We start from the raw sequence: 574,098 nt of genomic DNA, 5'->3' as shown, positions 1-574,098 counted from the left end.
TTACCCGGTCCATCCATATATGTGCCAGACATATTTTATTTGCATATATAGATATGAAAACCTCATCATTTTGCCATATGTATGTAATGGCTAATAAATGCATTAGCAAACCACTAATGAAAACAAATTGAAACCAATGTCACAAATTACAGCAGGGTGAGGAATTACCTTTCTGCATTTTTTCCTATCGAAATGTCTTGACTGTGTTTTTTTATTACATCAGTTATACCATTGCATATGCTCTATGCATCAGGCGCTATCACCAGGGTAAACATCACCCGGGCTCTTTAGCATCATCTGTGTCAGCAGCGTGTGCAGGGGTACGGGCAGCCACCCCAGTGCCATGCTGGTGGGTGCAGGAGTGGCACCGGTGACTGCAGTTGCCACCGGCATCCCTGCTGGGAGCAAGGGCCAAGCAGCATGTTTCCATTTTGTGCCAGTTTCTGTGTTTGCCTGTGGAAACTGGGTTCGGTTTCACCAGATTCAGGGTAAAGAGCACAACAGACTGGGAGAAATGGCAGCAATTGGGGCCATTCCTGTGCCAGGGCTGTACCCGGTGTGCTCGCGCTCCCCCATGCACCTCAGAACCATTTGGCACTGGCCCTTTGCCCCTTTCACTCTCCCTTCCTGCAAGCTACCAGGTTTATTATGGTTTTCTCCTCACAAAAGCAATGGAAGCAAATCCTCTCATGCACCCAGATACTCCACAGAGAGGGCTTTGGCCAGGGTGGGATTTCTGTCTGACACTGTAGTGGCAGCCCTCAACTCCACATTGCCTTCACCACAGTAAGAGGAATGCAACCATTAGTGAACTTACCTGGTCTGCTCATTCTGAAGGCACCACACTGGCCACTCGCAGCCCCACAGCACCCAGCAGTGCTCCCCACTCTCCAAATGCTGCACAGACATAGCACAAACCCCCAACCTCTGCCCCAGGAAATGCAGGTTCTTCTTACAGCTGAGATAATTAACAGGCTGTTTGACAGGAATCCCTCTAAAAGCCCCTCCTCTTCTCAGCTGTGATTGCTGCCAGAAGACGTGGAGGAGCCATATTTCATCGCTTAACTTCAATTTTTGTGGCTACGTGGGGACCTCAGAATCTTGCAAATTAATTTTTTTTTAATGCAAAACCTTTTAAGTAAAAATACTTGTAATTGCAACCTAAAGCGATGTGGGATCTGTGAATGGCGCTCTGATTAATTCTTCTGCTAGGCTAGTCTTTTCTCTCTGTTCTACCCAACAAGCGTACACATATTATTGGGATTAATGCTGCATAATACATAATTAATGAAACTGCATAAATATGCAGATTTGCAATTGCAGATTGACTGCCACAGCTCTATCCCCGAACACTATGGCAACTGATTGGATGTTCATTAGTACCAGATTTAAAACTGTTTCCCTGTGAACATGTGCAAACAAATAACTCCAGAAGGGCAGGCTGCATGGCTTCGGGCGTTACAGTGACCGGCGCCAAGCTCACAGGGCAGGGATGGGACCAGGTACAGCCTCCCGGGAGCTCCCCACAGAGGGTCCTGGGGCCAGAGTGAAATTATCCTTTGAATGGAAAGAGAAAATCACATTCATTAACGGCTCCTTGTGTCAGGGATCCAGGCTGGGAGTCAGGCTCCTCACAGTCCTGCTCTGTTACAGCGCAGCACTGGGTCTGCCTGGGACAGCCGAGGTGCACGGGCCCCCTGCAGCCCCCCTGCCTACCCCAGGCAATACCAGATAAATAAGAAGCCATAAACCCAGCATATGTGGTGGTGGGAAGTTGGATGCTGTTACTGTTGTACTGGTGTCGTGAGAAAGACAGGAGAGGCCAGCGAGGGAGGAGGGAGGGGAGGGCGCCCTGGGGATCTGAGTCCTATAGCAGCCACAGGCACCAGTGGTGGGAAGGCTGCAGAAATCAAGGGGTTTCTGGGCATTTCCTCACACCTTTGGGATGGGGCATCCTTTCAACAAACAGCTCCCTGTCAGTTCCCAAATGTCCTCCAAAATACGACAGCCTCACTATTAACGACTCACTAAAACTGATAAACATTCCCTGTAAAACAAAGGAAAAGGGGAACCAGCTATTCCAGTAAGCATAGCAAAGGCTGCATCCTCCAGGATCGATGTGAGTGCTCTCCCTGCACTTTACTAAGGGATATGCAGAGATTTCCTTGGGTGGCTTCGAGTTCATCAGCTGCTGGGCGTTGGTGTGGTGCTGGTGATGGGAGAGTCACGAGCAGAACCACAGAAAGTCCATGCTGGTGATGGGCATCTCCTGATAGCAAGTGGGAACAGGAGCTTGGGCTTTGCTGGTGGATGGAGCTGACTTAGAGCTGTTGTGGGAATGCTTCAGGTGTCTCCAAAGCAGCAGCAGCTTGTTCAGTTTTGTGCTGTCTGCTTGCACTGTTGAGAATGTCAGGATTTATCGCATGCTGATTCAGATATTCAGATCTCACAGGGGGAATTTGATCTGCAGATCTCAGAGTTCTGCCCAAGGAGGGCTGCAAGCATCGCTCCCATTTCTCACATTTACAGGCTCAAATTTGTACTTGGAGGAAAGGAAAAGCTTCCCCAAGAGGTATTTGGGAATCGTTTTTACTTATAAGTACAAGTTTCTTACAGATATCTTCAGATGTTTATTGAAGTGGAATAAATGAAAGTGTAAGTGTGCGCTGTCGTGGGAACAATGAGAATCACTGCTCTGTGCACCAGAACTGCTCCAAGGCGCAGCCAGCACCTGACCCTGGAGCCAGAGGTGGCTCCTGCACGGGGTGACCTCCCCTGAGGCACAACTCCCTGCTCCCTCCAGCCAGGGGAAGCCCTTGCTGCTCAGCACCAACACACATGGGCCGGGGTCCCCCTTCCCTCTCTGCCTCCGGGAGCACAGAGCATCTATCCCACAGTTCGGCAGCTGCCCAGGAGGTTTCTGACCCCCCACTACATTTTCAGGCTGCCCTAAACGCAAGAGGAGCACCAGAGAGGGCCCATGCCCAGCCCCATCCCTCTCCCCCTGCCTGCTCTGCGCTTCCCAGCTCCATCGGCCATGTCACTGCTTCTCCAGGCAGTGCTCCCAGGGACATGAGTGAGAGGGGGTGAGGAGAAAACGAGGGGGTTTTACTGAAATCAGGCTTAATTCTTTCAGCGTAGAGCAACCTGCACTCCGTAATGAATTTAGCCCGACTACATGTCACAATGAAATATTAATGTTAGCCGGATATTTTCCCTTCTACTTTTGTTCTGCACCCTTCTTTGCAAAGTAACTTTCCCTGCAAGTGCTACAAACAATCCCTTTCTTGTGAGAGGTATCTCACAACAAAAGCAAAGCCACAGCTTGACCCAGGCTTCCGGAACTTGCATGTGCATCGGTTCAGTCGGAGATGGAGAGCTGGGGGCAGCCTCCCACAAGGCAATGAATCACAGTCCTTGATCAACATGAGGACATGCAAGTGAGAGATGAGACCCTCAGAAAGAGAGGAGGGGACAGGTGACCTTAATTGGTCTACTGTTATTGATAGGCCAACTTGTCTTCGTGATGCAAATTACCCTATAAATAAAAGTAAAACAACTACAGGAAGCAATTTGCCGCTTTGTTAGAGCCAAAGTAGACCGAAAATTAAATCAAGACATAGCATTGCTAATTCCACAGGGCTCTCTGGAGAGCGTCTGCAGGCAAGGCCAGCGCTGGGGGCTGTGGGGTGAACGGAGTCACAGCCACCCTGCGTGGCCTCACCAGGGAGGATGGGTGATTCCCGGGTGGGTGCCAATCACCAGGACTGAGCTGGTGGAGGAGGCTTTGACATCACCTCCCTGTGCTGCTGCCCCTTGCACGGGTGGCTGGGGGGTCTCTGCTGTGTGACAAACCCCCAACAGAACCCCTGGAGAAGGCAGGGGCTGTGCTTGGCTAAAAGCATTTTCTTTGACACCTTAAGTGGGTGCTGACTCCTGCTTTACATTTCTAAAACACCTTTTAGTATACAGATCATTATATCCAATATTTATCTGTCCACTGCAGGAGCTGGAGCTGTGTCTAAGGCTTCTCCAGAGCAGTCCCCAGTCCTCCCACTCAGCGATGGCCACAGTCCCGAGTCCCTGCTCCAGCAGGAACCGGTCTGAGGCTTCTGCTTCCTCCTCCCCTGGTCACTGAGCTTTCACCTCCCAGAGTGCCTGTGCTCACCCAGTGTGAGCGGGTGCTGCCAAGCCCCTTCCTCCAAGGCCAGGGCAGGACCTGACAGGGACTGAGCAGGGGAGCAAGCAGAAGCAACCAGGGGGGTGTTAGCATGGGACATTAAAATGCATTATTTTGTCACTAAGTTGCAGCTTTTCTCAAATACTACAAGTCACAGAGATTTTCTTAAGCCCCAAAGGAGCCTTTTAAGTGCTTCATTTTAAGGAGATGCTTCTTTCCCTGTTGTGGTTTTTTTTCTCTGTGTGTTTGTTTCCAAACCTGTCGGAAAGCACTAATATTCACAGAGTTTTTTGCTGTTGTTGTTTTCCTCCTGATCCTTTTCTTTTCCATTTTTGAACATCCGTGCTGGTTTTGAGTGAGTCCCCGGGAGGCTGCAGGAGCAGCAGGACTCATCACGGAGCTGGCTGCCGTGCTGGGCGAGCTCCTCCGCTCCTCCGTGGCTTTGAAGCTGCCACTTTAAATTCATGCAGAAGGATTATGCTTTTGTTTCTTCAGGAAATTATGAAACACTTTGTGAAGTGACATCAATGGGAATAATAAGGACAGCGATGACAGCGACGTCCCCCTGGCAAAGCCCCGGTCCCCGCGCACCCGCCTGCCCCACCAAAGGGGCTGCCATGATGGTGGGTCCGGGTTCGAGGGCCAGAAGAAGCCTCCACATCACACACCGCGGCTTCTCCAGCACAGGTCGTCTCATTCGGGCTCTCCCCCTCCCCAGCCAAACGACTTGTATAGCTCACACCTTGCTCCCCGAAGGCCACGGTGCCTGTCTTGGACGTGTGAGGAGATGGAAAATACACAACCTCCATGGGTAGTTTTTTCCAGCCAGTCATTACTCTCCCTCCCAGTCTGAACCTTATTTCCATGTTAAATATCTTGCTTCTGCCTGTAGCCTTTGGCTCCTGTTCTGCCTTTTCTGCTAGACTTGAGGCCCTCAGCCCCTGGTACTTTCTCCGTGAGAAGGTACTTGAGGATTTAATGAAGGCATTCACTCTTCTTCTTGATCTCACTTGAGCTCTTTAATCTCCTTCTCTGTAACTCATTTTCTTCATCTCATAAACAATTTTGTGGTTTTCTCTGACACCCTCAACACCCCTTTAAAAGCGTTGACACCAGCGCCATAGGCAATATTCTAGTGTCCGTCTCACCAACGCCATACCAGTTTACTTTGCCATAAAATCATTTCAGCACTCCTACTCACTAGTCCTCTCTATATTTCCACGGAATGAATTAGCTCTTTATCACAGGTCAGGGCAGTGTGCCTAGGTCCTCTGCCCACTGCAACCCTCAGATGCTTTGCAAAGTTGTTAGGGAATGTGATACTGCCTCCTGCTCTGGCAACAAAAACATCATTCTCAGTCTGTGTGATCTGTATGATTTTGTATTTACTTATATTAAAACACATTTTATTTCAAAGGATGCATCTATCATCACTAGATGTTCTTGGCTGGTGTCAGTTAAATCCCATTTCTTCAGCTCTTATCAAGCTGGTCCCACCTCACCTTCTCCATTATTCTGCCCAGGACTGGTGTCCAGTCTACCATCGTCCCTGTGGGGTATCCCACATGCTCATGACACAGCCACTGGCCTTGCACAGCTTTAGTCACTGTTCTAAGGGTTATTGAACATGAGCAGTAGGAGCCCAGCGATCCCAGATGGATGTTTAGCTCACCTGTGTGTACCACAGCCAACCAGCAGGTAATGATGACAAATGCTCATCTACATCTTGGGCTTCTGCTCCTTCCAGTTCCCTTCTCTTCGGCTCAGGAGCAATTCATGAACACGTGAGTTCACTGGGGAAATAGCATGTCTGGCTATTCAGTTACCCCTTCTCATGGATAAAGAGGGATTATTCATTAGTAATTCCAGACTCAGGCAACCAAGAGGAAAGCCACATGTTCTCCTAAGCGATGGACAAACAAGCTTCTTGCCTGTAGCCAGGGTAGGCACTCAGACCCCCCCATGTGGGAGCAGCCTGAAGGCAGCCAGGCAAACCACACAGCTTGCCAAATCCTTTATCTGCAGCTATGGGACACAGAGGATTTCCTCCTGAGCACGCCTTCACCTTCAGAGTTTCTCTTTCAGACAGAAAAGTTCCATGAACTTCATAAATAGTTACTTTCTCTGTAACTAAATCTCTCTCTGTGTGTGCCTGCTGCAGGGATTCAGTTCCTTTTTAAACACACTAACACTATCTTTTTCCACAAAAAGAGCAGCACAGATTCTGTAAAGGGATTACGAAAACAGCTCATGCAAGCCTGTGCTGTACAGAGGTGTGGTTATGGACCTAAGACAGTACGTGTGACTGTTACCTTTGCCACCAGTGGAATGTATGAAGGAAAGCAGAGAAGCAGCTCCTGCAGAGCCCAAAGTCTATAGCTCTCAGACCAAGATGCATTTTCACTGTCAGGATTTGATTTTTATTCATTTCTATTAGACAAAAGCCTGAGCCATCAATAAGGGATCAATCCTCCTGCACCAGGCACCGCTCAGGTTGTAGTACAGGGCAATGCCTGCTGTAAACTGCTTATGGTAGCATGTTGACACCATGGTTCATGTTGTGTCACCCACACCCCTGTGTGGTCAGAGCGGCTTCTGCCCCATCAGGAGCAGGACTCGTGTCCAGGTCACAGGCCAATGGGGCTTGCTAGAGGTGACGTCTTTGGGTACAGGGTGTGCTGTCTTGTTAGTTTTGTGTGGTTCATACCCAAAGGATTGGTATGACCAGGCATAGGGAGAAGGAAACCTAAACACCAATGAGTTCTTTGCATGAACAGAAGCAGAGCATCGTATCAAGGGTGCTGCAGATGCAGTCTCCAGAATCTCAAACCCAACATCCCCCAGAGGGGGCACCGTGCTCCAGGCCCAGGTCCCCCCGGCACCAGCTGCAGAGCGCCGGGGCAGCACAGCCCGTGTCAGACGCGCTCATCCTGCAGGACAGCAGCACCGTGTGGCCACCTGCCCAACCACTGCAGCTGATTCTGCCCCAGTGAGCCACAGGCTGGGCCGCTGTACTTAAAAGGGGTTTAAAAGGGAAGAGAAAGATGGTGGAAAAGGTGCATGGGAGGCCAAGACCTGCTCTGTCCAGAAGAGACCTCGATGCTGAGCCGAGCTGGGATTGGGGCTGCCCAGATCCTCCTTTCTGGGAACAGAAAGCTGCCATCACACTAATAGCAGTGGTAAGAGAAAGGAGATAGAGCCAGAGGGGAAGAGGTGGGGGAGGACAATTACATTAACTGAAACAATGTGTTATATTTTAAACATTAAAAACTTATGACTCTACATGGCAAGTACCTGATGCAGCAGAGGAGGAGAAGGGAAACTGAAGCAATGGTTAAACAATGCACAAGGCAGTCTGCAGGGTCTGTTTTGTATTAAATCCATTTGGAAGCTGAGTTTGCTCCTTTGACAGCTGGCCACACTCGCTCAAAGAGAATAAGAAAGTTTTTGTTTTTTAAAAAAGATGTGTAATGGGTTTCTTATGTACCAGAAAAGAAAAGCTCTCTGAGCTGGATCACCTATTTTCTTGTCAAAAGACTTTGGACAAAACCTAATCATGAATAAAATGCCTCATGATTTTTCAAAGAGCTCTTTTATTTGAAGTCAGCTTTTCTGCAATGGGAGGCAGGACCTGGGTAATGCAGAGCAGGGCGGGAGGCAGCCCGCACGCCAGGGTCCTCACCACGCTGCCACAGCACTGGCACATTGGCACTGGCACACTGGCACTGGCACACCAGCTTGCTTCGGCTCCATGAACGGGAACTGTACGTCCTGGCTCCAAGAGACCACGGCCAGGCTGCTGGCACCAATCATCATCCTCTCCCTCAGCCCCAGCAGCACCAATGGGGCCTTGTTCATTCCCTGTCACTGGGTTTTACCTCCATGGCCGTCCATGAGCATCATCCCCAAGCACAGAGATGGGAACACTAATAATGACTCAGTCTGTCCTGGGAAGGCTGGGGGTGGGCAGAGCTGAGCTGCATTTGGGGATGAAGACCAAAAGCCACTTTCTTTTCTACACCCTGAGCAGGGAGGTGGTGGGTTCACCCCAGCCTGGAACCAGCCTCTGAGGACACAATCTGAGCTGGAATTGTCTCAAGAACAAGTTTTCTCACAAAGTGTTATTGATTTCTGGTTTCTCACAAGATTTCCTGCTCTGGTGCTGCTCAAATCCAGGAATCACAGAGATGTAGGGACACAAGGGATGAACCCCAAAGGCTGTCCCTTGAAAGCTGCACGGTGTAATTACACCAGTGCCACCCTCCAGAACCGCAGCTTTGTGTGGCTAATGGGCATGGCACTTGAACTGCATTTGAAAGGCTATGGTCCAGGGGCATAGGGAATGTGGCTGTTTGGAAATGGGAGAGTCACACATCCCCCAGCACACCCAGCTGGGAGTGTTGATGATTTAAAGGCTGCCATTAATCGTCCTGCCATTGCTCTGACCATTGTCCTCCTAGTCCTCCCTCTGGACACAGCAGTGCTCCAAGGGAATAAGAGGACGTGTAAGGAGACCGGAGGGTGCAGCTTGCTCTCCCCAGCTCCCTGGGGAATCACCCCACGCTCGGACTGACTCTCACATTTACTTTCATAAATTGAGGCAAACCTGATAAGTATTTGCTGGCTGCTGAGTGGTTTGTTGGGATTTTTTTCCCTCGCTCCTTGCCAGTTGTTTATGGACAGAGAAGATTTCCAGCCCTTTGTCATGGATACCAGTCGGTAGAGGGGACCACTGGAATTTTAATTGTCCAAGAGCTCTAATAGGTGTAATAGCCTTGTGTGATACATATGCATTAATTAAGTAACACTGCATTTAGCTCCAAATCATGCGGAAGGCGCGTGCTGTGTTTGCACAGACATAAATATCTTCTCAGTTAGAGAGCAGGCGAACAGCTCTGCTCTCCTTGCGTTGCCGTGTCTCCATCCTGGTGGAGATGGGAGCCTCAGACAAGCACACCCCCAGGTAGTCCCGCTTCACTGGGCAAGAGCTCAGCACTTCCACACGTTCTCCTCCGAAAGGATATGGTTTGGAGGATTGGAATAGCTCTTTGATGCCTGTGGGGTTCAGCCTCTGCAGCCATCCACACGTTACCAGCACCCCATTGAACACGCTGCCCGGGAGCCTGGCCAGGGGTCCCTCACTACTGCTTGTTTTCAGCCCTGCTGTACCCACTGCAAAGACATCCCTGCAGCAATCTGTAAGCTGCAAATACAGAGTTGCGTGCAACTGCAATGGGAAAGGGGAAACAAAAGGAGACAGCAGAGTGAATATAATATATTCTCCTCTCGATCCACAGGGAACTTCCATGCATTAGATGAGAATAAAACCCTAGGTCATCAATAGACAGCTGCTCGTTTTAAACCCCACTATCGCCACTCTTACTCTGCTGCTTTAGTGCAACCTGATTCTGAGACAGAATGAGAAGTTGGAATAACACATGTTGGATGAGCTCCGATGCACTAGCTGGACAAATATTTGGAAGAGTATTCACTTTCACCAGGCAACATTATGCTCTGAGGATTAATTATACAGAATATAGTCCTGACTTGGGTTTGGATGATTAAAGCTGTGCTGGAATTCCAGAGGATTACTTAAATGTGCAGCATTAGTGAAGGTAAAACATCTTCAATATCCCTTTCCTGCAGCCTCCATTTCCTTTATAGAAATATGCAGATTAGGGCTCAGTATTAATCTGCCAAGGCTCCGGGCGCAGGGCTCCTTCCCTGGGAGCACGGTAAGGTTTGGGAGAGGAGGGGGAGGGCTCTTTGAGAGGGGAATAAAGAGCCAGAGACATTTCATATGTTTGTGAAACAATAACGAGAAACGAGCAACTTACTCCACATGTTTTAGTCTGGGAGAGAAAAGCCTGGATGCAGGCAAAGTAAGTGCAATGTATATGTGTAATTAAGAAATGATTTCCTGAGATCTTCCTTAAAACACGTCTGAATACAGAGCTCGAATTTGCATAAATAACTTATGCCTTTCACTTTTTCCTTGTGGAAAACACATAACATTGCCTCTTGCTCTCTGATTTTCAGACCCTCCCCGGCTCGGGAGGAGGATTTGCCATATTACACTATTCTTTCCAATTGTAATCAGCCTTAAATCTGAATAAAAGCAGCAAATGGCTGACTGGCACTCCGGGCTTCCCCAGCCCCCATGGAAGCGGCGGCAGCAGCAGCATTGAGTCAGACCGGGAAAGACACGACTGCAGCTCCCGCTTTTCATTAGTATTCATGGAGCATCCGACTCCAGAGAGGATTAATAGACTCTGATGCCTAATATCCTGGAGAACAATTAATTTGCCCACAGTTTTGTCATGGTTGAAAGTCAAATGCTGGAACAGATCGATGCACTGAGCTGCAAGTTGAACACTGCAACCTTCTGCTGGAGCTGAATTTTAATTTTCCCATCATCATTTCCCTCCATTCCCAGCACACCAGTTTCTAATAGATCTAAAAGCCTCTTACCTTCTTCCGTCACATGTTGGTCTTCATAACAAAAGTCCATGTTGATTGTTCAAATATTAGAGCCTTGTATTGCTCTCCATTATGGGATTAGAGACGTTCAAGGCCCCTTGTGTTTTGACCTTTTCCTGTCTCGTTTCTCTTTAAATGGTATGAAAAATGCTAACCTTTTGTAATTAAAATCAAAATAGAATGGAGGAATAAACCTTTTTTCCCAGCCATTATCCCGTATTTAGGTTTCCATTTTGATAGAAGTGTTTGTGCAGAAATCAAGGCTGGTGCTTACAAAAGCCTGGTCAATAGACCCGTTACAGGCATCCGGCAGCCGTGTGCCCCACAACCTGCTGCAGCCAGAGAGGTTGCCCTGGGCTCACTCCAGCCCAGAGCCCAGCCTGGAGCCCACCACCCCCTCCGCCAGGTCATCAGGCAAGTTTGTGCAAGCCACTAAACCCAGTGCTCACAGGGGAAAAAGGATATCAATAAACAGACTCAGATGGTGGTTGTGGGGGAGTAGTGCGAGCATCGGAAAAAAATACTTTTATATTGGAAAACAAAAAGAGAAAACCAGCCATAGATGGGAGTTGATGGCTCTGGTGATGCCAGGCTCCAGATGTCTGCACAGGTACCTGGTGTGCCTGTATGTGATGGTGTGTATGGTGGTCAGACCCTGGTGCGAGGCAGGCGGCCGTGACAGCCCCTGCAGACCCCAGCCTGGCCGCCTAGGAGCTGGTCTCTCTGCAGCAGCTGCCCGGGAAGCTTTGGGCAGGTGGGATGCGATAGAGGAGACCCTGTGGAGCTGCTGGGGCAGGACTGGCCGCTGCAGGCGCTGCCCTGTGCTCTCCCAGGGGAAATGAAGTGTTGCCAGAGGCAGATCTAAGGACCAACACAAAACAAGCCTGTGATTGTGGAAACGGGCTGAGACCTGCCACAGGCAGGCTCATACCCACCACTGACTGCAGCCTCGGCTCTGAATTTAGAGTAACCAGCCACCAGAGACTGGAATTCCCTGCCTTGGCTTTTCGCCTTACTGGGAGACACCCACAGCCACCCTGACTCCGCTGGTCCCTGCAAAGGGGCAGCTGCTTTTAGCTGAAATCCTGAAGCCTGGAAGGCAGGAGAATGCCCACAGCCTCCATCAGGCTGTGAAGCACCACTGGGAAAGCGGGAGGGCAGGCCCTGGCATTGCCCCCATGAGTGCTGCCGACAGAGCAGGATTTTATCCAGAAAAAGAAAAGGGGCTGAAGGGGTTAAGACCAGAACTGTACAACTCTCCTCTAGCTATTGTGCTGCTCCCTCAGCATTTCTGGTGTCCAGGCTTTTGTGGTTTAATTACAGTCTGCTCCAAATGGTCTTAGCCAACAGATCAATAGATCAGGAACATTAGAATTGTTAATTTGAATGGCTGATTTGAATTTAAGTGCAACTTCAATTTAATCATTTTAAAAATGAAACGGTGTGTGAGGGCCCTCCTTCTCCTCCTCAGCCAGTGAAGCAGCTCTCGTGCCCCATAGGGATCACAAAACTCTCTGACATGCACATTTCCCTTCAGTCAGGAGTTAAGCCCCAAGAGCTGCTGGATCACGACAAAAGTGGGGGTTTAGCAGTCTTTCCTACAAGCACAGTAATCCCAAATCCAACAGTGATTAACTTGGACTCAGAGCTCCACTGCAGAAAGTAATTCTAAATGAGGGTCCTGGAGCCTTGACAACACTTTACAATGCTAACTGGCAGTGACTAGATGAGCAGGCACTGAGTGTCCCGGTTGTCCCAACCGTTCCAATCCCAAAATTCCACAGGCTGCAGGGGTTGCCCCAGAGCCTGCCAGGAGCAGGGATTTTGGAACACCATCAGCATTGGCTCCTGCACCTTCTGTCCAGGCAGTGGGCAGGCTCTGCTCTGAGCAGTATCACATCTGTAGAAACACCCTCACCATGCACAACATAAACCAGAAGCACATAAGAAATCTTGCAAGTTTGAGCCTCTGGGGTGTAGTTTTTGCAAGTAGGGCTTCATAAAGATACTAGTAAACAAGAATGAAAAGAAAACCATATACCAATCTCCTATACCAACAATAGTAGATGGGGTCCAAAGCTCTGCTCATTCTACACGCGATGCTTTCTGACTATCACATATAAAACCAGCTTTCATTCTATTTAGCAACCATAAAATGCCAAGTGGGAGTAATGATTTTTCACTGTATTTGTTAAGCACTGGAAAGTATCGTTGGTTGGGAGCAATGTCCAGGTCAGGCAGGAAAAAGAGGGGCTGCGCAAGCAGCTGCCATCCAAGGGCAATAACTGGAAAGGCCTGTGGATGCTCCACATGTCACCACTAAACACGAGGGAGCAGAACGAGGCTTGTTATTTTTGAGTGCATTCACGGGGATTTCTTTCAGTTCACATCCCTGCCAAACATGTGACATGAGACCAGACAAACCCTGGTCCAATACAGCCTGACAAGGTCCATGCTCCTACTTACTGCTGTGAGCCTGGCAGGTCGAAAAAGACGTGTAAGCTGGTATTTTTCCTGAAGCTCTCAGGAGTTCCTTTACCTCATACACCGAGTAAGCCAAAAGCTTTGTTTTCCTTTATCATACTCACAATTGCAATGTAGCTGTCCTGTCTGATTGCCATCATTACTGAATGGAGCATGTGCACTCAGAGAACAAGGGACAGGAAGGCATTTTCTTTTCACCTGTGTTTCAGCCCTGGTTTAGCATGAATACAAACAGGAGGATGCTGTTGTTCATTGTGATGCTATTCAAATATAAAGTTTGTGCAGCTTCTGAATGCAGGTTTCTGACTTGCCCACAGTCATTTCAGAGTGACAAAATTTCAGCAAAAGAGAAAAAAACCCCTAAACCACATTTACCGTATGATGCCCTCAGTGGGTGATGGTTTAGTACCAGGGAAGGTGCAGTTGCTGCTCAGGCATGACCTGCCCTTCCAGGGACCCAACTGCTGGAGCCCCCAAGGCAGAGCAGAGCCCTCACCCCAGTGAGACCTCAGGAGAGGGGACAGCTGCAAGGGGCTGGATCAGGCCATGGGATGCTGGACGCTCCCCAGCACGGTGACACCTCAGTGCAGCAACATCAGCCGCATCCAGCCCTGCAGCGAAGCAGCCCAGGATGGGCAGTTCCTAACACACCTTGCATTGTGAGTGAAACCCTTTCCACATCTCCTGGTTCTCCTCTTATTTACCATCCTGCATCAGCGTGCTGAGACAGGTCTGATTTAGGCTTGTGCCCAGGGAGCAAGCATTTGAAAAGCTAAAAGACAGCCCGAGTGCCCAAAGCCCAGCTCTCGAACTGAGTTTCTTCTTTTTTTCTTTGACAGATTAAACTAAAACACTATTCTCAGTGTTGTTTTGTTGGCCTATGCATCAGCCTGAATGACAAGCACCGACTGCATCCTGAGAACAATCTGAAGGCAACCCAGGGAACCCACCCAGATGGTGTTCAAAAGCGTCTCAGAGCAGAATGGGCTCTGCTCGACACAGGAATTTCACAGCAGGAACAAAGGGAACTTTGCAAACAGAGCTTTGAAACGGAAGTCATTTTATCCAGCATGCCTGCAGGAAATGTGAATCCATCTTCCAGCACAATCAAACGCAGAGCTGTGCATGGGCATAATTATTAGGGGAATGATGGCAACAGTAAAGGAGCTCATCAGTCAGAACGCCACATAATTTCTAAACTGTCTCTTATGCTGAACCACCTGGATTTAAAGTAACATTTGCAGACAAGATGAATGAACGTGCTTATCAAACACGCCTGTGTTAGTGCCTGCAAGAGAAGGAGTCGCTGCTGGCACCAGACGTGACCGCCAAGCACAGTGCCAGCCCTTCCCTCCTTGCTGGTCCTTGCTTGTGGGATAGATGAAGCCAGAGAAGTTCCCTGTTTGCTTTTGGGGCGCTTTCGCAGAATGTGCGCTTATGGCTCAGAATTCAGAGCAGAGCTGCGGGCACACAGGGGCCCATGAGGTTTGGGGTCTGTGATCCCCTTCCCTGAAGATGCCACCTGTAGTCCACATTTCCCTGCAGAGCTCCCTGCTCCAGGGTGGGCCTTCCTGCCCGCCACAAACAGATTCGTTTAAATAACAAACCAAGGCTCTTGGCTCTGCTGGATGTCATCAAAATGGAGACAAGGAAAGGTTTAATCTGACAAGACTCCCACCAGGTTTGTGCCAAGGCTGCTGGGAATGCTCCAGCCAGGCTCTGCTCCACTGGGACAGTGTCCAGCACCCGGAATGCAGGCTACCAGAATACAGGTCATCTGTAAACACGACTTAAAACTCAGGATCTGCCCAAAAGGCCAACCCTATGCCATCACTTGCCCCGAGCAGGAGGGATGTTGAGCCCGTGGTTATGGCAGTTGCAGAAGCCTGGATGCCTTCTCCCAGCTGCATGGGAACTGCACATCTGTGATGGTTTCCCAGAGCACTTTCTGTTTCACTGTGCTTCCTCCAGAACAGAGCAAGAATCTCCATTCATATTGAAGGCTTTGCTTTTTTAAGCTTTTCAGTTTCGTGGAGAAGCGAGAGCGGAGCTCAGTCAGAGGAAAGAGTGGGATTAAGAACTTCAAAGTGGAGTTGTCCCCTGTGACAAGTTCTTTACAAGAGACCCTGTCCAAGAGTTATCACATCTCTCCAGCAAGGGAAAAGATTTGCCATGAGAATCCTTCTGGGCTTGCGGACTTGTGCAGAGGAGGAGATCTGAGCCAACAGCGGCTGCTCCTGATGGGAAGCACACCCTCCTCCTGGAGGTGTGAAATCTCTGAGGAGGGCAGGCACTCTTCCCACGTGGCAGCCGGGGAAAATGCCAGCAGAAGCATGTGCTATTTCAGGAAGGCAGAAGAGGAATGAAAAGGCTTTCAGAGGACTAAAAAGTCAATGTGGGATGGATGGAAGGATGACAACTGGCTCCAAGTGAGAGAGAAACTGAAGGGCTTCAGAAGGGAAAAAGGAAATGCAGCATCTGAGTGTGGGAAAGGTTTCTGTCCCACCGGCTGCTGCGCTGGGGCTCACGCTGAGGGTCAGGACATCACAGATCACATTTTCCCCTGCTCCTGCAGTGTCCAACAAGATGCTGCCATGTGGCAAGCAGCCAGGTGTGAGAGCTCATTGTGTTATCACTGCACAGCATCGTCCTCCCTTTGCATCCACCCCTGAGGGATGCTGCTCTTCAGGACAGTCTCCAAGCACTCTTGGGTACAATGGGCTCCTGGAAAGCCCTTTCTTTTCCTGCAGAGATGATCCATGGTGAAGAGACTCCATTGGCAAGCAGGGGGACTATAAGGGAGTCCTGCTCAGGAGCCCTCTCAGGAGGTCTGGAGACCCTCCCGGGTCAGAGTGGCTGGTGACAAGGTCTCTTCCTTTCAGGCGTCTCTGCCTCAGGCTCCAACGGGCTTTTCTGCAGGTAGCAGCTCTCTGGTGAAGTCTCCCACATCCTGGGTGGGACAGATAATGAATGCACTTGAATGATGAACTCCCTTTGACACCTCTGCTCTTGCTCTTCCACAGGAAAATGAAAGTGAATCCATCCTGATTTCTGCTGAATTCGCTCCTTACCTCTGGGTGGTGTTTTAGAAATCAAAAGTAAATCCATTATTTTGCTCCTTGTCTAAGGATTCAGAACCTTTCACAGATGTTAAGGCCACTTATAAGTGAAGAGATTTGTATCTAAACCCCCGGCTGTATTTTTCATGCATTTTAAGTACTAACAATAGAAGAGGTAAATGCACAAACTAAGCAAATGTTCACATATACCCAGCCTATAAAAGGAACAGAAAAGCAAATGCATCTGCCCCCGTATCCTGGTCATCCCGACCAGGATAACCCACCTCCAAAACACTCTCTGACAGATCAGCTGGTGTAGCTGGTGCTCCAGCACTTTTCCTTCCTTGGAAGTGGAAGTGCATAAATTTCACCTGCATCTCATTTGTCAAGCCTGGATCAGAGGGAAGAAGAGATGCTCCTCTTCCACCAGTGTGACATTCAACCACACTGTGGGCTTAGTCTTCATTCATGGTGTAATTCCATTTCCCCACTGAATTATGTACTCTCGGTACCTGCCTGGTACATAACAGATCCATGACGGGGAGTCGCATCAGTCATTTTTTTCCATGAGCAGGTGCAAAATATAATGTCCCTGATTTTCAAGATCTGATTAAACTGTCATAGATCTGGAGCAGCCTCAATAACTCCTTGCACCTGAGAGGCACCGCTTATTGCAGCCCTGCACCCGCTGATGCTGTTCAATAAGAATCTCTCAGCACCTCTGTTACAAACCCCCACGTTCAGGATTCGTTTGGTTAAATTGGATGAATTTGGTGCTTGTCCAGCCCCAGCTTCTCCCCCTGGATTCACTCCCTCCCCTGACACCGAACCTGCCTGGGTACAGGTTTCTTCCTCAGCTTGGCTGAATTTACTCAGGGATTCACCTGCCTCAAAACAAATGTTTTTTTCCCCATTTTCTAGGTTATTGGAGCAGAGTGAAGGGAGGACAGGAAACTTCTGCAGTTCTGCGAGAACCTGGGCTATGAAGTGACCAGTTCGTGATGCTTCTTTTCAGGGGAGGGAGAGGCAGGAGCGCAGCAGGAAGATTTCCCTCTGATGGGAATGGCGATGGGGACCCAGTGTTTGGGGGTGGATGCCCCATGTCAGGGTGGACAGTATGCCCCATCCATCACCAGAAACACCCAGGGCAGCTTAGCTCAGCAGGCACAGAGCCCAGCAAGTCCCCCTACTCCTCCTCAGCTGTTCTTCTGCAAAGCTGGTTCCAATATTGCAATTGAAGCTTCACTGTTACACTGATGGAATAAATTAGACTGAACCTTTTATCCCAAAATCTCCTCTGTAAGAGGCATCCGGGGGCCCTGGCACACTGACTGGTACTCCCTGCCCTCGGGCTAGCAGCAGGGTCACAGATGTCCTGGCTCTCCCGCACATCCTGCACTGGCAGGAATGGCTGGGCTGGCACGGGCACGGCCGGGATCACTCACATCTCCCTGGCAGCAGCCTGCACAGGGATGCACCCACTCTGCAACGGGATGGGAATTAGACAAGTAATTGCCCTGGGCACCCGGGGGTGCGGTGCCAGGAGCTCTGCAGCAGTGGCCCTGATGCCTGCCCTGGATCCCAGGATGACCTGCGCTGAGACCGGCCTCACTGGTCCAACACAGGGTGTCAGAGTCTGTGGGCAAGCCGCTGTGCCCTTGGTTCACATTCAAAGGTAGATCTGCTGATGCTGGAGCTAAAAAAAAAAAAAAAAAAAAAAAAAAAAAACAACCACCAAAAGAAAGAGTAGTATTCAAATTAGCAATCAGCACAAATGATTGCTCTTCCATTCCCATCCCTGGTCTGAAATAGGAGCTCCAGTCTCTCTGCACATAAACAGCAAACACACACTCAGCATCTGATACCAAAGAAGGATCCCGACACCGTGAAAAGAACAGGGAGAAGGTACTGCAGAGTGGGAGCTGCCATCTGGGCTTGCATCTGCGAGCGTTTGGCACTGCGCATATGGAGGATCCTTTTCTCTGCCTCATATTTGGCCCTGGAAACTCAGGGATGAGGGAATGAAGAAGCTCTGCTGGGGTCCGGTCATTATTCAGGAACTGCCATTAGTCCCACAGAGGCTCCTGTCCATGCAGTGACAACTGACATCCAGGTGACAACGAAAACAAGAACGCACCTGACTGGCAAGAACAAGAATGTTATAGGAATAAGGAAGCTTGATGCCAGTGGCAGAAGGAGCTCAAATTCTGCAGAAGAAGAAATCAGGGGAGCTCACGAAGCAGGTCCCTGCAGGCACGTCTTTTCTCCAGGTCAAGAGCTGGAGCCAAGCTACAGGCTGAATGTGCATGTGCTGGTAACAGGGAGGTCTGTGCAGGAGCCAAATCCATCTTAAAACACATATAGGATATAACAACAGCACAAAAATACTGGAGAGTTCTCCTTTCGTTCTCCAAGGATGACATTATTGGCTCGCTCTGTTTAATTCACACACAACCTCAATTCCTCCCTTTTCTCTTACCCTATTCATCCTGCTGAAGTCAGGATCTTGGGTCCTTTTTCACAGTTATTCTCTGGCACTGAAGAGAAACACTTTTGAAGTGTAAAAGAATGAATCTGGTCAAGGATGGAAGTGAGCTACCCTTGGAGTTGGTCTCCAGAACCTCCCCTTTGTCCCATCAGCAAGAGGGAGAGCAGGAACAGCTCTGGAGAGACACTGGGAAAGTCTTTTCTGGTCTCATGTACAACAGACAGTGGCCATCCAGTGCTCAGGGCTTCACAAACACACCCCATTACTGCTGTGCAAGGGAAGGTGGGGGTTTGATGTCTCTGAATTTAGCTCCCACCATTTCAGCACATGCATTCGGTGGCTGTGCTGGCCTCCCAGTGTGAGGACCCCATTCCCCAGCTTCCTCCTGCTGAACTCCCAGGGCTCTAGTCTTCTTCAGAGCTCACTCCTCAGTGTAAGGGCAGGGAGGTGGGGGAAGCCCATTACATCCAACCTACAGCATCCTCAGCATCAAAACCACAATTCAAATGCAAACCCTTGGGGAGGCAGGAGCCTGAACAGGCAGAGCAGCAGCAGACTAAGGGGCAGTGGTGACACAAATCAGAGAGGGAGCTTGAGCCTCTGGGCTAGGCTGAGAAAGGAGCCGGCCCCTGGACAAGAAGCAGCGTGTGTGCTGGGCCGTGTGCTTGGGGAGCAGAGAAGCCTGGCTCAGCCAAGCAAAACTGCAGCACCTTGACACATCTCCTGTAGCTGCAGCGGTTCGTGAGTCTAATTAAGTGCAGAAGCAGAAATGGAGCACAGCAGCAGGCTGGGAGGGACCTGGCTGCCCACAAAAGCTTCCTCGGAGCTGGATTGTTCAGACGGAGGAATGATCTCATGAGCAGATGGGAGAGAGGGTTTGCTTGTTCCACACAAATCTGGGCTAGAGCAGACATGAGAAAATGCAGCACAGAAAACTATTGTGCTAGAGAGTGAGGATGGAGCCAGCAGCCGACCAGGCAGTGAGGGGATCCTGGCCCCCAGCTCCCCACAGGTCACAGGAGCTGTCAAGGCAGCAGAGTCTGTAGCCTTACCTTGGCCTTCAGCCTGGGGTGTACATGAAGAGGGGGATGTCCCCTGGGTGCTGTGTCCACTGGTGACAAGTTCTGGCAAAGGAGAGCTCCAGATGTGCCACCTCTGAGCCACAGGACACACTCACAGGAGGCTCAGGGATGCTTCTGCACCAACAGACAGGGAAGAGGAGCTCTGTAGACAGCAAAAGCTTTTTTCTTTCTCTTCTTTTAAATAAGGTTAATTATTTATTCATGCACAAAACACAGGTTATTGTTTGCTAAACAAATCTGTGCTCCAGTCTGTGCATCTCTCCATATGTGCCCAACACCCTGTTGAAAAACGAATTGTCTCGGCTAGTTCACAACTCTGCTGTGCTGGGCTGGGATCTGCCTCAGGCCCTTGGAGGGTCAGGTCCCATCCCAAAGGGGCTATGGGTGGTAGGAAGAGCCCCATGTCCCAGACCTGGGGACAAACTGCCAGCCATCGTGTCACAGGCACTGCCATGCAGGGCGCAGTGCGGGCAGCAGCAGCGGGCACAGGCAGTGAGTGCTCTCTCTGCCTTCCCAGCTCAGCTGAGCCATGATCCATGAAATCGTTTCAGAAGCAAATTCAGGAGTACCAGCTTTATGCTGCATCTCTGCAGGAGCCCAGGCAAAAGACTGAAGCCTCATAGGGTTTTGTTATCACAACACCACACTGTTAAATGTCCTAAGCAATCTTTTTTTAAGGAAAACAAGCCTTTAGAAACAGAGGTGACCCCAGAAGTGATAAGTGAAGAGGTGCACCTGAAAGTCTGTTATCAGCTATTTGTGCCTGGCTCTGCCTCAGATTTCTCATTTCGATGTGACGGCAGCTGAAAATTGGATAGATACTGACTTCACCTCAAACAAGACTTTCTCTTTTTGTCTTCAAGGGCAACTTAAGTGCTTTACCCTCTGAGGTCACAGAGAATCGCAGAATGCTAGAAAAGGAGCGTTCTGGAGAGGAATCACAGCCCTGCCATGCAGTGTGTTTTGATAACTAAACTACACCATAAAGTAGGCTGGAAGAGCACAGGTTTCAGGGGGCTTGTTCATTAAACCTGAGTGTTGATGAGGTTTTCCTTGCAAACAAAAAACAGATTTGATTTCGAGCATTGGTGACTCTTTCCAAATGACATTCTGCCACTGCCGCCAGCCCAGGCCCTAAGGTGAAGATGAGCACCGCCACTGGGAGATGCTGGCACCTGTGGCAAGGTTCTGAGGCTGTCCTGCACTGCCTAGGGCTCGACCTTGGGAGACACTTACGGGAAAGGGAAGTGATGTGACTGGAGGGATGCTGGGATGAGGGAACATGACCACTTCTACGGGAGAGGGCTCTGGAGGAGAGGCACTCAGAGAAGGGGAAAAGCATCTAACGAGGCAAGGGGCTGCTGGAGATGAGATTTGCACAACAGCTGAGACACTACTTACTGGGTTAGCTGGGTCCCACACCAGCATTCCAATTCCCAGGGGAAAGCCTTGAGGCTGGTATGCAGTGACACACATCTTTATCAGCCTCATCTTATTTTAGAAGCAGTTGTTAAAACCAAAGACATGAATGTCCTTCTGGCTGCTCCAGCAGAGCTCTGCAGCAGGACAGTTAAAACATGGAGATGAACCTCGGCCACCACTGGCCACAGCCCAGTGCCTGGCTGGTGGGTGCCAACTGGATCCAGCATGTCAGAGCGAGTTGCGTGTGAGCAAACCACTCTGCTCACATGTAGCACATCTGCCTGCAGAAACACAGGAATCTGGCAAACCCAACTGCCTCACCAAGGCAGCCAGACAACACTAAATCCAGCTGAGCTCTGAATTAACAGTTTAATTCTTTAGGAAACAGTGCAATAAATACTTCAAAGAGCTCCTAAACACAAGCATCTTTCACTTGGACTCACATAAGCAATATGATAATTCAGATTAAATCATACAGACACCTGAGCGCATTCATCTTTCTTATCCCTGCTTTACAAACCCTTTGCACATGAGTGGTGTTCTCCAGCAGACCAGCATCTCAACCCTGCTCATGGTTTTTCTTTGAAGCACCGAGCTTCGACTCTTCCAGGACAACCTGGAGGAGTCCTGGAATGGTCTGGTAGGAGCATACCTTCACCTTCCCACTGCCACATTTCAGCATCTTTCCAGAGCAAACCTTGTCCTTGCCTATGCTGATGTTGGCAATCAGAGCTGGCGGTTGCTATGGGAGGTAGGGATGCAATGGGCCACCCGGGCATCTCCTGTGTGCAGCTGCCAAGAAGGTCCCTTTCCCAGAGGCAGCCTAAGTGGGAGCTGCTGTGGCTCCTGGAGAGGAGCAGAGCCAGGAGCACCCATTGGGTGGTGAACACGGCCACTGCTCTATCAGCTGAGCTGAAGTGCTCACCCAGGCTGCCAGCTTCCCTCAGGGTTTAATACTTCATCAGGAAAACTCTGGTTTTGGGGAGTTCATTTGTTGCTGAAAAGTCAATATTTTCAAGAGAACACTGATAGGAGCAGATTTGATTTGAGGTTCACCTGTGCTGGGGTAAGGGGGGGGTAAGATAGGATGCACTTCCCAGCCTGCCCCAGCTGCAGGGAAGATGGGAGAAAGCAAGCAGGAGCAGCAGCACATGGGAAGGGATTTTTTGGGACTCCAAGCCCCCCGCCCAGCTTCAAGACCTGCCTGGCATCTGCCCCTGGCAGGCACCTTCCCCGATCCCAGCATCCACGGTCACCACTACCACCTTCTCCTCATCTCCTGCAGCCCCAGGATGGGAACAGGGATAAAGCACTGTGCAGAGAGGAACAGTCTTTCCCCAGAAAACCCTTTACTTTTCCAACTCCAGTTTCCACAGCAACACAATACAACTATTCATCTGAAATCTTCCTCTCTGCCTATCCCAGCTTACGCTCTGCAGTAAGTGACGATCCTGGATCAACACATTTCTTCAGTCTGTTTTTGTCTGTTTGTTCCTATAAACACACATCAAATACAACGTGCGAAACTCGGATGTGCTAAGTGGGAAAGCTGAGTTCCATAGGCTCATCCTGTGCTAGCAGAACTGGTGAAAACTCCCTGCGGGAGCCACAGCTGGAGAGCAGCAGTTCCAGATGTGCTCTACCAGGGCTCCTGCATGTCTCATGGGCAGAGGAAGCCCCAGTGCAGGGTGCCAAGTAAACCCCAAAAGACTCAGGATGGCCCTATGGAAGTGCACACAGCTGCTGTTCTGCCTGGATCTAGGGCTCTAACTGGCAACCGGGGCTTGCTCCCACAGCCAAGGGAGTAGATCCCACCTGGAGCATCCCAGCACTGCTGCAGAGCCACAACGCATGGCTGCCATAGTGGACCGAGGGTGATGGGCACACCGGAAGCCCACAGCCACCCTGTGGACACACAGACACCCATACGTCCTGCCCAGCTCATGGGCCAGCCTGCTTTCAGACCTCAGCCCTCCGAAAGCTAAACCACCGTCTGGGACACAACCACATCACCCGAGCAGGGATGCAGAGGGAAAACAAACCAGTGCAGGACCTGTCCCTAAAGCACCATCTTCTCCAGGAGAGCAGCACAGCCCCAGGGGTCACGTCCTACCGCAGCACCCGAAACACCGCCAGCGCTCACGGTGTGGACCAGCATGGGGCGATCCTGCAGGCACTTACAGAACGTTTCCCAAGCACACGCTGCTGAAGGAGCCAGCTCAGCTACGCCACTGTGAGCCAGTTCCAAAGCGGAGCAAAGCCTCCCTGCTCCCACCTCCCTGTGAGCTGTCAGGTTTTTCCAGTACTTCAGAGGGATTTGTTTTTCCTTCAGTACCAACAGCTGACACATGACTGGTAGAAAGAAGAGTTCACAGAATAAACTTCAGTGCATTAATTATTGAAGGATATAAATTAAATAAATTTATTTAATGAATTAATAATAAGTCATAGGGGTATTTTAATAATGAAATACTTCTAGTTGTGTTTCAATAATTATGGCTGGCTTTCATAATTACACTGCTGCAGTGAAAATAAAATCAAAATCAATTAGGTGGTAGCAATTCTGTCCCAAGTGTGCCCTGTGCAGCTCTATCTAGATCAGGTTTAAAGGGACACAATGAAAATCAATGATGGTTTAAACTTCCAGGATGTGACTAGTTCCCTGCTTCACCATTGGAAAGACATTAGGGCTTCCCTATGTACAGCTGCCTCTGGAGATGAGAAAGAGTGCTCAGGGCCACACAGGATCTCTCAGGAGCAGAGCAGCCTCTCATCCCTGCTGCGCTGCACAGGTCTGGGCTCTCTCCTCCCCTGCACAGCTCCCCACCGCACCAATCCCCCTCTCCCTACTCCTTCCAAAACAACAGAGCAGGATTTGGTTTCATTTTATGCCTCCAGAGATCACATTTGCCAGTTTTTCTGCAAGCAGGAGCACCAGAAGCTTCCTTTTAAAGAAACCTACAGCTTCTCACAGCCATTGATCTGAGGCACTGAAGCTGGTGCCGCTGCCCCCTGGCTTTGGGGAGTGCCCAACCCCGGGCGCTGAAGGAGCGAGCTGGAGGAGGCAGCGGCGCCTTTTCCCACACCATCTCTGTTTGTTTAGAGATAACACTCCCAGAGCATTTCTCCAAAAGGGCAGACAAAGTGTTTGCATCTCCCTCCCGTCCCAGGGAGCCTTCATCCCACCCTCCAGCTCAGCTGCTGAACTCAGAAAGCAGCTGGGTTTCTTTAACCTTTTCCATCTCGGGAAGGAGTGTTTGGAACTGGGAAGAGCTCCCAATTCAGCTTGTTGAGTCAAGTTGTCATTTCCAGCAGCTGGGATGCTTCCCAAAGGCTGCTGAGCACTGCAGCTGGGCTGGAGGGAAGAGGAGCGGAGCTCCACCAGGAAACCCCACCATGTCCCCAGCATCTGGCTACCAGGCTCTGCCGGCAGCTGGGACTCTGGCCCCTCGGCTCGGGTAGGTGACACCCATGTCCCCACGCTGCCCCAGCGAGGCCAGCACCATTCCTGCCCTGGAGAAGCCCAGCAGCAGATGAAGGTTGGGATCCAACACCAGCATCACCCCAAGGTGTGCCAACAGAGAGATGTTGCTGGGTCCACCGAGCAGCACAGTTGTGCTGGGGACTCTGGCACAGGCAGAGCAGGTTGACAGTGTTGAGCAGCTCTCCAGGACAAAAGGGCTGGGCACACTTCTGTCTGCATTCCTTCCTCTGACTTCTAAGTCACTATGCTCAGCTGCGCCTTTCCTGCTTAACGGAGTTGACTTATTCCTGCTGCAAGATGAGCTGAGCTTTGTGGACCCTTCACTGCAGAGCATCCCTGCCTGCCTTCCCCTTACATCAGGCTGGCGATGCAGAATCTGATCTCCCTCTTTGTGAGCAAGAAGCTCCCTCAGCAGCTGCCAGTCCTGTTTACAGCTCTCACATCTCGAAGCCCCTACCTGCCAGACATCTGGCTGCTCCCACCGAGGGCATCTGAAGAACATCCCTTTCCCCAGGTACCTCGCAGCCAGGAGTCTCCAGGCAGCAGCTTCTGCAACATGGGGGTCTCACACAGAAACAGCCCAGAAGCAGCAGGGTAATGGGGGGCTGCCCAAAATAGGAAGTGACAAAGATTCTCAGCGTCAAACATTAAGAGCCTTGAAGTAGAAAAGGGAAAATTCAAGTAAAACACCAGGGCAAGAGTATTCTCGAGCAAGAGGTCAATCAGGCAATATAGAATAATTTACCCAGAGAGATGTTGTCACCAGAGGCTTGAGCATAAATGGGATCTGACACTTGGAGAATTCGGGATGAGGGACTGCGGTGCTGGTGTGAAAATGGGTTTGTGCCTGAGGAAACCTGCAAGGCAGCAATGGGAAAGCTTCGGGTGCTGCTGCTTCTCTCCCCCGGCCCTGCTGTAGCATCCCTGCGGATGGCACTTACCTCAGGGAAGCAGCAGATACAGCTCCTCTGACTAAAGTAATGGCACATTGGTATTTGTCCTGTGTAATTTAAGGAGAGACCAATGTTACCCGTGAGTCAATCACTGCTGTGCAATTATGCATGCAGTATGCAAATCCCTATCACATGCCAAACCGCCGCAGTATCCTACCTTGATGCCACAGTAACGCTGCTTGGGAGAGCTCATGTTTTGGATCATAAATGGAATATAAAGCTCTATGCTTCATGGCAGAGATCATTACCGAACAAATACCTGTAATTCTGGCCTCTCAGCTGCAGCACGGGCCGCCCCTGTTCTTCAGCTACAGTGGCAGCCAGGAGCTCTTATCAGAAGCCAGGCTGGATTGTAATCCTGTGGGAAAATGCACAAGAAGACAACTTAAACCAGCTTAAATGTAGTGTTTGCTTCACCATAGCTTTTGCAATTATACTCAGGGGATCCAAAATATTCACACTGAAGAACTCAAACATTTTGCAAGCAAAAATAGTGGCTGGTTAAGTAAAAATGGGTTTCAATTCCCAAGTTTATATTTGTTATTTCAAAAAGAGTCCCTAGGATTATATTCCAGCACATCAGTTATTACTTCACCATGCACTGCTTTGAGCTACTATTCAAACCATGTAGACTGTCCTCTGAACTACCTTGTACTTCTTCTAGCTCCTTAAGACTAAGTGCCGTAAGAAGATCTGATGCAAGAACACATCGCACAAATGCCATACAGCCACACATTCACAGGCACTTCTTGTTCAGCTCATGGACATAGCCAAGAGGAAACCCTCAGGTGTGAAGGCTCCTGCCCTGAGCCAAACCCAGGGATGCTCAGCTCCTGTAGTGAGCCCAGGAAACAGGAAGTAATTCTGCATCATTTGCAGATGCTGCATGCAAGAGCCTGGCAGTATCCAGAGGGTACAAGATGCTCATCAATAAACCCTCCCAACAGGGAGGAGCCCACAAAAGGAGAAAAGAGCAGAAGCAGCATCCCAAAGGTCCCCTCACCCCGGGAGGTGGTCCCAGCCTCAAGCCCTTCCTGCTGCTTCCCAGCCAGCCCTCAGCCCTCCTGTGCTGCCAAAAAACACAGGGCGCTGCCTCCACAGCCACCACCCTGCTTGGGTCCTGCAGCCCATTTTCTCAGCTCATGCCACTGCAGGAGGCAGCAACACTAGCGATGACATGGCCCTCAGCACTAAATCACACACAGCATCCCTGGTCTTATGTTGCCCTGCAGGTACAGGAGAGAACAAGCATCTCTGCGGATACCAGGAGAACAATATCCCATTCCCTCACAGATTTCTGCAGGCAGAGGCAGCACAGACTGAGCACAGGGCAGGGAAACACCCGTGAGGACTGAGCACAGCCCCAGTGCCTGCCAGCATGTGGCTGGGATGTGCCAGCTCCTTTTGCACCTCCACCTCGATAGCCCAGGAGTGGGGAATGCCATTTCCCTCCTTCGCTTAGCCCAGTTTCTCCCTCCTGTCTTGCCACAATTGGTTGTCCTTAAACAGACTGAAGTGCTGTTCAGTAGGTCAATCCATTTCATCAAGTCATCCAGTCTGACCTTTTGCAAGGCACAGCAGTGCAATTTATACTGCAAGCTGGAGTGCCACTAAGCACTGCACTCATCCCATTCCAGCCAGGAGAGGAGAGAGAGCAAGAGCCTGTGGCAGATCACTCTAACCACTGATTAGCCTGGGGTCCTTGTCACAGACAGCCACACACTGTATAATCCTGCCCTCACTCCCCCGAGACATGATCCCAGGAGAGGCCCTTCCCCAAAGGGCTTTGAGAGTCCTCCAGGCTCTGGCTCATGGTGTGGGCTTGAGTCAGTTGTTCTGCTCATGCAGGAGGAGACCCAGACACTAGTGGGAGCACCTGCGGCCACGGGGACCAAGGCACAAGGAAATGGAGTGCAGCCCTGAGCCCACTGGCGGCCCCAGCTCCACTAAACCCTCATGCACTGTTCAGAGCCAGCTGGGGAAGGACAGGCAGGGGATGCTCCCTCCATCACCCTTACTAAGTGGCACATGGGACAACATTGTTCCTCAAAAATATTAATTACTTCTCTGTGAGTGCAGTCTTCACACAAGAAGCTGAATTCCAGTAAGGAGCAGTCCTGCATTGTGAGTGGTCCAGTGATGGAGCCATGGAATCTCCATTTCTGGAAATATCCGCAACTCATGTGAAAAATGACTGGGACAACCTGCTCTAGCTGCAAAGTCAGATCCAACTTGAAAACCAATCCTCCTTTGAGGATGGAGCAGGATGATGCATCTCAGCCTGGGATAAGGGATGCAGAGTGCCACCCACAAGCAAGCAGCCTCTATCAGTGGTGGGTCCTCCGAAGGCAACAGCTCTGCTCCTCCTTTGCCAGCACACTGAAGGGGTCCATGTACAGATAACTGATGTGTTTTTAACTTGCAAATGTTACACAAACTTCCCTCAGGAACGTCTAATTCACATTTTAAGTAACAAAAGGGCTCAAATCCCTTTCTTGCCTATTTAGTCATGCTGCATTTAGTATAAGCGAGATGAAATGCTAAGCTCAGGGAAGATCAGAAGAAATTGTATGATTTCCACATTACAGGATAATTCCATGGCTGACTTACCCAAATGTGCGAGATGAGGCACCACACTCAGACAGCACTCACTGTGCAGAGCTGAACTCTGGAGCTCAGAGTGAAGGGAGAGGCTCCTCTCCCTCTCACTGCCAGCACCGGTGGGGGGTCCCCAGCTCTGAGCATCACCCACTGCAGTGCAGGCAGGGCCAGCAGAGCAAGACACTGCAGCTGCAGGCACCCAACAGCCACATCTGTGTGCAGCAAGTTCTCACTTCCAAAGCGTGTCCAGCCCTCAGCACTGAGGTGCTGCCAATGCCCCACTCACAGCCCCTAACCCACCATTCAAGGGACTTACCTGCTCTGCCAGGTATGGACACTGTTTTTCCTTCCCACCCCTTTCATTTTCTTTTGTTATTCAAACTGTGCTTTATCTCAAAACAGAGCATCTTTCCAGAACAGAAGGCTCCAATGCTTCATTTTGACAAAGTTGAAACCAAGCCTTTGCTTCACCAGAAATATCCCTTTCACTTTTTCTTTTGTCCCACTAGTCACCAGATTAAGTCCAAACTAACAGATATTGTCACTTATCTCAGAACTACACTTTCTGGAAAACAAACTATTTGTTACAAAAACACCACCCTGCTTTTTGCCAGTCAGAGACACGCACACAGGAGAGAGCAGGAGCCTTTCCCAGCCCTTTACTCACCACCCAGAGCAAATCTCTGCCCATTGCCCCAGGCCAGGAGAGCCCCAGGAAGCTCTCACCACCCATCCCTTCTCTCAGGCAGCATCACTTGCTACTCCCAAAGTCAATGCTATTTATCTTACCCTCTGTTACTGGTGGGTGTATATTTACTACAGCTGTGTCACCTACAGCTCTTAGCTGTGCTCATCTGCTCAGGAGGACTCCAGATCAAGGCTGGCCATGGTGAGCCTAGCATCCAGCCCAGTGAGAAACACTTTCTACCTGAGAAAACCCCAGGAGGACCTGTCTGTGCAGGGCAGAGACCACAGGGAGAAGATGCCTGTGGGGGTCCTGGCCATCAGCCTCCAAAGCCTCTGCACAAGAGACACTTGTAGCCACTTGTCTTGCAGCCCAGTGCAATTTAATTATCAGCTTGGAAGCTATCCAGCAAAGCATAAGAAGTCAAGCCATTCCAGTTGTTTGGGTATATCATTGCCCTGCTAATTGAGTTTGATGGGAATTTCAAGAGGACTTTACAATATTTTCCTTAAGTGCTGTGACGTTTAAGTCTTTCTTGTTCTGCATGGTACTGATGGCAGAGGAGGGGCAGGAGGGAGACCTCCCTTTGTCCTTAGACTTGGAATACAAGATAATATCTGGGGAGATGAGTCCTTACTGAGCCGTGTCTCTCTCCTAGAGAAACAATTCCTGTTTAAAGAGCATTGCTGTGGGCATTAACTTGTGCTGAACTACAGTGACACACACACACCCCCCATGCAGGTTTGCTGCAGAGGGGGCTCTGCATGGGGATTTCCACTAGTGATGGATGCTGAGACCAGTCTCAGTGATGCGACAGAGACAGACAACTCACGGTCCGTGTTCTTGTACCTGACTCCAAATCAGTTCACCTCCAGGGAAAAACTCGCTGACACCCGGAGCAGGGCCTGGAGCCCAGCTGTAACCAGAGAGCCCAGATCCCTATCTCCACAGCCAGCAGCGTGGGAAGCAGCCGTATAAAGGTGGCTTTGTGAAGTGGCCCCATTCCCACCATGGGCACAGCCCTGGATGCGCCTGGCAGCACCTGCACCTCCCAGGCGCTGGGCTCCAGCCCATGGGCAGCAAACAAGGGGAGCCTCAGGACAGGGGAGTAGGTTTCCGGGAAAGGGAGTCAGTAACGGGAAGTCTGCAGTTGTTCTCCATCCTGGTGTTACTTAAACTCCTCAGGTGCCATATGGCTGAGGAAATGAGCAGAATCACTTAGCCGACAGGGTGCTGCTCAGAGGAACCTGTTCTTTGCTGCAGGGCCGGTACCCTCTCTGATCTCTTGGTCTCACCTCGGACTCTATCCCTGTATATTGCCCATCAGAGGCTCACCTATAAATCAAAAACCCCCCTGCAGCAGTGGAGCACAAGGGAGGTTTAGCTCATTCCTGGCTGGGATTCCTCCATGCCTGCAGTGAGGCGAAGGCTGGCACAGAGATGCTCAGTGCAGCTCAGGATGGAGGGCTGGCAGCAAGCGCCTGCAGCCACCGACCGGGTCCAGCCTTCACTCCTCATTCCATCACTTGGACCTTGCTTTTCAGCAGAGCATGGTGCAGTTTCAGATCCTCCCAGCTGCCGGTCGCTGGTCCTTGGTGCGTGTCTCTGACCCAGCATGCAGGCCAGGTACCCACAAAGGAGCTGGGAGCCTCTCTCTGCCCTACTCTAGCACCCAGCATCCCTCCATCAGTCGGCTGCCAGGCCCCAGAATGGTGCCAGGCTGATGATATTTGCCATGACGTCCACTCTCCATCCACACCAGCCCCCAGACACAGGAGGAAGAGCCACTTTCCACACGAGGAGTGATGGCAGAGGCACACGTAATCCTTGCTGGCACCAGATTCTCCATTTCTCGTTTGAATGATGCTGCCACAAACATTTATTGTCACAAAAGAGGTTATTCAAACACAAGCAATTAGGCAACTATATTAGCATATTTTTCATTGTAATATTACAACAAAGGGTATATTCCTCCCAGTGAATGTATTTATAGGCTTTCGGAGCTAATATTTGTTTAAATGATTAATATGTTTTTCAAATACATGTGACAAGTGTGGCAGAAATATTTTTATCTCCACAAACAATGTTCTGAAAGGCACGAGCTCTCACGGCTCCGGGAGGCTCTTCTCCAGGTTCAGCGGAGTTCTTCAAGACATACAAGTTACATTTTTATCATCACGAATTCCAAGAGAAGGGCTTTTTGTGAGGAATGTTTAGCAATAGACTGATAATACCCCTCATCAGGTTAAGTTAAGCTGGTCAGACCCCGCACCCTGACAGTGCTAGTTATTGACTCAAGTGTCTGCCCCATCACCTTGTGCCCTGCTTCTTCGAAGCACACTGGTTTTGGGGCCAGCTGCAGCAGACCTGGATGGACACCAGCCTTGTGTCCCTGCAGTGTCTTCCCAAAGACTGAAAGCTGTATTTTTTCCCCACTGACAATCCCCATGTCCTCAGCAGCTTTCTGGAGCTGGAGCTGGCATTAACAGAAGAGTATAATATGCCTATGATCAATACCACGAGTGAAATCTCAGCCTGTGATTTTTGTGCCAATTCCAGGCATCTCCCTCCTTTCCTTTTAAATGACAACTAAGGTGTTATTTACATTCTACTCGGCTATACAAGGAAGTGGAGTCTAAAGAGGAATATATTAACACCACCTGTGGAACCAGAATAGCAATCATCTGCAGAGGCTGCGGGGCTTCAGCCTGATGTCTCTGTTTGGGAATGGTGAACATCAGCTCTGCTGAGGCTCCGGAGTTGGGTCCCGTGTTGTGGGGATGAACCCCCTGAGATGCAGGGGGGGTCAGACTGGGAAGCTGCCCGGTAGCAAATCTCACCGCCAGGATCTCACTAAGCACCAAACTGTGCCATAGACAGATGTTTTCTCTTCTTTGAACCATGGCTTTAACCCACAGGGCTTGAGCTCAGGCCCCAGAGCCCCTCCAGCCCACACAGGGGACCTCAGTCCATCCTCCCCAGGGCTGCTCCATGTGGCCCCAGGCAGGAAGCCAGTAGCGTCGGTGTCTCTGTGAATGAGAGAGGAGCTCTAACGTCTTTCCAGCCAGGATCCATCTCACAGCATCCTCCAAGGCCCTCTTGAGCCACTGCAATGGCCTCAGTGTCAGGAACCCCCCCCCCGGCAGTGGGCAGCTCCCAGCGGAACACAGCTCCTGGTGGACCAGTTCATGCACCTTCCGAGAGGAGAGACCTCTGGAAGCAGCGAGCTGAGATCTCAGCACTGGAGAGTGGCTCCTGCCCAGCTCCCACTTCCCGGCACTCACCAGCCTGAGGTTCCAGCGCTGCAGAATAACTGCAAACACTCCTGAAGTCCTCCTGAGGACCCTGCAGCCACGCTGGAGACATGGTTTGCACCATTCCTGCTATCTGCAGCAGGAGCAAACCCACAGACAAACCCATGAACCTGGATTCTTCCAAAAATTCTCCAAATGGAGACTCAAAAGTGCATGGCTTTGCTCAAGATCACCCTGTTTGTGTTGGTGCGAGGCCAAAATCCATGAAAAATAGCACATATGCCAAAAAAATCAATTTTATATAATAAATACAGATCATTTGGATGTTTCTTGCCAAAAACAATGCAAACATATACATCCGTCATGATTCTTATCAGAGCACAGCTGAATCTTTAATACACTCAACTGACAAGCTACTAAAAGGCAAGAACATGCTGTTCAATGGTTAAAGTTGCCTCATTTCCATTCACTACAAAAGCTTTGAACAGCCAAACTGTGAAATTCAGGTTAATGTAAAAATTAATAAAACAAACCCTGAAGATTCATTCTAATTAAAAACCTATTTTTAATGAGGAAACATAGGATCTGGTAGCAATATCTATATATATATGCATACATTGGGCAACACTAAAATTGCTTTAGGTTGCTGCAAAAATATTTACCAAGGAGTAGCTGGTCTGAGCTCCATATTCCCCAAGACCTTGCGTATTTCGGGTACAGAAGCATGTCAGGGCACTCTGCAGCATCCCACACCGCTTCCTGGAACACAAACATGCTGCTGCAAATGGTTTAAATTCCCTATTACAACCTAGGTGGAATAAATAAAATATTCCATCTGCCTAATGTGACATGAAGATCAGACCCCTGTGGGTAATCCTGGAGTTTCTGGAGGTGCATATGGGATGCTCCAGCAAATTCAATCAATGCAAAGAAGGTTGTTTTCCTTTTTAAAATAACCTTTATGTTATCCTTGCTGTATCCTGGCACAACAGGGCTCTGCTCCACTCTAACACCTCGCAGCAACCGTCTGCGCGTCTTACTGCACGTCCTACTGCACGGGTCTCCAAAACATACAAGCCAACCTTAGGGACTGTTTGGAAACAGAGGCTTCCCCTCTCCACTTAAAATGCCCAAATTACAACCTCTAATACTGGCTAAACCGCCTTTTCGGTGCATCAGCCTGCAGGGCTGTTCCTGTGCTGTCCAGAGCTGAGGGTACAGGATATCATTTCAGTTCATCCCCAGAAACTCAGCTAAAACACAAACTTGCAGCTATTTTAAGCAGCACCTTTTGACTGTGCTTGCAGAAAGCAGCCTCTGGTGTGGTTCGAGTCTGACAGTGCAGAAAGCAAGAGACCAAAGAGACTGCGCTCCGTCCTGAGCCCCCCGCTTGCCGCCACCACGTGCCCTGTTGGGGAGGGCGTTCTCCCCACATGTCCCATTGCCATTAGGCAGCAATCAAAGAACACAGCATTAATGAGAGCCTGGAGCCCGTCCTGCCCAGTGCCCTTATCAGGGGAACGCTGCTCTATGTCCCCCATTACAGTGGTTCCCCCAGCACTGCCAGGTGGGGAGGTTTGGGGCTGCAGCCTGATCCAACACAGCTCTGTCATCTCCCTGTTTTACATCCTGTGTTTTCTGCAGCATCTCACATGTTGATTCCTCACCTGAAAAGCTGGTGATGCTCCAAGGGCCTGGCTTGAAGTCCCTCTAATTCACCCACAGAGGGTCTGTCCATCAGGGTCCAAGCAGTGGAGCCATGCTCTGACATGACCTGGCTCAACAGCATCTTCCCCATCCTTCCCACTCCCGGTAACTCCCTGCTGCAGGAACACGCACAGGGACCCGGGCGCCCCAGGTGCTGATTTCCTCCAGCTTCCTGGGAACAAACAAAAAGAAATCCATTAACATGGATTGTTTTCCCAGAGCTGAAAACATGGTACTGAGAAATGATCTCCTCTCAATTTGGGAACAGCAAATGTTCTCCCGCAGCACCAGCTGGGCAGAGCTGTGCCTGCACCACTGACCAAGGCAGCTCCTCCTGTGTGAGCGGAGCTGTAAAACCTTCTTGAACACAGCTCCGGGTTGTTGGAGTCTTGTTTTCTTCCCTCCTCTTATAAAGCATCACTAATAGTTGGAGAGGCTGCATTTCCCAGCAAAGTTTGCAAGAACTATAAAGGAGCATGTAACTGCTGGTGGTGGTGCCTAATGAAGTGTGTTTGAAATATTGAAGTATATGATAAACCATTATGTAAATTAAATTCATTGATAGCTCTGCTATGAAATCGCTCTGGTAGCAGAATAGTAGATAAACATGGAGCTTAGAAGGTGTCATTTATTCATCCTTAAAATGGTTCCAAGTTTCTAGTGATTCATTATCATTCAGCAGAAAACAAAGAGAACATTAGTTTCACAACCAAACTCAACAGTAAGGCTCTTGGATCCCGTGAGCACCCGTGTGGTGTTCCCATGCTGGGACTCCTGCCAAGCCAGATCTTTCTCTTCTCCTCTGCAGGACTTGCCCTTGCCAGCTGCAAGGGACAATTCACCTGGGATGAGCAAGGACCAGAGGAGTACGTGTGGGAGAGGATAAAGCATGAGCCCAAAGGTTCTGCTGGCGTTTGCTTCTCAGCGATGAGCACAGTCAACACTTCAAGATGGAAACAAGGTTTGCTGTGGTCCCTCATCTGCCACTCCCAACTCCACAGCCTCCCCCAGGCAGGGACCATGTAGCATCAATACTTCTTGTTTCTAGTGCAGACACATGAAGACTTCATCCCTTTCTGCTGTGGCCATGGTAGTTTATACACTCACCATTCCTGGCATTACCTGAATCTTTGTCAGGAGTTGCAGGTAAAGATGCTCCTGCAGAGCAGTGGCTGAGGGCTCAGGCCAGGGTGTGCCACAGGGAGCCTGGGGTAGGATGTCACCACCACGACTGGCCCCATGGCCCTGTGAGCCCAGAGTGGGCACATGCTGACACGTTCACGTCCGCACGGTACGGGGTGGGAGTGGGGCGGGAGGGGTTAATGCTGCCGCAGCCGCCAGCCAAGCGTGCTGGGAAGGAGACAACCCGCTGCTCTGAAACTAATTTTACAGCTTAACTCCTATCAAATATCCTGGGCCCCCCTCAAAAACCCTCTTTGAGAGGAGTGCTCCCAGCCTGCTGGAAAACCCGTGGTGTGTTTTGATTGGCAAAGCTGCTGCCAGACGGTGGGAGTTATAAATGAACATCTCAGCGGGGCCTGGAAAAGTCCAGCTCATTCTGCCAGCCCGAGACGGCGTGAGTGCCTCTCCACGGGGTCGGTCCCTCGCTGGAGCCCCTCCATCCCATTACATAAGCCCCAAACAGGACATGACTGCATGTGTGTGAACAACTCGTGTTACAGGAACAGCAACTCCTATTCACCGGGAAAATTGCTGGAGCTCTCAAAAGGCCCCTTTTCTCGCAGCCTTTCAGCCTGGAGAGCCGAGGGAGCTGCCATGTGCATGATCAGGGATGAAACACGGCTCAGCCCCTTGCACCCCTTGCTCCTTGCTGGAGGCTTTGTGAGGGAGATGGAGCTGCAGGGTGCAGAGCAATGAGGGTCCTGCCTGCACAGCCCCCACCACCAGCTTTCTGCTGTGGTGGCACAGCCCCGAAATGAGCCCCTCTGCCCAGAGCAATAGCAGCATCCCTCCATCCCAGCCCTGGAGCCCTGCGGGCAGCCAGCCCACCCAGCCCATGGCCAGCAGGGGGTCACCGGGGACCCGCAGGGAATCCCCAAGATGCTGGGCAGAGACACAGCATTCAGTCCAGCAGAGCTGCTCTGGGATGGGGATGTTCCCATCACACAGCTCCACAGCATCACGATGCAGCCCCAGCCCCTTAGTGCTGTCCCTGTCCTGCACCCCCGCGTCCCCGGCCAAGCCAGGCACCCTCCTGTCCCGTCTGGACCTACTGGTGCTGGCAGTCACTGCAGTGAGCTGGAGCTTTGGTGATGTATGGTGCCAGCAGCACTGGCCTGGTGATGGACGGCAGCTGTACTTCACCAGTGCCGTGCTCCCATGATGTGTTATTGCAATACATCACTGGCACGGCGGGCGGCAGGACCACCGGTCCGGCAGGTGTCCTTCATCAGGGCATTTAATTCTCGAGCTCTCAACTTTTCTCCTTTCCCAAAAACTAAAGGCTGTATTTACAGCATGTGGGCTGGGAGCTTCCCAGTCACTCTATCAAAGGGCAGGGCAGAGGAGTAGCAGGAGCACAAACCCTTCTGCGTGACGAGCAGATCGGATCATCTCTCTGGCTCTGACCTCTCCCCACAATTTAGAAGTCACCACTGGTTTATTGATCCTACTTCACCTTTGCTTTCACAGGGGAGGAAGAGATGCCTTAAAGAGGCTGCTTCTTTTGTAAGAAAGACAAGTTTTCCCCAAGCTCCACATCTACAACTGATCCCGTCCTGCACCATCCCACCCCACGAGCACATAATTCCCACACGTGAGCACAGCCTGCATGACGGCTCTGCAGTGGGCAGTGTGTGTGTGATGGCTGCTCAGCATCCATGGTGCTGGGTCAAATCTGCCCTCGCACCCCATTGCAGTGGGCAGGTACGTTCGGAGCACCCGGCAAAACAGAGGCTACCCACAGCTTTGGTCATTTGCACAAATTGGGTTAATCTTGTAACCAGCTGCTGCAAACTCTTCAGTCCTTGTCCCCAGGACCATTTTAGCCAGGCAGGTCCCTGAGCAATTCCCTGCAGCATCCCCCCTGGTGTCCCTGTTCCCCACCAGCCCTGTTGTGACAGTCACCACAACACAAACACCTCCGAGGCAGAACTAGTCTGTGGCTCCAGGGCACACAGCATTAGCTGCAACTGCTTTAGAGAGAAGCTGAAAATATATTTCAGGCAGAATTCAGGCAGAATTCAGGTTTTATGCCTGTTAGGGGTCCCAAGCTCCTCGTGTCAGTGCAGAGTGAGCAGGAAGGGCTGGTGCCAAGCAGTAACAATTCAATTACTTGCTGGGGATGCTGGGGAGAGCTGTTCTCATTTTAATGCTGTGGAGTAACTCATTTCATGCTGGAATTGCAAAGCACTCACTAGTCCCACACACACATGGCCCCTGGAGAGCCTTTTCCAATTAATAATCATTAACATTCACTGCTTCAATAACTAAAATGATTTCTGCATCACCAAAGAGGGCTGGCTTTCTCTGTGAGCCCGGCAGCACGTTCCAGGCTCTGGCACCCATCAGCACACAGGGCTGCAGGGCATGGCCGGGAACCAATGGCACCCCCACGTGAGCTGCAGAAGTGTGGAACCTGCAGATAGTCATCAGCTTAATCTCCACATGCTCTCATATTCATCTGTTACCTACTCAGTATCATCCCTGCAGTAGGAAATTTTGGCCAAGTAGATTATCTGACTGTGTGTGTATGTGTTGGGAATGATCCCTGTGACTAGTGTGGCAGATTTGGAAGCTGCAGCCTTGCTGGTAAGAGGATTTGCTGCTCAATATTTTTACCCGCAATTAGCTCGCCTTTGTAATCTGCAGCAGAAAGTGAGAACTGGCACAAGAGCCATCCGTGTGTGTTTGGGGGAAAATATCATCCTGCATCTCTCAGCATCCAGATTTTAAAAGTTCATCCAATATTAATCATGTGGCCATTTCTACTTGTGCATGACCTGTTGTTCATCCCTTGTTGGCACTTGGATGTACAATTGCACTTCTAACGTCAGGCAGTGGAGTTTGCCAGGTGTATTTTTGCAGATGAATCTTTGTCCTATTTTTCAGACCCCTCCAGCACCAGCCCAGCCAGTGTCAGGAGCGTCTCTGGTGGAACTCTACAAGCCCAGCCCAGCTCTCCCAGAGCCACTGTGGTGGTGGGGGATCTGGGGTAGAGACACTGACCCGGGAATGGGCCGCAAGGCTGGGACAGCCTCGGCACTGTCACCACCACTGCCGCTCGTGTTACTGCCTGCCGCATGGAAACAGCACTGAAACCGGGGTCCTGCAGACACCAACCCCGAGGCTCTCACTGCAGAGCCTCAGCTCACATCTTCTCCTGAGAGATGATGAGGAAAAGCTGGAGGAATGCCCCTGCCCTGGACAGTGACAGACAGATGAATGTTGCCACTGAGCAGCATCTTCAGTTTCTGACTGCGTGGCCCATGCGGACCAGGCACATCAGGCGAGCAGAGGCATGCATGATCGCCTTCCCTGGAGCCACGCTGGGCCCCAGCAAGGACTGAAGCTCCCAGTTAAATAAAGCTCAGTGCTCATAGCATCAGGGGCGCAGGAGCAAGGGACATGGCAGCACATCACTTGTGAGGTCCGGGCTGGTGCCAGCCGGTCGGGATGCTCAGCAGCAGGAGATGCCTCCCAGCACATCAGTCTGTGAGCAGCGCTCATGCCAAGTGCCGCGGCGAGCTGGGAATAGGTCATTCACGCTTGAGCTGAAATCCCAGTCGCATTATATCACTTACAGCTAATTAGCAGGCTCCGGGCACAATGCAGCAAGACAGTGCCTTTTGCAGACATGGATAACTTGGGACAGCCCTCAGCACAGGGTTTGCTGAGCTATGCCAAAGCACAGACCACATTCATCTCCTTTCCTCCCCTCCCGCCACATAACTGCAAGCAGGGTTTGGGTATGAATTACCTAGTGCAGGCTTAACCCAACAAGTGACAGGTTATGCTAGAAGACTGCAGGAAACCATTCCCAGAAGAAAGGCTGCATTGATCTGCAAGGGCAGGGACCTTTTCTCACCCACATTCACAGAGCTGGGTTCCTCAGGACTTGTGGATGTCCAGGCAGCAGCAGGAGCTGAACCAGACTCCCGCCTCACCACCACTCACCTCCAGGTCTGCATCTCCCTGTGCCGAGGCAGAAGCCTCCTCCTGTGCTCCTCGGGGGCAATCTTCTGATGGTCTGAACCTCAAATTGTTCCAGTTTCTTCAACATCTATGTCAAACCATTCCTTAAAACATCCTGAAGAAATATTAGCAGATAACCTCAGCTACGTGAGCCCCAGAGACATTCCTAACACTGACCCGAAGTGTTTGCTCTCATGCACTGGGAAAAAACAACCCAAACCCCACACACCAAATAATGGCAATTACAAAAGCTGGCTCTGAGGGCAGGAGGAGGTTGCCTCCAGCTTCTGAGAGATGGATCCAGACAAGGACATGGGTACCATGGTCACCTCACCCCAACATTCCGCTACACAGAGCTCTCTGTCCTAACACAGGGCTCTGGGAAAAGCCAGAGAAATCAGCAAGAAAAGCCATTTTTGAGGCTGAGGCTATTTTGAGTGTTAGTGGATTATATTGTAATGCAGCCTCAGTGCCAAAATACACTATGCTTGGGGGTATGTAAACTAATTCCCCAAAAAGTCCTGGGACTTTATCCCACTGTCCTGTCCCTCTATCTGACACAGAGCCAAGCCCTGCACAGCCTAAGTACCGCAGCCTATTAGAGATTTTGCTCTAAGCAGCTTGAGAGTGTTTATTTGGTGTGCAAAGAAGATTGGAGCTGGGAAAAGCACAAAAAGGATTATTCTGTTTATCACTCAGCTTTCCCTGGCCAATCTCTATTCATGGAAAAAGTCATTTACTCGGGTTATCCACAGGCTTCGCTCGCCAGAAAGTGTTGAAAGCCCTGAAAATTAGAGAGATGCAGAATGGATTGGCAAAATGTAAGGCACTTAGGAGCATCTGACACCCAGAGACACACCAGCCGAACATGAGGCTTTTCCAATCCCAACTCTTCCCCACTGCTAATAAGAAAGTGTCCAAGTCCCAGCACGTGCCAGTTAAACCCCTCCATAGGCCAAGCAACAATTAGATGGATTGTCACATCTGGGAGGTTGCTTTTTGAGAAGAAAATTAGAAAGCAAAACATCAGATTGGGATAATTAATTCCTCATTAATTCTTTTCTTTGGCTTTTTGCTTTTTATATAGTCTATAAGTGCCATTTGGTTTTATTTCTATTGTAGTAAACATGAACCAGGACTCCACTGGGCTCATGCCCATGGCAGAGTGCTGCAACGCTCATCTCTCTCCGGCCGCTTCCAGCCTCTCCACTGCGATACAGCCAAAATCTCATGGCTTTTACATGCGAATGCTGGGAAGCAGGTGGTGTAATGGTGGGGCTGCAGTGGCACTGCCAGCACCCTGGGAGTGGGGACCCCACACAGGCCACTCAGCACACCAGCCCCTGACACCCCGATCCCACTGGATCTGCCCAGATGGAGCTCATGGTCTGACACCATGAGGCTGCCCTGAAAGAGAGATTGTTTCTCAAAAATAAATATTAAATAACTCTAAAATTTCAAATAATTCAGAGCTCTGCTATTTTCCATGCATTATGAAAATAAAATTGAGGGGAAAAGGTATGTAATACGTTTCCTATTTCCTGTTTCTGCAGCCCTCCATGTGCCCCGGGGGGGATCAGCACAAGTGGAATTATCTATCCTCTGGCTGGGAGCGTTCATTTCAGGCCAAAAAACACCAGAAAAGTATGAACTAATCCCTACGTACAGCTAGGGAAGTGTGGGATCGCAGGCCAACTGCTGAAAAATGAGGCAATTTTCCCCATTTCAAGAAGTGACTAAAATCCCTGTGCTGTTTTCAGCACAAGCGCATTCTGTTCCACCCCAAACCACTTCAAGAGCCGATGGCCTCCCTCGAGAGCAGCCGGCGAGGAGACACCGGTGGCCGGCGCAGGGGGTGTCTCTCGCACCGGTGTCTGGATTGAGAAGGGGACACCCCTCAGATACTGTTTCGTTTGCTCTGTGATGCTTGGAGCAGCTGGAAGAGCAGCATTAAATAAATTAAAAAGCATGGAGCAGCAGAGCAACGTCTGCTGGAAATTGATAAACTCCTTCGTTTAATGGTGCAAGTTCAAAACCTCATCCACAGAAATCCTCAACTTTAAAGGAACCTGCCCGAGTATCTTAACATGAACATTTCCAGAGTGCTCATCAGGCTTCGAGCTCTTCCTCCGGTTAACTGTGTTTTAGAAAAGGGGGAAGTTCCCACCCTTGGTTTTTATCAGTCTTACTGATGCCTTTTAATACAGCTTTACAGCACAGGAAGATGGTTAGGGCATAGACTCCTGGTTTGCCCATGTGTGACGAGCACCCACCTCGCACTTTGCCTCAAGGGGGGTTCCCCCCTCTCTGGACTCTGGCTGCTGCCCCCCTGCAGCCCCGTCTGCCCAATGCAGCTCTGAGAGCAGAACCGCTCCTTGGTCCATGCTGGTGTGGCCATGGCAGAGCCCGGAGCTGTGTCAGGAACGCCAAGGAGAAGGAAAGAGAGCAATGCTGGGAAGGCAGAGCATGCTCAGACAGTTCCACCCTCCCCCAGCCCCTTTGCCCCATCTCCCATCTTCTTATCCCTTTTTTTCCTTCACTTTAATCTCCCCACTGAGGTACTTGGCTTGCAGAAAAGCTTAGTCCAGGCCAAGTTTTGAGGCTTTTCAGACTCCAGACTTCTCTGTAGCCCTGTCTGAAGAACAGGGGTGGGGAAAATGTAGCTACAGATTTTTCCAGTGGGAAGAGAGTATTTTCTCTTCTCCCATAACTCAGACACAGCCAAAGGAATTTTTCTCAAGCTTGAAAACAATTCACCTTCAGGCAAACAACAAGCATGGAAAATTTAAGCCCAGCAGGTGAATGTTTGGGAAAACTTTCAGCCTATAGAAATTCCCATGTAACCTTAACTATAGGGGTCGCTGTATGGCGATTGCCACGGCGCAGCACCCGCCTCCTTTCCCAAGGACGCCTGCAAGTACTGGCATGAGAAAATACCATCTTGAAAAGGAATATTCACGCAGCCCCTCGAAAGCACATTGACTGAGACGCTGCCCCGAGTGTCATTCCCCTGCCGAGGGTCACCCTCTGGATCGCTGCCGGCTGCCGGCACTGGCTGGGCAGGCAGGGATGCTGGGCAGGCAGGCACACCAGGCAGGGATGCTGGGCAGGAAGGGACACTGTTTAGGCAGGGTCACCGTTTAGTCAGGGATGCCAGGCAGGCAGCAGCAGGGCTTGGCAGCCTGGGACCACACAGGAATGTTCACAGGCCGCAGATTCAGCTTTGCTCAGAGCCTGGCCTCGGTGTGTACATTGGAGTTAATCAGAAACAACTGAACCACCAAGAGACTAATCTCACTGCCATTAACCGTCCGCCGTGGGACGATGCAGGGAAGGCTGAGTTGCATCCTCCCAGCTTGGTGATGTGAGCTACCAACTGAGCAAACACCCCTGGAAACAGCAAGCAAGCTAAATATAGAGCCATAGAGTCATGGAACGGCTTGGGTTGGAAGGAACCATCTAGCTCCAAGCCCCAGTGTCTCCTTGGCAGAGCAGTAACTCTGTGCCCACGTGGCAGATCCACCATGCAGCTTCATGGCACTGCCGCTCAGCTGATGATGAGAATTTAAGCTAAGATAAAGCTTGTTCCTTCCCCCTACTCCTTCCTCATGACATTTCTCTAGGAGCATGCACCATATTTAGCAGTAAGCATCCAACTTCTGCTTAGCTGGCCGTGCACCACAATGGCACAGCCAGCTTCATCTGGAGATGTGCTGGTGCACTGACCAAGAGGAAAGAGCCCAGACCTTGGACCCCAGACCTTGGACCCCAGGCCTTGCCTGACGGTCCCAGCCAGGGAGAACCATTTACCGAGCAATGTGGCTTTGAGTCCCTCTAACAATCACCCCTTCCCATGTGCAGGAGCAGCTGCAGGGAATGACAATGTATGGCCAAAAAAGAGAAGTAATTTTACCACTGCTCAGGATTAACAGTAATGAGTTGTCTCTATACCACTGCTCTGGGCTTCAGACTCCCTTTGGACGTGTGGGGGTACCTGCACAGAAAGGCCCCAGCTGGAGCACCCATGGAGGAGCAGGAGCAGCAGCATGCTCACCAGTCTATCTGTGATGTCCAGAGGTCCTGGGGCAGCCCATGGATATGGACTCACCAGAGCATCCCTGCCTGGGAAACGGGTCCTGTCAGACCCTGACCCAGGCACAGAGTCCTTTGGGGGTGAAGATGCACAACATGCTGCTTGGCACAGGCAGCCCACCAGAACATGGATCCTACACCCCGTGGGCAGGCCAGAGTCTGCTGGAGAATAAACAAACAGAAGAGGTGATCGATGGTTCCCTTTGGAAAACACTAATCACTTGGCTGTAGCGCATCTAGCAAGGCAGAGTGTGCATCAATCCCAGCAGCTGCCTTCAATCACAGCTGAGTTTAACCCAACCAGTTTAGGGGACTGCTATTAACCATCATCTGGCAGACAACACACCCTTATTGCAGTTAACATTCATTTACAGCTGAAGGACAGCAGCACTTCTCATTGTCTCCCCACATTTGTGGTCTGGAGCTGACTCGCTGAGTGGTGGCCACAGTCACTGGTTGGGGAGAGGTATTTTGAAAATACCACGGCTGATATTTTCGTACAATAGAGACATCATGTACGTAGGAGGCCTTTCTACATTTTAAAACATAAACTGAATCACCAAAGATAGAAGATGATCAAACCTACAAGCATATGAGCGTTTATGATCTCACAGATTTCTCTCCTCAGCGCACTGGGGAGCTGACGTGCAGCTCACGGGCAGGGGCATCACCTCATCTCAGCAACGATGGATGGGAATACGGAGACAGAAGTTGGTGGTTCCTCTTCCCCTTGAGCTCACATTGGACCCTGAGGACACCCAGGGGATGGCAGCCTCCGTGCTCGGACCCTCTGTGCCCACAGCCAGGGAGGCGGCAGCTCCATCCAACCCCACATACAGGAGCTGCCCCAGCAGATGCGCATGTCGAGCCCCAGCTGCTAATGGTGCCCAGCAAGGTCCAGAACAGGTTGTGTTTGGAGAGGCAAATAAATGAGAACCAAATGGAGGGATGGCTCCATGGAGTGGACGGGTCTAGTGCTCCAAGAGTTTGAAATACACTGCACTTTAATTACAGCTCTTACCAATCAGGCGGTAATTACTGGTATCCTTCCTGTAGCCTGCAATTGCCTAATCTTGTTATTTGAGAGCCATTGAGAGTTAAACAGCTGGAGAGCTGGGTCCGCTCCTCGAAAAGCCATCGCCTGGCCCCAACACCGTTTAATCTGAAAGCCGTGTGTGACGGCATGAGTGGTGTCCCTTCCACAGCTCCAGGAGTCCTCATGGGGGACACCCCTCACCACTGCCCCGGTGAACCAGGGTTCACCCCAGTTTAGCTGCACAGGCAGCAGCCACAGGTCCTCATGGACAATCCCAGGCTGGGCCCCAGTGAGGAGGGGTTTGCGCTCAGGGTCCAGGGGGTCTCCTGCCCCTCACCGGCACACGGGGCTGCAGCGGGGCTGAGCCACCAGAGCTCGACAGCATGGCAGGGCTGTACCATCTTCTCCCGTCTGGAGCAGCCACCGGCGCCACCCGGCAGCAGCGTCCCTGCGTGCCAGAGCAGCCAGAGCAGAAATAAGAAACACTGCGTGGAAATAGCATTTCATGGAATGTTTTGGGAGGTTTCCTGTGGGAACACAGCACCTTGGGGCCAGAGCTGTCCCCAGAGGGAACACTTGTCTTCAGGTGTCTCCAGAAGCGAGCAGCTTCTGCAGGCACAATAGAGGCTTGGGCAGCAGGTCACCGAGGAAGTCAGAAATCCACCTTTTGGCCACATAAGAACAGATCAAGTGATCACATCCAGCAGTTGATTTTCCTCTCTCAGTACTGGAGACTCCTGTTATGAGAACAATGCCAGCGTGGCTTCTCGGCGTTGGGGTCTTCCCATGGTGTGGGGCTTGTACCAAGGCACCGCAGAGCCCCGCCGCTCCTGCTCTGCTGTGCCTCAAGCCTGGCGTGGAGCAGACGTGGCTTCGATGGCTGATGGTGAGCCCACAAAGTAAACCCAAGCCTGGCCTAACTGTTCTTAGCATGACTCTGCTCAAAGCTGCAGCAAGGGGGAGTTCTGGAAAATGGTCCTTTCCCTTTGGTCATATTTAAGAATTAATGCGTCATGGAAATGGTGATTGTATCTCTGCACCATTCTTCCTTGCATACTTGTGTGACTTATCAGCCTGGGAAGCAGCTAAGGAGATGTTGTCAGCGGCATCTGTCTCCAAAGAAAGCCTGAAATGATTGTGATAATACTGCAGATACTTCGGGCTTTTTTTTTCTGAGCATTACACATCACAGGGGAACACAGAAGTGTCTCTGGTAGAAGCCTCAGCTCGGGAGCAGGGGATGTAGGTGGTGTTGGGCAGGCAGGTCAGGGTTTTCCCGGAGCTGTACAGTGCATTGCACCAGGGACCCTTGGGTGGCCCAGCCCTTGGTTTTGAGCAGCAATTCTGTGCAAGCCTCTGAATGATGCTGGACCTTCCCACAGCTCTTCCTGCTCCACAGCAGCTGGCCAGAGCCACCACCTCTGCCTGGCAGAAGGCGAGAACAGCGGAGCTGGGTCTGCCCATCCTCAGGGTGTTAGTTTGGGGGTCACCTCCCTGGGTCTCTGAAAGGGTGGGTTCAGCTGAGGGCAAGCCTGGCTTGGGAAGGTCGAGCTGTGTCCTCGGCCCTGCTCCATCCCTGCCCTGCACCGGCAGCCACAGGGGCTGGTGCACAGGCTGGGGGAGCGGGACAGGCACAGGCAGTATCTGGTTGCACCATCCCGCTAAGGGACGGCAACCTCTGACAGCTGAGCACAGTAACCCTTTAATCCATTGCAGAGCTCGTCTGTCAGAGCTTCAATGCCCATGGGGAGGTATCAGTAACAAAATGCAGGAAAGAGAAAGGAGAGTGGAAAATGTTTGGCTTTTTGTCTCCTTGCTCCCTGGAAACACAACTGCTCTTGTGTTCCTGGTGGGAGCGTTTCTCTGAGGTACTGCCCAATGCCCTCCTGCTGCAGCTGCAGCTCACCCTGGGTCTGCAGGTCCTGTCCCCGCAGCATCACACCGAGCTGCACCCATGGGTGCACAGCTTGGTTTGCTTCACCCGCTGTCTTCAACCCCAGCACAGGGCAGCCCCACTCGTGGGGCAGGAGCCTGCACTGCCTTCGCTGCCTGCACTGCCTGCACCGGCTGTGGCTCTGGAGTCACAGAAATCAGACAGGAAGGAAGCGATAAAACGGAGGGGAAGGCAAACAGCGGGGAGAGGACCCTATTTCTGAGCAGTTTAAAGGAGCAATTGACATTTCCACTTGGTCAGGGCATTCCTCTGGCCAGCTCCTCACCTAAACCAAGGTGAATGTGTGACTGTGAGGGGCAAGAGGAGGCTGATGCTTCCCCCCTTGTAATCTGCGGATTAGGGCTTGTACAACGGGATTACCGAGGCTGAGGGACGCAGCAAGTGGGATCCAAATCACACAGTGAAACAAGAGAGAAACCTGGAAGAGTGTCTGGCACAGAGCGAGCATGAATACATCCTTGCAAAACCACATTTAGATTTTAATATCAAGTTTTCTGTAATGCAGAACATGCTCATGGGCCAGCTCCCTTGCTGGGCAGCTGCTGGGTTTCAGTGTGGAGGAATTGGCAAGATCTTTTCACCAGGTGAAATAAATAGAGTGCTGGGCCCCAGATAGGATTACGGTTTGTTTTCTTTAGGTGTATAGAATCCGCGGGAAAGCTGAGCCCAAACGGAAACTCAACTCCTAAAGAATTTGGCCTATACTGGCCAGCTCCTGTCTGCCTGCCAGGCATGCTCTCCTTTCCTGGTGTTTTGCTCTTTATCTTTTAAGAGGCTTTGTTAGCAACGTATCAAGCTATTCTTTGTGTGCCTAGAGGACAGGGGCTTCTTTTCAAATTACTTGAGGATGATAAAGTTACAGGGTTTTACCTGGAGAGCTGTGATGATGAGAAAGTTCTCCTGGGCATTCCCAGGAACACCCCCTCCCTCCCCAGCCAACCCTCCCCAACTCAATTCCCAGCATTTTTGGAACAAGGTAGGGGACTGAGTTTGGTTAGGGGTGAAGCACAACCTGGCAGACCCTCACCCATCTCTGACTCCTGTTTTCTGTGGATAACACATTTTCCTCCTCGTTGATTTTGTCTTTTATTCCAAAAGGCTTGTGAAAATCCTGCAGTGTCTCACACAGCAGGAAGAGCACCCAAAGAGCCATGGTGGAGGGGATCTGGCTGTGGATGCTGACTCAAATTAACACCAGAGACAGAGACAAACCCAGCCCCAACAAACCAAGGCTTGCATTCAGGCGTTGGCTGCACGTCTCCGCTCTCTTGCTTTCCTTTGTCTCTCTGGCGAGCAGCATTTGGAGGAGAAGCCTTGGCCAGCACATGCTGGAGCCTCCAGCAGCTGCCTCCTCCTGCTGCCTGCGCCAGGGCCAGGCTGGGTGGGAGCACCCCAATGGAGGGGCAGCGCCGGAGGGACCCCTCCGGTGGAGGGAGGAGCTGTGGGACCAGCACCAGGGGGATGGCATCCCTTCACCCCTTCAGAGCAGTAAGGGGAAAGCCTGGCTGCAGTGAGTCTTGCTGCAACTAGACTGAAGGCAGTAAGTGTAATCTGGGGGCCCGGAGCACAGGGGACTGCTCAATGTGCCCTGGAATGGGCATGGATGTGTTCAGTCAGTGCTCAGCATGACATGACATGTCCTTCAAAGCCCAAGGAGAGCCACCCTGTGCTGCCAACCCATCCACTGCCCCCCAAGCATGGGGGCTGAACCCATCTCGGGCACCCCAGCCAGCACCACATGCATCCCAGGGCATCTCACACAGGAAAACAGGGTCTGACCCTCAAGATCAACACGTACTATAGCTCTAGGCCACAGGACTTCTAAATCTACTATTCCAGTGAGACAGCAACATGCATTTCAAAGCACAAGAAACTGTTCAGTCGTGTTTCTCTCAACTGGATAAAGACCATACACCTGCGGCACAGAGCAAGGGGCAGCGCTGGGCACAGGGGGCCTGCAGCCAGCTCCTTGTGAGAATACAGAGGAGAACCTTGCACTGTACACACACAGAGTTCACGGTGTCTCCGCTTGCACTTTGGTGGTTAACGCAGAGCTGGGCTGTGAGCTGCCGCCGAAGGCGAGGAGGGATGTCGGGAGCAGAGCTCATCCCCCTGTACCACCCCCCTCGGCTTCACCACCTAGGCAAAACATTCGGGGAGCTGCAGAGACATGACGGAGCTGCCGCAGGGAGCCCGAGCAGCTCCTGCTGCTAATTACACCCCCCCCCGGAGCCACAGGACGGCTCAGGTGAGCCTGTGGGAACAAAGGAGCCCTTGTGAGCAGCGTCCTGGGCAGATGAGGCGGGACCGGGTCCTCTGCCCTGTGCATGGCTCCTCTTGCCCCCACCAGCAGCCTCCACTGCTCAGTCCTGGGGGCTGGGGCCACTAAGGAGGGGGGTGTCTGTAACATCAGGGAAAGCAGATATTTCTGATGTCCTTTTGCTGCTTTACTTTTGGTGTAGAATTCACAGAACTCTGGACATGACCCAGCCTAAAAACCATCAGCTCCAGAGTGGTTGATTCACGGCTCTACAAACATCTGCAGCCAGCAGATAATCAGAGGAACTGGCTTTGTACCATTGAGAGGGAGTCAGGGAGGTGGCTGATCCCAGGCGAGGGCAGTGGCGAGTTTGCCACTGGTTACCTGGTGGCAGGGTGCTGGCAGGGGGCTGGCAGGGGGCTGGCAGGGGGCTGGCAGGGGGCTGGCAGGGTGCAGGGGGAGCTCTCTGTAAAATGAAGAGATCCATATTTGTTTGACATCCAGAAAATTCTCCAGCCTCCGCCGGCTGCAGTTACAAATCAGAGCAGTCGCTCATATGAGCATCGCAAACGCACAGCTCTGTGGAAGACCTGGGTGTCTTAAACAAGCCTACCCACCTCCTGCCTCCGGGACACTCCTTGGTAACGTTAAAGTGTCACAGTCACACGTACATTAACAGGGAAAATACCAGGTCTGGTCCCATGGTAATTGCCCACCCAAGGCCATGAAATCGTGGCCTCCTCTGCCACAATGCTTCCTGAAAACAGGAACCCCAAGTGGGAAACGCTGATGGGGACCCACAGAGGAACCTGGTCCCAGCAGCTTGTGACAGCCTGCAGCAAACCAGCTGCTGGGAAAGGCAGGCTGTGTCCCCACGCAGCACACATCCCCTGCACCCACCAGGCCCACGTGCATCTGGAAATGCAGCTTGTGGAGCCACAAGAACCCACCAAATCCACACAGAAATGGCCGGATCATGATATCACAGGGAACTCTCGCCAAAGCAGCTGAAATCGTTCAAACATTCAGAGCACACTTATGGGGGGGACCCTCTGTTCTAAATATATTCCTTTGGAGGCAGCTTGTTATTTAAACAGCTATTGCAAAACAGCGTTTACATGGAGCTGCTCTAAACTGAAGAGGGAGGGAAAGCTGGTTGTGGGCACACAGTCACCACCCAGGTATTTTAATTACAAATCCCAGCATGTTTTATAGATGCCTAGAGTATCTTTTTACATGGACTCCAAGGATTACAGTAAGATCCATCCTGTTTTATATGAACCTAGTGACAGTCCATAAGTCCCACCCTGACAATGCCTAAGATGGGAGGATTCTGTGTAACAGCCCATCCATGGAGCCAGGGATAGTTTGAGGCACCTCCATGCAGCCTGAGGCTCCCAGGAGAGTTTCATGGAGCAGAGCAGCTGGGGGCAATGCCTCTGTCCTGAACCTTGGAGATGTGTTGTCCTGGTAAACCTGGTACCCAGAGCAGAGCTGTGCTGGAGCTGGGCTCCTGGGACAGCCCGCTCACTGTCCTGCCCTCCAGGAGCCCCTGACCAAGAACCCACCCAGCTCCTACAGGATGTGCCTTTGGCTGACTGGTTTTCCTGCACCTCTCAGGACCCGGGGCAGGACCAGCCACAGGAATGAGCCAGTGCTGGAGCGGGGCTCGTGTCCATTCTGTCGCAGTGCTCCCGTGAGAGGCGATGCTGCCCATCTGTGCAGTGTCTTGATTTCTCCGGACCTTGCAGCATCCCAGCCTCAGCTCCCCACTCCTACAAACAGGCCATGGTGCTGTGGCTTGCTGCTTTGGGACTCAGAAAGTCCCATATCAAGGAAAAAGCAAGGTCAAGACTAAGAGATGCTCAGCACCAGACACAGGGACAGGTTGTCCCCACACGCCTGCAAGGTGGAACGGGAAGAGCTGCTGCCAGCCTCTGGCTGTTCCCATTCCAGCCCTGCAGGAGTGATGTTTGTGCCCATTGCCAGGCTTCAGCTCAGCTTTCCTTCTGTTGTTAGTACAAACAGGGGAGTCCCAAGTGTGCTGCAACCCAAATGCGAGATTCCCAATGGCAAACCGCCCAGCAGTCAGCAGGAGCACCACACCCCGCTTGGCCTGACATGGCCAGTGCATAAATGCTGCAACCTGCTACGACGCTTATTCCAGGAATCCCAGGGGTGCAATCTTTCCTGAGAAGTATGTCAGCCTGTGCTTAGGCATAGGTTTTGCTTCCTGCCTTAGAAAGCTTAAACAGAGAAAGAAGATGGCAGGTCTGCTGTGCCTCTGCTGGTCTAGGTGGCCATGCACAGCATTATTCTTTGGAGGACAACTGCACCTTTTGTGCACTCATACATCCATAAGTTCCCACTTGAGGCTATCATACTGTGCTTTTCCCATACAGCACCACAGACAGGAGAGGAGGCCCTGCAAAGCATGCAGGGTGGGAACTGTGCTTTAGCGATCACTCTGACACTCAGCAGCATGAGTGCCATGACATGCAGGTACTCAAATGCCAGCAGCAGCGTGATGGTGTGGATGTGACATGAGTGTTAAAAGAAGTTAGTTGTGTTGCTCCTGTGAAAACCTCTTGCCTGATGACCTCTGTCCTGACAAAAGGAGCAATGTCTGGGCAAACTCAAAACGAAGCTTCTATTCACCCAGCCCATCCTGTGCTCTCCATTCTCGGGAGCGCTCGCTGGAGCTGCGGTTTGTTGTTAGCAATGCCCGTAGCAGTGACCTGCCGGCCCCGCGCTGAGCCCTGCTCCTGCAGACATGGGATATGCCTTGGTGGCAGCAGCGAAGCAGCATCCTCAGCCAGCCCTGCGGCATGCGTGATGGCAACCACATGCAACCAGGACAGGGTGGACGGGGTGGCCCTGCCCAGCCATCCCGATGCTGCTGGTCACCAAACACCATCTGTGAGGCCGGAACAGGTCGTTATGGGCTCCTCCAGCAGCCAGGCAGCAGGACTGGGCCATCGCATGGGATCCCTCCCTGAAAAGCAGGGATTCACCACCACTCCTACAGTGCTGGAAAGCAGCCACAAGAAAGCCCAGCTCCAGCCACTAAGAGGGAGGTCAGTCCTCCCCAAACCTTATGCAGGGCACCTTCCACCCTGAGGATGGACCATGGACCCGCTTCTCCTCACCAGGCCAGGGACTCTGCACTGGCAGTTTTCCACCTGTCACCTCTGCAGTGAAGTGCCTGAGGACAGGAGGGCTGGAAAAGCCCCAAACCTCCCCGGCACCTGTGTGTCTGAAGTACTAATGAACAAGGACACAGCCTCTGGGGCAGCCACAACCACAGGCAGAACAAGAAAGTGCTCGTGTACCAGTACAAAAGCATCATAAATACTCTCCCGCTGCCAAAAGACCTCTTCAGTCTTTTACTAAATCTCATCACAGGAACAATTTACAAGCCAATAATGCTGAACAACTCCATTCCAAACTCTGGGTTAAGCTTTATTTCAGGCTTTCACACTTTATCATGTTAGCACCTCCCGGCTGGCACTGGACTCACACATGCCAAGTTGAGAAGGGGGAGTAATGCAGTGGGGCTTGTCTCTGTATCAGAAAGTCATCCAGTCAGGAAAAACTGCACTTCCACGCCTGCAGGGTGGACATTGTGTCCCCTTCCCAAATGAATGCTTCATGGCAGAGGCTTTTGGGCACATAATTCATAATCATTTTCTCCTAAAATGCAGCTCTTTAGCAAAAGCCCTATCCTGGATGGCATCTGTCCTTGCAGAAATTCCCAGACCCTAATTTCTGTGACTGTCAGACACCTGACACATTCAGGACAAGCTGGATATTCTGGGATCTGTGTTCTGATGATCACTGTACTAGGATGTTTCCCCATGTGCTTCCAGCCCTGCCAACAGAACCCACCCCACTGGAAGCCTCCAGAGACGTGTAACACCCCTTATACCAACAACAGCCATTGACCAAGATCTAAAAAACCTACACGGGAACTGACATGCTGTAGATCATGGAAAAACCCCCTTGTAACCTGAGTTTGAGAAGGGAACTTCATGTAATTATCTTAAATTAATAAAAGGAGAACATTCCTCTTTGGAGGTCATCTCCGTTAACTAATGCAATCCTATTCTGTGGTAATGTAATTGTGTAAGCCTTGTATCTCCCATCCAAGAGCTGGGCTCATTACAAGAACAATACAACTCTGTTAGTTCAGTGTCAAGGCACCAGTATCCTTTTTAGCTTGCACACGGACACCAGGCAGACACAGCCTGCAGATCTGCAGCAGACAATGAGGAGATGGAACAGGAGATGCTGCTGTAGGATCACCGGGGCACCTGCGAGGTGGATCCCTTCCCAACACTGCTGCTCCTCCCTGCCTGGGGATGCAGCAGTGCTCTACCCCGCTGCACTGCCGAGCCTGCGCTTGGATTTCATCACAGCAGATGCATGCAGCAGTCTTGGGTGCTTGCATCTTGCACCCGAGCTTGCACCCGAGTCATCCTTCAGGAGAAGGTTACCAATGGCTGCTTCATTCAGACTGCAGCTTCTTCAGAAAATACTCCCACAAACATTGACACTCCAAAGAAAAGCTCTCTTTAGCCTTTTATAAGCCAGGAGTTTATTTTGTTAATATTTTTCTGCATGGCGTGTTTCAAATGAGAACATTCTGAAAGTGAATTGGCAGAGTCTCTCTTGCTGTTTATTTCTAAGCAACTATAAGCCAATAATAATAGAGAATCCTCTTCAAGTGAACACTGAATTCCTTTTGGTTAAAATGCTCAGCGCAAAGTCTGAAGCTGCGTTTTGTCAAGCAGATGGAGAGTGTCACCTTATAACGCCCATGCTAATGGAGTAATGGGATTGGAGCTGTGGCGAGCTACTCAGATCATTACGATAATCCTGGCCTAGAGAAAACAATCCCACGTTCAGCATTACTGCTCTGGAGAGAGGCCATTCCCGGCTGGGCCAGCCAGCGCTGAGGCACACGCACACACATGTACACAAACACACTGGGGTTAGTACTTAATCCTCTAACTGCCCACGAATGCCACAAGTATTCCACAAGGAGAGGCCTGGATCCCCCCGTCGAGCCCTGGGAAACCTCCGGCACGGTTCTGCCCCATTGCTCCTCGCTAGCAGGGGATGCTGCGTGGTGGCACCACATGCCAAAGCCAGCCCTGCCCACTGCTGGAACCTGCGTGGGGCACACGTGTGGGCTCACAACGGCAGGGGCTGTGCTGGCATCACCGTGGCACTGAGCTCAGAGCCCATGAGGCAGGGATGAGCAGGCAGGGGTTTGCACCGGCTGGCACGGAAGGAGTTAAGCTGGGTGGCAATCAGGGACCAGCTGAACCTGGACCCAGCTGCAGGGGATAAAAGCACTGGAAGCATTCCTCTTCTAGTTCCTGGCCTGCTGGGTGAGGGCTGATGAGCAACACTGGAGTTTGGATGCTCTTTGGACCAGATTGTCAGCTGCAGTGGAGGTAAGGGGGATGCTGAGCATGGTGTGGGGATGTTCCCATGAGATCTCTACAGGCAGCAGGAGCCTGAGTGTGCTCAGCAGCAGAGGACAGGGTAGCGAGCCCCAGCCTGCCAGGAGAGGTGACCCCTTCCCAGCCACACAGCATCAAACAAACAGCAGCCAAACCACAGGCTGCAGCCTGGTTTGACCTGTGATGGTTAAGAACAGGGCTGGTGATAGTGGTTTGAATGTGGAGGAAGGAGCAAAACAGCTCCTGAGCATGCTCGTGAGCTGGTAGTAGCTGGTGAGATGGGGATTGCTGCTCCAGTCGTGCACCCAGCAAGGCTGTGTCTGCTGAGCATGGGGGTTAAGAGAGGAAGGATGCCAAGCCACTAGCAAAACAAACCCTGCTGGTGCAAGGAATCCCAGAAGCGCCTGGAATTCGGTTGGGAAGCTGGGCAGCCCCTGCTGCCCATCTGCTGTTCTGGTCCCTCCATTCACATGCTCCTTTTCTCATTATTTTACACATTAAGCACTGTAACAGTTTCTCTCCAGGTTTGAAGTGAGTGAAGGAGGCAGTTGGTGACTGAAGTGTCCCCCCTTTGCTCAGAACAGAGCCTGGTTTGGGCTTCACATCTCCCACCCAATTCATTGCCCTTGTGAGGTTGTCTTTCTCCAGAGGTGTGAATGAACCTGCCTGCTCGATGAAACCCTGCTCAGCATGGGAATCGAGGCTGGCCGGATTTGAGAATGGATCATACTTGGATCCTGGGATCCATCTGGGACCTGACAGCAGCCCAGGACCTCTCAGAGGGAAGGAAAGATCAGTAGCTTTAACTTCTATAGGGTACAGAGGTACTCCTGGGGCCATGGGTGCTGGTGCCAGGCACTGCCTGCACCTGCTCTGCTGATGGTGAGCTCCCCAGCCTGCAGCTCTGATCCCATGTCCTAAATTGCCGGCTTTGTGCCTGCCACAGGGCAATTGCTAAATAAAAAAAAAAACCTTTTATCCAGAAGCCAGTGCTTTGTTAATCTGATTACTTGTTAACTGCTCCAATTGAACTGAAAGTGGGTAACCTTTCAGTTCTAACCACTGGCATGCTGTTATTAGCCAGGGACTTGCTTTGAGAGGACGTTCACTTGGCTTTCCTGGGAGCTGCCCCATCACCTCACCTCTGAGCACTGACGGTGTGAAGGAAGCCCAAGGAAAACACCTTTTCCTGCAGCAGCCTGGGGTGTCGGGACTGGTGAGATTCACCTTCTTCAAGTCCGGAATGAGCATTTGCCTCATGAGTGTTGCCCATGGGCAGGCACTGGGGACCCAGAGCCTGTGGGCAGCTCCACATTGCACTCTTGGCACAAGCCCCTTTTTGGAAAATAAAAAAGAAAGGGGGGGTGTAAGTTTCTATGGGAATGGATCCCAGCTGCTGACACGCTGCTATCACTGAAACTGGGAAGTGCAGTGCTTGTGTGATCACCCTTTATCTTTATTGCTTCCTGAAAGAGTGAAGAGACTTGATTAAACTCATTTTTAACATTGTCACTGGAGTCCGTGGGAGTCTTCCCCACTCCTGATAGACCTGCTCATTGCAGTGAGCTGCAGCTTCCCTCATGTCCAACGGGAGAAAGGCTTTGAGACAGGACCTCTCATGGTGGAATTCCCTGAGCTGCCAGCTCTGTACTAGGGGAGCCACCAGCAGATGCTCCTGTTAGCGCTATTGCACCCCAAGGTGAAGATGCCTGGCTGGTGGATGCTGGTCCTGCTGGGAGCATCCCTGGATCCGTTCTGCTGGGGGCTGCCATGCATTTAGCAGAGGGAAGTGGACTCATGTCCTGTTCCCAATGCAGGTTTCTTGCGTGGCCCGAGGACTCCCCTTGGCACACAAGTGTTTGCTGGTCGCGGGTAGGTGTGAGCACGGCAGGGAAGGGTTGGGAGCTTTCCCAGCATGGTGCCGTGACCACTGTGCTGGGGGGAGGGCAATCAGCAGCATTGGCAAGGGGCTCCTTGGGCCTGTGGAACATCAAACCCCCTCCAAAACACTTCCATGTGCGCCTTCCCGCTCCCTGCATGTCAGTCATGCTTTATTAATCCATTGGCCAGCATGAACGGTGTTGTCCCCACAAGTGTTCTTTCATGTTTGCCTACAATCTCGATGTCATCGCACAAAATCAAGAGTAATTATGAACAGATACCAGCCCCTCGCCCTCCCTCCCCCCCTCGCTGCTCCTCAACATCTGGTTTCCACAAGCGCTCTCGGGGGTGCTCGGAGCCGTGGCTCTGCTGAGGATTAACCTCTGCTCCCCCTCCTTTTGCCTCCCTCCCATAATTTTTCATTTTGATCAGTGATCAGCATCAAACAGGCTTTAATTCCCTGACCCCTCATCCCTGATGGGCTCATCCCATGTGTCCAGGCAGCACAGAGAAACACAGCCCCTCTGAGGGACCAGATCCACCCCGTCCTGCAGCACAGCCCCTCTATCTTGGCTCTGTCCTGACATCCTTTTGCCATCCCCATTTGTCATTTCAAATTCTAATTTTAGGGTGCCTCCTGGCTGCAGGGCTCTGGGGGGAATAAATATTGCCATGTGCAGAGAGTTTAGCCACTGTCCTTCCACTGAGTCTTTCCATTTGGATTGACCTCCTCTGACACAGCTTCTCTGGGCAACCTGTGCCGGTGTCTCACCACTCTCATAGCAAAGAATTTCTTCCTAATGTCTAATCTCAATATCTCCCCTCTGGCAGGTTAAAGCCGTTCCCCTTTTCCTGTCCCTACAGGCCCTTGCCCAAAGCCCCTCTCCAGGTTTCCTGGAGCCCCTTTAGGCACTGGAGCTGCTCTAAGGTCTCCCCTTCAGGAGCCTTCTCTTCTCCAGGCTGCCCCAGCCCAGCTCTCTCAGCCTGGCTCCAGAGCAGAGCTGCTCCAGCCCTCGCAGCAGCTCTGTGGCCTCCTCTGGACTCGCTCCAGCAGTTCCACATCCCTCTTGTGTTGGGGGTCCCTGAAGTGCCCGTGCAGTTGGGTACAATATCTCTCCAGAAGTAAGACAAGAGCAGGTCTGGGGTCCATTCCAGCTGCCGCGGGCACTGTCCCTCTCCCACCACGGCATCATCAGCCCCAACTGGAGCGCGCTGGATGCACCATTGAGCGAATCTCGAGTTGTTTGAAGCTGTTGGTGTTTATGTTTGCAATAAAAGCCGACCAGGTGCTGGCAATTTAACTAATCAGGTACCATCTACGTCTCCTCTGTACTGATTCCTTTGCAATACGCTCCAATGGCTGCTTGGCCATCCGACAGCTGCAATTATGCAAACATCCCGCTTCACATGGTCCTTATTACGGGCACAAGATGTGCTCTAATCCGGTAATTTTTGCTGGGGCCTGGAACTTGCTGCATCAGCTTTTTGGGCCCTTTGTGCAGATGATTCTCCTTTACTGCCCTTTTAGCTGGGAGGGGGCCCCGGGGGGTCCCTGCAGGGCGGTGGGTGCCTTCAGAAAGGCTCTTGGGACCAGGAGTCCCGAGAGTCAGATAATTACTACTTTTGTGAAGAAAGTGACTGTTCCACCCCACAGCAAGGTTACTGCTTCACTGGTCCATTAACTTCTCTTGCGAACCAGAGGATGCTCTCTGCTGCCTGCTCCTCTCTCCAGAAAGGGTTTTTGAGTCCCTCCTGACCCGCACAGCCCAGGGGGGTGTCTGTGGTGCACCTGGAACTTGGTTCTCTCCACTGTCTTCCACTGGGCTGGGAAATACAGCTTGTGTTTGAAAAGAGGAGAGAAGAGGGGAAAAAAATCTATTAGCCATCATACATTTAACCAATTCTGACATGACCAGAATCCAATAAAATGCAGTTCATACAACATTTTTATTGCTAATTGGTTTGACTGTTAAAATTTAAATGCATGAAGTTACTTTAATGACAGACAGAGTAGACCCTGTTAACCTTTAAAAGAGCCTTAATTAATTTATATACCTCCTAAAATGCTTTGCACTTCTCCCTCTGGTGCACAGCCCTCGCTGCCTTGGCCAGTCTCCTGCGCGGCCCCTGGCACACTGTGGGCTGAGCATGGCTGGAGAGTGTTGTTCAATGCCATGGAAGAGGTTGTTAAACGTGAAATGTGGCAGACCCAGGACCGGTAAAGCATGGCCAGCGCTGGCTGGGGCAGGGGCCCTGCTGTGGGTGAGCACTCATCACGCAGGGCTGGGACTCCTGGGGTGCATTTATGGAGACAAGCTGATAAAACAGTCAGTGTGTGACTTGTGTCCGTGTCACAGGCCCAAGGAGGGGCAGGGGTGCCGCGGGAGCCCCGCGCCAGGCACGCAGCATTGGGCGAGTGCTGCAGCCCAGCAGATGCAGCCGATGCTCTGGTGTGGCACAGGCTGGCGCAGCCCACCTTGCTGCTTGTTGTTCCGCTTCCCGGGCCGCTGGCATGGCCAGCGCTGGTGTTTGCACCATGCAGGACCCTGCCGCACACGGGGCAGGGTGTGTAACACACTGCTGAAGGTTTTCTATTTAAATGCAAATTTTGACTTTTCACTCAGCAGCTTGAGAAAGTTTTTCACACCAGAATGAGGGTCGCGATAACAATTTATCCACAAGCCTCTTTCTACAATTACTATTTGTACAAGAGAAGTGTTGATACTTGGGTGGCTGGGAGAGGACTCGGGCAGCCGCAGGAAGGGAAGGAGCATGGTCATGGCAGCGTCTGGCCACGCTTGTTTCCTTGGAATAATCTCAACACATGATGTTGCAAAGTGTGCTGCGAGGGGCAGGACTCGCACGGTTGGCTGTTGATGGGGTTCAGGGCTGCTAGGCAGGGACCACGCTGTACCAGAGCCCTCAGGCAGGCTCTGCAGACCACATGCACACAGGGTAGAAATTCTCCTCGTTGAGGCTTAGTGAGGTGCTGACCAATGTACGCACAGTCAGGCACCTCAACTGCAGCTCTCTGTGTTTGTCAGTCTCTAGGATATGTCTGACATCCCTTTATAATTAATTACCTAATCCCTGGCACAAGTGTCTATCTTGCGTTCCTCAGTGCCAAAACAGAAGTGACTGTCCCTCGCGTGGCCAAGGCACAGGTTTCCCTCGTGCAAGGAGCCGTGCGAGCCGTGTCCCAGGCCGTGCGTTTCATGTCCCTGCACTGCTCGCTGCTTCCCAACCCCAGTGCTGCAAGACCACCACCTCCATGGAGAGCAAGAGACATGGAAAAGGGATCTGGTGCTGGGGTCATATCCTTCTTCTAATGTGAATTAGTCTGAGCACTAAATGAGTTCAGACTTAATTGTAAGCATTTTCTGTTAACTAAGCAAGAAATCTTATAATAACACAATAAGGTGCCATTTCACAGCATCCAAATGGAGCAATAAGCTGGTGTCTCATTTGTATGGATTTTTTTTTTCGCAGTGATTGCTGACGCTGCTGCTTTTAATATATTCACATTGGCACAGCCATTTGCATTCAGATGCAATTATGAGTTAGAAACTCCCTCCTTTCTGCAAGCTCCAGAAAGGGAGAATTTCAGCCCAGAGACACGTTACTGTTCATTTTGTGGGGTCTAATTAAGGAGTCTGCTCTGGCAGGAATCGAATTCCTATTGTTACCAGAGGGAGCGTCCTGCAAAGAAATAGATTAAATTAAACCAAGCCTTTAAAATTCTTCCTTTTTCTCCACAAAATCTTATTGATCTTGAGCAGAAATAGTTATTTCCTATGGAAATAATGACCCTTTGGGGACAGAGGCCAGAAAGATGCATGAACCGCAGTGGTTTTGCCAGGCTACAGCCGTGCCACACACAGTCTGAGGCTGGGCAGCCCGAGACCCTCCACGCCAGGGTGGAGGAGCCACTGTGGACCCACCAAACCTCCCTGCAGCGTGGGAGCAGCAACAGGGCCCCCGAGTCCCCAGCAGGGGCGGGGGACCAGGCTCTCATGGGGTTGCAGTGTCCACCCAGAGCTGCTGAGCTGGGTGGCCTCCCAGCTCCAGGCTATATCCCCAGAGACATCCCAGCCCGGAGGAAGGAGTGCCTGGGAAGAGCTGGCACTTGTGAATCTCTGATATGGACACGCCATGAGACTCTGTGGTGTGGGCTGCTCCAGGGCAACAAATGAGAGAAGAGAGAAATAAAGAAACCAGGAGGTTCAAGCTCCAATGCAGGATTTAGCTGCCCTCCTGTGAGGGAGCTGGGGTGGGGAGAGCAGCGAGGCTCCTGCGTGGGCCAGGCACTGAGGCCACTGCAGCATGAGCCAGCATTGTCCATGATGTCTGGTTGTGTTGTGCCAAAGCAGCAAGAAGCCAGGGGCTCAGAAACGCCTTTAGAACACCTAGATGTGGTGGGAGAAGGAGAGTTTGTGTGCTCACCATGGCTTTGCATCTGCTCCATGAAGGGACCATATTGTGCTGAGACAGACACTTGCCACACCACCACTTGATAGAATCAGAGAACCATAGAATAGGTTGGGTTGGAAGGGACCTTAAAGCTCACCTAGTTCCAATCCCCTGCCATTTCTACCTCAGTTTCCAGGAACAGCACCAGGATTCCAGGAAGGAACGTGCTCAGGAGCAGTCCGAGGGCCCAGCCACGCCAAAATCCCACATTATCCAGGGAAAATTTAACAAGGCTGTGGGAGCTGGCAGGAGCAGGAACCTCCGGAGGTGCCTCGAGCTGGACATCAGCCTCTTCTGCCATAGCAGGGTCAGAGCTGGACTTCTCAGGTGCTGGACAGTGAGTGGCCTCCTCCTTCTCATCATTGCCATCCTCCTTCTCCTCTTGCCAGGAGGGAAAAGCAGCAGAGGGAGAGGAGGAGGAGGAGAAGGTGTAATTACTGCAGCACCTGAGATCTCATAAAGAGTGCCATGTAGATTACCTCCTCCCGACAGGCTGGAGCTTTGGTTTATAGTTTACACCAGCATATATCGAATTAACCTCAGAGAAAAAGGTTAAACTATCAATCACGAACTGCAGTTTAAAGAACTGCATTCCCTGTGATGTATGGCACTGGCAGGCATGTCAGAACTAAGCCAAAGACTGCTTAAAAGTAACTGGGGATAATGGGCCCAGCTCCTTATGGAGATAGATGTGCAGTGTGTTGACTTTAATATGCTGCATAAATGAGACCCCAGTGTGGAAATATTGCATCACAATGTAAAACAATTTCCTCTATTCAAACAACCTCTAAGTAGACTTCTCCTATTTAATATTGGCTGGGCAATGGGCCGGCTCTGGCTGCCCTCGGCGGAGGTGCTGTTGGTTGTGGGAGCACTGGGACATGCGGGGCAGGGAGCATGGGGCAGCGGCTGCGCCCTCCCGCCCCAGGGCCCCCCCGGCAGAGGGCTTCTATTAGCTGCACATGTGTAGAGCAGCAGGGCTGTAATTTGAAGACATGTAACACAGACTGTTTACATTTTTGCAATCCTGGATAGTTATGTGCTGAATTTCCCTACTGGAAAGAAAAACTGCATGAGCGGGGAATGCGGAGAAGGAGGAGGAGGCTTCTCCCCTCTGGAGCAAGGGGGATGCGCCGCATCTGGGAGCGGACACGCAGCCTCACTGCTCTGCACCAAGGGGCCCCTCCATGGGCTGCAGCCTATGGTGGGACATGGGCTCGAGGGTCCAGGCTGCCCATGCCCTCTTTAGGGGCTGGCAGCTCACCATGGGAAGCCGCAGGGCTGATACCATGCTGGAGACATGCTCCAGCACTCCAGAGCCTCTCACCAGGGTCAGCCCAGGCGACCATGCCTCTGGAGCTGGACCACAGGGCAGCCTCCGGCACTGCGACCACCGGACACAGGGACGTGTTGTAGTCACGGGCATGTGCTACAGAGTTGATTTTCAATCATAATAAATATAAGTGCTAGGTTTGGGCAAAGCCACTCATTACTGCCTTGGGAACTTGGGGAGAATTATGGTTTGAGACTCTTGGCCAAGGATAACACTATCCAGTTTTCATTATGCACTTTTTAATTGCAATGGCTACATAACAGCCTTTGCTTTGGCCAAGGAATGGGACTGGTCATGCTGACGGTGGCACCTGTGGGACTGAGCAGCTGTGGTGAGCCTTTCCCTGCCCCAGGAACAGCCATCCCCAAATTCAGTTCATGGCTCCCATGGGCACAGCCAGGAGCACTGGGAAGCATCAGTGGGAGCGAGGGTGAGCTCCGCTCCTGCTTTCTGGGGCCGGTGTCTATGCTGTTCCTGTGCCTGCTGCCCTGTCACCGCTGGCCCTGGGCAGCTCTGGAGTGTTGGGTGAACAACCCTCCAGCCTGGGCCTTCAGATCAGCGCTCTCTGCGATGAGCTGACACCAGATCTCATCATCGTACTCTTTGAGCCTAAAAAAAGGCTCATCTGAGGTTAGTGCTTTACCTAACACGCTGCCTTGAGGAGAAGAAAAGGTCAGTGAGACTTCTGAAATGAAAATGTTTCCATCTCAGTTGAGAAAAAGCCCAGATGGGTGAGCAAAGTTTAGAAAAGGGAAAGAATTGAGCAAGCAAGCAATACTGTGAGAAGCTGATAAGAGGAGCTCTAGCAGGAGAATAGGGGAGCCTTGTCTATCAGCCTATTAAAGGCTATTCTTACAAGTTTTTTTCTTTTCATTAATACGCAGGGTGAATAGAACATTGAATAAAAATCAGTACTTACTGCACAATTGTAGGATTGAAAGGTAACTGTCAACAGAAGGATTGGGGTGACAAAAGGGGCCATTTCAGTGCTTAGCAAATGATTTTCGGCTTGTCATTTCAATGGGCCGTGTTTTTCAGAGATTGTGTTTTTTTGAATAGCGTTTATTACCATGCTTTTTAAAAATTTCATGTTGTCTCTTTGCAGGCACCATTCATTTGCAGATGCAGTATTCCTTTTGGGTTGTCAGAGGGATACTGCTTTAGAAAAATAAAGTACAGTCGTCCAGTGAGAAAAAGGATTCTCTTGTGAAGCTAATGGCTGGGAGAACAACAATCGGGGCAGCTTCTACCTTCTTGCCAGCCTGACCCAGTTTCTCCCACTGTTCTTTATTCATGATCGCGTGGGCCACCGGTTCTCTCCATTTCAAATTACAAGTACGATGCTGAGTAAGATAAAACTTTTTTAACAGAAAGCCCATCTTCCTTAATGCTCCAGTTTTGCAGCGGGGGACCCTAACGTACAAATAGGGCTCCTATCTCTCGCCTACAGACAAGAGGTCCAATTTTGCAGTCTTTATTCAGACCAAATCCCATTTACCTCAATGGGGGCTTTGCTTGAATAAGCAGTGGGCAATTAATGCTCAGGCCTTACAAAAGATATACGCGGGGTGTTTAACGCATTGTGCGTATGCCCGAGAGGAGAAGCAAAGTGACAAAGTTTTACGGTTATCTGCTTCAAATAAAATCTTTGAAAACATGTGTTGGTTCAATCAAAATGATCATGCTCATTGCTACGTAATTACTCGCATAGGTCTGGAATTTGCATGACACTGTATCCTGTGCAGCAGTGGTTAAAAGGACTTGCATTAGGATTTCATATCATTTTAACAAAAACCACCATTTTTGGCACCCTGGGCTCCTAAGTAGAGAGTAATCTAGAATTAGTGAGAAATAGATTTCATGGCTTTAAGTCACTTTATAGTGTGAAGGTCTTGAACCCTGATCTTTTGTAAATTGAACCACTTGTGAAAAAACAAAGGGCTCTAATCCTTTTAAACTGCCACTGCACATCCCTGGCCCAGTGCCCTTGAGAAGTGATTTAAATGGCATCGAGAATGGCAGTTCAAAACATACTCAAATCTGTTAAGAGGCTGATATCTATGAAGGGAATGGAAGCAGGGTAAAAAAAAAAGCTAATTAAAGGTATTGATGAGTCTGCCAGAGAGAGTAATATCTTTCAGCTCTCTGAAAATCACCCGGAGTAAGAGCAGGATCCTGCCACAGCCGGCACATCTGGGAGGCGAAGGATAGTGACAAGGAGGAGAGGGATGGGGATGGAGATGGGGATGAGGAGGAAGGTGCCAGGCAGGTGTGCATACACAAGGCCAGGGCTGTGCACCAGCACCCACTACCACCAGCTCCAAAGGATCCTGCCTGGATCCCAGTTCCCGAGTGGATCCCAGACCACTTCTCCAGGGCCGGCACCCAGTACCTAACTTGCTGCTTTTCCTTTTGCATGGGAAGACCTAAGGGCCCCAGCTGGAACTCCAGGCTTCAGCCACCGGTCTCAGACATCCCCATGGGGCTGCTTTCATCTCTCCTCTGCGTGGGGCCCCTCCCACCACATCAACAGCCACATGTTCAGAAAAGCCTGTGTTTGCAGCCTGTGAGCCTGCTCAGATCTTTGCCCGTCCGCAGCTCCACAGCTTGCACAGTCTTGTAGCCTCCAACCCGCTCAGGGGAGGGTTCTGCCTCCTGAAACTCCTCTTTTTTCCTTTCCTCCAAAACACAAGACACCACTTGTGAACTATCCCAGGTGACCTGGAGTTTTCTGTGTTAGATAAACATCACTAATTCAAAAGCACTTTTCATTTCGACAGCTAGAATTAAATCAGAACCCTTTCCTGAGGAGCCGCAGCAATAATGGGTGTGTTAATGAGGATTATCCTTCCTGCCAGCCCCAAGGAAGGCTGATAAATCAACAGACCCATCACAGGAGCGCTCCTCCCCATCTCCCCACTCTCCAGGCCCAGCGAGGTGTGCGGCAGCGGCAACGGGGAGAGGCGCAGCTGGCGTCCCCACCATGTCCCTGCTGGGCATAGGGACTGCTGGCACGGACTGGGGTCTCCCCACATGGCACAGCCTCTCCCTGGCTGGATCCTCCACGTCCCAGCCAGCACAGCTCCTAACTGAGCATGCCAGGATGGCAAAGCATCGCCCAGGGCCGTGCTCAGGCACCCCACCTCCCCTCCGTGTGCACAGGGAAGGACCCTTGACCTATGCTTTTTGCACCAGCAGTTTGCAGGTCACCCTTTGCCATCCCCTCCCAGGGCCCTGGGGAGCTCTTGTTACTCCCAGTGTCCACAGGGCTGTCCTGGCGTGTCTGTGTCTACATCCTGGCGTGTCCGTGTCCTCTGCAAGCTGTGCTCCATCTGGAGTGTGCTTGTCAGCATCCCTGGCTCCCCATGCAGATTGAGCCGTGTGTGGAGCCTTTTCCGCCACAGCAATGAGAGCTGGAGCCCAGGGGCAGCAAGGACAAGATGTTCAGTTTCCTGAGCAATAGCAGAAAAACAAGAATTGCACTTTGAAAAACTTGAAAAAGAAAAGCAGCGTGTTCTTTTCCAAACCTGCTGCCTGCTCCACTCCCAGGGGAAGGGCTGAGACAAGGATCTCTGCAACAGAAATGCCTGACTCAGTGTTTAAAGTGCCCTTGTTAGCCCTGCCTCGATGGCTGTCTGGAGAATCACAGATCCCACAGATACTTAAGGCCATATAATTTGCTTATCTCCTTGTACAGTCTTAAGCAGCCCCTGAAGAAGGAGACAGGCTGTTTCCTTGCGAACACTTTTGTTTCCAGCTGATGTTCAGGTCACAGCAGAGGCACTGGGTGACAGCACCCTGGACTCACCCAAACCACTGTCCCTGCACCAGGACTCTGTCCTCAAACATCCCCATGGCACGGGCATGGTGGGAGTGTGGCTGTCATTGGGACCACTGGTGGCTGCTGCTGGTGAGGGGACCTCCATGGCACCGGGCTAGGTGCCGTGGCAGGGGTTGCTGGAGATGCTTCCTGCAGGATTCAGCCTCTTTCCCGGCTGTCAGCAGGGTTTCAGGGTGCTGCTCTGCCCTCTGCCCCCTGCCCTGCGCCCATGCCCAGGCTCTGCAGCCACTTTCTCGTGCCCTGTCCCACTCCCAGCCCTCTGCACTCAACAGTCAGTGGCTTCCTCAAAGCCTCAGCTGTAAATACTGTTGGAGAACCGGAATGAAAGGCCAAAGAGCCCATGTTAGAGCACTTTCTGGACATTAGTCAGACAAAAGACTTTAAAACAAAGTTCAATTAGGTGTGAAGGAAATTACGAGCTATGCAAACAACAGCACCGCTGGGTGAATTAGAGAGATGTTAGAGCAGGAGACAATACACAGCCCAATAGAAACACATTTGTCTTTGCTCCACACCAGCCCTCGTTGCCAGCTCATGCTTCGAGCCACACAAACAGAAGCCTCCTGGCATATTTGGAAGACAGTCAACACTTGCAGCTATAATATTTTAATTATAAAGCATGCTGTTGAGCTAGTCACATGAAGCACCCGGCTCAGTGGAAGCCCCAGTGCCGCCAGGCCCGGGCTCCAGGCGGGATGCTGGGATAATGCATCTCCAAAAAGCCAGTGGTTCCTCCCCACAGTGTGGAGCTTCCCCACCACTGCTGCAGGCCCAGCTCTGGACACAGTGTCACTGTGCTGTGACCCTTTTCCTGCCCAAACAAAGGTTTTCACAGCAGAACCAGCCTGTGCCCCTGACGGGAACACCGTGAAATGCAGCGGGTGAGGATCTGCAGCACCTCCAGCACAGAGCCTCTGGGTAAAGGGCTTTGCTGCCACAATCCTGCATTGCCTGGAATTTTCTGAGGACTTTTGTAGCTGCTGGGATATCTCCTACATCCCCCACTCCTTATCTTCTCTGTGTGCCTGCCATCCATCCATCCATCCATCCATCCATCCATCCATCCATCCATCCATCATTCCTTCCTTCCCAGACTTCATCCTGTGTGCCTCTCCCATGGCTTTCCACAAGCACCAGCAACTGCTCTGGCTGCAGAGCTGTGGTACCTCAGCCAAGAAGGGCTGAGCAGCACCATAAGGTTATTGTGTCCCTCAGCACCACTACTAGGAAATCTAACACAGAAACACAACCTCAGCAAGGAAATAATAAAACCAGGTCTCTCCTAAATGCAACAGACGTGGAGTGCCCGGGGATAGCACGAGGGGAACCTGAGAGCCAGAGACAGGAAGGCCCAAAGTCCGTGGGGATTAGGCAGGAATGCCGTGTGGCAGCGCAGGGACTGCCCTGACACTAAATCAATGCTTGAGAAGCTCCCACCCGAGTGTGTGCGTGAGCCCGGCGGTGGCAGCGTGCACGGTGCTGAGCCCTGACACCTCCCGCGCCACCCAGGCACATGCAGGAATCCGGGAGGCCCAGGGCTGGCCAGGGACAGGGATTGCATTTTAATTGCAGGCTCGGTATGAAACAAGGTGTGGGCCAAAGTGCAGCTACAATAGGTGCGGCGCCAAGAAGGATGTGGTGCCAGCAATAGATACTCTGGCAAACTCAGCCCTGCAGCTCCAATTATGGGACTTCTCTTATACCACTGTCTCTAAACATTGGCTTCTGACTGCAGTGCCTCGTGCCAAATTGTAATCGCTCTCATTCTACTAATGGTCAAAATGCTTGGAGTCCAAACGGGATATAATAATCGCCGAGGAGGAGAAAGCACACTTCAGAGATGCTGCTCAGCATAGCGTGTGGCAGCATATAGGGAATTGCAACATATGTCACCACACTGTGATTACCTCACAGGATCTGGAAAAACACACTTTTCCTGCTCAGGCTCCAGCATGATCATAAATTCAAATGGGTTTTGCAGCTATCCGTGAGGAAGACTCTCCAACAGCCTCCCTGGGCAGTGGAACGCCAGACCGTCTGCAGAAGGGAACTGGCAGTGCGGCGGCATTCCTGGAGCACCGGGAGGACCCACTGACACTGTTCACACCGTCATAATAAGCCCTGATTTACAGCTTATTAAAACGGAGTGAGTTGAGATAAAATGCCAGGAATAAAAAAATATGACTGGATGGAGTGTGACTTGGCTGATGGAGTTTGTTTCCTATCTTTTTATAAGGGCTATAAAAACAAACAGCTCTCGCTTGACTAAAGAAATCATTCATTAAGTTCTTCCACTTGCTCCAGCACATCCAGATACAGGCAAATAAATTCCGGGTGTCCCTTCTAGGAGCTCATCCCAGGAACACCAGTGGAGCCCATCACTCCAGCTGTGCCAGGGCAGGGAAAAGGGAAAGGAAAGGAAAGGAAAGGAAAGGAAAGGAAAGGAAAGGAAAGGAAAGGAAAGGAAAGGAAAGGAAAGGAAAGGAAAGGAAAGGAAAGGAAAGGAAAGGAAAGGAAAGGAAAGGAAAGCTGAGCAGCTGGGGAAGAGAAGGAGGAGCCTGAGGCAAAATTTATTTCTGTCAACTGGTGGTCTATTTCCCTGATACCATTTCCTTGTATACAGATAAGGAGTTATCTTAAATGACCATGTCTTTTTCAATTTGTACTTAACAGTCAGTCCCATTTTCCTTATATGATACTATCACAGCAGGATGAAAAATGCATTACAATAATCCCCGAGGATCTTCATATATCAATATCAAATGGTCTGAAATTGACCCGTTATAAAAACCAGCCTTTCAAGTCAGAAAAAACTTCAATAAAAAAAGCAAATTTCAGGGCTTGCAGAATGCTCCAAACCGAAACACTCCGGCACAGAGAGCAACGGGGCCGGAATGCTTAATGAAAACAAACCTGCAGCATCCACCACAGAAATGCTCTGACTATTGATACATCTGCTCAGCGTTTGCTGCTCCCTGGGGGATGCTGACCCCGGGCTGGACCCACATGGAAGCGGCCAGATTTGGTTGAGCCGCTGACTCCAGCACCAGGGGTTTAGCGCTGGGAATTTTCTCCCCGTCCTGCACAAGCTGGAGCGGTGGCAGCTGGGGAAGGGGAAGAGGCTGAAGCCTAGAGCACCTCAGTGCTGCCCGGCCAACCCGCTCCACTCTGAACAGGGACAGAGGGAACCCTGCTCTGGGGGTCAGAACTGGGTACTCCTCCAGGATAACACCCGTGCCTGCAGCTCAGGCTCCAGCTGGGTTCAGCCCTGGCTCGCTTGCTAATACTGGCAGCAAGAGGAGGGAGAGCAGCCTGGGGCTGCTGGGAGGCCAAGAGGCTCTTTCCATTCAGCATATGTTTGCAATAAGCACGCACACCACATTATCACACCACTTTATTCTGCTGTAACTATCGGGAGACATTTCCCTTCTCACTATCACACCTATTTGGGATTTGTCATCCAAATTAGAGTTAAAGATACAAAAATACCTGAGCAGATCCTAATCAGAAGAAGCTGTTTCTGTTGTGAGTTATCGGCCCACCACAAGCCAGGAAGGGTAAAAAAAAAGAAGAAAAAGAAGAGAGAAGAGGCTGGGAAGGAGACGTGCAGCAGTGGAGCTGCCTGCGACTAACACAGCTCTGAGGCACGTCCCAGACACAGCCAGCGCTGCCGGCTGCTGCCACAGGAGATGCAGAAGGACCCCTTGCCAGGGAGGGGACCCACAACTTCGGACCCCAGCACCACAAAGCTGGGGCACCTTGACAAGCTGGCAGAGCCCATGTGGTGCCAAATGCAGTTCTGAGGCCAGTGTTTGCCAGCATCATGTCCCCTGCCATGTCCTTGGGGCTGATCCCATGGACTCCAGCACCGCCGCGGCACAGGCACCTGTCCCCGACATGGAGGGACGCTGCAGTCCCAGACCAGAGTCCTCGAGGACCAGGAGGAACCGATGGAGGTGGGCACAGAGGGGATGGGAAATCCTATTTAAAAATAACGCCATTAAATGAGCTGGGACTCAGCAGCACTTTGCCCAGAGTTCGAGAATTCCCTTCCTTTCCTGCTGTTTCCCCCTTCCTGCCCATCACTTCTCCCGTTCAGAGCTCAGGGGCCACAGGGCTCACACACACCAGCTCCACCAGCTCTGCCCATTGCAGAGCTCAACCTGTGCTCTGGCTCCCGGCACTGACCCGCTCTGACATGTGCATCTTGCACCATATGGTTGCAGGATGCTCTGTGCCAGTTTTAAACCTTCCATCCCTCCAGGAAGGTGAAGCCACCACAAAGGAGGCGAGTAATGACGACTCAGAAGAGCCACAGCCTTGCTGCCCACAGCACAGTCCACAGAAAAGGGAAGCTTTGTGCCAAGCAGGGCTGTGCTTCACCCGGCTGCCCGCGTTGCAGCATCTCTCCCGCCCTGAGCTGACAGGGGTCCTGGAGGAGAGTCTGCCAAAGAGGTGACAGCAGCCGGAGTCCTGGCACGCGTCTGGGAGGAGGCCGCCAGCTTTAAGTGAATTTCATGAGGAGTGCATTGGGCTACTTATCATTTTAAATGAGACCCGCATCTAAAATGAGAGACACAGGAGGACATAAGTAACGTCAGAACAGAGCCCTTTATTAATTAATAAACAGGAGTGCAAGCTAAGAGCTTTACACCTACCACTGCTAAATGCACACTTAAAAGCCCTATAATAACCTGTGTTCATAATATATTCCAAGCGCCCTGCCTGGCTCTGAAGTGCATGTGATATGACACCATCTACCTGCTGCAGCATGCAATTAAAATTAAGCAGCAGCTCAGGCAGTGATGGATACAGAGCGAAACACTGCACAGGAATATCACCTGGCATACCCACCTCATTGTCACAGCATCCACAGTGCCAGAGTCGGGCTGGAATGTGTCTGTTCACCCCAAATACCGGCTTTGCTGGGGTTTCTGACAGGCTGCTCCTCACTGGAGCCTGTGGTACAGCTCCCAGAAGATCCTTTTGTGAAATAGCACCAAGAGCTCCCTAAACCATTTCAAACCAAGGCACACTGCGACGCCCTCGGTTTTCCTCTGCCATCACACAGAGTGCGCCACGGTCATCACACACAAACTCACACACTCTCATTCACCAGGCGCAGTTACCACCAGCGAACACGCAAAGCAGATATTAGCAGGCACATGTGGCCACTTGGATACTCCTCATCTGCATAGGCAAATACTCACTTTGCATGCAAAATGTGATTTACAGAAAATGGACATCTAAATCGAAGTCACAGTGCATGTACTAGCACTGGCCATGGTAATGGCTCTGCCGCTGCTGCAGACAATATTGACATATGGGCTAAATCATGATGAGCGTTGTTGATGAAAAGTGCTGTAGAATGGTCAGGCATTATTATTGTTTTCACAGCGAGGGCATTCATTAGCATTCAGTCATTTTTAAATGACACCTTTGGAGCTGGCCAGTGTTAATAACTCCTCTGCCCTGGCCTCCCCCGCACTGCAGGAATAGGCAGCCAGCCTGGCACCACGGAGGAGGAGAGGCTGCGGCGCATCGGGAATGCCATCCCTTCCCTTTCCCCTTAGACAACAGTCAACTCCCAACAAGCCCACCCTTTGCAGAGCAACGCCAAGGATACTTTTGAAGAAGATTATGAGAACAGTATCATAGAATCATAGAATCACAGACTGGTTTGTGTTGGAAGGGACCTTAAAGCTCACCCAGTTCTACCCCCCTGCCACAGGCAGGGACACCTTCCACTAGACCAGGTTGCTCCATAAGACCATTCGGAACCTCCACACCCCAGTCCAGTCCAGCCTGTGCTCCTGGAAGACAGCTCCGTATACCCCACACCATGAGGCTTTCTTGCCTTCTCAGACCTCATCTTCTGCTTAACCCCTTGGTAGCCTGCTGAACACACGCTCCGGTGCTCTGCTGCACACAAAGAAGTCATTCTGGGGAATCCTGGCTCTCGGCATGACTGAGGTTTACAGCAAAAAGTGATCCCATTTTCAGGCAGATTCCCACTAATGAGCAAAGACTTGAGGACCATATGCTCTCCACAGCCTCTCCTGCTTACTGCTAGTTCCTTCCACTTTCTTCTCCGTAATGAGGAAGAGACATGACAAATTTCTGTGCTCTTTCAGTATTATATTAGGACTGTTAAGCTTACCCACGTTAAATCAAAGAAATTAAAAATAACAGCAGGATATCAAACTTAATCACTTCTGTAAGACCGTGCTGTAGAGCTTGATGGGGCAGCCCATGCACGCTGGAGACCGGTGATCCCTTCCCTCCGGCTGCACAGCATTAGCACAGTGCATGTGGACAGGGGGGAGCAGAACTCAGGGCATGTTCTATATGGAATATCACACAATTATTCACAAATACACATGAACAGAAATACAGAACAGCATTTCTGTACACCTGTGTGCACAGAAATACATGCATTCTCTTACAAAACTTCTTGAGATACTGGAGGTCTCTGCATCCCATAAGAAAATAGAGAACCACTCTCTCCTTTAGTGCATCTGATTCTGTCGTATCTTGGGACAAGCAATCCCTGAATGCTCTGCAAAGCTGGAAAAACTTCTTTATCCTTGGCAACCTCATAAGTAATGTATTGGAGAACCAGCGAGGCCTTTTACCTTACCTCATGGATACAATAGCACAGAGGTACAATTTGCATTCCTCTCTCTTTGGCTGGGTATTATTATGCCTTTTCTAGATTATATTTAGAAAACATGTGTTGGCAGTGCACTTGGAATGCTTGTTTCAAAGCTTTAATAACAAGGCAACGGGAAATATTTCAACGAACTGGGGTGTTTGTGTGAAATTCTGGGATTGATGAAACACAGCAGTCAAAACCCATCATGTTGCATTTACACACAAACCTGTGGCAATGCCATTGGATGCATGCGAGGGGTGGGCACTGCAGACGACACAGCACCCAGGGGTCACACCAACACATGTAACCCTGTGTTTGTGCTTCTATTTCCCTGCATCTCCAGCTGAGCAAAACACCCGCTCTCAAAGTGAAAAGAGAAACTGCGGCTGCCCCATCCCTGGCAGTGTTCAAGGCCAGGTTGGACACAGGGGCTTGGAGCAACCTGCTCTAGTGGAAGGTGTCCCTGTCCGTGGCAGGGGGGTGGAGCTGGAGGAGCTTTAAGGTCTCTTCCAGCACAAACCATGCTGTGATTCTATGACATGGGGTTTACAAACATCAGCCTTGCGTGAGGGTCCGGGTCGGTCCCTGGGACACAGGCTGGATCGCAGCCGGCAGCAACGGCTTTACAAAAGGAAGAGAAACAGATTCATAACAAAGTTTGAAATAGTTCTTATGGTTTGTACAGCTGCTAAAGGCAAACAAAAAGTCAGAGAAACGCTCGCATGCAGCATGACACGCTTGGGTTTATATGATAATAAAAGCATGATTTGACATTAATTCTCCACTTTCTGTAGAAAATCCCTCTGCAAAGCTTCTTAGTCACTAGCTGGGTTTGATGTGCAGAGCAGGCAGGCTTCACGCAGAAAGGGTTAAAAGAAAATGTTATACTAAAAGAAATCTTTCTACAAGTATAAAAAAGCAAAATGATTGTAAATTCCACCAGGGGAATTCTGCCATGAATATGCTTCACCTTTCGCAGAATCTCCCACCCTGCCTCAGAGGATAACTGACCTTTGGAGAAAAATAATGAAAAGAAGAAATTCCTTGGAGAAAATAATGTGGCCAGGCCTCAGTAATGAGATCTGCTCCCTTTATGTTGCTATGACAACCGCAGTCATTTCATAATACAAAATACATGAATGGGGAAGAGGGCCATCTCCCCTCACCCAGCCTGCGCCTCGGCACCCTTTAGCCCTTGCACACTTCTCACAGGACAGCAACATGTTGGATTTGATTTGTGCTCTGCTTCACTTCGCTTTAACGCACACGTGAACAAGAAAGCCCCCTCCTTTAATGCCCTAATCACCGCTTCTCAGCCTGGTCCTGGGGCTGCAGCGGGCACCCCAGCCATGTCGTCCAGCGAGGTGCACCAGGCATGTACCCTGCTCCCTCCCACAGCCATTGGAATCCTGGAGGTGGTCCTTGGAAAGAGTCTCCTGCTCTTGACTTAACCCTGAAGGATTCCCACCTGGCTGAGTGGTGACACCCTGTCCTGGGCACATCGTCCTCTGCAGCTGTGCTGCATCCACGTGCAGATGCTTATCCCACCGCAACATCTGTAACACCTCAGCCCCATTTTCATGACCTTAACTGCTGGTGTCCCCCACCACCTCCCTACTGCCTTCCTGCACTGTGCCCATAAAGGCAGAGCACTGTAACCAAGCCTCCCAAAGCCTCAGTGACGGGCAGCAGCAGCTCCATCACGTAGCCATCAGCAGAAACACGTCAGCGATGCACACCCAGAGGATATGTGCCACAGCAGGAGCTGCAGCCATCTCACTCCTCTCCTCCCCATCCTACAGCTTCAATTTTTTCCCCAGCTCAGCTAGGAACCCATATCTGTGTGTGGTTGAGTCTTTGCCTCTCTTGCCTGGTCTGGCACAGTAGGTGGAAGGGGGCAGGAAGGTTGGGTGCAGGCAGCAATGGGTGTGTAAGTCATGAAGCACAGTCCAAAGCTCCGAAAGGAGAAGCGTGGGCTTAGCCCAGGAGTCCGGATGTCAGGGGCAGAGGGTGTTTATTTCCTGGATGCAGTTTCCGAGTGACCCGCTTCCCCAAGAAACCCTGTGGTTGCTGCTGGGACTTCTGGGCCGTGGGACAGCCCCAGCCAAGGGCCACTTTCCAGCACTGGTAGTTTAAATTACACCTCCTTTTGTGTGCTCTCGGAGGCTGGAGCTCTGCACCTCCAGCCGCTGCTCACGGAGGGGAGTGTTTCAATCACAGCACAACCAGCTCCGTGCTGCAGACACAAAGACAGTTCCTCGATACCTCTCAGCCATGCAGAGGAAGGGGTTTTACTCCTGCAGCTTGGGTCAGACATCAGCAAAGTGGGAAGATTTGTAGGAGAGCCTGAATGTACATCACAGGCTTTTCCAGAGGAAGATACACTTACTCCATGGCTCCCCAGCTCGCCTTGAGCCACTTCTGTGTGTGAGCACAATGATGACTGCTAGGACTAAAGCCCCAGAATCAGACAAGGAGATGGAAATAGAGAAGTCAAGGGGGAACGAAGTATGGTCTTTCAGTTAATCCAGAGCTTTGGAGCGTTTCCTGTTTCCCAGGTGGTCTGCTGGGAGAGAAGACTGAGCTCGCCTGCACAGTCAGCAGAACTGCCGGGAAACTGGGAGACTGCTGGGAAAACTACAAGCCAAGGCTTGCAAATGAAGAAAACAGCCAGTAAACCAAGGGAAAGCAAGAGGGTGGAGAGCAAGGAGGCCAAGATCCGAGGAGAGCACGAGGGTCCAGTCCATGCTTCTACATAGCTCAAGCAGGTAGCAACATGGAGGAGGGTGCCGGGGCTATCCGATGGGATGGGGCCCTGAGGATGACAAACAGGACAGGGTTACTTTTATCACCCCCTGTGCTGTGCTTTCATGGTGACATTTCCCAAAGAATAGAAGTTAGCAGGGAAGGATGAAAAGCTGGAGGGAAATAGAGTCACAGGCAGCAAAACCCAGACTGCTGAAACCGACTGTCATTTTCCAGCTCTTTCCAGCATGGTGACAGACATTTCCAGGACAGGTTTTTGGGTCAACACTGCTGAGGATGGAAGTTGAAGCAAGTTCTGCCTCTTCTCCAGCATCTGCAGCAGGCAGCATCATTAGTCAGATCCCTGAATCTCCTTTTTCCATCCAGAACACTTCCACTTGCCTGTGGTGACTAAATCTGGGGAATTTGCATGTGGCAGCAAGATCCGCCTTATATCAAATACCAATGCAGAGGCTAATTTAAATTCTCTTTATGCAAATGTTCAGTAGTATGGAACAGTAATAAATCCGGCAAACCACTGGAAGGATGTTTAAGAGGACATACAAATTCCAGTCACACATCAGCAATTAGGAATCCCAAGAAGGAGAAAGCACCTGTCTTGGCCTTTATTGAATATTATTCTCAATTAGAATATTCATCATATACACAAGACAATTCCTTCATTCAAACTTCCATAGACATGTTCAAATTACATCATATCTGCAAAACAGAGAGATGGAAGTTATCATAACCTGTCTCTGAATAAAGCATTATTGAAACTATAAATGGTCCTGTCTGAAGCTTGCTGAAGTGCAGAAGCCTGACAGATGCTGCACAGAAATACAACTGGTTGGATGATGTCTTCTGAAACAGCTTGCAGGAAAATGATCCCATAATGACTGAGGCTTTCCAAGCAGCCACCAAGACTATCCAGAGGTTCTGCTGCGGGGAGGGCCGTGCACAATACAAGGGAGGAGATGCGGCTGGCACAGGGAGCGTGGTCCCACCTCTGAGGCTGTCCAGGCTCATCACCACACAGTTCCCCAGCTCAGGTGACCCATCAGCTGGGCAGCCACAAGACCACACAGGCTAGAAGCAAAAACGTGAGCTTCCCCTGGTGCGGTTCACTGCGAGAAGCCGTGCTCCGAGTACGTGCCTCTGTGTGCGCGGCTGGTAAACTCGGAGGTTACTCTTTGCCTGGGGCTACCCCAGCATGCACACGGGGAGCAGAGCTGCGGCTCAGAACCGCTCCTGCCCTGTCCCTCCCGGTGATGCCAGTCAAGCTGCCAGGTGTTTTCTAACAACAGATCAGACATTTAGGGCCAGAGGGATCGTCGCGCTCATCTGGCCTGTGTTAACCAGGAGATCAGACCTGAGGGCTTTTCTGTGTCGGTTCCTGATACAAATCCCATGTCTGTGCTTGAAGTTTCAACAGGCCTCCTCTGTGATAAGGGCTCTGCTCCCAGGAAGCGACCTGGAGACTCCTCACCTGCCCCTGCACGCCTCTTCCCGAATAATCCAGACAGAGCTGCTGCATCTCCCCTTATCACGCACCTCTGCACAGCCTCAGCTCAGTGGTGCCTTCCCTGGGGACCTGCAGAGCTTCCTGAGTCCCTCGGTGCATGGACACTGGCCCCACAGCCGGTGCTCAGCATCCTGCCTGGTGCTGCCGTGTTGCCCCCTCAGCAGTTCTGTTCCTGCCCTGTTCTCCATCACCACAATGCCCTATTGTGTGCCCACCAGAGGTGAACCCTCAGTGAAAGGTGAAGTCCAGACTGCTTTTGCAAGAAATCTTTTTTAACACCTTTCATTCAGCCTGTCAATAATCTTGTCCGACCATCAGCCAACAAACTTCCAGCTCCCCCTCCTCATCTTCTGCAAAACCTTGCACAAGCTTTTCTCCTCTGGAATGTCCTCGATGCACCAAATAGTATGCAAGGTTGCCATTAGCAGTCCAGGAAGGATCTCATCCTGCTCTTTTAAAATGCTTGAATGCATATGTTAGCTGGCTCTTTAAAGGTCCAATCTCAGTGGCCTTTCCAAGGTCTGTCAGGGAACATCCTCCCCAGCAAGGTCGGATTTTGGGTGTACAGTAATGAATATTTCTCAAAACTACAGCAAAAATGAGACACATTTGCTGAATGTTTACTGAGCACTTCCAAGGCTGTTCACAGCCAAATGATCCCTCTCTGCAAGACCTTTACTCAGCCCCAGCAGCCAGCAGTGCCAGCTCTCTCACCACTTGCTATATTTGCAGATGCCTCCCTGCATTCTACCCTGCTGTTTTATCCCTTGTTACCACTGGAAAAGCCATGAGAACATTCTTTGATCCCTGCACTGTCCTTGTGACATTCACCTGAAGCACAGCAGCAAAGCTGAGCCCCTCACCATGACCCGCATCCCCATGCTTCCTCACACCTTCTGCTCCCTCCCTGTCATTCCACTACCTGTCCCTTGTCCCTACGTCAGCCCTCTGAACAAGGCCACTGTTGTGGTACGTGCAGTGCAGTCGGTGTATGACCTATGGCTGTGGTCTGAGGGTGCATGAGCAATACAAATAAACACCAATACTGCTAGACACTGTGGTTTGGCAAGAAAACCCCATCGCTAGTGGAAGGAATCAGATGAGAAGATTAATTACCAGGCTTAGTCCTTGAAATGCAGCACCGCATGTTTAAAATATCCAGGTGCCTCCCTGGTACTTCATCCATTAGATTTTGGTCAAATTATCAGAGGTAGAAAAATGAACAATGAAGAGTTTGGAAGGACGCGGCTGTAATAAGAAGCAGTATTGATTGCCACCAAAAAGGCCTTATAAATCTTTCATGCTCTCTATCCACCCGGACCTGCCCCACTGAATTTCCCAACACTGCTTGTTTCTAAGGTGAACTTCAAATAAAAATCTGTTAATATGGACCAAGACATCCCAGATCCTTCTCACCCCGTGGCTGAGCTCGCTCCAGCTCGATCACCAGCGATGCCTCTCCTCATGCCCAAAACGTGGGTCACAGCACCCAGCCCTGCTGCTCACCCCGAGACACCTCTTGGTGCTGGTTTGAAGGGAGCAGCCCATGGGGCGGGTTTATGGGGGTGTCTGTGGCTCAAACCCTGCACAGGGGCGTCCTTTGGAGAGCAGAAGATGGGCCTGGGCTGAGTACCTGCCATGGGGTGACTTATCACCAGCTATGACTGGAAAGCCCTGGGATGAGAACTGCGTTGCCATGGCAGCGGTGTGCGTTCCTGGATCAATAAAACCAAAGCCTGGAGTGGGGACGCTGGCCACAGAAACCCATCCTGCAGTGGCATGAGCGTCTGGGGACAGCGGTTGCACCACAACGATGGGGGACAACAGCAGCAAACAGAGCCCAGGCCAGGAGGGTCCCGAGCTCCCGGTCGTGCTTCCCCAGCCCTAAGGCAGCCAGTTATGCTGGTGTTATAAGACAGCTCTGTCCTGCACAAGCTCCAGGAGAAGTCATACTGCCCAAAGTATCAGATTTAGGATAAAAAATGGAGCTGAGAATGTGCTTTAAGCAGAAGTTGCCACCCTGGAGAGGCTGCCTGACTTCTCAGACCAGCCAAAAGAGATGCATGGTATCCCATGTGCATGGTGAGCAGTATCCCTGGTTCCCTACAACATCCTCCCACTCAGACCACAGCAGCCTGGGGCCGGTGTCACTGCAGCCGCTCAGCACCAAATCGCACAGAGTGGGTCCGACCGAGCGCCTGGGACACAGAGAGGATCAAGAGCTCTGTGGTGTCACAGAGGGAGGGGGGACCTGGATGGTGTCTGTGATCCTGCCCACCTCAGAGATCTCCCGAGTCCTTTTGAACCATCACCTCTTGCTGCAATTTATCTGGCTTCTGCAGGAATAAAAGGTATTGAGAAAAATCAATGATAATTCATTGTATCCTATGATTTTTAAAGGCAATTAAGGCAAAGACAAGGTAAGAGGTTAGCAAAATCTCTCATTCTTTAATATATTGTATTTTCGCATTAATTCTTTAATCTTTGTGACAAATTCTCCCAGGCAGAGGGCCAGCTTCCTGCCCACTTGAACTCTGGTGAGTTATGAGGGAAGAAAGTAATGCCTCAGCCCCACTGCAGGCAGGAGCTGACAAGCAGCTCTGGCCGTGTCCAGCGCTTCACCTTCCCCACGCATCCCAGTCACCTCTTGGGAAGCATGGAGGGCCCATATGGGATTTGGCCTGTCACAAGGCATACAGCTTGTCCTTCTGACCCTCTGCCTGCAAACTGCAGCAAACCCAGGGAATGGGCAAAGCTTCCCTGGGGTACGAGACCTAATGGCAGAGGACAGAGCACTTAGTGCTCCCGTGCAAAAAGAAGTCACCACTCCCCACTTCTATCCCTGCTCATTTGCACCAAAGAGTTAATAACTGAATTACTGCTTATTAGGGGTCCTATGAATGAGAACACATCACACTTCTGCTAATCACCAATGTTTCTGTGTAATGATGTCTGGAAAATCAAAATTATTAATGAAGAAGTTATTTTGGAATTCAGAGTTGAATTCCATGGATTCTGGGTGACGGCAGTCTGGTGTGCCAGCTCATCCTCACTTCCTAACAGCAGAACCCTTTAATTAGTGGTGAACTAATTAGAAAGCACTAACTTAAAGACAGCAGTTGAAGTTCCTTCCATAGCAAAGGACTGGTCAGAGCAAGGCGGCCACAAGCGCTTGGTGCAGAGGGACAGGAATGGAGATGGCAGCTGCAGGACACACACGGAATCGTACAATCAACCAGGTTGGAAAAGACCTTTAAGCTCATCCAGTCCAACCATTCCCCAGCACTGCCAAGGCCACCACTAACCCATGGCACTGAGGGCCTCGTCTATGCGGTGTGTGAACACTTCCAGGGACGGTGACTCCAGCACTGCCCTGGGCAGCCTGTTCCAGTGCCAGACTGAGCTCAACACTGAGCTGAACACAAGCAGATTTGGTTGAAATCTCCCTGTGCCAGTCGTGCAACCAAAAACTGCGGATGCCTCTCCCGGTCCAGCCTGTGCTGATGGGGACAGGCAAGGGGCCCATTATCTCATTTTGCCAAGTTCAGAATCAGAGGAATGGCCATGAGGCCTCTGAAGTGCTGGGAAATGTCTCCTTCCCTCCTCCAAAACACGGGTGAGAGCTTTAGCCCTAAGGCAGGCTCGATGTTAACAACCGAAATACTTACCTGCTTCACGCCGTGTCCTATTTGTTAAGAATATTTTCCATCTCTCCACCTAACGAAGCAGAGTTTCCCCTAAAAATGGCAAATATTATGGCCCTTCATTCTGCAGAAATTTATTGCTACGGAGCAGAAATGCTACTGTATTCCAAACATTGGCAAGAAAGCTGGGAGGCTCCATTCCTGCCAGCTTTTAATAGGATACACATTTAAGCTGCATGTTGCTTGAAAGTTGCATGTTTATTTAAACAAGAATTTCCAAGTGTTTAGGGACAGAGGTTGCTACAACAAGTTCTTATCATTAAAAACAATGGTGCTGAAACTTTCAGGAAGGAGAATTACAAATGGAGTCACTCTGCAGAATAAATCACTGATAAACTTTCAGCACAACTAATTTTAACCCAGGAAGAAGTCCTGCTGGGTCTTAACTCTCTTCTAATGGCTGCACACACTCCCAGGAAGGTTTGGGACCTATTATGAGATGAAATGATTTATTTAGGGATTTCAAATGCTTTAAATAAATCTTTCTTTTGGTCTCTGAATTAGGCATTTTTCTAGCAGAGTCAGAGATACGATGCTTTCTCGAGGCAACACTACAAGGCCGGGATTACCCAAACCTTTCCAGTCGCCTGATGATAGAAACTTCTTCTGTGACTTCCATAACATGAGGCACAGAAAAGAGTGCTCAGGGGCTGACATTCGCCTTCGGTAGCTATGAAAAATGAAGCTTCTCAGCTTAATTGTGCCAGGGGCATTGTCACACCCAGTTTAAATGCCTGCTGCAGGATCACTGCTCGGGATACAGGGTCCTGCTCTCCCGCACGAGGAGCCATCGCTTCCCAGCTGCCTATTACAGCTTCATCCCAGAACCAACCAAGTTGGGAAAGACCTTTAAGATCATCAAGTCCAACCATTATCCAGCACTGCCAAGTCCACTGAATGGGTTTAATTAATTCACTTTGCTCTTACTAATCTAATCAGGATCTGAATGCAATGACCAATTACTGCACTAAAGCAGGACGGTGATGCAGACTCCAGAGCTCCTCTGCTCCTCTGCACATGCATCCCTCCTCCATCACTGCCCATGGCTGTGCTGCAAGCGCTGCACCACGAGCCATCCCCAGCCAAGGGCTCCAGGCTGACTGCCGAGGAACCAGAGGAGGGAGATAAGCCACCCTTTGCCACCGTGCCTACGGAAAACTGCTGGGCTCAGTAAATAAAAGGAGACTCTAAATATTATTTTTGGTAGGGATTTTCATATGAAAAAGTAAAACACTATAAATCAGGCACAATGCTACAATCAGCACATACTTGTGAATAAATGCATCCCGTATTACAGTTCAGCATAAATTATAGCCATTTGATTTCGGCTTTGCTTCACAAAGCCATACTATTGAAATTCAGCCAGAATTGAGTCCACTCACATCGCCACACATTTATAAAACATATTCATGATTATTGTCATAAACTCCTGAGAACTGGCTGTTGAGTTACTTTGCCACATCATCATCTATAGTAAACAAGACTTATTCTACATTTCTCTTTTCTTGCCTGACAATCTGCTACAAAAAGCTCTGCAGAATTAATGCCCAAGTTAGGACCAGATTTTCTCCAGCAAGTGTGAAATGATATTTATACCCCGTGAAGGCAAACCTGTGCACAGCCAGAGCTTTAAGCTTTGCTGCAAGACCCTGTGTGGGGTACAGCACCCCCAGCGCCCTCATCTGCCTGATTGGTGCCCAGCCTGGCGATAAAGGGCTTGGGATTAGAGCATCAAATGGTTTCCTTTGGTACCAAAGCATTTGCTCTGCCTGCAGAGGGTTTGATCTGTGACTCGTTCTTTGTGTTCATGCCCAACCCTGGGCCTCTCCAGCAGTAACAGCAGAGACAGGAGTGACCCACAACATGCACCGTGGTTCTGAAGTTCTCTGAGCTCACCAGAGAAAGTCATGGAGTGTCTGACCTGCACAATGCAAACTTCACGATGACAAAGCTGCGCGGTGCCCGTGCCCCGCAGGGTTCCTCCGTGGCCCGGAGCACCAGCCTCTCCTGCTCGTGTCTGACTGAATTCATGGTTCACATTCTTCCTCTAGTTTGCAAACTTTTAAAAAATTAATCCCATCATTTCAACAAGTGTAACAACTAAATTATCATCTTTACATGATTAAAGTCGCTGCTGCGTCTTTTCTTGGCAAACATTACACGCACATAATTTTACTAAACGTAATAAACCAACCATAGAACTATTAATTTTAGCATGGTATTCATAACAATTAGAAACGCATGAACCTGAAAATGATAAAAACTGAAATGAATACCAAAATAGCACAAAACACAGCAATCCAGCTCCTCAAACCAGGGATGTTGTGGTGTGGAGCCTCAGCATCTGAGAGACAGGCCGAGCACAGCAGGAATGCCACCCTGTGCGCTGGGGGGGGCTCAGGCTGTCCCTGCTCTGGCCGAGCCACTGCCCAGCCCTGCCCATGGGGACGGGCTGCAGCAATGGGAGTGTCAGTCCCCGGATGGGGGGTCTGGGGGGCTTCACTCTGACCCTGCCCTGGCTCCAGACCCACCAGGAGAAACCTGCTTTTCCCTGGAGATGGGAGATGGGTTCTGGAGATGGGCTGGGAGCTCGAGCTCTCCCTGCATCACAGGCTGCTTCCCCACCTCTGCAAGCTGCCAGCCTGCTGTTTCCAAAGACCTGGAGATCATTCCTCTTAACTCACAGAATCCCAGAGCAAGCAGCTTCACAGTTTTCTTTTTCTTTTGCTCACTCTCAGCAGCTGAACGCTTTTTTCAAAAGAAAAGAAAAATAGAAAAGGCAAAAAACTCGGCACAAAGTACTTGATCAACAGCCAAAAACAACCTTTGGTATCAAGGCATTCTTGAGCTGCTTTGTTTATAGATACCAAAGTACACACACACCACCCCACACTGCTGTAACCACTTAGAGCACAAAACACTTCCACAGAGAGCAGTCCCTTGTTACACATCACCCACCACCACACTTCCCAGGACATGAACCGGGGAGCGAGCGGCCGGGCCGGGGCAGGGCATTCCTGCAGGGTGGCACAGGGAGCGGCACCGCTATGGGGACAGCAGGGCCAGCCCAGCCCCACCGCCTGCCCTGCTCCCAGTGTCCTAGTTTAGAGAATTCCTGACGGACTGGATGTTTCTGCATTTCCTTTTCCATTATCGTTGGATTGCCAAAATATTTGTGCAGTGATGGAATTTGCCTGCCAGAACTAGAGCAGGAGGAGGGAGCTCTGCTTTCGTCTGACCTCAAGGCACGAGAGATTCTGGGTCCCCGGCTTGAACTACTGGAGCAGAGCTCCGGCAGGAGCCCAGAGCTCCTCACGGGAAAAGCCCAGCTGGGATCAGCATTCCCAGCACCCAGCAGGAGGGCTCCAGCCCCCTCCAGCACTGGGGAGCCCACTGGAGCCACCAGAATGTTTCCACTTTGCCTGAGCGCACAAGGAAACTTCTGGAGAGAGGCTATTTTAGCAAAATATGCTAAATGCCTCCAGATCGATGCCTCTGAGTAGGAAAAATCAAATAGCTCTGCCATCGTAAACAGCAGAGGGATGGCAAACAGAGGAGTCCAGTGAGCAGTGGGACAAACAGGAAAGACTTGGAAATTTCCAGGGTATTGTTTGAAACTCAAGACAGAACATTCTGATCTACTTCTGACTGTTTTGATGTTACATCTCATGTTTTAAAACACTCCGTGCCTTCACAGAAACACTGCAAAGACGTCGAAAGAACTCAGATACACCAACTGCTCTGGATCTGGCTCCTTTAGCTATGTCTGATTAGCAACGTTTTCATCAGAACAGGAATAAGCCATTAGACAGACGCACGATGCCACTGTGCTGCTGCAGGGCCCTTGTGAAGGACAGAGGTTCTCTCCCTCCTCCTCCTCTCACAGGGGCTCAGCAGCCTCCAGCTACAGCATCCCCGAAGCAACATACCGGGATGTGGTGCTCCGTGATGAGTTTCCCAACTGAACAGTGACTCATGTTCCAGAGAAGGGGCATCAGACCCATCAGCTGCTGCTGGCTGGTGGGATGCAGGAAGGAGACACACCATGTGCCCGCAGCCTCCAAAGGGCCAATGCGCTTCTCAAGGGACCTGTGGCAGCAGCTGCCCCATGCAAGGGATCCATGTTCCACTGCCCATTTTGGATAACCACGGGCAGGCTGTCCCTGCAGCAACACCATGCGCAGGGGTGGCAATGCCACATGGCAGCAGCACCTTGACCTTCCAATGGGAGCAGGCGATGGACCACTGGGAGACCAACAGCACTCCCCCCACAGTCACCCCCAGGCTCACCCATAAAACTTTATCCACAACACACCATTACACCATTCCCAGCAGCATCGCTCCTGCACAGGGGCCGTGCTCCATCCCCCGGCCCTGGTGAGGCTTCGAGCCTCCCTCAAGGGCTTTAGCTGTGAGGACATGGTGGGTCATGGCTCTGTTGCAAACATGTGTCCTGGATGCTTGTGATGATTTTGGCAACAGAAATGGCCTAAATATTTGTTCAAGAGTAGTGAGTGTCTTTGTCTGTCAGGCACAGAGAGACTTTTCTTCTGCGCCTGCTTAGCCATTTATACTTCTTTGTTGCTGCCAGTTGGAAGCCGCACTTTGCAAACCAGCCCCTCCCGGAGCAGAATGCATTTTAATGCAGGCAGAGGAGTGTGCTGCGAGCCTGAGCCCTCGTGTTCGGCTTCACAACACACACAGCCCCCTCCTGTAGCTCACCTCGGTGGCAGGGCAGCTTCACACGCAACTCATCCCAATCCCACCCTCTCCAGAGCCTCCCCGTCCCCAGAGCCCTTCCCAGGGAGCAGCTCCCTATCAGAGGAACAAAGCTGCTCCTCTGCACTGGTGACTACTGCAGAGCACTCCTGGCATTTCAGCTGAGCAATTCCCATGCTTCCAGCAGCTTGAGTGCATAATAGAAGCTTCATTCCTGGCTCAAAAGGGCAGCAGATCAGATTTGTTCATCTATCTAGTTAGATAGCGATAGTATTTGAAAGTATTATTATGCTCCCAGGAACATGCTCCATTGACTTCACTACCAGGTTCAGAAGAAAGGTGGGAGAGAGAAAAAATCCTTTGATATGGCCACTGAACATGTTCCACCTCTTCAGGCTGGAGAACAGGACACTAGAAAGACAGAGGGGGCAGACCAGGCGTTTCCTCACCCCAGGCTTTACCCAGCTTTGTCATACCAGGGGAAGAAATAGGTTTCTCCAAGGCAGACGCAGCCCCAGAGATGACATCCCACCAACAACCAGCCCATGCTCTCCCTTTAAGCGATACACTGGCAATGGGTGACCTTCTCGCACAGGCTGGAACTGGGCAGGCTGTGACAGTTATTTGTACATTTGACACTCTGGAGAGTTTTAATTCTCATTGTCCAACCCCTCAAACACACACCGGAGCTGTCAAAATATAGACTCTCCTGACAATAAGAGTCCTTTGCAGAGGAGGTTGGAGGCATTCCTGCAGGAAACGCTGATGGAGCTGTAGCCGGTGAGGGTCAGCTGCTCAAGGGTCAGGTCCCTCCTCAAGCTGCTCAACACTTAGCCTCAAGTGAAAATCAACCGCAGAAGTTCAGGGATTTTTTTTCTTCTACTTCCACAGATCACCTTCTGCTCTGAACATGGAAACCATATGGCAGACAGGTCCTATCCCCTGCCAAGAAATTCCTGCTTGATGAGATCCCTGTAGCTATCATGGAGGCTGCACGAGCTTCCAGCAAGGGAGTTCACTTTCTGCTTCACACAAACTCTCCAAGCAGCCTGGGGAGGAAGAGCAGGGTCTGAGGTGCCAGAATCTGTGCTGTAGCTGCTGCCTGTTGAGAATAATTGCCCTCAGAGGGAACATTGTCATGGTTCAATCTTCCTCTCTGGCCCTCCAGCTGACAGGGACTGTGCAGCGAGCCCTGCTCCACTCTGTGCAGGCAGCAAGGGACACTGCAGAGGGAGGCAGGGATCTGGCTTCAGGGATCCTCTCCTCCATCTGAGGAGCACTGGTAGAATGCACAGAGAGCAGCTTCTCCCTGCACCAGGGAGCTCACTTGACAAAAGACATGTACATGGTCTAGGCTTTGGAATACCAAGAATGGAACCATCCCTGACTGACAAAGGAGTCACATGGGTGGCCGGGTTTGTAAAGGAGTAAAATCCAAAACTCATCCACATGCAAATATCAAACGCTGTACAAATCCATAGAATAGCCCAAAACAGAGAGGGATGATTGTGAGAGGTGGAAAAGTATATAGCAAACCCCCAGAGCCACGTTTGGTGAGGGACAGCACCCACACAGCCAGTCCTCCTGCAGACCGAAGCCTGCAATGCCAGCACCACCCTAGCCCAGCCCCTCCTGTGGTACAAGCACCATTTCTCATGCTGGGTTTTCTCCTGAAACAAGTGCTGATGGTTTGAGTGCAATCACTGGTTTGAGTGATTGCCTTGTGGAGAGGATGGGTCTGGTGCATGGAGAGGCTGGTATCAGGGGATCAATGTCTGCACAGGGTACCGGCTCTTATCTACATCCGTGTCTTGTTTGCAGGGTATTGGTGATGTGCACCCATTTGTCAGCCAGAAAATGACTTGCAAATACAAGTGCTGGCAAGGAGGAATCGTGAATGAGAGCGATAACAAATGAAGCAGCCTTCCCTCAGACACATCGTCGACCTGAACCCCAGCCCTGTCTTGTGATTGACACCACAGACCGCCAGCAAAGGCGAGAGCTGAGCGCAGCCTCGGGGAAGTGTGGCAAGACCCATGTAGCCAGGACCTGCAGGATAGGGGCTGCCTTGGAGCTGAGAAACAAAAGGCACAGACACACGGTGGGGGGGGCGAACACAGGAGCCAGATGTGGTTTTGGGAGCCCGATGGAAGCCTGCAGCCACACTCAAGGAGGGCTATCTGGGGGCCGAGACCCCCAATTTAAGAGGGATGCCCACAAGACCAGATACTGGCCCCAGCTCCCATCCACTTGGGGACAGCCAGCACACCAACACCAGCAGCAATGCCCTCCCTCCCTCCCTCCTCATTTTCTGGGGAGGTTACCCTGCATGCAGCTCCTTGGTGATGCATCATGTTTGGCTTGTGACCACTGAACCAGGAGATTCTCTGCTCTGCCCTTACTGTTTACAACAATACCAGTCTCTGTGTCACCTGCAGACACTACCAGCAAAGGTTTATATCATCACTGTTGTTAAATCACACATTAGACCATGTCAGAATGCTCCTTGGGAATGCCACAGGAAACATTACACCATTAGTGACCATACTTTGAAATCTGTCATTAAGCCAATTTTTAATCCACATAATATGTGTTATTAGCTACAGGTTCTCTGGGCAAAATGTCAAACACCTTCAAAGAAACTGAAATACAGAGCACCACCTGTGTTATGCTTCCCAGACTGGCTCACAGTGTGATCCTGCTGGACTATTCATGTGGGTTTTCCCCACCAAGAGCCTTGCACAGCACCGTCAGATCAGCACAGGGAAGTGCCAGTATGCTGCTGGCTGTCCGGGAGCATCAGATCACTGCTCCGTGCTGATGTGCAGGCAGCCAGCAACCACCATACTCAGCACATTAATTACTATTACTCCAAACACTGGCTCTGTTGGCTGGGGACAGCCACAGGTCTTGGGAATGGGGTTGTCCCCACATTCTGCACTTCAGGGGGAAAAGGTGAAATTCTGCATCATACAAGTGACTGGCATTTAAACAGGAGGAATTGGCTTTTCTTCTGGAGTTTCCCACATCCATTCACTGTCACTTGACAGGGTGTAAGCTGTCACCTTTCTGGCCTCCAGCATGACAACAGCTCATTTTCCCTGCCCTGCCTCAGGCAGCACCCGGACCCCTGTGTGCCATTGAGACACTCTCCCCAATGGCTTCTGCTGGTTCACAGTGCACAGACCAAACCATACATGGTGGGTGCTTTAGCAGAGGAGCTGGGCCACCCCCTGCCTCCCATCAGCTGGTTTTGGGGGTGCCCATACTAGGGACAGGGCCACACACCGGTGCCATGGTGCAGGGCACAGCTGCACATCCCAGCTTTCCTGAGGGGACTGGCAGGACCACGATTGCTGAAGAGCTGGGAAAGAAAAATCAATGAACGTGGTGCAGTCAAAGCAGATTCTGGCAGAGCCTGCACCATCCTGAAGTGAATATTACTTGGGGCTAAATTGTTTTCCTTATCTAGCAGTTTGTCCTAAGGAGCTGGACTTAGCCTCCCAGCGAACCCAATAAGTCTTTCGGTTTGACTGGAAACTCCACATTTTTCCTTTTTAGAAAAATGTCACAGACATTCCTCCGTTTCATTACTCTCTGCTGCTTCTCCTTTCCCTCCTATTAAAGCTCCAGCAAGGGGAGGCTGAGCCGAGCGCCAACTTGGAGCTGGACACAGGCCCAGACTGTCTGGACGTGGCTCAACAGTGGAAAGACCTATTGTTTTGCTTGGCAGGCTACTGGTATTTTTCCTTATGCCCAGAAAGGCTGCGCCAATTTACAGCCTGTGACCTGGGGAGGGGGAGGAAGAGCCAGACTCATGTCCCACCCTTTTCCCCTCCAGTAATCTCAGTCCACGGAGGCACCACACACCCTCCCACTGGAGCATCGTCCTCAAAATTAGCTCCTACATCCAGAGCAGCAGTTCTTCCGCCCAGGTATCCTGAGCTCCTCACTTGGGTTTATCATCCCGCTGGGATCTGATCCCGAACATAACCCTGGGGAGCAGGTCACCTCCTCGGCTCCATCCAGAGCAGCCTCCCAACCCCTTCCCATGCTCATGGCCCCCCTGGGGGATGGCTGGCACATCCTGCTCCTGCCTGGACAGAAATCCCACTGGCACAGCCCCCCTGATGCTATCTTGATACTTCCAGCCCCGGGGTGAGCAGGAAGCACAGGGCTGTGGGAAAACTAAACAAGGAAGTGAGCCGAGCTTTCTCACACCACCGAGCAGGTTTGCTCCCTTCTCATTGAAGCTGCTGGGCACAAGTTCAGGTCAGGACTTGCCTTTTCATGAATTGTTTCTTCCAGGCCTTGATGCTATCAGCAGTTGCCACCATCCTGCTCCTGCAGCATCCCCAGGCTGAGCCGCAGCCCCACGGCTTGTCCCTACCATCACACCACGGTGTGCCGCAGCACCCTTCCTCACCCGGTGTGTCCCCTGCATGGAAGCCTGGGGCCCCTGTAGGCAGTTTCCACAACAGACCAACACACAAGCTCTTCCCATCAGCACCACTTGAGCCAGCACCATGAGTCTGCTTGGCTGGCTCTCAGCGGCGGAGCTGGAGAGGGTCTGTGTGGCATCGCAGGCAGTGACCAGGCTGCACTGCTGCAGGCAGAGCCGGCTCCGTGCCACCTGTGCTGGGTGGGTGAGCCCAAAGCCACCACGGGGAGCAGTGGCAGTGCAGGGACTGCCCTGTACTCCCTGCATTCACAGGGAAGGAGCTGCAACTCCACATGTGACAAGTCTGCCGGTGGCCCGGATCTGCCCCAGGAGTGCTCCTTCTGGGGCATCACAATGGGGAAAAGCTCAGCATTCATCAAGGACTTGCTCCTGAGCTCCCTCAGATTTCCCCACTGCAACTCCTCGATCACCATTTACCTTCCTAAGAGAGGAATTGCTGCAGTGCTTTAGAACACTGAAGTCCTGCACTTCAGCAGCAAATCTCCTCTCCAGGGCTGATGGAGGATTCCAGGCCTGCCCTTCTATCCATCAGCAGAGACAATGCTCAAAAAAGGAAGAAAGGAAAGAGTGAAGCAGAGATCTCACTCAGTCCATGCATCCTTCCAGCTTTTCACATTAATTACTCCTCTTTCCTGCCAGGCCTCTGCTTGCCGAACACTTTGCTCTGCAAGCCAGGCTGGGCTGTGGTGGGCAGCACAGAAGGCAAAGCCCCGTGAGCCCAGACTGCAGGGCAGAGCAGCAGTAGCTGAACCAGACTAGGGGATGGCAGAGCAGCTGCAAGTACAAAGCTTATCTTGCAAGTGTTCCCTCTGATTTTGTACTGGAAATGGTCCTGGAATCTACCAAATGCAAACTGATGACAGCAGAGCAGCAGCAGACAGAGCTGACCACCCTGAGGGCTGGTTCTCGATCCCTGCCTGTGGCCGCATCCAGCCATCCCCTCAGTCCACAGAGGCTGCATCCAAATGCCCCAAGCCTTGGGAAGCTTTTGGAGAGCACCTTCTACCGTATAAAGACAAATGTGGCAGATCTAAAAAACCTGCCAAGTATTTAGCAGGATGATGACAACAAACACTAATTATTGCTCAGGTTCTGCACTGCATCTACCACATTCCTACAACTACACAAAACCCCCCAACCAGTCTCAGACAGACACTTCCATGACCAGAGATATGGATGGAAAGGAAGGGAAGCTGAGAGACAGGGAGGCCAATCAGAAAGGAAATGGCCCTTGTAACTCAGCCAAGGCAAACTGAGATTGTCTCTTGGATTTAAAGTGCTGCTGAAGCAGGAAAGCTTTTTAAGAGCACACACGGTAGATGTCTTGCAAACAGGACGGTGACGGGCTTTCCTCACCAGCTTTGGAAAGGACATAGCAGGATGCAATACAAGGCCATCATCACAGGTCACAGAGCGGTGATTGGCACCCAGCAGAAAGCTCATGCGTCACCTCTAACAGACTCCTCCAGAGGCTCCTGAAGTACCTGCTCCAGTCTCCCGATCCCCTGTGATACCTCCAGGCAGGGCAGGACGACCCGGCAGGGCTGGGTGCCTGTCCTCAGCGGCTGCATCTCCCCCTGTTTGCTTCTGTTGTGCTTTAAGAGGTGATAATTCCTCTCTGGACTCTCAGTCACACCTCACGGTGAGGGACTGCAAAGCTGCTCTTGGCATTTCCATCTGTGTTATTGCTGGCTGGGAAAGCAGCTTCTAGTCTGGCCCCTGCCCCTGCCTTTGCCTCCTGAGAGCATGGAGGCTCCTGCTGGGGACTGCTCCAGCTGCGGGGAATGGAATACTGCAGAGGGATTGTTTTTTCAACCCTTTCTATTGCCAGTTATTTTGATAGCAGGAGTTGTCCCTGTGACAGGGAGGAGAGTCCTCCCTTCCCCTTCAAAGGATATCCACGCTTTGTCAGGAGGCTTCTGGGTGCCAAAGCAGACCTCATGGAATGTAGGTTGAGGGCTGCTCGTCTAATCAGGGAGGTCTTTCCTGACTCCTTTTCAAAGGATTTTCCAAGGAAACTGGATGCACTGGCAGCAATCTGGATAACTCACACGAGAGGTTTCACTGGTTCTGGAGGCAGACAGGTCCACAGGATGGAAGGTGTTTGTCATTTCTTGATCTTGTAGAAAATTCCCTTCAAATGATTCAGTTCTGCCTATAAGGTATGGACAAGCCCAAAGGGTTGAGGACACTTTCAGCTGCAAGCCCCAGGTCTTTCATCACCATTGCAGATGAAATGGCACCTCCAAGCCCCCCGCAGCCAGAGGGAGAGTGGCTCAGAGGACCCTGCTGCCCAACAAGCCCCAGACCAGGCAGCCTGTTGGGTGGAGAACAGGAGGCAGCACCCAGGAGGACCCGGGGTCTGTGCTCTCCTGGGTGGCCACAGAGTTGAACGAGCAGAAGGGGATGCAGAAACTCAGTCGAGGGTGATGACAGGCTTAAGCACTTTAGAACAGGGAAAGAAAAAGCCCCACGTTATGCCAGGTTTCCAGCTCAAGCTTTGCTCTGCTGTTGCTCTTGGTCTGCTCAGCACAGGCAGGAGGCTGAGGGGAGCTGAGGCCATGTGAGGATGGAGGTGGCTGCTGAGCACTCAGCCCTGGGCCAGGGCAAACCCAGAGCCAGGAGCCCACCTCACTGTGTCTCAGGGGTGCCTATGCTCAGGACCCCTGGCAAGAGGTCTGTGTGTCTCCTCATCCATGTCACACCACGGCATTTCTTCCCCATGGGAGCACCCTGCTCCGCACAGCCCACATTTACAGCACACCCTCCACCTCACTGGGCTCAGGGACCATGGGGCACACACAGTGTCCTGCTGCCCATCCCCAGCCCCACAGGGGCAGGAGGGAACCAGGAGCTCCACCAGGCACCCAGAGCAGCCATCCCATGGGATCCCTGTTCCTTGCCAAGTAAAGAGTTAAGGTGCTGGGAGTTGAGCATCCAGCTGGAACATGCCGGGAGCGTGACTAACCCTGCACAGCCGCTGTACCCCAGCCCGTGCCTCGCACACCCCGGCGCAGGGAAGGTGACGCCAGCACCCAGCCAGTGTGAACACGCTCCTCTGGAGCAACTGCTTCAGAAATGGGATAAATAAGGAAGCAGCAGAGAAGCCAATGACACCAGGCGTGAGTAAACCCCATTTCCAGCCCAGCTAACTTCATTACCCATAGTGATTTGCCCTGGAGCTGGTTGTTCAGACACACCAAGGGGGAAGTGTCTGGGGCTGGGCTCTTCACAGCTGAACCACAGGGTACTCCCCCCCCCGCCCCCTTCTACTGCAGCCCCAAGGGAGCTCTCCCAGGGACCTCCAGTTTGGCCAGTTACAAATGATTTCACCCCCTTTGGAAGAGACAACACCACAAACAGTTCTCTCTCTCACCCTTTGCACATCTCCAAGGGGTGAGACCTTCATGCTCGGTCACAGGGCTCTGTCCTGCCCTGATGTCAAAGCGTGGTTCCCATCAGGAGCGTCCCAAAGGGCTGAGCTGCTCCATGGGGACAGGTCTGCTATGGGCAGGATGGGTGCTGGGGTTGGACGGGTCCATTACCTGCAAACTCAATTCTCCTGTCCATGACACCAAAGTAGAACCCACTCAGGCACAAAGGACCTTCCCATTTGCACACAGGCAGACCCAGGTTTGGTTTGTCCGGGTGTCCTGGGAGGTCAGCTGTAGCTTTCAGAGGAATGACTAGCACAACGAAAGGCTCTAACTGGATTCATATGTACACACAGGCAAGCAAATTGTGATTTTCAACAGCAAACACCAAATAATATTCCCGTTACAGCTAATTAGACACCCCACAAGTACATCAAAGGAAGCAGTGGCATTCCAAGATCCTTTTTCCTTGATTTACAGCGTGCATCGGGATTTCACACACAACTTTGTCAGACGCTGCATTATCTCCTCACCGTTATTTAAGGTGCTCTGTATTGGGTAAGACTTCAGTGTCCAGGGAAGAACAATGACAGGGTGAACTCAGCCACCTACGTGGCACCAGCCAGCTAATGCTTGTGAACACTGATGCGAGATGTGCTTTCACAGGGTCCTAGAAATTTATGCCAGAAGGCATCAGTAGATCATACTGTCTCATTTCCAATCTACCACAGGCTTTTCTGCTTTAACCAGCTTGCCCTGCACTGAGCCAAATAGCTTCTTTGGACAAGACACCTTTCAGAGAAGCATTAATCTTGGTCTGAAGATGTCACTTTGGAGTATCTGCCACTTCCCTTGGACTTCCCTTCCAGCAGTTAATCCCCATCGTTGTGGAAGTACTTACACCCCCATTACATCAGGCTCTCAGTCCGTTTTGGGGTAATCTGAGCAGCCTGAGCCTTGCAAGCTGTATCAAAAGACATTTTTCCACTGCAGGTCCCCAGCCCAGGGGCATTTCCCCCCAGACTCCCTCATCCATGCACTGTTTGGACTACGAGATGTCTCCATCTCCCTGGCCAGCGCAACCTCAGCTGCTCCCCGAAGTAACAGGCCAGGGGCAACGTCAATGGAAAGACCTCAATTATGGCAAGGAGTGCAAACCAGCCCCAAGAACTAAATTAGTCTCAGCCTCCAACCTCACCTAAGGCACCATGGACCACGCTTTCCCCTGTGGTTTTGGAAACCAGCATCAACCCTCAACTAAAAATGACAAACAGTAATAACAGCATTGGCCAGCATCAGGGCTTATAAGACTCTGCATCTGGAAAGATCAACACAAGGGCATCTGATGAGCTTCCCATGCATAAGCAGAAGCAGCACCATGCACAACCCTCGCTGTGTCCATCCCAGGCTGGCCAGAAAACCCACTCCTGCTCCCTCACCTTCATCCCCTGTCCTGCTCCCTCCCATTCCCATGGTGCAGGCAGCCAGCTCCTCAGTGCCTGCTCCTCCATGGAGGGTCTGCCCTGCTCAGCCCCCCCCCCAGCACACAGAGCCAGCAGGACCCAGAGCAGGACCATGTACCCCCCGCAGCATTTTTAAGCTCACTTGAGCTGGGCAGCACCTTTCACCCAGGTCCTGCAGCCCTGCTCAGCGGCTCCGCAGTCCCACAGGAAGGCTGAACTGATTGATTTAAAAGAATTACAAGGGGTCTGTGAAATGATTTGTTACCAATTAAGGCGGAAGTCAATTAAGGCAATTGTACAGGTTACAGAAAAGATGGCCTAAGAAATTCCTAATTGACAGGAAAAAAGTACAAAGAGCAGCCTTCCAGCAGCACTGCATTAGCCAAGGAGACGGAGGATGCTGTGGAGTTTCAGAGTTCATTGCGTTTATGACGGGGAGGAACACAACTCCAGAGGCTCACTGTCCAGAGGAATGGCCAAGAGAAGGATATTGCACATCACCACTTGACTCTCAACTCTTTAATTTTCCTCTATTTCCATTTTTTCCCATTCATTGGGTCAGCTCTATCTGGACTCTGACACTCAGGTGAGCTCTCATGCACAAGGGACCTGCAGATACTCCCAGGGTCAGACCTGTCCAGAGCCAGGACAGCAGCACAGCACAGGGAGGAGAGCAGAGTGCTCCACATGCTGCCAGAGCAACAAAGAAATCACTCTGTGGTGCTGGATGAGCTCCTGGTGCAACTCAGCCTTGGTCTTGGGGGAGAGGAAGCAATGAGGTCCATGAGGAGCAGGAGCACCTCTGTCACCAGTGCCCCAGGGCTGGACATCCCTCCCCTCCAGGAGCAAACTGCCCTTGTCCCACCAGCAAGTGCCAGGCTCTAGCGACCAGCAGAAGCGTTTGCACCCTACCATTGTCCATGTGAACCTGCCCTGTGATGTCTGCAAACCATCAGCTGAACACCCCTGTCGCCACCTCTGGCCTCCACCTCCCACCCCAAAGAGCTCTGCTCCCGCAGGGGCCAGCACACACATCCATTACAGGATCCTGCGGTCCTTTGCAGGAATAACTCTGATGTGCTGCACACTTCAGATGGGCTAAATCACTTGCCTGGTATGAAGGATGCCTTCCTTGGTGACATTTTTAACACTGTTTTTAAGGAGCATATTGCCCAGCTGGAAATGAGAATCCACCAGGCAATAGCATATATCGTAGGTCCTGGTCAGTAAGTGGAAAGAATTGGGGTTTATGGCTCAATAAATCATAGAACTTTCAATTAGATGAGTAGCTTAATTACTATGCTGGATTTAGCATCCTACCTCTTTTGTGAGATCGTATTCTTCTAATGGCAACACAGCAGTTACACAAGACCCTGACAAATTACGCTTCATTCCTTTCTATTCAGCATCTGAACTAACGCAGATGGGACACTACATCTTAAATCCGTGAAATTACTTTTAACATACAACTTCCTTTGACTTTCTGTAGATTATTCAAAATAAATGGCATCCCATGAACCCCCTCTTGCCCAGGCAGAGGATTTGCTTCCTTTCCATGATCCTCTCTAAACAGAAACACCAAGTGAAAGAAAAGGGAGATCAGCACACATTTACCAATGGGCATTGGGGTGCTTCTGGGGCTGGACTTCTGAGGGGTTTACAAGGTGCTCACTCTGAGCATGTTCCACCTTCTATGAAAGAGGTTATAGCTCTGACCAGATGGGAAGCATGCCTGTCCGGAGACCAGGGCTGGCAGCGCTCTGCTGTGACATAAGAGGCATGCTGGCATCCCCCTGCCAGCACCCGTGGGGCAGAGTGGATGAGGGGAAAGGACGGGATGAGCCACTCATCACAGCATTGAGGCTCAAGGCCCCTTCTGTGTGCCACAGCACAAGCTCAGCCCCGCACTGCCCAGAGCTGCCTCCCCATGCACACCCAGCCCGGCCCTATGGAACCCAAACCACAGGCTACAAAGAGCTTGTAGTTGCTGCCTGGATTTCCAGTGTGGCTGCAGAGGTGCGACTAATACTCGAGGCCTCCCACCAGCAGTTTCTGGTGTAGCTTTCCCATTAGGCACCAGTGTCCCTCAGGCTGCCTGTGGTGTAGCTGCTCCCAGTAAAGATAAATTTAAACACATTGTCTTGAGGCTGAGCAGCTCCAGGTCCTGCCATCACCATGTCCGAGGGCAGGTTACCAGTACTGCTACCCACAGTGGATGGACCATTTCCTGCTGTTATCAGGCACTCTTTGCATGGAATCAGGACACTTTACAAGGTATAAGCAGAGATATTGAAGAGATCAAACCTCTAGCAGCCTTCCAAAAAAAGGAAGAAAATCTCTGCAAAGCTTCAGCAAAGCTTGCTTCCAGACAAGCACCAAAGATCAGCTACATTCCCACATCCAGAGGAACAGAGAGCTGCATTTCCACCTGGGAATGCACATGCTCACAAGTCACATGCTGACTGCCCAGCTCCCGCAGCCCTCGGAGCAAAGCGGATATTTGGCTGAGGAGGTGTTTGCCAACACACGAAGTAACCATTTACATCCACATAAATATTGCCAAAGAGCCGGAGATAAACAAACACGGCTCTTGACACAAAATAGACCAGACGCTTCCCGCCAGCCCCAGGGCTGGAGACCTGAGAGGCAGCAGCGGGACCCAGCAGCAGCCCCAGCGCGGAGCCGCAGAGAGCCGGCACGGGGAGAAGCGCTGCCCAGCCTTTCCCAGCAGGATCGGCCGGCGCCGTCCAGCGCGGCTTTGCAGAGCCATGAAATCCCACTGGGAAAGCTCTTCGCTGCAGGGCCCGGAGCGGGGCTGCGGAGCACACCCCGCGCACACGGGAGGGCTCTGCTGGCAAACACTGCCCGGTCCTTCCACCCCTGCCCAGCATCCTGCCCCTCGCCACAGCCCCGCGTCCCGGAGCATTCCCGGCACAGCACAGGCTGATTTAATTCCTGCTCCGTGCCAGGGACACCCGATGGCACAAACAAGCTGCAAGGCCCCACTTGACTTCACACGCCCTGCTCTGGGGTTGCCAGAACAAGCAGAGCTCCGAGGGCTGGGCGCGTGGCAGCGCCAACAGCAAGGGTTATCTCCAGGAGAGCACCAAGAGGTGCCTCTGTCAGCATCCTGCAGGAGCTGAGAGCACCCACACCTGGGAAACAGCAAGTGACAGTGAGCTGGTAATGCTGTAATTGGTAATGCTGTTACCAATTACCTTGGTACCTGTTACCAAGACAGGTACAGTGTCAAAATGAGCTCAGACCTTGTGTCTGGGTGCCCAAATCCCCTGACACAGCGGAACATCTTTATCTATGATGGTGTGGAGGCTCATCCCTCCACACCATCACCAAGAGGAGCAACCTGGGAGCATCCATGGGGTGCACCAGACTCAGGTGAAGCTTTAGCAGTTGTTGCAAAATGAGTCTTTCTCTCGAGTGCTGAAGAGTCAAGGGTTTCATGAAGAGCAAGCCCTTCCCATATCCTAAACAGACCATCTGATCCATGCAGTGACTCCTCTCCTCACTTTCTTCCTATTGCACCTCATGAGTTATAGATCTTTCACACTCATAAAAGATAACCACCCTTCATGGGTGAAGTAGCCTCTATTTATACCCCAGCACCAGGATTAGTACACTGCGCAATTAAAACCAGAGCTGCAGCAGCAGGGCTGGGCACAATTCCTATCAAAGGGAAAACCCCATACTTAGGCTTTTTTACCCCATGGGTAGAAGCCCAAGAGTCAAAGGTTTAACCCCAAAGTTTCTCCATGTCACCTCCCAAGACCAGCACCCGCAGGAGGCGAGCACCAGTCCCACGTTCCCTGCTGGGGTGCGGTCTCAGTGCTGTGAATTCCCTGGAAGTAGTCTCCTGCCATGGAGCAGGGCCCCGTGCCGCACAGCTCCCTCAGGCAGCAGCACCCAGGGGTTCCCTGCAAACACCCTGGGGCTGCTCCAGCCCCAGGGAAACTCGAGGTTTCTGTCCCATTTCCCACACCTGTGGCCCTGCCCAAACAGGGACCGGTTTTGCACAAGCAGCAGCACTTCACATGTGGCAAACACGTGCGTGCACAACAACTGCTCCGGGTACAGCAGCGCGGTGCCCAGCAGGAGCTGTGGCCGCATCCCTGCGCTCCCACCCAGAGCCCGGCGGTGGCCACAGCACCCCATAGCCCCGGCTCGCTGGGTACCACACGCAGCTCTGCGGGGGCATTATTTACCCTGTTAATTTCTGAGGGAGGCGTTTTAATTGCTTTAAATTACTGCTGGGAAAGCTGGAGTGGCCACCGATCAATCAGGCTGATTTACACCCGTGCCACCCGCGGCGAGCCGCCGATCAGCCGCCGCCACAGCAGCTATTATTGATGAACTTTGCTGGCTGTTAATTAGCTGCGATCGCACGGCCGGACCCGGCCGCGCCAGCAGAGCTGCCGCGGGTGCCCGGCACAGCACCGGTCACCCCCGCCCAGGGCACACGTGGCACAGGGAGCAACCAGTCCCCAACCCAGTCCCATGGAGGCATCCCCCGGCCGGCGCCACCAGCCAGCGCCAAAACAGCCTCCTGCCGGCACGGAGCGCTGCTGGTAAACAGTGTTTATCACTGCCATTAGTAGATTACTTAAAAGAAATCTTCTTTTGCATGGGGTTATGAAGCAGGAAACTCCCTTTGTGCACTGGGCATTCATCTCCTATACCATTATGTGGAACAGAATTAGCATTGCCACAAAAACCTTAATTACAGCGGGTGCAAGTTGCTCCCAGGGCTGGGGCATAAGGGCACCAGGGGATGCTCCATGCTCAGACACTGCACCAGCCCTGGGATCATTTGGGGACCACGGGCTAAGGGAGCAGCTCATCAGTCACTTGGATGCAAGGGTGAAAGAAGCTCCATCATGGCCCCAGCAAAGCCCAGCCCCAGCCATGGGCCAGCTCATGAGCAGCAGGACAGTGGAAAAGGCTGCACCTTCCCCAAAATGGGACTACAGTAGCCCAAGGAGCAAAGTCTCCCCTTGCAGACTTGTATTGAAACAAAAGCCATGAGGGAAGAGGGTGCCACTGTGATTCTGTGCAGGAAGCCAGTTCCCATCCCCTGCCAAGAGCACCTAGGCAGCAACGGGCACTTGTGTGCCAGTCATCCATCAGCCACTGACCTTATCCTTGATTTCCATGGACATCTTTGATTTTTTCATCATAAATTCTCCTTGTTCCTCACTGGAAGCTGACAGGGATTTTAAGTCCAGAATGAAATGGAGAATATTGAAACGGCTGCTATTGTATTGTGCCTGTCAGCTGTTTGACTTTAAATGCTGTCCTTATTAATGATAACACCATAACACTTGAAAACCCTCAGCTAAGACCTTCAAGGGCATTGATTAAATGCAGCTTCCCCGGAAGACCCTCCCTTTTCCTTAAGTTCCCCATTTATAAAGAGGAGGCAATGGAGGCATGAGGGTCCTTCTGGTGCCACCCAAGGCCCTTCCCAGGGCTGGCTGAGAGTGCAGCAGCTACCAGCCACCCTGGGCTCAGTGGTGCTAAAGCGGAAGACACCTGCAGCAGCTTTAATGCATCCTTCCCAGCAAGGATGCTCAAGGCACCAGCTGCAAGCAAGGCAGAGCTGCTCCATAGGGGAGGGTGCCCAGCATGGCTCTGTGGGTGCTCCATGGCCCCCAGCCCCACCAGGGCCACTGCTACCTGCACACACACTGTGATCTATCAGGGCATGAGACCATTAATCAGCCCACTGCTCCTGCCCAGGACATGGCTGGATGGACAAGTGCCCTCCCAGGGCAGGGGGCTCTGGTCCAGGGACACAGACCAAGAAGTTCCAGCCACAGCACCGTGCCAGGATATCCCGGCAACCTAGAGGGTCACAGGCTACAGCTAGGAGCTCTGGGGGAAGCAGCTCTAGTCTGTGCCTTTGCAGCAGGAGGCTGCTGAGGTTCAGTTTTTGTGGCGGTCCCAGCCTGCCTCCAGCAGCACTGATCTCCACTGTGCATCCTGCCCCACACTGAAGAGCACCTCAAGCCCATGGCCAAGTCTTGTGCTGCAGGAGACCTCCCTGTGCAGAGCTTCCCCCTGCACAACCCCTCCCAAAGGAGAATAAGCTGCAGGGTCCCAGGTCTGAGCTCTCCAGGTCACTGCAGCAGCATCATTCCCCCCACAGCAGCTGATCATCACCACTGTGCCACCTCCACCAAAGCCACGCTTTCATTTTTCTACTGAGGTCTGAATTCTCCCATCAGCACAAACTCACTGTCTTACCTGCTGCTGCCCCAACACACTCCAGCGCTGCAGCCGAGCAGCACCTCCAGCTCCCAGGGATTCCCCTTCCCCGGCTCCTGCTTTATGGAACCCCCCTGAAAGCAGCCCTGCACCGTTTAGCACATTAGGGCTCCCTACTCCAGGAAGAACCCATTGGTTCCAGGGCACAGCTGCTGCCAATTACCACTACTTAACTGGCACATTAAACACATAGTAAGGAATTAGGAGTTTCGTCTGCTCTCTACTTAACAATAACAAAGTCACTTGACCTTTTTTCAGCCACCACAATGGCTGTGTAAGTGACTGTTTGACAAATGGGCTTTGTAATGGTCTCTGTTCTTTCTCATGCGACTGGTGGAACAGTTAATATCTTGAGTCACAGCATTAAGACGAGTGCTCGTGATTAATTTAAGATGTCAATTAATCACCCCAAATGGACTGGTTTGTCATCACTTCCTAATGGGAAGATGTTGATTTGTCCCACAGAATTTGTAATAGGAAGCGCGTCTGAAGGCCCTGCTTGGAGCAGCCTGGCTCTGGTGCTGCAGGAATAGACCAGGGGAAATAAAACACTTTCACATCAGACTGTCCCGTTTGTCCCCAGTTTAAAAATCACGCAGCCCTAGGGAGAGCTCCCGTGTCTTTTTTCCATAGTACCAGCACTGATTTGATTTCAGACACCTTCCTGGAGCAATCCAAGGTGCACTGTGGCTTGGAGAGCAGGGCAGTCCCAGGGCAAGCAGCGGGTTTTGGGGGCACCCAGCACTCACCCAGGGTGGGACACTGTCCCCAGCCCAGCAGGCAGCACCAGGCAGCACCAGGCACATCTCTTGTCTCTCACCCTGCATTCTGCATCCAGCGCAAGCAGAAGCAGCTCAGCAGGGAAAGGGGAGGAGGCAGCCGAGCGTGGCTGCACGAGTTGATGCTGTGCTGGGGGGCCGTGGGCATGGCCAGCCCCCGCAGCCCCAGCCCTCTCCTCACCGGGATCCATCAAGGGAGATGGATCTGAGCATCACCAGCTGCCTGCCTCATCCTCCCCAATTCCCGATCCTGCCCTTCCCAGGTCGCCTTCCTGTTACCATCTGAGTGTGAAATCAGATGGGTTTGCAGCCACCTCTTGCAGAGCAACACAGGTCCATGCTCTCTTTGCTGGAAGCCTTAGCTGAATTGAGAGGTCCTTTCTACTGCCAACCAACGCCTCATTCCTATACACAGATGAATGGGTCCAGGTGGGATTTTCAGAAGTGCCCGAACCTCATGAATATAAATGAGACTCCTCGTAGGTCACACATTGGGAAATGCTGATGCAAGCCCCTGCCTCACACAGGTTCTCACTGGGAGGGTCCTGCACAGGAGAGCGGTGGGTGCAGGGGACACAGTGTACCTCATGCTTCAGACACTGCTATAGGTCAGTGGTAACCCTCTGCCAGAGGAGGTCAGGGTGTGATGCTGGTGGGATCCTGGCAGTCACACTTCCTCATAGTGCATGAACATCTTCCTGTTTAAGGTGTGCAGTGCATTCTGCACTCTAATTTTACACTCTGTTGTTTGCAGATAAAACATCCAGGTCCAGTCTTCAGGAACCCCAACACATTCCTTCTCTCTAGTGTAGGCAGCAAGGACTGGAAAAATCTTTGATTTCAGCTGGACAAAGAAGACATTGACAATTTCAAATCTGTCCTTGGTTTCTTTTTATAGAAACACGACATGTGCAGCGATGATTCAGAACTGAGCTCCAGAGATTGCCAGCGCTGCTGCACCGGTCCCGAGCTAACCCCTCCCTGCACAGCCCCTCCTCGCCTGCCCGTGGGGCCATGGACCAGGCCCTGCTCCGGGGCTCGGCTCTCCCCTGCCCGGTGGTGCAGCAGAAGCCCATCAGTCACCGAGAGCACTGAGAGCTGATGGTCAGAGCACATCAGCTGCGCTGACACACGCTGCGTCGCTGGGAACAGGCGCCACGAGCCCTGCGCTTCTGCGCCAGCTCTTAAAATACATTCTTTACCATGTCTGCACGATCTCGGTGCGATGCCACCGAGGCTAGCACACCCGCCTCTCAGCGCCCAGCGTGCACTACAGCTTGTACAGGAACATCCTCCAGTGGGAATGCAAGTGCCCAGAATACCCCTGCATCCACCCTCACACCAGGAGCAGGCTTTGTTTGAAAAACCCCATGTGCAATAGCGTGACAACAGTGGTGAAAAGGAACTGAATCTGTCTGGCTTTCAAGTGGAAAAGTTGGTACCTGATCTCCACTCTCAGGGTGGTGTTGATGGTGCAAAATCACATCTGTGATCTGCCCCACACCACCGTCCGACCGTGGCGCTTGTGGTAATGACTTCCTGAAGAGGTACAGTAATGACTGGTGACGCTCCCCAGCCTGAGCACTGGGGACTCAGCATCCTCCTCCTCCTCCGAGCGCTGCCATCCCAATGCCAACCCCTGGCCATGGAAGCCACTGCTCAGCCGGTGCAGGTCCAGAGCCTGCCAAGGGCTGGATGCCCCTGAGCTGGATGTCTCCAGCTCTGCGCTGGAGACAGCAGGTCCCTCAGGAGAGCTGTATCCAGACACCCAAGCTGGGGTTTATCTTTGCCTTCTGTAAATGAGTGTGCTTTAAACTGTCCGAGAGCTGTAAGCTTCCTTTACCAGCACAAAACGCCCTTTCTGTGCACGTTACCAGCTGCAGGAGCGTCTGCTGTTAGAGTGTTGACATGGACGGATGTGTTGACACAGACAAACTTTCACCCAGGGCAAGTTGTTAACACAACAAACCCATATGCTGGGCCTGCTGATGGGATGTAAAGTGTAAGGAGTGCTTTCCATGGACAACTAATTGACATGTTACTTGAAGGGAGGGAAAAGGCGTCTTTCTGATGGAAACGGGAAGCAGGACCAAGTGCTGCAGTGTCCTCCTGCTGCTGTAGGACCTGGACCCAGGGAGCCTGCACCCAGCAGCACACGTGTGCAGATACCCCCTGCACATGGCAAGGGTGTGTATTAAAGCTGGGGTGCGATGAGCTCCGTGTGCAGGGAGGCAGCCCCAGGGCTGTTTCACAGCACCACTGTTGAGATGCTCGTGAAGCAGCAGAACCATGATCCAGCTCCTTGCAGATGCACAAATGCTTTGCCAGCTCTCCTCAGATCTCCGTGAGCCAACTGCGCAGTCGCTGCCTGGGACCAACCTGCCGGGGAGCAAAATGATCCCCCCGATTGTGGCAGGCTCTGAGCCGCAGGAGACAGTGATCACCGCAACCGCCCCAACTGACTCCACAGGGCTATTTCCTTGGCTGCACTTTTCCAGGATGTTTCTGGGTCACTTGCTGCTGTATGAGGCATTACCTGGGCTCGTGTGAGCGGTGTCACCCCTCATCAGCCTCACACTGTGCAATAAGTAGAGTCCAAGTGGAGACAGAATTCTTTCCTACCCCGAAGTCTGCGAGAGGAATTGTTTCTGGAGCCAGAGCTGGAGCATCACCTGCCTCTGGCTGCCAGAGCCCAGCAACATGCAGCACTCCAGGCTGCTAGTTCACAAGGCAGATTAATCGCCTAACGAAGAAGTCACTTGGGATATTAGAAAACAAAAACAAGGATGGGAAAAATGGGCTGGCAGCGGGGTGCAGATGAAGAAAGCCCGCAGAAGGTGGAAGAGAGATGCGTAACTGGTCTCTATCACAATGCCCCAGTGTCTAGCAATGCCAGCATCAAAAGAGCTGCAGCACAGAGAGACTTGGGACTGGCTGCATGTGAGCCCTCAGCCCCCAGCCCCAAGCACTGGCCCAGGTTGGCTCTGCTGGCCCCATAGCTCTGGACAGACACGTAGGGTACAAGTGTGCTCCAGAGGTTTCCCCTGGCTCGCTCCTCACTGCTGCTGGCGCCGCTGCAGGTCTGGCTCCCTGGACATCACTGCTCCAGCACGGTCTAACAGAGTTCTTCATCCCCGTGCCATGTGCAGCATGTGCTCTGCTTCAGCATTTTCAACCTGAGCCAGGTTTGCCCTATGCAGGTACCTCTCCAGGAGCAGCTCCCGGCCCATTGCACGCCCACGGATCCATGAAATCCCCATCAAACCCTGTTCTCCTCTTCCCAGTGCTGCAGGAAACACATCCCCTTTTCCTGCAAGTTCCCATGAAATCACACAAACCTCAGCGCCTGGGGGAAGAAGCTCTGCCCTTCCCCACAGTCACTGCCTCCCATGGAGCAGCTTCCAAACAACAACTGTCCTCTGTCCATGTGCAGTGCTGCTCGCCACGGGCGGCTGCGCTGGGTCCCCATGGTAAACGTCAGGATCTCTGCACGGCGTTCCCTAGCCAAAGCTCCATGACAAACCCCTCAAATCTGGAATTCTAACCCATAACAAACCTGTGAAACCTCAGCTGCATTTCCATGAAAACATCCAGCCCCTTCCCTAGGCTCACGCTGTGGGATGCCGGGGCCTCGGTGCCTGCACCAGCACCTCTAGCAGAGTCACTGGGTTGTCCAACCTGGTGCCAGCAGGAAACTGGTCTTACTGGGCAGTCAGGTCCAAGGGAGGGAGGCACAGGTGGCACAGCCCTTACCATTACTCAGAAGCCTTCCCAAAGCTCTTCTCACACATGAATGTTGGCCCCTTTGTCTGTGGAAGGACTGTTTCTCATTCACTCCAGCACAGAGGTGAGCCATGAGGTGGGAAATGCTCCCCATCCACACAGCCCCAGTGCAGGAGACAGACAGAGACCCCGCGCCAGGGCAATGCTGCTCCCCAGGTCATCCTCTCATGCTGACAAGGGAGGATCTCAGCATGAAATCACAGAGTGGGAGACCAATGTGTAAATCAGGGAACAAAACCTCCAGTAATTAATTTTCTTCCTTTAAAATCCCTCTTGCAGTTGATTCAGAAAAAAGAGAAGATGTAATAACAAAAGAAAATATTAACCCATTTCTTATATCTCAAGCCCCTTAGAAGAAAAGAAATTGCACATAACGAGCATCTGGAGATCGCCCAGAGAGTGGCAGTGCCTGGTGGGACAGCAGAGAGATCAGGGTGAGTTAAGCAGCTTTGCTCATTACATGGATACACAACAGCAGGGCCCGGGTGTGCTCATCTCCCCATTCTAGAGCCGCTCTGGAGCTTCCCCAGGCCAGGCTCTGGAGCCTGTCACCCCAGCAGTGTCTGGGGCCACGGTGGGGCCCCTGGCTGAGGCAGCTCTGCGCTGGTGTAACTGGAGGTGATGGGCTGGTCAGGGCGCTGCCCATGCCCACCTCTCCCCTGCTCCTGACGGCTCATTCTGCTGCACCAGAGGAGCTGCAGCCCCAGCCCGGTGGTGGTGGCACCAGACAGGGAAAAAGCTCCAGTGTCACCACAGCCCCACAGCCCAAAGCAGGAGAGCAGTTACCCCAAAGATCATTTCCTCCTTCTGATCACCGATCAATTGACCACTTGCTCCTTTTTGTCCCCCCTGGGACCTGCGGCCTCCAGCTCTGCGTGCAGAGCAGTCGCTGCTGTGCCCAAATGCAAATGAGGTCTGTGAAAGGCTTTGCTTTGAAACCCGCATTATTCCCCTGGGTCCTGACCCTCCCTGCCACGTCCCTCACCCCAGCCTCCATCCCTGCCCCTGCGTTTGGCCTTCCCAGAGCAACAAAGGTTACGGGAAATAAAAGGGAGCGATTACCATCTGGGACTCATCAAGCGGGAGCCCAGAGTGGAAGGAGCAGGCGGCAGAGGCCAGGCTGACCTCATCACACACCACCCGTGTGTGCCCCAGCCTGGCTGAACCCCAACAGCCTGGTGGGGGCTGCAGGGACCTGACCCCAGCAGCACCCACTGGGGCATGAGGGGCTCCGAGGTGGGGATGTGAGCAGGGATGGGAAGAGGGATGGGGACATCCCACAGCTCCACCCTTCCCATGTCCCCTCACCAGCAGCCATGCCCCTGACTGGGGCAGCTGCTCCTCCTGCTCATCAATCAGTTTCTGCCCTGTCCACTTTGGAGCCTGGAAATCAAACCTCGCTGTAAATCTCAGCCACTGCAGCTCTGTTTCGGTGGCGGAGGGCCCCGCATTCCTGAGTTTCAGGCTGCAGCCACGTCTTCAAGAGCGGAGCCACAAGAGCTTTCTGATGGTTAATTGCTGGCACACTCTCACTGAAAACATGAAACACCCCCTGACAAGCCGCGTGATTTATTACTGCCCACTGCAAAACGGAACAAAATCAATTGGCTATTACCTCACTTAGCGAGGGCTTGTCACCGCCTGCAAGCAGGGTGTGAAAAATAAAAGCCAGGCCTGGCCGGGGCTGCTCCACCTGCACCGCAGCAGCACCGGGGCTGCACCGGGATGGGCTCCGGGCTGCCCATTGCTGCTGTGGCAGCGGCTCATTCCCGCTTTGCAGCTATTAACTAGAGATGTCACCACGAGCGCCGCGCGCAGTACATTCCACAGGAGATGCAGAGCAATGACAGGGTATTTGTTTATGACACAAACGTGTCCCATAATTGACCAGCTCCGGCACCCACGGGGGTGCCAGCCCACAGGGGCAGGTGGCTTTGCTGGCGGGGAGGGAATGGCCATGGCGAGGGCTGGAGCAGGCTCAGCTCACCACGTGCCCATGTGTGGTGGCTGTGGGCTCTGGTTGTCTCTGAGAAGACAACCCTGGTGTGTCTGGGCTGGACACCCACACTGTGGCAGTGCTGCAGCCCGCCTCCGCCTGGCATTTCCAACCAAAACTGGTGGCTTCCAAACACACAGGGAAACCCACACGCTGCCCTAGAAAACCCAGCAGGCAGAAAGCTCCAGCAGAAACCCGCCTTTATTCTCCCACTGCCAGGTCTTTTCCTTAGCAGGAAAAGGGAACGAGCCAGAAACCCAGCACCGCAGAGGCAGCTGAGGTCAGGGCCGGAGCTCACAGACAGGGGCCGACGCAGCCAGAACATGGCCACTCACTGGCAATGGCAACTGGTGCCAGGGAGAACACGCCGGTGCCGTGGTGCTCGCCGGTTAGAGGCAGAGCCCGGACAGGCATTTGCATGGTCATTTGGTGTGGGGGGCAGTGCCATGTGGCACACAGGCACAGCCTGGGGGTGCTGGTGCCAGCGCAGGAGCTGGTCGTACGTGGCCAAGGCACATTTTCAGGGTATGGCAGAAACAGAAAGGTCCCTCTCTTTGCATTTCATCGCCTTTGTTTCATTCCCAAATCACTTACAGGCTCTTCCAGTCATAGCCGGGAGATGCTCCTCCCATGAAGCTCCGAACTGTGCAAAGCGTAAAGAGGCTGCATTATTTATAGACTCTGGATAGATATTTCACACGCGGTCCGGCCCATTCCCAGCATTCCCTCCATTCACAGATCATTAAGTAGCACTTGCTGACATATAAGGCAATGCAAGTGGAGTGGTTAACTTTGAATATTGCCATTCAGCCCGGTGTTAAATGAGATTCAGGAAGCAATTGTCCAAAGAGACGGGATGACTTTTGCCCTGCCGAGTAAAGCTCAGCTCAGAGCACCCAGGAAAGCACCAGCAATAGCGTTATCACAGGGGAGCTGGGCTGCATGAACCAATGGTGCCAAGGGGGGATACAACACCTATCCTGCACCCATGGGCATCATTGTTGAGCCCAAAAGGGATTTCTTCCTGAGCTCATGGCTCAAGGGGATCCTTCCTGGGAGCGGCTTGCCCCAAAGAGCCTTGGGGCATAAGCAGAGCCGCTGGTTTGCCCGGCAGGCAGGGGAAGGGGGCTCTGATGGGAGCAGCACACAGACGCTGTGTTCAGGGCCATGCACTACTCCCTGTGACAGACACTGAGGGTGTTGTACCCCTGTGACCACCCCAACCCCAGCCCAGGCCCTGGAGCAGCCAGTGGCTCTGCTGCAGCCCCAGGCCATCTCCAGGCAGGCAGACACCGGACACGCTCCCTGTCCCACCACATCCCTGCCCACAGCTGGGGAGAAAACAAGGGGTGCGTCTGCCTCCACCTCTGCGGGCAGCTTGGACATGAGACAATGGCAGGACGTGACTGTGGGGACATCTGTGTCTGATCCAGGAAATGTTTTGGCGTCAAAATATCAGTGGGCTGTTAAAAAAGAAAAGAAAAAGACATGCGAGCATGAAAAGATCTGGGATACATTCACAGGCTGCAGCAGAGCACTTAGAAGAGGACAGGGATGATGCAGGTTCCCAGGTAGCCCAACAGCTTGCTCCATGGATGGTGTGGCCGTGCGGGTGGCTCGTGACACCTCTCCAAGGGCTAGTGCCAGCAAACAGGCAGCGTGGTGGCTCGTGCTCCTCCCAGTACCCGGCTTGTGGCTTTCCACAGGCCACATGGTGTAAAGCAGCCTCCTGCTGCCCTTCACAGGCCTTTCATTTACCTTGATTCTGGGGACCAAACTTACCCCACAGCTCTGCACTCTGCTCTCAGGCTCAGGCTTCCCCTGCTGAGGCCAGCACTGCTGGCCAGGGCAATCGCCCAGGTTGTGCAAATCAGGCGGTGAGCACAGAGCATGAGGTTTTGGTGCTGCACGAGAGGTTTGCAGCAGCTTCTGCTCCGAGGAGAGCTGCAGAGTGCCCAGTTCCCAGCGGAAAGCCACCCTGCACTGCAGCACTTCCATTTCAGTCCATAGCGTGGTGTGCTGCAGCGACGGGAACTGTGGGGCCAGTGGAAAATGGGGCTCTGAGCTCATGCATCTTATTTTAGCTCCCCATCCTCTCTGGAAGCTATCTCAGGCATGTTTTGGGAATACAGCAGGTATTTTTATGAGTGGGATTTGCAAGGGTATTTTCATCTTAGACTTGGAGACAGCTGGGCCTGCTGCCAGGGTTAGGAGGTGCAGAGGCAAGAAACATAAAACTAGCAAGAGGTAGGCTTCCTACTGGGGCTTATATTTAGCCGGGAGGAGCAGGAGCACTTGAAAATGTCCCGCTGGTGCTCGCTGTGCCAGGCAGCCCCCGGCCAGTCCATGCAGGCCACCCTCGACCCAGGCCAGGAAAGGCAAAGGGAACATATCCCGGCCGATGGCACTTGTCCGGCCCAGCCCACCTGGCACCGCGAGTCCCCGGCTGCCCTTGGGATCAACTGACACCAGTGCGGCAGTGGACGGGACAGCACCCGTGTGCCAGGGCAGAGCTGCTGCCGGGAAGCGCTGAGCTGCGCTCACTGCATGCTCCCAGGGACTGGAGCAGGACCCTGTGCTCCAGGGAGACTCACCTCCACATTGGTGCTCCCAACGTGCTCCTGTGGAGCTGCCACCTCCAGCACTGAACCGGTACCATGCCACACACCGTGCATGGGCTGTCACACTGAGCTAACCACGCAGCTCCTGCGTTCCATGCGCACTTGCTGCACACATCCATGCTGGACAAGGGATGTTTGTCATGGCACCAGGCAGGGGCAGAGGGCACAGCCAACTGACAGCCAGCAGTGGACAACCTTCTGAGGGGCTTCCAGGCAAAGCCCATGGTGCATATGAGGCGGGGGCCTCACCCTGCACCGCAGCTGAGCCACTGACCCCAGCACAGAATCAGCTGCGTGCTCACAGGGAGCAGAGCTGAGATGCCCAGGCCTGAGCTATGGAGGGGCCACCCCACACCAGCCCCAGCCCACACTCAGTGACAGGGCATCATCCAGAGCGCGGCCCTGGGGCTGAACATGGGTTGTGCAGGGTCCCCGGGGCGCTGCGGGGCTCAACAGCTGAGGGCTGAGCCAGAGGGGCCAGGGGCTGCGGAGTCAGGGAAAAGCACGACCTTGCAGTGACACGGGGAGCACCGCGTCACGCCGGGTAGTGCCAAACCGAGCCGGGGAACATGAGCCCAGCAGCTGCGCCGCGCTTGGCCTGGGGCCGAGGGGCACACGGGCTGCCACGGCCAGCGCTGCCCCGAGCCGCCGCAAAGCCCCGGTCCAGCGGCACGGCCAGAATGCATTCCCAGGGCAGGGAAAACAAACAAAACCAACACCAAACCCCACCTTCCCCCAAGAACTAGCCACAGGCAGGCTTTGTTTTGAGAGCATTTGTATTTTGTTCATTTTGAACTGAATCTGTGTGATTTGTCTCACTGAAAATGGACACATTTTGAACACCATGTGTTCCCTTCTCGTGCCCACAGGGAGGGCGGCTGCTGACTCAGAGCAGGGAGATGGAGGGATGCGCCTGCTGAGGAGGGACATACCACAAGATCTTTGTTTTCTGTACTAGCTTTGCAGCTATCCCAAAGTAAAGACAGTCCTTGGAAAGGGGGAAGTCTTGAGCAGAACACCCACCCCTCTCCTGTAGCTGGTATTGATTTTATGGCGGCTGGCAAAGATGGAGAATAGCAGGGGGATGTGGAGGAAGAAAACCAAGATTTCCTTCCACATTTTAGTTAAAATAAACGAAAACCAACAAAAACCCCTTAAGTGTAACGTCATGCCTGCATCCAACACAACCCATCACCCTGCGGCGGGCTCAGGGCAGCACTCACTGCTCTCACTGTGCCTTCCCAAGAACCTCCTGGACAACCAGCCCTGCCAGACCCACCACACCTCAGCTCGGTCCGCCCGGCTGGGAGCAGATCACTATTCCTGTGGCATTCCCTGGGTTGCAGGAACAAACACCGGGTGTGCTCCGCTGCCCCTTGCATGCCACCACGTGCTGCTCCACTATCCTGGGCCCCCTGCCCATGAGATTGTGGCACTGCTGCACCCATGGGTGCTGCCACCGTGCCCAGACCTGCTGGTGACACCTCGGTTGTGGTGCCACTCAGTGAGAAGTGAAGCTAAATTAGAGCAACTAATTGCACATCTCTGTGAAACAATCAGGGTGACAAATCAGTGGCAGTCTCCCCAGCTCTAGGGAAGCTAGTGCAGCTCTTACAAGGATTAATCAGCTTCTCATCAGGGTTATTATACCAACACTGCCTCGGGAGGAGCCCTGAGGACATGCTGGCTGGGCTCACACCACAGGACACCAAGGCCTGCAACCCGCTGGTGAAGACAACCACCACCACACTGCTGGCTCTCAGACCTGTCCACACCAGCAAGGTCACCAGCACACAGGCTGTCACAGCTCTTGCTTGGCACTGTGGAGGTTCTGCCCCATGGGCTGCTCTGTGGGCACCTGGACATGGCACTGCATGGGGCAGGAAGACCAGGGCTGTGCTCCAGAGCTAACGCAGCATCCCTCCATGGCTGATGCTCAACATCCAGAGGACCCAGGCTGGGTTGTTCAGGCAGCAGCTCCAAGCAGGAACCTTGGAGCCCAGCCATGCAGCAGAAGATGGTCCTTGCAGTCTAGGGGACAGTTGTCAACAAGGCCGGCACGGTGCTGCATGGGGGCACTGTCCAGCATCTGCGTGGTTCTGGGATGAATCACCACCTGCAAGGGATGGAGAGCAAGCAGGATGAGTAAAACTCAGCCATGGCTATGGAAGCCCAGCTCCCAGCAGCTCCATTTGGCTCCAGACCCGGTCCCTGCTCGGTCAGGAGAGATGCCAACATTAAGAGGTCCTGGATTGGAGCCTATTGCAGCATCTTCCATGAGAAACCTCAGACTGCAGCCTACTGTGAGGGGCGTGAGAAGGGCTTCCAGGCCATGCTGGGACCAACACACCAGCACCCAGAGCAGTTCAGCTCAGCTCTCCTGTCGCAATCTTGCGTGCAACAGCTCTGTGCCAGCTCTGCTATGCTACAGCTCTTGGACTGCACCATAAAAATGCAATGATGCACTTGAGTTACATAAAGATCCATCCATGGAGCAGAAAGGGCTCTTGATGTTTCCCCACGGCAGGCTTTTCAGGGAGTGTTACGAATGCTAAAACCATGGATGGGAAGGCTGGGGAAGGTGAAGCCAGAGCCCTCCAAAACAGCTACACCAAAACTGCTGAAAAACATACAAGGAAACGTACAAGGTTACAAACCTGCAGCCAGAAGAACTCCGAACCTTGCAGTGTATTGTAAACATGCCTACACAACATACGTAATTACCACTTCACTTTCTTTCTTACATGTGTGTGGGCACACACCAAGTATAACATGTACATAAAACACTACAGAGAGATATATTTAAGTCATCTTCACGTGCACATACAGAAAGCATCCAGGCAACAAATTTCTCCTATGAATTCAAAGCGCTATCCTCAAAAACCAGCAGAGCCTTTTTAACTCATTGTCTCTCACATTGTCTCAAGTACATTCCCTCTGAATACCAAACTCTCCTACCTGAGTTATTAGAATTTCCCTTTCTGCTGCTGGGGTTGATGCACACCGTTTACTCTGTGACATATTAAAGTGCCCCCAAAAGACAGCATGATAAAGAATGCGGGTTACAAAGCCGCATCTGCTCTGCTCCAGGTGGATTCTCCGAAGATCCTCTCTCACAGGTTTACTCAGGCCATGCCAACTACAAACATCTGAAAGTCAAAGCATCATTCCCGCCTGTGATCCCAGAGAGTTTCCCAGTGTATTCCATGGTTGGGGCTCACAAACACAACCCTTCCCTCATGTATTGCTGCTGTTGCTCATAACAAAGATGTTTGGACTCAAAGGAAAGGGTTAAGCCCTGCACAGTCATTGCGTTGAGTCCTGGAGGTCTGAGTGCTGCCAAGTCCTGAAAAATGGCCACCAGGCAGGCTGCTGAGAATAATCAGAATAAGATTGGAAGGTGTCCACATCAATCAATCACTTGCTGACAGCTGACTGGAAGCCCCCACTGTGACCGTGGACAGCTGACCAACTTTCGGCTTAACCTGAAGTCTAACATTAGCCTGTTTGTTTCGTGTGGGTGGCTTCTGCGTTATGACCTTAATAGTCAATCAATCTTGCCACGAGTAGTGTGTCTGGCAGAAGCATTAATTATCCGTACTATTCATGCACTGAAAAGCTTTATCTTCAAAACCTCAGCGTCACTTAGGGAGGAATAACAGAACCCAGAGCAAGAAAGTGAGCCCAGCCCCAGTTCCTAAGGGGGAACCGATGGCAGGGACAAGCTCCTGGGGCCACTGCAGCCCCAACCACGGCCCGGGCCGGGGGCACCTGGGGAACGGCTTGGCCCTGCTTTTATTCCTGGTACCTACTCAGGCAGTGAAGTGGCTGCTGCTCGTGCACCAGCAACTGCTGGAATAAGTGCCAAGAGGAAGAGATATAATAAAAAGACAACAAATACACATCAATTAAACCTTGCAAGCTGTTAGTCACACTAGTTAATAAGTTCGTTCTATCTGTAAAGTGCTCTTAGTGACAAATCCTTTAACTGGCACTCAGAGCATTATTATGGCTTTCAAGATGCCTCTGTCTTTCATGTGCAGCTTCTTGTACACGAGTGCTCCCCGTTGCGCAGTCTGTTTACACTAGTTGTGAGAAGACATCATCAAAGCAAACTGAAAGCAACACTAAACGCTTGAGAAAAACAGAATTCATTCACCACTACCTTTCAGTTTGTTTAGAGGCAGCGGGGGCTGCAAACCGCAGCGGGGAGGAGATGGAGAGCCAGGCTGGCACAGCATTTGGCCACCGAAAGCACTCAGCTTCCCCAGCATCTGGCAGAGATCGGAGCCCCTTCCCACCGGCTGCAGTCACGTCTCCAGTGATGAGGAGCAGGAGCTGCACTTCCATCCTGTGGCCAGGGTCCAGAGCCACAGCCATCACACCTGGGCACATTCATCCCGGCTGTCCCTGTGCCACAGGGGACCTGGAGGATGGCACGGGCTTTGTTTCAAAGAGCTAAAACCAGACATTGCTTTGAGCAAAGTGAGGGAAGAGGCACAATGAGAGAAGAGGGATGCTCCTGCCTTGCTCGCCGCTCTGGAGCAGCTGGAAGCTGTGGTGCAGCCCCACAGCATGGGCACATCTCTGCATCCCTGGTCCTGTCCAGCGTTCACCCCTCTCCTAATGCTGCAAATTAGTTATGCTCCTCACCCAGTGCCGAGATGTCCAACGGATGTGGACCAGGTTCACACTCACAGAAACCACCTTCTCTTTAGTCCAAGTCAAACCAATTAGGGCCTTGCAATGTTAGATTAAAAGAAAGACAGCTCATCAGAGACAGTCCATGATCTCTCACACCCGTGCTGCCAAAGCAGCCCACAATTCAGCAGGCCTTGTCTGGGCTGATTATATTCCCTGAAAAATGAACAGTAACTCTTGTGTAGAAGCAAGTTATGTTTCTGCAAACTCTCTTCCACACAAAGTATTAATCACCTTAATAAACATTACTGTGGAATGGTCATTCATTAAACTCAGGAAAATACACAGCCTCAAAGCAATCATGTCAGGGTTTTGGTACCCTGCACACTAACAGCACAGCACTCTTACTCCCAGCACACCCCAATCTGCAGGCACCCGACGCTCACCCTGTACCTCCGGCCAGCGCCTTGGCCATCACCACTTCAGTGCTGTACCATGACCTTCTAGGGATGCAGAGGGAACAGCACCACCCATCAGGATGGTCAGGGAAGCAGAAAGAAAAGAGGTTTTAAAGAGCTCTCCAGGAGGAAGCCACGGCAGGCGACTCCACAGCTCTGCCGTGCCCCGCCACAGCCAGCTCTTGCTCCCAGGTACCATGTGCAAAGGGGGTGTAAAATGCTGATGTCCACACCCGCCTTCAGACAGCACAGCTCCTGATGTACAGCACAAAGCCAAGAGAAAGGGAGATCTCTGGTGCCCCAGGCCCCCTCACCACCGAAGGGCCACGCTGCCAGCGGCTCCCCACCACGTGCCTGTCACCGCTGTCACTGCTCTCCCACATGTGAGTGGCACTGGTAAAGCCACGCTCACGGTGAACATGGCCCGGAGTCTCACAGAACACAAAGTGCTGCTGGAGGCCTCTCCTCACACCTCCCTATTTGAGCAGCACAGCTGGGTGCCTCGCCAGACATGGTGCCTATCTGCAAGGCTCCTCCAGCAGAGCACCCCAGGGACTCCGAGGGGCCTCCAGGCTATCAGTTGCAGCAGCAGTGTTGGATCTCCTGCCCCACAAGGTCCCCAGTGCAACCTGGCCTCCTCCGGCTGGCTCAGGGCTTCACGACCGGTGTCAAGTGGCAACTTTCTGGATTCTGACCTTGTTGGAATTTGCTCCTGGGGGGGACACACCAGTTCATAAAGTTCCCATTAGTGTAAAAGCAGATGTAAGCACTTTGTTGGCAGAGTTCAGCAGCAGGGAAGCCTGCAGTTGATCAGTTCTGCCTCGCTGGTCACTGCAGTCAACAGGAATTACTGCAGAGGATTTCTGTGCCCCCTCTCCCAAGGCCCACCCCTCTCCCAAAAAAGAAGATTTAAAGAAACCAGCCAAGCTCAGGCACTGCTCCAATATAATGCAATAAATCTGCGTGATGCTTGCGAGGGGAGTTGGCCCCATCCAGGAACAGCCAGCAGGAGAGCAATGGGAATTTGTTTATTGTATGAAACAAATCTAACCGCGGGGAGTGGATGTCGCTCCACGCAAGCAGCAAGCGGACAGGGGCTTTTGTGCCAAGCGACTTGACACAGCCCCGAGGCACGGGTGGGTGGCCGCTGGCACTGGCCTTTGCCCCGGCTCCAAGGACAGCAGATGCCCGGCACTCCGGGACCTTCTCCTTCCCACAGGCACTGAGGACACGAGGGGACAGCCAGGCCCTGTGACACCAGCCTGGGCTGGAGACCTGAGCGCAGTCCCCCTGGGCACCCTGCGGGGTCTATGGGCTGTGGTGCTCAGCCACAGGGAGAGGCGGGTGGCAGCAAAGGCGTCACTCTGCCGCTGCCGGCTGCTTGGGGCCACAGCGTGTCCCATCACAGGACCACCAGTACCGTGGGCGCAGAGGCTTGCAGCTCGCCCCTGGGCCCCCCGTGCCCCCTCTCCATCACATCACACCAACCACCAGCACCGGCTGACCTGGTTTCAGCGAGTTTTCCTTCATGATTAACACTCTCTGGGCCCCTGCTCACTCTGTTATTCTCACCAAATTAAAGAGCAGTCCTGGATCCTTGTTAGATTTGCTCACATTTGAGCAGTGTCATGTGGTCAGTAGCCCATGGCAATACACTAAATTAAAGGCCTAATGCAGAATCCACCTACGAACCTGACAACTAATGAATCGAGGGCTTCAGGCCCCAGAGGACCCGCGCTGGGATGAAGCCACTTCACAGCGAGCCAGAGCTGAAGTGCTATCCCTGGGCTGTCATTCAGAAATAAAGAGTTGTTTAATTTTACCACAGGACACAAACAACAGCACCTCTGTAACCAAGACCTGCTTTGCTGAGAGCCAGGCACCCACGACCTCTCCAGCACCGATTCCCGGAGCACAGCAGCTCCCACCCGTGCACTGTGGGTGCTGACAAACCAACCCTGCTTGGTTCGAATGCGCTGGGTCTGAGTCCCAGCATGGAAAAGCTGCCTCTCACCTATAGTCAACACGAACACCTCCACCCATCCCTCCAACCAATGCCAACACTCCAGAGCGCCCAGCTCAGCCATGTCCCCGTGCCCCGGCACGGCTCTTCCTCCACATCAGCACCCGCTGCACCCCAGGCAGCACAACTGCCCACAGCACAGCACCCAGCCCTCATGGTGAGCATCGCTGTCCATGGGCATCAGTCAACGCTGTCAGGCTACTCATGAGAAAGACAAAGCCTATGGGTCCACTTTAGGCTTAGATCCCTCTCCCCATCCTCCGGCAGCGGCTGGGCAAGCACTGGATGTAAACACTGGGGCCAGCGCAGTGGCCATCAATTCTGCTCTGAAGCATTTCAAATTGGAGCTGGAGTCTGGAAAGGTTCAGCCTGTTGCATCAGACAGCGCCAGCCCTGCAAAGGTCAGGGCTGTTTTGGTAAGGAAATGTTTGCTGAAGCCTTCCCTCCCCCAGGTCCCTGCTCTGGGCTCCATGCTCGCACCCCCGTGCACACCCGCTCACGCTGCTCCCACCTGCAGACGCGGGGAAGCTGCACAGAGTCATGGCTCTTCACCACTGGGAACTGCTGCTCCCCAGCAGGTACCAAAGAGCTGCTAGGCATTGGAGTGAACTCAAACCCCAGCAGACCAGACCCACCACCATGTGAGAAGACGGTTAGAAACACCTGTCCAGAGGAGCTGCCTCTCTCATGATGGAGCCACGCCCTCAACGGAAAATCCAGGATCTCTTCTGCACGTCTTTGTGCCACTCCAAAGCCTGGAGGCTTCACAGCACAAGCAGAAGGGTTACCCTGGCAGGCTTCACCTCCAGCTCACCTATTGCAACGCCTGCTCTGCTCCTGCATCTGGAAGCAGCTGGCCATGGACCAGCTCTACAGAGCCACTGAAAGGCAGAAAGCCGAGAGCAGTGGTGGTGGGAACCCCTGACCAGTGGCTCTCAGCAGGCCCAGAGGTGCCTGGGCAGGGCAGGGCAGGCAGTGACCCAGTGGAGGGCAGTGGGCTGCAGCCGGCCGGCGCTGCTCTGCAGAGCACGGCCACGTTGGCTATTCACGTCCAGCCTGGTTTAGATGCTCAAATTGTTTTCAGTGCTGACACTGCACACAAAACACCTCTGAGGAGCCCGGTCTCACCCCTGGAGCTCAGCCAAACCACCTCCATGGTGCCACCTTTGGACACGAGCGTCCTGCTCCACCTCAGCTCCTGCCAGCCCACTCCTTTGGAAGGGGACACCAGGAGCAGTCGCTGCAGGAAGCAGCCATTTGCTAATTGCTGAGCAGGCTCTGATGTCCAAAGATGCAAACACAATTCTACAACAGGCGGCTCTACTTAAGGTTCCTCATTGACAAATGCAGCTATTTATATGACACTTACAGATGTGTGCACACAATGGGCCCAGGAAAGCTTTGTGCCTAAATGCTGTCAACAGTGACAACATTTTTATTATCCTAGTAAATACTTTGTTTTGTTGTTGCTTAATTGAGAATCAATACAGTGCCTATGTTTAATTACATTCCCCATTTCAGAATGGTTGGGATCAGCCAGTTGTTTTTTCTCCCTGTAGAGATTGGGCACTTTGTATTTGGGATTCAGAGAGCACAGAGGCTGCCGATGGGAGAGAGCAGCCCCCTCAAGGAGACGGGCATAGTTAGTGGGATCATTATTAACTATAAACAACCCACCCCAGGAGAGGTCAGAAGCTCACTTACCCTTCCCCATCTGTAAACAACCCATTATTCAGCTCAGATGAAATAAAGCACAAGTCTTTACATCTGTGGTGCTTGTGCATGCATGTACGGGTGATCAGGTGCATCTGGTGTAGCTGGAGGAAGCCCCGTGACACAAGTGTGTGCAGAACCCAGACAGGGTAACCTGGCACACAAGTGACTGCCAAAGGCCCTTCCTTGTGCACAGACCCCCCAGCAGGGGACATGGCCAGTGCCACTGGGCTCAGTACCAAGGTGCTGGGGGCAGGGATGTGCATTTGTGCAGCACAGGAACGGTGGGGATATAAATAACATCCTGTGCCGCCCGAGACAGCCATGTGGCAACTCCTGCAATTACTCGCTTGTAAATGGCAACCTTTACATGTGCTCCACTCCTGACATCTTTACACTCCATCTCCGGAGATCTCCTGGTGCAGCTCGGCAGAGCTGTCTCGCACGGCGGTGCAGTGCTCCAGCTGCTGCCCCACCAAGCCCACCCCAGCCAGACACAGGGCGATGGGAGATCCCCCTCCCCACTCCAGTGTGGGGCTGAACCAGAACTTCAGCCCACCCACTCCAGCCAGGAGCCAGGGACCCCCTGCCCAGGGCACAATGATCTCTGCCATGATGCGTGCCCCAGCTACTGCATGTTTCATACTGGTGTAAGCTTCATACGAGGTGCTCGTGGAATTAAACCTCCCTCCTCATCTCAAAGTACAGGCAGACCCATGGCACAAGGAGAAATTAATGCACTCTGTCTGTGGCTGTCCCGAAATGCCTCGGCGCATCCCTACCAAGAGGTGGCTGTCAGAGAGCCAGCCCCAGAAAGCACCGCGCTGCAGACACAGGGTGCTGAAATCTAGGGCCTTTGAGGGACAGGAGAATGTGCCCCAGAGACTCCAAACCACCATCACAGGGGGCTCTGCAGGCACACAGCTGATCAGAGCTGACCTGCAGTGCTGGAGCAGCCCCCAAGACCTGGATGGAGAAGGCTGGAGCAGCCAGTGAGGGGCTGTGTGGTGTCACCCCCCGGCCAGGCTGGCTCCCTGCTACTGGCAACCATCCCACCACGTACATGAGGACAGCGGGACCAGGAGCAGCACTCCAGGCTGAGACGTGTTGATGTGATGCTGGTACACAGTCTGCCACCCCCACACTTCCCCATCCGGACATAGCACGGCCACTTCTCCAAGGCAATCTCTTCACCCCTAATGTGAGAGATGCATTTTAGCATTAATTTTTTCTCCTAGACAGACTTCAATCTCATTAATTTTAAGACACCCTAAGCTCTCTTTAGCGGTCTCTAACATAATTCTCCTAACTTAAGATACACTAGATAGAAGTAGCCAATCCTGTTCATAATTGTATATATGGCCAGCAATTCAAATTCACTTCCCCTGATTTAATGTCCTATTTGTATTCTATCAATAAATGAAGTTCTCAGGACCATACTTAAATGGAAGCAGCACTATGCTCTGATAGCCAGAGCCAGCAAAAAAAATTCCATCACTAAACCAAAGCGCCTTGTAGTAGATGATTTCTTGACTTATTGTTCTCTCCTCTTCACTGCACTTGAATATTAAATGTTGTATTAATAGCTCACTCTTAATTATCCATGAGTAATGTACTACAACCAGAAAATTAATGGAGGGAAGCACCACAAAAATGGAAAAGAATTCTCCCTATCCCTGATCCATTTTCAACCAGCCTGTGAGAGGAAGGGACACACATGCTGCCTCCAGCACAGCCAGACAAAGACCAGGTTTCTCCAGGGTCTGCATCCCATGGACGTGAGCCATGGGCTAGATCAGCCAGGCACGTTTGACCTGGAGATGCAGCTCGGTGCTCACCCACCAAATCCCATCCTGGGTGCCCGGCTGCTGCCAGCCTCCTGTCAACTCACCCATGCTTGGAAACTGAGCCTTTGAGATGTCTCCACTGACACACAGACAGCACAGACCGTACACGTCACCGCTCTCGGCGTATTGCCCTACTTTGAGGGTCTTTGTCTCCACAGGTCAGAACATGGCTCTCTCCAGCTGCACCACACCAATTCCCCTCCCAGCACCAGCACAGTCCCCGTCCACTGCGGCATCTCACACTGTGGAAGCAGAACTGAGCTTTCTACATCACACTCTTGGCAACTCCACTGCCAGCGACGGACACCGCGAGGAGAGACAGAGCCAGCAGATAGACAGACAGAGCCACAGCAGGAAGCCTGTTGTACGAGTCAACCCAACAGCCTGCTTCTGGAGCAGGACTCTCCAGCTGGGCTCCAATGCAGCCCCACAGAGCGGGTGACAATCGGCACTGCAGAGGAAACAGGCGGTAACATTCCTTTAACTCCACACAACAGATATTGCCCAAGGGAGGGAAACATTGCAGAAGTTGTCTGTACCCTAACATGGAGCTCGGGAATCAGAGCTCTGGAATCCTGATCAGCTCTGAACTCTGTACAGCTGATTTATTGAACTGTTCAGCACAGGGGAGGAAATTAGTTACTTTGTCTCTTACTCCATACAAGCATTAAAAAATTAACAGGCCATTACTAAGTTTTCTTTGCATTTCTGCCTATTACAGTGTTATTTAATGACTCAGGCTCTGCTGGAGCTCAGCACTGTTGGTGCAAGGGACCTGCCACCCAGCCCTGGCAGGGAGGATACAGAGCCCCAGCCCCGGAGAAACCCCATCTACTGCAGAGCTTTTTGCTCTGAAACCACCCGGCACAGCACCCTGCTGCCAGGTCCAGGTCCCTCCCAGCTTGCTGGGCACCCAGCACGGGCACCATGGCTCAGGAGTCCTACTCTTCCACAGCAGCCTCCACAGAGCATCCTGAAACTCAGGAATCCCCCAAGGACAGCACAGGTGAACTGCTCTGCAATGGGTGATGTTCTACAGCCTGACACGAACCATGCCATGCAGAGGACTACGCTGTCAGATGTCCCCAGCAAGTGGTGCACCATGAAGCCACAATGCAGTGACACAAGGACAGCACCAGCATGGCTTCTGCAAGGTGGCTGCAGCAGGCAGGGCCACCGCAGCATCCACCACCATGGATGCAATGCCAGTGCTGATCCAGGAGACTGGAATGTCGAGGTGTCCAATTAAATATGAGCCTTCCACTGCCAGAGTCCTGTAGCAGCCATGAATTATGCAGCAGCTTGCTCACATGTCAGCAGGATCACAATATTGATGAGTTATCCCATGTGTAATCTGATAAAAACTAAGATAAACTCAGCAAAAATTGACTGTAAAATGATCCTTTCCTTTCAATTTCCAGCCCAACATTGGGGACATCTCTGCTCCTCTCTCCTGGGCTCCCTCCTCACCCAACCCTGGCACGAGGGAGCAGCTGCGCTGCCCTGGTCACCTACAAGCATGTGCTGGGTGTCCAAAGCCCTACCTGGGGGATGTTCCATATGGAATTAGAGGCTGGTGCTCTCCGCAGCGCCGGCGCATTCCACAAGGTCTGCGTTTTGGCATTTAGATTAATGCTGGAGACAGGGAGGAAGAAGTTGCCATGTCTCACGCTGCCTCCCTCCTCTCCGTCTGAGCAAGTGACGGATGACGGAGCGCAACTCCCACTCGGAAATGCTTTCCAGGGCTCATGCAGACCCGGGTCCGGCTCTGGCTCCCATGACAAGCGACTGCTTTATAATCCCGGCCCAGATGCGTTTGGTACCCTGGGAACAGCCAACAGCGCAGGCTCCCACCCTCAGCCAACACAAAACCCCATGAGGAGAGGGGAGATACTTGGTGCTTCTGACCATGTCTGGTCACCAGGCCCTTGGTGAATGCCAAGGGCTGTGAGACAAGGATGGAGAACACTGCTCCTTGCCCCAGCACTTCCACAGGGCAGCAGGGACTGGTGTTGCTCACCCTAAAGGGGGCAAGACCTTCAGAGAGCCTCTGAGCCTGGAGGGAAGGTGGTGCCCATCCACATGGCTGCTCCCTGAGGAGGGGAGCCCAGCACACCCCTCCCTGGGGCAGAGCCAGAGCCAAGGAACAGCAAGTGACTGTCCTCACCCTGGGAACAACACCAGACTGCTCAGCACAGGCTCAGTCACCGTGCCCTCATACCATCAGCTGCAGGAACACAACGAAGCAACCACTTCATCAACAAGGAGCCAAAAACAGACACAGAGGTTACACTGGCTGCCAGGCTTCCCACCTTCACAGGGTGGCATGGGAATACCACACGGCAAAGTGGGAGCCAGCAGCAAAGGGGACTCCTGAGCCTGCCAGACACTGCTGAGAGCTGGGAGCCCTGCGTCCACCCATACCCCCCCCCCCCCAACCCCAGTGCTGATGGGTACTTGCGGAAAAGACAATTGTAAGTGAGATTGTTTGACCTTTTCCTGAGGGATGTTCACTGCAGAGCACAAGAGCAAAGCTTCAGAAGCAGGGCACTGCACTTTTCTTCTAAAGCAGTATTTCAAGTCCATAACTTCATGTTAAATAAAGAGACAGGAAAACAGACAGGAAGAATCAAACTGGTGACACAAGGAAGAGACAGGAGGAAGGGGATCTTCCCAGGAGAACCAAGAAACTGCAGAAAAAGACCAGTAAACCAGCTCCCAGCTCTGCCACTTCCCTCCAGACCTCGCTCCAGCATGCAGGAGGCATCAGCAGGGTGAGCCCTGGCTGGAACACCTCCCAGCACCACACGGTCACCACCACGTGCCCAGTCGGCTGCAAACGGCCCTGGGCTCTCCACAGCCACCAGTTCAGCCCTGGCATTGCAGAAAGGTCCAGACTCAGCCAGGCCCCATTGTCCCAGGGGCTGCTCTCCCCTCATGCAGGGTGGTGGAGGACAGCAGTGGGCTGAGTGTTCATGCCCAGCACCACAGACCAGCCTGCAGGAGGGACAGGAACGGTGCTGCCCAGAGCCGCTGCACCTCACAGATGTGTCTGTGTGAGAAACTTTCACAGTTTTACTGCTTTTCAAACATTTTAATGCAAGCCATTTGGTATCACATGTCTAAAAATGGGTACCAGCATGAGCTACACGTGCATTAGCAAACGTCTCTATATTAGTATAAATACAAGAAGCAGAAAAGCACAGTCTGGCTCTTAATCCATATGGTTATTCCAAATAGATTGCATGGTCTTAAACTTTGGCTTATTAGACTGGATCTTGCATATGGAAAGAATTAAAATGCTGGATTTACAGTGCAGGCTAATCAGAACGTGTTTAACTTAGGTTGCCCCAGAAGATCTGGGAGGTCACAGCCCCAGACACCTGGTGCAGAACCTGATCCTGCTCACACAGTGTAGTGCTCACAACCCCCAGTGCCGTGCAGGCTCTGCCGGTGCACGGCAGGGCAGGATCTGACCTCCAGCACTCCTGTACCAGTGAACTGCAAAGAGGAAATACCTCATTTCCCACCAACTAGTCCATACACGCAGAGACAATAGGGCCAAGTGCAGGCTGCGGGCAGCGCTCCATGGGCAGCGCTCCGGTGCTGGGCTGTGACTCCTGTATCTGAAAAAGCCATCAGCCCGCTGGTGCCTGCTTAGGATAAAAGGTCACTTCAGGGCTTTAAGGGGTGGGGTGTTTGGGTTTTTTTTTTTCAAACAAAAGAATTGTCCTGATTTTTAAATACTTTGCCCCAAGATCACAGCAGCTGTTAGAAGCAAGGCATGATATCACACTGTTAATGAAGCCAGAACTCATGGGAAGGTGGATACACATTATTTACTTCTGCTAATTTATTTCTGGACAAGGCTAGACTCATCTCAGGAACTTAAATCCACCCATTTCCACCACCACAGATGGAAGCACACTGAGCTCCCCCACCAAAGAGCCTCTGTGCAGCAGACTGAGCCTCACTCCCTTTGTTTTTGCATGGGTTTATTCCACTGATGTTGTTTCCATGTGAGTCAGTTGCCTTTTTATTACTCCTCTAACTACAACTTTGGAGAAAGTTGCTGAATTTCTGGATTGGAGCAAGGACAAAAGAATACACTGATTCACCCCCTTCCACAACACTGTCTGCTCTCACTGTCTGACATCTCCCTACAGGGACCATTCATATGTTGTCTCCAGTTTGCTTGTTTTTCCAGGGTTGTTTTCTCTATGAAAAGCTAAATTGTTAGGTTATGAGCACATTTTTAAGTAAAAGGCTTCGGGAGATGAATTCCGCTTCAGCTCGAAGCTGGCTCTCTTCCAAAAACTACCTTTGCTTCATCTTTTACATGTAAGGAAATTGTTTATTACCAGCGTGAAGGAACAGGCGTGCTGCTGAAGCGGTTCTGCGAGGCTGTCCTGAACCGCGCGCTCTGCACAGGGAGGCAGTAACAACCGATGGGAAGAAATCAATTTTAACAACCTGTCTGCATACACACATCACACGGGCTGAGAAAGAGCAGGGGAGCTTCTGTCCATCGGTCACTGCTTTCAGGGTCGGTACAAGAGCGCAAAGCAATTGGGGTTTGGAAGAGCTGCTCCGGTCATACTGGCCACAGCCCTATGGAGCTCTGGTTCTGAAGAGAAATTAGAAGAGATGAAGTATTCCCCAAGCACCTCTCATCCTGGTGCTCTGGATCCACCCAAAGCTGCTGTGTCTGGGAGCACTCAGCTCTGCCACATGAGGTTATTTTCATCATCCTACTAAAAAAATAAGATGTGGTTGCAGGCCCCTGGCATTGCTTTGCCATAGGAAAAAATACAGACTGTGTTCAGAAGCACCACTGTGGAAAGCCTCTTAAAACTGAGTTTCTTTTCCTTACTTTGACTAAATTGAGGCAAAACGAACCTGCCAGACCATTGGAAAAGAACAAGAAATTGTTGAGAAACACACTCCAGTGCTGCCACCCGAGTCCACGGTTCACCCGTGTCCAGACAGCACAAGCTCCAGCCTCACTGCATTCAGTGTCTGGTTCTACCCACCACACCTGACGGCTCCAGATTATGCTTGGACACAGCATGGGGCAAAGGGGAGCTCCGAGGCAGAGGCAGGGTGACCATGTCCTGCCCAGGCTGCAGCCACAAACCCGCACCAAAATCTGCACCGAAACAGCAGCAGAAAGTCCACCCAAACAGCAGCAGAAACCACTCAGCTTCTCCCTGCAGGTCTCCAGAGAGCAGGAGCAGACCCTACCTGAAGCTGCTGGAGACGCCTCGCCCCAAGGAGGGTACATGGCCAGTACAAACCAGTACGAATCCAGCGAAGCAGATGCAGACTAGGGGACTGGCACAGTCCCGTGCATAAGCAGCCTCAAGAGCACAAACTCTCTCACATCCAACCTCATCTCCAGACCTCCTGGGTTCTCTAATCCACCTCTCTGCTGACACAGACAATAAACCCCAGCCCCAGGGCTGGGCCCACCGTGTGCTGCACCAGCCAAGCTCAGCTCCCTGTGCCAGAGCCAAAGACATCCACAGGACTCCAGCTCCCTCAGCTCCATCCTGCACTCGATATCATTAATCAGCGATGCTGCCTCTCCTGGAGGGTCACTGGAGGCTGCGCGGAGGCAGAGAGGAGGGCGTTTAACAGAGCAGCAGAGCCCATAACCATTACGTCAAGTGGCAAGTCATTCATTAGTCTCCTTAACTGCCAGAAAACATCAGCTCTGAGGCCCTGGTGCAGTGCTCAGTGTCTCCGCATCTCCCCGTGCCAGGACGTGCACAGCATGCTGAAGGGCAGTCAATGGCTGGGGTGGCTGTGGACAGGATCACACCCGAGCCCACTGCCACCCCTTCCCTACTCCTCAGCCCTGGCACAGGCCAGGAGCTACAGCTTAGGCTTGCAGAAAGCCATGTGCTGAGCTTGTGATGAGCACTTGCAATGAGGAACAGGAGACAGCACCTCGCTGGAGCTTCACAGGGACAGCGCATGCCACTACAGCCAGCCGCAGGGCCCTGGCACAGGGCATCTTCCTGGGCACATCCTGAGAGCACGACTAGGGCCCAGAAGAGTTTCCCCACGTGGTCAGTACCGCCAGCTACAGCAGAGCAGCACCTCACCTGTGCTGAGACCATCGTCAGAATTAGCTGTCAAAGGATGCAAAGAAACCTGGAAAGGCTCAAGATGCCTGACGTATCCACTTTGGTACTGAAAGTGGTTCTGCAAAGATATACATTAGGGAACCATCCTGCACTGTGGCCTTACAGGCACTTCTTCTCTCCTGGCTTTTACTACTGAGTACCAAAAAAAGACAAGGGGCATGTTCTCCTTTTGGTTTTTAAGGAAATGAGTAAATTGGGATTAATTTTTCATCTTTCCCACAAAAAGTGCTCTGTCATCTCATGCCCATTCACCTATGCAAAGACAAGATGACATCTCTGGCTAAAGGCCGACAGTTCTGCACCTCCTTGTCACTTTTAACAAGAAAATAATCCTGCAGAAACACTTGAAAAACAAATCGGTGTTGACACTCCTCATCTGCTAGGTACATTTTACGAAAGGAACGAAATACTGCATTAGCATCTGACCTCCTCACCTTCCTGACACTGGAAGAAAATAAACAGGGAGAGGCTTAGAAAAGCTGATGCTGGAGTAACTAAATAATGAGAGCAGGCAGCAGCTCACCTGCCACGGGGGAGCCAGGCAGGGCTGGAGCCAGGCTGGGCACAGCGCTGGAGCCCCCCCCATGGAGCAGGATCACACAGGGCAGCACCAAAAGCTGCTCAGAGCACATGGCTGCAGTCCCTCCACGTGAGTGAGCCCATGTCCTCCCACCGTTTCTCATCTTGCCTCCACAAGGGCCCTGCTCCAGCTCCATACTCACACCTCTGTGTGGCTGTGCCAGGCTGAGGGGCTACTTGAACACCCCAGAGATGACTACTCTGTCCTGCTCTAAATGCTCATGAAGCACCCAGCACGCTTCCAGCTCTGATCTCCGCAGCCTGCAGGCAGCAACAAGGAGGATTCCTCTGCTCCCAGCTGCTGCCTTCAGTCTGGGCACAGCACATTTCACCAAATGACCCCATCTCCTCTCCCCAGGCACAGGTTACCAAGAAATAAAACTGAGCTTTGTCTTCTCAACAGCCACTTCCTCCATGAGCGCACCACCAGCACAGGCAGGCCTACCTTTGGACGCAACACTGGTGACTCTCCATGTACACAGCACCAGATGGTCTCACCACTTCCCCAGCGCTGTGTACAGTTTGCTGCTGCCCCGAGAGGCACAACTGGCCTGCAGGAGGTGGGGGCAGCCGAGGAACTCGCAGAAACATTTTCCCACTGGTAGCTGCCGGCCTGAGCTAATGCAACGTGACACGTGTCTCGCCAGGAACAATGCATTGAGATCCAGAGCCTGCTCGCCATGTTCCACACACGGCACTGTCACCGCAGCACCATCCCAGGCAGAGGGAAGCTCAGTTTCCGCTCTGAGCTCATTTCAAGCACCCCTTTGAGGTGCTGGTGCCAAGGAAGACCTGGCATTCCCTCTGCAAGACAGCTTCGTAACAGGTAGTACAGTGCCCATGGTAACGTCAGCTCGAAACAGGAGGGCAGAGAGCAAGGCAAGAGCGAAGCCGCTCTCGTTTGTGTCCAGGCACACCAGCAGCTTCACATCCTGCAGAGACAGCCCTGGCCCACACCACACCTACTGGAAAAGGTGCTGCTAAACACAGGAGCAGAGGCCAGCCACATGTGCCAACCACCCGTAGCCAAGGGATGTCTTTAGAGAATGCTTCCATGAACAACGAGTTCTGAGAAATAGCTCAGGTAGCCCCTGAGACAATGCCAGGAAAGCGGATGAGAAGTTCCAGGACGGATCCCCTTCAGGCTGCAGTGGAAACACAAGGGGCACGATGGAAAGCATGGCACAGAGCATGGCTGGGTGCCAAAACCCCAACACCAGCCCATGCCTGCTTACACAACCGCATTACACAACACTTGCTCCAGCATGTTGCATAAGGACGGGACAGGCACACCTCGAAACCCCGCAGCTGCAGCGTGCTGGGACAGCAAACCCACCCGAGAGCACCTTCCACACCTCCCGAGGGGAGGCAGCCCAGCACGGCCCCAGGGGGCAAGAGAAGCAGCTCTTCCACCATGTGCTGGGAAGAGGCTGACGTGACCCCAAATCACAAGACCAGGGGAGCTCATCCTTGTTGGACAAACGGAATGTTTTCATTTCTAGAGAATATGAAGTAGTTTTCATTACAGATCTGCTGGAGGCACAAACAGCAGTTTCACACACTCCGAATTTCAGCTCAGTGACAAAGGCAGCACCATGGTCACCAGCAATTCAGAACTCCTGCCACACAGCAGGTGTGAAGTGCTGGTCTCTGTTTCAACAAAATCCACCCAGTACATCCCAATGCCTCCAGCACACAGAGAATGCTGCTGGCAAGGAGGAGGTTTGAGTTTCTCCCCAGCTGCTAACATTTCTGTTTTCTGCACTCGAGCGAGATGCCTGCACCTGAGCAAGGATTTATGACAGAGCAGGCTTCAGAGTCCCTCTGCTTCTCAAGGAAGTATCATGAAATAAAAGGGCAATTGCATTAGTCAGTCATCAGGAGTTCAGAGTTTCTGCTTGGTTTCAGATGACAGCAGGTAGAATTGCTCAGCTGCCTGACTGCAGCCAGTGGTGTCCACACAGGCAGGACGGAGTCCCCGTTCCCATGTGCACACCACACACTGGTTAATAACTGAGCAGCCACAGCAACACCACAGCAACGTGCCTGTTCCTGGGAACCACCAAGGCCAAGTTCAGGTAATTAGGGCAGGTCCTGGCACATGCCAGCGCCTAACCCTGGGCTCTGCTCTGCTCCAGCGGCTGCTGCCTGTGCAGGGGGATGCAGTGAAGGGTGAGCCTGCCCAGGGAGGTTCTCCTGTATGGTGGACTGGGTGGGCACAGCTACACCTCTGCTGAAAGCTCCCACCACAATGAGATTTGCCTCTTTCACAGCTGCATCCCACCAACAGCTCTCAAGCCCTCACCCTGCCATCAGCCAGTGAAACCAGCCCCTGATCCTATGTGCTCAGTCGTGGCAGAAGCACCCGCAGCAAGGCCATTTACCAAGCCCCAGCCCCTGCTGTGCCCTGCAGCCTGCTCATCAGGATGCCTATCCACACATGTCAAGAATGCATTTCAAGGTTACAGTATCGCCGAATTTCATAATCCAATTCCAGTTTTTCTTGCAACACAATTAACCCGACGCTGCCACCGAGACCCAAGACTAATCCTTGAGAACCTCACTAACATCCTCCCTTCAGCTTCCTTGTGCCACTCTCCACACAGCTCTGTTTATGTCCATACAGCCAGTTTCACCCACACTGTTGTGCCCAATAACTTGCTTCTTATCCCAAGTACCGTCTCCCAAAAGGCCACTGCAAAGGCTTCCAACAAAAGCTGAGCTAGCCAAATCCAGCTCCTACTAGCCTCTTTCCCTCTCCTCCCCCTAGATATAAATTTTATTCTTAAAACTACTAAAGTTGGCTGAAAATAATGATAACTGACAGATGCTGGGTTAAATAGGCCACAGTCTTTCCCTCGGGCCTAATTTAGACCGGATATCAAAATGATATAAAATATCATTGCTCGCCTTCACTCCATCAGGACAGACCGATATTAACTCTTTCCTAGGAGGGTTTTGTTTGCACTGTCACCTTAGAAGAAGAAACACGTTCTATCCAACCTCCTCCTGCCCTAAAGCCCAAGCTCCAAGGCAGCTCCTCAGAGTCACTGAAGTTCAAGCTTATCATCACGCGTTGGGCAAGTCTCTCAGGCCTGAACCTTCAGAGGAATCCAAGCATCTTGACACGACGCTGCTGAGGAGAGACGTTACGTGTACACAGGGCCGTGTGCCAAAGAGCCCATGGCAGGAACAACACACCTTGAGAAGGGTTCCAAAATGCTAAAACATGATGAAGAGGAAAACAGAGTATTTTTACACTGTTTTCTAGACAGATGTTTTACCATTATGCTTCAAAGCAAACATCTCCACCAGTGAAGTGTCACTGTACCTCAGCAGGAGTGGGCACCACTTCTGGGTACTACCACCTTGTGCTGCACTACCCAAGTGTTAAAGCAGTCCTGCACCACACATGGGTTCAGAGGCACGCTGGTGTAAGGTCATGTTGGACACCAATCTGGCAGCCTCAGGAGAGCCCAGAGCTGCTCTGTCCTTCTCAGCAAGGAGCTAATGCTCACATGTCTGACAGGTTTCCTCTCAGCTAGACTCAGACAGCTAGAAGCTGTGCTCAGGAATGAGTAACTCACCTCTCTCTTCGGAGCCCATACAATTGGCATTAATTAGCACCTGGTTTGAAGTTAACGAAAAAGGCCCCACCCCTAATACCAAAATGCCAGCACCATTAACCCTCTTACTGCTGGTCCCAGTCAGACTGGAGAAGCAGGAGGTCCCTCTCAGCAGTCTGCTCATCAGCCATTCCTTGGGCTTTAGAGCAGGAAGAAGACCACCAGCACCAAGTCACACACAATAGATGTTCCTTTGCTTATTTTCAGTGTGACTCCCCACACAGCAGGAAGAATCAACATCTAAACTTAAGGAAAAGACTCTTCACTGCACTTGTTTCATGTACCACTTGCACAAGATGCTGCTGGAGCTTCATCAGCCCTTTAAAGGCACAGCTGAGGGAGACATCAGGATAAATCCCAGCCATCCCTGACCAACAAAGCTTCACATGTATGGGCAACCTAGTGACCATCCACTGGGTCACCAACTATGCCTTGCCCAGATAAACACTCCACCCGTGGGCAGTGGTGAAGAGGTACAAAACATCGCCAGCCTCCGGAAGCATCCAGAGGAATGCTTTCAAAACACCATATGGATTTCAACAGAATTCATCCCTGCATGGAGATACTAGGCAGGGCAAAGAGCTCACCTGAGCTCTAAACAGAAGAGCAAAGGCACCTCTATGATACCATCCACTTCTGGCTGGCTTTAAACTGGATTAGGCAGCATGTAAGCTCAGTGCCAGCACTGTATGTGAACAGAGATCCTGTTAGTGCAAAGATGCTGCATGGAGAGCACAGGCGGGAAATCAGCAATGAAAAAGCCAATATAATTCTGATGTTTCTAGGAGATCATCAAAGCTGTTCCCTTCCATTTGTGTCTTATGTGCTATTTCTAATCAAAGGGGGATATTTTGAACAGCAGCAGCAAAACCTTTTAAAAACTCTCTAAACCCATTTTCTGAGACCAAGAAAGTCCAGCTGAGAACACACTGCTGCATGCTAATGGCACACACAGCAAGGGACAACAGCTCAGCTCAACAAAGCCCTTTGTGCCTCGTTGCTCAGGTCAGTTCTCATCCTGTCTTTGCCCACAGAAGGGCTGGAGTTCCCTCATCCCTCTGGAGCAGGGCTGAGGCACACCACGGTCTGCCTGCAGCCTGCACCCAGTCCACCACACCAGCTCGCTCTGGGTGCCTACTGCCTTCAGCCCAGTCGCTCCATGTTTGTAGCAGCTCCACAAGTCAGAAGAGACAGATCTTAAAAGTGAATGTCTGTGGGTATGGGACAGATGCAAGTGCACCTCCATCACTGTGCACCGGCACGGGGACAGGACTCAGACCTAGGCCATGGCTGCACAGCGAGGCCGTACACATTTGACATGGCAGAGCTCACACTGCAGCAGCCTCACACCGATAACCCACCCGGCAGCACGGAATCCACGTCTGCACTTGGACATACACAGCTCAGAGCTTCCGACATGTAATTAGAGACTGTATTTTAATGAATATGCACAAGGGGGCAGAGTCAGAGTTGTGCACCTGAGGTTAAGTTTTGCATATTTTAACTTCAACACTTAGCAGCGCAGTCTCACTTCATTAACCTGACCTTCTACATCTCAGTTCCTAGGAGGTTTGTTGGGTTTGTTTCTCTTAAAAGGAAAACACAACATTACAGGAAAGGTTCCTCTGTTTCCATGGGGCGCTCAGGATAAAAGAGCTTTGGCCTTGGATCATTCTGGAAACAGGAGTTTGGTTTATATCACTGTTAGATAGCTACTGCACTGAACATGCAGTAAAATGTAGCTCAAGACAAAGTGGTTACAGCCACCTCCGCTCCACACCCGCCTGCAGCTGCATGGCCACCATCCTCAGAGCTCCAAAGGCTCTGGGCTCCCAATGTCTCCAGAGCTGGCCAAGACTGAAGAGAACAGTCAGTGCTTTAAAGTGAAGCCGAATTCAAAGCAAATCAGTTCATCAGTTTTAAAGTTATAAATGTTAAACTCAGCAAGGGGACCACTTTTGCTCCCACGGCCTCATAAAAGTGTATTACACATTAAGTACTATGTTAAAAGGACATTATTTCTATGTTTCAAATCCAGCATTCAGAAGTCAGGAAAGCCTCTGCAACCTGAATTTGACCTTCTTGTTTCTCTGGATTGCAACAGACTGTTACACTGGTTTTCCTGCAAGGAGCTGGGTGCCGCCAGTGCACTGGCTGCTGGAGCTGCTCTGCGAGTCAACCAGCGATGCAGAGTGTTGGACACTGATGCTCTTAAAATACAGCTTTACCTGACGGACCTGGAAGGTGCATGGATGGGAGAAAAAATGTTTGGTGGGTTCAGGGAAGACCACCTGCCCTCCCAGCACTACCTGATGTACTCACCACTGGTGCTCTGCCAGGTTTGAGAGCCCCGCAGGGCTGAGAGTCAGGGACACCAAAGGGCAACAGTGGGGTTGCGGCAGCATCCAGGGAAGCGGCTCATTGCCCACAGCAGCTCTGCAGACCCAGCAGCTCTCCCCAGCCCCACAGAGCCCTGCCCCGGGCTGGATGAGCCCTGCTGCACGTCTGACCCACTTTGCAGGGCTGCAGGGCATGGGCCCAGCCTGGCAGTGGGCAGCACAGGCGGGAGCAGCAGGAGCTGCTGCGCTCATGCACTGACAAATCGCACACTTAACTGGACACGGAACAAGGCCGGCCTGTCAGCGTGTCAGCATGGGGACTCCTAATCCGAGCCTGTGTCGGGGACAGCCAACAGCCTAAATATAATTGCAGGGAGACACATGCTTGTGATCTGGCAGCAGAGATGCTGCTACTGATCTGACATTACAGAGCAGGAGAAGGTGGCAGCAGCCACTAGATCACCCAACCTGACCTGCAGAGGAGCCCCCAGCCCATGGAGCTGCCCCCTCTGCCTGCCAGCCCCCCACAGGCTGGGACAGTCATGCCCCAGCAGAGCCCAGGCCCTCACTGTAATTAAGCTCATTCTCTTCCAGAGGGCAGTGAAAGCAGGAATGCCACAGGATAGGGATTGCCTCGGCCTGTGGGCTGCCAAGTGGTGTTTTACCTGTTGGAGCAGCAGCGGGTGCACGGTACCCGCCGCTCTGCCAGACGGAGCTCTGGGTTGCCCATGTGGAGATGTCATGTTAAAGAGCCAAAGTGTGTCAGAGCCCCCAGCAGCACCTATGGTGGGTTTACTCATGTTGTTACACTTTGAGATGTGGAGAAGGAAATGGCATAGCTGCTCACCAGCACTGCCAAGTGATTGCACCTTGCCCCATGACAGTGTAAAGTGTACAATAGCAGGATCACTCATAGCAAAGTGCAGCCTCCCCAAGACACTGCATGGGAAACACCAGTGGGGGCCAGCTGCAAGGGCAGGGAATGGCCAGAGAGCAGAGATCAGTGCCCCAGGGACCCCAGATTGGTTGTTGGGATTCCCAACATGCACAGGCAGGAAGTTTGCCATCTTATCCTCCACACAAGAAACCCAGTTTTCTGGAAGTGGCATTAACTGCGGACAATTACTCAGATGGGAAGTGCAGGGAACAGGGCACTCACCCCGCTTCTGGGTTCCAGCCAGGGCATGCTGAAGGGTGACCTCAAAGCTGATGAGGCAGCCCATGGCCCTGACAGGCACTGCTGCCTTCCCAGCAGGAGAACCTGGGCCTGGGCTTGTGCTTCCTACCTGGCAAGGCAGAGGCTCATAAGTCTCTCCTGCAAAATGAAGCCCTGTGTATTGCACAGTGGGATGTGCTCTGAGCTGACATCACCACCAGCTCTCAGACAGCACATCCATATGGAGGGCCAGCAGCACGCATATTCTTTCACTTACATTTCCCTAAAGCATTGCTATTACACCAGGAGCCGCAGCAAAGCACTTTAATGCATAGGCTGATCATGGAGCAGCGTTGTGGTGAGAGGGTTTTCCCCAGCAGCAGAACAAGCAGTGATGAGAGGTTGCATCACCCACCAACCAGGCTCTGCCAGGCTCAATGCAGAGACATGTGTGAGCAAAACCTCTCCCCTTGCTCCAACCCCAGCACTGAGGGGGCTGCACACGTACCTCTGTCCTGCCCCACACACACCCTGCACGCTCCCAGCCAAAGCAGTCACAAGCCCACCAGCAAAGCCACCAGCAAGGTGCCTGTCCATGTGAGTGGCTGCTCCTCCCTGTGCACCACCACAGCCCGGGGTGCGGGCAGCCAGACTGGGCACAGCCCATGGGTGCTCCCATGGGCACCGAGGAGCAGATCCCACAGTGTCTGGAGGGACAGATGGAGTGTGGGGTGCTGGGGCAGGTTGGTGGCAGCCCAACCCTGGGCAGACACTCACCAGCAGCTGGGTGGGTCTCACCTCCATGTCCAGCTCCTTCCCACCCAGCACAAGCCAGGCAGCCCCATCCCCACCTCCAGCCACGTGTCGGTAGGACTGAGGAGCCATCTCCTCTCCCGGGCTGAGTGGCCTCTCCTCGGTGAGTAGACAGAAGGAAGCAACAAACTATTTCATTTTTACTATTTGTATTTGACCTTTTTATATTGTTTGCTTTTTCCAGCATAATCTCTTAAGAACATCACTCCAATGATTTATAACAAAAGAATATCTCTATAGTGGGTGCCTTGCAAGACCTCTCTCCTGCTGCTTTAGAGTGATTTACTTTTGGATTAGCCTCTGATAGAGAAGGGCTCAGCTGACGATTTGCCCTCGTATATCAAAAGGGAAATCCTTAAGACATCACTATAAAACAGCAGGAAAGAGCACCTGCCTGACTCATAAACTTATATGATGTGGTTTATTCAGATAGGCCATCTGCTTCCCTTACATACCCATATGTCCTTCGCTGTTCCCTGCTACCTCACTGTTAACTTCAGTGATTTTCCTCTTCAATTCTGCAAAGCTAAAGAGAAATGAATCGAATGATAAACTTTCATGCAGATGGGAACAAGCGAAGTGGCCACTGTCTCTGTCTTCCAGTTAATGCAATAAATAATGACAGTGAAGTTGAGGAAACACACGTCTTCTCTTAATTAGATCCATATTATAAACTTAATGTGCCAAATCCTGCCCTAGTTTACACCCCACAGCTCAGCCGGCTCAGGTGGAGAGGGAAGAGAGCCACTCTAAGTGAGTCCCTGACAGCCCTGCATGCCACAGCAGGAGCAGGGCCCGTGGTCTGGCCTGGCCGTGATCCTGCGCCAGAGCCTCTGCCCCGCAGCCGATGGAGTTTGTGAGCCGGGGTCTGCCCCAACCACAGCCCAGCCCCATCACTAGGGAAAAAAACTCAAGAAACTAGACCTGGAGATTGCTCGTTTCCCCGGGATGGGATAACACCCTCCTGCCTCATGGTTACCCACTGAGGGACTGACTGAGCCAAATCGTGTGTCAGACCATCACCACGAGGAACAACAAATAGGCTTTTGTCCCATGAACTCACCCGTTTCCATTCTGAATCCATTTCTGCTCTGGCTTCTACAACAATCCATAACCATTAACTTCAGTAACATAGTTAGCACCATGATAAAAAGGTACTTGAGTTTCAGAACTGCTGGTTAACTTCATTACATGCCCCTAGCTCTTCCACTGTAACAAAGCAATTAATGAACCTTTACTTCTAATGAACCTTTGCCTTCCATACATAACTATTCGGGGCTGGCTAGCACCGCCAGGACCAAAGCACTATCCCCTTCCCAGCTGGAGAGACCTGCTCTTCTAGCCTTCCTCACACAGAAGCCCCTTCTCCTCTCCTATAGATCCTGACCCCAGCCACTATCCCAAGGAAGATGCCAGCATTCTCTCCCAGTCCTGGCTAGTCACTCACCAGCTAGACCAGCCTGGAGCTGAGAAAGACACTGGTGGAGCGGGACAGGACCTCCAGGTCTTCCCCATGATCAGCACGGGGGTCCACAGGCCTCATGTGCTGGCAGATAATGCACAGCCAGCAAGAGGCTGTGCTCCCCGGGCGGGCTGTCTGCTCCCCTTGCCAAGGCAGGAGCCGTGAGCTTCTCAGCCTGTGGCTCTGGAGGGGCTGCTAGTGGAGCATCTGCAAAAAGCTCTGGAAGCTGAAAGTGCCTCCAGTGGAGGTGGCAGGAGCATCAGCAAAGCTGGGGCAGGGCACTCATCCTGCAGGGACAGCATATCTGCATCCACCCAGCCCCAGTGGGCTGCTGCAGCCAGGGAGAAGGGGGCTCAGGCAGACCAGCTCCGGAGGCACGGAAGAATCAACCCCTCCATGGCTCAGCAGGGATGAAAAGCTCTTGTTATTTACATTCCTTTTTCATTCCATCTTGGTTTTTAATTTCCCAAAACCAAGACTCTGGGAGTTCATTTTCCCCCTCTGCAATAGGGTAAAGCAAGCAGAGATTTTCCTGGCTCTCTGGAGAGCTGCCTATAGCCTACCACAGAGTGGATAAAAACCTGCATAAAAAGACCACCCAAGGGACTGGGAAAAGTGGTCCCCACAGGAAAGAAAGAAGCATTTTGTTTAGAAAGGCTGAAGTGCAGACAATTACCCAAAGCAGAAGAACAATGGCCTGAAGCCTCCTGCTCGGCTGTCTGCGGCAGGAGCCCTGACCAGGAGCAGCACCCGCACCACGGTGGACCAGAGCAGAGGAGCCACCTGCACCCAAGCAGGTACCAGAGAGTGCACGCGTGTGTGTGTGCACCAGCATGCGTCCTTACGGAAAGCCAGGGAGGGTGTCAGCAAGGGAAACACCTCCCTGCCCAAGCACTCACACCGCTTCCCTCTCAGACACTCAGCTATTGCTCATGAACACTGTTGAGCAAACAACCCCAGCCAAGCAGCTATCTCCAAAGACACTCAGCTATTGCAACACCCGGAGCCAGCTCACCCAAAACGTGTCCTCCTGTCTGCTCCTACACACCCCGCAGCACTGGGCTTGCACAATCGTGAGGGCAGCCGCCTTCCAGGGCACCCCACTGCGGTGACACAGGGGCAGTGGGAGCGGGCAGGGCTCAGGAATGGAGCAGTGGAGCTCTCCCACCCCGCTCCCATCAGCCTCCAAGGACATCCTGGAATTCAAAGAAATTAAAAGTGGAAAAGGCACCACATTAACCTCCTTAATTTTTCATTTCTGACACAGATTGTTTTCTCCTCATTTCAAAGAATTTCAAGTTAATGTCTGGAGGGCAGAAAATCCATTTCCCAATCCGCTGCTGCAGCTCTTTCACCAATCGACTGCCCTTCCTGCTACAATCACTGAGACATCGATTTTTTTTTTTTTTTTGCTAGAGCATCATCCAAAAATCTATCAATGCAAACAGCATCTTTGAAAAAAATACCAGCAATCCAAGAGGAGCTGCCTCCTCCACCCTGAACCCCAGTGCTGCAGGAAAACCTCCACCCCAGACCTGCTCTAGCAGCATCTCGGCATCAAGGCAGGGGCCACAGGCAGACCCATGAAGCACAAGTCACCAACAGCCTGTGGCCTGGGTCTCCTGCTTGGTGGGGATGGTGTCCTACCAAGGAGCAGGGGGCAAGGGAGACATGCCAGAGCCTAGCTAAGAGGAGTCAGCCAGGGCCTCCTTCCGCAGGGAGGGAGACCTTCATCCCCCTCCTCACTTCGGGGAAGTAGCAGCACTGCAGACAGGCAGCAGGCAGGCAGGAGGCTCTTCTGCCCCTGCATTGCCTTCAAAGGGGCAGAGCCTGCAGCACAGTTCCATATCTGGTGAGCCTGGCGATAGCTGCCTCCTATTACTATGCTAAATAAACACTTCACTCAACAGCCTTGGCACTTATTAAGCACCTGGGAGAGAGACTGCCTCGTGTTGTCCAAAACACTCTTAATTACTGTTTAATCAAGATCTCTTCCCCTCTAGAAAAAAAAAAAAAAAAAAAAAAAAAAAAGGCAGCTAAACATTTGCATGTATTTTCCACTGCAATCACATCACACATCTCTGTGACAGCAAATTCTTGGCAGTGCTTAGGAGGAACGCACTGTCTGTGCAGGAGCATCGCAGCACAGCACACTAATCCAAATAGCCTTAGGTCTCCCTTCTTTAAGTAAGAAAAGGAACCAGGAGGATTTCCTGGCACATGGACTAATGCTATCAAATGCTTCTTTTATTTGTTGTTGACACATGTATAACAGTTGAAGAATCACTAAATAACCTTGTAATATCTTGATTTATGGATTATTCTTCCATACAAATAGCACATGGTAAGGTAAACATGCATGCAGTTCTGCCTTGTATCTCTGCTGCTACAGGAGCATTTGCTTCCTGCTATTAAGCACCTGCAAATCCCAGGCAGCATGGGGCCAATCCCCCGCTATTTGAGTGGGTGAATGCACAAACTATGTGGGCATTCCAGCACAAATCTTTCCTTTGTGTAAACCAGCTCCTGGTGCTGGATTTTCTGAGTGACTCCTGCACACAGCTTTAGAAGTGTTCCTGGCATTCCGGAGGCCAAAGACCTGAGGAGCACTCCACGGTGCAGAGTGGGCACAGCACCTCCATCCTGAGCTCCCCACAGGCACGCAGCAGAGCCCCAGGGTCAAGAGCCTGCACAGCAGAGATTCTCCTTTCCTCCACTTCACATCATCTCAGCTCTTCCTGGAGATAACAAGGATTTTTCCCACCTGATTTAACTGGCACTCAGTACTCAGAGAGCTCCAGCAAAAATGAGCTTACATCCCAGTAGCGCGAGGAAGAGAAGGACCTTTGACAGCATGACCACGCTGCTCTGCACCGAGGGCCAGTTCCAAATGGGCCAGCCAGGGCTCAGCCTGCGCTGCACCTCCACTGCGGTGAGAAACACATCGAGCAGCACTAGTGAGAAGGCTCAGAAAAGCAGCAGAAGTGAGTAAGGTAAAGCAGAGTTGTGTGTTGATGGTGATTTACACAGTTACTGGTATAATCACCCCAAGAAGCCCACCTGCAATATTCCAGTGCAGACCTCCACGCTTTGTGCGGAGGGGACTGTACTGGACAGTGGACAGACTGGCTCCCCAGCACCGCTTACACTGAGACTTCATTCAGAACATCCAGAGCTCTGCATAATGACAGGCTTCAGGAAAAAAAAAAGGCAAGAAAGTTTTCAGAGGAGCTGGGCACAGAGGTCTGTTTCTCTAGGACACATAAGCAAGATGTAAGTATAAGGGTCTCTGAGTACACATTAAACAGATTCATTTACCCATTTTTATAAATGACTGCATTTCTTCCATTTCTCCTTCCCATACACAATACAAGGGTCATCCTCATGCAGACAACAGGCAATTGGGTACGTTCACACCCATTAATGTGACAGCTACCTGACCAGGAGCTGCATGACCAAACCCAACAGCAGACTTCAGCTCCAGAGCAGTATTCCAGTATGATCTGAGCCTGTGTCAGTCCTGTTGTGCAAACCAAACTAGTCTAAGATTATCTCTGTTCTCAACCCGTTTACCAAATAGGTCTCGTGGTGAGCATGTGCTGACTCTTGATCTAGGGAACGCATCCAAGGAAAACAGCTGCCAGAGGCTTCACTGCAAATGAACACTGTGTGCTAAAGGAGTCCCTCGCCTGACACGGAGCTGGAAAGTTGGCTAGGAGGTTTACATGGGGACAGATGAAGAGCCAAAGCTCACTCCCTCCTGTGCCACCTCTAAGGAAGACACACATGGACACGAAGGACACGGGCAGCAGTTCGCAGCAAACACCAACCTAGACCAGTCCTCTACCATGTGCACAAACCACTTCTGCCATCCCTGGAGCAGCCCCCTCAGCACAGCCATACGGGTCTGTGGTGGAGCAATGCCTGACACATGCCCTGCACCAGCCACGGAGCTGCCCCTGCCCTGCAGCAGGAGGATGGAGCACCCGAAACCCCTCTATCCCCAGCAGCAGAGCCGAGACCACCCCCGGCACCCTCCAACCCTGCCCGGCACAGCCACAACCAGCACTGTTCCCTCTGCAGCCTGAACCAGCACTGACGAACCTACCAATTAAGAACCTTGGAAGGGCTTAGAATTAACTTTCCTGGGCAACAATCTGAAAAACAAAACAAACTTAAATCTTTCTTTCATAAACAGGGAGCAGAGCCAGGATATCAGCGTGCTGCAGCCAGGAAAACCAGCCCAGGGACGGGGCTGGTGCTCTGCCCTCCTCAGGTCTCGCCTGAAGCTCCATTGCTGCGCTGCAAAGCTTTATCACCATGGGCAGAAACACACCAGGAGAAATGGGCTGGCTGCTGCTCTGCCATTTAAATGAGACACATTTCACGTGTTTCCAGTTGTGAAATTAGCATCTGACTTCATTGATTTCTCCATCCTTTACCCTCCAAAAATCCATTTCCTCCAAGATTTTGAGAACCTACAGCAAGGAAGACGGAAACCAGTTCAGGGTATGCAAACTAAAGGCCAGCAAGTACATCTGGATAACTTTTAAAGATTATTACTCATTTTCACATCCTCCTTCCATTCTTCTGGCTGGGAGCACCAGACACCATGCAAACAGCCTTTCTTGGACTATTTTCTTGGTGCACAAGGGTACCAAGGGTCTTCAGAGGAAGCTCTGAAAGCATTCAGACCTGTGCTGTGATACCCTTGCATCTCATCAACATGCACGTCCCAGTCAAAAGCCAAAGTCCGGTGCAGACATACGTGCGCTTCCTGCTGAACCCACAAGAGGATTACTCCAGGCCAGTTTAGCAAAGTCCCAGCACAATAGTGTTGTAAGGCCCTCAATCACGCTGTGCTTTAGCAGCATTCCTTGGCCCAGAAGAGCACACCAGCAGTATGAGACATGAACACTGGCCAAGCTTTGTTTCCATGTTCCTGCCTCCTGAGCCCATGAGGAACATCTGGTTGCCTTCCTTCCATTGCAGAGGGTGGGCATGGGTGGGCCTGCACTGACAGCAGCAAGGCTACAGCAGCACACCCCAAGCAGCCTATTGATCAATACAAGATGAGGCAAGACGAAGGGCGTGCTTGGAGAGGTGCCTGCAAGACTTTTGCCATGCTGGCAGCAGAAGCAAGGGACACAAATTAGGATCTGCATAAATGTCAGTGCTGCAAAGTAAACCAGATTAATGTGAGATAAAAGACATCTGACCATGGCCTGCAGAGAAAGTAGCCACCCGGTTCCTCGTCTCTGTAAACTAAAGGGAAGCACAGCAATTTGCCGCAAGACGCTTCCTGGTCCCTGCCAGGGCATGAGCATCCGTTCAGAGGGATTCAACCACATCAGAGGGAGTGCCCTTGGGCTCACCACTGATCTGAGAGGAGAGGCAGGACCATAAACCAGGAGTTGGCACCCCACAGCCTGTGCTTCGTCTTAGAAGGGTTCAGGTGGTCTCTTCCACAGAAGTTTCCCAAAAAACTGCCTGTGCAAACCAGAGCCATGGTCCTGTGTGAGGGACATTCATCACATGGGATTCATTACCTAAGGCAGGTGAGGACACCCCTCTTCCACCCAAGAACACAGAAGGAGACAGGCCACTCCTTGCTACCAGGGGGTTTCAGCTCTAGGTTTATTCCTCCTCTCTGGGTAAGGTAGGCGCTCCCTGCAATAGACAAAGCAAGAGTGCACACACTTGTGTCTCTGGGGAAAGAGAGAGACTTCTAGAAAATAAAAGATCTTGATTCTGGGCTGTTCTGCAAATACTTCATATAAAGTAACTCCAGAGTCAGAGTGTCTGATATGAAAGCCACAGCACAATTCAGAGAGGTTTAGGGGCCATGAGATCTTGGCAGGAGTCACTGAGTCCCAAAGATTTCAGGCACATCCCTGCCCCATGGTTTTCTGCTGAGGAACTCGGGTGGTTCCGCTACCATGCTGGCTTTGGCATGCCACATCTGCAGGGACTGAGAGCCGCTGGGGCTGCAGATACAAAAGCCTGTCCATGTGGTGTGCCAGGCTCAGGGCAGAGATCTGCTGGTGCAGGACGGTGATGGAAAGGGCTGCCTTGGTGTGTTGCTCCACCAACCTTACCCCATCTGTCCCAGGTCCTCGGGGCAAGAGACCTGCCAGCAAGTGACATGCTGGCTGCAGGCTCAGCAGCTCCCTGCAGCTGGGAGTCCAGCACAGAGGGAAGCCTGGATTAGCTGCTGGCACTGTAGGAAGTGCGATAATAGCAGAAGCAGAGCAGCAGGCAGCAATTGTGGAGCCTGAGCAAAATCCCTTGTTTTCACTGGCTAGTTCTGGTTTCATGTTTCTGATCTTTTAAACATCAGGCACTCCCCGAGCCCAGCCAAGAGCTCCCTAACGCAGCACTCTGCTCCCTGCCAGCAGCCTGACCCGTGCCAATGGGTTCCCTGCAAACTGCCAGCTCCAGTGGAGACAGAGCTCCAGCCCCACCGCGTACGGACTGGCAGCATCCCCATGGCAGGAGCAGCCGGGCTCAGCTCCCCGCAGCAAATCGGCACCATCCCACTCGCCTCCAGCCAAAGCTCACAACAGGCAAAGCTTTTCCCAGCTTATCTCTGCAAGTGAACCCACAAATATCCCAAACCAAGGCAGCCAAAGCACAGGGAGCACCCTGCAGCAGTGAGACACGAGGCCAGTATAAACCAGTGCCAGTCATGGGCACTAACACGTGCTCTGCTTTCAGCCCAGCCACTTAGCCACATCGTTTTTTCCTGGCTGTTAAGGCAGCTGCTAACACAGAGCTGCCTGTCTCCCCTTCCAGAGGGGGAAGAGAGAAAGGAGCTCATGGAAAATAAAAGCCACTCTCTACAGCCTGGAAAAAGCTGGGCATTACAAGCCCACAGAGAAGATGGGAGGTCACGCAGGCAGGTGAAGGGTTAACAGGTGGAAGTCAATGCCCCTCTACCAGGCAGCCAATATTTCTATCAATAAATTATGCATCAGCATCTAGTAATAATGACCCAGCAGCCAGGGCTATTTAAAACAAACCAATCAATGGTATTAACATAATCCCCAGGAGAAAACAAGACACCACACACGGAGCTAGGCCAGGAGCAGACTAGGCCAAGGAGAAAGGGACCTTCGGCTGGAAGGCCAGGCAGGGGCCCCGGCCGGGCCAGGAGCCCAGAACAGAAACTACTGCCCAGTCCCAGCACCGCGGCCACCGGGGCCTCGGGAAGGGCCGGCACCGGGGCCACCAGCCTGGCCCAGGCCCCCGGCAGCTGCAGCGACCCAACACATCTCCCAGGTCAGACCCTCCCGAGCACAGAGGCTGCACAGCACCGGCTGTGCCCGAGGGTCTGGGCACCCACATCCCAAACACCCAATGCCCAGCCACCACACTCAGCCCCTTTGCAAGGATGCAGCTCCCCCCAGCACTGAGGCTGCACCCTGCACTCCCCATCTTATTTCTGCTCTTCCAGAACTGACAAGGGGTGTCTCTGGTGTGCGTTGAAGGAGCCATCACACCCCAGAAGCCCCCTGCTCTGCTCCCCTCCTCGCTGTGGCCAAGCCTCAGGAGCACGGCTCCCATGCATGGACACAGGGCTCACCAGCCCATTCCTACAACACTTCATGGGCATTCTCCATATTAATAAATGGGGAAAGAAGGAACCATAAATCTGGGAACTGCCAATTTGCACAGGACTAGCTCTTTTACTGGCTACGCACTAGCACCTTTTACAGCCCATTAATTACTTTCTCTAATAAAGTTTGACAAAATGATAACTTGCCCATGAAAAGTGTTGTAATAAATACATTTTCTCTAACTTTGGACCATTCTTGCGTGTCTGGCTCATAAACCCCTCCCACGGTTCAGTAACTTGGGGCCTATCTATACTTTTCAGCCAAGGAAGGAGGGGGTCGCAGTGTGATGACCCCATGCACATCAGCACTGATGCCACCACCAGCGAGCAGGGTTCCTCCTGCAGACTGGGCAGGACTGGCCCCGGTCCGATGAACACAGCCTCCTCCAGCAGGGCTGAGAAGTAAAGAGCGCTTCCCGTGCTTCTCACTGCACTTCCACTGCATGCTGGAGCCCCTGCGTGCCTGGCAGGTCCTGGGTACCCCACCTAGCCTGACCCAGGGCACCCCCTTCGTTTCCTACCTCTTGGCTCACATCCCATGGCATCCACAGCAGCGCCAGCTCTGAGCTGGGGAGGGTCAGGGTCTCCATCTCCACTCCTGGCTCCCACACACGTGCAGCACTGCTTCTGCACACCCTCTCATCCTCCTTCTCACACCAGGCACCAAGAGGCATCACATCTCCCAGCCCCATGCTCACAGCTTGGGGTGTTCACTGCTCATGATGTATGTATTTACATAAAGCCACAGGTGAGCTCAGCAGGACACAATGGCCAAAGCTGGTCTTTGGTAATACAGAAGCAGGAAGCAATGCATCTGTCTTATTAATCCTAAACTTTAAACAGTTTAAGACTTTCTTTTATTATGATTCAAAGGAGCACTAAGAGACCCAACCCACCTCCTGACACAGAAATTCAGATCTCTCTTACCAAGCCAGCCTGTAAACCTGATCACTGGGCCTGGCTCCAGCACTGGGACCAGTACAGTGGGCACCACGCAGCCAAAGCACAGGCACAGCCGCCCCGTGCCTCTGCCTGCCCCGAACAGGCAGCACCGTGCTGTTCCCCTTCACCCCAGCACAGGCAGTGCTTGCAGGGCCACCACCTCTGCTGAGGACCAGGGAGGTGCAGCGGCTGCCAAGTGAGGCTGGAGCAGGCTCATGCCATGAATCCCAGCACGCACCCGTTGCGCTGCACCCAGGCAGCCGCAGGCTTCTCCCCGTTTAATTAGTTGAGTGACTCTGCCCAATGAAGCCCTCACCCCTCAGCAGTGCCATGCCGGGGAGATTTATGATCATAATTGAGAGGCTGAATTACCACTGTCAGTACCTGTGCCATATGAATTACTCAGTCATATTAAATTCAACTGTTGATTTTGCAGGGTTATATGAAGCGGGAACACTTAGAGCCAATGAAATAATGGAGGAAAAAGAATTATGGTCAGGGACATTGCATTAGCTGTTCAAAGCACCCTGTGCAGCACCCACCCGCAGCAGCGTGCCGTGCCAGCAGTGCAGGGGCTCCCCAGGACTATCCCAGTGCTACTGGGTCCTGCTGCTGGTCCTGTCCCCACTCCACCTCCTGGGCAGCAGCAGGGTCCTCTGCTGTCAGAGGACCAGAGACAGAAATTGTACTTAGAGTTAAGGATCTCCACCACAAGCCTGCACTGGCATAAAGAAGTCCTTCCAGTCTGGAAAACGCTGATCCCCAGAGCACATGCTGTGGTGACACTTCTGTGTCCACATAGACACAGGATGTGCTGGTCTGTGAAGCCCCAGCAGGCAGCTCAGGGGCACTTGGCACAGTGCTGTCTGGACAACCCAGCACTGACCTTACTTTCACAGGCAGATACTTTAGAAGAGTCACTCAGCCACTGGTCTACCCTGCAAAATCAGATCAATGAGCTTCAATTCCAGCCACACCAGACACACTCGGTCCCAAACTTCACATCTCAGCAGCCTGCTCTGACAGTACAGCTTGATTTGTGCAGAGGACTAAACCAGAGCCCTGCAATGCCACAAAGTGGAATTTAGCATTAAAACATAGGCAAAACCCCTCTGACTTTAAAGCCTAAATATAAAGCGAGCTGATTTTGGAGTGATGACTAACAGCTTATGGGTAGGCAGGATTCCTAATGGACAAAAGAGTAACATGCTTCTGTATGTGGAACAAGTACTAAGCAACTACTGCAGAAAAGGTCCATCGACAAAAAAGGAGCACAAACATCCTCATTTATCTCTGCTCAGAGGCAGCTGAAGCTCTTGGAATGATAGAGAATGAGGATGTTCTCCCTTATTCACAGACAAGCTTAATTTACAGTTAACAGCAGGTAGCCCTGCTGGGGAAGGTGGCCGAGCCAGGGCCTCTTCCAGGTGCTCACACAGCCCAGCTCTCCAGTGCTGTCCCCACCACTCCCGGCATGCCAGAGGGACACTGCTCTCCCACTTGCCCACCCCACATCAGGCCCAGGAGCTGCTCTGGCCGGGACCCTGGCAATGCCCAGGTACGGGACCTCCAGTCTTTGTTCTTCTAGGGCAAAAGGTGTGCACCTTCTGAGGCTCAGCAGAGCGGGACCCGACCCCAGCAACCTGACCCCACTGAGGACCCCTCTTCCACCACAGGCATGGCCCTGAGCCCGGGACACTTCATGACAGTCCTGAGGTTCTTGGTATTGGCAAAATAATTTCCTTAAGTAAAACCATGCAGGGGCCTTCCCCCCCAAGATTGCCAGTTGTATTTGTTACGAAGCCTTATTTTATATAGATCTCCTAATGTCCACCCAAGGCCCCTCTAATCATCGAGAAAAGTGCAGATAAAAATGCACATGCACGATTCCATCAAGTGCATTTATCTGTGTAGACAGCCCTTCGGTCTGCCAAGATAATGTCAGAAACTCTACACAAATCATCACAATTTACACCCTCCTCCTCTTTAGTGTAAGGCAGACTCTACCAAATCAAGGGCTAATATATCACATTATTTCTAGTAATCCAAGGGCTGCCTCCTGCCACGTGCTTTATGAAATACCTATGTCTTTGATACATTGATTCCTGCCTCATCTTGTGGGTAGAAAAGCTTTTCTCCCTTGTATAAAAGTTCCAGTTTAACACACTACGTACCGTGCTGTTGAGCCAGCACCAGCCCTCTGACAGGATTAACACCTCCTGTGCTAATATAGGACCATGTGTATTGTGGAAAGCTTGTCAAGGATTAATTTTTTAGGAGAGAAAAAGGGTTTTTTCCTCCTTCCAGTGAGGAGCATGAACATTCCCCACTGCCACAGCCGATGCAGTGATCAGGCACTGGAGGGAATTGCAGAGGTGAGCACAGCTGGAGGGTGCCCCATCACCATGTGTCCCCCCTGCTGCAGCCCTGCCCAGCACCTCTTTTTGCCTCGCAGGAGCATGCAGAGCCCAGGACAGACACTCCCTGTTCTGGGCACACCACACCAGTGTGGTAACAGCAGCTGCCACCACACACTTTGATTTTTCATAAGCCTTCTTCTCTGGTTTGCACATAGGAGCCACTGGAGCTGCCTCCATGAACCCAAAGAAAAACACCAACCAAAAGCAACTTCCAGAGAGTCACACTGAAAACCAAGAACCAAATCCAGCCAAACTGAGCACCCGAATCCCCACTCTGGAAGCTGCAGAGTTCCCAAGCCCCACGGCAATGCGGGCAGAGGGCAGGCAGCAGCGAGGGCATAGCCCATGGAAGCACACCGAGCACATCCCTCTGACACCCCAACTGCTGGGCACCCACCAACACCATCTCCTGAATCTCAGTCACTCAGCAAGGGACCCCCAAGCCTCTTCAGGATGGAAACAAACAGTAAGTGCACTGGAGAACACAACAGCAATACAAAGCATGTCCTTCTCCTCCCGACACCAACTCCAGGATGACTAATTCTGTGCAAGGATGCCAGTCACTGAAAGTCCTTAGATGCCCTTCTTCCACAGCTCTGAAAACTGAAATACAGGTATGAGTCTGTCTTCGTCTTGAAAAATTGTTGCCTGCAGACCCAGGTGCTCCTGTGTGCCCCCCTTCCCACACCAATGGGCCTGTCACTGCTCTTCACACTCACCCAGCACTCATCCTCTTCAGCACAAGCACTCACCACCTCTCATGAAGCCCCACTCATCCCATCACAGCCCTGTGCTGGGAACAGCCTCCCCTGTGCCCCATGTGTTCACAACGACAGCAGATCCAAGCTCCTTGTCCAGTCTAGACAGACTGGTCCTTCCCCAGGCTGCCACAATCCCCAGCTTTGGGGTGAAAATCCAGGGCCAGTGGGGGACAGATGCTGAGATCAGTTCCTGACCAGGCATTCAGAACATTGCGTGTATTTGCCTGAGTTACCAACAGCAGCCTAAGGCTCTATGCGTGGAGAATAAAATCAAGAACAGCAGGGAGATGCACCAGCACATACATCAGTGATGCCTTGCAAGGAAGGGCAGGGCTTCCAAAACCAACTTGGATGGAAAGCACCCTCAGGGGCTGGCAAGCTCTCCTCCGCCAGGAGGGTGGTCCTGGCTGTGACCACTGCTGCACAGTTCAACAGCTCCTACCGCCTGGGCTGAAAGCATCTGCCTGCAGGGCCCTGCCCTGCCACAGCCCCAGACCATCATCCTTTTGGCAGACACAAGTGCCTAGGAGTCTACAAAAGGGCCATTTTACATATCAATAACAAAGTACATGACAATGCAAGCTGCAGGAAAAGAGAGGGAAAGGATGTGAAGGCTGAGCATCCCCGGGCAGACAAGGGAGCCTATGGCCAAATCCTAGGGAGGTGGGAAATGAATCCCTCCCCTCCAGAGCCCAGCCTGGCCTCCACGCCAGAGAAGGCAAAGGCAGCTCCCCCTCCGATGGGGTGAGGGCTCCTGGGTCAGAGGAGCACGGAGAAGAGAGCCACAGAGAGCCCCTCCTGCTGCAGAACATGCACCAGCCCATCTTCCCCCATGGCCAGTTCACCAGTGCAGGGCACCGCCCCATGTTCCTCGCTCCTGGCTGCGCCCCAGGACCCCCACACAGTGCTGGAGCTCAGCCCCTTGCCTGCTCCCCACACCCTGTGGCCGGCCGGGACACAGCATGTCCCCACCTTGCCAAGGTGAAGCAGCCACAGCCTCATGCTCTCAGCCTCCCAGTGTCCTCCTCCACACGAGGCTGCAGCCTGGAGCAGGGCAGGAACACACACCATACTTGGCATGGTTACTTCCTCAGAAGTGAGGCTAAAACACCCTCAGCCATTTCCAAGCCTCTTCACCAGCCCCAGCAGGACTCTCTTGCTGTTAAGGACTTCAAGGAAAGGAAGCGAGGCTCCAGCCCAGCCACCAAGAACCAGCTTTCTCACCTCCTGCTCTTTCACAGATGTCTCGGGACCCTTTCAGCTAAAAACCTTTAAATGCAAGTTCCTCTCTGCTCTTCCTAATAGGACTATAGCCCCCTTGCTGGCAAGCTTTTTCCTCAGGCTTTTTGATCTAAATGCACTCTCCCCATCTGCAGCCATGCAGCACCCTGGAGAGCAAGGGTGGCTGCTCTCACACCGAGCCCAACGTGAAGGCACTCTGGGACGGAAGAGCACATGAAAGATGCACTCTGCCCACTTACAGCCTTTGTCAAGGGCATAATTTCAGATGGGTTTTGCAGATTAGGAAAAAGGGGATTTATTTTACAGGAAGCAAGTCAGGGTCCACAATCTTCCCTGCATCTCATGTCCAGTAGCAAAGTCTCCTCTGTTCATTATAATCATCAGTGTAACTTCTGCTCTACAGCTCCTTTAATCACATCAGATATGGGAACAGAAAAATGTCATTGTTCCTTGGCCATGAACAATGCCCTTCGCAGAGCCATGAGAAAGTGCAAGATGGATATAAAGAAGGCAGGCTCTTGTCTGCCCATAATCTCTTCTACAAACTGACAAAAGAGGGTTTTGTATAGAGAAAATTGTCACATACAGAAACAAAACAAAAATAGAGCATGCAAGCTGGAACCACTTTTATCTGGAGAGGCACCACAGGGAGAAATGCCAAACGTGATTCATTTTAACAAGTTCAGCCCCTGAGAGACAAGAGCAGAGCCCCCAGTTAAGGATGAGGAGGTTGGCCAGGGGAGCCGGGGTGAACACGGCTCTGAACCCTGCTCCTGCTCTTACTGAAGGGCAAGGAGCTCTGGCATGGGGCAGGCACGTGGAACAGACTGGTCTGGGGTGGGGATGGGATTTGGGGTATTTTGTTGTTAACTTGGTTAGGTTAGCCTGTGCATTGCCTCATTTAGTAATTAAAGTATAGAAACAGATAGAGAGGTTCTTGCTCTCCCATCCATGGCGGGCAGCTAGCAATGATTAACTACATAACCCTTTGGGGAGACTCTTCCCCTACACAGGCACCTGAGCAAACACCCCAGAGCTGTGTGCAAAGCACCAAGCATCTCTGGCACAACATCAGACAGGTATTGCTGTGTATTTGGGGCCGGCCCTCCTGCTCCCCAGGCTCTGCAGGTAGCAAAAGGCCGAGATCAATACAACTGAGAGATCCTTTGAATGAAATCAATGCAGCTGAACAAGCGTATAAGTCCTGGTGTCCCCACATTATGTATTCCCCAAAGTCCCCATCCCGCTTCAGAGGAAGCACTCGTGCACATTCCCTCCCTTTGCTCTGCAGCATGCAAATAAATCAGAGGCTCAGGTTCTGCTTCCTGATACACAAGGGGATTACAAACCACTGGCACCAGGCACCCTGTTCACCAACAACAACTCAGAATGAGCGGAGATAACGGGATGGTGGCACTGGAGCTCTCACCCAGAGCAGGTAAAGACAGCACCCTTCTGTGAGCAGCTCCGAGCCTGCGCTCCTGACAGGTTCTCCTCCTCCAGCTCCTCAGGGCCTCCCTGGGATGTCACTCTGTTCACTGCCTCCTTTCAAGCCATTGTTAGTTTATTAAGTGCTTTTTAAGAGATGCAATTTGTGCCCCAGGAGAACAAGCTGCAGAGAAAGAGCTCCACAGTCCTGGTGGCCTCACAACACCAGCCAAACGTCACATCCAGGCCCAGCAGGCAGCAGCATGGAAGCAACCAGCGCTGTCCCCCGCTGTGCTGCCAAAGAATGGGTGAGATGGGCAGAGCCCCACCACGGCACTGCGCAGAGGGGCCGGAGTCCAGCCGCAGCACCACTAACACTGTGGGGCACAACAGGAGATGGCCACAGGGCCGGGCGGGAGCTGCCTCTGGGGCAGATGTGGAGGTAGAACATGCCCTGGCCCCATCCCACACTCCCCTTGAGCTGCAGGACTCAGGCAGGGGTCAGGCAGCTTCAGTCCAGCACCTTCTCCCCCAGCCATGGCGAAGGGCCCTGTGCAAGGAGCAGCCTCCCCCCAGCTCACATGCCACAGCCCACCAAGAGCAGCCACCAGCTCTGCCTTCCCTCGTCTCAGCACAGCACACACTGAGGAAGAGCTGGCAGAGATCCTTCGGTGTGACCACAGGAGCAGACACACACCAGTTCCCTCAACACCAGCCTCGGTGAGAGCATAGCACCTGGGGAGCCCCCAGCTAGGAGTCGCAAGGCTGTGGGAGCAGGGGAGACCCCTCCAGACCACCAGCTCCACCAGCAGGGGTGGGGACATAAAATGCTTCTGCCCTGGAGACGCTGAAGGAACCATGAAACACCCTCCCTTTGCTCTGCTTTCACATACGTTAAAGTGCAGTTTAAGTGACTTGTTACACAATCATTATACTAGACCACAAACAACATTCCATGTCCAGCAGCGCTGGGAAGCTGGATCTCAATAGCTGTGGGCTGCGCAGTAATCCATAAGCAGGCCATCACCTGAAGGCCCTTCCCTTCCTCCAGCCAGGTGGCAGCTCAGGGACGGGGAAAGCAACACCTCCCAGCACATCATCGCAGCCCCCCACATCACCCCCGTGCCAGCCTGGACCTTCACTGTTCACCCTCCTGGCAGGCTCCGGGCCATCAGCACCCAGAGCTCAGGCAGAGGGAAGGCGTCCTGGAAATGCCTGCTTGTGCCAAGGATCATCATCAAATCAAGACATTATCCACAACCTGCACAATAACCTACACATCCTGTGTACTTCCATGCAGGTTGTGAACTCCTTGCCCAGAAGCTCTGAAGGCAATGTGTGTCTCAGCCTCCTGTGCCAGCAGCATTCCACATACGCCTAACACACATTTGCTTTTTTCAGGTTAATCCATATTCCCACCCATGAACAAGTGACAAGTGTCTCATTTGCCACCTTCGCCCGAACGAGCCAGCCAAATCCCCAGTCAAAAGCCACGTCACAGATTCAGTTATTTAGGATTCCTGACCAGCACTGTTAGCTAAATCCCCACCGCTGTTAATTATGTTTCCTATCGCCAATTTACAAAGCAACTCTATTGATCTTGCCCCTATTCTGCAAATTACAAAGAAATGACCAGAATTAAACACCAAACATGCAGGAGGGAGATTTTCCCCCAGCGCAGAGGAGGCTGGCTGGGTCCTTCGCACAGCACCACGGCCAGGTCTGTCTGCAGACACCAGCTCCCACGGAGGCTGTCCCACCAGCAACACAGAGCCAAGGAGGGGGCTGTGAAACCAAGCCAGGGCCAGCCAAAGAAGCCATTTCCAATAAAAGGACTGATTAGAAGAAACACAACAACTATTCCGGCTCCATGGAGGCTCCAGCCAGGCTCCCGCAGCCACCAGCGCCGCAGGACTGACACCTCAGCGCCGCTGCTCTGTCGTAAGTCTCCCTGCAAGAATGGCTGCATGCTGCCATGTTTTATCCAGGCAATGAAGCAGAGGTCTAAGGAGCAACATATTTTTTAGCTGTAGTTATAGCTTGGAAATAATGATCTTCCCACAAGCACAAAGCTAACCCAAGCTAGAAGCAGCACTTTCCATTATCTCATTGAGAGAAATACCACAGAAAACATTGCTTTAAGTACCCGGCGCAGGCAGGGAGCCTGGGAATACCGGGTAAATTAGAATGTTCAGACAAGTGTAAGAGTTTAATTTGAAAGTGGGAGGTTTCCTCACTCCTCAAATGGGCAAATCCCCACTGCAATCCCCCCATGGCCCCTTGGGGGTGCAGCAGCACCCCCGGGACAGGCAATGGGCTGCCTGGCCAAGGTCAGCACTGCTCCTGCTCTGCTTCATGCCAGTCACAGCTCCCTGCAGGACCAGGGCTGCAGACCTGGCCCTCACCAGCTCCTGCCCAGGGCTGAGGCCAGCCCTAAAATCTAACACTTGCTCTGGTAGGAAAAGGCATTCTTTATCGTTAGCTCTAACAAACCCTCGTGCACATTGATCTCATTACAGCCAGAAAGCTCATTTAGACCCTTAACACAGGGAATGAGCAGTGATTCTGGGCACAGCCCACCAGCAAACCACAAATCCTCTTACACTGAGGATACAGTTCCTATTACATCCAAGCAAGAAATCTATCAAGTCACTTCAATTCTCTTTCAGAACACTTGTGTGCAGACTGGAAAGGTTGCATCCCCTGCAGCAAAGGTGGCCAATGGTGGCCACCAGTCTCAGGCAAAGCACTGCCACCAGGTCAAGGGACAGCACTACCGTGCGGCTCACACTGCATCCCTGACAGGCAGCTGCTGGCCACAGGGAATGGGGCAGATGGGGACATTCACACCTTGGTCTGTCACCACCTTGGCCACAGGGACCATTGCAGGCTGGGAAAGACTGAAGCAAAGCAGAGGCTCTCCCATACATCTTACACAGGGGATGGCTGCAGGAACACATCAGGGCAGAGCACATTGCACTTGGGAATACCTAGAGAGGGTTGCTCTTACCTTTACTAGACTGCACAGAAATTTGCCTATGGTTCTTTCACTAGAAAAATATTTAGTATTTCCTCATCTACTTACAGTTGGAGGTTGCAAAACTCATAGAGCACAAGAGAACCATTCACCCAGACTTTGGGATGACGAGCCCAACCAGAACAGGGGCAGAGCAACCAGGACTGACAAAGCACTGCAGAACCTGTCCCAGGAGAAACACTAGCACTGCCCAGCCACAAAAGAGAGTGTGTCTGGATGCTTCACTGACAGCACAGAAAAAGAAAACCACTGGGAAAGAGAATCCTAATGGAAGCTGAAGGGATGGGAAACTGCAATGAGAACACAGAGGGAGGGGCAGGCCAGGAAGAAACCCAGGCTAGAGAGCAGCAGGAAGCTTCTAGCAACTGGAAAGAAAGTGTTGCAGAATGTTCTGCCCCTTCTCTCCACACAGCCTCTGTGCAGTGTGTTAGCAGAAGCTACCGGCCCGCAGCAGCACACAGTGGGCTCACGGACACGAGTGGTCTCAGCAGCCCAAAGACCTGCAGAACCCGCTCCTCCCGCACAGCTCCATCCCACCCCCTCGGCCCACCTGGCTCTGCTGTGCCACAGCCTTCCCGCAAACACGCCCTCTCCTGCCCCGCGTCAGCCCAGGGACCCGACCAGGCTCCGCGCTTCCCCCTCAGAGCAGCCTGAGGAGCCGCAGCAGACACGGCCCATCGCCTTACGACTCCCGACGCAGCGGCACCGCCTGGCCCCGAGCCCGCCCGCGCGCTCCCGCCGGAGAGCCGAGCAAGCGCTTACCCCGGTGACCGCCCGCGCTGCGGCCCGGCCCAGCGGCGCCTTCCCGGCACGGACCGGGACCGGGGACGGCGGCAACGACACTCGGGAGCAACGCACGTGAGCGCCGCGCTGGGCCTTATAGACCTGCCGGGGGCAGGGCCAGCCAGGATTGGCCAGCGCGCAGCCAATGGTAGCCCAGGAGCCCCCTCCCACCCCCTCGGAGCCGCAGCTGCTTCGCGCCCGGCGCGACCCTGGGGCGGCGGCGGGACGGGACGGGACGGGGCAGGACGGGAGGGGAGCGGGATCTCCCGGTCGCGCTGGGGTCCCGCCGCGGCAGGAGGCCCCGAGGCACCGGCCGCGCCGCGTGTGCCCAGTCAGGGCCCGCTCGCACACAGCGAGTGCCGCGCTGACGGTGGAGCAGCCCTGGGGATGACTCGTTGTCAGCCGCGCCGGGAGCCCGAAGCACCAGTGGCTTCACAAGGAGGCTTCACATGGTCAATGTGTCTGGACATGGACCGTGCTCAACAGCGTCATGTTCAGACAAATCCCGAGTGTCTCAGATTAATCCCAATCCACCCCTGAGGGCTGACGGATACTGCACGGGAGGCATCTGGGAGATGTGCTGCCAGATCTTAGAAACACAACTTTCCCGAATCCCGTGACACATCAATCCCTTCCCAGCTGCTGGCACATCCGCACAGCATGGCGGCGGGCCCCATGCTGCCCACACGCTCAGCCGGTTGGGCTTTCCTTACAAACCTACCCAGCATCTCATTACTGTCCATCACGAGGCCTCCAACACCAAGCCCAGATTCACTTAAGCAGTGTGGGCCTTGCACTGTGCTCCCTAATGCAGCTGGATTAGTGGGAAAAACATCTTAGGGAACATCCTCACCAAAACATGGAAAACAGGAACATCCCCTGACAGTTCTTAGGCAGCAAAGTGCAGATTCCCAAAGGCAGAGAAGCTCAAAGAAGCTCAAGACCTGATGGCGCAGGGACCTCATGAAGATTCTTCATGACCTGCCTTCCTCTCCGCAGAAAGATGCCACAGCTCGAGTGCAGGAACAGAAGGTGCTGCTCCATTCTGCAGACAGGATTTCACATGAGAGGAAGATAGTATAACGTCAAACTCTCAGCACTGCAGAGTGAGAACAAAAGTAAGATGGGAAACAATGCAAGTGTAAAATACAAATACAAGAACTAAATTACAGTAATCAGCTGTGCTGGAGATTTTTAAGACACCTGTTAGCTGAAGGACAAATATTTACTGTCATTAAGAGAAGCATTCAAAACACAGATGAAAGAGACAGATTGCCATCAGTCTGCTCCCGTCTACCTTTACCTTAGCTTTCACAGAGCCATGAAAAGGACTCTGGGGGCTCGAGTCAGCTGTTAACCAAAAGAGATCCAGATTTGAATGTTGTTGTCTTGCCCCACTGGGCACCTTCTGATAAAACAAGAAAAGAAATAATTAACTGTTAAAGCAGAGGGTTTGCTTTGATTCATGTCCCATTAAGTGCAATGAACAGTACAACTGCTCGATAGCCAAGCCTCAGAGAGGAAAACAGGCCCTTCACACAATTAATAAAAGTTAGCAGCTGCCATTATAACTTACCCCAGCACCAGGCCCCCATGTTTACAGGACAAAAACTTGTGCCAACACATTAAGAACAAGGCAAATATGTGCAACAGTGCTTGACTTCCACGAACCCTGGCCCTCTTCCAGGCAGAGGGTGGCTTCTCCAGATGCTGCTCCGTGACAATGGGGCAGTCACTAAGGAAGGGACCACACTCTAGAGCTGTCCAGAGCCAGCTGTGGCGTTAATGTGCACAATGAAACCGAGCACCACAGAGCTGCTCAGGGGTGGTTTGCACAGAGACAGGGAGGGCTGACGTGGGCAGAGGAGCTGCCACCGTCCCCAGGCACATGTCTGTGGTGGGACACAGCGTGTATGTGAGCCAGCCCAGGCACAGCATGAGCCTGGACCTTGGGCAGGTTCCCTGAGCTCCCAGGGGTGTTGGTTGGGCTTCCCCAGGAACCAACAGCGTTCCCAAGACTAATTCCTGTGGAGAACTTGCGTGTGGAAATAGAAATGAAAGCAAGCAGTGAGAGGACTTCGTGCCAAACTGCTGTCTGGTTAACCTTCGAGTGCTGTAAGTTTAGCTCTACCTGTTAGACACAGCTCACTCTGAAGGATTAGGCTCACCAAACCTGCAGGGAAAAGGTGTGGTGGGAGCAGCTACCGACCAACACAAAGGTAAAAAACCAGCTTTATTCTCACTGATTCTCACAGCACAGCCAAGGCCATTATGGTAACTTCCATGGCATCAGTGGATGCTGCAGGATCTAGTTACACAACCCATCCCTCACTGTGTAGTGAACCAGGACCTTTCCACCAAATTCATCAGATTCCCTTCTCAGTGGCTGCTCCTGGAAGGAACAAATTCCCTTAGCTGCAGGAGGAGAAGTGCTGTGCCTAGCTGCACACTGAGTGAGAATCAGACTGGGAGCTGTGTTGTACCCTCACTGCAGCTTGGCCAACATCGGGGAAATGAGAACCCACAGCTCCAAACACAGGATGCCACAGCTCCCGAAACAAGAGGACTTTGGGAAATCAGAATCTGCTCCCCTGCTTTGCCTTCCCCAAAACCAACGAATGATATTCTAAGTGTTATCTTTTACAGCGGAAGAACCAGGCATTAGGATGGCAACCGATGGACCAGCCACCGATGGACCAGCATGAGGGTGTGATGGCACAGAGCATCGCTGCTGCGGACAAGCCACCCAGGTGAGTCGCTGCAGTTCCTTAGATCTGATGCAGCCGGTGCTGTGCCTCCCACATGCTTTCCAGATCAGTCTCCTCAGCAGTCTTTGGACCTTCTTATCAGCCACATGATCCACCGGGTCTCACTTGCAGGATGCAGCCAGGCTGCCTGCTGAGCCCTCCCCAGAGGAGGCATGACCCTGCCTGAGAGATGCAAAGCAGAGCAGTTGCCACACACGGTGGGAGTGCACCAAATCTGTTCCAAGGGTGGCAGCTCTGAAGGTGCATTTCCATAGCCTGCATTTCCATAGTGTCACGCTGGCAAAGAAAGGATAGTGCTGGGGAAGGGCTGGCCCAGCGAGGCTGAGAAGAAGGAAGGCTCTTCTCCACCAGCCTTTCAGATACAGAGGTCGCGGGCTTGCAAGGGTCAGCAACCCCTCTTAATATTCACCAAAGTAGCAACAACAAAGGCAAGCTGGGGAAAGGGAAGCGTTCCTGTGGAGTCCCATCTTCACTCTGGATACCACTCTACAATGAAGTTATTTCAAACCGCCCATAGGTTAAGCTACGGCTTTCATCCCAGTGGCAAAGTTCCTGCTGAGCTCTGCCTGCAAAGGCACATCAAGCAGAGACACTGATGACATCTAACCTCACCCAGCTCACTACAGCAGCCACCTTTCTCAGCCAGGCTGGTGATTTAGATAATAAAAGAGAGTGTCTCAAATGCATAATGTTTAATAGGACCAGAAGAAGGTCAGCAGCCCTGCCTGAGCAGCACTTAAAAGCTTCCATCTGACGTAAATGCTGTCTTGGACATCTGCCGTGCTTGGTAAATAAAAAGACAAGTTCCACCTTCCAAAGCAAATTACGTGAATGATGCTTGGCTTTGATGATGATTCCTAGGAGGCAACTTTCTCTTATTTCCCCTTCATACACCTGGGTATTAACCAGAAAGCAAAGGTCACTCATTGCTTTCTCATTCAAACGATCTGGGTTATGTCTCCCTGAAATTGTTACCCGGCTGTGACAGCAGCTGAGAAACCAGGGATGCATTTCCCTGCTCTGGGCAGCTGCCAGCAGCGCTCCCGTGATCCCAGCAGCGGAGCAGCCTGGCCACGGCCGTGACCACAACCAGTGCACTGGGACACAGTGGCCAGTGCAAAGCAGAGGGGTTGAATCCTGTCTTTCAGGCCTGTTGTCTTCATGATGTCAGAAGTTCTTCCAGGTCTTGACACTGCCTAACGCTGCACTTTAGCGCCTGCCTGTCACCAAACCTGTAGAGGACCGGCCCCCAAGAGTATTGCCTTCCCAAACCGTGCCTCTGTAGAACCAGAGATGTGGCTGTCACTGGAACAGGTCACCTCGCAGTTTTCTTCTTCCCTTGGGTGCATCAAGCACTGGAAGAGGGATGTGGCCAGCCCTCCACAGCCCCAAACCCTGCCAGCTCCACACCCCTGCTCCACCGAGTCTCATGTCCCCTCCATGGGCACTGCGTTAGCAGCAGGGACCTCCCAGCAGTGTGCTGTCGGCCTCGTGCCTTGCCGAGGCAGCGGAGCTCTGAGAGCACACGAGGAGTTAAGCTTTTTCTTACAAAATGTGTAAAGATGTGGTCTGCGCACTTGGTGAGCTGCAGCACTTGTGGGCCAAAACATTCTGCTGCATATTTCTGAAATTATTTGTCAGAAAAGAACGTCAATGACATAGAAAATGAGTTGCAGATGTAACCTTTTCAAGCATCAATAATAACTTAAGACATTTGAAACTAAATCTTAACTCACAAGTGACTGCATCTCACGGGGTAGTTTCTGAGGCAAGGGCTAGCAGATCAGCTGCAGCACTATAACAGATCCCAGCAGCGGTGCCCCCTCCAACTCCCCCACTTAGCGAAGAACAATTACATTCCTGCATTTGCCAAAGCTGCTTCCCTTCCTGGGACCTTCCTTCCTGATTCCCAGGCTGCTCCTGGACCCAGTAGGCACTCTTGGGTGGGATAAGAGCCTTCCAGAGCAGGTCCAACAGCCAAGTCCCACAATGCGCTGAAATTGCTACGGTCAGAGTGCTTTCTCAGAGGCACTTCTCAAGAAAGGCTCATGTTTTAACCCTTCCTCATTCACACCACAGCAGTAAGTCCACACCCCAGACTCCTCGAGCTGCATGTGCGTCACTCCTCAGACACGTGAAGCATGAGGACCCCACTAGAACACATGGACATGCACACTGCAGTGTGCTCAGCCAGCAAAGGACATTGCAGGACAGCGAAGGACAGTGAAGGTCAGTGAAGTGTTCCAGTACATGCAGCAGCGTCCCCAGTTCTGTGCCCCAACAGTGTGGGCACCTTGGCAGCCTGTGGGAGCTTTCCCAATGGCTCAAAGTCTGATGGGACTGTCACTGCTCTGGATCTCCTGACATGGCCGGAGAGCCAGCGCTGCCACCACACTGATATTCCTGTAATGAGTATGGCCACCATGTTCTCAGAGGCACATGCTTAAGGAATTTAACTACTTTAATACAATGGGCTCAAATTGCCAAGGAATGTTTGTGCAACAGTGTGAAATCAGAAATTCGGGGAAGGGGGGCTTTATCTGTCAAAGGCCAACATCAGGGGGCTGACAGAGCAGACAGTGGGAAGCTGGATTGCATTTGATACGCATCAGCCCATCAAACACAAACAGCCTTTAAAGTGCTGGGAGGTGGAGCCAGCCCTGTTACCGGCTGTAACGGCCCCGACAGGTCCCACCGGGAACGCTCCCTGTGAGCCAAGCAGGACCACGGGGGCCTCCCGGCCTCATCTTGCACCACAAATCACGGAAAAAGGGATACTTCTTAACAGCTCAAATTGAGATGAAAATGCCTTCACTGTTGGGCCAGCAGCTCCCTGTGCTGTCCCCTGGCAATGTGTGACTGTGCGGGATGCTCTGCCCAGGGATGCGCCAGGCACACATGTCAGACCCGCTGCAGGCACCATGGATGGACTGGGCAGACCTCCCACCCAGCCAGTTGCCATCAGTTAATGACTGTTCAATTGCAGCCTGCTCAGGATGGAGAGCAACAACACCCCAGCCCATGCCATGGGCTGCCGGCATCAGCACACACTGCTGGTGTATGAGGGAGGATGATGTGAAAATAAGATCCTGCCTGGGTAAGCAGATGTCAGCCAAGCACAGGCGTCACCCGGATGGGCATCGTTCCTGCAGCAGGGATGCTCCCACTGCCCCACAAGCATGCTCTGCTGGAGGGTTACCAGTGCCTTAAATTATCCCAGGGGACAAGAAACTCAAAGCCCTGACTTCAGATGAATCCCCAGACATCCTCCTGAAACAACCCTTCCTGCAGCCCCCGGTGCCGAGCCCCAGCCCCCGGCCCAGCACTCAGAGCTTTCCCAAAGGGCTCCGCAGCCCTCAGAGTGTGAGTACAGCTAGGGGAATAAAGAACATAGCCCCACATGTGGAAAATGGGCTTTCCTTACAAAGCCAAGTCTCAAATAGTAAGTGAAGGAAAAGGAAAGGGGGGAACATGCCTGAGCGACCCCTCCTCACCACCTCCAGCGCACACAGCATCACTCAGCCGAGCAGAGCACACGGCAAATAATACCCGCTCTGCTGTCACCCCTGCCCGGCTCCAAGACCCCATGCACCAGGGAATGCAGGGGAACAGATGGATTTTCCATGGGAAGGAGCTGCGACTGCTCCTTCCAGTCAAACACGTCGGCCCCACAGAGCCATGCATGCAAACCACTAAACCCTTTGCTAGAGTAGCAGCACCAGGAGAGGGCTTCTGGGGATGTCGGGAGGGAAGGAATTGCCCTCAGCCTGGCACAGGGCAGATGGGCAGCAACTCACAGGGGCCCATCGTTCCACATGTCCAAACCTCCAGGATTTTCCTTTTCCAGGAGCTTCTTGTCAATGAGACAGAGCAATGGTAGAATATCAAATTGCATCGAAGCCGTGGTAATCTCTCTACACAATGAGCTGCCTTCACTAGGGCTTGTGAGCAGAAGCCTTGATAAGGTGTATCAGGCTTACAAGGCAAACACATTTAGGAGGTTGTTCACACACAGCACAAGCCACCAGGGTTATTTCAGGCCAAACTCCGCATAGAGTGTTGTGCCAGGCACAGGGAGATCTCAGAGCCAAGGGAATCAGCCGTGCGTTAGGGAAATGGACGATCCTAATCTCACTGCCTTGAGCTGGGAACCTTGAAGGTCCCATTGAGATCGTTTGGTTTAATTACAAATCTAACATACATCTCTACTAACCTTGGAAATTTAAATAGTTCAAAACAGGCTGAAAAGCAGCCCCTGCCATGTCTGCTCACAGTGCTGCTGGGAGAGAAGGATACAGCTTGCAGGGAAGGGCAGCTCACTCCTTGCTCTTTTTCCTAGGAAGGTTCAACCACTTTATGTGCAAGGTGTTTCCTTGCATTGCCAAAAGGAGATGCAATGCCGATGGGCCAGGAGTACAGCCAGTGCTGGAGCACCTGCAGTTCCTGAAGGTAAATGAAGTCACAGCCCAAAAGAGCAGCATTAGAAGGCGGCTCAGTCTGCAAGGTCCAAAGGTAGGAGGTACCAGGGCTGATGCTGCCAGCAGCTTCCAGCCCTTGTGCAGATGTGCTGGATCCAGCAGCTGGCAGGATGCGTCAGCTGGAGGGGTGGGCAGCAGAGCACAGCTGGATCCATGTGGCAGCTCCCTCCCAGAATACCTGGGTTGATTCCTGAAGGTCAGGATTCACTTGCCTTGAGCAGGAGCTCAGGACACGGTCAGTCTCATGCAGCAGCAGGAAAGGCAGCAGGAACCTGACACAAACTCAGGATTTTTCTGGGTTTCATCCCAAAACACTTTTCTTTGGTCCGAGTGACACTGGAGTTGTTCTGGCAGACCAAGGCTTTGGAACACAAGCCACAGAACTCAGACCACTTAAAAATGCAAATATTCTAATAGCCCAGAAGACCTTGCTAGTATGGGAGGGAGGCACTCTGAGGAATAGATCTCCACAAAAGCATAGTATATATATCCTGAGTAGTTTTTCCTCTCGAAAACATGAAGAACAAATAAGGTTTCAAAGCCTAAAACATTGCAAGAGGTGCAACTCACACTGTGGCCATAGTGCACGTGTCTCTCCAATGCCTTTCTCCAACCCAGCATGCTGCAGAGAACACTGCAAAGAGGAGTGCCGGGGCCGAGGGGGTGGCAGCCCGGCTAAGCGGTGGCTGAGGAGGGACACGGCTCTTCTGTATGAATGCACTGGGGAGATGAATGCGAGGAAGAGCAGGGTCCCTCAAGCAAAGGGGTAATCCTAGCACAGGGACAAACAGCCATAAGCTTCCCAGGCACTGCTGGGCTGGCAGCAGGGAGGAGAGGAGCGGCGCATCCTCCGGCAGGGGCAGGGACCCAGCCTGGGCCCAGGCTGTGCCGTGCGCAGGTCACCGCCGGTCCCGCACGTCCCCGCGCCGCACAGTGCCCACGCTGAGCGCGTCCAGCGCTGCGGGTTCAGCCATGCTGCACTGGCGTCTGTTTACTTGGGAATCATATGTTTTCTGCCCTGGTCCTCACTGTATTCAGAACAGTTACTTAGCTTCAATAAGCCCCTTGTTAAAGCCTTTTCCCTTCTGTAATCTCATCAAACTAACCAAAAGGAGTTTGTTCTGAAATAGAGTCCCATTTTGTAACCTGGCTTCCTATAGGAGATCTCCCCATGCGCGCTTGGCCCCTCCACCACAAAAGGGCTCTGCTTGTCCTGGTGCGCACAAAAACACTGCGTCTGTTTGGGTTAGTCAGCAGGGGGTTAATGAAAAGCCCGGCCCTGGGGACTCCCACCTTATCTGCAATCATGAATTTATTGAAGAATGTGTTAATGTGCTGGATTTTATTCATCAGGGGTCAGGGCTTTTCAAATTCTTCCTCCCAGCTCCCCCTCTTTCCATCCCTCCCCAGCAAGCTCACAATGCTGTTTAAACAAAGGACTCCCAACACAAAGAGCAAATTTACACAGTAAAGTTTTCTTGCAAGCCCAGAGCAGAGTCTGGAAGAATTCCAGCTTTATAAAGAGAAAAGGGGGTGGGGGGAAGAAAGGGGGAAGGGAGAGAGGGGCATTTTGCAGAGGATAAAAGGAAATTGAGAAAAGTTCCCACCTCCTGAAGCTCAGCGCTGAATATTCTCCACCAGTTAACCCTGATGCGTTACAAACCCTCGAGGGTGTTTCAGCAGGACATGAGCGCTCGCAACACCAAACTTTCAACATCAAATTTAGGGTGACATTTCAATAGCTTCTTTGTCTGTGCCTTAGCCCCTAAAAGAGCACAGTGAACACTAACCGGGGCTCACAGTTTGTCCCTTGTGCCAGTTTTACAGGTGGTGATATAAGTGAGATACAACAGGGAATAACGAGGCTAAGTGATGGCTTACAGACCCTGCAGTGACGATGTTTCCCAGGCCAAGCAGGAACATGAAGGACCCTCCGTTCCCACCCCATCCATCCCATGAGCTATCCCAGGACTGAGGCCACTGGGGCCCTGTGGGACCATCCCCATGTGCCACCCGCCCAGGCTCCGAGAGGCACAAACCCACCACTGCTGCGAGGGCAGGAACAGAGCTGGTGAATCCCAGCTCAGCCCAGCTGGCCACAGGCTCTTTCCCTTCCATTACCTCCAGTGTTATTCCCACCCAACAGCAGAGGATAAAGGGTGGGTTGGTTTTATTTTCTTAACTAAAAGGTTAAGACCCCTCCCCACTGCTCTGTCAGATTGAGTGGCGCTGGTCAGAGCTCTGGGGTTAGAGAACAGGGAGCAATCCTGCTCTAACTGACCAAACATGACCTCAACGGTTTTCTTCAGGTCTTGTCACCTCTGCTTTCTGCACTATCATCACTAAGCTCTGGCAATGTCTCAGAAAGGAGGAGAGCTCAGAACAGACACCACCACCTCCATGTCCAGCTCTGCCCAGCAGGCACAGCGTTACGAGTTCACCTGAGCAAAGAGCTTCCGTACTCCTTACGAGCAAAATACACATGATGCTATTGGCCGTAAAGCTAAAACTGCTGGGGAGGCCACAAGCTCTGCTCATCGGGCAGGAAAGTAACTGCTCCAGGAACATAGCTCAGAGGCTATTATATATATTAAAAGAAACCCATCCTAATTCCATTTTCTAACAAGTTTCTCAGCCGGAAGGATGTCATTGACCCAAATTTTCATTCCTGTGATTATTTACTTTGGCCCACAGGGTATGTGAAACCTCCTGGCACACTCCCCAAACCAGCAACACTCTGTGAGCAGCCAGCACAGACAAACAACCCGGGACACGGGGATTTAAATGGCTCTGGAGTCGCACAGAGCCCACAGACAGCCACACCAGAGGTGCGTCTGTCCACCTCCACTGTGTGCCCTGCTCAGACATGCATGTTCCTGCCATGGCCGAGAGGTTCACAGGGGAGGCTCTGCAGGGAAATGGCTCCTGGTGGCCAAACCAGCTGTGGAGGGGCCAGGCAGATGTTGGCACATGGGATCCAGCTGTGCTGGTGGTGGATCCCTGACTCTAAACATACCATACATACTTACAGGGGCTCCTCCATGATGGGAACACGAAAGCCTCAAAGGAATTGAATCAGTTAAATGGCTTGGGATAAGAGACATGGCTGCAACTCTCGGCACAGTTGCAGGGCACATGGAACATGGCACAACCATTAGGAAAGCAAGAACTATAAAAGCTCTCTCACCAACTATTTCCTTTTCTTTAGCTAATAAACCGTATTCCCTGCTAACACTGACACAGACCAGAAATGAGCCTCTGAGCACAGAGCACCAGGACAAAGGCAAATGTTGAGGGCGAGCAAGCACTGTGCCAGCATCATCAGTGGTCACAAATGTTACCAGATGACAAGTAAAGTCAGACAAGGAGCAGGAAAGCAAAAAGCAGTCAGTTATTTTCACCTGTTCATGTGATGAGGGTGAACACTGAGCTCCTGTTGGCTTCTGGGAGCCAGGAGCTTGGAGAGGAGCGTTGCTGGTGCTGAGGGGCAGCTTCACTGCTGGAGCAGCAACAGGAGGCTCTGCATGGAAGGAGATCTGGCTGTTGAGAAACCACTATCATGCACAAAAAGAGCCACCTGAGTCCAACTATCAGCAGAGCTCGTGGCCGGTTTGGGCCATGTGCAGAGTCAGCATCCTGTGAGCAGCTCTGGAATGGGGTGGAGAGAGATTGGGAGCCATCAGTGGAATGAGGAACATCGGAAGCTCCCTGCTGCCAAACCAGCACAGGTCCCACAGGGAACAGGCAGCTGGATGGGGAGAGGGGAAGGTCTCATCTTCTGTGGGTTTCCACTGCAAAGAAGGAACTGCACTGCCAGGAACGCTGCTTGTATTCCTCTCTCTGGATCAAAAAGAAGTCCAAACTTAAAAAAACCACCAATACTGAAACAGTAATTTCAATAATTTCAATGGTTTTGAGCTGAAAGTGGAGGGAAACGTGCACACTACTCACAAAGCAAGGAGCAAAATGCTGTGACAAGATTCACTTCTCAGGAGGGTTGCATGCGGAAAAAAGCCAGTAAGTTGTTTATTTTTAAAGCTGGAGTTACAAAGTATCTAATGTATAATTACCAGATTTAGCAAGAGAGAAAACAAACCAGCTTTTTATAGCCAAAGTTAACAAATTTCTGTCTATCTCCACACCAGCCAACGTAAGGTGTGGTGAGATCACGTCTTTAAAGCAGATGATTACACTTCTCTCCCATACATTGTTTTGTCCCTTCAAGGATACTGAAAGTATGGTTTGAAAATCAATCACAGCTTTCTTCCTCAACAGACTTGAGATGGCTCAGAACAGTTTCACACCCTCACTCCTGCTAGTGGAAGGTGTCCCTGCCTGTGGCCGGGGATGGAACTGGACGAACTTTAAGGTCCCTTCCAACCCAAACTGCCCTATGGTTCTATGATTAATTTTTCCACATGTGCTTTCAGTGTCACAAAACACTGTGGAGGGATCAGAGGGAACACAACATCTCGGTGCCTCCTGATCCGATGCATCAGGTGAGTTCCTAGGTTGCAAGTGCTGCTGCTGAGGTGCAGGCACAGGCACAGCATCCCACGACTGTGCAGGACACTGGGAAGCGCGGGGCAGCGCCAGAGCTGCAGCCTTCTGCACCTCATGGCGATGGGGAAACCCATGAGGCCAAGCACTTGTGTGCTTCCCACAGGTATGAACCATATGCGAAGGTGTTTCTTCAGCTCAAACCCGACGTGTTTGGACACCACCTGGGCTATTGGACGGGATTTTCTTGCTTTGGAAAACACCATACAGCATTTGTCGTGAAGGACTCCTCAGAAAACTCGCAGGAATGGAAAACGATTAAGAGTTTGAAATCTCAATAACCGAGACGAAGGGATTTTTAAGAACCTTGATAAGAGCTCTGCCTGTTTACTTCTTATTCACAGAATTCAGCCCAAAAGTCTTTCTAGCAGAAGTGCTGTGGCAGATCCAGCTCCCGGCTCACAGTGGGATCTGTCTCTTGTGCCAGGGATGCTTGAACCAGGGAGGAGCCTCCTCAGCATTGGGGGTTTCTCTTTCCCTGCAGATGAGGCAGCTCAGCAGAGCCCTGGCATCTGACGGGTCAGCCCATCCAGCCCCGCCTGACACCCACCACCACGGGGAGCCGGCCCCTGGCGAGGGGCTCCCCACACCACGGGCAGAACTGGTAACCACCACCGCGGGGCTCAGGGCTTACCTGTGTGTGACCAGATCCTTTCACTTCTCACATCTCAGGGGGAGAAGGACTTACTCCACAAACAAACAAACAAACATGGCATGAAATCTACAATAGCCACCATTAACATCATATTTATTGTTATTTAGTTGCTCAGTAAAACATATACAGATATGTACAATATGCATGAATACAGAAGACTGCACTTTACATATTTAAAAAAAAAAAGAAAGAAAAATACCACTCAGTTTCATGAGCTATTGTCACAGTCTTCCAACCAAGCATTTAGGAAATGAATTTAACAAGAATCAAAAAAAGAAAAAAAAAAAAAAAACAAAAAAGAAAAAGAAAAGGATTACAGGATTGCCTAACACACAGCAGAGTCAAGTTTTCATATTTTACATGTGCAATAACATTTTCAGAAGAGTTTGCAATGCAGTACGGATTACCAGTGTTTTGAGGTGTTTTCTTCTTTTCCATGAACCAAATTCAGTACAAAGAAATAACATCCTTTTGCTTAAGGCTGTTTTAAAGCTGTAATATTCGTGGGTAGTGAATAGTGATAAAGTTATAACAGCCGGAAATCACAGCCTGCAGTTTCATCAGTCAGAATCTATGAGCGGATGGACTCAAATCAACAATTTTAATAGAGAATTTCTAAGACAAAATTAGACTATTTCCTCCATTAGCCTTAAGCAATAAAGGAGAAACAATTCTGTAAAAATGGGTTATGCTCTTACACACCATCCATTGAACAGCCATGAACCAAGTACTGGAGAATACCTCACACTGCAGCTTCACAAAAATAACCCAAATTCACCAGGTTTGTCCCTTTCTGTCCCCCACCGCATCCTGCTGCCCTGCGCTCCCCTCACAGGAGGTAGGAACATTCTGCCTCGTTGCTGGTGCCTGGAAGCCTGATCCTTGTTTCTGGCTCAGGAAAGCCAAGCAGCCCCGAAGGACCATGCAGATGCACAGCACCCAACACCACCCCTGACTGGCCCAAAGACACAATTCTGGTGTTCATTCCCTTCCACCCTACCCACACCATGAAACCCTTAACTAAACAAAATGAGTCTAAACCCTCTGTCAGTGATGCTCTAACAACCGAGCTAGAATAGCACAGAACCAGTAACCCTGGGGAAAAGTGATCTGGAGAAGAGTAACGTGAGTATTTCATAAATAAGGCCCTTTTTTCTCTTTTTGGCAGAGATACTTTATCCCTCCTCCCAATTTCAATACAAGAGACATTTTGCTCTGTTTGCTATTACATTTTAACTTGAAGACCAAGGAGCCTGGGAGCTGGGTTGGGAGGTCAGGAAGGTCCAGGCTACCCTTTCCCAATGCCTGGAGAACCCAAACCACTGGGCAAGGCAGGGAGAAGTCTCCAAAAGAAATGTGAAGCTGCATTTTAGCTGTTGTTCACAACACAAAGATTGGGCATAACTTAATGGGACAGTCACCATGGGACTTTGACGTGTTGGCACAACCTCCCCCCCGTCTGAAAGCCCTGTGGGACAAGCAGGAGCAAGTTCACATTGTCCTGGCTATACCCGGTCGCTTGGGGAACACACGGGCCGACGCGCCTGTGCCTCAGCTGCCCTCTCCATGAGAGTGCAACTTACCTCGTGCACAACAGGCTTTTTCCTACAGCACTTGAATACACTTCAGCTGGAAGTATTATTATTCAGAAAATGAAATAATTTTAATTCTTGCCATGTGGGGCTGTGCTGAGACTTCATGTGTTAAAAAAAAGTAAAACAGTGCATTCAGTGCCAAATTAATAGAGAAGATGAGTTCAATGACATGACTGCAGGCAACACAAGCTTTGCACAAAGCTCTAGCCTTCTGTGTGTGCCATCAGTACCAAATACACCAGGTTGAGAGCATGAAGTGATGCTCCTCCTGGTCAGTGATATGTACCGTTTCTGTTCTGACCCTTGCCAAAAAGCAGAGAATCCCTGGCTTCAGCACGGCCCTCCTCATCTTGCAGGACTGAAAACTGTCAGGGTTCCAGGGGGGGTTAAAGAATCACTTACACTTTATATTTCTATGAGCAAGTGAAGAAGTAGGTCCCAAGGGGATGAGGACAACTCCAGGAGAGGAGCGCAAGCTGCAGAGAGCAAACCAGAAGAAAAGGGTGGGTGAGACCGAGTCACCACATTTCTGCTTCAAGGAGGATTTCTCTTTAAAAGAGATCTGAAATGCTGGATGCATTCACCGAGAGGTCTCTTCCTGGTAGCAGGGTGTGCATCCCAGACCTCAGGAAGCCTGAAAAACCTGTTCTCCTGAATGCAGCAGGAAAAACTAAAAGCAAAGAAGTCGCCATGGGGCTGCACTCAGTACAAGAATGCCACCGGACCATGAACTCTTCCTAGATTTTCAGCTGTAAGCGCTGAAATGTGGTATCATAGGTCTAGGCAAGTGTTTTGCTGGGGTTACTCCAAGACCCACCTGGCTGGAATAGGCAGGAGTTGCCAGGATGGGGCAGGAGCCACAGATCAAGCCCACCACAGCATCACTCCTGGCAGGCACAGCTTTGCCAGGCAGGATTTCAGGTTCAACACCTCTTTGGGTGAACCAGTACTTACATCACAGACAAAGAGGCATCTTCCAGAGCAGGGGCTGCCAATTATTACCTACCAGGAGATATTTCAGTGGGATGGTGATGTTTTATTGCAAGTACAGGGAGGAGCTTTGAGCTTTCGGCAGCACACACACACCTACAGAAGGTACAGAACACAGAACTATCCCATCCTTTTGTTCAAACCAAGTGGGTGTGAGGCAGCTCCAAGCCAATCGCTCCAGGATGGGCAAAAATCCTCATCCTCGTGGCAGCTCCAGCTTCAACAGAAAGTAAAGTAATATTGAAAATCAAGGTTCAAAACTATCCAAATTTACCCAAAACCAAGTCACTGACCAGACCCATAAGAGGAAATCAATCCATGCATGGTTAATAAGAGCATATTCAAATAACATTTCCAAACACTGTGAGTCTCTCTGAAGCCACATATGACCGAGTGAGGATTTCAGACCACCCCATGCCACTGGTGTTTTGGCAGAATTTTCTCTCCATTGGTGCCTACTGAGACCATTAAAATAATTAAAAGCCCAGCACAATCATCAAAGATAAAACACAAAGCAGTCTTCACACTCCATCCCTTGGGCAGGGACACATTCTGTGAATTCATGACAGAAGTAATAAATAACCCTAGAGGCCGACCTTTATTTCATAGCTAAAACCTAAATCTCCAGTGATGTTCTAAGGCTTCGGGGAGCAGAGGGAAGGGAGCTCCCTGAACGGGGTGGTGCACACTCCTGAGAGGAGGAACACAAAGAACAGGCAGGGGGAGGGTCAGATCATCGCGTCAGTCATGGTTTTATCTGGTTTGCTTCCAACTTTCTTCTCAAATGAGCATTATCTATTTCAAGCAGGAAAAGTATGGTTTTCCTTTAATTGTGTGCATGCAGTAGCACTGTTCCTCGATGCGTGGCAGAAACGGGGCCTCGGATGAGTTCGGGGTGTCTAACGTGGGGTCTCCCTGCCCTGGCAGATTAGGAAATGATGACCCTGGTCATGCAGCCCCTGCACCACCGACATGGGCTGACCCCGACCACTGCCACAGCACCAGAACAGCCACGGTGGGAGCCGGGCACCCACAGACAAGGGCATGGGACACTGGACCCCGCTTGGACCAACAGCGTCTTCCTTCAGCTAAAACAGGCAAAAACCAGGCAGGTATAGCCGTGCCACCTGGCCGGGCTCTGGGGACACGGGACATGCTGGTGACAGCCCCAGCCCCAGCTCTGAGGGTACTTTCTCCAGCAGAGATGAAGTGGGAGCTGTGGGAGCATCACCAGGACCAGGAGGCTGTGTCCCCACTGCCCCTCACAAGCAGAGAGGGCGCATGGGCACTCAGAGGAGATGATGATGAGACTGAATTTTCAGCAAACTTCCTGATAGACTCATTTAGAAAAACTTCTCTCTCCCTTCCCCGGCCGCACCTGAACCAGCCCGTTCCTGACAGCTCCATCCCTGGGCTTCGCCAGGGGACACACAGGAGCGCGCCCTCGCCCCGCCAGGGAGGCGGAACGTTATCAGTGGCAGCACATCGCTGTCTCAGGAAAGGGCAGGCTCCCTGCCTGAATGTTCAACAGAGCGTTTGGTTTGTATGTGACTGGCAAAAGCTGGGTCAATATAATATATGATATAATGATGACCATTTCACTTTAACCGGCATTTATTCCTGAACTGCTGTTCTTCAGGATCACCATTGTAATAAGCACTGAACAAAGCAAAACAAAACAAAACAAAAAAAAAGGAAAAACAAAGCAAATGAGGAGGAGGAGGAGCTTTGTCTTATTATGACATACGTGACTTGGACATACGCTGAGATGAAAAAGGAAAAGGCCTCATCTATAAATGTATGCCAAGGTTACAGAATAATGGGAGAAAGTGGTCTAGCAGGAAAATCTTAAGCAAAAGTGTGCTAACTGCAGAAGGGTTAACACTGGTAACATACTGTGGCAGAAGATTAAAAAAAACTTGAGGTTTACTTTAAATTAACCCTTTCCAGTCCATATGCCACTAAGCAGGTACCAACCTAGAAAAATAGTCCACCTAGCAGTAGCGGCCCTTTGAAATTAAAAAGAGAAAAAAAATAATTTCTTTTGTTCAAGTCAGGGCAGCCACGAAAGTCCCAAATCTGTTGGAGATGTCCGAGTGCAGGGACCTCCATGTTGGCACCGCAGTCCGGCCCTTCGCCTCGCCCACGTCGTCCGTGCAGTGGACCGAGAGGCACTGCAGGTGGCTGCCCGTCTGCGCCGCCGTCGTCTTGCTTGGGGGAAGGTCGTGGGCTGAAAGGGTTCAGAGAGAGCGTTAGGAGAACTGCAACGCAACGCATCCGCGCGCACAACCCATCAATGTAACCCCACCAGTGCACACAACCTCATCCACGCAACACAACCACAGCATTCAGGGAACTCCTCAAGCTGCCCTTCACATCATCCTTCTTGTGTTCCACAAAGCCAAGCAGTGAAGGTTTACCACCCTTCATGGGGGAAGCTGTATTCCTTTCACTCAAGCAGTTGCTACACCAGACACCAAACGGGAACTGAACAGCTCATTACACAATCACGGTGATATTAAAAAATAATCTTCAACTAGTCTAGAAGTCCCTGGTTTAAACTTGAAAATGCTTTTAATGCTTGATTATAGAATGTCAGAGATGCTCATATCCAAAACAGTATCATAATACCAGAGAAAGAAACTTTAGAATCTGGGGACACGACGCTGTAAATGACAGGAGAAGGAACACGGCTTCAGAGCAGCACTGCTGCTGCTCCGCCACACGCTGCGTTAGTGCAACCATGTGCAAACCCCACACAAAGCTCCATCACACACCTCAGCCTGGCACAGCCATGCTCCAGGCTTGCACTTCTGCAGGATGCCCTCATCCACTGCTCGGACAAAGATCCAACACCAGCAGGTCTAAGATGCTCGCATTCCCTAAATCCCAGAGTGGATTACAGTCCCCTGTGGTTCGCATTGGGGTTTTTAGTCAGTTTTGATAAATAAGCAGCACCAAGGAGCAGAGTTCATCACTTAATACCCCAATGCAGAGCTTAAGCAGGCAGAGATGGACCAACACAGCCTGCCCTTGCCCAGCGCAAGGAGCTTCTACTCCTCCCTCCATTCCCCGAGCCCCATCACGCCCCAGACCCTCCCTGCACAGCCTGTGCCTGCCTCTGAGTGGTAACAAGCAGCTTTTCCTCCCTGGGGGTGTTTCCAGCGTGGCCCTTAACACGAGGGACACATCTGTGCTGCGGAGCTGGTCCACTGCAGTCCGTACCCCGAGGGCACGGTGACACTTCAGGAAAATCACAGGGCAAAAGAAAGACTCCCTAAATAAATGCTATTTGATGAGATGTTCGATTTTAAACTCACTATCCTGAATGTAAATATACCTGAATAACTTTCTATTTATAAAACATCTAAAACTCAAATGGGATTGTGCAGAGAATTGAGAAAGGGAAACGTTTTTCTTATTTGTATTTGTTCACAAATACAGATTGTGAACACTTAGAGCGCACACAGTACCCAACATTTCTTATTCTTAGGTCTCCTTGACTGTACAGGACATGCTGGTCTTGGTACAGGAAAAGCCAGCGCCTTGAGATTAGTCTTTGTGACAGCAGCTTTCTTCCTCTGCTGCAGAGAAAGAGGAAAGAGTCCCACTGCTGATCTGCTGCCACGAGGGGCTCCGAGATCGTGGTGGGGTTTCTGCAGGAGCATTTACTGCAGGGCTCCAGAGACTGACCTCTCAACAGCACGTCCCCAGGGTGGGACCCAACACCCAGCTCCGTGTGCCCGGTGCTGGGCTGGGATCAGAGCCAGAGCTGCGCTGCACTGCGCTGGCAGCAATCCCTGCATTGGCCATGCCCACACCGCTGACACCCAGAACGGAGCGGGTCCTTGCCAGTAATTAAGTGAGGAAGTTCATATGCCACAAATATCTAAAGAATAAAAAATTAGCCTTATTTACTTGTAAACCAGCACAGTCAGAAGTAAACTACTAATAAAGTAATCAATGCAAAATCTATCCCCAGTGATGAACAGGATTCACTGGCCTCAGCGGAAAACCCAAGGAAATGAGGTGAATGGATCTGATCCTGAGTTTGCAAAGTCAACACCAATTGCCACTGTTCACATGATGACACAGGCTGCGTGGGAGCTCAAGCTCTCTTGGTCTGTTGTTAAAGAGCACAGAAAATGATCTTTCAAACCCAAAACACAAACGGGATGAGAGCCTGCAGTAAGGCTTGCATCTGCACAGGCCTTCTCAAAGCCAATCTGAAGGGAAACATTCAGTGCAATTGACTTTTTTCCAATATTTCTGTCTTGAGAGAGCTATGATGCTTTTCCAGGAAAAAAAAACACAACAACAAAACCAAACCAAACCACACCCCTTTATATTAAAAACCTAAAGTTGTGCTGATCCACCTGATGAGAATCATGTTCTTAAGCAGGAGACACTGACCAATGCTTGTCCAAACTCTCTCAGCGGACCAGTCTCACCAGCCTTCCTTACTGCCTTCCTGACCCCTTCAAACCAGCAGTGCCCAGCACTTGCCTTCTGCAGTGCACACAGACCTGGGAGTATTGCTAGTGGAGATTGATGGGACTCAGCAGGTTAAAATTAGTCGGGTAACGCAAAAGGGTGTCATCACATCACTGCCTCGTGGGTGCCAAGTTTCAGATAAATCACTGTCAGTCATGAGGTATACCTAATTGAAACCTAGGAATTTTCAAACAAATTATGTTTAAACTGCGCAACTGCCTCTATTAGCGACTACTGCAAGAAACTTGTGTTATTAGCAAAAGCAATACCCTTCCAATAAGAGCCCTCCTCCACACCCGGGATCTCAAGATGGTCTGGGTGGAGACTTCCTCTCCAAACCAAAGGACGTGACACAACAGAACCTGGGACAGACACAAGTAGAACCACCCGGTGCTGCCTGAAAACAGCAAATGTTGAAGTAGAGATAAGAGATAAAACGCCACATGTAAGCGCACAACGTGTACACACGGAAGGCACGAAAGCAGTGAAGTGACCAAAGACCAACAGGAGTCTGGGAACGGCTCAACAATGACAGCGTCCTCACCCCAAAGCACCATCCTCAGCGCATGCCCCAGCAGCCGCCGTGGCTCCCATAGGTGATGATGGGATCACTCCAGGGAGGACAGTCCCCCGCAGAGCGAAAGCCACCAACTGCCTGCGTCCACCGTGGGTTCCACCACCCAGTGCCCACCGCAGTGGCACCTCCTCACACCCCGCAGAGGGGTGATGTTGTGGTGGTCCCAAAAGCCAGTTCCTGCACGGATCGAGCTTAAATTTCCAGCACTGGAAACCTTTTCTTCCTTTTTGATTCTAATGGCCCATCCTACCATTATCCTGCCCAAAGCAGCAACCCATACTCTGTATTTCAGAGGCAGACAAAGAGGAGGCAAAGCCAGTGCAGTGCATCCCAGCCAAGTGTGCAAAATTGCTCACTGCAGAGAAAATTCCTGCGATAATGACTGAATGCTCTGGAAGTTAACATGAGGTTTGATTAATATTATTAGCTCAGCTTGTGCACAGGCACTTCCAAGAGGCAGCCACAACATCTGGAAGAGCTGGGTGGCTACAGCGATGAAATATTTGCAAACATCCATTGGAACATGAAAGTGAATTAAGCCCGGCCATTTTCAAAGCCCTTGCATGTTCGTGCTCAGCAAATACTCCAGCAGGTTTGTTTACTGCAGTTCAAACTGCATGTTTTAAGTAAATATTTCCAAGCAATCTCTGCACAGTTTGCTAACATTCATCAGTTACAACAACAAACACCAGCAATGGTTAAGAATTGTATCAAGCCAGTGAGACAAACACGCAGGGCTGCTCTCCTTCAGAGACAGATAAACACACATACACTTCCCGTTCCCAAAGGACCGAAAAGGTTTTAAAAAATATAATACTAAAGTTTGCTTCTAGGTAAGAGCTGCCCATTGAGCTCCTGAGCAGGCTTTACCTACACACGTTTCCATCACCAAGGCATGGGCAGAGCACGGGAAGGCTCAGGAGCCTCCTCCTGCCCCAGCCCCTGCTCTGACCTGCACGTTTGGGAAGCTCTCTCCTGTCCTGCTCTACTCCCAAAGCCGTGCGTGCCTCCAGAAAGCCACTGGGTGCTGTTTGTGTGCGCAGCATTGATGGCAGCACAGTAAGAATGCAGGAGCCTCCCCAGGAGCATGGGCACCCACAGCTGGGATGCAGGGAGAAGATGCAGGAGTTCTGCCCCACCACAAAGTTCAATACACACACTATAGCTGCTCTTTCACATTGACCCAGGGAAAACATATTTCCCTCTAGCAAGATTAGATCCCGACACTCTCCTCGCTCCTGAAGACACCATGTATACACACTTCCAATCTTTCCGGCTTCCTTCTCTCCCTCTTTCCTCAGCCCACGTTAAGCTGCTCTGCAAAGCCTCTTCCCTCATGCAGCATCTTCTCATGCATTCTTTAAAAATAACGTGTTCTCCTACCCATGATGACCCCACCAAGCACTGTGCAAATCCAGATGTGCTCTGATTTTTAGGTAAGTTAATCCATTAAAAAAGAGTTCACCTGCATTGCTAGCATGCATTATGTGCATCATCTGGTAAGAGAAGAGATTGAGGGAGGGATGGGGTGTAGTCAAGGCAACTGTGGATGCTACACAGCAGCTCTGGCAGTTTTTGATGCTCTTCAGGTGCTGCTCACACCGTTCCTCTCATTTTTGCCAAACCCACCACTACCAAAAGGAACAGGAGGCAGTGACAAGCAGGCGCGAGTACGCAGCCACAGTCTGGTAGGGGTCTGGTCGGGAATAGGTTCCACTCCACATTTCAGCGTCCCTGAGAGATTGAAGTGACAAACAGGAGGTGAAGATCCCTGGAATGGCTGCTCGCCCCGGGGCTCGTCCCTTACACTTCTTCACCGGCTCTGACAAAGCCACGGCCGCCCGCGCTGCCCAGGCTCTGGCCGCCCGCCCCGCTCGGCCCCGCCGCTGCCGCCCTCGATGGCCAGCCGAGCGTGAAGCCCTGCACTGCTACTGATCTTGTTAAAGGTAAATCACAGGATCTGGCCAAAACCGCTCTATTCCCTCACCAGAGATCAGTTTCCCCTCTACCATCTGATAACCACTCTTAAAGGATGTGTTAATAGGCTTCTGTTCACCCTGTGCCCGTTAAGCAGAGGCCGAGCTACCGTACGAGGGAATAGATTTGAGTAATGATCTCTTATGAGGCAGCAAACCTACATATAGTGTTTAAAATTATTCCCTTAGGACAAGATGTTTTTCACCAAATCTCCCACATGACAGTTTGACATATTGGTTCAGGCACATAGCTCTGCATTTGTACACAGCACAGAATCATCTTTTTCAGTTTTCAAGAAAAACAAGGTCTGAAAACATTTCATGTTTCCCTGCACACTGGACCAAGTCTCCACAGATTAATTTACTTCCAAAATTGTATTTCTAAACACAACTAGTTCATTTGTGTTGATAAACAAATGAACTATCTCCTCCATCGCCACTGTAGCACTGACAAAATCCTGGACAAAAGCATTTTCTTGACCAGGAAGTGCACATCTTGCATTTGATTATAAACACAAACATGGCACCAGCCACCTGCTTATTCCATGAATTTGCACCACTTCTGGTCTTCGCCCAGGGAACCTGTACCCTGCTTTGGACTGGATCAGCCTCTTCTGTTGGCAATGCGTTGGGTCAAATGCCTGGCTTTGGACTCTGCAGCACTGAGCACTCTGCCAGCGCCCAATGCAAAGCCCCATCTGCTCCATTTCCAAAATCCTTGATGTATTTTCTGTAACCTGGGCAATTTTTAAAGCCTGTAAGATGCTTAAAGGTGCCACCTTCCCCAATATTGTAATAGAAAAATAAAGGAAATCGGAAGTGTTTGTAGTTAAGATGAACAACTGATCCCGAGGACTCGTAATGAGCAGCACAGCCAAAATGGGGACCAGGCAATTCCCCTCTCCGCCGGCCAGGAGCACTGTGCAGAGATACCCCAACGCCACATCTCACTCATTAACATTTCAAGAAGTCATTTGGCTTGGTCAGCCCATAGATTTATTGCCGAGACCGAGCCAGCTGAGCCTCCCTATGAAAGCCTTTCTCACAAAGGAGAGAAGGCTCTTCAGCCAAAAATGCATGCACAGCACTGAGCACTGTCCCACACCACTAATATATCCCTCAAACCAGGATTAAAGCATTTGACTTCGCTGCACACAGATGAGACACCACTCACCTGAAGGCACGGCACAGCCGTCCCCGCTGGCCAGGGCTGGGAACACAGTCCATTTACCCTCAGCACTGGGCAGTGCCCAGCCCTCCATCAGCCCATCAGGTCTGGCAATGTCCTCTAATCCTCAAAGCCTCTTCCTCCACAGACAGCATGATTAATTGCAGGTGCCTGTGACTCTAAAGGGAGCATGTATCAGCCCATGCTGCAAAGATGTTTATTTTGCTTTCCATGGCCTCAGAGCTGGCACGGAGCTCCAGCCATGCTCACTGCTTGCAGGGAATTCAGTTAACAGGAGACACAGAGTGCTTGCTGCGAATACATATTTATCCTTTTTCTCCCTTGACCTCTTTTCGCGCTTCTGTTTTCACCAGGAGCAATAAGAGGATGCACACACCACGACAGGGAGGCTGCTCAAACCCACAGCAGCGTTAAGGGTTTGTTGTTACGGCTGTAGGGCTACAGTAGGACTGCAGTGTCCTACCCTACAGCTTCAGCAGCCAGCCAGGGTGGATATGACTTGGGGACAAACTCAGACTGTTGGCCACATCCCGCTGTCTGAAGAAACTGGTGAAAACACCATTAAGTAGGAAACATGCTAACCCCATTGGTGGAAAAAGTGGCAGTCACCTTACATGTAGCGTGACCTTGAAGACACAGAATGAACAATGTGTGGATGAGAACAACATTGCTGTTTTAAAACACGTGTTCCCTCCACCCTGCCTGAGGAGATGACAAAGGGGGAACCCACAGTTCTCCACTTTCCTGCCCACCACCCAGCCTAGAGCAACACGTGTCCAGGGCTTTACAGGGAAGTGTGAAACTGCCTACACCTTTTATTTCTCTGGAGGCTACTGCTAAATTACTGCTTTGCAGCTCTATGACTCTCCGAGAAGAAACCTAAGCTCTGTGTTGGAGGGGGGAGCCAGAATCTCCATACTTCAGGACAGCACTAGCTCCCGCTAGACAGCAACAGGGACAACGGACTGTTTTTAACTCATATCCTTCCTCTCTTCTGGATACTTGCAGTTCCTCTTTTCAGTTTAACACATTCACTCTCGGGCTGGCTTTACTGCAAAATACACAATCCACAGAGGGGTTCTGCATGGCCCCCTTGTGAAGAGGCAAGGTTCGGGTTTTGCATCTCATGTAATAAAAGACCATTCTTGCAAACCAAATCCCATCACAGCAGCTGCTGCTTCCTGCTAGCCCAGGCCTGCCTTCCCCCATGAAGGCAAACCAAGGCTGTGTCTAACAGCCACTGAAAGCTGATGGCCAAGCCTTCAGCTATGGTCTAAGCCAACACAACCAAATCATATGGCTCTGAACCATCGGTCAGGCTCCCCAGTGCCGTCACCAACACTGTGCTCTCCTAAGCTCTGCCCGTTATGAGAAGCTACAGCCCTGCCCAAGTGAGGAAAAATGGCTTTAAAAACCAAACCAGCTGCCACCAACAGTCAAACCATTCCTGGATGCTTCCAGGACAAAGCAAATAGGAGTCTGGCAACTGCAACCCATCCCAGCATAACCAATTCAACGCTCCCAACATTCATACGCTGCCATCCAAGACCAGAGAATCCTCTGGGAGCTCTGAGCACTTCTGCTCGTCTTGGAAAGGAGTTAACTGCCTAAACCCTGCCCGCTGGCTCCATCACATTTACACTCAGACCCAGCACTGGTACGAAGGCAACAAACAGCTTCTCCTACTCCTCCCTCCAAAGCGCTGCAGCTGCTTCAGCCGTGTCCCTACCTCTGCATCCATCCAGCACGTAACGTGAAAAGGAGAACTCCACGGTAGGAGTGAATATTGGCTGACTGATCCCATGTTTTCTCTGCTGTCAGCGTACATCACTCACTTGCACTAACTAAATGCTTTGAGCCTATTTTCACCGAGGGTAACAACCCACACATCCGTGATGAGTAAGGAAATGCTGGTTTTTGCATCCAATACTTTCACATTTATTTCGTATGTACGCAAATTATCACACGGCAGCTTTACACACCACTCCAGCCCCTGGGAATCCATCTCTTGACAGCCAGAATGCACGAGCAAAGAAAAAGTTGGTCATAAAACCCAAGGTGGAATTTTCTGCCTGCACAGAAGTCAGATGCAATTGTTCAATACACTCCAATGTATTGAAGTACCAGTATCGCCTTCAGCCTAATGCAGGTTTCGATGCACAGAGCAGGCCTCCAAAAATAGCAGGAAAATGCCCACTCACCCTGGCAAGGGAAGTGGGTGCATGAGCGGGTTTGTAAAGGCGGTGAATAGATGGTGATTATGCACGGAGCGCAACAGAGGAGGAAACATGTAAATTCCAGCTCTCTCTCGTCAGATCTGTGCAAGAGCTTCTACATAATTGCTGGAGAAAAAATAGAAATGCCAACAATAAGTAGGATATTTAAGCCCTGCACATCATACATGGAAATCTCTATTTTCCTTAAATGAAGTGAAAACAGAGTGAAAGAAGGAAGATTCCCTTCAAAGAACTTTGTGGTCACTTAGTTTCAGGATGCAAATTAAATGAGTACATATTAGCCAAGTGTAAAAAAGGGCATTTGTCGCTGAAATATCATTAGTCTCTTGTGAGGCGAAGGCTTGGGTACAACTGGCCAAAGGCTTTGATGTGTTTAGTTGCCTTGTTCCCAAAGAAATCAACAGATGCCATATCCTCGTATCCCAAAGCCAGATCTGCATCCAGCTTGGTGGCCAGAGCCAGGACCGAGGGTTCTCCTGCTCCCATCCCTACAGGCTCCTCCCAGCTCCTCCCGCAGCTCCTGGAGGTGCCTCTGCCCGATCTATAACTCACAATTATGAGAGACCATAATACAAAACTGCCACAGGCAAAGTCAATCTCTCCCAGGGGCCTCACACATCTGAGACGCTTGCACACCAAGAAATGGTGATCATGTGCATTAATGCTCCAGGTTAAACCATACGAGTTCAAGGATATTCATGAAAATATAACTGGAGTTTACCAAAGGCTAACAGTAAGAGAGAAGAAACAGCATCCAGGACCTTTAGCTCTTTTATCCCATTCATTTATAGTGTTACCTTGAAACACATCCCATTCCTCTTTAGGAGACCTCTAACTGCAGTTGGTGTCTCAGAAGTAGCAGTTTATATGAGCGGACCTTGGGCCTCCCTGAAATCAAAAGCAGCTCAAACAATTTCACCACACACAGTGTAAGAGACCAGCGAGAGCAGAGACCCGAGAGCAAAGCCGGCTCTCACCAGGGCACCTGCAGAGTCGCAGTTCACAGATTCTGGTACAACCCCAGATTCTGCTATACCCCAAATTCTATCTTGGCCACAGCAAGATGGAAATGTTGTTGCCAAATAATGGATTTGGTGCATTCAGAAACATCCCCTAAAGCAGCAGAAAGGTGTGGTGATTCAGCTGGGGGTCACAAAGCTGACGGAGGACCAGGGTTTGTTTGAACAGCATGTTTTAAAATCAAATCTATCTGAAGGAAAAGCAAACCACTCATCAGATAGAAGAAATCCACAACCATGTGGAGGAGGAATGGCAGCAAGGGAAATCCACCTTAAAAAAGAACACCCAAAGAAACTTGGCTTTCTGAGGTACGTCTGTAAGTGCCACTATTAGGGTAAGAAAATATAAGCTCATCTTTTTCTTCCAATTGTCACATCACTGTGGAGAGTCTTCACGAAATTCTCAGAATAGCAACGAATCAGGAGCAAACAGCTGCTGAAGCAGGGAAGTCACCGGTACACACACTTCACCGCTCCAGCGGAAAATTAACTCTAAAGTTTCACTGGCCAGAAAATCAACAAAATGGGCCAGCGCAACACGGAACAGTTGCATTTTCAAACCCAGCGCTGAAATACGGGCTCCCTTTCCAGCCACATGCTCACAGGATTTATGACCCACAACAATGTCAATGTCCCTGGAACACGTAAGAAGGGAAGATGTTCAGCTCAACATGTGCAAGTTCCACACAAGCCCTCCACTGCTGAAATAAAGCCAAATATGAAGAAGCTCCATGCGATGGCGTAAGGACTACCTTGTCATCTCCTCCTGCAACTGCCCCAAGCAGGGCACTGTCTGCACTCGGAGCCCTGACAAACCAGGCCAGACGTGGCTCTTCAGCAGCCGCTTCACTACAATAACACAAATGCAAAGGTGGCACCAAACAAACAATCTCCACGCCAGCGCTGAATCACATCGCTGCTGCGCACAGGCGGGGCAATGCAGGGAGCACAGCTCGAGTCATGCAGCCACATGCCTCACTGAGCCCCAGCTGTGAGCCCCAGCTATCGCTTCTGCATCAACCAGGGCTGCTGCACACGTAAACCACCGCTCTACCCACACCTTAAAGCCTGTGAGACACCGAGTCAGTCGGCCCAACAGCAAACCTGGTTATTCCGAAGGCAAAGGTGTTCAGACTGGTCTCCAGGTACCTTCGGAGTGCAAACCTGAGCCACGCTTCTGCTCAAAGACGTGTCTCCCAACAGCAGCATCCCACCCTTCACAGATGAGTGCTCTGTTTACTGGAAATACAGGTATCCATGATAGCATTGCAACAGATTATGCTACCCTTCATCCTTCTCCGAGGTTTGGAGCCTCGCAGCCTCATCTCCCAGCTGCACAGCTGCCAAGGCAGATGAAATGTTGGGCCTGCTGGGCTTAGATAACAGGGTGAGTGAAACAACAGCAGGAGCACCCATCACGAAGGAGACCAGAGGATACGTGGATGAACAGAGAGGAACTCAGTGTCTTCACATACCCACCTTGCCTCCAAGTCCTCCAGGTCTTCCTGGGCAGAAGGCAGCTGTGCTGAAAGAGTTAACCTTGCCTGGAACAAACGCATCTCCTGTTTCTCAGAAAGTCAAAGGCTGGAGCTGGGCTGCCTGCTCCCTGCCTGCTCCCTGCCTGCAGCCTGACCCCTGACATTTCCACTCTGCTTCTCCCTGGCATGGAAAACTTAACCGTAGACAAACAAACAAGTTGGGAGGACAGATAAATGGAAGACAGAGGAGGAGAAAGGGAAGATTTCTCAGATTCCTTGTCATAGGCCTGATTAAATAATAGCAGCCACCACCACCCGTGGGTGAGGGGCTGGCGTTTATCAGTAAACCCTGAAGTCTACAGCAAGACATCTCTGTTTAATTAATCCTGAAAGGGTCCCTTCCCCCTTCGACTTCCCAGGGAGGTTTTCATGGTTTAAAGATACAGCGAGTCCTTTTTAGCTCTTTTCCTCACGAAACACAAGGGCAGAAAGCACCTGTTCAAAACCACAGCCAGGATTTACAAACTACGGCAGATTTCCATCACGTGCAACCACGCAGGCAAACTCCAACGAGAGGGTGTCTTGATTTAGTTGTGCTTAACCCTCTGAAGCGATACACCCAGCAAGTAATAGTCTTACAATGACTTGCTAGAAGCATGCACACACATAATCATAACCAGGAACGGATCTGCAGATTTTACCTGGGTCTCCCACCATTCCATCTTCCGCCTGTTTTCCAAGGGATAATCTGTTCAGTGCTTGATGCAGTTCTACTGTCCCCCATTTTTGTCCAGTTTTCCCATTACTATGGTGGCACCAACATCACTCAGTGATGGAAGAGATTGCACGTACACACAGAGCAAGACAATTACAAACACTCTTGCCCTGGTCTTTCACTTAACTCAGGGAGGCTTCTGAAATCCATTTCAGAAGGTCCCCTGCCCTTTGATCCAAGGTGAGCATTGTACTAGTGCAGAGCACCACAATTTAAGCCATCAACCATGAACAGCGACAAATTGTTACGTCTCTCCACACCTCAGCAGCAGTGGGAGAGGAGCTCTGCTTCCCAGGCACCTTCTTCCTATCACCACATTCAGGGAGCTGCTACATGCCAGCGAGCACCCATCACAGCACCGATGGAAACTCTTGTCCCTGGAAAGTAGACAGAGCACAACCAGTACACATCACATAAGCCAAAACACAGTTTCCAATTGAAGCCACTCTCAACAGACAGCATGGCAGGAAGGGTCTGACAGCAGAGCACTCGGTCCCCCAGGTTAGACAGCCATCTTCAAAACCAGCCAGCCAACCAGCCAACAACCCAACCAGCCAACAACCCTCCATGCACACATATACTTTTTAAAAGTTGACCATGAGACTTCGTCCTTCCCTCTCTCCCTTTTGCTTGTAACCATAAAAACAAGTGTTACTGTTTATTTAACCACTTACCTCCCCCTTTTTCTTTTCCAACATTTCTAAAGCCTTCCCAGCTTCAGAGAATAGTGACACACAAAATGGAAAAATCTAGTATTTCACATTCTTTTTTTTTGGTAAAAGAATACGCATTATTTAATTTCCTAACCCCCCTTTTCCACTCTCTATTTTATTTTTTCCCAAAACTTGTCTAAAGCTGAATGAACCGGTGCTAGAATTAGAGAGATTTATTCTTTTTGGGTGGTGTAAGTTGCAAAAACAGCAAATGAGAAAGTGGAAGAAAATCTCTGAAATCACGCTCTCTGGTGCCATCAAAAGCAAAAAGAAGAGTGGAGGGAAAAGGGAAATTTTGAAAGTCTAAGTTCAAATTGTAAAAGGAAGCTGTATTTCACATCAGCTTTATGAAATTCCCAGGAAAATAAGAAGTCAAACCCAGTTATTTTCTTGAAGATCTATATTCTTAAATACCTGTTTTCAACAGAGTCTCTTTTTTAAAGCAGCACTGGGATGGGGACGAACTGTGATGAACTGAAAAACGTCTCTGTCTACCCAAAAAAAATAAAATCATTCTGCAATGACAAGAGGCAATCCAGTGTATAATCAAAGACAGAATCCTGACACATTCAAAGAGAAAATTATTGTAACAGCAGCGACTTTGAAGATGAGAAGTGGGGTTTTTTGATAGAAACAATGGCCATCAAAATTTCTACTGTAGCAACCAACACTTAAATGCACAACTTAGTATGCAGCGTGCCTGCAGGTACAGCGAGCACCATAGCAAAGTAATTAATAAACTAGTGACGCATAAGAAATCCCTACCTAGCGTGGAACCGAGCAGCGCTCTGGGTGAGTACCACCCACCCAGGGCAGCAAAAGCTTCCCATGACAGGCTCCCTGCTCTTGGGGCATGAACCAGCACAGGAGTGTGAGAGCACAGATGGGAACGCTGCTGCGACTCTTCAGTACCGTTTCCCTTCCAGAGTTACTCCAGACAATCGTTTCTGTGAGGCATTTTTAATTTCATTTTGCACAAAACCCCTCAAGAGTCAATGTCCCCAGCACAAACCTTGGAAGTTACAAAGGACCACCCGGAAATATTTAAATTTCTAATGTTACTTCCATGGAACTGCACATTGGCTGCACAGTGTGAGCCGCAATCTGCACTGAACTGCCATGATTCACAAAAAGTGAATCACAAAAGGGAAATTTTGTGGCTGAATAAATACCTATTGTGTAACCCACCTAATGAGGAGTGTAGTATTTTTCTGTTCTTGGATTGGAAGACTATCGGAAGATGACTCTAAGTAGTCAAAGCCCCACTGCCTATAAATACCCCTTTCAAAACCAGAATTTGGATTAAACTCTGTGTTAGTTCGGAGCAAGAGAAAGAAAACAAACAGATGCCAAGTCTTGAGTAAGGTACCCACCACCTGAACAGAGAGTCACACAGAGTCCCTTGAAGAGTAGTTTGTCACAAAAATGATGCAAAAGGCTGCTCAGCATTACTGCCAAAGTGATTTTTAGTTTGTACATGGAGACTTTGAGTTTTATCAGATCCTTTCCGTGTCTCTCTCATCACAAGTAGCACTTATACAGAGGAGCCATTTTACTAACACTAAGAAAACACCAAACAATTTATTTAGTAAAGCATTTTTTCCACTGCAGCTCAGCAGTGAATAGCTGCTTAAAGCAGGAACCTTCCCATTAGCGCTATTCCTACGGTACAGTTTTGTTCTCACCGTAAAACCCTTTAATTGAAAAGGAAACCATTAAAAAGCACAAATATATGATTTGGTTTTCTGGCTGCTCCTGACCGCGGCACACTTGCTGGGAAGGCTGGGATAACCCCAACACACTCACCTATCCCCCAAAGGAAGGGTGAGCAGATCTGCCACAGCATCCTCTGGCAAGCCAGGTCTCCAGGGGCACCTCCACTGCCATTTCACTGCACCACCAAGGAGGATTTCTTCTTTTAATTAGGCATTTATTTACTTTCTAGAGAAAAGGGATGTATTAAAAATAGTGCCTGTGTGTTTGCAAGGGGCTGTGTGGTGCTGCCCGGTCATGCCACATTCAGGCTCATCACATCTGCTCCAGATGTGCAGTGACGAACTCGTGCCGGGTGACACTGGCAAAGGCCACAATGGGCTTGGCCGTTCTACCCTGGGGCTTCTTCTGGCAGAAATGACCTGTTAAGTGTCTCTGTTGTGTGGTGGCCACAGGCCCAGTAAGAGCACAGCTGGCATATGCACCACAAACCACCCTGCCAGGAAGCACAAATCCAGATGTGGTCACACGGGTAAGAGGTACCCCGTGACACACGCCCTGCGAAGGGACTAGAGTCAAATTGTGACACTGGCCTCTGAACCCAACAACTATTTCCCATAGTGTACCCAGGCAGCCCACAGTAGTCCTTCCAGTGAGATTTAACTAAAGGGGGGGAGCACTGAGGATAAAGACAGATCAATTTTGCTCTAAAATTTTAAATTAAACACTCCTGTTTTGGAAAGAATTTCATTAAGGTGAAAATATAATATAGAAGTACCCATTTAGGAAGAATGTGCTATTAATTCTTAGCAGTGTATGTAGAAGAGAAAATTGAATTTTTATCTAAATGTTTTTTTCTGCATAACCCATTTACAGTATTCTTTTACAGCTCAGTAATGGGAACTTTTCACATTTCTATTTGGGCCAGACCACTGTGGAAGGCAGGCAGCCTTCAAGAACACTTCAAATATAACCCCTTAAAACAGATTCCAAGAGAAGCTCCACAAAAAGGAGGAGAAAGGCCAGTACAGCACATCCTAAAAGACGGTAGGGAAAAGGAATGGAAAAACCCCTCCATCTTAAAGATGTAAACCAGATTTTGAGGGGGAGAGGAAAAACCACATGGTTTAGATTTTTTCTTCCTAAGGGACAAGAAAAGGTTTGGTCTTCCCCCTGTTTTCTTTACGTGAAGCAGGAACAGTTCCTCAGTGCAGTGCACAGGCCCAAACACACGCAAGGAGCAAAATGGTGCCGCATAATTACTGTGAAGAACTGCGCAGGGATGTTCTAAGCTATAACAGTTCCTATTACATACGAGAAAAACAATGTAGGCTATGAAAAACTATTTTTATCATCATAAGCAAGTGCCCATTTCTCACCACAGTTTCATATAATCTAAAACTGAACGTAATCTAAACAATGATGTCAAACAATTGACCCCACGATCCAAGTTTGCTGATGTATTGCCATCAGGCAACAAGAATCAAAAAAGCAGATTTGGCACTGACGGAGCAGTGTTTTACCAGGTTTGCCTAACCCAGGACAAATAAAAGCAAACATTAAATTCAATGTTTTTAGTACTCTTCATTTTATCATCAACTCTCTCAAACCCAAATAAACACAAACCCAAAGTTTACTGGCCTTGTGTTTCATAAACAAATCAACTGGTTCTGCAAACAATGCAGCGGGGCTCACAAAAGCACTCAGCTGTGTGTTTTCTAAGCATTGTTCATTTGACATTCCTCACCTCTTTTTTCCCCCACTTTGTTGGTTTTTCTTAGCTTACTTCTGAAAATCAGTATAACAAAAAATTTTATCTTTCAAAACAGACATTTGCAGCAGTTATGGAAATGCAATTGGACAATGAGTAGTTGTTATTCCCTTCACCTCGCCATACTCCTCACTGCAAAACAGTAATTACAGGCATCTACTTCGATTTTAAGCTTTACAGTAAGCTTTGCCCAAATTTAAGGCCAGCAACCAACCCTTCATTACGCTTAACAGGTAGACATAAAAACATAATTGTATCACAGTCTCTCCAACTGCGTGTTCCTCCAGCTCCTGCAGCTCTCACTTGTCTAATTCAAGGGAGAGATTTTTAATCTCTTCTGTAACTCCAGTATTTCAGCACCATTGACATAAACCACCTCAGAAAAGAACACAGGAAAATACAGGACGATTTGGAAAATCAGCTGGAGCAAAACTTTGCTCTGTTAAACCCCACGTTTCCAAGGTGGCATTTGCCAGCCCGCAGTGGCCAGGCATCCATCGGCACCTTGGGGTGCCCGGAGCACGGCACCCGCCCGGGAACCCAGAGCATCCCAGAACCTGGAGCACTCCGAAGCCTACGGCTGCAAGCGGCAAATCCGTTCCTGCAATTCCTACAACACCTCAGCTGAAGTAAGTGAAACCAGGACAGAGCACGTTAACTGGATTCAAGCACAGGACAAACCCCTTTACCATGTAATGTATAATGCTGCTAATGCACAAAGTGTAAAAGCAAAGACAAACCAAACAATCACAGCTGCCCTGAGCTCCCTGCGGCTTCTCCAACCATCCCATCCCCAGCATTTAGAGCCATCACAACTCACACCCGATCTGCAGACAGCTACAAGGAATTAACGATGATGGTTCAGAACTTCCCAGTTATGGTAAATAACAATAAAAAAGAACCAGAATGAAGAAGTGTTTTGCCATTCTCTCGTTTTGTTATCTGCCTATCTCAAAATAGCTCCTATCGATTTTAATTACACTTGAGACAGTCCTATTTTTTCCTCTGCCTCTAAAACGACGGCGTGGTAGAGAGCACAGGGAGCTGGGCTGCGAGCTGTTCCACCCAGCATAAAAAGAACAGCATGTGCCTATATTTAGAGGTAGAGAAAGGAACTACAGCATCCAGGGGAAAAAAATCATACTGATTTTATCTTCAAAAAAGCACTTATGTTTTTGGTTTGTTTAAATCAAGAATGTGTTGCAAGTGTTTGACCCTATATCCAGCAACAATAAAATCTGTTCCATCATAAAATACCAGCTGCTTTGCACTTTGAAAGACAATACTATTTTTGAAGTGTTTCAGAAGTATTGTCTCGTAGATTGTAGTAATTTTTGTTATGATTACTGAGGAATTCCTTTTTTTTTTTTTTGTAGAATACAAACAATAGGCACATTTATTATTTTCTTGCTTTTAAGATTGTTTGGTGTGAAATTTGAGCATTTTCAGATTAAGCAAAAAAAGTTTTTTAGCCTAACATGTTGGCACCGATAAAAATTAACAAAACAAGCGAGTCAGATCAAAACTACTAGATGCGAACAGTTACCTGACTGCCTGACACGTCCAAGGGACACCCTGTGTGCAGCACTATTACATCCAGACCATTCTAGGTTGGAGTCACACCAGAGGATGGACACCTCAGACCTCACTCAGGTCCTGGTGGGGGAGGACCCTCCTCTCCTCTCGCCCAGAGGAGAGCAGTGGAGCAGAGGAGCCCACCCGCGGTGGTGCTCCATCCCCAGGCGCCTGGAGGAGGAGTGAAAACCCACCTCGCATCAAGCTACTTCCACATCATTTCAATTTCTTTTCCTCTTGCTCAGACTGAGAAATTCATTTAGAAATTCACTCACACACTGGATCACAACTGCCATAACTGCGGGTTTTTGTTGCTTTTCCAGGAGAGGAGAAAGCTGCATTGGGGAGAGCGGCACAATTGCACCATCCTCACCAAACACACTGGCAGAAGAAGTAATCGATGCAGAAATGAGGTTACCAAGCAGGACAAGACACTCTCAGCTCTACATTCTCCCCTGCCCACACACATTGCCTGACCATCGCAGCCAGACCCCAGTGGCATGCTCCATCTGGCACCGTTCAGTCCCAGGTGCCAGCCTCTGACGGGCACCCAAGTGCCCAGACTCATCCCCAAGGTCCCTCCAGCTCTTGCCGACATGGGACCCCACCACAGGCCTGACCAGCATCCTCTGCCAACGCCCCCATGGCACCGCGGCGAGGCTCCTCTGGCAGCCACACGGCCAAACGCCGCCTGATTTCTCTCGTTTGGACTGTAAATCTTTAGCAGTGGGAACATCTCCCGGGTTTCTAAAGCACTGTGTCAATTTATGGCACAATAAATATGATCTTAAATAATAAAAATAATAATAGAGTGGGACCTGAATATGGACTGCACAGCAATTTAAATCAACCATAAACCCAAGTATCCGTAAGTGCAATGGGAATGACTTGACCAACTGTGCCATCTAGCCAGGAGCCGGGAACACTCAGGCAGACGCTCCCTCCTGCCTGCTCTCACCAGACAGACAATCCCAGCATCATCTCCAGCAGCGGAAGGGAGGGAGGCTCAGCCCTGCTCCCTGGGGACAGCCCTGCTTGCAGCGCATCTGCGCCTCTCAGACAACCTTCATCTCCAGCATCCCTGTTTCCCAACACCTCTCTTGTCCAAGACCAAAAGGCTCTAAAATGTCATCGTGGAGGAAGATCACAACCGCCCCAAACAAAAATTAGTGAAAGATTTTTCTAGGAAAGAGGTGCTAAAATTCTGACCAGGTAATATCCCCGGCCCAGCCTTCACTCCCGGTGAGAATATGGGAATATGGGAATAGAGCATTTACATCTTTCTAGCAAAATGGTTTCAGGCTACAGGAGAAAAAAAAAAAAAAAAAAAAGAAGAGAAAAAGTGGTGCCTTTCTCAAACTGCATTTTGGGAGAGGATCAAGGGGAGGAAGGAAGGATATGACTCTTTTCAGGAGTGTTTAATGTATTTGCTTCACACAGCGAATTAATATTCTCAATTTTAAATCAGGAGTATATTCTTAATTAGGGTATGAAATGTTTTAAAATCTTCCTCACTTTACAAATGGCTGCTTTTTCAATTAACTGTGCTTCCTCAGCCTCAGGATGATCTTTCTATTAGCAATACAAATGCTTTCTAATATTTTCTGAATACTAATTCACAAAATTAATTAAATGCAGACTTAACTCTGAAAACATATATTTTACTACAAAAAACCGCTGTCTCCCAGCTCCTGACTGATTCCAGGCTTCTCTGTGATCAAGTCCTAAAGGCCCAGCAGTCGGAAATGAAGGTAAGAGAGTGAAAAGAAACAAAGGTAGCAACTCAGCTTCTTCATCTCGCTTTTTAAAAGCTCAGGATGGGGGGAAGAAAAGACAAATATCCACAAGTTCAAGCAAAGTGGCCACAAGAACGGGGCCGAAGCACCATCCCCAACACCATGCTCTGCAGGAGAACCCCGTCAGAGCTCACACATGTGCTCTTTGTGTTTAAACTCAAATAAACTGTATTTATTTTAATGTAAAAAATTCTATCAAAGCGACTCTTAAATGTAACTAGATTTCTGCTTACCAAAATGAAGAAAAAAAGCTTCTTTAGACAAATCTTCAAAGCTAGTAAGAACGTAGACAGCACGGTGTCGTGCACTGCGCTGTTCTGTTAAATACTGAACAGACACAAATACGTCTCCTCAAATTGAAACCAAACAGTGAAGGCTCCCAGCAGAAGGTGAGCGTGCAGACAGGGCACGGTTCACCTCAGGAGCTTCCCGTGAGTGACAGACACGTGCATCTTGGGGAGGGAGAGCGTAAGGTGTGACAGAACAGCTATTGTCCAACGGGGCAAGACAGGATGTAGGAAAACTTCATTTAAAAATGGCCAGCATGGATCAGACCCAGTCCCATGGGAGAGGGATGCACTGTAGGTCAGAGTCGGGTGTCTCGCAAGGCCATAAGCCCAGTACACGCAGCTGCTGATCACACTCTTACCATGACACTTGTACCGTCACACAAAATAACCCAAGTACGGGGGAGAAGACCATAAGAAAAGCAGCAACCAAAGTATTTTCGTATCAGTATATGGATAAAAAGTGCCACACTAAGAGGGTGCATTTCTAGATCTTACCACTCATTACAGCAACTACGGAAAATGCATTTCCCACACGCCCGTGCTTTTGTCATTTGCCAGGAGATGAGCAGAACGTGAAGACTTAGAAGGCAGGGCATGGGGGGAGACAAGGAGAAGGAGTGCTGGAGGGGAGCAGCAAAGCAAAGTCATCTAAGATGTTCACTTTGAAGTATTAAGAAAGCTTGTAAAAATTAATGGATTAGACCTCCAGCTGTTCAATTCTCAGCTTTAAATTTAAAAGGTATTTGACTTTGGAACATTGGCACATAATCCATAAAATATATTTATATTTTTTAAAAAAGAAATAATATCTTTGCATTAAAAAGGGTCACTAATAATTCGTAATGTTTTAACTGCACCAACGCGAAAGTGTTTTGCAAAAGAGAAGCAGCTAACTACAAAGAGTACCAGCATTTTTACATAAGCTAGTCATGGTCTCACTGTGCAAACTGCATCCATCTACAGAACAGCAAAAATTCAGATTTATCTTTTAAAAGTTGAGAAATCCAACCAAGATCAGAAGGTCAGGACAGACCTTGAGTTTCCTGAACATTCCACAGCTTCACCTACTTGATTTCCATAGGGTGCCCTGCCCTGCATCCCTTACTCAAGGACTGGTCTGAGGAAGTGCACAAGCAACCCATGTTCTAAATATACCTCATCAATGGAAGCACTCGCTTCTAAAACACCCCTCAAATAAATGAAACCAGAATAATTCTGTATTTAAAAACCCAATGCACCAATCTTTAAAATGTCCTGCAAACTGTAAGCACATATTTACAGGCACAAACTCTGCTCTTTCCAAGGGAAAAGCCAGGACAGTTTGACTGACAGTGCTGGAGCCGGGTGGCAGCGGGTGCCCGCTGCGCGGTGTCCGTGCCGCCTGCACACAGAGCGCTCCAGCCAGAGCACGGGAAGGACGATCTGCTTGCTGCTGGTGATAAAACAGGGAAGGATCCCACTACCCACAGCCTGGCTACTCTTTCCTCATATTCTCAATGTGCTCTAGGAATTAAGTAATTAAACTGTTTATGGTATTTCAGTAAATTTAGCATTAAAAAAGCATCTGTGTCAGGCCACCTGAAGATTCATTTAGAGCTGGCTCTACACATTCTGTGGAAACTCCACTCACACTTGTATTTAACAGAAATACACAAGAAACCACAGACTGAAAATGCACAGTAATTTGTCTAGTACTAAAATTTTATATGGCCACATAAAGACATTTTGCTGTAGCAAAACCTTTCCCTCGTACAGAACACTGCAGCAGCTAGAGTCAGCTGTTACAAATAAAAGCAGCCTATATACTTTTAGGTTAGACTTTTGTTTAATGCCTTATCTTTTCCTCTATACAAGTAACAACAAACTGCATCTGTAGGTATTGCTCATGAATAACAAAAAGCTTTTTGCTTTTTAGCAAAAAGCTATTTGCAGTTTTATGGCAGGGCATTCCACTAGCTCAAGGGTAAAAACACAGGTATCGCACGTTAAAAATTAAGAGCAGACATGGTGTAATACATCACAGATCAGAATAAATCTGTGCTGTCATCTAAGCTCATATATAAATATTAAGTCTAATTCATTTCCTTTTACATCATATGTAAAGATCTGAAGCACACTCACACACCAATTTCAAGAAATAAATCCCCCAAAGTCAGTCTCACGCACTCGCTCACACTCAGTGTGCACAGAACAACCCAGCAAAGACTAACCTCACAACTGAACATGCCAGCATAAAATAACACCAAAGACAGCACCAAATCGGTCATTCGCATTAATTCAGTGCAATCCACTAAAATAAGCAGAACAGGTAAATATAAAGACCAAAAATTAATGGACAGACAGACAGAAGGATGGATGGATGGATGGATGTAAAGGCAAACAGGGTGGCTATGGTAGTTACTGAAACGCCAATAAATTCACACATTTCCTGCATTAAATATCTCAGTGCATTACAGCAGCAACAGCAAATACTATTGAGAACTCTGCCCCTTGCCTCTCTCATGTTTGCCGTAAAGGTCTACAAACACTCTCCTGCAGAGTGTTTATAAAACAAAGGAAAACGTTTCCAAACAGGACCATTTTCTATTAGAAAACATTAAAAATGACAGTCGCTCAAAGTAAACAATAGAGTGTTCCTGTCATCCACAGGAAGCCAGGCAGGGGCAACCTCTCCATTTTTATTAACAAGTCAGAAGAGTTTAAAAGATCATATTAAACCCAAACCTCATGCACACTGAACTCTCTCCTATGATATGCAACGAGAGTATTCTGTCCTCATAAATCTGCATGCTAATCCAGAGAGTTTATTAAAGATGTGTATTTCATATCTGTGGAGTAGATCACGTAACTTCTTGGCAACGGCAACAGCATTTTTTTTTTTTTTTTCACTAACTGTTAAAATTCCTTGTGTAAGTTTAAACGGCCCTTTCAAGCAAACAAAGCAGTGTCAGGAATCACAGATCCATCGCTGCAAAGCGCGCTGAGCTCCGTCTCTGTGAACTCATTTCCAACGTCCTCACTACACAAAACCCGTTCCAATCACACGCTGCCTGCAATGATATTTACGTGTTTGAAATACCTCACAAGGGGTCTAACAAACTCAGTCTCAGTAACACAACCAGTCCCTTGGTAAAGCCTCCAACAGAATTTAGCAGTATTTAAAATAAAAGCACACAGCTTTTATTAGCTGTGAACATAGTACGAACATAGTACGAAGAGAAAGAAAACAAAGGCTCCTCGCTGCATCTGGACCAAACCTGACCTTTGTTAATGTATTTGGTGGTAATTTACAGACATTTGACGCTGCTTGTCAAGAGTTCTGGCCTGTTGGCTCATTCAAGGGGTAGGTTCAGTGTTACGATGAAATATTAACAAAAACTCAGAGATGGAAACTAACCATGCTGCAAACTGCCCGCGCCCACCAGCTCGGACAGAGGAGCCCAACAGCCACCGAGCCACTGAACACATTCTGATCTTTTCCAGTCAGCACCTGCATGGCTCTGGGTTACACAGGGACATCTTCACCTGACATCTGCAGTATGGGACCTTCAAAATTTCAATTAAAAACTATAAACAAAGCCCCGCCACCACCTGATTGCTGGGTTTCTAGAGAACACTGATCAACACTGCACTGAAGGGGAAATTGTTCTGGTTCAGCCAAACCAGCCAAAGCAAAACCCCATTAAACTGGACCGGGGTTTTTAAGTTAATTTGATCTGGTTATTCTTTCTCAGCTAGAGCTGCGGTGCTGAAGTCAACACAACCTCTCTGGACTCACTGTTATTGTATCTCACTCCCAGCTCTGGCTGCATGGCAGAGGAAGACATGAAATCCTAGAAAGCTTTTTTTTTTTTTGGGGGGGGGGGGAGGAATCCCAAGCTATCAGCCACTTTACATAAAACACATTATGTATCCGAGAGAACTCCTCATGGAAAATTCACATTTCAGGAAAGAGCAACATCCAGCCAGCATTAATAATATTAAATTCAGAAACAAAATGTGCACACTCACACAGGGCTCGCTAAAGGCCATCACTAAATGGTGTTGGTGTGGACACATAACACGGGCACCCACAGCATGGTGTCTGAAATAACGTTATTTGCTCCCAGCCACCTTCAAACCTCACAGCTGGCACAGATTGCCAGGTATGAGGAAATCCTGTTAATGCCAGCTGGAGAAAAAAGAGATGAGCCGTAAGGAATGTGACCGACCAGCCACTAAAACAACTCAAACAAGTTGTATCCCCCCGTAATCCGGGCAATAGCCGAGTATTTGAAAAGTTCCCAATCCGCCGTGGTTTGGGGAGCCTGCCCGTGACAGCTGCACCCCGCCACCGGCACCGCAGCCGCCGGTCCCCGGCTCCGCGTAAGAGCGCGGTGGGAATGCGGCCGGACGCGCACCAGCGCTCCGCCGATGGGATGCCGCTCGCCTCCGCCCGTCCCTGCCTGCCCCGAGCCGCCGGTGCACGGCAGGGCCACACCAGGAGTCAATGCCCCAGCGCCGTCCTCCGCCACGGCAGGTGGGATTAAGCAGCCACCACCAGTGGCTGTGTGAACTTGGGGCTAACGACCAGCCTCACCCTTATTAACACCGCACACTGCTGCAAACGGGGAACGGCTCTGAGCACGGTCAGGAGCTGCTGGGAATTCGGAGGAGCGCTGCCCGCGTTCACCCTGCCCCTGTACACGGGGGAGCTGCTGGATGCAAATCCCAGCCGGTCAAAACGACTTAAAACCTCGGCCACTGGATAAATAAGCCTTGTCTTCAACACAGTTTCAAATACTCAGGGGCACCGCAATGTGAAGTTAAATTATTTCTACCAACAGCCTGTTCTGTTTCATCTATTGTATCTTTATCACTTCCAACAACAGTTAAAGTAAATTCGCTGCTGGTCTGTGTGAATTTCCTCATCCGAAGAACCAGCCCATTCAAATCCTTCAAGTGACTAAAGTGTGAAACAAAATGAGTGCCTCTCTGCATTGTTGTAAAACTGGTTTGCTATTTTGTGTTAAGCCTCTGAAATACTAAAACATATCCTTATATAGGAACACTGATTAAATGGTTTTCCTTCCAAGTGATGAACTGTTTTAACAGCAACATTGTGGTTATCGTGACCAGAAAGCAATTACTTATTTCACTAGATGTTACTAAGAATAGCGGTGATCAAAGTGAACGTAGGAGTGCTGCTAAAGACGTTAAAGAAAGCATCGCTCCATATGACACACATACACAAAATATAAATAATTTTAAGCCAAATTACACTTTTAATAAATGTGCTGCTCAGGATTAAATCACTGCTCAGGATTAATTTTTTTTATCCCTAAGTTACTCTTTAAAAATCTATTTCTAAATAGAGCATGGAGTGCAGCTCTGCAGATCTGTATGCATGTGTGAGGGCACATATAACGGGGTGTGTGTGTATTGTGAGAGAACGTATATATGTATTTGAGTCTGCCAAGGTAGAAGTGACAGGAACTGTGATTTGTGCTAACTAGCTATTGATCCAGTCAGATCTAGATGTTGTGTACAAGAAACAATAAAAGAGAAGGGGCCAGGAAGGATGCTGTGTGCAACTCCATTTAAAAATGGAAAAGAAGGGCCCCAAACAAACCAATTTATGTCCTTGCCTGGGTGAAGCATGGAGAATGCTGATGGGCTTCCCAGAGTCTGCTGTGCATGCTAAACACTCCCGCTTGAAATGAGAGGCTCCTGCGCTGGGCATTAAGCATGAACAAAGAGACAAACCGTGGGGGCTAGGATTCACGCTTCAGAAAGCCAAAGCTGGAAAGCCAACCAGAACCAGGGGTAGGGAATCGCCCAGTTTTCAAACCAGCTCCCTCCTGATTTTCCCAACACCTTCCTTAGCGAAATTACTAAACGCGGAGGACTGTAAAAAGTCAGTCTGTGCCACCAGCTGTAATGAAAACCATTTCAAACTACCCGAGCGGCACCAAACCAGCAACTTTCCTAGGCAAAATAATGAGTTTATATCGCATAAATTACACACGTGTACTTAGAGCACATCAGAAATTGCCTCCGTGCGTCCACGTAGCAGCACGTGCACTTGCACCTATTGTAATGTTCACCCACACGGTCAGGCAGTCTGGAAAATATGGCTTTGATAAGATAAAATAGAAGCCAGTTGAATCTATAATAATCTTTATCTTAAACAGCTTTTCTAATAGAGGGCTTTCCATTAAAATATTTTTTTTCCTGAGCTTGGGGAATTATGATGCCCTCTGGACATGGGGAAGGATCAAAAATGACAACTAATGTTGAAATTAAACATCTGTCAACTAAGCAAGTTTTCTACCAGCAGAGCCAGAGCCTTGTTTTAAATTGCCTTCCTATTAAAGAAAATAAAAAAAAAAAAAAAATGTTAAGAGCCTTTCAGCTCAGTATTGCACCGCTGGTAGGCTCCTACTGCAAGCAGGGAAATACCTGGCACCGGAGGGACAGCACCGCTCCCAGCGTGTCTGCACGGCTCAGGAAAAGCCCTCTGACAGTTTGGGGGAAATGGCTGGAAGGCTTGGCCAGTGTGGGGCTTGGGGAGCCCCCCCCCAGCACCCCACACCCACAGGGTTCTGTGGGGAGCCCCCTACTCAGTGCCCCATGCCTGGGAAGCATGGCTGGGGCTTCACCTGGAGCCCCCTGCTCAGCACCCCAAGACCCTACACCAGCCTCGCAGGGGGGCAGCCGCTCCACAGGAGGCGCGATGGGGATGATGGCGGCAGAGATGCCATGGACCAGCATCACCCGGTGCTGGTTGGGCAGGGGGTGCTTCATCCCTGACACTGGCCCCCCCAGCAAAGCCACCCGGCATCCTGTGGCCCCAGTCTGGTGCAGGAATGCACCCAGCACCCACTGAGGTCCCCACCATGGGCCTGAGGCCAGCGTGTGCCCAGCGCCCCAGGGCCAGAGCCCTACCACCTGCCACTTCCCCTTCCCCGAGCTGCCCACCATCCCCCCTTCATGGGCCAGCACCCGCACGGGATGACGGATACCTTCTTTGCTGGGATTCGGGGGCTTGGGCTTCTCCCAGGGCACCATGGGCTTGTCCTCCTCCTGCCCCTCCATCAGGGCCTTCTCACCGGGCAGGTACCAGGTGGAGTTGTGCTCCGCCATCAGGGAGTCCAGGTCGATGGTGCTCATGGTGCCTTTGACACCCTCTGAGCAGCAGCTGCCCAGGTCGCTGTCCCCGTTCTGCCCCGCGCACTCCCCCTTCTTGCTCTTCAGCCCCAAGGGCTGGTCTTCCGAGATGCTGAACTGCTGCCGCTGGAGCTGGATCTGTGCCTGCAGGATCTCCAGGGGGTGGATCTCGTCCTGGGCCGAGGTGCTGGTGGGGGTCCGCACCTGCTCCATGCTCGGCGTGCCAGGGTGGGTGCCCGCCGTGGTGCTGAGCCCATAGCTGTCAGGGGTCGAGGTAGATGTACTGAGGAGGCCAAGGGCCAGGGGCTTCTGTCCGTTGAGAAGTGCGTGCTCCCCGCGGGACAGCTTGGGCGAGCCGCCCAGCAGCGGGCTGCGGGTGGGCTTGGAGGCGGCATTGTCGGAGCTGGAGGACACCTCATCCTCGTTGCCGTAGCTGGTGCTGACCTCGTCGGGAAAGTCCACATGTGGGGAGCTGCCGTCCGACTTGGTCACGCTCTGGATGCCACTGTCCAGGGAGGACATCAGGTCAGGCTGCTCCCCCAGCAGCAGCTCGCCGCCCTTGCCCCAGGAGGGTGATGTCAGGGGCTTGTCATGGGGGGTGCCCCCACCACGCTCTGTGCCTGCGGCCCCCGGCGGGCCCCCCGCAGCTGCCGGCTGCCCCGGGCTGACACCAGCCCCGCTGCCCTCGGTGGCCGAGAACTTCTCGAAGAAGGTGCCAGGGCTGACGTGCCCGCTGTCCCGTTTCCGGCGGCCCCGCCCCCGCCCGCCACCCGCCTTCCCCTCGCCGCTGGCCGCCGGCTCCAGCGCGAAGCCGGGCGAGAGGCTGCTCTCGGCGGGCAGCAGCGGGGCCGTGCCCGGTGCCTTGCCCGCGCCTCCCCCGCCGGCTGGTGGCCCCGGCGGGAAGTAGTCTGGGGCAGCGGGCGGTGGCGGGTCAGGCTCGGCCTGGCTGAGCTTGCGCTTGGCCTCGGCCGGGCTCTTCTTGTTGAAGGTGACGTTGAGGTTGGGGGCGCCCAGGCTGGCGATCATGTTTTGGCAGGCGGTGGAGAGGGCGGCCAGGCAGCTCTGCCCGAAGACGTTGTCCTTGCTGGCCGGCTTGCTGAAGGAGCCCAGCGAGAGGGCGCCCAGCTTGCTGGCGGCAGGCCGCGGCGGTGGCGGCGGGGGGAACTCAGGTGGGGGTGGTGGGTACGCACCCGGTGAGGCGCTGAGAGCGGGCGCAGCCCCGTGAGCCGCTGGCTGCCGCGCCGCCGCCGCAAAGGGGAAGCCGGGCTGGGCAGCGAAGTCGGCAGGACCGCGGCGCTCGGCGGGGGCACTGGGCAATGCCACGCCACCGCCCGGCGACTGCAGCTGCGAGAGACCACCCATGGCAGGAGCAAAGGGCGGGTGGACACCAGGCGAAGGCAGGGCCTGTGCTGGCCCCTCGCCCGCCATCCGCAGCGGCTCCTGCAGCCCCAGCCCGCCAGCGCCCGGCCGGAACAGCACGGCAGTGCCACCCGGCTGTAGGCCCAGCTCGTGGGGGGCCGCCTCGGCCGGCAGCCCCGGTGCCACCATGCGCCGCGGCAGCAGCTCCCCAGGTGGCGGCGGCCCCGCGAACCAGGCGCTGTCAGGGGCCAGATGCGGTGCTGGTGGGTCGAAGCCACGGCCGCCACCGGCCTCGCGCTCGAAGGCAGGCGGGGGCAGGCCGCCGGGCGGGCCCACCTCGCCATGGTGCCCCAGCTGCTGCAGGCTGGGCGGCCGCAGGCGCTGCTGGCTGCGCGAGGCCATCTGCTTCATCACCAGCGCCGCGTTCTGGCGCTGCGCCAGCGCCGGGTGCTCGGGGCCACCGTGCGGCAGCGGCCCCCCGAAGGCCTCGGGCGCCGGCGGGGTGAAGTCGCCGGGCAGGCCAGGGTAGGCCGTCGGGGAGAGGTGGCTCTCCATGGCCGGGCCATGCATGCCGCTGCCCCAGGAGGTACAGCGCTCGACGCCGGGGTTGCCAGGGAAGTCGAACCGTGGCCTCTTGGCGACGCTCACGTAAGGGGCATCGAAGTGCTGCAGTCTTTGATTTGGTGGCTGTTGCGGAGGAGGGTGCTGCATATTAAACACAGGGTCGGTGTAGGGATGCATATTCCTGTTCTCCAGTCTGTGAATAGGGTATTCAAACTGTGCATGCTGGTTCTGCATTATGGGCCCATTGTCCTGCAGGTTGGGGTTGGGAGCATTGGCTTCTGTTTGCTGTTGCCTAGGGATGGCTGGCGGGCAGGAGTTCTGTCTGGCCAGCAAGCCCGGCGGCGGCTGCTGCGGCGGTTGCGGTGGCGGCTGCTGCTGCTGCATCAGTGGGTGCCTGGCGCTGGCCCCCGGCTCCAGGCTGGCGGACATCTTCCGCGTCCCCCCGAAGCGCTCGAAGAAGACGCCGTGCTGCTGCGGCGGGTGCGCCTTGGCCACGGCCATGCCCGGTGCCCGCGGCAGGGCGGGTGCCCCGGCGTAGCTGCCGCCCGCTGGCACCTGCCGCCCGCCACCGTAGTGCGGCAGCTGCCCCTCGGGCTCCGACGGCGAGAACACGGGCAGCTCGAAGTGGCCGGCAGGGCCGTCGCCGGGGTAATTGTATTCCAGCGAGTCTACGCTGCCCTGCGCAGGCAGCCGCCGCTGCTCCAGGCCGTGGGGCTCGGAGGAGCCGGCCGCCGGCAGCCCGTGGAAGGAGGCGGCGCGGTTGGGGGACTGGTCGAGGGGCAGGCAGGGCGCCGGCACGGCGTGGCTGGAGCCGCCGGCGCTGTGGTGCTGGAAGTCGGGCAGGTTCCCGGGGCGCTGCTGCCCGAAGCCCTCGCCGCCCTGGCCCTCGGCCATGTGCTCGTAGCCGTCGGCGAACGCCGTCTGCCCGCCCAGCGCACCGCTGTAGCCCAGGAGCCGGCCGCCGTGCACGCAGGAGGCGCCGGGGTCGGGCCCGAAGTTGCCGCCGAAGTGCGGGGGGTGCTGGTGCGGGTGGTGGCCGCCGCCGTGGCCGCCGTGCGCCGTCTGCCCGCCGAAAAAGCCGTGCACCGGCGGCTGCATGCCGCCGCCGTGCAGCTCGGCGGGGCCACGGCCCGGGAAGCCGTAGGCGTCCGCGGGCAGGCTCATGTTCATGCCCAGGAGGGGCGGCTCGCCCAGCGCGCTCAGGGCCGGGTCCACCGCCGCCGCTGCCGCCGGGCCGCCGCCGGGGAAGGCCGGCGCCTTGAAGTGCGCGCTCATGCTCAGTCCGGGCTGGCCGAAGCCCCGCTCCGCCTGTCCGCCGCTCCGGCTGCTGCTCTGCGGCTCGAACTGCTCCAGCCCGAACATCCTGCGCGGCTCCTCAGCAGGGCATGGCCGCTCCGCTCCGCGCCGTTCCGCCGTCCCGCTCCGCACCGCTCGGCCGCTCCGCTCACATCCTGCCGCGCCTCCGCGCCGCTGGCACCGGCCGCCCGCCCGCGCTCGCCCCGGCGGCTCACCGCTCGCTGCCCGCCCGGCGCCGGCCGCGATGCGCTGCCCGAGAGCCGACGGGGCGGCGCGCCGCCGCTCATAGGCTCCGGCGCCCGGGAGCTGCGCGCCGCATCGCCGGCCCGCCGTGCGCTGCCCGCGGCTCGCAGGGCTCGGGCTCCGGCGGCGGCAGCGGGGCCGGGGCGGCGGGGCGAGCGGCGAGGCCGGCGCTGCGTGCGGGCGCTGGGAGGGCTGCGCCGCGCTCCCCGCCGCGCTCCCTCGCTCTCACCCGGCGCTGGCGGAGCAGCAACAAGTTTTGCATTTCAGCGATGAATTTCAGCTATCGGGGCTGCGCCAATGAGCGCGCGCCGCCCGGGGCGGGGCTCGCCGTTAAGGTGGCTCCGCCGCCCGCCCGGCCCCGCGCCCCGCCCCGCGCCCGGTGCCGCCGCCGCTGCTCCCGCGGAGCCCGGGAAGCGGGAGGCACCGCGGCCGGAACCGACCGGAGGGACCCGGACCGGGACGGCCAGTGCCGCCCTCCCCGCCAGCCCGAGACAAGAGCGGTTCAAGCGGCCCCGGCACCGCCCGCGAACCCCCGGCGCGCCCCGTCGGGCCCGCCCGGGCCGGCAGCCGGAGGGGAGCTGGGCGTTAGCGGGAGCGGGGAAGTCCGAGCCCAGTGTTCCCGTGGGGACAAACCCCCTCTCGGGTCCGGGGCACAGAATGTGCCGACGGGATGAGGCGCGGCTCGCGCACGCGGTGCTGTAAAAGAAAAAAAAAAAAAAAAAAAACAAAAATGAAAATGACTCCCACCAAAAACCCCGGGATCTATTAAATAAGCACCCGCGCGGTATTTGTATATGGCAGGAGAGTTTTAAGGGGATTTTTTTTCTGCAGGATCAGGATGCTGCGCTGTGATTAAATATTGATTTTGTGTAATTAGTTTTCATGTGAACTATCCTCCTTGCTGATGGCTTGGAGATTTCAGAACTCGAGAAGAAATGGAATTGGACAAGGAAATTATTACATAGCAAAGTGACGGGGGGGCCGCGGGGTGTGGGGCTGGCACCGGGGCACGGCGCAGAGCGTGTGCGCGGCCCGACAGCGTCACAAAGGAACAGGGTGTGAGGGGTGTCCCGCTCCATCGCTGCGGGAACGGCGGCCACGGGGGCCGGAGGGTGGGGGTAAAAGGAGGGAGCCGCCGGCCCGTGTGTCCGTGTCCCCGCAACGCCGCCGCGCCCCGCTCTGCGCCTGCGTGCGCGCCGTCGGAGCTGGCTGTTCCGAACGGGCACAGCGCCCCCTGGCGCCCGCCGCACCCCCGGGCGGGCAGGCGGTGGCCAGTGCCCCAAGGTGCCCCGAGGAGCCCCGACGGCGGAGGCACCGAGACCAGACTGGTTTGTGTTTGGAAGGGACCTTAAAGCTCAGCCAGTTCCACCCCCGCCCCGCCACGGGCAGGGACACCTTCCACTAGAGCAGGTTGCTCCAAGTCCCGTCCAGCCTGGCCTCGAACACTGCCAGGGATGGGGGACCCCTATGCTTCAGAAAAGACGGATATTTACTGATATAGATTTACCTTGCATTTCATGGAAGATTCAGAATCTGCCTGTTCCTTGAGCAGAGCCAGCACAGTCTCTCTGGAAGAGCAGAATAATGCCATGAAGGAGAACGCAGTTAGGAGGATGTAGACATCCACAGACTGACCATCTCAGGTGCTTCCGGGCAAGCACTAACCCTCCTCTCTCTTTTGTTCTGGTCTTTGCCAGGGCTAGCAGCATGCTCCTTCCCCAGAGGGCTTTTCTGCTCCTCTGCTGTGGGCGGAGGCTATGCTCCCTTCCAGGGGCAAATTTTAAGGCTGGAAGTTCCAGCACTGTAACACAGCAGCAGCTGAGATGAGCAAAGTGGCAAGGTCCTCCACCAGACCAGCACTATACAGGCTCCTTTACTATTTGATAACATTTGTAAATGTTCACTATTTGTTAATGTTGTTAACGTTTGTAAATGTTCACTATTTATAAGCATTCACTGTTTGTTAATGTCCAAGAGTGCTCTGGACTAAACATACTCCAGGGCCACAGACCTCCTATGTCCTTCTGAGCCTTCAGCACAGAGCTGGGGAGTGCTAGGATGGGACTAACACCGTGGGAGCACTTTGGTCCAAAGGGTCACTCTCACCCAGCCAAGCAGAAGGAAACCTCTCAATTGTACCGAGTAGTGAAAAGCACATTTTATAAAACATTTTTACTTTCAATCTTTGGGCTCTGGTCATCCTGGGAAGCAGGGAAAGGCATTATTTAAATAGTTGTAGCTGCAGGGGATCATTTTCTAAATTAACAATAGTAATTGCCTCTGCCAAATCCAGAGTTGAGGGGATTCATTTCTTTCAGCTCTCAAGACAATAGCACGATTCGGGGTTTCATATTGCAAGCTCTGAAAACCAAATGGTGATGTTTTAAAAAAATAGTAATGCAAATGGCACCAGTTGCTGAGCTGGACCCTGCTCCTGCCACCACCGGGCCCCAGGACCTCACGCCCAGGAAAGTTGCTGCTCAGCAAAAAAAAAAAAAAAAAAAAAAAAGTCCTTTTTGACAAAATGAATGCATCATACATAAAACATCACGGAGCGTACAATTAGTAAGCAAATGTAAGAGTTCAGCTCAGTTCATAATTATTCAGCAAACCTATTCAGAATTATTTTTTTCTCCCTGCAGCAATCAACTGTGTGGGCTCATTACCAGTGAGGATCTAAGGAAGAAACCACCACATAAACGGCACAAAACAAGCCCAGATGCTGGAAAAGCTTCAGCCCAGCTCGCCATTAGCAAAGAGCCTTTTAAACTCATCCATCAAGCAAAACCACATCTTACTTCTCTGTGGTGTTTATACCCTTGCTCTATAAAGACACCATTTCATTAATATGTCAGGCCTCAGGTATATAAATTTGAGCTCCTAAATAACCTCTGCAGTGCTGGGGAGTGCAGCCATCTGGAACAACACAAAAAAAGCATTCAGTTGCCGCTACACATCGCACAGCAGCCGAGGTGACAGATCCTGTCTTCAGAGCACAGCCTCCCACCAGTTACTTTGCAGAGAAGCCGATTGGTTTTTCCTGGCAGGGATTTCAGGGATGTTCAGTGAACAGGGTTTGAGCATTCTGAAGGACAGGTTCCTAAGTCTGGTGGCTGACATTATTGGGAAGGTTGTCAACATTCCTGCCTGGAACAGTTCAGGAAGCTATCGCGTCTTATCCCTCCCAAAACTACAGCAGATATGGCAGGTGGACTGACTCAGAAGGCAAATCTGTAATACCATCGGGTGAGCTGGACAGTGCAGTGAGCACAGAGCAGGACCAGACAGCAGATCAGACGTTCCTCCCGAAGACAAGGTACCTATTTGCATGTTCCTGCTCAGTTCCTGAGAATGGTGCAGAGTTTTGGTTGTGGAATTGCTCTGCCCTGGCAGGCCGCAGTCCAGCAGGGTTCTGACCTGCTCTGTTGCTTCTTGTTTTTCCCCATGTGGGTGGCTGGGGGTGGCTGCCTCATAACAGAGATTGAAGACAATTTCACCTGCAAAACTAATTTGTGTCCAGACAAGTTCACCACACCAATGTAAATATTCCCTGCTCAGTTTTGCCAACAATGTTCTGGAAATTTCTGGAAACTTTGAACCAAATTCCTTCAGGCACTCGACTGCTTCCCATTTTGAAAAAGTGCATAATAAGAGTTAAGAGACTAAAACTATTCCAGTTGTTTCCCGCAGAGACCAGCAGCAGTTTCAGAGCTCAGGCCTTCACAAGGGTTTTCCTGGTTGTTCTTCTGCAAGGCTGGCTACCTGGTTCACTTCCTTTACAACTGTGCAACCTGAAGCTGTGTATTTCCCTGTTTGAGTTTCCAGGTGCCTCAGTATGGATCATGGTATTTCCACAATATTGGTATGTTTTTCCATTACTGCAAACAGCTTCTTTGTATCATGTGAGTATATTGGGTCCCACTTATGTCAGTTCAGTAGAAATACCTACGACATATACAGCACTCAGGTGTACTGAACACACATTGAACTTTTTCTAATTTAGATCACTAAAAACCAGGATAGTGCTAAAATACTACAATGTTGGATTGTACAGTTAGTAAAAATGATAGGAAATGCTAAAGCAGATTTTCCCATCTATAAAGACTGTATGACAGTATATACCTCCTGGGCTTTTTCCCCCCTTCAAATTCCCATCTCCAAAACCCACCCTGTAGGGTTACACACTGGGGGTGGTGGTGGCAGAAATTAGATCATATTTACAGCACAAAAGAATTAGTTTGGCTGCAGAAACAGTAAAAGTTTTATATTTCTTAAAATAACTCTGTGAAACCTACATCTAAAAAGTACCTCTGTCGAGATAATCTGCATGTAACTCTCCTCAGTGTTTTATGATGGAGTTTGTATGACTGACTTTGTTCTGTTGTTTTCCTAAACTTGAACCAGGTGGGAATTTAGGTAAGCGTGGTGGAGCAGGAACAATCTTTGAGCATCTGGAAAGTCTGGCTCACAGTGGGCGATGCCAGCAAACCACTAAAGTTAATTCATTTTTCATCATCTTATAAATTAAACTATTGTGAAGGGAGAGAACCAAATATTGCTTTGTAGAGTCCTGATGGCTTCATTTTCTCTCTGTTAGCTTCATGAGAGCATTCACCTTAGCACTTCCTTTCTACATCCTGACATCCCGTGACATCCACATGCAGCGTTTCTAAGTCCTTCCCTTCCAGCACTTGCAAGACACCATCTCCTGCCCAGGCAGAGCAGGGCTGTGCTGGGGGAGCCGCGGGGGCTGCTGGATGCTGTGTCAGACATCACCATTTCACAGGAACTCACCCAGCGTGGACCAGACTGGCCTCTCCCAGAGAGGCTCCCATGGGCCCACACTTCTGGGCATCCCCCATTCCCACCTAACACCCGCAGGATGCTGCCAGCATATTCCCACCACTGAGTCACTCGTAACACTGCTCTTCCCGGTGCTCCTCACGCAGGGGTCCCAACCTCCTGGTCTCAGCTGGAGGGCAAGCTGCACGTCCTGCAGGCAAGAGGAACGCTTGAGAACGTGGTGCCCAGAATTTGAAGCCTCCAGGCAAATAGAGATATTCCTGTATTTATTATATATCATGTTACTTCACAAGATTTACAGAGCAACTCATGTTTCTGAGCCATTGGTGAACCTTGGCTCATAGTTCCGATTTGTCAAGTTCAAAAACCGGTGCCTCTGCCCATTGGAACTAGGGAAGTGTGTCCCAAAGGCAGAAATGCTGGGTCTGGCAGCATCTGGGGTGCAGTGCTGAACCCTGCAGCCAGAGAGGTGCCTGTGCACCTCTGCCAGGGATCCCAGCTCCCCATTGGCCTTCTCATGGGGCTAGATTTCATCCATAGAAGTTGCTATTTGCTTTTCCAACAGGAATCACACTGATAATGGGTACATGCAGCAGCCCCAGGTACCCAAGCACAGTGCTGGCTGCCGCCGCTCCTACAAACACCCCCCTGGTCACCCGCCACAGGCACAAAGGGTTAAACACCTCCTGCCATCGTAACCCAGCTTCTCCATCGCATGGCCCCTCAGCATCTCCTACAAAAGCCTGATTTAATCCCGGCTGCAGACGACTCACATTGTACTCACAGACTTCTAGCGATGTCAGGCTATCGGGTTTCCAACTAATATCCAAGCCACAGTCCAAGCCCAGAGCAGGAACAAAGACTTCTTTGTTACTGGGGAAAAAAAAAAAAAATCCCCCGAAGATATGAGCAGTGCAGTAGAGTTCAAACTGTTAAATGATTCAAATATTATTTAATGAATACATTTGAAATGAGGTCTCACAACCCAGAACACTTTTTAGATCACCATTTACAAAGAGCCCGCCTCTCCGTTTACTTCTGTATGAAGTTGTTGCTTCCAGGTTTTCATTATTGCCATTCTCCTTCCAGGCTGTTGCAGGCACTTCACTCGCTGGTGTAGCTCGTCTCTTTTTGTGATTGGGTTTAGCTGGTGACTACTGCATCTTTCATAATTCCTTAGAATCACATCCCCATGATTTACCTTGGATGGCATTTCTGTGGCTGTAAAAGACCTGGGAGGCAGAGAGCGCATTGCAAAATCATCAGCACTAGGTGCTGTTCTACAGGGCGCTAAAAACAAGCTTTTAAAATTAGGAAATCTGTTAAATTAGATTCTCAAGATTTTAACTAGGATTGGAGAAGCTCTGCAAAGGCCAAATCCAACAAATACCTCGAGTTTCTTGTTCAAGCCTTGGATGTGCAGTTCTAAACCAGAAAGCCATGTAATTTTAGAGAGAAAAACAAAATTAAAGAAACAAGATCGTGTAAAGAAACAAGCAAAGTGTGTCCGAGCTGGGAGATGAAGTTCTAAAATTAAACCTGACTTTACTGTGCTACAGCAGCAAGATGCCCACAGCTGCTGCAAGGGACAGCGGACAGCACGGTGCCCATGCAGGCTGGGGTGGGTGTCTGGGAAATCCAGCACATCCAAGCAAAGTATGGAAAAAAGCAACAGAGCAGAGTAAGTACAAGAACAAGTGTCAAGACAGGCAGGAGAACAAGTACCAGAAAACAAGGCACAGGGCAATAGCAGAACTACTTCCAGCTCGTGTCAGCAGAGTGCATCGCAAAGCAGAACGTCAAACACACAACACCCCTGTGCCCTGGCACCAGCAAATCCATCTCGGCTCTATTCCTGGGGGGGTTATACATTCACATGGCCACTTCAGGTGCATCTCTATGGAAGGAAGGGGAGGAACGTCAGGACCATAACCCACTATAATTGCATGTACTCTATCTATACGAATTTCACTCAAGTCAAACTGAGGGTCCAGCTTGCCCTCAGGTAGGCAATGCCACAGGTGGAAATCACTGAAAATATGCCTCCAACAGCAGATAAACCATCCCCAGGGGCTCCGTGCCCAGGTGACAGGCGCAGCAGTCACTCTCCTCCGGATCATCTCCATTTCATTTCCCACCCAGAGCTTCTCCTCATGTAAAGGGACACTCTCCTTACTTTGACAAGTTCCTTTAAAACTGTTCATTTCCATGAATGAGTCTGAGTCCAACCTTGCAGAGCAACACTGTGCGCCTGACAATTAGGGTTGGCATAGGAACACTGTAAAAAGGAATAGGATGGCTTGAACTTTCACAACTCGTCATCATTTGCTAAAGCAAATGTTAAATTTGGGAGACACCATTGTCTACAAATATATGGAAAGTGAAAATAAATGTCTGCTTTAGCTAATTGCCGAACACAAATAGTGCACAATAGATCAAAAGGCACCACAGATAAGGCTTTATTTGAATTTGAAGACTGCAGAACAAATCCTCTGTTATTTTCCCTCATCTAGCAGCGGCTGCAGAATTACAGCCCACATTTCATTTTGTCAGCCCTAACTTTGGAGATGCTTGAGCCTGTCCCCACAAGACACTTGCTCCTAAAACCTACACCTGAAAGGGGTTTTAAATGTTTTCTAGCTATTAGAAACATATTATGTGCAGTGAGCAGGTATTTCCTGGTTACAACTTAAATGCCTTCAAGATCAGCATTCAGTCAATTACAGCATCTTTTTTTCTGTATCTATTGTGCTAAAAGTTTATGATGCAGACCCACAGTGGGAAGAGCCTGACTTCTGTCTGCTCTGACCTCTAATACAGACACACACAGGGGGAAAGTTACAACAGAAAACTAAGGACAGATGCTGTGTTCGTAAATGTAACTTAGGGAAAAACACATGAAGGCAAGAAAAATGGTGAGTAATGTCACTGAATGGTGTTATATACACATACACACACCTTGTTTTCATAAGTCTGTATCAGCAAATACATTTCACCCAGTTCTGTTTCTTTTTACAAAAAAAAGAAGAAAAAGGCAAGTTTACTCTTTCAGAAGGAACATTAATGCCAATGGAAATTCAGAACAAACAGATAATGCTTGTTTATCTGTAAGAGATGTACCAAATCCCGAGACACTCAAACATATCTGTCACATATGACAGTTTCAGCAGTCATATTAGGAAATCGCATAATGCTTACCTTGAAATCTTACTTCTTTCATTTGCTGGAAACCCCTGGAATATATCATGCTCGTTCCTGCCTCAACTGGAGTAACAGAAATAACATTTTTTACATAAAGAGAAAAGCATAAATTGCAAGAAATATTGTAAATATTGATTCTGCCACCAAGAGCCCTACATTAGAGACTGTTTGCTGGTATGGAGCTTCAGGAATCAAATCTTTAAAAAGAAAGGATGCATTAAGTATACAACAAAATGAATACAGGCTACAAAAACTCCTGGGAGCAACCCACCACTGCATACTGCTGCCCCCAAGCAGCTTCAACTGGAAATCTGACTTTGCTTTTACTTCCTCAGGTATCTGTATTTTAAAGCACAAGCAATTAGCAAACATTCCACCCTAATTAATGTGGGCTACAGATCCTGAGGAAAAGGTTTTGCTGATGGGTTTCAGGTGAGCAGAGACTGTTCTGATTTCCTCCTTCCACCCTATTCCAGCTGTAATCGTCAGCACGTTGCAGGAGGGGCTGGGGAGGGAGATGCTGCAGGAGCCACGGGACCAGAATGAAGTTTAAATTGTGTGTATGAGTGATATACGGTAAAAATGTTGTTCTTTTTAACATGGTGCCCTACTGAGGCTGGATCTGGAGTACGCTGCGTGTAACAGTGTTTTGTGTGGCAGAGATTCTGACGCTGCAGGAAACACAGCAGGAACAGAACAGCCCTGTCCCCATGAGCAGGGTCTGCCAGGTCGCACCAGGACCCGCAGACCCACGAGGCTCCGCAGCTGCAGCGCTGCCGTTAGCGCTGTGGTTACACACGAAGAGCGAGTGGACCTGTGTGGCATCTGCCCCAGGAGGAAGGCAGAAAGGAGGGGTCACATCTGCCAAAGAGCAGGGGTGCTTTAAAAGGAAATCTCATGAACATTGCAAACCCAGTTAATCGAGGGATAAACAACCCCAGAGCGTGACAGGCTTCGCCTTCATATACCACAGATTCGATAGGGAAGAGCAAATAAAAGCTATTGGAACCTTCAACTGAATAAAACACAGTTTTAACACTGCCAGGCTTTCCCAGGCATCACTCAGGCCCAAACCCTCCCATGCCTCTGTAGAGGTGAACACCAGCCGCAGCAGGGAGGTGCTGCTCAGCGGTGTAACCAACATGGGCATTAATTTGTAATGTTCAACCGCTTCCTACTGAGCGATCATGATTTAACGATACACAGAATGTCAACTGCTCAACCACAGAGCACCACGAGTTCCTCCTCTCCACCAAACATACAGTGAGAGCAGCTGGGAGCGGGAGGTGCAGGAGGGAAAAACCCCCCGGGGCTGCCTCCAGCCCCCTCACATGGTGCGCTCCGGCCACATGTGGGGTTCCCGACTCGTGGCAAAGCTGCAGGGCCTGCGCTGCCCCTGCCCACCCACAGCCCAGGGCTCTGCAGAGCTCTCTGCACCCATGGTGGCCAGGACAGACAAAATGAGGCTTTTAGGGTCTGTTCAGAAGGGGAGCAAAAAGAGGAGAGAGACCCTGGGAACCGGCTGGAACAGAAGATGCTGAAATCAGTTCAACAGTGACAGCAAACAAAAGGAACCACGGCCGGAGGAGTCTGACACCAGCTAAAGAGCCGTTCCTGGTGCTCGTGGTGGATGGAGCCTGGCTGGCAGCCACGGACACCACACACCCACCTGCTGCACAAACCTGTCCCACGCACCAGCCTTTCTCTGAAATCACGGCTGCCAAGTGAGGACGACAGCATCAGCTCTAGCACGTTGGTCAGTGTCACTCCAGACTGGTTTGGATTGCTCCTACATCCTCTGGGTACCAGTGGCTGCGGTGTCTGTGTGTGTCGGCAGCCCATGGCGCCAGTTCATGTGGCAGACGATGAAGCTCTCCTCACACTTCCCAACACAAAAAAGGCTTTATTCCCATGGATCCTCTGCAGCAGGTCGTTCTGCAGGAGCCCATCCTCTTGCCAACCCGCCCAGCGCAGACCTGTGCCCCTGGGGCTGCAGCCCCACAAGGACCTCCCTGTTCAGCCCCAGGCACCTGCTCCCCGTCAGGGGCGACCCACAGACCTCAGGCTTTAGTCAGCATCCAGTGTCCTGTCTTGATCCCCCCTGAGCAAGACCTGCTCCTCCTCTCCCGTCACCTTGCCCCAGGAGAGCCCAGGGAGCTGGTGTGTGTCACAGCAGTGCACGCAGAGCCAAGCGCTGTGGTAAATGGGTTGCAGTTTCATATAAGTCACAAAGCTATTTATTCCTCCTGACAAGCGTAATCATACTATTTCAATATTTAAAGTGAAGCACTTGTTTAGTCCAGCTCTCTGAGGAGAGGTCACAATGTTAAAATCCATCTGTCAGGCATGGTTTAAAACAAAGCAGCAATAAGGCCTCAAGGCAACACTGTGCAGCAGCTCTGGGCTTCAAGGGTGCAGAGCAAAGAGACAGAACATCACCACCATCACCACCAGACCCGACACAGGTTTATCTGCCTGTTGGACACGCTGTGACCATCCTACAACATGTCGGTGCCATCCTGCTGCCGGTCACAAGTTCAGGTGCTGCAAACATGAAGGTTTTGAGTGACAGGAGCAGTATTAATCCTCTGCTTTCGCGGGTGGATGCTGGCAGATGACAGCAGCGTGCTGAGGCGCTGCATGTGCCAGGGTGGTGGTTCGGACCGATGCCATCCATGGCTGCCGGAGCAGCCCCAGGGCGGGAGCAGGGCTGGCTGCTGCCAGCAGGATCTTCACCTCAGTCCCCTCTGTTGATCCCCGCTGTGCTTTACTGAACCCAGGCCAGGTTTTAAATATTTCCGTCCCCAGGCACTGACCCAAGTGCCAACCCAGACCCAGCGCCCTCCCAGCACAGCCCGGACCCGCTCAGCCCCAGCATCAAACCCAACAGCTCCTGGTTTCCTCCAGCTTGTTTGCTGAAGCTGGCGCCGACATGGGACACAAATGGTCCAGCACGGTCCTCAGTAGTGAAGGGAACCACACAGAGCTCTCTGGAGAAGCTGCTCCACAGCCCTCTGCGGGACAGGGGCAGGGTTTGTTTGCTCAGTCCTGCTCTGGAGCAGGATTTGCCCGTGGAGCAGAAGTGTAAACGCAACGGGAACCGAATTCATGTCAGTTTTCAGAAGTGCTGTGGAAATACAACACAAAACTCTTCACAGCTCCTTCCCCGCCTTGTCATGAGGGTTTCCCAGGGCCTGGGAGGGTCCAGCCAGCACAATTGCATTTTGGCAGGTGGTTAAATAATCCTTGTAAAATCACTGCAGAGATGTCCACCACTGCAGAGATTTCCACCATTGCAGGAAAACATAGCGGCCAGGCCACATCCCTCTGCAATTCTAGCATTCCCTGTGGTCAGGCTCCCATGCTGGCACGTGCCCACACACAGAAACCTCCTCCCCATCCATTGTCTGTTGTGTGTATCTCAGATGTGTTTATACTCTTTAGTGTGGTCTGGTGTCCTTAGAGAAACAAACGTGTGGAGCTGCTCTAAATAGGCACCTTGTGGGGTTATTTTTAGTCCTTTTGGCACATTTCCATTTTTATCTTGTAGCCAAAATTAACACAAAGTTAAGGGTCAGTTTTAAAAGCGTTTACTGTTGCTTAAAGACTCTGTTCTTGGTTCAGGAGATGGAGGAGAGGTCCCTTAACACCAGCAGGTGAATAGACAAAGAAAGAAAAGGGCTCACAAGTCCCTTTTAGGCCACACTTATGTGCAGCCAAGTGATAGATGTAAAAGGTTACTGCTGGAATATGGTTCACAGCAGTCTATTGCAGTGAATAAATATCACGTTTACATATCCATTATAACAAAACGACATTGCACTTCCATTACTTCATGTTGGTTTGCCATCTGGAAGCTAAACAAGCTGTGTAGTAAAAAGAAGAATTCAATTTTGTGTTTACCAAAAGGAGCCACACAAGTTTCAGTTTATAGCAGGCTATCTCCCAGCCTTCACAGGCAGAAACCTGCCCACAGGAGAACCAACTTCACTGGGCAGCATCAGCCCAGAGACTCTTCCCATTCAGCCTGGAGGACGCACACAAGCCAAGTGTGAGCAGTGGCTCTGAGCACCCTGCGTCCTGCACCAGGCTTAGTGCTGCACGTTCAGAAACACCTGAGGACATGATGCTTCCGTGCGCTGAGCCTTGCACTGAGAACCTGTGTGAACAGCACTGCCCATCACCACGTGTCTGCCCAAGTCAGGCACTGCAAGGGCAATGGTTGGGGTGTCCCTGAGCCCAGACCTGCCAGAGCCACCCCAAGGATGGTGCCAAACACACCCCTATTCCATATGCAGCCCTTTGGCGTTGGTTAGAGTAAACCAGGCATCCTTCTGCTGGCAGTGGAAAACCAGCTCACCAGTTCTGAACCGCTTTTAACTGCTGCTCTTCCCCGGAGCCAGCTCCAGCTGAGGTAGCAGCCCACTTCCTGCTCGGACAGAGTCCCAGTGCCAGCCCCTCTGCCCCACATGCTGCTGTGCAGAGAAATGCTGTATCTCTGTGGTACCTTTGGACTAAAGCAGCACCGGGAATCACTTGCGCAAAGATGTCTTGTGATATGCACCCGCTGCTCTCAGGCCTTTCTGTAACTGATGAGTTATGTGCCTGAACAGAGGGGTTTTCCTGCCACAATTCTGACCCCCAATTCCTCATTGCAGCAGTTTGATTATTTTTAAATTCTTGAAATAAAGACCAGGTCATTACTGGGATGCTCCATTGTAAGAAATCTGAGCCAGACCCAGCTTCCAACAGGAGGAGATTTTGTCCAGTACTAATTGAGCACAAAGTCTCTTCTTCTTCTACTCTGCAGGTCCTGCAGCACTTCTGGGGGCTGAGCAGGGAGCAAGAGGACCCTGCACTACCTTACGCGTGACTATGAAAAAAGCCTTTCAGAAGCCACACATGGTTTCTGAAATCAGCTTCAGCAGCTCGGCTGCCCACAGCCCTTTTCTGGATTCCTCATCCCGTGGGACAATGGCTTTAAACAGCGTCACTGAGCTCCTGCTCCTCGTCTGGACAGAACTTGCCAGGAGACACCTCACTGGTGACGCAGCTGGGGAAGGTGGGAACACAAACTCTTGCACGAGCTGTGGGGCTGCCAGCATTCGCACACAGGGCTGAGCTCACAGCCACCGAGCACATCCGTGCAGCACCTCCAACCTCCTCGTGCAGCTCCACAGCACTAAACCCAGCTCATCAGCCACCTGCAGACACTAATACCTAAGACAAGAGACAGAGCACTTTATGATCAGATTTATTTAATTAAAGTCATTGGCTGGTTCACTGTGGGTCACACCCGAGGCTGCCAAAGTAATCTGAACATGTTACATTCACTATAAGATCCTCCAAGGTTTTCCCAACTAGTCCCAACCCACGGAAGCCGCAGGGTCCCGTCCCTCAGCCAGCGCCAGGAGTCATGTTAAGGGCAGCGAGATTCGAGTTGCAGCACTGAGCTGAAACGAGCCCCCAGTGCCGCAGCCCCGGTGGCTGCAGGCACCTCTAAAACCACACGTGTGCGTGCACGTGCCTGTGCATTTACAAACCCAACCTCCCGGTGCAGGAGACAAACAACTGTTTCACTGCTAACCCAGAAAGGAGAAACAATCAGTTCTGCAGAGGGGTAGGAGAGGGCAGAGACAGGGAGAAGTCCCAGCGCCTCCGGCCCTGGCACACAGACCGGCCCACCTGGAAGTTGAGGAAAATCCTGTCACCGCCCATCCTGGAAATAGGATCACTCCTTTGGTAAAGCCAAGTAGGTCCAAATGCCTCCAAAACACTTGGATGGATGTGGGGTTATGAAGGTGAGGCTTAAGCAAGGCTCAGCCCACCGAGGTTTGTGGGGACCCTGGAGGAAATGAGGCATTAATACAGCTTTATCTAACTAAGTCTTTAAAACCATCCGTTTCTGATCAAGTGAGCATTTTGATAATATATCTATGGTATGCTTTGAATATTTCCTTAAAAAATGCTGAAGACATTTTCCCTACTTGAGAGTTATCTACAGGAGGTCTCTATGACACCATCTCCTCTTTTACATGTCTACCCCTAACAAACATCAGAGAAATACGTCAGACGCTACAGTTTAAACTTTCATCATATCTGAAAGTATACATCTCTTTTAAAGTGTATTTTCAACATGAAAAGAGCTTAAATCACAATTGTATCCCATTGTGCAATGTGTGTGAAATCAAGAACATTTGCATAGCTTCCAAAGAGGAACGCTGGAGAACAGCGACTCGGGAACAGTGACCGCAGGGAAGGGCTGTCACCCCTCTCCTTCGCTGCACGGAACATTCTACACTATTGTCAGTATCTTCAGCTGAGAAGCCAGCTCTTGGAGAATTTCAGGTTGCAATTGCTTTATAAATCACAAGCCATTTGTCCTTAATTTGCCAATTTTAATGAAGAAAAACCATTAATTAGCATTTCCATGTACAAAAGTCCAATAAAACATGATTTTTTTTCCTTTAAATCAGTGAATGGGAAAAGTTTGGGTTAAACTTATTCAACAGTAAAAATCTTCCAATTTCCACTAATAGAAATTTTTTTCTGATGTGACTACAGGATAATGACTATCCAGAAATAAATAGCTATAAATACATTCATTGTTCCTATTCCAAAAATAATCACATAGGGAAGACACAAAACTGAAATTAACTTATTTGAATCTCTTTCTTTACAATGAGATATGGGCAAGTTATAGCAGAGGGACTCAAGACAGGAAAAAAAAACCCCAAGTAGGGAATAAATTGGTCCAGTATTCACATTCATGAAACATACCAGTTAGCATAGTTCATCCTTTAAATGACACTACTCAGTTGATTTTTATTTGCTTCGGGTATACATAATGAAAGCAGTTTCCTTTGAATCTTTGCTGAGGACAGGTATAGTACCCTGGAGACACTGTAACAACCCCTTCAGTATGCATGTGCGTATATATAATTATATACAAATAATCATGCATCCACACACACATTTGTATATCAACACTGCATGTGACGGTTAAATCCATCATCATTCATCATTGGCAGCACTTGTTCCTCTGACTTGGCCTTGATTACGTAACTGCAGAGAAAGGAAACACACCGTTAAGCATCAACAGTTCCCCCCAACAGCAACTTCCAAAGAGGCAGGATCATTAAACTCCAAGGAAAATAGGGCAGGGCAGTCAAAACATCACCAGGGCTGAGCACATCACACCAAAGCAATGCAGGACTTGGCAGGGAACCTCAGTTTGGGTGCTGTCCTCTCAGAGGGCAGCAGCTCCAGTCTCTGAGGACTTTAAAACTGCTTTGGATGGGGATCCACCTGCAGCATTAAAACAGCCACAGCAGGAGACACCAGCGCTGGAGTCCTGACACAAGGGCTCAAAGCTGCTCCTGTGCAGCTTTCCGCAGCAACAGTTTTAACACAATTTACTATTTGTAGCTATCTGTGCGGAACTCTATTTCCAAACCTTGCCGTGCTTTGAAGATGACAGGCCACAGCTGCCCTAAGTTAAGTGGACTAAGCCCACGTATCACTTTGCTACTGAGCACGTAGCAAACGATGCTCATGGCTTTTCTGACTTGTGCCCCAAAAGCTTCCTGCAGGCTTCAGAGCTCAGTGATGAACAAGTTGGCACTTTGGTTTTCTGCACTAGATAAGCACAAAGAACCACGTTACGTGGCCAGCGCCGCAGGATCCTGCCACCGCACCAAGCGCCGGCCCATCCCTGAGGCACCCTGGACACCAAGGGTCGCCCCTGGCTGTTGATCACCACAAGGTGTGTTATCACACAGGAGGGAGGTCAGGCCCGGAATCGTTATCCGGATACGTGTCGTTTGGGTGATTTCTGCCAGTAACTCCCATTCATCAGAACATTACTCATTTTTCTCCCTTTCCATCCAGCAGTTGACTTACACAGCTTGATTTGCCTCAGAACCTACAGAGAACTCCTCTAGACGTCAGCAGCCAAAGTGCCTCGAACGGAACCCTTCTTACGCATCTAAACGTAAAATAAAACTGTGAGCTACCACACAAAGAACCTGTCGCACCCATGTTAGTAAGAGAAGTAATGCTCAACATGACCAGGACTGTTTTTCCATGGACAGCACCAGAACCAGCCCCAGCTACAGCTGAGGGGGCCTGCAGATGCGGGTATACACTATTTCTTTTTGGTGAGGAAGCGTGTGCAGCAGCTGTAAACGATGCTTCTTAAATGTTTGACAGCTGATGATGCTTCGGCATGGAGCCACTGTGCTTGAAATAACCCAGTGTGGCATTTCCACCTTCACAACAGGGTGTCGTTTAAACCACAATGAGGAGTCAGATACATAAACCACTAAGTGAAAGATAAAGAAAACAATGAGAAAAGGATGGGCGAGGACAGAGAAACTCTGGAAGAACACGGATGAGGATCCAGAGAGGAACAAAAATGTAACAAAAGCAGAGATCCTGACTATAAAAATCGACTTTAGATGAAGAACAGGACCAACAAAAGCTGAAATGTGCACAGAATCCGAAGAAGAATAATCCAGGAAGAAGAAAGGGTGTTAATGAGAAAGGAAATAACAATGTATGTAAGAAAATGTAATGCTGCCAGTATCATTAGGCTTGCCTCCTGCAGTTGTTTGGGTTTAAGCATCACAGAACTGCACAGAGCAACACTCAAAAAAGCTGATGACTCCTCTGCAGGGATGGAAGCCTGAAGGTGTTCCTGTCATACGAAGCACCTTATCACTGAGTGCTTACTTCCCAGAGGTCCTGGCCATAGAACAAATGCTTTGTGGTATACTTGGGATTTAATGAAGCAAACTGTTCAGCACACTTGCTGAAGTAGTTGAATATGAAACATAAACCTAAATTATTTGGGATAAAATCAGCATTCACGTTTGTTTGGCACCATATATAGGTGTTAGTAGATACTCCTACTATAATAGCTGAGAAAACCAAAATGTTTTAAAAGTAGGTCCCCACTCCTCTCCCATTTCACAATACACATAGAAAAGGTGTGTTAGTGGAACTAATCAATACATTTCTCTTGTGAAAAATCTGAGTTCCTTATGCTAACGTCTTACACAACAAGCTATCTGAAATAAACTATTTGCATTGCTTTGCAAAACAAGAGACTAGTAAATAAATACATTCAATATTTAAGCACAATTCTAAGTGTTACACCCAGAAACACGTAACCCAGCTTTTGCTCAAGAACTAAAAAGCAGCAAATATTTTGCAAAAAATATTTAAAAGCCATTACTTACCAGTGAGAACTGGGAAACAGAACTTTCTCTACAAGATGACACACATCCACAGTCCAGAGACACACAGAAGGGAAATTTTCTCACGCACAGAGATGTGTCAAGTGCTGCTCACTCTCTCCAAGACATGCCCTCCTCACACTGCCACTAGCTTTTCTCAGAGAAATGGGATGAAGTCAATCTCGATCCACATAAAGAACTACGGGTGTTCAAAAGAACCCTTCTGACAAAAATCAGTTACAGAGAGGAAAGTGGTTACTCTTCCTCCTTCACAGACACCAGGAATAGGTGACTCTAGGAACAGGTTCTGGCATAAAGTAGAACTAAAGAAGAAATCCTCCCGACCTGAGAGAACACCTGCCATAACCAAAACCATCCAAATGCCACTAAGAGAACCCCACGTCTGCAAGAGTGAGCGAGCAGCATTCTTTGCAAAGCATATTCTAGAACTGCCAAAGCAGCCAAGCCCTTCAGCTCATCTGGAAAAAGAGTTTGGTTTTGCCAACATCTACCTACCAACAGACAGAACAGTGAAGAAACACTTCTTCCAAACCCAGAAGACATCTCTACACAATGTAAGATCATTCCACACAGTTCAAGACATCCAAACATGGAGAGCAGAACAAGTGGGGATGGAGAAGCTACTGCTAGTTTTGATACTAATAGATGTGGTAGGCACAAACCACAAAATGCCCTTCAGAACTGCAGTCTGTGGGACCAAACCACCAGACAATCAGTTTAAAGATGTCTGGCATCTGAAATGAGTTAAACCATGCAAAAAAGCAAGTTACAGCTGAAGACACATCGTGTTTTGAAAGAACCAAGACAAGTGAAGGAAGGTGACAAGCCAAATGGGTTTGGGGCATAAAGCAATTGCCAAAATGGGAAGGAAATTGAATTGCAAATCCACAGACTGCAAAGAACCTAAGAACCCTGCGAGATTTAAAATGAGAAAGGTTCAGGCCAAAGATCACGCTCTGGAAAGACACTACAGAAGAAGGCTTCCTGCCTAGTCTGTGATGTTCCTCCGCCTCTTAAGGGAAAGAGTAGAGAAAGTGGCCTATGGATGAGTTTCCTTCTAGACGTCTGCCCAAAGACAGACCAGGCTATACGTGTTCGGTCCTCCCAGCCACTAAAGCATGAAAAGCAACACTCTCTTAAGCCCACTGACTTCACTGAGTTCCTCTTTTCAAGTACCATTCTCAGTTTTGGTGTGCTTCTCAGGATGAGTGAACAGCTGAAATGTGACATACAGAAGCTTGCTTGGAGACATGTTTGAAGAGAAAAGGTAATCAGATCTAATGATGATTAGCAAGACACATGATGGAAAAGCAAGACGACAGCCCTTAATCCTAACTGACAAGTGGTAAAAAGGCACCAAATGGGACTTTGTGCAGTGGGTATGGTGCCATAAAGAAAGAGGTGCTCAGGGCAGACATTCTGAATTTAGTGACATCAGAAATATTTACCTTACAGCCACCTCCAGCTTGACACAAGACAGTACTCAGAAGCTTGACGTGCACAGGTCTGCACAGGACAACCACTAAAGGGGCTGTATTGTTCATCAGCAATTGCCCAAACACATACCAAGGGACGAACACAATGTAACTTCTGTCAACTCCCAAGCAGATAAACCTACAGATAGAGAGCACACACCCCTGAACTTCAAAAAAGCATTCTTACTGCTTCCAGCTCCTTTTGGGTTTCATCCTCCATTCTCCTAATGTCTTCCATGGTCAGGTCAATCCACTTGTCAATCCAACAGAACAGTTGGCGATGAAAGTTGGTAAATATCCTTTTTTCTTGCTTTAAGAAGATAAACAAGCATTAGATAACAGGCCTCATTTTGCCAAAGCCTGCTGAAGTGACTGCAGCTGCTCCATGCGAAAGGCTCTAAATCTCAGGAGTAGCTCTTTCCCACTGCCCAGGCTCAGTCTCCCCCAGCGCTGGACCCACAGACCCACCTGCCTGCCCACCCCAACCCACCTCCCCAGCAATGCCCAGCAAGGCAGCACTTACCTTCTGAATGAAGTTTTCCACTTTGTTCTGCAGTCCCCACCATTTAAATTTGATAGTCACCAACTTGTAAGCACACATTTTTGGACACTCTTCATCAGTTGCCAGCTCTTTCTGCTCAGGGATAATGGGAAGGAACCTTCAATTTTTTTAAATTTTTACTTCAGTCAAATTAAATACAATTATTAGAAATTTTAAGTCTAAGTATTACAGTAGAATACTGAATCATATTATTAATTCATAGTAAATTTAAAAAATTATCTTACTATAATTATAAATTGGGTTCTAAGTATTATTAAGGCTATAATAATACTTAGAATTTTAAGCATTAGTAAATACCTAGCACTGTAATGTGAACACAAAGTAATAGGGATCAACAATCAGGTTAAATCTGTAAGACAATTCCATCCATGCTGCAAACATACACTATCAATCTTAGTCCTTAAGGAAAGAACCAAGCAACCAACCAAGGGAAGCCTACAGTATTTAATAAAAAAGGTAAAAATGTGTGTGTTTGGCTTGAATAAGCAGCAGTTACCATGAGAAATCCACAGCTTTTTATTCTTTAGATCTGCAACAAGCTAGTAGAAAGTAGAAATGCTTTACAGCTTTTTTAAGCTCGATTTCTTTTAACCATGAAATGGACAACTCCTGTTGGTCATGCACCCAGTGAACAGATTTATGTGGTCAGAGCAAAATCTGACATACAAATATCTGGGTGAATAACACGTATTTAACACAACTTTTAGCATAAATACTCATGACCAGAGAGCACTTAAATGAAAATCAATTATCCTCAGAAGACTGATGTTCTATTCATGAGCAAAAAACCAAAGTGCTGCTGTTGTCTGCTACTCCCGAACAGCACAAGTCTATGTCCAGGCATTAGTAAAAGGCCAGAACTAAATGGAACACACAAGTTCTGTGCCACCTGTTCCAGGCATTCAAAGCTTTCCTGCTCATTCTACAGCTGTTTTTAAAAACCACACCAGTAACTCCCCACTTTCTTTGGTCACGCAGGCCCAACCAGGCCATTCCTGCATCAGCCTACTGCTTCCTTCCTGAGCAGGAACAGCAAACTCCCCTGGCAGGATGCACATTTTCAGCAGTTTACAAAAATAATCTCTGCGACACTTTTTGCCTGCCAGGAGGAACACTCAGGCCAGGTAGAAGGAGCATTACAGCAACAGGAGGTGGAATACAAGCCTCCCCTCATCGTCACCTTTAAACACGGAATACGCTCATTCTTCCATGAGACCCAGCTAACGCTCAGGCCCAGGACAAACCCACCAGCCAGACCAAAGGTCTACCTGCCTCAGCATTCAACAGTGGCTAACGGCAGAAACCCATATGAAACTATGAAACCCAAGGAGACAATCTTGGTAATTCACTTGCAAACTCTACCAGCCTCCAGCTTTTTATAAGCTGTGAAACTTTGTGCAGCAGAACTACTTTCTGTCCTTGGACATACAAAGGGAAGAATTAAGGCCGTGTAGGTATGTGTAGGTTGCAAAATCAGGGCACTGCCGAGGGTGGAGGGGACATTCCCTGACCACTGGTGCAGGAGCCTGTTCCAGTGTTTGACCATCCCCACAGCAAAAAAAGTGTTTTCTGGTGTTCAGGTGGAATTTCGCGTTATTTTTGTGTCTATACAAAGGTGGTGCATCTTCTGCCTACTGCTCGCATAACCACGTTTTAGGACGGGGAATTAGAGACTGAGAGCTTGCTGGTGCAACGCACCCTGCTCTAAGATCTGATGCTTCTCTTGCTGCTTTGCAAAAAGTAGTGGTAAAATAACTGTGACATCTAAATAATGAACTAGAAGAAAATTCACACTTCTCAGAGTAAGCCCTTCACACTGTATTTTGACAGAAACATTCATGCTGTATTTAGAACTTGTTTGGGAAATGAAAGACTGAATGTGTTTACAAGAAAATTTAAGAAACAGGGGTACCATTTGAAATGCATTCAAAACCCCTCAGCACTTCAGTGTAATTCATCACAGCACACACTAAACACAAGTAAAATTATGCTACTGTCAATGACATTTCACTTACAGTAAAGAAAAAAGTGAAAAATTATATTCTAATTGGTAACTAGGGGCCTGTTCCTGACAGGCTGTATCCATTCTGTGTATCCACTGTAGCATACAGCAGCTTGCTTCTCAGTTTTTATGAGGTTATCTGGTGTAACAGAGAAAGTGTATTTGGCTTTAGTAGAGATGTTGAACAAGTAGCAGACAGTACCTTTGCTTACTAACACATTTGGAATTTTCACTCAATACAAAGAAGAAAAGTATTCAATTTCTGCTCTCTTCTTCTGAGACCAACATTGCTAGTGCTACAGTTCTCTAAGGAACCGTGAACTTCTTTTATTCTGCTGATAAAGACTTTGTAATGTCAGCTCTTAGTACCTTCCAATTTGGCCCCAAAGGTCCTCTCTTTGTCTTAACCGACTGGAATAACGCAGGGTCTTCATCAGCTTTGTAGTCCTGTAACATAAAAAAACCCATGAGAGTCAGAAAAAAGCCCAACCCCACTCTATTAAGGTTCTGTTCAAGACTAACAGATTTTTGGAAACACTGTAAACCCCCCCCCCATGTTATCTACAAGTAAAATGTATAAGTGAAAACAAAAAAATCCAAACAAAATAGATGACTCGTGGTAAAGTTTCCTGTGCTAGAGCCCACATACAGAAGCATTGAACCAAGACCTGTCAGGACTCAGTTAAACCAAATCCTGTTATGGACATTAAACACTCTCCCCCCACCCCCCACCCCCATCTAAATGAACGACTGGATGGACAAGAGAGCATTGTAGGAACTCTTCTCAATGCACAAACCCTACCAGCATGTGAGGAAGACGACTGGACTAGAGCCAAAGTACAAATAAACAACAGTTCTTTGCAGAGTTTAAGGAAAATATCAGTGCAGTGAGAGCTTAACTCCTGACAGCAGCAAGTCCTTCTTAGGAAGAAAAACAGGCGGCTGTTGGAACAAATATTACAGCTAAAAAAGCCTGAAGCCCTCTTGAAAGCCAGACAGGCAAAACATCATTATGCAGCAGCATAACAATATAGAGGAGCTAAAAGCCATTTCAAAGAAATACACAAATATCATTTCATAGGCAGTTTCTGCTCAAAACCTCAATATAATATGCATGAATGCAACAAACTGTCCTAAAGAATTATTGAGAGACTGTGAACCACACACGATAAAGTAATGATCACAACAAACCCAGGGCCTGGGTGCTTCTTTACAATTCTCATTCTCATTTATGAGACCTGCTACAAGTAATAACAGCACTCCTGATAGCTCATAGTTCACTCTACCAAGCAGCATGAAGCTGGAAAGCATATACACAGGACAGAATGATTGTAAGATTTTTAGAACCTAACATTAAAATGATGCAAGTCTGATGCTTTATCTGCAAATTCCTGAGAAAAGCTTCTTGAACACTGAGTGGTGTAAGACTCAGGACGTGGGGACACAGATTCTGGCTTTTCAACTCAGCAATGCGTGATGTTTTAAACAGGAGAACACCCAAACTGTCAGTCAGCAGAAAACACTATGTCCGAAACAGGAGAGATCCACCTACCAGAAAGCAGCTCTTCCACACAAGAATCTTTTAAGACTCTTTTGCAGACTACAAAAGAGGAGCATTTCCTATATTCCATTATATTGCTTCCAACAATGGAACAAGGGATAGTACTTACTGCACAGCACATAGAAATCCTATCTCTTAGGGCATGCATTAAGTAATTTCACTGATTTGTATAAAACTGTATTTTTAGAACATTGTTTTAAGTAACATAATGGAGACCCGCCACGACCTAGAACAAGACATTTTATTTCTTCATTGTACAAAAATAGCTATAAACCTGATTTCAGCGTCTTTGTTTTCACCACACTCTACTTTCTTACAAATTGTTTCCAAAAACATAGCCTCTCCTGATGTTAACTGAGTGTTCACTTCTGCTTACTCTTGAAAAAGTCTTACTCTCCTGGGAAGTGACTTTTATATACAAATCACACAAAGTTACAGAGATTGGATGCTGGAGATGATTAAGAGAGGGCAGGGTTAAATTTATATCTAAAGAAAGCCACAGATGTCAGCCAATTTCTTTCTACACATACTTCAATGAGCACAAGTCAGCATATGCATGCCATTAGTATCTTAAAGAAATTTTCTATTTTTATATTTATGCTGATTGTAGTTCTGAAACTACAGTAACTGCTACACTACAATGGGTTGGACAAGGTTCATTCTCTGAACAAAAAGATAAATCTGGAATATATGAAAACTTCTATCAAAATTGCTGGATCTTATAAATGTAGTTCCATTCTTTCAGCCATACTGTTATCCAAGACAGTGCATTTGAACTGCTCTTCCAGCCAAAACTATGACTGAGAAAATAAGTGTACAAACAAAACTTACCTTTAGCAACACCAACTATCCTTTTACCTAAAAAAAATGAGGGTACCAAGAAACCTATCAGCCACTTAGAATAATTCCCAAACCACAAGCATAATTACAAGAAAAACGTGCCTGATTTCAGAAACTACCCGACAGAATGAACCAGTGACTGCTCCAGTATCACTGAACAAAGACACTATGTCTGGACAAACAGAAAACATGGAGAACAGTTGATGCTTTCATAGAGGACAGTTACTTTCCAAAACCAGTTGCCTTCTCTGAAGGCATAAAGTGAGAGTGTAGATCCAGGACATAGCTGGACTTCCAAAAAAAATTCCTCATGTTCCATTACCTAAACTCTACAATGATACTAGCTTAAATGGAAAGTCTCTCTCATGGAGTCACAAGCACTAAGAGAAAACAAAGACCAGAAACTGCAAATTCTCATAAGAGACTACAAGAGTGGGTCCCAGAGAATTGTCTAATCCCCAGCCATCCAGGAAAGGGGCAGAGCAGTGGGGTGGGAAGGGAACCAGCCTACAGGTCACTCAGAGTTACCAGTGGCTGCACAGGAGTTTGGGTACAAAGTCAGTCTTTGTTTAATGAAGTCAGGACTTGGCAAAACTGAGTTTCTGGGAGATGAAATGGAAATGAAGGTTTGAATCACGTGGCCAAAGTGAGTCCCAAATATTCCTACACAATGATGGGCTCTACTGTGAGCTTGGATTTCAAAGTATCTGCTCAAAATATTTGCTACAAGCATAAATGGTTTTAGAAGTTACTAAAAAAGAAAGAGAATGTAGAAACATCAGAAGACAAGTAAGGGGTTGGATTAAGCCACTCTGCGTTCACAGATGTGATACTCTGAGTCAAATATACAACAGAAAATATTAAAAAAAAAAAAAGAAAGGAAAGAAAAGAAAAGAAAAAAGAGGATAATGTCCTGAAAATCATTAAATCATTCCAAGGACAAGGATTTCCACACATGAAATGGCTAATAAACACAATAGGCCACGTATAACCACGAGCTCTGGAAGTTCTTTAAATACAGATTGATCTTTCAGAGATATGCATCTCCCAACTCCTAGTACGTACTTCCACAAGTATCTGCTACTGGCCACTAACAGGATACTGGGTTAGATGAATCTTTGTCCCGAGCCAAAAACATAATTTCTTTTAGCACAGCACCATCTGTCAGTCTTCAGCACAAAGGAGATGTGGAGGGCAGGCCAAGGAACAGTGCAAGAGGGTACAGCATGGGCAGTGCTGTTCACTAACAGTACCTCAAGCACAATAAATACTTGGGTTCAACACACAGTAATAAGCACAACCCTTTGTTTACATGTACTATGATCAAGCAAGCTCTGACAGGTGATAGCACTGTAGCTGTCTGCCACAATTCCAGGCATGGAATAATGAATGCACAACATCTATTTACCTGCCAGTTCAGCTCTAAGGTCATAAGGAATGTCTGAAAGAACAAGGGGCAGCAAAACAATGCCTCACTGCATTAAAATAGGCAAGACATATAATTTGGTTTACAGGGAGGATCTCCATACGAGGTATTGTCACACATGTAAATCCACAGACCATCTGGTAAACATTGGCTAAGCCACAGTGCAGGTTATACACCTACACCAGTAACGCAAGTGGAAATTTAGGAAGCACAAACCTTTCCCCTTCACACACCACAGCCTTTCCCTTCCTTCCCTGCAAAGGAGTCCTCACTCCACAACACAGGATATCCAAGTATTTATTTTCAGAAAATAACAATTAAATAGTGTAAAGAATGCCTCCTTGCACAAAACCAAGACAATCAAATTTATTGTGCAAACACAAATTGCTAAGTATCAATATCGGTGCATACAATTTTCCTACTACCCCAAAATTAATGATTACATACAGAACAGTCCAGCTGTTACAATTAAACAACCCAAACAACAACCCCAGTAGAAAGAGATGCGTAGAAAGCAACAGTAAAAGCAAGGAAGTAAGGCAGCCACAAAAGCACAGTGAGGCTGCCCTCTAAAGCTGCATGAACCAGCATCTAAAATCAACATATCTGACCTTCTTAGATTAATCATACACACTAGAGAAAACCTGAACATGCCCCAGCCGTGGGCACTGGCAGCCCAGAACCCCCCATGTGCTGGGCTGTACCCCCAGAGCCTGAGCAGCAGGTCGAGGGAGGGGATTCTCCCCCTCTGCTGCGCTCTGGGGAGACCCCCCCCTGCAGTCCTGATCCAACTCTGGGGCAAAACCACAAGAGGGACGTGGAGCTGTTGGAGAGAGCCCAGAGGAGGCAACTCTGGTCAAGCTCAGTAGACTGAACTGTAAATGCATTTACCAAGTGTGAAACTTTGGAATGAATGACTCTATTCAAGATGATTTTCATTCATCTGCTGGGTAAAATCACTACCATTTCAGTTTATTCACAATCAACAAAAAGCATCGATGGAATAAGCTGCATGCTACATCCCTATCCCAATAGCAGAGCATTTACTTACTCCTGGCTCTACTTGAGTTCTATCTGCAATATCGATATGGACAACTTCAACCGTCTTCCATGTGTTTGGATCTAAATTGTGCACCTGCAAGAAGGGAAAAAGAGATGATTTCTGTGTCATCACTTGACACAGCGGTGCACCTGAAGCAGTACGGATGCGTGCCATGGATTTTTTTCTAGACTTCATAAACGCAGGGTTCTCAAAACCTTTCCTTTCTTCCTCTGCCTTTCTAAAAAGGAACACTGAAGCAGCTTCAATACCTAACTCTACTGAAGTGTACAGAGATAAACTCTAACAGCCTTGTGAAACAAACAACTTATCAGCCTAAGTAGCACTACCATGCCACAGGTAAAAGAACATGAAATTAAAAAGAACTTATTGAAAATCTACTTAAGCATTTGAGTGACCTCAATATAAAAAAATAAAACCCTTCTCTTGTTCTTGCATCTCTTTAGGTGAGACCTAAAAAGGATTTAACTAATGCTTTTCTTGTTTTACATTAACCACTGCTAAGGCTTTGACTTTATGCAGTAGTTACCCACCATTACCAGGTATACAATACATTACCTGAATGACTCTATGTTGAAAATATTACTCATGCTTGGTATCCAAATCCCAACTCACGTTTTCTGATGTCCCCAGATCTGGTTTATGCCAGGTCTCAATTTTTATGAAGAAGTCGTCTTTCATGTATTCATTCTGTAACAATTAAAATAAAAAAAGTAAGTGTGATTACATCTCTCTGCTTAAAGTGTAGATAAATGGTATTTACATATAAGTCTTGACTACCAACACATTCTGTTTAAATAATAGAATAATTTCCAAATTATTAAGACAGTTAAAAAACAAAAATACATTTCCATGAAATTTTGAATAAATGAGACAAGGGCAGAAAACACAGCTAACAAACATTCCATGTTACTGTACAGCATAATTATGATCATGAAGGTCCAGCTACCACTAAGTTGTGTTTCTGAAGACTAGCACAAGCCACTTCTCATGTCAGAAGTAAGAAAGCATACACCGGTGTGCACCTGTAGCACGACGAGTCAAGCTTAACAGTTCACAAACTCTATTGTTGCATCCACCTAGTGACAATCTAAATTAAGTTTGCAAGTGAGCAGATGAAGCAATCTAACATGAAACTTATAAGCTTCCTTGAATACGGCACTGAAATACATAGACAGGGAAATAAAGTCTCAATGATCTCTTTTCCACACGTCTTAAAACCCCAAAAAACCCAAACCCCCAGCTATGATAACCCATTTAGATACTCAATTGACCCGTTTTAACTGAGGCTGGATTTCACTTTGCAGAAATGGGATTTCAGAGACTGATTTTATTTCATTGGTCTTCCTGGATTCAAGAGTGTAGAAACCTCTGAACTGGCCTTTTTTTTTTTTTTTCCCTCTTTTTTAGTATTATGTCTTACAGAACAGACATTATGCAGCTGCAATGGCACGTACAGGCATAAAAGATGTAAAAAATGAAAGCATTTCTCTGACAAATTATAGATTTTTTTTCTAATTATAGCCATGTGCAGACAAATAAAGTAACAAGAAGCTCTATGCCAGAAACCCTGGCAAGGCATACAGGAAAGGTTAAAGCTTGCTTGCTAGGCTCAGAGTCGATTGTAGCAGTAATAACAGAGAAAATACATTCCAAAAAAAACCCCCACAGCACTGATAGTAATTCAGATACTCACTGTCACAACTGGCCATTGGAAACACACGCAATGAAAATGAAAAGGAAACAAAGCATTATTAGATGCAATTCTTTCTGAAAAGTCTCACATATAATGATTGCTTCACAGTACAAGAATCATCCAAAATCAGTCTAACAACATTTGCATGCAGAGTCAGCAGACTTTGCCTTGCTCGCCTTAACCTTAAAAGTTCATTGTAAGGTAGTTCAAACTATTCGACAGGAACAGAAAAGAAATAGAGCCTTCTTCTAGAACTTACGCAATCAAAAGAATTAAAATAAAGCAGTTGCCTCATTCTAACAGGCTATGAAGAATTAAACTCTTTTGAAACAGGCTCTGTTCTAGACCATAAGAGAATCACCTCTTCAGTCTTATCCCAGGGACACAGGACGCAAAGACTCTGCAGGAAGCAGCAAACTGGTCGCCTGAGGCTGCTCTCCAGAAGTAGCTCTCCTCTTCAGAGGAGATCTCAGAAACACAACATTAACATTTTAAACGTATTTTCCACTTGACGGTACCCTCTTTTCTCCTTAACCATTTAAGACCATCCCTCGGCTGAACACTGATAGCAAAACACACAATGGGAGACCTACTTGTTCTACAGTACGGATAAGCGTTCCAAGCCTTCTCGTGGAAAACCAGGGAGCCTTCTGGAGCAATCATCCTCACAAAGCCAGGAACTTTACTGTAAAAAACAACGTTTCAGAAATGTTTGCCAGTTGGAATTCCTCATTGATTTCTTCCACTCTAGTAACAACAGCAGATTTTATCTAAGCACTTTCAACATTACGATGGACAAGTTACCCACAGTTAAATATGCAGGAACCCCAACGTTACTGAGCTTGCTTTCCTCTTCAGGAACAGGAAACAACTGCTGAGGGAGAGCTCTGCTCCAGCAGAACTGCAAGCTCACCAGTGATCAAGCCTGTAACCCAGCTGCCCTGCAGCCTGGAGGGAAGGACTCAGGGACTTCAGCTGTGCCTGAGTAGGAAAACCGCAGCTCACCCCAGGCAGCAGAATCACCATCTCTGTTAACTGCCCTCTAGTCCAACAGAGCACCACAGGAGATGGTTGGGAAAAAAAGTACCAAAAGCTGGTACAGATCAGACATTTCACATGATTCTCCATTACTCTACCTCACACACTTCAAATCCACTGTCTCTCACATGTCACCAGAGCATTCGTGCTCAATTCAGCACATAATACAGAGATAGAAAAGTGCAAGTACCCACCCCAGAGCAGGAAACAACAGGAAGCTGCCCTCGCTTTTAACATTCCCCGCTGAACGCCAGGAACCCCACAATACGTACCAAATATATGTACATACACAATATGTACCAAAGTTGTCCTCACCTCTTTAAATGGTAGATTTTGTGAGTATACTGCCCCTTCTCGCCATCCTTCTCATAAGGCTCGTTTTTTAAGACTTGAATTCCTTCACCACCTCCCGTTTCATTTTTGCTAGCTTCTGCCACGGAATAAAGTTGCCCAACTTGATACTGAAAAGTTAAAAGAAGTAAAATTTCAATATTAAAATTAACCAAAACTTCTAATGCATTAAAAAAATTAGGTATTTCAAGTGAAAATTTAGTAGAATAAGATTATCATTAAAATAAGATACACCATATAAAAACATTTAGTAAAATATGACAATCTGCTGGCAAAATGTAACTACAGATACAGCACCAGGTCTGTGATCAGCCATTTCACATCAATGTCACACTTTGGTAGAGCATAACAAACACATTATTCTTCATTTTTCATGCCCTAAAAGCAAAGTGTATATGTTGTTCTTAATCGTATAATAAAAATGTAACTTTTAGTTTACAGATGGTGAAATAACTGATTTCCAGCTCTGAGCCTCCCAAATTAATATTTTTAACTGACTAGATTGGTCCTCACAGGACCCATAAAATGTGAACTGCAGAAGGTGGCGAGCGCCCCGCTTTCCGTCAGAAGCAATTTCAGACGTCCCATCGTGACTTCCATTTGAATGTATCTCAGTGCCATTTAAACTGCTGGCTTGAGATCTTGGGAGATGATTCCTACTTTTGCCTTTAGGAAAAGGACTGAAGTCACTCAATGCCTTGACCAGCAGGAAAATTCTGCTGCAGTGCAGAACTGCGCAACTTTTCTTTCCTTGCTTGTAAGCATGGAGTGGCTCAGAAACAACTAAAGGTTCTTTGTGTGCAGGCATTTGCCTCCTTTGGAATTCACTGATCTACAAGAGGTTAACTCTGCTTGACTGGTGGCTTGCACGTGGTGTAACTTTCCTGTGGCAGGCTGGTGGGTCATAGCACAGGGAAAACTGGGATCCAGACCAGTCAGATTTAAATAAGACACTAACACTGTCCCACCCATCACCCCAAAGCAAAAGCAAGCAGAATGAGGACATACCTCTTGCACTGAGCAAGGTAAAACCACTCGGCTGAAAGAGGAAAAGAACAAATTCAACAAAAGTAACAACTAGGCTTCATCAGCAGGTAACATACAAACTGTAACAAAGACACTCACAAAGAGAGTGTCAGAATGAGTTCATTCAAGTTTTCTTTTTAGAAACGCTCCGTGACAGGAAGGCTGCATGGATAAAATGCAACAAACCCAAGTAAAATCCAAGACAAATGTGTTACAAAAGGAAAAAAGTGGTTAAGAACGTTAGAAGCTGCAGAGAAAGCCCACAAAATCTACAATCTGCTTCCAGCTCTGCCACAACCCTGTACGGGGCTGAATGTGTTCAGACTCTGAGGCATGAGCCTCTGTCACAGTTACACCACGAGCGGTCCCATCCATGCAATAGAATAGGACAAACCCTCAGAGCCTACAAATGAATCTGGGCAATTACAGCAGTTACGAATCACCTAAGAAGTAACCACAGCTTGCACCCTTTCAGGTGGCAGAAGCAAGTGCATTTGAGGTGAGCAGCCAACAGCGGTGAGCAGCCCCGGGATGCAGAGCTGGGTTTTCACAGCCACAGAACACTGCACTGACAGAGCCTCTCAGCTTCACCTTTCCTAACAAAGCAGACAAAGATGATGCAAATCATGACTGTGGCAAAACAACATCACAGAACAACTGCATTGTTCTTAGGGCTGAGTGACGTTACCTCCTTGACTGACAACCTTATGGTCATTAAAACTCAATCGTCCTGAAAGCACGAATATAGCCTGAGCCTGTCCATGACGAAAACTCACAGGACGCACAGAGCCCACTGTCAGCTCGCAGGAAACGCAAGACAGACAGACAGACAGCTTCTCCTCCTAGGACTGGCGTGACCTCTTGCTCCAACACGAGTGGGACACTTGGTTCCATATGTGGCACTGTGGACACAGCACCAGGACCTCAGCCCTGCTCAACTACACCAGGCCTTTGAAGTTCACGAAAATCTGTGAAGCATCATTGCAAGTCTGTTTGGAACTCAACACACATCTGCTACTACCTCCTATTTCAAACCTACACACCACCTTTACTACCACAGCAGAGACCACGTGTTACCTGACTCTGAGGTGGTTTAAAGCCAAAGGAGCGAGCGGGAGGAACACACCAGCTGGCGGTTTGCTGACAGAACACCTTACAGGAAAGGTCTACACAGCAACAGGGAGCTCCTGGCACCACCAGGACAGGAACCAGCAGAGCAACGAAGAGCACAGACACCGCTCCACCACCGCCACTCGAGTCCCTTCCTAAGCAGAACGGGTTCCTGATCTGAAGCACCCGCGGCGCACCCGCCAGCCTCGCAGGGGCACATCGGCCGCCTCGGGAACACACCAGCCCCGAGGAAACGAGTTCGAGAAACTCATTGTGCGGGGCCACAGCCCACTGCTGCGGGCGGGGACTACCCGCAGGACCGCCCGGGCGGGCTCATCAGGGCCAAGCCGCCCCTTCGGGCTGAAGCGCGGGACGCGGAAGCGCTGCGCCCGCCCGCGGAAACAGCGGGAGGCAGAAAACGGACCCGCGCCCCGGGCCCAACACCAGCCCCCGCCGAGGGGAGGCGGCGGCAGCGTCCCGACCGGCTCGGGGCCAGACACCGCGCTCCGCTGAGATAGGGGAGCGGCCGAGGCGGCCGGGAGCGGCCGGCGCCCCGCGGGCCGGAGCGGAGCAGAGCGGGCCCTACCCCGCCCGGCGGTGGCCGGGCCTGGCCGCGCCGCGCCGCGCCGTGCCGTGCCGTGCCGTGCCGTGCCCCGCAGTGTGCCGCGGGAGCCGCCCCGCGCCCGCCGCACTCACAACTCCTTGGTCAGCACCATCTTCCCCCGCAGGCCGCACCGCGCACGCGCCGCCCGCCCATGCTGCACCGCGCGCTTCCGGGGCACGCCCCGCCCCCGCGCGGAGGAGCCACCAATCCCGGCGCGCCGTGCGTCCTCGCGCCTGCTGCCGACCCGAGCGCACCCCGGCACGCTGCGCACTGCGCCTGCGCCGCCCGCCGCCAATCCGAGAGAGAGCGGCTCCCGCGAGCGCCCCGCCTCACACGCAGACAGCCAATCACAGCGCACCGCCGGGCCGGCTCCCTTCCGCTGCCGGCCCGCCTCTCTCGCCGGCCCGGTGACGTCATCAGCATGCGCCGCCGCCGCCCAAAGGGCCCGGGCAGCGCCGTGTCGCAGCGCCGCGGTCCCGCGCGCAGCCGTGCTCGCGGGGTCCCGCCCCAGCCCCGCGCCCCCGGGGCTGCCCCTGCTCTGCCGCACGAATGGGACGCGGTCGATCGGCACCGGGATCGCGAGCGCCCCGCAGAGGGGAAGGCGCTTTCACCGCTGCAGCAGCCTCAAGGAGCCGCGGTCGCCGCGTCAGTGCCGCCCTCTTCTGAGAGAATTCACACCCGCAGATAGGGACACCCGAAACCGACACAGTGAGCCCGGCTCAGCCCCGCCTGACCCCCGGTGACACGGCGCCACCGGTGTTCGTTAAAAACAAACAGAAAACGGAAAGAGCCGACGAGTCTCGGGTTTTGGAGGCGTGGAAAGAGGCTGGAATCAGCCCCAAGGGCAGAACATACCCCGTGAGGCTCCCGAGCCGGTGCGGAACCCGGAACACTGCTCCCCGAGGAGGGAAACTGCCGTCGGCTCGTGGGGTGCTGGTGCCGTTGCACCGGGCAGCCAGCACGGCTCCATGCGAGTGTGTCGCGGTGTGAGGGGCTGCCGGGCAGGGGCTGGACACGCTGTGGGGTGAAAGAGCTTCACATCTCCGAGCTCCCTTCATCCAGCACATTTCTACTAATACAGTCAAACAGGGGAAGCTGCCTAAACCTTGACTCGAGGCATTGGATCCTAGAAGGGAAATACAGAGAGCTTCTCCGAGTTCAAACAGGGAGCCTCTGGTAGCACCAAGTCTTTACATAGGGATCTCTGGGGTACTAGAGCACAATATTCCCTGCAGGATTGGATTCCAGAGCGAAACCAGAATTGTAATTCATGGGAAGCTACTGCACTTCCATTCTTCTGCGGGGAATTATTGATGGATTTCTGCAGTTGCGGTCTCCTGTTTGAGCAGCGATCTCCACACAGTGCCCGTGTTCCCATGTTCCCAAATTGCATCCTTTTCCATGCTTCCAGGCTCACCCCTGCCTACCCGCTCCCTTTAGGAACCATCTGCTCCAAGTTCTGTTTGCCAGCAGCTAGAGCTAATGATGCATTTACACATCAACTCCACTAAAGGAGAGCAGAAACTCACAGACAGTAAAATTCAATGTTGCCAAAAGACCCTCCCACCGAGGGCCGTGCGAGGGCAGTGGCAGGGCTGTGCCTGGGCACTGTGACGGGGCTCCGTTGGCTTCCCCACGTTCTCCAGCATTCCCTATTTTCCTTTATTTGGTTTTCCCAAGTCCCGGCTGAGCGCAGGCCCTGCGGCTGCTCCTTCCCCATATGGACAACAGTTGTCTTTTGCTTGCTCAGCCAGCTGCACCGTGTGCTCTCCCCAAATCCATTCTTCTCTTTCTTTATATCTAGCTGATACCACACACAACAGTATCATCCGAGTAGCTGCTTCCTGCTGATTCCAGACCCCACGTACCCACACGCCACTTCAGACCAGCCTGGCTTCTGCTCGTGTGCTGTGCTTCCCCGCACACTGCTCTCCACAGCAGCCCCGCATGGGAATGTCTGAGCCTGCTGAACACAGGTTTGTGTGCACCTGAGGGGGATGGTGGCATTAGAACACGAGAGCACTGCTTCAGGAACTCCGCACACAAGGACCAAGTGATCCTTGAAGCTCCTTCCAGCCCAGCATGTCCTTTTGCTGCTGACTCCAAGACAGACAGTGAGCAAATACCAACACTCCCACGACCTGCTAGGGAAAGGAAAAGCGATTTCCAATCCTGGTTTGTAACAGGAACTCTACCTTCTGCCAGAAAAAGAGAAGGAAGTTCTCAGTGACCGCTCACTTCCAGAGGGGAGGCCGAGCACAGCGGCCCTGCGTTACTTCGCCACAGGATGCAGATCGATGCGGACTGCTTTGCTTCTCAGGAGCAGGCCAGAGGAGCAGACTAGCAGCCAGCTGGGGTCAGGGCAGGGTGCAGTGTTCTAGCAAGTTCTTCCCCAACACCATCCTAGACCAAGAGACTGAAACAGTGAGAGAACTCATGCTTTAATAGACACAGAAATCACAAAGGAAGAAGGCCAAATGCCTTAGCAATTTCAATAAAAATATGAAAATCTTTTTACATGGTAAATTTAATAATATAAAAAGTTTAATGCTGTCTGGAAACAGTTTTAATTTACAAAGAAAGTCCATATAGGCCAAACATAGCTAACACTGCATACAAGGAGAGCACGTGCTAACGGGGTGCTGCTTGGAGAGTCTCTGCTGACAGTCACCGTCCTCAGTGCGCCCTGAAGGAGTTCTGCAGCCGCGGGGCCACGTGTTGCACACACCTCTGCAGCCTCTCTGGGCAGCACAACCCAAACCCACACCTACCACCAGCCTGCAGCTACCAGAGTCTCTTCACAGGTTCACAGACACTTTTGTGCGCCTGGATCTATGCTGCAACTTGAAGGAGATGTTCACAGAACAAGTTTGACCTAATACAAGGAAACCTAGAAGTGATGCATGTGGCTGTTGCACCCCTCCAATGCTTTTCCCTTGTGTAAGTAAGGTGTGGTTAAATAGAAGGAAAATCGGTACCAGGCCAGAGTCCAGGGTAACCAACAACATCAAATTAAAGTGGATTTGATCAGAGCTTGTTACTGTTCCCATTTAGTTGGAGCTAAAGACAGTCAATAAAAAAAATCTGTTACCTCACACAGTAAAACAGACAGGGCAAACCCAAACCAAAATACATTCTATGGCCTTGGGGAATGGTTGCATGTGGCAGGTTTAGTGTGAAAGTGGGTAACACCTAATTCTTATTGCTCACTGTATTAAGCAGTGTTGTCACTTGTACCATGCACAAATACAACAACAACAAACGCATTTAAACTCCACAGAAGGAATTCTAATACCAAACAGAGAACATGGTATTTCATTTCCTGAATTTCTCCACATATTGGGCAAACCTGATTAAACTCTTTTTTTCCTCACAAAGGAGTTGTTTCTCAGTCGGGGGTTGGAGGAGTGAGGCACGAGGTGCAGGAAGTGTCCCCAGCCATGAGTAAGCATGCACCTTCATGGCTCTCATCAAGCCAATGGAAGTGCCCTATGCAAGTCAATGGAAACTCGTTTCCCAAAGGACTTGTTCTAGTGACACTCACCTTCCATATTTATACACCAAATACTGAACTTCCTCTACATCTGAACCCGTCCCTGTTTCTAATGGTCCCCCCTCCTTAAAAACCCAGAGAAGAATCATCCCACCCCCCACCCCGATGCACCTTTTTCTAAAAACTCTGAGCCAGTGTGAAACCCACTGGAACATGGGGATGGCAACATGAAATTTCTACAGAGTAAATGATCCTTTAGTTACGGAATTAAAACTACAAGTAGAGAGGCTTATTTCTGGCATGTTATGCAGCACTACAGGGAGTATTTGCTGTTGCTGTACACAAAAAGCTGCCCACTTCCATCCTGGGCATTCCTGGGATGTCATTTCACAACAGTTATGCTGGTTAGAAACAGAGCAGGTCACGGGAAGGCTCTGGGCAGTGTGGTGGCCACCACAGGGTCACTGCATGGGGGGCAGACGCTGCACCCACTATCCTAATTTTTCCTGCCAAGTGACGAGAAGATGGTATCTAGCACCAAACCATCACAGAGAGATGCAACGTACAGACACATAACTTGCATCACGGGAGCTGAACAGATTTACTCAACTGTTTTGCTACATTGCATAATATGAGTAAACGAAAAACTACTCTTTGTCCTTCTGCACTGACACTTTTGTGATCACCCATCCCTTGTTAGCTGACTGTAACAACACAGCCCTATATTCTTTGCCTTTAGTGCTTGTGTTAATTTCTTGCAATGGCAAAAAGGAAAACATTCTCCCAAACTCAGTGGATTCTGGACCATACTCAATGCAAGCACTTGATATATGCACCGTGAGTAACTGAGCCTACGTAGTGTTATATTCTGGTATCAGAATTGAATCCTCTGTCCTGCTATCATGCTTTTCCTCAAAGCTCCCTATCACAAAGGATCAGATCCGTATTTTCAAGAAGAGCATCCAGACGTGATAAGTGCAACAATTATCTGCGTCAGCAACGTGCCCCAGCACGTTTACAGAGTTGACTGCACTCACCATTCGGGTGGTCAGTCCCACAACCAGAGGCTGACTTAAGATCCAGCTAAAACTCAGGGCCTAATTAATTAAGCCTCACAACACCTCTGTGAGGTAGGTAGGTAAGTATTACTATCCCCATTTAGATAGAAAGGGAAGACGAGGCACGGAGAGGTGAAGTGATTAGGCTTCAGTCACTCAGCGAATTTTGGGAGTGCAGAGTAGAACCCAAAAGCCTTGGTGATCCAGTGCTCCGACTTCATAGCACGCAGCCTGTGAAATTCTTGCTCAATCTCAGTGTGCAGGTGGCCGAGCTAATGCTACCACCTGCCCACAGTCTTCAGTGCATGTACGGTATCATTCTGAGTCTGGTTCCATCACTGCGTTCAACAGCCGCTTCAAAGAAACAATCTCCACCTTGCCCCACAACACCCAAACACCGCCTAGCCCAGGAAAGCTCAGTTCACACACCACCCGGGGTGCTCTTTTCTCCAGAGATCTGAGGGTGCACAGGTTCTGCCTACAGCCACTCTGCCTGTTGCCTCATATACGTGCTTGGACTGCACCCACATCTGCTTAGTCCCATGTACCTGCTCCAAAAGAAACTGGCTTCCACAGCAGGGAGGGGTTTGCAGACTCCCGTGATGAGCTACGGGGAATGATTTAGCAGGTCCAGCAAAGGATTTATTTGTCAGGTGATTTCTAAGTCACATATACTGATGTCACATTCCTGCCTACTGTGGAAATAACGCTCTGAGCTTCAGCATCTGGAACCCTTTCCTGTGTACACTTTGCAGACAGAAGACATCTGAGCTGCCCAAATACTTGCCAAGATGAACATTTCACCATCATAACGCTGTGAGCCAGAGATGAGAGCACTCAGGAAAACCAGAGCTCATCTCTCTGACACACACGCACCACCTCGCGCTGAGGCTCACCTTGCTCGCTATGCCCCAAACTTCTTTTTGAGCAGACCGACCAGCAAAATACCACCTGAAAGGTTTCCCCTCAGGAAGGAGTTACCTGAGACGCAGGTTTTAGAATGGGGCACTTCTGTGCTCTTGTCTTTGTTTCACCACCCTCTAAATGATGCAAGAGAACTGCCAGTATCATGCTGCTATGGAGTTTTACTGCCAGCAATTTCTCGTGCTTGGCTAGCTTGGCAGAGATATGGTATGTTACCTTGTCCTCTCTGACAGCCTTCGAAAGCAATCAAATAAATGGCTTGTACTTCTCCAGGCAGAAGCCTGTGCATACTTTCTCTGTAGTACACATGAAGTTCTGCCTCCTCTCACTTCCCTCTCTGATCCCTGATATGTATAATTTCTGTAAAAAAGCCAGCTGTAATACCTCCTGTTAGGTTAAGAAATACAAGTACGTGGCTTAAAAACTAGTGTTTTATGAACAGACAACTAGATTCATTGGACCTGTTGCTGCTAATACTGAACGCTACATAGAACCTGTTACCAAGTGAGTCTGGCCAAGGTCCTGATAAGGGAAACCAAAACCCATCTGTGTAGAGCCCGTGTTTCTGTGCAGTGACAGACGGGGCCAATCTGTCACGTTCCTGTGCATTGCCAACTGCGGGTATGACCATGGCTTTGTAGATAATGGTTCTGTACTGATAAAGGCAAGTGGGCAGAAGCAGATACTTGAACAGATTGTGAGTCATCAGCTGGTACTCGAGAGATTTCAGCATTTGGAGGAAGGAAAAAATCTTCCTGGTGACAGGAATTTATAACCGTTCCCAGATGGCAGCCTCACGGGGCGCGTGGTGCCTGGAGCGCTGCTGGGAGCCGGGGAGTGAGTTGGGGTCGCTGCACTGGTAGTTTCAGAGCGCTTGTGTCCATTTGGAGGGTTCTTTTGTGGAGAAGCAGCAAGGTGTTGCTCAATAGACAGGTCCTTTAGTTCCAGCTTATCTACACTTTCTTCTTTGCTGTGCCGTGGAGATAAATTGAGCAAACTGAGGACATCTTTCTTAGAAGTCATTGTTCCAGGAGCCCCTCGCAGAATCTTTAGTGGGCCAGGGGAGTGGTGGGGGGTGCTTTGCCAGAACATCTTTAAGTTGTGAATTGCTTGCACTTTTTCATCAATGGCAGCCATTTTTAACTTGTCTATGTCTGGGGCATCAGCTGGACTTGAGCGAGCAGAACCAGCTGAGGAGTAAGAAAGAGCAGGAGATGGAGTGCTGCCACCCGGAGACTGATGCCCTGAGCTCGGAGAGATATTTCTGGGTGATTTAGAAATATGAGCACTGTAGGGAGAGCTGGGGTACTTGAGCTTGAAGTGAGGCTGCTCAGTCAAGGACCCATGTGAATCACAACTTGGAGATGGCTGCCCACTGTACTGGCCTGTGCCTTCTTTGTTTGACACCTCTGAAGCTGTAGGGCTATTATAGCCAGAACTCACTTTCTGAAGGGATGAACTCCTTGTGGGAGGCTTTGGTTTCATTGCAAGAGGTGAAGATTGATTCTTCTGACTAGAGCTGATGGGCCGACTGAACGCGCTGGTCTCTGAAGATCTGAATGCGGAGGCACCTGCTGGGCTGGGAGCCCCATCATCAGAATTGTTGCTCTTGCTTATCTGGCTGCTGCTCCTCTGAAGACGTTCAACAGCAATGAGGTGACTCTGAGTTTCCTCCAGGATTTTTTGGGCCAACTCCTGCGGATCAAGCTTTGGATTACTGTCCTCCTGGGATTTGACAGTGCTGTCAGTCTCAGTGCTAGACTGGTCAGATTCCCCCGTATCAGAACTCGCAAGTTTCCCAACTTTTTGGAAAGGTGAATTTGGACTGGGAATAAGAGTCATTTTAACAGGAGAATTTGGGGTACTTATGCTCCCTTTGGAGTTGACAGACTCTTTAATGCCTCCAGTCTGACCAGTTTTGGACTGTTTGTGATCAGGGGAAAATCTTGGTTTTATGTTTTCTTGGTAACTGGCCAAAGGCTCGTTGCTGATTATAGAAAAACCTTCATACTCTTCCTCATCTTTGCTGACTACAGTGCTGCTTTGTGGTGACAACTGGCTCTGTGCTGCAGACCTATGTGGATATGTGTTCTTAGGCTTCTCATAGTCCTGGCGTCCCCTGTGTCCCACACCATCTGCCATGCTCTCTGGCTTGGAAACAAAACTCATGGAAGACGCAATGGAGCTCAGGCTATACACAGAAATGGCATCTGATGCAATGCTGTCTGGACAAGTAGGGGAGAATGGAGGGTTTTGATACTGGGGTACGGGGTTGGAAATAGACTGAGCAGAAGCCAGTGACTCTAGTGAAGAGGAACTGTCCAGGCTAAGGCGCTTAGGCAGCTCCGTGGAATCTAAAATAGAAGAAAAGAAACATGTACAAACATGCCCCTAGACACACAGTAAAACCAACCAAACTTGTTAGTGGAAATGCTACAAAACATACCCTCAGAGTCTGTGCTACTTCAGAAAACCCAGCTGCTACTTAGGTGAGAAAAAAACTGCACGGCCCAAGAAATGCACAGGCAGGAACCTCAGTGCAGGCACCCGCTATGAAATCGGTCAATTCATTCTCATTTCACATCTCAAACCCAAGAGTTGTACATCCTCCAGCTGCTGGACTCTATTCCCAGCTCTGGCCTCAGCCAAGTCTTAGTGCTTGTTTCCCATATAAAAACCACACTTGCTGTTGTAAGACCCATGGTCTGTAGGACACGTGTGTGGTCTCTGCGAAAGGCAAGAGTGTGAGGTTTCTCTAGAAGCCACTGTGATCAATCATCAGACAATATAGGAGAAACAACTACTATAAGTAGCTTTACCAAAAAGTGCCAGCAAGGATTGTAGGGCAAAGTGCATGGTCCTCCTGTTAGCTTGTTTCCCAGTTTTCAGAATCACCTCCTCCTGGCCAACTTCACAAAGGTCAAAACCTGTAGTGGAACATGAAGCAGAAAAATCACACCTCGGAAAGACCCAGCGTCTTAAACAAGTGTGATCTCATTTGTAACACAGATGGATCAAAGAGAGCTGAGATCCTGCAGTGTCCTGGAATGATGACCCTGCACTGCAATGTACACTTTGTGGATTTGTTTTTATTACCATTTATTACTATTTAGCACTTCTCCAGCAGGTGCTGGGAGCTTTACAGTACTGGACTGTGAATACATACACATGAACAAATCACTCCTGTCCAAACTGACAGACAAAATACACTACTCCATACTTTTTAACATGAGAATTATTTGGAATTGTTGGGGAATGACATACAGGGGACAATGTCCCCCATGTCCCCACCATTCATCAGTCCAAAGCTTTCTCGCAGAAATGCGTCTGGAGAAGAGCACAGACCTTGGAATTTGGCAAACAAGGGCTGGGCTGCAGGAGGCATGGCTGCGTGTAAGAAATGGTGCCTGGCTTCTACAAGCTCCTCCAGCAGTCTTCTTGGATGTCTCTTCCTGGCAATGCCTTTTTACTAACTCTAAGCAAGGTCCAAACCAGAATAAAATCTAGTTTGCTATTTAGTTCTCATATATCTTTCCTGCAGGATGTAGACCCTGGTACACAGAATCACCCTGGTATGTCCTACCCCTGCCGAGTGCACAGGTTTCCCTGCCAAAGTAATGATTAGTTCACTTCAGACAGAAGGCCAGAAGCGAACTCAAAAGTATGTGTTAGGAACAAGAGCAGAACAGGATCCTGAAACAAAACCAGGTTAAACCAACTTGACAATACCAAGCTGCTGTCAGCCCTGAAATCCATGTTCTGCTGACTCGGGAGATGTTTTGGTGCATGAGAGAAGAACGCCCCTTACCACTGGCAAGGCAGTGAGCAAGAGAGCCCTGCGCGTGTGAACTGAGATGGACCAAGCAGGCAGGGATCACACCTGGAGATGCAAGTACCAAAGAGCACCCAGACAAACAAATCTAAAGCTGAGAGTCTCGCCACTACTTGAAACCACTGTATAAGACACTAGCAATAGTTCTACAGTTTTAAGAAAACAATGGAAAGAAGTGTTCTCCTACCTAGAGCTGCCAGGAACTCATGACAGCCGGGTAGCCTCCAGAGTTGGACACTGATGGAAACCTGGATTGGTGCAGAGGAGAAATCTTGCTCCTTCTCGCCTGCCTGAAGTTGAACCAGGACTTGATGCAGCTGAAGATAACGATACAAACATTAGCTATTCCATACAATCACACCACTGCTTTTCTGACAGTCACAGCCCAGGCAATGCACTGCAAACATCCCTTTCCCTGTACATCCATGTACTCAGCTGCTGCTCCTTAACAGAACAGTGAGATAAAAAGCTCTGGCAGGGGGACAGTCCAGGGACAGCAACAATGGACAAAGCTTAACAGCAGCAAAGGCAGGGACAGAAGAGGGGTGAGCGCTAGGCACGGGGGTGTGGCCAGTGGAAATTGAGCAAGCAGCACAGCAGGAACATCTGTGAAGTGAAAGAAAAGCAAAGAGATACTTTGGGACTGCTCACAGAAATATACTAAAGCCCATTCCACGACTGAGCCATACTCCTTATGCAAGTCTCAAGAAACTCCTTCTCAGCATTTAACTGGGCAGAACGAGTCATATGAAACCATGGAAGACTTTCCTAATACCTCCATGGCCTCCAGGAAAGACGTTTCTCAACTGTGCCCAAGGGACAGGAGTAGCAAAGTAGAGAAGAAATGTGTTTATGAAGATCTGACACAAATTAAGGTGCCAGGATTCCACATTATTCAAAAACACAGTCAGGGCAGGAAGGATGGAAAGTCATTAATGAGGGACCAGCTAACCTCAGGACCACCCATCTCTTACAACCCACACAAACTTGCATGGTCTTTTTTTCATAGTAGGACATGGAGCAAATTCCAGCCCTGAAAGCAGGAACTCTGAAGCACAGGGAAATGGGTCTGCAGTAACTGAGGCATTCTACCCTGCATGGCAGTGTCATCCCCCAGTGTAATACTCACCATTCCCACCATATTTTTAACAGCCTTCGGGCAGCAGATAACAAGAAAGGAAAAGAGAGAAGAAAAGAAAGAAACAACACAGGTTATTCTGTGCTATGCAGTGCCTGTGATCGGGAGCCCTGCAGTGACACATCCACATGCAAACCAGCATCCTGACTGCAAGAAGCTCTATCCAGAGAAAGAAGGGAGCAATGGAAGTGGCTTGAGCTGTGAATCAGGAGTCCAACAGCGTGGGAACAGGCAGCTGGAATCTGGGAGTGCCCAGCTCATCACAACCAACTCCAACAGGCACACTCAGGCCAACCCATCTTCTGGCAGAAGGCTGAACATGAAACAAGCTCTTCTCTTGTTTTCTCTGGGATACATTATTGGCAATCCCTAACTTTTCCCTGCACATGTGGTGGTGCTGAAGTTCTCTCTTCTGTGGTTCCTACCTTCTGCTTTGCACTACAGGTAAGCATTTTCTATCCAGAGCAAAAGACCAGGCTCCCTGCCTTGCTGCTTCACGAATGCCAAGAGCTGCTCCTGTAGGACACCCATCATCCACACGTGAGAAAGAGTGAGCAACAGCCACTGCCTGACTAGCCACCACGTTTTGGGTTTGAACAAACTCTCCTCTCCTCTGGGACAGGCAGAGCTGGAGCAGCTCGCACCTGAGCTGCTGAGAGGCAGGAGGGGAAGAAAGGCAGCAATGGCAAGGGAAGGGAGGCCTCAGCTGACACCCTCCCAACCTGTAGTTGGATAACTCTGTGCAAAGGAAATTCTGCCTGGGGCTTGGGCTACAGAGGAACATCTGCAAAACCAAAGCAACACCCTGCCAGCATTTACTGCATGGGGCAGCTGAGGAACCACTAACACATTCGGATCTATCGGAATGTTTTCTTCTACTCATCACGTCCCTTCGACTCTGGGCCTCCCCCTGGTGGCACCAAGGAAAATATAATCCTGTTACTCAACCACGGAAGTCCCAGGCACTGACGGAAAGAGCCAAGGCAAGAAAGCAAAGTGCCGTGAAGGACAAGCCATAAGAAATACCTCATGCACTACTGCAGATCACAACAAGAAACCCTTTCCTTGAAGCAGACTCCGTGTCATGGGTTGAAAAAACAAGCCTCTTAGCAGGTAACAGCAAAGCTGGGGCTCTTGTCTTGTGTGTTGTACAGAGAGACAACACAACAGAATGAAGGGGAATCCTCTGAAGCTACAGAGATAACTCCAGCTACCCACCATGGAATTTCCCTACAACACTTCTGCATGGGGAAGGGCAAAGGAGAGGTGAGCTGTTACACCCATTCGCTCTGTGCAGTGTGCTCATTCAGTAGAGCAGGCAAACAAGCAAGATAAATCTCATTTGAGGAGCAATCGGGACAGTAAGAAACATGTAATGGAAAGCCAGCCAGGCTAGTGGCACAGGGAAGGGTTAAGTTAGGCATGCTAGAGAGGCTGGGGAGAGGGAGGAAGGTGAAGGAGATTGTGGGGAGCAGGGAGGAGTCCCACTGCCTTTCTCCTGAAGGCAGTGATCCCATCAGGAGAGCTATGAGCGTGCACACCAGGAGCAGCACAGGCTCAGCAAGTTTTCTGACAGACCTTGCATTGTCCAAAGTCAACTGTACCTTGGGACTTTGGTAATTACAGTGGAGAAAGACCAGCCAACACGGGCCCTAGACAGGATGGCCAAATAGCAATTAGTGGTTCTGCCACTCATTTCCCATATTTTGCTTCCCCCTCACTGCAGTAGGTATCATGTTTTCACTTCTGTCACTGAATGGGGAGGCTCAAGGCCATGCAGCCCAGTGACACACCTGCGTTTTTCTCTTCTGGACATAGACTTTCATTCACACAAACAGGTCAGTTTAGAATTTCAACCCTGAGGTCTCATTGAGCTCTGGGTCAATCAATCAGGGCATAAACCATTCTGTGTGTTTCTGAAGAACCATTCGGAAACTGGTACTGTGGGAAAACTTCCCAACTCACCCTGTTGATAAGCTGTTCTCCTGTTTCTGAAGCTGTGATAAGCTTACAAAGTGCCTGAAGTGCGGGGTTAGGCAAACCTGAAAAACATCAGCAGAAACAGGGATTGTTCAGCATCTGTCTCGAGTGCTAGATATGCAACAAACCTGAACAGAACACAGACTCAGCTAATTCCTAAAATCTCTGCCCCACATCACTGACCAGTTCTGGAAGAGCAGCAATTTCCAGAAAGCAAAAGGTTTTCCCGCTTTGCATCTGATTATACATTTTCTGACTGAGAGCTGGGAGAAAGAAATAGTCACTTCATGCTTCTCAGATACTGGACCCAGCAGTAAGTGATTCCCATCTATGACAAAATTTTCAGTAAGCACTTTCAGAACTTTTACCCTGCTAAATACTTCATTGATGTAAAACATCAGTGGTTTACAGCTTCCATCACAGGAAGGCAGGGGAAGGTTGATGTCTGCTTGGACAGAGCCCATGCTGGCCTGCTCTTACCTAGGAGGGACTGTATGGTGGTGCTGCACTGCTGCAGCCGGTCACCAGGGTCAGAGGTTGGGAAGAACACTGCTGCTGGGAGGCCACTGGCTGGAGGGTCCAGCCGAAATCCTACTGCGGTGAGTAGTGCCTGCCAGCCTGGAATGCCACCCACTTTATTCTCCACACTTTGCTGGGAGGTATACATGGAGTTGTGCTGCCCGTTCTGGATTCGCTGCAATGATTTCTCCACCTTTGGGGAAAATACAGCATTAGGTTATTTTAGAAGAGATTTTTGCTAACTGCCTCTTTCTACACAGCGAAAAGGCAGGAACAGCAGGTTGAGAGACAGCAAACCCATGGCTGAACCTGCCCATCTTACAGAGAAGGACGTTAGTGCCCTTGAAAAGAGGCTCCAGTAACTTTGTGCTCACAGCTCTAAAATCACTGTGACGAGTGTCGATGCTCGCTGGGATGCTGGGGAAGGTAATGCCACAGGAAACTAAGTACCAGTTTGCCTGTGACAGTTTCCCCTAAGCCTGACAGCTGCATTTCTCCCCTAAAGATCTCATGTTCAGATTCCCGTCTCTCGCAGCCACTTCTTATCACCAGGCAAGAGTCTGCAGCTACATGGGAACCGGCAGAGACGTATCCCCACAAAACCCAGCAACTGGGAGCACTAGCAATATTTGCAGGTTTCCCTCATCCTATGGATACGCCACATTCTTGTGGAACCACAGAAGATACGTTGGAAAGACAAGTATTAAAAGTCATGAGAGATTATTCTAGCCATCTGGCAGTTTGGCTTCAGCCTGGCTGCTCCCCACAACAGGCTATTGGCACAGATGGGGATAAAAGTGCCTCTTGCTTTCCAAGCATGCAAAGAGGCAGCAGACACTGCTCTGCATTTCCATTCCTGCAATGTTCAGAGCTAGTCTCCTTTAGAAACAATTAACCCCAATGATTATCTAGTTTTTAAAGCAGAGACCCACTTCAACAGCTAAAGCAAACCAGATGGGTCTGGGGAGAGTCTGGTCACAATACAATGTAAGATTTCACTTACTTTGCCTCTTTTTGCTCTGGACACTTCATCAGGTGTCCAAGTCTTCCCACACTGACCCAGAGCTTTCATAGAAAACTACCTTATGGTAAGGGAGAGGGGTTGAAGGTGCATATTCAAGTGGGAGTGGCTGCAACAGGGTATTTCTCTTCTTATTCAGAATTTACAGGTGCATACCCACAGGTAACATTAACTCACAACTACACTGGCAATGCCCTTCCCCATGCCTGTGGTTTCCTTCCTCTTACCAGATGTAGCAGGACACGCAGAGCATCTCGTGCTCTGTTAGGGTGCTGCAGAATCTCAGTCAGGGCTTGTCCTACTAGTGAAGAAGGGCTGTTCAGCTTCATATCGCTCCCAATTAGCATGAAGCCTGCAGGATTCAGAATAAGAGACAGTCAATCTCCTTTTGTTATGGAAAATGCTCAAAACAGAAGCAATATCCTCTGCCCTCTCAGACCAATGGTTCACTGCACTCTGCAGAGTGATACTCTTTTCCCAGAGCAGTTCCCTGCCCATTCCCATAGACTGAACTTCCAGAAAGCTTCTAGATGCTTCTTACATGTCCTCCTCTATTAAATCAATAGTGTTTTCCTGTTCAAGCAAGTGGAAAAACACTGTAATGCAGCTAAACTTGTGCTAGCATGCCGCAGGAGTCCTTTACAGCAGGACTGAACTCTGGGAGAGCACAGGGCACATGCTACTCCCAGCTACCTGCTGGCACTGCTCCTTGCTTAACTCAATCTGGTGCAACAGCAACTAGAAACCTGTCTTGTCAAAAGCAGATTCTTCCTACCTGCCCAGTTGGATGGATGGGAGAACTGCTTGCTGCTCTGTACGGTTTTCATCGCTTCTCCAAGGGCTGCGCTGGCTTTCATCCCATTTAAGAGGGAGGAATAGAAGGCATGCACAAACATTTTGGAAGCAGCCACAGGAACGGGCCAGAGTGACACTAGGACACACTGAGCCCCAGCAGCCAAGAATGCTCTTGTCAAACCAATTACTCCATCAGCAGTGACTTTGCTGTTGGATTCTTGGTAGGAGCCAAGAACCACTAATTTGACAGGAAGCCGCAGATCCAGGACATCAGCTGCTGTAAGCAGGAACTCCTGCAGAGGAGGGCAGTCCAAGATGCTCTCCACATCACTGGCATCATCCTGCATCCGAAGGGATTCTGGGATTGTGTAGGGGTTCCCAAAAGAACTCTTGCTGCTGGCTGGAGTGCTGTCAGTGTTGGGTGTCAGGACCAAAGCAGCCAGTTTCCAGGAGACATGGGTTGCAAAATGGACACATTCTGCCTGAGTGAGGGCACTCATGACCCTCTCTTTAGTTGCAGCACAGCCAACTAAGGGCTGGCAGCTGAGTAGCTCAGACACCATATATGCTTCCTCCTCTGCAGAGGGCATAGGTCCCCATAGCCACCTGTCCATAACTGCTGAAGGGAGCTTGGGATTTCCTACGACAGCTGCCATTGAGGTAGAACTGGAGTAAGCAGGAGTATTCTTCCTCGCATGGGACTACAGAGAGAAAGAGAAAATGGGGTTCAAAGATCTGTTTGCTATGGTGCTGATAATGAAATAGCCTGTCTCTTTGGCTCTAAACAGGAGTCTGGTTGTCTTAAGTACAAAAACAACCCCTTTGTGTTCCTTTAGTTTCTTCCATTTAACTATTCCAAGGAACACCTGCACTTGAGCCCAGCCAGGATTTCTATCCCAACATCTTGGGTGAACAGATAGGTAAGAACAGAAAGCAACAGCCTTAGCCCAGGTCCCTTTGAGGGCTGTAGCAGAGCTTAAAGCATGAAGAAGAGCATCACAGCTGTGGTGCTCAACATTCTTACCAGGGCTGGGAGTGCCTCCACAGGGAGGCACATTTGGGGCTTCTGTTCTTGTGCCTGGCTGCTGCTTTTCTAGCACACATAGGAACCTGCACCCCACAGGAGAGGTTCTATGAGAGTGAGGATTTATAAGGTAATGTCAGACCTTGGAGCTGGGATTCAGCGACTGGATGGATGGCACTGCAATGAGGCTGAAGCGCTCATAGAGGTACTCATTGGAGGAACTGCCCTTCAGGAGAGCAAAAGGAATGAGGTACAGTTCTCCCTCCAGAACCAGGATCAGTTGGCGGTGGCGGCCAACAGGCCCACTGGAATGCATCAAACCCTGGAAAACAGAGAGAGAGAATCAGCTCAGTCCTTTCACTCCATCAGTGCCCCACCTGCGCTTCCCAAGGTTTGCAAATACCCACATCAGAATTACACTCCATGTGAACACAGATGTGACGGGTGAACCCACACTGGAGTGGACGCATCCCCACAGCTGGGCTGTGCTCACCTCTGCACAAACAACCCCACTGAGAAGAACAATCCCTGAGCGCACTGACAGGCTGCACAGACCCCTCACAGCAGCTCCTGCTCCAGCACAGAACCCTTGTGAACACCAACCACCGATGTCTTGTCAATATTATTATCACCTTATCCTTTGAAAGGGAATATTTTTTCTGACACTGCATTTCAAACTAGCAGTTCCCTACATGGAACAAGTGGGATTCACACCGTGATCCACCAGCACAGCGCTCAAGGTCCCTGGCTTCCACCTTCCAACACAGCCCATCTCACCCTCTGGGAAGACCAAGTGAAAACCACCACACTTCAGATACAATCCCCAAGCTGCCTATTCTTGCTTTCCCACACTGGCAGGGAATTTTGGTAAGTGAATCTCTGTATTTGTCAGCACCAAAGGCTTACTCCTTCCATAGGTCCTATCAGTAAGTCGTAGAGCGCACGGAGTGGGGGTTTGGTGAAGGAATTCTGCCTCCTTGGAAGAGATGATGTTCCATCCTTAACAGGAGACATGGTGCTGCTGAACAGACTGGTCATGCTCTGACAGCTCCTGTGGGCAAAAGGCAAGTGAGAGGTCAGTTGCAGAAATGTGAGGTCCACTGCAGGTTGTCCTGACTTTATAACACTGACTTCATTCTCCCACTCAGCTTCATACCACAATGAACATCGACACTAATGGCAGGGTGAAGCAGCTGCAGACAGCATATTACATTGCTATGGAGCTTTTCTACAAACTCAAGTGCCTGAAGTGCTGTTCACAGTTGTTACTGCATACGAATGTACAGCAGTTGCATGCAGGCAAATGAGACCCATTAACAACTGACTGCAATCACAGGAAGATTTGCACTTGGGCTGTGCACCAATTAATCTAGCATGGCACCAACAGGAACTGTAACAACAGGCAAACAAACATGCCGTGAAGATTATGCCTGCACTTGCTGTCACTGCTCTGAAGGGCTCCAGGAAGTCAGATGTGAGAGCTCACCTGGAGCCCCTTTCTGACATCCCCACAGACCTCTGCATGGGCTCCTGGCATCACCAGCCACCAAACACCATCGCTCTGAGGAGACTGAGATGGCTACAGAAAGTTACTGCCCTGCTGAGGAAATGATGTTGCCCCATTCTGGTCTCACCAATCCAGCAGCTGTGCTCCCCAGAAATGCTACCCTCGGCTTGGTGCCACGAACAACCATTTTATGGGAAAAGGATAACTTTCCAGAGTTTTAACAGGTGGGCCTTAAAGAAAAAGCGGAGAGGGAAATAAGACATTGCACAGTAATGGCAGTGCACATCCCTCTAGTATACGCTGCCGGTCTAGAAGGGCAGGGACACCCCACTGCTCACCACCGAGCAGGTAGAGCCCCAGTCCCAGCCCAGCCCTGCCCTCCACATACGAGGCCATGTGCCAGCAGGCGGCATTCGCTGCCTCCCCTGCTGCTAACACCCGGATTCACTGCGGGGAGCAGGGGCTTGATCACCCTCCTCAGCAGAACCCCTTTCAGCTGGCTTTCACAGACAAGCAGCTCTAGATTTATTCCTTCACCACTCTGATTGCTTTTTATTAGAGCAAAAGCAAGGGAGCATCATAAATCTCTCACATCTCTTGCCTGTGTGTTTGTGTACACAAAGAAGAGTGAGAAAATCCATAGGAGGAGGATGGACAGACATCTCCTGTAGCAGGCAGCACAGTGGGGCCCTGGCCAGCCCACTCCCTTCTCCCAAGCCAGTGCAAACAAAGGGCTCCCTGGGTGGCTTGTCAAGCTGATTTTGAGTGCAGGCGATTTCAGTGGGACAAGAGGGAGACTTGTCAATCTTTTGGCCAAAAGCCCTTCTCCAGAGTACCTGTGCTGGCTTCCCAGATGCTGCACTGACCATTTCTACCCTGCTCTTGCAATGTACAGGGCTCCCCTGATTTCTGGGGCAGTAAAATCTCCCACTGGACATCTCTGTACAGACGTCGCAGTGCTGCTTATTTAACCCTTTGTGTAAGGCAGCCTGACCTGCAGCAAGCAGGAGAAACAGCACAAACAGGGACTCAGGACTGCAGCATGTATTAGCATTAACACTGCTTCTGCCCTTTGTCTGGGAGATGCGAGAACAAAGCAACGATCCCATGACAGCCTCACAGAAAGGGGGAGAAAGCCCATGCCCTGCAAGCCTCGAGCTCAGACTGATTTGGCCTAGCACCAGTTTTCCAGGGCCTGGCTCTGCTTACTGAGATGACTGTGGCTGAGCACGGGCAGGAAGGACGGATTCACCCCAGCACCAGCACAGAGCTGCTCTGGCCTTGGCACTCACTCATTAGGACTCTGGACAAGTCAAATGCTACTCATGACCAAGCACAGGCATTCAGGAGGGCTGACAGTCAGACTTACTGCTGCAGTGGTCCAGCAATGGACATCCATCAGGCCCGTCCCTCTGCAAGCCTTCCTCAAAAAGACTCTTCCTAGAGATACAGCCCCGAATCCACATTCAGGGCCTTGACACACTCCCAATACCGAGCTGTGGGAAGCTCCAGAAAACACTCAGATATGAGCTCCCTGCGGATGCTTCCAAGGATCTGCAATTATCTCCAGAACCCACCAGTGGTTGCACAAAACCCACAGACCACCCAGCACTGTGCTTGTGTGGTCTGTACTTGGGCAGCTACAGCGCTGCACCCCATATGGAAGAGAACCACACAGACAGGAGACGCCAGATAGGACAACACTGCTGTCCTATCTGCCCTCCAGAGACCTCTCTTTATCCTAGGCCAGCCAGCACCCCTGGCACGGCTGGAAGGCTGCCCAGGGGGGAAGGACCTGGGCGTGTTGGTCTACAGACAGCTGAACATGAGCAGCTTGTGCCCTGGTGGCCAAGAACAATGGCACCCTCGTCTGTATCAGCACCAGTGTGGCAGCAGGACCAGCGCAGTGATTGTCCCCCTGTGCTGGGCACTGGTGAGGCTGCACCTCAAATCCTGTGCTCAGTTCTGGGCCCCTCACTACAAGAGAGACAGTGAGGTGCTGGAGCGGGGCCAGAGAAAGGCAACGGAGCTGGTGCAGGGCCTGGAGCACAAGTGTGATGAGGAACGGCTGAGGGACCTTGGGGGGTTTAGTCTGGAGAAGAGAAGGCTCAGGGGGAACCTTATCGCTTTCTACAACTGCCTGACAGGAGGATGGAGCCAGGAGGGGGCTGGTCTCTGCTCCCAAGGAACAAGGGATGGGACAAGAGGAAACAGCCTCAAGCTGCCCCAGGGGAGGTTTAGGTGGGATATCAGGAACAATTTCTTCCCCAAAGGGTGGTCAGGCATTGGAACGGGTTGCCCACGGCTTAAAAAGATGTGCAGATGTGGCACTGGGCGACGTGGTTTAGTTGTGGGATTGGCAGTGCTAGATTAATGGTTGGACTTGATCTTAAAAGATCTTTTTCAACCTAAATGATTCTATATTGCTCCTTACCTCCCAGTTTACCTTTTACAAATTTTCACCATGCTGCATTGCAGTAACTGCCCTCAGGGAAGTGTATCTGACCCTCTGAATAGCATCAGGGCTGATTCTCATGTTTTCTGCGGGTGCATGGGAAGAGGACAAACTGCATCCCCATGATGTTGGAGAGGCCACGGAAAAGGTGGGGGAGGTATATGCAGGTACAGACAGTGACCAAGTCCCTTGCTGGAGCAGAAGATGACTAGCAGGGAGGAAACCAGATTTTAATCTGGAAACCAAACCAAAGTCTACAAGCTCTGAGGAGCACAGAAAACAGAAGCTGCATAAGGCATGAGCAGCTGGGACTATCTTGAGGGATGTATCAGTGGCATCCACATCTTAGACAGCTATTGCCCAGTACTGAGACCACTGCAGCATCCCTTCAGCACTTCTTTCTCCTCCAAAGTCCATATCTTCTCAGAAGATCCTTAAGCTGACTGCCAAACCCCCATGGTTTGGCTTTTCTAAGCAGAACTGGCCAAAAGATCTTACTATTCTCTGCTTACAAGCCACGTTACCTGATGACAGCAGCCAGAGGGCACCCGCCCCAGACCAAGGGTTTCCTTTCAGTCACCCGCTTGTCGCCAGACATGGAGATTGGATGGCTCCAAACAGTCCCAGCATCTCCAGGGCCTCATTTTCTAACGTGGGACCTTAACAGCATGTGCAATTCCTGTGCGTGAGGGAACTTGCACTGGCCCCAAGCCATGAAAACTCCCTTGACGATCTCCAACATTCAAGCACAAGATGTGAACATGCATTCAGGCCCCACATGAGGAATGCAGGGCCTGTCTTGGCAGTAGGAAAGACAAGCTCTTATTCTAAGCTCCAAGCAGGCCCTACTTCTCTTCAGCCCCTGCAGTGCAGAAGCCAAAGCAAACAGGCCCCATACCTTCAATCCACGCTTGTGAGCCACAGTTTCACCATCACCTGAAGCACTAAAGCAGCAACAATCCACTCAGCATTGACCTACAGCTACATGAACTGACTCCAGTACTAGCTGGCAGAAAAACCACTGCACAGTGGAGGTGAGCTGGAGTGTGAGGCTGCAAGATCAAAGCTTGTGCTCTAACCATTCAATCCTGTTGCTTAACCAAAGTCTAAGAGCACAGAATTTTATGTTCCCATTTTATTTCTTAATCTGTTCTGCTATGTGCAAAACAGATGTGGCAATGAGCCCCCTGGCATGCCCCATCTGCAGGCAAAAGGTGGGCAGACAGGCAGGTTATACAGTAGTGTCTTCTCATCCTCTTCATCTCAGTGCTCATGGTGAGAGCATCAAGGACACAGCTGCTTATAGTGCTCCCCTCAATGCTTTTGTGAGGGTGCTTTTAATTCAGTGCCCAAGCTGCCCCATCCCTGAGCTTCTCCTAAGAGCTGCAAACCAGTTACCTGATAAGACACCTGAGGTAAGCTCCTGGATGTGGGTCCAAGGGAATGCACTTAGCTCCTATGGAGCAGAAAGACATAGATGCTGCACGGTTGGCTTCTGCAGTGTTCCTGAGTATTAGCATTCCCTGAAGCAGAATCAGATCATATTTTCCCCTGTAATCAGAGGGGCATTCTCCTGTCCTTCTAAGCCTGAGGAACTAGCGAAACATCTCGGCAATTCTGGGGATCTGCCTGTTTGATCCAAACCGCGCAAGTACTCAACAGTTCATCATCAGTGCAGCAGCTCGAGCAGACACGCATGTGGAGTTTGGAAAGAAAAATCAGGGCAGTTGTTGGTGCCAACAGGCAGCTCCCAGTTTCACGGGGATGCTGTTACAGCTCGCAAGCTCCAGCGATGGCTCATAGCACTGCAGGCTGATCACATTTCTTTTCCAGCTGAGAAAGGCCTGGGGTATCTTGTGCTCCCCCAATCCATGCTGGAGCACAGATCCAACCAGAAATCCTGGGGTGCATTAAGAACACAAAAGGACAGAAGGGAAATGCCTACAGGCCCCTCTGTTCAGAAGGGGAGGGGGCTGCACGGTACTAACATACAGACCTTGTTCTTAAGAAAGATGCTTAATGCTCCCTTTACATCCACGCTGTGAAGAATGGATGGTTACTGCAGCATGAAGGACAGCACCAGTTTGCTGCTCTGTGCTCCCACAAGTTGGGGCAATAGGGAGACCAGGAGCAATGGCACTGGCTGCATCCTAAGCCTGCAATTTAGAGAAGCCCACCACCAAGAGATGTCATTGTGCCTGCTTATCCCCACAGTGCAGTGCTGTATTCTCACCTGTTCAAGAGGTTGTTCCTGCTGACCATCCGCAGGAAGCCAGTCGGGTCAGTCATTGAGTTCAGCTTGTTATTCATCTCCTCAAACTGCTGATCCATGATATCCCCGGCTTCGCTCTCGGTCTCGCTACTGGCACAGGCTCTGCGGGAGAACAGCAGGGTGAAGGACTCATTGATGCAAGAAAGAGCAACAGCTTTGTGACAGATGCTCAGCCATGTTGAGGGAAAACACTCTTTAGACAAAACCTCAACCGAATGCTCTCAATTTTTGCCTGGTTTGCATCACCTCCTCCTGTTAGGCACACAAGAGAGTAACAACCCCACCCCCTCCTCTTCTACTGGGTTCTTCAAGGTTTAAAGAGTGTCACACACTGGTGGAAATACAGGATCCAAGCTCCCATGCACTTACAGCATTATGGAAGGTGACGGCACTGAAATTTGAACGTAGAAGCACACAACTACAATGAACTTAAGCAAGCAATGAACTGAGCAGCGAAACAGCAATTTCCACGTGTGCTGTATGTATTTAAATCCCTCTGGTCTCTGCTGGTAGGCAGAGAGCAGGTTCCAGGGCGGGTAGATGACAGCTGCTCCTGGGGGAGTGGTGTGCTGGAGCACAGTGGCAGTCAGCAGTGCTGTAAGGAAGTGCTTGATCCATGTGGGAAAAGGGTTTCAAAGCAGAACATGACCTTCACCCACATGGAACAGACAAGATTTGTTTGTTTAACCCCCTGCATATAATTTTGAAGTGGGGAAAGAGCTCCTGCCTGTGATCATACCACACCAGCCCCATGATCTCAGAGACAAGCATTAAACCAAGAATCCTTAACCAAAACCACACCACTACCATCACCATGAAGAGATGAGGAAGATGACACCACGGTAAATTAAAAACTCATCCCTGAACCTAAAGACTGAAGGACTCACTTCGCCAGGAGGAGAATCTGTGGTGATAAATGGTTAATGGAACTGAAAACAGTGTCTGCAAATCTGTTACATGAGGCCTAACTGCAGATTTTGGTTGTGTATATGCATGTCTACAGGGTGAGATTCAACCATCAACATGTGGAGACAGATGTGACCTTCTGAATCACGCAATCCTGGTGCTTTAGGAGACGGGTAGATGGAACCAATTCAGTCCGGATTTCTTCCCCCTCTTGTCCTTCCTATCAGGATTCACACCCCGGAGGGAGCGACTCTGTTCTCCCAGAAAGAACAGAGTGCGCTCTGGGTGCATGTGCACATTAAGACAGAAGCATCAACATCCGGAAGACATTTGCAAAACCCAGGAAATGGGAAGGCTGGAGGGAATAACTCCTGCATTTCCTTTAATGGGAATCACGCAACTTGTTTTCAAGCAAGACTTGAAACACGTCATTCAGAAGGTGTGACTGAAGCTAACAGAAGCAGAAGTCTCAGAACAGATTTTATGTAAGAACCCCAAAACCTGAGATACTACCAGCACCAAAGATCAGCCACTTCTTAACTGTACTACTCATGTTATCAATAATGTCATTATGATGATCATTTGGATAGCAGTGCTCATGCGCTTGTAGATTCTCAAGGGTTTAATATGGAGGAAGCTACTCCTCCATGTATGTCTCTTCCCTTATGTTTCAATTACTCAGCTGCCTGAGAGACCCTTTGCTCTTTCTCAGAGTACTTCATAAAAACCCCAGGCTAACAAGCAACTTGTTACTGCTCACGGTGAAATGAATAATCCGGTCAGCAGTAAAACATATTGGTTTCCCTTCAGAAAGCCACCTTTACAATCATAAAAGTACAAACCCAAGATGCATCCAGCCAAGACACAACTGTAAATCCAGTACACACAGATGTGGGGATCCCTGGAGATGAGTTGTCTTTCACTACTTCTGGTTTCCAACTGCCTCAACATGATGAGTTAAGCACATGCCCATCTCAGCAGCACGTGTTATTTCCCGTGCACACGTGAGATTGGTGGGTAATTGCACAAAATGGCAAGCTCAGGTTGAGTTCAGGACAGAGAACGTAAGTCCAACCCGACCGCTGACCACAGGCTTGCTGTGCCAGATCCACCAGTTTGGCTGCCAAAAGCAGCAACTCACCTGTCTATGCCCAGAATCCCCTACAGATACCACCAGTATTTCAGTCACACAAGGTCTGCCTTAGCCAGACTCCATCCCCAAATCCATCATCTCACTGCATGACTAAATCTCACCCTCCCCCAATGGCAATACTAAATGCTCAGGGACTCTCCAAAGGAACTTCCAGACTCCAATGTCATGCTCAGATAAAGAGGCTCAAACACCATGTTCAGGAGTTTTCAGAATAGTAGTATAGGTTTTTTTAAATCAGTTTTTATCTTGTATCCTCACTTACAAATAATCAGCATCGTGGTTACAAAAAGCCTCCTCACCCAATATACAGATTCATTACCCAGCCTACGGGTTCAAACCTTACCTGCATATGCCTATAGAGTTACTTGGAGAAAACAGCCATAGATACAAAGATAAAGCAATATTTTCTGCTGTGCAGTGAAAATTTGCCCCTGCTCTGACTCTCAGTTCTCAGACTGCTCAGCCCATCAGCTCAGCCCAGACTGCTGTACACTGCTTTCAGGGGGAGAGAGGGAACCAGGATGTCAGACTCCCCATCCCAACATACCGGGTATAGTAGGACTCCACTCCCAGGGCCTCCCGCACACTTGAGATGTGCTGTTCCAGGGCAGAGTTTGTTACTGTCTGCAGGGTCACGCTGTTGGCTTCATGGAAGTCCTCGGCATGTTCTGTCAGGCTGTCACCCAGATAACACTCATGGAATTTCAGGATTCCTGCAAGGCACCAGAATCACAGGTGATTTCTGCAGGACAGACACAGTGCTCCCAGCAGCTGGCTAAGAAGGTGGCACAGCCCCGAGCATTTAGCATTTCCAGTAAAACTGAGGCGCAGCATTCTGTGCCACGGCTCCACAGGGCTTTCCCAGTGTTCTCTATTAGAGCCTGGCTTTTAAAATCTGGTTGTGTACTTGGAGATGATGGCTCAGAGGTACAAAAGCAGAGCAGTACTTTTATGCGATGCTCAGAATGCATTTGCTATTGCAGCACTCTCATAAATTATAAAACAGATCTTTCATACAAGCACCTACCAGAGTAATTCACATTTCAGTAGATGTACATGAAAAATGCTTATTAATAGCCTCTGATCACATAAACTGAACACACAAGGCTCAAATGCTGAACAGGAGTGTTATTACTACAGCAGAGTCTCCTCATGTCACAGAAAGATTTTCTTTTCACCCATATGCATGAAAATACATTATATACAAAGAAAGAAAAAGAAGGATTAATGCATAGTAAAATATTAAAAGATAGCACTTCACAATGGGTAAACCAGCTAAAGGACACTCACTGTTTTGCTAAGAATTCAACTATTACTGCAGATAAAACCTTTCTCCACTCAGACTGGCATATCCTTCCTGATATAATTAATTCTACAGCCTGTGATCAACAGTAAAGGCTGCTCTGGATGCCTGTTTGCCTTGACAGCATAAATTATTGAACTAGTTAAGAAGAGAGGAGGAAAAAAGAATAAAGCAACTCCTTCTGCAGCCAGAGCAGCAAATAGAGAATCAGTGAGGAGGCTCTAAGGGTACCAGCTCAGTAGGATAACGAGGCTCAGGCTGTCACAGAAGCTACTCTCTCTGTCAGCACTAGCAAAACAAGAAGAGGTCATCAGAGCTGAGCTCGAATCACTGCGGAAGAGCTCTCCAGCAAAGCTGCTCAAGTGGAACCCTTGAAGCACCACAGCCCCTCTCCTGCCTGACACCTGACAGTGGCTTCCAGGAGGCAGCCACCAACCCACGTACTTGAAGAGCGCAACTGCTTTTCTACAAGACCCAGTGTGGGCAGGGAGGAGACTGGTCACAAAGCCTAATAACAAACCCTATACTTCTGAGCCACATAATTTTAGTAAGCTCAGCTTGATATTAATACTAGAGAATTACTGACATTTTACTGGGCAAACTGCAAGCCTGAAGAGCCAGTTAGCGACTTGCTGCATAGCAGGACACCATCATCTTACATGTGTACATCCAACATTGCAAAACGCCCCCAAAAGCACATCTTCCAATCATTGTCACCCCATCTGAAGTCAGGCACGTGTCAATATTTACTTCCCTTCCCCAGGCATTTTTGGTGCAATCTCAATAGTGCTTTTTATCTCTTTAGCTGTGTCATGGCAAAGGGCTGCAATTATTAAATTATAGCCAGAAAGAACTCATGAAAATTTGCAGTCATCACTTTATTAGATAATGAAGAGCAGCTGCCTGCAAAGAGCCTTTCAAATTAATCCTCCTTGCTTCTCTGTGATAAGTATTCCCACATTCAGATGAGGAGAATTCAGAGGATCAGGCAGTTCAATGGCATATCAGGAAGTGGGGACGCCCTTCTGTTTTCTGCAATCCACTTCAGCGAATAAATGTCAAAAGCTTTTGGAAGGATAAAGCACAGAAATATAATTAAAGTAGGGATTCTTATGCATAGAAGATTCTCACAGAGCCAACATACTTGGAATCTCATTACTGCTCTGCCCTGTGGGAAATATATACAGATTGGAGGCTGAAAATGGAAATATTAAACCCGTGAAACATTTCCATCTCCAGGTCAACATCAAAGCCCTGAATAAGCACTTCTATGTCATTATTGCTGCAGCTATGCCACAGTTTTCAGCCTATTCAGCTTTAAGGTACTGGATAGAAAGGATTCCCTTGTACATTCACTCTGGTCCCAGACTTATTCCCAGCTACAAATGGTACAAAACTCTCCCTTTGTAAGGCTTGTTCACAGGCTCTCATCTCCAAACAGGACCTCACCTGCCCCAGGAGCCAGCAGCCAGCTGTACAGATAACCTGCAGCCAGCGAGTAGTAGAGAACAAGTCCCCTTTGGCCATTCACTGTCTCCAGGACCTGGTCAATGGTCACTGGAGAATAGGGGTCAGAGTCCTGCTGCCCAGTCTGACGTTCCACGAGCAGGTCAGCAAATGCCCTCGTTCGGCCTCTCTCTGCTACTGCCAACGCTTCATCATGGTGACCTGAAAAGACAAAGTCATCTCTCGGACCTGACACCAACGTGGTCTGCAGCGCACAGGAACAGGGACAGCTGCTATCCCAGCCTGAACTAAAACCTGAGGAAGCAGGGTCACAGCACTTCCTTCTGAGAAGAGTGGTCTCTGCGTTGGAGTACAGTCCCACAGATCATCTTGGCTGCAGGCAATAACATGGTATGTGGGAAAATGAGCCACAGAAAAGCAAAGGAATGGGGGAAGCAAGAAAGAAGATCCAAAGGTGCCCAAAACCCAGAGCAGGCCAGCCTTATTTCTGCCCTGGCAAAGAAATGCTGTGGTGTGATGGACAGCTGGGGAGTGAAGAATGTATCATGTACTGCCGCCCCACAACATCAGTTGAGCTCTTGGCATGAGCTTGTAGTTCAGACTCACCATATGATGGCATCTCTTACCGAGACTGACAAGTACTCGCTGCAAGGCCTGATAGGAGGAAGTCTGCAGGTCGAAGAGTGACAGCTTGTAGTCTGTGCTGAGCTGCACCTCATGCCGGATGGTTTCAAACAGCGCCGAGGCCCGGTAGAGCTGGGAGGAGAAACAGCCACAGTGACCTCCCTACAGACACAGCACAGAGCCCTGGCTGGGGGGAGCAGGAGGATCCCGGGCCAACACACCCTCAGGCAGGGGCGGTCTGCCTCCACCAGCCCCTCAGGATGTCAGCACCCCGGCAGAGGGGAGCTGACTTCGGATGGAGCCTGAGCCTGAGTCAGCTCCTCCCCAGGATGCACCAGACGTTCCCTCCCCTGGGGACAGGAATGGCTCACAGGGCTCAGAGGACACAAGCCACCAGCACAGGCAGAGCGGGTGTACCTGGTGCTGAGACTCCTCCAGGTTCCCACTTGCCCAGAGGGAAAGACCAAGGCCATGACGGATTTTGGCTTCATCTTCTCTGCGTCCCAGCTGCTCTGCCAGCCTCAGCCCTGAAAGGAGTCAGAGAGAGGGCTGAACAGGAGAAGGGCTCCGGCAGCCCAGGGGAGCCTTTCTGTGGGCTCAGGTAGGCTCAGGGCTCCTGTGGCAGGCGGGAGCTGGAGCAGTCCCCTGAGACACACTCAGTAAGCCCCTTTGGGAAGTTTGACTTCCAAATCTTGAAAGCCACACAGACAAAAAATCACACTGAGCTGCCAAACAATGCCAGAAGAGATATCTCCTGCCACATTACTGGCTTGTTTCCCACCAGCTGTCCCACCCTTCTGGCAGGCTCTGCATGGTTCATGTAGTGAGCCAGAGCAGAGGGCAGGGTCCTGGTGTGAACAACCTGGGGCTCATTTCACTTCCAGCAGCACCTTGCATCGTCCCCCCTTCCTCCATGCTCCAAACCTCTCACTTCCATGGACCCTGCCAACAACAGGAACACCTCCTCTGGGGCACCTCAGGCTTCCCACAGGTGGGGAGCAGGGCCCTGGCCACCGCCATGCAGCTTGGCTACAGCTAGCTTCAGCAGGCTCTTCAGGAATTCTGTGTCACACAAGGAGAAGGAGCTCTATTCAATTTCTCCCCTTCCAAATGAACTGAGTTCCCTCAGCATATGGAATGCTGCCAAGGTCAGTTTCAGGAAAACCAGACTAACTGATGTAATTAATCCTTTGGCTTCCAGCTTCATACACTTCAGCTACGCTGCTCATCTACTTCATCAGGGAGCCACGCCCTTGAACAGACACTGTTTGCACGCTGGGATCCCTTGCAGCAGCACAACTCAGAAGCCAGCTCTGGCCCCTGGGCTCAGCAGCAGCAGATGGCTCCAGGGCTCTGAGAGTCGAAACTCCCTCACCTCCCTATCAAACACAACTTGTTCCCACTCACAGCTTAGGGGACGCTTACCTGCCTGGTCTCACTCCCACCTGAACACAGAAGGAAAAACCAGGTGGCTATCAGCAAGGCACACATCAGTTGAGAACTGCTCTCAGGGTCAGATAGACCCATCATGACCAGAGCCAATTCCTGGTATGCAATGCTATTCTTAGAGAATGTTTAAATCTTCTAGGCTCAGGCACAAACCAGCTTTATAAAGAAACTCTGCCAGGTGCAGTCTGGATCGAAGCTCAGAGCTGAGGTGCCCCAGGAAGGCACAGATCATGCCTTGCAATTCTTTGTCTACAGGACACCAGGAAGGCTATGACTGACCACAACAGTCTGCTTGGACAGCTACTCACACGGATGTTCAGCAGTAGCTATGATGTCTGCAAGGGCTTGTGCACCAAAGGCCACTGCCAGCCAAACACATCCTCTTAGTGCCACGCTCACAGCGTCTCACTTCTCCACGTCTTCAGGCTTCCCTCCTATCCCCCCACACCTATCACTACGTGTTGTGCTGCATAATTCAACCTCTTACCTTCCTGCAGGTACATCACAGCCTGAGAGTAGTTCTGCAAGGCGTGATGAGTCCTCCCCAGGCTGCTGTAAGACACAGTTTTGGCTACCAGGTCGTTCATTTGTGCTGCAATGCTGAGGTGCTGCTCCTGATAAACCACTGCCCTCTCATAGGTGCCCAGGGACTCATAGGTCAGGCCCAGGTTCCCATAGGCTCGGCCTTGGCAAGCGGGGTTGTTGGTTTCTTCTGCAATCTGCAGGTCCAGCTGGTGGTACTGCAGGGCTGTGTCGTACTCTCCCATCTGCTGGTAGACCCCACCGAGCCCGCAGGCAGCATCACTCTCCAGGGCCCGGTCCTTCATCTCTCGAGCAATGTTGAGCTGCCGCTCCAGGCAGGAAATGGCTTGCTCATAGTTGCCCAGCTGGCTGTGCAGGCTGCCCAGCTCCCCATACGCCTGCGCTTTGTTAAATGCCTCCCCCACCTCATGTGCCACTACAAGCCTCTTCTCAAAGCACACCAGAGCCTGCTGCAAACTTCCCATGGCCCTACAAGGAAAGAAAACAGCAGCATTTATTTTGCAAGTTATTTTCTTGAAAGAAGATGTTTTGTCATTTTCTCTGGAGGCCAGCTCAAGCCTTTCCAGCAGAGACAAATGCTCCCTCCAGGAGACATCCCCGGCACCTTTGAATCAACCTTCTTCTTCTGCCACGCTGTGAACTTCTCTTCCTCTCAGGGCAGACCAACATCAGCTACGTTATTTGAGCCAGTAGCACAGTCCTCAGCACCCAGAGGACTCTTACTGACTCCTGTGCCACATCCCCGTGCACATGTACAATGGTCACACAAACACACCCCATCAGTAACACAATGCATCCGTTTGTACTTCCCCATCTGTCACTAGAGTACACATGCAGCGCTCCTTACCTGTGCCCATTGCCCAAGCCACGGTAGGCTTTTGCCTGATCTTGCATACGGTTCAAGCTCTGAGCCACAGACAGGTACTGTTCATAATACTTTATAGCTTCCTCAAAATCTCCCAGAGCCTCGTAACAGTCTCCCAGGTTCCCATATGCTCGGCCCCGATCTAACACAGACTCATTGCCGCTGAGCTGCTGCAGCATGGCCAGCTGCTGTTCAAAGTAGCCAATAGCCTCCTCCATGACATTCATGTTCATCTTGGTAATGCCCATGTTACCATAGACTTGGGCTTCTATGCAGGGGTCCTTCAACTTCTGCCCAAGCTCCAGCTGTTCTTCGTAACATTTGAAGGCCATGGTGTACTTCCCAAGAGACATATACACTGCAGCAAGGTGACCGTGTGCTCTGCATTCACCCAGCATATCTCCCAGCTCCTGGTGCACCTCCAGCTCCTGCGTGTGGTAACCTAAAGCCTTGTCACATTTCTGTACCATTCTGTATGCAGAGCCCAAGGCTGCATAGGCACTGGCTTCCAGTCTCCTGTCTTTAACATGATGGGCTAAGCTCAGTTGCTGCTCATAAAATTTTATTGCACCATTTACGTCTTTTTTACAGACAAAAATATCCCCCAAGTTCCCCAGAGCTCGGAATTTGGCCTGGGAATTGTTCAGAGACTGAGCCAAGGACAACAGGTACTTTTGACACTCCTCTGCTTTGCCGAAGTCCATCAAGGCTTTGAAGGCCAGGCCCAGATTGCAATAGGCTTTAGCTTGGCTCAGCTTGTCATGAAGATCCTTTGCTAAGGCAAGGTCCTGCTCGTAGTACTTAACAGCCTCCTCGTAGTTCCCAAGGCAGTAATGGGCATAGCCAAGGTTATGGCAAACCTTCCCCTCCCCTTCCATGTCCTGCAGCTCTGGGGACAAGCGCAGGTACTGCTCATAGTAAGGGGCTGCCTGCACGTACTCTCCTCGTGAGCAGTGGAAGTTGCCCAAGTTGCTGAGGGCCCGTGCTTCACTCTGGATGTCTCGCAGCTCCCGGGCAATGTTGAGATGATTTTGGTAGTGCTGCAGAGCACGGTCATGAGCACCCAGTGCTTGATAGGCAACTGCTAAGTTCCCGTGTGTGGATGCCTGGGAGGCACGGTCATTGACTTCCATCGAGATCTGCAGCTCCTGCCGGTGGTACTTGACAGCCTGATCATACATGCCGAGCGCGTTGTAAGCGTTGCCCATGTTGCCATAGGCCCGGCCCTGGGCCGCGTAATCGCTCAGCTCCTGAGCTATGGACAGATGCGTCTTATGCAGCCGCAGCGCAGTGTCGTAGTCACCTTTCATCTGGTGAATGATTCCTGGAAAACAACAGACACGGGCTCAATCAAAACACTGCTCCACACAAACCCTTGTGTGGAGCAAGACCGCACCATGTCAGGGGCTCCCTGCAGCCTGGCCCTTCCCCACAGCACCCAATGCATCCCCAGCACAGCCCTTCTCACACAAACCACTTCCTTGCTCCTAACAGGCAAATCCCGGAGCATGTATTACACATCAAGCACAGAATCACAACAACTGCACATCTTGGCCTTATAAAATGCCCATTTTCTGTTTTAATCATGCTACCTCCCCTCACCCCCCCCACTGGTGGTACCTGCTGGCTCCAGAGCTCATACTCCACATGCTGAATGAGGAAGCATTTGCATTTGCTTTTCAATGTCGGTCAAATCATCTTGTACTTATTACGAGACAGGAGCTCTGACTGCCAACATTAAAACTTATGCTTCAACTAAACTCCGTGCTAGTAATACACATGGCTCCTCTGCAAACACTTGTGAGCAGGCCTGGAGATCCAGCAGCCACTGAGGGAGCCCCTGCAGACACCAACCCCACAGATTCATCCGTTCCTTGATACCTGAAGACAACTTCAGGTCTTTCCCTGTCCCTAAAAGAAAACAGCTTCCAATTTCCATCTCCATGTCACACCCAACGTGTTCAGGGGGAAGAGATGTAGAGGATCAGGATGCGGCTGCTCTCCCATCGCTGGCCAGTGCGGCATGCTCTGATCAGGCCTGTGCACCAGCCCCGTCTTGGTTTGAAGACAGAGCTTTTCCAAGTGAGCCTGGAACATGAGGGCTGAAATTTGCTTCCTCGAGGCAATCTGGACATCGCAGATTGAAAACCCAGGTTCCATTATGTCAACACGAAGCATTGCAGCTGGGTTACCTGTGCTTGTCACAGCAAGTTGCTCAGAAATCCTGCTCACTTTCCTAACGAGGCATCAGGACAAGGCCATTTAGAAAACATGGGCAGAAGAAACCAGGATCCAAACAGCAGACGCTTGGCTGCTGATGACAGTTTGTTTCTCTCCCCCGCACCACAATCATGATCAAAGCTAGAGCTCATGGCAGCAGGGACTTGGATCCCCAGCGTCTTAGTCCACCTCCTACCCAAATCCTTCCTCAGCTCCAACAAAGCTGGAATGATGGGATTATTATGGAGGAAGGATTAGACAACCTTATGTACCAGTGCAACAAGAATGGGATGATGAAAATCAGCAGTAAACTATGCACAGACATCCACTTCAAAACTACCAGGGCAGAGTCATCATCTGGAAACATGAAGAAAAGGAGCTATCCAGCAAATTATTTCCAGTATAGAAAGGCAAATTCCTATTGGATGCAGAAGAGTTAATCAATTTAAAGACCAATGCTGGTGTAACTACAGAGGGGCATCAATCCTAGAAATTATTTTCACTATCAGAGCACCAAGGGTCCAGAACAGCCGCCTTGTTGTTCTATGGCCCTACAGTAGAACAACATCACTGTAAAATGGAGCGTGGTTAGTTTATGAATCATGGTATTTGTATTACATGGCATGTGCAGTAACAGGAGACTGGATTCAATGCTGCTGGAGGCATCTTCCTCTACTCTCAGTTTAATCACGGATTCCCTGGGTAACTCTGAGCTTCTGAGCTCAGGTTTTCTGGGAGAGTATCTGAGGCCAGCAACAACTACTCATGAGCCGAAGAATCACGCCGGGAACATGGACATCCGCTACTGTTGGAACACACACTGCCTCAAAAACATGCTGTTTGCCTCCAAGAGTTGTGCCTGCACTGCCATGGTGCTGCAGAGCACACAGACCATTTGCTCTTAGGCCACCTGCTCGAAAGTGCTTATGCCACCAAGTCATGACATGAGCAATAATATCCCAGCCAGAAGTGGCTGCTGCAGGACAGGAAAGAGCTCATCAGCAAGCCTCTCAATAAAGCACATTCACAGATCATTTCCTTATGCTTCATCAATTCCAAGTGTCTCATGCTGAGAAATAAAACAGAGCCTTACTTCTCAAGGAACCAAGTAGGAAATACGCCACCAGGACACTGCCAGCAGCTCCCAGCCACAACCTGCTGAGGTTTGCAGATGGCAACAGGCTGAAACACTGAGTCACAGGCAGGCAGGAGGAGGACTGGCCGGGAGGTCAGACACCAGGAGGAACTCAAGCAGACCCTTCCCACCACATGGCTGGAAACACCTTCCAGATCTCACGGAGACCACAGGGACACAGTCTGCCAGCAACTGTGGCTGCTAGTCCCTGCTGAGCCTCACTGCCCTCGTGCTGGCAGCGAGAGCCATCGCCCAGCTCACTCCCTGCTGTGTTGGTGCTACCCAGTGGTGCCCATCATCCTTTCTGCACAAGCTGCCATCGCTGCCCTGATTTCCAAGATTCCTGCTCTGTGTCTCTCTGGCAACTGTGTTTTCCCATCCTCAGTCTACCCTCAGCTACACACTTACACAAAGTTCTTGTCAAAGCCAGAGACAACCCTGGCCCTGGACTGCAAACACATAGCTTGCTCCGAAGGGACGCTGACTCTGCACCTTGCTACTGGTTTCATGTATGTTTTATCTGCAAGCCATGTCAAGCACGAACTGTTTCACATTCTTTCCCATGTCCTGCGCAATGCAAGCTCCTTCACTGCAATCTTTGGCAACAAAACAACTGCAAGAAACAGACCAGAAGCCTCTTAGGAAAAAAGAGAGGCTCATTTTGGGCTTCAAGGGATTCTGCTCATCCAGAACATGCTATATTTGCTTTATTTAGTATCTATCTCCCTATACCTAGATCAGTTTCAAAGTTGATACCTTAGAAAGCAAGACAACACCCAGGAAGGTCCAGCCTGTGACTTGCTGCCTTTGTTGTTCAGATGGCACTGAGATGGGAAAATTTAGGCTGAGAAAAACATCTGCAAAGCTGCCTGCCTGCAAGAGGAGTTGGAGCAGTGTGAATTCAAGCTGCTGCCTTTAGCATCCGGTACATTAAAAGAATGTATTAAGAGATAATGTCAAGAGCTTGGTGTGAAATTCATACTTTAGCTTGCAATTTCTCTTATGCCCAAAAAATCCTTCTGAACAAGTCTTGTACTAGTGTATCTACTGCTGTGTGCAGAGCACAAGACGCTCAATCAGGCTGAGGTTCCTCTGGCCACCTCTGTATCACCAGCTTTAAGATGTGAATCCTCCTCCTGTCACAAAGTTCCTCTCCTTATTTTTCCATCTCAGCCATCTTACCTTCCTTGAATCAATGTCTCTCATAGCACCGCAGATTATTTTAGCAAATACCCAGCTGACTTAACAGAGAAGAAAAGTCTTTGGTATCCAAGGTCATTTAGGAGGCCCTGGTGAGCACACAGGATGTCACAGCTGAGCCTCAAAGGGTAAGTACCCTGAAGAAACTCCACTTCCCTATGAAGAACAAGAGAAGTCAGCACACAGTGGTCCCTTGTTAAAATGCCGTTGACACCTCAGGTACTGTGTCCACAGGAGTGGTGGATAAAAGATGAGGACGTGAGTGAGAAGTCCTACGCTCACTGTAATTGCCTCTCACCCTTAACATGGAGAAACTCACAATGGAGGAAGAGTGTCAGGGATGCTGACCCAACCCAGACTCTCTCCACTGCACTTCATACTATACTTAAGGATAGACATGAAACGGAGTATCTGGGGCTGGAGATAATGGGAATTCCTGACCCAAGACACCAACCTCTCCTGTCCCATATGATGGAGAAGGAAAATGGGAGAGGAAGATAGCAAGTCAGACACTGAGCATGGCTTTGAAAGGCAAATGGCAGCCAGAGAAATACAATTCATACTAGAGGGTTATTGAAACAGCCCGCGCTGCCACTCTCTGGAGAGGCTATGAAGGGAGTTTCACCCTGAATACTAAGTCCACCAAAAAAGCTGCCCTCTGTCACAAGCCCTGCTCAAGCAAATTCCCAAAATTTCACCTAAAAAGATTAAGGTTGCTCTTGGGGAAAAAGGGAACCTGGTAAGAGACCCCACACAGCACCTCCTGCTGTGTCTCCGTCATTTGCCAGCAGTAATTACAAAGGACAGCCCAGGAAGGAAAGGTTCTGACTTGGACTCCAAAATCATCACCTACCAAATATATTCTCTCTTTGTGCATTCCTCAACAGACAAAAATGAGGTTCGTAGATGGATGGGAGATGAAGCCTTCAAAGTCCTAAATGTTTTAGTCATCCTCTTTACTGCCAAGAAAGGAGAAAAACAGTGAACAAATGTTTACCAGGAGATACCCTGGACAAAACCAAGTAACATAACAGAACAAAGCTGCACTCTCCTCACCCGTGGAGCCTGCTGTCACATTAGTTTGCTCGAGCTGTCACCCATCTGTTGTGGCACTTAAGAAAGAAGGATCCAGAAACACACTGTCACATCAGCATTCTGACTCATTCTTACAGCTATAATCATTGACTTCCAAGTAAATAGAGTCTCCTGGTCAGGCAGCTAGACTACACTCTGGAACAGCACTCGAAGGACCCAGCACAACAGACACAAGACAGGAACCCAGCAGACCCGAAGGGAGGTGGCAAGAGACAGCCTTTACTGCCTTGTATCTAGTATAAAGCACCAAAAATGGCACAAATTACATTAATTCACAAGCTTTCTTTCCTTAATGATGAATACAGATCTGGGTAGAAACCTGTATAAGACGTCAGCAAAATAATCACAGAAGCTACATTCTGCCTCTGCAAATCATCGATTTTCCCAGTTCAGGCACAAATCCTGGGGTAATGGTTGGACTTGATGATCTTAGAGGTCTTTTCCAACCTGGTTGATTCTATGATTCTACAAAATCGGTACAGTAAGAAAGTGCCAGACCAACTCTGGAGCAGTCTTTGTAGCTCCCGTGCTGGAGCGTGGCAGAAGCCAAAGGGATCTCCAGTCCTCACTGGCATTACCCAGTGCAGAGCAAACCTCTGTGTTGTGGCGGGGTCACATCGTGGTGGATGCACCATGGCTTCCAGCTTAGACTGAGCTAACATCGCTCTCGACTAACCTGCTCCTTCAGACCGAAACATGAACACACTGAAAGCTGACATGGAGCAAAAGTGGTTCCGAAGCTCACGCGTGGGGGGAAAAGCACATCCCAGCCCCCTCGCTGATGCTGACAGCACCCATGCATGCTCAGCTGTGGCTGAGCGTAGTCAGAGCCAGGGCAAAGGGACCTAGGGTGTTCGCCCACCTTCAGCGTCAGGGAGGAGGTAGCCAAGCGCAACCACCACTTTTTGACCCCAAGTGAAAAAATGCTTCAAGAGAAAATATCTGGCTCCTTTGGACAACATGCCAAGCACGTGAAGACAGGCAGAGAAGTTCTCCTGTAACTGCAAAGAGATGCTAAGCACCAAGGGGGACTTTAAACTGTTTTATTAATAATCTGAAGTGTCCTCTCTCCATCGCAATGAGGATCCTGAAGAGCTGCAGAGGCTGACAGCCAGCTCTCTACATGGAGCCTTGGCATCTGCAACCACCATCTGCTTTGCAAAGGTTGACAGTCTGAGACTTCTGGTTAAACTCCACATCTCCTTGGTGTGGAGGGCTTGGTACATTGTGACTTGTCCTCAGTCCATTACCTTCTGCTTACCGAGTCCTGAAGTGCATCATGTCTCCCTGCAGAGCACTACAGCAGCTGGGCTGTGTCACGTTCTGTGTGTGCCTTTCTCAGCATTAGACAACACACTTAAGAGTGCTCTCCATCTAAATGCGTGAAATACAAACAGAAAATGTCTGTCGCTTCAGCAGAGGCCAACTCCAGCATTCTGGCGTGGAAACACACTTACATACTTTTTTTTTTTTGCCCGTCAGCATGGTTATTTTGATGAGGTTTTGTTTTGCATGTGGATTAGATGAAAGAGACAATTAAGACTTGGCTTTTTAATTGGTACTGAATTCATTTTAAACAACAGTAATAGACTTTCTCAACCAGAACTGCATGTTCTCTTTCTCCAGTATAACTTAACCCTGACAGAGAAGACAAAAATACAGTCAAATAACGGCTGAAACGTGAGATCCTGCACTCAGAAGCTAGGAAAACTATTCAAATACGAAGTGTAGAGTGGCTGAGTCAGCATACCAACTGAGAGTTAGATTTAGGCTTAAATCCAACACAAGAACACAAGAAAAACATTCTTTGCTGCACCAAAACTCCTTGACGTCGTGTCCCCCCCCCCCCTTTTTTTTTTTACAAAAATTTCTGGAATTACATACTGAAAGCATCATTAAATCCAAAGCTGCTGTAAGATTAATAATGATATTAAGTTGAATCTTCTAGTTCTAGCTTGTCTGATTTTGAGCCAGAAAAGTGGTGAGAGAATTTAAGCTGCAAGTGGTTCCCATGAACATTGAGGAGCAAGAGCAGTTGGTTGCTTTAGCAGTGGTGCTTTTTCATTCTGGGATGAGGCAAAGCAACTACAGTGAGTATCAGCACTTGCAGTGAACTGCTAAGCCCATCTCCTCTCAATGTTTCTGTACCAGTCACCAGTTTGTTGGGTTTTTTTTTTATGATGCTGAGCAGCCCAGAGACAGACTCTACTGACCATGGAGGCAATTGGAAGAAATGCTACAGAACTTGAATTAACCTTTTTTTCTAGCAGGAGAGCTGTGGTGTGCCCAGCAGCAAAGGGCTCACAAAAGCAGGAGGAGACAATAGGGAAACCCCAAGACGGCTCATCACCACACCGATGTAGGGAAGAAAAAAAAACAAGTGACAGCTTCCATTTCCCCATTTCCCCAGACTGCGTCTCCTCAGTTTCCTGGATTTGCTCAGAGAGAACTGGGGCAATTCTTCAGAGAGCAGCAAGTATTTCAGAAAGAAGGCAAATGAACGTGGTTCTGATCTCTGCAGGTTCAGCACTGTTGCTTAGTACACGTCCACCCCCATCTCACAGGCGCTCATGGCTGAACACAGCCATGCCACCAGAACAGCCTGCACACCCTCTGGTCAGCTTCCACTGGAAACAATGACATCATGTGAAGCTTCACAGCAAGAGGAACTTTCCCTCGGCGCTGACCATGAGCTGGGTCAGCTCATGTGTTCCCCCAAGCCAGGTGTGTTCCCCCAGCACAGCCAAGGACAACACCTCCATCTCCCCACCAAGGACACAGAGTTCACACCTCACCCTGCTCCCTGCCTGGACAACCCGAGATCCTGCTCCTCCATGTGGGTCCCTCTATCCCCATCACAGACCCTTATGTCTCTGCATCTCCACAAGACCAGCCCCACGCTGGCACTAGAGACAGAGGATGTAGTTTGTGCTTCACTGGATGCATCTGCTGCTGTTCTCTGCAAAAGCCCTTCCATAAACGCTACAGGAAGCCAGATGCAAGGCTTCATCCCCCAGCCCTCTTGCCTGTTGGATGCTTATTGCTAAAAGAAACGGTCAGTGCTCACTGCCCTCTAGCTAAGCAGCCACAAGCACTTTTGCCTTACAAGCCTATTTTGCCTCACGCATTTGCCCCAATTTGCGTAAAGGAGGAGATTCAAAACACTAATTAGAAAGCTAGGCCTGTTTTGTGTTCTCCAGTTCACCTTATCTTCTTCATTCAGCTCCTGAAGACTCAGCTATTAAGAGAAATTAAGTAATTCATCAAGTTCTTTTCAATTACCTGCTGTTGATAACATCAGAATACAACTAGCATCTACAAATGAACCAAGCACCAACTTCCAGCAGCTAAATTTACAGCATGGGGCAGCCTGCAAGAGATTCAGGGGCTGCCAGCAAACACACGTTTTGTTACACCAACAACAGCCTTGTTCTGTGACTCCCAGCCAGCTGAGAACACATCCCCAGCGGCAGCTGGAATATCAGCAGCACAGACACCACATCCCATGGCAGAGATGGAAACGAATCTTTGGAGGCTTCCACACCTGGTGCTGTGAAGAAGCAGCAGGAACGGACTCAGGATACATTACATCAGCACACAATCTGCCAAGTGCCTGCTCAACTAATGATGACCGGCTGGTGAAGCTGGGTAACTGAGAAGATAGCACATAGCAAACCTCCTGTGTGCTGGCAGCAGCTCTGACAGTCACTGCGTTCCCTGACAAATTCTGCTCCATGTCAGGGCCTTACCTAGATTGGAGGAGGCTCTGCCTTCAGCAGCTCTGTCCTGCAGGCTCTCAGCGATGTGCAACTGTTCTTCATGGTACTGCTTAGCCCTCTCCAGGTCCTGCATGCATCTAGCTGCATGGCCCAAGCCAGCATAAGCTCGCATCTCAATGGCCTTCTCAGCCAGCTCCTGGGCCAACTCCAGCACGTAGTTGTGGTAGGACATAGCTTTGTCGAAGTTTCTCCGGTAGTGGTAAGCACTGCCCAGGTTGCTGTAGGCTCGAGCTTCCTCCCGCTTGTTTCCCAGCTCCTTGGCAATCTTCAAGTGCTCTTCATGGCACTGCACCGCATTCTCAAAATCCCCCATTGCAATGTACACTGCCCCCATATTGCCCAGCTCCCGCGCTTCGGAGAGCTCATCTTTGGACTGCTTTGCGAGGAGGACACACTGCTTGTGGCTTGCCAGTGCGTTCGGGTAGTCCCCAATGGCTGTGTACACATGGCCCAGACTGCTCAGTGCTGAGGATGCTGCCTGCAGGGATAAGAGAGAGAAGTCAGTCAAGTATTCATGGAAACAAGTCAGATGGCCCCAGTATAGAAATCCAAGCCACAAAAGGCCATTCTGGAGAAAGAATGTGACTACCAGCTAGAAAACCTGCTGAGTTCTTCTACACCCCTCAGAGCAGCTGAGGCAGGGGCAGCAGGAACAGGGTTGACTCAGGAAGACAGGGCAAGGATTAGCTCTTTCTCTGAAGCGTACAGTGTGTGCGTGGTAGAGGGGAAGGACGGCACTGCAAAAGTGCAGAGACCACTGAGGAAACAGAAAGAGCCATCGCTGCAGGAAACTGCTCCCATACCAGCCTGAGCTGTCTCACAGAGCAGAGCCTCCCCTGAAGGCAGCCACACCTCACGTCACCTCCCGGGACCTTTAACATCTTTAACATCTACACCAAGTCCTGCCAACATGGCAAACGATCCCATGTATGGCAGCTCTTCAGAAAGCAGACAAGTGATGGATACTCGCCTGCAGAGTACATCGCAAACTAACGCCATCTCTTCCATCCTCCACCCAGTAAGCTCACATCCTGAGACCCTGCAGGCTGATGCCAAAGCACTGCCAGACACCAGAAGCAGAAAGTTTAACCTGACATAAGGATGCTACAGGCTGGGCCTCCATAAGGACTCTGCAGCCTTTTCTTTCCAGGATAAATACCCATCGAATACCTGCTTCTGGAGAACCTGCACACTTGCAGCCAGCATCGGCTTGAAGACAGGAGATGCCTCTGCTGCTTACCCTGCAACACGAGCAGGCCAGCGTGCATTCACCAGCATCTTCACGTACTTCTGCTTTGCCAATCATCCCATGGCTCTGAAGACCACAGTCCTCGCTGTGCAGCACCAGGGTCCTTCTAACAAAACATTGTTACTGAGCCCCAAACAACCTTGGGACTGCAGCAAAGACGACAGTGTTCCAGCAGCTGGAGCATCTGTCCCCATGGGACATCTTAAATAAACATAGCTAATTGAAAACCTGAGTTCCTACCACTGAGAAACAGCTGTAATTTAACAAGAAAAACTACGTGAGAAGCAGCTTCCTTTGCTGGCTGTATCTGCCAGGACGCAGGCCTTGCTTCCCCCTGGCAGGGCCAGAGCAGACACAGCCAGAGAGCAGGGCAAGAAGCCAGAGCAGGGACGTGCTCTTTCTGCCTGACGCATAAGTGCTGCCTCAGCACGGCTGCTCCTGCCAAGGCCCTGATCCGAGTCCTCCATGGTCCCTGCGTGTGCATTTCCTTTGCTGCCCAGCTGCTGCTGTGACCCAATTCCACAACGGCCATCTCCAAACCTCCAGGAAGGAGCAGTCAGGGTGAGTGATTGCACAGAGATCCATCTCTCTCCTTCCTAGCACCCTGCCCAGGAAAGATCCAGTCCCTCCTTCCACCCGAGATGGTGACAGGGCATCTCAGGACACTTGTCCTTGCTATTCGAAATAGCATAACCCTGTGCTACCAGCAAAGAGGCAGCTTCGCCCTTGTCCCCTCTGCTATGACTTGGATGGCCCCCCCAGCACATCCAACACTGGTGCTGTTTGGTTAAGGAGCTCAGCACCTCACAGCTGGAACCACACTTTGCTATTGAAATTGTGTCTCTGAAGAAACGAGCCTTTTGTGACTTTCCAAAACAGTGGCAGGAGAAACCTTCCTCAAGATTGTTTCTACTAAAACTATATCACAATTGGAAGAGTCATGCTAAGGCAGGAAGATCTACTGGCCAGAGCAAGAGGCAGCAGCATTAACAGAGCAGTACTTCCACACCGAGGAACTGTAAACATGCTGTGCTAATTCAAATTAACAGGGAAACCATCTTTCCTGATACAAGAACCTGAGGTGACAGATTAGCTATTAAACACAATTTACAGGTCATGAGATAGAGAAGTTATAAGAAGCTCTGTCAATAGCCAAGCTGCATTTGTTCTCCCTGAGGCCTCCTTTCAGGCAACTTAATTATAACGGAAGAACTGCCACAATTCTAAAGGTCTTAATTCTTTTCACTTAGTGCTGCAGACGCACTTCATCCAGCACAAGCGACACTGGGAGAGCAGCAGTGGCAGAGCAGCAACCGCTCCACAGCATCCCTGCGGCACCATTGCACTGCATGTGGGCCGGGCAGCTGTGGGCGCAGTGCCGACTGCACACTGCCAGGACACGCTGTAACCAAGTACAAGCAAGTTCCTTCTCCTGCTGTAATTAACACAGACCAGTGACAGAAGCAGCTAGCAGCAACTCCTCAGTGACATGGTGACGGGCTGGGGACGCAGCTACTGACACACTGCCACATGGTCAAATGGTTTCTTGGGCTTGGGAGGTGTACGTCCAACAGCGAGCACCTCAGGTGCGTGCAGCATCTCTTCTCCAGCATCGTGAGGATCAGGAGCTCGTGGGGACAACCAGTGGAACAATTGTGGAGCTTGACATTAAAGCAGTGTTTAGGAACAATGTGGTGGTTACATCTGCTGGGGGACACCAGTGACTCACTTCAGGGGGGTAGTAATAGGATTCCAGAGATAAATCCTTCACTGTGGACTTGATAAAATCCTCCCCATAACAGGATCCACCAGGAGCTCCAAGCGGCTCACACACTGGGCCAGCAGGTAGGGTTATTCCCAGATGCACCCACAGAACAGTCCAAATGCTGCAGTGAGAGTGAAGGATGACACGTGTGAAACACTCCAGCTGTGCTAGCACAAACCCCTGCTTCATAGCAGGGTGATGGGAGACTACAGCTTCATACCAGCAGGCTTTGCACCCGCAAACAAAGAAAATCAATGCTTTATGTATCTGACAAAGACAAATCTTACAGTGGGGGTTGCTCACACCTCCAATTATGCAATTTATCACTTTAATAGAAAGCATATTCTTCTGCCACTGAGCTGAGGCACAGAAGGGAGTTCTGAAAAAGGTTTCTAATTGCTCTCTTTTTCTTGGGAACAACAGACAGCTTCAGTTTTTTAGCTGAATAAGGTAAAGAGGCTGATGTTAAGCAGATGTGCATCACAGAATGACAACTAATAGGGACCTGGTGACTGGGAGAGATGTGTTTCTTAGATATTTCACCCTTGCAAGAGAAGGGTAATTTCCTAATTATGTTACATTTAAACAATTCTTCAACTGATTGCACAGCCTCCTTAAATGAGAACACTTTATAACAGTTCTAAAATGGGCAAGGGGAGACTGCTGTACCTGGTACCTTACTATGAGGCAGCCTTACACAGACACCAATTAGGATTGATCAGAGACTTTTATAGCCAAGGTAGGGGAATAACTGGCATGGACTAAGCATTTGTGAAACTCAAAAGCCCGCTGCAGCATGAGCTCGCATGCTTATTCCTCTCCACTTCCCTTCTCCCCCGGGGCATGGGGTAGCAGCAGTGCCTGATCCTACAGGATGCGGTGGGGCTGTCTCCAGAAGATCAGTGATGTACATTGGTACCATCTGTGATCAGGCAGCAGCGTGCTCTCCTTGAGAACCAGCACCTTCTCACAGGCATGTGCTTACTCTTGCATGTAAGCAAATGTTTCCTGGTTCACTGAGTGTATTTTGGGGGTGGTGAGGGGAAGGCACCTTCAGCAGATTGGTTCTGAACATATGCCAAAGGAATACCTACATCTGAAAGCATCACAGGATGAGTTCTGCCTTCACCAAATCCCAGCCTATCTTACATCAGTGTAACTGTTCTGTGTAGAAGTATAGAGGTTACCCTACAGTTAATGCAACACTATAAGCATTTAACCTCTTTCCATATGTAAGCTCTGCTTGTGTTACAGGTATGTACTATGCAACTGCTGTGCACACAGGCAGGACAGCAGCATAACAGTGCAGTGCATGAGCCCAGGAACACTACAAAGTAGACCTCAGCACTGAGTGTAAGCATCACCCAGCACTCACATAACTTGATTCCAAGTAGCCAAAATTTGGTAGCTTTCTGGACATGTCTAAAAGGCTCCTGTGTGAAATCACTTTAGGGAGGATGGCTGACCTGACAGTTTTAGTGGTGATGTAAGAAAGAAGCTCTCATTTAAAACCACAAGCTTCTCTGAGATGGGACACTGAGGAGTGACTCATGCCCTAGTCAAAGTCAGTCCTGGAAGAAGCAGCCACCACGTTACAAACTTGGATCTCACAGGACCTAGAGCAGCTCTTTGTGCAGGCAGAGCAACCTCTGAACTCCTGCAGTGGCTGCTGCCCTGTGCCAACCCCAGGAGTACTCCTGCTCATAATAAAGCTGGGTACCACTTCACTGGAAACTCCATATGAGAGCGCCTTGGCTGAGGTGGGCCTGCTGAAACCCAAAGAGCTGCTCCCCGAGTTGCAGCCCTTACACGTTTTCTGCCTCATTTGTTCTGCTGTGATCAGGTACAGGCCTCAGCAGAGTCTGGACCCTGGAGACACTGTGAGAGGTAAGTAAAACCAGAAGACTACGTTTCCTTCAGCTAAAACTTGTGTGCTGTGGAGGTCAAGTGGGGACATTTAAAGGAGATCCTCAGGAAGTATTACATTTCCCTTTTGAGTCACAAGTCCAAACAAAACAAAGCATATGGCTTTTTTAGTGCATTCCCAAATTTCCTGCACTGGCCCGACTTCCCTTCATTCTGCTTAATCCTATCACATTTGAACCGGACAAACCTGTATGAATCCAGTCAGGCTGACTTTGTCCAAAAAGAGCTGCTAAAGACAGGAGAAAGGCAAAGGATTCATGGTCTCTTATATAAATCCAGCTACTCAATGCTCAAGCACTATGGTTGCTCACATCGCTGAACTTACCCTCTCAGCCAGAGGTAACTCAGGCTAAGATGTAATGCAGCGATAGTGCCCCGCAAGACCCAGAATCCTCAAATGACCTCACATGGCAAGGGTTCTCTCAGCAGCTCGGCCTTCCTCCAGGAAAGCACACCTTCCCCCTGGCATGGGGAGCTTGCCCCGGATCCCTCATGAAGCAAGGCTACCATCTGCAACCAGAGGCTGAAACTAGTGAGATAAAGGATAGAAACATGCTTTTTAATAAGGGTTTCAACCTATACCTGCATCACAGTCAGGCTGCTGAGTCCCAGGGGTTAATCAGAGGCCCCTCAAAGACCAGCAGTTTTAAGTTTAAGTCTACATAGGAGCAGTATGAACTGGCAAGTGCATGTCTGTAACACTGTACACCCAACAGAGCCAAACATCTGGAGCAAAGACTGAACTTTGGTGAATTGAAGAATGCTGCAAAAATTCTGCAGACTGAGACAGATCTCCCACAAGTTCTCATTAAGCTGAAACCACAACACCTGCAGAACCTTAGACTTCAAGGGCAGCAGGGGCAAAAATGAGGCTTCTGTCCTGTAAAACTCATCTGCCCCAGGCTCACCTAACTCCGCACTGGCTGCTGCACAACCTTCCTCAGAAGTCCTCACAGAGGGATTCAGCGCTCCTGCACTGCCCGATCTGCTCAGCCAGGTCCTCCTTGCAAGTGACCAGAATTGAGGCTTCAGTTCTATAAATCAGATCCCACTCAAGCCTAGCGCAAAACCAGCAATGATTCCAGAAGACATGGACCAGGATCTGCAAACGCCCCCTCAGAAAGCTGGGAGCCCTCCTCCAGCTCAGCCTCCTGGCTGACCCCTGGGGTCCTGTTGGACCCTCCACCACGTCAGCCACCCGTTGGGAAGCCACCTGAATGCAATGGAAAAGGATCATTGCTTGATCTTCCTGAGATGATACTGGGGGTTCTGACACAAGAACAGGACACTCCTGCAGAGTCACCGTCTTTGTGATACACGTGCACAGGATTTATGCAACAGGCTGTAGCCTCTTGATGCTCTTGTGGTACCAGTAACAGAGACACTATGTTCTTAACAAAAGCTCTCACGTTGTTCCCAGTCTCTTCTCTTGAAAAGCTCAAGTGAAAGCTATTTGTTGTCTCATACAGTAGCAGGAGTCACGCAGCCTAAACTTGTCATTCCTACTCCTCCACTAGCAGTGGCTGCATTAACCACCAATACAGATTACCAATTAGCAAAGCCCTCAGTCTGTTCCTTACTTCTGGAACTCCAGACAGCTGTGACAAAGCTATAAGGAATAAGGCATATTCTCCTCTTAGTCTTTCTGTTCGTGTTGCTACAGGCAGCAGATAATCCACTTCTGGCAGACAGCTATATAATGAATTATTTTGAAGCAGTGGCTTCACTGCAGGAGAGGAGAAGGGACAGAAAACAGAGAAGCAGAGAACAAACACCTTCCCTGCTCAATCTCTGCAAAGCTCTGTCACTTAATGCAGCAAGTAGTACTACTTCCCTACTTTTGCTTCCATAGCCTGTTTCTGACATCTTAGTCAATGTGTTCACGCATGACAAATTACTTTAGCCTGAAGACTCTTTCCAGTTCTCATTTGTGAGGTATTTATATCCTGTCCTCATTTTCCAGACTGTTTGCAAACATAACAAAATAACTGCAGTATAAGATTCCCAGACTGTTCCTGTTCGGACAAGCTGGCAGCCCCGGCGCTGGGCAGCCCTTCCCATGGCCACAGACAGAGAGGCTGCAGCTGATGAATCCACCTGATGAGCAGCACTCCACCTGGGACTGCTGATACTGAAGCACAGAGAGGCAGCAAGTGACCAGGGGAGGGTAACTGCAGGATTTTCAGCGAGAAAGAGACAGGGTTGGTCCTATGAGAAATTGTAGTTTACAATTCAAGTGGCTTTCAGCCACTTGAATGCAATGGGAAAGGACCACTGCTATGGATGATAAACCATGCAAAGCTAAATTCTGCATGGAATAGGAGCAGCACCCAGCCCACTGCTGTGCATCCAAGTAACTAAGGATACATGAGCAGAAGGGTCAACAGGAGAGGTTTCTTGGTAGCAGTTAAGATGCTGTTTCACTACACAGTATGGAAGGTCTGGGTAGGCTTTCTGTTTTCCCAAAGACGTGCCACAGAAATCTGAACCTACTATAAATGAGATGATGCAAGCGCATGTTTGCTAACACAGGAGTCTTCACCTTTCTGCACACGTTTCTCCAATTCTCTTAAAAGCCATCAACAATTGTAAGAAAAATCACACACATGCACAATGTTTCACTCACATTAAGCTCGGGCTGTGACTGGGAAGTGGAATGGGGCAGTAACAGGCCAGCCCACAAGGCTGCAGGGCTCTGGCCTGTCTTAAGCTGTGTCTCACGAAGCCCGAGCCGAGGTCACTGCTGCGGATGTACACTAACCTAGTCCGGGCTTTTGGTACAGGTGTGGAACCTGTCACCAGCATCAAGTCAGGAAGATACTTTTCCCAGGACCTCATCACACAGCCTGACCAGCTCCTGCTCAGCCACACGTCTCCTGGGGCCTGGCACACACCAGGGTGCCATCTCTGCCTGTGCTAAGGGACATGAGACCCCTCCGTGTCCCAGAGCACGGTGCACGGCCCCCTCCTCACAATGGGACTGAGGATGCTGCTCTGAGCTCACATCCTGCTGAGAGGTCAGGCACTGGCACTCGTTGAGAAAAGCTGTGATGCTGCTACTCCAGCTTCACCTCAGTGACAGGGGAAGTCTACACAGCTGTGGAAGGACTCTGGATGCCTGACAAGGGAACCAGGAGGGGAACCCAACCCACAGCTAATCAGCCACACATGTTCTGATGAGCTCACTCTGCACCAACATGCCCTATGATGGCTTCTCCAGAGAAGAAGGGCTGCAGAGATCCATGCTTCCAGCCAAATCTGCAGCACAACTGCAAGCACAGGGACCCTCGCAACCAAAGTGCAAACAGTTGTAATTCCACCGCTGGCAGGAGCCTCGTGGCTGCCAGCACGTCCAAGCACAGAAATCGCTCCGGCCAGGCAGGGATGCAGCAGGCGGCCACCGAGGCTCCTGTGCCATTCATCAGGAAGTTCAGCCAAGGGCACGCACACCTTGCTCCAGCAGGAGCAGAGCCGGAACTGCCGCAGCTCAGTGCACACCGAGCACCCCATACGTCCTGTCTTAGGAAGAATGAAGAAGGCAGAGTCGCTCCTTTAGGGCAGCTGTGCCCCTCCTCACTCAGACTGCAGCCCAGCCTTTTGCCTCACCTAACTCAGCAGAATACGGATTCTAAAATGACTGCCAAGGAACACGAACAAACAAACCAAAACAACCCTCTTGCCCTGTACCATAAGGCACACAAGGAGGTCAGGCAAAAGGCTAAATACTTACAGCTCTGCTATTTACTGAAGATGCGGCTTGTACAGACAAAGCACAGCAGGAAGGACACCTGGAAAGCATTTCCCCGTCCCTTCAGGAAAGGGCAGAAAACCTTGGCTTTACAGAGTTTACAGATTCCAGTAGAAAGGAATGATCTAACTTTCCTTCTGCATCTCCTTCTGGAAATAAGAAAGTGAAATTCAATCTTTGACTTGCACAGCCTGACAGTAAGTAGCTGTAGTTTACAAAATGTGGAGCTTTATGCTGTGTTTCAGTGCTGGCTCAGACATGCTTTAAAGGGGACTGGGAGAAACTACCAGAATTGCAAACTGAAATAACCACCAGCAGCTGAGCTGCACCCAAGTGTGCTCAGACAGCTGCAAAGCCTGCACATCCCAACCACAGCCAGACACTCATTCTGTCCATCACAGCAGCCATGTTTCACCAGCACTGCTCCTCCAGAGGTGCACAGCAGCCGGTTACCCCCAAATCCCCTGCACCGGGACCATCCCCTGCTGCCAGCAAAGGCCTCTCGGCAGTCACTCCATGGCAATGCTCTCTCTGCAGGACACAGGGCAGCACCTCACTGGCCTCTGGAGTCTCCTAGCCTCAAGCCCACAGCTTCTCTTTATAATGGGATTTTCTGTATTCTGGTATTTCCCCTGTCACACAAGGACTTCCAGAGATATGCGCAAAAACAAGGTGACACAGAACATCCATGAAAGCCTGCTTAATAGACACCTTTCCTGTATGCCACTTAACCACCCACTTCTAATTACCACCATCATCATCCCCTTTTCCTGCAAATCGTCAACTCGCTGAAAAAGACCTGCTCCAGCTGCAAACATGAGCTCTGCCTTACATTTGCAATTGTTTTAAAAACCATCGAGGCAGTAAAATCCAGTTCATCAGTGCTGTTACTGAGCATTCCCCCCTGCTGCAGACAGTTCTCTGAGCCACGTACGCTCATGGAGATACCCAAGAGCAGCAGCCACTGGCCAGAGAAACAAACAGTGAGTTAGAAGAGGGCACTGAGCCCTGGGGCCAGCTCTGCATCTCCTCCTTCCAGCAACAGCTGCTTCTAGAGGGAAGGTGGGGGCAGAAATCCCTTCAAACCAGGCCAAGAAAGATTGCTGCAAGCTGCTGGGCACCTGGAGTCAATGCAGCGGCAGGCTGGCACTGACACAGCCTGTCAGCCTGTCCCCTGCCCTTCCCATGGCCCCGCTCCCTGAGAAAGGGAAGCAGCAAACAGACTCGAGTTGTTCAGCTGCATCTTCACGCCAGCCCCAGGAGAGTGCAGGGGCACAAACAATCCTCTTCCTCACCCAGCACCTTCTGCTCATGCCCCTGGGGAAGAGGGATGCTGCATCTGCTCCCAACAGCCCGGCCGAGCTCCTGACATGCTGGCTGACACACAGGAGCTGCCAGCACCCACCGGCTGCCTGCCAGGATCGGCCTGCCCCCAAGGTCAGCACTGGCAACGCGCTTTCACACAAGCACTCATTTTACTATGGTTAGTTTATGATTTTGCCTCACTGCTCTGCTATTTTTGCACACGGGGCTGTAATAGAAGGCGTCTGACAGCCCAGGAGAGAGCTATTACACTGCAGGGTCCCTGCGGTGTCAGTGGCCTCTTGCAGGACAGGATTCAAGCACAGCCTACGTGAGGGTTTGGACTGAACCTCAGGAGGGGCTCCACAGCCTTCCTTTCCCTTTCTCTTTCTGCTTGTCAGTCCTCACAGATTCAAAACACTCCCTCGATTAGTACTGATCCAAATGAAATGCTTTGGAAGGAACACAGGTCATCAAGAAGAGCCACTCCAAACTATCCTGAGAGATCACCACCGTTAGCTGTGCCTGGGCACTCTGACCTTACGGAATTTGTAATGCAAGAATTCTCTTGTATTGCTTGCAGAGCAGCTAGAGATGTGGAGGAATGGGGACACAGGAGACTAGGGTTACAGGCAAGCTTTCACATTTACTTTTGACTCTAGTCTCTCACACCGGCATAGCTCATCAGTTGCATTACCCTCGTCTAAATCACAGGTTGCGATGCAGCATCAACACACGCTACATGGATTACCTTTGGCTTTCAGAAGATAAGGTTACCTGATGCTAAAAACAAAGTAATTGCTTCAAAAATACAGTACTGACACAACATGCTGCATCAATCGTTATGCTGGCTCTGAACAAGAAAGGAAAGAACAAGCCTGCATCTTGAGGCCCCACCAGCCCAAGCATGTGCACAAATTAAGTGGGTCTTAGTTGGAGCTAGTGCTAATGGAGCTGTGCAAGACAAGCTCCCCAATGCACACACGCACAGAGCCATGGTGCTACCAGCCCCCAGTCCTCGTGCTCGCTCTGTGTCACAAGAGCCGCACAGCATCTACCCAGGAAGGGATGGCCAAACTGTGCTGCCTGCCTAGTGCTGTACAGACACAGTTCAGCAATGCCCACCCTGCCACCAGAGGCATGGATGGGTATATCCACATCAACATCACTTCATCCAGACCAGGAGACATCGTTGTGAGAGCAGCAGCATAGAATTCATCAGGATTCTCAACCTGAGTACATTCCCAGGGCCTGCAGCAGGCCAAGACAGCCCACGCTGAAATCTGTTCTGCTTAATCTTCACAGAGAAATGACAGACTACCAAACTGTGCTGCTATTTCCTCTGCAACTGCAGCCAAACTCACCTCCATCAGAAGAGAGGCGATGGTCCTTCTAAATGGTCCTGCCTACCTTCCTCTCTTCTACTGCACCTCGCTTCTGTCATCCTTTTCAGGATGGTATCCTACTGACCACAGTGACCACCTGCAAAGCTCCACAGGAACCAAAGAATGCACAGAAAGACAGACAAAGCCCCTTCTGATTTCTCTTGAATCAATGGTACTTTTAAGTCTGCTAATTCTTTCAGAAACAATCTCACAGAATTAGCTCATCTGAATTTCTCGACCAGCAACTGCGGCTGGTCAAAAAATCCAACCCTTCAACTAACACTGATGGAAAGCATTGGAGTGACACTGGAGATGGCTACTTCACGGTGCCCATTACAGCATCCTGCTAAGAACCAGTCTCTCGTCTACGTAGACCAAAACCACATGTATGTCAATACTCCAAGGTCTCTTTTAGAGACTCTAGAGGATGCCAAATCCCAGCTGCTTCTGCTCCGTTCTCTCTCTGGGCACAAGTACCACAAACCAGGCTGTGGAGATCCCCAGGGTGTGCCTGTGCAGAGCAGGTGACCTCTCCGCACACAGGACTGTGCTCAGTGCGACACGGTGCCTGTCACAGGAGCTGCGCAGGCTCCCTGCACCAGGGGAGAAAAGCAATTGACATCTTCAGTCCATGGAGCAGCCTGTGTGATTGCCACTCTACTGACAGCTTCCCTTCACCAGGTTTGGGGAGGACAGACCCTCTGCACCTTCCTCCTTAGTTATGGGCAACGCAATCCAGCAGAAGCCCTTGGTGCAAACATTTGCCTCAGCAGGCTCCGAACCTGGCACTGCCTCTGAGAGCAGCCGTGTCCCACACAAAGGAGCACGTTCTACCTCTGCACCAGCCTCCCTACAGTCGGAGGTAAAACAATTACTTCATTATAGTGACACACCAAATCCTTCCTGTGGAATTCACATCAGCACTACTGCAACTTTATAACATTTGCATTATAAAAATGTCTGCAAAGGAGGCCAAGAAAAACAGCTTTTTGTGCAGAGGAAGCTCTGTGGTCAGGATGATGTCATCAGAAAGCGCCAAATTAATTTCCTGTAGTTACATCCTACAGGATATCCAAGGAGCTCAGCTTTCCTGCTACACCGAGTAGTCATTTGTTGTCAATAACTGCTAATTATGTGCCCAGATGTGTCATAAGCTAAGAACTATCAAGATTAGGCTTCATTCCCTGGATTCCTCCCAGATGGACCGTGGGGATCTGTGCTGACCTGTGCCTGAAGCCAGTGGAACGCAGTAGCCCTCATGTCCCAGGGCAGCCCAGGGGCTCTGGGCACACAGCGACGTTCCTGCCACCTCCTTCAGCCCCCTCCCACAACAGGAATCTGCAGCTTCAAGAAACACCATGGAGGAGTAGCAGCTATGCAGCCTGATTGAACAGGGACCCCAACCAAGAGCACTATAAAAACAATAGTGAGTAACAGCTTTTCTGCTCTGCAGGAACACAAACAAGGAAATCAGGAGTGATTCAGGAGGTTTTCCAGCTGGTAAAATAACCATGGAAATGCCCAGCAGGTCCCTTCCCTGTCAAAGGCTTCCACAACCTACTGAAACATGCATTTCTCCAAGGCTTACTTGATATTTAACTTAAAACACTTCAGTAAAGCACTTAGCTAATTCAAATGGATCTTTCCAATGACTTCTCAGATGGAAACTGATCTCCCTCAGTTTCCAGCTCTCCCCAGAACTCCCTGTGTTCACACGAATTCACACCTGCCCTGCTGCCTCTATCCACTCTCTTCACCAGCCACACAACCCACAAGCCATTTCCCATTCACAGCAGAGGGAATCCACTGGAGGGGGGGCAGGGTATAGCTTCTGTATCTGCAACTTGCACTAAAATTATGATTCTGTCCTTACAATAAACTTTCAGTAGGACCCTCTTAGGACAGACTCTTCAGTCCATTCAGCACGCTTCCCTGGCCTGGCAGGGAGCCCAGCACACCAAGAGCTGCATGGCAAAGGGTCAAGGCAAATTGGATCCAGTCCGAGCATCCCCTACACCTCACACAACATTGCATTTTCAGGATTCTTTTCCTTTTCACTGCTTTTTAAACAAACTGTATTTTATGTGACCATTTGAGACAGGAAGATAGCTCATGGCTAGTCTGGAAAAGGTACAACACAGGGTGCACCCTAATAGAGTTTGAACTGGTAGCAGCCATATCACAGGGAAAACAGGGGCTGATGACAGCCAAGGCCCAACTGCAGAGATGCTGCATTGACACCTACTCAGCAGCAGCCTCTGCCCTCAGACCCCAAAGACTGTGTGGGCAAAATGGACAGGAAGGGAGAGAGAGAAGAACAACCTGCTCAGAGCCCCACAGAGACTAGAGATAGGAAGAGGCCAAAGGACAAACCGAGCATCCTGCCACCTGCATCACATACTGTATCTACTGGTGCAAACCATTTCCTTAACAAGAGGCGAGTGAACAACCAGAAGAGAAATCATGCAGCTTCCAAATTCCCAGAATAAAAAGCGTCAGACAGACAAGGCCTCTTGACATGTTTCTATCTCTCCAGAAAACCACACGGTACTGACTCCCAATTGGGTCTAGTTAATAAGCTTCCTACCTCTCTGTCCTTGAGTTTCATGGCGAGCACCAGCTGATGTCTGTGGTTAGTGAGGGCTTCCCGGTAATTTCCTTTGGAGAAGAATGCGGAGCCCAGATTTCCGTGAGCTCGGCATTCTCCCGTCTGGTCACCTGGGTCACATGCAAACAAAGCAAAGGTTAGCTAACAGGGCATGGAACACACTGTGCAAGTGATGCTCCAGTGGGAGAACCAGCATCAGAACAAACTCATCCTTATGTTTAATACACAGCCCGAACTCTCCTCTTTGCTGGCCTTCAGAAACTTCTACAATAGCCACCAACCTTATTTTTAGAGTTGTTTTAACAGCTTCTTTCTTTGGCCTAACACTTGGCAATTTCCCATCCTTCCATGTTTATTCCTTGCTTGACATTAGCTATTTGTTTGTGCAAGTCAGTCAGTGGCCCAGGCTTCAAACAAGCAAAGAGCACATCAGCTTTCTCCAGAAAGCAGTTCTGCAGCACAGCTCAGCTCAGCCTCAGCTCAGCTCTTGACCTATTGCTGTCATCAGGACACTGAAAGTAGCCCCTATACTTTCAGTGAACTCTCCTGGCTGGAGTCCTCAAGAACTGTCTTCACCTCTGTCTCACACACTGCCTTCTCTCTACAGCATCCAGAAAGCTTGAAAGCTATGTGCTGTGCAGGACATACCGTACATGAGAGGAAGTTTTCCAGTTTGTTTCTCTCTTAAACCCTCCTGTTCATCCATCATCTCACTCCTGATTTGTTCCTTCCCTGGAAACTGCCTCAGAAGCTCAGACCAAGAACCTTTTTCCATCGAGCTCTTGAAAACAGACTGCTACATTTAAGACTCATTTAAGGTTTTGAGTCCAAGTTTACAGAGGGGACAAGGCCAGTTCCCACATACCTGACACCAGAGAATTCCAAGACCCTGAAAAACCTCAGCACATTCATTGATCATCTGCCTTTCACACACACGGTAAACAGGGATGAACAAGCCTGTAGCCTGCACATTCCCACTTCAGATTTCATTTAGTGGCTTGAGAAATCCCACAGACACCTGAGTATTATAGAGATGCCAACCATTAACACAGATCTGTTCCACCTGTAGCAACCCAGCACTCAGGTGAGTGAAAGGAGAACTCTTACCTAAAGTCTTGGCTACATCCAAGTCCTGCTGCATGTATCCAGTGCTTTTCTCCGTGTTCCCGAGGGACCAGTACGCACTGCTCAGTGCGGAGAACACCGATCCCCGCAGCTTTAGGCTGCAGGTGCCGATCTTCAGGGCAGCCTCCAGCACCACCACCGAGGCCCCGTGGTGGCCTGCTGTCAGAAGCTCCTGGCCGATCACAGACACCACAACAAAGGGGCTCTTGTCCAGCTTCATCTTCTGCAGCTGCTGATAGGTGGGCTCCAGGGACTCTGACACAGAGAAACGAAGGTTAGTTACTCAACAAACCATGTTACTTTTATCTAGAAATCACCTTCACAACTCCTCTGTGCTTTTTGGGAACCAAATGGCAACGCGAATTAGGGGCCAGATTGCCCAAATCAAACCAAGATTACAGAAACTCAGGGCTCAAATGCATCATCTAACACCTAATACATCAGGATAACATCAAGTAGCAAGCTGACGCTTTCCCTGGATGACAGCACAAACATGCAGAGCAGTCTCATACCAAGCTCTGAAGACTGGCGTAATGGCAGAAAGAATTCAGAGAACACTAAAGAGTTTTGTAGGAAACTGGAAATGGGCCACCAGCAGTAAATGTGCTGCAGTGTCTGCTCCTGCAGCACAGACTTACAGCTGCATGTCTGCAAAATCTGCGCCTGTCCAGACAGCAGAAGCACAGCACCACCATGCACCAAGAGAGGTGACAGGAACCACAGAGCCGAGCTGCTCCTTCTGCAGGAGATGGTGCTCCTGACAACAACAGCACCAGACCTGCCGGACTACCTACAACAGCCAGATTTGGGGATGCTTACACAGAAATATCATATCACCTGCATTCTAAGCAGCAGTCACAGTACCTTTAGGTATAAAATGAAATTAGCTTCACAAGGTAACTGCTATATAGGACAGAAGCTTCCAGATGAATTCATATTAGAGGATGGAGAAAAACACTGTGGGGAAAAAAAACCAAACCCCCCTCCACCCCCCAAAAAAAAAAAAAAAAAAAAACCATCAACGGGGATGTTTTTTCATTTCAGCATTTCTTGGCTCCTGCACCCTGGGGCTCCCAGCAGCATCTGCTGAGGGTGAGAACTGCCACATTCCCTCCTGGGAAATACCACTAGGACATTGCAACACAAAGCCTGCAAGAGAAACAGAGCAGCAGAGAAACAGAGGAAAGAGACTACCTCCTTCCTCTAGAGAGGAAAGGCCTGGAAATGGGGACATTATGAAAGAGAGGTGCTGCACAGCTAATACGGCTTCAAGGTCTCTGCGATTTCAACACTTCCTGAGTATCAGTGAATTAGCCAAGCAGGCTTTTTCGCCTTTTGGAACACTGTGTTTAGAGAGACATTAGTGCCATGGGAAAGCTGCTGATGTGCTCTTCTGGGCAAACACTGACCTAGAGCATTTAAGACTCCCTATTCCAAATGGTCAAGCGCCAGAACACCATGGGAAGCTGTTCCAAGCAACAATAAAGCCAGGGCCACAGCAGTACGCAGCTCTCTTATCTGCACTGATACTGGGCAAAAGACAAATGAGGGAGGACTTCACTGGAACTGCTGCACAACAGCAGTCTTTGGAGCTGGGTATCACCATCTTGCTGTCTGCATTGGAAGAGTATTCATTGCTCCTCCTCCAACTTCAGGCTCCTTTCTCAGCAGAGAAGCCAAATCCTGAAATGTTTCCCTTCAGGCTTCCAGGTTCTCCCCCTGTCAAGTGCTGGCAGAGTCAGTGATGGACTGAAACTACCACCTCTAAGTACCTCAGCAGATGATTGCCATCCTTGAGAAGATCCCCAGGTGCTTACCTCTCATGGGAGATTTCATGGCAGCCTCGACCATGCCAACCAGAAGCTGAAGACTCTTGGGATCCTGAGCCAGTCCTGATGCAAATGCTGCCAGTGCATCCGCATGACGCCCGAGATACTGAAGGGCTACACCCTGTCGGAAGTATGCCTGAAAAGACAAAGGGAAGAAAGAATGCCAATCACTTCACTGGTAGAAGTCACAAATACCAGCAGTGCCCGTGCCCATGTGCTGGTGGATGCCAGGGATACACGGGCACGTTCTGGCTCCTTCGGTCATGCTGGCTATAATGAAAAGAGAATACCCTAACAGCAGTGCCTGGTGTGTGAGTGGCACCCAGACACTCCCCGTCGGCGCAATGACGTTCTCACCCTCTGCAGGGCCTCGAACTGCTCTGGAGGCCAGAGGTGGCAATTACTATTAAGGCAAAGCTTTCCCCTTGGACTTGGCCAATTACTTATTCTTAACTACTTATAACCAAATGCTCATTCTCGAGACCTCCACTTCCGCTCTCTTGGCTCACACAGCATACAAATAACCTGCTTCCTTTCTCATCAATTATGCCAATAAGTCCAATATAAACATCTAGTACTAGCAGAGATCAAAATGTACTGAAAGCTCAAGTTGCAATGAAACGCAATGAACGACGCAAAGATCCAGACAGAAGCTAAACCTTCTTTCCCCACACATATTCCCCTAATGGAGACACTATGTAGTACAGAGGTCTTGACTCTTCAAGCACCTTTGATGCCCATTGTTCAGGTTTTCTCTTCATGGCTAATACCTTTCTGATGCAAACTTTGCTGCACCTCAGGTTCACTCAAAGCTATTTCAAGAGCACAAACAAAGCTGTCAGAAGATAAAACAGTATTTGCGTTTCATTAGAAGTGCTTTATAAACATAAAGCTGCTCCTCCAGAGTGGCTCCTAGTACTGCTTTCATGGATGAGACTTGATCACTCTCCCCCCATCTGTAACAGAAACCTGCTCAAGATACATTAACTATACATCTGTGGAAGTCTGTTTACGTAAACAGAATAAATCTCCAATTAATATCCAAACTGGTATTTCATCAGAGCTTTCAGGCACTTTTGGAATCCAATCCAGGGAGGCAGAGATTAAGGAAAATCAGAAATGACATGAGAAATTTATCGACATGAATATTTAATCTCTTTCCATTAGTAAACCTTGATTGTAGAACCACCCATAACGAATTAGATGAAAGCAAAATACTTTTCATTAACCTTTAGTATAAATGTGTTTTTATTGAACCAAACAAGCTACTGTACTGGAAACCCAATTCAATGTTAATTAGATTACTAGCATGAAGCTTTAAATCAAAGAAAATACAAAGAACAATGTGCAGTGGCCACCAAGCATGAGGCCACCCAGCAGCAAGTGAGCTGTCACCTAAATTATGGTGTACACTTTTACACCATTTTTTCCCCAGAATTATCATCTAATTACTTTCTTTAACGCCTGATGACAGAGGCCGTTTGACACAGCACTCCTCTGATGGGGACCTTTCCAGCCAATGAGGCTGGCCGAGAACAAGCATGCCTGACTGGTTCAGTTACCAAGGATGAGAGCACATACACACAGCAGGCAGCAAGGGAATGTCGTACTGCGTGCAGGCGCCCCACATCTCCTGCTCTGCAGGAAGGGAGAACCTGCCACCTCCTCCCTCCAAGTGCACACTGCCAGGACAGACAGCACCCACCAGTACCAAAGTCAGCAGAGCCTAGCACCCAACAGTAGCTTGCACGCAGGGCCCCAGGGAAAGACGGGAGGGAGAGGGATGCTGCAGGCCATGCAGACAAGCCTCCCACAGCCTACACGAGACAGGAATACTAAGGCTTCTGTTTCCAAGGTTCAGAGGGACCACGTAGTGCAATTCTTTCACTTCCCATCCTATAAACACAGGGCTGTAGGACAAGAAGTGTGATACTCATCACCTACAGGCACGGCAACAGTCCACATTCATGTCTCCCATTAAGGAAAATGGCCCCTGTGAGGAAAACAGAGAAAAGGCAAGCTAAACAAAACACAGGCGAAGCCTCTGCCCTACTTCCAGACCTCAGAGCTCCAAGTGAACGTCAGGTCGCAGGAGAAGAAAACACACCACAGGTGCAACACCACAGACTGCATCCCCTGACCTCTGCATCCCGAGGGGCACCACGGGCTCCAGGTGGCAGAAGAAAACAGGACAGGGATGAGGCTCACAAGCAGCACACGGCTCCGTACCGGGCACCTCCAACATCCGCTCCGGAAAGCGTTTTTATGCCCTCCCCACATCTATTCCTGGAAGTGCCCCCTGGAAACCACTTAATTTGAATACAAACACACCATTCAGAGCCCAAAAGAAAAACCTGTTAATTGTAACTGAAAGAAAGATTTTAGCCAACTTTTTCCTGCATAATCCCTTCCTTCCTTTCTCCTCCAGTTTCCAGTGTATACAGAACACTCTCCACACATTGTGTTCCCCAGAGACCTTTAACAAAATAAGTAATGAGCATTCACATCACCTATTTCCTCCCCAAGAGGCATACACAAGTTAGTTTAGCATTGGAATGAAGACACTATGAAGGGAAAGATCTGCAAAGAGGAAACAGTGAGAATCACCCCTTAGAAGAGGAGAGGAAGAGGAAAGGCAGGCAGCCAGCAGCTGCAGCTGAAGCAATGAGACATGGAGCAGCTTTCCAGTCCTGACACATGAAGGACCTTCCCACATCACAGTGAACTTCACAGTTAAAATCACAACATGTTAAGATAGGGGAGAACTCACTCCACAGCAAAAGTTATGTTCATTTTCCAGTGACCCCAGGTAAGAAAGAACTAGTGATTCCTTTTAAGAAGATTAAAGCCACAAGAGAATGATATTTTGCTAAGGACAAGACAGACGAACAGCAGGTGTTTCCTAACCTGTGGCTCTCTGCATCCTCCATGTAACACAGAGAGCTGGAACCACCTCCTTCAGTTTTTCAATCTCCACATCACACCTCCCAGGAGCAAGGCACTGTGCAGACAGACAGTCTCGCTCTCAGCTGACACGTGGCACTAGATGCATCTCCCTCAATGGGAGCTATTTTCTCCTCGTGTCAGCATGGTTGAGCATGTGCCCCGCTGTCCTGCCTCCCGGTTCACTGTGTGCCATGTGTTAACAGCCCTGCCCCAGCCCCAGCCAGAGTGGGTGCTGCTCTCTGCATCTCCTGATGGACCTGTCCACTGCCAGCCCCTGCGGTGAGCAGGGACAGCAGCGATGGGCACTGCCAGCAGGCACCTTTGGGAAGGGGACAGCACTGAAGGGTAAGAGGCAGCTCTACCAAACACCTGATCTTATCGAGTCACCAATATTACATTACAGAGGTTGTGAGTAATCTTGTGTGCCCATGGACCTTGAGCTCTGGGAAATGAGACCACAGGCCCTCTCATAGAGTCAGTCATGTTTTACTCCATGGACGCCTACCCTCACTGCAGCCAGATTACAGATTTCATACAGCCAAGTGGAGATGGCCTGGGATGGAGGGTAGGGAATAATTAGTGCTTTTTATCTATAACACCACAGAAAGCACAGCTGATATTCTGGAAGCAAAAATAAGTTATTCTAATTAACTGGCAAAAAATATTTGGCATGGGACCTCAAAGCCATGCAGAAAACTGGCCCTGAAACAAGGCTGCTCACACACGAGCCCAGGCAAAAAGTGCCAGCGATGCAGAGCTGCATCAGGACCCATACAAAGCCACCAGCTCGTCCCGCCTCATTCAGGTTTCACGGGCTCCCCCCACTTTTTCAGACCTGTCTTTCTGTCCCATGCTTTTCAGCATGTGACGTGTTCTCCTGGCAGGAACATAGATTTTGGTGCTTTTCTCTACCTTCAATTTAATTTTACAAGAATTGTATGGACAGAACAAGAAGAACACGGAGCAAGACTCTCCTCAAGGGCCGCTGCTATTCGGCAGAGGCGGCCGGTGGCGGGGCTGCAGCAGCCAGCTCCTGCCCACCCGGGCAGAACGTCGCTCTACAATTCTAAGCACGAGTCCTATTTGTTCTGCTCAATTTATTGACAGTGCAGCTTCTGCACAGGCTGGTATTTTTCATCTGTGTTTATTACAGCCCATTTAATGCACAAGGAGAATTTCTGTCCTAGTAGGAGCTCACACTGGACTGACTGCTGCAGCGTCCAGGCAATGCAAACACAAACGCACTTGTTAGGTTTTTAATGCTCATCATCTGACATCACATCTGGATAACTGCAAAGACCCTGAATATTAGATTTTCACGCACAATCTGAAGCAGGATTAGACTGTAAATGCCATCATTGAAGTGGCCAATATCAAGAGGGGCTCTGACATTAACCCTTCTAATATCAATATGCAAAAGCTGATTTAGGCAGAGCAATAATAATTGGTTTATAATTAATACAAAACAAGAGCACATATGAATATGAATGCGACCTCTTTATTTCCCAGGATTCTGCTAAATAAAAACAAGCCCAGTAAAGGAAGCCCAAGACAACTCAATGCTTTTCTTATCGGGTAAGTATCAAAATATCCTTTAATTTTCTGGCCCAGGAATCTAGGCAAACACTCATTCTGAACTGGCATCTGCAGCAGGCTCTGGTACAACTCTTGGAGCTCATACCATTTTCCCCAGTAGAATCCATAGCAATGAATCGTTCAGACCTCATATGCAAAGCTTGCAAGAGTTAGAGGCAAGCAGCAGCCACAGGAGTTCAGTCCTGTCTTACCACAGTCTCTTGTAAGTCTGAAGCATGAGCTCATGTTTCTGGAATATGCTTTAGTTCCAGGGTATAAGCATTTTTCTAACAGTAGCCCATATTGTTACTCTTCACTGAGCAGGATGGTGTGCTGTTTAGAAATGCTTTAGAACAGCTCAAACTGGGGGATTATCTGTCCTGCCGCCCGGCTGCCTCAGGACGCACAGACTACAGGCTGCCCGCAAGGAACGTGGTGACACAGACCTGTCCCAGGATCTCCAGCGGCCGAGGGTCCTGGGGCTCCCGCGCCTCCTCCCTGCTCTGCACAACCCTCTGCCACTGCACACAGCAACCTCACTGCCGTGCTGGGGCTCATCCCTTAACGCTGTCAGCAATCTTCATGCTCAGAGGCTCATTTACGTCATGAATTGCTGCCCAACTTGCAACTGCATAATGGGGGCAGAGGAACAGAACTGGAACTGCATCAGAAGAACCTGGAGCAGAAAATTACTGCCAAACAAACATGGAAAACCTGAAAAAAAAACTCCTAGCCTTAGACAAAGGCTCCCATTGTACACAGGAGAGGAAATCCAAAACACTTTTATATTCACGTCAGCTTCGGACCCTGGACAGCCACTATCTGGACAGAAAAGGCAAACACAGGGAAAACACTTTTTCCGCAATGCTCCCTTGGTTTGCCAGATCAGGAGATGATGCCAAAAATAGCATGAGTGACCTATGAAGCATTTCACCAGCCTGTTCTGAGCCTGCAGAACGTCCCACACAGACGGACCCCGCTGCTGCGTGGGACGGGGCAAGCGGCACCGCCACCAAAAAGGAGGGAAATGTGGGAACAGCCACTACCGCTGCCTGGGGCCAAGGATCAGGTTGAATCTTTCCTCTCCCCTTGTAACTGCTTTACAGCCAAATTGTAGAGAAAAACAGAGGACAAATCTCTGCTGTGGGATTTCAGGAATGCGAGGAGAGGGAAGAATGCGCTTTAATTCAGAACACATGCAGCACATGCATAAATACTGCCTGCTGTCCAGAGGAACTGAGCTCCCACTTCCCAAAGCTAAGGTAGCATCCTGGGAAACAATCTTCCTTTGCAGCCCGTACACTGGGCAGGCACCTGAACCGCTGCTGTTACCCTGCTCCAGAGAACAAGCAGAGCCCTGACAGGTCTCTGTCTCTGCAACACAGCTTCTCCACCTTCCATCCACTCCCAGGGTGTCTCCTACAGGAGCCACACTACTTGGAAATGGAAATTTCCTCTACTCCCCATTGCCTATACAGGAAAACAGGATGGGGGCATCATGCCTTGTTTTATCCAAAGAGCATTTAATTACTCTTATTAACTGTGCATCCATGACTTCCAGTAGAGACTCTGCAAGGATCGCTTGCTCACCTGAATGAAACGGAATCATCGGCAGTAAAGAGTCAAATCTGTGCTTAGTCCAAGTTAACAGCCCAGCTTTCCACATAGCTGGTTGCTGTTGCTCTGTTCTTGTCCGCTTCAGGCTCGCTCTAGAAACAGCAGCTCCAACCCAGATCCCCTCTCCGAGAGCACCCCCACCTTCCACAGCAGGCAGTGGTAACAAGCTTCCTATCTTTATCACATACAACTCTTAAGTCTTACTGAATAGCAAGAACAGCCATGAGTGAAGTGCTCTGGACAAGTAACCACCAACCTGCCGATGCTCAAATTCATTACAGGGAAAGCACCAGCAGCCTCTTGTGTTTAAAGCTGTTGGGCACAGATGTATGTGCAGCATCCTCTAGAATCCCTCCACAAGTCAACAGGGACAAAGTTTTGCCCAATTTCTGGCTGAACAACTAGTTTTAGAAATTGCAAAAGAAAAGATAAGTCACTTTTCACCCTGCTCAGAAGTAACACCAATACTGGTAAGATAGAATTGGAGATTTTGTAGATACAAAATTACACAAAACTTATAATAAATGGGTTAGATGACACCTGTAGGCTGCTTCTCAGTGAGGTCTGGGGCAGAAGCAGGACTGTTTTTAACACCATATTACCTTGCGTGCTTTGCTTAGTTTCAGCACTGTACTATGACTTAAATTGTATTAACATTTGGTATTTAACTGCCAGTGTACATGTGCACACAATTCTCCCAATTCTAACAACGCTGAAAGTGTTGAGAACCTTTGTAGAGCTCAAGAATATACAGACATGTGGTACTATTTGTTCTTATACCCTTAAAAGCAAAAACAAATTAAAAAGCAGTACAAAGGGAAAAGAGGGAATAATAAAAATCATGTCTTAAACTGGAAGACATCCACCACCAGAACTCTTCCTGCTATTCAGCTTGAGTGTTCCAGCACAGTTTCATTGTCTCACTTTGAATTACTCATCCGAGCAGCAGCTCAAATGACCGCCCCCCTTCGCATTTCTCCATCTTGCAGGCTCTGCAAGCTTCGTGGATCCCACTGAAAACCCACCATAAAATCCAGAAATGAGACATTAAAGCATCTGGTCAGCCCACAGTGGTGAGGCAAATCCAGCAGCAGGGATAATTCAAAGATCCATGTTATGGTGGTGGGGCTGACATGCTGAAGGGAAGGATGGGATCCAGAGGGACCAAGGCATTTTATCCAAATGACTCAAACCCTCCGTAACTACTGGGAGTCAGATAAACTTTGATCAGCATCAAATGTAAACAGCAATTTGCATGTCCAAAGAATTAGTGCACCACAGTATTCTTAAACAGGCAGTGGAGGATTTTAACACAGGCAGTTTTCCCTGTGCGAGACACACTGCACTGAAACGACAGCTCTGCACACAACCAAATACCCAGAGGTGCAAGTGTGCTTGGAGGCACCTTGAGAGCCCCCAGGATTATGCTGGGCTTTGTGGTAAACAAACTCTGAAGCCATTTCCCTTCCATACAGCTCCAGGGGTCCATTCTAAAAGCTGCCTTGATCTCAAGCTACGCCCCTATCTCAGAATAGAAGTAAGTGAAGAAGAAAAAAATCTGAACAGTACAGTTTCCAAGAGCTGTCAAAATAGAGGACAAAAAGCAGTAAATAGCAGTAAAGGCACTGGATAATGGCGAGTTGTAACGTGCCCGTGCCCAGGCGGCTGCAGTGCAGCCCGCGGGATGCTGGAGCTGCTCCACACTCCCTAGAGACGCACCTGGTGCCCAGGAGGGGCTGTGACAGAGAAGCCAGCACACATGCATCTCCTGCAGACATGGGCTCCTGGCTCAGCGTCCCTGTCCCGTCCCACCCTGAGCCAGCGTCGCCTGCCAAGAAGGACAAAGCTGATGATGGAGGAAATGGGAAAAATCGAATTTGCACAAGTACTAAATGTATAAATCTCTTTGGCCAAGGTGAACGTGGGAAAAATTCTTCAGGAGGGGCGTCACACGCAGCAAGTTCTGCCAGATCATTACTCTTGTAACGCAAAGGGGAGAAACAGCCACACCATGTTTCCTTACAATGACTCAACCTCCTTTATCACAGATCTCTGAAGCACCAAGTAATTTAGTAGTTGCTGTGGAAACTGCTAGTTTTATTGAACATCCCTGTAAGGGTCAAGAGGTACCATCAAACTGGCCAATTGTAAATTACTTCCCTGCTAAACATCTGCTTCATTTTAGCTGCCCTACCACTTCTCTGTTTTGCTGTTAGAACAGTACGTGGACTGACTCCAGAATAGGAGTCATCCTTCAGTGGGGCTGCAACAGGTAAGTCCAAAACCAGCAATTCTCGTGCTTGAATACACCGTAAACTCCTTCACAGAGAGAAACCATGCTGAAGGCAGAATGGCTAAGAGGCTGTGGACTACAATTTCTCCCACACATCAGCACTGACCTGCAACAGCAGGAACTAGCATGAAGAGTTAGTTTTCGTGGTGATCCCAAAAGGTTTCACGCTGCTGATTATAACAGCGATGAAACGAACACCCACCAGAGTGATCCACTTGTGCCTTTGGAGAAGGCACGAAACAGAGCAGCAGAAGAGCACCCACCCCAGGCTCAGCTTCGTAAATAAGACAGCGTCCCTTGCTAACAGGGTCTGTGCTCTAGGAACACAAAACAACTCCTTTGCCTCCTCTGAACTACCACAAAACAATGCCATTCACCTTCCTACATCTCAGAAATTACCAGCCCAAATTACAAATGCCAGTTAGCAGTACCTATTCCTACAGGCAAGGAGAATAGCAAGAGCATTGCTTGTGTTTCCAACTTTGCTATTGAACTCACTAGATTTCAGTCCCACAGAAGTACCTTGCTTCGCAAGCTCCTTATTATCCCCACTTCTTGAATGAGTGTGTATTGCAAACCTGAAAGCATCAGCAGGAAGTAACAAGAGCGTAGAAGTAAGGTCTCCTCTATGGAGGATACAAACAGGTTTTCAGGGCAGGGGCCCTCCCTGCTGTTTTTTCTCAAGGCAGACAGCATCACCTGGAAATCCTTATTGCAACACCTTGTACCTTCAAATTACAACTGTACGTAATTCAAATAACTGCGGTGAGCAGGAGAGAACATTCTACTACTGAGTAGACCTGAATTTAGCAGGCTGCATGCTTTTCAATGACAGCCATGCCCAAGCTCTCTGCTCAGGGCAAGCCAGTAAAGGGCAGGCTCTGTTCCCGCCCCCCACTTTTTCTCCATTCTTCATTTGGCTGAAATTATCCAAGTGATGACGAAGAAAGCAAAAGCTGCATCTGCGTAGACAAGTTCTGGTCTTTCTCACATATCCTGTGAACTCCATTACTTCTATAAAGTCCTGGCTTGGAAGAAAATACTCTAAACTCTGAGGCATTTCGCATGCATTGGTATGGAGACTCCAGCCCTTATTCAGACTTTCCATCCTAAGGAATCCCAGGAGAAATGAAAGCATTTCTCTGTGCATCCACAGGAAAAATTTCCCCTTCATCTGGTGTTGAGTTCATAATATTAACGTTGGCTCTCTTTTCTAAAATTCGCCACCATGTACTAAAACCTCCACAGGGATGGCCTCTTCACTTGGTGTGAGCTGTAACAATGTGAATAACCTTGGGCAAGAGCTTGAAGCCACTAAGCAACAGGAAAATTTCCTCCGCAAGGTACCAAGGAAAAGCCAGGAGAACAAAGAGCGGCAAGCGCTGCCTGCTGCCTGCCACCAGCCTGCAGCTCCATCAGTGTGCCAGAAGGTGAACGAGCAGCCTTGGTGAATAATTGAAGACACAATAATGAAACCTCAGAATGTCAGAGACATAATACACTTCTGTAGGTTTCCTCAGGAAGCCTTTGAGTTCCCAAATAAGACACACTGAATCATTTATCCCTGGGTCAGCAGCTGTTCACTCACAGCAAATGATGGTCCAACACGCTCCAGGACACTTGAATGGGTCTGTACAGATTAATGACCAGGGTCCAGAGGGAAGAGGTGATGAAACCTCAGCCCGTTCACCCAGCAGCCCCACAGTGCCACCCAACAGCTCCTTGCCTTGATGCTGCTCCTCAGCAGCAGAAGCAGGAAAGTGACCTGCGCTGGGCTGACATCCACCACCCTGACACCCAGAGCCATGCTCACCCAACTCGAACCTGGAGGCTCACCCTGGTGTATGGCACTTCGCAGCTGCACCAGCCACAGCACAGGGCACAAAGCCAAAGCCAAAAGAGTCAGTCCCCTCCTTCTGCTGTAAAGTACTCACTCTCATAGAGCTGAAGACACACGCACCCTCAACGTGACTTACTGGCCTGGTTAAATAGGAAGGTGAGTGTATTTGGTGAAAAATAAACCTGACTGACGATATGAATGACGAATCTGCTTCTTTCAAAGTGGAATGCTCTCTGTGGGCTTCACAAAGCAGTGTCTGCTGCCCTGTTCCTGAGCCCGTCCTCAGCTGCACACTGACACAAGCTGCCCCCACAGAGACATCCATGAAGCGATGGACAAACCTTTTGCGGACCCACCATGTTCACACACCACGTGCTGCCAGCAGCTACTGCACACAGACATGCACCTGACAGACACCACTTGTTCACCTCTTCAGTACTCACACATCCAGCAATCCACATCTGGTCTGTTTAACCAGTAACTGTATGACAGCAGGGACAAACCCCTGTATTTCCAAGGGAAATCCCCCAGTTGCCACGCTCAACTGCCCGTGATAGGATCAAAGAGTACAGCTCAATCTTGTCCTGGAAATCTGTTTTCCTAGAAATCTACTTTAGATAGTATGAATACACAGACACCTAACACACACAACAAAGCTTGCAGGATTTAAGTCAATTCTCAACCACCAAGGACTCATCCACATATTCCAGTCCTGAAGCAGCCCTCATCAATACTAACAAACCTGGTGGCATGACTAATTACCTCCTGGTTCATCCTTTAAATGACAGAAGAGTTCTTCTCAGCTGAGCTATTCCCCTGGGAGGAAAGAGCAGCGTGTCAGAAGCAGAGCTGTGTGCTTGCAGCATTCCCTGCAGAACAGCCAAGCGCTCGCTAATGAATTCCCCTTTCCACCAAGGCTTACATTAGCTTTGTAAAGTATGAGATTATTTGAAGAGAAAAAAATAAAATGTAATGCAACTACACTGTGCACATGTTATTTTGGCTTTGATGATAATAAATGCTTTCCATTGTTTCTCTTAATCTTATCATTTCTATGATGCAGAGGTTCCTGGATGACATCACTGGTAGAGTGGGACTGTGCACCCGTGATCTTCAGTAAGTCCATACAGAGAGGATTCAAACAATGTCTGGTGCTAAAAAAGGAGATGAAACATTTTTAAAAGAAATGTAAAGTGAGAATTAAGAGTCTGGAAAGATTTGGTCATTTAAATGACAACGTGTCAGACAACGGCAAAAGACAAGCAATGAAGAAATCAAATTCACTTAAGTGTGCCTGTGTGTGCATTCATGCATATGTAATAGAAAGACATCCAGCTGCCAATCAATCATGCTAACATCATATTAACATCAGAAGCCTCAGCTTTGTGTCAGTGTCAGCACACCAGCACAGAAACAGAGACACAACTGCACCCGTGTCACCATGTCCCTGGACTGTCCTGCAGCAGCTTTTGTCGTGGATCAGTTAAGCAGTCTTTTATTTAATTCTTGCATAATGAAGTGAAAAAACAAGAATCTCATTCTTTAGGTCTCTTAAACACTTCAGTAAGTAATTCCAAGCTTTTCACTCTTCACATGTCAATCTTTCAAGGCATCTAATCTTTCTCATCACACATCTTCAACTGTACTTCTAATCAGGGTGCCGCGTGTCAACAAGGAAATCACTATGCAAGATCACAACCACCATACTGGGGCTGACAGAAGGTCCCTCTAGACCTGCATGTGCTGCTGGCAAGAGCTGGCCAAGCATGCAGTGACAGTCCTCACAGCACTGCCCCAACTCCAACTAGTTGTGACTCAGTTCAACCTGGAAACGAGAACATGCACTACCTTATTTGCTTGCATATTTTGTCTCAAAGTTTTAACACTGGTGTTTCTTGTGTGGCACAGCCATGCACACCTCTATGCTACAACAGCTGCTGGCGATGAGGGGTGTACCAATGATGCCTACGAACTCTAGGGAGATTGAAAGCCAGTGCTTCTCTGAGACAAGAGTTGCTTTAAACGGAGGCACAGCAAGACCCTGCCTCAGCAGCTGGAGACACCTCTGCCACATTAGGCAACTGTATTTCCCAACTAGGGACCCAGACAACCAAGTGTTAATCACAGGAAACACCATTTGCTTAGACAGTAGTGTTGGATCTCACCAGCTACCGGCTTGGTGTGATCTTGGCCAAGTCACTTCTCTCTGTATTGCAGCTGAGCAGATCGGCAGAGAACATCGACCACTCTATGCAAATAATGCAAGACCCATGTGTAAGGAAATGCTTCAAGTGCTGTAAAGCGGGAGACAGGAGTCTCCTACCTAATGCTACTAGCCATGATGAGAGATTTGTAGAGGTACCTTCTTCATTTAACCAGGCCATAAATACGTGGAAGCTGAAAACTCTCCTCTTAATTGAAAAATGAAACAATTAGGAAATGCCTTTTTCTGAGCACAAGCTGCTTCCACTGCACATGACAGGGGTTATTTTGAACTTATTACTTTGACTGGATTCAGCTGTAAGTAATTAAATTTAGTCATAGAAGTCTGATCTATAAATGGAACCTGCAAAAGCAATTACCATGGCTTCCATTAGATCAGTGAGCAATGGCAGCTCTGTTTGATGTAAACCGAAAGTTATTTATACTGCACAAGAAATCACAGCAACTCAGTCCCCTTACAGAGATTTGCTTTGAAAATTAGTTTTCAGTGAAGAGAGTCACAGGTTATAAATTTCAGCCATGCTCTGCACCTTCCCATGTAACAGTCTCACAAAAAGACGATTGTACCATAGGATCCAAAGGGACTCTTCCAACTCTTTGGCAGGCACATAGTGTCAGGCCAGGGTCAACCACCACACTATAAATAAACTCTGGCATTTCCTATTATGCAAAGGGCTGTTTGACCCAGCATCCCTCAGGGTTTACACGCTCCTCAGTTTGTTTTCAATTCCTTTCTATCGATCCCGCTAGCCTTTTACTCTTTAGAGTCAGATTTTAGGCACATCACACCACACATCTGATCCAGCACGGACTATGTAATCAGGGCTGAACAACTAACAAAACAGGGTCTTCCTTTAGCATAATAAATACAAATTTCTGCTTGCTGCCTCTTCCCTCACAGGAGAAATTCCAGGCTTCAGTGCGCATTACATCCACCACACAGAGAAACAAAAACCAGAGCGAGAGGAATGGTGGCAGTTTCCCACTCCCAGGAAGATGCTGGGACCCCTCCTGCACGACCTCTCACCAGTGAGCTGCGTACTCTGGGCTGTGTTTGCATCCTATGCAGCAGATCACAAGCGCTTGTTCCTTCTGGTCTGTAAGCTGAGAGAAAACTAAACAACTAACCCAGCACAGCACCAAGACCAAACTAAGAGAAGCTGTATTTCTGCTGGGCTTACTGCCAGCGGAGACCACAGGCAGGACAACCCTGCGCCTGCTGCAGGATGTACCCACAGGTCGATGCACCCTGAGCAGCACTGCACACCCTGCAGGAGCCAGCACCAGGAAGGGCACCGCCGCCTCCGGCCACATCCCCTCTTCCCCTCTGTTTTCTATGTTTCTGCGCAGCCAAAGGCGCGCACTGGAAGCGCAGCACTGACTCGTGCATGAGAAACGGGTTGAATGTGCTCCCTCTTGTCAAGAAGATGAAGAGCCTGCATGTTGCTGGGAGCGAGGTCTGCCACACGCTCACCAGATTTGAATCCTCAGCTGAACTGCGGTCCAGGCGCCCAGGTAGCAGAAGGTCGTTGCAGTGACCCCCTCTGTGCTCAGATGCTAACATTGCCGTCAACATTACAATGCTCATCCTCATGCTACTGGCAAGGGTAATAACCCACTCTTCTTTATTGCAACTCCTTTCACTTCACAGAAAAAAGCAGGAACAATCATTTGCTAGCAAGTACAACATAATTAACAGGGTAATAAAGATTGGATCCACTGCACGTTGTAAAATCTTGGCTTGGTTTTAAAGGAGTTCTTTGACAATTAATGACACTGTGCAATGAGGTCTGCAGCAGCATGGCAGCATTAGGAATGATTCACTGCCACGAGATACTTCTCAACCGATGTATTAGGGAATGTACAATCTGCAAGCTTTTCCCAATCAGTCTCTGGGCATAAAAACACAGGGAAGACACAGGAGCTGTGAGGAATGAACACAGATTCCTGCAGACGGAAAATAATACAGAGTTGTTATAAATATCTCATAAGACATTCACTATCAGATGTTCCAATTTTATATGCAACACCAAAATTATCATTTGGTAAGCGTGCTGGAGTCATTCCTCTGTGGGACCAAACACACAGATTTTGCACATTTATGCTCCTGTGGAAAAGCTGCAAACACACAGCCCATCAGAAGTGGGACACAAGACAGCTTTCACACGAGAGTCTGCCATCAGCAAATAAGTCAAACACACATTAATACACCAGGAAATGCTCTAACAATCTCTTCAGGGCAGCTACTTTGAACCTGGAGCCTCTTAAACCTGACTAGGATGAAATTATTGAGGATCATCTTGGTATTTGCATTCTTACACTGTCAGAAATCTCCATGAATAAACCCCCCAAACCCTTTTAATAGAAAAAACTGAAAAACGTACTGTCTGGAAAAGCTTGCTCACCAAGAAAAGCTGCCTTCTTGCCAGCTGAACAGCAACTGCTGTCCTGCGCTAGTATCAGCAAATATCAATTCAGTTCCTAGGCACACACACAACAGATCTTCCTTTGGGGAGATGGAAAGCTCAGAAAAGTGGTATATCAAACAACAATGTTGACATGTAATTTTGTGACTGTGCATTTCATAACAACTGGGAGATTTGGTACAGTAATCCAGTGGAAAAGCAGCCAACAGCCACCACATCTTCAAAAAGAACATCCGCTTTATACACAGCAAACAGTGTCCCAGCAGCAGGCATTTCACACCATACGCAGCATTTTAACCCTGCAGCCTCTTATCACTAATCTATCCTAGACGGGGTTGCAGTAGATTTGGGGAGCTCTGAATGTTTGTTCCTTCAGTCACACAGTGTCATTTGAACAAATGAAAATAAGTAATTCAGCAGGGTCTGAAGGTTTCAATTTTAATCATCTCCCCTTTGCCCTTTCACACGACTGTTCCCAAAGGAAATTCTGCTTCAAAGCATCACAATTTCAGGCACCTGAATCAATAAGCCTCTGCTCTGAAATACACAACAGCAAGGGAACACACTGTCCCCATTGCTTTTAAATACACATGTCCCTATCCTACGCGTACACACTGATCCTCTCCTTTACGCACACTAGCACTCCTTACATAGACTGCTGTGTGCTCCTTTCACATCAGCCGCACGCCGAGGATTACAGCACATGACGACAAACTGGACAAGTTCACAGAGGAGCAATACCATGGGCATGTCAGAACTTGAGAAGGCACCGATACCTCACACTGCTCTGAACACATCCTCACCTGGGCTCACCTCTAACTGCATTTGATGGTTATCAGCTCACTGTTTCACTGAACTTCTTATGGGTTTAGCCCTGTTGTACACATGAAACATACTTGTCCAGAGCAGCTGTAGCCTCCTCAAACTGGAGATTTATTATTCCCAGCTAGACAGGAAAATTTAGAGTGCTACAACAGTTTATACTGGCAAGGATATGCCAGAGCGACATAAAAGGTTTGCTTTAAATTAACAATGGGATAGAAAACGCAGAGTTAGGATGACACACAACCCTGCTCCCAGGCTTTGGTACTATAACCAGCTGGGAAAGAAAACTTTCAGGCCAGCCCAAAAGACCCACCCCATACAGACATTGCTCCAGTTGAAATAGATTCTAGCTTGAAGGCAAAGATTCAGCTGGAACTTAAGTCTGGAGTTTCCAAAATGTGTTTTGTATTTATTAAGATACTATTAACATCAGTGGAAAAGATAACCAATCAGCTCATACAGAAGCCCAGACTCATTTAAAGGTTGTTAAGAAAGATTCAGCAGGAGAGGTATGAATGTAAGTGCCATGAGATGCAACAGCACAAGATGCCTGGCAGAAGGTGTACTTCTAAAGCAGTGTCCTGGAAACATCATCTAAAATATCACTAATTCCTGCAATTGCTAATTCTGAAAGTAAAGTCCCAGACCCCACCTTAATATTTAGGCTATAGTCCAAACTTCTGAACCAGAGCAACACAACTACTGACCCTGCGCAGTACTTTCGAAATCCCAGGTAACTGTAGAAGGACAAATGGTGCAGACAGTGACCTCCACCAGCCTGATCACATTAATCCTGATGCAAAGTCCTGTTTCTCACCAAGTTCTACCTGCTGCTCCGTTCATCACTAAATCAGATGCTAGATCTCGTAGACACAGTCACCAAGGCCAAAGATGAACACAACCAGAGAGTCATTTTTGCACCAATCTTGGATTTATACTTCTTCCTCTCTCTGTAACATTTTCTGTGTTCATCAGAAAACTAAAAAGCAGTAGCTTAAGTCACTGGCTTTATAGCAAGAGACAACTAAATAACCTAACTTATCCTACTGTTGGGAAATTTCCCTATTTAACAGCTGTTTCCCCCTTGCTAATGTAACCTCATTCTCCCGTCATCCCACCCTGAATAATCTCTCCCCAACTCTTCCCTGTTTATACACGTTCAATAATCACAGACTTTCATGTTCCCCCTTCACTGTCAGTCATCCAAATGATACAAATTTAGCCCCTTTGATCTCTCCTCATACATCAGTCCCTCCAGGCCCCTAATCACTTTTTTCACTCTTCTCTGAACTGTCTCCAGTAATGATGTGATTCTGATCCTCTGGAAGGAGACGCTTTTGGCTTCAGTTCTTCACACAGATGCCAGCAAACTAATTCAGAGAGACTCCGCAAGCTCCGTGTGCAGCACTGTCACCAGCCGCCATGCAGTAAGCCGCGACACTGAAACAAAGCTGGGATTGTCTCATGAACACTGGCCACAAGAGAGGCTGCAAGAAAACACAATGAGAATTAAAACGATGAGCTGATCAGCACTTTATACATCCCCGAGGACTTGGTGTGAGTAAACGCCACGTGTAGGAGACAGGCACAGCTGCCTGCTGGATGCTCGGAAGCAATGGTGACAGTCCTGGGATCTTACAGAACTGCAGCTTAGGCAGCAGCTTTGTGATAAATACACCAGGTAAACGGTGGATGGAGCCAGCACTGGGGGTTCTGACAATTGCCACGTGCCATCCTGCAGATCCACCTTTCACTGCTGGTACCAACACAGAGCCTGGCAGCCCACCATGGCTACCATTAACATCTCCAGCAAAGACCTTAGTCAGCACAAGGTCTGCAGAGGTGGCACAACCTGTCAGTGCCACAGTTCATGTCCAGCTTTGACATGAAGTTAGAACCACACTTAAAAAAATAAACAAAAGGAATGGAAGACATCATTAAACAACAGAATCAGTTGAAGCCATGGCTGCTTTTGTCTCCCTTCAGCAGAATAAAGCAGATACAAGCACTGATTGCTTCAGAGAGGTGCTTACACTAGCTCCTGTACCCAAGAGACTGAAGTCTACTCATCAGAAGTTAATCCTGATGCAGGGAATCTCATGGTAAGGAAAGACCTTATGTAGAAACCAGCAGGTTTATAGGGACACCACATCGTGTAGCCAGCCTACAAAGACACCTGAGCCTGCCTGAAGGGCAGAAGAGCATGAAACCCACTGGAGAGCAAAACCAGCTTAGTAGAACTCTGAATTTCCAACAATACAGCCTCTCTCAAGGATATTTTCCATGTTCACAGCTCACTATTCATGAGGCTCAGAGGATCCTCTCCTCACTTTCACTTGAGACAAAGTGTTTATACAACCCCTCCACTGCCGTGTCTAATTCCTTGTGTACTCTTTGCTACACAGCAGCAGTCCTCAATATTTCAGATTATTTCCCTCAGTGCATTCTCTAGTGAGTGCATAAATAAACTAAGACAAATTGACTCTAATTTGACAACCAGTAAGTGAATACCCTTCAAATTCTTTCCACCGACGTGCTGCCTGATGAGCATGTTTTTCACTACAGAGACTAATTTTCTGACAAAGGAAGGTATCTTTATCAGAATCCACAGGCTCTGCCTGTTGCAGAAAACTTCCCATTTTATGCACAGAGATTATACAGGGTCCCTAATCACACAGGAATTACATGTACTCCAACCTGATCAGTTACCCTCTCGCAGCTTCTCCTCTGGGTAGGATGCAGATCTCCTGCCTTCTCACACACCACGTGAAGCCAGAAGAAGCCTAATACAAAAACCAGACGGCAGAACAGTGCAAAACACTGCATTTCAGTGACTAAAAGGTACCAAAGTAAGAGAGAGACACTGCTGGGCTGGACCACAAAGTGTTACATCCAACAGCTATATGCCTGGAAGGGCAGTAGCACTGTGCTATGAGCACAGAAGAGATGGGATTCACCCAAGCAGGATTCAAACCAGGAAAACGCTGATGGAAGCACAGCGATAGGAATGGCAGCAGCAGGCAGGAGACGCCATCTCAGCGCCAGTTGGTGGCTGCTGATGATGCATCTCCATGGCAGCAAAGGCAGCGGGAAAGGCCAGCGATGGGAAAGCATGTTCTGAAGGCAGCGGGAAAGGCCAGCGATGGGAAAGCATGTTGTGAGCACGGGAGGACCGAACAAGCCCTCCAGCTGCTGAAGCACTCCCTCCTCTGTGCTTCTACACGAGACAAAAGCTAGGTGCAGAGTAAAATCCCAAGGATAAGAACCCCTTAGACAGGTTCAGATGATTCAGGGACAAGCGATTTTAATGCAGCATTAAGTGATCTTTCGCACTGGAGCTGCATCCAAATGGTCTAACAAGTCTGGGCTCAATACCCCAAAGGATTTAATGCTGTTTAAATGAGCACATTATTTTCCAATGAAAATAAGTATCAGGCAAGGAAATGCTTGAGTTCCACTGGAACCGGCATTTGTGAAATGGATTCAACAGGACACAGTGAGTCAAACAGCAGCAAACAGAGGGGAGTGGGGACACCTCCTTGAGTTCCTTCACTGATTACCAAAGACTCAGACAGACCTGCGTACAGCCTGACATTAACATAATTAACAATTTGACACTTGGTACAAATGGCACTGTGCTTATGGCACAGATTATCCCGGGGTGGGCTCTGGAGTTTCCAGGATTTACTACAGAAGCCACAGATTTTTCACTGAAGTGGAGAGGCCAACCATCCACCAGCAGCACCATGATAATTCTAACAGTCTTGCTAATAATGTGTCTGGGGATACCTGCAAGATCCGGGGTCACTTTTACTGCAGTGAAACACAAGTCTACGAAGAGGGTACAGGTTAATGTAGCTAACATGAACATCTGTAATGGGGTGAATGCTAATTTTAGCTGCTTATTGGACCAAAAACTTTGATCAGTCAATGCTGAGATGATTAACGGGGTAAGATTAAGATTAAAACTAGAAAATCTATTAACCTATTTAAGAAATAAATCTTGTACCTGGCATGTCATCAGTCTTTTAAGCCTCAAAGGTTCTGTGTGAAGACTAACCAAACTGTAGTTGATTCGCCACACCAGAAGCCATGTACCTCCTTACTCCTCCATAAACTAAGCGTGGTGCCATGGACCACCACTTTAGTTTCAATTGCAACAGACAACGCACCACAAGCACTGCACGGGCTGGAAGGCAAGTCCGAGCCGGTAAGAGATTGCTATGTGCAATAGGAAGCAGGAAAAAAAAAAAAAAAAAATCAGCATCTGGAATGGCAGATGCATCTTCATGTCTGTATCCTAACTGTGAATTCAGCTCATAACAAAAGCTTCAGTCAGAGAACGAAATTCACCCCATCTGCCTGTTCTCATCTGTGTTTATGCTTGTCACTCACCTGCCACACTTACCCACTCTCTGTGTGTTGTGAATAATTGGAAAGAATTTTAATTATGCCTCAGAAGACGTATCTTCTCCAGAAGACAGAGACACTAGCCCACGTGCAGCTTTCAGCCTAATTTCCCTCAGGAAAATTTCCCTCTGTTGCATTATTTCACATCAGACAAGCTGGGCAGAGCAACTCTCCACTCTGCACCAATTATTAAAGTTTTGTGTTTATCACTTCCTTTTTCAAGCCATGAATAAAGCCAGTCAGGACTGTGAGAGCCTGAAGATGACCTATTCAGAAGGATGCTGAACCACAGAAATTAGAACAGAAATGCTGAAGATGCCAGGGGGGCTGCACTGTCATACACAAATCTAGGAATATCAGGAACATTGTCACCTTGACAAAGAATGCAGCTCAATGCACAACTCACACATGAAATTCTGTAATAATAACCCATACCCTAGCACTGGTGAGAATGCTCAGCTGAGATTATCATTAAAAATATGGTTGGATAACTGGAATCAAACAGTAATATAGTGCCTTGTGCTTCTCACAAGTAACTAGAGGTTACCTGTCTCCAGGCACATCTGCTGGAGTTTGAGAGAGGATTAAAAAGAGAGTGCAAAAGGCTCAGCTCTAAGTATTTACTGTGAGACTTGACACAGATGGGTTTCCTCAACAGCACAACTAGAATATGAAGAAATAACAGGAAAGCAGCTAAAGAGCTGCCAGCCCTGACGAGGCAGCCCCTGCAATTGACCCTGCCCTCACTTTTCAGCAGGTGCCACCCAGAAGACTGCCCACATGTTTGTGGTTTGGACTCTGGGAAACCGAGAATGAAGTGACAGTGATTCAACCTGCATCCAGGAGTCTCGAACTCCAGCATGGTGGGAACTATCCAATGACACTCAGAGTGGCATCAAGACCTTGTCTCAGGTGAAACTGAACACATGTATTTTTGCTGCCATGAGCCTTGTTCCGTAACTGCGGGATCCAAAGATCATTCCTTCTCTCCCAAGACTTCTCCTGTGTGTTGAGAAAAACTAGAGAAAAGCTAAAGTAATTTCCGGGGAAATTAGTAATAGGAAGAGCATTAGACTGCTCTACAGCAGAACTGTAAAGAATTTACCCTGACTTCTGCCTTCACTGATGTGTTGCATACTGGATTCTCTTACCAAAACTGCTTATTAGTCACGAGCCTAATGAAGCCTGCGGCTGTCCTCAGTGACATACTTCCCCCTCCAGCTGGCTCCTGCACCCATCAGTCTGATGCAGCTCATCATTAACTTCCCAAGCAGAGCCGGAGACCAGCTGCCGCCTGGTTCACGCTCACTGCCTGGGTCTGTCAGCCCTTCAGCCTGACAGACCGCAACGCCATGCTGCAGCTCGCACTTGTCTGAGCCCAGACTCATCGAATGGTTTGGGTTGGAAGGGATGACACTGGACACATCCGTGGCCAAAACAACAGACCTCCAAGCTTTGGGGAGAGAAGACCTCTTAGGAAAAAGGCCACAGAAGACAGTAATTGGGCCCCTGGAGCACCTCCTTACTAATTATACCAAAGTGCCCATTCGCTATGTAAGCAAGGAAGAAAGTGCCTCAGACTTCAGGAAAGCTCCTCAGCAGCTTATGGAACACTTCTCTAAGCCATGATGCAATTAACTGCCAAGAAAGTGCTGAGGCAGGCAGACCTAGGAAACTATAACAGATCAAGTACAAAATCCCACAATTTACACATTACCAGCTGAATTGCTTATAACTCAAAGTGCTCTAGCTTGTTTACAATTTTATTTCATAAGATCTAGATATCTTACCCCCCGAGCAGGACAGATGAAACAGTCCAGCTTCAAAGCCAAAATGGGAAGACTCAAAGAAAGTCTTCTCCAGTTTCCTGACCTGGGTGGCAACACGCGCCAAGGGAAGCCCCAGCACGCCCCGACGTCCCTGTGAAAATCCAGACCCACTGAAGAACCATGATCACCCCAGAAGTCCTTGATTAGCTCGTAGGAAATTTGAGTGATGTGCAACATGGAGATCACCAGGTTCAAAACTCTTTCACACATCAACAAGGGTGCAAGAGCTTCAACATTCCTGATGCAATATCCACTCAGCAGGCAGAGAGAGGAAAGCAACTGCTGCTACATTGTTAAAAACAGCTTGAAATGTTGTCTATCTCCTCAGCACTGAAACAGGTACCAAACAGGACACAACCACCAAACCAGGCACTGTCCTTGAAGTTAATCTACAGCACAAACAGCCTATTCCTTCTTGCCTTCTAAACTATAGTTGTCAGAATGTTATCTTCCCCCACGTTCCTGTGTTACCCTCTAGCGGAACATCAAGTGAGCTTTTTTGAACCACTGAACTGTACAAAAATTCCATTTTCCTAAAAGTCTCACAAGACAGGAGCTTTTTAAAAAGCAGAGGACAGGCAGAGGAACAAGGTGAGAGAAACAAGCTGAAGACTTCTCCAGCAGTCTCTCTAAAACAAACAAAACACACCAAAAAAAGCCCTAAACACAAAACCATCGCTTCTTTCTTAAAAGCCAGTAAAGGCAAGGGATGACAAAACCCTAAACTTAAGCTACAGTGCCAGAAAAAGAACATCCACTCTTCAACACTAACGTCTTTGGCAGTCCTGGCACAAAACTGGTGGAGCAGACCCAGATCCAACAGCTATTGAAGATGACAGGAATTTCTCAACTTACTCAGATGAGTTTTAGACTCGGCTGCTGGGCTGCTGCTAATTGCTTAGAAGATAATGCCAGTTATCCACACGCAGACCCACAACGTGCTGTTTTCTGCTAGCTACACAAAGAACAGAATGACTGCTTCAAAACCACATGTAAAAGCGACACCTGTACTCAAACAGTCTCCATCACACACCAGCGGGATGGAGGTGTGTGACACACAGTGATTTGCTAAGTCTAAGAGCCCCTCTGCAGCAGCAAATGCAGGACACGGTGGGGGGGGTGCGGAGGTGCAGGACACACGGCGGGGGGGACGCTGGGCTCCCCCACAGCACGGAAGAGGACACGCTGCTCGCAGCAGGGAGCGCGGCGGAGCTCAGGCATCGGGCGCTCGCTCACAGCATCGCAGCTGAAGCACCACTGCACTTATGCCCACACGGCAAATTTCTCTCTTTAGTGTAACTTTGATACCGAGATATGTTAAATCTTTGATTTTATTGGCAGATGCTGACTGTATTTGCCTAACCTCTGAAGCCCTATGATTGACAGTATTAATGCACTTTTTAGTGGATAAAAAGGGAAATGACAGCTTCTGGCTCACTTTCAAACCTATTTCTCCACTGCAGAATACCCTACAGCTCAATCTGCTTTTCACACAACTAAGAAATCTATTCTTTACTGCATTGCTAATAACTGGTGGCATACTGAAGAAAACAGGAGCTGGACAGGAATTCTTACTGAGGGAGCTACTTTACCTCTCAAAAGGAAGATGTTTTCTTCCTTTCTTTAATTTGAGCTACATTGATCCGATCTCAGACGAAAGTTAAATATAACTTCGAAATAATTTCTCAGCTTTTTCTACATCAAACAAAGTTTACGCCCAGACTTCCCAGGAAGAGCAGCCATGCTGACAAGAAACTAGTGGTCCAGGTGTCAGAGGTGATTTGCATGGACTGCTGTCCAAACTGACACCTCTGAGGGCAGAGGTCTGCATTCTTACACGTGAAGGAAACTGTTCATAGAATCACAGCATGGTTCAGGTTGGAAGGACCTTTCAGCTCATCCAGTTCCAACCCCCTGCCACGGGCAGGGACACCTTCCACTAGAGCAGGTTGCTCCAAGCCCCTGTGTCCAACCTGGCCTTGAACACTGCCAGCGGTGGGGCAGCCACAGCTTCTCCGGGCACCCTCGGAGAAGGGTGCCAGCGCCTCAGCACCCTCACAGGGAAAAACTTCTTCCTTATACCCAGTCTAAATTTGCCCTCTACCAAGCTTCTGTGAGATTTTATAGGAAGAGTCTGACACTTTATGCAGGCCTAAAAGCCTGTGACAGGACAAAGAGGACCATTAGCAGAAAAAGAGCCTAAACTAATCTAATAGCTGGCTGTAACAGTGGCCAGTTATTTTGCAAAACTTGCTATCTAGGAGATTATAGCAAGAACAGAGGGAGAGTTTTAAAAGAAAACTGCTTTCCTAAACACAGAACCCGCCTAGTTACGAGGTCTGGCTGGGTGACCATGGGATGCTGAGCAACCGCAGCTCACCAGCATGGTGAGATTGTAATGATGGAAGCTGCCTTCCAAAGTCTGCTGCTCTTCAAAGCCCTGTAACTTTAGTGTCTTTAACAGTAACAGGACCTGTGGCTACCCAAGCCCCCACTATGCCAAACTCATGGCTTTATGGCCCCTTGGTACTTCACAGGTGTAATTAGGAAACCAGAACTCCCACTGCCAGGAAGGCACCAGGGACTTGCCAAGAACCGAGCAGGTCTGAGGAGGGAAGACCCTGTGGTATGCATGATGGCAGACTGGCAGCAGGGTTTCTCTGCCCAGGTACAACAGGTATGGGTCTGCATCCAAGCAAGAGCTAAAATTCAGAACCCAGAAATTCATGAAAGAGCTCTCCAACCATAACAGATTAACATTTCTATGGAAAATGGGATGGTGCCAAGTAGTAACAGTCTCTGTAAAGTCCTAATTAAAATGAGTAACACAGCTGGATATTTCATGCATCAGCCTTCTAAGTCCCTCCTTCCTGCTACTTAAGAGTAAAAATAGTAGAATGTTTTATGGAGGTTCACTCATGGCTGCTTAGGTGTGATTCCACTTTAAGAGAAGCAGAATTGCTAGCCCCTTGCCGTCATCCACATGGGAGGCATATGTCCAGCCTGCCTTAATGGTGTTTGCTGAGGGAAGTTACAAAACAGCAGGTTTGTTAGGGAAATGTGGATACTTGGCAGAATATCAATGGAATCGCCTTTCCTTCCATTCCAGACTTGGGTTTCAAGGTAGATGAGCTGATATCATCACCTGGCAGATTACAAGATAATCATAACAGAAAAGAAAATAATAATGACAAGGTAAAAAGAAAAGCATAAAAAAATCTGACTGAGAAATCAGCACAGTTTCTCACGAGCTCAGACAGCTGTTTCATCACCCTGACAGCAGGTTAGTTCAGAACACATTTTGGCTTGCTCTTCACAGATACATCACATCTGAATTAATCTGAGGAAGTGGCAGCTCTCAGAGCTGCAGGACTGCATTTGGGTCCTGCACCAGCAGAGCTGCCCAAGAGCAGCACCTCGACCGAGAAGCCCCACGGCCAGGTCACCCGCAGAGCTGCTCAGCCACTTCTGCACCACACAACCCAGGCAGAAGAACAGCAGCAGACACCACCCAGACCTTCAGCATCAGCTCCCCTTCAGCTGGAGTCGCCAGCATAACTCTCCAATGGCTCCATCGTGTTCCAAGGCAGGGCAAACAACAGCTTGTGTCCAGGGAAGATTCAACCCATTTGTGCACTGACCACAAGTGCTTTTACAAACTAGTTTCCATTAAAAGAACAAATTATTTGCAACTAAAGCCACAAAACTTAATTCTGATTCTAGAGTTTCGGACTAGGCTATCCCATAAACATTCTCATCTCAGCTGTATAATTTTGTTCCAATGTAGTGTACATGAGGCAAGAAACTAAACAAGCCTAGATGTGGGTAATTAAAAACAGCTGAAGTCACAAGTTGCTCATGCCCAGGAAAGGCATGTAAACACAGCCTGCAAGATGATGTCACACTTGGGTTCATCTCACAATCCTCCTTTACTCCAGTAAATGTAGCAAGCTAGTAAAGAATAAAAAAAGCAATAAGCAACTTTAATAGGAAGAGTCACACTTCCTTAGCATGGAAAAAAAAAGCTTTTTCTAAACCATGACTTATTCCTGAATGCCACCTGCCAGCAGCCCCACAGCGAGGAGGGTCAGCTCCAGCCTCACAGCCGTGCTTCAGGGAATGAACCATTCACACAGCTTCAATAAATACCCCAGGACAAGCGCTGCTGCTGCCGTTACTAGCTTTGGCTCACCAAAGAGTAACGATCTCAGAGATTATTCCAATTGAACTGATGACACAGGCACGTATTTCTGGTTTTCTCAGCATAGGAGGAAGCAATCAGAGAATATTTCCCCATTCATCACTCCAGATCGCCGCCATCCCAGGCTTCTGCTGTTATCCCACACTAGGCACTTCCTTAGGCTGGCTTTGGAATCCTTTTCCACTCCTTCACACATACCACACATGCTCTCCTTCCCAAATACTCTGTGGCTGAACCAGTCCACCCAACCCATATCAATAAGCTGTACACTTTCACTTTGCCTGTATTTTGTCACATTTATATGCTTATCTGTCCTGTCAAACCAATATTCTAAGTGTCCAGTTAAATATACCTACCTGCTGCTATTCCTACAGACTGACCCAGGAATCCCTATTATGAAGATTCATTAACCAGAGCTGGGGATAAACTTCTGCTTAAATAAAGTAGCCCAAAGGATACCAAAAATATGCTAAAAAGCACTAACTTCATTTGGCAGCTGAGGACACCATTTTTGCCGCGCCACATTAAGAAGTGATGGTCAAACTTGTCGGAAAGACTCCAAATCATGACATTTTTTTCCCAGTGTTCAATTCAAACACAGAAATCTGATGAACAATACAAATACAGCAAGATAATAAACCATGCAGAGTGGTGTCTACAAAACCAATGTGACACAAGTTTGGCTCTCCACGAAAGAGGACAGAGACATCGGCCTTTACATAAATGGAGGCTCCACAAGGCAGAAGCAAGACCTGCCAAGCAAGGGCAGGCAGCATGTATGTGAGCACGGCACAATGCTGGTGACTTCTGATTCCACATACCAGCAGAGCAGCGTACGTCCTCTCCAAGTAGGGAAGAACACGTTGCGCTGACCTAGAAAACACTGTCCAGTCGTCTCCATTTCCTTGCCCCATGTGTTTACCTTGCTCCGTCCTCCTCCAGTTTGCCCTGCACTGAAAAGGCTTCTTACCCACCCGGCACACAAGCCACCCTTGCAGTTTCTCTTTGACTTGGTACCCACGGTTACCAGCACACACAAGCACAATGCACACATCTTGCACCTCTGCTATAAGAAGTTCTTACCCTGGCTGAGTATCACATCCTCTTCTTTCGCCTTCACCCACATCCAACTTTCTTCTTGTGCTCCTGTATGTTCATTTTTAAGCCCTTTTGTCAATTCTTGAAATAACGGACCCAACGTAAGAGAAGCTTTGTGCATGTTATTGATTTTTCTTCTAAACCAAAATATGTTTTAGCAGAAACTCAAAAGGACGAGCAGGATTAAAAAGGTGATTTTAGATATATCGGAAGGTTACAAAGCCCATTCACAGTAATGAAAGAAGATTGCATTAATCTTCTAAAAGGATTCAAATGTGGCAACTAGAGCAATTCCATTTCTTTACAGGAACAAATTAAGACAATTTCCCTTGCAGAAATTTCCATAATTACAAGTAATTATCTTTTACTCCGCAATTCTCCAGTACAGCACCTACTGCAAAGAGTATTCCTATCAACTGCTCTAGTTAGGAAATACAAGAGGAATTGTTTCTTGGTGAATTGTATGTTGCCTTCACATGGATTAACCCACAGCTCTGCTCTGCTAGAACATGCATCTATCTTTGATATTAACAACAAGAATCACCAATCCCTATCTGATGACCCTATCACTAGGTTGTTACGAAAGCGTAAAAAACACAGGCTTTCAAAAGTGCATACAGAGAAGAGGTGGAATAAACCACATCTGCAGTTTAAGCCAAAGGAAGAACATTTATAATACTGCACTGGACAACACAGCTTTTCCCTGCTGAGTAAATTAAAGGCTCGAAGACAGCATCTCCATGTGCATTCCTTTGGGCAACAAGGACAAGTATGGCCACAGCTGCTGCAGTATGTGTAGAAACTGCATAAACTCAAACAGAATAGCAGAGGTTACAAGAGACTAAGCTTTGCATTTGTTGTTCTTGTGCATAAGGAAAATGTACATCAGGAAACTGTAATGTCAGTTATCCACTATTTTTCATAAGGAAGTATGTACAATCCCACATATGTTATCACCAACTGTGGGAGCAAAGTCTGCTGGACCACTGCTGCCTCTGCACATCTCTGCTGCCATAACATCCCTCTTCATTCTTTACTCCTAATCCTGTGTTGCTACTTCCAGCAGCACAGCAAAATGGAGCCTGCTCTAAGCCCATGACCAGAGCTAGTGCAGTGCTCACTAAAATTCACTCACTAAACCAATAGAAATCTAAAAGAGTATAAGTTGTGACAGAAATATAGTGAAACGCGTATGAATTTACTAAAAGTATGTTTTCTCCTGTACTGCAGGAAACTGAAAAAGCCATTTGATTACAGAGGAGCTATTACCTACGAATGAATCCTTTTCCTGAAACGCTCTTGGTAAATATACATAACTTCTGCATGTTGGTAACAAAGGGATATTGCAGCTCATCCCTGTGTTGTCGCTAATGATTGATTGGATCCTTCATGAAATCTGCACCTTACAGTCAGTGGTTTCAGGTTTTGTCCAGCATTTTCTCGTCATAACTGAGTAGCGACTCCTATACACAGTTTTTGTCAGTATGTAAAACAGCTTCTGTTCTTGGGCTTCTTAAGCACATAAGATATAGCACAATGCTCCTGCATAACAACTTGCTGGCTGTGATACCTTTGAAGGGAGTGCTCTCTCCTCTGAGCTCCAGCACCCACCATGTAAACACAAATATAGTGACTTTTTATATCATTATTATTCACAGATAGAAGAATCTGCACTGGCAAACAGGAGCACACCACCCCCCAAGCCATCCTCTTCTTCTCTCAGCTGAGCTATGAGATCCAGCGAGAAGCACCACAGCACAGCCAGGGAGGACAGCAAGCATCCCTAGGACCGGGCACAGGGCACGCTCAGCCTTACACCGAACCATTCCCTGAAGCCAAAGGAAGCTTCGAAGAGGCTGTGATAAGGGATGCTGGAAAGCAAGCTGTAATTCCTGCAGCCTGACCCACTCAGCACTGCAACACAGCTGATTTGATGCTTTTCAAAGAATATAATCAATACAGTGCATCAGCCATTTCTGTATCCAGATCATGTATAATTTAATTACCAGCCTCCTGAGAGTCTGTCGGTGCTGTAGTGCTCACCCTAACGCCCCGGGCATCTTATGCTTGAATTTTAGCCTGGCTTCCCAAGGGAAGAGGCTTCTGCACGGCACTGGCAGCCCATCCATCCATCTGTCCATCCATCCGTCCATCCACCCGCCTGTCCCAGAGGCTTCAGGGACCACTGACCGTTGATTTGCCGCAGAAATGCATCCTGTGAGAGTGGCCACCAACACAAACCCTGCTCTGAACCAGGCACCTGCCAGACAGAAGCGAGGGGGAACCTGACGGGACACAGAGCCAGAGGCAAGTCATGGAAGTCCACAGGAAAAGAGTCTTTATTAGTTGTGATGCTTGTGGAAAGAAATGGCAACAGAAAATAAATATTTCTGTCACATGCAAACATTTTGTTTTCATTGCTAGAGGCAAGAGAATGCCTTACACACTACAGGTGACAGTGGTATCTTAGCATCACCAAACAAAGGAGCCTACTCCAGGTTTACAAACAGCACTCACAAACTGCATGTGATACTGTGCTGCATAGTTTAGTAGCTGCAAAAGCAAAAAATCCTTCAACGAACAAAACACCTTAAACATTTAATAATAATAAAAAAAGAATGGATAAAGCAAAAGAACAGGAGTACAAATACAACAAATCCAAGGAGACCTCTCATTCAGCACAGCACACACACATTCACTGCTGTGTGACAGCTCTCATAGGGGGTGTTTCACACGGCAGAGGCAGGCAAATCACTCCTCCGCAGTCAGCGAGAAACAACCAAGAGCAGCAAATGTCCAAGGGCTACAGGAACACTCACTACTACACTGTCCTGCTCGGTCTGTGCCCTACCAAGGGCCAGAGCAGCAGCAGCGCCTTCTCCCACGGGCTGGAGCCACGTTCTCACGCAGCCCTGCAGAGGCCAGGCCCGCGGGAACCCCAGCTGCACTCACCTGAGTGCTGGCAGCACCGGCAGAACAACTGCATTTTACTGATAGTACAGTCCAGAACAGAACCTATTCCAGTGTGAACATAGTTTCCATCACATCATAGCAAGAGCAGGAATTATTTTTTGCTCATACTAGTAAGATGCTCAACAGTTCAGACAAGTTCAGCCATCTCCTGCACTCTCCACACAACCAAACTTGGTTGCCCAAAATCAACTCGATTTGGACACAGATGATAATGCAGACAAAAAATAATAACCTTCTGACATGGTGATTTAAGCATACGCGGGTGAGCCAATACTGCGGAGTGAATCCTGACACTTGAAACAGAATCTTCCAGAGCTGAGGAGCCCAGCCAGCAGCCAAGAATAATATTTCAGTGGTTCAGTCGATACAGCTGTAACCATGGCCTGGAGGGGTTTCCACAGCCATAACCACAGGAGCGACTGCACATTCAGTTGAAAATAGTAAAAACAGACATTTAAAAATCTACAGCTCTTAGACATCTCAAAACCAGCTTGAAAGGAGGCACAGAGGGGCCTGAAAAGCACACGGGCACTCCTCTAGAGCCTGCCCATCATCTGTTTATCCTGTTGAAGACACAACAATTTGAAATAAGAACTCCTCTCACTAGAAGGTATTGCCTGCTTGATGAAATTCAAGGCACAGCTTCGAAACAGTTGGAAGGAGAGGATGTGACACAAAGCCTGGCGGGTTCCCCGGGCAGGCAGTGGCAGCGCACACTCCATCAGGACCTTCTGAAGCACCGTTCACTTCCACGTCCAACACTCCAAGCGAGAGACGCTCTCATGCGTTTCACATATGATTCCTATTTCTCCCCTGATGTAAAACACAGTATCGCACATCACGCTACAAAGAAAGCCGGAGCCCTGCTGGTTCGAGCAGGTTTTTCCAAAAGCAAAAGGAAAATAAGGAGTGTAATAGCCCGCAGCTGCCAGGAGCAGGGGGTCACTGCTGGGGGGGGCAGCGCGCTCCCTTTGCTGGATTTCCCCCCCAAAGAATGTCAATAAAAAGTGCTGCCAAGCGCGCTGGAGCGGGAGCGCCCTGACGGGCCGAGGGACCCGCCGGGCTCGGGCGGGGCGGCCCCTGGTCCGCCGGCCCCCGCTGACCGGCCGCGCTCCGCGGCTTCGGCCGAGCAGCCATATTAGGAAGCGGCCCAAGCGCCGGGCGGGCGGCCCGCCACCGACGGGCCCACGGGGGAACGGCGCGGCCCGGCCCAGGCCCATCGGCGGAGCCGGCCCGGCCCCGCGGCCGCTGCCTCTCGGCATCCCGGCGGGGCGGGCGCGGCACCCGCCGGAGCGAGAAAAGTTCGCGACGGCTCCCGCGACTGGCGGGGCGGCACCCGCAGGGGGGGGGGAATACGGGACACACAGGGGAGCGCGGCCGCGGGACGGAACCGGGACCAGACCCGCCGCTCCGCCCGCGTCTGTGGGGCAGCCCGTCCCGGGAGACAGGCCACGGCGCCGGCCCCTGCGCGTCACTCACCTTCTTCCGGGGCTGCCATTTCATCATATTTGTAGAGCGGGGACGCGGAGCATCAAGGTCGCGCTTGGGAGCCGGCGGCGAGTGCAGCGGCGCCGCAGCCCGCGGTCATGCTGCCCGGCCCCGCCGCCAGGCCCGCGCCGCGCTCCGCCGCGCCCGCGGGAGAGGAGCCGGCCGCGCCGCGCGGGCCATCGGAGCGGGGCTCTGTCAGGCGGCGGCGGCCACAGCCTCCGGCGCAGGTCCGCCCGCACCGCCTCACGGCCGCGGCCCGCGGGGAACCCCCGCGCGCATCGTGCGCGACCGCCCCGCGCCCACACCCGGCCCCCGCCCCGCGCCGCCGCACGGAGGCAGAGAGGGGCGCGAGCGCCGGCACAGCCCCGCCCCCCGCGCCGGACCGAGCCCCGCCCCGCCTGCGGGCCCCGCCCTGCGCCCGTCCCGGAGCTCCGGAGCCAGCGGCTCTCGCCGCGCGGTCCCCGCCGGGGACCCGCAGCTCCCGGGGCAGAGGCTGTGCGAAGCGGGAGGATCCGGCTGGAGCGGCCGGTGCTGCCAGCGCTGCCCCGGGGCCGCGTTCCGGACAGCGCAAGCGCGGGGCCCGCGCTCCGCTGAGGTTCGTTGCCGCAGTAAAAAACTGCGAACAGCTCGCTAGCGAGGTCCAGGTTCTTCCACAGCAGCATTGTGCGATGACAAACCCCTACAGACACCCGGTAACCTCCCTCTCCTCGCTCAAAGCAACCCAGAACATGTTTACTCGCGATGCTCCATGGTGCAGGAGCTCCGGGCACACCAGAGGAAAATGTTTTGGTTCAGGGAGGTATTTTGGGGCAATACTTGCAGGGCTGAGGTCATCAGCAGGAAAGCCACAAATCCCACCATGTGTCAAAGCTGAATTGACAAAAGGTGACAGACCAAAGTCACCCTGTGTGCGGCATTGGCAGCACGATGTGAAGGACACATCCATAGAGCAGACAGCAGAGGGTATTTTGGGGAGAACAGCCTGTTCTGTTCTTCAAGCTCCTGTCCAGGAAACATGAACAAACTGGGATGAAGCTGGATTTTCCCATATTATTTCCTATTCAATGCATCTGCTTCTTCCACCCATCCTGGATCGCCTCATGTGCGCTGAGGGAAATGACAACATTCTCTCTCTATGGCCCAAGTGTTTGGATTGTCACAGTAGAAGAAACCCAAAGGTGTTACTCGTCAGAGCTGGCATATCAGGGAGCTGTGCCCTCCTACCGTACTCACAGCACAGCCGGTGTGCCCTGGAACCCACCGATTTCCATCAGTTCAAACACTGGCACTGACAATCCTCAGGAGTTCTGTACTGGCAGAGTCAGTGCTCCATAAAGAAAATAAACGTTTCAAGTCAGACAATGCCATTTACCATGATGCTGTCAGAAAGCAGCTTAATTTAATTCACAGACAGATTGCAAAATGTGTTGTTTTGACAAGATCAACAGGAGGTTTTTGAAATTCTTCCTGAGTAAAGATTAATTAACAGGAAGCAAAGCAGGAGCTGTGCTTATACACCTGTCACACAGGGAGCGGGCTGCTTCACTCCAGAGCTTAATGCTTACTCCAGTGATTGGCATTTCTGCTGGATTTAAACTGCTTTTTTCTTCTGCTGTTGAAAAAAGAAATAACATTGGCACTATTTCCAAAGCCACTGAAAATAGCCAGAATGCAGGCAGTATAAATGCCTGGCATCTGAAGGAAATGTCCAACATTCTTCCCTCTTTCAAAGTCAGAGGGTTATCTGAATTCTTTAAGATTAAAGAAAATGCAGTGTGATTTTTGGTTTTGTTTTTAACAGTTTCTCCTCCCAGGTTGGAAGCCACTCAGTATGTAGCAATTCAATTGCTAGAAAATGATGAAACCATCCTCTTTACACTGGTAGCTTCCATATTTTTTATCATGAGAACAGGATCCTTGTGTCCATTTCAAAGTGAACCATTTTCTCAAGTAATCAGCAAAGCCAAGAAACTCAAGTGCTAGAGCTTCATAAAGTTCAGTCCCAATCAGTGGACAAGTTGTGAATAATACAAACACAAAGTAGAAGATAATGTTCGACCAGGGAAGTTAAATGCCTCTCAGTTCCTTACGGGTGAAATGGCTGACAAGAAACAGTCAGCTCTGGCCGCCAGCAGCCCTGGCTCACAACACTGCTGTGTCTGGGGAGCCACATGCCATCCATGTGCATGAGCCAAGTGCACGATCATGCCCGTTCATAGACCCCATCACAGGTTACTGACATCTCTCCTCTGTAAGAAGCAGCATCATGAGCCCATTCTGAGTGGTTGGACTTCTGGGCACTGGGACAGGAGCTCCCAGGGAACAGAGTTTTCTCTTCAAACGTATGTCAATAAGGAATAACCACATTTTGTTCCAATATTTATGAGTGAATAATGGTGAGCAAAATGACTGGCTACACCAATGCCTTTTTTTTCCTTTCCCTGATTTACTGCTATTTTTAAACCTCGAACTGTGGATCTGTCCAACATATTGTGTCAAATACCTGCTCCTTTTCTCCTCAAGGTGTTGACTAGCCTGGAAGAAAGCTGTGTGTTATTAACACCTATCTGATATTAGATCTCATTCTTGCAACTCTATTAAAAAAAATCTTTTAAAGTGTCATTTTCAAATTAACCCTTGGTGAGAACCTAGAACTATTTAATGTACTATCTCCTTTCTTGCATAACCCTTGGTTTTCAGTAACTTCTAATACCTTTGTTACACCTTGAAATTCCCTCTACTCAACCAAAGAGCATCACCTAGAAGCAATTACATGTACTGCAAGTAGAAAAAGGTCCTGCTGGAGACGGCTTGGTGAGCAGACTGCAGGTTAGGCTATGCAAAGTGCAGGAGAATTCAGTTTATTGGGTCATTCTACAGCTTAGCAAGCATCTAAATTGGGCAGTACTCAGCAGGCACATAAAGATTTGGAGTTACACCTTGATCTTATGACGTACACTTTCCTGTGAACTCTCTGGATGGGTAGTCTGGAAGATGCCAGCATTTTAACAGTTAACAACACACCAACAGAGCAAGGGGGATGTAGATCATGCTCTTAATAGCCCAGTCCCTTGGCAAATTCATGAAGCGTAATAAAATCAAATCATTTTATTTCTGATTTTATTAAAGCAGCTTTCAATTCATTACAATGATTCTGTGTCTATTGCTTTGTCTGCCTCAAAGTAGCACTCTGAACACAAACACGGCACCTTACGATGGGTTAAGGTCAGGTACAGCACGCTCCACCTGAGCTACTGCAGCCCCAAGCAAGTGTGCACTATGAAAGGGAGAAAGTGTTTCAGCAAGTTCTCCTAAGTCTGGGAGAAGGGAACTGCCTTGAAATGCAGTAGTCGGTGTGCTGCAGTTCTGATCACTGCTCTAGATCACCAGAAACCAGCAATGCTAACTCATCTCTCCATGTTAGCTTATGGCAAATTCTCTGCAATTAACGATCAAAATTTACTTCCAGCCTCCACACCTAAGGGCACTTTGGGCACACGATCTACTGTTCATTTCTCATATAGGAAGAGAGAAGTACAAAGTTCAACTAAAGGTGCTGGGGTAATGCAGCGTTATCACAGTACATACACCAGGGAGAGGACACAGTGAAGGGCAAGAATACAGTAGGCCAGGAAAGCAATTCAAGGTCCTATGAAGTTTTTGCATGTTCTGATGGTCTTCTGGTCCATCCAACCTTTTGTTCCTGTTGCATTTTGCTACTAGACTACAGTATTTCAGCCTGTTCTCCTTATAATAAAGATTGAGTGTTCTATGCTGTGTAGCAGCAGCATGGATTATTTTCATGATTAGGTTATCTGGGGTTCACATCTCAGCAGCTGACTCTCTTCAAAAGACTGAGAATCACTTCAGAAAATACTTTGTTTAGTCAAGCAGAAAAAGCCCTTTTCACAGGGATATAATCCAGGCTGAAAAACCAAGGAGGGGGCTTTCAAAAATAAGGATATACTTATTGGAAAATACCACTTCTGACAGGAGAAGCAGCTGAGAAAAACTGGTTGCTTAAGACTAATTAGAGAGTTGTAGCACAATTTAGTTCAAAGAGATGCAGAACTGAGATGAACTGAAGATAAAAAAGCCAAAAGCATTTATTCCTGGCAACTGGCTCATGAAGACAGAGGGGCAAGGGAGGGAGGCGTCACAGAGGCCAAATGAGCTGAGGGCTGTAGATGCCTGTTACTAATTACAAATTATTCCGTGGTACCATGAAATGACTGAATAGGTTGATACAAGATTAGGGCTAATCTTGTTGCAATGGAGTCCCCTCTCAAGTACTGATACCTGAGCTAGGCTTAGGGAATGGACTTTTGCACAGGTACCTCTTGCCCGTGGTCACAGGGAGCACAGGACACCATGCTGCATGTTTTGCTCCTGTGATTCCCTGGCTTCCAGGCACTCACTCGTAAATATTTTCTCCAGAAAGCAAACCCAGCTTGCAGTGGTATTCGCCTAATACCCAGGAGGTTGGAACTAGATGACCTTCAGAGGTCCCTTCCACCCCAAACCATTCTCTGATTCTATGGGTCTGTAACACAGGTCACTGCCAAGCAGAAACACAGGAGGCAGCAAAGTTTCCCTGCCGAAGATTTGCCTACATAAAGAGATGGGTAAGCCAGGAATGTGTATGGAAAATAAACCCACCAAAACCCACTCATCTTTGGAGGCCTTGAAAATGCATGTCCATATTTTCTACCTCATTTGGGGCTTTTGCCCTAAAATTAGGCAGTTCTCTTTTAATTAATGGACCAGGTCTTGTGATAAAACTTCATCCATTTCACAGCCTTTGGGAAATAACTGGTGAAAACTGCATCATTCCCTATGCCACTGTTTGGTATTCTAAGAGAGAGCCCTCTTCCACATCTTGTAGAAGAAAAGAAAAAAAAGTCGGGGGGAGGTGGGACAGGGAATGGCATACTGGCCCATTTCATCATCTTCCCTTTCACAGCATAGTGGGAGAGTCTCTCTTGGACCATAACTGTGACATAAAATACAGAAAATGTGCAAGGAAACAAGCACTGTCACAGACTGAGAAACAGTGAAGGCCTTCATGCCTTGTAGGCCCAGTTCTGCAAGAGCTAAAACATTTCTGCATTACCAACACTGTTTTGGTCACAAATCTAAAACAAGGCATTGTACAGTCTGCTGTGAAGAACATCAACTCCATCCCCACCAAGCCCAGCACACTCAATGTCCAACACTTCAACAAGGAAGATGCGTGTAGAACACATAAATACTTCCGAGGTCTCTATATGAGGAACTAGAAGGAATTCTGCCTGCACAAGGGTGAGTTTAATGTTAACGGAATAACCAAACTCATCTGCAGCAGGGACAAACAGCGGCAAAACACAGAGAGGCAGCAGCTGAACTGACATGGAGATGACACTCTGATTCGTCATGGGCAAGCACCCAAGTCAAGATTCTAAAATACACAGAAATGAATATGGTGGGCAAATCCTTCTCTATTTGCAAGGGAAAAGCTAATTATATAGAGCACCCTGTAAGACAGAGATGGGGAACTTCCAGATCAAGCTTAAGGATGAAAGTTTCAGTCACAAATAGAAATATTCTGGTGAGTGACTCATCAAGAGAACCATTATTTAAATGTAATGTTGTGCCAGTGAAATATTTATGTGATAGTGTCAGGGCAAAATGTGTATTTCTGTAGTTCACTGGATAAAAAATACATCCTAAATTTTAACTCTAGCTTACCAAGGAAGGTGTTTGCTTTTGTATTGTGCTATTGGCTTAAGAAGCTTCAGCTCTTTCACTACATGATTCCAAGCAGAAAACATCGTGTTTGGGAGCTGCTTCTCATTATGACTTCCCCCTCCCTTTTTCCGTAGGAAGCACAATTACTGCTGCTATGGAAACAAGTGTAATTCAGTCAAGATGTGGGTCAAAGCAATACTTGGGAGGCAAAGATTTACCAAAAAGAATCATGTTTGCTGTCTGTCCTCTCCTGGAGAAGGATTTTCTCCCAGTCTTCCCTTGCTGACATCCATCATCATCTGCTGTCTCAAGTGAGAAATTCAGAGAGCCACGTAAGTCACATGTAATGATGTAGCACACAGGTGACACCAGGATGAGTAGGGAACTGTTCTGCTCCTTGCGAGGCCGGTGACCGTGGGGCACATGCCAGAGCAGAGTCACACGCAGAGGGACCAGCCGCCGAGGGACAGGTGGTCACCTCCTCTGCACAACCTAAAGGAATGTAGCTTGAGGTTGAGAGGGGAAACCTCCTCCTACCTCAGAGCATGGAAACCACACCTTGTTTTCAGGGCATGTTATTTATTGTTCATTAATGTAGAACTTACTGTGCCACAGGCCCCAGCCAAATCTTGAAGAACAGTATTTTCCCGAAGAACGCACAATACAGCACAGAGATCTAAGAAGAGACGTTAAGGGCAGTATGATTATCTGGGCATGCTGGAAATGAATTGAGGAGAAGGAGGAAGGAGAGGGGGAGAAAGAGCACACATGGCAAAGGGAGCAGCCTGTTCGAGAAGGAAAAAAAGAGGATGTGCACAGGGGGGGATGGAGGGTCAGCATGTTCTCCTGCGTGTGGTATCTGCTCTTGACCCGAGCTCCATGGCTCTCCACAACCTTGTCCACCCCATTGAGCAGCAGCACTGGTGGACTCCAAAGAGCTGGCAGCAATGCTGTGGAGCCATGAGCAACGATTAGGCCAGGGAATACACCAGGAGCACTGTCAGTCGGAGGGGGGAAGGGGACGTCATGAATGGGGGAATTAGAAATAAGTATTTTGACTGTAAGTATCAGAATTCAAAGGCAACCACAGTTTCTTTCCGTGTTTCAATATTCACAATATTCCCTCCTATCCCCAGGAAATGTTCCTGAATTCTGCAGGTCTTTGAGGAAACTCTCCTGTTTCACATGCCAGTGATTTCGGAGAGGATGCTGTTCTTCATACATTCACCTCCCTCTCTGCTCCTGCCCGTTGCCAAGCAACTCCAGCCTGTCTGCAGGACCTGCCTCCTAACCACCAGCAGCTCAAACCATTACTCTGTACCGAAAAACACAAATTTAAGAATGAAACAGACACAGCTAAACCAGAAAAACATACGTCCCTTTAGTGCTTGTATCATTTTGTGGGAACCTTGGAGGTTGCAGCTTGTCAGAAGGCAACAAACCACAGAATCCCAGGAGGACTGAGGTGGAAAGGGACCTCTCTGGAGATCACCTGCTCCACCAGGGCCACTCCGAGCTGGCTTCCAGAACCATGTTCCTGGGCAACCCATGCCGGTGCTCAGTCACACTCGCAGTGAAGAAGTGTTTCTTGATGTTCAGAGGTGCCACTCTGTGCCCATGGCCTCTGGTCCTGCACTGGGTACCGCTGGGAAGAGCCTGGTTCTATCCTCTTCGCACCCTCCCTGCAGGTATTTATATATTACCAAAACTAGCAAGTGTTAAAAGCACTTCAAAAAAATCTGCAAGGCAGTTTTCTGAAGTGCTAGAAAACGTCGGGAGGCCACCATCAAATTAAACAACAGGTTGTTTTCCAGGATGAAGCACTGCTTCCCCCCGTCTGGTGTGTGTACATCTATATATCCGTATTGTTATCCCACAGTACTCTTGATTATTACTCAGAAGCCAGAATGGTTCAAAGCAGGTTCAAAGAAGCTCTTACTGTCCCAAAATGGGAGACTCACACTAATTTAGTGGAGAAGGATATATAAATTAAATCTTTTTTCTAGATACACTTAAAATGTTATCAGGTTCCTGCAAATTCATAAACACCAAAATGCTGCTTTTATTCCCCAAGATCCAGATGAGCCCCCTTTGACTGCTCTTCATAGTACACATTCAACATATCTGTGTGAATTCCTTCCAAAGAATCCAGTTGCAATTTAAATTTTCTAGACACAGACAGTAGTGAGAAAACCTCGCTCTTCCCAGTATCATGCTGCTGGGACTAAAGGGCTGAGACAATCATTTGCTGGAAGAGGCAATGATTTAAAAGATCAGTTTGTGTTGAAATGAAGGAATTCTGTGTTTGACTATGAAACACCACCAAGCAGGAAAGTAGGCAGCTGAGGTACCTTTAAAGAAACACCACTGCTGTGGAAACAGATCCATCAACATACCAGAAACATCAGAACAACCTCCCAAGCCCTGATAGCATTCTAAATGTGACAGCTTTCATCTACGGTTTGGAATCACGCTCTCACACAGACAAGGCTCCCAAAGAGGTGACTCCGGACACTCTGGAAAATGACATGAAGAAACTGAAAGTAAAATAAATTAAACGTGTCCATCTGCCAGCATAACATCCCAAATACTGATTCCTGGCATGTTGCTAAGCAAGACCCAGGTAGTTATACAAAAAGAAGCAACACTACAAAACAGAAAATATTATGTTCACTTGTCAGTGTCTTAGAACAGGAGAAGCTTTAAAAAAGTTTATGAAGTATGAAAAGCCAGGAAGGACAAGCAAGGGAGAATTTAAAGAGGCTCATGACAGGAAGAGAGGTGAGGGGAAAAAGACAAAATGTGTTCACTAACTTCATGCAAGAAATGCAATGAGCTGCATAGTGGGATGAATCGCCTCATTTGGCAAGAGTCCCAAGAAGTCGCGTGGTGCCTAGTGGTGGAGACTCTCCTTTGGGACAGTTCATCAGAACTCTGCAGTGCTCAACAAAACAGAAAAAACAGAAACTGCTTTAATAAATACCTTTGCTGGAGTTCACAGGTTTCTTTGGGAGACAAAATGGGGGGAGGTAGTTACCGAGCTTTGTGACATACTCTGTGTATGAAATTTGTCCTGCTTTTCGGGACATAGAACGTACTTTCTAAAAGTAAGGAAATGCAAGGTTTAATTTAAAATTCTGGTTTAGTTTCCTCTGAAAGGGCTACACAATAAAACTATTGTATTGTAAAAGATCTGTTTTGTCTATTCAGAATTTCTCTTCCACACAGTGGAAATGTAGGTATGTTACACCAGCTACCCTACTCCTGAGCCACGAGATACTCCACAATGATCCTGTAGCCGTCAGAAATGGCACTTAGAGTTCTCTAAGGAGTCTTCTCTTACTGATTTATAATGATAGACAGTTCTACTGCTGAACTTTCTTGTAAAACGTGGAACAGGAATTTCGCTTGTGTCTGTTCACATATTCAGCTGGGACTGCATGAATAAGAGATGTGACACAATTCATCCATACGCAGTCTCCTTTTCCCCAGTCCACAGCGTACTGAAGCCTTACAGCAGCACTTCCCACTGTTACAGCATTACAAGATGGAAGAAAGGAATAAACTGAACTTCTGTACAAACTGACCACAGATACACAGCCAACGAGGTCTCAAAAAAAATCAGATAAATCTTCAGCAAGATGTTCAAAGAGCAGTTCTTTCTTTAGGCTACAGTTAAGGTGAAGAATAACTTGTCATTGCCATGTCAGAGATAACCGTTCTAAAAGTGGGAAACAACCCTGAGGTGCTGTAAAACTGTACAGCATCCCTGAAATCATTGGAGCAGGAACAATTAGATCTCACTGAGGAGTTACATCTAAGATTCTTAGAATAGAATAGCTCCAGTTGAAAGAGACCTACAATAATCAGGCAGCCCCAACTTACTGCTGCAACAGCATATCCAGATGGAGGTTTAACTGACACTGTTCTCGTTACTGACACTGCTGTCAGCCCAGATCTTTCCACAGTGTGTCCATGACTAACCCAATGGGGTGCAGCACACCCCCAACTCTCACAGCCTGTTCTTCCAGGAGTGGGTGTATCTATCCAACGAGCAGACGCAGATGTAGTCTAATACACTTCAGCACCACGATAAAGAGTTTCTTATGCAGTTTTATTTAGCTTCACTACCATGGACACTGCGTTTAGGAGAGCTCATCAAAATAAGAACGTGCCAGTGACCAAGGCAAGTCTCAGTTGGCTTTGCTCCACCATGGAGAGGCCAGCACACTGCTACATCACAAAACACTTACTCAGAACCTGACTTGCAATGACATTTTTCAGCATAAAGTTGTGAATGCATTTAAGAATAACTAGGACAGCTGCTGGCTCCACCCTAAAAATACAGAAGATCATAGCTGCTTCATTTAACTTTGTGTGATCAAGCATCCAATGCTGAAAGAGCATAAGGCTTACTGAGGTACTAAAGTTTTTCTGCTACATGGAGAAACAGAAAGAACTGACCATGCAGCAGTTCCCATCCAAGCCTGACAGGAAAGATGGTTATTTGCAAGAACCAAAAATAAGAAAATATTCAATCTTCATCTACATAAAAGTGGTTACTGATGATAAAAGATTAATTTTAAATACTTTTTAAAGAAAAAAAAACCAAACCAAACCATCCAGTTAAAAGATTATTTAAACAGAAGTTTATTCTGTAATCTATTTTTGCAATTATCCTCTTTTCTTATTCAAGATTTATTACAAGGGGTGATCCCACAGCAGACAAGAGTCACCTGTACTCATTTTACCTTTCTTTCTCTCCAGCTCAGATTTTACCAAGAAGAAAACTCCTTTCTGATGCCGCTTGTTAAAAGTTTGTGCCTTGGAGACTCAAGTCTGGGAGCATTTATCATGTCCATCCAAGCACAGTGATATTTACAGGGCTATGCTCTTCCTTATTAAAATGACACAGAACACGATTTGCCTTCTTTGTTACCAAGCTTGAGAAGCACCAAGGCATGCTGCTGACACTGTGTGCAGCTGGTTATCACAGGCATGGCAAAAAAACTTCAGCATCCCCAGCAGAGGGAAGCGGATCCCTTTTGGGTGGCACAGTCTCAAAACTCAGCAGAAGAAAAAGTTCTACTCTGTGAGTATAAATATGAATCTCCCAGTAAGTCACAGACTTTGCATTCCTCTGAGCAGTGATCAGAGTACATCTTGACCAGACCTTTTGAAAATGGCACAGAGATTCCAGAGTGGCAAGTTTACATGGGTAGCTATTAAAGATGACTTTTCGGTAGTCCTGTATACAGACCAGCAAGATTACAATACCATTAGATAGCAATAAATCCTTTTAGCAGGAAAAATCATCAGTAAACATAACAAAGAGCACAAATATACAAAACAGAAAATATCTCTCAAGCTTGAAATGCTGTCTCATTTGGATAAGGAATTCCTGACTTTCTGCAGGCCTTCTCCTATTGCTGCCTAAAAGCAGCTCCCCTCCTCCTTTAATCTCCCAGAGCCTGTGCAAAAAGGAGAAGCAAAGCTAAATTTAACTCTATACCAATGAGCAGGTAACATATACTGTACTGAACGCACAAAAAAAAAATAAAATAAGTTGACCTCAAAATCTGGAATGAAATTGTATTTTCACCTGGAAGTACAGAAAAAAAATAAACCCACCTTTGGTTTTATTGCATGTGAAGCACTGTTGGGTAAGAGATTCAAATACTCCCTGGAAACACGTTAATCTGCAGAGCGAGCTGTGCATCAGTGAAGAGAGCAGTGCCTGGCACCAGAGGCCTCTGCTGTAACGATAGGGTGACCATTCATTACAAGAAGTAAAAGAAAAGCAGAAACTGGAGTGAATGGATTCCTTTGATTCTCATCTGCTGCAAATAATTCATACTAAGAAGCTCTAGATACGCTTTCTGGATAAAATAGGAGCTTCTCAGAGCTCATCTCTGAACAACAGGAAAATGCTGAATCAGGCCTTCCATACAGGCGGCTCCGAGTGCAGAAACCTGGGGTTTAGGAGTGAGGAACCCCACAGAGTGTATCTGTACTCAGCAGATACTGGGCTGAGACCAGGCTCAGCACAGGACATTCTTGTATTTCTCAGTATCCTTCCAAAGCTGTTTTTTCCATCTGTGGAGCGCGTTCCAGCACACATCTGGCAGCGTGCTGCAGTGTGAACAGCATTTACTAGCTCTCCGGGCATGTGTTATGCATCCAGTGACATCATGCACTCTCCAGATTGCCAAAGCTCAGTCTCTACCGTACAGACCACCAAAACAGAGCCTCGAAATCCCCAGGGGGAAAGAGGGCTAACTTCCAACCCAAAAGGTTTTCCCCTTGCTAAAGCTATTTAATGCTTCATCTGCTGTTCTGTGTTCTCTCCTACTCACACCCATTCTACTTCCCATCTACTTGAAAACAGTTTTCAAATCATTCCTAAATTGCTTGTATTTTATTCCTCCTGCAAACATTTTCTCTTTGCACAAAGCTGTGACTTCCCAGAACAGAACATGCCTTTATCCTTTTATTCACATTGGGCTTTTAACTCTTTAATGACCTGAAAACTGGAAAAATCTGTATTTCCCCCAAAGACATATTTGTTTTTCCTTGCTCTGGGTAATAGCAGGCGATGCAGCACAGGCTCATTGTTCTCTGGAGGCGAAATCAATGGCTCAGCCGGTGTGATACACGTTACTTATCACTGTCTCACCAGCAAGAAAGCTCTCTAGCAGACTTAAGAAAATAGGTTTTACCTTGTAGAGCAAATCAGAAGAAAAATGATTCTGTTCTCTGAAAAATGTTTGTGTTCAGCCATAACTAAATCTTCCAAAACCTTTTAAAGAAAGGCAGACATATGCCAGGACAAAAGGCCCATGACCTACATACTCATCTGTGATGTGGAAAGCCCTGAGCTCAAACTGCTGCAGGGTTAGACGAACCTTTTGCAACACACTCCTCCAGCTCCTGGCCATCTCGTATTTATGAGACTCCTAAGAGAGATTTGGACAATGATGCATCATGCTTTTCAACACCCATGCATTTATCTAATCGCTAGTGGGACCCAAATACTTACACAGGCTTCTGCACCATCCTGTGTTAGCTTATCCCACCATGTAATTAAGTTGTGTGTGGAAAAAATAACTGTATTTTTCACACATGCAACCTGAAAGCTAATTACAGCACTGAGATTCAGCATTACACCGTGTATCACATGCACGTAACTGAGAGACGCAATTTCTTTCATTCCCCGCTTGAGCTACCCAGACTTTGAACCCTCACTGCCTGCTTCCTCCAACTTAGCTGCCCTCCAGTCTCTGACTTTGAATAGGTTACTAGAAAAATGCCTAGAATGCTATGATAGAATTAGATTTAATTTGGTTTAAGTGTGTGCAACCTATTCTTTGGGAAGAATCCGTGAGGCTAAGATCACTTGAAGGACTTCTAAAGCCAGTAATTCATAGCTCTTTGTCCCGTACATTTCTTCTGGTTTACTTCATATCATTTCCACTCACACTGAGGGCTACCACGCACACACAGACACCACACACACACGGAGACACGGGGTTTTTTCTGCAGCTTCTCTGGTGAGGCTGCAGGAGGCAGGGAACGCACAGCACAGCGAGGGACAGGTATCGTGCCATGTTATAAAACTGCCTGAGAACTTCAGGCAGGAGTGCATACATGCAATAGCATATGGCACCGGGATGCTGCCTGCCCCTTAAGGTGTTCATTTCCTATAGCAGGAACACTCCACGCACAAGCCTTGACCTCAGGCAAGCAAGGAGGATAAATCCCATCACTAGACCCAATCTATGGAATCCTGTTGTGCAAAGGTATTGTCACCAGGGCCTGAATTGTATTTAACAGAAGTTTGTTCAACCTCTTCTTAAACACCTTGCTTGGTCACTGTTTAAGAAATTCACAAGTGGCAGAAGCAATCACTGCTGCTGCTTCAGAACTTTCCTTTTGATTGGAAAATGTACCATGCACAAGCTCTTCTACCAACTGCTGCACTCTGCATAGGACAGATACCCCTGGGCACCAAGTCATGCCATGTACTGATGAATATCCAAAGTAAAATTATGGAAGACTGAATGGTTTCCTTGGGTTGTTTGGAAATGACAAATCACTCGGAACAGACTTACGCGCACTCATAATAACTACTTTGAACGGATCCACTATCCACTGATCAGCTTATCATTCATTCTGACATCCTGATTCACCTTGCAAAGTTCCTTTTTACCCAGTATTATGCCACATAATAGATGAGTGGTTTAGTATTTTTTCCAGTGATGAACAGTGTCTAAACTAAATCATTTGCTTTATACTCATGAAGATTAAGATACGCTATTTATTCGTAACTATGTAGTGCTTTCCACATGGAAATATAGATGCTTTGTTTACACTACCTCTTCAATCAGAAAAACCTCAGATTGATTAATTGTCACATATGATACTCCAGTGATTATGTATTTTCCATTTTACTTTTGGTGGGGAAACAAACACGCTGTACAAAGAGAATCCCAACTGCAGATAAAGTAAAAGACCTTAGAAATATCAGATTTAAAAGACACTGTCACAAGGAAGAGATCCTAAGTGTCAACCTTGAACTCCTAGACTTACTTTTACAGGATTGGTTTGTTTTAGCAACACTTCAGGGAATTCTGAGTATTTCTGGTCCCTCCTCACTTGTACCACCAATTCAAGGAAAGAAGGATTTTGTGTCAGAGGAACAGAATTTGTGTCCTGAATTTGAGTTCTGTATTTGTTTTCATGAACAGAGTCTTTATAGAAGGCTTAAAGAAAAGTTATTCTGTAATCTTGGAGATGGAGCACTAATGTGTTTAATTAGAATGCAATGCAGCAACCCCTGGATTGAGACATAGCCCAACACGATCCATCACTCTGTTGGAATGGCTGCAGCAGAACTGGGGGGGCTAACAAGGCCGTCATCTAACAGCCATGGTCACCCGTGCTTCTCTGCATGCTTGAAGAGGCATTCTCCTTCTCCATATGCTTCCATGTCCCTGCCACAGCTGTGGACAGTGCAGGTACCAGTCAATAGAAGATAATCTTAATTCATCATCTTCTCTGTTAGCAATTACCCTTCTTCATTTCAAAATCAAGGTCAGTGTTATTTAGCATATTTATCTTTCAGAATAGCATCAATGTTCCAAGTACTAATGGTTACTCAGCATCTAGTACTAGTTACATAAAAATGGGAATCTTCACAGGATTCTTATTTCCCAGCTGTTTATACTCACATCAAATCAAACTAGCTAAAAAATTATCTCAACTAATCCTTTGAAATGCATCAGCCAGTCCCCCCAGCTCACTCACAGTTATAACGATAACAAAAACCTAGAGGTGAAAATGTATTTCCTTGATTTTTACATTTCAAAACATCTTGAAGAGATATTTGACTATAAAAGGTGTCTGAAGCATATTTGGAAAGCAGACTGCAGGTTAACCTACAGCTGTCTGAAGTTTATTGGCAGTATCTTGAAAGCTGTCACTTGCAGTACTTTTAGGATGCTCCTAACAAGGGTTTAGCCACAAAATGTGAGGCACGAGAACGCATGGCCCATATGCTCCCCATCAGTACAGCAACCGCATTTGAATGCAGAAGTCTCAGCCACCTCCCAGTCAGGCACTGAAATGAAAACTCTTCAGTTATAACATCTCCTCCATATCTCAGGCAGACTAGCTTGTTCCAAACCTCCTGCAAAGCATCTATATTACACATTTGCTTTTGGTAGTGTATGTTTGGACTCGATGGTCTTTAAAGTTCCCTTGCATCCCAAGCCAGTCTATCATTCTACATCACAATTACGCATGGGATATAGACTTGAAGTTCGCAGAGGATTGAGTTTTGCACTGAAGTGAATGACAGAAACTTCCTAATAGTCTTCCAATGGTTTCCAGTATTTAACATGCCTGCAACATGTGGAAGAGGCCTCCTTGCTGGCTATTAAACTTGCTATGCGTGCATTATAGGCACTACTGGAATGTAAATAATTCTCACATGGTTATGTTATTTCTGATACAGGCCTGTCTATACTACTTATTATTATTCTTCCCTGTGAAGGTGCTGAGGCGCTGGCACAGGGTGCCCAGAGAAGCTGTGGCTGCCCCATTCCTGGCAGTGTTCAAGGCCAGGCTTGACGGGGCTTGGAGCAACCTGCTCTAGTGGAAGGTGTCCCTGCCTGTGGCAGGGGGTTGGAACTGGATGAGCTGTAAGGTCCTTTCCAACACAAACCAGGATGGGATTCTATTGAAAAGTACTACTAAATCCTACTTACATCTCTCAGCATCTGCAAAAAAGCTGCAAGCCACACTAGCTCTATTTCTTCCATTTGTAACACATCTAATGAGCAGATGGTTAATTTTGTGAGGGGGGAGATAAAAACCAAAACAACTTTTGTCGGTGCAAGTGATTGGGGGTGCTTTAGTTTTTAAAAGCCAGTTGTTTTGGACATCTGCTCAAATTCCTGACTGCAAGTTTAGCTTTCGGTACATTACCAGAGAAATATTCATATCCCGTATTTGTTTTCAAGTAAAATAAAAACCTATTAGGTATTGTTCTAATGTTTGTAGATATTTAGCAGATGAGAAATATTCTGAGACTAAAATAATTTTCATGCGCCTGGTTCCTATGTATTACCAGCAATAATATTACCCTCTTGATCACAAAGGGTATGAGTTTTTCCATCTTTATGATTGCCACCTCATTGAACGACAGTAGATGAAGTTCCCATCCAACTGGGAATAGGTATCCCTCAAAGGAGAAGGAATACCTCACCTTTGGAGTGAGTTTCTCAAATACAATCTTAGACTGAACCTGAAGCTACACAGTATTTGAAGTGTGAATATTTGAACAATGCTGCTGTTCACTTCTGTAGTTTCATCTGAAAGAAAAAACTAGACCGAACAAGTATACTGGTTCCCTGTTGTAATTTTCTCTTAATTCTGAAGAGGCTAGGGTGTCATGCAGACATTGAGGGACTGGGGTGTTCAAAGGAAGGGAAATCACAAGGTAACAAACGTTCTGTATGCTGTACTGTTAGGATTTTGGGGGTTGCAATATGTAGACATTCTCAGAGGCACCTAAAGTAAAACGTGACCACCACCTTCTTTATCTTTACTGTGATAAAAAGCAAAAAATGAAGCTAAATGAAAACAACAGCCCCTTCGAAGGCCTCAGCAGTTGGAAGACCAGCTAGCTCATGGCACTTACCTTGCTGGAAAAACTGTCTTCCTTTCTCAGATTGATAGAATGAAGATTTGTAGATCTGCTACATTCATTTTGCTTCTTTCTGTTCTACAATGTGATTTTATAAAACGTGAATTCACAGAAGTTACAGTAAATTTTTAATTAATGAAATATAGAGGGTTATTTTCATACAAATTTTAAATTTCCCTATTTTATTAAGCACCAAAACCAACACAATGTGCAACGTATTTACAAATGCATTAAAATATTTATAGCTCCAGAAACAATTTATCGCTGTACTTAACAGTACTGAGCACTCTAAATTACCAGCCATAAAGATTATTTTTCAGTGATTTTTTTTGTCTAGCTTCAGCATGATTCTGTGTGGGGAGACAGGAGGAAGGAAAATAAAATAAAAAAAAAAAAAAAAAGGCATTAGTATTTAGGAGGAAAAATTGTGTAAGAGCAAAAGAGACAATGGATGTTTCTGAGCCAGAACTGAGTTGCTGTTTTGGATCATTAACTAATAGCTCTGATGCTTCCTACTCCTACTCTGCTCTATACCGACTTCAAAATCAGTATCATTCTTCAATGCAGCCCAAGTGTGAGACAAAGCAGAACAAATGTGGGAGGGCATGAAGTCACCCAGGCAACTGATTTCTTTTTTATTCTCTGAAACATTAATTTGGGCTCTTTAAAAAGCTATGTTTACTATACACACTCCTCTTATTCACATTCCTTTCCTGCTGCATTCCCTATTCTGTTACAGCTTTCCAAAGCCTTAACGATTGTACGTTGCAATACCAAACATTTCCCTCTGCAGTTAAGTGCACATATTTTCTGCTATAGCTGTCCTTTTCCAAGCAGTCACAGAATCCATTATTTCTAGGCACACTTTTATAGTGCAACAGAATCCAAGAGCTGACATTTTTTATTTAGTACCCGTGGGCTATAATCATGAAAAATTTACTCCCTAGAATACAGTTGCATGCATTTCATACCCACCACACTCAGTATAAAAAGTAATTTCCTTGAACACACTGGTAACAATGGTAACTTAACAAAACGTAGCAACATAAAATAAACATGAGCATGTAGCACATCTAAATTCTCCAGAGTGATAGTAGTCCATGTTCCTAGCAAAGATTTAAATGAGTAAGAGGCCTTGAAGCTTGACACAGATTTCTGAAGGCACGGGAGAGGATTCAGGGAAGCTGTCATTAAAATAAATTGCTATTAGTGACTACAAACCTCTGATAACGCTGTGGCTCACTGCCGGAGAACTGACAGAGGCAAAACCAAGATGCCCAAGCAATGAAAAACAAATAATCAAGCAGCTTACATGTATTCCTGTGTGATAACAGAGAGAGGCTAAAGGTTACATTTAGAGCGGAATCTAATATTAGACTGTTTTCCAGTTCCTACCCATCTCGTAAAAGAAAAGCAAAAGGGAACCATTATTTTTTTATTTTAGGCCAATGAAGACTGAATTATGATCTGAGAAACAATAACAAGACAATAAAAATAAGAGAATCCGTCCAGAATTCCTGTCCTACATTATTGGAAGATTCCAGCTGGGTGACGAGGGCAGGACCATGGATCCCCTGCCCAGTTCAAGGGGAGCTGTCAGCAAGCAACGCACAGCCCAAAAGGTACCATGATGGTGGCAATGAAACCACGTTTTGTTGGGCTTTTCACACAACACTTAGAAAAATTATGAAACTGAATTCTACAGAGTGTTATGGTTCTACAGGAAAAGTGGTCCCAGAAATTATTTAGTTCTTGTGGAAAAGTTCATCGATGATAACAAAAATGCAAGAGCTTGGATGCAACCTCTGGGTCACAAGCCCCTGAATCTCTTTGACAGCTATCAAACAGAAATGTTTGCTTAGGAAATGTTCACCCCCACATCCTGTTTCCCTAAACATCTCGTACCCACCAGTGTTTAAACTCCATTATGTGGACCTTCAGTCTGATCCCACGTGATGGTTCTCATGAAAGAAGAGTTGATATTCACCATCTATTAGGTGAAGGGAACAAAGCATTCAAAGAGAGAGAAGGCAGCTTCTTCCATTCTCCACTGACCACCCTATACTATACTGTGAAAGTTGTTCATGGTATCAACATTATTTGTTCCTTTTTAAACAGAATAAAAATTGAAGATGACAAAATAAATCCTATAAAGAGAAGCTTAGATTGAACTGCGACACTATTGACAGTCGTGCCTCCTTTCTTCTCAGCAGGATTTTATACATATCTCTGCTAGATGTGCCTGGCCTTGCTATGATCGTACAAAGTCCCACTGCCTTGCAGTCAGAATACTCATGGAGGACTGCTTTTGAAACAACATGCTCTGGGTGTGCTATAAAATTGTCCTGTTTGTCAGCTGCTTTGTTTTATGAGCCTCATTTTAGACCTGTCTCTAGCACCTGAAAGACACAGCATAACTTCAGCTAAACACCAAACAGCACAGATGACTTATCAGCCCAAAGCTCTGCACTTTAATAACATGTGGATAACAACAAATTTGGAGGACATCACATATGTCATTCCTTCTCCTGTTCCCTCCTTTCCTGGGCTACCCAGGAAATCTCACTCTGAAAAAGGATGGAAAATTATGCCCAAACTATATATTTAATGTAGGTTCCTTTTCACTTCACATATGAGATGAGCTTCTATTAACAAAGGTTCCATCAACATACATTCTCCCTCTGTTAGCATCCAGAATAACTAGGGCTTGATATACGTCGAAGTAGTACATTAAAAATGCATCATGAAACCATAAATTTAACATTTGTCCAAATGAAAAATAGGTTTTCCACTAGCAGAAGTGAGCAGAGGTCTGTCTTAACACATGACTGCACTGTTTAAGTTCTAACACAAGAGAACCTAAAGGAATAGTTTTCAGTTACAGGCCTATCAAGCACATTGGACAGGCCTCTTAGCAATGCCCAATGCAAGACTAAGAAAATCCATAAGATACACAGTTTGGTGAGAATATTCTCAAATATTGGAGCACCAACAAAAATAATGCCTTTTTTATCCTTTTTTATATACATCAATATTCATATGATCTATTATTTATATGAGCTGGCTCCTCATCAGCTTTAGCATGAAGAAAGCAATACAGGAATTTGCATACCACTGCCAACCTCTGGAAAAGTAATCAGAAATTATAAAAATAACTGCACTGAAGAGCTTGCAAACCTTGTGTTTCATGTTTGGGGTCTTATGCTAGACTTGTAATAACTTCTAGAGAAACATGGTTATTTGACTTCCATGATGCAAACTTGACATTCCGAAGTGAAAGGAAGAAGGAAAGAGTTCCAAACTAACTTAAATCCAGAAAACAAAATCCAAACTAGAGTGGCTATTCACTGTATGACAAAAACCAGTATTGTCCAACATCTTTAAAAAAACCTCCAGGGGTAAATTCTCTCTTAGTGGATAGTAGCCAAACTATTAGTGAATTATTTCTGTTGTTCCATAGAACAGAAGGGGCTTTATAACTTGCCCTTTGGAACAAAGGGGAAATCATGTACAAAGATGCTTGTGGCAAAGGGGATACGCCACCTGCTTTGTCTGCGAGTTCAAACAAGGGGCTGAGACCTTAGCACTCTCAGAAACAGAGAGCAGTGACTCCGAGAGAACAAGTTTAGAGAAATTATAAGAATTGCTATAAATTTCTCCCGTTCTCATTAGTTTGAACTGTAATCATGCTTTTGACTCAGAAGATGTCTGTGCTTAATGTGGCAATCATCCCTGAGCTACCTTTACATTGTCATGTACACTCCACATCCTATGTGGTTACAGGGAAGTGAGATGGTAGGAATAATGTTACCTGAATAAACCCCTGGTGCATGCCGAGAGGCCTGCAAGGCAAAACTGTTAAGACATGCACGTATCTTCAGCTGTTATATAGCTCCCAGGAAGCGCCAGCACTAATCAGTTGGGTTTTCCTGCTCTTGGCACAGTGCATATACTGTGTAAATATACTGTGAACTTGAGTGTTTCCTACTGACTCGTCACTCAAGGTAATTTTCCGCTTCCTCCATTTTTAGTATTTTCTCTTGTCTACTTGTTCTCCCAAACTCTCCATTTCTTTCCTCAGAGACTGGTTGAGGTTGCAGGTCTGGGATGAAGATCCAGTGATGTCCAGATGTGCCACAATGGATCAGACTGTATACCCAAACAAGAAATGCAGGTTTCCAGGGGCATTCTTGTCTATTACAGGAGAATCCAGGTCCAGCATCCTGGAACCCCCCCATGTGCTTTACTGCCATACAGCCACCTATTGGTAGCTCTCAAAAAACGGGAAGTCTCACTGCAGTCCTTTTAATCCACAACGTCCAAGACACCCCCCCTTTGCTGCTCAAATTCTAATCCTTGGGCAGCCCAAACTAGATCAGAGATTTGGACGGTTGGCACACTGAAACACCTAACAAAAATTGGACTGATTGCTGCAGAACACGACCAAAAAACTCTGCAGCACAGTTGTTTGTGATCTGATTAATCAGATCAGCAAGTAACATAAATGTAGCAAAAAGAACAATAAATGAAAATAAGGGGCTTACAGACACTATGTTAACAAAAAATAGACCCAACTATAAAAATGCAAAGAAAGACCAATAAGTATAATAGCGTGAGTTTTAAAGCAAGCCATTCTAGAAAGCATATGTAAGATGCAGCTGCTCTTCTATCGCTCTGCATCAGTGATACACATTACAGTCTCAGGGAGCCTGATTTATTAGCACTCTCATGCCAGCCATATCCAGTTTGATATCGAAGAAAAAGAAAAGGCAGTATGAACAGTATGGACTTTGGGGAAAAAAATAATAGATTAAATACCTCTTAGAAATATCTAAAACATGCCAAATCTCTGTCTACAGCGTCAATAGACCCCAGCCGCGACTGCTGAAATAGCTGAGCACAGAGCGCCCTCTCATGTGTGCTAATGTGTTAAAATGCTCCACAAATCCTCAACTTCAGACTGAGTCATCATTACGATAATATTAAGAAAAAAAATTAATCCCCCACATGAGGAAACTCAATCCTCGAATGGTGAGAAAAGAAGGAATAAATACCTCATTTTAGCAAGAAGCAAATTGGAAGAAAAAAAAAAAACCAAAAACAAAAAACAAAAACAAAAACAAAAAACAAAACAAAAAAAAACAAAACAAACAAACAAAAAAAAAAAAAACCACAAAAAAAAAAAAAACAAGAAAAACCAACCAAACACTGAAGAGCTGAAAGCTGATCAGAAACTTCCTCTGGTATCTAACTCCACAGGGCTTGGGGAAGGTGAGAAAAAGAGGTTTTAGTCCTAGAACTACTGGGTACAAAATCCAGTATTGTGAAAGAAAGATCAAATTCCTTAAAATGATACCCAGCAGCTCTGTACTGATGCTCAATGAGCAGATAACAAGACACCTTTTCTAAACTACAACCCTTGCAGATCAAGCTTCGTTTCTGAAAGTCAGAATTATTTCTAACCTTGTGCACTGGATATTTAGATATATGAGGAATAAAATGCACTATACCATTGCTACACAGTAGTATAATTAATTCCAGTGGGAAGAAAACTGTAGAGTAAAAAACGATCATGTTAAAGTGTGCCCAGCTATCCTAGGTGTAGAACCAAGAGCAGCAGTGCCACATCAGCATGATGAAATACTCAAGGCCAGATCTATCAGCACAGGTTATAGGTCTGCAGTCACCCAGCTCTGCTCAGAGCTCAGTGCCACACTAGCAAGACCATGTCACATGGATGCAACAACATGGCTTGGCACTAGCACAAGTCACCACTAAACGACAGAAGAAACACTCCCTCTTCCTATTCCCAGCTGGTAAAATGAGAACAGCACTACCCCACCACCTGACAGACAGTAAGAATGTGTTATACAAAATACAGGGGGAAAAAAATAAGTACACATCCTACCATAAAGAGTACACAAACTCGTCGTTATATTCAGGACTATTATCAGGAAGCAGCACTGAGAAAGAGGGGTGCAGAAAGTTGAGACAACTGCAGTCCCTTAATCACAATAAACAACACACTATTAATTTGGAGATCCACCCCAAAACAGACCAAAAAGAAAGAGAGAAAACAAGAAGTAAAAGTGTCTTCTCACCATAAGTAAATAGACAACGATACAGAGCATCCCTCCACCACTGGGTTAGCAATGCTCACTTTGGTACATGGTCCAGCTTGCTCTGCCAGCAAACCAACCATTTACTCAAAGAGGATAAAAGGGAAGGGATAGGAGAACAACAGCGACAATATCTAATGAGAATGTAAGATAAAAACATGTCTGGAGTGCTGGGCTCCTCAGTACAAGAGAGGGAGGGCCAGACTGGGCCAAGTCAAGGAAAAGGTCACAAAGAAGGTTAAGGGATTGAAGCATCAGTCGTATGAGCAGAGGCTGAGACACCTGCAGTTGTTTAACATGGAGAAGGGAAGGTTTCAGTGGAACGGGGTCTTACTAATACCTGATCGGTGACAATAGAAGAATGGAACAGGCTCTTCTCAGTGGTATCCATTGAATGGACAAGAGGCAACTGGCACAAATTGCGATACAAGACATTTGATTTAAACATAAGAAAATACTTGTTGGTGAGGGTGGTCAAACGCTGGAACAGGCTGCCCAGAAGGGTCATGGAGTCTCCATTCTTGGAGATATTCAAAACCTGACTAGACAATGCCCTGGACAACCTGCTTTGCTCACCCTGCTTTCGGCAGTGGAGGCTGCGCTACACAATCCCCAGAAGTCCCACCCAACTTCAGCTCTGCTGGGACTCTGCGAGGTAGGAAGACAGAAACAAACGCATGAACCTCAGGATCACGTAACACAGCAAGTTCTAGCAAAGCCAGAAAAATCCGTTAAACAGTTTTATGCCTGGAAAACTGGAATGCATCTTTCTGCAAATTAAAGACAGATTGGAAGCCGGAGGACAGGACTGGAAAGTTCCTTGCTCATCAAATTAAAAACAAGAGGCCTATTCATGAAAAGCTACGTGGTCAAGTCACATTCTTTGCTCAAAAGTTTTATATGCAGCTGAGGGTGGGCACTCCACTTGCAACTCACTGAGCAGCTTTTAGGTGGTTACGGATTGCCACGGCACATGAGGGTGCGTTTCTAACAAGCACTGGCAAGTAGGAGCACGAGGAGGAGCAAATGTCCCTTTTTCTTGTGAGGGCTGGTCACATGACTGACAGCTAGAGTCACTTAACGAAACACCAGCACAAGCTCTTCTGATGAATTCCTGCAGTTACATGACAGCATCAACAACCCTCCCACATCTTAAACACCCAAAGGCCTCGTGCCTCAAACTCCACTTCTTTCTTTTCTTTCATTTTTCTTCTCTATCTACATATAACAAGCCATATTTTTAAATGAAGTGGAGGAGACAAAACCTCACTGTGCTTCTGAAGAGCTTGCAGTCACAGAGGCAAATCAACTGGTAGCAGAAGTCAGGAGCGTAATCTTTCCCCAGTACTACAGGCAATGTTATCATTAAACCCTCCTTCTGTTCTCCCCAATTAAGTATAAAGACACATACGAATTTATTCTTATTCTGCCACATGTTTGTAATTTTTTCCAGTAGCCTGAGAACTGGAATGATGCAAATGCTCAGACATTCAGTTTAAATAAAGCCAGCTTTTTTCCAGTTAGGCACTTTGAAAACCAAAGGAAAAAACTCCCTCACCACCACATTGTACAGCCTCCTGTGCTGACACCGGGACACAGGTTACCCTAATCAAATCCCCACATATGCCTCCAAGGCTGCTACTTTCCTGTTACAGGCTTTGAACATCTCCCTTCCCAGCTGCTGAAAGACAGAAAATATTTCTGCAGTTAGAAAATTCCACAAACCTTAGACAACACTACAATAGCATTTACTATTCAACTGTTTACTATTTAAAAAAAAAAATAGTATTTACCCTGTAAAATAAAAGACAAGTTAAAAAAAAAAAAAAAAAGGAAAGTACAGCACCCAAAATCCTCGTTCTTATAAGCCTGAGAAAATGTCTATGTGATACAAAGTGCACCTCAGCTAGCACATCTAAATCTAACAAATGAAGTGTTTGCTTGTCATCTTACAAATATTTAATATTTCCATCCTAGCACAGATTGAAACACACCATTGGGAACTCCAGGCACAGCAAGACCTGTGCTCCACCAGGCTGGTCCTTGCCAGGAGCTGTCTGCATGGATGCTTCCAAGAGTGACACCAGGAAGAGAAACCTGAAGATACAGGCTAGCCTTCTCCCTCCTGCTCCAGAAAATCTGCACTAATGACTGACTCTCATCCCCAGAAATTAAACGTCATTTCTCATCCATCTACTCCATCTGGAACTTTTCTGTAATCCAGGTACTCTCATCATGTGGAAGTTTCCAGTCCTTTCAAAAGATGGCTACACTAATGGTTTCAATAACACACCGTGACAATCAGTTCCAGTGGACCAAGAATAGATTATCTGAAAATAATATTTCTTTGCATTCATTTTAAATATGTCACTTTTCAATTTGTTCAGCTACCTCTTTATTACTGTAGCGTAAGAATGAGCTGTTCTATATACTTCAGGTTATCTTGCTACAACATCCTGGACAACCTCCTCTGGGTGACCCTGCTTTGAGTGTGGGGGGGCTGGACTAGTCCATCTCCAGAGGCCCCTTCCGACCTCAGCAATGCTGCAACTCTGTAATACTAAAAAGTATTTCTCTCTAAGACATTGTCATTCCCCATCCCCCAAAGAAAGTCTGAACTCAGAAAATGCTTCATAAAATCTCAGAGACTGTGAAGATTGGAACCAGCCTCCCACAAGGGTTATTAGAAACAGCGGCTGGGGAAAGGCAAATTGGGGGGGGTTAAAGAAAAATTCCTTTTTCTTTTTTTTTTTTTTTAGTTAGTATGAAGTATATATTAGTATGACATAAACATCAAAATGTTGCTCTATCAAACAAAACCTGTAGTATTTAATAGATCTATTTGATATCATAAAGATTCAAGTAAAAATAGAAGTATAGGAGAACATACTGCACAGGATTGATCTTTCATTTAAACAGAGATCCCTGATTTGATAAACACCATTTTATGCAGCTGGGTCTAGCAGAGCAAGACCAATGAACATAGGATACAGGTTACCTATGTACACTTTGAAGCACTTTGTATACTTGGACTGACACCCAAGCAACTGTGGGATTTGAAGAGTTTTTGACATGTGCAGACCCAGACACGTGGAGTCTAAAACTACTTCGGCTAACCAGATCAAGAAAGACTACGCGGGTTCAAGAAAGCAAAATACACCCATTTATAGTTGCATTACACTTGGAACTATTTGGCATGTAAGTATAAACTGTTTTAAATAAGTGTCTTGCTGAATCTAAATAAAATCATCCCCAAAATACAAAAAACTATCATGTTGTACTTTTCAACATGTTTGTTTGTCTATAGCATCCGTTAGTAACAAGCAGTCAAAATCCAGCACAAGTCTGGTCAGGCACAGGGCAAACTGTAAGTATGCCCCAAGTCTTAGGAGACTCTCCAAGTTAACCCCACAACATGCAGTGAATGCTTTTATCTGGGATTAGTGAAAAAATGTACCTTTTACGTAAGTATTTTTGTGTTCTTACTAGGAGTAGGCCTTTGTACCTCTGCGTTAACTATCACTGCCCTCTGGTGAGGCACAATCAGTATACATCTGCAACTGTTACTGAAATCTACCTTTTAGTACAGCATTAGGCCCAAGTGTAAATCATTTAAAGCCACGGCATGTTTTTTCTGCAATGGAAAGGTTAAAAAATAGCACAAAATCTTCAAGAACTAGAACAGACCATTCAGGTGTCAGAGTCACAGAATATATATCCCTTCATTTTCATTGCCATTCCCCAGGCACTCAGGCTGCACAGCTGAAAACAGAAACTGAATAAAACTTTTCTAGAGCCTGACCAACAGCAAAGCAAAATAAACTGTTTGGTGGGAAACTGAAGAATAAAATGAGCCTGATCCAATTTGTTTGTAGGGTATTCCCAAAACACAATTCCTGAAATATTCTGTTACCTTTGCATTTCCCAGTGATATGTAGACAAAATATTTTCAGGATAGGAGTTAGAAGCCAACCCTCTCAGGCAAACACAATTGTATTTGAAAGCATGAAAGCAAGAACCACCACTTTCTCACTTTCTGCACTGCCTCATTTCACAGCTTTATTTCACAATGGTTTTTGTTTTGGTTTTGCTTGCCATCCTCTGAAGAAAGGATCAGCTTAAAGCATCAGCCAGTTAGAGAGTGAAAATACATTTATTTCAAACACATATAAGATTGTGATATTCCCCATTAGCACTGTAAATGCTGATGATAAAAGAAAAAAAAAAAAAACAAAACCAAGGGAATGTAAGAATTTACAAATTGCATACCTGGGATAACGAAGAAAGAGAAACAAAGAGAATTTCAGTTAGTAGCTTAAATCTCATAAAACTTGGATTCAAATTAGTTTTTCAACTTGCTAAGTAAAAGGCAACCGGGTTCTGCACTTGAAACTCAGGCTACACCTGTTAAGCTCCCTCTTCTGGCTAATTAATAACATTGCTTAGATTTTGTATACATAAGTTTCAATTTTCCCTGTTCTGTTCTATCAATAAAAAACAAATAATTATTAAAAAAATAAAACAAACTATAAAGCAGCTTTGATATTGAAATATGCACCATATTCGATATTGAAATATAACACCATAAGTGTTCCACTTCTGACAGTGCCCTCCTGCTGCCTCACACTGACAAGCTGCAAACACACACAAAAATAAATTAAAAAGTCCATGTACTATGTAGGGAAAGCTCTTCAAACCAAGCCTCACTAACCAACAACCATCCAGACCCGGAGTAAGTTTACAAACACCACTGCATATTTTCTGATATCAGATATCCAATCCAACCTGAAATTTCTGTGTTCAAAACACATCAGACTAATCAATTTGCCCCCAAAGTACACCTTTCCTTGTTCTAGCTAAAATTAGAATTAAATGTGTGATAAAAATACAAGCACACATTTTGGAAGACGTAAATGTTGAAAATGAGGAAAACATACCACACAAACTTAAGCTGCCTCTGTTCCAGGATTTCCCATCTGTGCTTTCCAAAGCATGTCTGTCGGATCAGCACAGCTCCCAGTAATCAGAAACAGTAGAGGAGCACACCAACGCTACCCATCATTCCTCCTTACCACCCAGAGAGAGGACTGGCACTTCACAAGGTAGTTGGGGGGTGGGTGACCACCCCATTTATCTGTCAGGAAAACGGAAAGAGGGACAAAACCACACCCAGTAGCCAGGACAGTGTCTAACTTCACCTCTGCCTCATCTGTCCAAAAGTTGTTTTCCAGTTCAGTCAGAAAACTCATTTATATTTGTGTCCTTCAACTAAATAAAAAGAAACAAAGATTCCTCTGTGCTTTTCCATAAAGGAAGAGTAACCCAAGAGCTCCAGCTACTGCAAGCACCAAAATGCCTCTGCTGCAGTGCTGTTTTCTGTCACTGTTTCATGGAAATGTCAAAAAATCCCTGCAAAATACAGTTCAGTCTGGAGGGATGCAGAATTCATCATCCCCTCAAGCAGATAAACAGCCATCTCATAGTGGTAAAATAGTGCCAAGTATTAGCATTTCTCTTATGCACTGACTTACATTAACCTATAGCAACTAGGACAGTTGCTATAGCTGGTATGCTGAAAGCAGAAAGAATCTCATTTTTTTAACAGGTCCAAAAATTAGTAGAGCTTAGCTAATAGGTGTGGATTTCAAAGTTAACAGGCTTGCACTTGTAACTGGGTGTTCAAATGAGCTTGCCAGATACCAATTGCTTTCTTTGCCCTTGCTGATATTTTATGGAAACAGAATTAACATGAATTATTTTTAAACAGGGAAGTATCACCAACAGACTTCAGTCAGATCCAGCAACTAAAGCAACTAGTGCTCATCAAACTAGCGCAAATTCAAGAGACACAATGAAGACATAGTGGCAGCGACTGGCCTCAATTTGCAGATACAGATGTCTTAAGCCAACAGGCACCCTCACTGTGGAGCAGCCAGACTAATGACAACCAGAGCTTGGCAAAATCTTTCATTTTCTTCTAAAACCTAAGTCATTGCAGATGATTTTTGTGGAAACAACGATTCAAAGCAAAAGGGAAGTACTACGTAAAAGAGTGTGAAAATCTCAATTCCAGATGGAATGAACACACAGAGGATAAAAAAAAGTAATCCATTCAGCTGTGGATTTTCATTATCTCAATTACTGTAGTAGGATGACGGCTCCTTTTTAAGAGCCAGGACGCACTCCCTGCCAAGCCATTTTTATGAGACCTCTATCATGACTGCACATGAAGGCAGACAGTGCCATCAAACCCTGACCTCTATAAATCGCTTCCTGTTCAACACCTTAGTGACCTACAATCCAGCTGATGAAAGGCCTTGACAATAAAAGATCAGATCTCATTGCAGATCAGACTTGCAATATACCTACTATCCTAGAGGTCATGACTGAGCCTCTACAGTAAAATGATGTGGGATGATCTGATGATTCACATTACATCTCACTACAATCTCTGAAAGTTAGACTAGCTGCTTCTAGCACGTATGTGATCATATAGCACTTGCAAAACTCATTAGCATTAAACCCAACAATTCTAAATGCTTGTATTCATACAACTTAGTCCTCAACTCTGCTAAGAGCTTGGTTTAAAAGCCGTGAACTGAGGGCTCCAAGACAGAAAGCAACTCGCTGGCGCTCAGTGTGGGAACAGTCACATTCCAACGGTTGGGCAGTGAGAGGCAAATCCATTTCACAGCTCCATCATGAGGGACGGACCAAGTTTCAAGTTCAGCTGGCAGTGGACCTGTGGGACATTCACTGGCCAATGGCCATGGAAAAGGCTAAACAGATACAATCAGCCAGCTCTGGGCAGGAACAGAAGGAAAAAGCGGTGGATGCAATACACAAGCCATCTAACAAACTGCCTCCAGACCAGCCTGAACCATAAACTAAGTCTATACCATTTTACAGCACAAGCTGATAACAACGGCAGTTATTATAAATAATGTTTTTCACTTCAGATCAAACAGATGCCAGAAAGACATGTTTTAACATTTCAACTTTTGTAGAAAATGACCAAAATTCAGATTTATTGTGTTTTGGTGGTGGTTGCGGAGGCGCAGTAGAAGCATGATTTTCCTGAATATCAGTTGTAGACATACAGTACTTTTGCCGCAAAGGGCTGGCCCTGAGCAAGCCTAGGGTCAATCAGCTACTGAAGCAATCCACTGCAGCCAGTGGGAAATAGCCCCAGAAGGAACAAGCAACCAACACCATTTGCTCTTTACAAAATGTTTCCTTGCATAGTCAGATCTTACTAAGAATGCCGATACACATTTTTGCAAATGTATATCCAAAATACACTGCACATAAACACTCTTTGAACATGATTGTGAAAGGCCTTATTGCTCCATTACTAATAAGAATGCCCATGCTACCTGAGGTTTTGCAACAAAATGTTCCTGGATGCTACTGAATGCTGACTAGGTTTAAAATTAAGAAATGTCTGGTGTTCACAATCCAGAAACCATGCTGGTTTAAAATAGTACCATATCCCCACTGGGGAAAAATACATTTACAGAGAAAACAGTTTAATACCCAACAGGAAATTCAAGTCAAACAACTTTTAAACACAAAAGATATTATCTGGAGATTTTAGGAAAAAAAAAAAACAAAAAAAAAAAAAAACCCCACACTTTAGTACAGAAATATACACACTTGTTTACACTAGGTGTTACGTATGTGAATAATAATCCCAAAGGAGTTACTCTTTCCCCAGAAGACAAATGCACTTCCTTACCTTTGGCCACTTGGGGTTTAGAAGCCGTGCTTTGATCGCATCATCTAAGGCCTTGTCATACTGATGGATTTTCATGTAGGCTGCCGAGCGATTGCTGTAGAGAATGCAGTTCTGAGGGTCAGCTCCCAGAGCCTCGTTGTACAGCACGATTGCTGTGTGGAAGTCACCATCGTGGCACGCCTGGTTGCTCTGGCGAACTTTCTCAACAAATTCAGCTTTGCTCAACATGGGACTGTCAGCACTTCTTCTCCCAAAAGATTTCGATCCAAAGAAAGAAATCTGAGTAGGAAGGGGAACAGGAATTATATGTTAGTGCTAAGAAATGCTACCCAAAGAAACAAAAAAACCCCTCAAAATATTAGAAAATGTACAGCAGCAATTACAGACCCGAGCATCACTGCAGAACAAACCAGCAATTCAGAGTCAGAGTCTTAAAAAAGTAAGTTGTTTATCTATTGACTTTTGGGGGGTACAGAAGTAACAGAAAAGGCCCTTACAAAACATATCATTCCCTATGAAGGATATCTTCTAGAAGACTTATTGCCTTCCTCAGGCATAATGCTAGTTGTAGTCTATTTTAATATCTTCACTGCACATATTCACAAGTTTTTCCTCCTCAGCCATACTATTTGATTCTATGCCATGAAGCAGAGTCAACGGGTAAGGAAGCTCATTTCATCTGAAGTTTGATAGGTCAATCACACAGAAGCACATGTGTGCACAGACAGTGGAAGAATATATAAATTCTCTTCAAACCAAAGAACTTGCACTGGTACATCTGCTCACTAACCCCTATATCCAGCTACCTGCAGGCTGCAGACTGCTCATAAACGGGAAGGCAAGGCTGAGTCTTTGGAACTGGGTGCACTCACAGAAATTTGTGGGGCACGCAATTTATTTTAGCAACAGAACAGTCATCGTTGGCAGAGCCACCTTCCCAGAGCATCAACTTCATACAAAAAAAAAACCACAAAGAAAAACAGGTTTAAGCCTTCTAATTATAAAGATTATTATTCAAAGTGAGCTGTAGAAAGTCCTAGCTCCATGGATTCTGGAACATCCTTTCTCCTCATTTAATCCTACTCTCTCCCAAGGACCCTCGAAATCGCAGCGATATCTTTGTACAACTCTGAGTACCAGCCAGTTGTGAATTCTGACGTAAAATCATATTTGATGAAAGGCAACACATAAAGTACTCGGAAATATTCATTAAAGGTTTTGACTACTATAGTTCAGATTGAAGTCCTCTGTTTTCAGTCCTGCAGACCAAAAAAGGTTAAGAATATCACATATTGTTACTCAAGACAACAACTGCAAGGCTTAAATACATTACCAGAGCAAGCTGAGGCATATTTTTAGGTGGAAGGGAAGCAAGCCGCACACTCACATCCTGTCTCAAGCATCGAATGGTCTATGGACTTTATTTTTTCCCCCCCTCCTTAAGTCAAACAACAACAATAGAAAAGCATCAAATTAGAAACTACTGATCTCTTCTTTTCCTTATGACTATACCCAATTTTTTCTGACAGGTGTTTTTCCAAACTGTTTCTAAACTACTCTACTGAAGGAGACTCCATGTTTTACTCAGGCAATGTCATTATACTGCTTCATGATTTTCATCATTAAAGTATTTTCTAATATGCACTCCAGATCTCCTTTGTATCAGTAACTGTCCTGTTTCTTGTCCTGTCTACAGCAGATCAAACCAAAAACTTTGTTCTTTCAAAATGTTGGTGAGTCCCAAGTGCCAGGGAGAGCACAAGTAACCACCCAGAGATACCGTGATTCACACGTAGAGTTGATTGCTGTAGGAAAATGAAAGAAGCCAAAGGAAATGCCATTCTTCTCACATTTTCCTTCATCTTCACCTCCCTTTTTCCACTGTAGTTTCAGCAGTATCTTTAATTCCAAGAAATTATATTTCTGCCTCCTCCTGCAAACACGCTGTCATTGTGTAAGATTCTCTGTGGGCAGACATAAACACTACCATGTCCTTTTTCCAACCATTAAAGTCAAAGCAGCTAATGAATTTTCACACTCTTCTTATTTCCACACTAGCTTTGTTCATGGAAATTACCACAACAGTGGAAAACTTGGTTTTACACACCTAGAACCAACACATCAGAGTCCCTACAGGCAAGAAAATCCAATTAGGTCTTACAGAAATGCTTATTGTATATAAGGAGTGCGGAATGTTTTAACCTGAGCAATATACTGCTCAAAAAAAAAAAAGATATATAACCTTTACCTGGGGCCTGAAAGGAATTCAAACAAGTCAAAAGTTTCTGAAAGCAGCTGAACTTTCAGCAGCACTCAAAGCAAGGCCAGGCTAAGAGCTTGAAGAACTCTTGTACATCGGTTTTCAGAATGATCTGAGAAAATGAACGATCATAAATTAATAAAGGTATTAGAGGGCAAACACAGGTTGAACGTCAGAGCCAGTGCAAGGACTCCAGTGATACTGCGTATGTCAGAGATCATCCCGACCACGATCCTTGGAAATCGTGTTAACAAACCAGCAAACAGCCCCATGAACACACACTCACCCTCACACAGTGTCAAGTGCCACCATTTTCAAAGTTGTCAGCTGTAACAGCAACAGAAGTTGCTTTAATCTATATACATTTAGAGAAACATTTTGGAATCCTGCTATGTTCTTAGCTTCAATAGCTTCCTGCTACAGTTCTGCAAACCCTAAGATCTTCATGAGCAAAATAAACGTCTGCAGTACAAATTCAGCTTATTTCAGTTCAGGTAGGTCAGGCACCTCAATTCAAATTTCTGGCACAGCTAATATGAATAATAGTTGTATGATACATCTAACTGATCACAAGGACCAAACCAGTCTACCGAAAGGAACAGAACACGCTAAGATACAGGCATCTTTTCTTTTGACATCTTCCACGGTTAGGACTGAAGCAAGATTCTAAACTACTTATTTTGTTTGTGCGAGGGCACGTCTCATCAGGCACAATATCCAGGAGCACCAGTGAGCCGAAAGAATGCACAAGTCAAACGAAGCTGCCTTTACTGTTTATTATGCAGGAACAAACAGAAACACAAAGCTGTTAATGATCCCCCCAGAATCATACTGTGAGTCTGTAACAAGGAAGAGAATCCATGAGGAGACATCCTCTTAGTCCAAGTAAAGTGGTTTCGGCCTCTAACATCCTGTGAAGCTCAATAATCTCATGAAAAAGAGGGGGGGAAAAGAAAAAAAAATACCAAAAAACAAAATAACCAAACTATTTTAAAGGAAACTGTGATGGCAATTTCCGAAATATGTTATTGTTTAATTCCTGCAGTCATGAGAACTACGTAAGGCAGTAAAACATCACTAGGTAAAAGAAAGAACCACAGAACAAAACTGAGACACTCAAACCACAAGTAAAAAAAGAGTATTACGATGGCACCAACACTCAAGAAGTACTCATTAAAAAGCCATCCCTGCTTCCCTGTCACAACTGCTCTTCTACTAATAGAGTGGAAGGTGACGGCAATGCACATACTTAGGGTGCTCAATGCTTTGTTACAGAAGGCACATGTATGTACCAAACCAAATCTAGAGAAGAAGCAGAAGTTCTTTAGTGCAGCAGAACAAAAAAGGTTCTAATGAAGTGCAGAAGAGGATGTAGCAGACATTTAAAGGTAGGAGATCATGCATTTCTGATAAAGAAGAGGATGGCACAAGCTCCTCAGATTCACTTCTCCAAACCAGCACATGGCACCAGAAACCAGCTCCTGGAGCAGAGGTCACACTGGACAGAACCTCCCACAAGGTCTGCTTCAAATTAGACTCAGCACTTTATTCCCTTCACTGATGAAAGCGCCACCTCCTCTTGCAAGAGGTGCTCAAGACAATGCTACTGACCATCCAAGGAGTGTTTAAAACACACCATTTTCTTCAGACTTTTTTCTTTTGAAGAACAGACAAACTCCCAACCTCACAAAGCAAACAGTGAGTTGGACACAGAGAAACCTACATGACAAGAATGTTTATCTTCCAAGATCAAGCTTGCTAAACTTAGTCCTCTATAGAAACAGAACATTCAGCAAATAAAATATATAACCCATACACGCTGAAAGACCAGAAAATTTGAAAGTCAAACTTCCAAATTTTTAAAAGAAAATACTAGAAGGGATTTTTAATGTTCAGAGAAATCTAATTTTTATATCATAAAAAGGCATCTCATCTAAAAGCATAAATAAATCAAAAAGAATAAATACCTTGAACATAAACCCATCACTTCCAGCACTATTGTATTAAAAAAAAAAAAAGACAAAAAACAGCAAACAACCGCATTTCAATAAAATTCCTGATAGAATATATGCTCTGCAAATATTTTACTTCTTTAGTTCTTCATTGCAATTAGAGACAAAAGTATTTTAAATACGAACTTATCACTAGGAAGGAAACTGATTTTCTAAAGAAAAAGATGTCTTTTCTAAAGAATTTTCTAAAACTGAGAAGCCACTCTGAGCTCCCAATGCTGAGCTTGGACAGATCTGCAATTGTAGCATCAGTTAGATCCTCTCTAATTTCAGCTATGCTACATGTTGCTAAAAATTGTAACAACAACTATGCAATTCATAGCTAAATTTAAACAGTACTTTTTGGTTCATACATAATTTTCAAAAGTGAAGGTTACACAGATCAAATTATGCCCTCATACTTTTGCAAAAGACTTCAGTTCAGAAACAAAATTCTGTTTTCAAGTAAATAGTCCAAAAGCAGATAGAACTCAGTTGTACAAATGTTATTTTTAAATACCATTGAGAAACAAACCCAATTTCACTGCAAACACACTGCAAAACACTATTTGGATCACGTATGTAATGCAAACTTCTCTGGGCAACCTATGCCAGCGCCTCACCACCCTCACAGGCAAGAACTGCCTAAGAGCTCATCTCAATCTCCCCTCTGGCAGGTTAAAGCCATTCCCCTTGTCCTGTCCCTACAGACCCTTGTCTAAAGCCCCTCTCCAGGTTTCCTGTAGCTCCTTTAGGCACTGGGAGCTGCTCTAAGGTCTCCCCAGAGTCTTCCCTCCTCCAGGCTGAATAAGCTTACAGATCAGGAACAGTCCCTCAGCACCAACAATACAGTATGTTACTGTCAGTCATTTCAAAGGAAAATATGAAAAGAGTTGAAATTCTTAAGGAATGGGAGAAACAAGAGTGAAAACAGTACAGAAAAATTGAGATGAAGAATGAGAAATTAAAGCAGAAAGGATCTCATTTTCTTATTAAGAGATGGTTAGTACGACACTGAGCCATGGAAAAGAAATAGAAGTTGACTCCCCATGGCAGGAGGGTTGGAACCAGATGATCTCAAGGTCCTTTCCAACCCTGCTATTCTATGATTCTGTGATACCCTTAGTCTAAGGAGTCGTTTGCTCCCACTGTCATCCAACAGATCTATCATAAATGTAAAAGAAAGATCTAGTATAAGCTAAAGGGAGCACAGAATCTTGAATTTGGTTGTTCTGAATAATTAAATTCTAAATCACCAATAAGGAATCTGACCTTTTCCTCTGAACTGTCAGTTAGCCACAGGCAGACAGACATGATGACAACAGACTGACAAATCAGTAACACAGCAAACACCAGGTCTGAACAGGAAAGTCCCTTGAGGAAGACTTGTCAGGCGGCAGATGCATGTGCTCCCTGGATTCTGTTGTCTGCCACAAACCGCTCAACTGTTGTGGGACAACGTTGTTGTCTTCTCTGAAGGGAGCACAGGTCTGGTGGCCCACAGCAGCACCCACTGACACACAGGTAGCAGGCACTGCACCCCTGCAGCCCCATCTCCAGTGACCTGCCCCACAGAAGCAGAAGAAATGGGTAGCCGGGACACACAACGGGCAAGGAAGAGGCTTTCAGCCTCAGTCAAGAGGGGATAACGCAGCCGTGAAGAGACAGGAAACAAGACTTGATCAATATCCATCAGAAATACACACACAGACTGATGCTGTTGCAGCAGTACATTGCACCTCTTTAAAATTAAGATTAGGATAGTACAGAGTATGAGTAATAATAATAATAACTGATGTTATGACTAATAATAATCAGTAATCATATACACTGGTATGACCTAGGACTTCAAAAAACAGACAACCTCCCCCTACCCAAAAACCAGAAGAAATCCAGCCCTACTGCTGACAGAAATCTTCCCATACTGAAGGCACACCTACTCACCCATTCATCAAAAAACTCTCTTTAAAGGGTTTCATTAGCACCTGAAGAGCTCTCGCTCAACACCAGAAGAAAGCACAACAGGGATGATATTGTCTAACATTGTGCAAGCCTCCAAGAAAAATTAAAGACATCCACAAGTAAACAATGAACAGCTCCAAAAGAAGAAGCGGAGGAAGGACAAGAAGGCATAGACACCCCAGCCATTTCAACTCTCCCTTCACTGGGGACAACCAGGGATATCCCTGTGGCTCCAACATTAAACTATAGGTGTAGGGACTGCCGAGAGGGGTAACACATCCCATCCTTAATCACCAATCCGGATTACAGCGAACATACAGAACTGCCTTAATGACGTTTGCTGTCAACCAAGATGCACTGACTGAATCCAGCCTCCAGACTCCAAACTGTGCTAGTAACAAAGCTCTTCCAGGCAAGTTACTGACAACTTTTCCAATGGCTGGCATGCCCAGCTGAAGTAGGTCTGCTTGAGAACGCGTGCCTGCACCATCGGTTGCAGCAGAGCAGTAAACTCTGCAGCGCTGCAAAGCACCTGGACAAGGCAGTTCCGAGGTTCTAACAAGACAAGCCCGGGTGGTTTTGCCCATCGGGGAGCCCAGAGAACAGAACCCTCACGCTGACACCCGCGCTCTGGCGCGAGGGTGCCCATTGCAGCCACCTGGAGGAGGAAAGTCGTACCTGGAACACCCGCACACGGGCGGCCGCTCCACGCTGCCCGCCCCGCGCCGGCACCCGGGCCGGACTGACGGCGCTCCCCGCCGCAGCGCTGTGCTGCCCTCGCGGTCAGCTGCTGGGCGGGGGACCCGAACCCATCGGGACACCGGGGAGGCGGCGCCGCTCCCGGCCCGTCGAGAAGCCCAGGGCGAAAGGAGCCGAGCGCCGGGCCAGGCGACTGCGGCTGCACCCGAGGCCTGGCGGCCCCGCCGGACACCCACCGCTTCCCCCGCACGCCCGCGCCCGGCCGCGGGAGCTGCCCCGCCGCCGCCCTGCCCCTCACCTCACCCCGTCGCCGGCCGCAGGGCCTGCGCCCGCCCCGCGGGCTCCCGCTCCGGGCCAGGACAGCGGCCCGTCCGCAACTTCCCTCCGGCGCCCGCGGGCAGTGATCACGCCCGGCCCCGCAGCTCCTTCCCGCCTCCTTCGGCCGTCGGGACGGGCCGAGGGGCCGCTCCCGCCGTCGCTAACAGTACACGCCGCCCATCCGGAGTCAACTCACCCGGGGAAGCTCCGCGTCCCGCTCCCGCCGAGCCCGGCCCCCCGCTACGGCCCCCGGCGGGGCGGGCGGCGGCGCCTGTTGCTCCATCGCGCTCTAGCTCCGCCTCCTGCTCTTCAGGGGGCCGCCACCGCCCCCCGCCGGGCCGATCCCGCTCCGGCCGCCCGGCCCGCGGCGCTACGTTCCGGGCCCGGCGCTGAGGAAACCGCTCTGCCCCCGGCCCCGCCCTCGGGGCTGGGCCCCGGCCGGACCCCGGGCACCCCCCGCCCGGCGGCGCCAGCCCCGCTCCCTGCGCCGGACGTCCTGCAGCCGGAGCCCGGCCTCCTGCCCGTGGCAGGCCGTCCCGCCGCGCCCGCCGAGGCGCCTCAGCGCGGGGCTGAGGGCGAGCCTGGACGCGGGGCCGCACAAAAGGTGGGAGCCGCCCGCTTCAGCGTGAGAACTCCGAAGGCCCGTCCTCAGGGGGAAGACAGCTCAGAACCTCTGTTCGGCCACCGCGGTGGAAGAGCATCTCCCGACGGCGGCAGCCGCCTGAGCAACAGCTGCTCGAGGGTAAGCGGGGCTCCACACCCGCCCCGGGCCCGGTCACGCGTGGCTTGGCTCCTACCGGCACCGCGGAGCTCATCCGTTGTCGTCCCACTGCACTCGTACAGCCAGCATCCAAACGCTGTAGACCCATGCCCGTTGAAACCAAGCAAGTTATGCTGAAAACACTCATGCTGTGAATAATAGACAATAAAGAAACAATAATTTTTTGTCTAAGTGAAAACTGGATGCGACTTTACCTCAGCAGAATTTAGCAACACCTCCCAAACTTACTCTTTTGTGGAAAAACGAAACTTAAGAAAGCTTTCTGAAGTAAAATGATGAACACACAGCATGGGCTCAAAGGTTTGACTTCAAATGAGTCAGATCAAAGCTAAGGTTTCACTAGAAAGCAGGTCTTAGGACCCAGGGAAAGGCCCCAAGCAGAGTAGTTAAACAAAACAAACCAAACAAGCAAAACGAACGAAAAAGACCAAAACCCAGCACCAATAGCTAGATGTAAAAAAGAGGGATAAATTATAGTTTTCTATCTAAAGACCAATTACGCTTAATTTGCAGGGTAAGCAGCAGCTTGTGAATTAACCTTCTCATCTGCAATGATGCAGGTCTTTTTAAACTGGTAACCAAAACCCGAGGTCCTGGCTCTTGCCATACACCAGCTCACAAACCTGGCCTGAACACACCGAGTCCTTTGTGATGCTTTTACTAGCAGATGACAGTTGCAGATCCCTTTTACTTGGGGTGAGCTACAGTGAGTAGCAGAACTCTTAGAGGATGTTCCAATCAATAATGTGGGTACACCAAGACAGGAATGTTGTTGGAGGACAGATGTTTTTTCACCCCTGGGTATCCAGAGTGGATTTGAACCGAAACCACATACCAGTATGGTATTTTTTTCATCCAGATGCCCATGGATGTTTCTCCGTCCGGTTCATGTACAAGAATTGCCATTTTATCATTAACATGGATGTTAAACATCAAATGTCTCAAAGCACAAAAGATCTCTGCAACAGGCATGTATGAGAAAACCCAACTCGTGAATGTCTTAATTCCTACTTGATGTTGGTTATTTTAGGCTTTAGTCTTTCCAAATCAATTTACAGTAAGTGCCTTTAACCAAAAGATGCATGCATACACTGCAGTCACTTGAGTCTTACAAAGTTATTTTTATTTAGCAATTGCATCTTCAACATTTATTCCATTATTAAGATTTTTCTTAAATAAAAAAATCTGCTTTCCATAAAAAAGCTGTAAGTAACAAAAGTCACTTTCTCTTTTTTTTTTTCACCTCATTTTCTGCAATGATGTAGAAGGAACAGCACGCTTCAAAGAAGTAGATTCTTCCTCATTTTCATGGAGACGCTTTCTTGTGGTGATTGGCTAAAAGAAAGATGCAGCAGGATGGCTACATGAAGCCAGGTAAGACAGAGCCTGACTACTTTGTGTGCTACAGAATTACAGATGTTGGATAAATTCTCCTTTCTGTGACCAAACAGCAACACGACTAACAACGGTTTCTCTACCGACATCTATCTAACTGTATTTGATCCTTGCCATACAAGACACTGGCCCCCAGCTTTATCTGTCCGTATTTTAAAATTCTCCTAATGAGCACCCAGTAATGAAGGTCACAATAACCAGTCTCATTTTCACTAACATTAGAATTTTTCCTTGAATACCAAACATTCATGACTCGAATCCATCAAAACATACATGTTCAACAATTTAATTTTCAATGTATGAATAATCTTTAAAGCCTTGGATACTGTTTCTACGCATTTAAGCAAAGTGTCTTGCTAAAGCACAAAAGTCCATTGCTTGTATGCAGAAAGCAAAGGTAATCAGCAGACTGCTACATACAGCCAAACCGCACATTTCTCTAAGTTCTCAAAATTAATTTATTTTCTTATTATGGATACTTTGAAATCTAGTTTCTCTATGCAGCAAGTATTAACCTTCAAATTCTCTGTTACCCATACCATCTTTGATGTTTGCGGTGGGTTCATACTGGCACATGTCTGAGCAAGTAGCTGTTGAAACGTACTCTTCATGTCTTCATCCTGTGAAAAAAAAAAAGCAGTAACTCTAAGTAGAATATGGAATATTTAAGCCTGTGGCAGGGGGGTTGGACCAGATGATCTTTAAAAGTCCCTTCCAATCCACACCATTCTGTGATTCTATGATTCTGATATGCCCCACAGTAGAATTTTGAGCAGGTGGTTTATGTGCAGTGCTAGTAAGAAAAAATAGTTGTATTTCATTCTACAAATACACAGTTTTCCCTTAATAACTACTTAGCTAATACTAGTCAAGCTAAATCTGAACTTGCACTATCATTCAACAAAGTGTAACAAACAGCACTGAAAGAACAGAACATATGGGCTAGGAGGTTGTGCAGGTAATTCATTAGGCAGCCTTAGCAGAAGAGGCCTCATAAGGACTTGGGGCCTGCTCTCACCAGAGTTAATCGTTCTTGGAAAAAAAAGTATTTTCCTTACTGCCTTACATTTTGTTCTCATAATGACTTCTCTTTCTAATAGCATATTTTCATTTCCACTAGCTCAGCTTTATAAGTATCCCAAATTTGGGTAGTTTTCATTTGCAAAGCAAACCTGTTGTACACAGTAGGTAGAGAAGAACCAGCTAGAACACCCATACCCTAAAATAAAAACAAAAAACCCCACTGACACAGCAAACTTTCAAACAAAATGGTATCTTAAAATTATCCTTAACGTAAGTCCATAGAACATATTAAAGGTTGTAAATGGAAACATTTGGAAAGCATTTCACTGAAGTTTCCCTTTTGAAAACCCAAATGATTATCGACAAATATTGTATTAGTCATAGAGCATTCATATCTTTACTAAAGTTCACTGGATACTACAGTTCATTCTCTGTGTACCCAAAGTGGTAAGCCAGAAGCTGCCATCAGTGGAGGGAAAGTGTTTGGGAGAGATGCACTGCGAAAGAAGTGAGCTTTTAAGTCTCAACTGTGCATAACCAGGCCCGACTACAGGAGCATTAAGAGGAGGGAAGGACAGCACAGGGGCAAGGGCAGCAGAGAAGCTAGCTTAGCAGAAAGTCAGGCATGTTTCAAGAGCAAAAGCTAGCATGTAATCTCATTCTGGTTCAGTTGCCAGAGCCTGGGGTGCTCTTGGTATATGCTGGGCAACCTCAGGGAGCAGGACATCAGTCCCACAAGTCGGTTAGTTGACATAGTATACGCCCTGTTTTAAATAGAAATCTCGTTCTCCAGTTTCAGCAATTTCTCCTGCAGGAATTTTATTAGAATGGGTTGCGATGGATTACCTGTAAACCCTAAATCAGACTTCCAAATCTGAAATCGGGTCTTTAAACCTTTCCCAGGACTAAATGAAGAGTGCTGCTCATTCTGATTTCACAGAGATCATTTCCTTTGGCTGAGCTGTGGCTGTATGTTCGCCAACTTAACAACTGATCTAGAACCAAAACCCAGACATTTATTCTAAACAACAGACTGAAGCTACCAGGTTGCGTAATTTGGTTCTATTATCACAGCACAGATTGGGAAACTCAAAGTGAATGAATAGGAATCCACTGCTAGAGACAATTAGAAATAAGGATCATTTAGCTCCAAAGGATTTCAAATGTTTCAACTGTTTTTTGGGGGTGAAGGCAGAGGAGGGGGTTCTTTTTCAAAGCCACAGAGTATTGCAGTATCTCCTTTTTTGGTTTAACTATGTTCTGAAGTGCTACAAAAAGGCTTTGATGTGAATGTCCAGTTTATTTTATATAGAATTGGGACTTGACTTTCTTTTCCAGTGTCACCTGTTTGAGTTGATGGGCAAGATAAGATAAACATTTTTCCATTTATGTAACAAACACCTGAGTTTTTCTTCAGCATGCAACCAACCTGATCTTGTCCCACTCTAATCCCAGTGAAGTTTTCAGAGGAAGAAACAGAAATTAATTGTTTATATGCCTTTGAAAAATGTTTTATTAAGACCTGGTAAATATAGGTAAGACATCTCCACTGTACTTAGGTTTAAGTAGCTCACTAAGTTTTAAAGTCTTAGATTTACGCAAAGAATGGAGTAAGCAGCACAGGTATTTAAAACACTAATTTGAAAGCACTACTGGTTTAAATAAAGCTGTAGAAATTGTTCTGTTTGGAGCACATGCTTGCTTTTAGTATCTGAAAAATTCTCTAGTGGACCCAAATTCGTTAGAGAGGGCTAACAGGCATTAGCATGGCACCTCATGCTCTGTTGTGGTTTTTCCATACTAACTTTTAAAGACAATACTTACAGACAACACAAGAGGGAGTGGGGAGCCAGTAACTCCTTCTCACTACTCACAGTAACAGGATTCAAGTTGCTCTTTGGGTTGTAGTATTCAACGTGTGTGGTATCTAGAACTGAACATATTGGATATTGGCCTTCCAAGCAGGCAGTGAACATCACGTATAAACAAGCGATACTCTTAGTAACAGCCCATGAAGGGAAACAGTTTAAAGAATGGCATCTGAATGCTAGATGACATTTGGATCTGCAGGTATGATGTTTCCTGAAACTTTTTGTCCTGTCTTCGAAATTGAACATAATAGTAAGAAGTGTCCCTAAAGGGAATATAGAATCAAGATGCTAACAACTTGAGTCTACATACTGAAATATCTCAAATTCTTAGCTTGTCTAAATCACTGTCATATATTTTCCTTTTCCCATTAAGCATGCCAGCAATACTTAAAATTCAGTGTTGCATAGTTTATCAGTAACATTTCCTGCTCAGAATTATAATCTAAATGTAAGAATCTACATCCGATTAACTCACTGTAGAAGTTACACACAAAAATACAGTAGTAAAAGCCAGGAACGCCAGGAAGAATTTTCTGATGCCCAGCATCAGAATTAGGACAAATTAATGACTTAAGAACAGTCATCCAAATGCATTTTCTGTCACAGGAAGCTGCCAGTTGTTGAGCAGTGAGTGATACTCACTTGCTTCCCCCCTGTTTCTTATGCTCTTTACCTAAGCATCTGAAACCAGACACTGTTCCCAGCGAGGGAATATGAATAGCATTATGCTTAGCATGAGCAAATAGAACCTGTTGTGTGGCTCAGAGGTAGGCTGGGTGACTTTCTTCAGCCTTCTGAACCAAAAATATCCAGGAAAGCTCATAGGCCACTGGTCACCTCTGGAGTGCCAAAGTTATTAAAAGACCACCTAAAGACAACCTCTCACAAACCCAAATGAACTGCAACAGGAGGCAGGGAAATGATTGCCTCCCACTCAGATTGTTCCCAAACCAGGAAGATTTACTCATACTCATCATGGTAAGAACACAGTAGCCCTGGACACTTGCCAGAAACAAACTCTGCAGGATTCTGCACTGCCTGCCCACACAGACAAGATGAGGAAGTAGGACTCTGTTACAATGCTAGAAGGAGGCAGTCCATCCTATCAGAACCAAAATCAGGTGTGGTCTCTAAAAAACACATCTCGATCCCCAGATATTAAAGAGTTCTGAGGAGCCTCAGAAAGGATGCAGAAGCTAGTGGTTGTTTTGAAAGAAGGTGTTCAGCAGAATCCTCATGCCTTTTCTGCAGGCCTCTCTGCAAGGACTAAACATTTGAAAGGACAGACTAGCTACAGATGCAGACTGGGCTTTATTTTCTATTAAAAAATCCAGAGATCCAGGATTTTCCATTAAACCTAGAGCAGATCATGGAGGCATACAAAGGCTGTTGAAACAGGGCTAGAGTATGGCGAAGAGCAGCTTAATAACAGTTTCCTTCAACAAAAATAGAGAGGCCTGTCAACCTCTACTGTTGAGCTGGCACCACACCTTTCAGCAGAAACCAACTGGCTGGTGCGAATTAGTGACAGAAAAGCTGGCAATAAACAGAGCAACAGACTTGCAGCTTGCTGAATGGCACAGCACAGAAGTAGAAAGATCTGTACCTATCACCTGTGCTCAACCACTAATGTACAGCGTTGACCCAGGCAGATATTTGGAAACTACGTATTCCAAGTATTCCCAAGCAGAGACCATGAGGAGCTCACTGTTGGTGTTTAACCATTAACCACTGAAGTCTGATCCTCTTAACATCAAAATCAGTTTCATCTTCCTCCCACAAAAACAGCTGTTTTGATGGAAAGGCCAGAGATGACAGGACTGCAGGAGTCCTGACACACTACTCAGCTAAAGATGATAGACTGGAATAGGACCTGGTTTAGCTTGACAGAACTGTTCAGTACTCTACAATGCCTATAAAATGCCTATAAAATGCCTATAAAACATGATCCAGAGTCAAACATCAGTTGAATAACCACAGAATAGTGACCATACAAAATGTGAAATGCCTTCTTCCAGCTGGACAGGCGAACAAGTTATAGAATCTGAGTCCTTCTCCCTTACCTGAACACAGGTTACTGAAGATGCATCAGCCATGGGATACTGTGGATATTGCCTGAGAAAATTACCTCACTTGGCAAGGACCCAAACTGCTTTTAGCCACCTTTATTATATGACAAAGATCACAAGACTAAGAGAACAAAAAGCTCTCCTATATAGGTTCGTATGGCTGCTGCCAAGGGTCCTGACACACTTAGCAATAAGACACATTCTCACACGTGTCAAGCTGCATCACGAGGTAATCAAACTGGTCAGGGCTGAGAAATGCCCACAGCCTGTGCAGAGGGGGCATATGAGGTCACATGAGCTGCAGTGCTGTTAGTTAAGCCACAAAGACAATGGATCATCCAGCTAATAAAGAGAAAAGGCAACAGACATAAAACCAAGGATAGTGTGGCCACTTTGGAGAAGAGAGGAAGAAGTTACTGATTCCTTTTTCTCTCTGGCAGAAGAGTTTGTGATGTGGCAAGGTAAAACCTACACATGGAGACCTCGTGGCAAGGTGGAGGGCAAAGGAGAAGTCAAAAGGGAAATTGAGCAAAGATGTTTAGGGTGGGAAAAGGCACTGAACACCATCAGGCAAGACTACAAGACTACAAATAGCAATAACAGTTGAAAAGGACCATGGAACTGAAGGAGGGAGAAAGCATACCATGCTGTAAAAGCAGCAACAGGAAGGGGTAACAGCTATTGAAGGTTTGCCAGGGACAGGAGCCAAGAAAATGAACACAGTGAAAAACAACAGGGGTTCTAGTTGTCATTGCAAGAGGAAAAGACATGGAGAACAGGAAAAAGAAGAAAATCTGTGTGCTGCAGAAACGGCATTTGCTTTTTGGGAGAGCAAAGAAGCAACTCTGTTCTGTATGTTGCAAGAAAGAAAAGGCTGCATCCCACAAAGGCTTTGACATATACCAAGGTACTGCAACATCATCTTGCTTCCAATGGAGAGACATGGAAGCAGTCTGTTCAAGATACTTTCTCTGTCTGCTTTAGAGCTGTCCAACAGGAAGATGGTGGCTACAGTATCTGGGCTAATGCCATCCTACAGGCTGGGGTCTGATGGCTTCTCTTCCTACTTGTCACGACAATGCCAGTAAAATAAACAAATAATTCCTAAATATACAGCCTTTTCTTTCTCTCTTCTCTTTCTGTAAGTAGGCAGCAGGATCTCTCTGGTCTTACAGCAGCAGCAGAACTGTTCAGCCAGCTGGCAGGCAGCAGAGCATGCCTATGAGAAGCACCAAATGACAATTGCTCTTCTGCTGGCTACTGTCAGAGACAACCTATGGACTTAAGCTCTGACTTACGGTAACAGTTGTTATTCCCGTGGAACTAAAGAATTGAAGCTCTTATGGCCCACCATTGTATCCCTTTTATGGTATCCTCCACAGAAGCAGGATCAGGCAACACATCATTTGTGGCCACAGTAGCCAGTGTTCCTCTGCTTCCTTGCAGAAGCAAATTACACTATATCAACAAAACCTCGTAGCATTCAGGCTACTGAACTGCCTTTGCATTTACATGAAGAAATTATCTCCAGAACAACCCAGCTTTGCAGTACTTCAGTTAAGACTCAGTTCCTACCTGAAGCCAAGGATGCTCTAAGGCTTCCTCAGTTGTAAGACGCTTGCTTGGATCCACTACTAACAGCTTCTTCACAAGATCCAGAGCTAAGGTAATAAAAAGAGTTAGTTGACATATAATCAATAAATTCATTATCTGAAAATACGTTCTGCAATAGGCATACATCAAAGCTATGTGCAACAAAATGTCTTCTAACACTTCAGAACAATGCCCAAAAATACTGGCTGGGCAGATCCCTTATTTTTCCTATGCACAGGGAGGGCTGCAGGCTGCAACCATTCTTCCTCCACATGCATGTGATTCAACACTTTTCAGTACACCAAAATTACCAGCAGATACACTGAGCATGTCTACCATCTATGCTCTGAGCATGCAAAGGAAGTTCAGCACTTTCCTAAAAGCTTCAGTATTACTGTGGACAAGCAAAGACAGCTTAGTTTAGTTTCCTGGTTTATGGTGTCTTGGAAAGAAGATTATCTGTCTGGGAAGATGGAAGAGACAAGACATACACGTGTGCTCAACATCATCACATAATCATTGTTTTCTTAGAAAACTGCTTAATAGGCACTGTGAAAATATGGCATTTATGTCGTATTTTATGACTCCAAATCTTCCATAAAGGACTTTTGGCACGACTTACTTTTCCTTGTATCTGATTATTCTGTTGTACATACCATTAGGACTATGTATGACCATAACATAATTTCCATTCTCATGTATGTCTGACTTATTATTGAATAAACTTCAAATCATTCAGGAAGAAGTTATATTTGGTACGCTTATTAGAAAAAAAATGATCACATCATTTATTAGAAACTCTTTTGCACATACAAAGGAGTATCCAAGACAAATACTACAATTATTTTGTGCATATAAAATGTCCTCAAGAACAGCATGCAGACAGTAACTCCTGTTTCGGTTTGCTATACAAAACCACAAATAGTTCTGCAGACTATTTAGCTTAGAGTGGCCCAAACTTAATAGTTAATTCCACAAGCATGGCTGACATTTTAAGCACCACTAAAGAATAGCACCACTAAATTACTCTTAATACTTCTAACTCATACTCCTTGAATTCCTGTCATTTTTAGTTCAACACTTGAAGAGTCTTTGAGCAAGGCAAAGTTTTCAGACCAGCCTGATAAAAGTCAGAAGAAAAAGCAAAAAGAGGAAAAATAGACATAAGTGCCCACAAACTCAATATTTCTGTAGTTAATAATGCAAAATATTACTAAGAAATCTCTTCAATGAAAATGTGCCTGCTCTTTCCAATGCTTCAACTTTGAACTTAAAGAAAACCAAAACATTTTTAAGAGACTACTTTAAAAACTAAACATATCAACAAGCAACGTACCATACAGCTGAAAGGAAGTTAAAGGAAAACAAAAACTACAAGAAAAGAGCTAGATACTCTGCTACCCATGGCGAGGGAGTCATACCCAGGTGTGACACATGCTTCCATTCTTTTGAAATGAACGTGTATTCTCCACGAGTGATTTGATCTCTCAGAGACAGTTGAGTATTCTGCTCATTGAATGGTGGATAGCCACACAAGCTATAGAAAAGAAAAGAAGTTAAATAACACAGATTTTGTCATAGCAAGTGAAACACTAAAATTACACATTTTAAAGCATCTGCTAACATAGCATTTTTTTACACGTATATAGTTTTAAACACACTTTCACTTCCTAATATAAATACTGAAGTTACCAAGTCTTGAGCCATGTCAATGACTGCCCGATGAAGGTAGCATCTACACAATATCTTACCATACAAAAAGAATAACTCCTAAACTCCAGCAGTCCACAGCTCGGCTGTATCCAGCAGTCCCAAGTGAATTTAGAACCTCAGGAGCAAGATACGTGGGAGTACCACATAAAGTTTTCATAAGAGACGTTTCTCCAAGAATCTTGGATTGTCCAAAATCTGTAATCTTGCATTTAAAAATGGTAACACCACATTACATATTAGGATTGATTGTACTAGAGCATATCATACTGTCAACATACATCAGGAGGTAACATTGAGTTTCTTTCTTCCAAGTCAGTTCCAGTACATGACTATGAAGAAAATTTACCCCAAACTTTATTAAATATTCAGTAAACAAAACAGAGAATGGGAAAGGGGGAGTAGGGAGAAGTATAACAGAGGATCACACTTTACACTAGCAAAAAAGTACTCTCAGATTTGGATGTAAATGGACAACAAGAATAAAGGAGCTGTAGATTATTAGAAGGGATTACTTGAAAAAATAAGCAGTTTAGCATGAAAAAACCCCAACCCTACCCCCCCAAAACTCCATTTGAAGTTATGTACTCAATTTAGTGCTATAAAAGCACATCTCTCTGTTGTTCAGATAAGTGTAGGCATTGAAATAACCACAGAAGTAGAATTAAAATTATTAAAAACCCCTCAATGTTTCACAGTTTGTATGACTAATTCCATAATATTTTTTTGCTATGTTTAGCTAAATATTGAGAAGACTGGGAAGGAACACTTCCAAATTTCTAAATGAACAAGAATCTAAGTTTCCTTACCTTTATCAGACATGTCTCTTCAGAGGATGAAAGCAGCACATTCTCTGGCTTTAAATCTCGGTGTATAATTCCATTGTCATGAAGATACTAGATATATGTAGACCAAAGAAAAACAGACTATTGACATTTTTCAAGTATAAGCTTTCTGATTTTTCATTGCTCTCTCTCTGCAGTTGCAAGATATTAAAATCAAGTCAAAATGAAACAGGAAAAGAATTTATCTGAAAGCATATTCAGGTCCAGACAATTAAGTCTGATGTAGAAAACAGTCTTGCAGAAGTTACTAATGAAATATGCTTACCATTTCATGAACTTATCTAAGGGCTCAATATTCAGTATTTGAGATCTGCTATAGTCTTAATCTGTTGTCTGCTGAACTGAAACATTTACTCAGGAGTGCACAGTAAAGCATCTGATCACTACATTTTTTGAAGGTACTATACTGATGGCTCTTTGCCCACACACTACTAGAAGTCACACATGATAATCCTGCCATCAATGAGCACAGCTTGGATTATTACGTTAGTCCTGTTATTAACAAGTAAGAGCGTTTGAATGTTCTTTGGCTGCACTGAGGTAAAGAATCTTCTTAAACCAACTTGTCAAGAGCGCTGTGTTGATTGCTTGCACAGGTTTCAGAACTGACAAATGACAGAAAAATTCATCTGACGATCATATGCATAACCATATTTCTCTTAGTAGAGTTTATGATTATGTACCTTTACAGCCAGCAGCATCTGATAAAAATACAACTTGCAGGTAGCTTCTTTCATCTTGACTGGCCTTGACACTCTGTCATACAATTCTCCTCCTTCCATCCTAAAACAAATGCAGGTAACAAGTGAATATATTACTTCCAAAAAATTCATCTCATTGGACAAGACTGAGATCAAAACATTTGGCTACTTTAGCTACAGAGGAAGAATATACTTCTGAAAATGAGTAAGCAACACCCTAAACACAGCACATGCACTACTGAATTAGGCCTGATCTCCCAAGTCTTCACTGGGAATTGTTACAAGGGTTTTGATCAGCCTCTTCTTACGAGCTCAAAATCAAGAAAACTAGCAGCAATCCACAACAGCAGCAAAGTGGGCACCTACCCAGGCACTAAGTGCCTGCCCCGCAGAGCAGGATCACTCCCCAGTCACCCAAGTTCCTGATTTTGCAGAGGTTTTGGAGAACAGAAATATAAAACAAACCAAACAAAACCCCCAGAGTTCAGAACGATACATATTCTGCGTGGCTATGAAAAATATTGTGTTTTCTGCATTTATTTGCAAACAAGTTACTTACAGTTCCAACACAATGTAGTAATCCTCTGCTTCAAAGAAGTTTTTGATCTTGATTAAGCAAGGCTAATAAAAAAGAGAACACAAATGGACACACACACAAAAGTAGAATCATTTGTAAAAACTAGCATTATCAAGAGTTCATCATCCTAAAGCTCCTATTTCAGTCCGATTTCAACCGTGCCAGTTAAACTAACACTTAATACAACTGAGCTGAGCCCCAGCCTTTGGCAGACTCTTAGTATTTAAGTCTGTTGTCTTCCCCCTATACCTCCACACACAAAAACATCCAGCTCCTGCAGTGACTACAGCTCAACAAATAGCATTTTTTCCAGTTGTGAGTGAGTCACCATATCCTCAGTATTTTCTTTATATGCAATAGCACATTGGAAGCAAGGGAAAGTTCATTAAGCTATGGAAACTTTCTACCTAACGAAAGTAAAATAAATGCCTTTTGCGGGGCAGGGGAGGATGCAGAAGAAAGAGGGGATACAAGTTCAGAAAACTCCCAGTGGAATCTAATCTTTCTATGTAGTCGTCTGACAGTATTTCCAAAAACAGGCATCAAGGACAGATTTCTACAACAGTGGTTCAGGTTGAAACTGTGAAATTTCTTCTCAAATTTACATTTTAGTTATTCAAGGTTTAAAACCCTCAAATCTGCATATCCTCAAATCTGCAGCTACTTAATGTGTTCAATAGACTTATTTACAAGAAAAATTATACACATTTTTTAACATATTTTCTAGACAGATAAAATGGATCTTTAGTTACTACACTAAGGTCAGCGAACTACAGAAGCAGAGTAGGCAACAAAAAGGAGTAAAAATGTACAGTATCACTCACATGATCTATTTTCTTCAAAATTTCAATTTCAGTATTGATATTAAAAGCTGGATTCTATTAAAAGAATCAAATATCATACAGGTAAGACAGTGCTGTTCTGGAATAAGACACATCAGAAATAAGAGAAAAAGAGAAAAGCCATCGTTTCATGTCTCTTGCTTCTTTAAGTGACCATAACATACAGCTTTTTCCATAAACCCATCAGGTGCCTTCAGTGAATAAAACTAACAGTCTGCTTTTACTGTCTGTAGCAAGATATTGCTCCAGACATATTGTTTCACTGCAGGTTAGAAATCTTCACCTATTTTCCAAACTACACCAAAAGAATCTTGGTATGTACCAGTATTGTTCTCTAAACACCTTTCGTCCCTCCAAGATGCTTTCCGTATGGGCTAACCCTGAAATTAAATGCTACTTTCTCTGAGCCTTCATAGCAAGATAACGTAAACAGATTCTTTTAGCTGTGGCTTAGGCTCAACTCATTAAACCAGCCCAGCATTTATTTTTTTTTCTCTTCCACTCCAAATTGCCTTTGACCCCACACAATCAAATCCACATACAACATTCCGATGCAGTCCTGTTTTGTACAAAGGCATTTCTCAATAATAATTCCTAACAGCATTTCTTAATCTTTGTTAGAAATGTTCCAAAGTTGCATTTAGCGATTTTCAATCACATTGATGTCACATATTCATCTGCAAATAACTGTACCTCCTCCTCTGAACTAGGGAAAGTGTAGGCTATAGCAGAGGCTGTCAGTGACCTTCAAGTACACAACCTTGCACTATTAAACATTATCTAACTTGTATTTCTCCAGCATACAAAAGTATCAGTTCCTATATGGTACTGCAATCTTCCTGTCTGTTAACAGAGACTTTGGGTCAGTGCCAAAGAGTTGAATTTGTGTTTTCCCACTTTCTGTGCCATGATCTGTAAATGTAATAGGATGGAAGAGTAATCTCAAGACAAATTCTCAAACCTGCCACTTATGACTAACTCCGCTCCACTGAAGCCTCCTGGCGTCTCTTCCTCAGCCGGCTCCCTTTCAACCTCAAAATTTTTGTCTTCACAAACATATTTTCCAATGCAAGTAGTAGTTTCCTACTTGTCAGTTTGAACAGATTCTGTATATTGTATCTGTGCTCTGTTGTATCAAAGAAATTGATAAGGTTAATTCAACTTGAATTAACTTTAGTAAATCTACAGCAGCACAACTTGCCCAACTCTTCCTTCCACACACTTTTGCCTCTAACTGTATTTTTCTTCAAAGTTTATCCTATACACTTACATAAAATTAGAGTAATAGATATGAAGCTGCTTGGATCTCTCTCTCATGCTGGAGTAAAGCCACTTGGCATGTTTTTCTCCTGCAAATTCAAGCTTCTGCTACAAGACACATGGAAAGCCCTTTCCAAAAGGCTTTTATTAAGAAGTATTATGATGGAGAATACAGGAAAATTAGCAGTTTGTAGATTTTTGGTCAGACTTTGCTGGTTATGATGTACCTATCTTATGCATTGTAGGAGTTAAACCCCATGGTACTCCCCACCACTCTTTGTATATACCACATGAGCAAACAGTCCCAAGTTATGAACATAATGAAACATGGTCAAAGACTAAAAGCAAGCACTTTCTACAGAATTCTACCTTGAAATTACATCCAGAAAGAAACTGGTCTTTAGTTTAAGAGGGCTGGGGACGCAGCGAGGTTGCCAGACATTCCAGGAGCACTGCAAGACAGCCAACAGACAGAAAACCAAACAAAACCACTTACTGCCTCAATCCCACTCGCCAGAAACTTCCGTTTATTGATGATCTTCACTGCAACTTTGTTACAAGTGCTCTTCTCAAACGCCAGTTTGACTTCTCCACAGGCACCACTAACATAAAAGCACAGCTAGGTTAATGCTTGCAAGTAGCTTACAGGAATTTGCATAACCAGTATAGACAAATGGAATGAAAGCACCGGATTACACAAAACTGGCAGCTGCTGCTTTCTAACTTTCTGAACATGGCATGTTGTCAAAACTTTCTCAGAAAGCATTCAATAGTTTGGAAGTCTGTTTAAATAGCAAGTGATGTCAAGGGCCACCCATTCAAAAATGCAGCAGTAGACCTGCAGAGCGACTAATCTGTTTGTACATAGGGTACCAGTGATTATCAAGGACAGGCTCTGTCAGCATTCCCATCACACAAATGCATTTAAGAGAAGAGAACCTCATGAAGAGTTCTCTCAACACCAGACTGCACAAATCTGAATAGGTATGACAATACTTATACTAAGTAGCAATTATATTACAGAAAGAAATCCATGTATTTTGCACTCAGATTTGTTTCCACTTAACCGTTCTCCAAATTCTTCACCATCTTTTTCCAAAAGGTAAAAGAAGAGCCTCCACTCAAGACAGCCTTTCCCCTCTTCCCGAGAACACTTCTTCCCCATTCTGTCTGAAGGCCTCAACAGCGTATATTCTAACATAAAGCTCTTCCTTTTACTTCCAATAACTAAATCAATCTACAGAATTGTAAAACTTGTTAAGAATCTACAGACTTTATTCTCTTTCAGAGAAAAAAAAACCCAAACGGTTTCACAGTTAATGGGAGGTTACAAAACCCAAGCCAATTATGGGAATAAAGTTAAAATCCTGCTCTAGCTGTTTTAAGAACAAGTTTATTCAGGCGTTCGCATTCTGGTTTTATTTTTTGCAGCAGCAGAAGCAGCAGCTCAATGAACACTGGTAATTCCAGCCCAAGGTGCTAAACCCAGTAACAAAATGAACAGTTAATACTGCAGAAAGCAGGAAACTTACCTTCCCAAAGTCTTGGACATGATATATTTCTCTCTGAATTCTCGAGGAAACACCAACTGATCATCCACCATAGGATCAGAAAATACAAACACTAGGAAGATGAGTGGAAATCATGCTCCTGTTATTAACTTTAAAATTTTATACAACAAGCAACTATGTTTCCTGAGCTTTTCTAGTCAACAACGTAACTAAGAAAGTGCCGCCTGCTAGAACAAAAATATACATATGTTTTAAAAGTTAACTGCTGCTCTGGATGACATCAGCTGTGAGGTAGCAACATGGTCTCGGCACTGAACACTGACATCTTTGGTATCACCTTCACAACAGTGCTTGATCAAGAAACGCTACGTTTAAAGAGAAAATAGGCAACAATTTTGATGTCACAGCAGGTAGTAAAGAGAAGTGACGATCAGGAAGGTGGCATCTTGGTGCAAAAGCAAAGACAAAGAAACAAAGCCCCAACCCTGCTAATTTTTGTGAGGGTTTTTTAATTATTATGCAGCATCTGTTAAGTACCTGGAGTGTTTTCAACTTCCCTTGAACAGTCCATTCCCTGTTCCCTCCACGACATACAGAGTTACTGACGCACAGAAGTGTTTCAAAGACAGGAAAACAACTATAAAAGTTTATACTCTGGTGAAGTGGTCCCTGATGCAGCTTCTTTTAAATTTTCTTCTTTCATGGATGTGGATATGGGTAATTTTTATGCGAGCACTAAAACAGCAACTGATAGCTGTATTTTAACAGCACTCATGAAGCCGCTCAGCTTGCAAGAAACATATTCAAACCACTGCAGAAATGACCGTGTGTCAGCACATGAAGAACCTACTTATGTTATAGGACAATTTACCCTTATTAGTCTGTACAGACAGTGCAATTTCAGAGTTGTGAGTCAGTGGAAGCCTCTTCCCTTTTCCAATGAGCTCTCTGTTAACAAAGGTTCCATTTGCACTGTGGTCTTCAATGTAGGCAACATGTGAACTTCTTGGACCCATTTCCTCAAAGAGAAAAAAAAAAAGGAAAGATAACTGGGGAATAATGACTTTTACTGTGAAGACATGAAAGACTATAGAAAATTACTATTGTTGGCTCAGGAAATCAGACTACTGAGGTTATTTCATAATGGAGCATTGCCAAAGGTCTTGTTAAAGGAGTCAACACTGAATGCACTTAAACTTTGATTTCTTTACAATCTGCCCCCACCAAAGCCAATCTTTTCAATTATGCCAGGATAGAGAGAGACAGTTGACCTTCTTAGCACCTACCCTGAAAATTCGGAAGTGCTTCTTGCTATAGTTCTGGTAGAAGCCAGTCTCAGACAGTCCTAGCTTAGAAAAACTATAGTCACAGCTTTTGTCTCTTCCGAACCAGTATTCATCATTCACGCAGTCTGTAGAGGAGGGGGAAGCAAAGCAGAAAAAACAAAACTGCAGGAAGTTATTAACTGTGGCACTACATAATGATGCCACAATATATTGAGCAGGGTAACAAAGGCAAGATCCTTCCCATACGATTAAGTGTCTTTGTCTTAATTCAAACAAAGTACCTTGTACTATCAATACCTTGCGCAATATTTTACTGATTTTACCCTCTTTAGTCAGAGCAGAGTTTCCAGTTCAACTTCAGCAATACAGACTCACTTGATACATCAACGCAACAAATTATGAAACAGAAAAATGAAGCAAGTAACAAAGAACATGAATGCCCTAGAACTCACTCTAAGTCCATGGAAGCCGTGTATCTGGTACTCAGTATAGACTGGGATGTAGTATGGAATACAACATCACTGCAGAAGTTCTAAGCTCGTACTTAACTTTGCTTGTACCTCATTTGCAAATGAAGCCTCTGGTCTGTACCAAACCGCCCAAAGCTTCTCTGAGGTGCCACAAAAGAGCCCAGGGGCTTGTCACAGAACCAACATACCCCAGTTGCTGAAACCTTTCCCGAGTGCAAAGAGGCGACCCCACGGCTGAGAAATAAGCTCTTCAGATTCCTGGTCCTCAGGGATGGATGGAAGCTCCTGGGTAGGAACAGTGTCCAAAGAACTGAGTGTCCCCGAGCTGGAGGAAGACTGGCTGGTGCCTTGGGACCCCCCGGAGGAGGAGCTGGCACCGCTCTGGGACTGCGGGGCGCCCTGCGGCGGCTGCGCTTCGCTCCCGCTCTCTCGAGACATGTCGGCTTCAAAGAGAACATGTAACAACCGTTACTGCGGGAGAAGAACACCGGTGGCCGAGACCGGACCGCGCGGTGCGGCGCGGCGCGGCGCGGCGCGGGGGGAAGGGCAGCGCAGCACTGGAGCAGCGCGCGCACCTGCAACGCCCCCTACCGCCCCGCCCGAGCACTGCCGCCCTGCGCCCAGCGGCGCCGCGCGGGCTGCGCCACCTCGCCCCAAGCCGAGCCGCCGGGGCCGGGGCCGGGGCCGCGGGTAACTCACGGGTGGCGGGGCCGCGGGTAACTCACGGGTGGCAAAGCCGCCGCCGCTCCCGGTTGCCGCGGTGCTGCGCGCGCACGCGCCCGGCCCCGCCCCGCCCTGAGCTGAGCCAATCGGGGGCGGGCGGGCGCGCGCGGGGCCCGCCGGGAGGCGCGTGTCGGGATGCGGGCGGCGCTGCGGCGGGTTGGTGCCGGGTCGTGGCCGGCGCGCGCCCTACAGCACGCCCCGCGGCCGCGCTGCGGCGGGACCGGCCCGGCCCCGGCCCAGCGGTGCTGGAGCTGCGGCAGCGCCCTCCCCGGCGCCGAGGGGCCGCCGCGCTTCTGCCCCGGGTGCCGCGCCCTGCAGCCGCCGGGACCGCGGCCCGACCTCTTCCGCCTGATGGCTTGGTGAGTGCGGGCGGGGATTCCGCGGGCCCGGCTGGCCGCGGGGCCTCACGCCGCCTCCTGTCGCCCGCAGTGAGCGCTCCTTCCGCGTCGACGCGCAGCAGCTGCAGCGGCGGTTCCGGAGCCTGCAGCGTGCCGTTCACCCCGATCGCTTCGGCCAGAGGCCGCCGGTGAGAGCCGGGGCGAGAGGGGGGCGCCCGGTTTGCCGCCGGCGCGGCCCGCGCGGTTCCCCGGGTCGGGTGTGCGAGGCCCGCGGGGCTCTGGGCGGAAAGAAGCAGCGTCGCGCGTCCAGTGCTTTTGTTTCCCGGTGCTTAGAGCAGACTTGCAGGCCCGGGCTCGCGGTGGAGGGTGGCGATGGGGGGCTGCCGCCTCTGAGCGCGGTGACACATGCATAAGTGCTGGCTCCCTGCGCCCCAGCTCTGCCAAAAATCACCTCTCGGCTTTATGCACACGTGTGGTTGGGGAACGCTCGCCCTGCAGGTAGCAGAGTGTGATGCATTTGCCACTCGTTATTAACTTGTTACTACTATTTGTCATTCGCGTGCAGGAAGAACAGTACTACTCTGAGCAACACTCATCCTTGATTAACAAGGCGTATCAAACCCTCCTGAACCCTCTGAGCCGCGGCATCTATCTGGTAAGGTGTCATTGTATATTTTGTCACTGCTCTTATAGCTGATCATAGGTGACGGGGGCTGCTGGTGGTAATACACTGAATCAGACTTTGGCTCCATCGTTAATGTTCAGATTTGTGTTCCTCCAAAGAAGAGAGTTACCAGAGATTCACAGGAGACCAAAAACAACCTTGTCTGAAAACTTACTCAGCTTTTCGAATATTTTCTTTAACATTTCACTGATTGTTGCCATCTCATTTGCTGCTCATGTCACCCTAATTTGTTTCCTGCATCTCACACTGTGTTTGGCCATGACTATTCCTTGGAAATTCCAGTCTGGCCTCGGCACCTTTACTAGTTTTTTCCTTTGGCCAACAGCTGATTTTCATGGTTTACCTCTGGAGTCAGTTTTAAGGCCAACTCCATTTATGCACATTTCCTGGAATAAAATTAAAGTTTGTCGGATACAAATCTGAGTGAGCCCTGTTCAGGGACTAAAGAATCAAGAAAATTCACACTGAAATAGATGTAAGAATGAGCATTTCCAAATCCCCATCTTTTCACAGCTGGAGCTGCACGGAATGGAGCCAGCACAGGAGACAGACTGTGATGCAGACTCCATGTTTCTCGTGGAAATCATGGAAATTAATGAGAAATTAGCAGAGTCTAAAAGTGATGATATCCTTGAAGAAATTGACACTTTGATTAAAGGTACATTATGATTTGAGGTGCTTATACAGCCCTAAAATATCTTATGTAATATGTGGGTCTTTCTAAGACTCTTATCAATATATTTTAGTATCTCTAACTTGTGTTAGTCTTGAATTGACTCACTGCAAGAGCTTCCCCCCAGAAAAAGTTGTCTTTACCAGTTTATGCCATTTTTAAACATCTGCTCTGTCTGGAGAAAGTCTGCACAGCAGTACCTGTTCTGATGGCAAAACAGGGATAGCAATTGACTACATAAAGACACTTACTCAGCAGATCAGGGCGAGTGGGCTGTTGTAAAAGAACAAACCACTCAAAATGAAGTTTAATAAAATGCTTGACTGACCACACTAAATAACTTAATTTATACTGACATTGTATTTCTTTCACCTTCTTCAACTTAAAACATGTTATATTAAGTGGTTATTAGCCTTATACAAGCAACTTCCTCAATTATATTGTTGGTGATGCCCAAAACACGGAGTTTAGTGGTCTATTTAATTCTTTGCAATAACAGTAGTGTGCCAAAAGCAATTAGAAAAACAAGAATAAAAACTAAGTAGAATAGAATAAAATTGACTGTAGCAGGGTGAATACCAAAAGTTAGAGCTCTGGGAAGTTAGCGACCATCAATTTGCATTGGAATTGCTGTCTGTAAACCTGTTTAAACCAAGAAGCTTATCTGCCTGGAATTGTAATTGCATAAATCACAGCATTAAGATGAAAAGCTCTTTCAGCTCCCAGAAGACTGAGGCTAGCAGCTAGGTTTCCCAACACAGACAGTCAAAATGCAGTGGTATTCAATATATTAAGCATGTAACAAAAAGTGAATGAAATTATTTGTTTTACAGTTAAACAAGAGGAACTGACCAGAGAGGTGGCTGCAGCTTTTGAAAGAGGTAGCTGTTCCTGTGAAGCATTTGGCTGCCATACAAACCTGTTCTAAATGCTTAAGACCCACACTCTTACTGGCAAATAATTCCGAACTACAGAACAGAAATACTGCAAACACAAGTGTTCTTTGTATGATATTTAGAATAAATACTGTATGTAGATATTTCTGCTGATTCAGGAAATGCAGGACCCTGCATTAGATGTAAAAAACCCCATCCAGTAGAAAAGTTCCAGTTAATTCAATCTGCGTCCAGATGATCCCTTCCCATGGGAATGCAGATGCTAAGAAATGTTTTGATTGCTTGGTTCCCAGAGGAGCAGGAAGGTCAGACTTAACCCAAACTTAGCACCAATTCTGAGGTTTCAAACTTGCATTTGGGGGATCTTGCGCTGCAGACAGAAGCAGAGTAGCGGGTGCTGAGCACCTCAGTCGAGGTGTTCCAAAACGATCCGAGATGAAACCAGTAGGCATCCTGGTTTAATAGTGAATTATGGGTCTTTGCAACTTGTACCTCTCTGTGCTGCAGTAGGTGCTGTCATTGAAATCTTGAGATTTACTTGAAGATGAAAATTCAGCCTCTGTAACTAGTCCTGTTTTCTTTCATTTCAGATGACCTTCAGGAAGCAAAGAAGCTTTTAGCCAAAATGAAGTATTTTGCAAACTTAGAGGATAAACTAAAGAACAAGAAGATCCCTTCCTGATACTGCCTCCTTTACTGTTGTTTTCAATTAAACAGCTGATTTAGTTACCAAGTGAGAAAAATGGTGTTTGCTTCCTAACTTTTCATTAAAATCTTTCACTTTGAGAGAAGGGAGATAAACGTAAGAGAAATTCAGTGCTTACAGAAGCACTCACTGAGTAATGGAACTGGGAAATGCTGACAGCCAGGAAAAGCTGTAATGGGTGAGGTAGGTAGGACCAGTGTCCCCGTAGTCACAGGTACGGACACGAGTTTCACAGAGCACACGCTGTGAAAACACTGGATGTAATTAAGATTTACATTTTGACTAATAAAATATGAGTAATTTCTTTTGAGAAAGAGCCTTGGACAAAATTGTGGAGATGAAGCAGAAAGCTCGTTCAACAGGTCCTTCGGGCTCCATGTTCTCCTTTGGTCTGTTCTGTCAGACCATCTTGAAGGATCTGTGGAGGTGAACACTATTTAGTTCTTGTCCTCCCTGCTTCCTAGTGCTTTTTGTGATGTTGATCTCAGTCTGCCAGGAAAACTAGACAGTCTGCCAGGAAACTACCAGGAAAACTCAGTCTGACCTTCAAAACTAGAAGCTTCACCCTGTTGCCCAGTTTCAAATGTTAAGATGCTAGTTAAGGCAAAAAAATAAATCCAGACTCAAACCCCAGAATCTGTTTTATTTGTACCCTTTTAGGAAACAAGTCTTTCTAATAAAATGTGTTACAAATAGCAGTAATTCAGACAGGCGCTGACCTGTCTTTGTACAGATACAGTGGTGGGGTCTAGATGAGGAATGTCCTTAAATCTTTCAAAGAAGTTATTTAAGTTGCCTTTTATTAAACATCCTCTAAACACACAGGAGGCTTGAATAAACTGCTTGTTCATGGCATTGCACAGCTAGTTTAGAAGATGCTGTTCGTAATCCTCATGGAAGTTCTGCTGCAGCAGTGAAATCCCACAGGTTTTTAAAACCCATCATGGAGACGTCTTCTTTCATAAAGCTCCGTTTCCTTTTTTTTTGTATTTCTTCCAAAATTAAGCTTGTGAAATTCATTTTTGATTGCCAGAAAAGATTTGTTTTTTGTCTCAGGAATTACAAGGAAGAGGAAAGCAGCCACGGAGGAGCACTCCAGTAAGCACACCAGGAAGCAATACTGCTTCAGTCTGTTCTGAAAAGGAAATTTATTTGAGTGTAATGTATTTCAAATCCAACAGTGGCGTTTGGAAAATAAAAAGCTTTTTGATTCACACCTAATGCTGCTGCTCAGATATTTTTAATAAAAAGCCATTCAACATATCCTTACCTTATATGTAACCTTTTACATTGGGTTTTTTAGATAGAAGACTACCAAGTACTGCGCAATACACTTGGTAGGTCTTTTATTAAAAAAAGGAAGGACATTTAAACCTGACTGAACAATCCAGAGTGTTAAAATTATTTATCTTTTTCTGAATGTTTGTTAGTATTTGTCAATGCTACACATTAAAAAACCAACTATCCTGCTGAGAAGCAGAGTTCAACTGAGACAAAAGAACTGTAGGGTCAGGCTGCCCAGTCACCTGCTGCTCCTTGCATGTTTTACTCTCAACTGGGAACACAAAGCTGGGGATGAAAGCCTTCACTGTTTTCCTAGTAATCCTCCTGACCACAGAACCCTCTGTACAGAGCTCTGGGAGCTCTCAAGAGCTGTGAACTGCAAGCCCCAGGCACTACTACACTTCGCCACAGAAGCACAAGGCACCATTAAGAGATGCGTTACCTGGATCTCTGCATCTGATGAAATTTTTCTAGTTCTGATGCCTTCTCTGGTTCGGTTTTTTTGATCTGAAACCACCCTCAGGCATCACTTCCCATTTTCATTTATCGTGGTTTACTATTTTTTTCTGAAAAATAGTAAATCCTTTAAGAGAGATTGGCTCTAGTTATACATGGTTGAGGGGTAGTGAGCACCCTATGTTTAAGTGCTACTGCATAAGGAAAAAAAACTGTGGTGGAGCCTGAGAGAAGATTAAACAAGAGGTGAGGCAATCAGGAAAATATGTTACACACACTTACCACTATGAAGGGGAAGAGCATCCCAATGGTGAAGAAACTAATCCAACTGATGGTCCCTCCTATCATGTAAGCAGCAGGACGTGACGACTGTATGAACAGTTCAGCTATCAGGGTATTTGTTACGCCACCTGGGGAGTGAATTTCAGAAACAAGAGGCTGTTACACTAAATGCCCATTTGTGGTATTTCCAATGCTAGAAAAATTGACCTGCTTTTGGATGTGCCACTGGCTGATCTGGTTCTATTGGAAAATATATATATTCATAAGAGCACATTTTTGAATCCACTGCCCATGCAGTAAGTGTCCTCCTGAGGAGCAGCCTCATTCCAGCACTCCTCAGGGAGCAAGGGAAAACCCAACAGGCTGCTGCTTGCTTCGTGTCTGACTGGACTGAACTGAAGGCAGAACTGAGACCCCTCATGCATAGCTGACCCACACTCTGAGGCTATGGAGACTAAATGCACCAGCACAAGGGCTCACTATGTTCCTTTGCCAGAGCACAGCAGCCTTACAGAAACATCAGTGCCTGCGTTAGAGAGCAGAGCTGCTGCCAGCCCCCTCACCACTTGAGAACATGCATTAATTACTGTGTCCTACCTGGCCCCAACCCGAAGCTCAAGATGAAGGCAAAGATCGATGTCATGCTCACATAAGGCACCCATGGGTACAGTTCCTGCAGCAGAAGAGAAGAAGGTTTAGTTCAGATTTTGAGAATCCAGTTTTAAAGTTTGGCTTAACAGTTACATTTTCTTTTGTTATTTTATTCCCTCTAAGATAAACAGTCATTCATGGCTGGTTTATTTAACAGTATTGCTTCAAAGAAATTAAATATTGTTCATTTAGTAATTTATACTAAATGGAGTCCAGTACTTCTGCTGAGATTTGGAATTAGTCCTCTGAGGCTAAAAATCGACACCAACATTGAACACAGCAATTACGTGTTGTTAACATTTTGTCAGTTTTTATTTTGGCATTTTACACTGATCCACAAGTTAGCTGCCACCAACCACTTTCACAGCATGAACAGATTCCTCGTGTATCGTTATTTATCTACACATAAATTTCAATAGCACAGTAAAGAAACATTAGCATTACTATATACATATGAAACTGGGTGCGTTAGAAAGACCAAACTTAAAGCTTGAAATCCCATTATTCAAAAGCAAACAAAGACATTTACAGAAGTTACAATTAGAACAATTAAACCAAGGCCTCTGCCCAAGGCTGACTCATCCAACCTGCTGCCTGGCCTAGCAGCTTGCTTCACCCCAACCATACAGAAATCACTGCAGGTAAAACGCGAGGCAGGATGTCGTCTTTGCATGATAAGTTTAGAGCATAATTTAAAGTGAATCCCTTTAGTGAGTTTCCAATAGTTTTTGTGAAATTACACTTTGAATTTAAGTGTCTTTTGAATTTCAGCATCTTGATAATATTGTTTGTTCACTTTACAGTTCAATGACTGAACACCGATGCTTAGTATCATCACTATGTAGCATTTCATCCTAAAATGACTTTAACAGCTAAAGTAAATGCCATTTTGCCATCACTTAGTTTTGTCAGCATTAAACGCAGCTGCAGCTTTAAGACAAATACATGATCAAATCTCTTATTTTAGGGAAATACAGCTGCAGAATTGATCAAATCTTTCAAGTGCTGTCACTTTTTATGCTGCCGTTTAAGCCTCTCTTCCAGCTTCTTTTGAGTGTCACAGATTTTCACCCATTACAGTCATACCATGTAATATAAATGAGTCCTTCTTTATACCTGGTAAGTCAGGGAGAACGTTAAAACAATGCTCCAAAGGGTCATAAGGAGATAACCCCCAATGATGAGATATCTTCTTCCCACGTAGTCAATCAGTAAACCCTGTGGACAAGACATCATTTTCCATTACTATGTTGATCTCATATTTACCGATGTTCCTATTTAAGAGGCATCTGTACTCTTGACATTAGCAGGTAAGATAAATTGCTACTTACACAAGTGAGGGCTGTGAGGCATTCACAAGCTCCGGTGCCGAGTGTCACATATGGGATTTGTTCTGCTGAGATCCCAGCTTGTTCAAAAATGTAAGTTGCATAGAAATAAATCTACAACAGGAAAAAAATAAACAATAATGGGTCTTTCCTGGAAGTTAAATCATCAGCTGGAAACAAAGTCAAGTTCATACTAAACACACAGCTTAATGTATGTTATATTTTGAGTTGTTAATTTGACATAAACAGCAAGAAGAATCTGTTTAATTCATACCTAGGTAAATACATTGCTATGATAAAAGCAAATATAATTATCCAACCTACTGAACATAATACTTCACGTTCTGAAACCAGACACAGCAGGTGAGCTGATCCACCTTCATCTACTTTCTCAGAGAATGTGCAAGTATTAAGTCACTCTTTAAAGAAATTTACATACTAGAAACACAGAAATGAGAAAAAATTGAAGAGAGGAACACAGATGTACCACTAAGATATTCTTTCCAACTTATCCCATTTCTATGGGCTTCTTTATGTGGATCTTTTGTGTTAATAAAAGGTTGAAAACCACATGGAAATTAAATCATTATTAAAGCTGTTTGTAGGTATGAAATCTTACAGCATTTATCCCACTGAGCTGCTGGCCCATAGTCATCACAATCACAGTAATGAGCTGCCATCTTACAGCACGGTCAGTGAATAACTGACAGGGCTTCTTGGCTTTTTCCCCATCCAAGGCAAAGCTTTCACGCTGTATGTCTTCCATCTCCCTGCGATACTCTGAAGAACCATGAAATCGCTTCAAAGCTAAACAAAGAAGAAAATACTCTCACAACTTCTGGAAAATATCTCCGTCCACCATGACCTGGCATCTGCTGGGATATGAAAACATTGCTTTTTGACTTGGCTTTTGCATGCCGGTTTCCAACATTTTTTGCTGTGGTGGATTGCAGTTGCTTCCTATGCTGAAGATCTTTCCACAAGACACACTGGTCTATCTACTAGTACTTTTTCCAGACAGGTAAAAATTCGTATGTTCCTCAGCAGCACTTCAAAAGAACAGAAGAGAAGCAAGATAAGTGTTTTTCCTTTATTTATGCATACAATGAAAATTGAATCGAATACAAGTATATCAATACTAAGAAGGTAAACCCCCTTTGTTAATGTCTCTCATTTATTTAGCATTACGAGGAGTATTTAGCAAAACGAGGAGTTTTCTGCTGAAACAGCCAATGAATCATTTTTTTTAACATCACCTCTTTTTCAGTGAAAAGGTCTCAGCTCCCAGCTACTATTTTTCAGTTACTTCTGCTACTTCCTTTGTATTATATTGGGTTTTATTATTTCTTACAGGAAGAGTACAATGGTATCACTGAATGGAAGAAAATATCTGGTTTAACTGATACTGAACCTGTGATATGACCTGAGAAAGTGAAAAACCCAGTGAGAAGTAGTTCAGGTATGTTACTTTGTCCAAGAGAAAAATTATGAAACCTTCAGAGATTTCACTGAGAGTAACAAAACACGAACATACATTTGAAAGGAGATAATGAAGTTTTAATCACAACCAATTACAGACTCCTGAGTTCCACAAACCCTGTTTTCATATAAGCTCACTGGAGGAAAAACATGGGCCAAAAAGCACTAGGCAATAAAAATGTGCTGTGTTGATACAGACAGAAGGAGAATCTGGAACCCAAGATACTCCTTGTACTCTTCTGAAGACACAAAGAAAGTATAAACACTGAAAATTACCTTTGACACAGCTCAGCTCATCACCCCTGTCAATAAGAAGATATCTGGGGCTTTCAGGAAACCATGGCAGGAATAGAAGTTGGGCAAATGCTGGAAAACAGCTGTTGGATAGCAATAGAGGCCAATACATTTCTCCACCTAATAATTCCCTGGGAGAGACATGGAAAAAGAAAGGGGGGAAGGGAGGAAACCCTACAATTAATTAGCTTATTGCTGTGTTGTCTTAAGCATTATTTTCAGGTTCTCCAAAACAGCATTTTCTAGCAACGCAGGAAAGTAAAAGCACATGGACATCACCTTCAGGTCAGCAGCAGCACTTGCTCTTGAGAATTATACAATAATTTAGGACGGAAAGGAACTCAGAGAAGTGTAAATGTAACTGGTTTACTGATGCTGCTCTAAACTGAGAATACCTCCCTGGGGAGATAGCAAAGATGGTGTGCAGCTGTGGGAATAAAGTGACAAAAAGAGGGTTTTCTTATTACAGGTAGACCTTGTAAAGTGTGAAGTTGATTCACTAATGCTAGCCACAATGAATATTTTGCAGGGAGCGGCAGGGAACTGGAATTCTTGACATGCGAGTAACACGAGGCAGGAAAACAAAATGCATTTCTAACCTCAAACCAATTATTTGTCCCGTCAGAATCCCCCCAGTCAGAAAGATGGAACTCCCCATGGCCATGCCACCTCTAAGATGTTTTGGGGCAACCTCCCCAAGATACAGAGGCTGCACACAGATCCCAACACCTGCAAGTAAATGGAAGAACATTTTCCTATTAATAGATTTTGCTTTGAAAGGAGTTATTGAATCAAAACATGTAAGAAATCAGACTTGGTTAGTTTCCTGTTACTTTAGCTGCCTTCAGATTCCAAGTTAGACTACACAAATTTTTGTCATCATATCTACAAAGCAGCACACAAACACGTATCACAATACCTAAAGAATCAGCAGTAACAATAATTTAGCATTCACCATAGTTTACTGAAATTAGGAACAGGAAATAATTCACCTGAATTTATGCCAATCAAAAACCTTCCAACAATCAGTAACTCAAACAATCCTGTAGGAAAACTGATCCCCATTAAAATGGAGGCTAGTATTGCTATAACATTATTCATCAAAAGAGCTCCTTTCCTAAATAGGACAGAAGAAAAAAAAGATTAAAAAATCAGGAAATCTGCAATAACATGCTCTTTAAACATCTCCTTTCTAGTAATATGGAAAAAATGGGGTTTATACTGAAGAAAGGAATGAGGGTTTGCTCATTTATGCTGTATCTATAAAGAATGCACATGAAATGTTACAGATTACACAGTATGTCCTTACTGGTATGAAGGCTGCAAATGCATATGCGGGACCTGTTTCCTGCCATGCAGCATGTGCATACTCCTACTTAGATTCCAATAAATGTCATGGAAAGACTAGCCTGGAAGGCTGTAACTCCAAGCTCACCTTTTAAAGTCACATTGGAGCAAACTAAAATTCTACTAGAAAACTCTGCTTCAAAGTGAAAACCATTTTTAGTCACCTAAGGTACATTTTCTCCCACTTTTTTCCATTTATTTACTTTCTATTCCAGCGAGAAAGTAGGAAAAGGAAACGTGCTGCTCCAAGCCTTCTGAACTCACCTGCCCAGACAAATTGCCATGCTGCCTCCAACAATGGCTCCACACAGGCCCCCAAGTGAAAATACAGAAGCAATGACAGACCAAAGAAAAGTCAGCAGATCTGGATTCAGTGCCTCGTGATAACGATTAGTCCAGGTTTCATTTAAGAACCTGTGTATGTGCTGCAGAAAAGAATGATGAATGTGTAGCATTATGTGTAATCAGAGGCTTCAGTTTTAGCCAGCAAACAAAGACTTCACAGAAGAACAAACTGCCTGGCCTCCCCCTCCGTTCCAGCATATTATATGTTCTTTCACAAACGGGTTATTTTAACCTTTGTAACAAGCATTTGATGCTGTAGCAAATTCAATCTTCACAGTTTCAAAAGAAAATAAATGAGCTGACAGCAGATGATAGCCATCACTTTCACCATACTATCTGCTCAGAACCTCTGGAGTCACCCACAAAATATGCAGAATCCTTAAGGCCAGGGCAATGGACCCAAAAGTAACAAGTAGGTGAAAATACCTACAAGACACTTGGACACTACAGATTAAAGTTTTGACTCTCTAAGATCTTTCTCAGTAAGCTGCCTTGCACTATAACTATCTTTTCTCCATGTTATTCAGTGACAGGACACATGGGAATGGTTCAAAGCTGCATCAGGGGAAACGGTGGTGACATTTTACAGAAAGGGTGGTCTGGTCAAACACTGAAACTGGCTTCCTGGAGAGGAGGTCGATGCCCCAAACCTCTCAGCTTTTAAGAGGCATGTGGACAATGCCCTTAGTAACAGGCTTTAACCTCTGGTCTGCTCTGAAGTGGCCAGACAGATGAACCAGGTTGTAGGTCTGTTCCAACTGAAAATGTCATACTCTATTCTTAATGTTCTGCGCTATTTTAGTCAAAAGTGTAAGTGGAAGATGTTCCTTATTCGGTCAGTTAATCCTTCTAAAACAGACTTTAACAGAGGTATTTATGTGGCCTATTTGTCACTTTTATCTGACACACAATACCTCTGATAAGAGGTACAAACAAATGTACATGAAACCACTTTGGAAAGCAACAAGAATCCTTCATAGGAGAGGAAGCCTGCTTTGGTGCCATTGTGATCACAGTAGAAGCGCGTTTGGCCTCTCAGCCAGTTAGACAGGACACCTCCGTCACTGGAGAACAACCCTGTGAACAAAAGACCATGTTTTACCTGGGTGGGGGCATTGATGATGGAAGCATTATACCCATACTGAAAGGTCCCTCCAATTCCAACAGCACAAACAGCCAGAAACAAGGTCCAGCTGGGGAGCTAGAGAACAGAACAGAGTAATGGGAGTTAAAAGAGATAGAGCCTTGAACCCACATCCATGTAATATCTATGAGAAAACTGTGGTGAAATACATCACGTATTTAGTTTTGAACAGTGAAAGCATTCATTTAGAAAACTACATAAACTCTCAAACACCTGCAGCAAGATAAAAAATTTCATGCAGACTTTGGCCGTGATCACTGACATCTTTTAGAGATGCAACAATTACAAATCCAGGTTCATCGTAAGCAACACAACCATTGCACTGCTGATGGCACAGTACAGTTCCCTCGAGAATATAAAGTGCTTCTCTGAATGACAAGCAAAGCAATGAATTAAGAGTAAGGGCTGCAGCAAGCACAGTAGAAAAAGTAAAATCAGAGGTGGTACATATTAGCATTGCACACTCAGACCTTTCTGTTAACCAAATACTAACAACATAGTTTTTGTGTCTCGTAGGTACGACCTGGAATCTAGAAGAGACAGAAAACAAACAAAACCACCCCAAAATCATTAACATACATCACATTCCTGACAGCTTTGACAGACTTTCACGTCATTTCAGAAACAGCTTCCACTTTACAACACAGCTAGATGTCTAAGGAAAAAACAAAACTTCATGAGCTTGATCATCCAATCTAAACTTAAAAGTAGACATGAAACCAGAAAATTTCATGTGTGCATCACTGTTAAAGCTACAAACTCCCTGCAGGACCCATCTCCAGAGGCCAAGGCAGTACTTACCTTGCTGCGTGGACCAGACCGTCTCAGCAGAGGCTGGGACTCCATTCTTAGTATGGGCTGAATCCGATTTCCTTTGCAAAATTTAGTAAACTACACTACAGGGATAAAAGGTGCCAAAGAATTAAGTTGTTATTGTATTAAAACAGGTTTCTGCCTTCCACCTCTAGCCTTTGGGGTTCTTCTCAATGGCCCTCGACTCATTACGACGGCGTGTTCCGGTCCCGCAAAGCCTCACAGGAGCTGCAGAGCGTTCCCCCGCGTCGGAGCACAAACCCTCCCGCGGGCCCCCCGCGCAACGTGGAGAAACGGCAGCGCTCACCTGGTGCGGCGAGGCCATGGCCCCCGTCTCGGCTCGGCTCAGCGCCTCGCTGCGTCCCGCCGTGGCGGCTCTCGGGGCTGAGCCCTCACCTCACCGGGATTTGGCGGCCCGCCCCAGCCCGCGGCTCTGCCCGCCGCCCGTGGAGGTCACGCCGGGCCGCAGACAACAGTGTGTCTGTCCGGGCGCTCCCATGGGAGCCGGGGCATTGCCGCTCTCGGGGACCTCCCGCAGCGGAGCTCGTGCTACCCCACGGCCGTCTCGAAGCCGGCGAGGCTCCAACGCCCGCGAGCCCCCGCCGCCGCCGGGACTACAGCTCCCGCCGCGCCCCGCGGGCCGCTGCCGGGACTACAGCTCCCATAGTGCCCGCGCCCGTCTTCGGCAAGCGCCGTGAAAGGCCTGGAAAAGACTCGGGTTCTGGCGGTGCCGTCCAGCTCCGGGCCCGGCCCGGCCCGGCCCGGCGGTGAGCGCTCCCTTGGGGGGCTGTTCTGTGCTGCGGAGCCGGGGCGGGCTCGGTGGAACCCAGGCGCGCCGAGGTGCCGCCGGGCCGGCTCACTTTCGCCGCCGCGGCGCTTTGTTAGCGGGGGTCTCTGCGAGAGCGCCCCGGGCCGGGCCGGGCCGGCGCCAGCGGCTGGAGGGCGGCCTCGGGGCGCGGCGGGGCCCGGGCTGGTCCCCTCGCGGGGCCGCCCCGCTGGTGCGGACGGGCGGCGTTGATGTCCTCTTTCTGCCCCAGCAGGAAATGGCAGCGCTGGGCAGGTCCTGCCAGGGCGTCCCCGCAGGCCCTGCCGTGGAGTTCCCGCAGGTGCCGGCCTTGGCCCCCGACCGCCACGGCCCGCAGCCCGCCGGCGGCGGCCACGACCGCCTGCAGCCTCCCGCGATGATGATGATGATGATGGCCGGGAACGGAAGCGACGGTACCGATGGCGGCGGTTCCTCCGGCCTATACCTGCCAAGCGGCTTCGACGTGGCCTCGCTCGCCGCGCTGGGCAGTTACAACGAGGGCTCGCCGGTGGCCCCGGTGGGCTCCTTCACGAGCGCGGCGCACCCGCAGCAGGGCTTCGGCCAGTAAGTGCGGAGCCAGGGGCCGCGGCGAGGGGGAGGAACGTGTTTCTCGGCTGCAGGGGCAGCGTGAAACAGGTTTTCTTCTCGAGGCGGGTTATAATGTGTTTTCTTGTCGTAACGTTTCACTTGTACAGTGCTAGAATTGTGCTGCATGCGTCTTAACGGCCTTCAAGTTTGTAGGTGGGGGACTGAGGAGGTTCCTAAATGGAAAGAAATGCGATGAGGTTTACTGACATCTTGGCATGACCTTAAGTTCATGCACATTTTATTTTAACTTGCTCTTTGTCATATGCAAGCACAAAAAGCTATTCCATAAACTGTTCTTGTTTGGTCATCATTAATTTGAGTATGTTACTGGGAGACAAGGTATTAAGAGACTGAAGCTGGATCATGTGTTGCTTCCTTAAGCATTTTATCAGAACTTGGTCTTGCTCCTTGTGGAAAAAACCAAATAACATAAAGGAGGAGAAACTAGCACAAGATTCTGCTCAGAAAACTGAGTAATTACAGCCGCCTTTGACTTTCTTTGGAACAAAGTGGTCATTTATTGTCCCTTCACAGCTGGTGGCAGACTGCGACTGTTGCTCTTAGCAGCAAGTGAAATTTTTAAAGGGAGGAAAATACTATTTGAAATCTCAATGTCACTGGAAGGTAGAATCTAAATAACCATTTGTTTTCCTTTTGCAGTGGCTCTGTTCGCTGTGGAAAGAAGCATAAGCTAGAAGAAGAGACAGAAGGGTAAATTAAATTTGTCTTTTGTAGCCAGAAAATACTTAATTTGCTTTTTGTTTTCGGTAGAGATTTGAGTACATCTCACCCACAACATGTACAGGAAGGGAACTTCTATCATTGTTTCAATTTGGAATTCTTCCCCCGAGTTGCACATGAGCCCAAATCCATTTCAGTTACCTAATGAATTGTGTAGTGCTGGTTTTCTTGCATGGGTACCCACATTTTCTTAGGAGCAGCGTGGATTCATGTTCTTTGTGGAGGTTGTTTCCATAGTGTGTCAAATCTGTTGACATGCACATGGCTTTCTGTTAACATTTATCTTTTGACAGCACATTTCTCTTTTGACAGCTGTAAAATTACTTTGTTTCCTAGTTGTCCTGTGCGGAAGAAGAGACTGACAGGAGCCAAAAATTGCCCTTTGAATCCCAACACTGAAGAATGGATTCTCTGTGCAGGTCAGCAGGCGGCTGGGGAGGTAGCAAGTCAGTATGGTGGCAGCGGTCCTGAAACTGCCATGTTAGAAATTCCCTGTGAAGAAATGGATCAGACAATGGGGGAACAGCAATGCGAGGTTGCTCGCAGGAAGCTTCAGGAAATTGAGGACAGGTAAATGCAGGGATTGAGTAGACTGGCTTTGCTGAGCTTTCCCTTTTTTGGTGGGCATTAAGGGGTAAATCTAGCACTTAGCAGTGTAATAACACTGTAATAACCTTCTGTTCAAGCGCTTTCTTTTTAGGCTGCCTGTGGTCCTAAGGGGTCTTAGGGCTGGTATTATGATCTGAAATCGAGGGTGCAATAGCAAGAGATGCTGAATAAATGACCACCTTTTCACAATCATGCAGCATCAGTATACCATAATGGGGTTTTATGCTCTTTTGTGAGTTTCTGGAGCTCAAATTTGAGCTGGTCAGACTTGAGCTCAGCTTTTTTCAACCAACTGCAGCTTGTTCTATGATTAATACTTCTGAATGCTCAAGACAGATGTGAATTTGTCAGCATAGAGAATAACAAGAACCAGAGATCTCTCTGGACATATGCAATGAGACTGAGGTTCACCTTGCTGTTAAATAGCAGATAGCTTGATATTGGGGTAATGGGGTGGCTGTGGGCAGTCTGTTGCAATCATTTAATAAATGTACTGTGCATTTGTGCCTTTGAAAGATTTCTGGGAATGTTGTGTGTATTTATCAGTTGATGGCAGTTGAGGTAGTATTCTGAAATATCCAAAATGACCACTGAAGACAGTTGTTAGGAAAGCCAAAAGTTTGAAAGTTATAAACCAAGATTTTTTTTTAGATGATTACTCCATAGATGATGCACGAAGGGAAGCAAGGTACTGCTAGATTGTTTCATTTTTTCACAGGTAAATCAGAGTAGTGATGTATGTCTTTATTATCTGGCTCTATCTGCAGTAATGCAGTCTGCTTTGGACCTCTCAGAGGATTGTTCCCCATCCTTCCGAGCTACTCTGCTGAATTTTCTTTAAAAGGTTTTCCAAAACCAAAGGAGATACCTACAGTTTGTTCTAAATACTTTTTGTGCTGTTTTAATCTCTGAAGAATTGGTGCAACATCGTTAAAGGTTAAGAACTGTATTCAGCAGCTTTTCAGTTAAGATACGGGGAATTGAGCAGGTGAAGCTACTGCAAGACTGAGACTTGCTCTTGTAATGCAACCAAATGACTCAATTTCCCCTGAAGTGAATTTATGTATTTTCTTTTAGTGTTTGTCTGCATTGCACACTGCTGGACGATGCAGGGATAACAAAGCTAGCTCAGGTACCAGAAGTGGCATAGCTGCTCAAGTGGCTTCTATGGGAACAGTTGTTCTTAGGGTATATTGGCCCAAGAGAGACTCATGTTAACATGGCCCCGCTGCTTCTGGTACCCAGCCTAGGTTGGATATCTACACTGTACAGCGCAGTGCACGGACATGAAACTGTAGTCTGCGGTGGATGTGCCTGTTAACAGAATGCTCAATAGTGTTTATCTCCCTCTTCCCCCTCCATTCCTAGGATAATTGATGAAGATGAGGAAGTTCATGCTGATGGAAATGTTAGCAATCTGCCCACTCTTATCCTGTCAGATACCCTTAAAAAAAGGATGAAGAGGGATTTTGATGAAGTCCTGACAAAGAAAATAATAGAATCTATGTAAGTTCTGGAGGAAATCATGGTGCTATGTAGCTAACACATGCAAATGAAAAGAGACACCCAGTCTCATGTTTGTGGAGATGACCTTAATTACTGCATGATGCAGCCAACGCTGTGTAACAAACCATTCATCTAGTCAAAAATAGGAAAAACTGTCCTGATGTACAAGAGAAGTAACTGTAACTCTGTAGTGATCATCAAGCTGTTTGTTTTGTACTTCTCACTTCTAGAGAGTGAAATTTGTTGAATAAACCATTATATCTTGATTTTCATGTATGTGAGTTTCCAAAAGAAGGTGGTCCTGAAGTGTGACCGACAGTGGTCATTAGTTTGGCGGAAAAGAAAAGAAAATACAGGCTTAGAACAAGAAGTAATGAAACTGGTTAAGGAAGAGGAAATTTAGTAGGGGAAAAAAGAAAAAAACGTCTATGGATTCTGGACCTATATCCAGGCTAGCGGAAAGGATGAAGATACTCACAGGTCTTCTGCATTTAATAGTTGTGATTGGAGAACTTACATTTAACTGAGACTCCATCCCTTCTAGGAGCCGTCCTTCTATGGAGCTGGTGCTTTGGAAACCTCTTCCTGAATTTCTCTCAGATAAACTGAAGTCTGTTTCTGTTAAGAACTTCAAGCAGCAGAGTATAGAAGGGTGTCAAGCTAAGCAGTCAACGCCAAGAGCTGCTTTTGACCCACAGACTGAAACATTCCCTGCATCACAACAGACTGCCATGTCTCCAGATCCATATGCTAGTTTGGGAATATCTGGGTGTGCAGAAGAAGAAATGGAGTTGTAGGTACCAGATTGAAGACTGAAAATGGTGAGCTTCAGATGGGTTTTGTTGCTTTTCTTTAATTCCCTCTTTCTTTCTGGTTTGATATGTGAATCTGAAATTTTATTATTTGTTTTTTTCTTACTAACAATCATAAAAACCTGGATTGGCCAGACACAAGTAACTGAAAAAACTCCCAAGATTTCTGTTCTCTGGCATGTTAAATATTCTTGTTTTTACTGAGGAGGTAATCCAGAGGCCTTTGGAACAAGGAAGTAGCTTTCCATCTTGCTTAATGGTGGAATATCCTCTTAATTGTCCTTGGTAAAGTATAAAATCCAAATTTTGAATGTAACTGTGGCTTAAGCCACATCTTTCACATACTGAGCCATTAAGACTTTGGTGCACATACTATGCTTGGTCAGTTAGTTTAATTTGAATTACAAAAAGGTATGGAAAGGAAGAAGTACTTTTGAGTCTAGACATAGAAGAGCAATCCCTGTGATAATACAGTTTTTCACACTATGTCATCTGTGGCTGGTTTGTACTTGATGCAAACTCAAATGTAGAAATTGCACATTCTGCAGTGTGGTGGAGAAGTAATGTTATAGCTGAGCATAACCCTCTTGCTTTGTAGAAAGTAAAACCAGCTACTAGCTTGCAAAGTATTACTAACTTTAGTCGTCATCTTTGGTTCATTAGCTCCTAAACTGTGCTTGTGGGTTTTTGCTGCCACCCTCCCTAAATGATGTAAAGTCTTGAAAAAAGTGGTTCTCAGCCAATTGATTCACTTACATTGTGCTGTGATTTTTTTGTGTGCATCAAATTGGAAAGTCAGCTAAAGCCAGTGTAACTTTTGATGAAATAAGTGGCATCCTTTAATTTTTAAAAACATGGTAAGCAAACCAGATAACAGCCACTTTCTGGCATAAAGAGGGTCAAATGCTAGTTATCATCTGTAATGAAGTCCCAAACTTGAGGACTTGAGACTGCTGGCACTGGTGGTGAAGATGTTTGTCTTCTTTCTGAGGGAATCTATACTTAAAATTTAAGCCAGAGCATGTGCCATTAGCATAACATCACATAGTTCATACATATGTATGCCAAAAGGATTTTGTACCCAGCTTAGGGTGTTAAGAAAAGAAATCCTCGATGAGTTATTGCTTGTACCTTTCCTCAATGCACAACAGTTCCATTATGTTTAAAATGCTTAAACAAGGCAGAGAATCTTACCTTCTGTTCTTAAGTCCTTGAGCTTTCTCAGGGATATCTGAATTGAGGCTTTTTGTAAGAAATTCCTCTCAAGGTAATAGGTTCTGTTCAGTTTTAGCATCCCAGTCTGTTGTTGACATTTTGCTAACATAAAAGAGCAAGTACACAGTAATGCAGCTGTTTGCGTAAGAAAATCTATTCTTCCTTTGCACAGCTAATTGATAATCTTTGTGAAGGTATTTTTTACTGTTGAATAACCTATACTCAATAGTTTAAAATCAAGCTTCTCTTTTTGCAGTCATTGCTTCGCTTCTTCTGGCTGACACCAGAAGCTTTGTTCAGAAGATACCCCTATTTGTTAAACCTTGTCTATCTTGCTGCTCTTGTTGAAGGTTGTGTGAAATTTGCTGTGTTACAGAGCATCACTCAAAACATTCCAACACTTGAACAAGTATTACTCTGCTAACCAGGATATAATTTGACCATTCTGAAACTTATTACTAAATTGGAAAACATGTGCAACTTTATTTTGCTATTATGTCTAATTTCATTTCAAGGTCTTCTATAAATCTCTTGCATGTGCTGTGTAAAACTTGTCATGTATTATTAAGCTGCTGAGTGTGCTTAAAATCTACAGCCTTTGACATGCTACACTGCCTGAGTATAAAGGAAAACAATGCAGTTTGGAGAAGGCTGTCACTGTGGGTAGAAAACATGGTACCTCCAAATACTTACATGTTTCTAAGCTTGCAGGATTATAGTGGAAGTTCAAGGTTGGAACTGTTTTAGCTGATAGCTCTGAATCCTAAATAAACTGAAAAGATAAATAATTCAAAACCATCTCAGCAACGTTAAGAATTCCAACAAGAGCATGTAGAAAACTGGGAGGCCAAAATAAGTCAAATCTAGATGCAGGGTTTTCTCTTAAAAAATGAAAATTGCTGATCAAATTTGCAGAAGAAATTCTTGTAGATGGCTTTTAAGCATACTTTTTTCCTGTTACATTTGTACCAAAGATTGCCTTTCAAAGATGCATTTCCTCTTAATTGTTTGATGCTAATACAGCACCACTGATTCCTGTTATTCAGCCATCTGAAACAGTAATTCAGTGGTGGGCTTTTGACAGAGACCAAGATGTGGGGAAAAAAAACCCTGTGTCCAAGCAGTGTGGTTTGGTAGAAAACATTTTTTTCATAATTAATGTCTGCCCTTGAGATAGGAGAGAACAGGGTTGAATTGCTTAAATTGATGGGAGAGGAGAGTTGGGCAGAGGAAAAATTAAGTGGGATGACTGAGTGAGATTCTTGCTGTAGCCATCTTCTGGAGAGGGCATGAGAGAAGCAGCTGTGGGGTGTTTTCAGACTTGTGTATTTGTAACAGTTTATTTGTTGTTGGCTTCCTTAAAAGATTTTATTCATGCTGTTTACAAGCAGGACGGCAAATGTGATGCAGTATTAGGAAAAACTTTATTTTGAAATACGATCCGATTCTGGTCTGTCTTCTCAGGGGACCAAATCACCCTTTGTATGTCAGTTTGCAATAAATTTTCTAAAATATTTTTAGATGGCTGTGTTTCATTCCTAACAAAAGTGAAAACCTTGAGAGCCTACATCCAGTCCTTCACTTGGAGGGCAAAATACTCTTCCAGCTTAAGAAGATTTGTTATTTAACTACATAGTCCCACAAGCATGTCACAGTGTTCAGCAGGAGCAGGGGCATAGCAGCAGGGTGGGAGAAACCTGAAGCTGCCAGAAAGGAAGTGCGGTTCTAAATCTGTCATGACACAAATGTTTGACTATTAAAACAACTTCACTTTTTTTTTTTTAATGTAACACTCCGCTCATCCACTGAACATCTGCTCCAAGCAGCAACTTATTCTGAGTCTTAGAAGTTTAACTTTTCTCATCTCAGTTCTGCTGTACTGCACAGCTGTCATTTTTACTGCTGTTCAATGTTCAGATAGAATGCTTTATTACAAGCTAGGTTATTCATTTGTAATAAAAAGCAGTCTTATCACCTTGGTTAGTGACCAGTACCCTCTTCTCCCATCCCCCGTCTTCTTCCCTCCCTCACCTCAAGCTATTTTCTGTCAAAATCTGATGCACGACAACTGAAGCCAGGAGCAGTTGAGCAAACACCTGCAACAGCTCTCACTTTCAGAATAAGACTTCAGTTCCTCCTTCGTGGTTCCAGTTTCAGTTCAAGTTGGTTTAATGCTGTAATGTTGGAAAAAATGGATGAGGACAACAAAAAAGTCCTATTGTGTCATTTGAAATTAGCTCCTGCAAAGTTAATTTTATGCTTCAGGAATTTCTATGGAACACAATCTTCACCTTTTTTCATCCCATGTATGTCACACAGCTTCACCAACACTGGACACCACTTGAAATGCACCCACCTTGACTAAGACTGAGCATTTTGAATGGCTTTACCAGAAAGATACTACAATAATTCCATTCAGACATCAGGCTACTGCCACCTGCATTCCCTATTCAGGCTGCAGATTCTACTCTAGCAGCTCCTGCCATCATACAAACCCATCTGTCTGGATGAAAGCTTGCAACATCAAGCGCTCTCAGAAAGAAGCTGCCAGCAGCACTTCTGTACACCACAGAAGTGCTGCTGGATAGGTGCAAGTAAGGTGATTTAATGACGACGCACTGAGACCTGATCTGCTAAAGTTTCAAATTCTGCAAGGCCCACATACTCTCCCCTCCCCACTGAGATCCAAGGCAAAAAAGGGTAGTGAGCTGCACTGCACTTTAATTGCACCAATAGTTAAATATTAAATGGAGAAAGCAACTCTACATAGCAAATGTAAAATGAGTATTTACATAGTAAATCTGTAAGATGTACAGACTAGTTTCAACCCAGCTACATGAATATCCCACTGCAGTTTTAGGGGTTAAAATTACTTTAAATGGAAACCAAACTTTTTCAGGTTCATATAGAATTAGCAAGTTCTTGAGAAACCACCTTTCCTCCCTCATAAGCCAACAGTAATGGGGGGGAAGACAGGGCACCCTGGGCTTTTGATACCAGGGGAAATGCATTGGCCATCACTCCATTTACTAGCACAGGTAGAAATGAACAACATTTCCCCAAATACACTGGATTTCCATCCTCCACCCCAAAGGGGCATATTCTGTTATCCTGTTTATCCAAGGGGAGTTAACACTACTGGGTTAGACACTGATCAGTTGGGGAAAGAGTTCATTAGCAAAGCTATCCTCCCAAGCTTGGTCATTGTCAAGTGGAGAGGACATGTCACTGAAGGGCGACAGGGATCCTTCATATCCGGAGTCACTACAGGCATCCAAGAGAGAGCTTGAGGCTGCAAGGCTATGATGAGAGGAAAGCAGGTGAGAGATGCCCAGTTCAGGCATGAAGCTATCTACCGGTTCCTCTTTCACAGACACTGGGACCTTGGGGATAGCTTTGTCTTCAGATGGAGAGAGAGATACTTCCTCAATTTTCACAAGCATATTGGTTTGGTCGCCCATTTTAACAGGAATCTCTAGTATCAGGGGCTTGGTGTACACATGATCAAACCTTATGAGTTCATTAATGGCCTCCAGCTTAGCTGATGGGGACCCCAAAGAGGGAGAGGGGGAGGCTGGTATGGAATTTGTTTCTCCACAGATCTCTTCCTCCAGCTTTTCCAGGCATGTTGACTCTGAATCAGCATATTTAAGAAACATCTCTGGGTCCAGACTGTCCAGAAAGCCCAATAGGAGATCAGACTGTAGAATGAAATACTGTTTTAGAAAGACAGCCCACTACTGTTACAGCAGAACAGTTACAGTTGCTGCATCTATTAACCTTCATCTGGAAGTTTAAACATGCTAACACAATCACAACTGCGAGTTACACCAATAACACCGCTATCAGAACAGTGAAGGCAATTACTTCTGTTTCAGAAGTTCTTGGTCTATTAGCTTTTTTGTAAGGACACTGGCAATCTCCATAGAATTCTACATGTATTTGATATTCACAGCCTCTATTAGAAACTCCTTGAGATCTTGGATGCACCAAGTACAAACACATCCTGCTGGCTCCACAGAGCACGTACCAGAGCCTGGTGTGGTCAGACCTGCCCGTGACTAAGGCTACAGGGGTGGGGGTGTTCATGCCTTCCTCCTGCCCTTTCATTTCTGGAAGTCATTGATAAGGGTCAGGTTTTAAGTTCAAACAGCTTTGCCAGGTGCCAACACATCAGCAAAATGATCAAGTTTGTTTTCAATAAGAGTAAAACCACAGTATGCTTTTGGCATGTGTACTCTTTTGCTGTAAGAGCTAAAAGACTGCTTCAGGCAATAGCCTATCAGATTTAACAGAAACTGGACTTGTTCAAGTGGAACTCCTGTAGTTACTGGATACAGCCTAACACAGCTGTTCTGAGCCACAGGTATGGTATTCCAAGACTTGGAAAACAAACAATGAAAAGTCATCAAGCGACTTTAGATCAAGAAATTACAACACTAGTCTTAAATCCACAGTGGTTCTGAATTTCATGGGCATTCCAGATAGGAGTAGATGCTCACCTCTGAGTCTGAAGAGTCACTGCCATCAGAATCCATGTGGAAATTATCAGAAATGGTGACTGCTGGGCCTGCACCTGCTGCAGAGGAACACATAGTCTGAGTGCTGCGGACTCAGCGGACCCGGTCACCAATCTAATCTCATCCACCTGTGATTCCTTCACAACCTGTGCCAGGGGAAAAAAAAAAATCCAGTCAGTCACTGCAAATATTCTAGCTGACAGTACACATCTACTCCTGCAGATCACGCAAAGGCTTCTAACATTAGGTTCCCCATTTATTTTTGTGCAGGAGGAACCTGAAGGTAAGACCACTTCCAAAGGTGGCTCAAACTTCCATATATTTGCAAACTCACTTAAGTGACAGCCAGACCCCCTCCACTATACCCCATTCTTTCAAGACTGACCCGCATGAACGGAGTAGCGACTACTCCTAGAACAAAACAGAACGATTAAATAATCTCAGACCAACTTGGAACTATTCAGCTTGCTATCTCCCACACCACCGCTGACACTGCTGCAGGCTCAGTATCTGCTCGGTGTGGGAAAGCCTTCATTTGGAGGACAAGAAGGTTTGTGGCACATGAAGCGTCCTCTCCACAGCACAGCAGCGCCAGCCCGAGGCCTCTCGGCACCGGGGTCACTGCTCCCCGCCCACCGCCACGCATGCGCCTCCAGGAGCGGCTCTCGGCGGCCCTGCCCGGGGATGCGGGGGAAGACCAGCCAGGGGCGCGGCTGGGGGCTCACCTCGGACTCTCTCTCCTTCTCTGCCTTCAGAGCATCCAAGCCCAGGCGGCAGCGCAGCTCCTGGTTCTCCAGCGTAAGGCTACACGTCTTCTCGCGCAGGAGCCGGTTTTCCAGCAGCAGCTTCTGGTTCTGCGGAGAGCCGTGAGGCAGGGAGGCGGCGGCGCCGACCGCAGCCCCCCCCCCCCCGCCCCTCCCCAGCCGCTTACCTCCTGCTCCAGCTCACCGACCTGCTGCTCCAGCTCCGCCATCCGCGCCTTCTTCCTGTCCCGCGCGCTCTGCGCTGCCACGCGGTTTTTCAGCTTCCTGCGGGGCAGGGCGGACGTCAGCGCGGCGGGGCCCCCGCGGCGAGCCCCCGCCGCCGGCCCCACTCACCTGCGCAGCGCCTTCTCCTCCGGGCTCAGGTGGGTCAGCCGCTGTCGCTTGCGGGCCGGCGGCGGGGCTTCCAGGCCCGGAGCGGTAGCTCCTGCTGGCAGGACAACAGAAAGACGCCGACCGGCCGCGGGGGACTCGGCCGGTTTGCCAGGGATAAGGAGCAGCCCATGGGCTGCGGCGCCAGGCAGCGCGGCCATGGCTGGAGGCGAAGAGCGAGAAACAGCGCCTGCTCCACACCGCAACTGACAGCACTCCCCAACCCCACCCGGCTTTCTACGATCGTGGCTCTTTCTTATTGGCCGGCGCGGCATGACGATGCGCCCCGCCTAGCTCGTGATTGGCTTGCGGCTGAGGGCAAGCGGGAAGCGGATTGCATCAGACCAGGGGGTTGGGGCGGGGCCAGTACGTGGCGAAGGGGCGGGGCCATCGGAGCTTTTGGGGGCGGCTCGGCCGGGCCGGGCCCGGCCCGGCTCGGCCCGGCCCGTGCGCCGGCTGTGCCCGCCAGGGCCTCGCCGTGCTGCTGCTCATGCGATGGCGCTGGTGGGGCAAGGTGGGGGGGGGTGTCGTTGCAGTGAGAAGAGTCTCGAGGAGGGACCCGGCAGGTCAGTCACGAGCTGAAACCGGGAGAAAGCACAACTTCTGTGGGAGCACAAGTGCCGCGAACAGAGCTATAACAGATGCCATGGGAATGAGCGAAAAATGGGCTAAAAGAACAAAAAAGCTGAGAAGAGGTTGGCGGTTGTTGAGCAGAAGCCTCAGGAGAGCGCGCTCGAGTCCCCCAGGATTACCCGTGCACCCACGGCAGAGGCGGCCATGCTGTGCTGAGCGGCGGGAGCGGCCGGTGGTGCCTGAGGAGGGGCCAGAGCCGGGAGCACTGGGCCCAGGCCGGTGCGGGGCTGGAGGTGGAAAGCCTGGAAACACTGCACATGGGAGTGCCCCGGCTGGGCAGTGTGCAGGCTGTGCGGCGCAGCTATGCCAGCCGTACACACAGCCGTACACAAGCACACGCAGCCACCTGGGACACTGGGTTGTCCGAAATGCCGACCGCAGCTCGGTGCCCGAAGCTTTCCATGCTTTGCTCATGGCAGTTGCCCATGATGTGGGGTAGCTGTGAAAAGTTGAAACTTCAGCCGCTTACGTTTATTTCAGAAACACTTTTGTACACTGCGTTTAATTCGTTCAGATTATAGCTATAGTGAAGTCCTGTAACTCTACAGGAAAAACATGAACCTTAAAATTTCAAAGGCACTGGTGAGCTGGTTTGGCATTGCTCCAGCACTGGAGTTCTGCCAGGCCTTCATGATACAGAGAACAAGTTGCTTTTGTGAGTTGGTGTTTGTTCTTCCCTTTCTCGCCACAGCATGACATTTAGTTCAGGCTGAGAGTTCACCTTTCTACTTTGACACCTTTGTGAAAAATATAGCAAGCGTTCGATAAGCCTTTTAGGCTGAGTGCAAAAAGGTTGGTTGTTCGTGAATTGCTAAGCCCCTCGGATTCCCATCACTGAAAACTTACCTGCTGCTCCTCTGTACATCTCTTCTGGGTTTGGACTCGTGTTTTTTCTGCAATTCTAATTCCCAATTAAAAACACTACTGTTTTTTAACAAAATGCAGATCTAGTATTAATGCCTTTCTCTGATTTCAGACATTCATTTCAAGTATGTTGCTCTTTTTTACAGAAAACATGCCCCTGCTTGTGCTGCTTTGTGATATTTATAGCTATACTGGTGAGACTAGCCATAATGTGATTTATCATGTAGATACCCAGATTTTTTAGCATTATAGCAGAAGACAAATCCAAACTTTTTGTATATATGTGATTTAATTTTCCTATTTAATTTTGTATGGAACCAGAGAAAAAGCATCTTTTTGCAACATTTGTTATCATGAATAAGCTTCAGAAGTGCAGAGACATATCTACTGGTTACTGAGAATACATTTAGGCTCACAAATACTGTGTTACTACCATTAGGACACATAAAGTCTTTTATTAAATGTATGGGTAAGTCACTGGGTGAAAGAGTGGCAAAGAAAAGTTCGATAAAGCTGGTCTTGCACTGAGACACCCTTTCAGAAAACTTTGGTTAAAAACCTTCAAGTTTAATTCTGATTTTTTAGCGGTTCCCCCCCCTCACTGTTTTCATATTCCAGATTTTGTCATTGGATTCAAGCCTGTGATCCATGTGACAGCGCTCTAGTTACTCAAGAATGCTTCTTACCCTGCCTTTTAGTTAAGCACCACCATCTATCTAAAGGATGTGCTAGTGAGGATACTGTTGCCTGTCCAGCCAGAAACAACATCAGTTCATGTTAACATAGCTTTATGATGTATGTTTCAGGGGGCCAACCTACCAAGGGAAATAGTTTTGTTTATCAAAGGTGGAGAGGCTTTGCCCTTGTGTAATATCAGATACAGAGGAAGAAATATGAGTTGAATGTTACCTATGTATGAAAAGGGGGGGAATATGGAAAGAAAATGAAAGAAGAGGGTGTAGAGAAAAGATAGGTTGACTAACAAGCATAGTCTGAGAAAGAGCTTGTTTGCCCAATGTGCGTTTGAAAACACTTGGAAAGTAGGCCAGGGCCCCAAGCTCATGTCCACAGCTGGAGTATTCCCAGATCTGTATCGGTAGCTGATTAAATGAGAAAGGGAGCTGTTCTGCAGCCTAAAATGAGGTTATTCCAAGCCTGCAATGTTTGTAATTAACCTTGTATTCATTTTACTTATTCTTAGATTTCATTATTGGGATTCAAGAGTGCACCTCTCAAAATTCTGGTGCTCTCAGTCTTAGGGTGGACAGTAAACATTGCTTTCCTGTGAGACTCAGCCTAGTTGCTGAGTTCATCATCAGCTGGAGCAGGGGAAGAGTTTCACTTTAGCCACGTTATTCAGTTGTCTGGGGTACTAGCAACCCTTCCTTTTAGTCTTAACAGTTGAGGCTTTTTGGGAACACGCATGGGGTTCATGCTGTTCCTTGTGCTCTGAGTGGAAGGGTTGTTGTAGTAGGTGGGGATGATTTACAGGCAACATGATAATAAAGGGTATAGCATTTTTCATCAGTCTGGCAAGCCTAGTCAGAACAATGACATACCTTTTCTTCAGCAAAAAGGTGATACTCCTTTAGTACCAGGAATTATGGAGAATCTGTATCCTTTGCCTACCACATGGAGCTGCAACCTGTCCACAAGCTGTGGGAACTGACATTGGCTTTGCCTTCTCTTAGCACTGCCATGAGCAAGTCATGCAGAAAGGTGATGTCTTTTCTTTTTTTTTTTGCTCAGCTATCATCCCTTTTCCATTAATGCTTATTATTGAGACTCTGCCTCACTGGCCTTTATGATTGTTTCCAAAGTACCACCAGAAAACTGTGGAAAAGACCCAGGAAGTACAACTTTAAATCTTGACCCTTCTGCAAGCATCTTGCAAACGTGTACCTTGCATTCCAGTTCCTTGTCTTCGTGTTCCACCAGCATATGTTACTGGTACCTGTTAGTACCCAGAATTACAGGAATAGTGGGTAGGTCTGCCTCAGTTCCAACATGGATCTGTGTAGAGGGCCACAGGCAGCGGCTGGAGATTCTTACTTTGATCATCTTTATGGCTCAGTCCTGTGACCTAGCTGATTTTGTGGTGAGGGAGAGATCCCATCACACTTGTACCTTGAGTGCCTTCCGTTACAGCGCTTCTTCCAATACCTTCAGAACTTCATGCTGGAGATCCCTCTGTATTTTCCCCACAGCTGTGTCCTAGCCACTACAGCAGCAGTTGGCTCAGGCAGCATGTCTTGTGACAGAGATCACATGCCCTCATAGTAGGGTTCTCTGCCTCCCCATCCCAATAGAATCATTTCTCCTGTCACCACAGTCAATGAAGCCTTGCTTCTGATTCACAAGAGAAGTCTGAGTTAACTCAGACAATGCTGTTACTGTTTCTAGAACAAAGACACTCTGGAAGTTGGGCCTTTTACAAGGCCTTTTGCAGGAAGAGAGGGTCTCCCTTCCCTGTCACTGGCGTCCCCAGCAGCCACAGGCACTGAAGCTCACCTTGGAGCTCCCCACAGCAGTTTAGTAGCATTGCCTACATTCAGAGAGGTTATGCCCCATTCCAGGTTTAGTGGTAGCTTAGTAGCAATAGATTTGATGCAGTACTTCATGGCAAAGGCAGGTGGGAAGCACACTTCCACAGACCAGTGGTAGATGCTTATACAGCAACTGATTAGCTTATTTTTTGAAAAATACTAACCTATGTTGTTGCCCTCTCCTGTAGTAGCCTTTCTGCACCACAGCTTTTTTTTGGTAGCAAAATGATCTCATGCTTCATGGCTTCTGGCATTTTGAGTGTGGAATTCCTTTTTTTAATGTTACAGAATACAAGGTGGCAGATTTTTCTTAACAAGGTCTAAAGATACATGGTCTCAATTTGGATTTATAACAGCAAATTTAAGTTCAGGCAACCTACATAGAGAGCTCAGAATGTTCCTTCCATCTACATAGTATCTTCTTTTCCCTGAATTTCCCTTGTATTGTAATTCCCATCTGCTTCATTTTGTCAGACTCCTGTGAAACTCAAGATTTCTGTGGTCTGGGCCAGGACCAGCTGTTAACTCACATGTCATTCTGCAGAACTTGCAATTATTTGCCAGTTGAGTACTTTTCCCAGAACTCCGACATGCTCACTGAACAGCAGCATCTCTGCTAAGCCCCACTCACATCTGCAAGTTGATCTCCCGCTGTCACGAAATGCTGGTTATAAAGGGAAAGCCTACTTGTTTACAAGGACATTCCAGTACTTTGGGATAAAGATCTCTTGATTTGATTTGGTCTGTCAGGCTGAGAACCAAATTTCTCTTGCACATTCAGAGACTGGAGCACACCGTTCATGGGAATTTAAAAGAAAAGATATCCACATCACAGTGAAGGGAAAGGCTTGCTCCTAAGCAGCCCTGTGCTACTATTTCTGTGAAAACGAAGCATTACCAGAAAACTTTGCAAACACTGGTCATGTAAACAGATTTTTATACATAGAAGCTGGGTGCCCTTGGGAAGATTTATGTCACCTGAGAGACTTCACCTAGGAACCAAGCAGCATTGGATCAGGTGGCCAGGGAAGCAGGCTCAGGTCAGGGAGTCTGATGGTGAGCATCCCAGCTAGGTGATATGCGAAGGAATCCCGCAGGTCAAGGGAAGGTTGTGGTCATTCAGCATTTTGCTTTGGGGCTTGGGTTTGTTCTGGCTTCTGTTTCTAACCAACTTGCTTAATATTGAGCCTATCCCCTTCCACACCATTCCTCTATCCATGACTCTACTTCAGTGCATGGATTCCCTTTCCCTTTCAGTGGTCTAGCTGTTGCCATCTCTGCTGTTTGGATGCTGTTTGTCTGATTGTAATATCTATTTCCATGCTGTTGTACTACTTTAGCTCTTGAGCCATTTTCTGTCTAGCTTGGTCCCAAGCACAGTGTTCCCCTGCAAAGGTCAAAGTTCTCTTCATACAGCTGGTGTGAAAATGTGGACCAGAGAGTTAGGTGGATTGTGCAGGATTTGGAGGTTCTGGAAGATGTCATGTTTAAATGTGATTTCCAAATGTGATTAAGGTCTTGGCTAAACTACAGGCTAAAGTTGTGCACTGTGAGTTCTGTCTTTAGATGTGATGTTACTTGAGAGGTATTGTGTCCACCGTTAGCTGACCCTTAGCTGAGATGGTGCAGTGGGTGCATCACTGGGGGGATGCTGGCTGCAGACTGTGCTTGCTGGTGGTGCTGTCCCAGCGAACTGACCACCGCTGCTGGGCTCTGGGTAAGTACTTGACATGTTGAGCAAGCTCTCTGAGGAAAACAGCAACTGCTGAAATCTCACATGCCTGAAAGCTCCTGTTCCAGTACGTTTTTCTGTTTGCACATCCTCGTCCAGAACTGGAACCTCTTCTTGGAAAATGATCTGACAGGTAAACAACTGCGCTTAGGAAAGCTTGATGGCTACTTCCTATTGGCAGAAGCTTGCTCTTCTTTGAAGCAGTGCCAGCTTTTGAAAGGAAATGCCTTCTCTTATTTCTTAGTCATTCCCTAGGCTTTGAAATCCCTTTAGAAGTTAGGAGCCCTGAGAATCCTGGCAACTTTCTCAGTTTGTGATTTTGAAATTATTTCCTTATATTTTTCCATTAGAGTGCCTTCACCTAGTGCTGCCTCTTGCCTGCAGGAGCCTGCCTCCAGCTGTCGCAAGAGACCCTGTGAGGAAAGAGGCGCAGGAAAGTTATCAGGAATGTCAAGTTAGGAATCAGTTCTGTCTCAACATAGGTTCAGCATGACCCGAAATGTGAGGGGTATTGTCAGAATAGTTTGTCTCCTGCCTTATACATGTTTGATTTGCTCTATGCTCTGAGGGCACGGGGTAGCAGCTGCTGTTCAGAGAGGGATGAATCTTTCATGCTTCCTTTTTGGCAGCCTCATTTATTTGCTCTGTTAGCACTTGGCTCCAGTGATAACTCTTATGTAAATGGTCAGGAAGAGTTGAAACCCTTTATATACTAATTAAATAGATCATATGCTAGTACTTGAGTGTGGGAAATGCAGTGCTTTAAGGTGATTAGTTAAAAGTGCCAGTCAGATCTTGTATCTTACGTGAGTCTTTAACGTAATAGATAACCTAAGATGAAATAAATAGTTGCTTAACTGACCTTCACATGAATGAATCAGTTGTTAACGCAGAAATTCCTTCATTTTAGACAGTCACATGTTAAGAATGGGGTTTTTTTGCTTTTGGTAGTCAGAAGTGATGAAATTATTTGTTTGCTTTAATCATAGGAGTTCTTCATATTGCAGGTTTATCCACTGCCATCAGTATTAGTACCTGATACATTGCGCACTTTAACCATGTGCTTCAAATTTATTTTGAGTTGTTTACATATTGTTCACTTTAAATAGTGTATTGCTTGAAGTAGGACCGCATGAACAGCAACTTGTACCGTAGATTTACTCCAGAAACACTAGGAACAATGCTGAATTAAAGACAGAAGTTTCAATATTTAGATTGCATTTAAATATGATTTCCAGAAATGTGCATGTGTTGTTTACCTTGGATACTTCTTCAGTATTGTGAGAGAAGACACTGCTAAGTGTTGACATAATGAGCACATAAAATGAACAGTAACCCAGGATTTAGTGGGTTTGTAACCGGAAGTAAGTAGAGACAATATAGGGCAATTTCAGGTGTGCAAGAGCACAGTGAAAGGCATTTGTGTGGATGGATTTGAAGGTACTTCTTGCAGAATGAATGGATACTGAGAAACTTGGAAAGTATGGCTCCAGATTTTTTTCCGAATTCATTCTGTTCCCAGCTGTGCTGGCAGAGGTTTTAGGTGATTAAACAGCACAGAGCAATGGTCTCCTAAACTGATTAGTATTGTTTTTTCTTTCTTTGGTAACATGCTGTACTGTGCCTGCATGCTTGGTGAGGACCCTGCAGAACACATCGTGCGTGTCTGTACTCTGTTGCAACTCTCATGTAAACTTATACCTTATATTGGACAGTAGTTTGCAAAAAATAAAAGGCTGCAGTTATCTAAATAAGGGCATTTTTAGTGCAGTTTAACATATTTCAGTTTTAGAGGCCTGATCATTATTATCTTTCCCCTTCAGTAGATAATTACATGCCCCAAAAGAGTGAAGGGCTCCCAAATCAGAATGTTTTCCCTTCATACAGATTTATAAGACTACACATTTTTTAAGACATTGGAAACCTTAACTTTTCAAACATTAACAGAGAATTTTGTTCACAAATAGCTTTTGTAATTAAAGTTGTCATGGCTAGTCTGTTGGTTATTTGGATTGCTTCAATGCTGGCTTATTTGGATAAAATGTGTTTCCAAACTTTAAATAGCAAGAGGCAAAGCAACAGTTGCATGGCATTTTTCTTAACATAAATCTCCACTGATTTTTGTCTTTTGGTCTTTAGTTGAGCTGATGAGTTACAATAGTTCGTTACTTTACAGTAATTGATGGTATCAATGAAAACATGGTTTTCAGAACTGTAATGGACAAAATGTTTTTATATTTGGCTTTCTGTTCCAGATTGCAAATTGTTCGACTGCGTGCACGTGAAAGGCTGTGGGAGACATCTTGAATTTAAACTAATGTTTCTGGAATATTTTGGCATGCTTTACGCATACTTGGTGTGTCTCGCCAAAGGGCAAAGGAACTCGCCTGGCTTTTTGAGCCTGGGAGGTCACCTACTGGTTGCTCTGCCTCAGTGCATCCCACACCTCCAGTGCAGCATCAGGAACGGCCTGAGGAGCGCTGGAGATGCATCTCCAAGTATCGAAGTTGAAGCTCTTTATGCTTGAAGGAAACCTACCTTGCACTCAGATACGTTTAAGTAATGCTCTCAATCTCCTAAGCCTTTGTTTGTGCTGAGCAATCACGTCTCCATAGGCTTGGAATAACAATTTTACATGGTGATGAAAAAGGGCAGGCACGTATGTGGTGCTGAATTTACCAGAAGGATACTCTTGTTTCTGTTGCTTGTTAGGAGGTATGGCAGTATACTTGATTACGAAATACGCTGTAGGAATATTGGCTTCTGGAGGGCACAGTGTTAAAACATGTAGGGAATGTGGACAGTAGTCAAGAGATACCCGTTACCGACGTCATCGTGGAAAGGCAGGTGTGGTAGTGCGAGTGAGACAAACAGCTCTCCTTATCCTTCCTATGGACTCTTGGTCTGCTATGAGGACTTCTCACATACAGTTTGCTATGAAAAGAAGGATCTCGAGTCTGATTTAAGAAATGCTTTAATGAAAAACTGCTCATCAAAACCCCATTCTTCTTGTACAGAACTCTCCGGTATGAGGTTGCTTGTGATACCCATTTAAAACTAGCATAGATGTCACCACACTGCACCATGCAATGAAGGTATGTCCTGAATCCTGCTATGGCGTTCTTTAATCTACACAAGGGGACCTCTGACCACCCACTTCTTAAACTACAGTGTCATAACCAGCCAGAATTTCAAGTATAAGTATCTATATGTAGAAGTATATTGAAGTATCTATAGATACTTCAAATAAGTATCTATAATGTAGGAGGAAGATGTTGAGTCACATAGTTTACAATTATATAATGGGACCCTTTTTCCTTCACATAAGTTTGCCAGTTTGATTGAAGCAAAAGGCAGATACTTCTTCCTTTAAATGGAACAGATATAAATAGAACTATATTTCAACATAAATTTGCTTCAAAGGAAATTGCTAGTCTCCATTTTCTATTAAAACAAACATTTATGACACTTATAAACCATAACAAAGAATACTTAGAATACTTTGACTAATTTTTAAACAGGAGTTGTCAACAAATCCACTGGTACTATCCAGACTTTCTTATTTCAGTGGTGTTTAAAATGTAACGGTTTATCCTAATTTGTCCATTGGCATGTTTCTTCTTGGTTAGTTGGTGATGTTTTTCTCAGTTTCTCTTGTCTCACCTGGGCTTTGAGTGTCTTAAGCATGGGCAGACATGGCAAGCATGATCGAGCTGGCATGTGAATTTATAAGCTAGAAGTGTTTGAGGTAACTGCGTATGTTTCCATCCTCCAGTTAATGTGAAGTAATTTCATACCTACTATTTTTTCATGGTAACTTGCTTATGTGCCCACAGAAGTACATCTCTCTTGTATCATCCCAGCATTGCCATGGAAACTAATAACATGCCCCTGCTTTCAGGAAGTGCATCCAACACTGTAAGATTAACTGTTGTTTCAAATGAGATAACTGGGCTGCATTTGCAAGTTATTTACTTTGTCGTAGTTACAGCAGCAGCCTGGAACCCTGATTATTGTCTAACTTAACCTGAAGATGTATCCACTTATATATTATCCTTTTTATGTTCATTATGTTGGTGGCCAGTTCTTTCAGCATCTTATTTGGTACGATTGGTGGCTCACCACTTTAGCTGGAATTCCCCTGGTGATTTGTGACTTGGTCCTCTGTGTCAAGTGAGAGCTTCCCAGGACATGATGCCTGTTCACCCATCCACCATCCATACTGGGTGTGATCATAACCTTTCTACTGCATATAAAAGCCCGATGATGCTTTTATGACTATCAAAGATGAGAGGACGATGTGAGGGTTTTGTAGTCATCACTGATTCTTTAATTGCCTTTATAGAGTAAATAGAAGGATGAGAAGCAATTATGTATGATCTAAATTAATCTGTGAAGTATTAGAGGGGTAAACTGCTGTCTTTTCCATCAGCACCTCTCCAGTGATGAGAACTGATGGAAACCTGTTTTTCCAGGAGTAAAATTTCTCTTCACTGGTTGTCATTGTCAAGAAAAGAAGGAGATGAGGACCAGGTTGTTCTGCTGAAATCTAATCCTTTTTTTTTTTTTTTCATAGAATTTATTCTCAGCCACAGTTCCCATTTGCCACTGTATGTTCAGAACAAGTTTATTAACTGGCGACAGCAGCAGTGGTGGTTTATGGGAGGGTGGTGTTTGTTGTTTTGATTGTTTATTGGGGTTTTTATTAAGTGGCAGCTTATAGAACTTACTCTGAATGCCCAGTAGTTAAAGGCAAAACAATCTCAGTCCTAGGTGGGTACAGTATTACCTGCAAATGCTCACAGCCAACTAAGAAAAGGTCATTGCTCGCCAGTGGGGGGAGGTAGTCACTGGACTCTGGAGTGATAGGCTGCCCCTGCCTTGGGAGTGGCTTTCTCATTGCAGTGTAGTCTCGCTGGGTTCTCCGGGGTTATCAGATCACTTGGTATGATAGATCATAGGAGTAAGAACCACCTTTTCTTAGTACATAGCTGAGCAGCCCCTTTTAAGTGATTTTCTTTTTTCTTTACACAGTGGATGAGAGATGTACTATGCTCCAAAGAAGGTCTGGCTGGTACTGGAGACAATCTCAATCAAATGGAGATTCAAAATCCATGGTAACTGAAATGCATTTAATCCATGCTCATTGGTTACTTTATTTCTTTGGAAAAGGGTTGTACTTTCCTTTGTTATGCTAGGATCTAAGACAACATAGGAGTGGAAAAAAGTTTATTTAAACATTCACATTGCTACTGCCTGAAAGTCTGGTGTTTTGAGTTCTATGCTGCCATTGCAAACTGGCTCCTCAGACTAAGAGCACTGGAGGCTGGCACCAGGCTGGCTTTCCGTAATGTGTCTTAAGAAAACACTGAATTGAAAGTGTCATCTGCTCTTTGCTGTACTAATAACTGATACGAGGCTTTGGGGAGGGTCCCTCAGTACTGGAGGACAAACAAGTTGGTGCCAAAACAGCAGAGCTAAAGATGCTTTCCTGCTGTCCTAGCTTCCCCCATGTCCTTTTTGGATACTGTTGCAGTACCCAGAGTCCAGAGCCTCTGAGTTTCACAAAATTTGCAAGAATGTTCTGTCTTAAGACTTCTCTTCTGCCTGTAAGCTTGGTTAAATTAGCAAACAGGTTCAGAAGAGCGACAAGGCTGACAGGCAGATAGCAAATGTTTAATTTAATTATAAAATAAGGCTGAAAGAGGCTCTAGAAGGGATTCCCTTCAGGGATCCCTACAGAAGGGATGCTGTATTTGTGGTTGACTGCACAGATGTGATAGAAAGCAGCTATTAGACATCTCCAGCCAAATGTATTTTCAATTACAGGGATGGCAGGACCGGGGAAGCTGGGTTCCTGCTTCATTTAATGGTGAGAATGGCTGAGGAGCATGCTGCGAGTGGCTTACTTAGTGTTGCTTTGTTCTTGCCTGATGTAGTGCAGAGCTGTAGTTCTTGCACAATATTCCAGCTCTCCTCTCAGCACAAAATGATTAATTGTGTTTTGGCTTTTTCTGTAACACTTATCACAGCAGAACGTGGGTTACTTCACTGTCAGTGTTTTCTCTCAAGAGCGGCATGGGGAAGAGAGTTCTATAATACCCATTTCTTTGCAAAAGAAAGGAGATGTAGGAAGTTTCACTCAAAAACATCCTTTAGTGTTGATTGCTCTCTTCTGAGATAGGATCAGAGAGTCGTTTAGATTGGAAAAGACCTTTAAGATCATCAAATCCAACTGTTACCTGGTCACTGCCAAGCCCACCACTAAACCATGTCCCCAGGCTCACATCTACACATCTTTTAAATACCTGCAGGGATTGTGACTCACCACTGCCCTGGGCAGCCTGTTCCAAAGCTTGACGACCCTTTTGCTGAAGAAATTTTCCCTAATATCTAATCTAAACCTCCACTGGTACAATTTGAGGCCATTTCTTCTTGTCCTATTGCTTGTCACCTGGAAGAAGAGAGCAAGTGCCTAGGGCATGCCTTCTCAGACCATCTGGCATTATACATCATTATGTTCAAATCATAGCTCTTACTGTCCTCATTTGCAGTTATAAATGCTTGAGACTTCCATGTATCAGAGCCTGGGCCTCAGTTCGTTATGCAGGGGAAAACAAAGAAAGCACACCTGAAGGTTTGTGGCATAGCTGAATTGTGAGCTGTATGCTGCCAGCTGGGAAGGAAGCCAGTGGGAAATGTTTGATTGTTTAATGATAGCCCATTCTCTTCTGCAGCCTCCTGCTTGAATTTCTGCCCAAGCAGAGGCGACTTGGTGACCTGAGACCTCATGTCACTCATTCAGCTATGGGGCTACTGCAAAGGCAATTTTGATGTGCCTGTAGTCCAACAACAGGATAGTTTAGTGAGACGGAACAGATCTTCAGCAACTTTTACTTTAGGGATAGGATGCTGTTCCCTTGTTATATAAAGTCGCATTCCCATATTCCTCACTAGTTAGTTTCCAGATTTATTTGGCATGCCCTTTCTGCATTTCTAACTCTCAACCAAACCTGGAGAGGCCCTACTTCTAGGGCATTTCCTAGAGAATATCCAGAAAGTCCTGGCGATTCCATTTCATTAACAACAGAGGCAGAGGCCTTATCTATCTGAGCCCCTACACTGTTGAAGTAAACTGATGTCCACTTTGCTGACCAGTAGGGAAGCACACAGCATTCTTGACTTTCCAGTTTCACAGCTAAGGATCAGGAATGTTGGGCCCTTCCCAGATTTTGTTAAAATAAAACCATGTGTTCCACATGCACACTGAGCTCTTGTTGTGCTCTCTTAGAACTAGATTTCCAATTCCCATCTCCACTCCTGAAGCTACTCTTCCCAATACTGTTTCAGCTTGCTGATTCAGTTTAAAAATAACTTTCACTCCATCCCTGCCTGCCCTGGGCTGCCTTTAGCCCTGGTCTCTTCCCTGATTCAGTTTGCCACACAGCTCCATGAAAGCTACATTGGCATGATTAGGGAGAAATCATGGAAGTGAAACTAGTGGCAAGGGAAGAGCTGTTTAAAATAAATACTTCTCCCAAAGCAGGCAAACTCCTGCCAAATAGGGCAAGCCATACTCGGCGAAAACCTCATCCAGTGCTGTGGCTGTCCTTGGGCTCTGACTGTACCTGGGATGGGGGGGACAAATACCATTGAAGCTGGGGGGTTCCTCCAAGCTGCATGACAGTGTCGCTGTCGTACTGGAAGATGTTCTGTAAGGGGCATCGTTCATTCATTCATTACCTTTTGTGTGACAACCTGTGCACACCCCATTGCCCTCCTGAAATACTGAAATTCCAACTCTTCTTACTCCTGATAACCTGATGATGTATCCATTGAGTGCAGGACAGTTGGGAGGCCTTGACCTACAACAACTTAGGACATGAGCTGTTTACCTGTACTAAAAGAATATTTGTCCCTGCCCGTGGCAGGGCCATTGGAGCTAGATGATCTTTAAGCTCTCTTCCAACCCAAACCATTCTATAGTTCTGTGAACATTGAAAAAAACAATTACAATGGCATAAGGACCTTTACAAGAAGAAAAATACTTAGTGAAATGACATCCTGAACCTGACATGCAGGGCATAAAAAGCTGCCAAGGACTGGAGATTACTTGCTGTTGCCACTTCTGGAGGGGATTTAAAAGTCTGGGTATCATTTGCCTAAACCACTTAAGTTAGTGAAGAAATAAGAGAGAATTAGTTGAACGTTAAGAACTTGAGACTTTCTCCTCATGACACATGCACAGTCCAACAGTGACCCTTTCAGCATTGTAACTGCAAGCTCTGCATACATCTCTGCTTTTGCCACAGATTGTGAAATGGTTTAGCTGATACAACAAGGAGAAGCTCTCCCAGAGTTCTCCATGTTTGACTTGTTCCTATCTTGATTATGGTGTAGGAAACCCTGTGGTGTCTAAGCAGCCATTTGCCTCACATGAAGGTGAAGGGAAATCACATAGAAGTAGTTTGCACTAAGGGATGAAAATGCTTCTATTTAGTACACCAGGTGCTATGCCTTTCTCAAATCCAACTGTAACATACCTATAACCTAAAATTCAGTGTTGAGCACATCTAAGCTTGCATAGTGCGTTCTCTTCTGTCACCAAGCTAGAGCACCAGTGATGTCCTCTCCAGCTCCCTTTCTGTACATGCTGTAGTTGTGGCCTTTGATCCATTGTACTGAAGTCTGAGGTTTGTGGAGGCATTTTGTGGTTGAAGCCCAGGGTGTATGTTCCTGTGATCCCTGCTTGACCCTTCTTCACTGAAGAAAACTTCGAGGACTTGTTAAGCTAATGTTGCTCACTGTGTCAGGCTAAGGATGCTGCTATCTTTTCTTCAGTTGTAGCAAAGCATATTTAGGAACAGAGCTGGCAATTTGTAGACTGTGGTATTATTCCTTCTGCCAGTGGAATACGGACTCGCCCCAGAGGTGGAGTTTGCCAGTCACTGTGCTTCATAACCAACAAGGGATCTCACACCTCTTGTAACCGATTTATGCTTTTAGGCTCCGTAACATCTTGTGTTAATGAGTTCCACAACTTGGTTATATGTACTTCTGAAGGACAACCGAATCACTGGCCTCCATCCAGGTCTTGTAGTGTAAGGCTGAAATAACGATCGTTACCTGTGCACCTTTCCACATCATTCATATGCGGTTTTGCAGGCTGCATTAGGGACAAGCGAAGGGCGCGGTTAAGCGGTCTGCTCCCCGAGCCGCCGCTGCGCAGCGCTGGGTGGGAGCCGATCCCCCCAGCGCCCGCACCCGAGGGAGGAAGGAGCGCGCTGGGAGCCGCCCGCGGGCGGTGGCGTTAGGGGAGGCCGCGCACAGCCGCAGCGGAGTAGCTCCAGAGAGCGGGTGGCTGTGGTGCGCTCGGCTGTGCAGCCAGCTCCCGCCCGCCCGCCCGCCCCGCTCCTGGACCACCGGCGGGCTCCAGGCCTGGCGGGCTGCAGCGGGGGCTGAGCGGGACGGGCGCGATCGCTGCGCGGCTGTAGCCCCGCCGCCGGCGGGAAGGGTCCCGGCGGACGCAGGTCCCGTGGGTGTGCCACAGGCCGCCGCGGCCGGGGCCGGGGCCGCCCCTCGCGTCCCGGGCGCGCCCGGACCGGCCCTGCAGGCCCAGCCGCATGGGAGGCGGGCTCCCGGCGGGGCCTTCCAGAGCGCGGAGCCTCGCGAGTCTCCGCCGCCCGCTCTTGGGCCTCCGGTGGGGCCGCCCGCGGCCGCTGCTCGGGTCGGGACGGGTCGGGTCGGCTCCGCTCGGCCGGGCTCGACAGCGGCGCGCGCCGGGTGTGCGGTGAGGGAGGGCCGCGCGGGTCAGCGGCGCGCAGGGGGCGGGGATAACCCCGCGGTGTCCGTCACGTGGAGCAGATGAAAGGGAAGCGGCTTGGCAGGGCGGAGAGGAGCCGCGGCGAGGGGCGGCGGGCGCGGGGCAGGCGGCGGCCAGGAGCGGGGTGCGGCGCGGCGGCGCTGCTGCTGCTGCCATGGGGCGCTGACCCGCCCGGGATCCCGGCCCCGGAGCTGGAGCCGCTCGGGAGCGATGTGCGGCGGCGGGGCGCCGCTCCCCCGGGCCGCGCGATGAGGGGCTGCGGGGCCGGCGCGGGCTTGGCCGTGCCGCCGCCGCTGCTGCTCGGGTTGCTGTTGGCTGCGGCGCCGGGCGCGGCGCTGGGCAAGGAGACGGCGTTTGTGGAGGTGGTGCTCTTCGAGTCCAGCCCCAGCGGCGACTACACCACCTACACCACAGGGCTGCAGGGCCGCTTCTCCCGCGCGGGGGCCACGCTGAGCGCCGAGGGCGAGATCGTGCAGGTGAGTGAGCGGTGCGGCCGGGGGTCGCCGCCGGCCCCAAGATGGCTTCGCGGGCCCGTCACCTGGCGGCACAAAGCCCGCGCCGGGCCCCGCGCCCCACGTGCGCCGCGCGGCCTGGGGGCGCCGCGGCCGCGGTGACAGATGCACGGCCGCGCACAAAGGCCACGGGGCGCCCGGGCCTCACCTTGCGGGGCCGGCGCGGAGCCCTGCGGACCCCGCGCTCGCCCCGTTTGACAGCCAGGCACAGAGCCCCGCGGGCCCTGCGCTCGCCCCCTTTGACAGCCGGGCAAGGAGCCGAGCCGCGGGGCGGCGCGGAGCACAGAGGGCTCCGGCCCGCACGCGCCCTCGCACCTCTGCCGGGTGCGGTATCTGCGCGGCGGGGCGGGGCCAGGGCCCGCTGCGCGGGGCAGCGCCGATGCCGCGGATCCTCGCTCTCACCGCGCAGCCGCCGCACTTGTGCGGGGCGCGGTGCGTGCCCGGAGCTGTCCTGGGGGCTCTTGCACAACGCGAAGGTTCTTGTAGCGCTGCTCTTGGCTTTCCCACCAGAGAAAGAGTTGTTGTACGTATCGGAACGCGGCAGTCCCGTGCTGTGCTCGGAGCTCCCGCAGCACTTATGTGGAGCCTTCACGGGCGCTTGTAACTGTTGACTTTATTTCTCCCCCTCTTTGGCTAAGTCGAGAAAAGTGACTTAAATGGTGTTTTAATGGGTTTGACTGTTAGGCAATTGCCAATCGCAGTCCTTATTTCTCATTAACAGCTGTGGAGTTTGTTTGCCTGGCTTCATGTATGTACATACATAAATATATATAAAAGTTAAAAAAATGATCTGGTGGAAAATAGGCTCTTAAAACATCTGGAAAAGCTCTACAAGTACAAATACATTACTTGTTCCTTTTAAGTAAAGTATACTGCTGTTTGAGTGCTTGTTCAAGAGAGTTTCAGCTGGGGGATTTCTTACAAAAGTTCTCTTGCAGTTTTGAGTGCAAGCTGCTGATACAAGGGGTTGTATTTATCCCTCAGAGAAAAGAGGGATGGACCAATTAATTTGTATTTCTGACCTTTTTTTACGTGGTGGTGCTGGTAGGGCCTGACACATTGTATAACCTCCTGGTGTGTCATCAGACAGTACATGTAAGACCTGCTGTGTCTGAGGGGACAGCAAAAGACTGAAGTTTCTTTTCTTGCCAGGTGTTAGTGTTAAGAACGGAACACGGGCCACCTCCCAAGGCCACACTTTCCCTGAGGTTGTAAGTGAGAGTGTAGAAAAAACCTACTGTTTTCTTAAGGCTCAGATTTGCATAACTTGGACCAAATGTACGCAGTGGGCTCTTGTAGGCCTTATGATGCACAACATTGACTGACTGCTTCCTCTTGATGTTTGGATAGGCAGCCCCCCAAATGGGAAAGGCTATGGTGGAAACCAAATGATGTGGCAAATCTTGTAGTCATCACTCAAAAGCTGTTTTGCTCATTTATCTGTACATACAATAGATAACATACATTATGAACAGGCTGCTGGGATTTTTTCCCTAAGCCACCATGTCTGCTATATTCTTTTCAGAGGAGAGAATATGGCAGATACTGTTCCAGAGCAGCTAGACTGAATGCTGCCATTCATGTTGTCAGTGCTGCGATTTTAGATTTCTTGTCAGTGCTATGCTTCTTTCATCTCCTGAAAGTGAGATTTTCACAGTGTTGTCTCGCCTCCCTTTTTCAGCCAGGCCATATATTTGTGAAACTGTCTAAATCTGCTGTTCTGGATCATCATTTAAAGCTTGGTGAGATTTAGAAGAGGAACATGAAGCTAAGGCAACTAAGAACCTGTTCAGCAGTAGCTAGTGGTACGTCAGTTGGGGACGCAAGCTCTGCTTGGCCCCAACACTCAGTGCGCACAGCTCTGCCAAGAGTAAGGTGCGTTTTTCTTTAAAATGAAATATTAAAATTCTAGACAATCAGACACATTAAAGAATCATATGTTAAAGAATGGATCAAAGGAATTGTGGTTTTGGGACTACACAAAGACTTACTTTTGTTTATGTTAATAGCATCAATTACTCGTTGGTCTTGAAAGTCTGAACAAAAAAGAAAAACCAACAACCCAAACCCCTTAAGAAACAGTGTGCTTTCAGGTTTTGATAGGTCACACATTCACTCCTGAACTGGTTGTCAGATTCCTATCCAGTGGTGGTATAGGTGGTATATAGTGGATAGTAGTGGCTATTATATTGTTTCTCATGTTACTGTGAACAAGTCTTATTAGGGTCAAGTGTCTACAACTCTTCAGAGATGAAATGTTCTTACATCTTCTTTCATGTGGCCACAGTTTGTATTCAGCAAGCTCATCCTTGTGTTGCTGTGTCAGCTGGTCCTTAAAATGTTTGAAGGTCTAACCATCCCGGCGGTGTCTGGCACACTGGAATATTACATGTTTCTTGGGGCAATATCCTGGCCTTTAATATGGTTGAGATTAGAAATTGAAAATGTTTGATTAGAGAGTGATTGTGGAAACAAGACTTTGTTGAAACTTCTAAAATGATATTTTGCTTCAAAACAAATTATGACTGGCGAACTCCTTATGGTTGAAATGTCTTGTAACAGTCAGGCCAAAAGCTCAGATTAGTTCTCTGTCAAAGCAGATGCTACTTGGCCACACACTTGCAGTGCTAGGACAGTAAGCATCACTGATTTGACTAGCAGTGGCTTTTTTTGCTCAGGGGGGAATCTTAATTATCTTAATGTGTCTTAATTCTACTTGCAGTTGTCAAGATTCCTTTCCAGTTGCTTATTCTTCTTGATGGCTAAGGTGTGGAGCATGAAATCCTCTGTTTGGTATGAAGTTGTGGTGATGGTGGAACTGCTCAGATGAGGTGCTGGGAAGAGAGGATCAAATATGATGTTTGATTAAGATTGCATTAAAAACTGACATATCAAAACTTCAAATGATACACATCCATCATTGCCAATCCTCTCTTTTAGACTTTCTTTTTGTTACTCCTGCCTTAGATACACTGCTAAATAGAGCAGCATAGGTGGGTTACCAATACATACGATTTTAAAGAGAAGCAGCATGGGTGGGTTACCAATACATACGATTTTAAAGAGAAGCAGCATGGGAGAGAGATTTAGGAATATTATGCCTGGGTTTTCTTGTGTGATAAAAGTTTGGGGTTTGGTTGGTTTGTTTCTGCTTGGAAGCCTCAGCAAAGGGAATACTGAACTTCCTGTAGCCATTGAGCTGGAGAGCTGTTGGAGCGAGTCCAGAGGAGGGCCACGAGGATGATAAGAGGGCTGGAGCACCTCCCGTATGAAGACAGGCTGAGAGAGTTGGGGCTGTTCAGCCTGGAGAAGAGAAGGCTGCGTGGAGACCTCCTAGCAGCCTTCCAGTATCTGAAGGGGGTCTATAAGGATGCTGGGGAGGGACTCTTCCTTAGGGACTGTAGTGGTAGGACAACGGGTAATGGGTTCAAACTTAAACAGAGGAAGTTTAGATTAGATATAAGGAAGAAGTTCTTTACAGTGAGGGTGGTGAAGCACTGGAATGGGTTGCCCAGGGAGGCTGTGGATGCTCCATCCCTGGTGGTGTTCAAGGCCAGGTTGGACAGAGCCTTGGGCCACATGGTTTAGTGCAAGGTGTCCCTGCCCATGGCAGGGGGGTTGGAACTAGATGATCTGAAGGTCCTTTCCAACCCTTACTATTCTATGATTCTATGTGTAGATCACATAATAATCTCTGGTTGCATGCATTTTTTGTGCTCAAAAGGTAACAGTTTGGGAGAGCAAGCATAACGCATTGCTTTAAGCTGCAGGAAGAAAACAGAAGTAGGACACTTCCCAGCTTCTGGCACGGCAGTTCCTCCTAGCAGTGTTATTGCTCATCTTTTCTCTTGGAGAAGATGGAGAGGCTTAGAACTAGAGTGCAAGACCACGTGCCTGCATGTTCATTCCTTCTGTCTCCCTCCCACCCCTTATTTACTTGAATAACTTTGACCCTCTCCTGTTTTCTCAAAACGTGAAAGCTGCTAAAGACTAAACTTCTGTCAGGCATCACGCTCTGAAGCATTGGCAGAGTTTTAATGGTGTTGAAAGCAGTGACTTGACATAACTGTCCAGACATATAGATGTCTGGCAACGATCAGAGGAGGCCAAGTCAAGGCAATGTTTGTGTCCTTTCAGAATGGAAACCAAAAATGTGTATTGTTGTGGTTGGGGATTTTTTTGGTGTGTTGTGAACAGGCAGGTTAAGTTTCTTCTTGCTTGAGTTGAGTGCCTGAAGGCCATTCAAATTAAGGAAGTGGAATTATTTGTGGCTTTGAGTCACTGTCTTGCTGAATGTTTTCTTTGCTAGTTATCCTCTTGGAACATGAAGACACCTGTGATTGAGTTTGTGTTAGTTTCCATACCTTAACTGTAAAGCTGTGGCTTACAGTGGTGATCCTGAGGACAGCAGGGATAATGAATTCTTCTGGTAAAACTGAGTTCCTAGTACCAGTTCTTAGGAGTTCAGGTTTGCTTTGTCATCCTGTCCTTGGAGTTGAGCTGCCATTGGAACATGACACTTCCATTCTAATGGAAAACAAAGATCTGATGCCCTGTGGATGCTGATAGCAGGATGAGGAGAAGGGCTATTCAGCTTTGCTGTTTCTCTGTTTTGGAACAAAGACGGGAGACCTGGAACATAATTGTTGTGCCTTTTGTGAGAAGCGGGACTAGGTTATAGGTTTCGTCCTCACTGATCTTCAGTCTTGGATGTTATGAACAGATGCTCACAATTGGCAAATGTTGTCAGGCAAGTGAGAATAGTCATCTCTGAAATGTCCATCTTCAGCTGTTGAATCTAAGCACTGTCCTGCTCGATCCTCTCATCTGGACTTATATCAGCCAGACCCGTGTCTCCCATCACCATTCTGAAGGCCTGCTGGAAGTTAAGGAGTTTGTGTTAAATAGGTGACAAGGCTGAATCCTGAATGGCAAAGACTTAATTGCTGCTGTCTTAGGGGAAAAAAGAACCAACCAAACAAACCTGAACTTTCACAGTGCTTATTTCCTGGTTTAATATATTTATTTTAAAATTATTATTTATTTGTTTTGATAACAGCAAGTCACCGAGAGCTCCCTTGTGGTTATAACAGCATAATCTACTGTTACGTAGTCACAACAGTGGGTAATTTCTGTTCTCTCTGTTTTGCTGCTTTGTGGATCAGAAACCTTAATCTAAGCTTCAGGGTTTCTTTTTCATATTTTTTTTTTTTTTTTTTTTTTGGGAACAAGACTCTTCTAAAACTGTAGCCTTGATATATGCATGGAGTAGCAAAATGTTTTACAAGTTTTGTTTGTGCATTTTCCAGGGTCTCAGTTGTTTAAAGCATATGTGCAGGTTTTGAACCAGAACTGGAGGTTTTGGTTAGTTTGAGATTTGGCAGAGCTCATGACCCCGATGTACAGAAGAGAGCTGAGAGCCAGAAAAAAGATGGAAAATGCAGGTTTCGTCCTATGGGCTGCAGGCTCCTCTTGTGTAGTTCCTGCAGTGCACTCTGCGTGGTCTCAACTGGACCACTGCTTATTCCGCAGTACTTCCTGGCAGAAGGCTGAAGATGGCTCGTGCGGAGGGCGGCCCTAGCGGTGCGGGGGCAGGGGCTGGGGTCCTCTCCGCCATTGGGCCAGTTGGCTTTGTTGTGCTGTGGAATGCAGGCGTTTTTCATGGGAGCACAGCAGGTGACTGCAGGTGTGCAGGAGAAGGCCAAGATGATAAAGGAGGCTTAATTCACACTGAAGAGACTGTTGAGGCAAAGACTTGCACGGTTATTGTACCTGGGCAACCTTTGCGGAGTACGTAATGCACAGGCAGCTTGTTTGCAGCAGAGGTATTGTCCTGGGCTTGATCTCAGGTTAGATTAATCCAGCTGTTTCCAAATTTCCATCCATCCCTCTGTTACTTTATATTAATTCTCCAATATTGCAATATCCAATACTGCAATATCCAAGATGTCTCTTAGGACAGTGGTGAAAGGACTTGGTAACTCCAGTGGTAGCTACTGTCCGTTGTGCTATGTCTGTTTGTGGCTGCTTTGAGAATCCTGCACTCATGCCATCTTGTTAAGGTGCACTGCAGCACTGTAAGAGAATTTAAGGGAGGTGTGTGTCAGATTGTGGTGAAGAAGAGACACCTGGCTGCATAAGCCTTCTGCGAGAACACCTCTCTCCTTTTGGATGGACAGTTTCATGTCGTCTTTCCTATCTTCTGCGGAAAAAAAGCACCTTATGAAAATAGTAACTATAAACCCAAAATTATAATGGAATTTTATGGGCTAGTAAATCGTATTTACCCAGTTAAAGCTGTAGACTGTTACAATACATTATAATGTACTAATGGAAAGTTTAAGGGTGTCTGTGCAAACTGTTTCTAAATAAGTCTGAGGCAATAATAAATGTTTCTGGGCATTACTGCAGGGAGAGGGCTGTTCAACAGATAAGGTACCAAATTCAGTGATGGGTTACTGGGTTTAGAGGAAGCTTGAATGTCTGGTGTTAGCACAGAGTTGTAGCAATACCAGAATCCTTGTCAGCACACAAGGCTGAAACAGTCCTACGAGGAGAAGGTTGGAGGCACAGTATAAAAAAATGAGGTAAAAGATGTCAAATTATGGAGGAGAAGATACAATGGAAAGAGGAAAAAAATGCTAATGTGACCTATTTAAAGGAATAAGAATAAAGTAGGTTAAGAAAGTAAATAGAAGCAGAAAGCTTACAGCACTGGGTCTTGTACTCAGGACGGTCAGTGCACTTTCTGTTCATTTCTAAGTAAAGGCAGGGAATCAAGTGAGGAAAAGATAGTTTGTGGGAGTTCAAGTAACTTTCCTGTGTAGTCCGTAAGTTTAATTGAATCTCCACAGATATGTTTAAGGTCTGGACTCTTGAAAACCTTGCCCTTGCTGACAGGATACTAACCACTTCCTTTTCCATATAGCCCTATTGCTTGTCTGGGAGGTGGAACTAGGGAAAAATCCCAGAGAGGAGTGGCCCTCAAAAATTGTTAAACATGGAACCATTTGGAGAACTTTTTCATTTATATATTTTTATGTTGAGACTGGATCTACGCAACTATAATGATTTAGATACAATTACAGCCTGCTTCGTAGTGTTAGCAGCACTTGTGGCCAGCCATGCCCCACGGATAGAACTGGTGCTTGGCTCTCCCTGAGCTCTCCACTGGTGGCTATGATTATGGGACAGGATAACTTCACTTAAATTGCTTTGCCTATGAAGGGCTTCTGAAATGACTCCAGGTGAAGCATGTGGAAGCCATGATTTGGTGTACCATAACTTGATGAGAAAGAAACGCAGGCAGCTTTGCTGCAGGCAGACCTTATAGGAAAGTCTTGAGTAGTTGTATAAAACCATTGATTAGCATACATAGTAATTTTCTTCCAGTTTATACCATCTTGTGGTGGAGCATGTATTTAAAAATGCTCCTTTTTTTATATATATATATATTTTTTTTTTTGTTACAGTCTTCTAGTCCTTGTTTTGGAATTTCAAAGTGAGGCCCTTCTGTACCAAAATAACTCTCATAAACATAGTTTTTTCAAAATGAATGCATTCAGGAGGCCAGCATCTTACTGGTTAAGGAAAGGTAAGATCTGGAGGCAGTGATCTGCTGTATGTTCTACCCAGTTGTGTAAGTGGTACATGTGTTTGCATTAATACGTTTAGTACAGTAGAAGTGCTCAATTTAGGAGGTGTTAAATATTAACTCGTACATACTATCTCTTATTCTGGGCATCTGCACTTCAGTATTCAAATGTGGTCAGACCAGGGATTGTGGTGCCTACATATGAAAACAGAATGAATGCAAGTTGAATGCTTGGCCTTATTTCTCATGTTTCCTGGCTTGAAGGGAGAGCCCTTCACATTAAAGGAGATTGGCAAAGGAGAAGAGATTGTTTTTAAACAAAGCAGTGTTTTGAAATTGTTACAACAGCAACAGAAGATTCATGTAAAAAATTAATAATGTTTTTTCTGTGTTTTTCTCACTGCTTGACACTTGAACCAGAGGTGATCAGGAGAGTGTGATCTTGTGCGACGCTTACCCCATTGGTGGAGCTGTGCTTGTATTAGCACTGAGTAGAAGTGCTGAGGAGAACAGAGTTCTGGTGGCTCAGGGTGTCCTCTTCACAGTGACAAATTGCGTTCATTCAGTTTTTTAAATTTTCTTTTCCTGCTGCTTTAAAAGACTTTTGTTGTTGCACTTGGCTTTAAGATGAAAAACCAGTTTACAAAGGTTGATCAGGTGTCTGTTATGTTCCAGACACAAGTATACTCTTAAATATGTAGCTTAGTATATGCAGACTTTCTAGGCTTCCCAGACCCCTGTTACTGTGTGCATTAGTGTAAGGATTTCAGTTGTTCTCTAAAGCTGCTGGCCAGCTTAAGCTTTCTGTTGTTTTTTTTTAAGCTGTTTTATTATTTTCATCATTTTCAGCAGTAAAGCAAACTGAAGAGTCAGTGAGGAGGTGACTGGCCTGACAAAGAACGAAGGGGCATATTTCAGAGTGTGCAGTCCTGGTTTGAGTACAAGTGCTCAGCTAGCTGTACAGGCGTGCATGTTGCAAGTACATGCCTCCTACTGTGAATTTGTTGCATGTGCTTGGTAAGCAACTTTCAAATGCTTCTGATTTTAGTGTTTGAAAAATTGCTTTTAATTCAGGAAAGACCCTAGTTTGTGCCAAGATCTGTTTTCCTACTTTGATGCTTTTGATGATTGCCTGCTTTAAAAAAATAAACCAACAAAACCAACAATAAAAAGTGTAGTAAGTGTGGTTGGGAAAAATCCTTCTCCTTTTTTTCCTCTCTTTATCCAATCTGGCCCCTTCACCAGCAGAAGAAACTAACCAAGCTTTCCATTGAGTTCATCTTTTGGAATGGAAAGTTTCCAGCCTTAAACAGTCCACTTTGATTAAGACAAGTGGATTTGGAGGACTGACTTGGAATTGTAGAAGGTATTCTGTTCATTTTTATACATGGAGGGTCAGTTCTGAAACTCTGGAGTTCATGAGGAGAAGCTTTTTTAAAAGAGGCTGTGTTAGAATCATAAAATCATAGAATAGTAAGGGTTGGAAAGGACCTTCAGATCATCTAGTTCCAACCCCCCTGCCATGGGCAGGGACACCTTGCACTAAACCATGTGGCCCAAGGCTCTGTCCAACCTGGCCTTGAACACCACCAGGGATGGAGCATCCACAGCCTCCCTGGGCAACCCATTCCAGTGCTTCACCACCCTCACTGTAAAGAACTTCTTCCTTATATCTAATCTAAACTTCCTCTGTTTAAGTTTGAACCCATTACCCGTTGTCCTACCACTACAGTCCCTAAGGAAGAGTCCCTCCCCAGCATCCTTATAGACCCCCTTCAGATACTGGAAGGCTGCTAGGAGGTCTCCACGCAGCCTTCTCTTCTCCAGGCTGAACAGCCCCAACTCTCTCAGCCTGTCTTCATACGGGAGGTGCTCCAGCCCTCTTATCATCCTCGTGGCCCTCCTCTGAACTCGCTCCAACAGCTCCATGTCCTTTTTATGTTGAGGACACCAGAACTGTACGCAGTACTCCAAGTGAGGTCTCACAAGAGCAGAGTAGAGGGGCAGGATCACCTCCTTTGACCTGCTGGTCACGCTTCTTTTGATGCAGCCCAGGATACGGTTGGTTTCTGGGCTGCAAGTGCACACTGCCGGCTCATGTTAAGCTTCTCGTCAACCAACAACCCCAAGTCCTTTTCTGCAGGGCTGCTCTGAATCTCTTCTCCGCCCAACCTGTAGCAGTGCCTGGGATTGCCCCGACCCAGGTGTAGGACCTTACACTTGGCTTGGTTAAACTTCATAAGGTTGGCATTGACCCACCTCACAAGCATGTCAAGGTCCCTCTGGATGTTGTTTGGTGGGTTTTTTGTGTGTGTGTGTGTGTGTGTGTGTGTGTGTGTGTGTGTGTGTGTGTGTGTGTGTGTGTTTTTGGTGTTTTTTTGGGTTGTGTTGTGGGTTTTTTTGTTTGGGTTTTTGTTGGGTTTTTTTGTTTGTTTGTTTTTGTTAGTTTTTTGTGTGGTTGTGTGTTGGTTTTTTTTTTTGTGGTGGTGGTTTGTTTTTTTTTTTTTTTTTTGATATTCCCCCACCTGCAGATTCTGCCCTTGAAGACCCATAGACTTTATTTCTTGCTTTAGCCTGGCTAAATGGTGGCACTTGCAATTGAGCCTTGATAGGTTTTTCCTTAATAACAACAACAGTAATATCCATATCTTGTAGATAAAACACCAATATTATATATATATATACATACACAGCATGCTAATATGCTAATGATAATCTGTTAATGCTGTCTCTTCTTGCTGCACTGAAGTTTTACTTGTCCTTGCTGGCTTTAGAGATAAGTACAGAGGTTGAGCTGTGCAGTGTAGCAGTTGCTGCTCTTTTCTTAGGCACACTGGGATTCTTTCTGAGGCAATCTCTAAAGGGTATGTATGCTATAACAGGAAAAGGTATTGGTTCCCACCACAGTGTGTTTTCCAAGGGTCCAGCATACTTTCTCAAACCTGTTTTGTATTTATTTAGAAGCCCTCTAGAGCCGATACTGTCTTGCATGCTGTGAGGATAAAGGGGAGATGAACACTTTATGGCCTGGATGCCAAGCTGGCAGATGTCCTGAATGATGTGTAGCAAGGCTGGGAGCAAGACATGAACCTGTGAAACAGAGCCAGAAGATGCTACTGAGTTCTGTATTTAATAGGAGCCAAAGGCTGGAGACCTCTTTTTGCTTAGAGGCAAGGTATCCCCAGTCTGCTAGCTGGCAGGGTTTTGCCTGTTTAAAAGATGTTATCTTTTGCATCCCAAAACTCTGTCTGAGGAAAAGACATTGCAGACTGGTTAATGCAAAAGAACTCCCAAGGTGTGATCCTACACTTGGGTTTTTGCTGTTTTACTTGAGGAAGCTGTGCTGCCAGAGTTCCTTCTCCCCCTCACTTCTTTAACTTTCAGTGATAAACTTTGTAGGCTTTGATACAGGGAATTTATGGAGATTTTCCTGTAGTGAAATAACAGGGTTGCAAATTGGGATCAATTTCTCAACCATGTGTATTTTGTTTATATTAAATTGCCATCAGGAGATGATGGCAAATATCCTCAAATAACAGAAATCAAACAAAGTGATCTGGTCTCCTTTTGCCTACCCCTGTTGTTATCTTCAGGCAACTATGGGAAGATGAAAAAGATTTTATATCTCTTGGGACAGCATTAGTATTAAACATAGATCCCTAATGTGGAACAGTCAGCCAAAATGCATGCACACGTGTATGTGTGTGAGGCATGCAGTATGATTAAAGTTACACAAAGGTGAAACCAACAAAATATTTTCTGTTCCTGAAGATTGTGTCAGCATTTGTTTCTGGGGCTTGGATAGGAACGTTCCTGGAGCCTGGAGACATCCCAGCTGTGGAAAGAGTATGGGAAGAAACTACAGTCCCTGACAGTAAAAGGGCTGAAGTGTCCTGAAAGAGTTAAGCTGTAATTAGCTCACTCCTAAGGTATTTAATATCCTCATTAAACCCAACTGCTGCTTTTCTTTTTTTTTTTTCTTCTTATGGTGAATAAAATTTCTTGAAGAGCTGAGCCTCTGCCTCTCAGATCAGAGGCTCACATGTTGAAGCTGGCAGTGCTAGAGGCTAGTTCCTATCTGTGTGACAGCATTTTTAATTTAACAGGACCAGCTTTGATGTTCTTGAATATTTATGGGCAGCTTCAGATCACTCCAGTATGTATTCTTTTTAACTGGAGCAGCAGTTCCTCCTCACACAACAAAATTTCTTTCCCTCTGTTTATTCTTGGGTCCTTTTGGATTTGCAGTCATCAGAGTGGTTTTATGTTACAGAAATACTGATTGTGGGAGGCACCACTTGATTTCTCTTCCAGTTTCTGCAGCTGGGGGTAGTCTGGTTACTGCATCTTAGCTCCTTGTTTGAGCCTTGCTGCAGACACTTGCACCGTAGAAGAGATGAATGCGGTGGAATAGCGTTGAACAGGGTGCCCATGTGGAGCCTTGCCCCTGCCTGTAGGAGCTCAGTGTGCCTGCAGTGGGTCCAACCTGAGGTCTGCTCCACTTGGAGCTGACATGGGCCCCCTCAGGAGGACACAGACATGTCTCCCTGGCACCATAGAGAAAGAGCAGGTTATAGCCACAATTTGTGGTGTAGAGAGGATCTGAAAACTTGAGGTCAGGCTCTCAGTGGAAGCTGATCAGAAATGATTGGAAAAAAGTTTCTGTGGAATTTGCCATTTTATTAAAATGAATTGTTCCCATTGGGTGGTTTGACCTGCATAAAACCAACCAAATTTTGCAGGAATCTTAAAAGCAGATACCTGTTGGGGGGAAGAAGATACCTCATGGGTCAGCGGTCTGTCAAGTTTTTAACCTCCTCTCAGCTTGCTTTGCCTCAGCAGCTTGCCAGCTACCTTATTGCTGATGTTCCGTTTCGGGCAGACCTTGTTGTGGCCAATTGGGAGATCAAAGCTATGAGGTTTTTTCCCCGAGAACTTTTCCATGCGGATACTGATAGTCCAGGCAGATTTCTGTGTCCTGCTCTGCTGTGCTTAGTTTTTGTTGCAAAGTTCTGTATGCTTCATGTTACAGATCATCTGGTTGGAATTATTTTCTCTTAAGCTTGTTTGGGACTCCATTATCGATGTAGCAGATTTTTTGTGTATTAATTGGAATGGTTTCACTTTGTAAAAAAATTTGTCTTTCAGTAATGATAATTTATTTTAATGCATGGCCTAAAGTGGAAAAGGTCTGTGGGTTTGGACGTTACTGCTGTAGGTGCATTTCTTTGTCGGTACAGCCTTTTCTAGCTCAGCAAGTGAAATCAATTATGTCACTGCCTGCATGGCTAAATAGTGCCGGGAAGCAACCATAGAAGGAAAGTGCTTGATTGTGTCTTTGATGTAAATAGTTTGCTCAAGGAGTAAGGCTTCTCTTGCTATGGAAATTCAGCAGGGTAACTTACTAATGTAGCAGTGAGAGTTTCTAAATATGCCAGTAAACAGAACTTTACCAACATAAAAAGGCAGGGAAAGATCTTGATAATGCTTGTTCCAGAAGAAAAAAACAATCTGCTGGTGGCATGTAAACACCACTTTTTACCGTTAACTTTAAAGGAAGACCTGTTTAGAAAGTGAAGCAACTAAGGGGTGTCTTCAGGAGTTCATTCGTACGCATTCTGCTAATGCTGATGGGAAGTTGTTGTCGGCTGAAGTGCCATTTCAGTGCTTGCATCTAGGGATGGGTGGATGTTGCTTGTGACTTCATTTTTCTTTAGTTCCCTCCTCCAAATTGTTGTTAACACAGATAGTTTTCCTTCTCCCTACATACCCTGCAATATCCTGTGAGATGGGAAAATGTATGAAGTATGGAAATACTCAATGCTTCTGTCTCTGGGAAGGATTTATCCAACAATCACAGTTTAGTTTTTGTTTGGTTTTGGTAGAGCTGTAGTGGAAAGCTGGTCCTAATGATCTAAGGCAGTGCTTTACTATATTTCCCTCTGTCCTGCCTCTGACATGGGGTACTATTGCTAGTCCAAAAGAGTTACAGAAGCTGAAAGGACCAAAACACAAGCAGTGTGTGGTACACACACAAGATTTTTAACCCACTCCGCAACCTCTTCCTGATGGAGGGGGTTCCCCCAAGGGTTTGGGTTTTTTTCAGGCTTTACCATTAGTGTAGAATTCACATCTTACTTTGAGTTTAGATGCAGTAATTTCTAGAAACATTTTGGGATTTTTGCATAACCTAGATAGAAAGTATATCAGCAAAGTCACTTACTAAGATTAAAGAATCAGCTCTAAACTTGTCACTTAAGAGTGAGCAGACAGTAGTACCAAGGTTGTGACTCAAACAGTCTGAAGTTTAACTTTCAAATATCTTAGTGAACAGAAAGAGTGTTGTAGTTCAAAAGCTGGTATATCTCTTCAAGGCTGAGAATAGAGCTTCCTTTGAAATCAGGTCCTCAAGAAGTTTTGAGGTATGCCCCTTCCTGTTCCAAATTACCCAGTACTCCAATTTGAGTTAGAAGCATAGTAGACAGAGAGGGTCATTTTGCTCCTTATCCCTGCTTAGTGTGTAAGTTAATAACAGTCAGTAGCCAATAGTAAGATGAAGCTGCAAGTCAAATTAAAAACAAAAAAACAACCCAAAACACCCAAAAACTTACTGATGTGGGTGGTTGGGGTTTTATTTGTTTTGTTGTTTGGGTTTTTTTTTTTCCTTGTTTTTTTGGGGGGGTTTGTTTGGGTTTTTTTTTCCTTTATAAGGCAAGGATTTTGATTTCTATAATTTCTTTCCTGTTGCTGGATTAAGATCAGTTTTCAGGCCTGTTCACTGCTCTTGACATGTCCCTGCACTTAACAGCTGCTCTGTTTTGCAGGCTTTCCTGCCTGGATAACCTGTTGCGTTACAACCACCTGAAAATAAAAGAGCATGAGTTACTGTGCACTGAGTTGCCATCCATGAGCTGGACAGTTAGCATGTCATGTGCTCCCTCTTCCCTTTCCCCACTTCTAAAGTAAAGTATCATCTTGAAGCCATCACTTTTTAATTTTTTTTTTTTTTCCTAGTGTTTACTTGAGCTCACATCTTAGGAAAGGGCTTTGGGAGTGTAAAATGTGGGTTTGTGGCAGTAACTGGTTGCACTGGCACCTCTTTTGCAAATGAGGGAGCAACATCATTATTAATGGCTCCTCATCAGTGTTCAGGTGCATGCTGGTCCCTCCTGAGGGATTGTGCTGAGCAATCCTGCCTGGAGTCATCAGTCCCAAAGGGAAAGTCACTAAAAGGGCCCAAATACTCCTGAGGGCTTCTGGCAGGTGATATCCCTATAAAGGAGGGTAGAAGGAATGGGTTTGTGTGTGTAGAAAATCTGTTTTTCCTTGTTCCTTTCCTGCCTTTTTGAAAAAGTTTTGAAATAATATCAATTATTTAAGGGTTGGACAGGCTTAAATGAACTCATGTGCTGACAGGATGCTCTGCAGAGGAGTGTTGTTATTGTGCCCATATTGTCTCAAGGTGCAGCTTTTATAGTCCAGAGTTATGTTGGAGAAGAATCATTTCTGTGCTGGTAGCAGAAACCTTGGTTCTGTCAGCATCCATAGTTAGTTATTGGCACAAACGAAAACTTTGTGTTCTTGCCCTTTAGTTGTTCTCACAGTTTCCGAATCTGTTTCTCTAGTGAATATGTTTTTTCAGTGACATTTAGTGGTCTGAAGTCATTGATAAACACATGTGCAAGTGGTAGCTGGAGCCATTGTGGTTGAGTCTACAGCTTTATAGTCTTGCTCTCAGGTTACTCGCATAGTTGTATCCTGAAGGGAACTAAACAGTGTGCACTGTGCCTGACAGTGTTGTTCTGCCTTATGTTTAATGGAAGAATGGACTTTAGACAGTTCTACTTTGGAAGGGGATACTTCCATTTGATGAAGGCTGTGGAGCATCTCCTACGATGAGGGAAAAGTTAGTTTGGAAAGCAGAATGTTTACATCTGTAAAGGATGGTTTTTGTTTGTTTGTTCTGGGATTTAAACTGAAGAACCTTTAAACTGTTTTAAGGTATGGTTGTATGGGGCTTTTGACTCTCATGATAGAATTGTGTGTCTTCTGAGCCAGTGTACTTGGTCAGCTCTGCATAGACTATTCTTTTAATACTTAGTGTGATTTTATTTTCATGTAACATTATCTGCTTCCACCTTTTTCCCTGCTGTGTCATTGTTGTGCACAGGTCCAAAGGCTGTCAGCGCTTGCTGCCTCGGGGTTTTCTAACTTGTTACTGAAGACTAGAGACGTAAAACTTTTTTTTTTTTTTCCTTTTAATTTACAAATTTCCTAACATTTTTCTCAATGAGGGTCTGGGCTCCAATGTGTCAGTCTTAAGCTTATCTACAATAGGCCTCCTTTTTATTAATTTTTTTTTTTATATATTCTTTTCAAGTAATCCACAAGCTGCAGGTTTATGCCTTCTCTTGAGGATGCTCTGTGCCATCCCTGTGAGGGGGACAACACCGATATCAATCTCAGGGTCTGGCTAGGGATTTTAGAAATGCTTACGCCAGCACTGACGTCATCATCACCCTGTGAGGACCCAAAACTAGAATATTTTGGGATGCTGTGGATCAGGACTGGTGGTGTAGATCCTACTATTCTCAAACACTTCTAAAGTAGGCTCTGCAAACACTCTTTCTATCTCTCATTCTGCTTTTGTGTTAAGAGGAAGTAGCGGACAGTAGCATACATCTATTTCAGTCCTATTGCAGAGAGAAGTTTTGCAGATCAAACACAAGTTATTTTCAGTCCTTAACTTGCAGTTGGTGTCTTTGAGTTGGAATTGCAATTGGTGAGGTATAGGAAAGTATTTGCTCTCTAAGTGATGCAACATACTGTTGCTGATAAGGATATTGGTAGCAAATAACCTCCTAGGTAAAGATCTTTGCTGCACTCTTCGGAAGCTGAATTATATTTTTTAGCAGTTGTACTGTCCAGGTACTGCTGAATCTTGAAATCTTGTCTTTATAAGTGTATTGCAGATAAAATGGGCACTGCGGTCTTCAAAACAGAATCCATGAGCTGATGCAGCCTGTTCTGGAGATTAATACCAAACGTATTCTTAAGGCAGCAAAATTCAGACCTAGGTTAGGACTAGCTCAGTTAAGAAAGGCTGAGAAAAGTAGTAGGAGTCCTGAATATTTGTCAAGGGCAGGTTGTGGGACAGGGCACTTCACTGGTTTTATAGCATTCTTGCCAGGAAAAAATAAAAAAACAACAAAAGATACTTAAGAAAATAGAAGTTGAACAAGCCTTAGAAGAGAGCAGCCCTAAAGCAGTCACTGGTATAACAAGTTGTGGAAACAGAACAGCTGGAGGATACCCTTTGACACTTTTTCTGCCTTCAGCCCCGTCATGGTTATGGCTACTCTGCTTTAAGAAATGGTTCATGAACTGAATGATAGAGGAATTTAATCTTTGTATCAGTACGATAATGTGGCATATCCGTGCCCAACTGTAGTGCTCTGTTTCTCAGTGCAGAATAGCATTTCTTAATCTGAAAGAGAATCTGCAAGTGAATTCACAGATTTTTACTGTTCGCATTATATGGAATTAACTCCTCCTGCCTCCAGGAGGAGTTGGTTTATTTACCTTTTCAAACTGAGACTGCTGCTAGAAGAATATAGTAATTCTTTTTTTTTTTTTTTTTTTTTTTAAAAATAAAGCTCTTTAGAAATAAAGTAGCATTTAAAATATAGTTATTTTTCAGAACAGTTGCAGGCATTTTCACTGCTTCTCCTTTAGCTGCTTCTTAAGAATACAGAATACCTTTATAAGCATACAGTAATTTTGAAAGCAATTAAGAATGTGCTGCTTGGCTGGGACTTTATAGGTACCTCTGTCTTTGTTTTGGTTTGTTTTTTCTGCTCTCAATTTGGATATCTGTCAGTGAAATGTCTTTGCAGATCCTGAGAATTGACTGTTAACAGTGAACGAGGTGAGTTGTTGGATGAACAAAATGAGTTAGGACAAACTTATTCACTGCTTTGCCAGAGGTGAGCATATACTGCCTATCTGAAGTGCTAGAAAGGATAGCTTTTAAATAATACATGTTGTAGAAAAATATTTATAATATGTCTTCTGATGTTGGCCTGTTCCTGTCTCTCATTAGCTGGTAGGGAACTGCATCTCTTGATGTTAAGACTCTAGGATCATATTTCTGTTGCTGAGGCAGGTAGTGGGTAAATAAACTTCATTCACGCTGTTTAAAACCTGGCAGCTAATGCTGGCAAAGCAGCAGTGCTCCCCTGCTGTCCTCCAGAGATCCAGATTGCTTTTCCAGGCCCACGTTCCTGCTCTCCAGGGTGGAAGAGATGGCCCTGCCTGGGCGGGGGGATGGGGAGCAGCTTTCAAATAGGGGCTCAGCTGCTGATTGTAGGCTGGGATGCATTTGGGATGTGTCATTCGTGGGGCCAGCAGCATGGTTACGAGAGCCCTGATGGACAAGGAGTGAATGATGTTAAATGTGGATGGGTGAGCAGGGGATATAAAAATACAGGCCTGGCCCCGATTTCTTTCCTGGTGCCTTTTTCTTGCCTTTGATTTCTCACTTTCTGGTTCCTTCTTGTCCCTGTGTGAATTCTCAGTGCATTACCATGGACACATGCCACTGTCTTTGAACCTTGGGATAAAATTAATTTGCAAGGTAGAAAATTTAATTAAAACTTCATGATCCCAACATTTTGACCCTGTACTTCTGGAATACAGATTGCTATTCTGCCTTTGCACTGGTCTCAGTTGAATAGCTAAGTGAAGATGTTAAGAGCCAAGACTGCCCTTAGAAGGAGTGTGGTGAGCAGGAGGATAGGAAATGGTATATAGGATGAGCCCTGCTGTAGCATGGCTCCTGGAGTTTTTCATCCTGTGTCTGACTTGGACATTGCTGAAGAACTAGAGACAACAAAAGCTCTTCAGCCATGTAAGTTAAGGAGTGGAAATTGGCACCACTGTGCAGTGAAAACGGGCTAAGAAATCTAGTAGTTCTTAGAGGAAGTGAGGATCTTTTTGTGCTGTCCAGAAAGGATGGTGATACTGAATGTGGAATGATGGAGAATGATTGAGGAACAAAGGAGGAGGCGTGAGTTTCTGTGTCTGAGGTGAAAGTGTGAAGACCAAAGTTTTCTCTTAGCTTACATATTGGAAAGGGATTAAAGACTGACTCTGAGGTGGCGACTGCTGGATGTCAGTAGAGCTTTGGGTACAAGGAAGATGTGGGGTAAGTACCTTAGCCGAAGATGTAGGGTAAGTACAAGAATTGTACCTTGAGTTACCTTTTTCAGCCACAGTTCTTGTTTGCTTGGAGAGGACTGGAGCACAGAAAAGCTAGAGAAAAGGCTGAGTCAAGCTTTGCTAGTAAGAAGTGCTTTGGAGTATTTGGCAGGTAGTGCAGTGCCATGATTGTTGGACTGAAACAAAAGTTTTTGAAGAGATGCTAAAGGTTGAGAAGGCAAATGATGCTCTCTCTTGTGGAGCCCTAGAGCTGCAGGTGCCATCAAGAGATGATGGTAGACTTTTAGGAGAAGTGATGGACATGGAGTGGGAAAGGTGCACATAAAAGCTCGCAGTCTGTGCTTCTGGTAGTGGATGGGCCTGTAGTGAAAGTTAGCAGGGTGGTCTTGAAATAGGTGAGATTCAAAAGGATGTGGCAGAGCGTGGAATGGAGCGGTGAGTAGGTATGCAACACAAAGTGGACGAGAGGTGAGAGATTTGGAAAGAAAGGAAAACTGATAAAACTGAAAATTGTACAGGATACTGAGAAAAGGGAGATGGGAATCTTGTAACAATGATTAGTATATGGTGAAGAAGTGAGAGTGGTGTGGTCTGCTGCACTACGACTGTGGTGTGGTTTGTTCTGTGCCATGTTTGGTCCTCTGAACATGCTCAGATAAGAGATGAGACTGTTGCTGCTCTTGAAAAACTATCTAACTTTGCATGCACTGTTCATGAAGCAGCTTCTCCACAGGGCAGCAAACACTGTTATGTTCTCAAACCTATCTTAATTTTTCCCTTTTTTAAGGGGTTGTTAGAGTGCATCTAAGTGAAAACCAGCAAGCTTGGTATGACAGCAGTATGCAGAACTAAATCCTGTCATATGAGTGAAGAACACAACTTCCTAAATAAAGCTTATGCTCAAATGTATGTGGTGTGTTATTTGTTTAGATTATGGGAGTACTCTAACCTTAGGTTTCTTGTGTTTGTGGCATGGTGTGAAAATAAAGCTTGTATTAATAAATCAAAACAAACCCATTCCAAATGATTTGTCTTGCCGTCTGTGCTGTTGTGGAATGCTGCAGACGATTGGAGTTTTCGAGCAATTAATTTCTAAAATGTACTATACAAAGGAGAGTCCATGTTGGAGGTCTCTCTTGAACAGGTCCATGGTGAAGGTCTTTGCCCTAGTTTAAAGAGAACTCCATGGTTTCAGTATCTGCCATGCAGTGATGATTACAGATTAAGTAGGCGCTGTGGTATGTAGGGGAATGTTCTGAAGGAATGGTCCAGTGCCCAACTTTCCAGAGGGTGAATAAGTACTGGGTGTCTGTCTTTTTTCTTCCCTTAGAGCAATAGCACTGAAATAATGCATCAAATTTTTGTGGAAGATCTGAGATAAGATTAATTTCTGATGCAAGATGACAGTTTTTACATGCTTCACTTGTGTGAGAGACTAAGCAGGCAGCATAGATGTCTTGCTTCTTCAGCATTGACAACCTTCTGTATACATGTGGTTATTTCTGTATAGGAGGTTCTGTTCACTTGAAAGAAACTAAGCTGTAAATCACTTAAGTTCTTGATACAAAGATGTCTTAAAGCAGGCAATAGTTCTAGAACAAGGAAGAGTATCAAGGAGTCAGATACCATATAATCTTCATTTAAATTTGTGGTTCTGTAGAACAGTATTTGCAGGTGTTTCCCTTGAACACTGGAGTAGAAGACAGGAAAAAATGATGATAACCTCTAAATAATTCAGAGTCAATCTTTACATAGTCGAATTTCTCTTCCTCTTTGTTTTTTCAGAGTAGAGAAGGAAGCTTTGGTTCGTTTTGAAATGTGATGCTTTAATCCTATGCAGTTGGCAGTATCTGATAAAAGCTAGTTGCCTTTGCTGTATCTAGGCAGAGATGTGCAGTGAAGGAGAACTAAGAAGAGAATTTCTTATATGTGATGCTCCTTAAGTGGTATTTTTAGTATAATCCTTTGACACGAGCCAGGTCTAAAAGGAGGTTGAAGGGAAATGCCAAGGTGTTGTAGAATGTTGGCATTCTCGGCCCAGTCCTGCAGGGCCTGTTAGAATAATCACTGGTGCCTGAGTCGTGGTTATCCTTCATATGACTTTACAGGTGGGACTATTTCTGTTATGTTTTGATATTTCATGATGAAGTTACTTCCACATGGGTTGCAGGCAGAGCATCTAGGGTTAGTATTTCTCATATCAAGAGACCTTACCTTTTGTGATTAAAGCTATTTGGTAGTGCTTTGGAAATCAGTTCTGTGACTTTCATAAAGTCAAAATGAGGGATTTGACAGAGAGAAGTAAAGTTCAAGTGGAGCAGATCGAAAAGCTAGGTGCTGGGGCATGCATGTCTCAAAGTTACAGCAGGAGTTACTGTTTTACTCTAGTATTGCACAAAGGAGGGGTCATGCACAAATAGCTATATCAGGGTGCTAGTCTGTTAGGTTAGCATATATATAACTACTTCTGTAGTCCATATCATGGAATCCTGTGCTGAAATTTTGTCATTGACCTTAATTTTATTGCAAATTCTATAATATGAAGTGTTTGCCTGCTCCCTTTCCCAGCCTATTTGCCCAAATCAAGTTTCTGAAATTGTAATATGAGATTTTAAGATGCCGCTTGGATTGAAGACATCTCTAGAATTAAATTGTCAAAGGTGGGGCTTTATTTTTCCACAATTAAACATTTAAACAATCTTTTAACTTTCAAAATATGACTTAATGGCACTTTTGGGTCCGACTCATCCCCTTGCTTTGGTCACTCATGCAAAACTTTTAATCTGTATTGCTTCTCCCTGGCCCCCCCCCCCCCCCCCCAGTAATTATTCTATTCATAAAGACTGCCCATGTAAAGTTAGTACTACTTCCAGTAGTGGTGATCTCCTGTAGCTTATCAAATGTGTTGGATTCTGTCCTGTCTGCTAATTCAGGACTGCTCAGGTTCGGAGCACGGGAATCTATCTTGTAGCACTGCTGGGCATTCAGAGGAAATTCTAATGCTGTCATATGGAAGGCAGTGTGGGAACCCGGCTGGCATGTGCAGATTTACTGTGGCAAATTCTGAATCCTTATTTATTAAAACTATTCATAATACATTCTGAATAAATAGTGTTCGGTCTGGAGGATGACAGGAAATGAACACCATGCTCTTAACCACTTACCCATCCCTTTCCTGTTGATGGTGCAGCCACAGAGATGTACCACCAGGGCTCATGCTGCGTTGCAACACACAGTGTTTATTTTATCCTTAGAAAGAAGGAACTTACCTTTGTACCTGCAAATGAACCCCTTTGCCATGCTGCAGATATGGGAGAACAATTGACAAAGCAAAGAATTAAATGTATATGAGTGCTGTTTCTATGTGGCGCTAACAGAGATGCAGTTATTTGAAGAGTCAGGTAGGTGCCAGAGAGAAAAAGTTGATTTCAGAAGTAAAACATCCAAACTAAAAATGCAGAGATATCATACCCTGTGTTGTAATCTGGATGAAGGTTTTGGGAGCGTATCTACCCAGGTTTTGAGTGCTTTGAGTACAGATGTGCCTTACTAAAAATGATGTTGATTGAGTTTGAGTGTAGTATTGTACAAATACAAAAGTCAAGCAAGCTCCAATACAATAAATAATGTGTACAATAAAAGCATAACTGGAAAAATGGCATGGGGAGCATCACCGTAAGCAGGGGGTTTGTGTGTAGGTAATAAACATCTGTTGTTTGATAACCAAGCAAAAAGAAACTTGGATCCAGTAAATCCTAATGTGTTTTGCAGATTCTGTAATTGAAATACCTGTGTGTATGTGCTGTGCTGATGTCAGACAAAAGGAAGTAGCTTGTTTGAGATTAAAGTTTACCTATCCTCAGTTAAGATAAAGATGAGTGCCTTTTCATGGGTCTCTGTGTATTGATGAAAGGCTGGTTATAAGCGTTTGTATACAGTTGGCTGCAAACTTTCTTGGCCTGAAACAAACTTGAGAACCAAGGGAAGCCAAGAAGTAGTGGGCAGTGGTCCATGGCTGTGCCCCAACTTGGGGGAGATAGCTACAGAGCACAGAAACTTAAAATTCAGAAGGAACTCCAGAACAAAAGACATCATATTGATTTCCCAGTAAGAAGAGCAGCATTTAGTGTCTTCCTCTACTTTTCCAGTTGCCTCCAGCATAAAGGCATCCAGGCCATTTCATTATTTTCTGCAGTTTTTTGAGGTCTCGGTTATGAGGGAGCCTGTCTTCCAGCTTGCTACTGCTGGGAGAATGAGTGGGAGACGGGGGGGTGGTTATTTAGTGGAGTTTGCAGCAAAGTGCTGAATTTGTGGGGTCCTGTGGTCCTGCTTGAGAACATATTTAGTTATTTACAGCTGACTCTGCGTTATTGAGAGAAATGAGATCTTCCAGCAATTTAAGCACAATTCTGATTTGTTATGAGAAGTATCCGTGTGACTCTCGTAAATTTGTTTCAGAAGTTCTAGTTTCTCTATGCTCTTCCTCCCGTCCAAAAAAAGAGGGAGGGGAAATGGGAAGGTGGCTATTGATAGGCCACTTTTCAGTTAAGTCATTAACATAGCAACCTTAATTTTTAGGCTGCTAGTGGATTTATTTTTCATTGCACACACGTCCCCTGCTGAGGACATAGGCATCGGGTATGTAGGGGTTAAATCATGTAGCTTTGGAAGCAGCTGGGCAGTTTACACTCCTTGCTGGGCTGTACAAAAATACTTTCCCTTTGAAGTACTGGGAGGAGCGGCTCAGGGTAAAATCTGGAATGGGGTTGCAGCTAACAGCGTGTAGTGGGCTTAGCTGGGAACAGGCAGCTGCCTGCAACTGCAGTGTGAGGTGGCAGAGAAGGCCAGGGTTTCTTTTGCCTGTGCCTTCACTGTCTCAGTGTGAAGACTTTCTTTTAGCAATTCTTCAAATGCTGTTTGTCCCAATTTAAGAATTTGTCAAGAACTCAATTGTGAGAAATACAGATTAAAAATGTCCTTTCCCATAAAGGCTGGCCAAATACAGGGGTACTATTGGAAGTTCCCTTGGCTGCTTCCAATTTGATCTGATGGTGAAGACATGCTGCTGCTGTCTGGGATGAGATTCACCTCCACTAAGTGATGGGAAGGAAATCATAGAATAGTTAGGGTTGGAAATGACCTTAAGATCATCTAGTTCCAACCCCTGCCATCAGACTCTTTAGAACAAGGCATGTTCTGGAAAGGACTTTCAGAAGTCCTTTTTCCCCAGTTTGCTAAAGCCTGCAGAATCTCAGGCCTGATGCCATGCCTCAGATGTGTGGAACGCTCAGTTCAGCAATAAACTAGCTGATGAGCGGGTGGCAGCTCTGGCACTTGCCCCTGGATGGCCGAAACTGAATTGGAAGACATTATGTTTGTAAGAAAAGCCACTGGGTTTATAGTGCTGTGCAGTAGGAGGGCTCCTTCTCCACTGTATGCAGCATGCCACTTAACTGTGAATGATGTTGCTCGACATGGCTTCTTAAAAGCAAATCTTTTCATGGAATAAATGTGGTACAAGCTGGGCTCCAGTGCACTTGCTGTTTCCTGCCAGAGCAGCAGTGGCACTAGATTAGCTGCAGTTGTTCTCTGGTTTTCTAGAGCAATACTTTGCCTCTTGGTAATAATTTTTTGACAATGTTCATGTGTGGGTTTTGGGAAGGTCTGAATCTGAGATACTTTTGTTTCCACTATATGAAACTGAAGAAAATAAATTTTCTTTTAGCAATCGGTGCCACTGAACGGAAAGTCAAAGGCTGTTTACCCATTATCAGCTAATGAGGGGTAGTATTGAAATGACTGGCTGTATCTGTTGCACAGATGATGATGATAGTGCTGCATGTCAGATCGCCAAATTTAAAGCTAAATTCATCTTAACTGCCCTTAATAATCTTGTCCTTTCATCTTTACACATTTAAGGATCTGGCACTTAACTGCTGGTAGGATCTCCAGCTCTATTTCCCTGCTGCTTTGCCACTATTTCGCTTTCTACCTCGGCCTTTTTTCTGAACCCAAAGAGGGTCAAGAATTTAGTTGTTAAAATAAGCAGATTCTTCTCTAGGGTTTCTGCTGTTGTATAACTTTAACATAGAGGGTTCTGTCCTTGAAATGTTTGGTTATTAATACCTGAAGAACCTTGCTTTCCCATTTAACTGTTCAGATGCCAGGGAAAATGTATAGCAATATAGGCCTAAGAATCTCAGAAAAGATCATCTGCTTTCCTCCCAGAGATGTTGCTGAAATCTTACAGCAACGTGAATTTTCTAGGGAGTGAGGGTTAATGCCATGGCAGAAGGGAAAGCAAAAAGCTCCAGAACGGGATTTGTGGCATACAGTGTTTTGGTTTACTGTTTCAGGAAGCTGCTACCTGCGTTAAATCGCTGGTTGCAAAGGGAAGTTGCCTGGCTGTATAGGTGTTGGCTGTGCAGGTCTTTCTGCATGGCTTTGCAAGTGCAGGAGTTAAAGAAAACCTCCAGTCCATAATTTGTGATAATTGACACTCTTTGGTTTGATGCTCCTCACCTCTGTGTTACAAGAGACATAAGCTGATGTGCCTTCATATCATTATTAAATACCCCCAACAAAACAGACTCTGGAGGAACCAGAGTGCAGAACTGCACGTCTAGGGTGTGTGGCTGGCATACAGAGACTTTGCTTTGCATAGCTGAAAGACTAAAAAAGTTCTCGCACTCAACTACTTTTTAACAGGAGGAAAAATGTGTCGTGTGTCTAAATGTCGTTCTAGTGGCATACGCGCATGGGCTGTGTTTTCTGCCTGCCTCCACAGGGTCACTCACCGCACATGCGTTTTGGTGTGCGAACAAAGCTGCTCTTGGACAGCAATGGGTGCTGCTGCCTTTCCCAAACTGTGCAGGCAGAGCAGATACTATCAGCGCTGGCCCTGGGGCATAAAATGGAAAGATCAAAGCACATGGCAGCAGCACACAGAGGCTCTTCAAAGCCTGAGTAAGGCAGGATTGATAGAGAAAAGGAGAAGCTCTTGCTGATGTAATCACAGCCTGTGAGACAGGTTAGGTTTTGTTTTTTTTTTTTTTTCCTTTTAAAGACAGTCCTTGTTTGTTTAGTGGGGTGAAGTGTGTGCCACAGAGATAGAGCAGGAATACCTGAGTGTATAGAAGGTTTTCATAGATAGCATGGAGCTTAAGCACTTTGAAGTAACTAACTGCAAATTTGCAGTTTTCCTTATTTTACTTTGCACAGCTTACGCATGTGGTATTCTCTCACTTGTCGTGTCCACATGGGATGAAGTAGGAAAATGGCAAAGGAAGGACTGCTTGTCTTCAGGCTGCCTTGCTTATTAAAATGGAAACTATTTTGTTTTCTGTTGAGAACTCCTGTTAAAAATTTCTGGGATTTATATGAAAAAAAGTAGAGCACAGGCAAGGTAGAGGCAGAGGAGAGGTGATAAGCCTTATCTGCTGTCAAGAAGCACAGGCTTGTTCAGGCATAAACTGAATGGGAAGGTAATAGTTGTTCTCCCCCTTTGTGTGTGGAAAGGAGGAAGGAGAGGTGTAACTTTTCTGGAACAGATGTGCAGGGATGGAAGGAGTTTCCAATCTTCTCCTTTACAAACCTCACTTCTCTATATACTGCAGCTGTGGAAGAGTGTTTCTGAACCTCCATTTTGATTGTAAAGGTGAGGGATAGAAAACAGCTTTTCAAAGGGAACCTTGTGAAATTGTGAGCTAGAGCATGGCAGTGCAGCTTTTCCTCCCAGAGGTGTACAGTGTATGGCAAATGACCGGAGCTAGTACAGTCTAATACCTAAAAACTCTGTGACTTTGGGCATGACACAAAGCCTGAGTAAGTATTACCAGAGAGGCAACACATTTTAGTTAATGTATTGCACTAATTTTGTACATGTTTGGAGCTCAGGCAGAACAAGCGCTTCTGCTGGGATGGTGAGCACAGTCTGCATGCTGTTGGTATGGACTCGGGATACGTCCGTAGGACAGGGTCAGAGGGAGAGAGAAGCTGCACCCGACAGTCTCTGGGACGCTGTTAACTTGGAAACTGAAAAACGGCTTCACCATTCTGCATTGTTTCACTTGCTGACCATTTCAGAAGAAAGATCTAATGGGATTATCTCAGTCCCCAAATGCATTCAGGATGCCAGAAACCACAGTGGTTATTTCTATCTGGCAGAATCTCCAGCTTTCCTTCCCCACAGCCACGAGACTATTTGCAGTGCAGTTCAGATTAGTACCCAAAACTGTGGCACTCTGAAGCCTGAAAATCTGTCATGAGGGAAAGGTGACTGACTGCATATACTGTTAACTTCCATGCTTTATTCCTGGGTCGAAGCTACATTTGGAGTCTGCTAAATCAGTTTATTACCTTAATAAGAAGTTCCTGCTCAAAAAAAAAAAAAAAGGGGGGGGTGTGTGTGTGCGCGTCCTCTTTATTGTGGAGCATTTGGGATGATACTGACATTCCTATGTTGTCTCATGTGGAAATTTCTCCATTTTGTTGGTCAGCATCAAAACTTCTCTCCACCCCCCTGAATCTCTCTTCTGCCATGCTCCTTCCACAGATGTGTCTGATTTGATACTTGACACTAGTAGAAAGAGCTTCAATACACTTGAAATACTTCTATTTTTGGTTTCTAGTTACCAAACCTTCAGGCACCAGGAAATTTGCACATCTTGCAGACCTCTGAGATGGGCTCTGACATGTATTTTTGTTACTGCTGCAGGCATTTTCCCCTCATGAAACAAGAGGCTGAAGAAAAATTCTGGGGTGGGAATCCTAGTAGTTACCGTGACTTTCTGGGAATTTATGCATCTGCTTTAAAATGATTCCTTTTTGGTAATCCCACCCAAATATGTGGGGGACAGGCTGCTGCAGTCTGTGGCAGTAGACAGCAGTTGTTAAAGCAGAGGTTTCTCTAGCCATAGAATATGATGGATTGGAGGGTTCTGCCATCAGTATGGTATCCTCATGCTTTTGCTTCTAGTGAGCAATAGAATGGAAAAAGAGGTTTAACTGATGTCCTATATGCTCTACTGACCTTGCGTGGTCACTTTTGTCTGCAGTATCCATGGCCTTTTGATTCATGCGACCAAGTGAATTAAAACATCTGCCATACTAAGTTAACAAAAAGAAATTCCTCTGCTCCAGTGACACTGGCAGCCGCCAGTAGCAGATAGTTGTGAAGGGGTGCAAGATTACAGCGAGCACATGGTGGGAATTCTACACTACATGCTTCCAGGCTCTACCAGTTTGTGGTGGCTTGGGACTTCCTATTAGCGTCAACTAATATGTGAGAGCCCTTGCTGACTTTTTCTTCCACCTTTTTTTTTCCAGTCTCTTTCTTCGACTGTAGCTTTCTTCGTGGAATTTGAGAGAGCACAGGGAAGATATGTTTTGGTTTTGAGGGCCTTGGGAGAGTTGCTGCATACTGTGACATTGTACTTACCGTTATTTTTGGAGAGCAAAGGAATTGAGTTGGTGTGTGTAGTGCAGGAGATCTAGAGCACCAGTTTGTTGGCATGTCTGGTGGGTACCTAGTTGAATTGCTCACTAATGGGAATGGAGAGAAGATGACTAAATCTCCAGAGTTTGTCCCATTCTCTTACTGTTCAGCATAAGTTCTGTAGAGGGTTTTTTTTTTTTTGAGCTACAGGGGGAAAAACGTTGCCAGGAAGTAATTGTTCTCTCTGTCTCTTTCTAATTCTGTGCAGCAGCTGCCTTGTCTTTAGCTGCTATTAATGTTCAGAGCTCTTTGAACAAAGGAGCATTAGGCTGATGTAACTTCTTCCTCTGTCAGACATTCCCTCTGAAGCCATCTTTTGTCTCGATGGTCCTATTGTAACCATTCATATACTGATGAATGAACAGGAAGCTGATGATGATAGTGAGCAGATGAGTTTGATCTTGAACAGGTTTTACTCAGACTCCAGCTTGACGGAGTTTATAGGAACTGAGCTGTACCACTGTCAACTACAGCATCTGATTTGTTTGTTCATTCAAATCTCCTTTTAAGGAAACTGGGAAAGATTATTAATCTAGATGAAAATGTGCTAACTTTTTTTTATTGAACTAGTATTGCAGATACAAATCCAGGAATTCTGTCTGTCACCTCATCATGCAAAGGAACTTTGCTTGAATGGTTGCATCTTCATTTTTAGAATTGTGAGTTCTGTAATATTTAATTAAAGATGGTGGTGGTCTCTCATTTGTTTTCGTGTTTGACAAACCAGATTCAAATGCATCCTAAAGATGATGGGGAAGATAAATTATGGTGCTTCAGGTGACAGTGATTGGTGGGGTGAAAGAGAACTTTCCCCCAGCTCTTCCTCCATGCATGTCTTCTAAACCATGTTACTTTAGGCTGGTGATAAAATGTATCCTTAAAGCATAACATGAAGAGCATTAGATGTGGAAGTCTTGGCCTTTTTCTCCTGAACTGGGGAAAAATAACAAGAGGAGCTTATCAGCTGAAGTACCAGCAGACATGTGTCCACAGTGCACAGTATTAATTTCCAGCTTAGCAAACTAGTTCATAAAGTTAGTTACTGAAAGATGATCTGATCTTGCATAAAAAGCTCTTGTTAATCTGGGTGAGTGTATTAAATAGGGAGTTGAATGCTAGTGCTGGGCTGATGTCCCTCCAAGAAGAATGGTGGGGTAAGGGACTGACTCCTTAGTGTCAAGAAAACTATTCACTTGGGGCTCCTGAGCCTGAAATTACTGGATGTCATCCAAAAGGGATTAGGCAAAATCACAGGACGTAGAGGCATCACTTACTATGAAATACAATGTTCTGGGTGAAGTCTTAGCTCTGGAAGTCTTTCAATCACTAGCCTTAATCAAAAGAAGAATAATTCTGTATCTGTTCTGCTTTCCCTGTTGTCCAAACTTCTGCAGTTGGCCACTGCTAGAGATAGGACACTGCTAGTTGAGTTTTCGGTCACACCCTGTATGGCTGTTTTTATGACTTTGCATAGGAACTCTGTGGTGGAGGAAGCAATCCACTCTCTTGAGAAGCATTCAGCTGCTTTAACCACAATACTATATTTTCTTTTCTCATAGTATCTTACCTCATTCACTGCACTGTCCAATTTTTCTAACCTGAGGGAAATGCCATGCAGACAGCACTAATTCACCACAACTCCTGTATTCCCGGGGTACAGTTTACACTCTTAATTTCCCAGTCTATGAGGCATACCTCAGTCATGATGTGTGCCAACAGCAGATGCTTAGCACTAAACCCAAGCCAGTGAGCTCTGCTGAACTTTTTAGGATGGGCTGTATGCCAGCGCTACAGGAGTTGGGTTAAAAACAAAAAAACGAGGAAAAAAGTGGGGGGGTGGAAAAGCAGAAGTGAAGGGGTAGTCTGGAAGAGAAGAGAGATGAGGCAATAGATTAGTGGCCATAGGAAGGAGAAATCCAGAAAGAGATGGGGAAAGAAGGAGAGAAAACTTTTATCCTGAAATACAGCACAAGTATCTAAAATTCAGGCTGAATGGGGTTACCTTAAATCTCGTACTTGAAGTATAAAACACTTGCTACTCCAGCCTTAGATTCCTGTACAGTTAGATAAAAATGTATGTGTAGAACAGCAATGTCAGAAAACTATTTGTACGAAAAAGCTTAGGTAAATTTTAAATTTTAGAAACTTCTGGTACCTTGGTTTTTCCTCCCATATATACGGTGCTGTAGTGAGCACCCTATATATGGTAAGCCTGAGCATTACTACAGTGTCAGAGAAGAAGCAGAGGAAAGCTGTTTTGGTTTACAGTTCTGTAAAACAGTTCAGTTCTGCAGTTCTGTATTCAAAGTGAAGTTCAATTTTGCTCCTAGGTCAGGGAATTAACCTCTTTGTAATGAAAGAGGAGTGCATCAAATCTCCAGAATTTCAGAAACTTTCATTAGTATTAGTTTGACTCTAAAGAATATAAAATGAATCCTGCAGGCACCAAGTGCTAAGCTTCTAAAATGCCTTTGAAAGATGGGGAAGAATGAAGGACTGTGATTTCTTGAGTGCAGAATAGCCTCCTGGCTCAAGATGCCAAAACACAGACCATGAGCAGTGAGTGAAGCTGTGTGTACATCAGTCAGCCTTGGATGCTGATGTGATGTTTTCAGCAGTGTGCTGGTTGAGTTGTGGAAGCAGGTTTACATCTGAGTTGGTTATTTGCTGTGCAAAATAAAACTGAAGCTGAAAGAGGGAAGAAGAATTTCATGGTGTGTGGAATGGGAATATTTGCAGTGACTATTTCAGCAATGTGCTACGTTAGAATTAAGAATAGCTTTTTATTTTGAAGTCATTCTCCCTACTACAGAACATTCTTCAGTGGTGACTCAGTGTACAGCTAATCTCACTCAAAATGGTTGCCAGTTGCCACTTGGAACAATAGGACCGAAGCCACAGGCTGCCATCAGGTGGCTGTTCTTCAGAAGGGTATTTTTTTTCCCCAGTGAATTTGAGTGTTTCTTCCCATGTGATAACATAGAAGGTCTCAATATTCACTGAATTCTTGTAATAGACGACTTCTGAAAGCAGTGCAGTTACTCATTAATTTATCTGAAATGGAGAATCCAGTGCACCAGATATTTTCTTTTGTGGAAAAGAACCCCTCATTAAACCTTAATCTGTTCTCAGGAACATCTCTTTGCAGCTGATTTATATGCCGTAATGCTGGCCAGGACTTTTTTTAAGTACTCAATTCCTCCCTATACTATGAATGAGGAAGTTTAGCAGAGGGAGAAAGGAATGATTTCCATACAGTCATAAAGGGAAATGACTTTTGTGGAACAGGAATCCAGCCACCTCCATCCTCTGCCAGGGTGAGATCCATGGATCTGGCTGGTCCATTCTCCCCACCGTGGTGTAATGCAGAGTGTAACACAAGGAGTCTGCCTATGTGTTCCCGGGTACACCCGGGCTCAGGAGCCACCATGTGAGGAGACTGGATGTAACAGAGGATGGCCGGTGTCTCCCTGCAAGCCATGTTGCTCACACCAGGGGCTTGGAAGTGGAGCGAGTGCCCTTGAGAGAATCTTGGACCTGTGGGGTAGGGAGGGATGTGAGAGGGTTGCATAAGGGGAATGCATCCGGTTCCCGCTGAGAGACAAGCTGAAGTATGATGAGAAAGCCACCTTGCCTTCCAGTAAAGGAGATCATGTTCCTTTGCATACGGCCTGTTCGAGAGCCTTGTCTCATGTAGTTGCAGCAGAGGCTTTAGCTTCACTTATATTTTCATTGTAAATAAGTTGGTGACGTTGTGTTGGCATTACATTGAACCTGACAAAGTGTATGTAAAACTAGACATGATGTTTGGGCTTTGCCCAGTGAATGTAAGTGCAACACAGGGGCAGAACATGAAGGAGGCTGTGGAGGTAATTTCTAGACAACTTGGTGTTGAAGGAAGAGGAGACAGTCTGAAAAGAAACAAGAGGCTGTACCTGTTTGGAGACCTGTGCTTTCAGAATCAGTTGGCTCTTTCCTCTCTAAGATTTCCCGAATACCTTAAAATGTTTTCACATGGGCAGAAGTCATAAATTGGAAACAAATCCATTGAAGTATAGAAGGCTGTCAAACTGAAAAAGAGGTCAAGGGATAGGTCTTGGAGAGTAAAATTAAGGAAAACTTGGAGCACAGAGTGGGGAAACTGGCATATGAGAAGATATGCGGCAGCTGGAGTTTGAAACAGAACTTCTGTAAACTTTACCTGTTTGTGTATTGCTTCAGGATGGCTTATAAAATGCAGACACAAATCTGACTAAAAGGTTAACTTTGAAAAATTAGATTAATTAAAATTAGAAAAATTAAATGGAACTCTATCTTCAGATTGTAAAAAACAAACAAACCAACCCCAAACAAACAAACAAAACCCAAACAAAAAAACCCCCAACAAACCACCAAACAAAAAAACCCCCCAAAACCCACCAGTGTGTTCTGGTTGCTCTGATGTGAGCTCAGGTTAGTGTAGAGCAGGACAGTGCTTTGTAATCTATGATAAAATTCGATGCAATAATATGATAGTTATCCTCAAGTCATCTATTTATAAATCTAGAAAATTTAAAGGTTAAGCTTCAGAGAAATGCATGCTAAGGTTAGTAAAGGGAGGTGTCCAAAATAGTGTAACTCTGGAGCAGCATAATAAAGGAAAATATATAGTTAGGAGCTGTAATGCCCATAGCTGATGTCAATATTTTTCTTCCTCTTATGACATAAGAGGTGTGTAAAGGGATTTGAGGCAGACTGGGTCTGAACAAGGGGATAGGGGGTGATTTGTGGCAGAGGAGTGAGAAAAGACTGGACAGAGCATGCAGTGCAGGTAGTTTCATATTAAGGCAGAGGAGTAAATAAGATTCCTTAGAAATAATGGAATGTAGGGGGAGCAACTGAGAGAGACTGTTGGGTGCTGGAATGTCTGGGTGGTGAGAGGAGCAGTGGCAAGAGTCTGACTTCTGTTTTGATTGTGGGACAAGTCTCTCAAGCTCCAAGTGTGAAAATGCGTTTGTATTTTCTGTAGGAATTAATGAAACTACAGCTTGTTGCATATTCTCTGCTGTGCCTGTTCCATGTCTGTCCTGATGTAGTCACTGAGCCAAAGCTTTACTTTGAACTGAGCAGAAAGTTGGTCCTTGGTGCTGCCAACTGCCTACTGCTGCAGTGATTTATCTTGATGAGTTTAAGCAGTAGTAAAGTATCTGAAGTGCAAAAATGAGTGAAGGATTAAATACCATAACCCTTCTCTTCTGCTTTCCCAGCTGCAGAGTGCACAGCGTGTCGTCCTGCTGGCTGGAGCAGCTCCAGCACTCTCCTCCATCCCTGAATTTCCCTGCAACCCCAGGGGAAGCTGCACCTCTGTGGCTCTCTCACAGCTGCTGGACTTTGATGGGGACATGCCTGCACTCTTTCCACTGGCCTCCCTTGGCAACCAGCCCTTTGAAGATGACCTCTTGCTGTTTGCCTGTTGTCTCCCTTGTGTTGGATTATAGATGAGAGGCTGGCATGAGGGGAGGGGGATGGGATGGAGTGTTGTGTGTTTTAAGCCTCGTTTCTTTCTGCATTCTTGACTTTTTTTTTTTTTTCTTTTTTCTTTTTTTTTTTCCCCCCCTCCTCTTTCTGTGGCTTTTATCTCTCTCTATGGATAAAATGTTGTCTTGCATATGGAAAATGGTTTCTAGCAGAAATGCACAGTTTCTGCTTGGCATTTGTATATAGAACAAAGGAAGTTTGATTAATTTCATGGTGAGGCATTACGTTCTTCCTGTAATAATCTGTTTGCATTAGTTCCCTTCCCCCATCCCTCTTTTTAAGGACAGTATTGTTCTTAGTTCTAGGACAGCCTTTCTCTGTGTGCATGTTCTGTGTTCCTCTTCCCTCCCTCTAGCCCCAGTGAACGAACCCTCTTGGAGACAGCACAAAAATATATCACCTTGATAATGAAGGCTGTGGTGTGAAATGGAGAGATGCATTGGAGCCCTGTGGCTGAGTTGCATTTTGCACAGACACTACTTTTGGAAATCTAAACAACCAGGCTTTGCTAAGTACTGACAAAGTCCTTCAGGAGAGTCTTACAGTGAACCAGCCGCTGTAGGGTAAGAAGTAAGGGATCAAACAAAGTGTAGGAAGAGATGCCCGATTTTAACTGCAGTGAAAGGTGAGCAGGTGAGGTGGTGTAGTGCAGAGCATTGTGATGAACAGTGTTTACATGCTTTTACAGACTTTACCCTCTCATTTCTCACTTCTGTTCTTCTCAGTGATGAAATGACTTTAACCTACCAGAGTCAGTCAGCACTCAAATCTGCCTGAGGTTTCTTTGGGCTTTATTAAGGTGTGGAGAGCAGAACAGCCATTGACATTGCTGCTGAATATTGATTACTGAAGTGGGGAGTTGCACACATTACAGGGTATTTTTCAGCAAACATGAAGAAAATAACTTGGATGTGCTTGTGTATGCAGCTGGAATGCCTCAGTGCAGCATAGACTCATACAATACTTAGAGTTGGAAAGGACCTTAAGATCACCTCGTTTCAACCCTCTGCCGTGGCAGGGACACCTCATACTAGGCCATGTTGCCCAAGCCTCTTTGCAACCTGACCTTGAACACTGCCAGGGATGGGGCAGCCACAGCTTCTCTGGGCAACCTGTGCCAGGGCCTCACCACCCTCACAGTAAAGAACTTCTTCCTTATATTTAACATGAACTGCCCCGTTTCAGTTTGAACCCGTCCCCTTTGTCCTATTGCTACAGTCCTTGACGAAGAGTCCCTCCCCAGCATCCTTGTAGCCTCCTTCAGATACTGGAAGCTGCTCTGAGGTCTCCATGCAGCTTCTCTTCTCCAGGCTGAACAGCCCTAACTTTCTCAGCCTGTCTTCATACAGGAGGTGCTCCAGCCCCTGATCATGCTCGTGGCCTCCTCTGGACTTGCTGCAACAGCATACTTCCCAAAATTAGATGAATAGGATCTGGGAGGTATCTGTGATCTCTGCATGTAACTAGTTCATCCTTATTTGGAATATTGCTTTTTATTTGGATCTCCTAGTATTATCATCTTTTGAGAAAACAACCAGCAAACCTAGCCCCTTGCTCCTTTCACCGCAGCTAGAAAAAGTAAACAAAGACGTAAGCTAGTAAAAGTAATAGGTTATTCCCTTGGAAATAAGAGACTTCATGGGACAAGGAATGAGTTTGTGTTCCCTCTGCTATTTCTATAAAGGAAATCCAGCATCGATGTATCCTTTCAGTACCTACCTTCTTGATGTAATTTGTTCATTCTTGCACAACCTGAGCAAAAGTAGGCCATGCAGATTGTAACTCTTATTTTAGGCACTACTAATGTGGGTGGTGTAGTGTAACCCATTTTGGCATTGCTATATCCCTACGTTTTCCTCTGAAATAAAAGTATGATGTTTACTGGACTTAATTTTGTAGCTTCCTTCAGCCCATGTGAGAACATGTCCCTGTCCCTCTTTCCATGGAAAAGCTGCATCTGCTGCATCAGGACTGATAATCACCTTTGTCTTTCTGTCAGGAAGACGTGCGTGGGCCATGGGTAACAGACCCATGGTCTTGGTCTGTGAAGCGTGTAGTAAGGGAGATTGTGATGCTTGCAAAGCCTTCCAAGTGTTTTGACTGGAATATAGATTGCTGAGCAGCATTTTGCTTCTGAGCAGGCAGTTAGAATGTGCAGATGAGTAAATAACGGAGTTTAACTGACGTTTTTCTGGCTGAAGCAAGATGAAACTAACTAGCAGGCTTGCTGTAGAAAAGCCAGGACGAGAGCTTTAGCCCCTCTCGTCGCATGGACAGGCTGGAAAAGGAGAGAGAAGGAAAGGAAGGATTGTGGAGACTGGAATATGTATTGAGGTGCTTTGTGACATAAGCAGTCCTCTACATTCTGTTGTGGAGGAAGATTACGGCTATGTTGTGTCTTTGTAGACAGTACCATGATCAAAATGAAATTTCTGTAACAACCTTTGAGGTAGTGCGTTTTCAGATGTACATGGAGTATTTCTTGGAGCGGTCTCCTCACTGCTAAAATGTAGACTTTGAAGCAGCTCTCCTTGTAGAATAACACTTAGATTGCTGCTGTAAATACAATAAACTATTAACAACTAGTGAAACAGAACACCCCGTTGTTGCAGTTACCTTTCTAGTCCACACATGAGCTGAAAACCTCCCCTGAATCAACCATAGCTTTTAAATAAATTTTTGGCATCTTAGATCAAATCATCATATATATATTCCACAAGTTCTTTACATTTGTGGCAATTAACCTGTCTTATTTCACATGTCTGGAGATGTAATTCTTGGTGCTGACTTCAGTGTTTACCTCTGTCAGCACATATTACAAGAAACAGAAGTCATGGGAGATAGGATTGCTGGTTAATGCAAGACTTCACCACCAAACAGTGGAGATCACAACTAAACAAGAAAGTACAAAATATTTTTCTTGTAGGTTTTACCCCCTCGCCCCCAAACTCCCTATTTCATCTTTCCATATTCCTTACAGCTTGTCCAGGTCCCCCCGGATGGCATCCCTTCCCTCTAAAGTATCAGCCACCCCACTCAGCTTGGTGTCATCCAGGAACTTGCTGAAGATGCACTCAATCGCACTGTGTCCTCAACAAGATGTTAAATAGCACTGCTCCCAGTACAGACCCCAGAGGGACACTACTTGTCACTGGTCTCCACCTGGACATTGAGCCCTTGACCTGCAACTCTTTGAGTGTGACCATCCAGCTAATTCCTTATCCATTGAGTGGTCTATCCATCAAATCCATGTGTCTCCATTTTAAAGACAAGGATGTTGTGGAGGACAACGTCAAATGCTTTGCACGGGTCCAGATAGAGCAGTTGCATGCAGTAGTTCGGCAAGTTGTGTTGTATGCATGTAGTTTTGATGCATGGGATCTATTGAGATTTCTCAGTTTCTTTAAAACCTAAAGGATGCCTCAGAAATAATTTGTGTTATTTTCAACTCATCTTTGTCTTCTTCTTCTCTACCCTTCTCCATTCATCTAGCACAGTTCCCCACAACTGAATGCAAGCAAACCAGCTATTTTTGTTAGCAGCTTGCTGCAAAATACATGGAATATCTTCTTTTGCCAGGAATCCTAGAGGACTCTGGAGAAGCAAGTCACCTCTTAAACTCCATGTAACATCAAGAACTTCCTGGAAAGCCAGGGTCTAGATGAGATTGTGTTAGAAAAATGAACTATACTGAGTGTGGAAATCGGTCACAAGTCAGTTTATACATAAAAAGAATGGTTACTATTGATCTGGAGACTTACAGTACTGTGACATTTTGAGTCAGCGTGAGGTCTGTCAATCTGCTTGCTAAACTTTCTTGCTAAAATACAATCCGAAAACGAGTAGCTCAGATTTTTCACAGAGCTGTGTGCTTTTGTAAAATACAACACTACCTTTGCTGGTGTGTGCACATGTGTGTGTTGTCTTGGAATTTTCATCCCAGCCAAATTCACTCCTTTCGTAAGTGTGCATCGTGTATGCTTTTGGCAAGAGAATGAAAATGGAAATTTCTTTTAGAGTTCCTTATAGGAACAATTTCAATCAACTGGGTTCATTGAAATTGGGTTTTTTGTTGTTGGGTTTTTTGGCTGTTGAATAGTTACAGTCATTCTTTCTGGGCCCCAAACAGTCCCTGGGGTTGAACAAATAGACTCCATTATGTTGTACGATGTTTGTCAGGGTCTCTTCGTACTTCTGACTCCACTTTCTGCTAGAAAACTTACTTGCAAAGTATTTGTAACTCCATATGACGCTTTTAACTTAAGTTGAGGAGATTATGCGGCACTGACCTGATACCTGCAGTTTTAAGTCCCCACTTGAGTGCTATGGGACAAATGTAGTTGCTCATGAGATGTAAGGTAGTCCTATTTTTCCCAGCCAGTTATGTCTAAAGTTCTGGTCATTAGTGCATTTTAGGGACCTGTCTTGTTCTGTATAGGGCCAGAACTCTTGTTTTACTGTATAGCTACTGGCAGCTGCCTCCTGCCAAAGTAATCTCTGAAGGTATCATTTTACTCCTGCTTTTCCCTGCAGTTTCCCCTGTCCTTAGTGGCATCGTGCCTGAATCTTTTGCCAGCATCTTTCCACCCTTTTAAAAGAGGAAAAAACCACAATTATAAATGTGGCTTTGTTCCCCTTCACTCTGTCAATACTGTGGTAGGAGAATTTAGTGTAATCAAAAGCACTTAAATTCTTGAGAGGAGAAAGCCCTCAAATTATCTTGGGTATGCACATCTTTTCATGGAGTTTTGCTTTTGAGACCCTTTGAAGGAAGGAGAGGCCAGTTCTCTGTTTGAATGGGCTGGGAGCTTCCCTTGCAAAGTGTTTGGAATAATTAGAGTTCTGCTGCTTTGTTGCAGTAGGTTGCTGAGCTGCACAGTGTGGGCAGTGCACTTGATCTCTGCCTGTGCAGTAAATCTGATGGAGATGTGCTGAATTTACAGCTTTGTACACATGTGTTGCTGCATGTGCTGTGGGTATCTGTAGCGTCTGCTTTGGGGCAATCTTAGCAGGAGGATGTCTGGGAGCATGCTGGTGCTGCCAGGTATGTGTTTCAGGTTTTCTTTGTCTCCTGAAGGATTTGAAGCTGGGCCATGGTACAGGTGAATTTCCCACAAGCACTTCACATACTCTGTGAGTCACAGGTTGGATATCCCTGAGTCAGGAGTAAAGGAATGACGCTGCTTCTTGCTTTGCATGATGAGTGTGCTGATCAACTAGATCAGTGCCAAGGTCTGCTTTCCTAGTTAACAAAATCTACTCTGGCTGCTCTTCACAGTTTACCACTCCTTTACGCAGAACCTGATGGACTGTGTGTAGTGTACCGGCCTGTCTGCGTTGTAGAATTTTACTAGCCTTTTCTGCATGGTGGATGTGTTCAACTGCTTATCTGTGTTTTTACATTTAATTACAGCATAGACTGGATTTCTCATCATCCCTTTTGGCATACTTCCTGGAGTAAAGTGGACTGCGAGAGTATTTCAGGAATGCTTGATGCTCTTGCTGTAGAGAAAGTTCAGTGAAAGCCACTTGTGGGTTCAATGTTAACCGCTAGGTTGAACCACACGTCACAGCTGATAGCCAAGAAAAGCACACTGCTGAAATGCTCAGGTTCTATAATGTTACATTTTGTGGTGATTTGGTTTTTGGCAGGATGTTCTTCTTCAAAACAAAACAAAAGTCTGAAAGCGAAAAGAAACTGTGTTTTAATGTGCTTGTGCTGGAGGCCGAATGTTCCTCTGCACAGCAAAGCTTCATGGTCTAGAGGAGCACAAGGCAGTGGGGAAATGCTTCTCTCTTTCACCTTTTTTAAAAAGGCTGGTATATTCCAGCTGCAGCCAGCATAAAACCGTCATGTTTTATCAGGCTGCAGAGAAAATGGCAACTCTTTATTTATTCATTTATTTATTTATTAAAAAGCTTCCTCTTAGTTCTTCAAAGATTCCCCCCACGTCCATTTGTAGGGTTTTGGGTCACTCATCTGTCATGGCACATTCTACTGATGCCTTTTTCAAAAAGCACTAATAGGAGCTACTGCCTGAGCCACTTCTTTCTGGTGGGGTCTTAGTAATGCTGGGTTGGAATATTGCAGTCAAGAACCTTAAATCACCTTTTTTGGCAGCAGGTTGCTCTGCCAATACAGAAGAGTAAACAAGATGGAAAAGTTAAGTTCATCATTCCACTGTATTTGTAAATAGTAGGAACAAATAAAGTCTTGTGGTGATGTAGCTACATTATGTTGAAGACCAAAATCACAGCAGTGGCAACAATCAGTGGGAAATCTGTCAGCTGAGATGACTGAAGTCTATCCTGGAGAATGAGTGCAAAGTAATTTTTAATAGGTAAGAAGGCAAAATTTCAGAGGAAATGCAAAAAATGAGTGTTGCTAACACTGACTTAACTATTTTGCAGCCTTCTGGGTGTCCTATTGAATATTTAAATATATAAGCTCTACTGGAGTACTTTATATAGTTAGTCCAGTCACTGTTCTCACTAGAGGGTATTAGCCAGGTATCTTGCCTTTGCTCTAAAAAGTCTTACTTTGTGTCCTGATGGAAACCTCTCTAGGTTACTACTTTTTTCTTCTCTATCCAGTGCTACTTTTTTGCCCTGTGCTCAGTTCTTTGTCGTAGTTGAATTCATACTTCAGTATTTTGAAAAGAGATGCCTTGGTACCCTGGCCTTTGTTTCATGAACTGGGAACTATATGTAATGCTTCTCTGCACATTAATCCTCTGCCACAGAAAGTATGAAAATCCTTATGGCAGCGTTACCAACCGAAGTTGCAGGTCGATGCAGTGGGTTACTTAGGGCCCTGTGACGTGTATGTAAATCTTTACCTGGCTTCATAAAGGTACATTTATTCATTGAATGCTGGATCACCAGTAAGAATCAGTCACAGATTTTGTAGATGCACATTGTGTGTGGGTAGGTATGGCTGCCTTTTGTGCTGCACTCAGTGGTACGATGAGAGTAAGCAGGAGGTGGAGGCATCTCAAGGCTTACAGAATCTGAGATGCTTTGTTTAAAAAAAAAAAAAAAATAAATGGGGTCAACCTCAAATACGGGGTCAAAGCCCCAGCTGAGTGAAAGGTGTCTGTGGTGTGTTTCTTCCCTTGTTGCTTGTTAGGAGATAAACACCTGTTAGAGTTGTAGGGGATTAAACACAGAGGGTGTCATGGGCAGCTCGACTGGGAGGAAGCCTAAAATTTAACTAAGAAAAGAATGGGAAGAGTAACTAGGTAATGTTAGTGCAGAGGTTCTTGTTTAATTTGTTTGTTACTGCTCTCATCGCTGTGACCAGAGCACACATTCTAATCGTTGCACGTGCCCTGCCGTGTTTCCACGCTGCCGGCTCGCAGGAAGCCTTTCGGGAGGGAGCAGAGGTTGTGCCGCTGAAGCTCGTGGCTGCTCGGCAAAGGCACGCATGCAGCATGGGCCATGTTTCAGCTGCTTCTGCCAAAAGGGTGAGGAGAAAGAATGATGTTTTGTGGCTTGTGGGATTTGAAGAATTGAATTTTTAATAAAGAATTCAACCAGAGAAAGTTGGGAAGGTAATGCTGAGTCTCAAAGGAATGTTATTGAAGTTTTTAAGACTCTCCAGATTGTGTTATCCAGACCTGGCTTGTATTTACCAGAACTTATGTTTTGGCAGAAAAGGGGAAGAGTTAGGATCTTTTAGGGTTGTGTTGTTTTGTTTTCAGTAGAACTAAAATTAGGGAATCTGTTCATAGGGTTGATATGCAAACTTCTGAAACTATGTAAGACACAGAAATGCCAGCCTGGTTTTACCCAAGCTAGCACGGGCCCCAAAGCAACATAATAGGATCGCTCTGTGTGTGGACATTAACTGTCCTGCTTCCGCGCCCAAGCCAATAAATATGTGGTGGCAAGATATACCATGTGGATTTAATGGCTTGAAGGTTGAAGCTCACTTGTGATTTTCACATGGTGTGAATGTACCCTTTTTGGTTTTGTTTTGTGTTTGTTTAAGCCCTTTGGGATCCTTAATTGTAGTGTGAATTGAAAACAAAACAAAAAAAAACTCTAAACAACCAAAACCAACCCACTCTATGAATGGGCCAAACCCCAGTGACCAGTGAAGCTGGCTTTCCTGTTAGCCATTGGAATCTCAACATGAAGTGTGAATGAAAGGCTGTTGGCTGGGATGGGAAGCCAGAGAGAAATTTATTCAGAGAAGAGATTCCTGGGTGGAAATTGCACGCTCAGAGTGATGCACCACGAACATGATTCTGACGGTGATGGTCAGAAATGTTACTATAAGGCTTGGTGTGTTCAGGGAGAGGGAAGTTGAAGTAGGTAAGATGGCAATTGATGAGTTGAATAAAGAAGATATGTGCACTCCCTGCAGAAACACACACAGTAAAGGGTTTTTGGAAGTATTGTAAAAGTGTGACGCAAACACCCAAATTTGTTTTTGAGGTGGGGGAAGTGAATGTCTTCGTTTAGCTGGTGGGCAGGAACGGAATTTTGAAGAAGGTGATCAGATTGCCATTGGTAATTTATCCATGAGGGAAGAGATCAAGATGAGGTTGACGGAGAAGCTGGTTTGAGTGGAGGTTTAAATGACCTACATTAAAAACCTGAAATCTGATCAGCGTGAATAGATGAGAGCACCCACAAAGATGAGAAGAGTGCTATCACAGAACTCCATGAAGAGCCCAGAGGACGAGGTGCTGGAGAGTGGGCACAGAGGTCATGTTTCCAAGTTCTGGTCATGATTAGATTGGTAGATTTCACAACCTGTCATTGACTTAACAATGCTGTTTTATTAAAAGAGCTGACACTGAGTACTTGAATGTGAGTTGCCCTGATGTGTTACTGGTTGCATAAAGCTGATGACTGGTGTGTCTGATTTACCCCTTAGATGAGTATTTGTGTTGGTCCTGTATATCGTCAGATCCACTGGAACAAATAGCCTAGGAACAGTTTGTCTTCACAGTGCACGTGATTTTAATTGAACGGTGCAATGTTTTTGTCAATTGTCCCTTCCTGAAACAGGGAGATTTTGAGGGAGCGCTGCTGGGATAATGTGATTTGTTTCCATAATTACTCTGGTGAGATTCCAAAGTGATGCAACAAAATCCTCAGGAGTTTGTAGCCTGCAGATGTACCTAGTAAGTTCTCTACATTTGCCAGCACAAAGCCTGCAGCACCCTGTTAGTTTTGCTTACTGCTTACACTGGGTTTTGCATTTGGGTTTGAGGTTTCTCATGTGCAAGATCATTTTTGCCATTGTGTGGTGGTTTAATAAATTTCAGTCTTCTCTCTGTTTTAGTCTTCTGTGCACAGGTAGGAAATGTAAGGTAGACATTCTGTGTCTGGCTCATTGGACTACAAAAGGGAATCCACTTGCTGTGTTCACACTTCTCTGTGGACAGCAATGATAGTAGCCAGCATGGCCTTGTTGGAGTAGAAATCTTCCGAGACAGCTGTTTGGTTTTGTCTTCTAGCCAGAGAACAGCTTTCTTCTAGTAACTAGTTCATAGTACAACCTTGCTATAGTTTGTGAGTCAAAGTGTGTGTTCTAAGTGGGTTCAATTCATGGGTTTAGACAAGAATTTGAATACAACTGTGAACAGCATGAGTCCTGTACTGAGGAAATGAGTTCCTGTTTAATTTTTTTTCCTTTATTAACAAACTTGGCAGGGATTTTTTTTTTTTTTTTTTTTTTTTTTTTTTTTTTAAAGTTCTTGCACCACGATAGAGTTCAGAAGCTTCCTAGGAGATGCAGCTCTTTAGTCTAGATTCAAGGAGCAGGGGCTGTTAGTATTTGGAAAAGGAGTTTAAGAAAGCTGTATAGTTGTCAGCAAATCTGAGCAGAAGTCACTTCTTACCAGAAAAATAACCGATGTTTCTCAGTTCTCATATAGTTGTTCATTCTTATCTGCTCTCCAGTCCCGTTTCATGTTCCACATTCCATTTGAAGTCTCGTGCAGCTTTTCAAAGAGTTCATTTAGTCTCACAAATTGGTTTTTGTTTTAAGTTTGTGTTCCAAAATTGTCTCAAAATTTCAGACTTAGTGCCTGGTACCTACTACATGATACGTATACCTCAGGTACTACTAGTTAATATTGTTTATTTTTTGTCCAAGGGAGCTGAAAGTACATGATGCTCTCTGAATCCTTCTTAATGCATGTCATTTCTCAGTCGTCTTGGCTAATCTGGTAAAGTGAGATGAGAAGGTTTTCCTATTAACATTTTACTCTCAAGAACATACACCTCTGCCAGAAGAAAGAACATACTGGATATATTGTCTGTACCTACCTTCTCCTGATTGGAAGGTAGGAGCTTTGCAAGGCTATGCTACAGGAGTGGCCATCCTTTATGATCTTGGAAGCTGCATATCATTGTTTTCATACAACAGGAGGCAGAGTCCTGCAGTTCTGTTGTGGGGAACCATGGAGACAATGAATGTGGTTAGCAGTTTGTCAGAAAGAGACGAGTGCCTTTTTAGGGGTCTCATTATTCCATTTGGGTTGAAGCTAGAGTCAGAATGATCTGGTAATTTCAGCATTGGCAGCTTCTGCTGATTTATGGTCTGCTGAAGGCAGGAATCAAATGATGTGGCAATCTCTCTTGCAGCAAAACTCTGCTGCTGGTATATGATGTGAACCTGGAATGAGACTTACAGGAATTGGACTAAAGTTTTCAGGCACGATGTGCCCCCAATGAAGCTATGTTGGCTGTCGCCAATCACCTCTCTGTTTTCCATTTGTCTCAGCAGGGTGTTGTGGAGGATCTGCTCCATGATCTTGCTGGGCATGGGTTTTGTACTTACTGGCCTGTAGTTCCCAGGATCTTCCTTCTTTTCCTTTTTTAAAAAAGGGGCTATGTTTTTCCCATGTTATGTTTCCCCATCTTCCTCTCTTATTAGATGTTATGTTTGTTTCTTCTGGTCATGCCTCATTACAGGAAGGAAAATTTTTTCTGGACAGTTACTCTTTCCATGGGGGTCTAACCATACAGGCATTTGTTCGCTGGCAACTACTCTGGAGTGCTAAATCTTGTGCCTTGCACTCACCTCCCCAAATGCATCAAGTTAATATTCGTATCACAATTGAAAATGGTTTGGGGTTTTTTTTTTTTGTTGATTTTTTTTTGTGTGGTTTTTGTTGTTTTACTGAGGTCTCAAATCATAAGGAATTGTTAGCTGTGGCACCCAAAGGTCTGCCAAAGCTTTTTGTTTAAGTGATTTGTTGGTTCTTACTAGAACTGTCAAGGTTCTTTGAGTTTTGAGGGCTCTGCTGCTTCCAGGCCTATGATTTTTTGTCTACTAAACTGTGCATAGGTCCTTTTCCACGCCAGGTTTTTGAAGAAGACAGGAGTGTTCAGAAATTCAGCTTTGATTTTACTAAATGCCTGGGTGCTTGGTGCCACATAGAGTACATGCCCTGTGTATGCAGGTGAGATGCTTGAGCTAGGGTACGCCCGTGCTTGACCCCTGCAAATTCCTGACTGTCTTGAAAACCCTTTTCAGAGGCCTTTAATGTTCTACACTGTGAATGTTTAACTATCTTTGGAGTTGCATGTACTGGACAGCTTGTTTCTCTCTGAACAGAAAGGCTGTCTTCTCAGGTGTTTGGAGCATTGTTGTTGGAGATAGGGTGTTGGGCAGTATTGTGGTTGAGAAGGTGACAAAATCGCCAGTTTCTTTTTTAAAGGTATGGAAACACAGGCTTTGTAAAAGGAAGAGAAGAGGCTTTTTCAGCTCTCTGCTTATCTTGATTTCCAGGGACAGTAGCTGCAGAATCTGCTTGCTAACTATGATCTAAAGGGCTATTCACACTTGGAAGCTGTTAGGAAATAATAGTATTCAGGAGCAAAGTGGCTGTGGAAAGAATCTTCTATTCCTCTTGGTCTTCTTCCAAGATGTTTTCTGGAGTAAGGTGGGCAGAGAAAGTATTTTGTATGGTTGGGAAAAAGACCAAGATTTTTCATCTCATGACAGCACAGGAAGATCCTGAGCTGTTCATATGGTGGTTTGTAACATTGCCTTATCTGGGCAGGCAGGAAAAAAAAAAAAAGGACAGAAGAGCGGAAGTTTTCTTGTGATTATTAGGACTTTTTGAGGTGCTAGAGTGAAACGTTCCTCCTTTGTTGGTTTACTGTTTGTCTGCTCTGTAACACAAACCCACTTAATACTGGTGCAGCTCTTTCTGAAGTTATTTTAACCCCCTCAGCAGTGTATTCAGATTTCGTAACCTTGGATAAAAGCACCTGAGTCGTGGTTTCAGCTTTGCCCTTTCAGGCATGTGGAAAGCACCCCAGCACATTTCAAGGATTTTGAACTAGAAACTTCTTAGATATGGGTTATGGTTTCAAGGCTCAATTGATACAATGTTCATCAAGGGAATTACATCAAGGGAATGGTTCTCTGTTTCTTTAGGTATTTAATATAGATTAAAGCTTTGTGTTCACTTATAAAGGATCCTATGGACTCCTTTTGGGGTTAATTATGTTGAAAATATGCCCTGGCAATTTTGGAGAGAGCACTCTCTGCCTGTCTCCCTTCCTTGTTTTTATGTCTATGCTGAATAGTTTATCCATCAGATGCTGAGTTTCAGGAGTGGTTCATCCTCAGTGCTCATCCAAGCTTTCAAACGGAGGAAGTCAAGCTGCTCGTCTCTGTGAGACTGTTGACAGCTCAGTACTGTGTAATAGTAACTAGCAACAAATAAAAGGAGAAATTATGAATTAAGAGTTGGGCAGAGGATTCTACCCTGTTTAGTATTGCAGTGGTTTCTTCCTTCTCCCCCCCCAAAAAAAAACCAAACAGGTGGATTGGTGATGAATCTTGAAAAACAGTAAGTGATTGTGAGCTTTAAATGATTTTTCATAAGCAAGATGAGAGTGAGCTCATATAACACTCCAAGATTTTTTTACTCATAGCATGCTTCAGAAATGTACTGAACTCTCCATGTATCAGCCTTATGTTTCAGTTTTTCCGGTGTACCTTAATAAAAAAATTTGTATGTTGTAAACTAAGGTATCCAAAAGAAATATATGATTTTTTGAATTCTACTGATGGGCTAAAGGTTTCTTTCTGATTCTATTTCAGATGCATCCACTTGGACTGTGTAATAGCAATGATGAGGAAGACCTGTACGAATATGGCTGGGTAGGAGTGGTGAAACTGGAACAGCCAGAGTTGGAGCCTAAGCCATGCCTCACTGTCTTAGGAAAGGTAAGGGGGTAGTTTGGGGTAAATGCTGCATGCAACTGTTTCTTGGAAGGCGAAGTTCCTTCCTGAGAAAAATTGTCAAGAAATAAAGTAGAGAAAACTCCATTTACTCCACAAAATATCCCCACTTTGCCTGTTTTCACACTAGATGCTTTGGAGAAAGATAATGTCATTACTGAGCTGATAGAGATAGTGATGGGGAGCTGAGTGCACGCAGCCCATTTTTGAGCTCTGCCGGAACCTAGCAAAGAATTCTGCAAAAACAGCTGTTTAGCAGGAGGAGTGTTGAAATAGACACAGGGTGAGCTGCAAGTGTGATTCTAACTCACAGAACTGTTCTTATCAAAAGCAGTCAAAGGAAGACATCTTACTGGTTTGCATTAGGTACAATTTTATCAGAAGACATGCATGATTTTTTTTTTTTTTTTGAGGGGGGAGGAGGAGCCTTCAACCCTAGAAGAGATTGCTTTGCTTTAATTGCAGGATAGATATCTCTAATAACAATTGAGTCTTATTGTATTGCTCAAAAAAATTTCACCTTGCTGGAATCTCCCTGTGGAATACAGCCTCTGGAATCTGAATTCCTTGCAAAATGTTTCCCTTTGTTTTATGGAGTAAAGTCAGTAAGATATCATCACTGCTGCCAGATATGTTAAAAAGGAAAGCAGAAAGCTGTCCTTTTTTGTTCTCGGGTTAGAATTTTTTGAGTTGGGTCTTGGGGAATGCCATTTAAGGAAGGAATCTGTTCAGTCCCATCTGTTGGGCTCTTGAAAAGCATGTGAAGAAGTAGGTGTGCAAAATGGGTGAAGAAAGTGGAAACCATAGCTATCCTGCACAAACAATGGTATAAATATTTTCTGACTTAGTGACATTGCTTGCCTGACCCACTGCTATATACCCAGATCCTGCCATGTCCTCTATACTCCCCATGTCCCTGAAGCCACACTCATCTCTAGAACGAGTGCACCTTAGTATCTGCAGATCATAGGTAGCTTTCTGGGGCTTGTTCTGCTGAACAGCAAGCGCTGGCTTTTCTTCAGGAGCAATGCAGCATCTACTTTGATGCATAATGATGGCAATACGACTCCTGCATCCTGCATAGGGTGTGTCCAGAGAGTTTGGGCAGAAAGTTTCCTGTGTGTCAGCTTATGTGCAGTAATTTTAACAGGTGAAAAAACAATGGCCAAGGCTCTAGGCAATATTTGCTTCACAGTAACTAATACAGCTCCTCATTCTGTATTTTCATGTCGCCATTTAACCTTCTCTTCCTGAAATATTTGTTCCCTATTTCATGCTTGCTGCTGTAGTTTGTCCTTTCCATCTTTTCTCTGCAACCCTTCTGCTCAGTCCTCCGTATGCTCAAGTTATGTCCTGGTTTAGTAGAAGGACTTCTTGGAATTCTTGAAATACAGTTGGGTGCAGATAGCAGCAGGAGCATCAGCCATGAGCTTCTTGCAGGTCTGTCAGTTAAGTCAGCCTGGTTATCTTGCCAGTGGGAATAAATTGCATTGTGATTGTTTGGGTCTCTGAGAAGTTCAGCTTCCATGCATTTTAGTGCAAATGGCTACATGAGTATTCAGTTTGGCCTGAAGACTCTTTTGCCTGGGTAGGTATCAAGCCTGCTGCATGCATGTATGTGTTGTCTTCTGGTTGTTTTTAGGGTTTGGCAGCTGTTTGACTTAAAACAGGAAAGGGAGAGGGAAAAGGGGAGGGAGAGGAGGGCAAGGGAAGGGGGGAGGGAGGGAAGAGACAAAAACTAATGAAAAAGGAAAAAGAAAAGGAAAGGAGAGGGGAAAGGAAAAGAGAAAAGAAAGGGAAAATAAAATGCGGGATGGGTGGCCTTGAACAGGGGAGGGAAATGGAACTTCTTCCCTTTAGAAAAGGAGGAAGAAATCAAGGCGTACAAGCCCACTGTGTTCCTCATCTAGTTTGAATTATCCTGCCCCCAAGGTGGCCTGTCCTGCACTGTTTGATCTTCCAGACAAATAGTGTGTTTGCCTTTCAGTAGAGTTGTGGTAGGCTCCTGCTTTACCAAAATCCTGTGAAGTTGGCCTGCCCGGCATCTCTTGTGGAGATAGTGTCGATATCACAGGATGTAGGGCTGTGAAACCTTTCAGAAATATACTGGCCTCTTGCATATATGAAGTGTTGCATTTCAGCTTTGCTGGTGTTGCTGAAATCCAGGTGTTACACAAGTGAAATAAATGGCAAAGCAACCCTTGTTATGCACACATCTGCAGAAGTGACTCGGGTGGGTAACTGTAAGACTTCACTGAATGTGAATATCCTTGCCTCCTTAAAAGATGTAATAGGGTGCATAAAATTGAGTATATAGGGCATTTGAACTTCTAGACCACAAGAATTCTGCTTTGTCTAGTGAAGTCTGACTGTATGATCAATTATATTTCCTGCTGGAAGCAGAAATATCTCCCCTTTTCTGTTACCACTTATTTCCTAATGCTGGAATTGCATTTTAGATCTTAATTCCATTAGAAGCCATTCTGTGAAATGAAAGCCCAATCTTGTGTGTTGGAAAGTGATGCAGTTGGATCAATTTGACCTATCGATTTGACAGTAGGAATAAAGCTGGTGCCTGGAAGGTGAGAGAAGTTAAGGACTTGCTTTCTTTTAAAACTGTCATGGGCAGAATTGAAACTCTGTCTGAACAATTTAGGGTAAAATAAAGACTCTGCAGGGCAGTTGCTTGTGTTTGCGCTTTCCTTTCCAGCATATGGCACATGTGGGCAGTTCTCTTTCATTTGGACACTTTCCACTGATTTGGATGACAGTTTGGATGCTGTCATCTTTGCTATGATCTAAGAGGATATATATGGAGAGTTATCCTGGCTAAGCTGACAATTACCTTGTCCATCTTTCTGGTACACATAAGGAATGGATAACCATGTCAGCTTAAGCCTATCATAAATGAATGCGTTTAAAAGCTACACTTAAAAGTTGTAGGGCTAAATTCCATGTCACACAAATCTGGTACAAAGATGTATGGGTTTATTCTTATTGTTGGGTTTGGATGTTGTGGTCTTTTTTTGATTTGGGGTGTTTTGGTTTGGGGGTGTTTTTTGTTTTATTTTGGGGTTTTGTTTTTAGTAAAACCCTGGTCTGTAGTAAAACCTCCCTCCACTTGTTTGTCCCTGGGCTAAATGGGGTTGGTAGCTGTACAGAATTTAACGTGTCCATTTCCATATTGATTTTTTTTAAGTGCTCATTCTTCTTAGTCAGTGTTATATGGTGCGATGGAAATGAAAGAGTTTTAAAAAAATGTATCTACTGTTGGAGTGCCTGTGAAAACTGGCCCCTGATTGGGAAGGGGGTGTGTGTGGCAGCTGTGATTTAACGTTGCCTTTGATCACAGTGCAGCCCTGTTTGAGGCAATGCTCCATGCAGGCAAAGCAAAGGCATGGGCTTTACTGATCTCATGAGCTCCTGAATAGGGCTAGGAGGGGAATGACAGAGGAAGAAGAAAGCTTTGGAAATGAAAAGGAAACCCTGTGAACCTGACCAGCATTATTGGCTGGATTTGCCTACCGGGGAGCCGCTCAGTTTCTGCCAGGCTAATTCTGCTCCAGCTTCTCTCCCCCCAACCCCGACCCCACCTCCCCCTCTCCCTTTCCTTTTTTCAGACTGTTTTTGTTCCTCAGGCATGGCGGTAGTAACTTGGTTCTCAGGCTGGGAACCCACTGAGCTGTTGCCATGGTCGCTGGGAAGTTCTTCGTGCCATGTGCTTCAAAGGGAACCTTTCCCCTCCTGGAATTCCCGCCGCTTCTGCATAGCACAATGAGGCTCCTTCTCCTTTGCCTGCCTGTGCACGTGCTCCAGCAGCAGCTTTGCTCTGGAGGAATGGAAAAGCAGTGTTGCCTACAAACCTGCTGCATGCCTGCATCCACGCTGTCGTGATGGCAGTACCTGCATGTGTCCTGCTTGTTCCAATATGCAGCCCCATGTTATTCCCCCACCCCAGTCAATTTGGAATCAAATGGCATCTGTCGAGACAGTGAAATACAACCTAGCAATGCCACTGGGTTTGGTTTTTTAATTGCAGTGCAGGATAGATAGTGAGCAAATACTGAAGGTCAGCTGAAAAGTAGCACTTCTTCCCTTTCTGCAGGCTGGAAAGTCCACAGGGAAGGATTTTATTCTTCTTTCTCTTCAAGGGACTGCTGGAGGGACTCTTCCGTATTAATAGGGTGTATGTATTTAAGGATAAGCATCTGAGTAGAATCTAACAAAGAGAGGATGTCCCTACTACTATAGCTTCCTGTTTTCTTCAGATCAAAGGATCTTGGAGAAATTCCTAACAGTTCTTCTGGTATCCATTGACTTCTTTTCTCTCTTTTAAAAGTTAATTTTTTTTTTTTTTTTTTTTTTTTAAATAAACAAATACTAACTAGAAGAAACTCTTATTTTGCCACATCATCATTATGATTATACTAAGGTTGGGGCCAAAATCGTCATAATTTGAGTCTGAGTTAAACAGTCTAACTGTGATTCCTAACCTTTTGTCTAACAACTTAGTTAAAATATAAAAATTCTTATAAGGTAGTCAAAAGAGAAATCATAGGGCTGTGTTGGTAGTTTAGTTCCTGAATAAAGGGTGAGCTGTTCAAAGACTCGAGGAACAAGAGCGCCTGTGGGGAGTCGGTTTTAATCCTTTTCTTTCAGATTACTGAAAGTCATAAAGAAAGGCAAATTAAGCAAAATCAACTTACACCTTTATATTAATAGCCTAAACTGTGCATGCCATTATATGTACAATTTAGAACTGCGCTGACTATACAAATACAACATGAGTAGTTTTGTATACAGTTTAGATAATTTCCTGTAGAAATTGATTCAGTTCAGTTGTAGAAATGTATATGAAATTTTAGCAAACACTCTTGTATGCAAAACTTATTCAGAAATTAGTACCAAGCAATGCAGTAGATTAAGATCTCAAACAAGAGACATGTCTAAAACTATTGATGGATATTTCCAAAACTTTGCTTGTTCAGATACTTCCAACTGGTGGTGACAGCTGCAGTAACCCACCCTGTGGTGGGTAATGTACCACATGTGGTAGGAGGTACTGTCACTTCAGGAAACTTCTTATATCCATTGAAGTAGCTGACTTTCCATGTGTATCTGTTCCACAGTTTGGGGACCTTTGCTGCCTTTTGTTTGTCAGCCCACGTTTCTTCCTTGTAAACAGCAGCTGAAAAGTATTTTGAATCAATTTTGAGGCAGTAATCTCAAAATTTATGGCAAAATCTAATTCATCTGGCTGACAAGTAATAGTATGGGCGGCTCTGAAGTGGGTGAGTGGGTTGGTTTGTTTCACTGTGTGGCTACATGCAAGTTTGTGTTGGCAGTGTGGTGTCCATCAGAGGTAGGAACAAGAGGAGAAGGGTAAAGGGACTGATCTTTCTGATGGCAGAGCTGGCCTAAATGCATGTCAAATTGCAGATGAAGAAATGTTCAGCAGTAGAAAATTAATATTGGTTGTTTTGAACTCTCAGGCATTCTGTTTTAAGAAGGAAGTTGTTAAAATTGTTATGAAGCAGAAGATAATTTTGTTGAATGAGACTAGACACCTTTGGCTATGGACTAGTTGATAGACCTAAGCTGCACATGCCAAAACTCTGTTCAAAACACAGGCTACATTGTTTATCAATCCCATTGTTTTGTAATGGAAAAAAAGAGTATGTGTTTTAGGGGGGAAAATAGCATCCTGGCTGGTGTTAAAGACTGACCTTCTGAATCACATTCTTTAAGAGTCTCTATTAACTTTGCATTTAAATATTTTGTTTCCATGGTCTGTTGTCTTAGCACTGCCTAAAATTATTTAATTGTGAAAAGTAGTAGTATATATAATTGTAATCCCTGCCATGCTTGTGGTCTTCTTACTGTATTTGTTCTAAATAATATATTGAGAAACAGAGAGAGGGATTTACCATTTCCTGAAGAACCAAAAAACGTGTTATAATATTATAGTAATTGTTTCTTGTTAGTCTATATATTGTAATTCATAATGTCTAGGACACCTGAAATGTTAGCTTCCATTTTAAACAAGGGTAAAACATGCTTAGAAATGGTATTTGAAGTGATACTGTTACTTGTGCAAATATTCTTGGTGTCATTTATCTTTTGACATTCTCGTTTCTTACTTCACCAGTGCTAGCAGTGTGATCAGACCTCTACAGCATATAGACATAATGATTTCTGGAGTTCTAACAAAATTGCATAGATGATGCCAGAAGGTGGGATAATATATGGGTTTTCAGGAAGCTGGATTTTCATAATGACAGACAGAAATAGTCCTCATAATCTTCCTGATAGGGACAAGTGTGTATTTTTGAACAACAATAACAAAGTTACATGAAGCTAAGACTTTTGCCAAAATTTTACTGTATTTCTGCTTCCCATCTCCTTGCCTCTTCTTCCATCCCCCACAGACCATACTCTAACACAGGTAAAAGAACTGACAAGCAAGGCAGTTAAATTCTGGAGACAGAGGAAAGGTTTGTATTGTGTATAGGTCATATGGTGAAAGATGTAAAAGGAAAGAAAAGAGCTGGGTCAGTGCCAAAGAGGGGAGTGGACAAACAAGGGCTGAATCAGGTTATGTAGTTCAGAAGGAGCAGGTCCGTAAGATTTTAATTCATGTGTGGCTGTGGGCCCTTTCCATTGGCAGCTAGTGCTAGCAATCTGTTATTGTATTGTTTTACTAACTTCCTTTTTGTGTTCACTGCGCTGTTCTGAAAAGCAACAGCCATTCATGAAGAAAGGCTGTCTCTTACATTTCTCCCTCTGGGCACTCCTTAGATTTGCTATTGTTGGATTGATTACTTTAAATAAATGTCCACTTTTAGAGTTGAGTCCTTAGCAGTCCCCACCACCATCTTCACTCCTTTCCAACCAACTGTGGAACACAGCTGCTTCTCCCTTAAGCTAAAGAAGCAGCTGCTATTGCACAACATGTGTTCCTGGAGTCTTTGCTCAGTCAGAACTCCCAGTGAAACTAGTGGAAGTGCAGGCTGAGTAAAGACAATTTTTTAAGATATGCCCTAATACAAGTAATAAATCATTTACATATTATTATTATTAATGTCTGTTAAGTGTATGGACCCTCATGATTCTGGATGCCTTGTGAGCCTCTCAAACATTGCAAGAGGTTTTTTATTTTACCTGCAGCATCTACCTACTTCTCTAACAGGAAAATGCATACTGGCAGGCATGTTGGAAGAACTACAGCAATGGAGTTTGAAGGAGAAAAATGAATGGGCACATAAGTGCAGCTGTGTTGGAGTACAGAAATGAGCACAAGAGAAGGTTGGCAAGCAGAATCAGATAAGTGGATCAGAAAGTTAAGAAAATAAAAAGCAGATATGGAGGCAGGGAATGGAATTATTTAGGACTTCATAGGTGAGTGACACGCCTAATTTTGGTGCACTAGGAGACAGAGGGCTTTGAAAGAAATCGGAGAACTGGGGAATGTAACCAGTGCTGCGTCAAAGGGACTCCAGTATTCAGAGTAAAAGATGGGTAGATGCAGTCAGCAGTGGTAGAAAATAGCAGATCATAAGAAACTGCAGACATAAAGTGAGAATGTAACACAAATTGTGCTTCATATCCTACTCCTTTGAGATAATTGCCAGAAGCTGTGTTTTTCTTCTCTAAACATTTTCATCTTCATGATGACCAGGTGGATATTACCTAGAGGTGCCTGTTTGGATGACATGATGATTTAATGTTTGTACTAAGTTCAAGGAATCAACTCCAATTGAATCAAGTGATCATATTGTAAACTCAAAATGAGTATGAAGTTGGGGTTTTGGTCAGCGTAGGGAGCACTAACCAAATAATTTGCAATTCTGTCAGGTTATTTCTTGAAGATTGGAGCTGGCCGTATTTGTGGTATGAATTCTCTAGTCAGATCAAGTATATATTATCAACATTTACGTAGCCGTTGCCTTAGAATTGCTCAGCACAGATATGGAACCCTCACCAAAACTATTAAAAATATCAAAAGCATGTATGTATTCTAGTGCATTAACATCTCAGTTGTTGGCCCATTGGTGTTTTGTTCAATTGGTCAGCCAAGAGAATACATGACAGACATAACTTTTCAAAATGCTCAAAGAACTTTGTCAGCTTTGGATAGGGGGAAAAAAAGGTGAAACTTAGCCCCAAGGGTGCAAATAGTGAGCTTTTGGGGGACAAGGAGAGGCATTTGCGAAGAGCACAGAATGCATGGACTCTTGAGTCCATGAACAGTGTTGAAACTCCCAGAGGGTCCCTTCAGCTGACTGTAAGGGACTAATGAGCCAGCCTGGCTGTTTATGGGCTGTGGTTAACCTCTTGGAAGTTAGGATTTCCTGTCGCCAGCAATGAGCTGTGACCGCCAGCACCACAGTGTTAATGATGAGGTAGGGGCTGATGAATGGCTGGACTCCAGACAGCAGCCTTCACTGGCGAAGAATCAAGTGGCTAGAGGGGGAAAAACCTTGATGTCTACAAGAGAAATAATGCAAACTCCAGAACCTATAATTCCCATGTTTAAAAAAAGAAAGGGAGAAAGAAACTGGGGACAAATTCAAACCAAGCAAAGCTTTTATCTTTGCATTCTGAATAGAAGATTGTTCTTCAGCAAAACTGGCTGCAAAAGCCAGGCCAGTTAAAACAATATGCAGGCTGCTTGCCTCCAAGTAACCAGAAATTGTTGGCTCAGAGTAGCCTGCTCTGAGGAGCCAACCTGCTGGGAGACGTTATCCAAGCAACGGCTTGAATGTAATTCCTCCTGCTGTGGAATGGCTCTTTGGCAAATGAAGACCCTAATTAGAGATGGAAGGGTTTCTATTTTGTTTTTCTTTAATCCTTACCCTGAGGCCTCTGCAATACAGCCATGTCTCTGCTTGTGTGGGGAGAAGTTTCCAGTTTCCCTTTGCAACAAAAACCCTCCACCTTTTTTATTCCCTCCTCCCCCCTTTTTTTTTTAATCAACAAACAAGGGCCCACCACAGGCTGGGACCTTGAAACTAATATAAGCCAAAGCCAAGGATCACTGTTTGAGAGAAAGTCCATGTCATCCTATGCTAGGCAGTCCATGGCAAGTTCCTAGATAAAGTGGGATACTGGCCCACCATGCATCTTTTTACTACTGAACTTACTACCCAAGCTGATTCTTCTAGGAGAAGGAGAGGGAGAAGGAAGATCTCACTGAGTCAGTAGTATTCTACTGGATATCTACGGAATTTTACACACCTTTGTCCAGATTCAACATCTTTGAACATTCAGATTCAAAATGTTTGAAGATTTCACCTTCATCAGAGAGACTGAAGTCCTTGACTAGAGGTTACATGCATCTTCTGTAGCTGGACACAGATGATCATCCCTGACAGAGAGGGCAGAACCTCCAGGGGAATGCACTACAGCTAATTTAAACTAATTAATGTGGAGAAGTGAAAATATATTTGCTGCTTGACAACTCACCTTAGTATATATGATGCCTGTCTGAACATACTCTCACGGACTGCATGCGGGCTCTTAATAACCCTGCAAAGACCACTGCATTTTCTGTCACTATTGAGACTTGGATCTACTGTTCATCGCCTCAGATGATGATTGTGTTATCTCTAAAATGTCCTTGTTTACAGTAGATACCAACCTATGGATGAATGCCAGCTACTTGAGGATGAGGCTAAGCAAGACAGATCATACTAAGCAGAAGACACTGAATTCCTATCAATTTCTTACATTTGAAAATCGGTATATGCCCAAAGTTGGCCCAGATCACTAATTTCATGTTTTGTTACACTTGCTTTCAATTCTTCTCAGCGCTTTTGGTGGGCTATGGTTAAATTCATATCTTGTCTTGTCTTCCAGATAGAGGATAGCTGTATGATATTAATGAGCACAAAGGTCTTTTTAAATAAGTTTTGGTTAATTTAGATGAGTCAGTATATCTGGGATAGACTACTGCAAATACCTCAGACCTGTTCTGTACTCTTTACATAATTTCACAAGGCTGAATCTGTTTGAAATTTTTCCTCTTTTCTAAAATGTCTAAGTATTTACGTAAAGCTGTGGGTTGGGAACCATGGTCCCAAACTGTTGTGTTGTTGAAAAGAACTTTTTGCAGTAAGGTGAGGCTTGTTTCTCAGGAGGATTGAACTTCCCCATTGGATTGACTGAGATTAGAAGGAATTCCTGCAAGACTAAAATTTCTGAAAGTTTTGCCATCTTCTCTTCTGCATGCAAGATTCTTAAATCATAAGAATTATTATTACAATTCTTTGTTTTCCCTATTGATGTATATACCTACCAATGAGTAATTTTAAGGTAGTATTCTATTAAAGCACATGACTTATGTGTCTGAACTAGAGACTTTGGTACGTTGTATTTCCACAGCATGGGTGCTAAAGGGGTAGCTTCCTACAGTACTCTAGGTTAATAGTTCCTTGAAGTTACAATTCCTCCAACCCCTTCCCATACCTCCATCTTCTAATGACTTCTCTCAGCACCACAGCATGCTGCTTGTTTTTATGTGGTCTAGACCCAGAGCTGATCACAATGTTTCTCCCTAGCCCCAGAAAAGAGAGATATTTTTGGGTTTTTTCCTTCCTCATTTTAACCCTCTGAGAGCCTCTCAGGATCACATTGGTATATATTGTTGATGTGATCATATACTGCATGAGACGATACTTTTCTTAATCTAGAAGCACATATTTTTATGTTTTAAAATTTTTTTAGAGAAATACATGGGGTTTTAATTGTGATTATATTTTTAAATTTAAAAATACTGGTTTGCATTTTCTATTTCTACATTTCTTAATTGCTGAAGCAACTGTCATTTATGGGGCTCATGTATAAAAGATATTCCAGAGGGCTAGAGAAGTTGAGTATTCCAGTCAGGAAGGGGTTTTATGATGCTGTGATACTCAGGGATTTGATGATCTTGTGATATTCTGCCTTTGCTTTTAGACAGAAATCTGACAGTTCCTTTTTTGTTATCTCAAGAGAGGTTTGAAATGCCATCCTGCTTATGCTGGTTTAACTTCACTTCTGGAGTTACTGGGGAATTGTACATTAACAGGGCTGAGGCATCAGTTGGTTAATTTGTAACTTCTGGTGTTTGTAAAGTAGATGGTGTCCTTTTCTCCTTCCCCGCTGCCCTGCAGAACTGGCCTGTGGCCTGGCTTTCCAGGTCCAGCGGTGGTTCAAGGCGCAAGGAGTTCTTGGTCATCAACTGAGCCTGAGAGCAGTGTAGGAGAGAGACAGAGGAAGCCTGTATTGTTCAGATGATGTTGTCTGTATTCTCTGTAACTCAGGGGAAAAGAGGTTTTGCAGTTTGACAATTGTAATGAAATGGTGCGTTTGACATAATGCGTAGGGTTTGTGCAAGATTCTCAGTGGTAAAGCAGAGTGCAGCAGACTGATTTGCTGGTCTGTCTTCGCCTGTGGCTGATATTCCATGCTTTTTCAAGAACAGTTGTCAGTGTGTACTTGAAATGGGTTATTCTGTTAATGAGATAACATATTATATTTTATTTTGCCCAACAATAGCTGCTGTTAACTTGATCTCGATATGGAGAAAAAAGGTGCAGATCAGTTGGTTTGTGGGCACTAAAAATTACTGAAACAGATTTTGCTACTTTTGAGTCTACATCAAACACTGAAGATACGAATTCTCTTGAGCAATATTGTAGACAGAAATCTCAGTTGCTGTTTCTGAATTGCTCTATTCATCACTTATTTTGGTGAAATATTGCAGATGGAAACCTAATCCCTTCAGCTGTATTCCCTAGCAGTCAAGATTGTTGGAATCCTTGGCCTGCCTTTCCAGAGCAATAAAGCAAGAAACTGGACCTTTTCATGGAAAATCATGTTTCTTGGAGTCACAGAGTATGGAAGTTGCTTGCTGCTGAGTGTTGCTTACATGTTACCAATATGCTGTGTGAGAAGCTGAGTGCTTATTTCAGAGGACCAAATACAGCCGATGGAAGAATTAGCTATTAAAAAGATGCTGCTTAACTCCACCTGTATAATCCCACTCTTTTGGCAGATCAATGGTGACTAACTCCACAATGTGGAAAATTCTGACATGGAATATTGCATCTGATGGGCTGGGTCAAGCAGAGAATGTCGCTCAAGATTTTTAGTTCATAGAGAAATTGAGGGGGAAAACCTCAAAAACTGACAGAGGGCATGCAAGTTTGGTGAGGCTGACTCAGTTTGCAGCCAGGAGATACATATAAATAAGGATGTATGTTCTACAATCTCTACACAAGAGTTAAAGCAACCCGATTATATTTTCTGCCCCAAAACCCATGAGATTTATTGAGGGGGGGAGAAAAAATATGAAAAGGAGAAGGAAAGGGAAGATGAAAAAGCCACAGTTGTACATGTTGGAGCTGTGTTTTCCTCAGTTCTGACTGAAAGCAATGTTTTGCTTATGGGATCTGTAGGACTGTCTTCTGCATGCTTATATCCTTACTTTTCTGTGTCTTCTCTTGTTCATTTGGAGGACCAGATAATAGTACCTGCTGGCACCTGGTGGAATAGAGTTGGTATAGTTTGCTAAAAGCACTATACTGGCATCTGTACTGGTTACCACCTAAACCATTGCCCAATCTCCCCCTCCCTGTCTTTATCATCTTCTTAACCTAGGGAATAAATCAACTTCCTCATGTACCACATACCATAATTATAATTAATATTTGTTATTTACAGTGCACTAAGTTCCAAGAAGAGAATTCCAAGAAGAGTTGGATAAATGATCCAACTAATCCAGGAGGCTAATCCAGGAAGACAGATACGTACTTCTTAATGTAAAAGCATTTGTGAGAGCATAGTGTTAGAACAGCAGGATGTATCTGTGGGTTTACACAGGCAGCCAATACTTTTAAACCATTTTTTTTCCTCCCTTTAGTCTGTCAGTTTTATCTAGGATATTAATTAAAAAAAAAAAATATAAATAGTAATCTGGTTCTACCAATAGCCATTTTCAACAGAAGCGATTGAGTTATTCTCTTAATCTGTAATGCATTACTATGTTGATGTAAATGGCAGAGCTAAAAGTGATTAATGAATTTTGATTTCCGCACCTATGGTTCCAAGCCTCTGTGCTTCTTTCATCTGTAATTGTTTCACTCTCTGCAACCCATTAGATTAGTGCCATGTCCTCATACATAAATACATCCCCATATTGTGAGAGAATTCTAACTCTGGCAAAGAAGCAAATGTAATGAATAAATGCAAATGCTCTTGGTATGATTTTTCTCTGAAACTGAGACCTTGTGAAGCAGCTTTTCTTATGCTGGTTTCTTCACTGTTGATAATAATAGATGTATTAATTGGAATGAGGCTATACTAGAAAGCAGAGGAGGAGATGCTTGCAGTGGTTGTATCTGCAAGCATGTAAGGTCCTTCTAAATGTCAGCAAGTGGCTGACCTTACTGTTCTGATTGTTGCTGTCCTACCTATCTGAATGAGAGGAAGCAGTTCACCTGCTCAGTAAGCATCTGGTCCCTCGGGTTGGGAGCTTATCTCATCAAGGAAATTGTTGCTTCCTTATTGTATTAGTTTGGCCCCCAGGAATGGAGCGCAGAGCTCTTAAAATCTTTCTGGTGTTCTTTGAGGTAATAACTGAATAAACATCTCCTTGGGCCTGGAGATGTGAAGAGATATATTTCTCACACTTGCCATGTGTTTCCTCTCATCCTCTCTAGATTGCAGCGTCAAGTAAATTCTTCCATGTTTTCATTTGAGATAGTATTTAATGTGCATCTTATTGGTAATGGTTATCAACAGTGATTTCAAACAAGTAGGTATCTAAAATACACTCTGACTCTTCATCAGCCTTCTCCATGAGCTGTGATGATCTCTGCGCTAGAGATCTACGCTGCAGAAACATTTATGTAGCAGATACGTATTTGCAAAAAAAATCCTTTAAAAATGTGTAATGAAAATGCTGAATCCTTCTGTGTACATTTTTCCTTGAGTACAAAGTAGGCCAGATGTATTGTTCAGGAGAGGACTTCTGGTAAAGTCCTAGGCTGGTGATGTTTAAGGAATTGAGGAAGGGCAAGTTCAAAGGTGGGGTTTGTATCCTTGATCATTTTAGTTACTTTAGAGATGCCTACATCCAACATGCAACTGGAGAAGATAGTCCAGTGTCTACCAGGTGTTTGAACAGAGTCTAGCAAATGGCTGAGCTCTTTTTAATGCTCATTTACAGAGGAAAACTTATGGTGTCACTGAAAAGATTCCTAAAGTGGACAAAACTCTTAACAGTAATTACAGTCAAGGTGCATATTCTCTATAGTTTATGATATAGATAAGTACAGTACTGTTTAATATCTTTTTCAACAATCTGGATGAGGGGATTGGGTGCCCCCTCAGTGAGTTTGCAGGTGACACCAAGCTGGGTGGGAGTGTTGATTTGCTTGATGGCAGGAAGGCTTTACAGCGGGATATGGACAGGCTGGATCCATGGGCTGAGGCCAGTTGTCTTAGGTTCAACAAGGCTCAGTGCTGTGTCCTGCACTTGGGTCAGAACAACCCCATGCAATGCTCCATGCTTGGGGAAGAGTGGCTGGGAAACTGCCCAGTAGAAAAGGATCTGGGGCTGTTGGTCTACAGACAGCTGAATATGAGCAGCTTGTGCCCAGGTGGCCAAGGGCGGCGGCATCCTGGTCTGTATCACTAATAGTGTGGCAGCAGGACCTCGGCAGTGATTGTCCCCCTGTACTGGGCACTGGTGAGGCTGCACCTCAAATCCTGTGCTCAGTTCTGGGCCCCTCACTACAAGAGAAACAGTGAGGTGCGGGAGCAGGGCCAGAGAAGGGCAACGGAGCTGGTGCAGGATCTGGAGCACAAGTGTGATGAGGAACGGCTGAGGGACCTGGGAGGGTTTAGTCTGGAGAAGAGAAGGCTCAGGGGGGGGACCTTACCGCTCTCTACAACTGCCAGGAGGGGGCTGGTCTCCGCTCTCAAGGAACAGGGGATGGGACAAGAGGAAACGGCCTCAAGCTGTGCCAGGGGAGGTTTAGACTGGTATTAAGAAAAATTTCTTCACCAAAAGGGTTGTCAAGCACTGGAAGAGGCTGCCCAGGACAGTGGTGGAGTCGCCATTCCTGGAGGTATTTAAAAAGATGTGTAGATGTGGCGCCTGGGGACATGGTTTAGTGGTGGGCTTGGCAGTGCTGGGGCAATGGTTGGAGTTGATGAATCTTAAACAGCTTTTTCAACCTAAATGACTCTATAAATAAGATGCCAGGTAACTTGTCTCTATCCTATAAAGACCTACTTATATCTAAGCTGTATTTCGTGGTTTAGTATGTTTGCACTTAAGGCCAAAATAATTTTTGAATTGCCCATAACAAGCTTGCTGAAGATGGTTGCCATTTCCAGCCTTGCTTCTAGGACCGAGGCATGATTAATTCTCTCTACATCAGTGTTTTTTGCACACTTGAGCCAGCATTAGCTGCTGATCTACACAGAACATGTGTAACTTCCCTGGAGCTCCAACTGGGATGTTGGAGCACTTTACAGAAGTAAAAGTTATGCTGGTGGCACTTGCGTACAGCAGCCCTGTAGCGTGAGCAGGTCAAGCGTGTGGCTCTGGGGTGGAAGGGGCTTTCAGATGTAACACAGAGGAAGGTAGGGAGGTTCTTGTCACTATGAACGAGTGATCATTTGAATTACTAAAAGTGCAGTTGTCAAATTTTTTTTTGTTTGCTTGTTTTTATTCCGGGGGTGGGAGAAGGAAGAATGCTACTCTGTAATGATAATCATTTATTTTAAACCACAGGGGACGAATAATCTCACAAAGGGATATAGTGTGGGCCCTCCACTGCTGTCAGTTGCATAGGAATTGCCTTGAGGAAATGCCTGTGTGCTTGCCATGGGCTGCAACGTGTAGGGGCAGTCCTTAAATGCTGAGTAGCCCTAAATGAGAAAGTCACGTGCCAGTTCTGGCCCAGCATTATTTGAATGCAGTGTCAGTCTGACCCCCTGATGGCCCAGTAGGGACGGGACGTCTCCAGGAGCGCAGGTCTGGGGGTGAGGGAGGGCGGGAGTAGGCCGCAGCCCCGGGCGCGCTGGGCCGCGGCTGCCGCCTTGGGCTGAAGGGAAGGAGGGGAACGCCAGCTGAAAGGTGTCGGCGCTCGGGCCCGGCCTGCTGGCTCCCGCTCGCTCCTCGGCACGGGGCAGTGGTTCCTAAGCCATCGCGGGGCGGTGCTCCGGCTGCTCTCTGATCTCTCGCCAACAAACCTGGAAGGCCGGCGGGCTGCAGCCACGCCAAGGAGCCGGAGCCCGGCGGCGCTGGAGCGCCTCCACGGGCGGGACCGGCCGTTCTCGCGCAGGGTGCTCGGAGCCGGGGGCAGCCGCGCTGGGGACGCTGCGCTGCAGCGTCCGGAGCCTTTCCCGGGCCCGGGCGGCTCCCCGCGCGCCCCGGGGCAGGACGTCACTTCCGGGGCGATGTCGGGCTCGGTCGGCGCCGCGGTGCCGGGAGCTGGCGAGGATCCGCCGCGCGCGACCGGGGCGTTTCTCTGAACCAACCTGCTAAGTGTCTTCGAAACGCCTTCAGAGACAGAGGCGCCTCGGGCGCGGGACGAGCACAGCGTGTCTGGAAGGTGACCTGGGGGAAGCCTGGGCGAGCGGCCACCCCGGTCCGCTGCAGTGCAGAACATGCAGTAGATTCCTGCTAACTTTTCTTCCGGAGCAGCTGTTAGTGACAACCAGGGTGTGCTGACTTAAGAGGGGGCGAATACCTGCGAGGCTCAGAAAGACCCTGCTCAGGGACTGGTTTCCCTCATGCACTGTCTGATGGGCCTGGTTGATTTAAAATAAAAACAAAATACAAGAACAGAGCAAAGAAAGTAGCCTGTAGGTTTTCAAACTTAATATCTTTGTGCCGAGCAGCGTTCTTGGAAAACAGTGATGTTTCATAATTTATCACTTTTCTATGTTTCTCTTGTATCTCAATTTAAGTTCATCTCTATGAAGAGCCAGTGTCCTCTTGCTTAGTGCTGTGATGGTGATAGCTGTCATCACTTGGAGAAACAGTTGCTTGCATTCTGCAGCTAACAAAGGCAGTAACAGCTTTAAAAGTCACTGGGAATGTTTGCTCTGTGGAGCCATGGAGCAACATTTGAACAGAACATACAGAGGCACAGTGGCAGAAACTGGTAAAAATGCTGTTTTCTATATCCCAGGGGGTTTTAATACATCGTGATATCTTCTCTGTGGTCTTGGTAACTCCAGGTTTGGGCTGCATATTTGATGAAAAGCTGTGGACTTAAAATAGGTCTGATCTTCTCTGGGTAAGAAGTGTTGTGTGCAGCAGTTCTGACCTCTAATGGTCAGGAAGAGCAGTTTTTGCAAGGACTATGGTATGTTGGAGTTTGTCGTGACTCTGACACTTGGTCCACCTTTATTTTCTACACTGAGTTTGTCTCTCCACCGCAAATCACAGGGAAGATTGTTTTTAATGGTAGTTCCAAAGTAACATGGAGAAAAAGAAAGTAATATAATTTTTAAAAATTCTTGTGTTTAAAGTCTTTAGAGGGTCTAAATCACATTTGAATTCCTTTAAAAGCTTGTTTAAGGATTTGAGGAGGAGGGGGCAGAGAGACTGTAGTAGCTATAATGAAGTTTAACTGCATTCCATGCAGTTTCAAGAACTACTGTGTTTGTGATTATTCTGTCGTTTGTTTTAACTGCACAGAAACACAAAATGTTATGTTTGCTATCTGGAGATGAGAGGGAGTAATTTTTGGGGTAAGAAGTCATCTTTTGGGGTCGGACTGAGGATGCTGTCTTTCTCTTTCAGGCAAAACGAGCAGTACAGCGAGGAGCCACAGCGGTCATCTTTGATGTTTCTGAAAACCCAGATGCCATTGATCAGGTATGAAGAAGGGAGCCTGGTTTTATTACAGTCTCTGCTGGGTTCTTTTAGGGTTCCTGAAGCACGACTTGAGAGCACACAGATTTCGGAGCACACCTGCCTTAAGACATGCGGCTACTGACCCTGGGTAACTTTGGTGCTGTGGTTTTCCTGCTCCTTGTCTTCTGGCAGGCAAGAAGCAATGGAGATGTTGAAGAAGGCGGTAGAAAGAGAAAAGTTTGGAGAGTTGCATTTTTCTTCTAGCCTTTGCTAGAATCCAGAATCCAGGTCTGAGATTGAGGTTTTAAGATAGGATGGAGTCAGTTTTTTTGTGGACCATTATCTAGTCAAGGAGGTTTTCTTTGCCCAGCTGTGTGTGCAAAACGCAGGGTGTTTGGCCCTACCCAGCCAGTGATTGATGCTATCGTTGAGCAGCTGCTATTTTTGAGGTTGCAAAATGACTTTCAAACCTGGTTCCAAACAAGTTTCTTATAAAAAAATATAAACATTTCTTTCTTGCTCACACCTGATGATCTCTGGCCTATGTATTTTGTGGACAGGGTTTTTTTCTTTTTGGGGGGGATCTCGGTACAATTTCCATGTCTTCATTTGAAGTGGGTGAGGTCATAGCTCTGTGAAATGCTTTGACAAGATCCTCCCAGCCAATTCTGAGTAGAGAGAAGAAACATAACAAGCACAAAATAGTCTCCATTTGGCTTTGTTTGCTTTTGTCTTGAAACAGAACTGTTTCTGCTACAGCAGAAACAAGTGAAGCTGAATGTTTATAAGTGTTGCCTGAACTTCTTGGGGGAAGAGAGAGACCATCACTGTTTATTTTAAAAGAGCTGGCTTTAGTTCTGAAATGAGCATCCTGGACAAAGGAATGCAGAGCCTGTGCAGTGGATGCTTTGAGAACTATGCTCTGCATGTACATCAAGGCTACAGCCTTGATCTTCCAAACATTATCAGGGATATTTTTTCTCTTTTTATACACAGAAAAATTACCTGCACAAAGTTGTAATCTGTCTTTTTCCATTTTTTTCTCTGTATTACAGCTTCCAGTTACTTTCAGCCACCCTGCTCTGACCTTGCAAAGCTGAGTTATTGCCTCTTGCTCTCTTCCCTCTACCAGCAACAGTTGTCCTTCCCTGATTCTTCATAATAAACTGGGTGCAGCTGTCCCCAGTAGGTGGGAAACTAGTGGATGATTGAGTATTTTGGGTGTACCAATAAAATGGAAGGAGGTTAGTGGCTTAGTGCAGTAGCTGACAAAGTAGGATCTGTTTGAGGACAGCAGCAGCCTATGCAAACACAAACAGGAGAGGAGTGACTAGACCAGCATTCATACTATACACATAAGAGTTACTTGATTGGCTCCGTTCTTGTGCTGTTCTGGACACCTGTGTTTCATGCATTTTGACTCTCAGCCGAAGTCTTCGGAAACCTTGGCATCAAGGGTACTAATTAATTTGTCTTTGAAATAAATACCATTTTTGCACTCACAGTGGAATTGTGGAGAACAGCGATGGATAACAGTGGAGGAAAACCCAACATTAGTTAATATGGAGTCTCTTTGATTCAAATAGAGGTATCCTGAGACGGAGAGGAACTGTTAAGGAAGCTTTCCTAGGTGTGCTTGTTACCAAGCAATAGAGCTAAGGGAGAGTGCTGTGAAAGGGAGGAGTGGAGTATTACGAAAGGCAGTCCTGCCTGCCTGATAGTGAACAGCAGTAGGAAGGAGGCTTGAGCAGGAGAATTGTCCTTGGACAGTTTGGTAGCAAAATTGCTACCAAATGGAAGGTCTTTAAGTACAGATTTTGTGGGCTTTAGTCCCATTGATCTCAGTGTCTTCTGCTGTAGATTTAGATTGAAGCTTTTATTTTTAGAAATGCTCTGTGAAGTCTGATTTGTTTCTTACTTTGACTTTTGCATAGTTTGAAGAAGAGCAACAGCATACAGAGCATCATGTTTGGCAAGAGTCTGGCAGCAGCAAAAGCTACCAAGGAATCGGGTGAATTCTTTCTTAGACAAGAAAGCTTGAGAGAGAATGTGTGTCTGGGAACATATGGACAATGATTGGATTTGGCCATAGGCCAGTAAGCTTTCTAGACACATAGGATCCCTGGGTTAGATTCAAGTTACTTCAGCTAGTTTTTAGTTTTACAAAAGACATCTGTCTTAAAAATAGTTTGATCAGTGTTCTCAGAAGCCCAGTCACATACTAGGAAGAATCTATTTTAAAGTCTCAAAGAAGTCTGTCGCCATCATCTGTCCAGGTTGAGTACTTTGTAAACAGCATGATGTAAACGGTCAGTTGGTAATTTCTACATATTTTAGCCAGAAATAACAGGTAGATATGGTATCTCTGCCATACGCTGCTGCTCTTCAATTTACTCACATTCTTGTCATCTCATTTCTTTCCTTCATACCATTTCCATTCACTTGTCAGTACCTGTTTTGTTTCCTATCAGCCAGCCACTATACTAGGATTTTTCTTGTGGGTTAGAATAAGCTATATGGATTTATCATGTTGGTGATGCTTTGTAACTGAACAATTCTCTTGTTGTGTTATTTCCCTCTCTGATGTATAGTTTAGCAGGTTGGGTTTTTTTGGTTTTGTTGGCCAGAGAATTTATGCAGTCTCCACACATGAAGGTTTTCAATGTCTGACTGATTAAAAAAAGCCCTGAGCAGTCTGGTCTTCTGTCATAGTTGACCCAGCCTTGACCAGGAGGATTGGGGATTCTGAGGTGCCTTCCCATCTGCATTATTTTTCTGATTCTTTGATTTGGCCTTTCAAAAAAACTTAGATGTATCTGGAAGGAAGATCAAGGGTGAATTAAGCTGTCTACTCATGGTTTAGTCTTTGAGGCCCCTATTCTGTCATAAATAGCTCTACTGGTTGCTAGAACCCAAATTACTGTTTGAATGAGTTTGCTGAGTTAGGTAGCAGAAATTATTGATTTTGATAAATTGGCTAGGCATAAAGAGCCTGGAAGACAAGACTCTTGACATGAGATTGTTCAAAAAGCCGAAGAAGTTTATACGTGAATAATGTAACTGCAAAGTTAAAATAGCAAAGGTTTAGAAAATGTAGCAAGGCCAATTTCTTCTTTTCTTTTTTTTTTTTTTTTTTTTTTTTAAATTTAATTTGAATGTGCAAATTTTTGTTGTTCTTCATTCTGAGGTTTAACTTATTAAAGTATTAATATATGTACCAATACACAATGCAGTGAAGTTAAAGCTGCTGTTCAGAAATAATGTTTGCTTATCCTTAATCTTAGTGTCGGTCAGTAAAAATAAAGCAGCTTAAGTCAAAAGTTTAATTCAGGTTTATGTCTGTGGAGTACTTAAGTGAAGGTCTGTGCCAGAGGAGAATAACTGGTGCTTGAATCAGTTCCACATTCATATTCCTTTACTTTTCTCTCCATTGTCCAAAGAAATGTTGTTTTCCTGAAATGCACCTCTTGAGTAGATCATTTTTTTTGTTGTAGCTGAACCAGGGCTCAGAGGACCCTCTGAAGAGACCAGTGGTGTATGTGAAGGGAGCTGATGCTGTCAAGCTGATGAACATCGTTAACAAGCAGAAAGTGGCACGAGCAAGGATTCAGCATCGCCCCCCACGGGTGAGACTTTCAGAAACTTTATCTAGGTATTACCTTGGTGTTATTTCATGCAGTGCTTGGTAACAGCACTGAGTGCGAAGATGTTTTGATGCTCCTCATGAGCATCATACATGTGAAATTCTGTTGACCTAAATAAGCTAAGCAACTGCACTATGGACAAGCAGCTACACTTCATGTAAGTATAGCATCCACAATGTGGCTTCTGCTGTCTTTCATGAGGATTCTTCTGGATATATAAATAGCAAAAAATTTTATATAGTAGAAGTTTTCCTTTTTCCTAATTAACTCAATTGTTGCACACTCCTGGTAGTTCAGACTTGTAAGGTAGCATACCCTGCGTTAGTAATTCTGTGTGGTATTTTAAACATGGATTAATTGATACCTGACATTTGCAATTGTAATATAAAATGTTTTTTCTAGACTTTTCTTTGGACATGTAGTTTACAGAAGAACAAAAAGGCTAGAGGTCATCCATGTCCCAGTTGTCCCTTTGCTTTTGCTGCATTTTTATGGAATTCTTCTGTTAAGAAGTATATTTATGAAGTGGGCCATTCACTGAAAATTCAAATATTTATTTTTCCCTTGCTTAAGTACAGAAGCAAACCAGTAAATTATGAAAATTTGTGTGGGTGTGATTCACTCAGTTAAAACTGGGCTTTGCTGGATTGGTTCAGAGACACTGTAAACCTGTTATCTCGTGACTGGCATTCTGTGCAGTGACATGAGACCCAGGTTTTGTCTCCTAGAATCCCGGTTAATGAACAGAAAAGTGTGTACTTTTGCCATTGTGACTGTGTACATTGGACAGTGACCACTGAGAAAGCAGAGAAGGGAAGAGAACAACAGATTGGAAATTGAGCAAAAGAAAGGACAAATAATATTTTTGTTTTATTTTTTAAGCAACCGACCGAGTACTTTGACATGGGAATTTTCCTGGCCTTCTTTGTGGTCGTGTCTCTTGTTTGCCTTATTCTTCTTGTCAAGATCAAACTAAAACAGCGACGTAGTCAGGTAAGAGCACTAATGGGTTATGAACTGAATGCTGAAAGTTAGCTTCTCTTACCTTGTCCTAGAACTTGCTCGCTTCTTTTGGAAGTGCTGGACACTGATTTAAAATACTGTGATGCTCATTCAGTTAAATCCTGAAATGACAAGTACAGAAGCAGTCCATTTAATCATTGGGAAGGAATAAGATTTTTGGATGTTCAGAGGTTGATTTAGTAGCCCTTGTGTACTTCTAGTAGAAGTTCAAGCTCTTGTTGCTGTATTGTGGAGAGGATTTCAGGATTTAAAATAAATTGCAGCTCTTTTTAATAGAATAACATCCGTTGATTCTTAATGGGAGAGGTTTGCAAGGTAAAAAGTTTAGTTAGGAGAAATTCTGGGTGAGATACTTTGAGTTTGTCCTGTCAAACATGAAAGGGAAAGAAAATGGAGCTAATGAACTCTGAAGTTTGTACTTGTAAAACTGTCCAGTATATACATGTAAAAGGAATGCAAAGCAGTGTGGATGCTTAGGACTCTTGCTTTGGACATACTGAGTAGGGACCAAAAAGACGTCGTGGGCCAACAGCGGTGTTAAAAAGCAGTGTTAGAAAGGGGGATGATAAATTCTACAGTAAAAGGAAAACAGCCCACTGCCTTCCTAAACTTCTATTGATTAAATTCAGGGGGAGGGGAAATTTAATAACATTTCATTTTAATCCCTCTCTCATGTACTGCTCCATCTAGTATGGTGGTAACAGCAGAATGGGTATTACCATCAATACTGACAGTTAAAAAAGTTCCTGCCCAGGTCTCATATGTTGCCTTAAGTAGTTGCTGCCTATTAGTGGAGCAGTTGCAGTGTATCCCAATTGTCAGCTCTTTCACCCTGTTTCAATTCAAAGTAGCTTATCATTCTTGCTACTGCATGTGGCATACATTTATTTTTTTTTTTTAAGAGGCTTCTTATCTAAATTCTAATTAGCCTTCCCTCCGCTTAGTTTATGAAATTAAACATTAGTCTGGACTTGATATGGTTTGTGTAAAAACATTAATATGATATGGTGGTGTTTCTGTGCTACTACACCATAGTCCCTTATGCAGCAGCATTGCCTATTCGTTGGGGTTTTTTGGGGGTGTTTGTTTTATTGTTTTGTGGGGGTTTTTTTCCTTTTTTCATATTTTTTCCTTTCTTCTGTTGTAGAATTCCATGAACAGGCTTGCAGTGCAAGCACTGGAAAAAATGGAGACCAGGAAGTTTAAGTCCAAAAGTAAGGGACATCGGGAAGGTAGCTGTGGAGCACTGGACACGCTCAGCAGCAGCTCCACCTCTGACTGTGCAATCTGCTTGGAGAAGTACATTGATGGGGAGGTAAAGGATAAGTGGTTTCTTCAACATGGGCTGAAATGAAGCTGGTTTAGTTTAGCACTGTGGTACGTGGCTGGCTGTTGGGTACATTCTGCACTGTGGCTGTACCACTTGCCAGACTGCATTGAGTAGGCAACTCAGCCTGCATTCTGTAGCTCCCAAAGGAATCTCAAGGATGTTTCTCCATACTACAAGGCAAGAGGTGAGGGATTTCATTCTGCAAGTTGCTACCTCCATTAAGTTGCTTTTCTGGGTCCAGGTTACCTCAGCATTTAGTTCTCTGAGTATTTTTAACAAATTGTGTGCTAAGGTGATGGTGTGTGCCAGCTCCGTTGGCATAAGGGATACACTTCATGTTTTGCTGCTTAAGCTTTGATGTAGCACCTTGTCTTTAAAATGTCAGGTATACAGCACTGCTGGGAAAACAGAGGAGGGAGAAGGAGGAGATACCAGAAGGCTCAAGAACCATTGTTTGACTCCTCAGTTACCATCACTGCATTGATGTCAGTGCTTACCTTCTGTGACACAGTTCTACCCAGAGGAAGCAATGAAAGGATGAAATAGAAAATAGGCTCCATAGAATAAAAGCACTCAATAATCACAGCTTTAAACTTCCATATAAAAAATTGAGGACATTTTATTTTGAAATGATTCATAAAAGATTAATCGTTTTTTAGGCAATAGAAAATACCAGCTGGAGTATTGGAGTGTTACAAGCTACAGACAGGAAATTAATAAGGTTAGGTGTTGGGAAATTACTCAGAGTAGCAAGGATGAAGGCAGACAAGAAGGTCATAAGGACTGTACAAAACTGACTGGACAGGAAATTTATGTATAAACTTCAGCATGAAGTGATATGCATAGGGAAGAGCTTCACATGTATTAGTGGTGGATTGTGAGGTGAGCATTACTGTTCAGGCACAAAGTCTTGAAGCTGGTTTAGCTAGCTTTGTGAAAGCAGATCAGTGCATCATGCAAGTCAAAAAGGCAGACCAGATACTAGCAATGAGACAGAGAAATCTAGAGAACTGAATAGGAAACCTAATTACACCACCGGCTAAGTTCAGTCATCCTCTCACGTTGAGTGGTATGTGCGCTTCTGATCTCATTTCACAGAAGATATTTTGGAAATGAAGGTGCTTCAGAAACAGACAGTCAAAAAGTGATCCAAGATTTGGAATGGTTTCTGTGCCAAAAAAAAAAAAAGGCTTGAGTGGGCTAGGACTGTTTAGTCCTACGTTGACTGGGGGCAGAGGAAATACGAATTGTGAATGGAGAGCATGAACAGGAATCAGACATTAATTTTTTTCCCAATGCAATTAAACGAAACTGCTGGGACGCAAAGTGAATCAAAATGTGCTGTTTCTCCACCAGCGGATAGTAGCCCTGTGGAACTTCTTGCCAAAGCATGTTACAAATTCAAAACCAAACCTCATGGGGACATTTGAGCAGCACTTGGAAGAAAGGTGTATTGCAGGTTTCTGAACTGGTACACATCCAGCAGGCTCAGGAAATCCTGTGAACAGGTAATAGTTGAAGGATGAGAGTGGTGGGCAAGGGAAAGAGTGTCATATATGCTGTGTTGTTTTTGCTTTTCCCTGAGTGTTTTCCACTGTTAATAGTTGTAGGCAAGATGCATCATTAAATAGACTCTATTGATAATTGTTTAAAAAGTTCATTTAATATATTAAGGAAAACTTTAGTGATGGGCTCCTTTGAAGTGTTAGGTTATAGGGACACACAGCAAAAAGTTCCTAAAGAAATGTGGTATATCTGCACGGAATTCTAATGAAGAACAGATTATTCTTTTAGTGAGAGCTGGTCACTAGCTGTTGTGCTTTTGGCTGTGTTGGAACAGATGGCCTTTTTTTCCTTATCACTCAAAGATGAAGAAATTATCAGTTTAGTAGCTGAAAAAAATTAGGAATAAGTTGTGAAAAATTCACTCATTAGGAAGGAATACCTTTTCATGTTCCTCCATCTGTTCCTGTAGGAACTGCGTGTTATTCCCTGCACTCACCGATTTCACAAGAAGTGTGTGGATCCTTGGCTACTACAGCATCACACCTGCCCTCACTGCCGCCATAACATCATAGGTAAGTGCTGCAGTACGGATGCTCTCGTCCACTCCGGGCTTAACAGTTTACAAGATAAAACAGAAATTGTGCCTGTTTGTACATTGACCCAGAGCTCATAGTCTTTATTGTTACACAACCCTGGAAATACAGTTAAGGTTAAATTCTTTTAAAATTACTGTGTGCCCTGGAGTAACAGGTCACGTTTCTGGTTTTCTGTGGTTATGGGTTCGATACCTCGCAGAGGGCAGCGTTGGTCAGCTGCTGAATGCAAGGAGAAGTGGATAGAGTAGATGGCTATGTTTTCTCTTTGTAATTATAAAGACAAGACAACATACTGGTTTTTTATTTTCCAGTGGTGGTGTAACTTGGAAGGTAGTTTCCCTTACTTGCTCTCCCTTCCATTTCTTCTGTCTTGAAAAAGTTTTCTATTAATACACATTTATGTAAAATAAAGTGTAAAGTGAAAACTTGAGCAGTAACTGCCAGCTTGGCTCTTAACCTGCAAGATCAGGAATATTGTGTAAGCAGAAGCTTTTGCATATGAAAACAGTATCTGTAATCACTTAACTTCTTTTCCTTTTTATGAAAATCCAGTTGAGTGTTTCAAAGGCTTCCAGGCAGATGCTCTTGACTGAGTTTGTTTTGTTATTTTTCCTTCTGTGTAAAAAGTTGGTGCTTTGTTTTTTTTGGTTTTTTTTTTTTTTTTTTTTTTTTAAAGAACTCTGTTGTGTAATATAATGGAATTCAAAACAAAATATCCTTTCTTGCGCAAAGTGTGTTCCTTTTTATTCCCTCTTACTTCTCCACTCTTATTTCTCTCATTCAGAACAGAAGAAGGGAAATGCAGGTCCAGCCTGTCTGGAATCCATCAACCCAGCACGCAGCCGGCAGCAGAGGGTGATTCTGCCTGTCCATTACCCAGGCCGAGTGCACAGAGCAAACCAGATAACAGCATATCCCACTCGGACAAGCATGGACCCTCATGGAAACCCCATCACAGTGCTTACAGTTGAACGACATGGTGATCAGAGCCTCTACCAAGCCCCGTCCCCAGCCTATATCCGAAGTTACCAGCCTATTCATTTGGACCATGGACCAAATACGCATCACTGTAGCCTGGAACATAGGGCTTACTCTCCAGCTCACAACTTCAGAAGATCCAAGTTTGGGCGCAACTTTTCCAAAGCAGCATGCGTTTCCCAATATGAGACCATGTATCAGCACTACTACTTCCAAGGCCTTAGTTACCCTGAGCAAGATGGACAGCTTCCAGCTGGCATTTCCTCAAAGGGTCCTTCCCGTGCCTTTCAGCCTGGTGGCAGCATGCTTTTCCCTCCTGTGGTACATGTAGTGCCCTCGTCCCGCTTGGAGAGCGGCAGTACCTCCAGCTTTAGCTGCTATCATGGTCATCGTTCAGTCTGCAGTGGATATTTGGCTGACTGCCCTGGGAGTGACAGCAGCAGCAGCAGTTCTGGTCAGTGCCACTGCTCCTCTAGTGATTCCATGGTTGACTGCACAGAGGTCAGCAACCAGGGGGTTTATGGGAGCTGCTCCACCTTCCGCAGCTCTTTGAGCAGTGACTATGACCCATACGTTTACCGCAGTAAGAGCCCTTGCCGAGTAGGTGAGGTTGGTGGTGCAAACAGGGGTGCAATTGTTCTCTTGGAGGGCCCCCACCAGGATGAGCTCCCAGCTCATGGTCACAGTCTGGTGGGTGCTGACTGCCGGCCTGTGCCAGCTTCTTCCTCAGGGGACCAACTGTCTAATTGCAGCATGGATATGAACTATAGCAGTAATTCCTCACTAGAGCACAGGGATGCAAATGGCACTACCTCAGAGGGAGGACATGAGGCCACTCCTGGTGCTGCCTTGGATGTTAAAAGGAACTGGAAGAATCCAGAGATAGCAGGGCCGCTTATGGAGCAAGCATGCGCATGCTGCTTTGAATTCCAGCGCTCTGCCCTGGAGCCTAGCAATGGGACAGCTGACTGTAGTGCACTCTTCCTTAGCTCTCAACTGTGGGGGACGTGTGGCCCAGGAATAGAACCACAGTCAGGGAACACCCCGGGCTTGTACAGTGTTAACTCAGACCACTTGCATAGGACAGATGGGGTAAAATATGAGGGGTTGCCCTGCTGCTTCTATGAAGAGAAGCAGGTAGCCTGTAGTACCAACAGTGGCAGTGGAGGTGGTGGCTGCTATACAGAAGACTATGCAGTGAATGTGCAGTACACACTTCCCGATGACACCTTGCCAAGCTGCTGTAAGAGTGTGTGTGATCTGGGTCAACGCATTCCCATAATTCCTGAAGACAGAGACTGTGAGCTGATCCTTCCTGCAGAATGCCCAGGGACCCACACAGGAGGCTGTAGTTCCTGGGATGGAACACCTGAGCTAGATACTTATCTGCACTGCCAAGGTATAGGAGAGGTACAGGATGAGAGGGAGGGATGCTATGAGGCAACATCATTTCTGCGGCAGAACTACTCTCAGGAGGAGGAAGCTGGAATGCTCTTTCCCAGTCCCGCTCTGAACTCCCAGAAGCTGATGATGACCACAAAGGCCACAGGTAATATGTGTGCTTTTTTTGATTGCTTGCTACCTTTCTGTCCTAGTGTATGAAGTGCTGCCAGCTTCCTGGGTACCTGCAGCCGTAAAGATTACTGCCATCCTTTGCATAATAGCAGGTTATTGACTAATCCTTCACCCAGAAGTGTGTTCTCTTGTTACCTGTGTCCATTTGGTCATAGCTAGAGGAATAGAACATGACAGTCTACTGTCTAACCCTATCAGAGTGTTCATATGCATCCTTTGTGGGGAGGAGAAAACATGACTGCTAGTATGAGTCTGCCATTAGAGCCCCCACAACCAGGGACCCAGTTCCAGTGATAGCAGCTATGGTGAGCTGCATAAGTGGGCAAAGCCACAGTGCTGGGAGGGGACAGACAGACTAAAGGATTTAAAAAAAAAAAAAAAAAAGAGACTGAAAACCTTGGAATTGCTGTAGCATATGTGGGAAAGTCTCTGCTGTGGACATACACAAGGGGGAAAAAAGAACTACCTGCAGAATGAAGAGGGTATTCCTTACCTCCCTTGCCAGTGCTGTTTTAAAGTGTGTTCATAGATTCATAGGAAGGGACCTCAGGCCGTCATCTACTCCAGCCTCCTTGTACAAAGCAGGGCCAGCTCTGAGATCAGACCAAGTTATTCAGTTTGTCAGATTAGACCAAGTTTATCGAGTCAGGCCATGAGAACCTCCAGGGATGCAGTGCCCTCCCTCTCTGGCCCTCGTTCCCATGCTTGACTGCCAGCACAGTGAAATGATTTTCCTTGTATCCAGTCTGAACATCTCATGTTTCAACTTAAACTCATTACCTCTTGTCCAAAATGCATCACTGTGAAGACCCTGGCTCCACTGTTGTGACAACCTCCATGTAGGCATTGCAAAGCTGCTAGGGAGTGCCCAGAGCCTCTTCTTCTGCAGGCTGAACAAGTCCCGCAGTACCTCAGCCTCTTCTCACAGGGCGAGTGCTCGAGCCCTCTGAGCATCTTGGCTCTCTGCTGAATTTGCTTCAGACAATCAACACCTTGTTGTGGGACCCCCAAAACTGGATGCAGTATTCTAGATGCAGTGTTCCTTAGTTTTCTTTATCCTTCAGGTGCTGGATCTCATCCCTTGGAGAGAAGCCAAATCGGTGACTAGACCTGTCCAGATGATCCCGGATGGAGAAGCGGAGCTTATCAGAGACTTCAAATTCTCATGGACCTAATTTTTTTAAGCTTTGACAGACAAAAGTGGTAATGTGGAGAAGTCCCTCCCCCACTTCCTCTTCCTCTGTGTCCACATCAGCTTGGTTGTCTCCTTTGTCCCTCTTGCCTGAAGCCTTCAGGCCTCCATTTGTGTGCAAAGCCCATGTGGGACATGGCGTGGAGCATTTCTGAGCTCTAGTGCCATTTCTATATTAATGACAAAGTGTTATTTATATTTTCTTTTTAGAAGTGACCGTGTCAGCTCTTGCTGAGAGGTAACACGGTGTGTTGAATAAGCCAGGCTATGTGTAGATGCTGTTACCTCCTACTTAAAGGAGTCCAGCCTTTGATAAGCTCAGGGCTACACCTGCCTTAGAAACCAGATAGCACCTTGAAATTTAGTAGTCCAGAGGGATACAGCTGCTGTATGGATGCTCAGATACCGACTAATCCTAGTGGCAAATCTTAGTAGCCAGCAAGTTATATGAGCGATTTTGAGGGAGCTGAAGCATTGGACTGTCTCCTTTCTCCTTTTCCCTCCTCCCCTTTTCATGCTGCTCTGATGATTTAACTAGGAAGGATCTCCTGCCATTATGATTAGTTTTAACAGAGTGAGGGTAGGTAAACGGGTAGCTCCGAATGTTTCCTCCTCGCTTCCTACTAAACCATGGACCTCATTTATCTTCTGACTGGTGAAGAGTGATGGGGACCCCTCCCTCATACAGATACTAGAAGGAAGCGTTTAGAAAGGGTAATACCTTTGTAGATAATGAACCTTGCCTTCCATCGGAAGTTCTTCAGGCACCTGTAGCCCTTGTTACGGCTGTGAGGAATGGTGGCATATGCAGGGAAACAAGAGCTTGCAGCTTGGCTGCCTCATTTTGGAAACAGGTCAGGTGTCTTGTTTCTTGAAGACTGCAAGCATGCCTAAGGGAAGGAGTGCTTGTCACCTTTTGTGTGTGTGGGAAAGTGAGGGACTTGGTTTAATCAATGGTTTCTTTGCTGTGGTTGATGTAGCTTCCATAGATTGATCTGTTTTAAAGGTTTCTTGGGCCCAGCCAGTTGTGCTTCATTTTTTGTCTTGTATAAAGAGTGCTCTCTGTACCCCGTTAGCCTGGGAACATACTTTCGTTCTTGTTCTTGTACTAGTGGGGATGTTTGTTATCATGAGATAATATATATCGTCACTTCTGATAGCAATTGTTTCCTGTGGAAACAGCAGCTTCTGAGTAAGAGGCTATCATAGCATGATTTAAGTTGCCTGTCATGCTGCATGTGCCTGAGGACACAATGTCATCCTGTCTGGTGTATTCACAGCAGGAATTCTCCTAAAGGGAAACTAATTATTTAATGCCCACAGTGCCAGTCTTCTGCAAAGATCTGTCTAAAGTTCAGTATGCTTTGGAGATACTTAAAAGACATGAAAAAGAGATGTACTGTTCAGTTACATCTTCTGCCAAAGTAATGTCCTTGACAGCACTGGGCTAATCGTGAGAACCAGCAAAGTTAACTTGTTTGCTTTGTAGTCCCAAATGAAATCTTTTAAAAGAAGCAAACATCTAAGAAATAACAAATACATTAATCTGTTTACTTACTTTCTGTACTAAGTAATTTAGGAAAAAATAATTCTATTTAAAGGCATTCACATTAAGTCTTTTTAAATGAACAAACACCAAAATCCAGCTGTTCAGAGAACTAATAGAAGGCAATATCTGAGTATAAGGTTAAGAGAAAAATTCCAGTAAACACAGTTTCTGTATATAAAGCTTATTGAAAATTTACTCATCCTCTGAATGACTGAAGTAGTATGTGTTAGGAGAATAAATTCTAAAGGTTCGGAGGTTTTGTTCAGGTTTTTTTTAAGTCTTACCTTTCTCCTTCCTCCACTCAAAAGAAATGCATTGTAGAAGCTATGGTGTACTACCTTGGTTATTCTGCTTCATGTTTTGTGAGGCACTGCCAAAGGCCAACTAAGATGCACTGTACTCTTATCTACACAGCGTGTTGTAGTAAAATGTGGTTATAAAAAGAAATTTGAATATTCTGGCTCATGGTGGTTCTGGATGTACTGGTCTCATTCACTTGCTGTAGAAATCTGCCAGTACAATGGTCTCAGCAGGCCTTAGCACAGACGTACCCTATGCCTAGATCCTGTGGTTGGTTTTATAGTCAACATTCAGTTAATTCCCTGCTACCTGTATGTCTGTACAGATTGCTTTGTAGCAAAATGCCTTTCTACTACTTACATGAACAGTTGTCATTGTGTTTGGCTCATGAGGCACTATTTAAAATGTTTTTAATTAAGGTTATAGCACTTAAAATTGTTTTGTATAAAATTTGCTGTAAAGATTTGTAATATGGTCAAAGGGCTCTTTCTCCTTCATTACCATTTAAAAAATGTTTTAAAAGCTAGGAAACATCTTGTATATATTCTGTGTATGTATAGCAGCACATTTCATTTATGGAAATATGTTCTCAGAATATTTATTTACTAATATATTTATCTTAAGCCATGTCTTATGTTGAGAGTGTGTGACATTATTGTAATAATCATTGAAAAATCACTAACATGAGGCCCTGTAAATACATGATAATTGCACACAAAGATTTTACAGTACTTGCCGACCAAAAATGATTTAAGAAAAGTCGTAGTTACCTGAGTTTTGTAAGAAAGTGTACAAATGTCTGTATTAAAAAAAAAAAAAAAAAAAGGCAAAAGCACACAAAAATACAGTTTTATTGCATATACATGTGGAAGTTGTCCTTCTTGTTTTGAGGGCAAGGACATGGATAGCTGTGCTCCTCAAAGTGTAGTCCTACATATACTGATATGAACTCAAATATAAGCAACATTTATTTTTTCTTATTTTTAAGTAACAGGTAGGTAAATCTGTATATACATGCACACAGATCCTAACAGATAATCACAATAAAAGATTCAGAAGTGGCTTGTTTTCTGGACGCAACCTGTAATGTTTCGTCTCAGCACCATCCACCTTTTGGCAAATGCCACAGTTGAGTATCAACCAAAAGTGAGCTTTTTTTGTTGCCTGGTATTGGTGCAGTGTCAGTCTAGGCCTTGACAGTTTCAGCTGCTTTCCTAATGCTGTCCCCAGATAGTCTCACAAGTCTCAGTGTTTGTGTTACATGAGGGCTGCCTGTTGCTTCACCCCAGAGGGCTGATGTTGCTGTTGAGGAGGGGGGAAGTTAGAGATATTCACTGCAGAAAAACATAGATTATAGGAAGGAAGGCAAAGACAATGTAGGGCATAGAAAGACAAGTGAATGGTAAGGAAAATCGTGCACCAGAGTATGCTGGGGAAGAGATGGGTGAAGAAGCATTGCCAGGGGAGAGAGACAGGGAAGGAAATGCAGTGTGGCAGAGCTTGTGTCCCTGACTAACAGGACAGCACTTGGGCCCCTCTACAGTGTGCAGGTTGGGGGCAAGCCCCTAAAGCCTCCAGGCACATGAGTGACATCTGCTGGAAAGCATCCTCATTTGTGTTTGGAACCTGCCTGTTGCTTGTAGCAGGGGAACTTAATTCTGGTTTCAAGTAAAAATAATCTAACAATAATACTGTTTCGAGACCTGACCCAGCATTGTGCAGGTGGGCACAGCTGGCTAAATCATAGCTTGAATAATCAAACTAAATCCAAGTCCTTACGCTGGATCATGAATCGCTGGTCCCACTGAAGTGAAAATCAGTGCTGTGCTACCCTCTTTTTGTCGACAGAGGGCATAATTTGATCCAAGATGTTTGTGCAGACACCAAAAAAGAGGGGCTTGGAGGGGCGTGGCTACCGACCTGCATGTGTGTGTTCGTATGTATGTATGTAATGTGTGCTTATATGTTATTGTATAAACAGTTTTCCTCCATACAGTTATTTCCCATGCAGTGATACACAGAAAATCTTTCCGGTTTCCTCTTCCAGTTTCTCCCTTTAAGATTTTTACCTGGTAATTCCCTTGACTTTCCCCTTCTTTCATCCATGTTCAAGTGCACTGCAATTCAGTCAGCTCAGAATTCAGCCAAGAAATAAGCCTTACATCTCTCCAATCCTCTCTTTCATATGTGACAACTCCATGTTTGGTATGACAGCCTGTTGAACTGAAGAGTATCATGTTGCACGGGATGCTTTCTAGCATGAGCATCAGTTATTCTCATCTCGGATAATATGGGAATGGGAAAGCCGGGTCTGTATGAGAAGACAGGCACAATAATGGAAGAGCAACAGGCGGGAAGGAGTCAAGCAGCACCAGCAAGTGCTTCCCAATCAAAATACATGCCCTTTTTTTGCTTGATGAACAGAATCTTGGTAATTGCCAATGATTACAGATACGCATTTTATTTGAAAATTAGTTCATTAAGCAATTGCTCTTAAAAATACGTAAAACTTGCCATATGTGTTTGGCTGATAGGCTTGTGGTGACAGGTCACATCTGAGCCTTCTTCCTCTTCCTTCCTTGCACCCTTCCCAGTTTGCCACTGCTGACTAGTGTTTAGTTTTGTCATTTTTTGTTCTGAAGAAAATCTTGAGGTGATAGTGCTTTTAACAACAGGATGTACCTCTACCCTTGCTGTCCCACACAATCATCAGTAAGCCCATACTTGGTCTCTTTGAGAAAGACAGCTGTGGGCTGTTGGCTGAACTTGAATGCGTTGCTTAGTTTTGTGTGTGTTTGTGGTATCCTGTCTCTTACTTGTTGTGGCTTTTTTTTTTTAATGACTAAATGTAAACATGCCTCTATCAAAAAATTAGTATTTTCATATTTGGCAGGGGGGTTTCTTTGTTGAGTTCAATATTTAAGGAACTAATTCGTGTACCGTCTCCATATGGTAAAACAAGAAGCAGCAGGAGCAAACTGTTCTTAATGAGATTGTACATTATGGTAACACTTGGTGTTTCTGTAACAGTATCTCATTTTTGCCGTAGCAGTATTGGGTGCATCTGTCAAATGCTATGACAGCTGTTGGGTAACACTGGCTGTTACTTGGGTTCTGTGAGGAGAAAAGTTGTCCTTAAAAGGATGATGGTTGTGTTCATACTGTGTGGAGCCTGTCCCAAGTCTTTGGCCAGGGAGAAAACAGCAAACCTGAAACCAGGTATTTTACCTTACAGCAGAAGCGCCGTGCTCCTGTGACTTGGAACACTTCACAGAAGTGTCTCTTTCAAAATAAAGAATGCATCTCCCACATGGGGAATGAAACTGTTGCTTAGGAAACAACAGAAAAGGCAACAGTCTCTAGAATAAGCAGCAGTGCGAGAGGAGTCTCATAACCTGAATGGCAGGAAAGGCGACCAGAGTAACCTCCCCTGTAACAGTGGTGTTTCTACAAGACAATGAGAGCTTGAGTCCTGATAAGAGAAGCTGGAGACAGTTTTGGTATCTGACGCTGGTGTTCAGATGTTTACATAAAATATAGCTAAAGATTTCTTTAAGAACGTGTAGCATTATTTTGGTCAGAATGAGGAATTCATGAAAGAAAAATATATCTTGCAAGTAAGTGGAAAGACCATTAGATGCTGTTACAATCTGTAGAGAAAACACTGGAAGAATTATTATAGTTCTAATAGTTTGAAAACATGTAAATCAAAAACTTCAATTTGACGTTACCTCAGAAATCGCTTCTTAGAGCGGTACCATATTTTCTGTGTGGAACCATTTTCAGCTCAATTACTCCCTTCAAATCTCTACAGCAGACGACGCTGCTGTAATGTGCTGGTGAACTGCAGCAGTTTCTGCCTCCTTTATTCACTGCTGGCTGTGCTTCAGCAGCACCAACTGAACCCTCCTGCAGAAATTCACTGCCTTTTTTTTTTTTTTTATTATTATTACATAATGACTGCTTACAGCCGTTTGCTGGACACAGGACGAGCATGTGTAAATACACACAGAGTTCAGTGGTAAGTTGCTGCAAGTTGGATTCATTCTGTTTTCTTGTCACTCATTTGGTTCATGTGACAGCCTTTGGATTTACAGTAAATTGTCTTGAAACTGAAATTCAGAATGCCAAATTTTATCCCAAAGCACAGGTGCTCAGTGAAGTTGATAAAAGTACCAGTTGTGTGAAATGTGTGTGTGTTGGGGGGGGTGTTACAAATAAAATGGTATGGTCAGAAGGCAGTTATATTTTTCACTCTCACGATCTCACGGTAGCAGATTGGTAAGGTTATTCATAAACATCTAGAACAATATTCAGTTGAAACTATCACTGGACTATATTTCATTGCAAGATTGTGAAATATCATTGGTATTAAGAACTAGTTGGACAAGTTTTTGTCAGGAGTTGTTTTTGTAGTTCACCCTTCCTTTAGGCAAAGTGGTGCACTAGAAAATTCTGCCAGCAGTCCTTCCCACTGCCTGAGAAGGCTTATTAAGCAGAAGATGAAACTGGAATAGCTAGCCACGCTCATGCTGTGGCAGCCAAGTGAGTGTCTGCTGATGTGTCTGGCCTGTAGTCATACAGGCTGCAGATTCAGTACTGTTTCCAGATCTATCAGTAAAAACATCCCATTTATACTACTGCCAAGGGAGCTTAGAATACAGTGACTATAATTCTGCAGTATCACTGGGTTGTCTGCATGAGCAACCTGATAAACCTCCTCAACATTGCACTGGCTGTAGAAAATCTGGCAGAAACAGGCCCTAAAAAAGACAACGCTATTGCTTGATTGAAAAAGCAGATGATATGTTTGATGTTCAAATGGTCCTGAGAGTGTATGCATGTGAATGTGCAGAATCCGATGAACAGCCTAATACAATTACAAGCTGGAAATGAGATTCAAAGAAGGAAAGTGTGTTTTAAAGCAATTGTTTCATCAGCATCTATTCTGCCACAAAACTGAGTCTGGGTTACCTTCTTCTCAGTGTTTTTCTATCATATATACCAATGAATTATCTTTGATTTTTTTTCTATGGTTACAGTGTATAGAAAATTTATTTTCCCACAGTGTAAACTAACATCTTTTCTTCCTATGTTAGCAAGATACAAGCATAATATGCTGTATTAAATAATGCATTTCCTATACATATATAAATATATATTACTATGATAACATCACACGTTTTTAAATAACACAGTCTCTATTTCCCCCCAACATAACAGTATTAAGACAAAAGTACATACAGAAATCATCTCATCAACAAACTAAACTAGTTTTAAATGTAGATTTTGAATGGTGGATGCCACTTGCCCAGCTGGCCCCCTTCCACCTGAGGGCCACAGACACTACAGGCTATTGTAACTGAGATGCTGCATGAAGCAAGAAGGCAGGCTCACAAACTGCTGCGGTGGCAGTGCTGTCAAAGAGTACTTACTGCTCTGCTTCTGGGGTAGACAACTGTCTTTTTCCTATGGCTTACTGTCCACTTCGATGTGCTAGTTCACCTCTCTGTGCAACCACCCAGTAAAGCAGCTCAGAGAACTCATCTCTGTTAAAAGGAACTTGGGGAAGAAAATGCGATAGTAATTTTTAACCTGATTGGTTACTGCACCACCACGCAGCCGGTTGAGTGAAGAGGGAATGCCTGTGTATGAGGAGGCAGCTCCTCATGATGGTTTTGTTGTCAAACCAGTCGCTTTTGAAATTGTGGCCAATGCCATGTTTGCAGCCTGTCCAGCCTGTGGAGGGAACTGCTAGGTAGGAGGTCAGAAGACCATTCGGATACAATTCCAAACAAATTTTTCCGCAGTCATTTCAGTTTGTGGAAGGTAACACTATGAACACAAACCGCTCGAGGTGTCCATGCCCTCCAGTTGTCAGCACTCAGCTGCTAGTGCCACAGGGCTGTTCCTGTGTGCTGAATCCTGTAGGATTACAACAGCTGTGCATGTCAGACTTTTCTTCTTTCTCTTCCCAAATCCTTCTAGCAAACATCAAAAAGTGCTGCTAATGGCTGCCACGAACGTCGGCCATTTACCACCATCCACTGAAGCGTTTGCACAAGGAGCGCGAGCCACCATACCACATTTTTTAAAAATCCATAGCAGAGACCTACCTGCTCCTCATGGTCTTGTGCCTGCAGAGGAAGAAGTGCTATTTAAGGGACCCCTGTACTAAAAGCATCTAGAATCAGACAATCTGAGAGATCGGGGGGTGGGGGGGGAATATAACAATTTCCTCTACGCTTTTATCAGTGTGTTTACCTGCACGCTGTCCAATACCTTATGCTTAGTCATGTTCGTTGTTGCCATGGCTATTTAATCTGCTGTAACTGCTGGTTTTATGGGTCTTTTGTACAGAAATTGGGCCAACATTCCCTAAGAAAGGCCCATGAAATACAATTTTATTACTTAAAAAATAGTTGAGGACTAAGGGACCAAAGCAAAATCTCAGTTTCTAAATTCTCTGATTTTGCATTAGCAGCATCTGTCTTTTTTGTTGTTGTTTGTAATGGGCTTTCTCTAATTTTATAGTGAAATTAAATTATTTACTGAAGACCAGAGTCTAAACGGTTCTGTATTTTTTCATTCTGCAGTAGGCAGAAATCAGTCATGGGACACTGCTTTTTTTTTTTTTTTCCTCCCTCTTCTCCACTTTATCAGCATTAGCTGCTTTATGCTTTGACTGTATAACTTTGACTGTTTAACTGCTCAAGAACATTTAGTAAGGCAAGCAAACAGCTTGATCACAGTGTACTCAACTTATCTCTTAAGGATCTAGCTTTACACCGTGACTCTCTCCTCACGGTTTTCCATTAGTGAACCATATTAAGCATGCTTAGGAAGCAAACTAATTTGTTTTGCTACGTATCTGTGAGGTGGATGCTTTCCCTACATAGTATGATGCAAAACCTGAGAGTTAAAAGGGCAATTCAGAATTTTTTGTTGGGTCTGAAAGAGATAATGGTTTTTGGCCCAACCTGATGACACAAAAGTAAGGTAACAAGTGTATTTTACAACTTGTCCTGTCTTGATTTTAGGCAATACAGTAATTATATTTTCCTACATTCTTTCCAGCAGCTCATGCAATAAAGTACTAGATGTTCCCATGATATTCCATGTTTTTTATATAAACAATTCCATAAATGCTGTCTCAGTAAGGTCTTGTTTTTATTAAGCATTTGTTGTGGTATTGTTCAGCTGTCTCTGGCACTCATCTGTGGTACATAAATGGAGCTGAAATGAATTCAATTCAGGTAAAAGACTAGATCTACACTGGCAAGTAAGGCACAGTATTTCATTGTTTATTCTTACATGCCTTATTTTTTCAAAGAAATCTCTAGATCTCATGAAGAGTAGGCATTTACATGTTAAAAACAGAAGGGTAGATACTATAATGAATTTAAACTTGGTTACAAGTTTATTAGTTCTCTTTTGCAGATGCATTTAATAGTTGTTTTGTGACTGCAGGTCTGATATACACTGACCGTTGGTGTATATTTATACTGATACCTATTCCTTTTGTCTTAACCCGACCTGGTAAGCATTTCTCCACCAAAACTCACTTTTGCAGTTGAAATTATCCATAGAGTGTTTGTCTCCTGAATTTGATTTTACTTGTACATCTCTGCTTCTAGAAACAGAAAATGTAGAAACAGCAGAGCACTGGGCAACCAGGCTGACAGTTTCTTGAAGTCTTCGACTCCCATTTTACTGTATAGCACCAGTTAGACACATTTACATTCAGGCTACTGAATTCTGGTTGCTGTGGCAGCTGAACAGGTTATCAGTACCTATCTCTGTCTTCAGCCTTGAGAAAAAAGTGACTAAAGTAGCCTGATAGAATACAGTGATACAGGAAAGCAGGACACAAGAAGTCCTCAACCTGCAGATACTTTTTCAATTACTTTTTGCAAGAGTACAGGGCATTTTGTATTTCACAGGTTTTTACATAGATTTTAAGTGCACTGGTCTCAAGGCAGTAATTAACAGCACCACAGATTTGATGAACACCAGATAGTTCAAAACTATTGCTGCAATTAATTGCTGCTGTTGTCCCTAGTGTACCCAAGAGAGCAGAAGACAGGCAAAGTCACTCAAAAGCCTTTGGAAATGCACTTTTTGGAAAACAAGTATGAGATTGGGAGTGGGGAAAAAAAAAAAAAAAAGGAAAGATTATTCCCAAGTCACCTGGATTTTAAGAAGGTTGATTCTTGTAAAATAAGACACTTCAGTTTCCCACTAGTGGGTTGCAATCATCTTGTTGACTTCGAAGCTTTTTCTTGAAGATGGATATTGACGTGGATGGCTGGTAAAATATACTCCAGATCTCTCCAGCAGAGGTAACCTCACTGGAATCCTCTATTTCAGTTGCAGATGGTATCTGATGGGATCTAGGAAATAAGTGTTAATTCACTGCGAGTGTTAAGGTGCTTGGGATGCTGCTGTTATTAGTCAGTTTCCACTAAATCTGTGACACCTTTTCTTTCTACCTGCTGCACAGTTATATAGGGTTTTGGAGTGTTGGTTGGTTGTTTCTTGACCAAATGAAAAGTTAGGCATTCTGTTGCTAGAATAGTTGCTACTCTAACGAAAGCAACAATATTAAGAAGCCTGTACATATTCTATTACTAATTGCCATTAATATGTATAAATTTCCTTGGATATTTAAGCCTGTTTGTGGTATGTAAATACAATATTCAACATTTATGATTCACTGATAACTCGCCCATCGTTTTATTCAATGAGTGTCCATCTAGAGGACATGAAAATGACTTGGTATAAGTGTAGAGAAATATAGTAATGTTACGTTGTTTTTATTAATAGGCAAAAAAACCCAAAACTGGTTAAATGTCACACCATAATACAGATTTTCATTTCTGTGATTCTTTTTTGAACCATTTTCAATATTTCAGTAAAAACCAGTAAGTATTAACTAGCCTGTATCTGACTCTTTTCCCCCGTTCCCTGCACTGCGATGAGGTTTTAATTTTTTTCCCACAAAGTATTATCATAATTTGACCTCTTCCCCCAATGCCAGATGACTGATTACATTTTCCTCTTTGCTCTATAACATCACTCAGTACGAGAAGCCTTTTTATTCCTTAAAATACAAATCTTGTCAAAACAAGACCAAAATAAATATTCCAGCAGCAAATGCTATCCTAACAGACTGAAAAGTTCCAAAAATGTGCTTATTTAGTACCTTTTATGAGGATACAAGTATGTAATATATAACTTAGGTTTGAATATGACCAATCTGAGAGTATCATAAGGCAGAGAAATGAAATGCATCAGGTTTGGTACAGAGCTGAGATGTCAGTTCTCCAGGCCAGTTTTCCTCCATACTCACCTCATGGTAATGTGGAGAAATATCTTTGCTATTATGGCTGTAATACTTAGGATGAGCAGTGCTGTGAGACTATATATTGTCCACTCTGTAAAAGAGAGGGAGAGGAGAAGTTCCCAGTTCATTCATTTACTTACAGTTTTTAAAGTAAGAATATTGCACAAAAGAAACACATAGCCTTCTAATGCGTTATTCAAAATTGTAATTCAGATGTGCCTTATACCTTAAAGTGTTTTGTGCAAAGACTGGCAGAAACTGTTCAACTCTCAGTCAGAACTGGTTTTTCCCCATGCATGCCTGATTGATCCCTACAAAATTGAAAGCTGGGAAAATCAAAGCATATACCAGTAAAATTATTTAACTAATCTCTAGGAGAGGAATCAAAACTCAGAGAAAAATTTAAAAGCAGACTGAAGAACATACGAGAATATATGCTACCAGTAGTGACTCTGTGTTTGCAAGGAGATGGCCTAGTTTTATACCAGTAATTATGCAAGTAATCACTAAGTATGGGTTGGTTTGTTTTTTTTTTCCATTCTACTCTGCCATCCCCTCCGCAAGTCTACCAAACAGGTGGTCAGTATTTGTGGTCTGCTATTTTATTATCTTACACTGACAGCTCTTGGTCATTCTATTTTACATTTCAATTTAGTTCTGACTGTCCCAACAAATCAAGCAGGAATAAAGGAACAGCCTGGCACGTTGTAACATTTGAACTATTTAAGAAACTTGGGCTCCAAGTGACCTGATTTCTAAATCATTAGATCATGTTTTCACTTGGACTTCGGTTCTCTTGCAGTGAGAGGCTACAGCAAGTCGACATGGGAGAAGGAATGGCACTAGAAGGTAACTGTGACATATTTAGCACACAGCCTTGCAAGGACCTTGAATTATTAGAAAAACTGAATCAAGGCAGTCACCTTCAAAAGTCCTGAAGCTCAAAGGAGCAAAAAAAGGAAGTGTAAGTTCCCTCCCACCCAATGCCCCTTCCTCAAAGCATTGACTGTTCACGAGGATTTTAACGGTATTGTCCTAACTGCATAAAATCCAAGGATGCAGTTTCATCTTGGGTCAATATGCCAAAGCTAGTGGAACACTAGGCAGCTTAAATGTAGCTGTGGTAACTCAGGCACTAGCCTGAGTCTAGTGCCAGAGTACCTCCCCAGAATCCTGAGCATGTTCTGCAACCTAGCTAGTTTGGGTATATGCAGCTCATGTGCAGTCACGTCCTTATGCTTCAGGTTTGGAATGCAGACAGCTTCAGGACTACAGAACTATTAGAGTGTCCATAGTGTGATCATGGCCCAGCTTCAACAATATATAAACACAGATACCCCGGGTAGTTGAAAGACAGGAGAGGCCAGTAGCGATATTCACCAAGAGTGCATTTCCACTCTTCAGTTATTTACAACTCAACAATTTCCTGAATGGTGTCTTGAAAGTGAGCTCTAGACATGTAACAGTTCTCAGTGGCATCTCCCTACACCCATTAACTTGCTTCATCCTTGTGGAGCCCTCTTTGTGTTATTGCTGTAGTTTTTGTGAGTTGGTGTAACTGGGACACATCCCCATTGAGACTCTTCCAGACTACAAAAGCTTGCTCTTTTTTCAGTGCCTTTTGGCACCTCTATGGTATGCACTGGTTACTGAAGCTGACTCTAGTAAGGAGGCTGCTTATTATTACCTGCTTTCATTCACAAGGAGTCAGCATCTTCACAGTATTTCTAACTGATTTAGGCCAAGAAATGAGTTTTGAAAAGTCATGAGAGCAGCAGAATTAGTGGTAATTAGACTAAATGAAAATTCATCTATTGGTAAGAGGCACAGTGGATCAGATTATGTGGTGCAGGAGGCAAAGAAAATAGTGACTCTAGATTATGCCTTGGCAAAATGTTTTTCCTGTTTCTACATTTTCTTGTAATATTACCAGGCATGGAGCTACTGGGATGGCTTGGGCTGGTTGTGATGACATAAAGTATCTTTGATGACCGGGCTGCATTGATGCTGAGATTTGCTTGTTCATTTATCTTCTCTGAAAAGGTCCGATTCACTGGCATCTTCCTTTGATGCACATTGTCCTTCACAGCTGAAAACAGAAGAGTATGATTATTATAATTTCTTAAAAGGTATAGTTGGACTTTATTTTGTGCTTGTAAAGAGCTCTCTGGTTTACTTATAGATCTCCAATAATCAAATTATGCCCGATGCCAGAAAGAGCCTGTACTTCACCAAGTTGGGGTTCTCCAAATTTTTCTGGAAGCTACTGTTTGTCATAACAGTAGGTACAACTGAAGGACTAAAATGTTTTCTTCTGAGTGTAACAGACTGTTGTGAAGACCCAAGATTAACAAAGATGCAGGAAGACTACTGGTTTTTGTTTTGTTTCAGCTTTGTCATTTTCTATCTCACAGGTATGTATAAGATTGAATTTTTAAAAATTATATTTTGCTATTTTATGACATAGCTGACTGGAGTGTTCCAAACTGAATGAAATTTTAGTGAAGCTTTTACCCACTGAGCAGTGGAAACAAGATAGAAGAAACACTCATGGATGTGGGAGTTAAAATATTTGCTCTTTTTTTGACACTTCAGAAATCTTTTATGTGAATTAAATGCTCTAACAGCTCATTGAAAGGTAGAAACACAAAGTTGGTCTCTTACCTCTGTATCTGATAGCAAATCCCTGGGCTTGATTAATTTCATCTGAGAAAAAGTACAAAATGACAAAATCCAAAGAGATGTTAAATGTCTGCGGAGGCCGGTTCTTGCCATTAAAACGAGCTAGAACATGATAGGTATAGCCATCCAGCAGTTCCACCATATCTGTAGCATCTTTGATTTCAAAAAGGGCAAAGCTGAAGTGGATTTGAGATGCTCCTGGAACTTGTATGGTCCAGTAACAGACTTTGCCTGTGCCGTATGTGTCAGGAAAATCGGGGGAATAGATCACAGCTGTAGCAGAAGTGTAATTCCCTCCACAGGCGCCAATAAGGGCTGTGAAAAGAAGAGAAGAAGGAGTTGTGTTAGCTGGTTTATAGGAAGTTTTGTTTGGTTTAATAAAAAAGCCCAAGTTGGTATAGATTGAGATTTTATTCTAGGTGCCTCACTTGATCATGTATCTACCCTCTGGTAAGATCAGTTCTGAAGGAGTCTTTCCGTGACATACTGTTTGTGATAGCATGAGTCAGTTGCCTGAGCAGGCATAATTGCTTGGAAGAATTATTTCACATTATTAATGGATGTGAATTTTACGCTGAAATGGAAAGCAGCTTTATTTTATACTGAATTTAGGTGTTTTGCTGTTCTGTGTGCAGCTGTTCTCACTGCATTTAAACCCTTTTCCCTAATTTGCTGAACATTTGAGGGCTCTCCTTTGGGAAACACTGCTCCTGTTTCAGTACTTACTGTCAAAAAGAATGACTCTGCCATCCCCTCCGCAAGGCTGAGTATGGTCTCCAAAGCAAACACTGTTGCATTCCGTACTGGCTGCCTCTCCGTATCTCCAGTAGTCAGGATTATTTCCACAGAAACAAGCATAACCTGACTCCATGCCTGCAAACTTTGACAACAAAGAAGCGTAAGGAAGGGAAGGATAATATTTAAAGGAGTGACAGCAGGATGTTGTATGAGCAAGAAAGCTGGCGGCAGAGTATGTGTGTTTTGGAGAAGTATGATTAGCCAGAGGTCCCACCACAAACTGGTTTTGTTTGAGCTGTCAGGATGCTACCTGAGAAAGATCAAACGGAGGGCAATTAGGGCACCCTATCACTCGTAACTGCAGGAAGCAAGCATATTTTGTCCTGGCATCCCAGCATTATTCTTTGGTCATTTGCCCAAACTGCTCTGGATGCAGAGAGAGGGCTAGGTCCCTGGAACAGAGGGAGACCTTAGACCTCCTAAAGGTTAAAAAAAAAAGTGGGGAGGGGGCAGGGAAATATGATGAAGAGCTCTAGGCATATTGCTATCTTTGTCTTTGAATCTATCTTGTAAATGTATTTCAAAGAAATCACCTTGAATTGTTGACTTCGACAGGAACTGATGCATGCTTGGATAGTAAGTTTATTGGAGGTCTCGCTGGTGCCAGTCAAAGGTGGTGGTTCTCCATGGTCCTTATAACACCCTAGATTCCCCGGCACTGGCAAGAATAACAGACAACAGTCATTCTAAAGGTGTGCCTGGAAATACTCAAGACACAGACTGCTTTATGCACTACCTGGCTACTAGGCAGCTCTCTATATGTCCTTGTCTTCATTTTGCAGTATGGGGAATGTTACTCAATGCTAGATCCTTGTCATATTTTCTAAACATGTCCAGGGATAAATGACAGATAGTGAAATAGCATCATATCTTCTTAGCAATACACCTGCAATACTCCATAATTGGTTTCTGTAAGCCACAGTAATACAGACAAGGTAAATATTGTCCTGGGTTCAGCTATAGCAGTCATTTTTCTCCTTCTAAGTAGCTGGTGCAGTGCTGTGTTTTTGACTTTCAGCCTGGGAGCAACGCTGATAACACCGATGTTTTTAGTTGTTGCTAAGTAATGTTTACTCTGACCAAGGACTTTCTCAGTCTCATGCTCTGCCAGGGAGGAGGGGAAGCCGGGAGGAAGCAGAGACAGGACACCTGACCCAAACTAGCCAAAGGGGTATTCCATACCATGGCACGTCATGCCCAGTATATAAACGGTGGGGGGGGAGTTACCCAGAAGGCGCAGATCGCTGCTCGGGTTGGGCTGGGTATCAGTTGGCGGGTGGTGAGCAATTGTATCCTCTCCCCTTGTTATTTCCCTTATCATTATTATTATTAGTGGTAGTAGTAGTGGTTTTGTATTATACCTTAGTTACTGGACTGCTCTTATCTCAACCCGTGGGAGTTACATTCTTCTGATTCTCCTCCCCATCCCTCTGGGAGCGGGGGGAGGAAGAAGCGGGGGAGTGAGCAAGCGGCTGCATGGTTCCGAGTTACCGGCCAGGCTTAAACCACGACAATAACTGTTTCATTTCTCCTGATAGAGACAATTACAAAAAACCCCCCAGCATTATTATGTGGATTCAGAGGTTTTTTGGAGGTTTTAAAGTATGACCACGCATATTCTAACAATGTAAAATCAATACTGTGGTTTCAGTCTGAGCTTCAAAACAATGACATTCTGAAAGTTTTCTAAACAGGATATTTGAGAAAGGAAACCTGAACTCTTTTAGGATGGAGTTCAGCAAGTTTTATGGGAGGGACTATGTACTTACATAGGAGAATTTCTTAATATTTAGAACTCAAATTTTGGTATGAATTCAAAGTATCACTTTTTTGGTATGTACAAAGAGATTGAAAATGAGCGATATGACTTTTTTAAGAAACATCTAGTTATACTGCAAGAATCAACATTTCAAGGCTCACTGGTCAGTATGGGAGGTCAGAAAGTTTTCCCCCTTCAATGCATAACCTGTCCTCTGCTTTCGTTTTCTTTTGTCCTTGCACTTTTCATCAAAGCACTGGAATTTAGACATGACTACTAGAGAGAGGATGTGGGGTACGATATAGTGCTGTGCTAATGGCATAAAATTATCCCTTGCCTACTTGTCACATCTGCTCACATACTTGGAATTCATCTGTTACTAGCTGATTGGTCAGATAGTTTTTATTTCTGTCCCAGATTCACAAGGATTGGTTTTTGTTCACTTCCACTGCTCCGTATAACATGTGATGCGGTAACAGACTGTGTAAGAGTTTGACTTTCTCAGCCATTTGTTAATCCAGTACCCAGTAAACTCTGAACTCTCACTACTGTCCCACAGCACTGGTTCAGGTTTTTGACTTACCAATAGGGTTTTGAGTTGTTTTTTGGGTTTTGTTTTGGTTTCTTTTTGGGGGATGAGGGGTAGGGGGATGCAGTCTCTGATGCCTGTTAGCATGTGGATGAGCTGCTTTGGGGCTCCTTTTGAGCTAATCATCTCTTGTACAGGTGGCCCTTTTCTCTATCAGCTAACGCGTCTGTTAGTAAACTGCTTCTGTATTATTATACTATCACATAAATACCGTAGGAATGCAATGATGCTTTTTGTACTGAGAAGTCTTGTATAGTAGTCCTGAAAGTATCTCTTCACTGGATTCTGGAAGGCCCATTTCTGGGATTTCTGATTCATGTCCATGTGCAGCAGCTGTTGAAATAATGTCTTGAATTCAGAATTTCTATTTGTCTAATCTTAACAAAGATGGGTTTGTCCTTATTTTTTTGGAATATGATATGCTAAGCTTGTAAACTGATGTCAGTTTGCTGTTAAAATCGGAATCATCCTGACATCTGCAACAGTTAACAGGTCTACCTGAGTTCCTGCTCCCAGGCTTAGGCTGTGTTGCCTATGGCAGCTTTCTTATTTTGAGGAAGAGGGTTAGCATATCTCTTAGTGACTAGCAAATATACTGGTGTGTATATGATTATACTCTTAAGGAGTATTATAAAGAAGAATTAATGAAGTTGGGAAGAAAATTCATATTTTATATTTTCATAATGTAAACTGAATTTATAACGTATTTTTTTTAAGAATTAGATGTTGTTGCTTGGAATATTGTTCATAAAATAATTTTATTTTCTGAGAATGATACAATTTAAATTATAAATGCTTGCATGGAATTATGGCTTTGATATGCCCTGCAGCAACATGCATATGAGTACTGAGACTTCAAGTTACAGCCTGATTTAACATACCTTTGGAAATCCCCATTTGCAGCCCCACCCCAGCTGAATACATCTGGGCAGATAACTCTGAGAGCTCAGTTTTCTGTACAGTGCATGATTTCACTACCCTGAGAAAGCTTCATTTTCCTTGGAGACCTGGGATTTCCTAAAAACGCTACTCTTTTTTTTTTTTTTTTTTTTTTTAATGTAACTTTATTGGTGAGACCCTTCAACCTTTTCCCCAGAGGGTTAGTACTTCAGTATGTTCCACGCTAAGGAACCAGACTGAGTAATTTAAAAGCTGCTTATATTGTGTAACTAAATCAAGCCTACTATTTGGGTAAAGCTTAATTAATCTCTCTGGTGTCTCAACAGTATTTTAACTTTCTCTTCTCTAGCAAACAAAATTAGTGTCCTGTGATTTGGAATAAACAGGAGAAGCATCAATTTAACCCAACAGTGAGTGGTAATTTCCATGTCAGTGCCCAGCTCTTCAGATTACTTTGACATCAAATCAACAAACGACATGAGCTGAAGGATATTTGCTCACCTAAAAGCACTTCATAGTCCCACATCAAATATATAATTAAACACTCCTCTGAACTGAGACAACACACACAAAAAAATTTACTCCTGTACATGCATATATGATTTTGATACGCCATCTCTTCCTATGGCTACTGATGGCTGGTCCTAAACCTGAGACAGCACTTAATTGCTACTGAAGGGTAATCAAAGTACATAGTATAAGTGTAATAGCAGAGGGGAGATAATTTGTAATCTGAGTTTGAGAAGATCTAATTGGCAAACAGTTTTTATATCAGATCCACAGTGATGACAAATTACTGCTTTTCAACAATATTTTTAGTATATTAGAATAATATGCTCCTCTTTCACGCTATATTGAACTGGATCAGGATGTATGCATAGGAAGCCACCCAACATAAATCTAAACAAAGACAGTGTACATTTACATATGTGGAGCAGCTCTGCAGAAAAGGCCCTTGAGGTGCTGATAGAGCCAGGAGAGTGCCAGGCAGCAAAGGCCAACAAGCCGGTATTAAGATGAGCACAGCCAGAGATCAAGAGAAGTGAACTGTTCCTCTACTCAGCACTTGTTAGGACCACATTAAGATTACTATGTCCAGTTTCAGGCCCACCAGTGCAAGAAAAACATGTAATTGTCTGAAGCGAATTTAGCAGAGAGCCAAGATGCTCAGAGGGCTCGAGCACTCGCCCTGTGAGAAGAGGCTGAGGTACTGCGGGACTTGTTCAGCCTGCAGAAGAAGAGGCTCTGGGCACTCCCTAGCAGCTTTGCAATGCCTACATGGAGGTTGTCACAACAGTGGAGCCAGGGTCTTCACAGTGATGCATTTTGGACAAGAGGTAATGAGCTTAAGTTGAAACATGAGATGTTCAGACTGGATACAAGGAAAATCATTTCACCGTGCTGGCAGTCAAGCATGGGAACGAGGGCCAGAGAGGGAGGGCACTGCATCCCTGGAGGTTCTCATGGCCTGACTCGATAAACTTGGTCTAATCTGACAAACTGAGTAACTTGGTCTGATCTCAGAGCTGGCCCTGCTTTGTACAAGGAGGCTGGAGTAGATGACGGCCTGAGGTCCCTTCCAACCTGGGGTATCCTACAACCCTATGTATACGTGTGAGTGTGTGTGTGTGTGTATATATATATGTAAAGCAATGAAGAATCAGAAGTATTTCTAGATAGGTAATGACTGTTTAGTTACTCTGAGCTTTAAAAATTTTCAACATAATCTTTTGCCTTCATTTGCTCTAGCTACTAAAGAAACTTGGCAAAACTGAGATAGCCAATGTTCTGCAATTACTGTTCAGGCTGATCAATTATGTCTCACCAGTACGCTGTCTTTACCCGTTTGTTCTCTTGTTCTTAAAATGTTACCTCTTTTATGCAAGCATGCTATTTTTCTTTTAAGCATAATGACGTCTTGGCAAACACCAGAGCTTCTGCATATTACACATTAAAGCACATGTATTAAATCATGGAATTCATCCTTTTGAGCTCAAAACCATATTCCAGCTATGCTCATTCATGTGTCTTTCAAAAGCCTCCTAGCTTTTTGCAACGGTAGTCTGCACCAGTATGCTGTCTCAAATTGTGCAAGCTACTCCCTTTGTTCTTGTGTTAAAATGTAGACAAGTCAATCTTAGAGTGATCGATACAGCTCTGTATAACTTACCTGGCTCTGCTATTTAATACTTCATCAATATTTCAGTCAACTTTACTACATGACATACATGCACACAGGAAATCTGTTTATGGTAAGAGACTCGTGGGCCAAAAACATGGAGATGCAATTAAGTAAGACTGCAAGCCTTTTACATTTTGAGAGCATAAGTTATTTCCTTTAAATTTCAACCTAACCTCATTAACAAAGACACAAAAAAAAAAAAAAAAGTCAGGAAAAGCTGCAACATTGCAAACCAACCATCTAAAGCACTTGGTTCTGAATTCTCCATGTGAGATGCACATGTTCTCTCAGGACCCAGTGCTGCCTTCTCGCCTTTTGTTTATGTCCATTCCAGGCTGCTTAGCAGACAAGCCATTAAGAGGAGAGGAAGAAAAGGGAAGACTAAGCTCCTACTGGGGTAACTACCACTGTCTTCTGTAATTATGCCCATCCATTCTCATCTAACATTGCTAAATTCTGTGTAGCATGTTTACACATGCAGAATGCCAGAACACATTTCTGAATTGTGTTATGTATAAGTATTAGTGAATGAGACACATGATATAATCATATGAAATCATCATCATAATGAAAAATTCTTAACTGTAGATCCTTAATTATTGTAACAGTGAATCACTGCATGCAAATCTCTATAGGCAATCAAGATGCTTCATGTTGTTGGCATTGTAGTGGTGTATGTAAGTATAGTTTGTAAGTAAATTTTGCTCCAGATACTTTTCTTTTCTAGTAGTAAATATAATTATGGAAAAGAAGCTTATGTAAGACATTTTTTTTAACTTCTTAAAAAAATTCAAATAGCATTTCTTTACACAATTGCTTTCTTGCTCACGGAACTCAGTTTTGTATTATGCACCTCAAAAGTTGGTTTTGATGGTCCTATGATTTAGCATCATGCTTATTGAAAACAGAAAATCTGGTAAAGAATAAAAGGTTTGGTTTTTGTTTTGGTTTTGGGGTTTTTTGTGGTTTTTTTTTTTTTTTTTACTCACACAGCTTCATAAACCATGAGGTTTGTATTAAGACTTGGATGGGCTTGCAATGTACAGTTTGTTCTAAATTGCTGCAATTCCTTTTTCTAGTATCCAGTTTCAGTGCAATGCTTGAAGCAGCTGCTACTGGTCAAAAGGACATTTTTTAAATGTAAGTCTGGATTATCTGTGCAAGTAACTGTCCAAGTTTAAATCCTCTGCTCCCCACCACAGAGAAAATGAGTGAGACTGCTTTTAAAAGGATCCTTTGTGTAGAACAAATAGAGAGGAGAGAATTTGCCTTTCAGCTTTTTTACTGGTGCCATATCCAGAGAATTTGTTAACATCTGTGGTCTTTAAAGAAAATGCAAATTCTTCCATTTTAACCAAGATAAATTTCTTAATTAGGAGGGTCATGTTTCCTAAATAGGACCTGGTATATCAGAAAAATAAGAGTAAGATGTCCTCTGAACAATGAGTACTGGAGTGCTAAATGATTTTGTGTTATTTAAATTAGACTCCTTATTCTGTATTTAAGTCTAGGTAAGTCACCTGACTTAAGGTCACACATGTATTTGTTTGCCTAGCTTGAAGAAGTGAATCACTCACATTCATAAAAAAAGAAAACCGTGGACAAAGTAAAAAAATCTCTGTAGATCCATTTTTCTTTCTTTGGTTTTGTTTACTTCAAGTAAGAAATATAGTACTTCCAATTGAAAGTATGCCTACATAAGGACAACTGCTCTGATGCTTAACAGCATACACATAAGTTATCCATTAGAGAGTACTTGCATAGAAGTTAGGAAAGCATCTAAAGGCATAAACTATTAAACTTAGTATATGTGTAGTCATGGTTGCTTGTTAACATGAAAAACTGGAATATCTTTTTAATATGTAGGCATATTTTAAAGAATGTGATTCTTAGGAGTTTATCCTGGAGCATTGAGGAAATTTTGGAACGTATTGTCATGAATCGCAGAATCACTAAATGGCTTAGGTTGGAGGGACCCTAAAGCTCATGCAGTTCCAACCCCCTGCCACGGGCAGGGACACCTTCCACTACAGCAGGTTGCTCCGAGCCCCGTCCAACCTGGCCTTGAACACTGCCAGGGATGGGGCAGCCACAGCTTCTCGGGGAACCTCTGCCAGCACCTCACCACCCTCACAGGGAAGAACTTCTGCCTAAGATCTGCCACAGGGGAGACTGAGGTGAGGTTAAAGCCATTCCCCCTTGCCCTGTCCCTACAGGCCCTTGTCCAAAGGCCCTCTCCAGGTTTCTTGTAGCCCCTTTAGGCACTGGGAGCTGCTCTAAGGTTTCCCCAGAGCCTTCTCTTCTCCAGGCTGAACAAGCCCAGCTCTCTCAGCCTGTCTCCATAAGAGAGGTTCACCAGCTCTTGGAGCATCATGACAAAACCTCCACATTTTGGACAAGTAAAAAATGTAATGCATAAAAAATATTAAATACCTGAAGGAAGCTTCAGGTGAATAGCTTGTGAATTACGGTTTAGTGCGACGTCCCTGTCCATGGCACGGGATTGGAACTAGATGATCTTAAGGTCCTTTCCAACCCTAACTATTCTATTCTAGTCTAGTCTAGTCTATTTTCTGTTAAAACATCCAAGCCCATTTTGTGGTTTCACAGCAATGCTAAGTATATGCACCTGCGAGCAATAGAATTCTAGACCAGAGCTCCCATGTACTAAACAAATAGCCATCTTTTCACTATGTCCTCTTACACTGTATTTATTTCTTCCAAGCAATTCTGTGTATGATGTTATACACATTAATGCCATCATTTCACAAGCTAATTGCAAATGATGGACACGTGTATCTTGTAAAAAAATTAATTCATAATTTCCTATTCATTTTTGTCCTCTAGATTTTAATAAATGAATGACATTTTTATGGATTAAAAATACTAGCAGTACTTCTTAAGTTTTGAGTAATTTTCTGTCTGGTATTATTTGTAAATAATATAATCCAGTAATTCTGATATGAGATCAAAAGAATAGCAATGGAGGAACAATTCAGTAAGCTTGTCCAGAGACCCATTTAAAATATTGCTTAGTCTGCAAATGAAAATAAGCTGACTGGCCTTCTCCTAGTTACTGTTTGAAAATCAGTACCCACTGTGGTGTAACTGCCAATATCTCTTCAACGGAGATGCAGGCCTAAAAAAATTTCATGGTGCTCTTACTTCGGCAGGATGGAATTTCACAGTATTTCCAATATATTCCATCCTCATGTTCTGCAATGTAGCACCATGGGCTGACATCTCCATCAGGGTTCCTGAAAGAGAAGAATAGTGACTGAGTGAAAAGTCATCACGTATTTTCAAAAAACCCACATAAAAATCAATTTTATTAAGCTTTGGTGTCATCACTATTCTTGCTCTAACAATTAATATTTAACTTGTTGGACTGACTTACCATGAAAAATGCAAAAGTGGTCAGGAAGTTCAGATCACTGTTTATTACAGTACACAGCAAGCATAAAATGCTACTAGTGTCTAAAACTTAACTTCTTTTTTCTTTAAGTAGAAAAGGTGCAGAGCTATTTCTGGCCAGTACTGAGAGAGGAAGATGATGTGTACAGGTTCTTTAGACTCCTAAACTTGATTTCTGCCTTGGTACAAAACAGTCCAGACTCCAAGTGTCTGTATGTATGATGAAAAAAATATTTATCCAACCAAGCCTTCTGGGAAAGCCTCAGGTCTTGTCTTCCTTTTCAGTAAAGCTGAGTAAATCTGTTCCAGCGATCTGATATATTAACAGATAATTCCTTATGTGTCCATGATTATTCTTTGCTGTTGTGTAGCATCATTTACAAGTGCATACCTAATTAGTCATTAGGTTATTTAAAGCTTCTTTCTACGTACAAGTTGGAAAACTATTTGTATTGAAAAGATCAATTTAAGAAATTAACATGTTATTTTGGACAGTCAGGTTGAAATGAGACCTTTTCTTGTTAACTAGGCCAAGTACAATCTTTTTATCATATACTTTGGCATGAATGCTATGAAGAGACCCCCCCTACACTGAAGTGTCAGTTCAGCTGCATCTTGTCATTTGGGCACATTAACAAGTCTTCGTGGGAGATCCAATTTTAGAACTGCTGGGAATCATTTTTCGTCAAATAACAGAATGCTGAAGACAATCGGTGAGTTAAGTTCAATTTAGCTGATTAAAATGCTGCTGTTAGGCTTTCAACAGACTAGTGGACGAGGAAGACTAGTGTGTTAGGAACTTAAGTGTAATGGCAGAGCTTCCAGTGGCTAAAGAAAGTAGAAAACTAGTATCAAGGAAAGCTTGTACTTGGAAATAACACAATTCTCTTTGGTTTCACGCTTACAGGAAATTTTGTGTTTACACTTGCATGACAGAAATCAGATGTCTGAAACTGAACCATGGTAATGACACTCCACATATAAATGCCTTAAAATGCAAGGAAATTGCAGAGAAATGTGATGAATGTATTTAGAAATCTTTGCCTTGAACCTCAAAAGTGCACACAATTAGAAAACAATGGAGTGTCTATCAAAATCTCCAAAAACTTCAGCCTGCATAATTCTGTTATGGCTAAAATTAAGTTTAGTGGAACATTATGAGGCATCTTAACAGGGTGTCTTGCAGTAAACAAAGTATTCCAAGTAAGGACCACCCATGGAGAAATAACATGCTTCTGATTAATGCTGTAAGTGTAAAATTAGATTATTCAAATGCTGTTCTTCAAATCGAGCCTCAAAGGATCGTAGTATGCCTTAAAAAAGCCATGTGAGAAGGGAAGATCTACTTGTCCATTGTCACCAAGCAAATGAGTGGCAGAGAAACAGCTAAAACAGCGGTATCTTCACCCACAAAGCGCTGACAAGATTTGCATGCTAAAGATATGCTCTGACACTCTTAAAACAGTGACTTTCCAAGCTTTTTTTTTTTCTTTTCCAACAGAATGTGAAGTTAAAAAGCATTCATTCATTAGGATCATCATTATCATCATTCCATACACCTGTGAGAATACTCCTGGGCCAAGTGATATAACAAAGAAGTAAATGGCTAACCTTCCAGTCAAACTTCATCTCAAAGAGGATAATCTAACACCCAGTAGATTGAGGTTAAAAAGCTGTATCTGGTAATCAAATAATTTCTCAGGCTTACATACCAGATTATAGGCTTTTTGCTCCTCATTTGCAGAGTAAAGTGAAACTCTAGTAAGGATAACTTGAATACCTGGATAAACATTGTTTGTTATGCACATTTTTTCATAGCGTGTACATGTTTTGCTTTGTATTAACCTAAGCACTAGCCAGAGATGACTGCCAAAAATAAGACCCTGTAGGTACAGTCTATCTAGGATATTGCCACACAGCAACAATCAAAATTACATTCTTGATTCTGCTGTTTGTATCAGAGTTAATTCAGTGGCCACTCGCTTTTCCATAGCTCCATATTAGTATGTGTACTGAGAGACACAGCTCCCTACATGTCATGGAAATTGTTATGCACTTGGTGGTCTTGGGCTGAGAGAAGCTGTGAAGTTGGTGTAAAATGTTTTTAATGGGAACAATCCTTTCAGTGCTTACCTGCTGATCTGCTACGAGACAGCTTGATGGGTTTATTCGGTTTCCAGGCCATTTTCTCAAGAGAATGGCCAACTTCTATAGTGTTTCTTTTGTAAGTGGTATATTTTTTTGCTCCTCTAAGATGTGGAACTGATTCAAAAAGCATCAGTTCTGAACTTGGCAATAATGCTTTCTCCTTCTATGGCTGAAAACAGAGTCCACTGGTGCAACACATTGAACAGTGTTATTTTGAAGCACTGATGCAGCCACTGGAAGAGATTCTGAGTAAGTCTTTTTCTTCCCTGTCCTTCACCAATGTTCCCCAATGAGAAATACTCTGCCGAGTCACCAAATACTCTAGAAAACACTACTGACTCCTTTCATCAATATGCTCATCTGTGTGCTGCATGTCACAAGACGTCTTTTCTGTGCTTTCTTACTTACTCTCCATTAACTGGCTGGTTCTGTCTCTGTCATATTTTCCTGTCTGTCTGTTTCTGATTAAATATGGTAAAGTTTGAAGGTGGCAACTGCAAAGGCTCTATACCCCTAGGAAGCCTATAACCTGCCAAGTAAAAGTATCTTCCAGAAGAACTGAGGTGTGGTTTGAACCTTCTCACTAAGGAGACATTGCTATGGCCCAGGTAACTCGGTTCTTAATTGCATGGGTTGAACATCTCTGTCCCCATTACCCAGTGAGAGACATCACTCAATTTTATATGCATCCTAGATGAGCTGATGATTATCACTGTTTAAGAAATGTATCTATCAGGTTATTCCCTACCTATTTCCACAGCAAGTATAGATGGGTATAAAAACTTAGCTGGTCAGTCCTGCAAAGGTAAAACTGCATGTAACTTCCTGATGCACAACATCAAGGAGTTAAATGTCACATGCTGAAAAGAGTCTGCAGAGCCTAAACATCTCTGAACTTAGGTTCTTATTTGGCTCCTAAATTCTGGAGTTCTTATTTAAGTTTTGCTCCAAGTTCTATCCACAGAACTTCTATCCCTCTTTAGAAGGCAAGGAAATGAAAGGGGATCTGCCATGATTTAAGCTGGTGGTGTAACCACTGACAATTGAGCTTCTGAATTCAAGTAACAACTCTATGTCACTGAAGAGGTTACGCTGAGAATTTTTTGTGACTACATAACTTTAGCACAAAACTCAGAAACAGAACGTAGAACAGAACTAGGCTTGTGGGTGAGGATAAAAACCATAATGTTGCAGAGTCTCCCACAGGCATTCACTAGTGCTTCTGTACTTCTGACCTGCATGATTTTTTTTGTTTATCTCCACCTTTTCATTTAAGTAACCTCTAGTCTTTCTCCATGATGCCAAATATAGGTTGGATATATGATATGGACTTTGGGCGAGAGCTGGGTTGATAAAGTTATTCTACTAATGGTGCTTGAAGATTCAGAGTACTGATTAAAGGATAAACCAAAACCTATTAGATATCCATGGTTCTGACATTCTTCAGTGCATGACAGGAAGTTTCCTAATCTTGTGTCAACTGTTTAAAGTAATACTGGGTATACACGCAATGTTAGTAGCAGACAGATTTCTTACCTGCAGTAGTTATGCTCTCCAAGCCCTCCCTCCCCATTGGGATATTTCAAAGTATTATAAGGATGCTCAAAGGTCTCATTCCAAAAAAGACAAGGTTTCCCTGCATATTGGGAGGTCTGGTTCTGAGTGCCACGATAGTCAGCCCCATTTGCTGTATAACATTCTGGGAAGAAATGGAAATGGAGAAAGAGAAAGAAAGAATGTATGTAGGTTTAGTGTTTGGTAGTTCTTCCCTTACCCTCCACCCCCATCCCAAAACATCATGTTTCCTTTCACTAACATGTTTCCTGAATGGTTTAGGCAACTAAAGGTGCTGTCTGGGATGTAAATTTTCTCTCAGAGTCAAACATCTATTGAAGAGATTATGATTTCATTACTTTACTAAACAATGTATGACAGGTCTGAAGAGTAGTTAATACACTTAACATGCACTTTCTGAATAAGCATACTGTATTTTTTACTGTTTTCCCCGTGTTTTATTCATCAGGTTGAATCTGTAACTTGTTAATTTTCCAGAAATGAAATTAGATGATGCTGTCGGTCTGCCACATAATCTGCACACTACCCAAAATCTTGTGCCAGTTTAACTAAAGTTGAGAATATCTATAGTTTTATAAAGTGAAAAAATTTGTAAGCATGGATCTTGCAAACATTTACATACCAATTTAGAAAAATTCTTAGGTGTTTTTTCCTCTGGTCTGAATTTCCTTAGAAAGGGACCTCCTTTGGGCAGAGTACAATCATGATACTGTCATTTGTTACTAATGCATTTACGCTTTCAGATTAAACTTACAGGTCAGTACTCTTCTGCCTCGCCCATATTTTCTCCCATTTATCGTTGTTTTCCTAATACTCAGCAAGTTAGAAATCAAAGCAGAGAATGATTTCTCTAGTCATTAAAGATACCATCCCCTTCTCAACAGAACTACAAATCTCATGCTGCCTGGCTTTGCTATGTCTTATTATTGACATCTTCTGATCAAATAAATATGCATACGCATGAAAAATTTTAGCTTTACTAAAAATGCAAAACATTTGTTATTAAATTGTGCACTGTGAGGGTGACAGAGCAGGGGAACAGTCTGCCCAGAAAGGCAGCTGTTTGAATCACTGTGTTCAAAGGCCATCTGGACATGGTCATGGGCTGTCTGCTTTGGGTGACCATGCTTGAGCAGAAGTCACCTAAATGATGAGCTCCAGAGATCACCTCCAACCTCAACTGTTCTGTGATCATCTTCCAGAAATAATCATTAAAACGTATCATAAATAAGTCTATCCTTGTTTATAATTAACACTTGGTAACATTTATCATCAATACATTTATTTAAAAGTATTAAAATACAACAGTCCATGACAATTAAAACTGCTGCATGACACTGCAGTAAGCATTTCTTTGTACTGAGCAGCATGACTGGGTAACGTCACAAACACTTCCTCCTAACTGCAGAACCTTGTTTTACTTGCTGGTATTCTCTGCAGAGACCATGCAACCGCTGCAGAGATGTTCTACTGCCCCAGGAAAAGGGAGCATGCTCTCAAGTGGAGCTGCTGATCTCAGTGTCCCTTATGAGATACCTTACAAACAAGGCTAGAAAGACCCGTATGGCCGCAGTTGAAAGAGGTAAAAAAAAAAAACCAACAAAAAACCCCTCCCAGCTTAATCCTGATATTAGCAGTACACCTTTTTTGTATTTAGAAATACTGTGGGAGATGGGAAAACATATTATTAAAACCATGCCTTTGAAATAAGTTTAGTCTGGGCCCACAAATATCAGAATGGTGCAATTATAATGATTATTTCACAGTTTTATTACACAGCAGATGAAAGCTGATGTTTTTGTGCCTTCACTGCACATTTTCATGCCTAGGCAAGTTAGGATTCTATTAAACGGAATTTTGTTGCTGAAAGCATAGAGAAGAGGTATCTCCACTGCCATTAATGTATACTGCTATCATCCATGGACAGAAAGCCATCTAATATAACAAAACCAAGTTTCAAGTCCACACTCTTCCCTACTGTAATTTACCTGACTGCCTTAGCCATGCAGGCGAGCTACATACATTTACCTGAAAATGCAAATTTGAGTTTCCAGTATTGAGGCCACCACAGATATTTGGATAAGCATATGAAAAAAACCCCACCCCACTTTAAAGTCATCACAGTGCTGCAACTTTCTTAAATACCTCTTTTGCTTTGCAGTTAATGTAAGTTTTTCTATGTCACAGCTGAAAAACATAAGCTGATGAATTTGGCATAGAAGAGAGGAAAACATAATCAAACTGGACAAACAAAACAACATACAGTATAAAGAAGCAATTATGAGAAGTGATAAGCATATCCGTAAAAGACATCTGCTTCAGCTTAGTGCTATTACTTTTTTTGCTTCTCACTTCTAATGAACAGCAATATGTACTAACATCTACTTAGAAATGCAAGGAATGCTACAATACCTGAAGGTAATCTGGCACACGGACTAAACTGAAGTTAACACCCAGTCCATTTTAGGATCTGCTAAGATTGGCCCATGCTCTAACTTGCAGCAGCAACTGCCTTTCATTTTCATGTCAGCTTTTTTTTTTTTTTTTTAATAGATTTTCTTCAAACTTCCTTGCACTACACTAGGACTTTGAGGACACTGCACAAAAGGAAGAGTCAGAGCTCTTCATTCCTCTTAGCTGTAGTTTTTTATTTGCAAGACAACAAGTAGCTGTAACAGTGCCTCCTGTGTTCTTTTGCACTACCAAGAGATTTGGGAACAATGTGCCAGCTGAGGTGTAATGGTTTTGTTAGCATCTAGATGTAGAAGGAAGAGGCAGTAAGATACAACATAAAACCAATGATTATCCCAGAAAAACTGAAATGGAAACTTTTAGTTTTGGAATTTAGCAGCTGTTATCATATAAAATACATACGTTTGTGTTACAGGGGAACGTGCTACGAAATTTTCATTTTGTTAATTATTAATAATAATTTTGCCATAGCACTAAAGTGCATTCTTTTCAAGTAGCTATTGGCATTTAAAAATCAGCTCCTCGGTTCTACACTCTTTTACCTTGAACAATCAGCTTTGAGATCTGCTGAGATATACTTTGTACAGTTTTCTATATCATTCGTACTAACATGAAAACAGATCTCTCATCATATTCAGTATCTTGGCAGTAAACAGCTGAATTCCTCTATTTATCACATAGTGAATTTGCCATATTTTGTTGCACAACAGCCAAGACACTACCTTAGTGATCTCACTATGAAATTAATATTCCCAGTGTGTTAAAGGTGCAAAATGAATGTTTCATCTGCAGACAGACCACTGTCCTCTCCACTTCTAATCCACAGGCTGCACTTTGAAGACAAAAGTCTAAGAGGTTTTGGAGGAGGTCAGAACTTCCATCTTTCTTTTCATCTTGCACCACTGGTGCAATAATCCTGTGAAAAAAGAGCTTAAAACAAAGGTCAGCCAGATTTGTCTGCACAAAACTAATTCAGAAGAGTTCATCTAACTAAAACAGTCAGAAAAGAGTGGAGTAAACACTACTGGTAAAACTCAGGCTTACTCAAATTACCTGATTTCTCTTCAGTAGATTATGGTCATGTGGAAGGGAGAGAAAAAAACAAACCAACCGACCACCAACAACCACCTTTCCTTTACTGTTCTGGCACCCACTGGATCTGACTGCCTTACATTGGCTGATACTTCCATGTTACTTTAGTCTATGAAGCTCTTTGCTGGGAATCTGACTAACATCAGTGCAGTGACTCAAGGAAATCAGTATCAGTTCTATGAATTTTTGTTTTGTAAGACTGTGGTACTGTGACAGAGCTTGCACTATATCCAAGTCCTCTTCCAGAGGCAAAGACAGCAAGGGAAGAACAGGCACTCTGTGGAGGCTAAAACTGTCAGCTTTCTAGAAGGCATCAGAAAGCCGCTATGCTTGATAGATTTGTCACATGGTTTCTGTTCATGTACCCAAGGCCGAGTTTAAACTACCCTGTCAAGTGTAAACCTGTATTAAATCACTAGGGTTTTACACACGACATGAAGAAAGCTGTGACCATTCAAATCTTGAAATGTTCAACCTCCTCATATTTCTAACATCTTAGTCAGCTGGGTTTCAGACATAGCCTGAAGTAGAGGCTTGTGTCAAATCCATGATTAAAATCAATGTCTGTGATGATTTTGTTCTATTAACTGCCTAATGACCCTGCTGCTTCTACTGTTTTGTAGGGATATCTGCAAACAGGATTAATCAGAGATAGAACCACTGCAGTGGTTCTAGGCATGAAAAGCTGGAAGGTTCCAACAGGTCCTGTTCTGAATAATGCTTATGAGCCTTAGTGAGCAAAGGCGGACAGCAATGTGTTGCCAGGGCTGCTTCTGTTGTCAACGTATCAGGTGCTATGGTTGACAAAAAAATAACTCTTTTTAAATAAATACTCAGACTAGATAAGTATGTATTGAGTGGCAACTATTAGAAATAAAAAGCAAAAAATAAGCCTGGGGATCGTTGTCCATTATGAGTGGTTATACAGGTTCACAATTAGGTTTATTAGAGCCAGATCAACATTTGGAAGATCAAACAGCAGCTGTAGTAGAAATTTTTTCCATCTGTCTCTCTTTCTTCTTCAATGTAGGGACCTTACAACGATCACTTATGCCTTTGTGCCTTTGTTACTTTGGGACTGTATGGCTGCCTGCACTCCACATGTGCCAGTTTAGGCACCACTTTAGGATCATTTGAAATATTAAGGTAGTGCAGCATATAACAGCCTGACTTTTTTACTGAATGAAGCACTGATCATAAAACATTGACATTTCAGAGTCTCCATTGATTTCCAATGATTTTCTAAGATGTTTGCTTTAAGTTCTGGAAGCTAGTCAGAGTGCTGACTAGTGGCCAGAGAGATTAAAGGTTGACAACAATTATCAAACAGAAACAAGCCTATCTGGGCCAGAAATTATCCTGCCAGCTACTGGCCAACAAAAAGCAGATAAATGAAAGGTAAATGAAAGTGGCTATTTAAATCTTGGGTTTCATTACAGCGGTGTGATAGCCAGAACATTAAATGTTCTGTAAGGCTGGAGCAAGAAATAAAGATTCCTTGAATTTACATGTTACAGCTGCCTACTAAACAAGTTCTCACTTGTTTTCCTTACAGCCTTTCAGAAGAGTAAGAAAAATGCTTAAGCAGAATGTAAGAACATGGAACCAAAGGTGCCAGGTCCGATAATGACTCGATATCAGCTGCTCAATGCACGCAGGATATGCTAAGAAGAGTTTTAAGTCATTTCCCTTCTACCTAAACTGTTCTAGTTCTTGCTAAAGATTGCAATTTAAGCACTCCTCCTTAAATGAAAGCACTGTATCTAGGTGCAGATGGCAACAGTTACAGGCACTAACCAGATGCTGTAGTCTCTAATTTGATTGAAAGGGTATAATTAGACAGCAAAAACACTTCAATGAGAGAGTAAAGCACAGAGGAAAGGACAGAAACCACTTAACTGATGCCAAGATACCCCACCAGTACAGAGGCAGGGGCCCATGGATGGAGGGGCAGAACACCAAACTACCTTCTTCAGATGAGAACATTTTTGTTTCCCTATGGATGTGAATAGGGATTCTATTATCATAGGTTGCCACAGTTCTTCATGTGGGAACACTGATTAAAACCAGAAGAAGCATCAGGAGATCAAAGAGACAAATATGGCTTCTGTGGTCATTATTAAAAATATTTTTAGCAGTGCAATGGTTTTCTTTGAAGATGCAGTTTTATCGATTGAACCAAAAGTTCATTTGCCTACTATCATATTACTGGTCAAAAAACCCCTCATCTCATTCCATACTGTGTTGTGATGCAAAATAAATGCTTTTGTGAAACATAAGGCTGCTCTAGACCCATGCATGGGGAAAATTAGTGTAGTGTTTTTACATTTCAGTATTTTACTATTCCAAGTAACACGAATATAACAAAAGCCCTATCGAAACTATCAGGCCTATACTGTAGCAACACAACGCAACAGTTGACACAAGCTCAAGGAAGAAAACCTCAGGAAAGAATGATCTTTGTTTAAAATTGCAGTTTTCAAAATCACTAGAAAATAACTCCCCATTTGGTAAATCGGCCAGTTAAATTCTGATGTGCTGCTGTGATGGTGCTTGGTTAGCTGATCATTTATCCTTTGCAATGTAGGAGCACTCTGCACGTAGTTTAAAAATCATCTCCCTCTTATTTCTACATATCCACACACAAACACACACAGGCATACAAATATAATTTTTAAAGTCCTCAAATTCAATCACTTTTGTTGGTCAGAATTAGCAGCTTATACAGTGTTGGCCTGAACCAGAGAGCAGCCACAGTGAACACTCACCTGACATTTGATCAAACCTTGACTTATGCATCTCTCTGTCCTGTAAGAATATATATTCCTGGGAATGTACAGACGTGGAGTTCCATACTTGTGCTCCCTGGCAGTGTATGAGTTGTTATATATGTGAACTTGCTATTCTTGTGAAACTTTGATTACTAACCTTCGATCCAATCACTTTTTCATCACTTCTCCTTTTTGGTTTTGTGGTTTTGTGGTTTGCTCCCCCCCCCCCCCTTTATGAAATATGTTTGAAGCAGGTGAATTAGGACATAGCATGAGAGGCAGTTATCATTAATTCTAATGCTTGAAAGTATGTATTGTACCTTTTTTCTCTTTATTTGTACAATACAAACATGCTATATCAGCAACAGCTTTGCAGCTGCTGCCTAGTCCTCAGCCACAAGATGCTAACACACTTGCTTGTCTTGTGATTCTTTATCACTGGAAGTAAGAATGCATGATGTGGCCCCATAAGAATTTCTGTTCCTTAATACACTCATTTGTTTATTTTTCTTTGTGAAGTTTTAAAACTGTTGTTCCATTGTCAAGCATGGCAGACTGGATCCCTTTGGAAATTTTATCAGGATGGGCCAGAGGCACTGTGTGGATGGGGGGAGCGGTCAACTGCACAACAATTACAGTGTGACATGACAAAGAATGCAAATTTTGCAGCTGGCAGCATGTAATCCCTGCCTCCCTCCTGCTTTTTTGGCTCCATCCTGCCTAAATCCATTCACATAACTCTGGATTTTGAGTTATGCACTATGCATGTACAAGCATGATACGCTGAAGTGTCTGACTATTTCATTTTCTATCTGTCTGGTTAGAAATGCTTTTTTTATTATTTCCATGACAATTGCTTCCATCTCTTTGACTTTGTAATACAAAACTCACCAAATTTAGACAGTCTTTTAATGTTAGGCAATCTATTCTCCCATCTCTTATTTCTGATTCACTTGAGAAATGTGATATGACTGAAGTTTGAATGCTGCAAATGTCAGTGTTTGGATCAATAGAAACTGTTAGACATCACACAGTGAAGCAGAAACATTCTGTGAAAAGCAGCACAGTACTATGTGCAAAAATGATTGTTAACTCACTCTAATTTCTGATAATTTGAGTAATTTTTCATAAGGCAATTCCAGAAGTTAAAGTTTTTCTCCTGTCTTAGTAAATAATGGTGTGACACAGCCTGTATTCTGACTGCATTTTACAATAATATTATTAAGATGTGCATTTTATTAAACTGAGGAATAGGGATTAAAAATATACTATATGACAAACTGCCTTACAAAAGAAATATTCATGTTTGCCATTTCAGAATTTTGCTAGCTGAAAGTGCAACCTGACCCGGCTGATGGGTCAGGCATGGTTTGTGCATGTTAGCAGCTCTGCAGATTTGTACATGCCATATAAATTACAGGTCCTTGTTGAAGTGTAGATTTGCACTGTTTCCAGGTTCTTTAGCACAAGACAGAGGGGTCAGTGCTTTCTATATCCATTCTCCTTTAGCACCCCTTCACTCAAAGGCAATGTTCCTCTCAGTATTTTTCCCCCCTCTTCCTGCCATAGCTGCTTGTGCTGAGGCATCTCTGTCTACTTTAGTGGCTGCCAGTGCACGCAGTTAGATGTTGGCTAAAGGGTGGAAGTGCAGGTGTGTAAACAGGTAGAATCCTCTCAATAGCCTATGAACCAAACATTCACACTGGGATATATCCTCCGCTTCCTGTCATGCAGTCTGTTGTGAGGGACATGGTCACATATGGAGTGTTCTGTCCACAGTTCTGCTCAGAAACCTTAAAAGAAGTCATTCTTCAAATTAAGCAAGCGAAAGAGTACCTACTGTGTGTACCAAACATGTCCTAATGGTACTGAGAACAGACCGTTAGACATGGTCTTAGATATGTCCCTATCTAGGCAGCTCTCTACACTCTTATCTGAAAATACACTCATGTTTTACTCACTTCAGGTAACTTCTGAGAAGTTGTAAATTTTACCTTCTGAGTTCTCTGATAAAATGCTTCCCTCCCTCCCTCCCCGATAAAGTTTACGTAAGTATTTTCCAAATCTAATTAAGTGCATCTACAAAAACTTGATGGGCAAGTACCTGTTCATGGCAAAAGTAGAGCAAATTCTACATTATAAAGAATAACAATTAGAATATACAAAATGTATCCAGGTGTACCACGCATCTGATGGCTCTGACGCTGTGATCAACTGAAACAGCCACTTCAGAACTCACGTAGCAGTTTATCAGAGTGTAAAGCAATGTTTATCAGAGTGGAACTGTGATACCTGAAATCATCACTAACAACTGAGATGAGGACAAAAGGCTGCAGAGACATTTTAAGTGAAAAATCACACTAACAGGTAGCAAAGCTTAAGGCTTCCCAGATTCCTTGGCTGAACAAGAACCGCAACGGTCAGATGAGTCCGTTCTTGACAGGAGCTGGGACAGCCACCCCCGAGTTCTCGTTCCGCAGCCCCCGTTCTGCCCTGCTGCCATTGTTACTTCATTTCCCAGTGAGCGTACCCACGCCCCACGCTCCCTCTTCCCTGCAGATGCCTCCATTCTGCAGACCTAGCTACCAAACCACTTTTACAGAGATATGCGCTGCTCTTCTTCCTCTTACCTCACGCCTCCACACAGTTTTCCGAGCTCCCAGCTCAGAGAGTACAGGGAGATCCTCAAATACCCCACACGCTGCAAACCCAGCGCGAAAATCCCCACTGCACGTCTGTGCGAGCAGCTTCGAGCCGTGGCCCGTAGTGGCGAGCAGGAACGGACGTCGTCGCGACCTCGAAGAGGTGCTGCTGGGCGGCAGAGCCCTTTGCGGGAGGCTGCGCGCCAGTGCAGTGTGCAGAGTTTGGGGGGAGCCCGCCCCGCTCCGCCGCCATCAGCCCTGCGACGGGATCGCGGAGCGGCCCCATACGCGCCCCCCTCCCGGCTCCCCGCGACGCGTCACTCACCGGAGAGAACGAGCTCCCGGCAGCAGCTCAGCGCCAGCCCTGACAAGGCCAGGACGGCGGCGAGGGCGGGAGGCTCCATGGACAGCGGCCGCTGGGCCGCACCGAACTCGCAGGAGGCTGCCCCAGCGCTCCAGGGGCAGAGGTGGTCGCGGGCAGCCAGGAAGAGCGCGAAGTGCGGGAAGCGGCGGCCCTACAGCATGTGTCCTGAAACTGCGCCCCGGCGAGGTGCCGAGTGGCAGATGAGGGATCCTATTACCAGCCATGTGACAGGAAAGGATAGAGACCAACATCCCAACCTGCTGCAGCGCGGGGCCGCGGAACCGCTGCCTGTGCGTTTGACACCGACGGGTTTAGGCTGCCGGTGCTCGCTCTACGGCCAGCGTAGGGGGTCCGGGGAGCCCTCCACGCAGGCAGGGCCGCCCCGCCGCCAGTAAGGAGCCGGCCGGCGACCCTTCCCCCCCACTCCGCCCCAGGAGCGACCCACGACTCGCTCTCGTCACCCCGCTCTGCCCTCACACCCGGACGCACGCCGCGGTCGCGGGAGGGGCCAAGCAGGAGCCCGCCAGCCCCGTAGCCCGGGCTCTGCCTGCGGCCCGCCTCTGTCCTGGCCCCACACTCGACCTCTAGGTTGGGGGTCCTAGGGAGTTGTCTGCCAGCAGACGGGAGCGCGCAGGTGCAGCCCGTCTCATCCCTTGCAGCTGGGCGGCAGGTGAAAGGGGAAACAGGAAAAGAACACTACAAACTCCGTACTGGCGCCGTGCAGCTCCCGCCCGCCTACAGCTGCTCTGCGCGGCCGCGGCGGGGCAGCGGGTGCACGCCAAAGGGCCGCACCCGAGCAGTGCCTGCCTGAGGGACGCGGCCGCGAGCGGCAGGGTACTGGCACGCAGACGGCGATTTAGGCCGTCGTTCTACAACTGGGAAGACACCTCCCGCCCGACACCAACGACTGAGCGGCAGAACACCGGGGGCGCACCCGCGCGAGGGCCGCGCTGCAGCAACCCGCCCCCACAGCGCGCGCTGCGTCGCGGGGCGGAGCCGGCTTGCGCGGGCATATCCCCGTGGCGGGGTTTCGCGCGGGTGCGCATAAGCACGCGGAGTCAGGGACGTGGGTGTTCACGTGTGCACAGACACGAGACGTTCGCGCGCTGCGGCCGCGCGCCAAAAGCTCCTCAGGGACAGCACCGCGCGGGCGCGGCGCGGAGGGAGCGGTGAGTGAGTGCGCGCGCGGCGAGGCGTCCCGTGTCCCCTTCCCCATCCGCATTCACAGCAAAAACGCAAACCAGAGTGAAGAGGCGGAACGGTTTAAAGCTGTTGTCTGAACTTCTGCAAAGGCTCGTCGGCTGAGCAGCGGCGTTATAGCAATGGCAGGGTTTCTTTGTTAAAAAAACAACCAACAGAAAAAAACCGAACCGGCCAGCAACAAAACGTATATACAGAAAGTTATACTTGCTTTGTCAGGAATGGGAGGGCAAAAGTCCTTGTAGCACCTTTACAACATATGTAATGGGATGGCGCTTTCAAACATCTAAAAGGAAGAGAGCAATTTTGCTACTGTGAAAGAGGAAGCAGCAGAATACAGTTTGTAGGTTTTGACTGTTGTATCAATGCACACTACGGTGCATCTCGCTTTTAGCATGCTGAAACCTTCCATCATATAAAGCTGTAAGGTTAATTTTGAGGTGAAAAACCTGCTTAAATGTCTTCTGGCCTTTGCGATATATAAAAAAAGCAGGAAAAGGATTACATACTAGCATGGCTTTACCTATGTATTTTAATATTACATCATAATAGTATGCCACATTCTTATTTCTTTGAGCTGAATTCCTAGCGAATGTAGAACTTTTAAGTTGATGAAATACTGACAAACATCAGTGTTCTCTTAGCTTGGTGTTGAGCCTTTTTTTTTTTTTAATGGTAAATGTAGAAATACTTAGTTCCTGCTCACATATACAGTATATAAGTATATTCAGTTATTTGGCTTACAAATTCTGCTAAAGTTCCTGATCCTGAACTCTAGTTGCAAAGAGTGCTGTGAGCAGACATGATTTTATTACCACTGAATGTGTGTGTATGTGTATGTGTGGGCATGTATAAACTAGGAAATTGGAGGTTGTTGTGACGTGAGAGTTACCAAGACCGACCAGAAGGAACAGCTTGTTGGGGTGGTTGGGTGTTTGTTTTTACCACTGCTTTGTTTATGATGGGCTAAACTGAGTAATTCTGATTCATAGAAATCAACTGTATTCTCCGATTAACATAATTTTTTCAGGAGGATCAGAGTTCTATTTCATTCCATATGTTCTTTTCCCAGTCTGAGCTATTTACATCAAGTGCTACTAGCACTCCTTTTCATGTTATGTGCATGCAGCACTTCCTTGTGGTACATGCTGTCTAATGGCATATGAGACATTACTATGTTGTGATTTAATGACCCACAAAATTCTCCTCTCAAAGGACCGGGACCCCACTGTGTTACCTGTTCACCTGATTTCTGCTTGTCGTTTGTGGTCTCTGTTTACAAACAGCAACAATGGCAACAGCAATGGCAGCTAATAAGTAATAATTTTATGCTTAATAATACACGGTCTGAGGCATTTCTTTCAATTTGTCTTGTTCCCATCATAATGTAAAACCTGTACTGTTGTTTTATCAATTTAGCTTTCCTGTATATTTGATACATAGTTTATCTTTGCTTTTTGAAACCGCCATGATTTTCCAGTAATTTATTAATTGAAGACCTTAGAAAACCAGACCAAATGACCGGCAAAAGTTAGTAATTCTTTCACCATCAAAAAGAGCTGCACAACACAGAACTTATTTCACAAACCCTTTGGGATGTAGGCAAAAGCAAATGGTGAATCCTTTTTTGTAAAAGGATTCTGTAGAAGGTAGTAGTTCAGAAATCACTTTTTAATGAAGATAATGAAACATACTGTAGTACAGCTGGATATTAATCCCCTCTCCCCAAACAGTATGCATGTTGCAGTTATACAAGAAAAACAGTGCAAGTTTTGCAAAACATTTCCAGTGTGGGTAACAGATTTTTTTTGTTTTGAAGATGGACTCCTACTGGACAGTTGAATAAAGGTGGATTAAAAAAAACCAAACATTAAAATTAACCTGGAAGGAAAGGTTTCATTGTCCGAGTACTTCCTCTCCCTTCCTCCTAAGTGTATCATTTTAAAATTGGGTCAGAACTGAAACACAAATGCCGCTTTGAGCCAATATTCAGAGACTTGCCCAGATGTAAGAATGCAATGTTTGAGTATCTTCAGTATCTCTTCCTTCCTACTAAAAATCACCCAACCATCTGCAAATTCAACCCAACTTGCCAGTAGTCATCTGGCCGTGCATCCACTTTCACATCTATCTACATCAGCCCAGACAAGACAAATCTATATGGCCCCAGAGAAGACAAATTTTCCTCAGTTAATAGCTAGCATACTAGGCTAGCTATTTTTCCAGCTTTCAACTAATAGAAGTGCAGTGAAACCATGAACTCTTGATTTTTGTCAGAACTGCAGTTCTGCTGGCAGAAACGTGACAGTTAGAAGGAACAAATGCCCATAACTTTGAGAGTAATGCTTCTAGAAGCATTATCCTTTGCTCGTGATAGACAGCAGGCTGAGCCTGCTGTGATACAATCCCAGGAAGTTGGTTAGCATTTCACATAAAATTCAACACTAGTTATATCGAAAGCAGAAATCAAATGATAGCATACTGTATAAAACCATTGTATTTGGAAAGTTTATGTTGCTGTGGACAACTTAATCCTCTGCTGTGCTTTTTCTGTATTTCGTTAAAATCCCTCTGGAGTTTCACTGTTTCTTGTTCAGATACAAGTGGAACTTCTGAAACAAGTTTCTGGTTGCATTTGTGTCTTTGGAAGAAAAGACAAAAGTTTTTTAAGAAAACCTGAAAGGCTTTCTTAAAAACAGAGATGACTGTTAAAGTAGTTATCGTAATGTCATTGCTTTGATCAAAGTGAGAATATTTGGTTATGTGGAATAGTAATGTACCAATTTTTAAAGTACCAGTTCTGTGTAACTCTAGTGCATACGTCCCCCAAGGAACAATATTTACATACTAAAAGTAGTGTCTGCAGCATATGTGCAGCATTCCTTTTATTTGAGCAACATTTGATGAAATTAGAGAACACTGAAGGTTTGCTGTTATCCCTGTGCAACAGTCAATTTCTGTTTTCTAGTACAGTGGTCTAAATTACAGGAGCAAAAGGAGAAACTGAACAAATGTCACTTTTGAAAACTCTAATAGGGTCTGGAAAGAAGGTTGGGTTTTGAGTACAAGAAAGATGGGGGAAGTGGAGTTCAGTTCTGTGGTGAATTTGGTGAATTCGGCACCCGCTATTGGCTTCCCCCCCCCTGCCTCCCCCTTCCCTCTAAGAGAAACATATCACCAAAATATTAATAGATACATTTGTGACTACATGGAACCCTCACAACTAACTGCTAGGGAAGAGTATAAGCCAGTTTACTGAGCACCTTGGTATTTTGATTTCCTGCGATTTGTTTTCTAAATACTGTGATTCTGCACACACACCCCACCCCCTCGAATCGCTGCTCTTGGAATCATGTGATGGTCTGAGAAACTTATCTTTCACTCTGAGGATACAAATGTCACTAGAGAGAGCCTGAAAATATAGCCCCTACTTGGTTTTCTGTTTGTTAAAGGAGAAAGACATCTAAAAGCGTGTAGCATTCAATGATTAGGATTTCTGTATATTTCTGTTGGTCTTGCTGCTTTTTAAGATACTTCACTCTACCTTACTATGCAAGTCTGGTCCTAGCTGTGAACACTGAGAGCAGCTCCTTTTCTAGATGATTGGCAGAGCTGGATGCAGAGGCAGAAGTTTTCAAAGACCTACAGTATGTAGGACTACTTCTTCCGCTTCTTATATGAAGCATATGACTTGTCATAGAGTTACATTTACCCTGAGATCCAGAGGAGTATCCAGTAGATGACAGAAGTTAATTGTTCAATAATTGTCTGATAAGTTTTCCCTAGTTAAAAATTACCTGTTCGGAATATGTTACTGCTACACAAAGGACTGCATCTTCTATTGCTACCCAAATACATAGCCCTGCTGAGTGCTATGGACTTTCATTAAACTCTCTCAATTTTTTTTTTTTTCATAAATTATAAGCTTTTTGTAGCATATGAAAAATACCTACAGATTTGCAAAATATACAAGAGTTTAGAAAGGTTGATGGCTTTATTCTATTTTTTTAAATTATTTTTTAATGTACAATTCTGAGTTTAGGGCAGCAGGTCTGTAAGCTGCTCCCAAATGGGAGATGTCTATGCAGCTGTAATGGTAGTGCTTTAACAAGTTGGGTTTTTATGTGGGAATCTGGTGTATGTGAAATCTGGCAAATACAGGAGGTGTCCTTTATCTGTGCACTTTTATATATGCAAAAACCATTAATTGCTGCAGTTATCTACAGTGTGTGGAGTGTCCATTTTTTGTACAGGGGACGAAGAAAAAGTGTTTGGGGTATGAACGTTCTCTGTGAAGTGTAGGAAACAATGTTTATGTGATTTAAAGGGAAGGAGCAAAATTTAGCAGTCTCTGGCCCTCTGACAGACACAGGTGATGGCTGAACTCAATCAATGGGCTGTATTTTCAGTGATGGGCATAGCTCTCATACTGGGTTCTGGTTTAAGAGTCTCTGAAATGATAAACCTGTTAGAAAGGCACAGGGCCAAAAACAGCACTGGCTAACAGACTGAACTATATACATAATTTATGAAAACATAACAACTTTTTAAAACAAAGTAGTAAAACCTCTGGGAAGTAATTTATTAGCCACGTAACGTTTTGTAGAGATTTCTTTTAAAATTTTAATAGTTTTTGTAGCAAGTTTATTTCTGTGTGGTAGAAAGGCTCCATGAATGGGCAGCAAACTGATATAGTTTTAAATTCTATTCGCCTGTTTGGCACAAGAGACATATAAGTATTTTCTAGGCAAATTCATGCATGCATTAAAGTGGGAATATGTTCAAAGATATGTGGAAAGTTACATTATCGTGCAATGCATTCCTTGGATGATGCATCAAATTTACCTATTGGTATTATAAGCACACCTGTTCTGAAACGGAACACTTTTAATGCCGAGCCTTATCACTCAGCAAATAAATTATTTTGACCAAAAAGTCATGTTTTTTATCAGTCAATCAATGAATCTCATGTTTGCATGTCCTGATAATACAGTTCCAACTTTGCTTCATAGTCTTCCAGCAGGACACAGGAATTATCCAGAATTGATGTTTTTTCATAACAGATAGTAGCAGGAAAATACCATGTTAGATTTCTTTGTCATTGAGAAAAACTATTAAAAAGGTCATAACACGTGCTGTTTCTCTAGCAGGTTCATCTGTGTTTTCAGCTCAATTGAGGCCTACCTTTCCTTCCTACATAAGAAAGTCAGGCGTGTCAGAACTGCAAGACTAACTCTTCCACATACACAGCCAAGCAGCATTACTTTATCTGATCTCTGAAAAACAGCAAAAAAAGAAAAAAAAAAAAAAAAGGTACAAATCTAAGCACCAGAAACCCCACATCAGGAACACATCGATACATTTCTTCATATCTCTTTGAATGTAGTCACGTGACAATTTTTTAAATTGTACATATGCTGTTAATTTTACTGTTCTTTGTATTTGTGGAACAAACTGGTAGAGTAGAAATACGTAATTCCTACATTTGACAGTTACAGCAAGTGGCTGCAGAAGCTGTTCGAACACAAAGGAAGGATGGCTAGCGGTTAATTTGTAGTCCACGCCACGAATGTGGGCCTGCAGCTAGTGGTGTTCCCCAGAGGTCAGTAGTGGGTGCAGTCTTATTCAACTTATTGATCAATAACCCAGGTGAAGAGCCAGAGCGTACCCACAGCAAGTTTGCTGGTGATACAAAGCTGGGAGGAGTAGCTGATAGACCAGAGGCTGTGCTGCCATTTGGTGAGGCCTGGACAGGCTGGAGAGTTTGGTGGAGAGGAGCCCAGTGAAATTCAACAAAGGTAAGTGCAAGGTCCTGCACTTGAGGAGGAACAACCCCATGCAGCAGCACAAGTTAGGGGCTGACCTGCTGGAAAGCAGCTCTGCGGAGAAGGACCTGGGAGTCCTGGTGGACAGCAAGTTAACCCGTGAGCCAGCAGTAGTGTGCCCTTGTGGCCAGGAAGGCAAATGGTATCCTACGGTGCATCAGGAAGAGTGTGGCCAGCAGGTCAAGGGCGGTGATCCTCCCTCTCTACTCTGTGCTGGTGAGGCTCCATCTGGAGCACTCTGTCCAGTTCTGGACTCCCCAGATCAAGAAAGACAAGAAACTACTGGAGAGGGTCCAGTGAAGGGTTATGATGATGATTAGGGGACTGCAGCTTTTCTCTTATGAGGAAAGGCTGAGACAGTTGGACCTGTTTAGCCTGCAGAAGAGATGAGTGAGAGGAGATCTTTTTTGATCCTTTCTCCATACAGTTTGATTGCTTTAAAAATTGCCCCTATTTTGGAATTATAATTTTGAAACTGCCTCTGCTGCTTAATGGTCTATGTAAAAGAGAGCCAGAAGTGACTGTTCTGACGTGAGTACAGGATGAACATGCTAAAAGTGTCATTTTCTTTCTGTGACTGCATAATGAGGACACATGAAAGACAGAAAGAAGCCAGATAGGAAGCAAATTTTGAATAATAGATCTCCTCTTGTTTTCTTATTCTACTAAATACATGCATAATACCGGTTCTGTCACTGTCTTACTGATGTAGGATGGTGCTAGCAAGATGCTGTATGGCTGTGGTGAACAACGGAGGGTAAAGGTAGGCAAGTAAATTTTTCATGACACATGAGAGGATTGGTAAAAGTTTAGGAGATGCAGCGTCTCGAGTGAACTTTCTGGGAGAAACAATGCTTCCTGAATTTTGTATCCTTTAAGGAAATACCTGCTGGAGTAGCACCATTGAAAAATTTTAAGTCCTTGTGTCAGCAATCTTTGTCCCCGGCTCAGTGTCACAGAGTCAGACAGAAGTGTAATTCCATGGCTCTGAGACACTGTAGTATCCTACGGTCAAAGTAGATTCAAGGCTCTGCCCTTTTTCTGTACCTAGTGATAGCAGTATCGGTATGTATCAGGGAGCATGCAGCCTAATCAGAGATAGGCCAACAGTGGTGCATCTGAGCTTTAATGCATCTGGGCTGCGTTTTTGCCAGCCCTTCCTTGCATTGCTTTGTCATGCCTGCAGGAAGAACTGCCCAAAGTACAGCCTGGCACACAGTGATGGCAGAGTGATGTGACAGACACTTCTGTGATCCTAGAATAGAAAATTTGGTTTCTAATTTGATTTATACCCTAGTTTAAGGAAAGAAGCGGGATACATGAACTGTTTCACAGGCTTTGGTCCTTCATCCAGTAACTTCTGTACAAGGCTCAAAATCTTATGTTTGGCTTACACACACCTTACATGCAGGTACTCCATCTCTGCTGAGTGATGAGAACCCACCACTGGCTTCATAGTTTGGTCCAATGGTGATTTGTCTCTATTGTGAAATCCTTGTATTCAATTTAAAATCGCAGCTTGTATTTCTTGATTTTGCAAGCTAGTTTTGCAGCTAGTCTCCTGAAAACGATAGGCAGACAATGATTCCATAATAAGAAGGCCTAATGTTTTTTGGTATCCTCGTCTGAAAAACAAGTGCAGAAAACTAATGAGATGTTAGACAACTTTCCAAAAAGAACTGTATTTACACAGAGCTGGAGCCTGGAAAAATGAAACCTAAAACTGAGGAGGAAAAAAAAACCCAAAAATAAACAAACAAGCAAAAAAAACCCAAAAACACACACACACAAACACCCACCCACCAAACACCAAACAAAAAACCCCCCAAAAAACCAAAATAAAATAAAACAAAACCCAAACTCCAACCCAAACAAAAAAAAAAACACACCACCAAAACAAAACCAAAACCAACAAAACAATACAAAAGACAGACAAGCCAGATTGCACTTAATACCAAAATATTGTCTGTCACAAACAGACTATATGTGTATGTATTGCTAAGATTTTATAATTTTTAGCTTCATTTTACTTCTGATTTTACTAGATTCTCCTTTTTGCTTTTGCTGGATGGTTTCTTTTTGTTCCTCTATCTGGTATTTTGTGAAGGGAGATTGCTGTGGTACTGGCAAGACTTGTAGTGGCATTGTAATTAGAAGCACAGCAAAATAATTATTAACAGAGGATTTCCATGGAAACTTTACTTCAAGGAAGCAAAGCTCAAAAGCAACAATATGTAGGCCCAACAGCTTAATTTGTATTTGAAATTTCAAATACAGAAATGGATTTTGCAAAATACCTGGTGCTCAATTTTCTTATTTTCGTCTCTCTTCCTGTCCAGTTTTCGTAGTCCTCATACCCTTTATTTTAATTGTTCTAGCTTTTGAAAAATAGAAGCTTATAGCAACTAAAAAACTTCAGTGATCTGTGATATAGAGTTTGAATTTGGTGTGCCACAAAACTGCAGCAAAAGTAATGGGCACTGTAGAGATGTACCCCTGGAAGCTGAGAATCACAGAGAGAGAGCTGAGCCCTGTGTTCTTGACCAGCATGAAAGAAGTAATTTGAAAAAGTGTGTTTTCATAGTTCATGCTGGAAGTAATTATGTGACCACTAATCACAGTGGCTGGGTCAGTGGTCACCCATTTGGGCACCAAGAAGTTTGGAAGAGCTGTCCATTAAGGTTGTCAGCATTTTCCTGGCATCAAGGCCTTCTGCCCAAGGGCTTGATAAAATGGATGTAAATGGCAGCATCCAGTTTGCTTATTGAGACAGACTGGCTTCTATCCAGTATGTATGCGGTTGATGGCAGCAATGGAAAAATATTCTTAGCTTTCAGCTTGTCAAAGTGTTTTGCCACTGACTTTTAAAGATATGGCCTTACTTTTTAAAGATTTCATTCTTTTCAGACTTTTGTTAGACATTCTATTGTAACTGTGAACTATGAAGCATGCTAAATTATCTGCTAAACTTCTGAATCTCTCATTTTCAACAGTTAACTAAAGTTAAGTCCATATGTTCTGCCCTGTCATATTAAACAGAAATGTTTTGAAATAACTCTAGTTTCAGTCTTTCCAAATAGCACCCCTACTGAGATTGGCCCCTGTGAACACAATCAGCTGCATATTGATTACCAGCAGTAGCTGGTCCAAGAAAACGTGTTGTAAACACTCATCTATTTAAAATTAAACAACACTCCCTGTTTCGTATGTGCAAGAATACAGTTGGTTTCTTTTATGCTAAAGCTCACAGTCTGCTGCCTAGACTCACTGTGGTTCATCTCACAAATATCACTAAACATGCAGAACTGCATTGGAAGTAAACAAACGATTGGTGCAGGCCTTCAGAGGCTGATGAAATTTGTCATCATTGCTGATGTATTGTGCATTTTCCACATTTCTTTGGAAGATGCTCAGAATGGAGAATCTGTTGATAGAAGTTATTTGATGAGTACTTTTGGCAACAATTAACTCAGCATTAAAAGTGCTTCAATATGTTATGTGGCCTTGCATCACTGGTGGTTTGAAACATTGCCATCTTGAGGACATATGGAGTGTTCATAGCATATGAATAAACCAAAGTTGAAACTGTTAGAAAATATTGTGCAGTTTCTTGTAAATCATGGAGACAGCCGAAATCCCAAGCTAACTGATAATAGTAGTGACGCAAGAGGGGTAATAAATTTGTGTTAGCTTGCTAAATACTATTGTATCACTTACAATAATTTTACCGCTCAATAGTAATACATTCTGTTTTGAGATAACTTAGTCTTTTAGAACAAAAGAGTGGAAGCATTCAGTAAGCATGGGCTGCGTTTCCTCTCGAATCACAGACTTGCAGAATGGTTGAGGTGGAAAGGGACCTCTGGAAGTCATGTTGTCCAGCTTCCTAGTTCAAGCAGGGGCACCTGAGTCAGTTGCCCAAGACCATGTCCTGATGGCTTTTTGGGTATTTCCAGGGAGGGAGACTCTACAACCTCCTGGGCAACCTGTGAAAAAGTGTTTCCTGATGTTCAGAAGGAACTTCCTGTGTTTCAGTGTGTGCCCATTGCCTCTGGTCCTGTCCCTGGGGACCACTGAAAAGAGCCTGGCTCCATCCTCTTTGCAGTCTTTCTTCAGGTATTTGTATACATTTATAAGATCCCTCCCTGACCCTTTTCTTCTCCAGGCTGAAAAACTTCCAGCTCTCTCAGCCTTTCCTTATACCAGAACCCCAATAATCTTCGTGGCCCTTCTTGGGAGTCTATCCAGCATGTCCACGTCTCTTTGGCACTGAGGAATGTAACACTGGGCACAGTACTGCAGGTGTAGCCTCACCAGTGCTGAGCAGAGTGAAAGGGTCACCTCTCTTGTCCTGCTGGCACTACTTTGCCTAATGCAGCCTGAAACACCATAAACCTTGTTTGCCTCAAGGGCAAACACTACCGACTCCTGTTCAACTAGGAGTCCACAGGGCCCCCAGGTCCTTTTTGGCAAAGTTTCTCTTAAGGCACGCATTTAATGATGTGCGACTTCAGAAGTGACCCCTCAAGTGTCTCAGTCTAGAAGGATATTTGCTTTTTAGTTGCAAAGAAAGTTAAAATTTTATTAGTTATGACAGAATGAAGTATAACAAGAAGTGGTTGGGGGCTAACAGTAAATGGTTGGGGTTGTGCCATCATTTATACTTGAAAAATAGCTCAAATTATGTGGATACTAAAGGATTATAATAATCTCTAGTTCTCTATGTCTATGCATGTATGCATAGATTACATAGGTATGTATATGTATAAAGCTGCTAAAAGAACATTGCATTTACATAAGAAAATTAAATGAAGGTAATGCTGTAAATAAGGATTATTTTTGTAGCCTTTGTATTTTTGTGTTATGGCATAATTTTTAGCTAGGTACTACGCTTTCTTGTTTTTCTAAGACTTAGTTTGAAATTTATTTTAGGTTGTCTACACAAGAAGCCTACCAGTTCCTTTCAGCCAGCCCTATAGAAAAGGAAGCATGTAGCCCTAAACCCTTAGAAAGTGCAGATCCATGAAATAATTAAAAAAAAACCCCAAACAACACTAAAACCCACCTGTTATTTAGATTTGAATATTAGTCTTTCTAGAAACCCAGGAATCTCATGTCCAATGTCTTCTCAAGTAAGAGAAGTTACTTTTGTCAAGGGCCATCATCATATACCCAGACTGCCTTGTTTGTGATAATGATTTTTTAATGACAGTTTGTAACATTGAAGAGGAACCAGACCTGTTCTCAGGGTGCCGCTCAGTGTGTCTCCAGACCATGCCCCTGTCACTTGGCAGATTCTTTCATTTGACCCAGTGAGTTCATAGCCCTCATTGTAGATGAAACTGATGGTTGAGCCCAGCAGGTAGTTCCATTCTTTCTTACATTGTTTGGATGATCTAGCCAGCCATGAGAGATCACTAGTAAAGGAGACGTATCTGGTTAAAGTATTTTGGATTTTGATTAGCAAATCTCCATCACAGTAATTCATATGGCATTTTAGTGGCAGCTCATGGAAAGAAGAAGGTTTTTAGGCTAACTGAAAGACAATACCTCCTGACTTATTTTCTTTTTTAAGTCTGAGTAAGACCAATGAAGCATAGAAAATGAAGATACACAGTGGTTTAGTAGTGGAAGAAATGGAAAGAAATGTATTTTGTGCAAAGGTTTCCTGGTATAAGGGCAATTCCCTCCAATGAGAGTGTTTACAGATGCATGAACCTACAATTGACCAAAGCCTCCTCAAACAGTGTTAACTATTTAGGTGCCTGGTAGAAAGAATAGAACTGTAGCGTTGGATGCTTTGTGGGAAAGTTGTATCACCTGTCTCTACATTCTCTACTGGCAGCTTGTGAATCTGATGAGAGAGTCTTGTGGAACTTCCCTCTTCAAGGCTTCTTGTTGTCAGGACATCGGTCAGAGTCACATAGCAAGACCATCTCTTTCAGCAGGGGATCATCAGGGTCTTTATAAGGGAAGAATACAGGTAGAAAGGAAGCACTGTGCTTTTCCCCATAGAAGAAATTGTTCAGTAAGAACTCTGTGTCGTAAGTAAAGAGAGAAGTTCCATTTTCAACAGTCATTTGGGAGATGGAGAAGGAGAGAGATGCATATGTAACATTGCCTACAGACCTGTACCACCTTCTGCTGCTTATCTGAGTGCTTTGTTGTGTAAACACAGATAGAGCTGGAAGAGATCTATGAAGCCCTACAGGTTGCCTCCAGCTGGTGATTGTTTTCCTTTTCATATGCAGCATTTAAACTTAGCATTAAAGTTAGTGTTTGATCAATTACTTAAAATCAGGTCCAAGTAATTATGTAGCTATGATTTCACATAAAGATGGTTTTAGATGCTTGCTGGCAAAATGGTGATAAAAAAGTACCTCAGAGGGAGCTAGCTAAATCAAATATTACAAGCAACCCAAATCCTAATCCTTTGTGTCCCTAAATTTATCATGTCTGCCTGGTCCTGCTTTTTGTTTTCACTCCGCTAAATCGCAAACTTGCTGAAGTAGGAGCAGTGAGACTTTTCAGTATGATCTGAATCCTGGGGTACAGCTACACTGTGCTAGATAAAGAGATCGGCTGGTAGCTGGTGGGTATTTTGCTTTGTGTTTCTGGCCCATCTCCTAAACCTGATGTCAGGAGGAACGCTGACCAGTGTAATGCTGTAGGCTAGATACAGCAGCCTAATCACTTTCATTAAATGAAAGCAGCTGTTCTTTTACACACAGCCACACACACACACAGAGAGTCATTTTTTTAAAAGGACAATTATTAAATTGTGATTTAATGAAAAAATTTTTAAATTGCTACCATGGTATTTGAAGGAAACATTGCTAATATTCTGGAAAAAAGATAGCTGGCCCTGGCTATTGCTATACTTCTGTAACACTGTAGTCTGGTGATGCTGTGTTCAGCTGACCATAGTAGATAAAATTCTGAAAATGTAAGCTGTGGAATAGGAGCTCTGACTCTGATGGAACAAAGTGCAGGACGCTCCATCATGGTTCTGCCTTCAATCGACTAGGTACCCACTTGAGTAGAGGAGGGTATACTTTTCTTACTCCCTTCTCTTCCCCTAGTACAGGTTGCTTAGCACAGACTTCATTTGCTAGTCTGTAAATCACAAGCTGTTCTGAATTTGTAAAGAAAATGTAATAATAAATCAGAGAAATTACTTACAGTTAGCTCCAAACTCAAACAACTGCTGGAGACTTGCATGAACTGACATGGTGGGTTTATTCTTGAAGGTATACTCACCGTCTGTGTTGCCATTCATTACCACAAAGAGACCCTCTGTGTGATTCATAAACTTCTCTGGGAGCAGAACTGTCAGGGTCAGAAATCCTCCACTTCCCCTTATTTCCACTCCAGACCCAGAAGAGAACATCACTGTGATGTTCTGATCAGCTGTAGAATGGAGAAAGAGACCTATAACAATGAGAGGAAGAGGAAAAAATAGCTAATCATCCATAATGAACAGATTGTTGTGCTTTAACCATTTTCCGTAAAACTTTATCTCCCTTCCACTCTGGGCTACATTCTGAGAAGGATTTAAGGGGAGGCCACACCTTCACACCTAAAACTGCAGTAAGATGGCTACCAGAGAGTAGCAGCAAAAAAAAGCCCACAGTTGATGTGATCTGCACTGCCTTCTGCCGGTGTCCTACGGCAGAAGCTTTAAGATAACAGATTATTGCATCAGAGAGTGGCTGTGAGCTGCAGGCACTGCTCTCAGTGGTCACAGGTTTCCTCTGCTTCTTGACTGTCTTGTCAAGGCCTCACCAATATGGCATCTTCTTCAAGCCCCATCACTGCCTTTCCATTTTTTTTTCCTTCCTACATCTCTCTGCTTCTGCAGCTCCTTGTCAATGTAGCCTTCCCTCTGCTCTTCATTATATTTTCCAGCCATTTGAAAAATACAAATTGCTACCCACAGAAAACTTTCTCTCCTGAATAGGAGGCTTATTGATAAAATTCTGGTCAAATTTAGAGTATTTGTCAATTACTCAAATTTATATAAAGATTAATCAAATTATTGCACCCCTGGAGGAAAAAAAGTCAACTTTTCATAGTCTTTTCGGCTTTAGAGAAAAAAACATCTGATCGATCAAGAAAGCTCCTGATAGGTGAGTGTGGAACTCAGTTGTATTTTAGTATATATTTTGTTATATTTCATTTTTCTTGGTAGGTTTCATTGCATATTAGATTAGATTAGATTAAATTGCATTAGTAAGCTCAAAGCAGAATGTGAAGGAGCTTTTACTTCCCTTCACCCTCCATGGGATGAGAAGGAAAACCATTACTCTGCAAGTCACTAAAAGAGGACATAGAAGACGTGGGCACTGAAGCCACCTGGAAAACACTTCACTGTTGCTGCCAGGATTGCATGCCATCCCTTCATAACCCTTTCACATCCCAGAAAGTTCAGGCCAGTACCAGGTGTGGTAAAGGTTGTAATTTATGTTATTGGGACATTCTGGGAGGGGAGAACGTGCCACAGTCCAGCCTACTGGCAGAGTGGGTGACCTGCTCTTCCTGGGGGCGCTTCGGTACAGCGAGGCTAACTGCCAGTAATGCTGATGCGAAACAGGAAAGGTTGCAGGTTCTGATGTGCTCCCTGCTACACCTCTCCATGGGAACACAGATAGCTATGGTGTGCTTCTCTAGCATGCTTGATCCATGGCTATTTGGAAGGAGATGTGTAGCCCATAATTCTGGTGGCTGTATTCCTGCCCATATTGTAGCTGTCATCAGTCTCAAAGGCCAGAAGAACCCATGCACTGGGCTAGTGTAAACACAGGGCCAGGTAGGCAAGTTGGATGGAAAGGGCATTCTCACCCATGCCCTCAGTTTTATTTTTTGCACCAAGGCCCATGCCAGCAGTGCACTACCACTGACTGCCTCAGTCTGGCAGCAACTGAACTGGAGAAAGTCATGTAATAATAAAATAAAATGTAACAAGCTGGGACATTGCTTGTCCTTTGCTTCACTCCCTACATCATTTTTTGAGTGACCTGCAGCCTGCTTTGCAAAAGGATGCTGAAAAGAGAGGTGCAATGCATGCATCTAGAGATATTTTACTATAGATGGATATAGAATCATAGAACGGTTTGGGTCAGAAGGACCTTACGATCATCCAATTCCAACCTCTGCCATGGGCAGGGACACCTTCCACTAGACCAGGTTGCTCTGAGCCCTGTCCAGCCTGGCCTTGAACACTACCAGAGATGGGGCAGCCACAGCTTCTCTGGGCAACCTATGCCAGTGCCTCAGCACCCTCACAAGGAAGAACTTCTTCCTTATGTCTGACCTGAACTTTCCCTGTTTAAGTTTAAACACATTACTCCTTGTCCTGTATATATTTAGATATATATAGATATTTGTAACTAATCTTTTGGGTCCATCCAACTTTGCTCAGAGAAACTTATGACGTTCTGGTTCAACAGGACCTCCAGATTCAGATCCTCTGAGTAGTGTACTTCGATCACACCAGAGTTATTCTGGATGGCCACTGCAGACAAGCCTGTCACCTGAGCCCCAGTTCCTTCCAAATAAAAAAAAACAACCCTGCAAAATACCCAATATGATATAAAGTAAATATGGAAAGTTACAGTGAAACAGACTAAAAAAAAAACCCAAACCCCAAACCAGATATTTCTTAAAAATAATTAAATATGATTATTTATATTTGAGGGAATTGCTAAGCATGTAAGTCACATACATAAAAATCCACACTTTGTCTCCTACTAGTATAGTATATTGAAAGCAGAATGTTTTATGCCAAAAAAGTCTATAAATTCTAAATATTTCATCCCAGTGTAATGTCTGAGCTATATAAGAAGGCTGTTTGAGCTCCTTCTTGCCCATTTAGTCCTGTGAGTAAGGCTTGGGAAAATCAAAGAGAATTTCAGAAAGAGCGTGACAGAAAAAGGAACCAGAATGAACAAAAGTTTAAGAAATTGATCTTCAGAATGAACTGCTGCCGGCCCCGGCATCATCGACTGGACCCGGTGGACGAGGAGGTGCTCGGTTGGCTGAGGCTGGAGCTTGGCCTGGGCGGGGCGAAGGAGTTGCCGGAGCTCTGGCTCGGTCACCACGAGTTCGACTTCCCCGCGGCCCTGCCGGCCGGCTGCTGAGGCTGGAGGGCGGCCGGGGCGGGGACTGCGGCGTCGCCCCACCGTGGACCCGCGGGCGCAGCGAGGACCCCGGCTGCCCCACGGGGGGCGAGGGTCGGCTCTGCGGGCGGGGAGGGGGGCGCAGGGACCCCTCGGAACCGGACCGACGGCGGTAAGGGGCCGCCCTCGGGGATGGAGGAGGGGTGGGGCCGCGCTGCCCGTCCGCAACTCGGAGCCACCTCGCTGGGCCGGGCAGGTGGAGGGCTCAAGCTGCTGTCCAATAAAATCTGAAAGGACCTTTGTCCCCCCGGCTGTGCACCTTTCCCTGTCCAGCTCAGCGCTGAGGCTGAAGCGGGACGACAAGGGGGTACTCCGTGGGAAGCGGTCCGGGTGGGAGGAGGGTCTGGCCACCGCACCTCCCATGCCTCCTCCTCACGGTGGCGCCAGGTCTGCCACCTGCGCGGCGTCCCCATCGCATCATCCCCGAGGATGGGAACTCTGTCCCGCCTGCGCCTTGCTGCGGGAGCGATGCTGCGGAGACCCGCCGGGGGCCGCCCGGTACGGGGCCGGTCCACTCTGCTGTCTGGCGGTGCCCCGGAGACCCCATGGGGACACGCCAGCCCAGCCGGGGACCGCTGGCTCCGAACTGCCGTCGAGAGCGGGTGCTGAGGCCCACAGTCGAATTCGGGGGGTCGCAGGGGGTCCAGATGCACTCAGGGAGGGGCCGTGGGCGACGGGAGAGCGGTGACCCGGCACGCACGTTGCCCCCCCACCCCGGATCGGCTCCCGGGGCAGACGGAGTACCTGGAGTTTCCGAGCCTCCTCCGCCCCTGAGTGGGGGGATGTGCCACCCTCGCACGCTCTGCTATACCGCGGGGCCACAACGTCACCCTCCCCACAACAACCCCCTCCCCGTGCCCCGCCGGCACGGACACAGCCACCCGCCGCCCGGAGCGGGGTGCCGCCGCCGAGGCCGCTTGCGGAGAGGAAGGGACGGAGGAAACCCCACGTCACTGGCAGGGCTACCTGTGACCCCGCCTCACCTCCCGCTGGCAGCTCGTCAGCAGGACACCGAGGGGAGCGCCGAGCCGGTCCCGGGCGGGAGGGATACGCACCTCGTCTGCCGTGTCATCGGGCAGCACTAGACCTCCGGGCCGGAAGGGGGCGCACTGCGGTGAGGCCGCATATTCGCAGCAGAGCGGAAGTGGTAGTTCTTTTCCGGCGGAGCGCAGCCATGGTGAGGCCGCGGTGTGGCCGCTCTGTGCCGTCATCCATCGCCATCCATCGCCCGCCGCGGGCTGCCTCCGCCTCCGCCGCGTCGAAGGACGTGGGAGGGAGCCCCATGCCAGGGCCGGGGTGGGGGCGGGAGTTCGGGGGGCCGGGGAGGGGGCGGCCGGGGTGGCCGAGTCTGGTAGCGGCCCGTAACGCGTCCCGTTCTGTAGGCTCGCGGCCCCAAGAAGCATCTGAAGCGTGTAGCTGCGCCCAAGCACTGGATGCTGGACAAGCTGACGGGCGTCTTCGTGAGTGCGGGTCGGGGTTGGGGCCGGGCCGGGCCGGGCCTGGGCTTCCCGCGGCATCGGTCTTTTCCGCTCACTGCGGGCCCAGGCGGCTCCACAGTTTCACCAAGGGTGTGCTCAGGCGTGGTGCTTAGAGGCGACGGTGAGCTGGGCAGTTGGGGAATGCAGGGGAGAAGGGGATGCTTGCTGTTAGGAGCTTTGCAAACAGCTTTTGTTCGAACAGTTCTCTTTTGCAGGATAATGGGGGCGAAATGGGCTAATTGGCTGCTCTCTTTTTAACCTGCTGCTTGTTTTGGCTTTCCTTCATTGGGGTGGGTTAGTAGGTGGTTGTACTGTGTTTGGGGCAATGTTTTCTGAAGTTAGCCAGACGTGGTGAGGGGGAAGGGTGCTGTGAATACCAAGGAAAGATACCTGCAGCCTTTCACTGCCTGTTTGGCAGTTAGGCTTCAAGCACCTGTCCACAGATGCTACTGCAAGAGCTGTCAGGACAGTAGTATTCTTCCCCGTGGGGATAGTCAATGCTGCTGTTGTGCTTGAGCAGCCAGCAGAAAGCTTCTGTTTGTGCAGGCACCCCGTCCATCGACAGGCCCTCACAAGCTGAGGGAGTGCCTTCCACTCATCATCTTCCTGCGGAACAGGCTGAAATATGCTCTGACAGGAGACGAGGTCAAGAAGATTTGCATGCAAAGGTTCATCAAAATAGATGGCAAAGTCCGCACAGACATCACCTACCCTGCAGGCTTCATGGGTGAGCAGGAGGGGCCGGGGGAGGTACCTCAGGCAGCTCTGCTGCACTGGTGGGGGATGTTTTGTGAGGCTAGCACAATCTGGGGAGAAAGATGCGTTCCTGATGGAGTCAAAGAAAAGGTAAGTATAAGCAGTTGTTATTTAGTTTGAGGTTGTGCACTGGAATGAATACTAAAGCGTGATATCTGTAGCCTGTAATTACCTGCTTACATTTGTGTAAATTGCTGTTCAGACTTCAGCCTTTGGCAGTTTTTGCTTATTTGCACTGTATCACATGAAAAGCTGTGGGCTTGTAGTCAAAAGGAGATGGCAACCTCATCATTCACACCTGAAGCCTTGTTTAGCTGCCCCTAGTTCATTTTTAATGTGAGCTTGGTGCCAAGTTACAATGTATTGTAACCTCTAGCTGATAACAACTGCTATTTTATGTCGCTCTCTGAAATCAGATGTCATCAGCATTGAGAAGACGGGCGAGCATTTTCGCTTGGTGTACGATACCAAAGGCCGGTTTGCTGTTCACCGCATCACAGCTGAAGAGGCCAAGGTGAGGAGCTTCAGCTTGGCATAAATGTTGGCCCAGTTGGGTTTGACTGGGATGGGGTTTCCTTTTTGGCATGTCCTGAATGGGAGGTGCTGGCTCTCTTCCCTGAGAGCTGAGTCCATGCCACCCTTGAGAAAATCAGGGCCTTCAGTGTTGGAGTATAAAACCTTTGGCGGGGGGAAATCTTTTGGTGACATGAAAGCAACTCCGAGGTGACTGCAGGTGCATTGTTTGGTGCTTAAAATGACATCTGTAGGCATGGGCTAGGTTACTTTCACAGGGAGCTTTGGGGTGGCAATGGCTCTGGTGTGGTGGACCTTAGCATAGGACTCTGCAAGCCAAGTGTGATCTGAAACATGGTACCGCCTGTGGTGCAAAAGCCTTGAACTCCTTCCCAGGTCTGTTATGGAAGTGTTTACAAAACTGCCCTTAGGCCCTCAGTGTTGGGGGGCGATTCCCACATGTATTTCCTTAACCCAAGTGTGTTGGTGTGCCTGAACTGCAAGTCTGTGCTGCTCTTCACCTGTTCTCCCTAGGGGCAGGCTGTATAAGCACACAGTGATGCTGAGGAAAGAGCTGGCTGTGCTGTAGCTGGCTGTGGTGTGCGTTCGGGGACTCTACCCGCCCCCCTTCCTCTCCATGATAAGTTTTTACCTCTGGCTACCGCTCTGTGTTGACCCTTGAGTCCCACAGTGGCTGTGAAGGAATTGGGGTGAAAGGCACGAGGGAAACAGAGGTGCTCTGGAGGAGGGACAAAAATATCTCTTGGATCCTGAAAAAAGGCAGCCTCTGCATCTGCTGCCTGACCACAGGCTTCAGGGCAACCTGGGGGAACTGCCCTGGTGGAGGCTTTCCTGGGGAATTGAAGCCATAGCCCGGGGTGAGACTGAGGAGGAGACATTCCTTGAGAGGGCTGGAGCACAAGGCACTGCTGGGGCAGTGAGCTAGGCAAGTTGCTGCCTGGGCTGCTGTTGCAAGCTTTGGAGCACCCATGTGTTTTGCTTTGGGTCTGAGGCCTGCTGTGGCTGGCGGCACTCTGAGGGACAAGAGTCCCGTAGTCCACGCTGCTGCTTGTCGTCCTAGTTGAGCAGTGTTGGATTTTATTTGCAGTACAAGTTGTGTAAGGTGAGGAAGATATTTGTGGGCACCAAAGGAATTCCTCATCTGGTCACTCACGATGCCCGCACCATCCGCTATCCGGACCCCCTCATCAAGGTGAATGATACGGTCCAGATTGACCTGGAGACGGGCAAGATCACAGATTTCATCAAGTTTGACACAGGTAGGCCTTGCATCTCATGTAAAACACTGTATTTCTCCCCGCTCTGGGGAGCTGTGTGGAAGTTCAATGTAAATGCCAGTCATCTTTGCTCTAAAGTAGGAAGGCAGTGGTGGCAGCCTTGGGAAAGGGGTGGTTTCCTTGGAGCATCTCCACCTGCAGGAGGGATTCCTCCTGTGTGCTGGCAGTGAGAGGCATTTGACATAGGGGCTTGGAGTGGTTCCAAGAGCGAGCAGGCACCAAGTGGAAGCATCACGCTGGTGGAGAAGTTGCTTGAGCCTGGCTCTCGTGGGGCTGTGAATGGAAATCTCTGGGCAGCTGTAGGGAGATTCTTGCTGTGGGAGATTTCAGTTGCAGAGCCATGAGCAGTGCCAGGACAAGTGGTATGAGAACGCTTCCTTCGTGCTGCCGCAGCTGAGAAGGTGGTGGGAAATGTTTGGTATGGGCATCAAGACCAGATTGCTGTTTGGCTCCTCGGGTGCTGCCAGGATTCCTATGGGATGTAGGTGTCACCAGGTACTCTGGTGGCCACTCTGTCCCTGCCCTTCTCCAGCAGTGCTCCTCAAAGAGCCCAAGCTGAGGGGCATTGCCATGGCATCTGGTACCAGCTCTTGGTTTTGTTCACCCCAGGTAACCTCTGTATGGTGACCGGTGGTGCCAATTTGGGCCGTATTGGGGTGATCACCAACCGGGAGAGACACCCTGGGTCATTTGATGTGGTTCACGTGAAGGACGCCAATGGCAACAGCTTTGCCACCAGGCTCTCCAACATCTTCGTTATTGGCAAAGTAAGCCTGCATGGACACAGGGCGGGTGGGTTCTCTTCTGTTGTTGGGGGGCTGCTGGCTGAAGCAGGGAGGCCTTGGTGTATTATGCAGGCAAGTGCCTTCCCACACTGTGACACTCCCTGTGGTTCTGCCTGCTCTGGTCTGCCTGCTCTGTGAAGGGGAAGCATCTCTAAATGCAGGAATGGGGACGTTTACAAGAAGCAGCTCTGTCAGTTTTTAAACTTTGTGAGAGTTGGGAGCTGAGCAGTGCTCAGATCATCATGTGACCTGGGCTGCCCTTCTAACTGAGGGTGCCCTCTGGCCCCAGTGCCTCTGCTGTCCTGCCATCCCTGTCCAGGTTGGAAAGGGATGGTGGCTCTGTTTTGGCTGAAGTGCATTCTTCATGGATGTGAGTGAAAGTGGCTGATGTAGGCCTGTACACCTTTGGCACCTTCCTAAGAGGCTTCTGCTGGGCCAGTGCCACAGCCATGTGTATGTGGCCTAGCATGAGCAGAGGCTTCTGCTGCTTTTCCCCCTTTGTGGGAGAGCTCTGTCTCTGTCCCAGTTTCTTGAGGTGAGCTGGCTTCTTCTCCCTTCCTGTAGGGCAACAAGCCGTGGATCTCCCTGCCCCGCGGAAAGGGCATCCGCCTGACCATTGCTGAAGAGAGAGACAAGAGACTGGCGGCCAAGCAGAGCAGCAGCTGAACTCCAGTTGGGGCTGGCAGTGGTCCTTTCACTGTATCAATTAAAGTGTTTACCAACCAGCTGTGAAGCATTGCAGGGCTGGTGGGAGCTGTGCTGTGCCAGTGTGAAGCCATGCTCTCCAGAAGGGCCTGCTGATCTGGGGAGACTTGCGGCAATCGGAGCAACTGCCATAGCCCTTTTCCAGAAAGGCAAGGAGGAGCCATGGGAGAACCTCCAGGGTGATCTGTCCCTCGGAAGGTGTTAGCACAAACACTCCTGGATGTCATTCCCAGGGGCATGCTGGAGGAGCAGGGGACTAGGAACAGCCAGCTGGGCTCTGCCAGGGGCCAATGGTGCCAGACAGGCTTGAAGCCACCTGGGATTGTCCCCAGCTGTGAGATTGATGAGAGCAGGGACACTCTGTGACCAGCACCAGGGCTGTGTGGTGCATTGGCTGGTTGTTTGGGCTCCAAGGGTGGTAACACTCGGCAGCCTCAGCTGGGTTGGTGGCTGCCTGCTGAGGAGGTTCCTTACGGGCTGCTCTTCAGTGCCTTTCCTCCAGAGGTGGAGCTTGCAAGGGATCACAGTGACGGCCAGGACAGGGGCGGTCCCCAGGGTGGTGGTGGCAGTACTGGAGGCTTGGCGGTTCTTAGGAGGGACTTGGCCGAGGCAGAGGAGTTAGCAGTCGGGGAGCATAGGAACTCTCCCAAAGTTAAGCAGCAAGCACGGTTCAGGTATGGGTTCTGGGTTGGGCTGGTGTGAGAGAGTTGGTGTGGTCTCGGCTAGGGGGCGGGGCTACTGCATGAGTGGGTCGTGTGCTTGGGTCAGGCCGATCAGGGGCAGGGGCGTGCTCTTACGTTAAGGTGTGGTCGAGGCCTCTGGGCAGCACGCTCAGGCAACCCAGAAACCAGCTACCCAAGCGCAAACGTTCAGCCCCTGCCGCTAAGCATGAGGTGCCAGGTCAGAAAACTGGTGCTTGGCAATGATTTCACAGAGGAGGAGGTGAGTAGAGGGCAAGGGGGTTTCTGAAGAAAGGGGGGTAACAACTTTATTTGGCTCTGATTACCCCAAAAAGATCTTTCCATGACGGGCTATGCTTGAGGAGCCAGAGTCACTCTGGTTGCCTAAAAATACTCCAAAACCTTTGATTCTGGGTCTGCAAGGGTTGGGCCGGGCGGGACGCGTGGAGGGGTACACCACCACAAATCTCGGTACAGCAGGTTGGGGGGGACGCAGTGTTGCGGCGGGTGCCGCTCGCTGCTGCCATCCTGTGTCCAGAATTCGGTACTGCAGCCCGGGCTCTCCGCATGCGCCGCGGCGCTCCCTTTGTCCCCGGTGCTGTTCGCGGAAGTGGCGGCGCGATCATGTGGGCAGGTGCCGCGTGGTCGCCGCTGCTTCCCGGGGAGGAGCCGCCGCCGCCGCTCCACGCTCAGGTGTCGGCGGGCGCGCGGCGTGCTCGTGGCCGCAGCCTGGTGGTCGCGCACCGGTTCTGGTCACTGCGGCGCGCCGCCGGCGCAGCGCCCGAGAGCAGCGTGGCGGTGCGCAGGGTCCGCGTCCCGGCAGCGGCGGCAGCAGGTGAGATCCGAGCCCACGGCGGATCCGGGTCCATCGGGGAGGCGAGCGAGCCCGCCCGCCCATCCTTCCCTTCGGCGGGCACAGAGGGGCGTCTCCTGCCCGCTGGGCGCCCGGCGTGGGGAGCTTCACACCGCTGGTGCGGCAGTGTTGCGGTTTGCCGGAGACGAGCCGGGTCAGGAGCCCCCAGTGTGCTTGATTCTCCCTTAATCTCACTTGATTAATCTCGGAGGCTCCTGCCCCCGGCATCCTGCGCCCTGCCACTGTGCTTGGCTCTCCCTTTGCCCTGGTTTCAGCTGTAGCAGAGTTAATTCTCTTCCTGCGATCTGGTGCAGTGCTATGTTTCGGCTTTACTCTGAGAATAACGCTGGTAACGCACCGATGTTTCAGCTGTTGCTCAGTCACGCTTACCCCGAGCAAGCACTTTTCGGTCCCTCGTGCTCTGCCAGTGAGGAGGGGCACAAGGAGGGAGCAGAGACAGGACACAGGACCTGAACAAGCCAAAGGCGTATTCGATACATCCCACAGCACTTCGTGTTCAGTATAGAAACTGGGGGGAGTTACCCGGAGGGTCCTTAATTCACCTTGCATTTTCATTCATAGGGAAAGGAGCCAACTTTAGAAACAAGCCAAGGAATTTCCTATTTCTCGCTTCCATTCTAAAATTGCACTTATTTTGGAAATGAGACTGTGTACTGTAGCTTTAAGATGCTGAAAGGTCTGGAGACTGAAATTCTCTCTACATGAAATCAGTTAGGTCTGCAGCAGCAGCAGGGCTAATTGCCCTCCTTTTGTTCTGCAAATAGACCTTGATGTGTTGTGCCTTGGTGGACCCCAGCTAATCACAGCTTTTCTGTTGAGACTGTCAGCAAGGATTTCAGTTGCTGTTGCTGCTTTCCTGCTTTCCCCCGGTTTGGACACCTGTCTTGCTACAATGAAGTCATTAGGTTTCTTCATAAAAGCTTACTATTCTAGATGCAGAGACACTGTTGTGAGGTAGCTGATCCAGATGGCGATCTGTGTTGCAAGGTGCTTGTAGCAGGAGGCACATTGAGTTACCAGACTGGGTGGCTTTAGGGCTTCTCTAGTTTATGCCAAGTCATTTCAAGTCTCAGTCTGTTGAGACCAGGCAAAATCTTTATTTGCTCTGCTGCTCATTTGCCCTGGTCATCGAGCTGAAGGCTTTAGATCTAGGAGCAGTTGATCTAAGGCTTGTTCACATAATTTTATGCCATGAAAATTATGCTGTTTAAAAATTAAACGGACTTTATCTCATTAAAACTCTACAAATGCCCTTTAAATCCTAGTGCTTGTAATGTATGAGGTAGCTATGGATGGCCCAGTACCCAGCCTATGCGTACAGCACCCTTCAGTACGAAATATATATGACCTTATTGGTCACTCCGTACGGCTGAAAATGAGTGTAGTGTCACAGGAAGTTATTTGAGAATGAATTGAAAATGTTCCAGGACTTGTTTCTGGGGAAATCTCTCGTTTCTAGATTGTCCTGGTGCTCTGTGGCCAGGCTCCTGGCTGTGTGTTGTCTGTGCAGGTGTCTAGCAGGCTCCTTGCTTCATCACGGAGTCACGTTCTGCACTGAAGTGACTTAGTTACTGTTGTAGCTCAGCACAGGCCCTCGCTAATGGCTGCAGTCACTGTGAGTGCTGGTTTTCATACATACTTTTTTTGCAGGGGATTGCCTCTTCTATGAAACACTTGCATGGGATTTCTACATTAAAAAAATACACAACTGTTTTGATTTCCCCTTTATTTGCCTGTGATGACCAGGAAGAAGAAGAAGAATGCCTAGGAGAGACAGGTAAAGAAGAGCAGGGGGAAGAAACAAGACCAGAAAAGCAGTGCAGAAGATGCCAGTGAAGAGCAGGGAGAAGAGAAGCAGCAGCCTCCAGCAGGTCAGGCAAGAAACTGCCCCTCCCAGAGCAGAGTCCCAGAAAAAGGAAGAAGGCGGGAAGTTGGAGTCTCGGGTGAGCGTCACGCTAAGGGAATGAGTCTTGGATTTTGGTTTCTGAGAAGTTGAATTGCAAGAAACAGTCTGTAGGTTCAGGCAGGCCTTGGTCAGACATGACAGTGAAGCAGCTATTTATTTCACATTTGTGCAAAAACGAGTGTCCTGGCAAGTAGGCACACACAGCAAAGGCAGAACTTTGATTTATATTTCCTATCCCGTCCGCAAGTTCCCTCCATTGTTTCCCCATTGGTTGGGTACTCCAAGGTTTACAGCCTATCCGATGCATATAATCTACGTGCTAACTGTCTTGCCTCTGGTTACACCCCACCTTACTCGATTTCATATGCCCCTTCCTCTTATTTATTTATTTGTCTCCTTTCATGGTTCGATTTCATAACTCTCTGGCAGACATGTGGTACCCCAACTTACTGTTTAACTACAGCAGCAGTTTGCACTGGCTTAGTTTCATAGGTTGTACAAAGATAGCATTCTTTTTAACCACAGAGTGTCTGTCGCGCAAAGATGACATTGTCTTTAAGCACAGAGTGTGTCTGTTTAAGTCATGGTATTTCAAACCCTTTATTTCATTCCCTTAGCAACTTAGCCCCAGCCCCAGTATTGCAAAGTCTTAATATTGCAAAGCCCCAGTATTACAAATCCTTAATGTTGCAAAGCCCCATTCCCGATATGCCAAAACAACACTGTTTCTCTCGCAGAATTTCCTCAGGCGAACTGTTCTTTCCCTGTTTGTCCTCTGCTCTGGGAAAAAAGCTGGAAAACCCACAAATCTGTTCCCTTGCCTGAGAATGTACTTTTTCTGTTACAGGATCACAAAGGAAATAGAGAAACTGCGAAAGAGGAAGAACCATCCAAAAGTTCCGGTGACAGCACAGTTACCGAAATGGAGGAAGGGAAGAAGATCAAAGCACCCAAGAAGCAGAAGCTTGTCCAGGAGATCCCCATGGAACTAGGTGTAAATGATGTGCCTGACCTGCTGGAGGACGAACTGAAGAGCTTGATGAAAAAGGATGTTTGAAATGGCTCTGCTGGGTTAAAGCTTCAGGTAAAGGAAGTGAATTGCTTTGGAATGGTGGTGGCTCACATAGTGCTGTTGTCATCAGAAGCTGATGCATATGATGTGCTGCTCAGCTAAAGGCACTTGCTACAGTTTTCTGTTCTCTTTGCCTGCTAGACTCGCAGACTTAACGATCAGAGATCTAGAGAAACAGGAAAGAGAGAAGTCCGCCAACAGCTTGGGAGTCATTCATCTTTGAGACCCAGGTAAGAGAGGAATATAAAGAAATGAGAATGTCTGGAGAGCAGGTAGAAGTGTCTTGTGCAGCTTGGCTGATCTGAATGCAGGGGAGTTGTTTGGGCTGGGGGGGGATGATTTGAAGAGCCCAGCTTTTGTCTTTCAGTCATTTTTCCACTACCTCTAGGATTGCAAAGCCCACGGGGACTTGATAGAAATGCAAGACTTTCCCCAAGCATGTCTAACACGTTAAGCTTTAGGTTCCCAGTATCTCTTCTGTGTGCCTACCCGGGCGTTTTCGAACACTTGCAGTCGGGCTGTAAAGAAGCTACAGCTCCTCAAGAACCACTTCTGTGCAGTTAAGTGCATGTGAAGTTACGGTGGTTGCAGTTTTACCATCGTGTACCTGGTGTGCACGCGTCTATACATCTGCTGTTTTACCACCATGCTCCTGGTAATGCTGGGAGCAGGAGCTTGGATTCGGATTGAGTGAGAATCTCCTGGTCGGTGCAGGTAGCGCCCTAGGAGTCCATGGTCCAGCCCAGTTACGAGGGGGTGACAGGGTGGTTTTATGCTTCCGCGCTCAGTGGTATTTGACAGGAGCGCTTGCTTTGTTCTTTGCAGGAGAAGCTTTGTCAAGAGGAGCATAGGTTCGTCTCATCAGGGGAGCAGAGAGAAGACATTTCCAGAAAGCTTAGCGAGGCTTCCAGCTGGATGGAGGAGGAGGGCTCTGCAGCTGCAACTAAGATACTGCTGTGTGTATTCAGGATACCAGGTGCTGTCCTTTACATGGAAATGACCGCACGGGCTGACTGAGGATCGATCCACCTCGATCCTTTGTAATCTCGTTTTTTGCAAGTCTCCCGCTTCTCTAGCATTTTGCACAGAATAAAACACAAAGTTCTTGCAGTTGTGGATGAGCAGCTTGAGCAGTAACTGCAGAAGTAACTCCCTGTCCTGCCGCCCATCCTTCTCCACCTTTTTCTTTTACCCCCATCTCTGTCCCACTCCCTATCTTTCACTTTGTCCTGCCTCCCTGTGCATTTTTTAATCTCTCTGTATCGCCGTGTCCTGGTCCTTGTCTCTGTCTTTCTTTTCCTTCTGCCCTGATACTTCTTTCCACCTCTGTCCTGCTCACTCTCCCTCTGTCCTGCTTCCTGCCCGCGTTACTTCTGTCTCTCCTTCTCTGCCTGCTGCCTGTCCCCTCATTCCTTGTTATGCCTCCCCATCCAGCTGCCTCTCCCTTTTTCCCTTTCTCTCCTCCTGTGTCCTGCTCCCTGGCCTCTTTTCTCTCTTCCTCCATCTCTGTTCTCTGGCCCATTTCTGGTTTTAGGTTTTTTTCCTTCTTGGTCACTTACAGATCTGACCCTTTCTTTATTTCTTGATCTGTTTGTCCTCTTCCCTCTCTCCTTTTTCTCTCTCTCTCTGCATGCCCTGTGCCCCGCCACTTTCCTCGTCTCTCCGTTCTTCTTCCTCTCCTTTCCCGCCCCCACCTCTTTATACCCATGTGCTGCACCCTCCGTTTTCTTGCTCCGTCTCTTTCTTTCACTGACCGTACCAAAGATGGTGCAAAATACTTTTTTCCTCTGCTCAAAATACTTTTTCCCTCTCCCAGTCGTAGCTTTCACAAAAAAAGGAAGCTTTAGACTCTGTCGTGGTTTAAGCCCAGCCAGCAACCCAGAACCACGCAGCAGCTCACACACTCCGTCCCTTCTTCCTCCCCCGCCCCGCTCCCGGAGTGGTGGGGAGGAGAATCATAAGAATGTAAATCCCACAGATTGAGATAAGAACAGTCCAGTAACTAAGGTACAATACAAAACTACTACTGCTACCACCAATAACAAGAATGATAAGGGAAATAACAAGGGGAAAGAATATAAAATTAAAAGGGGAAAAGGAAAAGAAAACAATAAACACAAGTGATGCACAATGCAGTCGCTCACCACCCACCGACGAATACGCAGCCCGACCTGAGCAGCAATCTGGGCCTTCCAGGTAACTCCCCCTCAGTTTCTATACTGGGCATGACGTGCTGTGGTATGGGTTACCCCTTTGGCCACTTTGGGTCAGGTGTCCTGTCTCTGCTTTCTCCCAGTTTCCCGTGCCCCTCCTCACTGGCAGAGCATGAGACTGAAAAAGTCCTTGATCAGAGTAAGCATTACTTAGCAACAACTAAAAGCATCGGTGTGTTATCAGCGTTGTTCTCAGACTGAAGTCGAAAATGCAGCACTGCAGCAGCTACTAAGAAGGAAAAAAATAACTGTTACAGCTGAACCCAGGACAGGCTCCCACCCAGCTTGATGGTAAAGGTTTTGGTTTTGGGGTACTTTTTCCCTCTCCCAGCTGGATGTCAACTGCCACCGTTTCACCACAGTCACTCTTTCTTTTGCCATGGAAGGACAAAACTGAGGGAAGAATCCGTTGTGGTCTGCGATGCAAGGTATGTCTATGATGTGTGTCTGCGCTTTTCCTAAGATGCTTGTAGCATGGGCTTTAAAGATAAAAGAACGTGCCCACTCTCCTCCTCTGTTTTTTTCTATGAAAGATTTAAAGACAAATATTTAACATAAGGTCTGTTGCGGAGTGTGTTGCGCCTCTGCAAAGCTTCTTTTAGTTTTCTCTTCCTGAAAGAAGTGTCTGTGCAGTTAACTGTCAAATGATAGCGAGAAAATAGTTTTGCAATAAAAGAGGAAAGGAACTGTTTGCAAGAGTTCAGATGTTCAGAAGAAACAGACGTTGGTTTTTATGGTAAAAGCTGTTGCGGTTTGTTTCGTAGTAGGTTTTTGGTTGGGTTTGGCTGGTTGGGTTTTTTTAGCATGCAGAAATATAACCTGGGATTTCTGGTTTTCGAGTGACTTGTAGCAGACGTTTCGTGATGCTCGACGCGCTGTGGTGGCCCAAAAATACTCCAAACACCTGATTCTGGGTCTGCAAGGCGGTGGCGGGAGGAATCTGCAGAATTTTGGGGGGAGAAAAACGTGTTTGGGATTTCTATGGTGCTGCTGCTGCCATCCTGTGTCCGAAATTCGGTACTGCAGGTGGTGGTAATAGGGGGAGCTCAGCGTGGCGCTAGGCGCGGCAGCCAATGGGAACGGTGGAGGGGGCCGTCTCGGGAGTGATTGACGGGCGCGGCGGCCGATGACGACCGCGGGGGGCGGTGGCCAGTGGCAGCGGCGGGAGGGCCCTCCCGGGAGGGATTGACGAGCACGGCGGCCACTGGCGGGTTGGGGGTGCTGTCCCCCAGTCTCTTTCAGGCAGAGCCCCCCCCTTTTTCTTAGGATTCCGTGTACCTGTGTAAATGGCAGTTGTGAAAGTAATGAAGTAACGAGCTGCTCCTTGGGGCAAAAGGATTGTGATTTTAATCTTGAACCCATTAGTATTGCTACTCGCTGCTGCCATGCTGTGTTCCCCACAGTGACCCATAGACACCACCATCCCCAGCCCCATAGAGCCCTATAGATCCACAACACGTGTCCCCCAGCTTTTATTGACTCCTGGCATCACGATATCACCAGGACAGTGATGGCAGCAGCAGCAGCAGCATCAATGACACAGTGCCCCATAGGGCACCCACCAGCCCTCCGCAATCTCCGCAACAAGGGATTGGACGACGCTGTCCCGCCGCTTCCATGTCCCGCCCTCGCTATGAGGCGAGCGGCGCAGTGATTGGCTGGGAGGCAGGAGCGGGCGAGGTTATAAAAGGGGCGGTGTAGCGCGGGAGATATTTTTCCGGCGGCGGTGTCAGGGGCGGTGTCAGGGGCGGAGACAGCGGAGTCAGGGGCGGTGTCAGGGGCGGAGGCAGCGACTGCCTCAGCAGCAGGAGCGGTAGCGGGCGGGGAAGTAAAAGGGTTCGCGGGAGCGGCGGTGGGGGGGCGGCTGGAGTGGTAGGGGGGAGAGGCGGCGCGACCAGCAGGGTTGGGTTTTTTTTCCAAATTTCTAATCACTTCTGTTTGCATTTATTCACTTTTTATTGAGGCATATTCACTTTTACTCGCTTTTACTCAATTTTTTATTCGCCTGAATTCACTTTTAATCACTTTTTATTCAGCTGTGTTGGGAACACCTGGTTTCAATAACAGCTCATGAGGCAGAGTGAGGTTTAAAGCTTTATTCGAATAAAGGGAGATCTCCACCAGACACACGTGGTTCAGGGTTCTCCATTTGCAGTCAGTATCCACCTATTTAATACTTTCCCTGCCTGCAAAGTGCCGCCTCTTTTCTCCTTTGCCTCAGAACCTCTGAGCCATCGTACTGTGCGTAAGTGGCAGTTCCCATGAGATGGGTGAGTTTCACAAGGCTAAGCAAGTTCTGCAAGGTTTAACAAGTTCTCACATTATTGACACTGTTTCTTTTTCATAGAACCACAGGGCTTTTGTAAGATTCTGCGCTTTTCCACTTTTTTCAGCAGGTTGTATATTTTTGGCAAGGCCACAGCTTTTGACAACAAGCTTTATGCAGGTTTCTTCAGGCTTTTTATTCACCTTTAGTGACTTTTGAGCTCCCATGTACTTGCTTTTGATTTGCTTTTACTTCACTTTTATGCTGCTTTATTCGGATGTATTTAGTTTTTAGTTCATGTGAGTGATCTTCAATTCAGTTTTATTCACTTTACTTGGAGATTTCTTCAGATTTCTTCCCTTTTTTTCATTCACATTTAGTTCACTTTTATTCACTTTCATTGGTGTTTATTCATTTTTCAGCTTTATGCCTGTTTTATTTAGCTGCAATCCAGTTTAATGGAGCTGGAGCGACTGCACCAGGCCCGGCCCATGCCCCAGGATGGACCTGAGCCCCCCACGAAGGTGAGACCCACAGCCACCCCCACACTGCTCCATGGCGACCCGGTGACACCCATATATACCCCGCAGCGCCCCACAGATACACACACCCCCCATCCTCATAGTGTGCTATAGAGCCACAAAACATGTCCCCCAGCTTTTATTGACTCCTGGCATCATGATGTCACCAGGACTGCGATGACATCATCAGTATCATCAATGACCCAGTGCCCCACAGGGACCCACTACTTCCCCGCAACCCCTAAGTACCCCAACATCAGTAGATTTTTTTTATTCTTTTTCATTCATTTTTTTTTAATTTTCATTCGCTTTTTGCCGCTTTTTGCTCACTTTTTATTCAGTTTTTGCTCAGTTTTAATTCAGTTTTCTTCAGATTTGGCTTAGTCACTTTTAGTAAGATTTTTTTTTTTAAGATACCCTGTAGTGACCCAGAGCAACCCATGGACACCTCATAGAGCCCCATAGACCCCAGTAGATCCCGTGTAGGCCCCTCCAGCCTCATAGACTCCCTATAGACATCCCGTAGGGTTCCAGAGAGACCCATAGACACAGCACAGCAACACTTGATGAGCCACGGGCACGCCATAGTGACCTACAGAGACCCATAGACATGCCGTAGCCATGCACAGCACCCCAGGTACACTCAAAGAGAGCCCACAGAGCCCCATAGAGTGCCCCCTAGATTCCCAGTAGGCCCCCCTCATCCTGATAGACAGCCTATAGACATCCCATAGAGACCCTCAGCGACCGATACGGGTCTGTTGTATGCTTCTGCAGTTTGTCGCTGTTGTCAGCAGTGTATTTGTGTATTTTTGGCAAGGCCACAGCTTTTGTCCACAAGCTTTATGCAGGTTTCTTCAGGCTTTTTATTCACCTTTAGTGACTTTTGAACTCCCATGTACTTGCTTTTGATTCGCTTTTACTTCACTTTTATGCTGCTTTATTCAGATGTATTTAGTCTTTAGTTCATGTGAGTGATCTTCAATTCAGTTTTATTCACTTTACTTGGAGATTTCTTCAGATTTCTTCCCTTTTTTTCATTCACATTTAGTTCACTTTTATTCACTTTCATTGGTGTTTATTCATTTTTCAGCTTTATGCCTGTTTTATTTAGCTGCAATCCAGTTTAATGGAGCTGGAGCGACTGCACCAGGCCCGGCCCATGCCCCAGGATGGACCTGAGCCCCCCACGAAGGTGAGACCCACAGCCACCCCCACACTGCTCCATGGCGACCCGGTGACACCCATATATACCCTGCAGCGACCCATAGATACACACGCTCCCCACTCCCCCCCCGCAACCCCTTAGTACCCCGACACCAGTCGATTTTTTTATTCGCTTTCATTCATTTTTTTAAAACTTTCATTCACTTTTGACTTTTCTGCATGATTGCTCATTTTTTCCTTGCTCTTTCTCGCTCTTTGCTCACTTTTTTTTCGGTTTTCTTCAGATTTGTCTTAGTCAATTTTAGTAACAGTTTTTTTTTATATACCCTGTAGTGACCCAGAGCAACCCATGGACACCTCATAGAGCCCCATAGAGCCCAGTAGATCCCGTATATTCCCCCCCAGCCTCATAGACTCCGTATAGATATCTCATAGGGTCCAGGAGCGACCCATAGGCACCCTACATGAACTCTTCATGAAGCATGGACACGCCATAGTGACCTCCAAACACCCATAGACAGCCCCTAGCGACGCATAGACATCCCGTAGCCATCCACAGCACCCCATGGACACCCTATAAACATCCCATAGAGAGTCACAGTGACCGATAGGCAACCCATGGGTACTCCAAAGTGACTCACAGATGCCCCATAGAGACTCATAGATCCCCATAACGACCCATTGCGACCTACAGATACCCCATAGATACCCTATAGCGAGCCCTGGACACCCTGTAGTGTGCCACGGCCGCCCATAGACACCCCATAGAGACACACAGCAACTGCTAGATACCCTGTTGACCCACATGTGGCCCCATGACAACCCATAGAGCCCTATATGCACCCTGCACTCCCACATAGCACCCTCCCAGCTGCCCCATAGTTCCCTATAGATGCACAACACACGCCTCACGGCGTTTATTGACTTATGGTGTTGCGATGTCACCAGGACTGTGATGACATCATCAGTATCGTCAATGGCACGGCACCCTATAGGGGTCCCCAAGAGCCCCATGGGGGGTTCCCCAAGTGCCCCATGGGGCTCCCACTACCCCCCACACGCCATAAGTACCCCAACACCAATCAAATTTTTTTATTGACTTTCATTCATTTTTATTCGAGTTTTATTTAGACTTGTTCACTTTTATTCAGTTTTATTCACTGTTTAAACACTTTACTCACTTTAATGAGCTTTTTATTCACTTTTTTCCAGTTTTCTTCAGATTTAGTTTAGTCATTTCTATTAAGGTTTTTTTTTAGGTATTCCTTAGTGACCCAGAGCAAGCCATGGACACCTCATAGCGCCCCACAGAGCACAGATCCCCTATAGACCCCCTCAGCCTCATAGCCTCCCTGTAGACATCCCATAGGGTCCCAGAGCGACCCGTAGACATCCCAGAGCAACTCTTAGCAACCCATGGACACACCATAGTTACGTACAGACACCCATGAACATCACATAGTGACCCATAGATAGTCCCCAGCCATCCACAGCACCCCATAGACTCCCTATAGACACCCCATAGAGACCCACAGCAACTCCTAGATACCCTATGCACCCACACATGGCCCCATGACGACCCCTAGAGCCCCATAGACACCCTGCACTGCCACACAGCACCCCGTAGCCCCCCCCCCCCCCGCCCTATAGTTCCCTATAGACGCACAAAACACACCCCACGGCTTTTATTGACTTACGGTGTCATGATGTCATCAGGACTGGGATGACAGCAGCAGCAGCAGCATCAACCACCACAGCACCACATAGGGCCTCCCTTACCCCGTTGCGCCCCATAAGTACCCCAACACCAATCTTTTTTTATTTGCTTTCATTCATTTTTATGAACTTTCATTCACTTTTATTTGAGATTCATTCAGGCTTGTTCACTTTTATTCCTTTTTATTTGCTTTGTAATAATTTATAATCCCATTCTTCACTTTTGCTTTTTATTGTCCTTACGCAGTTTTATTCAGCTTTATTTGCTTTTTTTATTATTTTTTTCTTCAGATTTATTTTTTAGTCTCTTTTTTTAAAATAACTTTTTTTTTGTTTTTAAATGCCCCATAGTGACCCAGAGAAACTCATAGAGTCCCACAACCCCTATAGACATCCCATAGACACGCACAGTGACTGCTAGAGAGTCATAGAGACCCCACAGTGATCACATAATGATCAAATTATGGTGGGTCTGGGCTTGGTGTGAGGCCAAGGTGGGGATAATAAAGGCCTGGGGGTGTGGTCTGTGCTGGGGGAGGGCTCTGGGAGAGGCGGGGTTAATAAAGGCCTGGGGGTGTGGTCTGTGCTGTGGGAGGAGCTAAGGTATGGTCATGGGTGGTACCAGGGGTGCGAAACCTCTACTGGGGTGGGCCAATGAGGGACTAGGGGCATGGACTCAGGTGAGGGTGTGATCGAGTTTGTGGGTGGGGCCAGGCCTGGGGGCAGGGCTAGTGAGGGGTAGAGCTATGGTGTAGCCAAGAGGCGGGGACTGTGCTGGGGGTGTGGTCTAGGCTGTGGCTAGGGGTGGGGGTGGAGTCTCAGCTGGGGGCAGTGTTCAGGTTGGACTGGGACGTGTGGGGCTTTGTGACGGGGGGTGTGGCTTGGGTAGGGGCATGGTCAGAGCTTTGGGCGGGGGGCGCGCGTGAGGGCGGGCACTAGGACCTGGCTGGCCGAATCTAGGAATCGGAGGGCGGGTACTAGGATCTGGCGGGCGGGAGGGTGGGCGACCGCTAGGAATTGGAGGGCGGGCGGGGGTGAGGGCAGACTCTAGGACCCTGCTGGCGGAAACTAGGACCGGGCGGGCTCTAGGACCCGGTGGGCGGGTGGGGGTGAGGGCGGATCCTAGGACCCGGCAGGTGGGCGCTAGGACCCGGCGGGCGGGAGGGCAGGTGGGAAAGTGGGCACTAGGACCCGCCCGGCCAAATCTAGGAACTGGAGGGCGGGCGGTAGGGTGGGTACTAGAACCCGGCGGGCGGGGGTGAGGGCAGGCTCTAGGGCCCGGTGGGCAGGAGGGGGTGAGGGCGGACCCTAGGACTCGGCGGGCGAGCAGTAGCACGCATTGGGCAGGCACTAGCGTTCGGCGGGTGGGCGGTAGGGCGGGCACTAGGACCCGGTGAGCGAGCAATAGCATGCGTCAGGCAGGCACTAGGATCTGGCGGACAGAAGGACCAGGCAGGTGGGCGGTTGTGCACTAGGACCTGACAGGGTAGTACAGGTCCGGGGGCGTGGCCCCGAGAGGGCCGGGCCATGCTGAGGGGTGTCTCCTTGGCAAGGGATGTGGGTGTGGCCAGGGTGGGGGGCGGGTCCAAAGCTGGGGTTGATGAAGACCTGGGGGTGTGCAGGTTTCTTCAGGCTTTTTAGCCACCTTTAGTGACTTTTGACATCCCATGTACTTGCTTTTGATTCACTTTTACGCTGTTTTATTCAGATGTATTTGCTTTTTAGTTCCTTTGAGTGATCTTCAGTTTTATTCACTTTTCTTTGAGATTTATTCAGATTTCCTCCCTTTTCTTCTTTTTCATTCACATTTAATTCACTTTTATTCACTTTCATTGGTGTTTCTTCCCTTTTCAGCTTTATGCCTGTTTTATTTAACTGCAATCCAGTTTAATGGAGCTGGTGTGGCTGCACCAGGCCCGGCCCACACCCCATGAAGGACCTGAGCCCCCCACGAAGGTGAGACCCACAGCCACCCCCACACTGCCCCATGGTGACCCAGTGACACCCATAGATAACCCACAGCGACCCAGACACCCTCCTCCCCCTCATCCCCATAGTGCCCTGTAGACCCACAACATGTGTTCCCCAGCTTTTATTGACTCCTGACGTCCTGATGTCACCAGGACCGCGATGACATCATCAGTATCATCAATGACCCAGCGCCCTTTAGGGCCCCTGCTGCCCATCCGCAACCCATAAATTGTAATTTACTTTGTAATTTTGTCTGTTTCATTCACTTTGTAATTACTTTGTGATGTATCCAGGGTGCTTGTGGGTCTAAAGGAGGGCTCAGGGTGGTGCCAAGGCAGGGTTAATAATGTCCTGAGTGTGTGGTCTGTGCTGTCGGAGAGGCAGGGTTAATAAAGGCCTGGGGGTGTGGTCTGTGCTGTGGGAGGGGCAGGTTAATAAAGGCCTAGGGGTGTGGTCAATGTTGGGGGTGGGTCTCTATGATAGGGTAGTGCTAGTGTAGGAGTGCATGTGCAGTCTCAGCTCAGTCTGAGTCTGACTGTGAGTCTGAGTCTTAGTCTGAGTGTGAGTCTGAGGGTTACTCTCTAAGTCTGCAAGTCAGTGTGAGTCTGAGAGTGAGTTTGAGTGTGTGTGAGTCTGAGTCTGTGTGTGTGTCTGAGTGTGACACTGAGTCTGAATCTTGGTGTAGAGCATGAGATGTGAGTGTGAGAGTTTGATTGTGAGACTGAGTGTAAGATAGTGAGTTTGTGAGTGTGCATTTGAGTGACTCTGGGTGTGCATCTAAGTGTGAGGGTCTGACTCTGAGTGAGAGTCTGAGTCAGTGTTTTGAGTGTGAGTCTGAGTATGAGTCTTAGTGTAGAGACTGAGAGGTAGTGAGAGTGTGAGTTGGAGTGAGAGTCTGAGTGACTCTGTATAAGTGTGACTGAGTTTGAGTTTCACTCTGAGTGTCTGAGTGGGTCTGAGTCTGATCCAGAGTGTGAGTCTGAGTGAATCTTAGTGAGTTTTGAGTGTGCATCTGAGTGTAAGTCTGAGTGAGTCTGAGTCTGTGTGTGATTTTGATTGTGAGTCTTTGTCTGAGCGTGATTCTAAGTGTGAGTTGGAATTGGAGTGTGAGTCTGAGTGTGACGCTGAGTCTGATGATGCTGAGAGAGTCTGAATGTCAGCCTGAGAGTCAGTTTGCGTCAGACTCTCTGAGTTTCTGCATCTGAGCCGGTGAGTCTGTGTTTGATAGTGTGCACAGGTAGTCTGTGTCAGAGAGATTCTGTGTGGGTCTGAATGTGCGATTTAAGTGTGAGTCTGAGCCAGTGTGTTTTGAGAGTGAGCCTGCATGTGTCTCAATGTGAGTCTTGAGTGTGACTCTAAGCCACAGAATCTGTCTGTCGCAGAGAGTCATCTGTCGCAGAGAATCTGTCTGTCTCAGAGTGTCTCACAGTCTGTCACACAGAGTCTCTTGCAGAGCCTCTCGTAGAGAGAATGTCTCTCACAGAGAGTCTATGTCTCACAGAGAGTGTGTCTATCGCAGAGTCATCTGTCGCAGAGAGTCGTCCGTTGCAGAGAGTCATCTCTCGCAGTATCTCTTGCAGAATCATGTGTCACAGAGTGTTGTCTGTCCAGAGAGTCATCTGTCGCAGAGAGATTCTGTGTGGGTCAGACCATGAACTACGAATGCGAGTCTGAGCCCGTCTGTTTAGAGAGTGAACCTGCTTGAAAGTGAGCCTGCGTGTTTCTCAAGTGAGTTCTGAGCGTGACTCTGAGTCAGAGAGTCTGTCTGAGAGAGTCTGTCTGAACGAGAGAGGCCGTCTGAGAGAGAGAGGCTGTCTGAGAGAGTCCGTCTCTCACGCAGAGTGGTTTGTTGCAGTATCTCACGCAGCGTTGTCTTTCGCAGAGAGTCATCCGTCACAGAGAGTCGTCTGTCACAGTATCTCTTGCAGAATCGTGTGTCGCAGAGTGATGTCTGTCGCAGAGAGTCGTCTGTCACAGAGAGATTCTGTGTGGGACAGACCATGAACTGTGAGTGCGAGTCTGAGCCTGTCTGTTCAGACAGTGAACCTGCTAGAAAGTGAGCCTGAGTGTTTCTCAAGTGACTTCTGAGTGTGACTCGGAGTCAGAGAGCCTGTCCGAGAGAGCCTGTCCGAGAGAGCCTGTCCGAGAGAACGTGTCTGTCTCATGGACTCGGTCTCAGGGAGCCAGTCTCAGGGAGCCTGTCTCGGAGAGTTAGTCTCAGGGTACCGTTCTCAATGAGCCTGTCTCCGAGAGTCTGTGTCAGAGAGTTAGTCTCAGAGAGTCTGTCTCAGACAACCTGTCTCAGACAGCCTGTCTCAGAATCTGTATCTTACGGAGAGTCGTCCTTCGCAGTATCTCTCGAAGAATCGTGTGTCGCAGAGAGTCGTCTGTCGCAGAGAGATTCTGTGTGGGTCAGAACATAAATTTTGAGTACGAGTCTGAGCCAGTCTGTTTAGAGAGTGAACTTCCTTGAAAGTGAACCTGCGTGTGTCCCAAGTGAGTTCTGAGTGTGACTCTGAGTCAGAGAGTCTGTCTCAGTCTCTCAGAAAGAGAGGCTGTCGCAGAGAGAGAGGCTGTCTCGGAGACACTGTGTCGGAGATAGAGACTGTCTCAGAGACAGAGGCTGTCTCAGAGAGAGAGACTGTCTCACACAGAGAGAGGCTGTCTCACACAGAGAGAGAGGAGTCTGTCTCAGAGAGAGAGGAGTCTTTCTCAGGGAGAGAGGAGTCTTCCTCAGAGAGAGAAGAGTCTGTGTCAAAGAGAGAGGAGTATGTCTCCGGGAGCCTGTCTCTCACCCTTAGTTGTCTGTCACAGTATCTCTTGCCGAATTGTCCTTCGCAAAGAGTCGTCCGTCGCAGAGAGTCGTCCGTCGCAGAGATTCTGTGTGGGTCAGAACATGAACTTTGAGTGCGAGTCTGTGCCAGTCTGTTTAGAGAGCGAACTTCCTTAAAAGCGAGCCGGCGTGTGTCCCAAGTGAGTTCTGAGTGTGAGTCTGAGTCAGAGGGTCTGTCTGAGAGGGTCTGTCTCAGACAGAGAGAGGAGGCTGTCTCAGAGAGAGAGGAGGCTGTCTCACAGAGAGAGGAGGCTGTCTCACAGAGAGAGGAGGCTGTGTCAGAGAGGCTGTGTCTCACCCTTAGTTGTCTGTCGCAGTATGTCTCGCCGAATTGTCCTTCGCAGGGAGTCGTCCTTCACAGAGAGTCGTCCGTTGCAGTACCTCTCGCAGAATCGTGTGTCACAGAGTCTTGTCTCTCCGGACAGTCGTCTGTAGCAGAGAGATGTCTGTCGCAGAGATTCTGTGTGGGCCAGAACATCAACTTTGAGTGCGAGTCTGAGCCAGTCTGTTTAGAGAGCGAACTTCCTTGAAAGTGAACCTGCATGTGTCCCAAGTGAGTTCTGAGTGTGACTCTGAGTCAGAGAGGCTGTCTGAGAGGGCCTGTCTGAGAGACGCTGTCTGAGAGAGAGAGGCTGTCTGAGGGAGAGAGGCTGTCGCAGAGAGGCTGTCTCGGAGATATAGGCTGTCTCGGAGAGGCTGTGCTGGGGACAGAGACTGTCTCAGAGACAGAGGCTGTCTCAGAGAGAGAGGAGGCTGTCTCAGAGAGCCTGTCTCTCACCCATAGTTGTCTGTCGCAGTATCTCTTGCCGAATCGTCCTTCGCAGGGAGTCGTCCGTTGCAGTACCTCTTGCAGAATCGTGTGTCGCAGAGTGTTGTCTGTCCAGATAGTCGTCTGTAGCCGAGAGTCATCTGTTGCAGAGATTCTGTGTGGGTCAGAACATGAACCTTGAGTGCGAGTCTGAGCCTGTCTGTTTAGAGAGTGAACCTGCTTGAAAGTGAGCCTGCGTGTTTCTCAAGTGAGTTCTGAGCGTGACTCTGAGTCAGAGAGTCGGTCTGAGAGAGTCGGTCTGAGAGAGCCGGTCGGTCTGAGAGAGTCTGTCTCACATACACGGCCTAAGCGAGCTGGTCTC

General features: G+C 47.1%; 11 protein-coding genes and 4 long non-coding RNA genes across 36 annotated transcripts; 7 read left to right on the top strand and 8 right to left on the bottom strand.

The window, feature by feature from the left end:
• Nucleotides 1-167,056: 167,056 nt before the first annotated feature.
• MN1 (MN1 proto-oncogene, transcriptional regulator) lies at nucleotides 167,057-202,027 on the bottom strand. The gene is made up of 2 exons (XM_030501330.1): nucleotides 198,173-202,027; nucleotides 167,057-171,795 (listed from the first exon to the last, which is right to left on the bottom strand). Exons 1-2 carry the CDS (start codon nucleotides 201,600-201,602, stop codon nucleotides 171,614-171,616), a joined length of 3,612 nt encoding a protein of 1,203 aa, XP_030357190.1. The 5' UTR covers nucleotides 201,603-202,027; the 3' UTR covers nucleotides 167,057-171,613.
• Nucleotides 202,028-216,160: 14,133 nt separating this feature from the next.
• PITPNB (phosphatidylinositol transfer protein beta) lies at nucleotides 216,161-233,962 on the bottom strand. Of its 3 annotated transcripts, XM_030501371.1 has the most exons (12): nucleotides 233,887-233,962; nucleotides 232,063-232,093; nucleotides 231,019-231,164; nucleotides 230,259-230,350; nucleotides 229,666-229,673; nucleotides 228,585-228,659; nucleotides 227,961-228,044; nucleotides 223,452-223,529; nucleotides 221,042-221,152; nucleotides 220,706-220,828; nucleotides 217,686-217,770; nucleotides 216,161-216,848 (listed from the first exon to the last, which is right to left on the bottom strand). In XM_030501371.1, the coding sequence occupies exons 1-11, from the start codon at nucleotides 233,904-233,906 to the stop codon at nucleotides 217,723-217,725; spliced, it is 816 nt and encodes a 271-aa protein (XP_030357231.1). In that variant the 5' UTR covers nucleotides 233,907-233,962; the 3' UTR covers nucleotides 216,161-216,848; nucleotides 217,686-217,722. The 3 variants fall into 3 exon arrangements, with proteins under 3 accessions (XP_030357231.1, XP_030357230.1, XP_030357232.1); XM_030501370.1 differs by lacking the exon at nucleotides 217,686-217,770; XM_030501372.1 differs by lacking the exons at nucleotides 216,161-216,848; nucleotides 217,686-217,770 and adding an exon at nucleotides 219,578-219,588 and having other exon boundaries at nucleotides 220,687-220,828.
• Nucleotides 233,963-236,216: 2,254 nt separating this feature from the next.
• Nucleotides 236,217-360,538, bottom strand: TTC28 (tetratricopeptide repeat domain 28). Of its 3 annotated transcripts, XM_030502127.1 has the most exons (23): nucleotides 360,452-360,538; nucleotides 353,026-353,304; nucleotides 290,477-290,624; nucleotides 288,642-288,914; nucleotides 287,514-287,644; nucleotides 273,522-274,029; nucleotides 264,105-265,446; nucleotides 263,202-263,725; nucleotides 261,683-261,792; nucleotides 261,268-261,397; nucleotides 260,624-260,842; nucleotides 258,419-258,584; nucleotides 255,774-255,914; nucleotides 250,485-250,629; nucleotides 249,721-249,900; nucleotides 248,535-249,255; nucleotides 247,987-248,111; nucleotides 246,700-246,931; nucleotides 246,205-246,281; nucleotides 244,231-244,254; nucleotides 243,289-243,418; nucleotides 242,089-242,196; nucleotides 236,217-241,623 (listed from the first exon to the last, which is right to left on the bottom strand). In XM_030502127.1, the coding sequence occupies exons 1-23, from the start codon at nucleotides 360,536-360,538 to the stop codon at nucleotides 239,996-239,998; spliced, it is 7,428 nt and encodes a 2,475-aa protein (XP_030357987.1). In that variant the 3' UTR covers nucleotides 236,217-239,995. The 3 variants fall into 3 exon arrangements, with proteins under 3 accessions (XP_030357987.1, XP_030357988.1, XP_030357990.1); XM_030502128.1 differs by lacking the exons at nucleotides 244,231-244,254; nucleotides 360,452-360,538 and adding an exon at nucleotides 355,274-355,393; XM_030502130.1 differs by lacking the exons at nucleotides 353,026-353,304; nucleotides 360,452-360,538 and adding an exon at nucleotides 322,224-322,799.
• Nucleotides 360,539-362,135: 1,597 nt separating this feature from the next.
• Nucleotides 362,136-378,971, bottom strand: CHEK2 (checkpoint kinase 2). Of its 6 annotated transcripts, none has more exons than XR_003993848.1 (16): nucleotides 378,915-378,971; nucleotides 378,378-378,632; nucleotides 377,720-377,844; nucleotides 377,305-377,452; nucleotides 376,455-376,545; nucleotides 375,419-375,524; nucleotides 373,645-373,698; nucleotides 372,803-372,864; nucleotides 372,226-372,325; nucleotides 371,507-371,593; nucleotides 370,739-370,902; nucleotides 370,409-370,524; nucleotides 368,970-369,055; nucleotides 365,279-365,387; nucleotides 362,971-363,051; nucleotides 362,138-362,371 (listed from the first exon to the last, which is right to left on the bottom strand). XR_003993848.1 is itself a non-coding variant. In XM_030502106.1 (15 exons), exons 2-15 carry the CDS (start codon nucleotides 378,625-378,627, stop codon nucleotides 362,276-362,278), a joined length of 1,566 nt encoding a protein of 521 aa, XP_030357966.1. In that variant the 5' UTR covers nucleotides 378,628-378,632; nucleotides 378,915-378,971; the 3' UTR covers nucleotides 362,136-362,275. The 6 variants fall into 6 exon arrangements, 3 of the variants coding, with proteins under 3 accessions (XP_030357966.1, XP_030357967.1, XP_030357969.1); XR_003993849.1 differs by having other exon boundaries at nucleotides 365,329-365,387; XM_030502106.1 differs by lacking the exon at nucleotides 365,279-365,387 and having other exon boundaries at nucleotides 362,136-362,371.
• HSCB (HscB mitochondrial iron-sulfur cluster cochaperone) lies at nucleotides 378,806-382,247 on the top strand. The gene is made up of 6 exons (XM_030502126.1): nucleotides 378,806-379,271; nucleotides 379,342-379,438; nucleotides 379,816-379,905; nucleotides 380,449-380,593; nucleotides 381,442-381,489; nucleotides 382,095-382,247. Exons 1-6 carry the CDS (start codon nucleotides 379,048-379,050, stop codon nucleotides 382,184-382,186), a joined length of 696 nt encoding a protein of 231 aa, XP_030357986.1. The 5' UTR covers nucleotides 378,806-379,047; the 3' UTR covers nucleotides 382,187-382,247.
• Nucleotides 382,248-382,437: 190 nt separating this feature from the next.
• LOC115614787 (solute carrier family 2, facilitated glucose transporter member 11-like) lies at nucleotides 382,438-392,246 on the bottom strand. Of its 5 annotated transcripts, none has more exons than XM_030502111.1 (12): nucleotides 391,941-392,246; nucleotides 390,779-390,877; nucleotides 389,596-389,756; nucleotides 388,977-389,101; nucleotides 388,584-388,713; nucleotides 387,967-388,115; nucleotides 386,831-387,018; nucleotides 386,215-386,325; nucleotides 386,000-386,101; nucleotides 384,830-384,905; nucleotides 384,233-384,360; nucleotides 382,438-383,345 (listed from the first exon to the last, which is right to left on the bottom strand). In XM_030502111.1, exons 1-12 carry the CDS (start codon nucleotides 391,956-391,958, stop codon nucleotides 383,142-383,144), a joined length of 1,491 nt encoding a protein of 496 aa, XP_030357971.1. In that variant the 5' UTR covers nucleotides 391,959-392,246; the 3' UTR covers nucleotides 382,438-383,141. The 5 variants fall into 5 exon arrangements, with proteins under 5 accessions (XP_030357971.1, XP_030357972.1, XP_030357970.1 ...); XM_030502112.1 differs by lacking the exon at nucleotides 391,941-392,246 and adding an exon at nucleotides 391,622-391,912 and having other exon boundaries at nucleotides 382,438-383,340; XM_030502110.1 differs by lacking the exon at nucleotides 391,941-392,246 and adding an exon at nucleotides 391,622-391,911.
• A 59-nt stretch (nucleotides 392,247-392,305) lies between these two features.
• CCDC117 (coiled-coil domain containing 117) lies at nucleotides 392,306-397,674 on the top strand. 4 transcript variants are annotated; one of them, XM_030502122.1, is made up of 6 exons: nucleotides 392,306-392,400; nucleotides 392,674-393,002; nucleotides 393,687-393,737; nucleotides 394,104-394,337; nucleotides 395,745-395,882; nucleotides 396,427-397,674. In XM_030502122.1, the coding sequence occupies exons 2-6, from the start codon at nucleotides 392,677-392,679 to the stop codon at nucleotides 396,677-396,679; spliced, it is 1,002 nt and encodes a 333-aa protein (XP_030357982.1). In that variant the 5' UTR covers nucleotides 392,306-392,400; nucleotides 392,674-392,676; the 3' UTR covers nucleotides 396,680-397,674. The 4 variants fall into 4 exon arrangements, with proteins under 4 accessions (XP_030357982.1, XP_030357980.1, XP_030357984.1 ...); XM_030502120.1 differs by having other exon boundaries at nucleotides 392,318-392,400; nucleotides 392,671-393,002; XM_030502124.1 differs by lacking the exon at nucleotides 392,306-392,400 and having other exon boundaries at nucleotides 392,414-393,002.
• A 2,509-nt stretch (nucleotides 397,675-400,183) lies between these two features.
• Nucleotides 400,184-403,775, bottom strand: XBP1 (X-box binding protein 1). Its single transcript, XM_030502119.1, is given in 6 exon segments — nucleotides 400,184-401,610; nucleotides 402,412-402,519; nucleotides 402,522-402,575; nucleotides 403,155-403,283; nucleotides 403,361-403,457; nucleotides 403,527-403,775. Coding segments are annotated over 6 exon segments (1,143 nt in total). The 5' UTR covers nucleotides 403,724-403,775; the 3' UTR covers nucleotides 400,184-401,052.
• A 15,170-nt stretch (nucleotides 403,776-418,945) lies between these two features.
• ZNRF3 (zinc and ring finger 3) lies at nucleotides 418,946-498,351 on the top strand. Of its 2 annotated transcripts, none has more exons than XM_030502104.2 (9): nucleotides 418,946-419,636; nucleotides 466,581-466,706; nucleotides 484,531-484,605; nucleotides 488,079-488,210; nucleotides 489,111-489,221; nucleotides 490,399-490,566; nucleotides 492,557-492,659; nucleotides 493,468-495,210; nucleotides 496,301-498,351. In XM_030502104.2, exons 1-9 carry the CDS (start codon nucleotides 419,202-419,204, stop codon nucleotides 496,342-496,344), a joined length of 2,937 nt encoding a protein of 978 aa, XP_030357964.1. In that variant the 5' UTR covers nucleotides 418,946-419,201; the 3' UTR covers nucleotides 496,345-498,351. The 2 variants fall into 2 exon arrangements, with proteins under 2 accessions (XP_030357964.1, XP_030357965.1); XM_030502105.1 differs by lacking the exon at nucleotides 418,946-419,636 and adding an exon at nucleotides 464,949-465,183.
• LOC115614798 lies at nucleotides 472,103-474,112 on the top strand. The gene is made up of 2 exons (XR_003993858.1): nucleotides 472,103-473,215; nucleotides 473,911-474,112. It is a non-coding gene; the product is annotated as an uncharacterized LOC115614798 (long non-coding RNA).
• A 759-nt stretch (nucleotides 498,352-499,110) lies between the features above and the next one.
• Nucleotides 499,111-533,221, bottom strand: KREMEN1 (kringle containing transmembrane protein 1). Of its 4 annotated transcripts, none has more exons than XM_030502116.1 (10): nucleotides 532,973-533,221; nucleotides 523,632-523,794; nucleotides 519,699-519,790; nucleotides 511,637-511,761; nucleotides 511,032-511,185; nucleotides 510,288-510,620; nucleotides 509,554-509,712; nucleotides 507,630-507,714; nucleotides 506,468-506,670; nucleotides 499,111-504,414 (listed from the first exon to the last, which is right to left on the bottom strand). In XM_030502116.1, exons 1-9 carry the CDS (start codon nucleotides 533,049-533,051, stop codon nucleotides 506,508-506,510), a joined length of 1,353 nt encoding a protein of 450 aa, XP_030357976.1. In that variant the 5' UTR covers nucleotides 533,052-533,221; the 3' UTR covers nucleotides 499,111-504,414; nucleotides 506,468-506,507. The 4 variants fall into 4 exon arrangements, with proteins under 4 accessions (XP_030357976.1, XP_030357977.1, XP_030357975.1 ...); XM_030502117.1 differs by having other exon boundaries at nucleotides 499,111-500,588; XM_030502115.1 differs by having other exon boundaries at nucleotides 499,111-506,670.
• A 2,643-nt stretch (nucleotides 533,222-535,864) lies between these two features.
• On the bottom strand, nucleotides 535,865-549,153 carry LOC115614795. Its single transcript, XR_003993852.2, has 2 exons — nucleotides 545,275-549,153; nucleotides 535,865-541,661 (listed from the first exon to the last, which is right to left on the bottom strand). It is a non-coding gene; the product is annotated as an uncharacterized LOC115614795 (long non-coding RNA).
• A 1,794-nt stretch (nucleotides 549,154-550,947) lies between these two features.
• On the top strand, nucleotides 550,948-555,771 carry LOC115614792 (40S ribosomal protein S4). The gene is made up of 7 exons (XM_030502125.1): nucleotides 550,948-551,391; nucleotides 551,597-551,674; nucleotides 552,239-552,419; nucleotides 552,865-552,962; nucleotides 554,070-554,241; nucleotides 554,869-555,026; nucleotides 555,609-555,771. Exons 1-7 carry the CDS (start codon nucleotides 551,389-551,391, stop codon nucleotides 555,708-555,710), a joined length of 792 nt encoding a protein of 263 aa, XP_030357985.1. The 5' UTR covers nucleotides 550,948-551,388; the 3' UTR covers nucleotides 555,711-555,771.
• A 1,110-nt stretch (nucleotides 555,772-556,881) lies between these two features.
• On the top strand, nucleotides 556,882-563,185 carry LOC115614794. Of its 2 annotated transcripts, XR_003993851.1 has the most exons (5): nucleotides 556,882-557,264; nucleotides 559,050-559,246; nucleotides 560,057-560,293; nucleotides 560,423-560,511; nucleotides 561,107-563,185. It is a non-coding gene; the product is annotated as an uncharacterized LOC115614794 (long non-coding RNA). The 2 variants fall into 2 exon arrangements; XR_003993850.1 differs by having other exon boundaries at nucleotides 557,118-559,246.
• A 1,998-nt stretch (nucleotides 563,186-565,183) lies between these two features.
• On the top strand, nucleotides 565,184-570,468 carry LOC115614797. Its single transcript, XR_003993857.1, has 3 exons — nucleotides 565,184-565,284; nucleotides 566,375-566,476; nucleotides 570,019-570,468. It is a non-coding gene; the product is annotated as an uncharacterized LOC115614797 (long non-coding RNA).
• The last annotated feature ends 3,630 nt before the right edge of the window (nucleotides 570,469-574,098 follow it).

This window comes from Strigops habroptila, chromosome 11 (assembly GCF_004027225.2).
Source record: "Strigops habroptila isolate Jane chromosome 11, bStrHab1.2.pri, whole genome shotgun sequence".
Taxonomy (NCBI): Eukaryota; Metazoa; Chordata; class Aves; order Psittaciformes; family Psittacidae; genus Strigops; species Strigops habroptila.
This window is presented reverse-complemented; position numbering and strand designations above follow the sequence as displayed.

What these genes read in the sequence shown, in the direction of transcription:
- MN1 (XM_030501330.1), bottom strand. Translation starts at nt 201,602, where the DNA reads ATGTTCGGGCTGGAGCAGTTCGAGCCGCAGAGCAGCAGCCGGAGCGGC. An exon ending in CCCGAATCCCAGCAAAGAAG is followed by an intron (nt 171,796 to 198,172) that starts GTATCCGTCATC and finishes GAACCCTTTCAG; the next exon opens with CCCACGACCTTCCCCCAAGC.
- PITPNB (XM_030501370.1), bottom strand. Translation starts at nt 233,906, where the DNA reads ATGGTGCTGACCAAGGAGTT. An exon ending in AAAATCTACCATTTAAAGAG is followed by an intron (nt 230,351 to 231,018) that starts GTGAGGACAACT and finishes TGTTTTTTACAG; the next exon opens with TAAAGTTCCTGGCTTTGTGA. An exon ending in TGGAAAACTTCATTCAGAAG is followed by an intron (nt 220,829 to 221,041) that starts GTAAGTGCTGCC and finishes ATCTTCTTAAAG; the next exon opens with CAAGAAAAAAGGATATTTAC.
- TTC28 (XM_030502127.1), bottom strand. Translation starts at nt 360,538, where the DNA reads ATGGAGCAACAGGCGCCGCCGCCCGCCCCGCCGGGGGCCGTAGCGGGG. An exon ending in TGAAACTCAAGGACAGAGAG is followed by an intron (nt 274,030 to 287,513) that starts GTAGGAAGCTTA and finishes TTATCCCTGCAG; the next exon opens with GCAGCATCCTCAGCACTGAG. An exon ending in CGCTGAATCCCAGCTCCAAG is followed by an intron (nt 249,256 to 249,720) that starts GTCTGACATTAC and finishes TTCTCTCTGTAG; the next exon opens with TCCCATGCGAGGAAGAATAC.
- CHEK2 (XM_030502106.1), bottom strand. Translation starts at nt 378,627, where the DNA reads ATGTCTCGAGAGAGCGGGAGCGAAGCGCAGCCGCCGCAGGGCGCCCCG. An exon ending in GTCTGTACAGACTAATAAGG is followed by an intron (nt 376,546 to 377,304) that starts GTAAATTGTCCT and finishes TCATCTTCCTAG; the next exon opens with TGTTTGTATTTTCTGATCCT. An exon ending in CACCGCAAACATCAAAGATG is followed by an intron (nt 362,372 to 362,970) that starts GTATGGGTAACA and finishes TCTTTCTTTTAG; the next exon opens with CCAATCACCACAAGAAAGCG.
- HSCB (XM_030502126.1), top strand. Translation starts at nt 379,048, where the DNA reads ATGCGGGCGGCGCTGCGGCGGGTTGGTGCCGGGTCGTGGCCGGCGCGC. An exon ending in GCTTCGGCCAGAGGCCGCCG is followed by an intron (nt 379,439 to 379,815) that starts GTGAGAGCCGGG and finishes ATTCGCGTGCAG; the next exon opens with GAAGAACAGTACTACTCTGA. An exon ending in GGCTGCAGCTTTTGAAAGAG is followed by an intron (nt 381,490 to 382,094) that starts GTAGCTGTTCCT and finishes CTTTCATTTCAG; the next exon opens with ATGACCTTCAGGAAGCAAAG.
- LOC115614787 (XM_030502110.1), bottom strand. Translation starts at nt 391,666, where the DNA reads ATGGAGTCCCAGCCTCTGCTGAGACGGTCTGGTCCACGCAGCAAG. An exon ending in AGCTCAGTGGGATAAATGCT is followed by an intron (nt 386,326 to 386,830) that starts GTAAGATTTCAT and finishes TTCCTGTTGTAG; the next exon opens with ATTTATTTCTATGCAACTTA. An exon ending in GAGCTTCGGGTTGGGGCCAG is followed by an intron (nt 384,361 to 384,829) that starts GTAGGACACAGT and finishes TTCACTCCCCAG; the next exon opens with GTGGCGTAACAAATACCCTG.
- CCDC117 (XM_030502122.1), top strand. Translation starts at nt 392,677, where the DNA reads ATGGCAGCGCTGGGCAGGTCCTGCCAGGGCGTCCCCGCAGGCCCTGCC. An exon ending in CCGCAGCAGGGCTTCGGCCA is followed by an intron (nt 393,003 to 393,686) that starts GTAAGTGCGGAG and finishes TTCCTTTTGCAG; the next exon opens with TGGCTCTGTTCGCTGTGGAA. An exon ending in AAGAAAATAATAGAATCTAT is followed by an intron (nt 395,883 to 396,426) that starts GTAAGTTCTGGA and finishes CATCCCTTCTAG; the next exon opens with GAGCCGTCCTTCTATGGAGC.
- ZNRF3 (XM_030502104.2), top strand. Translation starts at nt 419,202, where the DNA reads ATGAAAGGGAAGCGGCTTGGCAGGGCGGAGAGGAGCCGCGGCGAGGGG. An exon ending in GCCTCACTGTCTTAGGAAAG is followed by an intron (nt 466,707 to 484,530) that starts GTAAGGGGGTAG and finishes TTTCTCTTTCAG; the next exon opens with GCAAAACGAGCAGTACAGCG. An exon ending in CTGCCGCCATAACATCATAG is followed by an intron (nt 492,660 to 493,467) that starts GTAAGTGCTGCA and finishes TCTCTCATTCAG; the next exon opens with AACAGAAGAAGGGAAATGCA.
- KREMEN1 (XM_030502115.1), bottom strand. Translation starts at nt 533,051, where the DNA reads ATGGAGCCTCCCGCCCTCGCCGCCGTCCTGGCCTTGTCAGGGCTGGCG. An exon ending in GGAGAGCATAACTACTGCAG is followed by an intron (nt 519,791 to 523,631) that starts GTAAGAAATCTG and finishes CTTCTCTTTCAG; the next exon opens with GAACCCTGATGGAGATGTCA. An exon ending in ATTTGCTATCAGATACAGAG is followed by an intron (nt 509,713 to 510,287) that starts GTAAGAGACCAA and finishes TTCTGTTTTCAG; the next exon opens with CTGTGAAGGACAATGTGCAT.
- LOC115614792 (XM_030502125.1), top strand. An exon ending in ACAAGCTGACGGGCGTCTTC is followed by an intron (nt 551,675 to 552,238) that starts GTGAGTGCGGGT and finishes CTGTTTGTGCAG; the next exon opens with GCACCCCGTCCATCGACAGG. An exon ending in CTACCCTGCAGGCTTCATGG is followed by an intron (nt 552,420 to 552,864) that starts GTGAGCAGGAGG and finishes CTCTGAAATCAG; the next exon opens with ATGTCATCAGCATTGAGAAG.